Consider the following 576,716-nt stretch of genomic DNA (forward strand, 5'->3'; position numbering starts at 1 on the left):
GCCCCATTATAAGCCCGAGTGCCCTAAGTGCTCAACCGCAAATGCTAACTTGTTCCATTGTATGTGGACCTGTGATAAGATAAAGTGTTACTGGAACAGGGTCAAAACTTATATAAAAAAGGTGTGTAATGTGGACATAGAACTATCTCCCCAGCTGTGCTTGTTTCATCATGTCCCCGCTGTACAAACACCAGCCAGTGAAGGAAAAACCAAGCCAATGTCAAGATTGGCCCATCTCATACTAATTGCAGCAAAGAAAGTCATATATAACAAATGGATATACTCTAGTGCTCCTACAACCTGGGACCTTAAAGAAGAACTGCTACATCTCTTCAACCTAGATAATCTGGAGACAAAACAGCACAAAGAAAGAGCCACCAAAAAACTTTTTGCAGTATGGGAAAGGTTCATCACGGCCACCTTCACGCAGCAGGAAATAAGAGACATTATGGAGCCGTACAAATACACGACTTGGTATGCGATAAGAGACTTACAGGGAGACCTGAGGAAACTCAAAGTATGATTCAAATACCTGCATAAATGTCTTCTGTGTTCTTTCCAGACCCACAACGGTATGATCACAACTGATAGCTCAAAGGACGAATGTTTTATGTCATGTAGCAAACTTTATGCATGCAGAGAAATAGTGACAAAGGGTGGGGGGAGGAAGGGTGGGTCAATTTCTTCATGTTAGGGGGGGGAGTTTCTTAAGGGTTTTTATGTTTCTCAGGGGGTCTCAGGGAGGTTTCCGCTGGGAAGGCAACAGACTAAACCATTGGTTACATGCACTGGACATGATATATAATTGTATGTAATATCCTGAAAACTAGCATGTATGTGACCAATATTATGTAAAAAACATTGTAAGCTTCTTGGAAACCTATGAAACCAAATAAAACATTGTTTAAAAAAAAAAAAAAAAAAAAAAAAAAAAAAGAAAAACAACAGAAAACAGGATTTGATACTGATAGCTGCCCCTACTATCACTATCAATACTTTCTTCTGATTATTTTTAATTATTTTTTTAAATTTTCTTATGTGGAACTGATAAAGGAGACCTTTGACTACCTAGAGTTTGGTATAGTTCTCCTGAAGAGATTAATATGAAGCCCAGCTCCTCAGACCCCACTGCTAGGAATGGGTTGGGCTGTTAATAAATTATCCTAATGCTAGATACACACAATACGTTTTTGCGTTTGATAGATGCATTCAATAGATAATTTCCGACATGTCAATATTACTTTCGATCGTTTTACCGCTGGAATTCTCATAGAATTAAATGAAAGAAAAGATAAGAGAAATGAGCGGGAAATGGAGCAGAAAAATGAATCAAAAATCGGTCGAACGGAAAATCGACTGAAAAAATGCATCGTGTGTACCTAGCATAACTGGTTCAGTTTACATAAACCAAACTCAGTGATGAGATTAGTAGATATTTCCCATGAAAATATTGGCATACACTACACCAAATAATACTGATTCAAATGCCAAGATTAAAATAATGATACAGTATTTTTAAAAAGTATACATGATTATGTATATATATATATATATATATATATATATATATATATATATATATATACAGGATCTTCTCAAAAAATTAGCATATTGTGATAAATTTCATTATTTTCTGTAATGTACTGATAAACATTAGACTTTCATATATTTTAGATTCAAATACACACAACTGAAGTAGTTCAAGCCTTTTATTGTTTTAATATTGATGATTTTGGCATACAGCTCATGAAAACCCAAAATTCCTATCTCAAAAAATTAGCATATTTCTTCCGACCAATAAAAGAAAAGTGTTTTTAAAACAAAAAAAGTCAACCTTCAAATAATTATGTTCAGTTATGCACTCAATACTTGGTCGGGAATCTTTTTGCAGAAATGACTGCTTTAATACGGCGTGGCATGGAGGCAATCAGCCAGTGGCACTGCTCAGGTGTTATGGAGGCCCAGGATGCTTCGATAGCGGCCTTAAGCTCATCCAGAGTGTTGGGTCTTGCGTCTCTCAACTTCCTCTTCACAATATCCTACAGATTCTCTATGGGGTTCAGGTCAGGAGAGCAATTGGTATTTAAATTAAAATAAATATGGCAGCCTCTATATCCCTCACTCTTCAGGTGTCCTTTAAATATAAAAAATGATGGAGACACCACTTAGTATTGCAATCCCCCTAGGCTTAATAGTTTTGGGCCATACAGTAATCAGTTTTTAAGGCGTGTCATAGGAACCAAAAAATAATATTTCAAACATTTCAGTCAATAAAATCCTATAAAATAAATTAGTTTGATATGCATCCTGTATAATTGTTCTGATGTTGGCATGCATGTATACTACCCATCTTTCATCTGAAAATGTTGAAACATGACAAGGGCTTAAAACTTGTAATTTCCAGTATGGGAAATTCCACTATCACACAATTTAACTACCGTAATTGGAGATGGCCCGAACGGTTCGGCAGCGAACTTATTCGCGCAAACTTCAGTGGTTCGCGTTTGCGGTGAACCGCAAACTTTATGGCGGCTCGAACCGCCCCATATACTACATCATTAGGGTCAACTTTGACCCTCTACATCACAGTCAGCAGGCACAGAGTAGCCAATCAGGCTACACTCCCTCCTGGAGCCCCACCCCCCTTATAAAAAGCAGGCAGCGTCAGCCATTTCACTCACTCGTGTGGCTGCAGTAATTAGAGAAGGGAGAGGTGCTGCAGAGACATAGGGAAAGCTTAGTCAGGCTACAGTTAGGCTTGTTAGGTTGCTCTTTCTTGCTGATACTTATTGCTAAAAAGCACTCCTCATCCTCAACAGCTCTTTTGAGAGCTAATGTTGTTCTTGTTATCTATTTTTTTTTGTGTGTGTGTGTCTCACAGACACTTGCGTTGCATATACAGCCCTATCAGTCAGTCTTAGCTGCTGGACCTTGGCCCCTTGGTAATTCCTACTGTGCCACTGCTAGGTCCAGCACATTCAGTGACTACCTGTGTGTGTGACAGGTGCACATTTGTAATACCCATCACTGCATATACCTACCTGTTGTTCAGTGCACCCACCCACCTACCTACGTGACGCAAGCAGTGTCACTGCACCTGTTCCCGGTACCTGTGTGTGAGACAGGTGCACATTTGTAATACCCATTACTGCATATACCTACCTGTTGTTCAGTGCACCCACCCACCTACCTACGTGACCGCAAGCAGTGTCACTGCACCTGTTCCTGGTACCTGTGTGTGTGAGACAGGTGCACATTTATAATACCCATCACTGCATATACCTACCTGTTGTTCAGTGCACCCACCTACCTACGTGAGCGCACGCAGTGTGATATTTAATACCACCAGTCTCTGAACCTGTTCACGGTACCTGTGTGGGTTTGTGTGTGTGTGACAGCTGCACATTTGTAATACCCATCACTGCATATACCTACCTGTTGTTCAGTGCACCCACCTACCTACGTGAGTGCACGCAGTGTCGCTGCACCTGTTCACAGTACCTGTGTGTGTGACAGCTGCAAATTTGTAATACCAGTCATTGCATAATTGTTCACAGTACCTGTGTGACCACACGCTGTGTAATATACCACTCCGTGCATACCTGTTAACTGCACCTGTGTGACAGCTGCACATTGTTTTGTAATACCAGTCACTGCATACCTTTCACTGCACCTGTGTGACTGCACATTGCATTAGTCAAGTCAGTGCATACCTTTCACTTCATCCCCCCCGATATGGACAAAACAGGTAGAGGCAGAGGCAGGGGCAGATCCAGAGGCAGGCCACCCGGCAGTTCTGTTCAAGGTCATGCTGATGTGATTTTATGCCGCCCTGGCCCAAAGTACAGTGCTCAGAAGAAGGCACGTCCCATCAACTCCCAAGATTGTCAGGATGTGGTTGACTATTTGACACAGAACACCTCATCTTTAGCAGCCACCAGCGCTACTACAAGCACCACATCCGCTGCATTTGACACTTTGCAGGAATTATTTGGTGGGGAATTAACTGATTCACAGCCATGATTGTTACAACAAGATGAAGGCGCTAAGCAAGTTACACCACCTCATATGTCTGAGTTAGGCACGCGACACTATGGACATGTGTGAGGAGGAGGATGATGAAAAACCTGCTGTTGGTGCAGTTTATGAGGTGTCTGAGGCAAGTGAAGCTGGAGAGGATGGTTATGATGATTATGATGATACGAATGCCACGTGGGTTCCTAAGAGACAAGATGACCAAGGGGACAGTTGAGAGGGAGAGTCAGAGAGGAGTAGGAAGAGACGAGTTGCTGAAAGAAGCAGGGGGAGCTCGTCTTCAGAAACAGCTGGTGGCAGTGTCCGGCGCCATGTATCGCCACCTATGGACAGCCAGCCAACATGCCCTTCAACGTCAGCTGCTGAGGCCACCATAGTGCCCACACCCCAGGGGGGATCAGCGGTTTGGAATTTTTTTGTGTGTCTGCCTTAGATCAGAGTAATGCCATCTGTTCACTCTGCCACCAAAAATTGATCCGTGGAAATGCCAACAGCCGCGTAGGGACAACTGCCTTAGGAAGGCACATGGAGAAAAGGCACAAACTGCAATGGGAAGAGCACCAGAGGAAAAGCAGCACACAAAAGAAAAGCCACCCTCATTCTCCTCTTCCTCCTTCAGGTGCATCATCTTCAGCCACTTTCTCCCTTGCACCTTCACAATCACAGCCACCCTCCACTCTGCCTCTAACCTTGAGCGGTTCCTGCTCCTCTGCCTACAGCAGCAGCCAGGTGTCCGTGAGGGCAATCTTTGAGCAGAAGAAGTCAATGTCTGCCAGACACCCCCTTGCCCGGTGTCTGACAGCTGGCTTGGCAGAACTGTTAGCTTGCCAGCTGTTACTATACCAGCTGGTGGACTCTGAGGCCTTCCGAAAATGTGTGGCCATTGGGACACCGCAGTGGAAGATACCAGGCCGCAATTATTTCTCCAAAAAGGCGATACCCAAACTGTACCATGAAGTTGAGAGGCAAGTGGTGTCATCTCTGGCACACAGCGTTGGGTCAAGGGTCCATCTGACCACGGATGCCTGGTCTGCCAAGCACGGTCAGGGCAGGTACATTACTTACAAAGCCCATTGGGTCAACCTGGTGACCGCTGGCAAGCAGGGAGTACGTGGCTGTGCATCGGACCTAGTGACACCTCCATGGCTTGCAGGCAGGCCTGCTGCCACCACCTCTCCTCCTGCTACATCCTCTTTGCTGTCGTCCTCCTATTCCTCCTTGGCTGAGTGGCCATTCAACTCTACTGGTGCTGCGATCTCCTCTCCAGCTACACAGTCCCAGCTCCCCATGGCCTATGCTGCATGCCAGGTACGACGGTGTCATGCCATCTTAGACATGTCTTGCCTCAAAGCAGAGAGTCACACTGGAGCAGCTCTCCTGGCTGCTCTTAACAAACAGGTGGATCAGTGGCTGACCCCGCACCAACTGGAGATAAGCAACGTGGTGTGTGACAACGGGAGCATCTCATTTCGGCTTTGAGTTTAAGAAAGTTGACACATGTACCCTGCATGGCACATGTGCTGAATCTCATAATTCAGAGATTTGTGTCTAAGTACCCAGGCTTCCAGGACGTCCTATAGCAGTCCAGGAAGGTTTGTGGGCATTTCAGGCAGTCTTACACAGCCATGGCACGCTTTGCCAATATTCAGCGGAGAAACAACTTGCCGGTGAGACACTTGATTTGGGATAGCCCAACTCACTGGAATTTGACCCTCCTGATGTTCGACCGCCTGCTACAACAGGAGAAAGTCGTCAAACAGTATCTCTACAACTACAGTCAAAGGACACAGTCTGGGGAGATGGGGATGTTCTGGTCGAAGTACTGGACACTCATGCGAAATGCCTGCAGGCTCATGCGGCCGTTTGAGGAGGTGACAAACCTGTTGAGTCACAGTGAAGGCTCCATCAGTGACTTGATCCCATATGCTTTCTTCCTGGTGCGTGCCGTGCGTAGAGTGGTGGATCAAGCTGTGGAGGAGCATGAACAGGAACAGGAGGAAGAGTTGTGGGATCAATTTTCATCAAAACCAGATGTTTCCTCAACACCTGTGGCAGCACAGAGGGGGAGGAGGAGAAGGAGGAAGAGTCATGTGGGGAAGAGGATTCAGATGATGAGGAAGGTGTTGTTTTGGAGGAGGAGGAGGCGGAGGAACAACTGCAGCAGGCATCGCAGGGGGCTTGTGCTGCTCAACTTTCCCGTGGTATTGTTCGCGGGTGGGGGGAGGAGGAGAACTTAGCTGACATCACTGAGGAAGAGCAAGAGGAGATGGATAGTACGTCTGCATCCAACTTTGTGCAGATGGCATCTTTCATGCTGTCCAGCCTGTTGAGGGACCCCTGTATAAAAAAACTCAAGGGGAATGAGATGTACTGGGTGGCCATGCTACTAGACCCACGGTATAGGCACAAAGTGGCGGAGATGTTTCCAAATCACCAGAAGGCAGAAATGATGCAGCACTTGCAGAACAAGCTGGCAACTATGTTTTTAAGGGTGATGTCACAGCACAACGGAATAAAGGTACCACTGCCAGTAATCCTTCTCCCATGTCCATGCAGGCAAGGACAGCACACTCCAGTGATCTTATGGTGATGTCAGACATGTGGACATTCTTTAGTCCAACACCTCGCCTTAGCCCTTCCGGATCCACCCTCCACCAACGCCTGGATCGGCAGGTAGCCGACTACCTGGCCTTAAGTGTGGATGTAGACACTGTGAGCAGCGATGAACCCTTGGACTACTGAGTGCGCAGGCTTGACCTGTGGCCAGAGCTGTCACAATTTGCCATCCAACTTCTGTCTTGCCCTGCCTCCAAGCGTCCTGTCAGAAAGGACCTTCAGCGCAGCTGGAGGCATTGTCACTGAGAAGAGAAGTCGCCTAAGTCACAAAAGTGTTCAGTACCTCACCTTTATCAAAATAAATGAGGCATGGATCCCGGAGGGCTACTGCCCGCCGGAAGACTAAGTCAGTCCCCGCACACAGTATCTCTACCTGCACGTCGTGTGACTGCCTGCCACATGACTAAGTCGGTCCCCACACAGCATCTCTGCCTGCAGGCCGCATGACTGCCTTCTCCGCCACCACCAACAGGGTCCAGGACTCCAGGTGGATTCCAGAATTTTTAAGGCTAGCAGCGGCCGCTATAATAATTTTTCTGGTGCATGTACACGCCTGCCTAATTTTTCTGGCTGCACTGCAGCTGCAACAACAAAACAAAAGGAATGTACATGTGTCAATTCCCCTTCGTGATCATTACCTTGGCGCGGTGAAGGGTCTTGTGTATCACAATGAAGCAATGACCGACTGCTATATGAGTGTCTCCGGAGGGGGGGGGGGGGTACACCCAAGAAAATAGGGTCATTGCTTTGTTGTGGACAGACCAAATCCGATCAGCTGGACAGTCACTGTTGTTCTGTCATTGAGCTACCACAGCCCGGCGACCATATGGGCTTGAAAACCGCCATGGCCTGCACTCTCACCATGATGCGCACCAGTGCAACATGGCCGTCACTACACAAACACTAACAGCTGTTTGCGTTGCGTTACACAGTGAGTTTGGTCTGTCAGTGTGAAGCAGCACTCTAATTACACTCCCTGATTGATGTATACACATGCAAGATGTCTTAGAGCACTTTAGGCCTCCAATTTAGCATGCAATCTGATTTCTGCCCTTAAAACGCTGCTTTGCGTCAAATCCAGATTTTTCCCTGGGATTTTTGGCGTGTATCCCACTCATCCATGCAAAAACTCAGATGTTAGACCCCTTGAACCATCTTTTCCATCACTTTTGGGGCCAGCATAAATGTTTCTAATTTTCGAAGTTCGCCTCCCCATTGAAGCCTATTGCAGTTTGTGGAAGTGCACGCGAACCAAACTTTTTACGGATAGCTCAAACCAAAAATCGGAGGTTCGAGCCATCTCGAACCGTAATATATGTTTAGCAGTTAAAGTTAAAAGTGCCCCCTCAGTGCTTATAGATGTACACATTTTTTTCCTAGAACACATGTTTACATTTTGCTGAATTTACAGAGCACAAACACAACAAAATAACAAAATGAACTGCTTGCAACTGGTAATGCAAGAGAGCATTTAAGGCTAAGAACAGCTGCTCAGTGCTCACAAGCAAGTCCCAATAAATGAGTCAGTACATGGTGAAACAAAATGTGATAAGTGACACATCCTACCATTTATAGTAATGAACTTTGGTTTTCACAGTTGCCGCAAATATAGTATTTTCACAGTTTGTTAATTTTCCTCAGAATCAATTTCTATTTTTGCTGTGTGAGATAATTCATCAATAAGGGGATCATCACTGGTGGTGCCACTTTGCGTATATATATATATATATATATATATATAAGCTGCACCTTAACAGGTGAACTAACAACAAATTCAGACCATTCAGGGTGACAAGCATTACTTTTCTTTGGAGGCTGGAGCATCTCCTTAGTCTCCAGTCTGTATGCAGGAGCTGGCGTTTGTAGGGCCAGCAGCAGTAGTGTGCGTCCCCTGCCGCCACAGTAATTGCCCATAGTTGTAGTCCTTCCATGTGAGTGTATGTCCACACTATTTATGAACCTCCCTTAAAGAGACTCTGAAGTCTCTTTTTTTTTCACTGATTTTTTCATATCAGCCTGTTAAGAGTAAATGCCTAAATGAAATCGCCGCATCCCCGCGGCAGAGGAGTGATTTATTACACAGAAAGCGACCTGCAAAGTTCTACGACTTTGCAGGTCGCAGATCATGCTGCCCAGGCTCGCAGGGCTTTTCTTCCTGGAGAGGCAGAGCTTTCAGCTGTAGCTCTGCCTCTCCGTAATCAATCTCCGTTGATCTCCGCCTCCTCTCCGCTCCTCTCAGTGAAAGAAGACTGAGAGGGGCGGGGAGAGGCGGCAATCCGCAGAGATTGACAGCGGAGGAGGCAGAGCTAGAGCCTAAAGCTCTGCCTCATTGAGGAAGTGAAGTCCTGCGAGCCTGGGAGCTTTGCAAGGCTAATCCTCAGTAATAAATTTGTCATCTGCCACGGGGATGCGACGATTTCACTTAGGCATTAACTCTTAACAAGCTGATATGAGAAAATAAGGGAAAAAAGAGACTTCGGTCTCTTTAACCCCCCTGGCGGTAAGCCCGACCTGTGTTCATGCTCCGCTTTGTGTGCTGAAGCGGTAAGCCCGAACACAGGTCGGGCTGACTAGAAACACCGCGTGCACTGTCTTTCTGGGTCCCGTGCGCTGATCGCGCTGCACGGGACCCAGGCTTCTCCCTCCCAGCCGCCAGATTCCCCATTACCTCTTTGATCTTCCGGGGCCCCGGCGGCCAATCAGTTGCATGTAGCGGCAGTGCGGCGTGAGGTCGGGGGGCGGCATGGGGTCATGATGAAAGTAAATGTGTGAAATAAGTACAAATGATCTGATTGGCCACATGGTATAGGGAGAGAGGTAAAATAATATGTGAAATAAGTTCAACTGATCTGATTGGCCACATGGGGTAGGAGGGAGAAAAAAAAAAGTACAAATGATCTGATTGGCCACAAGTAGCATTGCATTGAATACAAGTTAGCTTGTATTTAGATCAATGTTGCCATTTGCTCTCTGGAGCCGTGGGTGATGTATTTTGATCTGTGAGTTTACTGCTGATTACTGGATACCTGTTACTGATTTTTGCCTGGATTTTTGACTATTCTCTTTGCCTTCTCCCTGCACTGATTTTGCCTGGACTTTGATTGATTTACTGTGTACTGATTTTTGGCTGGATTTTGACTACTCTTCCTGCTGCCTGTACCGACCTCTGCATGGATTTGACAACTTTCTGCCTGTCGTTTTCACCGACCTCTGTCTGCCTGTAGTTTGCTATGGCGTCAGCTTCCAGAAGACGTCTCGCTGCGGAATCGCTGATGGAGTTGGAGGACAGCGATTTGCAGTCACTGGCAGACTCAAGTGACAGTGACGCACATGGGATCTTTCATCCAACCCAGGTAGCGTATATAGGCCTATATTCCGGGGAGGAATAAAAATTGTCCGTGTTGACACAATATCCCTTGTCCAGTAACGGCTCAGCAAGTGATAAAACTGAACTTGTCGCCACTCCATAGTTGTTGAACCGGGGATTGAACTTTGTTCCCTGTCCGGTGTCCAAAACTGTGTTCCAGATATACTCAGTTGAAGACTCACACAGCATGTAAGATTTTATACCAAAGCAGGCCCACTTAGAAGCTATAAATTTCAGCCAGCTCAGCCTCCCCTATCAGGCTGTCATCCATGGATATATCCCGCTCTGGAACATAAGTGGTCCTGAAGTTGTCCACCACCATCTCGTACACTTCCCAGATTTTTTTCAGTTTGGGAGCAGGGGGAGTGGACTCCTCAAAGGTGTCGTTATTGGCGAAGTGGAGAAATTTCATGATGAACAAAAACCGGTACTCGCTCATCACCATACCAAAGAACTGGGTCGCTATCAATTTGTTGGTGGTCCAATACCACTTCTGCAGGGGCTTCCCCACCACTCCCTGCAGAATGATAAGGCTCAAAAATAGCCAAATATCTTCTTTGGTGACCGGCTCCCAGGTCCTGCTTCTTGAAAAGGGGCATCGTTACGCATGACGCGACTGCATGTGCCGTAAAGAGGAAGTAGTAAGAAGACAGGAGGATGGAACACCCGGCGGTATAGTGGCAGAGGAGGCGGCTTTCCGTGAGTGGCATCGCGTGACAGGATCACGGCTGGAGAAGGGGGAAATGCCACTAATGATTGCTTTTATTTTCTTTACAGGAGGCCAGGAGGAACGGGGGACTTAGCGACAGAGGCGGCATCAGAGAACTACACGGGCAGAGGGAGAAGAGGATTGCGGCTGGAGTGAGGAAGAGAGGAGCGCGGCTGCAGGACTAGTAAGAGCTTCCCTGCGCACTCTGCACCAATTTTTTTGTGAATTTGGCATATAAGACTTTTAACCCCCTGACTTGGGGAAGAAAAAGTGCGTCTTATATGCCGAAAAATACGGTAAGGCTTAAAGAGACACTGTAACGAGAAAAACGTCCCCTGGGGGGTACCCACCTCGGGAGGGGGAATCCTCAGGATCCTAATGAGGCTTCCCCCGTCCTCCTCTGTCCCACGGAGGTCTCGCTGCAGCCCTTCAAAACCAGCGCAACAAATCCGACAGCCTGTTCAATATTTACCTTTCCATGCTCCAGCAGGGGAGCTGTTTCGGCTCTTCTGACGGAGATAGGCGGAAATAGCTGATCTCCATTGGGTCCGCTCTACTGCGCAGGCGCAGGAGCCACCCTGTGGCCCGACGGAGATCAGCTATTTCTCTCCGTGGGAAGAGTGGACACTGCGCCTGCGCTGGAGCCACGGAGGTAAATATTTACATCGTCGCCGCTCGGGGAGGATTTTCGTCACCACTGTGGGACCGAGGAGGACGGGAGAAGCCTCAATAGGATCCGGAGGCTTTCCCCACCCGAGATGAGTACCCCCCAGGGGACGTTTTTTCGTTACAGATTTTCTTTAAGAATTGGAGGTCTAAAATTCTTGAAAAAAAATGTACTGCTTTTGACTCCTAATTCCAGACAGAAATGCACCGCCAGGGAGGTTCATTGTATAAAATTTGTAAAATCAGTGTTCAGGTCTCTTTAAGTTTCCCTTTTAGTTTGTTCACAGCTGCTGCATCAAAGTCTAGTTGTAATGATAGTTTTCTTGCTTCTTTTTGGAAGACACCTCACTGTAGCAATTTAATACTCCAAGATATTAGATCAGAAGTAAGTTGTTTTTTAGGTCAGAAGATCACAGGAAGGGGTTCCATTCTGTCTGGAGATTGTTTATTGTGCTTTTTATTACCTTACCACATTTGCTAGGTATTGGCAAGGACCATCAAAGCTAAGGTAATTCCTGCTGTATGTTCGAAGCCTACTCTTGAAAACCTGTGTTTGATAGGTACTCTAACTTTCACTGCCACTTTGTTGTGCTGTATGAAAAGAAATAAAAAGGAAAAGACAGCAGAAGAAGAAAGAACTATACAGATCACAAAAAATAAGTATATGGATTAAAATAAAAGGATATAGATGAAATATAGAGGACATTTTAAATACCATTAAAGGAAAACTATTCATAAAAAAGTTTTTTTAATCACTCTTTATTAGGGTTCACATCACCACTAGTGCTAGGGGCACTTTATTTTTTCCCCAGTTCTCTTTGTCTGCTTTAAAATCATCCTTCACTCCTAACACAGCTCACAAATAAATAAGAAACACCGAGAGCCCAATATAGTGTAGTATGTATTGGAAACCGTGGATAAATGTAAGTGTAAGATGAATATACTCACAAACATGGGTTACCTCTTAGGCAACCACTGTAGATGCAGGTGAGGAGATTAGACCTGTCCTCACTCAGGATTAAGATGTCGCTCTCTGTAGATCAGGAAAATAGGGGTAGGTCACCCCTCCACCAGGGGTGGACACAGTATTATCGTAAGAGAACCAGAGGCGCCAGCAGGATAAAAGGTAATAAAAATTTTAAAATTTGCTGGGAGGCAGTGGTGGACTTACCTCCGGAAAGCAGACTCAAAATACTGTCTGAATTAAACAAATAAATTTATTATTAGTACCCCAAAAAGATGCAACGCGTTTCGCAGGCACAGCCCGCTTCATCAGGCAATAAGATAGGGGACAAACAGTAGTTCGTCAGTAGCACGAATAGCGCCTCTGTCTTTTTGGGGTACCAATAATACATTTATTTGTTTAATTCAGACAGTATTTTGAGTCTGCTTTCCGGAGGTAAGTCCACCACTGCCTCCCAGCAAATTTTAAAATTTTTATTACCTTTTATCCTACAGCTCACAAATACTTCACTGTGCACTCCTCACAGCATGCAGGAGAGTCTGAGGAGGAAAGCTGATCAGAGGAGGTAACAGGTATCTAGAAGTGCTGTAATATTGCTGTATTATAACTAGCAGTCAGGGAGATATGTAATACACCACTCCTGACTGACTGCTTGTGATGTTATGCTCAGTACACACAATACTATTTTCTGGCTCATTTACTGCCAGATCGACTATTTCCAACAGGTCCGATCTGATTTCTGATCGATTTTCCAATCAATTTTCCATAGAAGTGTATAGAATATATCATATTGAATACATCATTTGAGTCTCAAACGCACATTCCATTGCAAATACCAAAATTACATTTTTTAAGTAAACCTTTTTTTCCCTCTTCTCATTGGCTCTGCTAGCAATCACTGACAGTTTTTAATTGCAGAGCCTTTCACCTGGCCACATAGAAGGTTTATAGTCCCATCCATCAGATCAGGTCAGATATGAGTTTGACAGATCCAATTTAAGGAATAGTTTCTGGGACTGGCCTGCACCAATCTCAGCAGGGTTTGTCACATGGCTCTATAGCCTGAAAGATCAAAGGCAGCCTTTTCCCAGCTGGCTAAGCCCAGAGAGCAGATGACCCTACAGTGAACCTTAAATGTCTATAATAATCCATAAACTTCTATATTTGTCATATTTCCTGTGTTGCAAAGCTGCCAGGTCCTCCACATTCGCAGAGTGTGTTGGACTTCATCTGACACTGGTCCTGAGAGATTTTTAACAATCTGGATTTTCCAGAACCAGTGCTACAAAGGGTGTAAGTAAAAAAACTGTGTTATGTCTCCATTGGACCTATGGGTGCCCAAAAATTAGCAGAACTAAGGTTCTTCCAGATTTTCTGTATCTGGGGCAGGACCTGGACTTGTACGTGTCATAACCCCTCTCAACTAGAGTGATAGTTAAAACATAATGACACGCAGAGCCCCAGTGTCCTATACTTAATCTGATGTCGAATTACCATCAATCGACAGCCAGCTGGACTCTGGCAGTCTGCCATCAGGGCATTTCCCTTCTCACAAAGGCCTCTGGCCTCATGGCGATTGGCCATCTTGGACTTTTCTCCAAAGACTTTTGATTTCTGCAGGCAGTACCAATAACAGTATTTTGAACTGTATTATAAGACATTCTGTTTCCTTTTCATCTCTACCCTTTTTCTATCAACCCAATCTGTTCTGACTGTCAGGTATATTTATCTATTGGTTGTAAAATATATTTGTATGTATAGTTTTAGAATAAAACAAATGATTTTATCGTTCAGTCTTGTGCCTGTTCTGGCAATCTGATTGTTGCTACAAAGAATCTGCCCTCTGAAGAGTCATACTACCGCATTGCTTTATTGTGTTCTTATAAATTGTCATTTTGCTTGTTAGGTTTGCAAATAACCATTTTTTCCTTCTGGAAATAGCTAGCGGGAGTGTCTTTCCTCCAAACCGAAAGAGTGGTGGCAGTGAAATTACCCAATTTCCAGCGCAAAATTGATATTTTTAGTTTACCGATTGTACATACAATCAGGATTGTGCATGTATGGGCACCATCAACCAATCTTAATCGTTTACTGTGCACTCAGTGATTTGCCTCCAGTAGTCTCTAGGGACTGAGAACTTCATGGAAAATGTGGCCTAGTAATACAGGATTGGCGCATGGTTGGCACATTACCTTGTCGGCAGCAGTGCGACCGATCTTTAGTGTCAGTCTGTTCACCGTGTTTCAAGCCTTTGGTTGCAAATAATCCCTGAATGGTAATGGTAGCAGATTAGACGGAATTGGCTCGCTGTAATGATCTGGGGTCGATCTCCACCGTCAGCCCACACCAAGTGCGCTGAAGCAGATGGGAATCGCCACAATCACAAAAGCAAAGTACCCAGTATATAAAGATATATTTGTAGAGGGGAATTCCAACCAGCAGATGGAGCTGTGGAGTACAGAGAAACAAGTCCTCTGTACAACCACAGATGCCAGATTGGAATTGCACGACGTGAAGCAGCACTGGGCAATATAAACAAGGAACTCAAAAGAGAACAAGAACAGAGACAGACTATATGAATGTCTACCAATCTAGTCACCACCCAGCGACGGTAGACATATCACAACAGAACAGACCAGAGTGAGAAAGCCAATCGCAAGAGAGGCGATTGCTATCAGCAACACAAGACTGAGCAAAGACAGAGCATGAATTGGGTGAAGTAAAACACAGCAAATCACTACAATCCGAACGCCAAGGAAAATAACAAATGAACTAACTAAACGCGGTCACCGCATGCTATGCACAACAGTGACAAGCGTGTCAATAGCACGGTCACCGCACGTTAAGCGCAACAGTGACAAAACGTACCAACTCTGACTAACTTATGAACACGGAAAACAAAGACAAACAGATAGCGGGAACGCTTGCTAATCGGTTGCCTAACACCAGACAACAGCAAGCGTTCGTTCCAGACCAAACAGACTGAAGGAGTAACCAGTAGCAACCGCTGCCAAGGTTAAACTCCAAGACACAGACAAGGAAGATCCACCACCTCTAGAGCTAGGGTGAATGCGATCTAGGAACAGGACTGAATGATTCACTATCAGCCACCACTGGAGATAGTGCAATCGCAAGGACAGGACAAGACAAGACTAGGCAGTACAAATAATACACAAAACTGACTGCACTAGTAGGAGTGCCAAATGCACTCCCCAAGAATTAACTACGCTAGAATATTTTAGCAACAAGATACCAAGAGGCTGAGGCTCTAAGGTTAGTCTCACTAAACAGAAACTATGACGAGCAAGGAATTCTGGGAGGAAGTAAAGTGACATTTATACTAAAAACCTTCAAGGGAAGCAGAAATACAAATTGCAAGATAAGTGGATGCAAATCAGTCACCACAGCAGCAAGCCTCCCGAATCTTGCCAGCTGACAAAAAGGCCTCTTTTCCCTGGACTGAACTATGCAACCTGCATAGGAAACCAACAAACTGTCCAGGGAATCAAGGCCAGCAGAGTGGATTCGGACACTCACTTTGTCACTTTATCATCTGACGATCCAGCATCTTTTAACGTCATTTAGACGGGATTGCAGGGCTGGATTGTCACACTTATCACCACCTGAATTCTTTCAGCTAGGTGATTACTAGACTAAACACTGAGGAGTTGATAGCAACATGGTCTGTCTTGCAGTTCCGACACCATTTGTATCTGGAGGTGTCGGGATGATTTTACAGCAGAGTAGAGCTGTGTAAGGAAGTGAGGAAAGAAATTGCTCCTAGTACTTGTGGTAATGGCCTCAATTCACTAAGATCATGCTGGAGATAATAAGGCAAGAGAAAATGTACAACCACACAGTGCGAGAGTTATCTTATCTCTTCATTCCTTAAGTTACCTCCTCTGTAGTTAATTTACCTCCTCTGTAGTTAATTTACCTCCTCTGTAGTTATTTTCACATGCAGTTAATAAAGTTTAACTCTGGAGTTATTTTAAGGATTGAAGAGTTAACTTAAAGACAGAAGAGTTAAATTTAGGTTTGCCTGAGGCAAAATGTTTCCTGAATATGACATGCTTCATCACCATGGTGATCACTCTAGAAATGTTAATAAAGACAGGAGATAAGCTTAGTGAATTGAGGCCAATGTGTGCCCTAACATACAGCATTAAAAAAGCTGCTTTAATCAATACATCTGCAGTAGACAGTGGGATGTGGGGGGGATGGGTGGAAAAACAAAGGGTGGGGGAGAGCGCACTCAGGTTGTCATTCAATAAAAATGGCCAACCTGAATGACAACCTGAGTGCGCTCTCCCCCACCCTTTGTTTTTCCACCCATCCCCCCACCTCCCACTGTCTACTGCAGATTATATACCACCTAGAGTGGCACCCAAGAGAGCAGCACCCTTCGATGACAACTACACAGACTTGCACAGTATTGTCAAGATCGCTCCCTCTGTCCAACACAGGGGTTTAGGCTCCTTTCCTCTTCACCATTAATCAATACATGTCCTTTAAGGCTCCTTTCACACTGTATCCATTGCGTTCCATGGCAATGGACAATATAAGTCCATTGCAACGCAATGCAATTATATTTCTATGGTACATTCACATCAGCGCCTCAGCAGTACTGCAGGTTTTGTTGGTATAACACACACAGACTCACAGCCAGTCAGGCTAGGTCCACACTTGTCTGTTGTAGATCGGATCTGTTTGAAACAGATCCGTTTTTGTAAACAATTTTTTTTCTCTCCATTTTGAGAGAGATTGCCTTTGTTGCAGCTACGTTTCCAGTCCGTGGAAACGTCCCCAGCCCTGGCTGTGCATGGGGGGGGGGGGGGGCGCCATGCTGAATGGGGTAGCAGGCAGGAAGGAAGGCAATGGGGCAGTAAGTCACCTGGGTCCCCCCTTACCCACTCCCCCTCCAGCTAGTTTAATTGATAAATTCATTAATGTATTTAATCACTTCCTGCAATGTCGCCCTCTGTAGTTCATTGCTATCATTGTCGTCCAATAAACTACAGAGGGCGGTATTGCAGGAAGTGACAGCTAGTGGTGGGACGCAAGGAAGTAAGTTCCCCACTTGCCGCTTTGCTTACATTTTAATTTTACACTAATGATTTTATCGATGAAACTAGCTGTAGGGGGAGTGGGGGGGACTCAGGTGAGGGAGGGTGGGTGACCCCCTCTCCGCTGCTGCCCCCCCTTCCTGCCTGCTACCCCCTCCAGCATGGCAGTCCCCCTCCCCTGGGGCATAGAAAACGGATGCGTTTCTGTGTCAAAAGACTACTTGTGTAGAGTGGGATCCGTATTGTCATTGCTTTTCACTATCCCTCCGTATATCAGGGTTCCGTGAAAATGTTTCAAATCCCGACCACCTGTTCAGGTTTTCAAAACGGATACCCCTGAACACAGACAAATCCGTTTTTGTTTTTTTGGTTTTTTTAAGTGAAGGCGGCTGATATTTTTAACATTGGTATCCGTGACTCCGGTTTTGATTCAGGCTAAAAACCAAAGCCACTGATACATTTTTAGAACAAGTGTGAGCCTACTCTCAGTGTGCTTTTGTGTTGAACTGCAGCATGTCATGCGAAAACATAAATGAAGCAGAGTAAATTGTTGGGTGCTGTGCGATCATTCCACATTGGGGTGGGGGTGCATCCTCACAAGTTTGCCTCAGGCAGCAAAAGTCTAGAACTGGCCCTGCTACCCAGCCACCCTAAAAAAGTCCAAGTACTCATAGAGAATAAAAAAGTATCTTGAAGTGCAAGTGGAGTTTTACCTAGAAACAGGGAGACATTCTCATTGGTCCACCATGAAGCATGGTGAATTTTCCTCATTGTTTTTTTGCAAACCAGTAGGGTGCCCCTGCTGGGCTCTGATCTGCTTCAGATTGAATAGTGTCAACCACAGTGGAACTGAATCCACAGGATAAGTGAGGTGGTGTTCTGCATACGGGGACCAGCCTACTAGGAACAGACACTTTCTCTTCCCATAGGCTTCAATTGGGTCCAATTAGCGGTATTTGTGGTGTAATTATGGTATGGTGCAGCAAGTTGGGATTTTGCACCAGTCCATGTGCACTGCATTTGCATTCCGATTGACACTGTAAACGCATCCAATAATAAAATAGGATGTGTTCGCCATCCAATCTTTGCATTATTTTGCATTCTGGGAAATGCTCCATTTTTACTGCAGTGTGAACAGGTCCCAATATTTACTAGTTAATGTAAATGTCTGTTCTCAACATTCAGTTATCATTCTTACATCAAGGAACATTATACTGATTTTGCAAGCTTGATATTACTAACTAGATAGTCATTGTTAAAGTGAACCCGAGGTTAGAGGGATATGAATGGTGCAATATTTATTTCCTTTTAAACAATACCAGTTGCCTGGCCATCCTGCTGATCTATTTGGGTGCAGTAGTGTCTGAATAGCACCAGAAACAAGCATGCAGCTAATCTTGTCAGATTTTTGTCAGAAACACCTGATCTGCATGCCTGTTCAGTGTCTATGGCTAAAAGTTTTAGAGGCAGAGGATCAGCAGGACTGCCCGGCAACTGGTATTGCTTAATGCTTTAAAGGAACTAAATAGGACAGCCCAGCCTCCATATAACTGTCACCTTGGGTTCACTTTAAGCTGAATTTAATTTTGGCCTAGTCTTGGAATCTGCAGGCAGTGGAAACATGGAGCGAGTGACAAGAGAGGTACTTGTGTATGATGTGAGCACTATGTAAATTATCATTACTGGTAGTTGTTGATGTTGTTGTTTTAGTATACACTTATACATAGAGTGTTAACACATTTTTTACAGCAATTTAGAGTTCATAAATCAATCAAACAATTCATATCACTAATTGTCCCTGACAAATCTAGTGCCAATTTTGAGGGGAAAGCCAATGAACCTACCAGTATTTTCAAAGGAGATTTGTGGGACTGGCACTAGATCACTGGCTGGCTCTACTGAGGGTATGGTGTGCTGTACCGTGCCTCCAGAAACAATTCAAATGCATCAACTTGTAGAACAACTGAAATTCCGAGCACCGGTATCAGCAGCAAAGAAACACCTTTATTTCCTCCTCAGATCAGAAATTAAAATAGTCAGATGTATGGCCTGACGGCCTGTTTCGCAGAGTACAAGCTCTGCTTCTTCAGAGGCAAAGAGTTACCTTTGCTGCTGATACCGGTGCCCGGAATTTCTATTGTTCTACAAGTTGAACCTACCAGTATGCTTTTGGGGTGCAGGAGGAAGCTGAAGCACCTCGAAAAAACGGACACAATTGCAGCAAGGAGAGAATAATAACCACATAGCCAGCATCCTTCTGCCATGCAGTTCATGGTGCAACATATGGGAAGCCCTGGTAACATGACTTGAATGTAGATAGTAGACCATGTAAGCTCTGGCCCTGAATCTGGATTACCCCCCTTCCCCCTTGCTAGCATGTAGGCAGAATGTGATCCATTGTGCTAATGCGCTACCAGCAAGTCTCTGGGGCTCCCTACTTGTACTGTCAGTGAAGACTCTCTACCATAACATGGTGACCACTAGAGATGGGTGTAAACAAATTCTGTGAGATCTTGGAGGACATCACTGTCTGTGTAGGAATGCCAAAAACTATGTAGCACTAGATGCATTATGTGCCAGCAATGGCCTCTATGAGGAAGCTTGTACGTTAATCAGGCCCTAAAATAATTTAGATGAGCATTTATTAGGTGCTGGGGTCAGCTTTTTACCCAGCTAAACATTGTCCCAAATATACGCTAGGAAGCCATTAGATATCTTGTAATATACAGGTTCATTTCTTTACATTCATTGATAACACATCAGTAGTTTGGGGATTTCCAATGTCATATTTTCGGCACCACAAAACATTACTCTATCCTGCTGACATTGATCAAAGTGTTTATGGGCACTTCATTTTTTATTCAGAGATTTTTCTTCTTCTACCTACTGACAGATCGATTAGATGGCTTCACTGTAATAATAACCTGGATTAAAATCCCTGCACTGTGTAAAATACAAAATCAGTTTATAATTTTCCCTTTTAATGTGTCAGCATCCTTTAAATATAGTTCTTCTTTTCTAGCAAGAAGCGCCCTGCGGCCCTATAAAAAGCAAGCACTTATTTTTCTATGTATAAGATATTTATAGGATTCCCATAGGATCAGTTGCTTTGAAATGCTAAGAGATATGAGAAAGAATAGATGTGTTTCAGTTGTACGTCAGGCAAAAAGAAAAACACCGGCAGAATATATTACTTTCAGCGTTTTTTAGGACTGTGGACAATAATTTGATTCCACAGTGGAAGTGAAGAATTTATGTTAACAACTCTTGTTAAAAAGTCTGGGGGATGGAGGCGCCAAAAAATAGGTAATGCAATGAAACAAAAAATAATAAGGGGGAGGGAGGTGTCTTTACCACTCCAGAAGTAAGAACCCAAACCACAGGGTAAATGTAAAAAGATGAATTAATTTATTCAACACGATAAAAAGGACAACGCGCTTCACAGGGCTCAGCCCGCTTCCTCAGGTTAATACAAGTGCCTGCATTACATATTTTTTCGTGACTCCACCCCCCGGTACTATAAATTACATCTCCTTTGGATCTATTTACCTTCTGGGTGTGGTGTTATCTTCAACCAAGAAGGACCAACCAGGAGTGCGACCACCCAGTAATAGTAGGTAGTGGTATTTCCCCATAGGCGCTATATGGTGGTTGCAGGGACTGCAAGCCACCTTTGTGAGTATAAATGATCTTATGCTACAATCTGGCATCTAATACCCCACAATACTACACTAATTGGGTCCTGATCTCTCCTTGTCATACAGGAGACCGTGGTATCCCCACAGTGACCACCTTTTCTACTTGTTAAAAAGACTTTGTGGTGCATTGCCATTGCATACATATTTAAGGTTTTTATTGTAAAGCTTACCTAAAAACTATTTTGTATGTGATTTTGTAGGCTTATATGCTTGCCATTCCATATTTTCATGAGAGTATTTCTAATGCACATTTGTAAGATCATAAAGAGAAACTTTAGCAAAAAGGGGGAAACGTAAATGAAAACATTGCAAAGTGAGAAGTTAAAAAATAGAAGAGAGATCAAGAAATGATTGATATTCACCATGTAATTTGTTCATACAAATATTTTATTCAACAAATCCAACATCTAATAATAAAGACACAATGAGATTCAACATGAATATAAAACCAATTAAAACAAAGGGCAAGATGTAATCACTGCTGCAAAGGAACAATCGTGTAAATACATATAGTATAATAATAATATAATTGCATCATGATTCAATAGAATATAGACCTGGAATAGTCTAATAATAATATAATAGTGCCGGCATGGAGGGCATCTATCCACCAATACTTGAACCCGGGTTCAGTATAAGATAAGTGTACAAAAATAGGGAATAAATCCAAAAGTGCAAACAATCATTAAAAGCAAAAATGCTGTAAACAGTAATGAATAATATGTGCAAAAGGACTGAAATAGTAAGGAACACAGGAGCAGCCTATGAGGCAAAGTGCATATAGAGGAATGGTGAGGTGCTGCAAAGTAGATACTTATCCCCGGGTGGAAGGCTTGTCAGATTCAAGCAGCAGGGAAGAGTCGGCTCCCCTCAGGACTATCCCCACGTTATGCCTCGCATTACTATAGCAATGTGAACATTGTAACAGGCGCTGCTCCCCTAGTGGTAGTACCAGTAAAATTGCGCTGCACATGTCTAATTTACTAGACATTTATGCAATCAGGCCCAGTTTTCTTTAACCCACCCAGCAACTTTATCACAGCTACCATGGCCATGTTAAGGGATTGCGCTATTTGGTGCATGTGCACCCTTAAGTGATGACAAGTTCCCATTTTTCCCAGATATTGTGCAACGACGATTGTCCCTCAACTGTCATGGGGGGGGGGGGGGGAATAGTTATCATGTTGACAGCAAGGCAGTCAGGAAACTGTACTAGGTTGGGGGGCAGAGAAGGGTTAATGTACCAACAAAAGTCAGTATAAAATGCATGCAGGATGCAAGTTTCCTGATACTCTCCAAAGAAGGTCTGATACTAATCGTTTTGTCACCTGCAATGGGGTTGATTCATAAAAGCCTGTGTGAAAAAAAATCTGGTCAAAAACCTTTGCGGTAACAGCAGAGAAGTGCGGAGTGTCTCTGTGTTGTTACAAGTTGTTCCATGCAGTGAGGGCATTGCGAGGCATCCCGGCTCCCAGGCCCGACCCTAGACTTTTTGCCGCCTGAGGCAATTTTCAAAGAAATCGCCGCCGCCCCCCGCCCCCCCCCAAGCCGTGGGTGTGGGGGGCCGCCTGAGCTGGAGGGGACAGCGGGCAGGAAGGGGGTATTGGGCCTAGCGGCGGGGAGGGGGGTCGGACCCTCCCCTCCCTCACCTGGGTCCCCCGTCCTCCGCTCCCCTCCAGCTTTAACAAGGTCTGTGCTGGCTGCAGCTATTTGTAAGAGGCAACGGGCGGGGATTACTCACCTCTTCCTCGTTCCAGGCCAGCGTGCGCTCCACTGCAGGAAGTGACGTCAGTGGAGCGCACGCTGACCTGGAACGAGGAAGAGGTGAGTAATCCCCGCCCTTTGCCTCTTACAAATAGCTGCAGCCAGCACGGACCTTGTTAAAGCTGGAGGGGAGCGGAGGACAGGGGACCCAGGCGAGGGAGGGGGGGGGTCCGACCCCCCTCCCCGCCGCTAGGCCCAATACCCCCTTCCTGCCCGCTGTCCCCTCCAGCTCGGGCGGCCCCCCACACACACGGACGGGCGGGTGCTGCCCCCCCAGAAGTGCCGCCTGAGGCAAAAGTTTCACCACGCCTCATGGGCGGGCCGGCCCTACCGGCTCCCTTTAGATGGACATGTTTTGTTAACCCATTCAGGTTCCGTGGTTTTCACGTGAGAAATGTTCACCTCCCATTTATTAGCCTATAACTTTATCACTACTTATCACAATGAACTGATCTATATCTTGTTTTTTCCGCCACCAATTAGGCTTTCTTTGGGGGGTACATTTTGCTAAGAGCCACTTTACTGTAAACGCATTTTAACAGGAAGAATAAGAAAAAAATGGAAAAATTCATTATTTCTCAGTTTTCAGCCATTATAGTTTTAAAATAATACATGCCTCCAAAATTAAAACTCACGTATTGTATTTGCCCATATGTCCCGGTTATTACACCATTAAAATTATGTCTCTATCACAATGTATAGCGACAATATTTTATTTGGAAATAAAGGTGCATTTTTTCCATTTTGCATCTATCACTATTAACAAGTTTAAAATAAAAAAATATAGAAATATTTCATCTTTACATTGATATTTAAAAAGTTTAGACCCTTAGGTAAATATTTACATAGTTTTGTTTTTTTTATTGTAATGTTTTTGTTTTTTTTATAGTAAACATTTTATTTGGGTAGTTTTGGGAGGGTGGGGGGTAAACAATAGATTTATAATGTAAATGTGTGTTCATTTTAATTTATTTTTATTTTCAGTTGTAGTATTACTTTTTGCCATGAGTTTGTTTACATGACGTCACTCTAAGCGTAACACACGCTTAGAGTGGCGCATCGGGGAGGGAACGGCCAGAAAAGGCGCAGCTTCCGAGAGAAGCTGTCGCTTTTTCAGGGGGGGAGAGGAATCAGTGATCGGGCACCATAGCCCGATACATTGATTCCCTGGCTACCGAATCCGCGGCCGGGAGTGCGCGTGCACGCGCGCTATCAGCCGCGGGGGCGAGCGGTAGCGCACATGGTTCCTGGACGTAGTTTCTACGTCCAGGAACCAAAATAGGTTAAACTGCTCTGAATCTGCTGAATCTGTCTATTAGTCTTTTTTAACATTCTATTGAATTGCCACTGCTTAGAAGAACTTCAAGAAACTTTACACATGCCGTGCTTAGGCAATTTTCCCCACTAGTTCCTACACCTCTTCAAACAGGGACCCAAGAGGTTAAACAGCCAAACAACCTAAGGTATTTAGGGGAAAAATGTACAACTTCCAAAAGATTATAACAGCGCTCCAGCTGAGAATAGGCTCCAGGAGATAATACTCCAATAGATGCCACCAAATAGCAAGCTCCACTACTCGTGGGACAAGTGAAACTGGAAAACATGATAAAAAGAAGCGCTCTATGGTGCGTTAACGTTTTATTTCTAGTTAAAAAAGATCAAAATTGCAGTTACAAGATGTAAATGCTTTTCAAAGCATGTTGCCCAGTATCACGGCTATGAGGATTCCCTTCTTCCCTCTCCTCTCTCCAATTCCAATGGGGTGGGATGATGGAGTCCTCATTCACAGTGCTTGCAGCATCATGACGCGTTTCAGCATACATACACCTTCATCAGATCATAATGATCTGATGATTGAAGGCATATGTACGCCAAAACGCGTCATGATGCTGCAAGCACTGTGAATGAGGACTCCATCATCCCACCCCACCTCGCTGGTATGAGACCCACCTCGACATCCCTGCTACTGGCCACAGCTACGGGAATTGGAGAGAGGAGAGGGAAGAAGGGAATCCTCATAGCCCTGATATTGGGTAATATGCATTGAAAAGCATTTACATCTTGTAAGTGCAATTTTTATCTTTTTTAACCAGAAATAAAATGTTAATGCACCATAGAGCGCTTTTGTTTTATCTGGTATTTAGGGGAAGCCTGTTTTGTTCCAGTCTCCTTCTGCTGCTGCCTGGGAGGTTTAAAATCTTGTTCCGCCTGAGAAGGCTGAAGGTCCTATTAGATTCCATCATTCAGACTTGCAGGAGAACAGGGGCTGTTTCTATTGGCTTCCTGCTCCCGTCAGTCACAGTTCTCACTGCTTCTGCTTGTGAGTCACGGCTTCCAGCACAGTCTCCTCGCACAGATACCCAGGGCCGGATTTCTGGCAAGGCCACATAGGCCATGGCCTAGGGCACTAGACATTTATGGGTGGCTCAGTGAAGGGCAGTAAAGATGTTCTATGCAGCCATCCCTATCTACAAGGACAGCTTTAACATTTGAACTTTCTGTCCTGTACTTGTCATCCATGCAAGACATGTAAGCTCTATCCTGAAGGTACTGTACACATCAGCCTAACTCACATGGTGACACAATAAATGGGTCCATCATTAACAAGATGGCAAACATAACTTAAAAGTTCTTAAGGAAAACATAACTTATAATCTATACGCGTATTACTAAAATAGCTATTGTCTGTGAAACCAATGATGGAAAATAAGGAGAATTCTCATTGGGGCACACAGAGATAACAACCATACAGATGGTATAGTTGGCCTAGGGCGGTAAAAAGTACAAATCCGGCCCTGCAGATACCGCATTCTTTTTTACCACTTCAAAGCAGACAGTATTGTTTTGTGGCTTTACCACATGTTGTAGGCTTTATGAATTGACATTTACTGACACTTGTTGAGGTATTTACAGCATGTGACAAGCCTGAATGGAGATGCAGAGTTTGACCACAGTTTGCAGTATACAGACACTCAACCAAGAAATATGGTGTGAATATAAGTTTTATTGCCATGCAAACATACATACAACCGTTAATGCAAATATGATACAACCTCATGCACATCACACAATACAGTATATACAACAACCAAGGAAAGCAGTGGTAAATATATATAACACCCTGACTATCAAACTAAATATATACAGCACATATATACAGGATAATATATACAAACAATTGCAGTACAAAGAGATCAGGCAGAGTACCAGAGTCAGCAGGAGAGCCAGTTCAGCAACAGGTTACCAGAAAAGCACGGTACCAGGGATAAGGCCAAAATCAGGGTCTAGGCGGAAAAACAGGTTCAGCAATAGGAAACAAGACAAGGTTCAAGACAGGATACCAGGATGTCCAGGAACTCAGACCTGGAAGAACAAAGTTCTGGCAATCAGCAGGGGGAAGAGGCAGGTCTTAAATAGACCATGTGAAAGTGAACACAGGATGCAACTGGTGGTGAGTAATTGCAATAAACTCCTGAACCACCCGCAGGCCAGATCAGGAACTGCAAGTCTTTGTGAGTGAACAGCCACCTGCAGGTGGATTGTAGCACTGCAGGTCTGTTCAAAAGTCAATTGAGCCCTCTGCTGGTGGCACAATGAAAGTTTTGGGCATTCCATGCCAATACTGCCACCAGCAGGAAGCAACAAGCAGTACATAGTTCCTAACATCACACAAGTCAGTAATTTACCTCACCTCTTGATAATTTCAGTTTTTCATGCGTTAACAGCCTTTATGAATTTACATTTTCCTAAGTGCTCGGTAAAGTCAGCTGGTTTCTGCATTATGAATGTGCTAATGCTTTATAAATCGACCCCAATGTCTCTTCCTGTGCAGAGATTATTATCTGAGCTTCCACTGAGAGAGGCTTGGCTGGTACACACAGTACAATGTCATCATTCCCACAGTAAGCTCTACACAACATGAGTATATGTAGCACAACAATGATAGCAAGAAGTTTTGTATAATCTTGATTCAAAACTTCTTGCTTTTACTGATGGCTAGCATGGTACAATATTCTACAGCTACAACAATGATATACTGTATGTACTAATTTGCTCACCAACGTAACACACATAGGGCCATATGCAATTCACCTTTCTCCTGAGTTTTATCCTAGGAGATCATTTTTTATCTTTGATTTAAAATAACTTTTTAGTACTTTGGAATGGACAAGATACCAACAACTAGATGAAAAAGTACTGTCAAAACTATGTTGAGTTTTGTTTGCTTGCTATTTGTGCCGGTTATTACAACGTTTAAAGTATGTCCCTAGTACAATGTATAGCAACAATATTTTATTTGGAAAAATAAGGGTGTATTTTTTCTGTTTTGCGTATAACACTAATTGCAAGCCCACATTTGCACCCAAAAAAGTAATATACCCTCAGAACATACATATTAAAAAAGTTGAGTTTTGTAAGGTAACTATGTACTGTATGTATTTTCTTTAAATGTTACTTAAAAAAAAATATAAAAGTTTTTTATTTTGTTAACTATGGGAGGGGAGGTCAGTGGTTAATTTATGTGATATTTTATGTATTTTTTGTTGTAATGTATGTAGGTGTAATTTTACTCTTTGGCCACTAGATTCCCCCCCTAACCCCCCCCCCCCCCCCCCCCACACACACACACACTTTTATTTCTCCTGTGTAGTGAACAGTACACAGAGGAAATAATGTGTGTATGTGTACTTTCTCTTTTGTCAATGACCACGGCATCTCATTTATGCCGGTGATTATTGATCACAGGCACTCAGATCGGTGATCTGTATACTAACGGGTGGCGACGTGAACATTAACAAGAACGGGTGCAGCGGCGAGATATGTATATCTATGACCCTGGAGCTAAGATGAATTCTCCGGGGATATATATACTGTCGCAAGAACATTAATTGGTTAAAAGTACTTTGATCATCATTCCACCATACACATGACTTAGTTTCAAGGAATAACAAAGCTTCAGTGATAAATAACACTGAAATCAGATATGGAGCAATCGTAACATAGTAACATGTAAAATGTTTTCATGGGTTTGTTTTACTTTGCAGGATTTGGACATGGGGCCACATTAAAGTACTCCTACACATGACACAATACGCAGTCAATATACAGTGGTTAAATGCTTTCAGATGTATAGATGCACCAAGTGACCACTTTATTCTAGTGCTGATTTGGATACAGGTTGTGCCAAGAGCCTACTTCTTTACATAACAGGAAGTCATCTATTGATTATATTGTTTTCAACCTGTCAGAATGATAGATTTCCATTTACAGAGAAACAATAGAACACAATTACTATATTGCTGGTAGACACATGCAAACAGAGACAAAATGTAGCAGACACCAATCTGGTAAAACATTCCATAAACACTATGCTATACTTTATAAACCAACAAATATTGATATAGCACCAATGAAATCTATATTGTACATTCATGATTATATCATGTAATGAGAAGTCATTGTGAAAAATAATATTTCTGCAATTTTAACAGGTCTCGTAAAAATAATGGGAGGGATGAGTTCAAAGAGAAATTTCACTTTTATTAATGTCTGCTATAAACATGTATCAGTGCTACCCAATGTGTTTTTTTGAATTATTATTAAAGTGGCACTGTAGTGACATATAGTAGAATGCAGTAATCTTTTCAGACTACCCAATTTTACTTTAATGTTCCTGGTATCAGCATCAGAAGCACTTTCTATATCTATATATTGTTTATTGGTATGCAACTTCACCCTCCCAGTGATGTTTAGCCTAGGCTGTTTAGCTATGTAGATTTCTCCTCCCAGAGCATGCTGGAAGACCGAATATATTTCCTGTTGGCCACAGGACTCTTAGTAAACAAACATTCTGAGATATGCGCCTGACAGAAAGGGAAAGGGGGGGGGGGGGGGTTCATAATAAACAGCATGGGCTAAGCCTTAGTGGAAATGTGGGGCTACATACCAATAAGCAGCATTATATAGCTATAGGAAGTTTTCTGATTCTGAAACCAAGATATTTAACATGAAAGTGGGTATCCTGAATAATTTACTGCATTCTACTGCAGTATATGTTGTTATGGTTCCTCTTTAATAATTATCTGTTTATTTCAGTTTGCAGCCATTTCCGAAAACTGATAGTAAGATCAAATTGTGCTTCCTGTCACTTTCTTCCATTAAAATGCTAATGGATTATATCTACACACTTAAAGCCCAAACAGACAGTGACGGGGCCCTTTTCACTTATTCTAGCCAAAAGCCATGAACCACTTAGACAGACAAAATGAATCTACAAAGCAAATGTAAAAATATATTTATTAAACTGCAGTAGCTACAACTATAAACAGAGCACACACTTCTGCCTAGAAATCAGTGAGCATAACGCCTAGGAAAAAAAGATATTACATCTGTACTGAAATATCATCAGCAGGGGTGCTCGGAATTGCAATTTCCCGTTCCGCGGTAATTCCGCATACCGCCGATCCGAAATTCCGTATCTATTTCATTCCGGACCGGTTCCGCGGAATTCCGCGATATACGGAATTCTGTCGGAAAATTTTTACTCTCTCTCTCACTCCTCCTCCTCCTCCTCCCCCTCTCCGTTTGAGAGGTATAGGATATCCGTTCCGACTACCGGAATCGGAATTAATGTAATTCCGGCCGGAATCACGGAATTAATAATTCCGCGGAATTTTCCGAGCATCCGTAATCATCAGTTTATCGTTTTATTATTTAACACAAGCTAATAAGCCTGATAAAGTTTAATTATCAAGTCAGCTTGGAGGTCAAGTTTTCAATACATAAATTCATTTTGTCTTGTTTTGCAATAAAATGTTATCATTGCTGATACATTTAAAGAGAACCCGAGCCGGCATTATTTTGTAGAAAAAAACAAAAAGCCAGATCAGGAAGCATCCATCACGACACCGCTCCCTGATGCTCTTGAATTCTTTAATGGCTTAGTTTCACTTTCACAGGTCAGGCATCACAATGCTGCATACAGAGCTCCGGGCTCTCATCCAAGAAGCACAGAGAAAGACAGAGAACCGGCGGGGGAAAGGCAGTAAAGGGGTGGGATACCACATTGGCTATCATTCATAAAGCATTACCGCATGCATGCAAAACAGCTGACTTTACCGACCACTTAGCAAAATGTCAATTCATAAAAGCTGTTACCGCATGAAAAGCTCAAATTACCGAGCAGTGGGGTAATTTACCTCCTTGTGCGGTGATTATCTCAACACATGTCACTAAATGTCAATTCATAAAGATTAGAGCAGGCGGTATTGGGACGGAGACTACCGCTTGCTTGGAGGAGGCGATAAGCATGCGGATAAGAGCAAAGTAGGCTGTGCAGGGAGCTGAAGTCTCTGCGAGTCTGTGCAGGGAGCCAAAGTCTGTGTGAGTCAGTCTGTTCCAGTCTGTGCAGAGAGCCGAAGTCTCTGCGAGTCTGTGCAGGGAGCTGTGTGTCAGTCTGTTCGAGTCTGTGCAGGGAGCCGAAGTCTGTGTGAGTCAGTCAGTCTGTTCAAGTCTGTGCAGGGAGCCGGAGTCTGTGTGAGTCAGTCTGTTCGAGTCTGTGCAGGGAGCCGAAGTCTGTGTGAGTCAGTCAGTCCGTTCGAGTCTGTGCAGGGAGCCAGAGTCTGTGCAGGGAGCCGAAGTCTGTGTGAGTGATCTGTGCAGGGAGCCGAAGTCTGTGTGAGTTATCTGTGCAGGGAACCGTAATTACAGCTTGTAACAAAAGACAGATATTGCCACACTTCTGCTGTATCACTCAATGGGCTGCGGTCATTTACCGAACTTCAAAGGCAGCTGTGAAAGTGTTTATGAATTAGCACACAAAGGTCTAAAATATCGAATGCAGTATTTTCCCGCCCAGATTTCTTTTACCGAACACACTTTTATGAATGATTGGGCTATTGAAGGGCCATTGAGAGGAGGGAGGGGGCATTCCTGATGCTCAGAGGTGGCATTTTGCAGGAGTGACTGTCCTGCAAAGGACACCTCTTACCCTCTTAAATTGCTGTCAAGCTCAATGTCGGCAAATTTTGGGGGGTTGCAGTGCGAAGCGGGGGGGGGGGGGGGTTAGGGTGAGAGAGACACGGAGGGGACACAGAGGCATGGCATAGAGTAGGGAACATGCCTCTTTGTTCCGTATACCATCCCCCCCCCCCCATGTATCCGCCTTGAGAACACTTTAAAGAAAGATTCCTCCCATCACCATATTTGGAATGGGAGGAGATGAACCTCAAGGTTCTTCTTGGAAAATCCCCAAATATGGCTTTGCATGCATCCATATTGTTTTTCCCCAGTCTTACTGTCAGCGCCTTAAATGCATCTATGGTTTTTTTAAGGTTTGCCTATTGTTGGAGAGAAAGTATGGTGGTCAGAAGAGCGGAACAGAGCAATGCAGGTATGTGATTTTTAAAGAAGTATAATCAAAGACCACCATCATGTTGGTGAGTATGTTTTACGCTCACAAGCTCCTGGACACGTCAGTATGCAAAGGTTGGAGTTTTCCCCTAAGTGATAAATATTACGAATTATGAAAGCACTTTATTTTCTCAGAAGGTGAGCCCCAAGATCACTGTCTAGTTCAATCTACTGACAGCCATGTCCTGTAAGGACCACATATTTGTCGTTAGGGACTAGGATCAACGATCCAAAAACTAGTAATATAACAAACAAAGAAGATAAAGTCGTCCCCTTCATAACACTAATGAATGTAATACTCAAGCCAGGGTAGTGCAAAAATTGGTATAGGTTCTTTTATTTAAACAACATCATGATTAAAAACACTTAAAAACACAAGGATCCCTTGGCCTCTTGCCATCCATATATTCCTTAGTACTGTAATACAATATCATAGTAGGTACACTCAGAAAAAATTGGGTCCCAGAGTTGTCGGCACTCCGAACAAAAATGCTGAAAAATATATCAAATCTGCTACTCAATTGTCAGTAACAGAATATGGAGTCATGGTGTAAAAAAACGCGGTGTTGCCGACAAATCAGGGAATAAGATGAACAGACACTTTAAATTAATTGCTGCTGATTAAGAATGTGCAAAAATACAAGTGAGTAAGGTACTAAATGGTACAATATGAGGTAATTCCATGGTAAAAAAGTGCATATGCAATAAATATGTGCCAACAATAATTAGAGTGCAAATATAGTGTCCAGCAGCAATTAATTTAAAGTGTCTGTTCATCTTATTCCCTGATTTGTCGACAACACCGCGTTTTTTTACACCATGACTCCATATTCTGTTACTGACAATTGAGTAGCAGATTTGATATATTTTTCAGCATTTTTGTTCGGAGTGCCGACAACTCTGGGACCCAATTTTTTCTGAGTGTATCTACTATGATATTGTATTACAGTACTAAGGAATATATGGATGGCAAGAGGCCAAGGGATCCTTGTGTTTTTAAGTGTTTTTAATCATGATGTTGTTTAAATAAAAGAACCTATACCAATTTTTGCACTACCCTGGCTTGAGTATTACATTCATTAGTGTTATGAAGGGGACTACTTTATCTTCTTTGTTTGTTATATTATGAAAGCACTGTCAGTAATGACACACAGCATTTTAAAAAAAATGTTTACTCCAGATTTCATTAGTAGTTGTTGCAACTGAAGGCAGACAGATTTTATCTGCAGCATGTTTAGTCACCGGAAGTCCTGTTATGCTTTTTTGCAAAGCTTCCTGTGGCGTGCTTGATCTGTTTTTCATACACATTTCAGCTTCACTGATAGATGAAACATGGGCAAGTCTAGCTGGGCAGAAATTTGATGAACATGTTTTTTGACCACTGTCACAATTTCATGTTTAGTTCACAGAATTCTTAAAGTGAACATGAGGCAAACCTAAGAGTAAAAAACAGATACTTTCCTTAGAAGAGGGAAGCCTCTGTAGACCACCGTGCATGAGCGGCACCAGCTTATTATGCAGGTACGGCCGTACTTGTGCAGACCCAGTGAGACCACGTTTGTGCATGAAAAGGAGCACAGTTGCGGTCAGAAATCTGTCACGCTCTTGTCAGATTTCTTTTGAGGGCCAATAGTGGGGGCCAGGTTGGCGTGGGAAGCCTCTAGAGGATCGAAAGACTTTCTTCTTATTAGGTAAGTATTTGTTTTTTACCCTTTAATTATGATCCATTCTGTTGGAAATGTTTGTGTAAAGCTGAGCATACATACTGTATTCCAGATGTGGGAAAAGATCTGTCTATTATAAGTCATTTACCACTGTAGAGATCTGATTAAATATCTTTCTCCCTGCTGAAGTCACAAGCTTTCTACTACTCATTCTGGTATAAAGCTATCCGTGTTCTTGTATTGCTCCTCTCCCTGATCCCCACCCCTCCTTCCTGCACTCCACTGCACTTGAAAACAAATATAAAGGCAACCTTATTTTCTTATGCATGTTTGAGGGATTCAATGGTTTTTATTAAATCTAATGTCTATTAAACATTGTATAAATGATGCTTAAAGAGGAACTGAAGAGAGAGGTATATGGAGGCTGTCATGTTTATTTCCTTTTAATTAATACCAGTTGCCTGGCAGCCCTGCTGGTCTATTTCTCTGCAGTAGTATCTGAATAAAACCAGAAAGCATGCAGCTAGTCTTGTCAGATCTGACTTTAAAGTCTGAACCACTTAAACACATGATCTGCTGCATGCTTGTTCAGGGGCTATGGCTAATACAATTAGAGGCAGAGGATCAGCAGGGCTGCCAGGCAACTGGTATTGCTTAAAAGGAAACAAACATGACAGCCTCCATATACCTCTCTCTTCAGTTCCCCTTTAACCTAAGGAGATTTCATGACCATATCCTAATTTTATGCATCTGTCAGTAATGAGAGTGACTGAGATTGCCATTCCAGGAGAGTGTTCATTTCTGCTTTGAAGGAAATTGTACTTTTCCACCGTTATTCAGTGAAGTGTGAAAATGAATGATATGAAAAAAATGCATACCGAATGTGACAACAGGTACATGCAAAATAGGTATAGAGGCTTTGATGTACAGTGACACTTGTTGGCAAGTGTAACATTTTAATACAAAAGAACTGGTGTTCCTTACAACATCCTACCGCAGCAACTGTCATATAATGAAAAAAAAAAAGAAGCACTGGCTGTATTTTCAATTATGTAAAATAAGCTTAAATTTCTCTCCTAAATCTAATGGCATGTGTAACCTGAATATAAGATTTGTTCTGGGTGTGATAAAAAGTATTTACGAAATATGTGTGCGGCTCACACGTTGTAAAAATTGCCTTAACATCTAGATCTTACAGTCACAGACGTCAGAGTCATATTTGCAGGTTATCGGTTGGCAAGCACCTACCATATGCAGAATAGTCTCTGGACAATGTAGAGCAGCACCAGCTTAAATAGGGCCTACTGACCATGTTTAATTTTACAACCTTCAGCTGGCAGTGCGCCTTTAGTAGCGGTGAATGGAGTTTCCATGGTTACAAGACGCCCCCTCGACGTACAGCTAAAAAGAATCCATCCTGACAATCAGGTTTTTAGCCAAAAAACATTTTTCCATCTAATAATGAACGATCATTTGTCCAGCAGATATTGTCCAATAATGGCTGTTTTCTCTGACTAGACTATCATGCAAATAGGTAGCTTTCTAATAAGCTTGTTTAATACCTCCGTTCCTGTAATCAAATTAGGTTTTTTTTTTCAGTTGCAATTTACACTTTAAATATCTCTTTCCAGCCTTCATTTTGCAGAGATTGCTGTGCTAATTTGGCCCAGACAGTTTGCCAGTTTCTGGCCTGCTGCAGCTACACATCTCTGTATGTACAGTTATCCAAAAACCCAAGATCCCTCCAATCAAAATAGATTTAGTATCTGGGCATCAGCAGTGCTGTAAGCAAGAAAGATAATTTGAAGGTGAAGGAAAAGTGTTTACTGGCAGACTGCATTAGATGAGAATTGATTTACCTTGTGCATGCTCGTTGTATTAAATACTGGCATATAAGTATGATATATGGTTTGTTGATGTGAACAGGAATTAAACTTTACTTTGAACAATAAAAGTGGTATTCTTAACTCCAGCTGATTTTGCTTAGGTGAATAATGTTTAATTATAAACAATTGTGCTTCTTTGCTCTTATTTTTAGAATTTCTATTATTTCCTCCTTTAGTACATAATTGGTGGAAATACAATTGAAAGATCAAGGAGAACAGAACTAAAAACAAGATCCCAACATTTTAAATATATATATGCCTAAGATCACATAGATTACATAGACCAAAGTTCACGGTGTTCCCCATAGACCTGGCAGTCTATTAAAACCTATTGCAAAAAGGGTGTGTGCATCAAACACCAAGTGAACCCTTATATACCTGGCTTTGCAGATAAGGCCTAATTAGCTTATTTATGAGACACTGCTCAAGCAAATCTGCATTCGCTTTTGCATGCCAGGGTATGCAGGGTTTTGCCAACTAACTCACTGCAAAATTTTTGCCCTGCAGGGGATTCGTTTGCGCAGCAATTAGCACTTATCCAGGATCGCCACGTGGAGGTCTCCCCAGGATCCCAGGAAAAGGGGGGCCAACAGGGCACTCCAAGCACACTTACTGCTCAGAGACTCTGCAGCCGCCCCCCTGGGGGGAGGTTAAAAAGTGCGGGGCGGCCCCCCCTCAAGTGCTTCCACCTCCAGGGAGGGCTTCCTGCACCCACCTCCCAAAGGATAGGACCTACCTTATTTCGTATTGCGTCCAAGTGCATTATTATGAGAGGCCAAAAGTGCGTGACTTGGGAGCACTACGACGGGGGGAGTGAAGCATAGGTCACCCCAAGCCCAGTAAAGCTCAAGGGTGACTCTACAGCTCCACACCCCAATGGGGAAACAGGCTGCAGACAGCCCATGTAAAGAGAGTCGTCTACAACCTGCCTCCAGAAGAAAGGAGCTGAAAATGTATTGCAAAAAGGGTGTGTGGGGGGCGTGGCTTGCACATGGCGGAGTAAGGACGTAAGTTTCTGGAGCTCCCGCTGCTGCACTCTTCTACAGCATCCAAAAGCTATACTCCCGCACAATTCCCCTCACATGGGATCATCTAAGAAGAAGAGGAACAAGCAGACTCCCTCCCGGCACAATTCGTCCAGAATTACCCGCTTCCTAAGACCGCTGGAGAGACGTCTCGCAGAAGCCGAGGGACCTGACATGGCGGCCACGAGCTCACAGGCCTCAGACGCCTCACCGCTTCCACAACACCAACAAAACACCACGATACAGCGAGGAAACTCGCCTGAAACCCCGCAAGACTCTCTTAACTCCCAGACGGGCATTTCGCCGACAGGTGACAATACATACCAAGTTGCCTCTCCGCAACGGTCTCCCGCGCCAGTTCACTCCAAGATGGCTGCGACATCCAACCAGGCCGCACACGCACCAGGCTCGCCTCTACTTCTTCACAACGAGAACCCACAGCAACGCTCCCCCTCCATCGCAGACTCCCACACCTCCCGCCAGTCTCCACCGGATCAACATCCATCGCTCAGAGGTAACCGTAAGGCCGGTTCAGCCCCTCCATCGCCGACAGCTTCTGATGGTGCAGATTCTTACATGGAGGTAGAGCTGCATGATTATGTACGCTCCCTCCCAACAAAGCAGGACTTCGAGCGCTTGATAATACGCATGGAGTCGGCCTACAAAAGAGAAATGACTGATTTCAAGCAGGAGGTGAGTCACATTGTCTCTAGGGTGGAGGGGGTAGAAAAGCGACAGGACTCACTAGAAGAACGATTAGATAAGCAGCAGGAGGCCATTGACAATAATGCTCAGAACATTGCCTCTGTCATTCTTAAAATGGATGACATGGAAAATAGAAGCAGGCGCAACAATATAAGAGTCAGGGGGGTGCCTGAAGCTACACGCCAAGAGGACATTCCAGCCACTCTAGAGGGCATCTTTAATCAGATTTTGAAAGCTCCCCAAGACCACAAAATAGAAATTGATAGGGCACACCGCGCCCTAGGACCCCCCTCCTCTGATCCTCAGAGACCCAGGGACATCATCTGCAGAGTCCACTACTATAAGGACAAAGAGGAGATCATGAATGCAGCAAGGCAACAAGGGGACATTGACTTTGATGGGGCCAAAATACAACTACTAGCAGACCTTTCCAGCCTCACACTCCAGTTACGGAAAGCCATCCGTCCCTTACTGGAAGCTCTAAGAGACAAGGAAATACCATATCGTTGGGGTTATCCATTTGCTCTTTTCATCAAACATGAAGGGAAATCCGCTGTTTTCCACTCTCCCCATGATCTAAGGAAAATAAGATCTATTTTTGATTTGCCTCCTATCAAGCTCCCTGATTGGCCACTACATTTACCTGCTTCTCCTAGTCCTCCAAAAGATAGGTGGGAAATGGTGGACAGACGCCCTACCTCTCGCCTGCGAAGGTCCCCATTGCAATAGATCTCTTTACTGGAACCCTCCAATAATCTACGCTGTTCATAATGATTCGCTTTATTTCTAGCCATTGGACTTGCATGCTCTCAATATAAGGGGATACGTCTATAATGCACAATATATGTGATACACAAAGACAGGAGCTTTGATTATTTTTAGTTCCTGTAAAATATCCAGACAGGTTACTTAAGTAAAACACCTGAATGACTGCACAATATAATACTGCTAAATTTTAATAGATGTTTCTCTCTGTTAGTTAATAATGTTATTATCTTTATATGAGGTTTACAGCTTTAATTCGCCTATGGTTTCACTTACAGTTCGACAGATAGATGTATTAGTTTTGCCTTAACTGTAGATTTGTTCCATGCATAGTGTAGCACTATAACTTGTTGGTATGAAATTGTGCATTAATAGAGGCCCCCTGTAGGGGATATATCCCCACTATTATTATATTATATAACTACATAAGTGTATGGCGGGCAGCTCCTCTCCTGCTCGAGATGTGCCTCCACGCCCCAATAATCAGGGCTGTAACCCTGGGTGCAATAATTGCCACCCAGAATACAGCTGGTGTTACTCCTGATTACCAATCAATCATACATAGGTTTAACCTATTCTGTGTCTTGTTCCTCTGTATGTCTCTTTTCCTCTCTTTCTTTTCATCTCTGTCTCCTTTTTATCCTGTTTTAGGTGGGGACTCCATGGCCATTGTTTTGCATACTCTGGTTCTCATGTGTTATCTCTATGGATCAAATAGATGGCTGACATAACAGTCACGTCCTACAATGTAAATGGTTTTAATGTTCCTCAAAAACGCTCCAAGGTTCTGTACTACCTCCATAAACGTAAATCCTCCATAATAGTACTCCAGGAAACACATTTTAGGTCAAACTCGATCCCACTTATCAAAACTAATTGGTTTAACCGATGGTATCACAGCCCCAACCCTGATGGAAAATCCAAGGGCGTTTCTATTGGCCTCCACAAGAACCTAAACTCTACCTTCATAAATGAACTTAAAGACACCCAAGGCAGATTTATCTTTATTAATATCCAAATAGGTACAACCAAATACACAATAGCCAACTTATACTTACCAAACCGCAACCAAGTGCAAAAACTCACCTCCTATCTTAATAAACTAGCCCAATTTGCGGAAAGGTTACATTATTCTCTGTGGAGATTTTAATCTATGCATTAACCCCACCCTAGACTCTTCTACACAGAGATCTTCTCTACCTAAGTCTGCTCTTCAACAAGCAAAACATAAATTACAATCCCTATCTCTGGCTGACTCTTGGAGAATTCTCCACCCAAAGGAACAAAACTATTCCTTTTACTCTCATGTCCACAAGTCTCACAGTCGGATTGACTATGTCTTCCTATCACAACCCCTAATGGACAGAAACCTAAGGGTGAATATGGGTAATAGGCTGTGGTCGGACCACGCTCCCATACACTGCACTTTCTCCATTGATTCACGCATAGGTGCTTCTCTCCCATGGAGACTTAATGATAATATCCTACGAGACGCTACTTGCGTCCTAGACATCAAACGAGCCATTGATAATTTCTCTACAGATCACCAGAATGATGATACCGCCCATAGCACAAAATGGGAAGCCCTTAAATGTGTGCTCCGTGGCATTCTCATCTCCCATGGGGCTAGATTAAAAAGAGAAAGGGGGGCTCAAATCTCACTGCTCATCCAGCAAATTTCAGATCTGGAGGATGCTCTTAAAGCATCTACCTCACCCCAAGTAGAGCTCAATCTTTCTAATAAAAGGCAGTCATTATTGTCCCTTCTAGATGAAAAATCCCTTTCAGATAGGGTTAGATTTAAGGGTCTCATGTATGAGCACGAAGGTAAATGTGGGCGTCTGCTTGCTAGATACCTACATCCTAAACTCAATAACTCACAGATCTTTTCTATCACACATCATAATGGAACCAAACTACATAAGACCTCAGAGATAGCCAATGCATTCCGTGAATACTATGAGGCGCTATATAACATAAAAGGCAAATTTCATGATATGCAACCCACTGATCTGAAATCTAAAATTACATCCTATATAGATAAAACAAAGATCCCAACCGTCCCTCTAGAACTGGTCGAAGACTTGGACAAAGATTTTTCCCTCCTTGAATTATTAGCCAGTATTAGCTCTTCAAAATCAGGTAAGAGTCCAGGCCCTGACGGGTTCACAAGTACTTTTTATAAGAAATTTAGAAACCAACTAGCCCCTATAATGCTTCAAGCATTTAACTCTATCTCCAAAACCCAATCCTTTCCGACGCAAACACTTACCACACACATTACAGTAATCCCCAAACCAGACAAAGACCCGTCCCAATGTACCAATTACAGGCCAATCTCCTTGATCAATCTAGATCTCAAGTTCTACTTGAAAATCTTAGCCGATCGTCTAAAACCAATACTCCCCTCGATCATCCACAATGACCAATCTGGTTTTATAATTAAGAGAGAGGCCGGAGATAATGTACTTAAAACAGTATCACTAATACATAAAGCACATAAGACTAAATCTCCATTATGCATAGTCTCGGTGGATGCAGAGAAGGCATTCGACAGGGTTCACTGGCAATTTCTTGAAGGCTCTCTATCTCAGATGGGGCTTGGACCAAAATTCATAGAGAGAACTATGGCACTCTATGAATCTCCCTCAGCCAGAGTTAAGCTCAATGGAACCCTGTCGGATGCCTTCCAGATTCACAATGGGATGAGACAGGGCTGCCCCTTGTCCCCCCTTTTATATGTCATTTGCATGGAGCATCTTGCAGTTGCTTTACGAAATAATGCATCAATTAAGGGAATAAAGGTGGGTAACCTTCACATAAAACTGGCCCTTTTTGCCGATGATCTTTTACTATATATATCTAACCCCCATGTAGCATTTCCCAATATTCTTCGAGAAATGACAGAATTTGGCCACATGAGTAATTTTAAGATTAATCTCAACAAAACTGAGGTTCTCAACATTTCACTAGCTCCGGAGGTAGTGCAGAATCTGTCTAACTCCTTTCCTTTCCGATGGCAAAAGGACAAAATCAAATATTTGGGGGTACACCTGTCACGCAACCTCGATGACCTCTTTAGCCTAAATTTCCCCCCCTTGGTTTCCAAAATCTTTAAAGATCTGGATGGGTGGAGATCGCTTCACTTGTCCTGGTCTGGCAGAATTAATGTGCTCAAAATGGATGTCATGCCTAAGCTCTTATTCGTTATGCAAGCCATACCGGTTTGGCTTCCAAGCTCCTTTCTGGCTAAATTGCACACAGGATTTATGAAATTTGTATGGAATGGGAGAGCACACAGAACTAACTATAAACTGCTTAGTCGCCCTAAGGGATGGGGCGGATTGGCCTTGCCTGACATCCGTACCTATTATTATGCAACTCTTTTGACTCAGATCCTCGATTGGTTCCAAAGTAGGGAAACTAAGCAATGGGTTGTTCTGGACTCTGCCTTTTTAGATGTAGACCCCAGAGCGTTATTGTGGATTCCAACATCTGCCAGGCAGGACGGAGAGGCGATCTCCTATGCTCCCCAAATTCTATTGAAGGGGTGGGACTCTATTAGAAAGCGTTATGGAATCTCCACAATACCCAGCCCCCTCACATCTCTCTTGGACAACCCTCAATTTGCACTAGGAATGGAAGCACCCTCAGTTCTGGGTTGGAATAGAGCCTTCTGGCCTCAAATTAGACATATTGTTAACAATACCACACTGTTGGAGAGAGATGTGATGGGAAACCCCGATCTCCAGCCGAATATTGGCTGGTTCTTGTGGAGACAGATTAAGGGATTCTACTCCTCACTGACCCCTAAGTCTAACCTCCATAGACCACTTACCTCATTTGAATCCTTATGCTCAACCTCAATCTCCACAGAACACAAAATCTCAGTAATCTATTCTGATTTAATTTGTTCAATAAGCAATTCCCAATTGGAACATTTAACATCCAAGTGGGAGAGGGACTTTGGCTATGAGCTGGAGGGAGAAAAGTGGGAGAATATTTTTATTCTGTTGCACAAATCCTCCATTGCAACATCTTTCCAAGAACGTAACTATAAGATTTTTGCACGTTGGTATAGATGCCCGATACAGGTGGCTAAATACAAAGCAGATGAATCTAACATGTGCTGGCGATGTAACTCTGAAGTAGGTACATATATCCATATTTGGTGGCAGTGCTCTCTTATTAAATCCTTCTGGAAAAAAGTATATGACTTAGATGAATCCCTATATCTAACCAGGCTCCCCTTTACTCCACAAGTGGCTCTGCTAAACCTAATACCTGGAAAAATCTCTAGGGTCAAGAAGTGTCTTTCCAGCTCCCTCCTGATCATAGCCAGACTTCTCATTGCTAGAAATTGGAAGAGTCCAAGCACCCCAACCATGCTACAGGTGTTCTCTGAGCTTAATAATCTATGCAGGCTGGACGATCTATATTACAGTGCACATGAAAAGATGGAAGCATTCACAGCCAAATGAGCAGTATGGTACGACTTTAGAGACTCAGACAGTGCGAAACTGATGATAGAATGACCTAACAGATATTACCTCTATCTCTATAATCTTCTCCATCAATAAATACCTGTTGAGTATCATGGATTAAATCCCCACCTACTTCCCTCCCTCCCCCTTCCTACCACTTCCTATCTCTCTAATCTCCCTTTTCTCGCTCTATATTTTATTTATTTCTTCTGTCTTTTATGTGTCTACCTGATGCAGTATACTTGCATATCCATGGATAAGCAATAACTCAGCCGCTACTTTCTATTCGCATTTGCTCCAAGCTTCTGGTAGTGAGATTCCACCCTCTCAGCCGGGCGGATTTACTTATACATACAGTACCAACTAATTTACCCTACACACCTGATATTAATGCTGTCTATTTGTATAAGAATAGCGGTTATTTTTCATCATTACTAGATCATGCTACCTTTCAACTTTGAAGTGTACTGCTTATTGTCTTTTCTTATATTGATTTGTTATTTTTGTTGTTATTTGAAGAAAATTTTCAATAAAAAGTTTTAATACAAAAAAGGGTGTGTGCATCAAACACCAAGTTAACCCTTATATAACTGGCTTTGCAGATAAGGCCTAATTAGCTTATTCATGAGACACTGATAAAGCAAATCTGCATTCGCTTTCGCATGCCAGGATATGCAGGGTTTTGCCAACTAACTCACCACAAATTTTTTGCCCTGCAGGGGATTAGTTCACGCAGCAATTAGCACTTATCCAGGATCACCACGTAGAGGCCCCCAGGGATCCTGGGGGGCCTCCACGTGGCGATCCTGGATAAGTGCTAAATGCTGCGCGAACTAATCCCCCGCAGGGCAAAAATTTTGCTGTGAGTTAGTTGGCACAACCCTGCATATCCTAGATAGATAGACACCAGACCATTAGGGGTAGCAAAACAGGTCACTGCCCAGGGGGAGGGTGCAGAGGGAGAGAAGCAGGCTCATGCAGAGCGTGCAGCTAAATGGAGGGATGGAGTGACTTAAGTCTTTCTTCTAAGCATCCCAGTTTCTTTTTTTGTATTAAACAGCTTTATTGAGCAGATCAACAGATGTACAAAGCTTTTGAAAGCAGAACAAATAAAACACAAGGTATTAACATACCAACAAAACATCAAGAAAATAACGGGGAGCATATGAAGGACATAGCTGGGATAGTTGGGCAGTCCTCCTGGGAAATGGGGTATCTAGTACCTCCTTCTGAGATCCCAGGGGTCAGTCCGTCCTATCCGCCCTTGATGTATGATTATATTGCTCCCTCTGACACATACATAGAACTAAAAAAAAAAAATCATACATAAAAACAAGAGACAGAAAACAAAAAAAGGAAAGAACAAGCTTTCGAGATACATTCCTGCATATGGTATCTGGTTACCGGAGTCCTGAATAATTCCAATCCTGTATATCATTCTATAATAAATGAATACATATGTCCAAGGGAGGTTAAGAACTCCTATATGTTTTCCAGGGTTCCCAAATGAGATCAAATCTTGTCATATTCTCAATACTATAAAAATATACCCGATCCATTATCATCATTAGGTCTAGACGTTGGGTAACTAGTGATAACTCTAGATCTGTGGATTTCCATTTGAAGGCTATTGACCACTGAGCGGCTAGTAGCATATATCTATATAAAGGCCTAAATCTACCTGGCACATCATCATTGAAGGTATATATCAGGGCCTGGGAGGCGGATAACGAAACCGGAAAGCCAAACACCTCCCGAATCATGGTTTTCCATGAGTCCCAGAACCGCTGTGCTCTGGGGCAGTCCCAAAAGACATGCAATATCGTTCCCTCCATTCCACACCCTCTAAAGCAAGTCGATGGGACCGAGGGATATATTTTATGAATTTTAGCCGGGGTGTAATACCAGCGAAACAAGATCTTGAGCGCCGTGTCTTTAACCATATTAGATTTGACTACACCAGAGACAGCGGTTCGGATATAAGACCAATCTGTTAGATCAAATTGAGTTCCTAAGTCGCGCTCCCAGGCTCTCATATATATCAATTTATTCTCACTATCGCAACCGAGCAACTGGGCATATAGGGATGAAATTAATCCTTTTCGTCGTGAAAATCCAAAATAGAGTGACTCAAACATTGAAGGTTCAAACTCTGGGGGTGAAGGAAAAATGGAGGAGAAGTAATGTTTTATTTGACAAAAGCGGAATACCTCCTCCGGGGGAGCGTCTTGACTAAATCTGAGCATGTTAAATGTAATTGGAACATCACTAATCCAGAATTTATTAGCAGTAAAAAGGCCTTTATCCCTCCACCAGGAAACCAGTTGTGGGTTCCTAAAAGCCGGAATAAAACGAGGATTACCAAAAATGGAGATCCTGGAGGAGGGAAGGGTCATGAGCTTATATGAAGTGGCAATTGAGATCCACAGCTTAGTTAGTGACGATACAATCCTGTTCCTGCCAGCGAGAGTTGATATGTCTCTTTTAGATACAACCATGACCAATGTAGATAAGTAAAATGGGAAGACTGTGGTAGATTCAAATTGATACCAGGTGGGGGGGGGGGGGGGGTTAGAATTTATTCCCCAATCTAAGATTTGACTAAGTTTAGAAGCCATGTAATAATGCCATAGGCTGGGTAAACCAATACCACCCTGTAAAGGGGCTCTGTACAGGACTTGTGCTCTAATTCTAGCTGGTTTGCCATCCCAAATAAACTTATTAATCTGTGACTGTATGCTAGATAAAGATTTTTTAGATATAGTTATTGGGAGCATGCGGAACAAATATAACAGCTTGGGGAGAATGATCATTTTACATGCCACACATCTACCTAGCCATGAAACCTTAAATGAGGACCATGTTTTCAAGAGTTGAGTAATATTATTAACTGCATGTGAGAAGTTAGTACTGTACAGGTCCCCGTAGCCGGGTGTGAGAAAAACTCCCAAATATTTAAATTTAGTTTTACTCCATTTGAACCCGTAAGTAGAGTCTAACCATTTAATTGTATGTGGATAGAGATTAATCGGGAGGGCTGTGGATTTAGAGGGATTTACCTTAAGGCCAGAAAATTTGGCGAACTTATCCAGTATTTGGAACAAATTGGGCATGGTTGTTATAAGTCTAGTCAAGAACAGGAGAGAATCGTCAGCATACAAGGTTAATTTAATATTGTCAATTCCATAACCATGGATGTCAGGATGTCGTCTAATCGCCACCGCCAGAGGCTCTATAGCGAGAGCGAATAGCAATGGGGAGAGAGGGCAACCCTGACGGGTCCCACGTTTGAGTTGAACAGGAGCAGATGATGCACCAGGGATGCGGATCACTGTAGATGGGGAGTCATACAATGCTGAAACTGCTGTAATTATAGGGCCATTTAGGCCAAAGCCTTCCAAAGCAGCGGTCAAATACAGCCAACCCACTGAATCGAATGCCTTACTAATATCTAAACCCAACATCATAAACCTTGAGTTTTTAAGTTCAGCATCCTGTAAAATGTTAACAGCTAATCTAACATTATCAGAGCCTTGCCTGCCTGGGATAAATCCAGTTTGAGTAGGAGCGACAAGATCACGCACCATAGAGCCTAATCTAGAAGCTAGGATTTTAGCAAAGAGTTTGATATCATTGTTAAGGATAGATATAGGTCTGAATCCTGCCGGGGTAGAGTGATCCGTATCCGGTTTAGGAAGCAGGGTCATATTGGCCAATAGCATTTCAGAAGGGAGTTTTTCACCATGGAGAACAGCATTAAACATAGATGTCAGAGGGTGCAATAGAGTGTCAGCAAATTTTTTATAATATAAAGGAGAAAACCCGTCTGGGCCCGGGGCAGTAGAGGATCTAAGCGACTTAATTGAAGCTAATACTTCCATGGGGGTGATCGGAGCATTAAGAGCATGCAGCTGATCTAGTGAGAGGGAGGGCAACTGTAAGGTGTCCAACCATGCTTTAAGTTCCGTAATGTTGGATGATATTTTGGTTCCCAACAGATTTTTATAATATTCCTCAAATATTTTTAAGACTTTAGGAGGTAGTACCTCCTCTCCGCCTCCAGGACTTTTTAATTTAAAAACATGTGGGGGTTTATAATATTGATTTAATTTACGTGCAAACTGAGTATAGAGGTTATTGCCTCGTAGGAGGAACTTTGCTTTGGAGAACTTCAACACTTTGGCATGAGAGTTATCTAGTATAGAGTTCAATTCGGTTCTCTTCAGGTTAATTTCATGTAAAATTTCCCTAGTTGTTGTTCCATAATGTCGTTTATATAGTAAGTCTAGTTCGGCTGTTAATGTCTGAATTCTTTGTGATTTTAGTTTCTTTGCCCGTGCAGCTTTTGTCATAAAGATACCTCTCAGAACTTGCTTATGTGCTGCCCACCTTAGAATAGGGGAGGTGTTATCCTCATTGTTAAACAAGAAATATTCCTCCAACTCTCCCATCACAGATTGTCTATCTGAATCCTCAGCCAAAAGAGAGTTGTTGAGTCTCCAGTTGCCAGGATTGAAGGGTATGCCAAGACCAGTCAAGGAGGACTGAACCATATGATGGTCAGACCAACCACAAGTAATGATATCCGAGGAGGAAGAGTTGGAGGCAAGTATTGGGGACAAGTAAATGTAGTCTAAGTGGGCATAGGATTGACGAGGGTGAGAGAAAAAGGTATATTGCCTACATCCGATGTTATGGGCTCTCCATATGTCTATAACTTTAGCTCTAGAGAGGAAGCTAGTAAGTTTTCTCGGGAGAAAAGAAAGGAGATTGAACCGATCTATCCAGAAGTGGATTAGCTACCGCATTGAGGTCTCCTGCAACTATCAAGTGTGTTGAGGATAGTCTATCCAGTTGGGATGATAAAAGTTGTAAAAAAGGTAGTTTTAGAGGCATTGGGAGCATAACAATTAATCAATGTAACAGCTTTACCCTCCAGAATACCTTTGAGAATTAAAATTCTGCCCTCCGGGTCCATGAAGGAATCAATAAGTGTGCATGAGACTGAATTATGAAACACTATGGCAACTCCTCTAGCTTTTTTAGTAAATGAGGCGTAATAGGCCTTGTTATATGACCGGTGCAAAAAAGTGGGTATTTTAGAGTTAACAAAATGCGTCTCTTGTAAAAATAAGATTGAGGCTTTCAGGCTCTGATAATGTTGAAATGTTTTCTACGTTTGACTGGCTCATTTAACCCCTGGACATTATGTGTTATCATATTGAACAGTTTAGGCATGAGAAAACTGTAACGATAAACAATATAGCATTTACACTTTGTGGCTCATTATCTTTTTGAATAGACAGGACTCCTGTGGAATGAGAAGAAAAACTCAAATATACTAAGATTGCAGGAACATAGCTACTTAAACCAAACATATAAAACAGACATAAAATCAACATTATCTCTGGGCAATCACTCCTAACTGTCCCACGACTAGTAGGCCCAGAAACTCTCAGTGGCTTAACCAGGACCACACTGAGAGGGGGGGTAATACCCGTATCACTAAACCCAAATTGGGTAAAGAACAGTTAAAGTGGTGCAGCGGTGAAGGACCGTTTCCCTGCCATTTTAAGTGTTAGAGCGCCAAGAGCGGGGAGCGTTGTTCAATGGTTGTTTACGATATTTCTCCAATTGAGCGAGAGTGACTTGTAGGCCTAGTGCAGGCATGGGCAAACTCGGCCCTCCAGCTGTTACGGAACTACAAGTCCCACAATGCATTTGCCTTTATGAGTCAAGACTGTGGCTGTCAGACTCCTGCAATGCATTGTGGGACTTGTAGTTCCTTAACAGCTGGAGGGCCAAGTTTGCCCATGCCTGGCCTAGTGAGTTCAAAAGAGACACTCCTTGCTCCAATGTAGATATGACGTGGACTTTGCCATCACGGGAAAGTAGAAGTTTAGTGGGGAATCCCCACTTATACTGCAACTGTTGCTCTCTGAGAAAGGCTGTTAGAGGAGCCAGGGACCTGCGTCGTTGTAACATGAACTGTGACAAGTCAGTGAAGACTTTGATGTTGCTATATGGATCCGGAAGTTGCTTATTCTGACGCATGAAAGAAGAAAAAGCATCTTTAACATGGTAAAATTGAAAGCATGCTATGGGGTCTCTAGGAATCCTCTCAGGTAGAAAAGCGGGCTTAGGCAGTCTGTGAGCCTGTTCAATTGTATACTCAATGCTGGAAAACGGAGGTACCGCTGACCTGACCATTTCTATCAAGTAACCCTTTAGTTGTGCACTATTTATCGATTCATCGATACCCCTGAATTTAAGACTACAGCGGCGATTACGGTCCTCTAGGTCAGCAATCTTCAGCTGAGTAGCCTCGTTAGCAGAATCATGGCGTTCAAGCTCAGTAACAGTCTTATTATGTTCCTCAATTAACATGGAGACACTGTCTTCAGTAAGTGACACACGAGCTCCTAGATCATCATGAAACTGTTGCATAGAGTTTGCTATAGTCAGTATCTTGTTTGACATGGAGGTTTCCAGAGCAATCATCATATCTTTAAGAAAAGCACAGTCCACAAGCTGATTGGAATCAGGAATCTCTGCAAATGCACTGCTGTGGCCTGTGACTGCTGTGAGCAGTCAGAGAGCGTCTGCCTGTGAGTCTACCGGGCCTGACAGCCTGGGCTTAGATTTGGCTGGGCTAAGAAAGGTGGGGGAGGGTATCCCCTGTTCAGAGGACTCTGAGGCTGATGGGCTGCGGGGCAGGGCCACATTGGATGCCTGCTTAGTGGGTACTTGTGAGGCGCTTCCGCGGCTGGATGCGGAATTCTGTACGCTTGCCGCCTGTTTATTGCTATGGGACGCGTTCGTCATGCGTACTGGCAAAGCGGACTTACGCGTCCCGGAGGAGCCAGCGCCATCTTGCTCTCCATGCGGCCCAGGTCTTCTCCGCTTGAACATGTCGGGGATGCGTTGTGGGTGCTGGATATCCTGCTGTGAGGTGCTGGAGGCTTCCATCTCCTCCTCCGCTGGGGTTTGGGTCTGATTTTCCCCGCCTGGCATGCTTTAATGTGTCGCTTTTGCTGGCTGGGATCAGGAGCTCTTCACACTGCTGCCATCCACGCTGAGCTCCGGCCACGCCCCCAGCATCCCAGTTTCTATGGTCCACTGTCATCTTTAATGAGATGAAAAAATACTGAGACAGCAAGGAGAAAATGGGTTGTGTGTGTTATGGATCCTAGGGAGGTGAGCAGGGGAGTAACTGAGCAAAACTTTGATGGGACATCTTAATATTCATAACCCTTTCCTTTCCTCCCCTTGGTGACCCTCACAGTCTGGTGGCCTACCTTACATGGGTCATAAAAAGTATGACCATCAGGATGTTCACACCTATAACATGTTTAGCTACTAAACACCTGATCTGGAGTATTGGTAATATTAGGAGCTCCTCTAGCTACCTAAACTGGGTTAGAGGAGAAGGTAGAAACCGCTCACCCCAGATAGAGCAGTGCCAGACCAGGGTAGCTAATCCCATGCAAACTTGAAGAACGAAGAAGGTCCGCACAATGCTCCTAAGATCCTTGGTCTTTATTTATGGACGTATCCAAGAAAGGTCAACACATAAATCCAGCTGACATGTTTCGGACCAACTGGTCCTTAATCATAGCCAGAGTGCAAATGGTACAAAGCCTCCTATATACCCTCCTCCGATGGGGTGGGTGGCTCCCGGGAACACGCCCAGGGAAACACCCCTAGCCCCACACACAGGAAGGAATACATACAATGTGAAATAAAAGCAAAAATGAACATTACTGCTTGATCCATGGCTAGAAATTGGGTCAAAGCAGGAGGCATACAAGCATAACATACAAAATACCAATCAAATCCAACACCAAAATGTATGTTAGAAAAGTGATAATAAAAATATAAAAATATATAGAAATAGTAAATTGTACAATTAAAACCATCAAGGAGCAGCGTGTACACAGAAAATGCAGACTTAAGTTAGGAGCGCCAAATCCCAGCGGGAGTTCAGGCCTTTTGGGAGCCTTGTGCCCAATCTAAAAATCCATAGAGCCTCCCGGCTCTTGAGCCGTTTGGTTGTGTCACCCCCTCTCTGTGCAGGCAAGACCCTCTCTAAGGCATGAAAGGAGAAAGAGGACATGTCACCTTGGTGGACCTGGCGAAAATGTTTCGCCACATTGGAAACGTTAGCACTAAGCCAGGCCGGACCGCAGTAATGTTCCCCTATTTTAGCGCGTAATGGTCTTGTGGTGCATCCCACATACTGTAGGGCGCATGCCCCACAGGTAATGAGATACACCACATTCGACGTCCCGCAGTTAATAAATTGCCTAATGGGGAAGCTGCGTCCATTCGAAGTCGGCGTCTGTAATCCTCTACATCCCTTAGGTACTTAGTTCTTTTCGTTACCCTACCTGGATGATTAATAGAGCGCGGGTCAGGGCGAATTCCAAGAGCAGGGATTCTTTGCTAAAAAATGCGGATGACCCAGGAGGAAATGCAGGGGTATCTAGGCCTACTTTTGTCACAACATATAGTAAGGAATTTGATAAGATTGTGTCTATTCTTAAAAAATATCTTCCAGTTTTGGAGGGTGACGAAGATCTACGCTGTGTTTTGCAACAGGGAGTACGCTTCGCAAGCAGGCGTGCTCCAACTCTGGCCCAGTCTTTGTCTCCTAGCCTGTATGAGTCCCGAACCAGGTCTTCTACCTGGTTAAATTTGTTGGGATCATACAGATGTGGAGTGAGAACATGTCACTACTGTGGAGTCCACACCCGTACCCGGGTTGCCACGTCGACTTCGAATGGACGCAGCTTCCCCATTAGGCAATTTATTAACTGCGGGACGTCGAATGTGGTGTATCTCATTGCCTGTGGGGCATGCGCCCTACAGTATGTGGGATGCACCACAAGACCATTACGCGCTAGAATAGGGGAACATTACTGTGTACACGCTGCTCCTTGATGGTTTTAATTGTACAATTTACTATTTCTATATATTTTTATATTTTTATTATCACTTTTCTAACATACATTTTGGTGTTGGATTTGATTGGTATTTTGTATGTTATGCTTGTATGCCTCCTGCTTTGACCCAATTTCTAGCCATGGATCAAGCAGTAATGTTCATTTTTGCTTTTATTTCACATTGTATGTATTCCTTCCTGTGTGTGGGGCTAGGGGTGTTTCCCTGGGCGTGTTCCCGGGAGCCACCCACCCCATCGGAGGAGGGTATATAGGAGGCTTTGTACCATTTGCACTCTGGCTATGATTAAGGACCAGTTGGTCCGAAACATGTCAGCTGGATTTATGTGTTGACCTTTCTTGGATACGTCCATAAATAAAGACCAAGGATCTTAGGAGCATTGTGCGGACCTTCTTCGTTCTTCATACCTAAACTGGGTGTTACATCTAGCTACCTATACTGGGCGTCATGGCCGGATTTGTGGGCAGACACCCAAGGCACAGGACTAGGGCGCCAAAATCTGCTAGAGTCCGTGGGGCGGGTGACAAGTTAACTGCCCCTGTCATCCTCTATAATGTGCCTCTGAGCCGTTCACTCCGGCTCTGCAAGTCCGCAGCCGCCCGTTCCGCTTTGCTCAGAATCTGTGTGAGCACAGCAGCAGCCAGCAGGTCAGGTGGGGCGGTTGCCGGTTACAATGAGGAGAAGGAGCGGCGCCGCTGCAGTATTTAGTGAAGCTGGCTGGACTACAGTGAGAGTGAGCCTGCAGCAGCCAGCAGGCAGATTCTCACTTCCGAGTCCAAGGCAGTCCAGCTTCTAGTAGCGGGCAATGGGCGCATCTCTCAGCCTGGTGCCCGCCGTCAATCAAGTCACGTGACTACACCACGTGACGTCAGTCTGATCCAGGAGACTGAAGTGGATGGGGAGGTCTCGCGGTGCCGCTGGGGCTGATGGATGCAAGAGAGCCCCAGTTGTCAGGTGCAGACTCCTCTGCAGTACAGAGGAGATCGAGACCTCCTTCCCTTAAAAAGTTAATCTGTTGTATGCAGCACTCCAGCCTTCAGGGTGGTTGCTCCTTCAGGCTGCTGTAAGTAAGTTAACAGAACGTATTCTGCATGTGTAGTGTGTAAAATGAAAATACTGGGGTTTCCTGTGTTCACTCCTCCCCTAGAAACCATGGAGGGCTTCTTATCAGTTTCCATCCTCTGTCTTTGCTGTGGACCTTTCTGTCCAGCGCATGCTATCTGTGGTACTCAGTTGCACTTTACTGTGCAAGTGCCATCCTGGCCGCAACCGATCGCACTCCTGTGGCAGGTAGCATTCAGCACATGCTGTGTTCGCTAACACTGTAACTGTGCTTGCGCAGAATGCTTCCAGCCATGGGATTTTGACCTGAAGCCTCCGAGGACCACACATGCACTTTGGCGCGTGACTGGGCTTGATCACGGATTCCACTGCGGAGGGGATTGGGAGAATGGCGATCAAGCAGACAGACTACAGGGGGCTGGAGGAAGCCCCAGGTAAGTATAAATATATTTTTTTCAAAGGGTCCCTGAGACAGGGAAAAAAGTTCTATTTTACTTACCTGGGGCTTCCGCCAGCCCCTCGTAGCCTTACATGTCCCTTGGTTTCCTCCCGGTCTGTTATGTTGTGTTGCTGGCGCTGCCACCCTCCAAACACTTGCCCACTAGACCAGTCACAGGCTACAGCACATGCGCAGCCCAGGCCGTGTGCCTCCTCAATCGTGCTCCAGCCACTGGAAGTGCTCTGTGTATGAGTACAATGCTTCCAGCCATGGGAGCACGATGAAGGAGATGTACGACCTGGGTCACACATGTGCAGTAGCCCGCAACTTGTGATCTTTCAGAGGGGGATAGTGACACAACAGAATGGACTGGGCGGGAGCCAGTCTGTTAGGGCTATGAGGGGCTGAAAGAAGCTTCAGGTAAGTAAAAAATAACTTCTTTTCCTGTCTCAAGTTTACTTTAAAATCACACTAGCAGAAGGAAGTGACACTTTTTGCTGGTAGTAGGGATGAGAGTTCCAATTGGTACCGCAGTTCTAAATGGTTCTGAACAGAAATCAAATTTAACCTGATTTGCACTGCAGAAGGTCGGTTAACTCATCCTTGTTGCCTCCTCTATGCTGCCTTCCACATTGCATTTCTGCTCTCCATCTTCATCCAACTGTGAACGATGAAGTAGCTAGAGAGCTGAAATGCTATGTTGAGGGCAGCGCACAGAGGTGGCGACAAGGGTAACCCCCCCCCCCCCCCCTCATCACGGTGGAGCGTATCAGTTTAAATTTGAGTTCTGTTTCAAAGCATTAGGAACAAAGGTACCAATAGTAATGCTCATCCCTAGTTGGAAGCATGATTTGACACCATGGTTGGGACAGAGCATGAGGTGGATGAAGCATTAAAGGGGTTGAGGGACAGCAACAGAGTGACCCCCAGAAAAACAGGGGAACTGTCCGTTGGTCGTTTAGGTGGAGGGGGGGGGGAGGCGGCTGGTGACAGTGGGCCTTGGGTGGAGAAAAGTACAAATCCGGCCCTGCTGGGGGCCCTCTCTATCAATCAAATACTGGAGGGTCCTCTGGCTAACAGCGCTGGGGGTCACTTGTGGCTATCTATACTGGGAGGGATTCTCTGGCTGCCTAAAACTGGGGGCTCCTCTGGCAGCCTACATTGTGGATAAAATCTGGCTACCTATACTGTGGAGAAGCTTGTGGAGAGATTTGGTACTTTACAAAGATCTAGGCCAGCAGTACTGAACCTGGTCATCAGGATTCACTAACAGTGCATGTTTTGTATATCTCCACACTGGAAAATTCTGCTTATCAGCATACTTATTGCACATAGCTTATAACCAGATCTATGCTTGAAATAGACTGGACCAAGTTTTCTGTTTATCTTCTGTTTCTCTGTATTTTTCCCTATGTTTGCTATTCACACTGTTTGCATACCCTTTCAGCTATCAGCCAGATATATCATATGTTTTGCAATAGTCTTTAGTTAGTATTTCCGTTGCGTTCAGATGCTTTTTATTCTCTCTACCCCACTCTCACACTTACTGCTCTACAATTTATTTCCTCCATCCCCCCATCCACCTTCTATTTCACGCTCTCCCCTTCACTTTGTTCTTCAGCTGTGTAATTTGTGTCATTCTGAATAGTGTTAATTGCGACAGCAGCGTGTCTCAGTGCCCTAAGATAGAAGGAGAAAATATGAGGGGGGAGCTACAGCTGAGTCAACAATCCCTCCCCCTCTAGACACACACACAGAAATTATGCATTTCATTTACATAATCATTCTTTGCCTGGTCACTTTATAGTCCTGTGTCATATTGCTCTGTGCAGTTTTCCAAGCATTTATGCATTCTGTCTCTCGTCACCACTGAACTGTAATAATTTCCTTATTGTCTAACTATCCCACAGTCAGCTGTTCACTCTGTGCACTTTGCTGACACCATTTCATCTTATGAAACACTCGGTGGGGCAGATTTATCAAAACAAATGCATGTGAGACTGAGGCTAAAGTGGTGCAGTTGCTGTGACAGAATGCGCAGTAGGGCCACTTTCACATGTTCTGCTCCAGTTATATTATTATTACTTTTATTTAAATAGCGCCAACGTCTTCCATACAAAAACATACACAGTTGATGTGTGGTTTTAGATATCTCACCAATACTGGTGCATGTACATATCTTAAATTACAGCAGAATAAGAAACACTAGGAGCAGGTCCCTGACCTTGTGAGCTTACAATCTAGAGCAGTGGTGGCTAACCTTGGTACTCCAGCTGTGGTGGAACTACAAGTCCCATGAGGCACTGCAAAACTCTAACAGCTCTAAGCATAAATTGGGGAGGCAGAGGCATGATGGGATTTGTAGTTTTGTCACAGCTCTAGTGCCAAGGTTAGCCATCACTGATCTAGAGGGTAGTGGGGTTGAGACATTAGGGAAGGAGGCACAGGGATTAGCGGATGAGACAGTAAGCCTCCAGTGCTAGCAAATTATAGGCTTGTCTGAATAGGTGTATTTTAGAGTATGTTTGAAGGTTTCCAGGCTCAGAGCATGCCGGACTGGCTGTGGCAGAGTGTTCCAAAGGAGAGGTGATGCTTGTGAGAAGTTCTGCATGCAGGAGTGAGATGAGGTGACCAAGCTAGAGGACAAGAGGATCACAGGTTTGGGTGGGATGGAGATTAATGAGGAAATGTATGGACGTAGCAACTTATGCAGAGCTGGAGGGGGTTAAGGTAAGACACCACCAAGTAAGTTTTAGGGTAAGACAGCGCCAGGAGGGGTCCTTACTGTTAGGCACCATCAGGGATTGGCTAGTGTTAGGCATCGGGACTAGGGAGGGCTAAGGTTAGGTTAGGCTAGGTTGGGTCATAGTAAAATATTAGTAAATATTACCGATATTTTACTATGGGAATGACCTAGTAGAATACCAGTAATTTTACTGATATTCTACTAGTGGCTATCTCCTGCACTCTTTTTACCAGGGGCCCTTTTTACGTCACAGGAGCCTATAGGCACAGATGTCCTGGCTCCCTACACTTTACCCTCCATGAACCTACAAACCCCGGCCGAACTGCACTGCAAGTGTGCTGGCTGGCCCAGCTGTCAATTCTCCTTTACTTTTCTTGTCCGTCATAGCGGTAGCTAGCTTTGCTCCTGACCTGGAGATCTCATCAGTCGAATGCCGAGAGCCAGGTGAACAACCTCTCGTTTACGCTCTGCTTAGATCTCTACATAAGGAAGGAGGGAGGCACTAGGGGAAGGGAGTGAGCCACCTTTCCATTTTCAGGTGCCTGTAGGCATATGCCTGCCTACAGTGCCTTATGGTAAATCCGGCCCTAATCTGTAGGTGAATTTGAAGACTTGAATTACTTTTTTATTACTTGTTCACAATTTTTTTGTCATGAATTAAAAACCCACTATGTCCACACAAAGTAGGGCCTCTTTTCCTTTAATACACGTTATAGCTATACACAGTATATCTTTATATCGTATAAAGCATTTTAACAGTTACAAGCAGTAACAAAGGGGTTAAGGACTCTTATGGTGGCCACTAATGATCCAGTCATTTTCATCCAATCTTATCATTTCTATGTAATATAAGTGAACTGCTTAAATTATCCATTGAATATATTCACTTAATTTACCTTTCTACTACATAGATTTGGTAAAATTGGATGAAAAAAATGGGATCATTAGTGGCCACCTTTAACCACTTGAGGACCCACCCTTTACCCCCCCCTTAAGGACCAGCGCTGGTTTGATTGATCTGTGCTGGGTGGGCTCTGCAGCCCCCAGCACAGATCAGGGTGCAGGCAGGGAGATCAGATTGCCCCCCTTTTTTCCCCCCTATGGGGATGATGTGCTGGGGGGGTCTGATCTCTCCTGCCTGCTGTGGGTGGCGGGGGGGGCACCTCAAAGCCCCCCTCCGCGGCGAAATTCCCCCCTCCCTCTCCTACCTGCTGCCTCCCCCGGTGATCGGGGCTGCACAGGACGGCTATCCGTCCTGTGCAGCCAGTGACAGGACGTCCCCTGTCACATGGCGGCGATCCCCGGCCGCTGATTGGCCGGGGATCGCCGATCTGCCTTACGGCGCTGCTGCGCAGCAGCGCCGTACAAATGTAAACAAAGCGGATTATTTCCGCTTGTGTTTACATCTAGCCTGCGAGCCGCCATCGGCGGCCCGCAGGCTATTCACGGAGCCCCCCGCCGTGATTTGACAGGAAGCATGCTTCCTGATTAATTAGGCTGCAGCTGGCGACGCAGTACTGCGTCGCTGGTCCTGCAGCTGCCACTTTGCCGACGCACGTTATGAGTGTGCGGTCGGCAAGTGGTTAATCTCTTGGAGACATAATGGATGGCAACATCTCAGCGAGCAAGCCACAAGCACCATTTACTAGATCTACCGGATCCTCTGGTTGTGGCTCTCTGCAGGTAAAAAATAACTCTTACATATTCTGTGTGAATGGTGGTCAGGTACCAGATAACCATTAGAGTATACAACTCATTTTGTACTATCTTCCTTAGTTGCGCATGTCTCACACTGGCAGCCTTCTTGCAGCCACCACTTACCTTACAGTAAGTTACAGGGAACTTTTATCAACTAAGTTTCTTTCTTCACTCTCGCCTGCTGCTCAATCCAGGAGTCAAAAGTGCAGAGCCTCCTGAATGAGCCACCAATCAAACAGGGCATCTTTAGGGGCTTTCTAACCTTTTTCACCGTCAACCGTGACACAGCCGTGGGAAATATTTTTTTTTCTTTCTTTTTTTCCTTACAGGCATAATGATACTTAAAGTTACATAGTTACCAAATGGATTGGTGCACAAGTTCGAGTTTTGGGAAACAGAATGCTATGTTCTATTTTATATAGTACTTGGACTCAAAATACATAGACACAGACAACAAAAGGAAAATGCATAGCCCCTGCAACAGCATTGCAATGTTTATCATATTACTATTTTTATGACACTAGTTGTCAACGGATGTAGCAACTTACTGATCAAGTTATTCATTACCGCATATCCTGTATCCACACTACAGTTCTATTCCATTTTTTTCCATCATGTAACCAGATTCTATGCTGATAACATCACAAGGACAATGTGCATGTCATAGTACTGTTATGCCCCCTTCAGAAATAAGTAGCCTAGCCAAATGCTTAGTGGACCTCAGTGGTCCAAACCGAAAATGTTCACACTAACAGAAAATATTGATTTTACACATTTTCCATAACTTCAAGTGCCATTGTCCTTCAAGAGGAACTGTTGCGAAAATCTTAAAATTTAAAACACATACAAATAAGAAGTGCATTTCTTCCTGAGTAAAATGAGCCCTAAATTACTTCTCTCCTATGTTGCTGTCACTTACAGTAGGTAGTAGAAATCTGGCATTATCAACAGGTTTTGGGCTAGTCCATCTCTCCATAGGGGATTCTCAGCATGACCTTTATTCTTTATAAGACACTCCCTGAAAAAGATTTATACAAAGATGCTGGCCAGCCTCCCTGCTCACCGTACACTTTTTTGGCAGTTGGACGGATCAACTGCCATTCACTAAGTGCATTTTGAAAATAAAGAAATCCCTGTGAACGCCCAATGAGGATATGGGCTAGTCTAAAACTTGGCGGTTCTGTCAGATTTCTACTACCTACTGTAAGTGACAGCAACATAGGAGAAAAGTAATTTATGGCTCATTTTATTCTGGAAGAAACGTACTTCTTAATTGTATATGTTTACATATATTTTAAATGTTAAACTTTTCGCAACAGAGGTCCTTTAACTATCATATCACAGTTGAAGAAAAAATAGATATCTCAGAACAAGATAACATTAAAGCTGGAATAATCTTTAACAAAATTAATCCAATTTGAAACAACCACAAATAACTCATAACTAGATAGCCATACTTACCTTCAGTTAGTAAACAATCTAAGACATTTCAAAATGTATTAAAGTGACACTGAAGTGAAAAAATATGATATAATGAATTGTATGTGTAGTACTGATAATTATTAGAATAGTAGTAGCAAAGAGTCTCATTGGTATTTAGTGAGCATCTGAACTGGGCATGCACGGTTCTCTTCCACGCATGCTCATTGAAAACAAGCATAGATGCATGAGTGCTTGCTATCTTTGGGTATACGTAGTAGAGAGCTTACAAGACCTTGGGTGACTGGCAGTGGCGTAACTAGACTTAATAGGGCCAACCTGCAAAAATGATAGCATGGGGCCCCCTTGGTCCCTGAACCCCATGCGGGTCATGGGATAAGGAGTCGGAGAATGGCAGCAGAGGGTGTTCTGCTGTGAAGTAGCGTCTGGAAGCAGGAAAGAATGACAGACACTTCAGCTATTCGCTACTCTGCATGGCGGCAGGAGGTGGCAGGGACAGTTTTGGTGAGCAAGTGGGGAGGTTTTTTTTCTATTTGGCTGCACTTGCGATTGGGCAGAGGAAGCCTCTGCCCCCCCCCCTCTGCAATGTCAGAGGTTGCAGTGTTGATTGCTATACCTATGGTGATTGGCAACCAATTGGAGAACCCACTGGTGGGGAATGGCACAGAATGTGGGAAGCCAAGGGGAAATGCACACCTCTCTCTGTGGTTTGCAACTTTCAGATCAATTCAGGTGTGCTTTAAGAGTAATGCATAAACTCACTATTACTAAACAAAATCAAAGAACTATAGCATTATAGAATGTGAAAATGATATTAAATTAACTCACTAGATAAGGAATACATATTATAACAGAAAATAGCTAGCCTGCATAAAGATGGTGGAAGTCAGAATAGTTGACACCAAATAAGAATTTGCATTTACCTGCTAATAAAATATTCCTACATTTTGATATACAAGATGGAAATGTAAGTAATGCTATGTTCTTTTTACTAACTGCAGCGAAGAACATTTTCCAAGTTACTCAAATAGAAATCAAATGCCTAATACTAAAAATGGATAAAAGAGGTCAGTACTTTTTATTTACATGAAATTAACAGGCAATGAAGCCACCTTCACTGATTGATATATGCAAAAATAGAATCAATTGCTTATCCAGATTCTTTAACTTCAAATAAAATGTACTGTACTTTCACTTATAATAGTCTCTGATTCATCCTAAATGAATATAATATATTTTAGGAAGTAACTAAAAATCTTGGGGCCTGTCAGGATCTCTCGTTTAGCATGTTCTGTCGCTTTCAGTGGAGCTGCAACTGGGCAGTTCTGACATTCTGTTGCGCATTCGCAGTGAGTCTTATTGTCATTTGCAATCACTCTGCAGTTCAGAGCAGTTCAGGATGCTGTCAGGATTCCTCCTACTGTTTGCTGCAGTTGAACTGCAGCCAGATAGCCCTGGATTTCCTACATGCATGTTCTTGCATAGTACTGCATGTATTTTGTTATAATAGTCTTTCAGCTAGCAAATGGTAATCAAGCCAGCTCAGGATTGAATGATTACCATTGAGCTGTGTGGGAATTTGCATACCTGCATCCATTGGCTGATGCCGGCATAAATGTCTGCCTCCCATTTCAGACCCCACCTGACATAGCGTTCAGCTCTCTGAGTTGTCGTTGAGTCTATGCTGTGAAAGTTATTGTAAATGTATAATGCCTTGCTCTGTATTTTCATGTCTGCTGGACGTTTGCTGACCTGCGGGGGTCAGTGAAGTCCTTCTGATCCTGATAGTTGGATTCTGCCAGCACCACGTTGGTGACTGGTAGTATTCCTTCTAGCCTTGTTCTTGCCTTGTTCTTGAGGATGAACTATAGCAGCGGTTGCCATTAGTTTCGCTCCTACCTGTTAGTCTTGTCTATCTCAGTGTGCATGTTGCCATCGCTGAAACAGCGACTAGATTGGCTGAGCATTCCGTCTGTCTGTCTGTTGTCTGTCTTGTTAATTGTCATTACTTGTGCTTTAGCTAGTGAGTTTTTTGAGAGCTACATTTCATATATTGCGCATCAGCACGAAATATATGTACTCTAGTCAGTCAGTATTGTATTATTGTAATATTGTATATTGTATTGTGTACCGACCATTGCCTCTTGACTATGAATCTGCCTAATCCTTCCAATACCACTGACATCTGAATTAACGTGTATGACCCAAGCCTGTTACCGACTACGTCTGTTGTGTAATGTATCACATATCATCTAGCCTGATAGGCGGCCCAGAGCTGAAGTTGCTCTGGGCAATCTTGCTCCCTTGTTCATTACTCCTGTGTCCATCTGTGGAGCCTCTTCCATTATCCAGCTACTTAGTCTTGTTGTGTTGGGTGGTCAGAAAGTATGCCCCCCCCCCCCCCCAGCATTACAGGGCCCGCAGCAAAACTTTGACGGGTCCTTCCTCCAGCATTCACAACCCTTTCCCCATATCCCTTTGGTGACCACCGAAGCTTGGGGCCCATAAGCCAGGGGCCAAATAACAAGTGTGGCCATCACAACCCATAACAAGCGAAGTCACAACATCACCACCTGATCTGGAGGATTGACCCCTATATTAGATGGAGGTAGGTAAAACATTTACCCCCACTAGAGATAGCCCGAACCTCCGATTTTCGGTTCGCGAACCGCAATAGACTTCAGTGGGGAGGTGAACTTTGAAAACTAGAAACATTTATGCTGGCCACAAAAGTGATGGAAAAGATGTTTCAAGGGGTCTAACACCTGGAGGGGGGCATGGCAGAGTGCGATACACGCCAAAAGTCCCAGGGAAAAATCTGGATTTGACGCAAAGCAGCGTTTTAAGGGCAGAAATCACATTGCATGCTAAATTGGAGGCCTAAAGTGCTTTAAAATATCTTGCATGTGTATACATCAATCAGGGAGTGTAATTAGAGTACTGCTTCCCACTGACAGACCAAACTCACTGTGTAACGCACCGCAAACAGCTGTTTGTGTAGTGACGGCCATGCTGGACTGGTGCGCCACCATGGTGAGAGTGCAGGCGATAGCGGTTTTCAAGCCCATATGGTTGCTAGGCTGAGGTAGCTCAATGACAGAACAACAGAGACTGTCCAGCTGATCGAATTTGGTCTGTCCACAATGAAGCAACGACCTTATTATCTTTGGTGTGCCACCCCCCCCAAGACACTCATATAGTCGTCAGTCATTGCTTCATTGTGATATGCAAGCTCCTTCACCGCAGCAAGGTAACGATCACAAAGGGGAATTGACACATGTACGTGCCTTTTGTTTCATTGTTGCAGCTGCAGTGCAGCCAGAAAAATTAGGCAGGCATGTACACGCACCAGAAAAATTATAATAGTGGCCGCTGCTAGCAGCAGCCTTAAAAATTCAGGAATCCGCCTGGAGTCCTGGACCCTGTTGGTGGTGGCGAAGAAGGCAGTCAAGCGGCCTGCAGGCAGAGATGCTGTGTGGGGACTGGAGCGACTTAGTCATGGGGCAGGCAGTCACACGGCATGCAGGCAGAGATGCTGTGTGCGGGGACTGACTTAGTCTTTGGGCGGGCATTAGCCCTCCGGGATCCATGCCTCATTAATTTTGATAAAGGTGAGGTACTGAACACTTTTTTGACTTCGGCGACTTCTCTTCAAAGTGACAATGCCTCCAGCTGCGCTGAAGGTCCTTTCTGACAGGACGCTTGAGGCAGGGCAAGACAGAAGTTGGATGGCAAATTGTGACAGCTCTGGCCACAGGTCAAGCCTGCGAACCCAGTAGTCCAAGGGTTCATCGCTGCTCACAGTGTCTACATCCACACTTAAGGCCAGGTAGTCGGCTAACTGCTGGTCGAGGCGTTGGTGGAGGGTGGATCCGGAAGCACTAAGGTGAGGCGTTGGACTAAAGAATGTCCGCATGTCCGACATCACTATGAGATCGCTGGAGCATCCTGCTGTGTGAACATGGGAGAAGGATTACTGGCAGTGGTACCTTTATTCCATTGTGCTGTGACATCACCCTTAAACACATTGTAAAGCATAGTTGCTAGCTTTTTCTGCAAGTGCTGCATCCTTTCTGCCTTCTGGTGATTTGGAAACATCTCCACCACTTTGTGCCTATACCGAGGGTCTAGTAGCGTGGCCACGCAGTACATCTCATTCCCCTTGAGTTTTTTTGTACGGGGGTCCCTCAACAGGCTGGACAGCATGAAAGACGCCATCTGCACAAATTTGGATGCAGACGTACTATCCATCTCTAGAGGTGTACCGAACGGTTCGCCGGCGAACGGTTCCAGGCGAACATTGGGGGTTCGCGTTCGCCTGCGCCAGGCGAACTTTTCCGGAAGTTCGATTCGCCCCATAATGCACTATGAGGGTCAACTTTGACCCTCTGCATCACAGTCAGCAGGCACATTGTAGCCATTCAGGCTACAGTAAGCCCTGGAGCCCCACCCCCCCTTATATAAGGCAGCCTCCGGCGGCCATTACAGTCACTCGTGCGCCTGCTAGAGAAAGGAAAGGGACAGCTGCTGCAGACTTTTTCTCTTAGGGACAGATTAGTTAGGTTCTAGGCTGCTTTGCTTGTTCCTGACTGATTAATATTGCTTTTAAAGCACCCAGCAACAGCTCTTTTCAGAGCTCAACCTGTACATTTTTTTTTCTGACACTTTTGTTGCATGCACAGCCTTGCTAATTGATAGTGTGTGTGCCACTGCCAGCAGCCCAGCACATTCAGTGACTGACTGCCTGTGTGTGTGACAGGGAGCTGCACATTGTACTACCCAGTACTGCATATACCCCAGTACCTGTTGTGTTTACTTAACCCACCTCATCACTGCATATACCTAGCTTTGTGTTGAGTGAACCCAGCTCACTGCATCTAACTACCCAGTACCTGTTGTGTTTACTTAACCCACCTCATCACTGCATATACCTAGCGTTGTGTTGAGTGAACCCAGCTCACTGCATCTAAGTCTAACTACCTGTTGTGTTGAGTGAGAACCCACCTCACTGCATCTTAAGTACCTTTACTGTATACTGTTCAGTGAACCCAGCTCACTGCATCTAACTACCCAGTACCTGTTGTGTTTACTTAACCCACATCATCACTGCATATACCTAGCGTTGTGTTGAGTGAACCCAGCTCACTGCATCTAACTACCTGTTGTGTTGAGTGTGAACCCACATGGCCACCCCACTGCATCTAACTACCTGTTGTGTTGAGTGAGAACCCACCTCACTGCATCTTAAGTACCTTTACTGTTGAGTGAACCTAGCTCACTGCATCTAACTACCTGTTGTGTTGAGTGTGAACCCACCTGGCCACCTAACTGCATCTAACTACCTGTTGTGTTGAGTGAGAACCCACCTCACTGTATCTTAAGTACCTTTACTGTTGAGTGAACCCAGCTCACTGCATCTAACTACCTGTTGTGTTGAGTGTGAACCCACCTGGCCACCTCACTGCATCTAACTACCTGTTGTGTTGAGTGAGAACCCACCTCACTGCATCTTAAGTACCTTTACTGTTGAGTGAACCCAGCTCACTGCATCTAACTACCTGTTGTGTTGAGTGTGAACCCACCTGGCCACCTCACTGCATCTAACTACCTGTTGTGTTGAGTGAGAACCCACCTCACTGCATCTTAAGTACCTTTAATGTTGAGTGAACCCAGCTCACTGCATCTAACTACCTGTTGTGTTGAGTGTGAACCCACCTGGCCACCTCACTGCATCTAACTACCTGTTGTGTTGAGTGAGAACCCACCTCACTGCATCTTAAGTACCTTTACTGTTGAGTGAACCCAGCTCACTGCATCTAATTACCTGTTGTGTTGAGTGTGAACCCACCTGGCCACCTCACTGCATCTAACTACCTGTTGTGTTGAGTGAGAACCCACCTCACTGCATATAGCTAGCATACCCCCGAGATGGACAAAATGGACAAACCAGGTAGAGGAAGAGGTAGAGGCAGACCCAGAGGAAGGCCACCAGGCACCGGCAGGTCTGTGGCTGTGCGAGGTGGTGTTGCTGTGATTTCATGCGGACCTGCCCCAAAATACAGTGCTCAGAAGAAGGCACGTGCCATCACTTCCCAAAATCGTGAGGAGGCGATTGAGTATTTAACACAGAACAACTCATCTCCCGCAGCCACCAGCGCTACAACAAGCACCACATCCACTGCATTTGACACTTCGCAGGAGTTATTTGGTGGTGGTGGTGAAATCACTGATTCCCAGCCACTACTGCAACAACAACAAGAAGGCGCAGGTACACCACCTCATACGTCTGAGTTAGGTGGCAATAGTATGGACGTGTGTGGATGGGGATGATGGTGGACCACCTGAAGTTGGTGCACTTGAGGAGGTGTCTGAGGAAAGCGCAGCTGGCCAGGAGGATTATGATGACGATTATACGGATACCACATATGTTCCCGGTAGAGGAGATGACCAGGGGGACAGTTCAGAGGAGGAGTCAGAGAGGAGTAGGAGGAGACGACTCCATGATAGAAGCAGAGGGAGCTCATCCTCAGAAACAGCTGGGGGCAGTGTCCGGTGCCATGTATCGCCAGCTATGGCCAGGGAGCACACATGCCCTTCAACGTCAGCTGCTGCTGATGCCACCGTAGCGCCATCACCCCAGGGGGGCTCAGCGGTTTGGAAATTTTTTCACGTGTGTGTCTCAGATCGGAGCAAAGCCATCTGTTGTCTCTGCCAGCAAAAATTGAGCCGTGGAAAGGCCAACTCTCACGTAGGGACAAGTGCTTTACGAAGGCACCTGGAGAGAAGGCACAAACAGCTATGGCAAGAACACCTGAGGAAAAGAAGCACTGCTCAAAAGACAAGCAGCGGAGAACAACCGTGGCAGCCGTCACAGGGGGCTTCTGCTGCTCCACGTTCCCATGGTATTGTTCGTGGCTGGGGGGAGGAAGAATGGATACACTTTTAAACAATTTAAAAATACAACCATCTAAACTTTCAAACAATTTAAAAATACAACCATCTAAACTTTCAAACAATTTAAAAATACAACCATCTAAACTTTCAAACAATTTAAAAATACAACCATCTATCATTTTCAAAAAATTTAAAAAAAGGGCAAAAAAACTTGCCCTCCGTAAAACATTCTTGGCAAATGCTTTCGACTTAATTTGTCTTCCGCTGGCTCAAGGGTCCATCTGACCACAGATGCCTGGTCTGCAAAGCACGGTCAGGGCAGCTACAGCATGGGTCTCAGCAGGCTCCCACTTCGGGCCGCAATCCAACCTTCATTCCCCGCGGTGACAATGGCAGACTTGCCCTCCATAATGGATTCCCGTTAAAGGATTTAAAGTTAATTCATTTCAAATACACAGCAGGGCCTCGAAAGTCCGCCTCCTGTATTGTTATTTTTGGTCACTACCTCGGGGCGGGCGTGCATGCCTACCTGCTGCCCTCCTTGGATGTGTAGTGGTAGCCGTTTCTCAGGCTCCACACCGGATTCCATCCCTCATTCCCTGGCCATTACCCGGGGTCACAAATGACAGACTTGCCCGCCTCCATATGATTCTCATGAAAGGAATGTGGTGTCATCTTTGCCCGCCATAACTGGTTCTCGTTAAAGGATTTAAAGTACATTCATTTCAAATACACAGCAGGGCCTCGAAAGTCCTCCTCCTGTATTGTTATTTTTGGTCACTACCTCGGGGCGGGCGTGCATGCCTGCCCGCTGCCCTCCTTGGATGTGTAGTGGTAGCCGTTGCTCAGGCTCCACACCGGATTCAAACCTCTCATTCCCCGGCCATTACCCGGGGTCACAATGGCAGACTTGCCCGCCTCCACAGGATTCTCATTGTAGCGGTACTGAACAAGTACACAGCAAGTAGAAAATGTAAATTAAAAACAAAACGTAAGCTTTTTAACAATGCCATGGAAAGTTGAGAAGGAAGTCACACATTACCTGACATCACTGAGTGAGGAAGAGCAATCACGCCATGTTGCGCAGTAGTCCAGCATGGCCGTCACTACACAAACAGCTGTTTGCGGTGCGTTACACAGTGAGTTTGGTGTGTCAGTGTGAAGCAGTACTCTAATTACACTCCCTGTTTGATGTATACACATGCAAGATGTTTGAAAGCACGTTAGGCCTGCAATTTAGCATTCAATGTGATTTCTGCCCTTAAAACGCTGCTTTGCGTCACATCCAGATTTTTCCCTGGGACTTTTGGCATGTATCCCACTCCGCCATGCCCCCCTCCAGGTGTTAGACCCCTTGAAACATCTTTTCCATCACTTTTGTGGCCAGCATAATTTTTTCTATTTTTGAAAGTTCGCCTCCCCATTGAAGTCTATTGCGGTTCGCGAACTTTTCCGCGAACCGAACCTTCTGCGGAAGTTCGCGAACCCGGTTCGCGAACCGAAAATCGGAGGTTCGCGACATCTCTATCCATCTCCTCTTGCTCTTCCTCAGTGATGACAGCTAAGTTCTCCTCCTTCCCCAGCCATGAACAATACCATGAGAAAGTTGAGCAGCACAAGCCCCCTGCGACACCTGCTGCGGTTGTTCTTCCGCCTCATCCTCCTCCTCCAAAACAACATCTTCCTCATCATCTGACTCCTCTTCCCCACACGACTTTTCCTCCTCCTCCTCCCCCCTCTGTGCTGCCACAGGTGTTGAGGAATCATCAGCTTCTGCTGAGAATTGATCCCACAACTCTTCCTCCTGTTCCTGTTCACGCTCCTCCACAGCTTGATCCACCACTCTATGCACGGCACCCTCCAGGAAGAAAGCATACGGGATCAAGTCGCTGATGGCGCCTTCACTGCGACTCACCAGGTTTTTTACCTCCATAAACGGCCGCATGAGCCTGCAGGCATTTTGCATCAGTGCCCAGTACTTCGGCCAGAACATCCCCATCTCCCCAGACTGTGTCCTTTGACTGTAGTTGTAGAGATACTGTTTGATGGCTTTCTCCTGTTGTAGCAGGCGGTCAAACATCACGAGGGTCGAATTCCAGCAAGTCGGGCTATCGCAAATCAAGCGTCTCACCGGCAAGTTGTTTCTCCGCTGAATATTGGCAAACCGTGCCATGGCCGTGAAAGACTGCCTGAAATGCCCACACACCTTCCTGGACTGCTTTAGGACATCCTATAAGCCTGGGTACTTCTGAATTACGAGATTGAGCACATGTGCCATGCAGAGTACATGTGTCAACTTTCCCAAATTCAAAGCCGAAATGAGATTGCTGCCGTTGTCACACACCACATTGCCGATCTCCAGTTGGTGCAGGGTCAGCCACTGATCCACCTGTTTGTTCCGATAGCAGCCAGGAGAGCTGCTCCAGTGTGACTCTCCACTTTGAGGCAAGACATATCTAAGATGGCGTGACACCGTCGTACCTGGCATGCAGCATAGGCCCTGGGGAGCTAGGGCTGTGTAGCTGGAGAGGAGATCGCAGCACCAGTAGAGTTGAACTGCCACTCAGCCAAGGAGAAGGAGGAGGACGACAGCAAAGAGGATGTAGCAGGAGGAGAGGAGGTGGCAGCAGGCCTGCCTGCAAGCCGTGGAGGTGTCACTAGGTCCACAGCACAGCCACGTACTCCCTGCTTGCCAGCAGTCACCAGGTTGACCCAATGGGCTGTGTAAGTAATGTACCTGCCCTGACCGTGCTTGGCAGACCAGGCATCCGTGGTCAGATGGACCCTTGACCCAACGCTGTGTGCCAGAGATGACACCACTTGCCTCTCAACTTCAAGGTACAGTTTGGGCATCACCTTTTTGGAGAAATAATTGCGGCCTGGTATCTTCCACTGTGGTGTCCCAATGGCCACAAATTTTTTAGAAGGCTTCAGAGTCCACCAGCTGATATGGTAACAGCTAGCGGGATAACAGTTCTGCCAAGCCAGCTGTGAGACGCCGGACAAGAGGATGACTGGCAGACATAGGCTTCTTCCGCTCAAAGATTGCCCTCACAGACACCTGGCTGCTGCTGTGGGCAGAGGAGCAGGAACCGCTCAAGGTGAGAGGCGGAGTGGAGGAGGGAGGCTGTGATTGTGAAGGTGCAAGGGAGAAAGCGGCTGAAGATGATGCACCTGAAGGAGGAAGAGGCAAGGAGGGTGGCTTTGCTTTTGTGTGCTGCTTTTCCTCAGGTGATCTTCCCATTGCAGTTTGTGCCTTTTCTGCATGTGCCTTCGTAGGGCAGTTGTCCCTACGTGGGTGTTGGCCTTTCCACGGCTCAATGGTATTGCTCTGATCTTTGGCATACACACTAAAAAATTTCCACACCGCTGAGCTAGCCTGGGGTGTGGGCACTATGGTGGCGTCAGCAGCTGACGTTGAAGGGCAGGTTGGCTGGCTGTCCATAGGTGGCGATACATGGCACCGGACACTGCCACCAGCTGTTTCTGACGACGAGCTCCCCCTGCTTCTTTCAGGAACTCATTTCCTCCTACTCCTCTCTGACTCCCCCTCTGAACTGTCCCCTGGGTTATCTTGTCTCTTAGGATCCCACGTGGCATCCGTATCATCGTCATCATCATATTCATCCTCCCCAGCTTTGCTTGCCTCAGAAACCTCATAAACTGCACCAACAGCAGGTACTTCATCATCCTCCTCCTCACACCTTATGTCAATAGAGTCGCCTAACTCATATGAGGTGGTGTAACTTGCTTAGCGCCTTCATCTTGTTGTAACAATAATGGCTGTGAATCAGTGATTTTCCCACCAAATAACTCCTGCGAAGTGTCAAATGTAGCGAATGTAGTACTTGGAGTAGCGCTGGTGGATGCGGAAGATGAGGTGTTCTGTGTTAAATAGTCAACCACGTCCTGACAATCTTGGGAGTTGATGGGACGTGCCTTCTTCTGAGCACTGTACTTTGGGCCAGGGCCACACGAAATCACTTCAGCACGACCTCGAACAGACCTGCCAGGTCGCCTGCCTCTGGGTCTGCCTCTGCCTGTTGTTTTGTCCATATCGGGGGGAGGATGAAGTGAAGGGTATGCACTGACTTGACTAATACAATGTGCAGTCACACAGGTGCAGTGAAAGGTAGCAGTGACTGGTAGTACAATACAATGTGCAGCTGTCACACAGGTGCAGGTAACAGGTATGAATGGACTGGTATACTAAACAGCGTGCGGCCACACAGGTGCAGTGAAAGGTAGCAGTGACTGGCATTACAATACAATGTGCAGCTGTCATACAGGTGCAGTGAACAGGTATGCAGGGATTGGTATTACAAATGTGCAGCTGTCACACACAAGTACCGTGAACAGGTCTAATGACTGGTGGTATATTACACTGCTTGCGCTCACGTAGGTGCACTGAACAGGTTACAGGTATGCACTGCAGTGATTAGAATTACAAATGTGCACCTGTCACACACACACACACAGGTACCATGAACAGGTGCAGTGACACTGCGTGTGCTCACGTAGGTAGGTGGGTGCACTGAACAGGTAGGTATATGCAGTGATGGGTATTACAAAGGTGCAACTGCCTGGGTACCGTGAACATGTACAGTGACTGGTGGTATTTAAATATCACACCGCATGCGCTCACGTAGGTAGGTGGGTGCACTGAACAGGTAGGTATATACAGTGATGGGTATTACAAAGGTGCAACTGTCTGGGTACCATGAACAGGTACAGTGACTGGTGGTATTAAATATCACACTGCATGTGCTCACATAGGTAGGTGGGTGCACTGAACAGGTAGGTATATGCAGTGATGGGTATTACAAAGGTGCAGCTGCCTGTCACAGACACAGGTAGTTACTGAATGTGCTGGGCCTGGCAGTGGCACAGTAGGAATTACCAAGGCTGTCTATGCAACACAAGTGTCTGTGGGACACACACACACACAAAAATAGATCACAAGAACAAGATTAGCTCTCAAAAGAGATGTTGAGGGGTGCTTTTCTAGCAATAAGAATCAGCAAGGTGCAAGCTAAGAAGTCTACAAGAGCCTAACTAAGCTTTCCCTATAGCTCTCTCTGCAGCAGCTCTCCCTTCTCTAATTACTGCAGGCACACAAGTGAGTCCAATGCCTGACGCTGCCTGCCTTTTATAAGGGGGGGTGGGGCTCCAGGAGGGAGTGTAGCCTGATTGGCTACAATGTGCTTGCTGACTGTGATGTAGAGGGTCAAAGTTGACCCTAATGATGCACTATGGGGGTGAATGGAACTTCCGTAAAAGTTCCCGGTTCTCCGCGATCGCAAACCCCGGAAGTTGCGGCGAACAGTTTGGGCCATCTCTATCCCCCACCCCCACAGCTCTGGGTCACCCTGAGGTTGCAGGGGCTGCTCCGCACACAGCTACACCCATGTAGTTATAGTTTACTCATTCTTCTCTTTCTTGCTGTGACCTATAATCTACAGTGAGATATTAAAGGACCACTATCGTGAAATAACGTAACCTTTAAAATATATACATATAAAATGTATATTTCTCTCAGCGTAAAATACATTATAAATTACCTTTTTTCCCCATGTTGCTGTCACTTACAGCAAGCAGTAAAAAGCTGGCAGATCTGACAGATTTTGGACTTGTCCAACTCCTTATGGGATATTCTCAGTATTATCCTTCTTCTTTACAAGAGCACTCACTGGAAAGGATCTATACAAAAATGTCAACCAGCCTTCCTACTTGTTCACACACTATTTTGACAGTTGGACTGATTAATTGCTGTTCAGTAAGTACTTTCGTAAATAAAGAAATATCCTACAGTCCCCCATGAGGAGAAGGACTAGTCCAAACCCTGACAGATCTGTCATATTTTCTCTACATACTATAAGTGACAGCAACATAGGAGATATGTATTATATCGTTTTTTTTTTTACTCTGGGGGAATGTACATTTATGTGTATGTATTGCGATAGTTGTCCTTTAAGATTTCTTTAAAATGAAACATTGTTAAAAATGTTAAATAAATAAGCAGGTAAATAATAATAATAATAATGCCCTTGCCCATGAAGAGACCAGCTTGCAACCTGCTGCCAAGCAGTGGTGTAGCAATAGGGGATGCAGAGGTTGCAAGGGGCCCCACTAGGGCCCTTCTTTGTCCATCTCATTAGCTTTTTATTGGTACTAAACTGGCAATGAACACCTCCATATGTGCATTGCATAGAAGTAATCCTTAACAAACTTCCTTACTCTAAATACACCTTTCTGACACTGTCCTTGGTAGATTTTGGGGCTCCATATCAATAGAATGCTTGGGGCCCCATGTAAAACTTGCACTGGGACCCAAGCTCCCTAGTTATGCCACTACTGCCAAGCACTAGCTGAATACAATCTAATAGTCTCGAAAATGCCCAGACTCCTTAACCACTTGCCGACCGCACACTCATAACGTGCGTCGGCAAAGTGGCAGCTGCAGGACCAGCGACGCAGTACTGCGTCGCCAGCTGCAGCCTAATTAATCAGGAAGCAGCCGCTCGTACAAGCGGCTGCTTCCTGTCAAATCACGGCGGGGGGCTCCGTGAATAGCCTGCGGGCCGCCGATGGCGGCTCGCAGGCTAGATGTAAACACAAGCGGAAATAATCCGCTTTGTTTACATTTGTACGGCGCTGCTGCGCAGCAGCGCCGTAAGGCAGATCGGCGATCCCCGGCCAATCAGCGGCCGGGGATCGCCGCCATGTGACAGGGGACGTCCTGTCACTGGCTGCACAGGACGGATAGCGTCCTGTGCAGCCCGGATCTCAGGGGGGGGGAGCAGGTAGGAGAGGGAGGGGGGAATTTCGCCGCGGAGGGGGGCTTTGAGGTGCCCCCCCCGCCACCCACAGCAGGCAGGAGAGATCAGACCCCCCCAGCACATCATCCCCATAGGGGGGAAAAAAGGGGGGCAATCTGATCTCCCTGCCTGCACCCTGATCTGTGCTGGGGGCTGCAGAGCCCACCCAGCACAGATCAATCAAACCAGCGCTGGTCCTTAAGGGGGGGTAAAGGGTGGGTCCTCAAGTGGTTAAAGGATACCCAAAGTGACATGTGGCGTGATGAGATAGACATGTGTATGTACAGTGCCTAGCACACAAATAACTATGCTGTGTTCCATTTTTTCTTTCTCTACATGAAAGAGTTAAATATCAGGTATGTGAGTGGCTGACTCAGTCCTGATTCAGACAGGAAGTGACTACAGTGAGACCCTCACTGATCCTTTAACCCAAAGAGCACCACCAAACTCTATTTAAAGAGCACCACCAAGACAAGTGCAACCATTGATGGACTCTCATGGCCCCCTCCTAGTGACACATACAGAGAGTGTAATGATCTGCTCTGCTGTCTGCACAGGCAGGCAGCTTTTTGACCATTTTTCAGGTCTGCATGCTGCAGGTCCCTGGAAAGGAGACCTGTTTTCACTCTGCAAGTTTCAGACTTGCTGTTCTGGGGAGGGATTTGCATTCACTCATCTGGTTATTGATAGCTCTGCCTCTTTTGAAGGCTTGCAGTATAAATGCCATTTCCTCCCAGAATTCCCTGCTGGTCATAAAGGTTTGATTCTGCTGGACTTACCTTGAGTTTCAGCCCCTTTGCTGATTGTTTGCTAATATTGTTTTAGAGTAGTTATCCTTGGGAGTGCACTAGCATTCCTTCTAGTGCAGTCAGATTGTTAATTATCTGTATGGCCTGGTTCTGTCTTGTCTTATTTGTTGCGATTGCACTTTCTCCAACGGCGGCTGATAGTGAATCACTCTGTTTGTTTGGATCGCATTCACCCTAGCAGTAGAGGCAGTGGATCTCCCTTGTCTGACTCTTGGAGTATAACCTTAGCTGTGGTTGCTACTGGTTACTCCTTTTGTTTGTCTTGTCTAGCACGAACACTTCCTTTGTCTGGGGTGAGGCAACCGATTAGCAAGTGTTCGCGTTATTTGTTTGTCGTCATTTTTTGTGTTCAATAGTTAGCTAGGGTTTGTACGCTTTGTCGCTGTTGCGCTTAACGTGCGGCGACCGTGTCTTGAACGCGCTTTGTCGCTATTGAGCTTAACGTGTGGTGACCACGTTTAGCTAGCCTGTCAGTTCCTTCGTGTTGGATTGCAGTTTGTTAATTGGTTCTGTCTTTATTCATTCTTTGATCTGTTTTTACTCAGTCTTGTGTCTCTATTAGCAATCGCCATTCTTGTGATGGCTTTCTCACTTTGGTCTTCGCTGTTGCATGTCAACCGTCGCCGGGTGGCGACTAGATACATACATTCTGTCTCTGTGCTCACTCTCTCTCGAGAGAGGCTATCTTGCCCTGTATTGCTTAACTTCGTGCAATCTCCTTCTGGCATCTGTGGCTGTGCAGAGGGTTTATTCCTCTGCACTCCACAGCTCTATCTGCCGGTTGGAATTTCTCTCAACAGGTGCATTTGCACCAAAGCTGGGTTCCCTTATCTAAACGCTTGTGGAGGGTTTCTGCAGTGTCGGCGCACATGTTATGCGCTGCCCACGGAGATAATTCCACATTCCTTACAGTGAGGCTTTTTCTTTTCTTTTTTTATAAACATTCTTCAAAGCTTTTTTTTTTTTTTTTTTTAAAGTGGTATTGTCACCATAAAAATCAAATTTCAACAGCAACTGGTCTGAGTGTATTAAGTGATAAAGATGCTAATCCTGCATTCAAAACTTATTCTCCTGTTATGGTTTGGAGTTATCACATACTTTAGTTGCACTGGCCCTAGTGCCAAGCAGTGCCAAAAAGTTGAATGCTGAGAGTTCTTTTGAATGCTGAGAGTTTTTTTTATCTATAATATACAGTATTCCTCCTCTTCCATTTATTTCCCTGCCTAGCTGATCACTTGTGTTTACAAGCAAAGGCTGAGGTGACTCAGTGATTGGATGTGTAAATTAAAAAAAAGACTCTGGGAGGAGGGCAGCTAATGAATACACAATGAGCAAGAGAAAGGAGGTGGAAAACAAGAGTCAGGGAGGATATGATGTCAGCATTAGCTTGGCAAGATGGCCACTGCCTAGTATAGGATTTTCTGCTTTTCCTTTGTAAAATTCACAGGAATCAGTACGTGGATAGCACAATACATCTGTTATGTAAGTAGAAGTAGTATTTATCTACTTATGTATGTGTTTTTTATTTCTAGGTTAGCATGGGTGTCGCTTGTTCTTTAAAGAAACCAAAAAGTCCTTGGTTGTAATTTAATTTATAGCACAAATAGTTTGAAGTATGCAGCTGATTTACCAGATATATTGAGAAAAACTACTACCCTTCTCAGGAAAATGGCCACAGATGGGACCTGCAAATCTCATCTTTCACAGTAAGACACGAGATAGCGGAATTGCCCTAAGTCAGTTTTGTTATCCATTTATCTTGTACTTCACTTCCTTATAAATGATGTTGCTACAATCAAGAGCTGGTATGCCATCAATTACAATTAAATCACTTGATGTCTTCAACTTGTGTTTTATTAGTGCCATAGTAATAAAAATGCATAAGAGAAATAAAGTGAAAGTGTCACAGAGTAAAAAAAAAAAAATGAGTTCTGAGTTCATCTTAGATGCATACTCAGTTCACAGAAAAGAAAAGCTTGAATTTACCTATAACCTTGGCATTGTAACTTCAAAATACAGTACGTTCTGATGAGTTATGTAGGTCATGAAGAATTTTTATACATCCTCAAAAGAAGCACATATTTAATTTAGGTAGCACACTTAGCAAAGCAGGCAAAGCTGGGCTACATATAAACTTCCCATCATTCAAAACCTATAGTTGTAGTCTGGTGAACCCCGCAGCATGGAGAAGGACAGGCTGGACAGACAAACAGGAGTAGCCGGCAGGAGTGGATGTAAGGTGAGACTGGAAGGACTAATGGAAAGCACAGAAAGGAATTACTGTCAAGGGGAACTGGAGTGACTGGTGGAAGGACAGGAAGGTCAGACTGACAGGGAGTACTGGCATTGAGGACTGGCAGGATAGACTGACGTGAAAGACTGGCAAGATGGACTTACAGGGAGAACTGGCAGGGAGAATTGGCAGAAAGGACTGACAGGGAGGACTAGCAGCAATGACTGTCAGGGAAGCCTGACTGGCAACAGTACTGGCTGGTAACAGTACTTTGTGACACATTCACCATATTTCATAACTGAATACATAATTACATATTTCAGTCACCATGTTACAAGCAGCTTAAAGAGAACCCGAGGTGTGTTTATAGAATGTTATCTGCATACAGAGGCTGGATCTGCCTATACAGCCCAGCCTCTGTTGCTATCCCAAACCCCACTAAGGTCCCCCTGCACTCTGTATTCCCTCATAAATCACAGCCTTGCTGTGAGGCTGTGTTTACATCTGTAGTGTCAGTCTCAGCTGCTCCCCCGCCTCCTGCATAGCTCCGGTCCCTGCCCCTGTCCCTTCCCTCCAATCAACAGGGAGGGAAGGGATGCAGGCAGGGACTGGAGTTCTGCAGGAGGCGGGGAGAGCAGCAGACTGACACTATAGAGATAAACACAGCCAGCTCTGACAAGCTGTTTGTCAGCAGCGTGGCTGTGATTTATGAGGGATTGCAGAGTGCAGGGGGACCTTAGGGGGGTTTGGGATAGCAACAGAGGCTGGGCTGTATAGGCAGATCCAGCCTCTGTATGCAGATAATATTCTTCAAACCCACCTCGGGTTCTCTTTAAGCTGACAATTCAACTTTTTTTGCTATGCCAGTCCAAATTATATAGGTAATTAGGTTTTATCAGAACTTTCCAGGAAAGCACAACACCTTTGCTGACAAACTTGTAAATCAAGGTTGACAGAAATCGTGAAAGTACCCTTTCACTAGTCTGAGAGGATCCAAAATGCCAGGGGTCTTAACATCTGTAGAAGATCTACTGGCTTCAAAAGATTCTTATCTGAGTTGTACACACCCAGCTGCTATCACCAGGAACAGCTGATATTACTGTAACCCAAGAATTAATAATTTCCACATTTTCTTCATATTATATGGGTTAGGAATATGGTAAAGGAACCATCTTTTCAGAAATTATTAAGGTTATTCTGATGCCCATTCCAGAAAAATTCTCAGACAAATGGGACTTGGGATATAAAGGTTCTCAGTCATACTTTGTTGTTTCATAGTCATACTTCACATCTGTGGATTTGTAGCGCCTTACTGAGCATGGATTTGCAATCTATTTCTTGATGGGACCTACGGGCACAGAGTGACTGGCAAAGCAGGAATTCTGCCCAAATCTCTCTCCCTGTAGAGGGGGCTGCCCCACCTTCCAATTATACAAGGCTGGACATTTGCGTGTCATAGCTATTCCCAGCTACAGAGTGAGTTAAGTCCAGGATCCTTCGTTCATCTGTTGTCAAATTCCATCAATCAACAGGACAGCAGGACACTGGCCAAAACACAATACTTTGGATTATTTCAGTGAAGAGACTTTATTGCTTACTGGACTTTGCCAAACACGGTATTTTAGACATTCTATTTCATTTCTCATTCCTTGCTTATTCTATCCAACCAATTTGTTTTGCTGCCAGATATATGTATTTAACGTCACTGAGGTGCGTAGAAGATGAGCACTGATGGTATTGAGATGCAGGCACAATATTAAGCCTCCTGAGATAATCAAACGACACTCTGTGGTGCTGCTCATGGCCACTGTATGAGTGGTGTACTGTATGTAAAGAAAGGGAAAAAGGAGCACTCCAATACTGTAGTAACATTTAATGCAACTCAAAGACACTAGAATATATACATGTACAAGATAAATATCAATAAGAAGCTCTCCACAATGGAAGTTCTTCAACATTGATGTCCTGCTGCCAAATGTAAACCATGAGGTACTATGTGCAGGGGGGTGTATGATGGCAAGCTCCGTCAGTCATGGTGTAGACAACGCGTTTCGACGCTGTGTCTCCATCAGGTCATGTGACCAAGCTATAGAGCATGCAGCTATACGCTGACAGAGCCAGCTTATAAATTTACTTGATTATTCTGGTCTATGCTAAAACTCTATGGTCTCAAAAAGGAAACACACTACCACATTGTCTTATTTTTATACTTTGTTGATTTAGCTAGTGTGGTTGTAATTAACCATTTTCTTTCTTTTCTCAATAATTAGCATTCAAGGTCTCTCTGCCTCATTTTCAACATGGAGAGTGGTGGCAGCATATCATACTCGATTTCCAGTGCGAAATAGATAACTTTATTTTACCAATTGTGCATACAATTGAGATTGTATCATATATATCCACACCAATCAATCTTGAAAGTTTACTGTGCTCACAGTGGATTCGCCACCAGAAGTCTCTAGTGGATGAGACCTGTATGGCAACTGTGGCATAGTACAACGGGATTGGCGAGTGATTGTCACAGACTTACAGGACTAACTGGTCAAGACTGACTTGTAAATGACAAGTCACACAAAATGGTGTGACTGGATGCCATGACTGTATATGAATTAGCACTGGACACTGTTTAGCCAGGTATAAATAACCCTGGCCTTTGTGCCAGTGCTGTGACTCCAGTGTACAACTAGACAGTCTCCAAATAACCATAACTTAGAATTTCATAGCTGCGACATATTGTTCATATATCCATATATACTTGTATAATTTTTTATCACAACTTTCATTCATTTTGGATAGCATCCATTTATTTGTATTATCCACTCCATGATAGGATGAATTGTTTCAGTGGCTTGGCAAGCTTACATCGATGCCAAAGATTACAATGGCATTGCATCTATAATAACAAGACCTTGCCAGAAGATTTTGCTATCTAGCAATTCCCTGAGGAATCTACTTTCAGACGTTCTTGTCTGGAATCATTTTAATCTATACTGTGGCAAACCCTCTGGGTCACATCAGACCAAAGAATAACCCTTTTATGGCTGGCCAGCCGACTTAAGCCTTCTTTAATCAAACGCTTAATTAAAGATTTGTGGCTGAACATTTATCATCCCACATATTTAATCACCAGATGTAAAAGTGAATTTATATAAACTCCAACAATTAACACATTCCTGGCCATTCTTTAAAAGTAATTTAATGTCACATTTCTTGTATGTACTGTAGATGTATGCCATTATGAATATGTATAGGACTTCCAGCACACGTACATGCCCACGTAGGTATAGTATGCCTTTTTCTCGAAGAACGTTTCTGAATGACAGAAGCAGGTCACTAATGATTAATGAGAACTGCAAGTCTGTCCCTATTGTCACCAAAGCTCGCTCTGCATACCACTTCTATGAAATTCATTCAGTGATGAGGCAATTCGGCAGAAGTCCCCAGCAAAATACAGATGAGAAGAACGAGGCATGGAGCAACAATGCTTTTGCATTGCCACATAAATCTGCAGAATATGACAGTGAGATATTTAGAATTAATGGGGTAAATTCCACAACAATGCAGTAAGCTGCAGCACCTTGAAATACATATTACTGGAGGCTATCGCAGCTGACTGCACTCCTAATTCAGTAAATGAATGTGAGGTTTACCTAACACCTAACATGCAAGCCAGCACATTATAGGTACTACCTACAATGTGTTGCGATCAGCTGAACATTTGCTCAGTGACCAAAGGTTATGAAGGTTTCTATTGAGCTGAAGATGTTCAGCTTTGAGGTCAAAAAGGAAAAAATGACCATCCTCACCTTCCTGGGCTATACTAACCCTGTCCCTTAAGTATAGGAGTTAAAATAACAAATATATAGAAACCCCATGAGCTTGGGGTTGCCCCCCTCTTACCTATTTGATTTAAGTCTCAGTACTGGGAGTTACTCAGTACCCCCTTTCACTGACCACAATGCCCACTGCAGGAAAAAAGTTCCTTGGCCCAGTTGGGTTCTCGTTAATAATGGAGAGATTTATCTGATCAGTGATCACCCAAAATAAGAACAATAAGTTAAAGACCCCAAACCTGGATAATGTGTTCAGGTGCTTCCAGGGATCTCTTATACAAGAGGTACATGTTAAAATAAAAGTGGACAAGGACTTTCAAAGGCTAGTTGCTTTCAAGGAGAAGGATGAGAACATAAATGGGATGTTTTATTAACCGCTCCCCTGGCAGAAGTCCTGAGCAACTGGCCATTCAATCCAAATGAGCAGAATTCTGGGGAATATAGAGGTGCTAGAACATGCTGCCCAGTGCCGACTCCCATACTTATGTCTACAGTGTTCAGTGTGCATTTTCTGGCTTCCTTGCAAGTCAAGGGAGAAGGGAGGTATGCTCCAGTGAAGGTTGATGACCATGCCTGAAGGCACAAGGCAGACCGTATCACTGGAATGGAGTGGAGTGAGAAGAAAACTTGCTGAGTTACACTGACTATATATCTCCTAGTGTAGCACTGCGGTACTGACGGTGAAATTGGGCAAATAGCAGATAGCAGCAGAGAAAGGTGGAAATTGTATCTCACTGCTGGAAAACAATCTGCTTAGGTCCCTGGAGAATGAAACTCCTGAACTAAACAGATACCATCCTTTTGCTTCTATGTTATCAGGGTTAGTTCAGAATCAGAATCAGAATCAATTTTATTTCGCCAAGCATGACTGGGTTAAGCCCGGAATTGGGTTTGGCACAATGGAGCAGTACATAGAAAGGAAGGCAGGAGAAACGTCAGAATGACAGTACTCAAATATAAGCATACAATCACAATCACAATCACAATAGATATACACAGCCGAAGTCCGCCCTCGCCTATGCAGGTGGTAGGGCGCTGATAGAGGGTGGTAGAATGTTAAGGGAGTTCAGGAGGCTAACGGCCATCAGGAAGAAAGCGTTCTTGTGTCTGGTGGTCTTGGTGGGGATGGCCCGAAGTCTCCGACCCAGTGGAAGTGGGGTGAAAAAACAGTAGCCTGGGTGAGAGAGGTCACTTGCAATCCTCAATGCCCTGGCTCGCAATCTTGTGTTATACAGGTGGTCAAGTGGGGGCAGAGGTCTCCCAATGATACTCTCCGCCGACCTAATGATCCTCTGTAATTTGTGCCTGTCACTGGCGGTGGCTCCCACATACCAGACCAAGATGGCGGAGCAGAGGATCGATTCAATGGTGGCGGTGTAAAAGCATGTTAGAATCTCCTGAGCCATGCCGAACTTCCGCAGTTGGTGGAGGAAGAAGAGTCTCTGCTGAGCTTTCCATTGGGTTGACGTGATATTGACTCTCCAACTGAGATCGCTGAGGATGGTGGTGCCCAGCAGGCGAGCGCAGGGCACTCTGGTCACCTCAGTGCCATCGATGTAGATGGGAGGTGGGGTAGGTGCCGACTTCCTAAAGTCAATTTTAAGTTTGATGGTTTTGGTCGTGTTGAGCACCTGGCTGTTCTCTTTACACCAGTGGCATAGTCTTTCCACCTGCTGCTGGTAGTCCCGGATGTTGTCCTTGGTGACGAGGCCAACAATGGTGGTGTCTTCCGCAAATTTTATGACTTTGACAGAGTCTGCCGTGGATCTGCAATCATTTGTGTAAAGGTAGAAGAGCAGCGGGGACAGGACGCAGCCCTGGGGTGCCCCTGTGTTTGTTATCTCTTCTCGTGAGTAGATGTCCCCCAGCTTGTCAACTTGGGATCTGTTAGTGATAAAGTCAGTGATCCATAGCCGTAGGGTGGAGTGGACCTCCAGTGTAGTCAGGACATTCTGGAGGGTGCATGGGCATATAGTGTTAAACGCCGAGCTAAAGTCTAGTAGCAGTACTCTGGCATACGCATCCCTCCTGTCTAGATGGTTGTAGACAGGGCCGGATTACCGACCAGGCAACAAAAGCAGTCGCTTGGGGCCCCATTCAGAGTCAAAGGGGCCCCATCAGCACATAAACCAGCCCTCGCCATCCTGTCAGCGGTGGCTGGATGGTATAATGGTTAAAGGGACTCTGAGCAGTGCAGTAACTATGGAAAGATGCATATCATTTTAAAGCTCTCTTTCTCCTCTTTCCAATGATATATAAACCGCCGCCCTATGCCTTTTAATTTTCGCTATTTTTGCATTCGAAATCGCGGCCACGGCAATTTCAATCGCGAAAATAGCGAAAACTAAAAGGCGTAGGGTGGCAGTTTATCTATCATTGGAAAGAGGAGAAAGAGAGCTTAAAAATGATATGCATCTTTCCATAGTTACATTGTATTACACAGGACGACTTTTCTCCAAAGTTGGCAGCTCGATTCAGCACAATGCAATGAAATATAAGGAACCCAGGGTGATATAATTACAAACATCATGCTGGTAGGTGTGAGGATGTAATTAATTAGTTGTGGGTATGCTTAAAGGCATACCCACAGGCACTGCTCAGAGTCCCTTTAAGGGCTCTGCCTCTGACACAGGAGACCAGGGTTCGAATCTCGGCTCTGCCTGTTCAGTAAGCCAGTACCTATTCAGTAGGAGACCTTAGGCAAGTCTCTCTAACACTGCTACTGCCTATAGGGCATGTCCTAGTGGCTTCAGCTCTGGCGCTTTGAGTCCGCCAGGAGAAAAGCGCAATATAAATGTTATTTGTCTTGTCTTGTCAAATGATGCCTTGCGCTGCTGATTGTCTTCAGAGCCAGACTCTCCTCCTAGGTCCCCCTCCTGCTACTGTGCGCTCTGCCGCTGCCCACTCCTCCCTCCCTTCCCACAGAGAACCACAGCTGCAGCAAGAATGACAGCAGCAGATGGCAAACGCTCATTCACATATCCATGATCCAAGCGATAGAGATCCCGTCATCTGAAACCCATCTGTCTCTTCTACAGTGCAGCCACTCGCTCTGAACTTCCTGATTCTCAGATCAGACAGGAAGCAGGAAGTGGTCATAGTAGTAGTAACAGAGCGGCAGCACTCTAGAGGAGACAGATGGGCTCCGGATAACGGGACCTCTATTGCTTGGATTGCAATAGGTGAATGTGAGTCATCTGGTGCTGTCATTCTCCCCCGCTGCGGCTGCCTTCACTGCTGGACTATCGTATTCACTGGAATGGAGGCTGCATGGTGGCTGTCTAGTTTGGGAGGAAATCGGTTGTTCTGTGGTGGGGGTGGTTATGTAATTCTGTCTGGGGAACGGCTTCCAGTTTGGCGGTGTCCCGAGCTTTCTGCTATTGCCAGGCTGGAGATGCAGGGGGAAAGTGCTGCTGCTGTGATATCTGGCGCCCTCTTCACAGGGGTGCCCCAGCCCCTGAGTGCAAATGTCCCAGCCATTCATCTCTCACTCTGCATTTTGCCGCTGCTATTCCCTGCATTGTGCACCCACAGAGGAAAGCGGGCTGTTGCCCATAGCAACCAGTAGCTCGGCTGCCCCGGTGTGTGTGGCATGTTGCTGTGCAGCTGCATCTTCTGATTCTATTACGACATGATGGGGGGCCCAAATCAGTTACTTTGCTTAGGGCCCCATTTAGCCTTAATCCGGCTCTGGTTGTAGATGTATTCCAAACAGATGTTTAGAGCATCATCAGTGGACCTATTTGCCCTGTAGGCGAACTGGAGTGGGTCTAGTAGGGGCAAGGTGGATAGCTTGAGGGTGGATAAGACCACTCTCTCTAGGGACTTCATGATGACGGACGTCAGGGCTACAGGCCTGTAGTTGTTGAGGTCTGAGATGCCTTGTTTCTTAGGAACTGGAATGATGATGGACCTCTTGAAGCACACCGGGACTCTGCCCTCTGTCAGTGACTTACTGAAGATGGCAGAGAGGATGCGGCAAGTTGCACTGGACAGGTTTTGAGGCAGGATGGGGACACGCCATCAGGTCCAGAGGCTTTCCTGGCATTTAGCGTGGACAGGAGGTGCCGAACGTCTGCCTCCCTCACTTCCAGAGAGAGTGAGTCCTCACTTGGGTCGCTGTGCACGGGGGCTGGGGGGGAGGAGGTGGTGGGTGCCCCCCAGGCTCGGTCTGCCTTTCAAACCTGTGGTAGAATTTGCTTAGTTCTTTAGCTGATTCAGGGCTGGGTGTAGCATGTTGCGGGGGAGGCTTGTAGTTGGTGGCAGCCTTAAGCCCTTGCCATACAGCTCGTGAGTTGTTCGAGCGAAGGTTCTGCTTCATCCTCTCAGCAAACTCCTCTTTTGCGGCTCTCAGCTCCCGCTTCAGAGTGTTCCTCGCCTTCCTGAATTCCTCCTGGTTTCCTGCCTTGTGAGCCGCCTCCTTGCGTTTCCGCAGTAGCCATAGCTTGTTGGAGAACCACGGTTTGTTATTCGGGTAGACCTGGAAGGATTTGGTTGGGACGCAGGAGGCCTCGCAGAAGCTGATGTAAGAGGTGACGTTGTCCGCCCACTCGTCCAGGTCTGGAGCTGCCAGGGATTCCCAGTCCGTGCAATCAAAGCAGACTTGGAGATGGAGCTTGGCCTCGCTGGTCCACACCTTGGAGGACTTCATGACCGGTTTTGTCGATTCCAGGAGCCTTCTGTAGGTGGGTATGAGATGAACAAGGCAGTGGTCGGAGGAGCCAAGTGCTGCCCAGGGATAGCCTTGTAGGCATTCTTTAGTGGCGTGTAACAATGATCGAGGGTGTTCGGGCCTCTGGTTGGGCAGGCAACATGCTGGTGGTAGGGTGGCAGCTCTTGTCGAAGGTTTGCCCTGTTGAAGTCCCCCATGACTATGAACAGCGAGTCTGGGAGGGATATTTCCCACTGCGAGATGGTGACGCTGAGGGAATTCAAGGCAGATTTGGTGTTGGCATCAGGGGGAATATACACTCCGACAAGGACATAGGAGGAGAACTCCCGTGGTGAGTATACTGGCCTGCAGTTCACGAGAAGAAGCTGTAGGTCTGGGGAGCACATCCTGTCGAGTACTGGTGGGGTGGGGCACCATGAGAAGCTGACGTAGAAGCAGATGCCACCGCCTCTTTTCTTCCCAGAGAGGGAAGGGTCGCGGTCCCCCCGTATGAGGCTGAAGCCTGGGAGGTGTAGGGCGTTCTTCGGGATGTTCTCATGTAGCCAAGTCTCCGTGAAGCAGAGTACTGGGGTGTTCCTCCCGAGCTCCCACCTGCTGCAGAGGAGACACAGTTCATCCAGTTTGTTAGGGAGAGAGTGGACATTCGCCAGGAGTACCGAGGGGATGGCTGACCTCAAGCCCCTCTTCCTGAGTCTCACGCGGGCCCCAGCTCGGCAGCCCCTTCGCCGCCAGCCTGCACCGGGCCAAGGAGTGGAGTCCAGGACTTGCTGTATGTAGTTCTGGACCTGGTTTGGCAGCAGATTGGCCTCAGGGAGTGGTGGGCCGCGATGTTCCCACCGCAAAAGTTGCTCCCTGGAGTACGTGGTGCGTGTGGTGGTGTGGGTGGCCGATGGCAGGAGTGGGGTGCTTACGGGGGTGGAGGAGCCTGGCATTGCCCCGGGTCGCCCTCCACAGGGACAGTCCAGGTCCATACAGTACAATTAAAAGCCTTGTCTCGTGCAGTTAAAAGACAGTTTATCACATGCGCCGTGCAGTAAAGTCCATCACATGAGCGGTGCAATACAGTCCATCTTATGAGCAGTGCAATACGGTCCACCCCATGAGCAGTGCGATACAGTCCATCACGTGAGCGGTGCAATACAGTCCATCACATGTTGATGCTGGGTGCACTGACAGTTTCTAAAAGAAGATGGCAGAAGACCTATGGACATGATAAAAAAGACCCATGCTTTCCCATCGCCCCATTCATACATGTCCATTTTAACATGCCCAACTAGCACAATGGACAAATTAGATGTTTTTTTTTTGGAGGGGGGGGGGGACTGTGGGTGCATAGCTATTCCTCTGATAGAAAGTCAAACATCCTTCACTCCCCAGTGTATTGATCCTGCAACAGACTCCCAGAGTGATGCAGTGTCCTGTGCTATACTGATATGCTACTGCTCCAAGCCTCAGTCACAGGCACCCCATTTTGCCGTCTGTCGCAGGGGTGTCCAACCTGCCTCATGCGACCCAGGATAGCTATGAATGTGGTCCAGCACAAAACCATGAATTTATTTAAAACACTGTGATGTGTTTGGTATTCTGTGTAATATCACATAAAATAAATATTAGTACACTCGCACTATTTGTACACTTAAGTTGCTTTAATTTTACAGCAGTGTGGCTACCAGTGCATTATCTTCCAACTGCAAGGGCAGACACAGTAGAATTGGCAGCAATTATGGTCATGGTCTACATGTCTGGTATAGTTACGGATGGTGCTGCAGTGAACATAGAAAAGATATTATGACGAAAAGATTTAATTTGCAACATTTATCAAGTCATTTATGGTATAAAAAAAAAACAAAATTGTGCTGGAACTGCATGGTAAAATCTGGCTTACAAATGTAGCATTTTTAATGGATCCAGCTACTCATTTATCAATACAATGTTTCAAACCATAACAGTGTTCCAAATGAAGCTGAAATCATGGCAAACCCAAATGAAGGCAAATATGTGTATGCATTTTTACTCATAGGCTAAACACAGCCACGAGAACAGCAAAAAATGAGGAGCATTGCTTTTTGATCTGGTTCAAGAATTTGAAAACAGATTTTAAGATTTATAGGCTATATTTGTGGTTTCATTTTCAGTTGTTAGAAATATGTTATCTACCAATTTTCAAATGGAATGCATAGATCTGTAATCTGGTGTTCAGTTTAAATTAAAATGTGATCAAGCTTTTTTTTATTTCTGAACTTTTAAAGGTCCTATCTTCCCACAGACAAATATTTAATGCTTCACAATCATGTGTTATTCATGGCATTACTTTTTGTCAACACCTACATTTTTAGGCAACTATTTTCAAGAATGAAAGTTAGGGTCTATGGCTAAAAGTATTAGAGGCAGAGGATCAGTGGGACTGCCAGACAACTGGTATTGCTTAAAAGGAAATAAATATGGCAGCCTCCATTTCCCTCTCACTTCAGGTGTCCTTTAAGAGTAAAATTAGAACCAAAATATGCAATGAGCAACTCACTGAGAATTGCATCTACTTCCAGTAAACCGGATATGAATGCATTCGTTTCTCAAATACAATGTTAAATGCCCCACTGCATTTTGGCATCTTCTCTTTTACTGTTCTAATTAAAAAAAAAAATTATTACCACATTCTTGGACCTTTTTTCTTGTCAGCTTTGTCTAATTTGCAGCCCAAGAGCACTCTCCTACATCCAATGTGATTAACAGACACCAAGAGATTGAACAGACCTGGTATACGGAATCTACATTGCAGCGCTGAAATACTAATTATCCATCTCCCAACAAGTTAGATCTAGTCAGAAAAGATCCATAAAAGGGGTTGATTGAAAGAGATTAGTTCTGGAGTCATGTCTGCAGCCAGAACATGATAAACATTTGACATGCCACAATAATATACGTCTATTATTGGCCTTCAGTCTGACTGTTACTATCTCAAAGAGGGGTTAAAAGGATCTTTAAGGGTCCTTTTCCACTAGAGCGATTGCAATTGCTGAATCGCAAGATCGCAAATCGCTAGTGATTTTTAAATCGCTAGTGTTGTTACTTTATCATAGAAATCACGAGAAGTATTTTCCACTGCAGCGATTCGATTTGGAAATCGCAAATTGCAATCGCTTTGTGGAGCAATTTTTACAATGATAATGCAATGTAAATGAAAATCGCAAATCGCAATCGTATAACAGAATTAATGAAAAATCACAATCGCTGGCTTTTGTGATTTGTGATTGCGATTGCTAGTGGAAAAGGGCCCTAACTGTTAACTGTCCTGAGGCACTAATTAAATGCTGAAGATGAAAGGTGCCCATACACGAATCAATTTTTCATGGCAGATGCAACCACTACAATACCCTTACATGGCTGCCTGTCATCATTTTGATCTAGCTAAAAAGCACAATGGAAGGCATTTGCATTGGGCCCCATAACCAGTGATGCCCCCCCCCCCCCAGGTCTACCCCAGCTAATTGTGCCCAAGAGAACCCCCTGCAGAGTACTCAAAGCAGTGGAGCACTTTCATCTGTCTGGTTGGCACTCACTTGGGTCACGGAGAACAGTCACCAGTGTTTAGGGCTGGAAGGCCACCACAGGAGGGAGCGTGCTAGCTGGACAGGTGAGTGCGCTCTGCTGTGAGTACTTTTCACTATTATTTAGGAGGAGACATGGGGGGCCAGCACTGCAGTAAAAATGTATTTGCAGTTTGTAGCAGGGTATATCAAGAGGCCATGTACAAGTATATGGCCACCATTATTATTATTATTGATTTATAAAGCGCCAACATATTCCATGGCCCTTAACCAGTTCACAGCTGAGGGGTTTTTCCTCTTACAGACTAAAGCAATTTTTACCTTTCAGCGCTCCTCCCTTTCGTTTGCCAATAACTTTATCATTACTGATCACAATCAAATTATCTATATCTTGTTTTTTGCCACTAATTAGGATTTTTTGGGTGGTGCATGTTGCTAGGAATTCTTTTTTTTCTAAATGCATTTTAACAGGAATAATACAAAAAAAAAATGAGAAAAAAAATTATTTCTCAGTTTTCAGCCATTATAGTTTTAAAATAATACATGCTACTGTAAAATAAAAATGGAAATAAAGGTGTATTTTATCATTTTTGTTCCGTCACTAATTACAAGCCCTTTTTTTTTGCAAAACTAAGAGCAATATACCTACATGACATACATATTAAAAAGTTGAGTCCCTAAGGTAACTATTTATTATGTATTTTTTTTAATGTATTATTTTTTTGTAATAAAAGTTTTTAATTTGGTAGCTATGGTAGGGGAGGCAAGGGGTTGATTAATGGGTATTTTATGTATTTTCGTTTAATGGGATGTGTATGTAGGTGTAATTTACTGTTTGGCTACTAGATTTATTGTGATTGTGTAACTTTTACTGCATATACGCATTACACTTTCTGTTTTGTCAATGAGCACTGTATCCCATTGATGCTGGTTTCATTGATTACGGGCACTTAGATCGGTTAATGGGAACTGTGTTCCCATTAACCGATCTGTGTACTAACGGGCGGCAACGTCAACACGCGTGGGGCGTGCAGTGGAGGTCGCGGCAAGATACAGTATTCCTACACCCCTGGAGCTAAGGTGAAGTCTGCAAGGGTGTAGATATACTGTATCTATTTCATTAAGTGGTTAAGATATAACATTATACAGATTTCTCTTAAATCAAACCTTTAACTTTAAAAAAAAAAAAAGTTATATACTTACCTCAGTAGGTGGAAGCCTCTGAATGCTCCAGAGGCTTCCTCGGTCCTCTGCAACCCCTCCGCTTCCAGTTGGGATCCTATTCATCTTTAGGGCCATGCTTCCCTCCATGTGCAAGTGTGGCAGCGCTGCGCAGGAGCAGGAAGAAAACAAACCATACACGAGTGGCTCCATGCTACTGAGCAGGAGTAGGCCATACTTTGCACCTGCACAGTGCAGCTGCGCTCATACAAAAAGGGGGGAGCGGCCATGATCAATCTTTCAATTTAATGTTGAAGTTTTTTTTTGTGCACTAGGAAGGGTGTAGGGAGGCTGGGGAAGCCTCTGGACAATCCCTACTTAGGTAAGTATCTAAATTTTTGGAAGGCTACACCTGTAGTCTTCAAATAAGAGACTTTAGGTACGAAGACCTTCCATTCACTTATTATTATTATTTAGTATTTATATAGCGCCGACATCTTACGCAGCGCTGTACAGAGTATATATATTGTCTTGTCACTTAACTGTCCCTCAGAGGGGCTCACAATCTAATCCCTATCATAGTCATGTGTCTATGTATGTGTGTATTGTATACATCGTTGTCTAGGGCCAATTTAGGAGAAGCCAATTAACTTATCTGTATGTTTTTGGTTTGTGGGAGGAAACCGGGGTGCCCGAAGGAAACCCACACAGACACGGGGGGGACCATGCAAACTCCTTGCAGATATTGACCTGGCTAGGGAGAGGTGATATAATCTCTTGTTAGGTGAAATATGGAGTTTTCTCCATGCTCGGCTCTCCTCTCCTAACAATATTGAGAGTGTGTTTTTAAAGGTTTGGAAAAGAGATGGGGCAGAATTGTGAAACTGAAGGAGGATCTTCATAAAAAGGATTGTCCTATTTTAAATCACCTGGAAAACATCTAAAAGTCTCTGTGAAAGAAATATTAAGAGACTTGTTAGATGATCTGGAGAACAGGGACAAATAAATGTTTCTCCCTAAGGAAAGTAGAAGATCCAGAAAAGTTCTAGAAAGACAACTTTGGCATAGTGAATTTTGACCATGTCTGATCAGTTGTATATCTATGGGAAAATATTCTGCATTGTAATATTTGAAGGTAGTTTTGAGCAAACGTCTTGATTTTTGAGGAAGAATTTTGCAGTATGCAGTACAATGCCACAAGATTGCATGTTACAAAAGGAAGGTAGTTTTAATATATTCAGATACATTAAAGGTTAATCAAATAAAAATGGGTGGTTTACTAGGTGGGTTGGTAGAGATGGTCAAAATAAAAATGTGTTATATGTTCATATTTGATGCACATATGTAGAAAGGTGGTGAAAAAATTATTAAGTATAAGATTTTATATGGTGGTGTGTATTAAGTAAATTTTTGTAAAAATGCCGTACACAGGGAGCGTACTGTGATTTTACTGTTACTTCCAACAGCTCCATTACATACATTACCCTGGCATCCCATGCATTACCTAGGTTATACATATTGAGCTAATTGGGCAATGTGCACGACAGAGCTGTCAGCAGTACAAGTAAAATTGCAGGACCTTCCCTGAACATGCCATTTTTACCAACATTTACTGAATACACCTGAACATGTCATACACATAAGGTTCATAGGCAGACTTGTATTAACAGGGTGAAGGACATTTGTGCGTGATACCTGAACTGGTATCTGCATTCATAGGGGGTGTTTGGAGGGGATAACTGACACGTAATAATTAATATCATGTTGTGACATAGAATAATTAATATAATGTTGTTACAATTGAAAGTGATGAGTTGGAATTATTCCATGAAATGGAAATATTTCCCTCTGAACCTGAGGAGGCATTCACAGAAGCAATAGGAATTGAGTGTGATCATATAAAAAGACAAACTTCAGGAGTCTTATTTTAAAAAGGATAGGTTTCTTAGATTCTATAATATCCTATACTCACAAGTTCACTGTAGTAATTTTAGATAATGACAAACATAACAGAGCTGGCATAGCTTTCAGACGAGGGTCTTGATTCAATTAACTTTTCGCACAAGTTTTGTCCCTGGAGATATTTTTTCATCTTTGCTAAATTAAACTTTTCCCTCATCAGAAAGTATAACCATCCTTTACTGCAATACTATGGTAAATGTAAAAGCCAAATTAAAAACGTGTCTTTGAGGAAGAACATGAATGTTTTTTAATGTGGTTTTAAATTTGTCATAGTAGTGCAATAAAAGGTGGTTATGCTTTCTAATGAGCGACCAGTCTAATTATGCGTATATAATTGGTTGGCAGTATCAATCCTACACTTTCATGTTTGCAGTGAAACTATACTGAAGCAGATGAGCTCCATGCAAGTGATATTTCTTCATCTTACCTACCAAATCTCCCTTTTAAGTCTGGGGGAAAGACTCCAAAAAATCGCATAGATGCTTGTCAGAGCTGCGGTTCTGCATAGGACTGTGGGATACAGTCCTATGCAGAACCGCAGCTCTGACAAGCATCTATGCAATTTTTTGGAGTCTTTCCACAGACTAAATAAAAGCATTCCAATGGGGATACAGTCCTATGCAGAACAGCATTCCAATGGGGATCATTGGAATGCTGTTCTGCATAGGGCTGTATCCCCATTGGAATGCTGATGACCAAGCAAATATTATTTGATGGGTCAAGTAAGGGAATTCTATAAATGTGCTTTGGCTGCCACTGGACTTGTTGCAGTATATGACCACAAGAACTATAGAAGGTGAAGCACTTGCTTCTACTCACAGCACCATCACCCTTTAGTGCTGGCTGATAAGTGGTGCCATTACGTGTCAGTTAATGTGTTTTATATACAGTCGGAGGTATAAACGGTTGATAACAAACATCAAATCACAGCTGACACACTAACCCTTCATTTAGCTGTACTTTTTTTTCCCAACGTCTTTCCATTTGTATAGTTGCTTATATAGCCTATCCATAAGCTGATGTTTGTACACCCTGATAAAAGGCCATGCATGACTTCATGAAATGTGGGAAATAAAATGCATGTAAGTAAAGGACTAATATGTGATTCAATGTTTTTGCATTGGACAGTGGTGCCATTTGCAAACAGCTGATAAGCACCTAATAAACCCAGGTTTGGGGGAATGAATTGCTATTTGTTGGTAGCAAAGGAACTAACTGGCAGGATGCACCCTCCAATAATTTCCTTAAAGGGAACCTGAAGCGAGTAAAATTATTTAAAATAAACACATGAAGTATCTGCAAATGAATATTACATACTAACCTCACTGTTAGTTACTCTCAGAAGCTCACAATTTTCTTCTAACAGTGATCCCTTCCAGTTCTGACAATATTTTGTCAGAACTAAAATATACCAGTTGCTGTCAGTTATATATCAGCAGCTGTCAGTTACACCTGAATGTGCAAGGTAATGTCCATGTTTCCCTATGGCTCAAGTGGGTGATATTACAGTTTGACAGTGTGCTGACCAGGAAGCTGTTAGGGATAATGGCCATTTTTGAAATGGAGGAAGGAGAATTCCATTGATCACAGTGGACAAATGGGATGCAGGAGAGGAAAGAGAGATTGAGGTGTAGACTACATAGGAGGTAAGTACGACCTGTGTATGGTTATTTTGACTTTTTATTTTCAGTTCAGGTTCTCTTTAACTGTCATTGGGGTAGCTATCTTGAAGCCTGGGGCCCCGCAGCCCCCCCCCCCCCCCCGGTTGTATGGGGGCATTGGGAAGCCTCCCCGTGGCGCTCCTGGATAGTGCTATGTAGCATGAACTAATTCCCGCAGGGCAACCGCTTCGCGGTATTAGTTTTTAACCCTGCAAAGTTTGGCATGCGAAAGCAAATGCAATTTTGCATGAGCAATGCCTCATGATAAGCCAATTTAGCCAGATTTGCACAGCCAGACTTGTAAGGGTTAAGCTTGGTGTTGAGCATGCATACATTTTCTTGTGGTTAGCATCTTACTATAATACAATGTCTGTGACAAGTTTAAAGTGTACCTGAGATGGAGCCCCTTAAAAATGTACACATACCTGGGGCTTCCTCCAGCCTGCTCTGGCCTGATCACTCCTACGGTGTCCTCTTATCACTCTCCGTTTGTATATTTTGTTGCTGTGGTCCCATCTCAGGGTCCCTTTAAGAAACCCCTGTGCGCAATATGTTTACCGCCTAGAGCTACATCAACCCTATGTTTAGGATCTGGAGGTAACGTAAGATACAGTAGGTAGGTGTATAGGTTATTTACATTATTAGTGGCTGCTTAGACAACAAAGCACAGTATTTTGCTGTGGTCATTCTTGGTAATTTATGCTTGCTTAGGTTAAAAAACAGGAATAAAGTGCTGTGGGCTACAGGAGTGATCCATGGTATTTTAAACCATTTGGTTGTAATACTGGTTATAATCAATTGTTCCCAATGTAACGCAAAACTGAAATTTTGTCCATTTTGCCACATCACAAAACTGACAATAAACAGATCCTATATTATTATATGGTCAATTTACACTTGTCAGTCTGCAGTGGATCAGTTGGGTCTGTTGCGGTAAGCAGAACGCAAAATTGGGACCTGCACAATATTTCCCCAACAGCAGATGCATTTCTCATTAAAGCCTATGGTAGAAACACATCTGTTCCAGATTTCAAACAGACCACATTGGACCATTAGAGCATACACTACACTGTTTACTTCAGCTCATCGGTGGAGATTTAGCTCTAGTGGGAACTCTGCCTAAAGTTGGCGATGTATGTGTTCTATACGGAACTGTTTATTCCTGTATAACCCCATGCCGCCTTTTAATGAAGCATGAACAACTGCTATTAAACATACTATGTGGAGTCTTTTACATTATCATTTTATTATTGCACTGGTGTTTTGCTCTTTAGGTATCAATGTTATATTTGTTTGGGTATATGCATGCATTACCCTGGGTTTACAGGGTTGTGTTTCATAAGATATCACTCTCAGTGACACAAGAAAAGGAATGTGCTTCCAAGGAATAGTTACATGACTGCTACAAATATTTCCATGGTATAGAACTGCAGTCTGCAGATATAGCGATGACAGCCACTATCATGCAGTTATGGAAGTGGGGGGCAGGAATAGGTCAGTCAGTGACACAGTTACAGCACAGCTGTGTGAAAGAAGATGAAAGTAAATGCCTGGACCATTGCTGTAAACAAGTCTGCAGTACTAGACCTAAGCAGATGTCAGTGAACTATAGCAACGTCTGTCTTGTTCACACCTGAAGCACAAGGACAGTTTTCTCCAATATCAGTAACATCTGCAACTGCAAAATTAATAAGACAAAATTATTTGCTGAAACATCTGTATGTAGTGAAGCCTATTACTAATAACAAAATATATGCCACTGACTTATTTCTTTAGCACCTGGATATCTAAGTGAGGCTGTTCTGCATGGAAACATCGCTGTTACGCAGTATGAGAGAAATAATCATTTACCCGTTTTTGATAGAGTAAAAGCACACATAAGAATTTATTCAGCAAGGTATTACATCCCCTTCTCAGGGAGAGGCTAGTGAAAAGCAGAACCCTCACGTGTCCGAGACAGTCACGTATATTGCCACTGGTTCTGAATTCATATCTTCCATCTTCTTCCTACTGTGAGTTTACCTTAAAATTTCATTAATCCATTGGATTTTGATCTTGCACTCTCTTTGTTATTTCACATCCTTGATGGGCTGTCAAACCTTGCCTTTGATCTTGAATCTCCTTTGGAATAAAACCTTGTATTGTGTTAATCTCCAGCTTTGATTATTGGTCTGCGTGATGACTTTTAATGGATTCATTTTTGCACCTTTCTGCTTATTGTTTGATCTACATTGCTTTTCCTTCTGCTAGCAGCAAATGACTTGCAAAAAACACAGTAATGGTAACAGAAACAAGATTCAAGTTGACAGATGCTGTCATAGGTGAATTCATGTGAGTTTAGTTAGAGGTGGGTGTCTAACTACATGATGCCTGACAAGAGACATGGAAGTTACATTCTGCAGCTGCATTACATGGTTTAGCTTTCAAATTCCATTCTCAATACTACATGCAGGATTCAATCTACATACTATATGATGGTAAAAAAGAAATGACTGGAGACACTGTATACCATACCATGCATACATTTGCCTTGTGGAGAATGTAGGTAGAAAAAGGATTGATTTCATTGGGTGATTGATCAAAAAAAAAATCTCTGAACAACTGGTGGTAATATTGAAATATTCTTAAGGTGCCCACTAATCAAATTATACTGATTGTACAATTTTACCAAATCTGTGTAGTAGAAGGGCAAATTGAGTGAATATTTTAATTGGATACTTTAGGTAGTCTGTTATATTTGCATGGTAAGATTGTGCAATCAAGATTGTACCATTAGTAGCAACCTTTATTTCTGTTTCCTATTTTTTATGGCTATGATGACGTGAGACAAGGTCTCAAGAGTATGAGTCATTCACAGGCCTACAAACCGGTCACCTGATCAAATCAGTCACATGGTTCCCATGAATTCTTCCTTGGTGGAATTTATGTAGACTCTATCTACAGAAGAGTATAGAGCTGATGTTGTAAATGTTTTGCAAATTGTATAATTTTCAATATTTTGTTTGTGATTGCTGTCAGCATTGCTAAATCTCTAAACACTTGAGTTGTACTTATTATAGCAAAGTGAAATATGAGCCTTTCGGATAGTGTATCCTTCAGCTCAGTGAATAATTTGTTTACATCTAAATCATCAAATTATTTTACAAGTATGCAGTAATCTAATGCACTTTAGTGCAATGAAGTCTATAATAAGCTTTTATAAAATCCCAGTCACATTTCCAGAACACATACCTTACGGTAATTTAACATAACTGTAAAATGATCCCCTGTTAAAATATAAAACATGTTTTGTTTCATCCTAAATATGAATCATCTAGTGACACCTAATATGCTGCAGTGAGGATTGATAAGGTGTCTGCTTTCATTAAACATTGATACCACATATATCAATGCTACACAAATCATTGTGTAATTTTTATATAGCGAAACATAAATATCATTCCTTTTCAATGTGCAGCTAGCTCAAAGTTTCTAAAATGCCAGGCAAAATTTAAATGTACCTTTTTTCTTTTTTTTTTTTTAAACAGAAGGTATTTGCAATTATTCAGCTTTATGTGAGCAAGAAAATCCTCCCATTATGTATCAATAGAAATCACAGTAAAATGAAAAAAGTTCCCTTAAAAATGAGCATTGCATTCTAGGACAGGTTTTGTTTTCAAACCCTGCAGCACAAGGAATGCTGAAAAGTTTCTCTGTGAGTGTTTATTAATGATCTACAGTTGGCACAGTCTCTGGCATCAGTCAGAAAGTTTGTCTAATTGATGCCAGAGATCTAGCCAGCTGAAGATCATAAATTACAGCTCATGAAGGAAGCCTCTTTGGGACCTCTCAACCTGCAGGAATTGTAAACAAAACCTGTCCCAGAGTGCATAGATTATTATCAGAGTGAGAATGACACAGCTATGAAATCATGCTTTATTTAGCCTGTAACACAGATTATATATATATATATATATATATATATATATATATATATATATATATGGAACCTTTTTGATTTTTACTGATTTGTATTTGCATTTAATCCCGCTTTAAAGCCAGAACCGCTAGAGAGCAAAGCTCAATACTTGCACATACCTTCTTTCTTAAAGGATACCCGAACTGACATGTGACATGATGAGATAGACATGTGTATGTACAGTGCCTAGCACACAAATAACTATGCTGTGTTCCGTTTTTTCTTTCTCTGCCTGAAAGAGTTAAATACCAGGTATGTAAGTGGCTGACTCAGTCCTGACTCAGACAGGAAGTGACTACAGTGTGACCCTCACTGATAATAAATTCCAACTATAAAACACCTTCCTAGCAGAAAATGGCTTCTGAGAGCAAGAAAGAGATAAAAAGGGGAATTTCTTATCAGTGAGGGTCACACTGTAGTCACTTCCTGTCTGAGACAGGACTGAGTCAGCCACTTACATACCTGATATTTAACTCTTTAAGGCAGAGAAAGAAAAAAAGGAACACAGCATAGTTATTTGTGTGCTAGGCACTATACATAGCCATGTCTATCTCATCATGTCACGTGTCACTTTGGGTATCCTTTAAGAAAGCACATTTTTATTTAGCATAGTGTTTTTAGTAAAAGGGCTCTTTGGTGTTTTTAAGCCCTTTACAATATCCTAGTGGTTCTGGGTCAACATGAGTTATACGAGCACTTTGAAAAACTTCCAGACTTTAACTACTGTGAGACAAATTTATCAAAGCATTACCAACAGTTTTTTCTTCTCTTGTTGGTTCAAACCAACAGGGGGAACTGTTCTGCATGATAATAAGAAAATTCTTAATTCCTAGTTAATAGCGTCAGTTTAGAGTGAATTTCTAGAACTGCACTACAGTTAAGAAGCGTGCAAATCCATTCCTAAACTGCAGCAGATTAAAGCCGCATCTCCACGCGTAGATCCCACCCTCCCAAAAATACATACATAAAATGTTTAATAAAAAAAAAAAAATTACAATAAAAAAAAATATAAAAAACACAAAAATATTTACCTAAGGGTCTAAACTGTTTAAATATCTATGTAAAGATGAAATATTTCTATTATTTTCTTTTTGTTATAAGCTTGTAAATAGTGATGGATGCAAAACGGAAAAAATGCTCTTCTATTTCCAAATAAAATATTGTCGCCATACATTGTGATAGGGACATAATTTAAACGGCGAAATAACAGGGACAGATGGGCAAATACAATACATGGGTTTTAATTATGGAGGCATGTATTATTTTAAAACTATAATGGCCGAAAACTGAGAAATAATGATTTTTTTCCATTTTTTTCTTATTCTTCCTGTAAAAAAATATCCCCCAAAGAAAGCCTAATTGGTGGCGGAAAAAACAAGATATAGATCAGTACATTGTGATAAGTAGTGATGAAGTTATAGGCTAATGAATGGGGTGAACATTGCTCGGATGCATAAAGTGAAAACGACTGAGAGCTTAAGTGGTTAATATATTTATAAGTAAGGGCACCCTTAATTAACCCTTACCTGTAAATGTTAAATTGTGCATTAGTATGTTCTACAAGCAATTCAGTGCTAATTTATTGAATTAGTAAATTCAAGATGGATTCTGTTTATTAACCAGGCCCTGCATGAAAGTTTATGATGATGGCAAAAGAAAGTTGATGAATCATTCAGATGTCTCTTCCTACAACTGAGTCACCTGAATATTTTAGGAAGTTGAGAGTCTTCATAATTAATTATGTAGTATACTGAATGAGCTTTTTCAAAATGTAAAACTCTAAAAAAAATATGTGTGATGGTTAGCTATAAGCGGAGGAAGAAAAATTAGGAAATGAGAAGTACTACTTACATGGCCCATATTAGACCTACTGTGGTCCACCAGATTTTGTCATTAGTGATTCCACTTAGAGGGAACCTAAACTGAGAAGGATATGGATTTTTACTTTTAAAATAATACTAGTTGCCTGGCAGTCTTGCTGATCCTCTGCCTCTAATACTTTTAGCCACAGCCCCTGAACAAGCATGCATAGCAGGTGTTCTGACTGAAGTCAGACGGGATTAGCTACATGCTTGTGTCAGGTGTGTGATTCTGCCACTACTACAACTAAAGACATCAGCAGGAGAGTCAGGCAGCTGGTATTGTTTAAAAGGAAAAACCCATATTCCTCTCAGTTTAGGTTCCCTTTAATGACATATGAAAGATATACATCTTGTTTCATGTTTTGTAAAATAAACCTCACATTTTCATTTCATTAATGCAACAAGTAAATCTCCATAAGGATAGTGCAAGAAGTAGACTTTTGCAAAGTTATTTGAAGTAACATTATGATTAAAATGTCCAAAATGTCCCATCTGCTACAAGAGATTTGCCATACTATTTATTTTTATTTACTTATTTATTTGTTGTATTTATAAAGTGTCAACATATTATGCAGTGCTGATACTATTAGAATTACTAAGTAAATAAGCCTACCTGTTTTTTTTTAAGTGCTTAAAGTACCTCTGACCTGGTTATAAATAGTTTTAAAATAGTTTTATTACCACTGCTGTGACAAAGTCACAGCACGCGGCACCATCATCCCCCCCACCAACGACCCTGTGGCCCCACTTGGCAACAATTATGAACGGGGAGGAAGTGACCATTCTTCCTCCCCACTGTGCGTCCATAACTCTGCCCCCTCCACCTGCCGCTTTAGTTCAGTATATGTTTAAGTACACAGAGCGCACAGGAGAGCTGCGCACTGTGTGCACTTGTGATAATTGAGTTTGGAAATGTTTCTGACCTCAATTATCACAAACCCGCACACAGCACAACTCCCCTGCACGTTGTGTGTAATGCAATATATACGGAAGTAAAGGAGCAGGTGGAGGGGCGGAGTTATAGAAGCACAGCAGGAAGGAAGAAATGTAATGGCCTCCCAGCTCATAATCAACGTTCTGCCTCAGTCGAAGACTTTGACTCGGCAGAACGGGGTCCGCAGGGGGTACTGGACGGGGGAGGATGGTGCTGTGAGTTAGTCTCAGCACCATCAGTATAATAGTGTTACTAGTGTAGGGGGGATTGGGGAACCGGGTCAGGCGTACTTTAAAATGGTTGACAAGATTATTTTCTTTCTGCCTTGGAACCTTATCACATGAATATACAGGAAGCTGTACCATAATCAGAGCACAGACGTCAGCTTCTATTTGCTAATCAAGTCAAGCAGAAAGCTTTTGAGTGGCAGCTACACTGATCCTGCTCAGAAGAAGAGCTCTCTTCACAAGTATAGCTATCTGAACTGGATATGCCATAAACATTAAATATGGCTACTTCCCAGGACTGGATTTGTACTCTTTACCGCCCAAGGTCACTGTCAGCAGCCGCCCCCCTCCAGTATAGGTAGCAAGATAACCCTCCCTCCTTCCCTCCAGTATAGGCAGCCAGATAACCCATCCAACCCCCCCACCTCAAGTACAGGTAGCCAGATAGCCCTTCCCCCCCTCCTCCAGTCTAGATAGCCTGATGACTCCCCTTTCCTCCAGTATAGGTAGTCTGATGATTCCTCCCCACTTCCCTCTAGTATAAGAACCCAGATGACCTTCCCCCCTTCTGTATAGATAGCCTGATGACTCCCCTCCCTCCAGTATAGGTAGCCAGGTGACCCTTCCTTCCACCCCAGTATACTCTGCTGCTCATCCGCCCTTGATCCTGTGGTGCCCTAGGCCATGGCCTATGGGGCCTTAGCTTGAATCCGGCCCTACTTCCCATAATAACTGTAGTGTAACTGTGGGAATTGGGATTTTTACACAGATGACATTTCTTCTAAATAAAGGCAGGTAGGATAGCTATACAAACAGTAGGGATATAAAGGAGGTTCCATAACACTGGAGATACAGGTCAGTTAACATGACCCATTGCAACCCTGCTACAGTTTACTGGTTAAAGACACTACGTTTGGTTAAAGACACTACCTTTGATACAGGAAACCAGGATTCAAATCCTGGATGGAGACAGTTACCTATTCAGTAAGTAGTCCTTGGACAAGACTCTAAATCACCATGGTGGTTTACTGAGTGTGCTCTTAGGATTATTATTATTAGTCTTAGCAGGATTGATGAGCTAATAACTCTGGTCAGGAATTGCACAGGTGAATTCCAGTTTCAACTCACATATAACTGTTAAGATGCAGGACTGTTTGAGGGCTTTTTTATTACATGTCATGTTTTTAGGGAGGCAACATTTGTGAAATACACACAATCACACACACAAATACACACAAACACATCCTTATGAACTACTGGCCTCTCTCGAGTCATTTTAATGCAGAATTAAAACTCACCTTTCTAGGCAATAATATAAGTTAGCTGAAGGAGCAATGTTTATCTCTTGCAGTTTATGGAACTCACAATTGACCCACACAGCCCACTGACTACACAATCTTGTGTTTCCTCCCCATCCCCTTGATTATAAGCTTGCTGGGGCAGGGATAAGTTCCTATAGTTTCTTGCAACTGCTATATATTTATTGGGGAATAATTTGCAGTAATTGTCATTCTGATGTAGTGCTTTCTCCAATATCTCTTACAATACAATACAATAACATTTCTATAGCGCTTTTCTCCCGTAGGACTCAAAGCGCTTCAGCTCTCTAAGATTCAGTAGTTAGTAGTAGGATGAAGTATTCACACAACAAAATTTATGTTTCTGCAAATGCCAAACTGAACAGATGGGGTTTCAGTCTGGATTTAAACACGTCCAGGGATGGAGCTGTCCTGATCTGTTGAGGTAAGGAGTTCCAAAACGTAGGAGCAGCATGACAGAAGGCTCTGGGACCAAAAGTTTCCAAGTGGACTCTGGGTATGACTAGAATATCAGAACCTGTGGATCTGAGATTGCGGGGATTGCAACGTAGCTGCAACATTTCTTTCATGTATCCAGGGCCTAGATTATTTAGTGATTTAAATGTCAGTAGGCCGACCTTAAATAGGACCCTCCATTCTATAGGTAGCCAGTGAAGAGAGTGCAGGACTGGCGTTATGTGGCAGTGACGGGGATGGCTGATTAGCAGTCTGGCAGCAGTATTCTGTATCAGCTGTAGGCGGTACAAGTCCTTTTTTGAAAGGCAAGTGTAGAGAGCATTGCAGTAGACCATGGGGGGAGGTAATGAAGGCATGAATTAAGGTTGGTAGATCTTCGGAGGGGATGAGGTGCTTGATTTTGCACAATCAAAATCAATAATAAAATAAATACCATAATAATAATTTGGCCATATGTACTGGTTGAAAATAAAAGTTGTTCTTTTATTTTATTGGAATTGTATGTGCCAGTCAATAAATGTCGATTTTCCTGTCATAATTTATCTCTTAGAGATTCCAGAAAAAAGTTATTCTTCTTATTGGAAAGATGAAGATCATTAAGAGCTGTAGTTTGCATGCTTTTCAACTCATCAGACGGGTAAAATCCAACCTGCACGACCCGGTCAACAGAGACAGAACTAATCATTGCAAAATAATTAAATCATTACTTTTCAAAGTGGTTGCCACAGCAGTCAGTAGTTCGACAGGTAATGAACGTGAAGTAAGCTGCATTCCTGAGATTCCCTATGGATAAGTCCTGTCACCCATCACATGAAAGGATCAATAAGCATGTATGAGGCTGGGCAAAGCTCAACATAGAAAAGAAAAGTCAATATAAGCATGTTGTTGGTGTTTATTTCCTTAACGACTGATGTCATGCAGTTTACAAAAAGCAAGCTTTGATTAAAAAAGAACTGTTGTGAAAATAACATAATCAATAAAATTGCTTAATTTTTTACATTATTCATTTACAGATTATCTAGTCAGTGTTTGCCCATTGTAAAATATTTCCTCTCTTTGATTTACATTCTGAAATTTATCACTGGGGGTGACATCTTTCGTTTTGCCAGGTGATCTGTGCATTCCGCTGAGAGCTCTATGCACAGAGGGGGATTAAGCTTTCTTGGCAGCTGGAAAAAGCTGGTATTTCCCACAATGCCACAAGCTTCACAGACAACAAACTGTCAGGACCTAAGTCATGACATCACACTGTGGGAGAAGTTTCACCACAATTTCAGCCACACAGTCCCCCCTTATGATCCATTCAAGAAAAGGTAAAACATTCTTGTGGGAAAGGGGGTATCAGCTACTGATTGGAATGAAATCTAAGTGTTGGTTACAATTCCTCTGTAAGCTTTGATTGTGTATTTTTCATCATGTGCTTAGTTTCCATTGCTGAGGATTGTGACAGATGTGATTTATATCATTCACTTCAGTTATAGCAATCACCTTTCCATCAGTTTTGAGCAGAAGCTGTAAGCAATAAGCAAAAATAATGACTGTGGAGTGGTTTCTTATACTATTACTTTCTCTCTGCAGTGATAAATAGGCCTGCAGAAATGCAAATATTGGTTAATAAACAATCTATAAATTGGCCAAGCCTACACACAAGTTGCCTATTAGTCAGCCCAGGATTTTTAGTTCTAAAACAACGTGGGCATTTCTTGTGACAATCAAGCAGCAGTGGGCTTACGGCTAACAATAATGAATATAGAAAGTGTTCCTTACACTTCTGCTGATACTGCTAGAAATCGTCAGTTAATAATTTGTTCTGTTTCTTCATGGTAGGCATAACAATTCCCCCAGCTGCAGAAAAAATGACTGCTGATTGTAGAGGCAGCAAAGTTCCATTGGGGTGACATCTGACAACAACACTGGGAGAATCTTCTATTGGGATTTTCCATCCTGTAATTGCCAGTATTTCCCATCCAAATAATTGCTAGTATGTCCCATCCAAGTATTGCCAGCATGGGTGTGGAGGAGGGAGAGTTGTAGCGGTAGGGATGTGCAAGCTGGTCAGTTAGTGCTGGAATTAGGTTACAATTAGTACAGGGTTATCTTTCATGGGTCGAATGTCAATATTGCAGTGAGTTTGTGATGCCAAACTGATTAACCATTTAAGTATGACACTAATTGAAATCTACGCCCTGATTTGATGCTGATCTGGCTGGCAGGGCGTAGATTTCAACTCACCGACGCTGTGTGTTCTCGCCGCTGCTCTTGCCCCTTCCGCCGATCTTGCTGCTGTCTCCCCAACGCAGCTCACTCACCCTTCCGTCTCTATGACGGCAGGGCCCTGTGACCTCCTGGCGCTGTCATCACTGTAAACCAATCCCATAGGCTTACAGTTATAGACACCGTCAGGAGCCAATGAAAGCGGCTCCTGACTGGCTCACAGGAACTCTGCTGTCAAAAAGACAGCAGAGTGTGTGGCTTGTGGTTCCTGGCGTGCAGCGTGGATGGTGGTTGTAGCGGGACTATGCGGCGATTCATCAATGTTCTGCGCTTTCTGGTACCAGTGGTCTCTAGTCCTTAAGGGGCAGAGACAGCTGGTTCTTAAAAGAGATGGCACGAATCTCCGATTTTCGGTTCGCGCAAACTTTCGCAAACCGCAATAGACTTCAATGGGGAGGCGAACTTTGAAAACTAGAAATACTTATGCTGGCCACAAAAGTGACGGAAAAGAAGTTTCAAGGGGTCTAACATCTGAGTTTTTGCATGGATGAGTGGAATAAACGCCAAAAGTCCCTTGGGAAAATCTGGATTTGATGCAAAGCAGCGTTTTAAGGGCAGAAATCACATTGAATGCTAAATTGCAGGCCTAAAGTGCTTTAAAACATCTTGCATGTGTATACATCAATCAGGGAGTGTAATTAGAGTACTGCTTCACACTGACACACCAAACTCACTGTGTAACGCACCGCAAACAGCTGTTTGCGTAGTGACGGCCGTGCTGGACTGGTGCGCACCAATGCGAGATTACTCTTTTCCTCACTCAGTGATTTCAGGTAATGTCTGACTGCCTTATCAACTTTCAATGGTTCTTTCTCTACCATTGTTAAAGCTTACATCTATTTTTTAAAATACTTGTTCTGCTTGCTGTTCAGTACCTGCAACGAGAATCTTATGGAGGGCAAGACTGCTATTGCAAGTGACCACGTGTAATGGCCGGGGAATCCTGGTTCGAATCCAGTCCAGAGTGGGAGCCTAAGAAATGGCTACAACCACCACACATCCAAGGAAGGCAGCAGGCATGGCATGCATGTCCCGAGGTAGTGACCAAAAATAACAATACAGGAGGACTTTCGAGGCCCTGCTGTATATGTGAAATGAATCAACTTTAAATCCTTTAACAAGAATCTGTTATGGAGGGCAAGTCTGATGGCGCCTTCACTGCGACTCACCAGGTTGGTCACCTCCTCAAATAGCCGCATGAGCCTGCATGCATTTCACATCAGTGTCCAGTTGTTGGGCCACAACATCCGCATCCCCCCAGATTGTGTCCTTCTACTGTAATTGTACAGGTACTGGGTGACGGCTTTCTCCTGTTCTAGCAGGTGAGAGAACATGACCAGGGTCGAATTCCAGCGGGTCGGGCTATCACATATCAAGTGATGAGGTGGGTTCACTGAACACAACAGGTAGGTATATGCAGTGATGAGGTGGGTGCACTGAACACAACAGGTAGGTATATGCAGTGATGAGGTGGGTTCACTGAACATAACAGGTAGGTATATGCAGTGATGAGGTGGTTTCACTGAACACAACAGGTAGGTATATGCAGTGATGAGGTGGGTTCACTGAACACAACAGGTAGGTATATGCAGTGATGAGGTGGGTTCACTGAACACAACAGGTAGGTATATGCAGTGATGAGGGGGGTTCACAGAACACAACAGGTAGGTATATGCAGTGATGAGGTGGGTGCACTGAACACAACAGGTAGGTATATGCAGTGATGAGGTGGGTTCACTGAACACAACAGGTAGGTATATGCAGTGATGAGATGGGTGCACTGAACACAACAGGTAGGTATATACAGTACTGGTATTACAATGTGCACCTGTCACAGGTAGTCACTGAATGTGCTGGGCCTGGCTGGCAGTGGCACACACAAAGTATGAATTAGCAAGGCTGTCTATAGTAGTAAAAATGTTTCTGTACCGTGTTAGCCAAACAATATATGTAGGTAGAAAAAAAACAAAGTCTTGTAAAAGTAATACCTTTTAATGGCTAACTGATAAAGTTAAATAATGCAAGCTTTCTGGGATCTAGTCCCCTTCTTCAGGCATATTTCCAGATGTTAGCTGTAGTAAAACACTGATGCAGGTAAATAGTAAACACAAAGATGGCAGTTGTGCTGGTTGCTGTTTAGCTAAACAGCAACCAGCACAACTGCCATCTTCGTTTGCCTTACATGGTGAACGTGAACCACCAAAAGTTCGCCTGGAACCGTTCGCCAGTGAACCGTTCGGGCCATCTCTAGTACTTAAGTGGTTAAGTGCAGCAGGGTGACGTGTTGCCGCTTTTTCCAATTGCTATAAAAAAGTAACAACCCCAGACAGTAAACAGGGATATTTGTGGAGGGAAAGGGTAAGAGATTATATTACCTATCTATTTAATTAACATAACTAATGTAACTTAATGACAGTATGTTTGTTTAGGTGGAAGTTCCTCTTTAAGATATCAACTCTGTAGTTATTTTTACAAGAAGTATAGGGAGGGGAAGAGCAGATGCAGGCAGGATGTAGCTCCACCCCTCCTGCTGCCAGGACGATTACAGCTAGCCTGTGTAGAAAGCCAGGGTAGGAGAGAGAGAGGCTGTGGATAGGTATGTTATGCTGGATCTGTTCTAGAAATCTCTCCTTAACTTAAATGGGTTCTCTTGAGGGGGTTTTAAAATAAAAACAGACACTTATCTGGGGCTTCTACTGGCCATCCTCCCACAATCCTCGGTTCACTGCCGCCGGTCCCGGTAATATATTAGTCTAACAAGACGAATAATGCTCACTCCCATGCGCATCATCGGGAGCTTACTGCGCAGGCACAGTACGAAGTTTTCTTGTGCTACTACTGCGCAGTAAGCTCCTGATAATGCACACGGGAGCAAGCACGCACGTGGCCACGGCAGCGCAGCCGCAGTGGGTCTCCGATGCTGATCAGACTGGGACCGGCGGCAAAGAACGGCTGTTCGTTGGAGGACGGCGCGGGACATTACAGCTTTAGAGGGCCGGTAGAAGCCCCAGGTAAGTGTCCATTTTTATTTTAACCCCTCCCCACAAAGAACTCCTTTAAAGACAGAAGCATTAAAGCAAACCTCCAGACTGATTTCCCAAAACATGCAGTCTGGCTGAAAAAAAGTTATATTTACTTGCGGTGTGATGTCCCTTGAAGCCAAGAGAAGGAGGTGGGGCCAGGCGTCAGAAGTGGAGTGATGCAGGGCCTTCGGAGCGGTTTTGCGGGACATCGCACCACAGGTAAATATAACTTTTTTTTTACAGAAAAACTGCAGGTTATTGGAAATCAGTCTGTAGGTCTGCTCTAACTTTAAACGACCTCTTTCTATTAAAGCATTTTTTTAAAATGCTGGATGTTATGGCACACTTTACCCCAAGTACTAGGAGCAATTTCCTTCCTCACACAGCTCTACTGCTCTGCTGTAACATCATCCTGACACATAAAGAGAAACAAATGTATCAGATTCTGCAGGACAGACCATGTTCCTGCACAGGGGGAGTTACTATCAACTTCTCAGTGTGGAGTCTAGCAGTCATCCGGCTGAAAGAAACTTATTCAGGTGGTGAGAAGGGGTTAAATTAGCAGAAATGTGTGTGTTTTTTTCCTTCACTTATCTGACTGTTGAGAAAGGCATTAGTATATCTTTATCAAGGTTTCCCCTCTTCCAACATGGAGCAGTCAAAGCTGTTACAAGCTGCAGAGAGCCAGAAGTGAAACATCACAGTCAGTCAGTCAGTCAGTCAGGAGGGGTGTTTACATGTCTCCCTGACTACTATCTCCCTAAGGCTCCCTGCACACTGCAAATCTGTTTTGCGATTCCGATTTGCAATTCCGATTTTCCCTGAATGCAATCAACAGAAAAACGGAGGAAAAAACGCAGCATGCAGTAACGATTAAAAATCGGAATCGGATGTAAAAAACGATTAAAAATCGGAATCGCATGCAGTGTGCAGGGAGCCTTACTGCTAAGACCTGTTACCTCATCTGCTCAGTTTTCCTCCTCAGCCCCTGTGCATACTGTGAGGAGAACACAGTATTTGTGAGCTGTGTTAGGAGTGAAGGATGATATTAAAGCAGACAGAGAGAACTGAGGTAATAAATAGTACAGTGCCCCTGGCACTAGTGTTAATCTGAACCCTAATACAGAGTATTTTAAAAAAAACTTGTTTATTGATAGTAGTCGTTTAAGTTTGCCTGAGGTAAATGATTTGCTGAGTGCTACATGCGTTATCACCATGGTGATAACAGTAAACAGGATACATGCAAAAAAAGGGCATCTGGAAAAAAGGGCATCCAGTAACGTCGATAGTAAAACATTGGTGTTAAATACCGATATTTTACTATAAAAGTGTAAAATATCGATATTAACTATTTCTGCCGCCCGGATATGTAGCTCACATCTGGGCGGCTTCTCTGCTGCGGTGCCGTGCTTCGGCGCGCCCCCCGTGCTGTCCCCCGGTAGCCCTGGGATCAGTGAACGGGAACATGGTTTTACGATCCGTGTCCCCAGCAGAAAAACCGAAGCGCTCTTACAAGAAGCTTCAGTCTTTCTGCACATAAAATTTTCCGCATCATCCTTGTGCTTCCGGTTAGCGAGAAGCACAAGGAGAAAAAAAAACCTCAAGGTGGCCATCTTGTGGCCAAATAGTAAAACTACATCTACATATTTTTTTACATTACAATTTACACATATAATAGCATTAAAAATTAACTGTTTATTTCCCACACCAAAATATTACCCAAATACAATTTTTAATGGAAAAAAAAAATTATAATTAAAAAAAAAAAGACATAAATGGTTACCTAAGGGTCTGAACTTTTTAAATATGCATTTGAAGGGGGTATTGTAACGATCGGTGTAACACAGAGAGGACCTGATTACCGGTGATCTGCAGTATCACTGGGAATACAGATATATACCAGATTATTGATGATCTGCAGTATCACCGATAATCAGATATATAGGCTAACCTCTTGACACCTGAGTAGTGTTTGGTGCAACAGTAATATTTAGAGGACTAGGCTTCAGGGCAGTAAGGAGTACTGCACAAATTCCTTCCGAAGACCTGAACTCTCCCGGAGGGGGAGTCAGGCTGAGAGTAGGAAGGACAACCTAGAGTGACACTCAGGAGGGAGTGTCACTACCAGGACTGGGAACTGCCTCTGACAGTAAGGTCGGTTCTCGAGGTCGGACAAACCAGGTCGTAACCACACAGACAGATACAGTACAGATTCAGAAGGCAGATGTGGGGTCTAATAAACAAGCAGGGTTCGGCAACAGGGTATCAGAAATATCGAGGTACAGAATCAGGAGGCAGATGCAGAGTCTTAGGGCGAGCCGGGGTTCGACAACAGAGTGTCAGAATAGCAAGGTACAGGATCAGAGCTCAGAAGAATAGTCAGGCAAGCAGAAGGTCATAACAGATAATACAGTATAATTTCCTAACGCTAAGGTGTGAGATCCGTGGCCGTCAACACCTTTGGAAACTATGCTAGAACACAGATACAGACAGGTCTGAGTGCTACCACGTTGTGTTTGCAACGCCAGACAACCAGCAACTGAACAGCCAGCAGTATATATACACAGCTACTTTCCAGCACCTCCCTAAGTGCTGGACCAATGAGAGAACACAGAATTGTCAGCTGACTAACTTGGTCAGCTGACCTACTTCTGGCTGCCATATAAGTTTTGCCTCTCTGCGCGCACGCGCGTCATTCTGAATCTTGGTGGACTATCACTCCCAGCCACACCAGTACTGTACTGCAATGTGCTTGCTGACTCGTGCGCTGGGTTGGTCGCACCGCCATCAGCCCCGGCGGCGGCCTCCCCGCGCTGGGTCAGACTACTCGAAACAGGCCCAGGCGCGCTAACCGCCGCGTCCGACGCTGCGGTATTTCCACGTTCCGCCACGCCATGCGCGGAAAGAGCCGCCTCCCGCTGACTCATGGCGGTGGCTCTTCTGCGTTTCTTCACAGTACCCCCACCCCCCCAGGAGTGGACTCCGGACAGCTCCTTCCAGGCTTCAGCATGCATGCGGCCCTCAGGTACCCACATTCTTTCCTCAATACCATACCCCTTCCAGTGCACTAGATATTGTACTGCGTTCTGTACTATACGTGAGTCCAAAATTTTCTCTACTTCATACTCAGGTTGACTATCCACCATCACAGGAGGAGGAGGAGTGGGACCCACATGGACCGCTGGCTTGAGCAAAGACACGTGAAAGGCTCTTACCCCACGCATGCTGGCAGGAAGATCAACTGTATAAGTAACGTTGTTGAACTTCCTGGCTACCGGGAATGGACCCACAAACCTGGGGCCGAGCTTGTCTGAAGGTTGTCTCAGGGTCAAGTGACGCGTGGACACCCAAACCAAGTCTCCTGGCTGGAACCTCCACTCTAACGAGCGTCTCTTGTCAGCTTGACCCTTTTGACTCTGAAATGCTCTTTCCAAATTATCTTTCACCTTCCACCAGATGTCTTTAAATGCTCTCTGCCAGGCCTCCAGAGTCGGAAACGGAGTGGAGGCTACCGATAAAGGGGAGAATTTGGGTGATCTCCCTGTCACTACCTGGAACGGAGAAAAACCAGAAGAAGAACTCTTCAAATTGTTCTGTGCAAATTCTGCGAAGGGCAGAAATTTTACCCAGTCATTCTGTGCTTCCGCAACGTAACTTCTTAAGAACTGCTCCAATGACTGATTGATCCGTTCAGTCTGCCCATTGGTCTGTGGGTGGTAGCCTGACGAGAATGACAGCTTCATGCCCATTTGGTGGCAAAATGCCCTCCAGAATCTAGAGATGAATTGGACTCCCCGATCTGACACTATGTTTTCCGGAATGCCATGCAGCCGGAAAACGTGGACGATGAACAAGTCGGCCAATTCCTGGGCCGAGGGGAGTCCTTTTAAGGGCACGAAATGGGCCATCTTGCTGAAGCGGTCGACTACCACCCAAATGACCGACATGCCCTCAGACCTGGGGAGCTCACCCACAAAATCCATGGACAAGTGGGTCCACGGTTCACTCGGGGCGGGCAAAGGCTGCAAGGTACTGACAGGTGCCAGCCGGGAGGGCTTACTTTTTGCACATATTGCACACTCCCTAACAAACTCCTTGCAATCTGCTGACAAGGAAGGCCACCAGGCACACCTGGCCACCAGATCTTGTGTTCTGGCTGCTCCCGGATGTCCAGCATTCTTGTGTGCATGGCACATCTCTAAGATCTGGAGACGGAAAGGCAAAGGAATGAACATAACCCCTTCAGGCTTCCCTTCCGGAATGTCCTGCTGAAAGGGGCTTAAAGTCTCCTTCCAGTCCTGCCAAGTATCAGTTGCAGCCAGCACCAATCTCTGCGGAATAATGGTCTCGGGGACAGAGGGCTGTGCTGTCTCTGGCTCAAAACACCTGGACAATGCATCTGCTTTAACATTCTTGCTACCTGGAGTGTACGTAATTATAAATCGGAATCGAGAGAAAAATAACGACCATCGAGCCTGACGGGGGCTCAACCTCTTAGCCCCCTCGATGTATTCCAGGTTTTTGTGATCAGTGTAAACCGTGATCATATGTTCTGCTCCCTCTAACCAATGTCACCACTCCTCGAATGCCAATTTAATGGCCAGGAGCTCCCAATTGCCTATATCGTAGTTTCTCTCTGCTGGGGAGAAACTACTGCATTCGACCCTGCAAGCCTGACCGCTGACACAGCACAGCCCCCACCCCGACCTCTGAGGCGTCCACCTCAACAACAAAGGGAAATGAAGTGTCCACGTGTCTAAGGATGGGTGCAGAGCAAAATAGATCCTTCAGGGTGGAGAAAGCTTGTAGGGCCTCAGAAGGCCAATGGGTGGTATCTGCCCCTTTTTTGGTGAGACTGGTGAGGGGTGCAATGACTGAGGAGTACCCTTTAATGAACCTTCTATAGTAGTTTGAGGAAGCCTAAAAACCGCTGAAGAGACTTCAACCCAACTGGCTGAGGCCATTCTAGGGCCGCGGAAACCTTAGTAGGGTCCATAGACAGGCCTGAGGTGGAGATAATGTATCCCAGAAAGGTGACAGATGTTACTTTGAAGATACATTTCTCCAGTTTAGCATAAAGTGAGTTCCTCCTCAGTTTGTCCAACACAAATCTTACATGGGTCCTATACTCGGCGAGAGTGTTGGAGAAAATAAGTATATCATCTAGATATACTAGAACGAATCTCGCCAACACCTCCCTGAAGACCTCATTGATAAGTTCCTGAAAAATGGCTGGGGCATTACATAACCCGAAGGGCATCACCAAGTATTCGTAATGCCCGTCGGGCGTGTTAAAGGCCGTTTTCCACTCATCGCCCTTTCTTATACGTATCAGGTTGTACGCGTCCCGTAAGTCTAATTTCGAAAAGATCTTAGCGTTGGTGACCTGTGTGAATAAATCGTCAATCAGAGGCAGTGGATAGCGATTCTTCACCGTAATCTTATTCAGGCCCCTGTAATCAATGCAGGGCCGCAGGCCTCCATCTTTTTTCTTAACAAAAAAGAAACCTGCCCCAGCAGGCGACCGGGACGGGCGAATGAAACCCTTGGCCAGATTTTCACGGATGTATTCTTGCATGGCCAATTTTTCGGGCCCAGATAAATTGTACAAATGGCCCCGGGGGGGGGGGCATACAACCTGAACGGAGATCAATGGGACAGTCAAAAGGGCGATGTGGGGGTAACTTGTCTGCTGCCTTGGGACAAAATACATCAGAATACTCCAAATACTGTTCAGGAACCCCCTCCACCTGAATCCTGGTTTGGCCCAAAGTCACCTTTCCTAAACATTGCTGAAAACAACGATCTGACCAGGAAATTAATTGACCGGTGGCCCAATTAATGTGTGGAGAATGAAGGCGCAGCCATGGCATGCCAAGTATAATAGTGGAAGTAGTCATGTGTAATACGAAAAACTGTAACTTCTCCCAATGTAGAACCCCCACAGTGATTCCCACCTCTGGTGTCTGAGATAGTGGACGATTCTTCTGCAGAGGTGAATCGTCCACTGCCGTGACCTGAATGGGTGGTTCCATCGCAATGAGCGGAATACCCAATCTCTTAGCAAACTCAAAATCCATAAAATTAGCCGCGGAGCCTGAATCAACAAAGGCTTCCGTGGCCTCGGTCTTATCCTCCCATGTAACAGTACAGGGAAAAAGCAACCGCTTTTCTTCTAGGGGTACGAGTCGGGCGCCTAGGGTGTTACCCCCTACAACTCCTAGGCGGTAGCGTTTCCCGGCTTATTGGGACAGTTTCGTACTCTATACCCCCCTTCAGCGCAATACAGACACAGTTGTTCCGTCATTCTCCGTCTTCTTTCCACCTGGGTCAGCTTTGACCGACCAATCTGTATCGGCTCGGGTGGAGGCAGGACCGGAGAAGATGAGACGGGAGGAGATGGTGTCACTAGGGGTGCAGCGTAAGATGTTACCCTGACACGATGACTGCCCCTGGTCAGTTTCTGATGGCGTAGCCTGCGGTCGATACGAATGGCCGATGAAATGGCCTCATCGATCGTTTTGGGCTCGGGCTGACTCGACATCAGATCGGAAACCTCATCAGACAAGCCTGACAAAAAACAATCTAAGAGGGCATAGGTGTCCCACCTGGCTGAAACTGACCACTTCCTAAATTCTGCCGCGTAATCTTCGACCGGACCCTTGCCTTGACACAAAAGTTTGAGCTTACGCTCAGAGGTCGAGGCAAGATCTGGGTCGTCGTAGATTACTGCCATGGCTTTAAAGAATTCCTCCACATTGGTTAGGGCTGAATCTCCGGTGGGCAAACTGTACGCCCATGTCTGAGAGTCGCCAGATAACAAAGTTTTAATAAATGTGACCCTTTGGGCCTCAGTACCTGAGGATCGGGGTCTCAACTCAAAATAAGCTAACACTCTACTCCTAAAATTACGGAAGTCAAATCTGTGGCCAGAAAACCGCTCAGGAACAGGCATACGAATGTCTATGCTAGGAGGGGATCGCACCTCATCCACTGACGTCTGGAGGGTTTGTACCGACCCTGATAGGGCATCAATTAAGGCTTTATGACTACCCAGTACTTGATGGATGTTATCCACCGAAGTGGCAAGTACACCCAGAGGATCGGTGCGTGCGTCCATTTTGTCTTTTTGGTCTGGCGTTCTGTAACAATCGGTGTAACACAGAGAGGACCTGATTACCGGTGATCTGCAGTATCACTGGGAATACAGATATATACCAGATTATTAAGTATATAGATTATTATTATTAGGCTAACCTCTGGACACCTGAGTAGTGTTTGGTGCAACAGTAATATTTAGAGGACTAGGCCTCAGGGCAGTAAGGAGTACTGCACAAATTCCTTCCAAAGACCTGAACTCTCCCAGAGGGGGAAGTCAGGCTGAGAGTAGGAAGGACAACCTAGAGGGACACTCAGGAGGGAGTGTCACTACCAGGACTGGGAACCGCCTCTGACAGTAAGGTCGGTTCTCAAGGTCGGACAAACCAGGTCGTAACCACACAGACAGATACAGTACAGATTCAGAAGGCAGATGTGGGGTCTAATAAACAAGCAGGGTTCGGCAACAGGGTATCAGAAATATCGAAGTACAGAATCAGGAGGCAGATGCAGAGTCTTAGGGCGAGCCGGGGTTCGGCAACAGAGTATCAGAATAGCAAGGTACAGGTTTTTCCGCGTTCCGACACGCCATGCGCGGAAAGAGCCGCTTCCCGCTGACTCATGGCGGCGGCTCTTCCGCGTTTCTTCACAGGTATGCTACAAACATTTTTTAAATTATAAGCTTGTAAACAGTGATGGACGCAAAACGGAAGAAATGCACCTTTATTTCCAAATAAAATATTGGCGCCATATATTGTGATAGGGACAAAATTTAAATGGTGTCATAACCGAGACAAACGGGCAAATAAAATACATAGGTTTTAATTATGGTTGCATGGATTATTTTAAAGCTATAAAGCTATAATGGCCGAAAACTTAGAAATAATGAATTTTTTACATTTTTTTTCTTATTAATCCTGTTAAAATGCATTTATAAAAAAATAATTCTTAGAAAAATGTACCACCCAAAGAAAGCCTAATTAGTGGCAGAAAAAACAAGATATAGATCAATAAATTGTGATAAGTAGTGATAAAGTTATTAGCACATAAATGGGAGGTGAAAAATGCTCTGATGCATAAGGTAAAAAATACCCGTGGGCTGAAATGGTTAAATACCGATATGTTACTATGTCCATGGGAGCCCTGTGTAATGCTTTGCTAAAGTTCTTGGAAGCTCAGCCCTTTTCCCTGTTACAGCTGCCTCTCCTGATTCTCCACTGTCCCCATACACATCTTGTCATGACAGGGTCACTCAGCACTGTCTTGTCATCTGATTACTAGATGCGTGTGACTTACCAGTGGAGGTGCCATTCACAAGTGAGAAAGCTGCCTCTCTCCTGCCCTCCTCCTCTACAATCATCTCTTCCTTTTTACATCCGTAAAAGATCAATATTCAAATACTGATATTTTCCAGCCGGTGGCGGGGACTGGTCAGCAGCAGTTGCCGGGTGCCGCGAGCTGCCGCGAGCTGCCGCAAGCTGTGATTGGCTGCGGGTATGGAAACAAAACTCTGACCCGTAGCATGCTGCAGCTCAGTGCAGGGGGGCAATAGGGGAGCTGCGAGGTTGCAGCTTTTTCTCACCTGGCAGCACTCGCCCTCCTCCTCCCAGGCTCGCAGCTTTCCCGGCTGTCCTCTCCTCACACTGCCCAGGAACTCAGCGGGCACCGGGCACATCTGCAAGTGGACTAAATGGGCGCCGCCATAGGTGCCAATACAAAATAGCAGCAGGTGGGTTCCCGGGATGCCGGATATATAGTGGGTGCTGTATCAGCCCCCGTTACATATCGGGGCCCAAATTTATGTTCTGACGCCCAAAGACTGCTATTTTGTATTGGTCCCTATGGGGCGTCCATTTTGTCCACTTGCTGCATGCGCCCATTTTTCATGCTCTGTAGTAAAAACAGCTCAGAAACATTATTAAAGACAGGAGATTAGCTTAGTGAATCGTGGCCAATGTCCTTCCGTCTGTCCAATGTCTCCCCATTTTCAGGAGCTACCTGTCTAGCATATTGTTGCAGCTTTTAAAGTGAACCCGAGGTGAAAATAAACTGATGAGATAAATAACTTTATTTATCCTCCAACTCCTAAAAATGACTTTTTTTTTAAGTATCCCAGGGTTTTATTTCATATTTAAACATTTACAAAGTAGGTTGAATGTTTTACTGTCTTTAATCAGTGGAAGCCTACTAAATGTCCCAGAGTTAGAAAAAGGTCAATAGTTCATGGATTTTATTTTTCTCTCTGCTCTCAGAAGTTGTATTCTGCCAGGAAAACTTTTATCGCTGTAATTTGCTTTTCAGTGATGTTTACTATATTCCTGACAAGCTCCTGACAAGACAGAATCAGTCACTTCCATGCCTAGAAATTAACTCTTTCAGGCAGCAAAATAAAACAAGTAATATAGCCTGGTTATTAATATGTTTTGTACTGTGCATACACATGTTTATCTCATTATGTCACATGTCGCCTGGGATACATTTTAAATTAGTGAAGGTTGGTAAAAACTAAATAAAAGGCAAATTAAGCTGATCTTACAGTAGTGTTCTGTAAGATGAATAACAACTGTAATACAATCGTTGCTTATTTTGATTAACTAGGAAAACGGTATGCAATGAAAATAATATGTTCAATGCAAAGTTTGTCAGTAACAAAACTTCTCCTGTGTAATCGTAATATAATTGAAAGTCTGCTATGCAAACCTTTCCTAAATATTAGACGTGTACTAAACTATGATGCTGTAACTCCCAGGGTCATCAATGAGATTTGCATTTACGTTCTTCATGCTGTCTAATAAATCAGAAAGTCACTGAATGATACAGGCTAACATGAAATATAATGTCACTTAATCAATGTCAGCTAAGTAGAATTTGATGATACAGCTTCAGTTTGCAGGCAGGTTTTAGAGCTAAAAACAGTACTGAACCACAATGCATTGTGTTGTAGGCTACCGAAATGAACAAGCCCCGTATAAAGTAAGTTTGCAGACCTGCTATAATAAATAAATGTTATTGTATATTGGATAATTAAATATTGGGCAGCATGGTGGCTTAATGGTTAGCACACTCACCTTGCAGTGCTGGGCCCCTTGTTCGAATTTCAGCCAGGCCACTAGTTACTTGGCGTTTGTATGTTCTCCCGTGTCTGTGTGGCTTTCCTCCGGGCACTCCGGTTTCCTCACAAATCCCAAAAACAAACAGATACGTTGATTAGCTTCCATCTAAATTGACAATAGTCTACAATACATACACTACACGATACATACGTAGACATATGACTATGGTAGGGATTAGATTGTGAGCTCCTCTGAGGGACAGTTAAGTGCTAAGACAATATATTCTGTACAGTGCTGCATAAGATGTTAGCGCTATATAAATACTAAATAAAAATAATAATAATAATTGGATACGACATGCAATGCACATGACACATAGGCAACTAAAAAGTTCAGTGTATCCTAAGAGTTGAGTGTGAGTGCTACCCATGAATGTTGAGCATGCAATTGTTGACATGCTAAAAAATAATTTAAATTCTTGTATTGCATTTGCATTATTGCAACCATTGCTATTTTAATATTGATTCCCTTACTTACTTTGTAGAACCGAATGATTGAGCCAGGGCCATGCAGCTATAAAAATATGCGTCTGAACTGACATCTCTAACATACACACAGGCTGTTACTAGAAAATGATTCATGCCAGGGTCAAGCATGTTGACAAGTATGACGTCCATTAATATATAGGGTATGTATTCTTTATATAGCAATATGTAACATTTATAAATTATCTACAAGTCACTGTACTTTAGACGGAGTCTTTCCACATGTTTGTGCCTTGTTAGTATTTGAATTTCTGCAAGATTCCCTCTGTGTGCAATGCAGGCTCATCTGACAGTTCTTCAGACGTCAGTTACTGGGAAAATAGCATATCATATGTGATTTAACTACAGCTGTGATTATCAAATCCTGATTCTCAGTCTTCTTTGATGTTATTCACAGCAACCTTTTCCATGGGAGCTCAAATTTAAATTATTCTGTTGCAATGACAAACATAACCGAAACACAAATACTGTGCCTGAAGATAACTTGTATTTTCTCTCTAATGGTTATTTAATGTGTCATTACTAACAGACCACCTCTAATTCTATTCCTGTTCTGGAATCTGTAATGTCATGATTAGTGATTAAGGACAGGCAGGATGATGTGTAGTTGGCGATAATTATAGAGTCATAGGGTTATCGAATTCTAAACACATTTATGGCAAGCATAATATCTGTTCATACTTCACACTAAATATGTTACTGAGTGCTTTTTGCTATAGCAATTGAACCGCTAGCTGAACTGGACAGAAGTAAAGACCACCTCTAATTCTATTCCTGTTTTGAAATCTGTAATGTCATATTAGTGATTAAGGACAGGCAGGATGATGTGTAGTTGGCGATAATTATAGAGTCATAGGGTTATCGAATTCTAGACACATTTATGGCGAGCATAATACCTGTTCATACTTCACACTAAATATGTTAGTGAGTGCTTTTTGCTATAGCAATTGAACCGCTAGCTGAACTGGTCAGAAGTAATGAGCAGATTTGTGGATTTAGATATGGGACCCTGGAGGAGAAAATTGCATTATACGCTGTTGATACCCTTTTGTTCCCCCAGGACTCTAATATTTCCCTAATCAATACAATGACAGCTCTTTCAGTCTTTGGAAAGTATTCAGGACTAACGGTAAATTAGATAACCGTAAGTCATCCCTGCTCCTGTTAGATAGGGCAGATGTTTCTCTTCCTTAGTCCATTGCAAAAATTCAGAACGTATCTAGTTTTAAATACCTAGGAGTAAAAAAAAAAGTTCTGGCGCTGGTTTTAATTATGATTTTTAACAGGCTGCAAAGTATTCGAGGGGTTCACTCTCATCCCCACACAGGGAAAAAAATTAAGAAATATTGATACCTGCGCCTTTAAGGCTTAAAATAAAGCACTTTATTTAGAGCAATAAAACAATGGTTAATATACATAAAATTGCAAACAACCTTTCATGCACACAAGCACACAGTTCACACCGCCATTCAACGCCCACACGTCTCCTCCAATGGCAACCCTCTGTCTGTCAATAGTGCACTATTGAATTGTTTCCAGTTTTCTCACAAACGGAATTCCGTAAAGTGTTGGACAGATGAACTTGTAGTGCTCAATCAGCGTTTATCTTGCATCTAAAATATCTTAGCACATATAAAATGATCAACCTGATCCTTCATAGATAGCAACAATAAAACTCCAAACCACATGACGCGGTTCTAAGAATGTTTCCGTATTGCACGTATAGGCTTCTAATACATAGGCAGCGTTTCTTCTGCGTCTATAGACGCCTCTCTGGATGTAGAAGAGAAAGCTTAGTCCTCTAGAATAGCAGCTTAGTCCTCTAGAATAGCAGCACTAGTCACAATGATTATAGCAACAACAGGTTCCAGACAGCAATAATTAAATGGATTCTTTCCATAATCTAACAGTTCTTGTAGTCCGCCACAATAGCAAACATGTATTGGCAAATATTATAACTCACTCATGGATCCCCTTGAAGTGTTGGGAGGCGGGCAGTGATGTTCAAAAGTCCATGTGGTCTATAGCAGGGCAGCGAGTCCCGGCCGGTGACTCTCCAAGGTGTTCGTTTGCCTACTAGACCCAAGCGTATAACGGATCTCCGGCGTGGTCTGCCGGGGATTCTGGTGACGTCACCACAGGTTAACAGCCAATCCGCTGACTAGTTTCGGTGGGTCCGCCCACCTTCCTCAGAGCTGGCTAGCATTGGGTCTCACGTCCTTAAATTCTCTGCCTCCACTCCTCCCTTCCATTACGTAACACTCCAACCTCCACATCTCCACCAATCAGTCAAAGGCAAATAGTTCAACATCGGAATTTAGACCTCTTGGAACCAGGCAATCTAGTGTATATATCCAGTGCGTTTCCGCTCTGGACATCTTTTTAATGAAGTCTCCTCCTCTCCAATCTTTAATCACTCTCTGAATGGCATAAAAGCTGAATGTTTGTAAACTGTTCCCATGGTGATCCGCAAAGTGCTTGCTTAATGGATGTTTTGTACTTTTATTCTTGATATTGTTTACATGCTCTCCAATTCTCTCTAGTAATTTCCGCTTCGTCCTCCCCACATATTGCTTACGGCAACCGCATTCAATAATATAGATCACACCAGTAGTATTACAGTCCATTTTATCAATTATATCAAATTCCTCTCCTGTAGTGCAAGATTTAAATTTTTCAATTGGTGCCATATACTTGATATTTCTGCATGGTTTGCAAAAACTACATCTTTTAAAGGATCCCTTATCTTTTGTTTTGGACCCATATTGTGGTATTGTAGGTGCAATTTTGTTCTTAATATTAGGCGCCTTCCTAAAGATCCATCAGGATCCCATTTAGAGTTTTGTCCTGCTGTAAGATGTGCCAATATTTTTCAACTGACTTCTTAACCCATTTAGATTGCTGATTGTATTGCAATTTAATACATATGGGAGGAACTTCCACCATTTTCTCCTTTACTACCAAAAGATCCTCTCTGTTACAATTCTTTACTGTTTCCACTGTCTTGTCTAATTCACAGACATCATATTTCTTCTCAATAAATCGTTGCTTTATTACTTCTACCTGATCATTGTAATCTGAAACCTCAGTACAGTTTCTCCTAATCCGTGTGAACTGATTCTTTGGAACATTAATTAACCATTTTAATAAATGGCAGCTATCTTTCAGTATATAACTGTTGGTGTCCACTTTCTTAAAAAAGGTCTTTGTTTTAATATTTCCTTCCTCCACAAAGATACTCAAATCTAAATAATTGACCTCACTAGCACTATACTCACATACAAACGTCAAATTATACTCATTACTCGTGTTTAATAATGTATCATCAATAAAACGTTTCCATAAAACGAGGTCCGCTCCGGGGCCCTCTGCTCCACCCAAAATAATCTCCTCCCAATACGCCATATATAAATTAGCGAACCCCGGAGCGAACCTCGTTCCCATGGCAGTCCCAATCTTCTGTAAATAATAATCTAAAATCTGAGTATTATTTACAGAAGATTGGGATAAATACATTATTTATTTGGAAAGGAGGAGAGGAGAGTCTGAAGGACTTTATAGGTTGGTTAAACACGAGTAATGAGTATAATTTGACGTTTGTATGTGAGTATAGTGCTAGTGAGGTCAATTATTTAGATTTGAGTATCTTTGTGGAGGAAGGAAATATTAAAACAAAGACCTTTTTTAAGAAAGTGGACACCAACAGTTATATACTGAAAGATAGCTGCCATTTATTAAAATGGTTAATTAATGTTCCAAAGAATCAGTTCACACGGATTAGGAGAAACTGTACTGAGGTTTCAGATTACAATGATCAGGTAGAAGTAATAAAGCAACGATTTATTGAGAAGAAATATGATGTCTGTGAATTAGACAAGACAGTGGAAACAGTAAAGAATTGTAACAGAGAGGATCTTTTGGTAGTAAAGGAGAAAATGGTGGAAGTTCTTCCCATATGTATTAAATTGAAATACAATCAGCAATCTAAATGGGTTAAGAAGTCAGTTGAAAAATATTGGCACATCTTACAGCAGGACAAAACTCTAAATGGGATCCTGATGGAAAAACCAAAGTTTGTCTTTAGGAAGGCGCCTAATATTAAGAACAAAATTGCACCTACAATACCACAATATGGGTCCAAAACAAAAGATAAGGGATCCTTTAAAAGATGTAGTTTTTGCAAACCATGCAGAAATATCAAGTATATGGCACCAATTGAAAAATTTAAATCTTGCACTACAGGAGAGGAATTTGATATAATTGATAAAATGGACTGTAATACTACTGGTGTGATCTATATTATTGAATGCGGTTGCCGTAAGCAATATGTGGGGAGGACGAAGCGGAAATTACTAGAGAGAATTGGAGAGCATGTAAACAATATCAAGAATAAAAGTACAAAACATTCATTAAGCAAGCACTTTGCGGATCACCATGGGAACAGTTTACAAACATTCAGCTTTTATGCCATTCAGAGAGTGATTAAAGATTGGAGAGGAGGAGACTTCATTAAAAAGATGTCCAGAGCGGAAACGCACTGGATATATACACTAGATTGCCTGGTTCCAAGAGGTCTAAATTCCGATGTTGAACTATTTGCCTTTGACTGATTGGTGGAGATGTGGAGGTTGGAGTGTTACGTAATGGAAGGGAGGAGTGGAGGCAGAGAATTTAAGGACGTGAGACCCAATGCTAGCCAGCTCTGAGGAAGGTGGGCGGACCCACCGAAACTAGTCAGCGGATTGGCTGTTAACCTGTGGTGACGTCACCAGAATCCCCGGCAGACCACGCCGGAGATCCGTTATACGCTTGGGTCTAGTAGGCAAACGAACACCTTGGAGAGTCACCAGCCGGGACTCGCTGCCCTGCTATAGACCACATGGACTTTTGAACATCACTGCCCGCCTCCCAACACTTCAAGGGGATCCATGAGTGAGTTATAATATTTGCCAATACATGTTTGCTATTGTGGCGGACTACAAGAACTGTTAGATTATGGAAAGAATCCATTTAATTATTGCTGTCTGGAACCTGTTGTTGCTATAATCATTGTGACTAGTGCTGCTATTCTAGAGGACTAAGCTGCTATTCTAGAGGACTAAGCTTTCTCTTCTACATCCAGAGAGGCGTCTATAGACGCAGAAGAAACGCTGCCTATGTATTAGAAGCCTATACGTGCAATACGGAAACATTCTTAGAACCGCGTCATGTGGTTTGGAGTTTTATTGTTGCTATCTATGAAGGATCAGGTTGATCATTTTATATGTGCTAAGATATTTTAGATGCAAGATAAACGCTGATTGAGCACTACAAGTTCATCTGTCCAACACTTTACGGAATTCCGTTTGTGAGAAAACTGGAAACAATTCAATAGTGCACTATTGACAGACAGAGGGTTGCCATTGGAGGAGACGTGTGGGCGTTGAATGGCGGTGTGAACTGTGTGCTTGTGTGCATGAAAGGTTGTTTGCAATTTTATGTATATTAACCATTGTTTTATTGCTCTAAATAAAGTGCTTTATTTTAAGCCTTAAAGGCGCAGGTATCAATATTTCTTAATTTAAATACCTAGGAATTGTTATCTCCCCGGACTTAAGTTCCATTAAGGCCCTCATGTCATCCCCTTATTAGTAAAGATTAGGCAGAAGTTCAAGACATGGTCCAAACTCCCTCTTTCTCCTGTTGCTCGAGTAAATTTGATTAAAATGGTCACCATGCCACAGTTGCTATATATCCTACATAATGCTCCAGTATGGCTACATCTAAAACTCTTTTAAACCATTGAAAACATTTTTCGGGATTTTATATGGGGTACAGGCCGGGTGAAAATTAAGCTTCAATATTTACAATACCCTAAGGAGGAGGGTGGCTTGGCTGTGCTCAATGCTTGGGTTTACTTCCTTGCCTCTCAGTTACAGCATATAGTGGGCTGGGAGGCTGAGGAGTTGAGTGACTCTATTAGAGTGCTATTAAATAAAATATTGAGTAATCAATCCATTTATGCATCATTGGAGGCTGGAACAGGTCACCTATTTGGAGCTAAAACCCCTACTATTACTTTCATGCAGAAGGTTTGGGACAGAGTCAGGGTTACGAAAGGAGTAGAAGGTATAAGAAACTATTCACCACTTCATAGTAATACATGTTTTCCTGAATTAGCACAATTAACATTTTTAAAACAGTGGGTAGGGAGGGTAATTTCTTCATTTGCACAAGTAATGGAGGGTGAAACTATTTGCTATTTTGCCAGTCTAATCTTATTAATGGGATTAACCCATTTCGGTTTCGTGGTTTTCATGTGAGAAATGTTCACCTCCCATTCATTAGCCTATAACTTTATCACTACTTATCACAATGAACTGATCTATATCTTGTTTTTTCCGCCACCAATTAGGCTTTCTTTGGGGGGTACATTTTGCTAAGAGCCACTTTACTGTAAACGCATTTTAACAGGAAGAATAAGAAAAAAATGGAAAAATTCATTATTTCTCAGTTTTCAGCCATTATAGTTTTAAAATAATACATGCCTCCATAATTAAAACTCACGTATTGTATTTGCCCATATGTCCCGGTTATTACACCCTTAAAATTATGCCCCTATCACAATGTATGGCGACAATATTTTATTTGGAAATAAAGGTGCATTTTTTCCATTTTGCATCTGTCACTATTAACAAGTTTAAAATAAAAAAAATATAGAAATATTTCATCTTTACATTGATATTTAAAAAGTTTAGACCCTTAGGTAAATATTTACATGTTTTTTTTTTAATTGTAATGGTTTTTTTTTTTTATAGTAAACATTTTATTTGGGTAGTTTTGGGAGGGTGGGAGGTAAACAATAGATTTATAATGTAAATGTGTGTTCATTTTAATTTATTTTTATTTTCAGTTGTAGTATTACTTTTTGGCCACAAGATGGCGGCCATGAGTTTGTTTACATGACGTCACTCTAAGCGTAACACACGCTTAGAGTGACGCATCGGGGAGGGAACGGCCAGAAAAGGCGCAGCTTCCGAGAGAAGCTGTCGCTTTTTCAGCGGGGGAGAGGAATCAGTGATCGGGCACCATAGCCCGATACATTGAATCCCTGGCTACCGAATCCACGGCCGGGAGTGCGCGTGCACACGCGCGATCGGCCGTGGGAGCGCGTGGTAGCGTGCATGGTTCCTGGACGTAGTTTCTACGTCCAGGAACCAAAATAGGTTAAGTAGTACCCCCTTACTGGAATATCAATATGCCCAATTTGCTCATGCTATGCATAAGCGGTCCAACTCCATTTCCTTTCGGGTTTATCCGGTACCCATCTTTAATATGGTCACTCAATCCAATTCTAGGAGTGGCTTTATATCAACATGCTATTCTATAGTGCTTGCTCTGTACTTGAAGAAATTCCCCCTCCACTGTTATGATAAATGGGTGAAGGATTTGGGGGAGTTGTCGGAGGAAGATTGGTCTGACACTCTCCAAGTTGTTCCTATTGCTTCTACTAATGCATCCCAAAAGCTCTCTCAACTGAATATTTTATATAAGAACCCTTTAACACCCAAAAGGCTGTACGCTATGAAATGCAGAAATGATCCTATTTGTGCACGCTGTCAAAGCAACCATGGAGATCTTTTGCACATGCTGTGGCGATGCCCCAAATTGCATAGGCATTGGAATGCTGTTCTAGTCATAGTGGACAACGTCTCTGGAGTGACGGTCCATTGAACGATTCAGTTTTGTATTCTTGGGATTTTTACTGGTCCTTACCTTGTCGGAGTCTGTGAAAATTATGCTACATCGTCTCTTGTTTCAGGCTAGGAAACCTATTTTATTGCTCTGAAATAGCCCTAATCCTCCTTCTGTTAATACCTGGATAAAACAAGTGAATACTTACTTAAAGCTTAAGAAATTGATTTATCTACATCGAGGGGCTCCTCAGAAATTTGAATCTATTTAGTTTGGATGGCTCAACACTCCTGGATTGCCAGACTATGACCTTGGTATGATTGTACATGTTAAATTACTTACCTTGTCTCATTTTACTCTCTGTAAGATTGTGGTATGCCTGGTCACATTGTCCTGCCACTCTGGTTTCTGTCAAACGTATGATAGTGTTATTAATGGTGCAATTTTTGCATGCCCTCCTTTCTTTTTGTTTAATAAAGGCTGATTTAAAAAAAAATGTTAGTGTGTCAGGTGTGCATGGCGACCTATATCATTATATAAGGTTGATATCCTGTGATGTGGGTCTTGTATATTTTAAACACAAGGCTATTAAAGTGAAACCCAGGTGGCTCAAAAAAAATTAGATACCTAAGTGGAGGGAAGCCTATAGTTAGTCCAAAAGCTTCCCTTCTCCTCCTGGATGATACCTTCACCATGCAAGGAAGGTCTAAACATATTAAACAATAGCTTGTTGACTATGTTCTCAAAGCCGGGCTTCCTGCCATGTATGCAGTGCTGCTCATCAGGATTCCGGATATCCTGGTAACCCGGATATCCGAACTTTTTTACGCTATCCGTATCGAATTCAAGATTCCGGATTTCTCTAGAAATACGGCTAGCTATCTGCGGATATTTGGCCGCATATCCGCGGATATTGCGGGTATCCGGATCCGAAATACTGTAACTAAGGAGATGACATCCTGGAGCCAATCAGAGGGCTCCCAGCAGAAGCCCTAGCAAGCAATAACAGAGGGAAACCCTGGCCAGCCCCACCTGACCTCATTGAGCCAATCAGAGGGCTCCCAGCCTAAACCTTGGCACCCAAGTACAGAAAGGAACACTGGCCAGCCCCCCTGTATAATAAGGAGGGATGCCATGATGAGACATATCATCTTAGCTTGCTGAATGCTCACTGAGGGACATGCTCCAGTGCTGGTGGCCTAGCAAGGGCTGTACACAGTTATAAACCTAAAGCTGTTCAGTGATTAACCCCTTCACTACTATCACTACACTCTTGTTAAATCGTTAATTAGCTTGATTGATGTCATAGTGTGACAGTCAGAGTGTGTGCTCCAGTGCTGCTGGGCCACGGGCTATACACAGTGATAAGCTGTTCAGTGATTAACCCCTTCACTATCACTACACTATTGTTAAATCATTAATAAGCTTGATATCATTTGTGTGACAATCAGAGTGTGTGCTGCAGGCAGCTGCTATGTGCCTGTGTGTGTGCTGTGCACAGACCAGGACAGCTATTAGCCTTAGATATAGGTTAGGTTAGGGATTAGGTGATAGGATTACTGTGTTGTTGTGTAGTTAGTACTGCAGTCACTAGTAGTTGTTAGAGTAGTAGTACTACTGTGTTAGCTTTCTACAGAACTGCTGTGCTGTGAGCAGTGCCAGTGTGACAGTTAGTGTGCACTAGTGTCTTCTCCTCTGCTGTCTGACTGTCACTCGGCACTTGGCACGTGTCACGTGGCACTTGGCACATGTCACGTGGCACTTGGCACATGTCACGTGGCACTTGCAACGTGTCGCGTGGCACTTGCCACGTGTCGTGTGGCATTAGCCAAGTGCCGCGTGGCACTTGCCACGTGTTACGTGGCACTACAAGTGACACGTGGCAAGTGCCACATGACACGTGCCAAGTGCCACATGACACGTGCTAAGTGCCAATTGCAATGTGCTACGTCCGACATGCTCCTGGCACATGTTACACCTGCTGCTGCTGCATTGCCCTGCTCCCGCTGCCTGTGCAGCTCCCACCGCCAGGCCAGGGTGCCACAGGCCACTGATACCACCCATATTTAACCCAAAACACAATTGCTGCGTAATTTTTTGGAGGTGTCTTGGCTGAAAACTGCCATGTCCCAGTTGTGCGGTTGGACTTTGGACACAATGTGGGCTGCACGACCGCTGTCTGGAACCTAGGCTTAATGTTAATTGACAGCCACTTTTTTTTGGGGGGGGGGGGTTTAAGTCCCCACATCATCAATTAGTGTTCCCCTTTACAAAATAATTATGCTACGTGCCTCATATACCCTAAGAAAACATTTTTTAAAGCAATTTAAAGGCCACTTCCGGTTTTCTACCCGGATATCCGAATCCGCCAGATACTAGGGTCGGATATCCGATTCGCATTCGGATTGGGAAATTTTGAACTCGGATATCCGACCCAGATCGGATAGCGGGGTATCTGAATCCAAATCTGATCCGGATTTTGAAAAGGGGTATCCGAGAAGCACTGCATGTATGAGTGCAAGTCAAAGCCACCTGTACATGAATTTCTCCGTGCTACGCCAGAGAAGCAGCCTTACTCTTGCAGGCATAAATTAAAAAGCGGATTCTGGCCAGCAGCGGTGGGGTCTAGGAGGATGTGGGACGCATCTAACTTATTTTGTGGGCCGTCTCAGGTTTGCTTTAAGCTAAAGCTGAATGGAGATGGGATCTAAGTAAAAAAAAATATTAACTCCTCTTTTTACTTTTTAAGGTTTAGAGCACTTATGTCGGCTGGAATTATTCTGTTTTTTTTATGGAATAGATTGAAATTGTAGTTATATTTGAATTGCCAATATGCAATAAACTTTTTCACCTGAGTTATCTCCTAGGAGATTATTATGCAATTTGTTTTGTATTAAATATTTTGTTTTTCAATTAAACTCATGGATGGTATTGTGTCTCAGAGCTCTTTTGATAACGAAATCAATCTTGGACACCTGTGATAATTGGTTTGCTAGAGGAGTCTAGTTAAAGAAAAAACTACTAAAGATGGATGTTCAATATTATTAAGCAGACCACAATTTTCAAGCAGTATGGGGGAAAAATGATCTCTGCTGCCTAAAAGTGTGAAATAGTTAGGCATTTGCCTTAGACATGGTATGAAAACCTTAGATATTTCATGAAAACTTAAGCATAATCTTTGTACTGTTTAAAGATTTGTAGCTGATTTAGAGTGCACATAGGTTCATGCAGATAAAGGCAAAATGCGGGATTAAAGGCAAAAAGGAGGGTTTCTGCCAGACAAATACACCGGATTAAGAGAGCAGCTGCTAAAATGCCATTTCAGTGCAGCAAACAGGTATTTGAAGTTGCTGGTATCTCGGGAGTCCCACAAACATCAAGGAGCAGGATCCTCCAGAGGATTGCAGTTATGCATTGACCTTCTATTTGGCTACCCCTAATTAATACTCACTAGCAGAAATGGCTGTGGTGGGCCCAGAACTACCTGAAGATTGATGTTCAAAGTTTCAAACTTATTTACTGAGTGCCGTGCAACCCTGGATGGTCCAGATGAATGGAGTGGTGGATGGTTGGTAGATGGCCACCATGTCACTCCCTACAAGGCTGCGATGTCAGCAAGGAGGTGGTGAAGTAATGTTTTGGGCTGGAATCATGGGGAAATACTTGGTTGGCCCCTCTAGGGTCCCTGAAGGGGTGGAAATGACCTCTGAAAAGTATGTGAAGTTTCTGACTGACCACTTTTTCCATGTTACAAAAAGAAGAACCACACTGTCTGTGAAAAATAATCTTCATGCATGACAATGCAGTGCACCATCTCATGCTGCAAGGAATACCTTCAATGCATCATTGGTTGCTATCCACATAAACTATTGCTATCCAAATAAATTCATGGTGTTTCCCCCATTCTTCCCTGACCACAATCCTATTGAGAACCTTTGGAGCATCCTCAAGCAAAAGACCTATAAGAGTGGGAAGTAGTTTACATTCAAACAGCAGCTCTGGGAGGCTATTCTGACATCCTACAAAGAAAGTAAAGCAGAACTTTTCCAAAAACTCACAAGTTCAATGGATGCAAGAATTGTGAAGCTGATGTGAAAAGAGAGGTCCTGACACACACCAGAGAGTATTTTGTGGGTCATTTAAAAAAAAATGCTTTCATTGACTTGCATTAAAATCTCAGAAAAATCACTGCAAAATTGTCTTTTGATTTCAGTAAATATGACCTACTAATGCTGGAAATTCCATAAATGACCATTTTTAGTTCTTTACAACCTATAAAATGTTTTGAAACTCTGTTGTGCGTTATAATTTAGAACACTGCATTTTAAGTTTTTTATCTTTGAAAAATATACCATCATTAGGTTTGTTCAGTAACATTCAAATTATACGCTAATGGTTGATGACCCAAAAATTATGCTGACTGCCACTTGCATCGACTATTTAGGAAAATCAGAGAAAAATATAATTTGCATAATAATTTGGAACAGTGTGTAAATGTTTAGATCAGTGTTTCTCAAACCTGTCCTCGTGACTTCCCAATGCTGCATGCTATGCACAGGTGATGTACAGATGTACAGAGCTTAAAGGAATACTATTGATTCACATATTTTTTTCAATTGACACAGGAATTGTTTGGGAAGTGCTGCTAAGTACTGGTGTATACATTTAAGTAGCAACTTCTTTGTTTACTGTTATCAAAATACCTTCAAACTTTACTGACGCCAAAACTGACAGCTGACTGAGCCATGAGGAGAGGGGAAATTCCCCTCACACTTGATCAGTTAACTCTATGTGTAACTCTGTGTGTGACAGAGAGAACAGCTGCAGCTTCTGTGTCCTGTGTTTCTGACTGACATGTCTGAAGAGAGCAGAGGAAATGTAACTAATTGTCACAGCTTTTAGGTAATTTCCACTACCGCGATTCGTTTTTTACTCGATCGCGGCGCGGAACGATTTTTGCCGCGATTTTGCTATGCAGTGCATAGCATAGCAAAATCGCGATCGCAAACGTCGGGAAATTGCCGGGATTTTTTTTCTTTTGCTGAATCGCAATCGCTAGCGTTTAGCGCGAACGCTAGCGATTGCTAGTGGAAAAGGGCCCTGATATTTGCTTTCTGTAGTCTGATATGCAACTCTGGCTGTGCATTGAAGCAGACCCCCCTTCTGCAATTGATTTGTCCCAATATAGCTAAATCCTAACCTCAATAAATTACAGCTTTTGCCTCTGATATTTAACATGAAAAGTAGGAAAATGTTTACACAGCTACTTAGACATTATTTGTATATTGTCATTTTAGAACACTTGGGTATCGATAGTATTCCTTTAAGTAAAAAAGCTGATTAGCCATGTAATGTCAATGTCATTCCCAACAAATTTGATGTGAATCCTTGGTGTATAACTAGATCCTGTTAATAGTCCTAAGTTGCAATAATAATGTCTGTTATGAGAAAGAGCTCAATGAACTGAATGTATTCAACTTTGATATGAGAAAACTGTGTGGGGAAGTTAATGATTACATTTATGAATATATAAACATCAAATTCAGTAGAACGTTGATCACTTTAAGATGAATATTTTTAATCCCTATCTGCTGTTTCCCCATTCATATTTTTCTGTTTCCTCAATAAAAACAAAAACAGACCTTAACCCTTCATAATATCGGTTACACATAAGGTCATAGTAGCCAACCCTATGTATAATCGATACTATGGAGGGCTAAGGTTCGTTTAACTTTTGTTTTTATGCTGATATTGGCAAAGGGGTCTTAGTCAGGATTATTTAGGGCTTAATTTATTACTGGAAATGTTGCTGGGAATGCTTAAAAGACACATCCGAGATGCATTAAAAAACAAAAATCTACTTACCCGGGGTTTCCTCCAGCTCATTGCAGCTAACCTGTGCCCTCACCGCAGCTCCACTCCCCTCCAGTGCAAGATGCCTACTGCGCCTGCGCGAGCGGCTCTCGGAGTCGCAGTGGCACAAAGTAGTTCTGTGCCTGCGCAGTACAGTCCAGATGACGTTAGTGCGACTCCGTGAACCGCAAACTGAGGCACAGTAGATGCCGACCTGGCGAGGTTGGCATCTGCATCGGAGGGGACCAGGAGCCACCGGAGCTGCAGCGAGGGCACATGACGGCTGCCAGGGGCTGGAGGAAGCCCTAGGTAAGAAGATTTTGGTTTTTTATTTACCTCGGACCTTCCTTTGAAGTTCTATTCAGTTTGATATTATGTTGTCACTGACCAATTTATTTTAGCTTTTCTGGTTTTATGTTCTAACTCCGGATATGATGCTGTCAGTCACCAGCAGACCAGTGTTCTTTAAAATGCCCCTTTTATCAAATTTGCTAATTGTTCATGTTTTTAAAACATTTTATCTGTTTTATACTGTATTTCTTAAATGTAATCCTTCAGTATGATGTTGTTGAGACTAGCCTTGAGCCTTACCTTTTGCTGTTTTAAAGCATGTTAATTGACCCAATGAAGCAGCTTAAAGCGTAAAGATAAGATTTTTTTTCACCTTTATTGTATATCTCCTTCTTGAAGGTAGGACCTTCTTATCCTTATACATCATACCACATATATACGCTGTTTTTTTTTCTTGGGCGCCTCCTACCACCAACTGATTGATTACAATGAACCTAGACAGCGTACTTATTTTATGAGTTTTCCTAGAGTGAAATCTTTCTCTTGGAGCCACTTTTCAGCCTCTACAGCTTTGAAAAGGCCCAGTGGGGATCGTACTTCCCCAATTGCCAGTATGAGTAGTTGCTTTTTTAGCTAGTGAGTGTATTATCATTAATATATTTGTACACTATCGTACTACACTAGAATGGGCTTCCGGTGTCCCTTTGTTTTTTCTTCACAGGTTTTGACATCCTTAAAATGCACCTCTTTAGACAAGCATGCACTCTTTCATCGACCCTTTCAGACACATAGGGCCATATGCAATTAACTTTTTCTCCTGAGTTTTCTCCTGGTAGATAATTTTTCAGCTTCAATTTAAACTAACTTTTTAACACCTTGCAATGGAAAAAGTACCAAGAAGTAGGTGAAAAAATACTGTCAAAATTATTTTGAGTGTTTGTTTGCTTGCGGGTGGTGTAAAAAGTATTTTATTTACAAATTGTGGTTATATCTCCTAGGAGAAAACTCAGGTGAAAAAGTGAATTGCGTATGGCCCTAAGACCTTTATTTAATTCCTTTTTTCTCCTAAGATTTCTCCTAGAAAAGACAAAAGAAGGAGCACTCACAGATTCTGTGTAAATAAGGGGAAATAGGTCTCATCTTAGAATTAGAGATGTGGCGAACGGTTCCCGAATCGTTCGCCGGCGAACATCTCCAAATCCCTGGGGCTTTTACTACTTCCGGGTCACACTGACCCGGAGTAGTACGCCTACGCTGCCCGGCGGAGCACCTCCTAGATCGCGCTCCTGTTGCCGGGCACTTTCTGCGCGTGTGCATGACGTCATGAACGACGTCACGCTCGTGCGCAGAGAGTGCCCGGCAACAGGAGCGCTATCTAGGACGCGCTCCGCCGGGCAGCGCAGGCGTACTACTCCGGGTCAGTGCGACCCGGAAGTAGTAAAAGCCCCAGAGATGAACAGTTCGCCGCATCTCTACTTAGAATATGCTCATTGGGCAGCAGTAAGTACATCGGGCCCACACTTTGCAGATGGGGGACCAGACTCTTCGACAATGGCACTGCACCATCTCTCCACTGCAAATACAATCTTCAGTGATCGCAGCTGCAGAATTAACTGAGAGGTGGCCAGTAAGGACTCTCATTACTTGCAGCCCATCTGGGCCCTATGACAATCTATCTAGCCCAGAGCTCTCTTCTCCTTTACCAGCACAAACAGTGCAGCAGCAGCCCTCAGCTGCTCCTAGTCCTGCTGGGTCATGGAGTGGTCTTCTCCCCTGCATGCAGATACAGCATAACATCCACACAGACAGCACAGTGACAGCAAAGCTGTTACTAGTGCTTTTACCAAAGAGTGGTGTCTCCCTGTCTGTACACTAGGCTAGCTTACTGGCCTCTCCTCAGCTGATCCTGCAGCCACAATCACTGACCATTGTTGAGGAGATTGGTTCCCAGCTGCAAAGCATGGGACGCTGCGCTTACTGCTGCCAAGTAACCTATACTAAGGTGAGACCTGCCCAAGGGACTATTTCCCCTCATTTACACAGAACATATGAATGCTTTTTTTCTACAGTGCACCTCTTTGCATGCAAAGCACCCCAGGTTTGAAGTTACCACCAGATTGCTTCCCTACACCTAAGTTCTCTCCCTCGTGATATTTTCACACTTCCGATAAAATGCCTTTTAAGTCACCAACAAGCAAGAAAATACTCAGAATTATTTTGACAGTAACGTTTCACCTATTTTTTGATTCTTTTTTCAATTGCAGAATGTTGAAAGTTATTTTCATGAGAATATGAAAATGATCTCCTAAGAGAAATCTTAGGTGAACAAAGTGTATTGAGTTAAGGTCCTCAGACTCTTTAAGACCCTATCTGCCCCAGGAGCCAAAAGATTTGCTTCCTCATCACCTTACCTTGTGTTTTCACCCTAATCCATTATTGAATGTAAACCTGCAAGAGCACTGTCCCCCACCCCCAGATTTTCTTTTTCTGCTGTATTTATTTTATCAAATGAGCATGTAGCTGTGTTGATGGATGTTATCATACCATGCATTGACAATATATGTAGTTTTGTATTTGCATTACTGGATGATCTGACTGTACTGTGCATGAATTATGTATGTATTTATGGTACCCACTATTGTCTGTATTGTACTCTGTACAACACTATAGAATATTATGGTGCTGTATATAAAAAATACTGTATTTTTTGGATTATAAGACTCACTTTTTCTCCCCCAAAAGTGGGGCAAAAAAGTCACTGCGTCTTATAGTAAAAATGCAGTGAGTTCCTGACTTGTGAACACCTGCCATGCAGAAGAGGACACGGGGACAGACGGAGGATACAGGGGAACACAAAGGGGCATAGAGCAGGACACAAAGGGGCATAGAGAAGGACACAAGGGGGACACAAAGGGGCATAGAGGAGTACACAAAGAGGACAGAGACAGACACATGGTGGACACAATAGGACACAAGGGGGACAGAGGAGGACACAGGGAGACACAAGAGTTACAAAGGGGACATAATCCACAAGATGCCCCTTCACCATGGATGCACCAGGTTTAGTATATATATTTTTCCCCTGGTTTTTGTCCTCTAAACCTAGGTGCCTCTTATGGTCAGGAGCATCTTATAGTCTGAAAAATACGTGTAATAACAAAATATTTAACAACACCAAAAATAATGCTTCTCTTTATAGATTATAACATGGCTAGGTTCTCCCGTAGAAATGTATTATTTTAAAGATAAGTATATTATCTTTGAAGCCATTAATCAAACAATCTATGTCTCTACTTATATTTATCCCTCATCCAAACAATATGTATTAGAAAACTGGTGATAGAGAGAGTCAGAAGAATATTAAATATTTTACGGTTGGAAAACTTATGAAAGACACAAATGTAATAAAATGTATACAATTAGAGTAAACTTTCTATTCAGTTCCCTTCATGATTTTCATTACATTTGTTTCCAGTATTGTAGTTGTGTAAATCATGCTAGTATTAGAATTGATGCAGGGTTGTGCAAATTTTGCATGCAAATGTAAGTGGCTTGAACATAAACCAACTGAATTCCACCTCGGCAGGATTTGATTGGTCCATTTTGAAGCTGCATAAATGTACACATACAATTTGCATAATGTTGCATCAACCCATAACTATTTACATCCCATTCACCATCTCTAGTCAGTATAAGCCTCTGTAAGGAAACCAACTATGTGATACAGCCTTTCTGACCATTTACATGGAATAGAGGGTCAAGTATAGCCTTAAATTGAATGTGCAGTCCTTGATTCTTAGCACTCCCTATACTTCTACTGAATGGTAAATCTTATTCTAGCATCTTCCAATAAGGGATTGAATGATTTGTTTTATAGCGCCTTCATACATACACGAAACACAATGCCACAAATGGAAGTTAAGAAATAAATTCCATCTTTTTTTAAAACTTTTATTAGAAACACTCAGGTAGAAAAGAAAGAAAAGACAATTTTTTCAAGACTCTCAGTGATTTTCATGCACACATAATTTTGCATAAATGCAGGCACCGCGCAAGGTTTGCATGAGGTGATGGCAGGTGGGGGTTTGTTTGACTCTCATAGTAAATACATTGCAAACTGACCATGGGAGGGGCAGATTCTGGGAACATACACTAAGTCAAAAATTGAATAAAACCTGGATTTTTTTGTAAACAAAAAACTGCTTTGTAGCATTAGATATCTTTTTCATAAATATTTGTGGGTATATTATACTACAAAGGCACAAATTTAAAACAGTATACATTGATGCCCCTGAAAGAGCCCAAATGCCTGTGTAACAGTAAAATTATTACAGTGACAGACGATTTCTAAAGCTACGGGCTGGATGAGAATTACTTGGAGTCTGGTTGTTAAAGGAATGCCGCTTGTGGCATAAGAAAATCAACGGAAAAAGTGCAAAGTCACTTAATTTACAGAAGAAATAGCAAGTCCTGTATTCTACTGAGCATATCTCCTGAATTATTCTGTTTATAAATTCATAGCTTTGCCAAGGGATAACTCGGCCTGCCAAAAAGAATTCTGCAAACGTTACTATTTCACAAGCATTTGGTCTCCATATTTGAACACTTGAAATAACAGGGTTCTAATTGGTCCCTAACGGTCAAGGCAAGTAGCAGATTTAGGATTTCTCTCTTTGGAAAATAAATTTATCACGTGCCCATTTCTTTTGACTGCTCAAAGAATTTAGTCTTTTCTTACTTTTTTTTTGTTTTGCTTTTCATATTTTTCTCCATTTCATTTATAAATTTCTTATATTTCACATCAGATACTGTACAAATCAAAGTGTCAAAATTTCATTCTTACAAAATTATCTGATGTAAGATAGACAAATATACTCTTGAAAAAATCTAATTTTTCTGCTTGTGGAAAAAGGAGAATTAAGTTACAAATCAAAGAAAAACAAAAAGGTAAGAAACGCAAAAAGTAGACATTGTAAATAAAGTTGGTAAAAGTGTTATTTTTATGTCATTCTTATTTGGTTCAGTCATGTTTATATTGAAACTAAAAGAAATGGTGTTTCTCATATTTGACAAAAATATTCTTATTATAAACACATATCATGCTTAACTTTTCATGTGAGTCCACATTAGATATGATCATTTAAATGTGTATGTCCTCTTAAATAGGAAAATCAATAATTAACTGAATTAGTGGCATGTAATAATAATGAAAGAGCACAAGCAATTTCAGGCAATATGGTTGGCTTTGTTTTAAAAGGGGAAATTAATGGAAACTTATGGCAATGTATTACAATGTAATGTGGCAATGTATTACATATATTTTACTATGATGTAAAATCAATGTAATTAAATCAGTTTTACAGGGACTCAGGCAAATAATTGGGTACAGAATTCCTTTTAGCACAAGACTCGTTGAAAAGAAATGATTTGTTGAAAACAATCAGGGCACAGCAACTTTAAATCTGAATTAAACATCACAACAGGGAACATCAAAATAACTTGTCTTTACTTAGTCAATAATAAAAAAATACAGAAATGCAGTTTGCCAAACCTTGAAAGAGGTGAATGTCTGTTTAATAAAAACATAAGTTGCATAAATCCATGTAGAAATTTGAAAAAAAAAATACAATTAAATTAAAAAACCCTTCAAAATAACAAAATTTTGAAATTTCACCAAAATGAAAGTAACAAGTTATAATGTGTTTCCTGATCCTTTGTGGGAATTTAGTGCGCCTAGGTGTGTGGCTTGTTTCAGCATCTTTTTTCTCCCGTCTGCGCCAGACGCGCTTCTCCGCTCCACGACGGGGTAACTTGTCGTCCTGACTGATCCCGATTTTCAGAAGGGAGCGGCATTTGATGTGACCATTGGTTTGGCCCCTCCCAATGTTCAACAGCATTTTCAAACTGTGCTGTCTATATAGCATGGTTACTGTAGCTGACATACGTGGGTTTGCTGGCCAGAGCTAGAAAAGAAAGACATACATACTCTCTGAAAATCAATGTACAATTCCATGAATTAGAATAGCTTTGCTATACAATAATTCTATAAAATACAAGAACAGTTTGGAATGGTGCTTGGAGCAATTTGATTTCCATGGCTGTCTGCCCAGATGAGGGCGTGACCCTCCGTTGAAGGTCCTCGGAGCTGTGGAGGGTTTCAATCTTGTTAGTAGGAGAGGAAGATGGGTATGGAAAAAAACATTAGAAATGTGCTTTAAGTTTACTTTAGTAGAGGTTTATCTTTAAAGTGAACCTGAGGTGAAAATAAACTGATTATGAGATAAACAATTGTATCTGTCCTCCTACTCCTAAAAATTATTTTTTTATACATCTCACATTTTTATTTTATGTTTAAACAATATTAAATGTTTTATTGGCTCTTCTCAAAGACACGGTCTTTCAAGTGTCTCAGAGCTATAATATATGCATTTTGATATTTTCGATCTATCCCCTGCACTCAGAAGCTGTTCTTTAAAAGAAATAGTTTTATGACTGTAATTCCTTATCAGTTACGCATTTGATTAAGGGCTCTGCCCAAAACTAGTTGTGCACTTTCAATATACTTCAATACAGAAAGGTTGCTAACCCGTGGTGTGCTGTCTCTTCATTTACAATTGGTGCAAGTGGATGGCAGGGGGTGGTATCCCTATGGAGACTGAGCAATGGCATCACAGAGACAAGTCCCAGATGGAAGACCAGAGGTGGTTATTACTGAATTTACTCTATAGTCAGACCAGGTCCTCAATTGGAGTTAACCTGTCACTTGCATAACTGAATGTTTAACTCTTTCAGGTAGAAAAAGAAAAGTGGAACACTGTCTAGTTATTATACAGTATATACTTGGCACTGTACATATACATGTTTAATTCATCGTGTTACATCAACTCAGGTACACTTTAATGGGATAAGTACAGAGATCTGCACACCCAAAGAAATTATTGAGCACTACTCTCTGCATTGCTGAGAGTATATTTATGGCATACCTACTGCACTACACTAATGATGAAGAGTGGAAAGTTGATGAAAGCAGTTTTGCATAGAAATTACTACTTTCCTGACTTTCATAAACGTACATTGTTTTCTCTATAGAAGGGCTTTTAGAAAAGTACAGTAGGATTTAAAACAATTGAAGTGTCCATTCATGCAACTGAAGCACAGAAACTACAGTTCTTTGCATCAAACTCCAGTAACTTTATCTATAGAGAGTAAGGCAAAGTTCAAACTGATAGTATATTTACAAATGTCGCAACAAGTAACCAGCATTTTGCAATTATTTGAAAGGGCATGTTGTGCCATTTTTCTAGTATTTGCTGCAGTTTAACAAACACTACAGAGAGAAATGTGTTGTGATTCTCACTGTAAGCACCTGCCAAATGCTTACGCTGGTGCTTGGCAGACATTTTTAAACATTTGGCATGCATTCCCATAGACTCTCATTACAACCAAAACAATGGCCAAACATGGGGGAAAAGGTACAGGCAATGTTTTTCTAAATACACATCCAGGCAAAGACTATCCCTGAGTGCCTTTGTGAACTTTTTCATTAAATATAAGAGGACATTTGCATGTGTGCCCTATTGCTAAGACAAAAGCCTGGCTCAAGTCCTGCTGTCTCTTTTGTCAGAACGTATTTATGTCGATGTACTAGGGAAGGTCGGAAATGCTTATTTCTGATTGCGTGAGAATACCAATTTCTGCCAATGAAAATTTACGTTTTTCCATTTTCCCGTTTTTCCAATCCTCCAATTTCAGAGAAGTATTTTATTGGTCATTGATTTACTTCAGAGAATGCAAATAATGACAAAAAACTATCAGAAAATCAGAAAAATCGACTCTTGTGATTAGTCTAAAATTACCGTGGTAATCCGATTTTTGTGGAAAAATTCTGCATTCTCTGATTGGTCCAATGCTTCGGAGTTCTGTGGTTAAGTTAAAATTACTAAGTTGCAGTAAATCGAATTTCTGTGAAACTCCGATTTTATTTTTCCAATGGGAAATGCCAATCTCAGATGTGAAATGCGGAAATTTCAATTCTGCGGAATCCGAATGAGTATCCCTACTGTGGTGTCAATTTATCAAGGCTGTTCGATAAACAAAAAACAAGTTGGGAAAATATATTTTGTGTGCTAATTCATGAATATTTTCACAGGTGTGGTAGAAGTTTGGTAATTTACCAAAGCTCATTGTCGGTAACAGCAGAAGAGTGTGTACAGAGACAGCATTACAATAGTAAGAGGCATCCCAACATCCCTTTAGCTGTACTTGATTTGTTATACTGTTTGTTATACTGCCTCTGCTCACCTTGAATCTGTCTATTCTTTCTTAACATTTTATTTCATTGCCACAGCTTAGATGACCTTCCAGGAGACTTTACCATGCCCTGCTTAGGTGATTTCCCAACTAGCTCCTCCTCATCTTCAAACAGGAACCTAAGAGGTTAAACTGCCGAAGAGAGGAAGGGGAAGCCTCTTTTGTTTCATGATCTCTCTGCTGGCTGCCTGGGGGGTAGAAAAGCTAGACCCGCCGGAGAAGCCCATGGCTCCTATCAAAATGCATCATCGGGACTTTCTGGAGACAGGGGCTATTTCTATTGTATTCTGCTCCTGTCAGTCATAGGTAATCATCTCTGCTTCTGTGAGTTCTGCACTGATACTGACAGAGGAGAACTGTCGGTAATGGAACTGTGTTTTAACGCATGCTGTATCCTTGATGTATTGACATTTACTGACATTTGTTGTGGTATTTACCGCACAAGTCGGTAATTTACCTCACTGCTCGATAATTTCAGCTTTTCATGCAGTTACAGCCTAGATGAATTCACACTTTCCTAAGTGCTCGGTAAAATAAGCTGTTTTCAGCATTACTGAATGCGGTTATGCTAGATGAATAGAAAGTGCAGGGATGGAGTGAGTGGTGTTTAGGAAGTGTGCATACTTGTTTGTTCACATTACCTATATAACTCCTTAGCAACCAACATTAATTATTTTTTAACATGAAAAACTGCATTATTCACTTTCATGTTCCATGTCTACACTAACCCCTAACGCTACCCATTCGATCCTTCAATCATGACTGCAATTAGTTTGGCATTAGTTTTGGCAGAAGAGTGGCACAATGGAATAATTAGATGGCACTCCTGCCTTGCAGCTCTAGAGTCCTAGGTTTGAATTATTTACAGAAAACGTTCTGCATGAAATCTGTATGTTCTCCTTGTAACTGTGTAGGTTTCCTCTGGGCACAGGTTTTCCTCCCACATTCCAAAAACATACTGATAACTTGGTTGGTTCACCCCAGAATTGACCATAGGCTATTTTAGGAACATAAGACTATAATTATCATAGGGATTAGATTGTGAGCTTTGATGGGGAGAGTAAATGACATGAATACAGAAAGATAAGTGAAAGAAGTCATCCAATATTTCACTAATCCTTGTGCCATTCAAATGAGCTTTAAGATAATATAAGATAATATTTATATTTATTTATATCTGTAACTCTGGAGTGACTCTCCTGCTGTTCCTGTGTCTCTAATACTTTTAGCCACAGCCCCTGAACAAGCATATAGATCAGGTGGTAATAACCACAATAAAATGAGTAGTTCTGTTCCACCATACAACGTAGCAATAGGCAAATTCCACTGGCAAAAACATGGTTTTTATTTTGGAACAAATTCTCTTTTATTCTTCAATACACTTTTCCATATTTTACAAGATGGATTTGGCATATGCAAGTACACTGGTGACGTACGAGAGATAACGGCGCTGGAGATTTGGTCGCAGGATTGAGCCGGTATATGGCTGATCCTGCTGCCGCACAAGTCCCGGCCGTGTCAAATACTATTCCCCCTCCAGTCCGCCATGGATAGTGGGGAATGAAATAATTCGGCTTCCAGCAATTGCTGGAGGCCAAATTATTATGTTTTAAAAGCAACTTCAGCGCTGTCTGCTGACGGCGCTGAAGTTACTCTCTGTGCCTGCTACAGCCGTAATTCCTATTACTGCGCTGGTTTCAGCATGTTCACACTGGTGTATCACTGTAGAGATATATTTATCTATATACTGGGACATGTGTTGGTTCTATATGGTCACGCTGTACTTTTATGTGTGGTATATACCCCCTCAATTTCTGGCTTTTGGTGGGCTATAATAGACTATTTTTTCTATTGCTCTGGCCTATACTTGGTAGTTGAATTTGCAATTAAATTTAGAATGAGTTAATTTGTTCATTGCATATATGCGTTCTTGCAGATTGCGGTGATACACTTCTTATGGTTCACAGTTGGTAAGATAAAGATTCTTTCTTACTATTGGCCTTTGTATCTTGACATGCGCATAGATCTTTAATGGTATGTGATGACTTATACAGTTTATATTATGTGTTTTTAACAGATGTGTTTGTATACTGTGTGCCTCTGAGGAAGCAGCTTTTGGCCATGAAACACGTGTCAGGCAGTCTCTATTGTGATTTGGAAACCTGAAATTGTGTCCGCACGCTTTGTCAGCAACTTTTGAAGATTTGTGATTGAAGAATAAACAGAATTTGTTCATAAAACACCCCCGTGTTTTTGCCAGTGGAATTTGCATGTAGATTAGGTGCTCTAACTAAAGTCAGACTGGATTAGCTGCATGCTTGTTTCAGTTGTGTGATTCAGCCACCACTGCAGCCAAAGAGATCAGCAGGACTGCCAGGCAACTGGTATTGTTTACAAGGAAACATCCATATCCATCTCAGTTTAGGTACCCTTTAAAATAACCTAAGATGATACGCTGATCAATAATGCAATGTACTGACTGACTGACTGTGTTTCTGACCTAAAATGCAAGCATATCTCTGTCAAAGTAGTTATTTTTAGTAATTTTAAACACAATTAACGCTGTAGACTAAAACTATGTAGAAACTTTGGAGAATTGTAACCTGATTGTTTCTGATCATTTTGAGTGTCAGTTTAGGATCAACGCTGTTCTGTTGTTTGGGCAGTAGGAGGGGGGAACTAAGGAAGGTTCCCTGTTGTGGGAACTTCAAAGATACAAGATGAAAGAAGTTGGTCTAAAGTGAGTGGAGGGGAGGCCACTGACAATGAGGGGCACCTGTACACGCTCTAAGGAGGTAGTGATTACACTTGTGTTCCTGGAAAATGGACACAGTTTTCCGCAGCTGATTTGTTTTCAGTGCACATTTCCTGACTGTCGGCAATAGGAATTGCATACGGTGTGAAAAAGTAGTGCATGCAGCAAAGTTTTTCCATGTGTACGTGAACCTCACTAATGTGAGCCAGCCCATTAATTAACATGGACTGTCACATTTGGAGCATTTCTGCATGCAAGAAAACTGCCTGAGATCCCAGCCTACATTTTCAGACACGAAGATCATGAGTTGCTGAATGTAACACTTTGATTTAAAGGGAACCCAAACTGATACAGAAAAAAGAGTTTAACTTACCTATGGCTTCTACCGATCCCCTGCAGTTGCCCTGTGCCCGCGGCAGTACTCAATGATCCCCCGCCACAGCTGAGTTTGGATTCTGCCATTTGATGGCCTTTGCACCTGCACAGCCCTGGCCGCCCACGTCCCGATAGCGCTCCTATTGCTGGGAGCATCCTGCACAGGCGCAGTAGAGATTTTCTCATAATGTGCCTGCACAGGACGCTTTCAGCGATGGGAGCGCAAACGAGAACATGCGCGGCCAGGGCCACACAGGCGCAGTGGCAATCGACTGGCTCAGTCAACAAAATGGAATTAGAGGATTGTTGAGTACTGGCCCGTAGAAGCTCCAGGTAAGTTAAACTCTTTTTTTCTGCATCAGTTTAAGTTCCCTTTAAACCTGATCTATCACTTTTTTGTGTGATAATTAGACTGATCAACACACAAATTGGCCTTATTGAACCTCAAATAACCTGAATTATAGATTATCCCAGGGAGCAGCAGTATAGTTAATGAAGAACTTTAATTTTTAATCAAAAAAATGTATAGCATATCTTTGTTACACAACCAGCAGACAGGGTCAGGGGGAGTTCACTTACTTACACTTCATGGCGCATTTCTTGTGACTCCTATATTTCCTCCTTTTGGCATTGGAAGGAGAAAGTGTGGAATTACATGAAGTAAAAGTAGGTGAATACCCTGGCCCTGTCCGCAGGCTCAGTGCTGAATGGTGCTGAAGTGTGGTGTTCAGGTGAATTAGGAACAATGTTATGAATTTGAACACAAACACTAGTCCTTGGTTATGACACTGTTATCCTGTATGTAGTATAATGCAATGATAAGGAGTCCATTAGGCCTTTATATGTAAGCAGAAATTTAGATGACAATAATGTTATTTATTCTTATGTTTTCAAAGAAGCAGAGGCTTTTTTACACAGCAGAAAGATGGAATGGAGCTTCCAACTAAGCTAATAGGGGCAGGATTGCAAATCAATCTCTTGAGAGCTTCATTATTTCATATGATGTCACTGGAATAAATACTGGAATGTGCAGACACTTGGGGTTGGTTTATATGTATGCATAAAGTGCTGTTCAGATTCCAACGATGGATCGCCACCACTCCAGGTAAAGTATCAAAGCTCTTTTATTGCATCAGAAAAATGGCATAAGCAATATGGCATAAGCAAATGACATTGCTTGTGCCATTTTTCTGATGCAATAAAAGAGCTTTAATACTTTACCTGGAGTGGTGCCGATCCATTGTTGGAATCTGAATACTGTGGGTCTGTATGGACACTGAGACTGTGATCGTGGCACACTCATTTATCTACTTTTTGGTGCTTCTCCTAAACCTTTTGTGTTGCATGAAGTGCTGTATAAGCTTTGTGCCCATATGTCATTTTCACATCATTACAACTGGAAATGTATGTCCTTCTGTAAGATATGGGGAAACAAATCTGAGCAAAATGACAGATCATTTGACCGGCTAATTAGTGGTGACTGAGCAAACAATTATAATAATGGGCAAATACCTTAGGACTTGGCATAATCACAATACAAGGTGAAGACCTCATTAATCCATGCAATGCACTGATGAGGAAGATCCAGTATCTGTATACATGTTGGATTATTGTGGCTCTGTACAATTAACAAGCTGACACATCATTGCATTCCAGCAGTTCTGGAGATGTGTTTTGCTGGGCATACATGGTGAGTTTTTGTGCCGGAATCGAGCTGCTGGCTCGATGCTGGCGCGTCACCACTCGTCCACGCGTGCACGCGGATCGATTCCCGCTCGTCCCGCAGGTGCTTCTTATCAGCCGCTCGTTTTTTTTCTATTGTCCGCCCGCGGGGATCAAGCACAGAATCGATCCGCCACGGTGATCGGACACGTCGGATATTATCAATGGAGCCATCAGCGACTCGATTGATAACAAGAAACTTATCATGTATGCCCAGCATTTGGCTTACAGGTTTAATAAAGGGATGATTTGCATATTCAGCAGTGATGCATTGTGGGAGACATCATATGCTCACTCCAACCTGAATTATCGCATATACCTTCTGTTTTAAGAAGACATACTTCTGTTTTGCAATACAGGGTGAACAAAGACATGACTTTGCTTCCTAAAGGGTTTGCTTGTAAGTCCACGTTAGCATTAAGTGTGCACAATACATCACATTGCCATGTCATAAGTAAAAGAAAACCGATTTTTTTTTTATGGTCCTTGGTAAAGAATTCTCTTTTGGTAACAGTAAAATAGATGCTTGAGTGCATTTATTTACATTTTTCATGTTATCCAATAAGAATATTTTAAATATGAATTCATATACATTAATCTTTCTTTTAAAAAAAACCTACCGTATATTTTGCCCAGGAGCAGCACTAGCCATTATTTAGTGCTGTGATGGGAGCAGACGTGCTGCATTCTGTTGGACAAATACATGCAAATACTAGGTAATCACCGGGGAGTTTAGGTTGTATCCTACTGTACTGTGTAATTAGTGAGTATGTTGTGTAAAGTCTACAAGTTACAAAGGATAATATGTGATCTTTTACAATTACTTAGCATAGAACATGCTACTGGCTGCCTATTTTTGGTAGCGTTAATTGCTGAACAATTAGTGAGGAAATGAATGGGTAACATTTGGCAAACTGAACAGAAATGGCTGGGGGAGTGTGAGTGAATCTTTGGCAGATCACACACAATGGATCCGTAGTCATATAGGACATCTTAAAGAGGACCTGCAGTAAGGGGAATACAGAGGCTGCTATCTTCACTCAATAATTAACAATCCCAGTTACCGGAATTTTGTGCTGATGCTCTGTCTCTAATATTCACTGGCCCAGAATGAGCATGCTTGTTGTGGGTGTGTGACTTAAAACAACTAAAGCCAAAAGCTCGGAATGATAGCCAGGCAACTTGCATTTTTACTTATAAGGGAATGAAGATGGCAGCCTCCATATTCCTCTCACTTCAGGTTCCCTTTAAATTAATCACACAATGGCCTCAATTCACAGAGCTTTATCAAACACTTTATCAAACGTTTGATAATTTTCCTCATGGGTAAAATCTAATTTTGATTTCACTAAGGTGTTATAGATTTATTGATCATTTCATCGATAAAACATTCGATAAATCTATAACACCTTAGTGAATTCAAAATTAGATTTTACCCATGAGGTAAATTATCAAACGTTTGATAAAGTGTTTGATAAAGCTTAGTGAATTGAGGCCAATGTCACCTCTGACTTTAACTGAATGTATGATGTCTTAATACTTCCTAAAGAAATATTAGTTAAAGAAGTGAAAAAAAATTATGATATAATGAATTGGTTGTGTAGTACGGATAATTACTAGAACATTGCTAGCAAAGGAAATATTCTCATAAATTTTATTTTCAGTTATATAGTGTTTTTTATAACATTGTATCATTCTCTAATATTTGCAGTTTACACACTACTCAGCATTCTAAATGATTTTTGCAGAGCAGGCCAGTGAACTTTTGACCTGTCCTCTGGAGAGAAAAATTCCGTGGCTGACAGTTGAGATAACAAGCTTCAGAAGACAGAGCTATCTGCGACTTTGAAAGTTGTGGAGCTCAATGGCTCTTTTGCATAGATAACAACTGGAGTTTCCTAACTCTTCCTGTACTGGAAACAATATTAGACTTATGTCTCTGCTCCTAATGTTTTATTTCTTAGCTGTACTACACATACAAATCATTATATAATCATTTTTTTCCGCTTCAGTGTCTCTTTAAATACAATGTAATGAGGAGCAGTCACTAAAATACTTCTTAGTATTGGCTCACTACTGTCCATGTTAATGGCCATATGTCAGAATTGTGACATATTATTTTGTAAGAGGTCTATGTTTAGTCATTCACTGTGACATGCTGCTTTTATTAGTACATGCAGTAAAGAAAGATTTGCTATTTGGGAGGGGTTGTGGAGCATCAGCACACTGATGAGAAAAGAAGGCAGCAAGGAAGAGTAGAGGAAGAGCTTGGGAAAGGAGAGGAATTAGCACAATGAATCCTGGGGTAACAATAGGATGAGGTGACCTGTGGAACATGGAGGGCTAGGAATGGCATGGTAACACCATTTGATGTAAATGGAACCCGAAGTGAGGGACATGACAGACTGACATAATTATTTCCTTGTAAAACACTGCACATTGCCTTGCTGCCCTGCTGATCCTCTGCCTAATACTCTTAGCGATAGACCCTAAACAAGAATCTTGACAAGTACGACAGTTAGTGCACCCAGAATTGTTTGTGGTACACAACGGCATTAGTTAAAGTGCAGAATAAAAGACAGTGTATAACAACTATAGAAGACAGGCATATGGATATTAAGGTATGGATATTAAGGTATGGATATTAGTAATGCAGGGTACCTGAGAGGTGAGAAAGAAAGCCTGGGAGTTTTTTTCTGGGAAAGGGGCTTGAGTTAAGGAGGAGAACTGCTTGGGGGAAAAATGTGTTTCTATGCCCGGAGGTTTTGGTGGGAGTGGTTCTGTAGTGGTGGCCTGTAAGGAGAAGGTTGAAGAAACGACTGCCAGGGTTGGGTATGGTCATGCATGATCCTGTTGGCCCTGGTTCTCAGTCTAGATGCATGAAGAAGGTCCAGTGGTTGCAGGGGTGAACCGATGATCCTTTCCGCTGCTTTGATTATTGTTTGGAGTTAACCAAGGTGGAAGGGACCCCTGAGGGGGCAGAAAAATGCTCAATTCAACCGAGGAGACTCCAGAAGGGGCACAGAGTTCAGTTCATCTGAGGTGGGGGTACACAGAGTTTGGTTGAACCAATGTGGGGGATTTACCAAAGGGGAAGCAGAGTTCAGATCAACCAAGGAGCAGGAACCGAGGTGGAAGGGACCCCTGAGGGGGCAGAAAAATGCTCAATTCAACCGAGGAGACTCCAGGGGGGTGTACAGAGTTCAGTTTAACTGAGGAGGAGGGTACCCCAGAGGACACTTGCAGAAGCGGCAAGCAATTCAGACATTGCTGACCAGAAAGGTCAGCAAGACTACCAAGCAACTGGTATTTCTTGAAAGGAAATAAATATGGCAGCCTCCATGTATCTCTCACCTTGGGTTCGATTTAAGCTAGCCTACAATCAACTGTTTTTCACTTTAGGGACAAAACAGAGCCTGGCGGCTCTCTGTTAAAAACAAAGTACAGTTTTGTCTTCTTAAAACATTAGGTAATTATATGTGTTCCCTTCACGTTGTCTGAAATATATTGTCCATGATGCATCACCTCAGGAGTCCAGTTCAGAACTGTAGGCTATAGGCGTGCTATAAATAGTGCTCCAGCTTTTACAATACCAGGACCTCTCATTCCAGATAAAAGAGCACCACTAGTATCCAGACATGTGCACACAACTTTAAACATGAAAACTGCACGCTTGCATGCACCTTACATTCACCCTTGCAGCACAGGAATTTAACCCTAACCCTTTAATACCAGAGAGGTAGGGTCACCAGTAAATATAATCAATTAAATGTCAGTTTCACTTTCAAATTGCATGAGGCTTGGGACTGAGACAATCAAATGGTGTTGCTACCGATTTTGATTGTTTGTTCCAAGCTGCATACAATTTGCAACCAAATTTGCATCAATTTAGAAAATGAGCAACTGATCCATTATCTTTAGTTATCAGTGGTAAATTGCTAGGAGCTGTTGTCAGTGGCAGGGAGCTTTTTGACTGTACCAGGCAGTAGGTGTCAGCTTATTCCCTACTGCCAGGCCAACATTTAGGTAGAACAAACATCTTTAAAATTTCTGGCTCACAAAGACAAGAAGAAATAATTTCCATGGCTCTTTTCATTCCCTGAAGTAATGCATTATGGGCAGGGCCGTAACAATAGACCCTGCAAGAGATGCAACTGCAGGGGGGCCCAGAAGTCACAGGGGGCCCCATCCTGAGAGACTGACAACTAAGGGCAAGGAGAGAAAAAACTTTCTGCTCTCTGCACAGTTCTAATGACTGCATCTGCTCAGCCACTGATTTGGGGTCAGACAAAGTTTTGAAGACAAAGATGTGTGCCCTAGCCAATTGAATAACATTGGTTCTGGGGGAGGGGGGTGGGGTTTGGCGGTCGGAGGCCCCATCCAAAGTTTCGCAGGGGGGGCCAAGTGATTTCTAGTTACGCCCCTGATTATGGGTATTATATTTCAAGTGAACCTACACTGAGAAGGATATGGATTTTGCCTTTTAAATAATACCAGTTGCCTGACTCGGTCCCTTCGAAAAGAGAACTAGTGGGAAACTCAGTTTGGAGCACAACAAAGAAGAATGCTGGTGTGAGAAGGAAGTAAGTATATAATGCAATTGTAGATCTATTATGAAGCAGCGAGGAGGGAAGAGCGGGCGTGAGGGGTTGGAAGAGGACATGGCAGTGTAGGCTGTTACTTCTCCAAGCACTGGTCATGTGTGACTCGCCAGCGGTGAAGAAGTCAGCAGCTGCTTGTGTTTTGATGTAAAGGAACAAACTGAGCCCCATTCAATCTACGTCTGTATTCATGGAAGTCACTCGTCAGTTTAGCGCATCGGAACAATGGAATATGATTGAATATTGGTTACTATGTTTGACTATCTTGGAGGGTCAAGCTGAGTCATCAGATTTAGGCGTATTAAAGAAAGACAGAGATTGTCCTCTGCATACTTTTGCTGGGGCCTTTTGTATAGCACTGAATCATAACAGATGAATCTACGATGAAAGCTGTGTAATTAAACTTTTAGAAGATTGACTATATATGTAAAATGCTCCTTATTAAGACACATTTAAATACTGCTAAGCAGTCTGAATATAATTACCCTGTAACACCATGCACCTGTCCTGCACACGCTGAAATGGTGAGAACGCTTGTATAATGTGCAATATATGCACCAGTGCATTTTGCTGTTTGGTAATTACGCACAATGCATGCTAATGAAGATGTATTTCTGTACAGCGATCATAATGTGCACAGTTGTAAGAATGATTTGTGCACATTGAGTCTCCTACATTCTCCAGGCTGTGTGTCTGCAATGTAGAAATGTGCAGAGTGTACAGAATACATGCAGCGCACGCCCCCAGGTTACTGCAGGATGTCTAAGGCGGCAGCCTGTGGGAGATGTCGCTTGACATTGAACCTGTGAGTGAGAAGATGAATTCTGACAGTGTCATTAGCTGTGTGCTGTGTTTTCTGAATGTAGGCACCAGGAGGGGTTGGGGGAGCTATTGATATACAGCTGTTTATTTAAAAGCTACGTGACCCAGACAGAGCAACAAATCAGTTTCTTTGTTTTTCCCAGTAGTCAAGCTAATCCTTCCTTTACCCTCTTAGTCACAGGTCTGTGGCTTAGCATTTGTTGATACGGCAATAATTTAATGTTCTTGTAATTTTATTTTTCATTACTTGAACAGAGCTGACACTTTGTGATTTGATGATATAGGCCAAGAAGCGTTCCGATAATAGATATAATGTACATGTAAAGGTTTCCCTTCTAGATTATTTGTGGCAGCTGACAGATATGATAAATCTTTAAAATAGCTACGAAACGTATATTTGTTTCTTTTCATTTATGCACCATTAACAGTGGTAATTACCTTGTGTCTCCATGCTGTCACATAGCTCCGTCTTGGCCTCACCATTGGGTCTGTAGCCTCCCTTTTGGGTGAACTTGTTGCTCATTGTTGCTGCCGTGACGACAGCCTTCAGGCTTCTCTTACGTTTGGGCACATTCAATTCTGGATGAAAAAGGATAACGTAGACCTTAGGCATGTACAGCATACCTAAGGATACCGAGGCACTCAAACTCACTGAAATGGTCAGTGTTGTGGTCTGGATGTGCATCTAAGGACAAAAGTAGAAATCAGTGAAATCAAGTTAGGAACAACAAAAAGAAAACCATAAAGAAATGTATAGTTTATGGATCTCACATTTACACGTTACATGAGCCATAAAAACATTACAACAGAACAACATGGTTTATTAACGCATTTGGGACTAAGGCCCCGTTCACACTGCACGCGTTTCCAGCCGCGTTTTGGAAACGCGTGCGGGAGGCCAACACGCACGACATCAGACATTGCATAGACTGCACTGTCTGATGTTCACACTGCATGCGTTCCGAACCTGTGCGGTCCGGGAACGCATGCTGCACGCATTTTTTGCAAAAACGCGCGGCTGTCCCATTCACTTTTCAGTGATGGGATCAGCCACGCAACACATACAAACGCGGATGGCGTGCGTTTGCATGCGTTGCGTTCCGCACGCATGGCCATCCCCGTTTGTAATCTGAACGGGCCCTAAAAGGCTTCTTTTTTTTTTTTTCATTTTACACTTCCTGATCACTGTGATTGGTTTACAGGCTGAGGTACGAAGCTCTGTCTCTAGACTGCTAAGTCTTGTAGAGGTGGGAAAGTGCTATTGTGTTCCATGCATGGGAGCCGGCAGTGTTGAAACTATGCTTAAGCAGGCACAAATGTGGTATAGTTTTTACTACGGCCGGTCCCAAAGCGGTTAACATTTTAGGAGCACTTATTTCACTGTCTCAACATGGCCTAGATTTTCTTGCATTGTTAGAAAATATCATTTTACAACTGATTACAGTGTAGATAAGGACCTCCTATTCTAGGGAGGGTTGTGTGGCCAAGATTGCAAGGCTTTTGGAGAGTCTAGAAGGGACACCAACAGCCTGGTCATGGCCCCTCCCACACTGCATGGCTGAAAGGGGTGTGGCAATCTGGGCTAACATCACAGTATAGTGTACAAAGGGACTATGGAATAACACTGTTCACTCTCAGCAAGGAGAAGGAAAGGAGTTACAGGTTCTATAGTCAACACTAGGGAATTACAAGCAATTTTTTATAGCTTTGCAGTAGTATGCCATTTTAGTATGGTAGGGTGTGTGGATAATAATACTGACATTGCACTTTGAAGTAATCATTTCAGCCACTGCTATTGCTTAACACTGAGTATAGAAGGGAAAATTATAATCTGTGCAAATTTTTTAATTGTTGTCTGTGCCCTCATGGCAGAGAAATCCCTTTGTTTCCTATCCGCACCATAGAGCAGAAAGTGAGAGTAGACCTACACAATGATAATGCAGAATTCATAATAAACTACCAAGCATCTAATTCACTTGCACTCTAGTATAGTGCTATTTGGTTTTTCTGCCATTTAGATTTCCAACTGAGTTTTCCCATTGCTTTTTGGCTTGTTGACAGCCTATCAAGGGACAGCAAATGAGAGAAAATCTTAGTTATGAAGAGAGCTTAACTTAAATTTTAAACTGCTTTCCAGTCTATTCAAAACTAAAATTCTCTTTTAAAGAGGAACTGTAACGACAAAACGGCCCCTGGGGGGTACTCACCTCGGGTGGGGGAAGCCTCAGGATCCTAATGAGGCTTCCCACGCCGTCCTGCGTCCCTCGGGGGTCTCGCTGTAGCCCTCCGTGCAGCGGTGACGCAATATTTACCTTCCTGGCTCCTGCGCAGGCGCTCTGATGCCTCTCGGCGCCGAAGTAGGCGGAAATACCCGATCGCCGTCGGGTCTGCTCTACTGCGCAGGCGCAAGTTTCCGGAGCCTGCGCAGTAGAGCGGACCCGACGGAGATCGGGTATTTCCGTCTATTTCCGTGCCGAAAGTCGCCACAGCGCCCCCGCTGGAGCCAGCAAAGGTAAATATTGAACTGACAGTCGGCACAGTCGCCGGCTGTTCGGAGGGCTGCGGCGAGACCCCCGTGGGACAGAGGACGGCGTGGGAAGCCTCATTAGGATCCGGAGGCTTCCCCCACCCGAGGTGAGTACCCCCCAGGGGAGGTTTTTGTTGTTACAGAGTCTCTTTAAGGGGAAGCTAAATACAGGTGTCCTGGGTTGAATTGCATTGCTATTAAAGGGACTCTGAAGTGACATGTAACAAAAGAGATAAACATATGTCTGCTTCTTTTTTTTTTTTTTTGTCATGTTAAGTGTTAAGTATTCATGGGGTTAAATTGCAGTTTCTTTGCAGTCAGGAGGACCGTAACATAACTCTTGTATAAGCAGAAGCAATGGTATCACTTCGGACACCTTACAGTTACTGTTTTTTGGGGATTCCTTCATGCACAGGATGACCTGATAGCTGTTCATCGCCTACTCCTCTTCACATCAGTTACAGACCATTTATTTATACATTTCTAATGCTACTAACATAGTTAGGTGACTAAGGATCAGTCCACAGTTGAGGCAGAAATGCAATGCTTTACGGATCGGAAATCATCAGAGAATGCTACATTAAGTTCAGGAACCATTTACATTCGTATGCTAGTTTAATGGATCTGTTTGTTCTTGTATGCTCAGTGCAATGCAAAGTCCTGACCTTATTTTCCAAATAAGCAGTTGCATTTCTCACAGAAGCCTATGGTGGAAACCCATCTGCTCTAGACTCAAAACTTACCCCAAAGGACCGCCAGATGGGATCTTGCACTGTGCACTCCGGCTGGCCATTTGCAATCTTACCCCAGTTTGGCAGTTTCGCCTGAGCCTCATTAGGGTTCATTCACACTAGTCAGGGAGTTGAAATGCATAAAAATGCATTAATAAAAAACTCATGAATAGGTGTGAATGGATTTGTGAGTTGCTGTGCATTTTCCTGCATTTCCCTGCATTTCCATGCATTTCCCTGAATTTGAACTCCCGACGAGTTGAATTGCACTGCACAGCAACTCACTTTTGTAGTGTGAATGATAAAATGAGTAGTAGCAGTAGGGTATTGTACCGTGTTAGCCATCAGTAAAAGCAAGAAGTTATAAATCAGGATAACACCATTTATTAGCTAACTAAAAATGAATAAAAATAAGCAAGCTTTCGGCCTTGCAGCCTTCGTCGGGCTTATATCCTGTTAGTTTGCAGGCTGGTGGTACAGACAGCTGTATACATGCAACATCAAAAGGGAAAACAGGCATCTTAATGACATGTATTTATGCTTGAAAAAAATATCTGTTTTCCCTTTTAATGTTGCATGTATATAGCTGTCTGTACCACAAGCCTGCAAACTAACAGGATTATAAGCTCGACGAAGGCTGCAAGGCCGAAAGCTTGCTTATTTTTATTCATTTTTAGTTAGCCAATAAATGGTATCATCCTGATTTATAACTTCTTGATAAAATGAAAGTCTATAGCCTTTCGTGTTCCCATGAAAAATGCACACTATGTGCAGTGAGTCAAAACTCACTGCAACTCACTTAGTGTGAATGAGCCCTATGGTTTAAAAAGGGTTGAAACTGCAAATCTGAAAATTCTTGTACTTTTTGCTATGTACAAAAGTATTAGTGTAACACAATTCTCCCCCAACATTGTTTTTATAAATAGATTAATTTAATCAAATACCTGTGTCCCTGTGCAGTGCCTGTATCAAGGAAGGTGGGGAGCGATAGGAAGCAGTCTTCTTGTTATAGCTTTTCTCCTCCTTGCCTCCTCTGTCATAGAGATGCGTTGCTGTGTCGATGACTGATGCATCATTTAGAAATGGACCCAAACTGCGCAGCTTTCCACTACCCCAATACTGCTGTCAGTCACTGTGACATCAGTAGAATTGGACCAGTGGAAAGCTGTGCAGTTCAGGTTAATTTACAAATGACACATCAGCCATTGCCATGGCAATAGATCTCTATGAGGGAGAAGGCGGGGAGGGGCGAGCTATAATGAGAAGAGAGCTTCCCGTCATTCCCTTCCTTCCTTGATATAGGCACTGCACTGGGACACGGGTAATTGTATAAAGTTATCTATTTATAAAAAAAAATGTTGTGGAGAACTATGTTACACTAATACTCTTGTGACTAGCAATAGGTACAAGAGTTTTCAATTTGCATTTTCATCCCACTTTAGCAAACGTTCAACTTCAGCTACAGCTGTTGCAGTTTTGTTCCAGAAAAAAATGCAAAAGAAGGGCAATTAATAGTCAGAAAGTAGAGGAAAAAAGAATGGTTCTGTATTAGAGTGGGGTCCATGGTTCACAGTGGTGTAGCTAAGGAGCTATGAGCACTGATGCAAGTTTTACATGGGGTGCCCACAGCATAGCACCAATATAGTGGTTGAAGGATTGCCCCTGGTGGTCCCCACTGGTTCAGGGGCCCTGGTGCAATTGTTACTTTAGCATCCCCTGTTGCTGCATCGCTGGTAGTTCACCTGTTCTCTCCTGCAGTGTGATTGTATCATGAGATACTTCCCAAAGCCCCATACAGACTTTTGTATTTTACTGGCCAAAATAATCATTTATGAGCTCTTATTCAATTCATTTTTTTGTCCTATGTTTCACCTAGGAGATAATTTTTCATCTTCTATTTAAAATAACGTTTCAGCACTCTGCATTTGAAAAAGTACAAAAAGTAGGTAAAAAAATGGCGTCAAAAGTTTAAAGCAGTAGGATTAGCCAAACTATGATAGGGAAAAAACACATATATAAGTAGATTACGTAACACATGAATTGTACTGTCCACATTTTGATTTCAGTGAATGTTATATAGTAAATGAAGAGAATTATATTCCTGGTGGGGGCCATGTTTTTTGCCCACAGTTTAGGCTAAATCCTGATGTCATTTCTGCCCTTTACTTTTTTTCTTTTCTCCTCCAATCGCTGAGTCACCTCAGCCTTGCTTGTAAACACAAGTGAGCAGGGGATGGTGTTTCAGATAAGCAGCTAGGCAGGGAAATAAATGGAAGAGGAGGAATATATTATAGATAAAAAGAACCCCCAGCATGCAACTGTTTGGCACTGACTACTAAAGGGCCAGTGCTCCTTAAGTATGTGATAACTCCAAATCATAACAGCAGAAAAAGTTTAGCAAGTTTTGAATGAAGGATTAGCATCTTTATCACTTAATACACTCAGACCAGTTGCTGTTCATTTTTATGGTGACAATCATGCTTTAACCTCCTTGCCGGTTTTCCCGACCTGAGCTCGGGGTAGAAAAAATAAGCTATTAGCGGTGATCCCGAGCTCAGGTCGGGGTAGGCATTGCAGAGCTTTACCTGTAGTTGTGGAGTCCTGCGCGCGATCTCGCTGCGCAGCGGGACTCCAGCCTCTCTCCCCAGCAGTGTGGGGTCTTTCCCTGGCCGCCGGGATCCCCCATGTCCCCACTATTCTTCCGGGGACCCGGCAGCCAGTTGGAGCAGCGGAGCCGTGGTGGTGGCAGCAGAGCGGTGGTGGCAGCGTGACGTCATCGGGGCGGGGCTAATATTGAAAACGAACTTCTCTATATTAGAGAAATATAGAGAAGTTCGTTTATATGTATATTAGCGCCATCTTGTGGGCAAAGAGAAAACTGCAGCACAGGAGCCCAGGAAGGTACATTTTTTTTTTATTTTGCTGCAGATCTCCCTGCCAGAATGATTTTTTTCAGGTTTTAGGGTCTGAAAGAGTGGAAAAAAATTGCACCGCTTTTAGACCCTAACATCTGGAAAGAATCAGACCGCCAAGGAGGTTAAAATAACTTTTCAGCACTCTGCATTTGAAGAACTACAAAAAGTAGGTAAAAAAAGTAGTGTCAAAAGTATTATCTTTGCTATTGTACATACAGCTAAAATGTCTCAGTGTGGCCACAGCTCCCCCATCCATCATGGTGCCCCCCCTCACAGCAATCAGGGTGGTTGCATGCTTGGCACACCCCTAGAAATGGGGCTGCATAGTGAAATCAGATTTTTGAAGCAATAACTGTTTTGAAATGCACCTGCTAAGCCAATCACAATTAAACAGAAGAAAATGGTTTGGTGCATCAGCAACACAATACCATCTTAGCAATTAAAGTTTTGTAACATTAAATGAACCAACTGTAAGGAAACGCGGAAAGGCCGCCGTCTCTCGAGGTGAGGCGGCTGTTTCCGCGTCCAGCATGGCGTCACAACGCGGAAAAAACGCCGCATGCCGCATAGGCAGTGCGGCGGAGTCCGCATTGGTAACGGCGGAATCCGCATCAGAGGCGGCCCCCGCTCTAGATACATTGCATGACAGTACTGGTGTGGCTGGGACTGATAGTCCACCAAGATTCAGACTTACACGCGCGCGAGCACAGAGGCAGAGTTTAAATAGCAGTTAGAAGGGAGTCGGCTGACCTGCTGACAAATTCCACTGCTCCCATTGGACCAGCAATTAGGGAGGTCCTGGAAAGGTCCTAGAGTATATATACTGCTGGTTGTTCACTTGCTCTTTGTCTGGCGTGCGATCACATATGTGGGAGCACCCAGATCCGTAGTCAGATCCGCAAGTGTGCCGGGACCAGCTGGAGCTGTAATCCTACACTTAGCTAGATTCTGTTGATAGCTAAAGTACTAGTTTGATTGTGATTATCTGTTATGACTTTTGCCTGCCTTGACTATCCTCCTGAACTCTGATCTTGTACCTCGATATTTCTGATACTCTGTTGCCGAACCCCGGCTCGTTCCTTGACTCTGCTTCTGCTTCCTGATTTTGTACCCCGATATATCTGATACCCCGTTGCTGAACCCTGCCTGTACTTTGACTCCGCCTTTGCCTCCTGATCTTGTACTTTATCTGTCCGTGTGTGTACGACCTGGCTTGTCCGACCTCGAGAACCGACCTTACTGTTAGAGGCGGTTCCTCGCTCTGTTAGTGATCCTTCCTCCTGAAGGTTACTTTCAGTCTGTCCTTCCTACTGTCAGTCTGACTCCTCCCGTCTTGGAGAGCTCAGGTCTGCGGAAGGAATCTGTGCAGTACTCCTTGCTGCACTGAGGCCTAGTCCTCTAAGTGTTAGGCCTCGTTCACATCTGCTGCGCTGAAAAACGTGTTAAAGCGCATGGTAAAAAACGCATGCGCTTGTGCGCGCTTTAGTCCGCGTTTCTGTGCGTTGCGCTGCGCTTCTTTAAAGCACGTTTTGCTTACTGTAGCAGCAGCAGTTGTCAATAAAACTTTGTTTTTGTATGTAAATGTATTTTTTTCTCCAATTAGGGCTAAAAAACGCATGCGCTTCTATGCGCTTGTACGCGCTTCTATGCGCTAAAAAAGCGGACCCATTCACTTGCATTGCTGTGCGCTTTCCAGCTCAGCGCACAGAAATGCCTGCAACACTACGTTTCTGTAACGCTGCTCAGCGCAGCGCATAGATGTGAACCAGCTACATTTAGTTACATGGAAAAATCAATACCTTGCTGAACGCACAGGGCAGTGCGCTGTGGAAAGCGCACAGAAACGGCCCTGATGTGAACGAGGCCTTATTGTTGCACCTAACACTACACTCTACTCAGGTGAACAGAGGTTAGCTAGTATATCGGATTATCAGTGATACTGCAGATCACGTATATCTGGTATACATCTGTATTCCCAGTGATTCTGCAGATCACTGGTAATCAGATCCTCTCTGTGCTTCACCGATCGTTACACCAACACTAAAGTTGCTGCCCTGGCCTGGGCCATCACTGCAATAAGAAGAAACTTGAGTAGTGGCAATATACATAGCAATGTAAGAACTTGTGGAAACTGGAGAGATCTGAAAGAAAATTAGTTCAAATATATGAATGCAGACATGGAGAGCAAAGTCCATTCTGTCTGTCAGGATGCATGTGGAGAAATGCTGCAGGGCTGGCTAATTGTGGCTGGATGGTGTAATGGTTAAGGGTTCTGCCTCTGACGCAGGAGACCAGGGTTCGAATCTTGGCTCTGCCTGTTCAGTAAGCCAGCACCTATTCAGTAGGAGACCTTTGGCAAGTCTCCCTAACACTGCTACTGCCTATAGAGCGCGTCCTAGTGGCTGCAGCTCTGGCGCTTTGAGTCCGCCAGGAGAAAAGAGCGATATAAATGTTATTTGTCTTGTCTTGTCTAATCAATGAAATCAATGTCTTCCTGCATTCTTCACTTGAAAAAATATGGCATTATTTTGAACCACTGCTCCACACAAGCAAAACACACCAAAGTATTCAGTGTTTCTTGTGCAGGTGGTTCATTTTATTCAAGAAGTGCCATATTTAAGTGTAGAGTGCAGAACATTCAATTCTTCAAGTAGCTATGGACATTTGGATCCCTTATCTCTTTAGGAAGAGAGCAAGGCATAAATTGTAGAGTTGAAAGAATCCTATAGAAAATGGCCCCCTATGTGGGATGATGCAATCCCCCAGCCAGTCAGCAGCAACATGCTGGTAGCCGGATGCTTAGTTTCCCACAATTTACTAGATTTCTTGTACTGGCAAGCCAATGAAAGTAAGACGAATTCATAAATGTACTCAATACACTAAAGGTGGCAACACACAATACAATAAAATGATCCGATTTTACGAAAATTCAATAAAAACTATCGGATTTCCAGAAAAAAAACAAAAGCTTTTTTTTCATACGACTGAAAAATCCGATCGGATTTCCTGTTTTCTTCGATTCTTATCGATTCGGAATGCCAGATATTTTTCTTCAATCTTTCTAAAAAATGTATGGTGTGTGTTAGATTGTCAATTTATTAATATACACAGCCTAGCAATTTTGACAAAGTTTCCAATCATTTTTATCATAATTGGGGAAAAATTGAACATACGTGTGTGGTACATTGGTCAGATTTTTTAAATGTTACAATCAGTCAGAAAAATGTATTGCAATTATTAAATTGAACAGATATTTAAAAAATTGTATGGTGTGTGGCCACCTTAAGAAAGAATGCAACTTCCTAACAGTACTGACAACCCAGTACCAGACATGTATATATCATTAGATGATTACTCTTGACTGCTTGACTGCCTAATTGACAGCATGAAGTAGTTACAAAAAAAAAAAAAAAAAGGCACCCAGTTTCTGAACTTCCTGTAGCTTAAATCATGTCATACAGTTTCTCCAGTGTGAATTTAGGCCAGATATGCAGAGAAGTTGCTAGTTATGTCTTTCTGCTACTCACTATTATAATTGACTCCCTTGGCTTCTGCCTGCTTCATAACATTCCTGTAACAACAGTCTCACTGCAGCTGAGTCACATAAAGATTTTTATCAAGATATCCCTGCACTCTCTCCCTCTTGTTACTATTTGCTCTAAAGTTTCACAGAAAAACCTTGCTTTCCCCTAAATATGCTCCCACTAGGCCAGTCACATACGCATATACAATCATGTCAAAAAGTAGGAATACACCATAGAAATGTTTATCCTTTATTACTATGTATATGTATTTCATTTCATGCCTTCAATATTTAAAGAAACAATTGATAATATAACATATATAGGTTATTTATATTAATTGGCCCATTTTGTGAATTTAAATTTTAAAGAGAACTTTGAGGTAAGAGACAAATCATATTCCTCTTAAAGTGTACCAGAGACCTGCAAATGTAAAGATTGTTTACTTACCGGGGGCTTTCTCCAGCCCAATAAGCACGGATGCGCCCCTCGCTGTCCTCCCGCAGTCCTCCATTTATCAGCAATCATCCCTGGTAACTGGCTCAGTCGGGTTTAGTCTGGGTCTTCTGACCTGGACTGATGCGACTGAGACAGTTACCAGAGATGATTGCCGCTAAACAGAACACTGTGGGAGGACGGCAAGGGACGCATCCATGCTTATTGGGCTTGAGGAAGCCCCGGGTAAGTAAAAAATCTTTACATTTGCAGGTCTCTGAATTACTTTAACCATTTGAGGACCGCGGTGTTAAACCCCCCTAAAGACCAGGCCATTTTTCTTAATTTGGGCCACTACAGCTATAAGAGCTCCGCCTTCCAAGGGGAGATGCGCGCGCATCGGCACATGCACTCTCCTGCTAGCCCCATAGAAGGCCGTTAACACCAAGCGGAGTGGAGCGGACCTGGGGCTGCCACCGCGTTCACGCCACTTGGCGTGGAGTGGTCGGCAAGAAGTTAAAGTGAACCCGAGGCGACATGTGACATGATGAGATAAACCCAGGTCTACTGCGCATGCACTACTGCGCAATGCAAAACATTAATAACTAAGCTGGGGTTGTTTTTTTTATTTTATTTTATTTTATTTTACGAGCTGGAAGAGTTCATTTTCTGGTATGCAAGTAACAACTTCTGTCTTATCGGTACCTTGTCTGGAATATAGGAAATTTCACTGATAAGCAAATTACAGCCATAAAAGTTTTCCTGGCAGAATACTAATTCTGAGCACAGGGGAAAGATAGAAAAGGGTCAACAGTTCCTGTATTTTAACGCTGGGACACTTAATTGAGCAGAGACAATAAAACATTCAATCTACTTTGTAGTTTACCCCAAATATAAAATAAAACCATGGGATCTGTAAAAAAGTTATTCTTAGGGGTAGGAGGATAAATACATTTGTCTATAACATTAGTTTATTTTCACCTTGGGTTTACTTTAAACAATGTACATTGCCTCGCTGTCCTGCTGATCCAATGATTGTAATATTTTAGCCCTGAACAAGCATGCAGATGAAATGTTTCTGACAAAAATCTGACTAGATTATTTACATACTTGTTTCAGGTGTGTGATTCATAGACCCTGCACAAGCATGCAGATCAGATGTTTCTGACAAAAATCTGACTAGATTATTTACATACTTGTTTTAGGTGTGTGATTCATAGACCCTGCACAAGCATGCAGATCAGATGTTTCTGACAAAAATCTGACTAGATTATTTACATACTTGTTTTAGGTGTGTGATTCATAGACCCTGCACAAGCATGCAGATCAGATGTTTCTGACAAAAATCTGACTAGATTATTTACATACATGTTTCAGGTGTGTGATTCATAGACCCTGCACAAGCATGCAGATCAGATGTTTTTGACAAAAATCTGACTTGATTATTTACATACTTGTTTCAGGTGTGTGATTCATAGACCCTGCACAAGCATGCAGATCAGATGTTCCTGACAAAAATCTGACTTGATTATTTACATACTTGTTTCAGGTGTGTGCTTCATAGACCCTGCACAAGCATGCAGATCAGATGTTTTTGACAAAAATCTGACTTGATTATTTACATACTTGTTTCAGGTGTGTGCTTCATAGACCCTGCACAAGCATGCAGATCAGATGTTTTTGACAAAAATCTGACTAGATTATTTACATACTTGTTTTAGGTGTGTGATTCATAGACCCTGCACAAGCATGCAGATCAGATGTTTCTGACAAAAATCTGACTAGATTATTTACATACTTGTTTCAGGTGTGTGATTCATAGACCCTGCACAAGCATGCAGATCAGATGTTTCTGACAAAAATCTGACTTGATTATTTACATACTTGTTTCAGGTGTGTGCTTCATAGACCCTGCACAAGCATGCAGATCAGATGTTTTTGACAAAAATCTGACTACATTATTTACATACTTGTTTCAGGTGTGTGATTCATAGACCCTGCACAAGCATGCAGATCAGATGTTTCTGACAAAAATCTGACTAGATTATTTACATACTTGTTTCAGGTGTGTGATTCATAGACCCTGCACAAGCATGCAGATCAGATGTTTCTGACAAAAATCTGACTAGATTATTTACATACTTGTTTCAGGTGTGTGATTCATAGACCCTGCACAAGCATGCAGATCAGATGTTTCTGACAAAAATCTGACTAGATTATTTACATACTTGTTTCAGGTGTGTGATTCATAGACCCTGCACAAGCATGCAGATCAGATGTTTCTGACAAAAATCTGACTAGATTATTTACATACTTGTTTCAGGTGTGTGATTCATAGACCCTGCACAAGCATGCAGATCAGATGTTTCTGACAAAAATCTGACTAGATTATTTACATACATGTTTCAGGTGTGTGATTCATAGACCCTGCACAAGCATGCAGATCAGATGTTTCTGACAAAAATCTGACTACATTATTTACATTCTTGTTTCAGGTGTGTGATTCAGACACTACTGCAGTCAGAAAGATCAGCAGGATTCCCAGGCAACTGGTATTGTTTAAGTGTCCTTTCAAACTTACTGCAGTCCATTGGGTCGCAGAAAAACACTGCATCCCATCGCAAAAGTGCTGATAGTGCTATGGGGCTTTCACATTGTGTGTCACATTGCGGTGGGTCCTGTCCTGATGATGCACGAGTAACTGTGCGTCGTGCGTGTTTCACCCGGGAGTGAGGCATACTTTTATTGGAAAGTATGCCTCACTGAATGGTTTGAAGTGGGGAAGGGGCCCTCAAGAAAATAAATATGGCAGCCTCCATATGTCTCTCACTTCATGTTCCTTTTAATTTAACATGTGGACAAAGTACACTATACTTATATCATACCATACTTACAATTAGAATCTAGTGAGCGAGATCAGGTATAGATACATGTGTAACCACACATGTAGATGTGAGTCAGTGGGCTCTAATGCATATTTCTTAGTTAATGTTTTTACCGATATCATAGTTTTATAAGTATGCAGTTAAAGAGCTAATCACTGCCACACAGTGGCGCGCAGATCATCATCAGAGGTACCCACTGCCCCTCATGGACTTACTGACCCAAACACTATATAACACTGCTTCTTATGGACTTACTGACCTACAAACTACAGTATATAACACTGCTTCTTATGGACTTAAGGACCCACACACTATATTGTATAAACCTGCTTCTTACGGACTTACTGACCCACACACTATACTGTATAACACTGCTTCTCATGGACTTAAGGACCCACACACTATACTGTATAACACTGCTTTTTACCGACTTACTGACCCACACACTATACTGTATAACACTGCTTCTTATGGACTTACTGACCCACACACTAAATAACACAAGTTAATTTCGGGCAGTGAATCCAGAAGAGCTAGATCAAAGGAAGAGGTGGAAGAGGAATGTGTCAATATTACTGTGAGAGCTACTGACATGACACTGCACTGCTCTGTTGACAGCTGGAAGTATGTGGAGATGAAGCAGCCTGATGATATCACTGACTGGTGCATAGAAATGTACGCTAGGGAGGATATTTACATCCTCTGCAGCATTTTTTCAAGTAGGCCTGGCTTTGATCCTGATATTCCTGCAGAGTTAGAATCACAGGCAGAGGAAGCTGCAAGCACTTGCCAGAACTGTGCAGGTCCTGCTGGGTGAATTAACCAGTATCCATGGCAGACTGAAAGTAGCTCGCAGTTGTGTCAGCCTATGCCAGCAATTTGAGCATCATTTCACTGTTTCAGCAACATCAGGCACACAAGGAAAAAGTCTAATTTATTCTAAAAACTTCACCACACAACTAAGAAACTATAAGGGCAGCTGATTATTTGCCCCAGCAAGCCTAAGGAGAGCAAATATCTAATTGTGCAGTGTGATCTTATTTCAAAAGCCACTGGTACCTAGATTGAAAGAACTGTCTGAGGCTTAAGAAAGTTATAGATGCCTATGAGTAAGGGAAGGAATTTAAAAAGGTTGCCAATATTTAAATCTTTATGGTGTGGGCTTTCCCAGGGCACAGAGTCTAAGAAGATACCAGGTGTTCACAAGCATATGCTGCATGGTACAGTGGTTACCACTCCTGATCAGCAACAAACGACTTTGCTGTTGGTAACCACCAGGTCATAAACGCTAAGATTGCTCCACCACCATTAAAAGAACCTTACTAGGGTAGGTCTCTGAAGAAGGCTGCAACACTGTGGTCAAAACAAGGCAGACAGTGTTAAAATTGGTTGGGAATAGGCTGTGGCAGCAAGTATCACAGTAGGCAGGCTGATGCTGAAGGAGGCAGTATGTGTTTTGGTCGGTATGCAGGCTGAAGTCAAGGAAGGCAGGCTGAGTTCAAACCATAGCTCCCAACTGTCCCTCTTTTGGAGGGACAGTCCCTCTTTGGGAGCTCTGTCCCTCTTTCCTCCTCATTTGTCCCTCCTTTAGGACTTTGTCCCTCTTTCTATGTAAATATATATATATATTTCTCTATTAAAAAATGTGTTTGACTCCTAATCCAACTTTATTCCTATCCTTTAAATTGATATAATACTAATTTTAAAATGTTAATATGAAGGAAAAAGAAACAGGATAGAAAGGACCAGTGTGGTTTGAATTATAAAACAACATACAGTATTTTTCTTATTAAATCTTTATGGTATGTGTGACTAGGGCTGTGCCAGGGGCATGATCAGGGGTGTGGCAGGCGTGGCTTAAGTGTCCCTCTTTCTGATCTGAACAAGTTCGGAGGTATGTCAAACCATGTGGTATTGACTGTGGTTAGTATGCTTGCAATAGTCAGTGCAGGCAGCAGAAAAAATTAGAACTGGAAAAGCAGAAGGCCAGGGCCAGAACAGACAGGAGCCAATGTGAGACAAATCCGTTCCACAATGGATAATCACAAACACAGGATAGCATGCTAAAAACAAAGCAATCTGAACATCTCTTGGCTACTGAGATGTGGCTTAAGAAATGTCTTTGGCATATGGGTCCTGCCTTGATCTGTGAAATTATGTATCTGTTTTGATAAGCCTGCACCTAAACGCATGTCTGCATGTCTGCATGTTAATGCATGCACAAAGCACAACATTTGTATGTGCATATATGTGAACCAAGAATGACCACAGAGCCACGTGGGTGCATGCTATTTCATGCCTGCAAAACAGGACCTCACACCCACCAAAAGTAGCATTAGATCACCAATCATTCAACTGCTTGAAAGAACATTCACGAGTGAAGAACATTTCAAACTAATGTCAACTTGTCCTGCTCAGCAAGTTCAACTTGAGAGCAGAACAGAAGCATGACCTCAAGCTTTGCAGTCAAATAACATAACTTTGCTTCATCTGTCCAGAGTACATAGTTCCAAACTTTTTTAGATGCTCATAATCAAACTTTAGTCTTGTCCTGATTTTCTTTTTGGACAGCATGGGTTTCCCCTTGGCACAACTCCCATGTTGATCATGTGAGGAAACCTATACTATAATATTTTTTATAGAAATCTTGAGTTTGTATGGATGTACCTACCCCCTTCATAAGTCATACAGCACTTGTAAATATCCACTGGGCCCTTTTTTGGCAAGATCCAAAATCCAGCACACTGTGTTACCTTTTGCCTCCCAACACTTTAAGAAAGCTAGCTGCTAATTTTAGTGAAAACAGCAAGGTATAGAGGTCTACTAGAGTTCTGTACTAATGCTCAAAGGAAACATCACTAGTTTAATTACTCTGACTGGAATTAATAAACTGTGGTCAATTAGCCACTCCATGTATTGATACTAAATCAGAGCAGGATCTCTACAGAATCAGAATGAAACTTCTAGTAACAATTAAAGCGGACCCAAAAAAACATTTTTTAATTCAAAATATTTAGTTGCACCACTCTGACACATACAAAGATAAATAAACACTCCTTCAAGCTTATGAGCATTTCAGTGCATGCTTTTCACCCTTCTCTTTTCATATAATAACTAGGGTTATAAAGGTTCCTCCTTTGCTGGACACCTCCTACTCCACCAGTCTGCCGGATTCTGTCCCGGCAATATGAAAGGAAGGGAGTGGTTCCTCCAATAAATGTAAACTATTTTATATTTGTCATCATGCAACTAAAAAAAGGCTGCTATTTATTATTATAATTTAGAAAATAGATTTTATTACTGAAATCTTGTATTTTTAATTTGGGTCCACTTTAAGTAATATGTGGAAATGGTAACAGGTTTCCAGTTATACTGTATCTAGCAGTATGAAATAGCTTGGTAGCCGTACAAAGGTGAAAATAATTTTGCTAATGTAAATGCATATATGGCATGTTTCAGACTCAAAGCAACTGAGAGCTGCAGCCACTAAGGTTTCGGCCACCCTGGATCATTGCATAGCCTTGCCCAATGACTCAGTGAATAGCTGGCCTCAGCCAAGACATAATGTGGCAGCACTTCCCCACAAAATGCACGTGATGTAGCAGAATTTCCCTCTAAAATACACATAACAGGGCAGCCCCCCCCCCCCCCCCAATACTCGTAGTGCAGCAGCATTTCTCCATAAAATACAAACAAGTCCTTTTAATTTTTTTACTCTAGCCCAAGGGGTGGGCAAAGTTTTTGACTCATGGCCACATAGAGAGGTTTGCCCCAGTATTAGCAGCCTTTACCGCTGTTTAAGCTGACTGGTGTTCCCCAGTATTAGTTGACCCACAAAATACACATAATTGGCATCGGCAACATTTCCCCACAAAATACATATAATGCGGCACTGTTTCTCCTAAAGATACACATGACGTGTCAGCATTTCCCCAAAATACATATAATGAGGCAGTGTTTCACACAAAATACACATAATGTGGCAGTTTTTCCCACAAAATAAACATAAAGCGGCATTTCTCCAAAATACACATGAGGCAGTGTTTTCCCAAAGTACACATGATGTAGCAGGGTTTCCCCAAAATTCACATGATGGGGCAGAGTTTCTCACAAAATACACATGATGTGGCTGCCAGCATTTCCCCCCAAATACACATGATGTGGCAGCGTTTCCCCAAAATACACATGATGCAAAAAGATTTCCCCAAAATACACATGATGTGGCAGCGTTTCCCCAAAATACACATAATGCAGCAGAGTTTCTCACAAAATACACATGATGCAAAAGGCTTTCCCCAAAATACACATGATGTGGCAGCGTTTCCCCAAAATACACATAATGCAGCAGTGTTTCCCCAATATAAACATAATGCAGCAGTGTTTCCCTGAAATACACATTATGTGGCAACGTTTCCCTACAAAATACACAAAACGTGGCAGTGTTTCCCCACAAGATACACATGATGTGCCAGTGTTTCCCCAAAATATACATAATGCGTCAGTGTTTCCCCACAACATACACATCTTGGGGCAGTGTTTCCCCAAAATATACAATATAGCAGCATTTCCCCAGAATACACACAATTGGCAGCATTTCCCACAAATACACATATAAAACATAAGCATTTCTCCCCTTGAAAACGCATGAGAAAATCCCATTAAAAAATACATTTACCCCATGAAAACTTTGAGTGAGAGTATTCCTTGAATGTTTCTGCCCCCATCTCCCCATTACTACCTAATAATATGGTGTCAGTGGTGGCACCTGAAAATTAAAATACTTTCTGCCCCCGGTTTTCATAATTTTTAAAAATAGACTCCAGTGCCGGGCTTCAGACACCATTGTCCTGTAGCCCTTCTGCTGTACCGCAGAGACTTCTGCAGCTGCCGGTGAGCTACAAACGATGAGCTGGGACAGTGTCCGATCGCCAGTTCACCTACAGGGGGAAAGATGCATGTAAATCAGCCTTGCGTCAGCGGGCCAGATGAAATATGCAAACGGGCCAGGTATGACCCACAGACCATAGTCTGCCCCATCCTGCTTTAGCCATATTGACAAAAAATACTTTACTCCTATATATTTTGCTATAGATAACCATGTCAAAGAATAATGTCAAGAAACCGTGATTTGAGGCAACTTACTAGGTACATAGTTACATAGTTATTTGTTTCATAAAGTCAGTTTGATCTGCAGCAGGGTAGAACTAACCACCCTGCTGCAGATCAAACTGACCTTATGAAACATTTCTAGTATACCACATATTACACCGTATTCATGGTTATGTCAGAAGAATTTCTAGGAAAAACGTAACAGAGAAGATCGTTTTCTTATTCTGCTTATTAGTATTTATGTTTAAGTGACTGAAACTGGTATGTGCACAGCTCAGTGTGAGATGCTAACATTCCAGATAGCATTCCAATTTACAATGAATGCTAAGTACTTGACCAGGAAATTATTTTACAGTCATGTGCATTATATTCAAGCTGTTTGGTGCATTATTATTTATAATCATTTTATACACTTCATGTAACGAAAAATCCGCATCGCCGGATGGATTGCGGAAATATGGTCGCATCCAGTCCGGCAAGCGGACCTTCCAACGCGGGATGCGGAAATTCGTCCGCATCCGCTGCGCAAACCCGTCCGAGCACTCTGCTCCAAACTCACCAGCATGCTGCTCACCAGGGCTCTGCCATCTTGCCTCTAGGGGGTGCGCGCGCACGCCAAACACGCCTTTATACTCTTAGAAAGCGTGTCAGCTGACCTGGAGGTCAGCTGACATTTTAGCCTGCTCTGATTGGTTGCTGCCTGGGGTGGAGACTTCTCTCCCAGGCAGTATATAAGGAAGTGCTTTTCAGTCACACTTCGTCTGTGTTTGCACTCAGACCTAGTCTGCCTTGTATTGAGATTGTGTTATATATTGGTTTGTCGCCAATATATACACATATTATACTGTCTTGATTTATCGTGTATGATTCTGTGCCTGTCTTGACTACTCTTCTGCTTCCTGATTCTGTACTTCGCCAGCCCGTACCGTTACCGACTATTGGCTTGGTTTCCGACTATTCTCTTGTCTCACGTTTCTGTACTGCTGCCGCCTGATCTGTTGCCGAACCTCATTTTGTCTGACCTTTCTCCCTCCAGTGGAACGTCTCCCACGGTAGGGTTCTATCAGAGGCTTGCCTCTTTGAGACAACCGCCACTAGCAAACCCTTGCTGTTAGAGGCCGAGATTCCTCCACTCCGTCCTTTGGAGGATCTCACACACGGGGTTCCCATTCTGAGGTAACTACACCTCTGAGGAATTACTGTGTGGTGGATTTTTCCACAGACTTGTATTTACGATGTATATTATTGTTGTCTGCTGTTCCAGCTTGCCTGGAGGTTGTATCTCTGTGCCCTATAGAGATACTCGATTGTACCAAGCACCCCTTTGCTTACGATTGTACTGTGTCACGCTATACTTGCATTATTGGTGATTCTGCAGATCACCATATAATCAGGTATTGTATCTGCATTATTGGTGATACTGCAGATCACCAATGATCAGAATCTGTGCTTGTTGACACCAATCGTTACATAAACACAGACCAGAAAGAAGTAAGATGGAGGAGGTGGTAAATCAGCTTCAGACCGTAAGGGCAGAAGTAGAACAGCTGAAGATGACTGTGACTGTACAGCAGGCTCAGATTACTCAGCTGACTGAGACTGTCCTGAGGCTGAAACCACCACTTGACGTTCTACCTCCCCCGGCTCCTAGTGGGCCTAAAATGAATATTCCTGAGAAATTTTCAGGCGCTAGGGCAGATTTCCAGAACTTCCGACACAAAGTGTTATCTTACTTTCAGAATGAGACCTGTGTCCTCGGGAACCGAGGCTCAGAAGGTTACTCTCATCAAGACTCTCTTGCATGCAGAGTCCAGAATTGGGCTTATGGCATACCTGATGAGCATCCTGCCCTTTCTTCTGTTCAGGAGTTTTTTAAGGTCATGGCGATCATTTACGATGATCCGGATAGTGCCGCCACGGCTGAACGTAAACTCAAAAGCCTTAGACAGGGACGCAGTACAGCAGAGGAGTATGCGTCAGAGTTCAGGAAGTGGGCAGTCTCCTCTAGATGGGAGCGGTATGCACTCCTGGATAGATACCTAGATGGGTTGTCAGAGGCAGTCACTGACGTGATGGTTAGTCACCCAGAACCCAAAGACCTAGATGAGGCTATATCACTATCTATTAAAATAGTTAGACGTTGGAGGTACAATAAGAAGGGCAGGTACCCTATGTACTCCAGGGCTTCGGGTACTTGTAGCTCGGCAGCAGTGGAGACTGAGGAGCCTATGCAGCTAGGCCATGGGCGCCTTACGGAGGCTGAGAGGTCAAGAAGATGCAAAAAGGGTCTCTGCATGTACTGCGGAGAGAAGGGCCACATTGCACAAAACTGTGGTAGGAAGTCGGGAAACTCCTTAGCTTAGGTGTGGTTGGGGGTACCACCCTAAGCGGAGTAGTTTCACCCCCTAAACAAGAGAAAATATTATTGCCCTGCTTCTTAAACTGGGAAGGGCAGAACTTTCCTACCACAGCATTTGTGGATTCTGGATCGACTGCTAATTTTTTAGATTTAAGTTTTGCTTTAAGTTTAAACATCCCTGTACTTCCGGTAGAAAAACATTTGAATGTTACAGCAATCGACGACACTCCTTTGCAGGGAAAGTCCCCACTGTGCCAGACTCCTCCTCTATCGCTGCAAGTAGGAGCCCTGCACAAGGAGATCATTCAGTTTTTTGTTTTAAAAATGTCTACCTCTACGGTGATATTAGGGTTACCTTAGTTACGATTACATTCTCCTCAGTTTGATTGGGGGAATGGGCAGTTAACTACTTGGTCACCTTATTGCTCACAGCAGTGTTTACAGAGAATAGTCTTGTGTTCTACTAAGGTTCAAGTGGAAGGAGTACCTCCACAATATCAGGAATATTCCGATGTCTTTTGTCCCAAGGCAGCAGATCAATTACCCCCCATAGACCTTTTGACTGTCCTATTGATTTGAAGCCAGGAACCATGCCTCCCAGGGGTCACCTATACAACCTCTCATCCCCAGAAAAATTGGCCATGGATGAGTACATCCAGGAAAATTTACAGAAAGGATTCATCCGCCCTTCGAGATCTCCTGCAGTCTCTGCTGTAAGGGAATGGCCACAACCATCTGGGCTTAAAGCACTTCAGAGATTCTTGGGATTCGCAAACTACTACAGAAAGTTTATCAAGGGGTTCTCTTCTGTGGTATCTCCACTTACTAACTTGGCTAAGAAAGGGGCTGATGCCTCTCATTGGTCAAAAGAAGCATGTGCAGCATTTTCCTCTCTAAAAGAAGCTTTTTGTTCTGCTCCCATATTACTTCATGTAGATGTTGCATATCCATTCATAGTGGAGGTGGATGCCTCAGAGGTTGGAGTGGGAGCAGTGTTGTCTCAACGTTCAGGTCTTCAGGACAAACTTCATCCCTGTGCTTGCTTTTCTAGAAAATTCTCCCCTGCCCAGAGAAATTATGATGTTGGGAACAGGGAATTGTTGGCCATTAAGCTTGCTTTTGAGGAATGGCGCCATTGGTTAGAGGGGTCTGAGCATGTAATAACTGTATACACAGATCATAAAAACCTACAGTACATTGAAAAGGCTAAAAGACTCACCCCCCAGACAGGCTAGATGGGCTCTCTATTTCTGCCATTTTAATTTTATAATTACGTTTACACCAGGGAGTAAGAACGTTAAAGCAGACGCCCTTTCTCGTTGTTTTGGACCTGAGACTGCTCCATCTCCTTCCCCAGAGAGTATTCTGTCAAAAGAGATCATCCTGGCAGCCACTGAAATTGTTGAGTATCTTGTTAGCCTCTTAAGCCCTTTCCAGTTGGAAGTCCCAGAGGGGAAACCAGAAGGGGTTCTATATGTTCCTTGTCTCTTGCGTCCCAAAGTATTGCAGTTGTTTCATGGACACAAGAATGCTGGACATCCTGGCATTACCAGAACCCAGGAATTATTGTGTAGATTTGTAGGGTGGCCATCATTACAACCAGATTGCAGGGAATTTGTTAAAAAATGTACCATCTGCGCCAGGAGCAAACCCTCCCGACTAGCTCCAGTCAGACTACAGTCTCTGCCCTCCCCTCAGGAGCCATGGACGCACATTTCCATGGACTTTGTAGGAGAACTTCCGGTTTCCAACAGTAAGACTGTCATATGGGTAGTCACTAACAGATTCAGTAAGATGGCCCACTTTGTGGCTTTGAGTAGTTTCCCTACTGCTCAAAAGTTGGCAGATCTTTTTATTCAAAACATTTTTAAATTACACGGTATTCCGGAAAATGTGGTCTCGGACAGAGGGGTCCAGTTTGTCTCCAGGTTCTGGCGGGCCTTTTGTAAGGGGATGGGTATGTCGTTGTCTTTTTCATCAGGTTACCATCCGCAGACCAACGATCAAACGTAAAGGATCAATCAGTCCTTGGAACAGTTCCTGAGATGTTATGTGGCGGACGCCCAACATCAGTGGGCGGATTTTTTACCATTTGCAGAATTCGCACATAACAATTTCAGGAATGAGTCCTCTGGTTATGCGCCTTTTCAGGTAGTCAATGGGAAGTTCCCCAAATTTTCTCCCTTGCCAGTGACGGCATCTCCATTCCCTGTTCTGGAGGAGTGGCAGGAATCTTTTAAGGGGATTTGGGCTAAGGTCGGGGAAAATCTAAAAAAGGCTTTTTGCATACAGAAGAGGCAGGCAGATAAGAAACGATCTCCGGAGTGGGAGTTTAAACCAGGGGACAAGGTTTGGGTGTCAACTCGGCATATAGCTCTGAGACAGCCGTCCGCGAAACTGGGGCCCAGGTATTTTGGTCCATATCCAATTTCCGAAAGGGTTAATCGTGTTACTTACAGAGTCAGTTTACCGCATTCTCTAAAGGTGGGGAAAGCCTTTCATGTGTCGCTCTTGAAGCCGGCTGTTCAGGTGGATTCCCTCCCGCCTCACCCTGTCATGGTTGATGGTGAGCCTGAATGGGAGGTTGAGGAGATCTTGGACTCCAGACGAGTTCAGGGTTCAGTGCAGTATTTGGTGCATTGGAGAGGGTACGGTCTAGAGGAAAGATCCTGGGTCAAAGCAGGTGATTTACATGCTGATAATCTTAGGAGACGGTTCCATGAGCTCCATCCTGACAGGCCAGGTGGGACGTGTCCGGAGTCCACGCCTAGAGGGAGGGGTACTGTAACGAAAAATCTGCATCGCCGGATGGATTGCGGAAATATGGTCGCATCCAGTCCGGCAAGCGGACCTTCCAACGCGGGATGCGGAAAATCGTCCGCATCCCCTGCGCAAACCTGTCCGAGCATTCTGCTCCAAACTCACCAGCATGCTGCTCACCAGGGCTCTGCCATCTTGCCTCTAGGGGGTGCGCGCGCATGCCAGACACGCCTTTATATTCTTAGAAAGCGTGTCAGCTGACCTGGAGGTCAGCTGACATTTTAGCCTGCTCTGATTGGTTGCTGCCTGGGGTGGAGACTTCTCTCCCAGGCAATATATAAGGAAGTGCTTTTCAGTCACACTTCGTCTGTGTTTGCGATACCCTGTGTCAGCACTCAGACCTAGTCTGCCTTGTATTGAGATTGTGTTATATATTGGTTTATCGCCAATATATACACATATTATTCTGACTTGATTTATCGTGTATGATTCTCTGCCTGTCTTGACTACTCTTCTTCTTCCTGATTCTGTACTTTGCCAGCCCGTACCGTTACCGACTATTGGCTTGGTTTCCGACTATTCTCTTGTCTCACGTTTCTGTACTGCTGCCACCTGATCTGTTGCCGAACCTCATTTTGTCTGACCTTTCTCCTTCCAGTGGAACGTCTCCCACGGTAGGGTTCTATCAGAGGCTTGCCTCTTTGAGACAACCGCCACTAGCAACCCTTGCTGCTAGAGGCCGAGATTCCTCCACTCCGTCCTTTGGAGGATCTCACACACAGGGTTCCCATTCAGAGGTAACCACACCAGGAATTACTGTGTGGTGGATTTTTCCACAGACTTGTATTTACAATGTATATTATTGTTGTCTGCTGTTCCAGCTTGCCTGGAGGTTGTATCTCTGTGCCCTATAGAGATACTCGATTGTACCAAGCACCCTCTTGCTTACGATTGTACTGTGTCACACTATACTTGCATTATTGGTGATTCTGCAGATCACCAATGATCAGAATTCTGTGTTGACACCAATCGTTACACTTACACATGATATAGGGGAGGGGGCCTTTAAACAACAGTGAAATGTATAGAGTATAGAGTCAGGAGTGGGGCCATTAGACACCAAGGAAGTGTATAGGAGAGAGCCCCCTATAAACAGGTGCCTGCGTAGAGCACTCCCGGCCGTGACCACGTGAACAAGGATGCGCGTCTCACCGGGCAGCGTCTGCGCAGTCAGTGCCACCACCCTGACCAGGAAGTAACTTCAAGGGGTTGGTAGGCACTAGGCAGTACCAGAGGGGGACGGAGAAGAACCGGTGGAGCGGTGGGCATGAGTAGAGTACACTAAACATGCCTGCTCTCCCCCCATTTTTAATTTAAATTTGCACAATTTGCAGTTATGATTTAAAATGTCTTTCAGAGCAAAATATCAGTTTATATGGGGAGGACATGGGGACCACTAGACTCCAGGTGATGCTGAATGGGGGAGAGTGGGAGGACCACTAGACACCAGGCGATGCTGTATGGGGAAGGAATTGGGGACCACCAAACAGTAATTAATATCGTCTATTGAAATGTATGGGCGGCCCATACATTTCAATAGACGATATTAATCACTGTAAAAATAACACTCAACAATATGTACATTACTCTGAGGACACTTTATTTGTCTCTGTCTTTTCAGTGTGTACTCCTATTTTTTATTGCCTGAGGAAGCGGGAATATACCTGCAAAAAGCGTTGCAAAAAACCCTGGAGTGTACCAATAAATTTGATTGTTTTGAATACACAGTTTTTGTGTCTGCTTGCGGGGGGTAAGTCCACCACTGCCTCCTAAGCAATTTTAAAGATTTTAAGAATTGATTTTATCCTGTTGGCACTTCTGTTCTTCATTACGTTATAAATACTGCATGTTCTTGCATAATATATTAACCACTTCACAACTGAGGGGTTTTCCCCTTAAAAACCAGAGCATTTTTCACATTTTGCACTCCTCCCATTCATTTGCCAATAACTATAACACTACTTCACACAAGTAAATTATCTATATCTTGTTTTTTTCGCCACAAAGTAGGCTTTTCAGGGGTAATACTTTATTTGAGTAATTATGTTGTTCTCTATGAATTTTAAAGTGAAAAAAGAAAAAAAAAATGAAAAATACACAAATTCTCTATTTTAAAGCACTATAGTTTTAGAATAAACAATGCTACCATAGATAAAACCCACACATTTTATTTGCTATTTTGTCCTGGTTATTCCAACATTTAAATGATGTTCCTAGTACAATGTATGGCGACAATATATTATTTTGAAATAAAGGTGTATTTTTTCAATTCTGTGTTATTTGTTTTCTCATTGTACTCTATTGGTAGTTACAAGCCCTTATATGCAAACGTAACAGTAATACACCCTCATGGCATACCTATTTATAAAGCAGAGTCTCTAAGGTAACTATTTTTGCATTATTTTTTCAATTCTGTCCCTTTTTTTTTTTTTTACAAATGTTTTATTTTGGTACACAGTATAGTAAAATAAAAATGTTATTGCTTTTCATTCAGTTTGGGGCTAAACAAAATTCACATGACATAGGCCTTAGCTCTCAAACATCCCAAATTCTATTCTCCCACTTGTCGCGGTTAAAATGATACCCTATATACATAATCCCATAGCTTTTTGGCCTCACAATACACCGTTAACCATGATCAGCGCCAATGGATTTTTCAAGGCCAATTTTTGCAGCAAAAGTCATGCAGTCATTGATTCTTAGCAAAGCCCCTGGAGTCTCAGAACATTCGATACAGGTCATAAATGTCACCATTCTGAAAACTAGAGACCCGGGCCTACTCAGATATACCTATTGTGTAACATTTGGATTTATGAGGTTTTGCTGAAATTGCACCACAACTTTGAAAATGGTATTTTTTTACGGTTTTTTTCACTTTGGCACATAAAAAAATATTCCATGACATAGGCCTCAGCCCTCAAACACTCCAAATTATATTCTCTTGCTTGTCACGGTTAAAATGACACCCTCTACACATAATCCCATAGCTTTTTGGCCTTGCAATACACCGTTAACCATGAGCAGCGCCAATGGATTTTTCAAGGCCAATTTTTGCAGCAAAAGTCATGCAGTCATTGATTCTTAGCAAAGCCCCTGGAGTCTCAGAACATTCGATACAGGTCATAAATGTCACCATTCTGAAAACTAGAGACCCGGGCCTACTCAGATATACCTATTGTGTAACATTTGGATTTATGAGGTTTTGCTGAAATTGCACCACAACTTTGAAAATGGTATTTTTTTACCGTTTTTTTCACTTTGGCACATAAAAAAATATTCCATGACATAGGCCTCAGCCCTCAAACACTCCAAATTATATTCTCTTGCTTGTCACGGTTAAAATGACACCCTCTACACATAATCCCATAGCTTTTTGGCCTTGCAATACACCGTTAACCATGAGCAGCGCCAATGGATTTTTCAAGGCCAATTTTTGCAGCAAAAGTCATGCAGTCATTGATTCTTAGCAAAGCCCCTGGAGTCTCAGAACATTCGATACAGGTCATAAATGTCACCATTCTGAAAACTAGAGACCCGGGCCTACTCAGATATACCTATTGTGTAACATTTGGATTTATGAGGTTTTGCTGAAATTGCACCACAACTTTGAAAATGGTATTTTTTTACCGTTTTTTTCACTTTGGCACAAAAAAACATATCCCATGACATAGGCCTCAGCCCTCAAACACCCCAAATTATATTCTCTCGCTTGTCACGGTTAAAATGACACCCTCTACACATAATCCTATAGCTTTTTGGCCTCGCAATACACCGTTAACCATGAGCAGCGCCAATGGATTTTTCAAGGCCAATTTTTGCAGCAAAAGTCATGCAGTCATTGATTCTTAGCAAAGCCCCTGGAGTCTCAGAACATTCGATACAGGTCATAAATGTCACCATTCTGAAAACTAGAGACCCGGGCCTACTCAGATATACCTATTGTGTAACATTTGGATTTATGAGGTTTTGCTGAAATTGCACCACAACTTTGAAAATGGTATTTTTTTACGGTTTTTTTCACTTTGGCACAAAAAAAAATATTCCATGACATAGGCCTCAGCCCTCAAACACTCCAAATTCTATTCTCTCGCTTGTCACGGTTAAAATGACACCCTCTACACATAATCCCATAGCTTTTTGGCCTTGCAATACACCGTTAACCATGAGCAGCGCCAATGGATTTTTCAAGGCCAATTTTTGCAGCAAAAGTCATGCAGTCATTGATTCTTAGCAAAGCCCCTGGAGTCTCAGAACATTCGATACAGGTCATAAATGTCACCATTCTGAAAACTAGAGACCCGGGCCTACTCAGATATACCTATTGTGTAACATTTGGATTTATGAGGTTTTGCTGAAATTGCACCACAACTTTGAAAATGGTATTCTTTTACCGTTTTTTTCACTTTGGCACAAAAAAACATATCCCATGACATAGGCCTCAGCCCTCAAACACCCCAAATTATATTCTCTCGCTTGTCACGGTTAAAATGACACCCTCTACACATAATCCTATAGCTTTTTGGCCTCGCAATACACCGTTAACCATGAGCAGCGCCAATGGATTTTTCAAGGCCAATTTTTGCAGCAAAAGTCATGCAGTCATTGATTCTTAGCAAAGCCCCTGGAGTCTCAGAACATTCGATACAGGTCATAAATGTCACCATTCTGAAAACTAGAGACCCGGGCCTACTCAGATATACCTATTGTGTAACATTTGGATTTATGAGGTTTTGCTGAAATTGCACCACAACTTTGAAAATGGTATTTTTTTTACCGTTTTTTTCACTTTGGCACAAAAAAACATATCCCATGACATAGGCCTCAGCCCTCAAACACTCTAAATTATATTCTCTCGCTTGTCATGGTTAACATTATACGCTACATACCAAATCAGATAACGTTTTAGGCACACAGCAGACTGTTAACCACAAGTAGTACCAACAGCTTTTGCAAGGGCTATTTTTCTCACCAAAGTGTAATTCTATTTTTTTAATCCTGGTACACACTTTCAATTATTATTGACCAATCACTGACACATTTTTCTACCTCCATGTAGTATGAGAGTCAACACATATTCAATATTATGAACAGATAGTGTACATGGGAGCACAGCAAAGACTATAAAAATAAAAACTCACCATTGTAGAAGCTGTAGAAATGTGGAAGCCAGAGTGTGTTTAGAATCCATACCAGAGGTCGGAGGGTGTACAGCATCCATGGTAGAAGTCAGAGGGTGTTCGACAGATATGTCGGAGGTCAGAGTTTGTTTGGCAGCCATGTCAGAGGTCAGAGGGTCTTTAGCAGCCACGTCAGAGGGTGGTTGATAGCCATGCCAGTGGTCAGATTCCAGATTGTGGTTGTCTGCTATCCGGGAAGTCCAAGTATAGGCCAAAGTTTAAGTAAAAAATTGTGAACTGAAAAAGTGAAAAAGAAAATCCCTAAAGGCTGGTTCACACTGCAAGAGTTTAACGCTAGTGGTTTGAAAAGCTCTTGCTAATGCGTTGCTATGGGGGATTTTTATAAAATCACATCGCTCAAGTGAGAACAAACTCATAGCATTGCATAAGTGAGAGTTTTTAAATTCGCAAGTGCTTAGAAAAAGCTCTTACAGTGTAAACCAGCCCTAAGGCTAGTTCACACTGCAAGAGCTTTTTCAAACTGCTTGTGATTTTAAGAGCTCTAGCTAATGTAATCCTGTGTGTGTGTTCTCACGTGAGCAATGTGATTTAAAAAAAATCACCCATAGCAATGCATTAGCAAGTGCTTTTCAAGTCACTAGTGTTAAAAAAAAGCTCTTGCAGTGTGAACCAGCTTAATTAAGAAAAAAAAAAAAATTAAGAACGCAAAGTGCTGGTTTTGAAGGGCATTTTGCACAGTAATATCGGGTTTCCGATCGAATTGCATTTTTGCGGCAAACCTTACATCTCTTTTGGGGATATAGCCTCGATGAAGTAGGGGGGAGTACTGCAGGAAAATGCCTTTCATGGAGTCTGGTGACATCCTCCGAAACAAGTTGCACTGGGTTCTTTTCAGGTTGTACAGATCGGTGAATGAGTGTTCTGATGACTTGCTCCTGAAATTTTAAAAACCTGGCCTTGTTGCGTGATGATGATCTCTTATAGATGACAAAAGAGTTGTGAAGGGCCACCTGCATTAGATAAATTGATACTTTTTTGTACCAAGCCCTGCGTTTTCTATCGATGCGGTAAGGAGCAAGCATCTGATCTGCCAAGTCCACACCCCCCATGTGCTTATTGTACTCAGCAATGGCCACAGGTTTTGTCACTTCTTGTCTTCGGGACGTCACTGATGTAGTCGCCTCAGAATGTATGTTGGTCAGAAGCAAAACATCCCTTTTATCCCTGTATTTTAGGGCAAGCAGTTCATCGTTTCGGTTGCTGTAACACTCCCCTCTTTTCAGTTTTTTATTCAAGACCTGTGGTGGCAGACCCTTTCTGTTAGCTCTAACAGTTCCGCAGGCCCCAGTCTGAGCTGTATGCAAAAATTTGAACAGTGGGACACTAGAATAAAAGTTGTCCACATACAGCTGATACCCTTGGTGGAGTAATGGGTTAATGAGATCCAGGACAATTCGCTCACTAGCACCCATGTAAGGAGGGCATCCAGGAGGTTCAATCACACTGTCCTTTCCTTCGTATACCCTGAAAGTATAGGTAAAGCCCGTCCCGCTTTCGCATAATTTATATAATTTGACCCCGTATCTGGATCGTTTGGAGGGGATATACTGCTTTATTCCCAGTCTTCCGTGAAAAGGTACAAGGGACTCGTCAATTGCAATTTTTTGATTTGGGATGTAAAGCTCTCCAAATTTTTGATTCAGGTGGTCAATGAGGGGCCGTATTTTGAAAAGGCGGTCACGGTCAGGGTCATCATGGGAAAGATTATTGGCATTGTCATTAAAATGCAAGCAACTCATAATCAATTCGTAACGGTGTCTGGGCATTGCTGCAGAATAAATGGGCATGTAGTGAATTGAATCCTTGCTCCAGTACCTGTTTTGCTCTGGTTTTTTTGTAATGCCCATATTGAGGGTCAAACCTAAAAAAATTTTCAGTTCAGGAACATTTGTGGGGTTCCACTTTCCCACAAATGGTGAGGTGGGATTAGCCGCTATTTTTTGCTGGGCATAAAGATTTGTCTGTTCACAGACAAACTGCAGAAATGTGTCTGTTATGAACAGACTCAAAAAATCTAGTGGCTGCATGTTCTCAGTGGCCACTTGTATACCACTACTGGCTGTGAAGGGATGGATGCTAGGGGCCTCCAAATTAGAGGGTGCCCACTGTGGGTGGCGAAGCTCATAAGGTAGCTCTTGCCTCTGACTTGGCCTGGCAGCCCTCTGACCTCTCTGACTGGCATTGCTGGTAGTAGCTGCGCTGGGTGCTGTCATCTCATCTGGGTGAGGTGATCCCCCTTCAGCAGCAGAATCGGTGTCACTGTTCATTGGATCAGGATCAGTGCCCCTCGCCTGCACTTCTGTCCTAGCTGGCTGAGCTGGTGGTGGCCCAGCGGAGTCAGAATCTGTGTCGCTTTCTGACAGCGAATCCGAATCTTCTTGGGGACACCACTCTTCATCTGAATCAGATAGGTCTTCTTCACTGCTGTCGCTATACTGCAGAATGGCGCAGGCCTCTTCTGCCGTATATAGCCTCTTTGCCATCTTAATGACTAAGTTAGGCAGGCAGGTAGGTAGGTATATTTTTTTTATATAAAAAGGGAAGTTAGCTAGTAAGGAGTAGGGTAAAAAAGGTATAGGATATAGTATAGTATACACTATATAGTAGTGTATGAAAAAAGGAATGTATGGGCCTGAAATGCCTAACAAAAAAGGGAGGAAAGGAGAGGTTAAGTGGTGTGGCAAGGGAAGGGTTAATCAGCTTAATCAGCTACTGAAAAGCTGGTACTGAAAAGCTGTCAAAATAGATTTCCCCTCAGCAATGTGATAAAAGTAACAAATACCTCAGATCACAGGAGCAGAGTGATCTGATTTTTTTTTACTTTTATCTACACTGTGTCTCTATTTGTAAACTTTAGAATGAATGAAGACTGCCACTGGCTGTAGCAGCCGTCAATCATTTATTATAAACTCTGATTGGATTTGGGAAACTCTTTTCCCAGTATCCAATCAGTGATCTGTAACTTAGGGGGAGTTAGTGTGTGTGTATATATGTTTATATACATCACAATGAATGAAGGCTGCCACTGGCTGTGGCAACCGTCAATCATTCATCAGAAACTCTGATTGGATTTGGGAAAAATCTTTTCCCAGTCTCCAATCAGTGATCTGTAACTTAGGGGGATGTGTGCATGTAATACAGTAATGAAAGGGCAGCTGTCAATCATTGACAAAGCACTGTGATTGGATAATGGGGACTGGGGTCCCCAAAACCAATCCAGGTGCTCTAGAGGGTCATAGGGTCACATGCCTGTGCACGATCGCCGCATACCCATGGTGGACATGTTTATGAATGAAGGCTGCCTCAAGCAGAGGCAGTCTTCATTCATTTATTTATCAGGCAACATGATTGGTTATAGGGGACTGGGGTCCCCAAAACCAATCATTGCACTGAGGAGCTGGTGTGCACGTGCACGGCGCGGGGGCGCGCGATCGCGCGCTGCACCTTTGTTTACAACTTATGAATGAAGGCTGCCTCAAGCAGAGGCAGTCTCCATTCATTTATTTGTCAGGCAGCATGATTGGTTATTGGGGACTGGGGTCCCCAAAACCAATCATAGCTCTGCGGAGCTGGTGTGCACGTGCGCGCGCACGGCGCGGGGGCGCGCGATCGCGCGCTGCACCTTTGTTTACAACTTATGAATGAAGGCTGCCTCAAGCAGAGGCAGTCTCCATTCATTTATTTGGCATGTGGTTTGATTGGTTTTGGGGACCTCAGTCCCCAATAACCAATCAATGGACTGCAAGGGCTGTGCGGGTGGGTGCGTGCACGCGCGATCGCGCGATCGCGCGCACACGGCAACAAAAACAATGTGCCTGCTGTTTTGTTATGAATGAAGACTGCTCCTGTTTGAAGCAGCCTTTATTCATCAATCGGGGACACTAATTGGATTTAGGAACACTCGTTCCTAATGTCCAATTAGTCAACAGCTGTGCGGGCTGGCTGCAGTGTGCGAGCGTGTTGCCCCGCCCTCTCCCAGCATGTAAACAGGAAGATACGCCTTTCTCCGTCCCTGGGGGAGAAGCAGTGCGCAGAGGGACGGAGAAATTTAGCACTGCAGAGGTAAAGTGGTTAAGTGCCTGGCCTTCCTAAATACCTGAGATACATTATTTTATTTTGTTACTGTAGATAGAAATTTCGTAAAAGTAATGCTACATCCAACAGGGATACATCCCCTGCACACCCCACTCAATGCACACTGAGCCTCAGTATGGAAAAATATCTGCAGATATTTGCAGTAAACAGATATTTGTTCTAACTAGTAGCAGCCTTTTGGTGTGCAATAGTTCTGACACTACGAGTAGAACATTTGAAATTGATTTCTCCCACCAAACCTGTTGTGAATTACAATGAAGCCTCTGTTTCAGATCTTTGTTTAGGAGCTTCAAATTCATATAGCAACTAGCAATTGACAAAGTACTAAAATCAATTAAAAAATAATAAAATCAAACTTGTTTTGAATATTTTTGTGATTGCTGGAGGCTTAAATGGTATTTTATTGATAGGGTGTAAAAACATTTCCTGTGTGAAAACTCAGGAGAAAGGTTAGTTCAATAAGGGTCTTGGCCTCTATTTCATTAAAGGGCAACTGAAGTGAGAGGGATATGGAGGCTGCCATATATATTTCCTTTTAACAATACCAGTTGCCTGGCTGTCCTGCTGATCTATTTGGCGGCAGTAGTGTCTGAATAACACCAGAAAAAACATGCAGCTATTCTTGTCAAATCTGACAATAATGTCAGAAACACCTGATCTGCTGCATGCTTGTTCAGGGTCTATGGCTAAAAGTATAAGAGGCAGAGGAACAGCAGGACTGCCAGGGAACTGGTATTACTTCAAAGGAAATAAATATAGCAGCCACCATATCCCTTTCACATAAGTTGTAATTTCAATTTTCTGTTGAGTTTTCTCTCAGAAGATAATTTTTCATCTTGTCAATAAAAAACTTTTGAAAAAGTACTAAAAAGTAGTTTAAAAAGTAACATCAAACTTATTCTGAGTATTTCCTTGCTGGAGGTATTTTTTTTTGATCTGGTGTGAAAACATCTCCTGTGAGTAAAACCTAGAAGAAAAATGTATTGAGTAGAGACCTGTGTGTGATACTCTTTTTATCTGCATTAGCAGTAGTTCCTCTCAAGATGTGCTTTGAGTATACGAACTCCATTCATCAGGTCCACAAGCACTATAACTTAAATACAAGTTTAAAAATAGTACAACACAATCCACCTCTTAATGCAAGAATGTAATTTAAAACATCAAAATAAAAAAAGAATGGACAAGGAGGATGAAGACAGAGGTAGGGAGGGCGAGATAACTAAAATTGGTTATAAAAGTGTGCATAAATAGAGTAGCATGGCTGTCTTCATCTAACGAGTTAATTTCTACAGCTGGTACCTTTCTGTAACCTTGACTTAGAACATCTACTGTGCATAAGCATTTTAGAAAATCAATCAAAGATGTCAATTAATTATTTTGTCCCTCTAACCCGAGTTGGAAATAACCTCCTCTTTGCAGCTCTTAGTTCAGGTGTGCACAGAAGCTCTTTACAACTTTTCCACTGATTCTCAAACCCTGCTCTGGGGTCTCCATCTTCTTTTTTTACTTTCGATCTTTGCAGAGATTATCAGGTATCGAATGTGTTTATGTCTATCTTTACAGCAAAGTGTCGGTGAGATAATGTTTCCACAAACTAAAGCTTTCCTAGGAATCTGTCAGTCAATGTTGCATTGTTCAGGTTATCTGAAATGATGCACTAAATGCAAGACATTACAATGAGTTGTTGACTCCCAGAGCAGTCCCATGGCCTTATTTGTAGCACTGGATCCAAGATAAAGTATGTTTTTCTGCAACTACAGGACAGCAAGCACCCTGAGGAGCATCATAGCTACTTTCGGTTACCATTTTCCTTTGCTAATAACAAAACATATGGTATGTTATTTCTCCTTCATTACCATCAGTCTCTTCATTCAATTATTCTATAGTTTTCTGTTTTATTACCATCACATTGGCCAGCAGTTTACGTGGGCTTGCAACAAAAAAATCTTATATTTGTTTTTGTACACAGAGACTAGGTCACGATGATGATTATCCACAGACATAGATTTTGTACACATTTTTGGATTTTTATCTCTATATGAAGTCTGTGTTTAGCAATGGAATATACTGTATGAAGCTATAATCTACGCAGGTGTTTTTATAATGTGTTACAATTTTAAAGTAGTTTCACTGATATTCAACCATACAGTAAATTATTTATTATTAAATAAATTATTAAATTATTAAATAACTTTAGCATATTTATGGCAAATTTCAGCATCAGAAACAATTCCTGTATCTATATATTGCTGTATATTGCTGAATATTGGTATGTAACTCCACCCTCCAAGTGATGCTTAGCCTAGGCTGATTAGATATGCAGAATTCCACCCCCTAGCATTCTGGGAGACCAAGTATATTCTGTACTGGCTTTAGAACTCTCAGTAAACAAACATTCTGCAGAGATTACCTGACTAAAGATGTCACCAACTTAGATATATTTCAGAATATAAATCAGCTTGGGGAAAGATTTTACAATGAGCAAACACTGACTAAATAATTTATACATGAATATTGTTTAAAAGAAAATGTTTTTATCCATTACATTATTTTCAGCACATTTTCTCTTTAAATATGTGTGTACTTATTGGTTGACACCAGACAAATGTTACTTTTATTTTTGGATAATGTGGGGAAGGGTTAGAACCCCAATCTGTACTTTAATGTCTTTGCTGTATTAAGAGAATTGACCTCCACTTCCTGTAGTGTGCCTAGCTACAGGAAGTGAAAGACCTTCTCCAACAAGGGCAATAAAACATTTACACTATTAAAGTTTGTTTTTTGTAAACTGAGAACCGTGACTCCTTAAATATTCTCATTACAGATCTTATGAATACGGGAGCCATGGGCCAAGGGAATTGTTGATAGAATTTCTTCTTTTTCTTTACTGCAAAGTAAAATCATTACCTTTGCATCCACAGCACATGTTGTTTACTTTGGTTAATGAGCATATTGTGAAGTGGAGATTTTCAATAATTAACCATTCATTCACCTTGAAGCTGAACTGCAGGCAAAATGATCTCCCAGAAACAGCAGCACATAATGATGGGGGAATGGGGGAATGCTCAACTGAAGTGGCTGCCAGTCATGCAAAACCAAATGAACTAACCTGTCCCTAATGTATGAATGCTGGGATGGAGAGAGGAATGGCTCAACTTACAATTGTAATAATACAATGTCTGGGGTAATTCTGAGGTAATTCATTATAATTGACTTCCATAAACAGTCTTATATAAAAGTAGCTTGTCAGGCATACATGTCTAAAAAACAGCTTCTGTTAAGTGACAGCTATCAGCAAGGGGGGGAACAAAACCATTGAATTCAGTGTTGATGTATGTTCCTTCTAGCTTCATATAAAGCTGTGGAAAGGTGATTTAATAAGCAGGGTCACTATTTATCTCTGGAGGGGTAAACATCACCGCTGGAACAACTTAAATGAGGGAGATTCAAATGATGCATATTTAGAACTCCTTTACTTTACTACAATCAACTATTTGTGAAGTACTGTATTTGCTGTCTGTTGAATACAAATGGCCAGCAATCTTTGTATTGTGGGCATGTCTACTGAGACTCTGTATTATTAATTACATTGGCTTTCTTGTAAAAAGTGGTTTTCCTCTAAGATGAGCTGTTGTGTAAAAAAGCATTCTGCTGTCTGTAAATGCAAGTTATAGAATTAATTTGTTTACTACTCATTTCATATTAATCCAGACTGAGAGAGATGTACTGTGTAAGTCACAGATCAGTATCTTTGCAGCACAAAAGAAATGTTTCTCCGTGTTGCTCTATACTTCTTTTTTGAAGAAGACTTATCCTCCATTATGCAGTCTCAAGGCACTATTTTGATTTATAACTGGACAGTAAGGGCCGGTTCACACTCAGAACACAAATCTCGAATTTGTGTTGCGATTTTGCCACGCTTTGCATTGTGATTCCCGTTCCACAGAACAGGAATCACAACGCAATCCCCCCCCCACCCCCCCCCATGTGCTGCATGCAGCATGTTTGTGATTTATGCAAACTGCAACTGCTGTAGTGACAATGATCCCATATGGACACATTAGCAACAGTGCATTGCTGATCGCCAGCAATGCGTATAGTGTGTTATCGAGCATTGACAGTAGCAGAGAAGCTTAATTTTCATTTAATGTATGCTTCACTGTATGCTTCACTGTAAGCAATTCAACTCTCGCATTAGGTGCAGTGCGATGTTTCCCCGTCCATTGCATTGCGTTCATGTTTTTATAGGAAACGCAACACAGATCCAATTGTGAACCTAGCCATAAGTAATAAGCTGAAATTAATTGTGTATAGAACTGACATGAATGCAGATGGATACAGTCAAATCCACAAAATTTTTGAGATTGATAAATTGTTGGAGTTTAATTTTTTTGTAATGAATATGAGCTGAAAATTCAAACTGGCAGTTTTAAGTTAAAGCAATTAACATCCCAACTGGGTGGTTTAGCAATCACAGCACTATTGTATGTCGACACCGTCAATGGTTTTACATTCACTGTACATTAAAAACAATGGTTCATTGGTTTGATGTAATGTAGGTGCAGAAGAAAGTATGCATAAAGCAATGAAATTAGAATGTGCCTTAACCACCTTAGTGTTATGATTCTTTCTGTATTTTAGGATCTAAAAGCAGTGCAATTTTTTTTGCATGCTTGTAGAGCTTAAAAATAAACTGTAACTAAAAAAAGTTCCTCACCTCGGGTGGAGGAAGCCTCAGGATCCTATTGAGGCTTTCCCCGTCCTCCTAGTGGTCTCGCTGTGCCCCTCCGAACAGTGGGGATGTAAATATTTACCTTATGGCTCCAGCGCAGGCGCAGTATCGCCTCTCCGCTCGGAGATAGGCGGAAATAGCCAATCGCTGTCGGTCCGCTCTACTGCGCAGGCGCAAGTCTCCTGCGCAGTAGAGCGGACCCGACAGAGATTGGCTATTTCCGTGCTGAGAGCCGTAACATTGCCCCTGCTTGAGCCAGGGAAGGTAAATATATTAAGCCTTGTCAGGCTTGTCGAGCAAGGATTGTGGGACGCTTCGGGAGAGCCAGCGCTGGACTACCTGCAGCTACAGGGATGGGGGAAGCCTTATTGGGACCCTGAGGCTTCCCCATCCCGAGGTAAGAACCCCCAGGGGACATTTTTTTAGTACAGAGTCTCTTTAACACTTGGAAAAAATCATGCTGCTAGGGAGTTCTGCCCAGCAATCACTCACCTCCTTGGGATCCAGCGCTGCAGTTTTCCCTCCGTCCTCTGGATGGCGCTGTACCCCTATAGCGTGATTGCTGGATGTCGTCATGATGACATGCAGGGATCAAACCCGGGGGAAGCAGAGCCTCGGAGGAGAAGAAGAAGAATGGCAACTGTCGTCGGCAGGGGCGTCTCTAGCCATTTTGTCACTCCAGGCGAGAAATCCTGTGACCCCCCCCCGTGATTGCCCCCGGTCCCATACCCCGCACCCCTCATGGTGAACACCACTCCTGTGGTGAACCCCACCCCCAAGACCCCCGAAAATCATAATGCAGCAGCGTTTCACCAGAAAATGTACTTATTGCGGCATGGGTTCACCAGAAAATAGTTGTTATGCAGCAGAGCGTTTCACCATAAAATATACTTATTGCGGCATGCACTCACACACACCACACACAGTACACACACACACACAGTGTACACACACACACAGTACACACACTGCACACAACATACACACTATACACAGTACACACACACACACACACACTAGACATGCACAGCACAGTACACACACTATACACACACACACACACACACACACACAGTACACACACTGCACACAACATACACACACACACACAGTACACACACTGCACACAACATACACACTATACACAACACACACACACACACACACACACACACACAGAGCACACTATACACAGCACACAGTAGACATACACTATACACATACAGAGATAGGAGGAGTGGAGTGAGACTGAGAATAGCCTGAGATGGAGCAGTTTATCTGTATTGCAGTCCCACATTACACAGAGACTAGTTGCTGGTAATAGGACTGCTGTCCCTGCCAATCTCTTACACAAGTCAGCAAGCAGCCCTCCTGGAGTCTAGGGACTGTCAAAACTTTTCAACCTGTTTAAGACCTTATCTGCACATGCAGTCATTATAACAATGGAGAGAGACCAGACAGATTTTTTCCCACTGACCCTCCAGACGAGTTCTACATCATGCTGTGTATATTTACCAGCTAGCCTGCCCTCTAATTGCACTTTTATCAGCTAGCCTAGTATTTTACATTGCCTTACATCAACAAACCTGAATACAGCAGACACAGGACCAACCCTAAATCATTGAATGAAAGGCGGCCTGGGGGGAAGTCAATGCCTGGCTGCTACACAGTCTCTACATCCACGCAGTTAGCAGTAGCAGAGAGAGAGGGACTGAATTCTCAGGAGTTGGACTCAGGAGCTGATGATGCTGTACTCCTCAGATCCCTGACTAGGATGAGTGCCTTCTCTCACTGACTCATTCATTACTGTGGTTCTTTGAATCATTGAGCTGAAGTCCAGTCAGCCCTGCTGCTGCTGTGTAAACTGACACCTGAGTCAGCTGAGAGGCATTTCTTCTCTCACTACTCAGTGCAGAAGCGCCCTTGCCTCTTCCTTTATAGCTGCCTAATGGCTCGGACGCCTCTGGTCGTCGGGATCCCCTGGGAGGTGAGTTAAAATGCCCGCCGCGCGGCGGCTACCACGAATTCAGCTCGGGGTGGAAAAAACATGCCAGGAGCGGCAACACTGGCATGTTTTTTCGAACCCAAGTTGAACTCATGATTACTGCTAAGGAGGTTACAACTTATTCAAAATTATACACTAACAACCACACATTCCCTAATGCACACAGCTTATGTGTGCACACCTCACAGTGGCCACCAAAAGCAATTGTATAACCTTAATGGGTACCCAGCAACTGTGTGTATTGGACAAAACATCCTAAAAAGTCCATCAACAGCAAATTTGCACCTCTCAGAGTCCTAGACAGCAATGATAAACCCACCAACCTCCTCAAAAAGGCTGCTTGCAGCAGAGAAACAGTCCACAATGCAACTTATAGGGCCCAGTCCAAATACCCTTTTCTCCTATGTTTTCTCCTAGGTGATATTTTCACATTATACATAAAATGCCTTTTAAGCCACCAACAAGCAAAAAAATTATTTTTTGACATACTATTCCACCTACTTTTTGGTACCTTTTCAATTGCAGAGTGCAAAGTTTATTTTAAACAGAAGATGAAAAAATATCTCCTAAGAGAAAGCTTGGGAGAAAAAGTGAATTAGATCATTCCCAAAAGGTCTAAAGACATATCACATACACAAATTACTTTATACCAGGAATCAGCTGTACATCCAATATAGTATCTATTACATTAGCTGTACATTAGGACCTTGTACACTGCCCCTCCCCCATACCTTTTACAAGGCTCCCCAATTCTAAAAGTCATTTAACCTGCCATAGTAAGGTTTGTGCGTGCATGCATGTGTGCCAAAATCACCTGCTTTCACCAAGGAGACCTAACACTACCAAATCAGAAGCAGAAGGCGGCTAAAGTTGCACAGCACCAATGCTAAAGTATTTAGTAGTACATCTGGTTTTTAAATCCAATGACGGCTTCAGTGCTTACTGAACTTAAAACTATATTTTTGAAATCTCCAGGAGGCAGGATACTGTAAAGCTTAACTAGTCAATACTTGGCACACACTGTATTAGCTGATTCAATTGCCAAGGTAAAGGGAACCTGTACTGGCATGTAATATGCTGAAATAAACATTTGTCTTGTACTGTTAAGGGCATGCTGGCGCTATATAAATCAATAATAATGTGTATGTAAGTTGTCATTTCTGAATATGTAATTATAAGGGTAGAAGACCGAGAGCCCAATATAGTGTAGTACGTATAGGAAGGGAGGGAGAGTATTATGAGAAGTAAGTAATATACTCACAAACCAGGGTTACCTCCAAGGTAACCACTGTAAAGGCAGGTGGGGAGAACAAGCCTGTCCCCACTCAGGAATAAGACGTCGCTCTCTGTGGATAGGAGGAAATAGTAGGGTATATCACCCTTCCACCAAGGGTGGACTTCTAGATGCGCGGAGGTGTACAGAGGCGCCGGTAGGATAAAAGCCAATAAAAACATTGGCTTTTGGCTGTGACAGAGGTGCCAAGCAACTCATCGGATACATGTTGTGTATTGCTCCTGTCTTTTATTGCCTGAAGAAGCGGGTTCTCGCCCGTGAAACGAGTTGCGACTGTCATTAGGAGTAAACGAATAAATTGTATATTATTTGGATTATTACAAATACATGTGTCTATTTTTGATTGGCTGGTCCACCACCACAACCGAAACAATTTTAAACTTTTTATTGGCTTTTATCCTACCGGCGCCTCTGTACACCTCCGCGAATATGTAATTAGGCTGTGTTAATTTTTTATTTTTCTCACTGAAAAGTGTTAAACATTCAGGTATGCAAATATCAGTTTCTGCTGAGAATATCTTAAACAGAGGCACCAAAATAGGATAAAAACATCTAAAATCAGTTTAAAAAGGGGGAGTGGTGGACTTACCTCCCTCGAGATGAAACAGACAGGGATGTAATGCGTTTCGCGGGCACAATCCCGCTTCATCAGGCAATAAACGGAGAAACTGAAAGAGATGTCAGAGAGTGCCACACTCAGACTAATGTCCTGTTATCCCTGTCTGTTTGATCTCGAGGGAGGTAAGTCCACCGCTCCCCCTTTTTAAACTGATTTGAGACATTTTTATCCTATTTTGGCGCCTCTGTTTAAGATATTCTCAGCAGTACTTAGTCCACCCCTGGTGGAGGGGTGTTACCCCATTCTTCTTCCTATCTACAGAGAGCGACTTCTGAGACCTGAGGAGTGGAGTCAGGTTACAATTCTCCCCACCTGCGATTACAGTGGTTGCCTTGGTGGTAACCCTTGTTTGTGAGTATAATTTTTCACATTGTGCAATATATTCCTGTACCTCAAAATACTACACTATATTGGGCTCTCGGTCTACATCTTCTTTTGTTTTACAAAATATCAGTTTCTGTTCAGTCGGGACCTAGCCAGACCACAGAGCCATGAAACGCTTGCCTGTCAGAGAACAGCTTCTGAATGCAGGGTATAAATAGTCAATAGTTTTTAGACATTTCATGCGTGTTACCAGTTGCAGTGACTCATACTTTTTATGTACTGTATGCTTCACTGTAAACATCGCATGTTATACTTTTCCCCTTCATTGCATTGTGATTCTGTGTTTACAGGGAACGCAGTGCCCCAGTGTGAACATAGCCTAAAAGGCTGTGCCATTCAGCTGAGACAATTAAACATTAAACCTACTTTTTTAGCTTGAAAACGGGAAATAAAATCGTGGGGCTCTAAAAAGGGTCATTTTTATGAGCAGGAGGATAGATACAATTGTTAATCACGATAGTTTATTTTTAGTTCAGGTTCGCTTTTATGCTTATGAACTAAATCTAAAATCACACCTTCCGCATGACACTCAATAGCAATGTGTACTATATAATGAAATGTGCTAAAACCTTATGTACATATAATAAAATTTCATGATTGTAAAACTTACACACAAATAGCGCACTTTCGTGCTACGTCTGATAAGAAATTGGCAGACTCAAGTAGGCATTGCACAGGAGCATACTATTTTGGGCAACTGTCATGATATTTGATTTTATACACATAGGGCTTGATTCACTAACCCGTGATAATTCATAGCACGGCTGCGCTAGCGGTTTGCGCGCGTTTTCGCACGCAATCGCGAATTTTAGCACACAATCGTGAATTTTCATGCGTGCAAAAACGCTACCGCAGTCTTACTATGAGTTATCACGGTTTAGTGAATCAAGCCCTTAGTGTCTGTTGTATATCCTATTGTATGTGCTTCTATTCAATGTCATAAAGACATTTTTCTTCATCTGATGAATAAATGTTTAAGTTATGTTTAAATGTTTATTAAAAGTTTATCATGTATAAAACATTTACCTATAGTCAAGTTGTTGTTTCCTTATTTCCTCTGATGTATGATATGCTGTATACCCATTAAGGATATCTTTTAAGCATGAACAATCCTTGTTTGGATTATGTTTATTCTTTTTTCTACATATTGCATGTAACTTAATCATTTCTTTTCAGTGTTTCAGGTATTTAGTGAAAAGGAATATTGACATGCACTTTTAAGCATACATCTGCCGTACTTCCCACCATTCTACAAATCAATGAGGCCTCAGCAGTTAAAGGGACTCCGAGCAGTGCAGAAACTATGGAAAGATGCATATCATTTTAAAGCTCTCTTTCTCCTCTTTCCAATGATATATAAACCACCACCCTACGTCTTTTAGTTTTCGCTATTTTCGCGATTGAAATTGCCGCTGCCGCGATTTCGATCGCGAAAATAGAGAAAACTAAAAGGTGTAGGGTGGCGGTTTAGGTGTCGTCAGAAAGAGAAAGAGAGCTTTAAAATGATATCCATCAAGCCATAGTTATATTGTATTACACAGGACGACACTTTCCCCAGTGTCAGCAGCTCCATTCTGCTGAATGCAGCTGCTGACTTTGACAAAAAGTCGCCCTGTGTAATACAATATAACTATGGCAAGATGGATATCATTTTAAAGCTCTCTTTCTCCTCTTTCTGACGACACCTAAATCGTTGCCCTACGCCTTTTAGTTTTCTCTATTTTCGCGATCGAAATTGCGGCCGTGGCAATTTCTATCGCGAAAATAGCGAAAACTAAAAGGCGTAGGGTGGCGGTTTATATATCATTGAAAAGAGGAGAAAGAGAGCTTTAAAATGATGTGCATCTTTCCATAGTTTCTGCACTGCTCGGAGTCCCTTTAAAGGACAACTGAAGCGAGAGGGATATGGAGTCTGCCATATTTATTCCCTTTTAAGCAATACCAGTTGCCTGGCTGTGCTGCTGTTCCTGCACTTGCAGATCAAGTGTTTCTAACATTTTTGTCAGATCTGACAAGATTAGCTGTGTGCTTGTTTCTGGTGTGATTCAGACATCACTGCAGCCGAATAGGTCAGAAGGGCTGCCAGGTAACTAGCGTTGTTTAAAAGGAAATAAGTATGGCAGCCACTCACCTCACCTCAGTTGTCCTTTAAGTGATGCTTTGCTTTGGTGTAATTAGAAGTCTTGCCTTGCAACACTAGAGTGCTGAGCAGTTGGCTGATGGTGTAAATGTTAAGGGCTCTGCCTCTGACACAGGAGACCAGGGTTCGAATCTCGGCTCTACCTGTTCAGTAAGCCATCACTAATTCAGTAGGAGACCTTTGGCAAGTCTCCCTTACACTGCTACTGCCAATAGAGCGCGCCCTAGTGGCTGCTGCTCTGCTCTGGCGCTTTGAGTCCGCAAGGAGAAAAGCGCAATATAAATGTTATTTGTCTTGTCTTGTCTTAATACTTTCTGCATGGAGTGTGTAAGTTTTTCTCATACTTGTATAGATTTCCTCCCAAAACATACTGGTGGATTAACTGGATTCCCCCAAATTGCCGTCTAAGCATAGCAGGAACATTAGATTGTGAGCTCTTTTGAATGATGCGTAAGGTCAGAACTAATAAGATATTCTGAGCCCCTGAGAAATATGCAGCCAAACTGCTGGAGCCAAACAGTGATTACCAAAGCACCAGGATCCTTAGCCACTGTAGCTGACCCCCATTGCCAAAACAAACTCAATGCTAGGCAATTCTATAGCCGTGTGCCCATTACCGAAAACAACCACGGGCGCCTGCAGCCACACCGCCAGAGCCGAAGAGCGTTTAGCTATACTATAGCCACCCACCCATTACCAAAGTACCACCACTAGAGCTGAATGGCTCTCGGTGTCCTAATTATGCACTCTACGCCAATGGCGGCACCCAAATCACCAGGCGAGCTTCACTCCCAATTAAAGTGCTTCAACCCACAGGGTTATGTCACACAACAAGCTTCTTTGTTGCTGCAATTAATTATTCTAGTTACATGTTGCAAGAGCAAATCATGGTGACATTCCACTGCAAACAGATACTCGTTGGTAAAATTGCCACTATTAGTTAAACGTTGTAGCAACAATGCCGCTAATGTACCATAGCCTTTAGTCATCGGATTCTTTAAGACAATATTACAACAACTGTTTTGATTTAACTATCAATCTAGAATGGTTAGGGCAATTAAAATGTACTAAACCTCTCATACAGAAACTTTAAGTTAGTGACAAGAGCGATTACTCACATACAAGCTTGTAATGCTGATATTCAGTCGAGTAGTGGAACGCTTTCAAAATTCATCACCATTGACTTCAGTAAGGAAATGAAAGCCTTTTAAGATTACACAGAGAGAATGGCGTGAACATGAAGTATCTCAAACTCTGTGATAAATAGGATTCCATGGACCACGGCTTATGTCTACACATCTTGTCCAGAAAATTGGCAGCAGAAATTTATCACTGAGGACATGCAGTGTAATCTTGCTACAGCTAAGCAAATTCAGAATTGGCAGAGATACTGTTATCAACTTGTTTCCTGCCCACTTTTACCAAATACACTAATGCACCAATATATACTGTACACTGGAAGGGCAATCTATTAAACAAGCGCAAAAGGTGCAACTATCAAAAAGTGATGAAACACTATATAAACTGGGCATGTGGTAAGTGCTCCTGCATATATGTATTTATATTGTACAGGGATATACAGTAGTTCAAACTTTTTCTCTGATATATCTACCTACCGTGATTCCCCTAAATATAAGACCTCCCCCAAAAATAAGCCCTGGAATGCAAGACAGGAAATAAAGCGCACTCAGGGAACAGTATATACCAGATCAAGTAAAGCTGGAATAATCTCACCTTGTGTAGTTGCTGGCAAGCCCATATAGGTTTGTCCAGCAGCAAGGCTTTTGTCCCTCTAGCCGGGGACTGGGCTTGGCAGTTTAGCCGATCCTCCTCTGTCGTAGATAAAACTAGGATACGCTGGTACTGCTCTGTGGATATCTGCCTGGGCTGTGTGCTTATTCTGCTATGGGCAGCTGCACTACAGACTGTGGCAGTGAGGGCTGACAAGCAGCGCTGTTTGACGGAGACCTACAAAGAAACTCCTGGGTTTCAATCCAGATTGATTGATCATTGCAGTGGATTTTAAAGAGCAGCACCCATTTTTTTATTTTGATTCTAACCATATTGAAGCTCCACTGCTCGCTCCTGCTGTTCACAGAAGTTATACACTACACTATCTCATCAAAAATAAGACTGAAAATAAGACCTAGCTATAATTGCACAGTGAAGAGCAAGGGCCAGCACTAGGGAAGTTGGGGTAATGTTCATCCTGCTTAACCCCCCGCCACTGATGCCTATTTATCTTCTCCTGACCACCTCCTCCAGAAAGTCGGATCTCCCTGTGGTTTATGCTGTGCATAATTCACATCTCAGATCAGCGGTGAAGGCAGCTAAAGTTGTACAGTAACAGTGCCACCGTATACAGGAAGTAAGCAGAGATCACTTCCTGTATATAGGCTCTGTTACTGTACAACGTTAGCTGCCTTTACCGCTGATCTGAGGTTTGAATTATGCACAGCATAAGCCTCAGGGGAATTCTGGAGGAGGGGGCCGGGAGCAGAGGAGGTAAATCACAGCAGGGGGAGGAGGGTAATCTGCCTATTTACACTGGCTATATACTAGGGGATCTGGCTATATACTAGGGCAGTGGTTCCCAACCTTTTCCAGGTCGTGACACATCACGACAAACATTCAGATATCCGTGACACGTCACATCATGCCAAACATTCAGATATACATGACACGTCCCGTATGATAGAAAAGATTCAGTAACAATCTGCTGATGCTGCAGGCACAATGAGGGGCTCAGTAACAATCTGCTGATGCTGCAGGCACAGTGAGGGGCTCAGTAACAATCTGCTGATGCTGCAGGCACAATGAGAGGCTCAGTAACAATATGCTGATGCTGCAGGCACACTGAGGGGCTTAGTAACAATCTGCTGATGCAGCAGGCACAATGAGGGGCTCATTAACAATCTGCTGATGCTGCAGGCACAATGAGGGGCTCAGTAACAATCTTCTGATGCTGCAGGCACAATGAGGGGCTCAGTAACAATCTGATGATGCTGCAGGCACAATGAGGGGCTCAGTAACAATCTGCTGATGCTGCAGGCACAGTGAGGGGCTCAGTAACAATCTGCTGATGCTGCAGGCACAATGAGAGGCTCAGTAACAATATGCTGATGCTGCAGGCACACTGAGGGGCTCAGTAACAATCTGCTGATGCAGCAGGCACAATGAGGGGCTCATTAACAATCTGCTGATGCTGCAGGCACAATGAGGGGCTCAGTAACAATCTGCTGATGCTGCAGGCACACTGAGGGGCTCAGTAACAATCTGCTGATGCAGCAGGCACAATGAGGGGCTCAGTAACAATCTGCTGATGCCGCAGGCACAATGAGGGGCTCAGTAACAATCTTCTGATGCTGCAGGCACAATGAGGGGCTCAGTAACAATCTGCTGATGCTGCAGGCACAATGAGGGGCTCAGTAACAATCTGATGATGCTGCAGGCACAATGAGGGGTGCTCAGGTGTATAGTGGCCCCAGTATATGTACCCAGGTGTATAGTGGCCCCAGTATATGCAGCCAGGTGTATAGTGGCCCCAGTATATGCAGCCAGGTGTATAGTGGCCCCAGTACATGCAGCCAGGTGTATAGTGGCCCCAGTACATGTAGCCAGGTGTATAGTGGCCCCAGTACATGTAGCCAGGTGTATAGTGGCCCCAGTACATGCAGCCAGGTGTATAGTGGCCCCAGTACATGCAGCCAGGTGTATAGTGGCCCCAGTACATGCAGCCAGGTGTATAGTGGCCCCAGTACATGCAGCCAGGTGTATAGTGGCCCCAGTACATGCAGCCAGGTGTATAGTGGCCCCAGTACATGCAGCCAGGTGTATAGTGGCCCCAGTATATGCAGCCAGGTGTATAGTGGCCCCAGTACATGTAGCCAGGTGTATAGTGGCCCCAGTACAAGCAGCCAGGTGTATAGTGGCCCCAGTACATGCAGCCAGGTGTATAGTGGCCCCAGTACATGCAGCCAGGTGTATAGTGGCCCCAGTACATGCAGCCAGGTGTATAGTGGCCCCAGTACATGCAGCCAGGTGTATAGTGGCCCCAGTACATGCAGCCAGGTGTATAGTGGCCCCAGTACATGCAGCCAGGTGTATAGTGGCCCCAGTACATGCAGCCAGGTGTATAGTGGCCCCAGTATATGCAGCCAGGTGTATAGTGGCCCCCAGCTGGAGCGGAGCAGCGCAGCAGAGAGGAGCATTGGGTAGAGCAGCGGGGAAGGGCGGACGTTTCCCCCCCACTTCCCTCACCTTGGGGCTCCTCTCCCTGGCTCTCCCCTCCATAACATTGCGGCGGCGGTGGCTGGCAGCGGCGGCGGTGGGCGGGACTTACCTCCTCCAATGTTTCGGCGAGTGGACGGACGCTGTGCCTATGCGTGCAGCTAGTCTGGTCTAGTGAAGACCAGACTAGCTGCAAGCACGCACGCACAGCGTCCACTCGCTGGTACACTGGAGGAGGTAAGTCCCGCCCACCGCCGCCGCTGCCAGCCACCGCCGCCGCTGCCAGCCACCACCGCAATGTTATGGAGGGGAGAGCCCAGACGAGCAGGGGGAGCAGAGAGCGGCGACACATAGCTGGTGCTGCCGCGACACATAAATGTGTCGCGGCACACCAGTTGGGAACCTCTGTACTAGGGGGATCTAGGTATATACTGGGGGAGGATCAGGGTATATACTGGGGGGTCTGGGTATATACTAGGAGGGGATCTTAGTCTATACGGGGGATCTGGCTATATAGTCGGTGAGGGATCTGGCTATATACTAGAGGGATCTGGCTACATACTAAAAGGGGATCTGGCTACCCCCACAAAATATAAGACCTCCCAGAAAATAAGCCCTAGCACATATTCTGAAGGAAAAATTAATATAAGACATTGTCTTCAAGAGAGCCCAAGGTGCGTTCAAAGAATCCAATTAGCATACAGAGGCTGGATCTGCATATAATACCCAGCCTCTGTTGCTATACTGTTTGCCTCAGTCTCCCCCCTGCGCTCTGCTGTCCCCCATAAATCAATCGCCATGCTGGCGACATGCAGCGTGTCGCCAGCCGGCTGTTTACATCTGAAGTCTCAGTCTCTGCTGCTCCCCTGCCTTCTCCATAGCGCAGCTCCCCACCTGCATCCCTTCCCTCCCCGCTGATTGGAGGGAAGGGACGCAGTCAGGGAGCGGTGATATCGGATGCGGGGGAGCGGCAGAGACTGACATTTCAGATGTAAATAGCCGGCTGGCGACACGCTGCATGTCGCCAGCATGGCGATTGATTTTGTATTTTTATATTAACAAATAATAATTTCAACATTTATATAGCACTTTTCTCCTGTTGGACTCAAAGCACTTGCGAGCTGCAGCCACTAGAACACACTCAGTAGGCAACCATTCAGTGCTAGGGAGACTTGACCAAGGATTCGTTGCTGCATAGGTAGTGGCTTATTGAATAGAAAAAGCTGAGATTTAGGTAGTGACTTTGACTTATTGAATAGCAAATGTCGAGATTCAAACTTTGGTTGCCTATACCAGAGGCAGTGCCCTTAACCAGTACATTATCTAACCAGCTGTTGAAATCATAAAAGAGCTGTTATTACAAAGGGAGCTCACAAGTGTGGGGTTTCGCCTCCTTAGAAATACTCTGTAGCATTGTCAACAAAATGTAAACACTTTGCAAAGGGGATGGGGAGCAGCAAAGCTGCAGAACAAAATTGTCTAACAATGCGGTTCAACTGGGGGAAATGCTGTGAGATTATGTGTATTTTGAGGGAAATGCCAGTTTTTGTGTATTTTGGGGGAAAACACTGCCAGATTATGTGTATTTTGGGGGGAAATTGCTGCCAGAAAATCTGTATTTTTTTTGGGGGGGGGGGGGGGAATGCTGTCAGATCATGTTTATTTTGGGGAAAACGCTGTGAGATTATGTGTATTTTGAGGGAATTGGCAGTTTATGTGTATTTTGAGGGAAACCACTGCCAGATTATGTGTATTTTGGGGGTAAACTGCTGCCAGATTGTGGGTATTTTTGGGGGAAAATTTCTGCCGGATTATGTGTATGTTGAGGGAAATGCTGTCAAATTATGTGTATTCTCGGGAAAATGCTGTCAGATTATGTGTATTTTGGGGGGAAACACTGACATATTGTGTGGGTTTTTTTCAGGGGGGGGGGTGTGGAATAGTGGGTCAGTAAGATTACTGTTTATCATACTTAAACTCTATTGCAAATCAGAAAATCACCCAAAACTCTCATGCAGGTTCCTTCAGACAGCTTAAGTATATGTAATTATGCTTTGATGTCCTGGTTACTGGAGTTGAGCAAAAACCTCTCCTAATATGCAAATCAGCAGTCGCTAAGTGAGGTAATTTAATGTAGTCAATCAAGGCCTCTAGAGGCTGGTTAATTAACTAGCTAATTGATCGGCAGCTGCTGGCCAAGGCCTCTAGCTGCTGGTTAATTAACCAACTAATTGATCAGCAGCTGCTGCCTTTGATTGGCTTGGCTCAGTGGTAGTTTATATGTTATGACTGAGAATTCTTTGCTCATCGCTAATGGTGACTATTAGCTCATGTTTCTGAAACTATGGGAAACTGTAAAACTGGTGGAACCATGACAGAGGCATAAATTGCAGTTGTTTTTTCAAAGCTGGATGAAACTCAGGTTGTTCCAGCCCTGAAGCGATATTAAAAACTCAAGGACAGCCATATTTCTGTGTATGAGGATGCCGCAGCTGATGTCTGCGTTGCACGCATCATCAGCAGCCTCTCCTTGTACAAATGCACATATAAGTTCTTGACTGGCATAAACACTCACCACCTGTGTCTCTCCTATGGCCAACTGACCAATACACACTTCCCTTTATCAGAAATCCTTTTTCACAGTAAATATCTCTTCTAATAAACAAATATAACGTCTGAAAGGATAAAAAATCTAAAACATTTCTCCCAGGTGATAATTGACAACCCTTATACGTTTTTATCCCATGTCTTTGCACTTAGTAGCACTAGATTTTCACACCAGACTTGATAAATATATGACTCACTAATAGTGAAAGTTCTTTAAAAAGTGTTTTGCCCTTGATTCATGAGCATTTGATTCAAGTCAAATAGGCATATATCTGGATTTAAGTAACTCACCAAAGTCATGATTTTCTAGAAGAAAATCGATTATGAAAGAAATCTGTGTATCAAATCTTTTCCCGTGTCTGTCTGTGTAATTGCACTGGACCAAACTGGAGCATGTTTGTGTAATGCTTCCATTCATTTTTAGAATAAGAGTTAATGCAGAAACTGAATTGTTTTAAAATGATTTTGTATTAAAACACAAATCTGGGAGGGACAGTGTGTGTCATGCCCTAGGCAAGCCCGCTCATTAAGTAATTAAGCATGTAGTATGAGTCCCGCTGTCCGATGGATATCCCAGGGGATCGCCAGAGGGGCTAAGAAGAGGGGTGTCGCTGCTGCTACTCCTGTCGCTACCCCTAAGATTTAACAGCGCTCAGTGGCTGAGTTCTCTATCCTTTCAGGTATAAGTGGCTCAGTGGAAAAGATTGCGGAGAGGCATGTGCGACCAGAGGGTGCAGCATCGCCCCAGATGCAGGCCTCTAATAAAAGCACCATCCTGGAAAAAGTGTGGAAACACTTAAAGAGGAACGGTTGCGAAAATCTTACAATTTAAAACATATACAAATAAGAAGTACATTTCTCCCAGAGTAAAATGAGCCATAAATTACTTTTCTCCTATGTTGCTGTCACTTACAGTAGGTAGTAGAAATCAGAAATTATCGACAGATTTTGGACTAGTCCATCTTCTCATAGGGGTGTTCTCAGGGTTTTCTTTATTTTTAAAAGCATTTAATGAATGCTCCGTTGCTCCGTCCAACTGTCAAAATAGTGTATGGTGAGCAGGGAATCTGGCCAGCATCTTTGAATTAATCATTTTCAGGGAATGTGTTTATAAATAATAAAGGCCATGCTGAGAATCCTCCATGAAGAGATGGACTAGCCCAAAACATGTTGGTAATGTCAGATTTGTTCTACCTGCTGTAAGTGACAGCTACATAGGAGAGAAGTAATTAATGGCTCATTTTACTCTGGGAGAAAAGTACTTCTTATTTGCATGGGTTTTAAATTTTAAGATTTTCGTGACAGTTCCTCTTTAACCATTTACCGCCATCCTAACGTATTAAAACGTCATGCTTACCGCTATTAACAGCAACATGACGTTTTAATACGTCGCGCATTCCCGCCGCTGCTACCGCCGTGTGTCCGCCGCTACCGCCGCCATTACCGTCGGGATCCCGTGCTGGGCGATTGGGGAAGAGGACTGAACAGTCCTCTACCCAATCGCAGTGCCTGGAGTGAATGGACGTGACCGCGAACAGCGGCTACGTCCATTCACATAAACAGGAAATGTAACAGTTTAATAAAGTGTGTAAAAAAAAAAAAAAAAAAAAAAGTGAACACGTCCTATGAGTGTTCACCAGCGCCATCTTGTGGCCAAAAAGTATATTACACTTACAAAATACATACATTTTCAAGTATATACACATCATTAATAAAATTACACTTCCAACCCTCCCCCCCAAAAAAAACACTTGTAAAAAAAAAAAATCAGCTTAAAAAAAATAAATAAATAGTTACCTTAGGGACTCAGCTTTTTTTATTCTATATTTTATGGGGGAAAATTAATTTTAATTTATTACATAGGGGCTTGTAATTATGGCCAGAACAAACAGAAAAATAACCACTTATATTTCAAAATAATATACTGTCGCCATACATTGTGGTAGGGACATAATCTAAACGGTTTAATTATCGGGACCACTGGGCAAATAAAACGTGTTTGTTTTATCCACAGGAGAATGTTTAATTTTAAAACTATAAAGGCTGAACACTGAGAAATAATGATTTTTTTTCTTTTTTTTTCTGTTTTTCTCATTAAAATGCATTTAGAATAAAAAAATTCTTAGCAAAATGTACTATCCACAGAAAGCCTAATTGGTGGCGAAAAAAACGAGGTATAGATCATTTTCTTGTGATAAGTAGTAATAAAGTTATTAGGGAATAAAAGGGAGGAGCGCTGACAACTGAAAATTGCTCTGGTCCGTTAGGATAAAAACCCTTGGGGGTGAACTGGTTAAAGAACCTTCCCACTAAACATTACTTGTCTGAATAGACTGAGAGGATCCTGGCTGCTACTAAAGCAGAAATCTCAATGGTGACAGAGGAACTGTTGGAATTTTGAGATAAAACTGCCTATTTGGAGAGTGAATTGGTGGATGTAAGAGCTTAACACAGATAACCTTAAATAGTGCCTTATACTCACAGCTGAAAGACCTACAAACCCACTTGCGTAGATGCAACATCTGTTTACAAGGTCTATCCGAAAGTGTGGGGCTGGAAGCATCCTTCTGTATAAGCCTCTTAGGCCTTGCCGACCCCATAATATATCACGTGAGTTGCAATGTCTAAACTATGTTATCTTGCTGCATTGACACTTTTTCTTAAATAGTTTTCTTTATGAGATAGTGTTGTGTAATATATTGAGGCTCATAGAGGGCTGGTTCTAAAGATAATACTGGAACTCATGGACCCTGCCCTTTTAGATGGGCTCAGAGTTTGTGAATATAGCTGCCGCCCGGTCTGAACTTAGCTCATTTCTAGATTTTCACTGCTGTAATATTGCCCTCCTGCAATAGAAACTGAATTTTGCCATAGGATTACTACTAAAGCTTTGCAGGTTCCCGCCTACAGAGATGCAATTTAGTGTTTGCTGGAGATGAACATGTATGCTGCACCATAAGCCAGCTGTTTGCTTGGGATGTATGTATTGCCACTTGTGTGATAAAATCACAGAGACAATATGTGAGGTACTTGCACGTTTTATGATGCACAAGTTTAGAGGTTATAATGTAAATAATAGTCGTATTAAGGGGGACCCTGGATGAGGTTTGTACAGGCCAGAGTTACCTCCATTGTTAGAACTGTGCATGTGTATTAGAGACTGGTTAAAGGATAACAGGGATGTTGCCAGGATCCTTTTGGGCACGCTAGCCAAAAATGGGTGTGGCCATGCCACAGAATGTGGGTTTGGTCATAGGTGGAGCAAAATGTACATTAATTTAACAGTAGTCTAAGTAGGCCTGCCCAGAAAAATGTTGGATGAAGCCTTCCCCCTCCATTAATACAAACAAATGCATGCTGGGTGCTGTGTGGCGCCATGCTGGGTGCTGTGGTGCCATGCTGGGTGCTGTGGTGCCTCTATGGGGCATACTGGGTTCTGTGGTGCCTCTATGGGGCATGCTGGATGTTGTAGTGACATGTTGGAAGCTGTGGAGCCTCTGTAAGGAGCATGCTTAGTGTGTGTCCTCACTGTTCCTCCTCCAGAACACCCCTTCCCAGGAGAGTAGCAAAGCGGGAGGAACTACACATCTCTTTCATCCATTCTCCAAGTCTGGAGAGATCCTCTGCAGCTGACTAATCTCCCCCTAGCATCCGAGAACTAGACGCTAGGAGTTCTTACGTCTGATTCCTTCTCAGACACTGGAGGGAGAAGCCCAGAAGAGATGTCTGCAGAATCTGGAGACCAAGTGGCCAGAGATGGGTACTACCGCCTGTGATGGACGGTTGCGTGGCCGCAGACGCATACTTGAACTGCCCGTGAAGAACATGCGATCGCAATCAATTCTCTGGAGACTAGGAGTTTTGCTAGGAGTTCTTACGTCTGATTCCTTCTCAGACACTGGAGGGAGAAGCCCAGAAGAGATGTCTGCAGAATCTGGAGACCAAGTGGCCAGAGATGGGTACTACCGCCTGTGATGGACGGTTGCGTGGCCGCAGACGCATACTTGAACTGCCCGTGAAGAACATGCGATCGCAATCAATTCTCTGCATCGATTGCGATTAAGATCGATAGAATCTGGTTGGTTGTGTAGGAGCATCTGCAGTCAATCTGGGCTCTCTCTTTTCTCAGCAGAGAGATAGCATTAGCTTAGCTGCAGGATGGCTCTTTTAACCACTTGATGACCCATCCTTTACCCCCCCTTAAGGACCAGCGCTGTTTTTACTGATCTGTGCTGGGTGGGCTCTGCAGCCCCCAGCACAGATCAGGTAGCAGGCAGAGAGATCAGATTGCCCCCCTTTTTTCCCCCCTATGGGGATGATGTGCTGGGGGGGTCTGATCTCTTCTGCCTGCTGGGTGTTGCGGGGGGGGGCACCTCAAAGCCCCCCTCCGTGGTGAAATTCCCCCCTCCCTCTCCTACCTGCTGCCCCCCCGGCGATCGAGGCTGCACAGGACGCTATCCGTCCTGTGCAGCCAGTGACAGGACGTCCCCTGTCACATGGAGGTGATCCCCGGCCGCTGATTGGCCGGGGATCGCCGATCTGCCTTACGGCACTGCTGCGCAGCAGCGCCGTACAAATGTAAACAAAGCGGATTATTTCCGCTTGTGTTTACATTTAGCCTGCGAGCCGCCATCGGCGGCCCGCAGGCTATTCACGGAGCCCCCCGCCGTGAATTGACAGGAAGCAGCCGCTCGCGCGAGCGGCTGCTTCCTGATTAATTGGCCTGCAGCTGGCGACGCAGTACTGCGTCGCTGGTCCTGCAGCTGCCACTTTGCCGACGCACGGTATAAGCGTGCGGTCGGCAAGTGGTTAATGTGCTAATGACCAGGTACAAACTCTGGTGTTCAAGAGACTAGTGTGTACTTTTAATTACCTCAGGGAGATGTCCATAGTCAACAAATGGTGAGCCTATTCAAAGCACACTTCCCTCACAGCAGGAGGTCTATTCAAAACCTGCTTTCCCACAGACTCCATGGCACCGATGGAGGGCAGATCTGAATACATGTGTTGGATGATTTCTTGTCGGTATATGGAGACCGTGTATCGCACAGCTATGAAATTCATATAGTCTTATTCGTTAAAGTCTGCCCAACGTGCTGATATAACATTCATGGCAATATCTCATCCAGTTATTGCGGTATGAATCATCTCAGGAACCTGACCCGCTGCCTTAGCCACGTCTGATGTCATATTAATCGGTATTTTCTGGCAATTAGGAATCTGCTATCCACCTAAATATGACATGTATCGTTTATGAGTTACGGCATTCTATAAGTTTAAGCCTGAATCTCTCCCCAAGGACTTGAACTGTGGTTAGTTGGTAATTCAGAGGGGGCAGGGATGGCCACACCCCCGAGCCAGCTTCATCAAAAGCACATTGCCCGCAGGCGGACCTCAGTCCTCCAAATTCCATCTGTATGAGAGCCTGTCTGCTGCTAGCCAGAGGACACGTGGTTAGCGGCCATCTTGTTTGGACTTTGCTCTGAAACAAAAGAACTTTGTTACTAACTGAACTGAATTGAAACCAGGAACTTTATGATTTTCCCAGAAAGGACATCTTTACATGAATTAAGTATTTTCTCCCTTCTATTTTCATACTGTGTTATCATTTGTCTCCATAATTGTTGATTTTAACGATTTTCTGTATATATTAATTATATATATTGCATTAATAAACCGACGCTATCGTCAGTTGTTTGTTAAGTTACCCTATTATTCAGCCATACAGAAACTGAACCCAGACTTCTGGAGAGACGCTACTTTTGTTGCTAGCTAGACAGAATAGAGTGTGTTTAACCATTTTTATTTGTAGAACTAGGCTCAGCCAGTCAGTGAGTTCCTCTGTCTCAGAAAACAGAGGTGGTGGCAGTTATACCCTGAAATAGTGTGTAATTCGTAATTACCGTAACCCACAGGCTCCCTTCTGGTCAGTCTGCTGCCAAAACTCCAGCGGTTTCTGCGCACTGATCGCGACCACAGCTTGCATGGTCTGTGTGCTGAAACCGATTGGAAGGCAATTGGCGGTCCGGCCACGAGGGGTCCTGTGACACCGCCCGCTGCCTAACTCTGCCTAGGGAACATGTGCGGCACCCCAGAATAGATTCGGGGCACGTGCCACTGATCTTTGGTTCTAGCAACACCCCTGAAGGATACATGTTGTGGTACATAAAAATGTGGTCAGAATGCATAAGAAGAATTTTGTGTCCTCATATTTATTATATACAGCAATTAGGGATTTGCCTGAGATTAAGGCCCTGTATTACATTAATAGGCTGGGAGTGGGAAGTAAAAAAAAGAATATAAATAGGGAGGGGGTGGCATTCTCACATTATTGGGTGTGTTAAACATGTTTTTTTTGTTTGTTTTGGTTGCACTTTAGATCATGTGCCTGCCCGTGTCCTGAAGTTTGAGGGGAGAAGAGATAAGGTTGATACTCAGACAGGCTCAACAGCCTGGTTAGTAGTGCGAGGTTTGGTGAACAACCCATTCCCCCTCCTCCTGGTGTGTGGGGTTTGGAGGTGGGTTCTGGTTGCGTGCATCCGGGTGCCGACAGGGCTCCATATTGTGGGTGCTCTCTGGTGGCACGCTGATACGTACCCCCATTGATAATTGGGTGCTTGAAAAGGTTGGTAAGAGGGTTAATGGGGGGATGCTTTATACCGGTAAAGCTTGATTCCACATGAATATAACACTGTGGGCTTGGCTTGTGGACCCGTGCTCCTTGTGTGTCCTTTGCCACCAGGTTCGAGGAGAGTTGGTGTGGGGGCAGAGGACTTCCCTGGCAGGACCAGATTCCCCTGAATCAAACTGTGCTGGATAATGGGAAGGTAATGCAAATAAGAGAGTTACCAAAAAGGTGTAAAAACCTTTAGGTATTTGATACACAGGGAAACTTTGGTTGTGCGTCTGTCTGCCTGCCACTTTGTTTTTGTCTGTAGGAATGTACATGGGGTGTAGAGTTTTAAGGCTCATACACACGGGGTACGGCCATCGCCGCAACCACGTGGCACGCGCGTGTTGCGGCGACAGTTCGCCCGTGTGTATGACGCACGCGCCCCGAACCGTCGCCCGTCGAGCTGTCGCCAGGCGATTGACATGTTCAATCGCCGGCTACAGCTGTCGCCGCAACCTCGCCGGAACTGTCGCTAGTCCCGCATGTGTATGCGGGCTAGCGACAGCAACCCACACACAGCACACGGAGCTTCCGGCGGGGGGGAGGAACCTCGGCGACAGCTTCCGCCGCATCGCTAATCCCTCTGCTGCCGTGTGGCTGCAGAGGGACTTGGCGACGAGCTGTCGCCCAGCTGTCGCGCACACGCTCCCGTGTGCTAGCGACAGCTACAATTGTCCCCCCTTGTGTACTTAGCTTTAGAGTTGGCTGGATTGGGGATTGACAAATGTTGGTGAAAAGGCTGTGGGTAAGGATGTGATCAAAGGCTATTATTCTTTTTCACTGCACAACATGTGGTGCGAATATTACTTTTTGTTGAATGTTAGTCATTCATTTTTTGTCTAGATGATCTAGGGTCCCCGGGATTCTGTTCCTAGAGTCCTTAGGCCCTTTTAGTCGGTCCTTGGATTGTACATATGTCCTTAGGAAAAATGCTATGTTCTTAATCTTTTGTGTAATTAGTTTTTTGTGAAGTAGAGAAACATTTGTTTGTCTTTTTGAACAACAGAATACTAAAGCAGCTCGGGTGACCCAAAACCACTAGAAAAGCATAGGGGACTAAGAGATACCTAAAAGCCCTCTTACTACAAAGTCAATACTCAGTGTAATTTCCCTTCTTAAAAGGGAAGATATTTGCGATAATTCAGTTTTAAGTGAACAACTGTGGTTACCCACAATGCATCACTATTGAATATGCAAATTATCTCATGTCCCTAAAGCCAGGCTCACATCTAAAACTGCTGGTGTATAGCAAAGCCTATAGCTAATACATTTAACAGAGCCACATCAACCCAACATGCAGACAGCCTGTCTTTGACTTTTGGTCCTCCTCAGTGCATGGCAGGGATTAATATGTCTTTTTGAATATACAAATTAAGAATCTAAAAAAAAAAAAAAATACAGAAAAAAAATACAAGTTTAGACTTATTGCTGGTGTGTTTTACCAGGTTATCAGTATGCTCATTGTTCCCCTGTAAAAACATTAAATTTTTCTGTAGGATATAAGTACAGTATTTCCTTCAACCAACAACACATTTTACATGCAATCTCCCATATGCACAGGTCAGTTAACGTATGTCCCAGCCATGTGAATTAAATACTGTACTTGCTATACATTTACCAACCTGCAATCATATCATTATGTACACTATAAGCTATTTTCACATATTATGCGGTGCAATCGTCCTGTGGCAGAAGAGCCGCACTACATATTACCCTGCGGCAGAGTGCGCCAACAGTATAATATGCATAAGGCCGCCCCCACCCTTCCCCCAAACAGTGATCTGCTCCCTGCTTGACAGAAAGTACGTCACTGATCGATGCATACATGCTGCACTGCTACACTGTTGGGGTGTCATAGACTCCCATGCAAATGCCTGTCACATGATACTGCTAAAACCATGTGGCAACACATTACGATGTCTGTGTCACCTCAGGGTCATCATGAGCACTTCCATCACATTGCGTCACACTGCGTCTTTATGAGTCTAATGGCCACTGAAATGGGAGAGCGGCGTGGGAGCATACCGCTCCGCTATGCGACACACTATGTGCGAACGTAGCCTCAGTCATATGCTTTCAGTCACAAAACCTTCTCATATGCAAACTTATTTCATCAATCCCAATTATAACGCTAGCTCAAAGGTTCACATTCTCAAGCTAAAATGTACACACACTCACTACAACAATCACTAATTATTATTCTGTTCTTTCACAACCTTTAGTCGTTATGATCTCTTTCATTGATCTTGAGTCAGCACTGAACTTAAGTGTTCCCTTTACCAACCATTGCCTTCTCTTTATTAATCAACAACTCTGGCACACCTGTAAGACTAAAATACTTAAAGAGAATCTGTATTGTTAAAATCGCACAAAAGTAAACATACCAGTGTGTTAGGGGACATCTCCTATTACCCTCTGTCACAATTTCGCCGCTCCCTGCCGCATTAAAAGTAGTCAAAAACAGTTTTAAAAAGTTTGTTTATAAACAAACAAAATGGCCACCAAAACAGGAAGTAGATTGATGTACAATATGTCCACACATAGAAAATACATCCATACACAAGCAGGCTGTATACAGCTTTCCTTTTGAATCTCAAAAGATCATTTGTGTGTTTACCTTCTGTCCCCTTCTTCTCTCATGCACTGAACATTACAGGCTCCCTGCAGACAGCTCTGCCTGTGCCTGTGTTTGTAACTCCTCAGTATGTGTCAGCCAGCTACTTTCACAGCCTAACAGAGGAGGATTTTTATCCAGCTCTCTTCTATCACTGATAAGATAGCAGAGAAGCTGCTGGCTTATGTAAATAAAACACACACTGGAGTGTGCATAGAGGAACAGACCAGCACGGAAGAGTTGGCAGCCTTCCAGACACAGGCCGACAAGTCTGACAGGGGAAAGATACATTGATTTATTACAGAGACTGTCATAGTACAAAGTGCTGCAGTTAGCCAGAACACATTAGAATAGGTTTAGGAACTTGTAGGATGGTAGAAAAAACGTTGTAATTTTTGTTACAGAGTCACTTTAAAAGTCGCTCCAGCTGAGCAGCACTAGCATAAAAGCTATACACATCTTACTTCCAGGGCTACTTCACACTGTACCTTCTTTATATCCTCAAATTTCTATAGACACCTTCATAATACTTTCACACCACTCTCCATTCTGCTCCTCCTCCTACATCCTGTTAGTCAGCATGTAATTTTGTCTGGCACTCTGCATATGAAACTTGTAGCTTTAGTTTGATAGCACAGTTTCATCTTCCTATATTGAACTCTTCTCTAACATGGTCCACTCAGTTACAATTCTAGATAAGAGCATGCACAATGATAAATGTCCCATATGAGTAGTACTGATGGATGCAAACCATTCTGAAAATAATACTGATTAAGCACCTCTCACAGTTTATCATTCTTTGTGTTTTTCAAGATCTCTTGCAATAAACTTCCACTTCACCAATCGACGTAAGTTGTTGTTCACCAGATGACACACTATCAAATAGTAAGTGGCTTAAAGTGAACCTAAAGTCACTTAAAAAAAACGAGATTAACTCACCTGGGGCTTCCCTCAGCCCCCTGCAGACGATCGGTGCCCTCGCAGCTCCGCTCCGATGTCCCAGGACCCGCCGGCGAGCACTTCCGGTTTGGCCGTCACCGGCCGACAGGGATGGGAACGCGAGTGATTGTTCGCGTTCCCAGCCTGTATATCGCCCCCTATGCTGCTATTGCGACCTCCTGGCCGCAATAGCAGCATAGGGGGCGATATACAGGCTGGGAACGCGAACAATCACTCGCGTTCCCATCCCTGTCGGCCGGTGACGGCCAAACCGGAAGTGCTCGCCGGCGGGTCCTGGGACATCGGAGCGGAGCTGCGAGGGCACCGATCGTCTGCAGGGGGCTGAGGGAAGCCCCAGGTGAGTTAATCTCGTTTTTTTTAAGTGACTTTAGGTTCACTTTAACAAAATCTGCTGGTGGGTGTGGAACACTACAAGACAGTAATTTTGGGTGCAAGGCTCCACCATACACAGCAATGTAAATTTGGGGCTATGGTGCTCTGAGTGATGAAACTTAGGTGTCTAAGTTCTGCTATTATACAGCCAAACTCTGACCGTCAGTGCAGGGGTGGTGAATTGTCACTATGGTTTGACTATTACATAGTCAAACTCGAATATCGGCACCAGGGTTCGACTGTTATACAACCGCACTCTGGACTAGCTGTGGTGAAGGTATATCCGAGTCAAGTTATCAGCTATATCTGTAGCCGAGTAATGTTATTGGCTATATGGATAGCTGAGTAACATTATCAGTTGAAACAGTGTTATTGGCTGCGCTGTGTTATTGGGTTAGTGTGTTAGGCAATAGCATTAGAGGTTAATGTTAGGCATAGTTATAGGAGGTTAGTTAGTGTTAAGGGATGAGGTTAGAGGTTAATGTTAGGCATAGTTATAGGATGGTTAGGGGATAGGGTTCGAGGTTAATGTTAGACACAGTTATAGGAGGTTAGTGTTAAGGGATAGGGTTTAAGGTTAATGTTAGGCATAGTTATAGGATGGTTAGTGTTAGGGGACAGGGTTAGGGGTTAATGGTAGGCATAGTCATAGAAAGGTTAGTGTTAAGGGATAGGGTTAGAGGTTAATGTTAGGCATAGTTATAGGATGGTTAGTGTTAGGGGATAGGGTTAGAGGTTAATGTTAGGCATAGTTATAGGATGGTTAGTGTTAGGGGATAGGGTTAGAGGTTAATGTTAGGCATAGTTATAGGATGGTTAGTGTTAGGGGATAGGGTTAGAGGTTAATGTTAGGCATAGTTATAGGATGGTTAGTGTTAGGGGGCAGGGTTAGAGGTTCAAGGTAGGCATAGTTATAGGACGGTTAGTGTTGTCCTGATGTTGTGAAACTGTTAAAGAAACACCAAACCTTTTCAGTTCTGCTGAGTAGATTTTTAGTCCAGAGGTTCACTTTAAATTTGATAGTGTAAGTTAGCATTAATTTAACCTTAGCAAGCGTTGGTAATAGCAGCATGCAAATTCTACATGTAAATCTGTTATAAGAATACCATTAATGCCAGTATTTTCACCCTTACCTTAATTCCTGCCTTCAATAATCTCTGCTAATATTTACAATGCAAGGATTTGTTCTCTTACATACTACCTCTAATAGAACAAACACTCTTTTCAATAATTCTTATTTCCTGCAAACTTATTTTGTCTTATTTTAGCTCCCTGCTATTCCATCTCACAAAGGCTTTCACGTTAATGTGAAAGGGAATAGCAGGAAACCAAAATAAAGACAGAATCAGTTTTCAGGCAGCTAAGAAATAAAAAAAAAAATTCTAGCTTGAAGGATTTTATGAGCCTTGCCTTAACTCTCTATGATCAATCACAGATCTAAGCTCTGAAATGATGTTTTAAGCTCTAGATGGGACTTAACCTACAGTATAAGTAAACTAATGGTATACCTACCCATGGGGCGGCAGGGGGTAGACTGCTCTGGGTGTTTAGCCATGCCTAGGGTGGGAAATCTCCCTTCATGTACACATGTAAGGAATGTCAATAAAGTTTGCTACGTTAAAAAAATTTAATGAAAGCAGCTGAAAGCAAAGATGACCCAGCCTAGCAGCACTTAGCTTCACCTTCAGTGACTCAGGCCAAAGGCCAGCAGTAAACTGCAGTGTATGGTTTCTTTTCCATAGAGATGCGAAGCAGTGTCAGGCCTGAACCACAGTCATAACTCTCCGCTCCTCCCTGTGCCCAATCCTCGTACACTGCTTCCATGTTGCTGAAGAGGATACAGAAAGTAAGTATGATGCTGAAAAACCATGGAGGCCACCTGCCTTTTGCACTTTCCTCCCTCCCCATTTGCCCAGTATACCCCCAGGGAAGCACAAGCCATGCCTGATGCTAAAGGTCTTTCCATTTTTCTTTAAACATGTAGATGTTAAACGACACATTGTATTTGCAATTTTGCAAACATGAGCAGAGAAATAAAAGCACAGAGGAGGACTGCAACAGGTTAGCTGCAACAAATTCTGGGATAGTTTTAAGGCTTAAACAATATGCTGCACACATTAGGGAATTTGAGGAGAGGAATCTGAGAGAGAACATAATGAAAAAGGATTTTATTGTACCTGCAGAGCAAATAACAGCAAGTAATGTCATATGAATCACGGTGGTTTCCTTATCCCAGTATGATGAATTTGGAACTAACCTGTTCACTGACGTACATGGTATGAGGTTACTGCAAATTATGATGGAAAGGATCTTCATTGTTATAATGAATGAAATACAAATTCCAGCTGCTTAATATGATGAAGCTGGCTATAATTAATTTGTGGACATGTACATGGCTGCATAAATCACAGTAAATGAATATGAATCGAATACACTCTCTCTTGAGTCCTTTTGTTCTTCTATCTAGTCTATTAACTAGTCTTCTATCTAGTTTATATATAGAGCTATAGAGGCTTCTTTATTAAACAACTCATTATAGCTAAGGAACACTCAGTAAAGGAGCAGAAGGCATCCGTCATTAGTTAGTGACCCCACCACTCTACATGCAATATATAATGTGGTCCTTTGTGTAAACAATTACTGTGTAGTTCCAACATTAGACTGTACTAAACTGGATTGATGAGGAGATAGATGGTCAAAGCCACAACCAGACTACACACCACTGCACATCATCACCCATGCATAAACATATTAGAGCCAATAGCAAAGCATAATAGATGCCACTACCAAATAGTTTTCAAAACTTTATGTGGACCTTGAGCCTTAAACAATCGAGTGCTACTCCTGAGTGAACCATTAGTGAAACTGTACACAGATGCACTCCATGTAAATGCAAAACAGTCAGGACAGCATACAAGGAAAATACATGGGGCTTGATTCACTGAAGCATGCTAACACTTATGACTGTAATAAGCCGCTTTGCATGTGATATCATGCGCGTAAAGGTTTGCGCGCGTAAAGGTATGACTTTGCGCGAACAGCGTTACGCTTCACACGCAAAGTATCATTATCACGTGCTAAGTATCATTATCACGTGAAGTCACTGCAGGTCACACGAACGGTATGTAGATAATTAATTATTACTGTATACAGTACATTACGCACCGCGCGTTAAACTTTGCGCGCACCATATTACATTAACACCATTGCTGATTTCATTGCCAAACTCTATCTTTTGATTGTGTGAAGCGCCATAGCTTTCAATGGCATTTCGCACTTCGCACGTGAAGCGTAACGCTGTTCGCGCGCTAAAACTTAACACGCGAACGGTGGAAACTGTTCACGCGCATAATGCTTTGCACGCTTGCGCGTGCAAAGCCTTTACACATGATAACTGAGTTATTACGCTTTAGTGAATTGACTCTATTGTAAGGATGAAACATTAGTATTCTTTGCTGAAACTCTGATTATAGCAATGCAGTATTAGTGCACATACACAACAACAGTATCTCCATTGAAGAACATAATATCCATTACACATTATAGTACAGTAGTGCAGCCAATTGAACAATAATTAAACAATACCATTACAACCAACACATAATGAACAACACAGTACCTCTACTATCAGGGCCAGTTCTAGAATCTCTGCAAAGTTTTCGACAGCAAAGCAACTCACCTGTACCTGCTGGTGCGCTGCTCCATTAGTCCTTACTCCCTGTCTTCATCCTTGCAGGTGCGACTCTTCTCAGTGACCCAATGCCTATTATTACGTAATGACATGTGCCGGGTCACTGAGAAGATGCGGGTAGCAAGGATGATGTCAGGCAGCATAAGGGGGCCGTGCCGGCTGGGACAGGTGGGTTGCTATGCTGCTCCTGTCACTTACAAATACATCAGAACTCAATGACAAAGGGGACTCTCATCAAATGACAAAAATACATGCACCAATCTGACTCCTTTAACTTTCTATAAGGGGGAACTGAAAGATAGAGCACTTTAGCTCAGTTATCAGTACAAAGATCTTACTTTAGACCAGCGTGTTTTGTGCATCATTTATATTTTGCAAAATTTAAGCATTAACATGATTTTGTCAACAGAAGTTTCTGTAGTTATGTTTCATGTGTAACTGGATGATGGAAATTGAAATTTGCATGCAAGCCAGAATAAATTAGCATCTCATTGACCATCTCTAATCATTATGCCAATTCCATATTAAAGCTGACCTGAACTCAGAACGTCCTCTCTGCTCTAAAAGATCTACAACAGCATACTAACCTTTAAACACAAAACATTTCTTTGTTACAGCTGATACAAACCCTATAATACATCTGCACTGTTTCAACTTCCTGCTTTCATGGAAGCAGACATATTGTTAACACCCTGTGCCTTCTAATAAGCTTATCTGCCATCTCTGCAGTGGTTGTCATGTGACAAAGGGGTGAGATCAAATTACAACTTGTGATTAGACAAAATGAAGGGGGAATTAAACAGGCTAAACTCTCTAAATACATACAGCGAGACCCCCGAGGGACGGAGGACGGCATGGGAAGCCTCATTGGGACCCTGAGGCTTCCCCCTCCTGAGGTGAGCACCCCCCAGGGGAACTTTTTGATGTTACAGGTTTTCTTTAAGCCAATCTTTTAGATGATTAAAGCGGGATTGTCAGCCACAAAAAAACAAATTCTATTTAAACACTGCAGTGTGTTTAAAATGCTGCCAGAAATCTCTCTCTGCAAGTACAAGCTCTCCAATCTATTCAGGAATCTCTCTGCTGTTATATTTTCTCAGTCCCCCAGGCTCTTTTCTGTGCCATTGCCAATAACCCTCCCACATTCCTGCTTATCACTGATTGGCTGAGCAGACTGCTGCCTAGCTGAAACATTATCCTCTGCTCACTTGTGTTTACAAGCAAGGCTGAGGTGAAGTTAAAGAAAGAAATGGCATCAGGATTTGGTCTCAAACTGTGGGAAAAAGACATGCCCCCCACCAGGAACAGAATCCTTTTCATTTACTATATAAAATTCACTGAAATCAAAATGTGGACAGTACAATGCATGTGTTATGTAAGTAGATCAAGTATTTATCTAATTATATGAGTGTGTTTTTTTTCCCTGGCATAGTATGGCTAATCCTACTGCTTTAAAGAGTATTTTTTAAAATAATTTTTTTAATTATTTAATATAAAGCTCTAACTCAGAGCTGCAAGGATCAGTAAGAGACATCGGCAGTAATTCATTAGGGTTCTGAAACTCTGCTCCCTCCAGCAGCATGGCGACCATGGCCATCTTTATCAAAAGTATTCTAAAACTTTAAGGCCTAGAACCCACTACAAAACGCTGTCGCTAATTGCAATCGCTAGCGTTTTGTATGAGCAGTTTGTAAGCGATTTTCTGAGCGTTTTAGGGAGCAATTTTAAAAAGTATATCAATTTGCCAGCGGTTGTGTAGCGATTAGTGATTAGCATTTTAAAGTCTGATTGGTCCTTTTAATTAATTTTAATTTTGTTACAGTGTGCAGTAACTTCAAAACGCTAGCAAAATTGCTCCGTGCAGGTTTTGATGAGCAATTACGCCAGCGATTATATACTTTACATTGAAGCGCAAACGCTAACAAAATGCTGCATGTCCTGCGTTTGCGATTTTACTAATCGCAATCGCTTCTGTGGAATTTGCACCATCCATTTACATTGGCAGAGCGTTTAGGGAAATCGCTAGCGATTTATCCCGCTCCCTAAACGATCAAAAAATCGCTCTAGTGGGTTCCAGCCCTCACAGAGCTTTGGTACACTTTAGAAAAAAAAAACACCCCAAACAAGGATCAGAGTTTCAGCCTATGACAGCGGACCGCTTCTCTGCCACCCAGGGGGAAAGCCATGTCACACAGCTGTCCCCAGTACAGCGCTGCCGTAGATAGCAGCACTGTACAGAGGAAATAGATGGCGTCTTCTAGTGGCGATCGCCACTGGGAGACAGATGGCGCATCGGCGTGCGCGATCTCCCGAAAAACTCCGCCCCAGGACTTGATGCCAATTGGCGTTAGGCGGTCCTGGAGCTGCCGCCACCTTCACGCCTATTGGCGTTATGTGGTCTTTAGGTAGTTAAAATATTAAAAAATTATAAAGAGAAACCTTATTTTTAATAATCCAGAAGGTAAAAAATACTCATTAAGTGGAAACTTTTAAATGTTTCCTTTGATCATCATGACAAATACAGTAATATAACACACAGTTGAAAAGCAAAAGGCTATTGAAAAAACTGGCAAAACTGGACAGCAGAATCTTGTTTCTAAGTGCAAAAAGGACTCCTAAATACAGCACTCTTAAAAACCAGTAAAACTGACTTTCCGTTCTAGTTTCTCAGAAAGAAGCTGCTTCAGATCTGCTGAGAAACTGCAAATTCATCTCATTAAAATTTGCCATAGCTAAAAGAGGACTATCCGTGAGAAAATACATCTGCTGAATACTACACTGCTAGGCTTGATAGCATTATTTGAAAGTTATCTGTATACAGTGCCTTTGATCAGAATGTGAATATATGCTGTATATATCCTGTATGCACTCACTTTAGCTTTCATCTGGTAATACGCTCGAAGAAGGGGACTCTGAAAGCTTGCATTATAAAACTTGTTTATCATTTTTACATCTTTTGGATTATCTTTCCATGTATTTTCTCAGCTAACATGTGTACTAAACAGTTTTCTGTGTTTTCTTATAATATTATGGTACTTTGTGTAATCGATTGCATGGAAGAGATTTTGACAGGTAAACTTCAATGCATATAAATGAGTAGTTACAGCCTTGTAAAGCCCCATATTAAAGTGACTAAATCATGAGAGCTCACATTGTTAAGTGTAAATTACCTGAATTACTTTTGACACTGCTTTACCTGCACCTGCACTGGATGACTGTCCATTCAGAAACCCCACTTCCTGTGAACTATAAATCTACAGCAGGTATACCAACATAGTGACTGGCACTAACTCTTGTACATAGAACTGAATATTGCTCAATCCTTGTCACAGCCTCTGTCACCCTTTGCGGCCACCTTTAGACATATTTTCTATGATAATTTTGAGAAATGCAGTGGGCTCCTATTTTCCTTCCAACTTTAGGAGTGATATAGTCAGTCTTGATTGATTCACCCACCAGCTAAACCCATACAGGGCAGCGAGCAAGCTGTATTGCAGTTCCAAGCGCACTTCTCTTTTGAAAATTGGCATTTTTCCACCACTTTGCTTATATATATGTTTTATATTCACTTATCGTCATGATTTTATGACAAAGGATATGGATAAACATGTAGAACGCAGAGAAGATCATGTTGGTATACGGGTGTCAACCTTTTGTTGTATTCAAAGATCCTTCCTTAAAGGGATCCTGAGCAGGTGCTAAAATCAAAATTTCCACTTACCTGGGGCCTCTCCAGCCCACCGTAGGCTGCAAGGTCCTCCTGGCTCCTCTCCCAGTCCTGGCTGGCGGCTCATTATTGTACGACTACGGTCTAAAGTCATCAGGGCTGCTTCCCGCGTGAGAGTCCTGTGCATGTGTGGTTCAATATTAGAGAACTGCGCATGCGCAGGACACTCACGCCGGCCGACGTAATGATGTGTAGCCGGCCGGCGTGATGAAGGAATATCAGCCAAGCGGGAAGTAGTCCTGACGACTTCAGGCAGAAGTCGTACAATAACGGAGCCGCCAGCCGGGACCAGGAGAGGAGCCAGGAGGACGCCGGGGGACCTCCCAGCCTACAGTGGCCTGGAGGAAGCCCCAGGTGAGTGGAGATTTTGATTTTAGCACCTGCTCAGGGTCCCTTTAAGTACATCTGAAGGAAAAAAGTCCCCAATTTTAGTACTTAACTCGGGATAGGGAAGCCTCTGGATCCTCCTGACACCGATCTCCTTGCCACTTCCCCTGTCGCTCTCCTCCTTGCGGCTTCCCCTCTTGCCCTCCTACTTGCCGCTTCCCCTGTTGTCCTCCTCTTCGCTGCTCCAGTGCTGAGACCCCTGAAAGGTCTAGTTGATGGAGCTCCCTGTACTGTGCAGGCATAGACAGCTCACACCTGCACACTAGCACGGAGCCAACCGGCTCGGCTATTTCCGCTAAGCCCAAGCGGCGGCTCTCTGTTACTGCACAGGCATGGAGCCATATGCACCTATGCAGTGCAGGTGAGCTTTGTGCTGGAACGGAGATATGACAGGGGAAGCTTCAGGAGGATCCAAAGGTTTCCCTCTCCCGAGGTAAGTATCTACATTATTAGGCTAAAGATCTACCAGAATTTGTAACTGAAGATAGATATATCCGACAGTACTTTGTGGTCTTCTTAATTAAAAAGGCTATATTATGACAGGCTTCTTTAAAACCATAGTTTGCATAGAAAAAGTTTCTAGTCCTGGGTAACCAAGGGGCGGCAACAGGTGGCATGACGTTGAGCGGAAACATGGAGCAGATGCCCGTTTGGTATAAAGGACCCCGAGATGAGGTATTCGGAGCCTCTGAAGATCAGTTTGAGCGCATCTGAGGGTATGTTATTACCATGTGTTTGTTCTAATATCCTGAGCACATGATGGGGAACATACCCTGGCAATAGACATCCCTGGAAGCCCCCATATCGAATCCGGTATCATAGTGCGTGCCGCTTTGTTCTTTGCTTGTGGAGTATCTACCAGAATTTGCTTTAAGACAGGCTGAGCTATTGTCTGAGAGGAGCATCAGTAATGTGACTAGAGATGAGCAGGGAGTAGATTATCTTTACCAAATGTGGGGAAGGAGTGTTCAATTTAGATAAAAGTAGGATAGAAGCAAAATGCAGTCATTATGATGTCAGTAAAGGTCCTACAATTAAAACTTGGCAAAGAGACCTATCAAAGACTAAAACGATTAATGTATTTTTCCTTTTATGTGTTGCAGCAGCTTCCAGTATCTGTGTCAAGCTCTCCTTAGGACATGGCAGGGAGCTGTGTTTTTCTTATGGAAATTTGACATGCAAACATTTTTTAATTGTGGGGTGTTTTTTTCAGGAGTTGGCACACAACCCTTTTTCCCCGTGGGACAAAAATTCAGCCTGCAAAAATTTTTTATTTTGGAACGACAATTTCAAACATATCGGCGTAAGCTGTTATGCCACGGATATTGACATGGGAAAATTATTCCAAAAAAGTAAGTCAAAAGAAGTTTTGATTAAAGTAAACAATTTTATTTTTAATTCTTGTTGGAACAGGTGGAAATTCTGCCACGGCAGAAACAAAGATTCTGCCACTGAATACATTCTGCAAAAATCCCCTTACTCACCCCTAGTTATTACCTCATGCGTTGCAGGACGTGATATGTGTATCTTCATATAATACTGGTGAAGCCTCAGTAGTGACATGATATGACCAGCAGAACTTGTACATACTCAAAACTCACTAAGCAGCCTAAAGGTATTTCAGTATGATAAAGGTGAAGGGCTGACAACCTGTTGCCTGTGTGATCTTCTCTTTATGTATTTTCAGCTGCTCTTGTTTACTTGACACAAGCATGGTGGAGTACAGAGACTGAAACACAGTCTGGTAACTGGAGCAGGGGTTAATGTGCAGCATTGCGGCAGTGCAACAGTAGCCAGGGGTGTCAGGGCAGGATGCTGTGGGTGCTCTGATCTGTGTACCAGTGGGTGTAGGGGCACTGTATGTTACAGCATAGAGAGAGCGGTAGGTGCTAGCGGCAGTGTCAGGGCACATGCTATACTAAGTATAGGAAGCTCCAGAGCATCTTTGAAATTCCATCCAGGGCTCCACATTGGTCATAAAACAAATCAATGGGAATTCTCCCTGAGAGGATTCCCATTGTAAGAAAAACTCGATAGTCACATTTGGTCTAAATTCAATGCCCAGGTGCTACTCCTTAACCACCTCTCGACCACTCACGCTGATGGGCGGTGGAAGAGTGGCAGGCACAAGACCAGTAGGCGTCATGGTGGTTATCTCAAGATTATCAAGGAACGTTCCCTGCAGGGTTACACAGGAGGCTGCTGCAATCAGCCTGCCAGCCGCAATCAGACCTGGCAGGCTGATTATAACAAAAAAAAGATAAAATGTATGTGTACATCGCTGCGATCTAGAGCAGCGCTGTACAGAGACCATGCCTGTCACTTAAAGGGAACCTTAACTGAGAGTGATATGCATGTTTCCTGTTAAACAATACCAGTTGCCTGGCAGTCCAGCTGATCTCTGTAACTGCATAGTGGCTGAATCACACCCTGAAACAAGCATGCAGCTAATCCAGTCTGACTTCAGTCAGAGCACCTGATCTGCATGCTTGTTGAGGGGCTATGGCTAAAAGTATTAGAGACACAGGATCAGCAGGCGATTCAGGCAACTGGTATTATTTTAAAAGGAAAAATCCATATCCTTCTCAGTTTAGGTTCCCTTTAACTGTCCCTAGCAACGGATCACAATCTAATCACATACATAGGCTGATGACTATGCAGGCATAATGTAGTATATGGATCGCAGTCTAGGGACAATTTAGGGGGATAAGGAGGAAGGGAATACTCAAAATGAATAAAAAATGCTTTAAAAAAATTTGACAATTGCAGCAGCAATCAGAGACCACCAGAAGATAGCTCTTTTAGGGGGAAGAAAAGGAGGTAAAATTCATTTGGGTGCTAAATTGTATGACTGCCCAATAAACCGTTAAAGCTGCATAGTACGGAATTGTAAAAAATGGCCTGGTCACTAGGGTGTGCAAACCTGTGGTTCTCAGGGCTCTCAGACAGAAAGGAACAGGAGCACATTAATGGTGCATTAACTTTTATTGAACTGATAAAAACACGTAACATTACTTAAAATTTGTAGATTTAAAAATCACATAGAAAGTGTGCCTGAGAGTCTTTATGTGATTTTCAACTCTACAAACTGTAAGTGCATATGTTTTTTTATCAGTTCAATTAAAGTTAATGCACCATTGCAGCTGTCTTGTTCCTTTCTATCCTTTGATAATGCAGCAGCAACATCAGAGGGTTTGCACAGAATGCCACTACTAATGTATATAATGGATACATGGCAGTTTCTAAGCTAAATTGCACAAGGGTGGGCGAGTTTGTAAAAATCCCAGTATAGGTAGCAGGGAATAGGGGCCCCCCATAATAGGTAGCTAGGCATTGGTGCTCTCAGTATAGGTAGCTAGGCATAGGTTCACCCAGTATACATAGTGAGGAATAGGTGCAGCCAGTAAAGTAGCGAGCAATAGGTGCAGCCAGTATAGGTAGTGAGGAACAGGTGCAGCCAGTATAGGTAGAAAGGAATAGGTGCAGCCAGTGTAGGTAGTGAGGAATAGGTGCAGCCAGTATAGGTAGCGAGGAATAGATTCCCCCAGTATAGGTAATAGGTGCAGCAGCGGAGGAGAGCGGGCATAGCACTGAACAACTCACCTCCGCGATCCACGCTTCCTCATTCTCCTTCCTCTCTGGCATCCATCGCAATGTTGGTAACTGTAATGACATGCGGCTACGTCATCACACAGAGCATTGTTACCTTAGACGCCTAGGAAGAAAAAGATTGAGGAAGCGTGGATCGTGGAAGGTGAGTTGTTAAGCACTATGCCCGCTCTTCCCCTCTGCCACGGCGCCCCGGGCGGTCACCTCTCCTGCCTGACCTTAGAAATGGGCCTGAATGGATACTAGAATATCGGTTTCAATTTAAACCATATTTTGCTATCATCCTTTCATTATGTTATCTAACTCTAACATACCTCCCCCACTCTACACCCAGTCCTGCCCCCAGTCCCCAGGAAAAATCCACACTGGAAAGCGGGCCTCTGGCCGAAGAAGGTTGGGGACCCCTGTGTTAATGAACCAATGGGGAGGGCTAGAGGGATTTTCAAAGGTGCTCTGGGGGCATGCTATAATTAGTATGGAAAGTGCTGGCGGCAGGGGTCAACGTGAGTGCTGCTCTTCGTCATTCATTGTTATCAAGAGGACATTGGTGTGGGACATTTCCTAGGATTCTGTCTTAGGATTAACCAAAGGTAAGTATTTATGGTTAATTTAGAATAATAAAAGACTTTAGGGGGGGTTGGGTTTTTATTTCCATTTTAACTCTTTGTGGAAAATGGGTAAGGGGTACATCAGTACCCCTACACTTATTTCACCTGGGAAAGGGATGGGCATCTGGGGGAGTCATGGGGAAAAGTTGTTGCAAGCGTTAGGTTAGTTAAGTTGATAAAACATTGGTAACATTACCAATATTCTACTATTGCCTTTATTCCATGTACATCTTGGGCCCATATTCAATTAACGTTTCTCCTGAGTTTTCACCCAGGAGATAAATCTTCTTCTTATCTAAAACATAACCTTTTAGCACTTATCAATTGAAACAGTACTAAAAAGCAAGTAATACAGTAACATCAAACCTAAAAGGTTCCTTCTACTGGTTGGCCATTAATGTTGACACTTTTCAGTGTTTTATAGACCATTTCTTTGTGTCTGTACTTTAATTCTCTTAGGCCAGAAACCCACTGAGAGCGCTTTGTAAGCGTGAGTGATTTGAAAAAGCTCTTGGTAATGCAATGCCATGGGGGATTTTTATAAAATCACATCACTCAAGTGGGATCACACCCATAGCATTACATTAGCTAGAGCTTTTCAAATCACAAAGCGCTCAGAAAAGCTCTCCTAGTGGGTTTCTAGCCTTACACAACATTTCTAATAAAAATCACAGTTGAAAAAAAATGGTGTGAAAACTCAAGATAAAACGAAGAGCCTGTTGTTTTCTATGGGACTATTTTATCTTAACCAAATTGCATCAAAATACGGGGTTTTTTGCATGTAGAAAGCTTAGCAATAAAACTAGCAGTTCTATTTGTCTAAACAAATACAGCCTTTTAATATGGAAAATGTAATATTTTCCTGATTGAAAAAAAAGTTTATTTTATTACGAAATCTGATAGATAAAAACAAAAAAATATATATAAATCATTATACAATCCCTTTAAACCCTGGCTGGATCTATAAATGCCATTAGTAAACACTGCAATAAAACTAACATCCACAGAGCAGTGTCAGGTTCAATTAAGTTCCTTTTTCTGCAGTAAAATCAGACCTTTAAAAATAAAAGATGCCAAAACCTTTAATTCCCTCTCTGATTACTCAGCAATGGCAGAATTAATTTAACAAAATTAAAGAGGTTTTCACATTGTTTATCTCTACAACAATGTGACAGATTCACTTTAAGATGAATGGAAAAGACATGGCAAGGCTGTGTCTAGAAACAGGAAAATACAAAACGATGCCAGCTCAGCAGAACATACTATAGGAAGACAAGAAACGGCTTGAGAGGTCACATCAGATGCCATTGTTAAAGGGACTTATATTGCACTACACAACACACCAAAGGGCATCTAATTAAATGTATAAAGACTAACATAATGAAAGTACATATTTTAAAGAGAAACTCCAACCTAGAATTGAACTTTATCCCAATCAGTAGCTGATACCCCCTTTTACATGAGAAATATAATGCTTTTCACAAACAGACCGTCAGGGGGCGCTGTATGACTGATTTTGTGCTGAAACCCCTCCCACAAGAAGCTCTGGGACCACGGTACTTTTGGCAGTTTGTTACAATGTAACAAGGTTCACAGACAGGAAATAGCTGGTTACAGCTGTCTCTAACAGCCAAAACAGCTAGCAGCAGCTACATAACCTGCCCACAGTAAAAATGTCACCATGTAATACATGTCAGAATGTGAATCGGGGAGAGGAAACATTTTACAATGAGCAAACACTGACTAAATCATTTATACATAATTATGGTAAAAATGAAGCACTTTTTTTACTACATTATTTTCACTGGAGTTCCTCTTTAAAGCGGACCCAAACCAAACATTTTTTTAATTCAAAATATTTAGTTGCACCACTCTGACACATACAAAGATAAATAAACACTCCTTCAAGCCTATGAGCATTTCAGTGCATGCTTTTCACCCTCCTCTTTGCATAACTAGGGTTACACAGGGGGCAGCCATTAGCAATTCCTCCTTTGCTGGACACCATCTACTCCACCAGATTATTTGCCGGCAATATGAAAGGAAGGGAGGGGTTTCTCCAATAAATGTAAAATATTTTATATTTGTCATCATGCAGCTGAAAAAAGGCTGCTATTTATTATTATAATTTATAAAATAGATTTTATTTCTGAAATCTTGTATTTTTAGTTTGGGTCCACTTTAAATGAAAAGGGGGTTTTAATTTAAATAGAAGATTGATTACACAAATATGGGTAAAATTATTCATCATTATTACTTATAATTTATATAGCGTTGACATCTTCCACAGCGCTTTTACGGTTTTATTGATTATATAATCTTGTCACTAACTGTCCCTCATAGGAGCTCACAATGGTATCCCAGGGAAATGTCTTGTCGTCAGCCAGTTCGAATCTGAAGTGAAAATAAACTTATGAAATAAAGATTTGTATGTGTAGTACAGCTAAGAAATAGAACATTAGTAGCACAGATATGAGTCTCATATTGTTTCCAGTACAGGAAGAGTTAAAAAAAACTCAGTTATCTATACAAAAGAGCTTATCTGAGCTCTCCGACTAATTTAATCAGAGAGCAATGCTATTTTCTGAAGCACTAATCTCAATCTTCTCTCACTGTTTCTAGTTTATTTAAGGGTTTTCTGCCAGGAAGATCAAAGGGTCATTAGTTCTGCTCTGTTTCATCATTTAAAATACAGAGTGTAATTTGCCAATTGCGGATACAGAAAAACAGCTATATAACTGAAAATAAAAATATGAGAGTCTTTTCTCTGCTACTAATGGTCTATTAATTATCCGTACTGCACATACAATTCATTATATCATACTGCACATACAATTCATTATAAATACAATAAATAATTATATCAGAAGGTTGATATGAATGGTAAGGGACATGAATGGTTTTCCTACTATACATATTCACTCAAATTACAGTAAAGTAAATGAAAAATAATATGAAAAATGGACAAAATGCAAGATATTGCCATAATCATAGCCTTCTGGATACAATGACTTCTTCAGTTTAGAGACACATAAGCAAGAAAACAATTCAGATCAAATGCAGTGTTTAACCGGTTCTGGACCAGCGCAGTTAAAATCTACGTCCTGCTTGTGGCTGTTTGGCTCTGACAGGGCGCAGATTTCAAACATCGCCACACGTGGTTCCACCTCTCCCGATGATTGGGCCGCTCTCCTATCGCTGCAACTCACTCGCACTGCCGTCTATATGAGGGCAGAGCTGTGTGAACTGGTCAGGATCGGCTCCTGAACACTAATATTGAAAATGGCTCCTGAGGACTCCGAGCAGTGCAGATACTATGGAAAGATGCATATCATTTTGAAGCTCTCTTTCTCCTCTTTCCTACAATATATAAACCGATACCCTACGCCTTTTAGTTTTCGCTATTTTCGCTATCAAAGTTGCGGCAAATGCGATTTCGATCGCAGAAATAACGAAAACTAAAAGGCGTAGGGCGGTGGTTTAGGTGTCGTTGGAAAGAGGAGAAAGAGAGCTTCAAAATGGTATGCATCTTTCCATAGTTACTTGTATTACACAGGACGACACTTTCCCCAGTGTCAGCAGCTCCATTCTCCTCTTTCCAACGACATATAAACCGCCGCCCTATGCCTTTTAGTTTTCGTTATTTTCAGGATCGAAATCACGTTTTCCGCGACTTCGATCACGAAAATTGCGAAAACTAAAAGGCATAGGGCGGCGGTTTATATATTGTTGGAAAGAGGAGAAAGAGAGCATCAAAATGGTATGCAACTTTCCATAGTTTCTGCACTGCTCGGAGTCCCTTTCAGTATTAAAAGCTAATGCAGCAATTGTATAACTGTCCCCTGTAGTCTATTGCAGCTTTCCAACGTCACTTGTAGTATATTCCAGCTCTCTAGTGTATTGTAGTGGAGTATTCCATTGCTTCTGTGATTTATTCCAGCTTTCTGGTGTTCTCTTTAGTGTATTCAAGCATTCCAGTGTAACTCTTGGCCAATGCCATAGAAGCTCCCACAGCGGGGAACCTCATTGGAAGAAATTTAGATTGTCTTGCCTGAGGCGATGGCCCTGATCACTGCTTTTCCATCCTATGCACTACACATGAGGTTTGGATCCAGTGTGAAGTACTACTGTGAGTAGAGGATTGAAGATTGCTGTGTGCCTTTTGACTAATAAGTCAGTTTTGTTGCAGCTCACTATTTTATGGCTTGGAAATACCACTGAAGTCATATTGCCTGGCTATTAGGATTTTATCAGCTATAAAATGATATCTAGTATTATCATCTCTTCAAAAAGCTACAATAATTCTGCAGATTCTCTCTTCTGCATCAACCTTCTGCCTTTCCAAGTGAGCATACATAAGATTTTACTGCATTTATGTACTGGTATATGTTTAAATTATGAATGTTTAAAGGAAACATTTGGTTTTTGGTGTTTGTTAACATTTTGATGTAACGTGATACACGCTCTAAGCACATTTTAGTGCCAGTGGTGTGTATGCTCAGGTTTGCATAAAATAACTTAAAATAATGCTTAGTGCAATAATGCAATTGCCGACTTTAGCTCTGTTTCAAAATGCAAGCCAGTCACTGTCATCAGTGTTTACATCATGAGTCCTTCCATCCCGTACACCATTATTCAGAGTTATCATGTTATTAGCACTTAAAGAGAAGCTGAGCTGAAGCTCGGGTTAAAAAACAAATACTAAGAAGAGGGAAGCCTCTGGATCCTAATGAGGCCTCACTCTGCGTCCTCCATCACTTGCTGGGACCCTTCTGCTGATCAGAGTCATGCTTCTATGTTGGTACTTGCACAGCCGTACTGCAGCCATACAAATGGTCGCGCCTGCACAGTACCACAAAACCACTCATGCACAAGTGGCTCTGGCTTACTGAGCGGGCGTGGCTGTACTCACGCAGGTGCAGTACTGCCACACTCATGGTTGACGAGAAGCACAGCCCGATCAGATAACCTGCAATCTCTTTTTGGTCATCTTTGTAAGGTCTAGGCTCAGCAATGGGGGACAGGAGGAAGCCTCATTAGGATCCAGAGGCTTACCTCCGCTTAGGTAAGTATTTGATTGTGTACCTGAGCTTCAGTTTAAGTAAAGGGATGATGATGAGGGTAGAGGGTCAATTTACAGTTGCTGAAGCATTGGGAACAGTTTCAATTACATTTTATATGCAAGGATCAGCAACCATTACTGCTTTGTTACTACCAGTAGATGCACAGTAACAGCTTATAATGTACAGTACATACTGGGGTTATCTTAAAGTGTATCTGAACTCTTGCACAGGACAGAAGGAAAACAGAGAAATGCACCTGTCTGTATTTAGAGAATTTAGTTTTAGGCTAATTCACCCTCATCTGTGACTAATCACTGGTGTAATTTGATCTCACAGCTGTGTCAGCTGGCTGCCTCGGCAGAGCAAGCTAATTTGTAAACACAGGATGTTAACACTATGTCTGCTCCCATGAAAGCAGTAAGTAGACACACTGCAGATGTATTGCAGGATTGGAATCAGCTGTAACAAAGAAATGTTTTTTCTTTAAAAGTTATTATGCTATTGCTTATCTTTTAGAGCAGAGCGGAAGTTCTGAGTTCAGGTTCGCTTTAACTCCTTCTGGACCCACAGGCTCTGGAACCTTTTTGCTTTTATTTTCCTTTGTGATCACAGTGATTGGCTGACAGGGATCACAGGGTCCTGACCGACGCACAGAGTTCAGCTGTCATCAGGCAGCTGAGTTTGGCGATGGTGAAAATGTGATTGCAGTGGGAGTGCATGGAGCTGGGCTATTTAAATCTATGACCTGGCAGAGATAAGAGCCTGCAAACAGTGCATAGTTTTCAATAGCCTACACCTAGAAAAGGTTAAACAAGATCAAACAGCTAATGCGAATACACTGCATTTCAGGCCAGGATACCATTTTAAGACACTCTGGGGTTGATGCATGAAGTAGTGGTAAGATTTCTGTGCAGAGAGCATACAACAATATTACTGTTACTACAACTAGCAGCGTACCATGAGTTATGTTATTAGCGTGACCCGTGGGGCTCAAGTACCACGAGCATTGTTATGATAATGCTCAGTAGCAATGCTCGTGTAACTCAAGTACCGTGGGTTGTGCTAATAGGTACACTGCTGCTGGAAGTAATGTTGGTAAGTTTTCTCCTAGGAAATAATTTTTCATCTTCTCTTTAAAATATATTTTCAGCACTCTGCAATTGAAAAAGCACCAAAAAATAGGTGAACAAAATACAGTTAAAATTAGTTTCAGTACTTTCTTGCATACTGGTGGCTTAAAAGGCATTTTATAAATAAGGTGTGATAAAATCACCTAGGAGAAGACTTGAGAAAAAAAATCTAATTGAATAGGGGCCCTTGAGCGCATTCAATTAGAAGCACAGTAAGCTGTTGCTGCTTCCATATTTGCTGGCAGTGCATATAGCTATTTTATCAGGAATTATGTTTTCCTCTATAAAAGTCATGTTAGGCGTTAAGTTTGACCAGTATAATACATTTGAAAACACCTTCCTGGATGACATATGTGATTAATGCATGAATCATAGTGAAGTGACTCATAACTGACATTATGAACTGAATGCAATTTTCTGAATCACACTGTTTAGTATGAAGAAAATGTACATTGTTTACTGGTGGACATATGTTTGATTGCTGCAGAAAGAGCAAAGTGAATGAATATTCATTATAAACATTACATGCTGATTACAGCAGACAATAGACAAATCTTCTGATCTTGTACGATTCTGATTTGTACTTTTACATCAATCGTCAAATATGTCCGTCTACAATCATTTCACTACTCAGCCGCAATAGTGCAGGTAGTCATTTTTTTTATGATCTTGTTTTTCTAATTATTATTATACATATAAGGGAGTACACCACATTGGTTCATATGTTAACACGCAACTTTGATGTATGACATTTGAGTATGTCCATGGATGCGTTGAGACATTTTGGTGGTGTGTTAATATATGTAATTTACACGCGTGTATCAAAAAAGGGCGCCTGGAGAAAAGGGTGTGGGATATAGTCGAAATTATAGGTTGTAATGTAAAACAATAATTTTCGTTTATAGCTTGTAAACGAAAATGTAGTGGTAAATAGGTTAAATAAACGGAAATTAAACGGCAAAATACCATCTATAACAACAAACGAATTCTGAAATGAAACGTCAAATAGAGTCTATAATAAAAAATGATATTTACACTTGTATTAAGCATAGTAATACAATGGTAGATTTTACAGGTATTTTACTGCAATTATACCTAACTGTAGGCTCACACAGATCTCTCCCTGTCCCTATCCCTAGCCCCTAGACTCCCTCTTTGTTTAAATATACATAATTTAATAAATTGTATATATTGCATATATTGTGCTGTAACTATACCTAACCTTACTCTCACACGGAACCCTCCCTGTACCTATCTCTAACCCCTAGACCCCCCTGGTGTTGCCTAACCCTAACCACCCCCCAGGTGGTGTATATTGTGCTGTAACTATACCTAACCCTACTCTCACACAGAACTCTCCCTGTACCTATCCCTAATCCCTAGACCCCCCTGGTGGTGCCTAACCCTAACCACCGCCCTGGTGGTGTATATTGTAAGGTAACTATACCTAACCCTACTCTCACACAGAACTCTCCCTGTACCTATTCCTAACCCCTAGACCCCCCTAATGGTGCGTAACCCTAACCACCCCCCTGGTGGTGCCTAACCCTAACCACCCCCTGGTGGTGCCTAACCCTAAGACCCGCCTGGTGTTGCCTAAGGAGCAAGAAAATTGATACGTGGGATGGAAGGTCTCACTTACCAAGAAAAGTTAGATAAACTGGGTTTATTTAGTCTAGAGAAAAGAAGCCTTAGAGGAGATCTAATTAACATGTATAAATACATCAGAGGGCAATATAATAGCTTGGCGGGTGAGCTTTTTGTCCCTAGGCCTTCTCAAAGGACTAGAGGACATGATCTGCGCATGGAGGAAAAATGTTTTAGCCATTTATTTAGGAAAGGGTTCTTTACAGTAAGAGTGATTAAGATGTGGAATGCATTGCCACAGGAAGTCGTTATGGCAAACTCTATACCTGCATTTAAAGGGGGCTTAGATGCTTTCCTTGAGTTGAAAGACATCTATGGCTACAATTACTAGGTAATGCCTAATGATGTTGATCCAGGGATTTTATCTGATTGCCATCTGGAGTAGGGAAGGAATTTTTTCCTTTTGGGGCTAATTGGACCATGCCTTGTAAGGGTTTTTTTGCCTTCCTCTGGATCAACAGGGATATGTGAGGGAGCAGGCTGGAGATGTACTTTGTACTGGTTGAACTCGATGGACGTATGTCTTTTTTCAACCAAAATAACTATGTATGTAACCCTAAGACCCCTCTGGTGGTGCCTAACCCTACGACCTTCCTGGTGGTGCCTAACCCTAATCACCCCCCTGATGGTGTCTAACCCTAACTATCCCCCTGGTGGTGCCTAACCCTAACCATCCCCACTGCACAAACACCCTTACACACATATAAACAATAATATATTTAAACCTTAAAATACTTCACTATAAATAACATGAATAGAATAATTTATATATTTGTAATAGAATGAATAGCCTTAAAGCATGTACACATTAATAATATTATAAATAGAAAAAGGTATATATATATATATATATATATATATATATATATATATATATATATATATATATATATATATACAGTATATATAATAGAAATATATAAATACAGTATATATAATAGAATAAATAGACTTTCAATCACGTACGCATTAGAATTCTTATAATAACGGTAATATTAAAGGCGATATATTAGTAAGTTAATAAAACTATAATCGACGCATTATAAGTGTAAAAAACAAAGTTAATACCAAAAGCAATGTATTTCTAATAGAATAAGGTTGAAAACGATATTTAAGCATTATACGTATGAAAACGAATTTTAAATGACAAAATAAGTGTAAACGAAAATTTACTTGTTACAGTCCTTTAAGCGAAATGTTAAAAACGGGAAAATAAGTAAAAGCTCTCATAAGTGAAATTTAAAAACGAAAAATAAGTTTAACACAAAGTCAAAACGAATTTGTAAACGATATTTGTTATAAACCTTATTCTGTAAACAAAAACTTTTGTTAACACGATCCCTGCAACCGATATTATGAAAACGAATTTTAAATGACAAAATAAGTGTAAAACGAAAATGTACTTGTTACAGTCCTGTAAGCGAAATATAAAAACGGGAAAATAAGTAAAAGCTCTCATAAATGAAATTTAAAAACAAAAAATAAGTATAACACAAAGTTAAAATTAACTTGTAAACGATATTTGTTATAAACCTTATTCTGTAAACGAAAACGTTTGTTAACACGATCCCTGCAACCGCTATTTCTCGGGCGCCCTTTTTTCCTGTCAGGCGCCCAATAGCCAATATTTTGCATTGCAGTCTATGGCGGTGCCCTTTTTGTCCACTAGCCATGTGCACCCTTTTTTACTGGCCCGATTTACACTACTCTATAAGCCTGTGCATATACCGCAGTCATAGCTCCATAAGACACGGCAGACCATAGGATGCACCTAGGTTAAGAGTGGGAAAATCAGAAAAAAAGATATTCTAAAAAAGTTGCATCTTCAGGGTGCAGGGACATTTCTTGGATAGATGGGGCCAGTGCCAGATCCCCCCCCCCCCAAACTGTCAGGTCTCCCCCAAGCTGACAGATCTCCCTCCAAGCAGTCTCCAAGCTGTCTCCAGTTCTGTTTGATTCCCTTCCTACCCAGGGCTGGCATCAGGCCCCCCCCCCCCCCCCGCCCAAGCTGTCTTCGGCCCCTTCCCAAGTTAATAGTTATCCCACTGCACTGCAGGCCCTGCAGAGTATCGTGGCAGTGAAGCATACTCACGTGTTTGACTGGCACACTCCTTCCTGTATCTGATTACTCTCTTCATATTTGCTGGTACCCATTCCTTGATCTGACGGCGTGTACATGAGTATGCATGTGTCACTGCCAGGTCAAGGAACAGGCGACAGCAAGGATGAAGACAAAAGTCATAGACAGGAAGGAGCAAGCTGGCCAGACATGTGAGTATGCTCCACTCCAGTTATAATCTGCAGGCCCTGCAGTGGTATGACTAATAACTTTTTTGGGGGGGGGGGAGAAGACAGCTGTGGGGGCAGGGGGGCACTGGCACTGGGTGCACTGTATATTTAGTCCATGAGACACACAGACTTTCCCCCATTTTCCTTTTTGGGGGAGGGATTGTGTCTTATTGTCCCCCCCCCCCAACTAACTCTAAAGTTGACACCCCCCCATCCCAATACTTATTGGCTGAAAGTTTTGGCAATGCTCAAATAAATAAAAAAAAAACTTAGGGACTGGTTTACTAAGACATCTTCAAAGATCTCTAAGCAACTCCAGTGGGAATATCATAAGCAAATCCACAAACCTGGACTCTGATTGATTGACAGTTGTCTGCTATTTTGTTAGAGTTTACCACTCTCTTCAGAATTATATTACATCAAACTTAGGGATGCTGTGAGTTTCACAGATTCTAGGCAGCTGGTCACATATATATGCTCCTCCATTACCAGTTTCAGATGGAAATCAACACTCAAGCAAATAACAACCTGTCCTGGTGAGCGGATTAAAAGCATGTTGGGATACTGAGGCCTATTTCCAGTGGAAGCAAGTTCTTCAACTAAAAAAAAATATTTGATGGTAATGATGGATGGAAGCTACAGATTTCTGTGTGTGGATGTGCCAAAACAAGACAATAGTCCCAATAAACTGAGAACTGCAACTTCACAGTACATTATGTATCAGCACTGCAAAATGCATGGCATTGCTGAAACAGTCGTCAGTACTGTGCACCTTGTCTTTTGGGCACACACACCATATGTCTCACTAAAGACTGATGACTAATTCTATCCAAAGAAAATTATCCAAACCAATTTTTTTCTGTTATTTCCACTTCCTGGCCAGTCTTTCCTTGAAGGGGGGTAAGTACTATGTCTTTCCAGTGGCCATGAAAGTGAATTAACTTCACAACATGGAATCACAGGTGTTTGTAGGCAAATCACACTTGGAAAATGAATAGCACAGTGGGTTTATGCAATTTTTAGTACGTCCATTGACTTAATAAGTGTAAGCATGCAGAAAATGTTCTAACTGTTTTCTGCAGCTGCTCAACAATGGGCTGTTTAACCTATTTTAGTTCCTGGACATAGAAATTACGTCCAGGAACCATGCGCGCTACCGCGCTCTCCCGCGGCCGATCGCGCGCGTGCACGCGCGCTCCCGGCCCGTGGTTCATTAGCCAGGCAATCAGTGAATCGGGCTATGGTGCCCGGTCACTGATTCCTCTCCCCCGCTGAAAAAGCGACAGCTTCTCTCGGAAGCTGCACTTTTTCTGGCTGTTACCTCCCCCATGCGTCTCTCTAAGCATATGTTACGCTTAGTGTGACGTCATGTAAACAAACTCATGGCCGCCATCTTGTGGCCAAAAAGTAAAACTACAACTAAAAGTAAAAAAAATAAAATTCAACACACATTTACATTATAAAAACTACTGTTTCCATCCCATCCTTCCAAAAATACCCAAATCAAATGTTTAATATAAAAAACAAAAACATTACAATAAAAAAAAATAAAAAACATGTAAATATTTACCTAAGGGTCTAAACTTTTTAAATATCAATGTAAAGATGAAATATTTCTATATTTTTTTTATTTTAAAACTTGTAAATAGTGATAGATGCAAAACGGAAAAAATGCACCTTTATTTCCAAATAAAATATTGTCGCCATACATTGTGATAGGGACATCATTTTAATGGTGTAATAACTGGGACATATGGGCAAATACAATACGTGAGTTTTAATTATGGAGGCATGTATTATTTTAAAACTATAATGGCTGAAAACTGAGAAATAATGAATTTTTTCAGTTTTTTTCTTATTCTTCCTGTTAAAATGCATTTACAGTAAAGTGGCTCTTAGCAAAATGTACCCCCCAAAGAAAGCCTACTTGGTGGCGGAAAAAACAAGATATAGATCAGTTCATTGTGATAAGTAGTGATAAAGTTATAGGCTAATCAATGGGAGGTAAACATTTCTCAAGTGAAAACGACGGAACGCGAATGGGTTAAAAAAGCAACATCAGTCTCCGACTAAATTCATAGTCAGTCACAGACCAGAAGGAAGAGCTAAGTTGATGGTATAAAGCTATGTGATACCAGGCATCACATATTAGGGATGCCCTTTTGAAAAGTGAATAAAACAGAAGTGAAAATAGAGGCACAATCTTTAGCTGAAGAGGTGGTATAATGTGCTTTAATGAACAGCACTGTTGAATGGTACAACACTCTTTATAAAAGTTGGTATACAAGTATATTGATGCAGTCAGAGTCCACACAGCTGGATGTCCCAGAAAACCTCCTGAGGAAAAAAAACACTCATACAATTGTCTTGACAGTGAGTTCACATGTGGTTTTATTGCGCAATTCGCATAGTGTGAATGCACCCTAAAGCAATGAATTATGATTTCAAGTAAGCAATATCACAATACCATCTTAAAGAGGAACTCCAGTGAAAATAATGTAATAAAAAAAGTGCTTCATTTTTACAATAATTATGTATACATGATTTAGTCAGTGTTTGCTCATTGTAAAATCTTTCCTCTCCCAGATTCACATTCTGACATGTTTTACATGGTGACATTGTTACTGTGGGCAGATTATGTAGCTGGTCTGGCTTTAACAGACAGCTGTAAGCAGCTATTTCCTGTCTGAACATTGTTACATTGTGGCAGTTTGCCCAGAGTACCGTACGGTACCAGAGCCTCTTGTGGGTAGGGTTTCAGCACAAAATCAGTCATACAGCGCCCCCTGATGGTCTGTTTGTGAAAATCATTATTTTTCTCATGTAAAAGTGGGTATCAGCTACTGATTGGGATAAAGTTCAATTCTTGGTCGGAGTTTCTCTTTAATGATCGTACAATAATGAGTAGGAATGAGCTAAATTTTCTCCTAAGTCTTTTTCATAGTGAAATTACAATTTTTGCCTGACATGAAACTTTCATAAAACTATAATGTCTTTTCACAAGAAATACATTACTGCCAATGAGAACTTTCTTCAAAATGCGTTTTTGCATGCCTTTGACTTCAAAGCAAATGTGTATTGCATGCTCATGTTTTTAGTTAATATTCAAATTTTTGCGAAAAAATGCCTTTTGTCATGCCCACTGATTTCAAAACAGCAAGGGAAATTCAGTTTTGCATGCCCATATATTTTCACGCATAGAATCATCAGTGCAAAAATGTGTTTTTTTATTCCCATTTTTATGGATGTTCACATCTGTATGACAATTGGCCTCAATTCACTAATGCTGGGAATACACGGTTCGTTTTTGCCTTCGTTTAAACCTTCGATTCGTTCGGTAAACGAATAGAGTGTTGAAAACGTATGTGAAAATAGTCATAATCTCATTATAGTTTCGATTAATAGACCCCAAAAACGAACGACTAGTGATCGAACATGTTTGATATTATCTCTCTTTATCCATCTAATCGAGCCATTGGTAGGCTTGATGGCTGTTCAGATCGATTATATATTCGTTTATGCTAGTCCGTCCCTGTAAAAAGGGATTTTCGTTTCGTTTCTTTGCAGCCTTCGATCATTGGCAAAACGAAACCATCAGAATCGAAAAAAAAAAACGAAACCGTGGGTGGTGATATTAACCGTATGACCGATTATTTTGGGATCGAAAAGGACAAAAGGCACAATCGAAACGAAGGTTTAAACGAAGGCAAAAACAAACCGTGTATTCCCAGCATAAGACCATGCTGGAGATAATAAGGCAAGAGATAACTTACGTCCGCACAGTAAGAGAGTTATCTTATCTCTTCATTCCTTAAGTTACCTCCTCTGTAGTTAATTTACCTCCTCTGTAGTTAATTTACCTCCTCTGTAGTTATTTTCACACACAGTTAATAAACAGCCTGTCTTTAACTCTGGAGTTATTTTAAGGATTGAAGAGTTAACTTAAAGACAGAAGAGTTAACTTTAGGTTTGCCTGAGGTAAAATGTTTCCTTAATACGACATGCCTCATCACCATGGTGATAACTCTAGAAACGTTATTAAAGACAGGAGATAAGCTTAGTGAATTGAGGCCAATATAACATTGGCCTCAATTCACTAAGCTTATCTCCTGTCTTTAATAACGTTTCTAGAGTTGTGGCAAATAATGGCAAAAAGAGAATACCCACATTGGCTCATGAGCAATGATAGGTGATCATTAATAGTGACATGTTTAAGAATACTGTGTATATATATATATATATATATATATATATATATATATATATATATATATATATATATATATATATATATATAGTTTTGTTGCAAGTAAGTGAAAGCACATCTAACTTCTAAAATGGTTGTGTTTGAAATGTTAATTCTCTCCATTATTTCTAATGATGTTTTTACTGTTGTATTTTCTTTTTCTATATAAAATGTGCTCAGTCCATTAAGTTATTTACATGCAAAGTGATTCTATTCTGTTATTTCATTGTTCAATCTAAGTTATTTATGGTCTATTATACATACAGTTTACATGCAAAGTAGTTCTATTGTTGTATTTTATTACTCTATATAGCAGTAGAGTTGTATACCATGCTAGCCATCTGTTAAAGTGAGAAGTTTAGAATCAGGATGACATTATTTACTGGCTAGCCCATAAGTTTGTTTAGATGTGCAAATCTACATAAATTGTGCTTTTAGTGATAGGGGGAGGGTAAAGAAGATATTACATTGGAAGCTTACTTTTTAATCTTTTCGATAAGTCAATAATAATATCATCCTAAATTATTTGATTGGCGGTTCCCCTGAAAAGTCCCAATAAAGTGTTTTCATCAAATAAATCCATTCCACATATCCTGAATCATTACAAGGTCTCCACTTTTTGACTCCCAACCATAGTACAGTAGGTCAATCCCATGTTTTACAGTGTGAGCCACTTGGACTAACATTATTTTCCTATTGCTGCAGATTCACTTTGACCATTGGAGAAGAAAAAGGATCCCCGACAGCTAGTTCATTTACTAGAAATGCTGTTATTATTTCATTCATTATGTGATATGCTTAATCCCCGTCACCAAAGGAATAGGCAAGGAAACTGTCGAATAAGAACACATTATCCTGGTTGGAAACATGGGCTATGCAAACCTTTTGGATGAATGATGCCTGAAACAGGAGGCGGCCATATTTATTTCCTTTTAACCACTTGAGTACCAGAGGTTTATAACCTCCTAGTGACCAGGTGATTTTTGTACAATTTTGCACTTAACAACTTTAACGGTTTATTGCTTGGCAATACAACAAACCCAAATTAATCTTACCCCCTTTTCTTCTCACAAATAGGGCTTTTTTTGGTGGTCTCTCATTGCTGCTGCGTTTTTTATCTATTTTTTTATTAATAAAAAAAGACCTTATTTAAAAAAAAAATTATTTCCCTCACTCCCCATAAATTGCCATTAGACTACATTACATACACCACATGATACACACATAGACATATGTCTATGGCAGGGATTACATTGTGAGAGTGACAAAGCTGTCCCCTGTAGAGCGCTGTAGGTGTGTAAGGAAACGCGGAAAATCAGCCGCCTCTACTCAGCGGGAGGCGGCTGTTTCCAAGGAGAGCATGGCGGAACGCGGAAAAACAGCCGCATCTGACGCGGCGGTTAGCACACATGGCCCTGTTGCTGACACTCTGACCGCCGGTGCAGATAGCAGTGCGACCAACCCCGCGCATGGGTCAGCAGAGACATTGCAAAGCAGTACTGGTGTGGCTGGGACTGATAGTCCACCTAGGTTCAGAATGACGCGCGTGCGCGCGGAGAGGCAGAACTTTTATGGCAGTCAGAGTAGGGGTCAGCTGACCAGGCCGGTCAGCTGACATTTTCAGCAACTTTCATTGGTCCAGCACTTAAGGGAGGTGCTGGAGAGCACTGGTGTATATATACTGGGTGCTGGTCATTCTCTGGTTGTCTGTCGTTGCGATCACATCGTGGTAGCACTCAGGCCTTGTCTGTATCTATGTTCTAGCATAGTTTCCAAAGGTGTTGACGATCACGGACCTCACACCTTAGCGTTAGGAATATTGTACTGTATTATTTGTTATGACATTCTGCCTGCCTGACTATTCTTCTGTACTCTGATTCTGTACCTTGCTATCTCTGATATCCTGTTGCCAAACTCTGCTCTTTTCTGGACACTGTATTTGCCTCCTGATTCTGTACCCCGCTATTCTGATACCTCGTTGCCGAATCCTGCCTGTTTATTGGATTCCGTATCTGTCTCCTGAATCTGTACCGTATCTGTCTGTGTGTTTACGACCTGGATTGCCCGACCTCGAGAACTGGCCTTACTGTTAGAGGCAGTTCCCAGACCTGTTAGTGACACCCTCTCACTGGTGTCACTCACACTCTGTCCTTCCTACTTTCAGCCTAGCTCCTCCCCGGGAGAGTCTAGGCATACGGAAGGAACATACTTCTGTGCAGTACTCCTTACTGCTTCTGTACCTTCTCCTAAGGTGCAATACTCAAAGTATTACTGTCACACCAAAACACTCTTATCTCTCAGGTGTTCAGAGGTTAGAATATATATCTGATTATCGGTGATACTGCAGATCATCAATAATCGGTTATATTCTGCATTCTCAGTGATACTGCAGATCACCGGTAATCAGACCCTCTCTGTGTTACACCGATCATTACAGAACGACAGACCAAAACAATATGGATGCACGCTCTGACCGTCTGGGCGCACTTGCCACTTCGGTGGATAACATCAACCAAGTGCTGGGTAGTCACAAAGCGTTAATTGATGCCCTATCAGGGTCTGTACAAACCCTCCAGACGTCAGTGGACGGGGTGCGATCTCCTCCTAGCATTGACATACGTATGCCTGTACCTGAAAGATTTTCTGGCCACAGATCTGATTTTCGAAATTTTAGGAGTAGAGTGTTGTCTTATTTTGAGTTGAGACCCCGATCCTCGGGGACCGAAACCCAAAGCGTCACATTTATTAAAACCTTATTATCTGGCGATTCTCAGACGTGGGCGTACAGTTTGCCCACCGGAGACCTAGCCCTTACTTCTGTGGAAGAATTTTTTAAAGCTATGGTGGTAATTTACGACAATCCAGACCTTGCCTCAACTTCTGAGCAGAAACTCAAGCTTTTGCGTCAAGGCAAGGGTCCGGTCGAAGATTATGCAGCTGAATTTAGGAGGTGGGCAGTTACAGCCCGGTGGGACACTTATGCTCTGTTAGATTGTTTCTTGTCAGGACTGTCCGATGAGGTCTCTGATCTAATGCTAAGTCAGCCCGAGCCCAGAACAGTCGATGAGGCCATTTCAGCGGCCATTCGAATCGACCGCAGGCTGCGCTATCAAAAACAGACCAGGGGTAGTCACCGTGTCCGAGTAGTGTCTTACGCCACGACCCCAGTGTCCCCACCTCCTTCTGCCTCACCTCCTCCCGTCTCGCCTCCACCCGAGCCAATGCAGATTGGTCGGTCTAAGCTGTCCCAGGTGGAGCGAAGACGGAGGATGTCTGAACAGCTGTGTCTGTACTGTGCTGAAGGGGGACATAGTGTACGAAACTGTCCTAATAAGCCGGGAAACGCAACCGCCTAGGAGTTGTAGGGGGTAACACCCTAGGCGCCCGACTCTTACCCCTAGAAGATAAACGGTTGCTTCTTCCTTGTACAGTTACATGGGAAGATAAGACCGAGGTCACTGAAGCCTTTGTTGATTCAGGCTCTGCAGCTAATTTTATGGATTTTGAGTTTGCTAAGAAACTGGGTATTTCACTCACCCCGGTAAAACCACCCATCCAAGTTACAGCTGTGGATGATTCCCCCCTGCAGAGGAATCATCCGTTATCACAGACACCAGAGGTGGGAGTCACTATAGGGGTGCTGCACAGAAAAAGACTGCAGTTCTTTGTGCTACACATGACAACCTCCACAGTTATCCTTGGTATGCCCTAGTTGAACCTCCACTCCCCACAGATCGATTGGGCCACCGGTCAGTTAACTAGCTGGTCAGATCATTGTGTTCAGCAGTGTTTAGGGAAGGTGAAGTTAGGCCAGACCAGGGTTCATTTGGAGGGTGTACCCGTGCAGTATTCCGAGTATTCAGATGTATTCTGTCCCAAAGCTGCAGATAACTTACCTCCCCATCGCCCGTTCGATTGCCCCATCGATCTCCGATCTGGTTGTATGCCTCCCAGGGGCCATCTTTATAATTTGTCTGGGCCAGAGAAAGTGACCATGCAGGAATACATCTGTGAAAACCTAGCCAAAGGGTTCATTCGCCCGTCCCGGTCGCCCGCTGGCGCAGGTTTCTTTTTTGTTAAGAAAAAAGACGGTGGCCTGCGTCCCTGCATTGATTACCGGGGTTTGAATAAAATCACAGTGAAGAATCGCTATCCTTTGCCCTTGATAGACGACTTATTCACGCAGATTACTGACGCTCAGATCTTTTCAAAATTGGATTTACGGGGTGCATACAACTTGGTGCGGATTAGAGAGGGCGATTAATGGAAGATGACCTTTAACACGCCCGACGGGCATTATGAGTACTTAGTGATGCCCTTCGGGCTGTGTAATGCTCCCCAGCAGAGAGAAACTATGATATAGGCAACAGAGAGCTCCTAGCCATTAAACTGGCCTTTGAAGAATGGCGTCATTGGTTAGAAGGAGCAGAACATACGATCATGGTTTACACTGATCACAAAAATCTGGAATACATCGAGGGGGCTAAAAGGTTAAGCCCTCGTCAGGCTCGATGGTCACTGTTTTTCTCAAGGTTCAGATTTATTATTACGTACACGCCGGGTAGCAAGAATATTAAGGCAGATGCCCTCTCCAGGTGCTTTGAACCAGAGACAGCACAGCCCTCCGTTCCTGAGACCATTCTCCCACAGAAATTGGTGCTAGCTATAACTGAAACTTGGGAGGACTGGAAGGAGACTTTAACTCCCTTCCAGCAGGACATCCCGGAAGGGAAACCGGATGGGGTCATGTTTATTCCTCTACCATTTCGTCTCCAGGTCTTGGAAATGTTCCATTCACACAAGAATGCCGGACATTCTGGGGCGTCTAGGACGCAGGATCTTGTGGCCAGGTGTGCTTGGTGGCCTTCTCTGGCAGCAGATTGCAAAGAGTTTGTTAAGGAGTGTACGGTATGTGTCAGCATGCGTGGCGTAAGATCTTTCCATGTGTCACTGCTCAAGCCAGCAGTCCATGTGGGTCCCACTCCTCCTCCTCCTGTGATGATAGATGACCAACCTGAATACGAAGTAGAGAAGATTTTAGACTCACGTGTGGTGCAGAATTCAGTTCAGTATTTGGTGCACTGGAAGGGGTATGGGATTGAGGAAAGGACATGGGTACCTGAGTGTCGCATGCATGCTGACAAATTGAAAAGGGAATTCCACGCCTTACATCCTGAGAAGCCGGGAAGGAGCTGTCCGGAGTCCACTCCTCGGGGGGGGGGGGGTACTGTAAGGAAACGCGGAAAATCAGCCGCCTCTACTCAGCGGGAGGCGGCTGTTTCCATGGAGAGCATGGCGGAACGCGGAAAAACCGCTGCGTCTGAAGCGGCGGTTAGCACACATGGCCCTGTTGCTGACACTCTGACCCAGCATGGGGAGGCAGCCGCCGGTGCAGATAGCGGTGCGACCAACCCCGCGCATGGGTCAGCAGAGACATAGCAAAGCAGTACTGGTGTGGCTGGGACTGATAGTCCACCTAGGTTCAGAATGACGCGCGTGCGCACGGAGAGGCAGAACTTTTATGGCAGTCAGAGAAAGGTCAGCTGACCAGGCCGGTCAGCTGACATTTTCAGCAACTTTCATTGGTCCAGCACTTAAGGGAGGTGCTGGAGAGCACTGGTGTATATATACTGGGTGCTGGTCATTCTCTGGTTGTCTGTCGTTGCGATCACATCGTGGTAGCACTCAGGCCTTGTCTGTATCTATGTTCTAGCATAGTTTCCAAAGGTGTTGACGATCACGGACCTCACACCTTAGCGTTAGGAATATTGTACTGTATTATTTGTTATGACATTCTGCCTGCCTGACTATTCTTCTGTACTCTGATTCTGTACCTTGCTATCTCTGATATCCTGTTGCCAAACTCTGCTCGTTCCTGGACACTGTATTTGCCTCCTGATTCTGTACCCCGCTATTCTGATACCTCGTTGCCGAACCCTGCCTGTTTATTGGATTCCGTATCTGTCTCCTGAATCTGTACCGTATCTGTCTGTGTGTTTACGACCTGGATTGCCCGACCTCGAGAACTGGCCTTACTGTTAGAGGCAGTTCCCAGACCTGTTAGTGACACCCTCTCACTGGTGTCACTCACACTCTGTCCTTCCTACTTTCAGCCTAGCTCCTCCCCCGGGAGAGTCTAGGCATACGGAAGGAACATACTTCTGTGCAGTACTCCTTACTGCTTCTGTACCTTCTCCTAAGGTGCAATACTCAAAGTATTACTGTCACACCAAAACACTCTTATCTCTCAGGTGTCCAGAGGTTAGAATATATATCTGATTATCGGTGATACTGCAGATCATCAATAATCGGTTATATTCTGCATTCTCGGTGATACTGCAGATCACCGGTAATCAGACCCTCTCTGTGTTACACCGATCGTTACAAGGTGATTGCAGCGCTATATAAATGATTTTCCTCCTGGAAATGAAAAAAAAATCAGCCTGCCAGCTCCGATTGCAGGCTGGCAGGCTGATCACTGTGGCCGGCTCTGTTTACTGATGGGCGCTCATTAGATCTCAAGCTCCCGTCTAATCTCGCTTGTTGCGAGATCATGCCATATGCCGTGGCTGAGGGACGAAAGAACCACTCTATGGCCGCGATCCTGGGTTAGGCAGTCGCAGAGTGGTTAAACAATACCAGTTGCCTGATTGTCCTGCTGGAGATCAGTATTGCAGTATTGTCTGAATCACACACCTGAAACAAGCATGCAGCTAATCTATTCTTGTCAGATTTTTGACAGAAATATCTGATGTGCATGCTGGTTCAGGGTCTTTGGCTAAATATATTACTGTAGTAAATTAAAGAAAATCTGTAATGGAAAAAACCCTCTGGGGGATACTTACCTCAGAAGGGGGAAGCCTCTGGATCCTAACGAGGCCTCCCCCATCCTCCTCCGTCCCTCCGTTCAAGTACCAGGGTCCCCTAGAGTGCGGCGGGGTAAATATTTACCTAACACGATCCGGTGCAGGTGCACTAGCCGCTCTTCGTCGGGCTAGGCGGAAATAGCCGAACCCATTTGATCTGCTCTACTGCGCAGGCGCGAGTCCTTTTGCGTTTGCGCAGTAGAGCGGATACGCTCAGGTTCGGCTATCTCCACTTAGCCCGAACAAGGAGGCGCTACTGCACCTGCGCTGGATCCCGTCAAGCTTGTCAGGAGAGGATTCTGGGGAGCCAGCACTAGATTCCTGTTATCTACAAAGTTGGAGGAAGCCTCATTGGGACCCTGAGGCTTCCCCTTCCTGAGGTAAGTATCCCCAAAGGGTTTTTTTTACAGTACAGAATCTCTTTAAATAAATATGTAAGCCTCCATATCCCTCTCACTTCAGGTTCCCTTTAAACTCACAACCGATTTTTACTCATATTGATAATAAATGATCTTACAGGGTGAGGACATTGTAATTCCTGGTACACACCATGCAATTTCCCATCAGATAGACAGATCAAATGGATTATTTCTAACAGGTCCGATCTGATTTCTGATCATTTTTCTGATCAAGTTTCCAATCACTTGTATACAAAATCAATCAGAAAAAAAGATTGGAAAGCAGACTGGCCTTGCTGGAAATAATCAATTCAACCTATCTGACAGGAAATTGCATGGTGTGTACCAGGCATTAAGTGCATATAAAGCTATATTCTATACTGGAAACCAGACCCAGCAGGAAAGCTAGAGCACTACATTACTCAGAAAAGATCTATTTGCATACATACAATATACAGTGTGGCTGATGCTTTTAGTAACAGGAATTGCATGCTGTAAATCCTGTGCTTAATCTGACATAGAAATACTAAGCAAAGGTATTCCTAAAAGTATCAAGTATATTCATTTATGTGTGCAGAATATGACAGGAATATGCTGTAAGTGTTATATATGACAGAATTCCTCATTTTCTTCCCAATGGGTCCAGCACTAACAAATTCTGGTAGTCCCACCAAGGACAGTAGGGGCTGGTCACAATAAATCTCAGCAGGTAAGCTAAAATATTGGTCACATCAGTTTTGTTGTAAATTATTACAAATCTGTCACAGTCGGTTGTAATTTTAAAATCACATAGCAAAGAACACATTCTGATTTATTGCTTGTAGGTAGGTGTCAACCAATCATCATTACCTCTTAATAAGAACCATGTACCCAACATTAGGTCCCACAAGAACCAGTGACAGCAACCATGTAAAAATGACTTCAGATGAACTTAGTGCTTTGCTCTCAACAGTAACTATGCACCCAATGACACAGCCAACACTATTCATCACCAAGTGCAAACACTCATCCTTGTACATTCCTGGACAACAACTGTACATTCCTCAGTGCATTCCACAAGAACCACTAAAAGCTGCTACACAGTCTATTTGTTCCCCAGCAAATACTGTGCACCCGACAACACACCTCACATGATCCTCATCAGAATATAATCAAAAAGATAGCAGACTGTATTTATTTGAACGCCCTGTCACAATTTCTTCATAGTCCTTTACTCCTAGGCTGACACAGTAGGGCTTCAAAAATTCTGCTTGTCTTTTACAGCCACCTGATTAATTCACTATTTTGGTAGCCTGGTTATCTTTTCCTGTAGACACTTGATGAAACACTGAGTGCAAGTAGAAAAGGCCAAGATCCCTCACCTTACAGACTATGTAGGAAACAAAGAAGGAAACATGCCCCCTTCTTCTTTGTGAAAGCCTCAGTAGGCAAGGCGAAACACATCGGCGGGCGGGGCTCACGTGACCTGGGATGCCGGGAAACCACATGCTGCACACGCCAAGCCCTTGTAAGTGATGGAGAAAGCACACTACAGGACAATGGAAGCATGAGTGAAGGTGTCCATTCCAGCACAGTTACTTGCGATGCTATTGCCAACCCAGGCATGAGGTTTAAAACTACAGAGCCTACAGGCATGTGTAATACCATTAATTGAACTGACAGAGCAGTATAGTCATCTCGCTGATTGCAGGGCAAGACTGAACATTGCCATTTGGTCATATACAGATAACTCTGCATTAGAGCAAATTAGGCAGGATCGAGGTGTGTATGAGGCCTCTAGGGTGTGCACCAGTGGCGGATCCACACCAAATTTCACTGCTATGGAATAGTGGTTTGGATTTGCATAGATCCTGGCAGGGCTGTGTGGAATACCATGTATCGTTGCTGTGGCAGCTATCCAACACTGTGCAGGGGACTGACAGACAATGTATGCTGCAGGGACACCGGAGTCTCACTGACATGGCAAGACGCACATACCCACTGGGCTCTTTGTGCAGCTGCCTGGTGTCTGCCTGCTACTTATTTGCTGGGTCCTCTCTATGTGGACCGCACGCAGATTTAATCATGTGATCACGTCAGTTATTTTGATAGCAGTAATGATAGATAGTTTATCGCCGTACAGGATTGCACCAACATCTAGAGGTAGGCAACAGTTCTTTAAAAAAAAAATACCATTCTCCCCTTACACTCAGTTTTTCCAGCCCTTCAGTCAGACGTCAATGTTAGCATGCATTGACTATCTAATGATATTTTATTAAAAGCATTTATTTATTTTTTTCAACCCCCCAAAAAAACAACATTATTCCTTACAACATTTTATTACTGTTTACAATATCCACTTAAAAAAAAACCTATGTGTGTCCTTTCAGCAGAGTAAGGTGGGGTGACAATGTCCAATAGAGCCTGATCATACTATCAATGGCTTGGCAACATGAAATCTAAACTGGTACTCCATTATTCACTAGAAATGTCAGTGTGCATGACTTTTAAAGCATGGCTTTTAAAGCATGGCTGTTTAGAAGGCAATGGCCTACATATAATAATGGTGTAAATAGCAATGTTTTAAAGTAATCTACATAAAACAAACCAAATTAGTTTTCCATTAGACTATTTGTGATTTTGATTAAAAAATTGATCTGATGCAAATTTGTATACAATTAGTATAAGGGTAGTACTGAGTTCTACTGTATGTCACATCACGTAACGGTCTACATTCTTTTAACCGTACCTAATTTCAGAGGGCTCTGAAAGGAGGTTATCTTGCCATTCTAAAATTGCAAGTCTCAAGGCTGTAAGGCTGATCATCTGCTATAACACTTTTGTAATTACTCAGGTGAAGCAAGTTCAAGTGTTTTGACTTTCCTCTGTTCTATGTGCAAATATGTTTCAATGGAGTAACTCAGTAAACATTATTGGCAGATGATCAACAATACAGCTTGCTAAGATTACAGCTTCAATTGCTGATTAAATTTAACCTTACAAATTCAACTTTATGCAAATAAATAAATAAATAAATTGAGTGCAAACATGCCATTATATAATGAATGATAAGACTGCTTGTCTTTTCTTGATCTCCTGAAATTTTGCTTTGCTGGAAGTCCGGTTCCCCCCCTCTTTTAAATCATGATTAGCAGTAAGGCCTCTTTCAGATGAATGATTGAAATGTGCGCTTGCTGAGCAGTTCAGTCTCCTGTCTGCAGTCCACCAGTGTAATTCGGGTGCAATATAAATGCAGCCGAATTGCTGCGGTAATAACACCATGCGTGTCAAGTGCTGACACACGGTGGTGTTACAGGGCGGCAAAGGACCGCGACGTGTCAAGTCTGAGCATGGGCACTGACTCCATTGGGGGGTACCTTTTTAGCTCTGGTACCAACACTAGTTAGCACTTGCCAAGTGCTAACCAGTGGGAAACCGGTGCAGGAGAATAGTGAATTCACCACCTGTCAGCTGCCCCTGTGAAAGGGCCTTACAGTTCCAGTAGACTTTGGTCAATATAAAGACCTGTGTTACCTATCAAATTTTAACAAGCTTAATTACTACATATAGTGAGTAAACAGGCTCTTCAAGTAATCTGGTGCAGATTGTTGTGCAGGGAGATATACCTCTAATCCAGGGTGTGATGTATGCTGTATGATTGTATTACCATTGCAAGTGACAGCTATTCTTACATAAACTGAGGAGGCCAAATCTGAAAGTGGCCTATTGGCAGAAAGGAGAATCAGAGATTTCATTATCACACTTTGGGCTATACTCACTAAACAGCAGCAGGCAGCACATGGCAATTTTACCAGTTATGTAGCATGTGTTGTACACATAGGGTGACTCACATTATGTTCACAATGCTTGTATTGCTGCTATAATCTGTGTTATGCTATTTGTGTGCATGGCAAGTTTACCACCTTTTAGTTAATATAGCTTAAAGAGGAACTCCAGTGAAAATAATGTAATAAAAAAAGTGCTTCATTTTTACAATAATTATGTATAAATGATTTAGTCAGTGTTTGCTCATTGTAAAATCTTTCCTCTCCCAGATTCACATTCTGACATGTTTTACATGGTGACATTGTTACTGTGGGCAGGTTATGTAGCTGGTCTGGCTTTAACAGACAGCTGTAAGCAGCTATTTCCTGTCTGAACATTGTTACATTGTGGCAGTTTGCCCAGAGTACCGTACGGTACCAGAGCCTCTTGTGGGAGGGGTTTCAGCACAAAATCAGTCATACAGCGCCCCCTGATGGTCTGTTTGTGAAAATCATTATTTTTCTCATGTAAAAGTGGGTATCAGCTACTGATTGGGATAAAGTTCAATTCTTGGTCGGAGTTTCTCTTTAAGTAGGGAGACCAAGAATTCTAACTTGTATGGAAGGCTCAAAAGGGATCCTGAATGAGTTACGATAAGCTTTGATGGCAGCCATGATTACATCTTTGCATGTCTTTAACTTACCAAGCACATTTCTGGAACAGGTTTACTTTAAGAAAGTAAATAAGCATTAAAAACCTTCTGTATATTATACACTATGCAACACCTCTCTCTTGTCATTCACAAATGACACCAAAACATAAACATGAGAAGCATAAATTCTACTGAATATTTTTCTCTTACCTTCTCAGCAGACTGAGCAGTGCCAAAAAATATTGGGATGAAGGCCAGCCAGACAATGCAAGTTGTATACATGGTAAAACCAATCGGCTTTGCTTCATTAAATGTTTCCGGAACCCCACGAGTTTTGATGGCGTAAACAGTACAGGTAACCATAAGGAGCATGCTGTAGCCCAAAAGGCAAATAAGAGAGAGGTCTGAAATATCGCATTTGAGCACTCCTCGAGCCTGCTGGGGGTCTGGTGTGCGCTGATTCTCATAGTCCACAACAGGCCGGGATGGGTCCACGAAAAACCACACTAGTACTCCCAGCAGCTGAACAGAAGAAAGACTGGCAGTGATCACTAACTGAGAAGAAGGACTAATATATCGCGGAGCACTTACTGATTTTTTACCCTGCTCAAAAATACGGTAGATACGATTCGTTTTAGTGAGTAGAGCAGCATAACTAATACTCATTCCCAGTCCTAGGAACACTCTTCGCAGTGAGCAGGTTCCATATCCTGGCTGGGCCACCATAATGAAGGTATTCACATAACACAAGAAGATGCCAGTGAGAAGTACATAACTTAGCTCTCGACCAGAAGCCTTCACAATAGGAGTGTCATTATATCGCATGAAGGTGCCCACTACTATCAAAGTTGCCACAATTCCCACAACAGCAAGAAGAACAGGCACAACAGCCCAGGGAGAACTCCATTCAAGCTTGATTACTGGAATAGTAGTGCAGAATGTATGGTTTTCATTTGGTCTCATGTGGATTGGGCATCTCTTGCAGGTGTAGACATCCAGCTGATATTGATAACCTTCACATTTTTCACAGTGCCAACAGCAAGGCATTCCTTTCACCACCTTCTTCCGCTCACCTGGCAAACAAGGCTGGCTACAAACAGATGGGGGTATCTGGGGAAACTGGGAAGCAGGTGTGCCTGGCCAGTGCATACGTTCAATCTTCATATGGAAAAAAAAAAACATGAGAAATTTTGAAAAGAGAGAGAAGTTAAAAAAAAAAAAATAAAAATAAATACGAGAACCTAGAACACTAAAGTAGTAATAAAGTAGACACACTTTTATTTCCCTTGAATATTTTATAAGTATCCAAGATCATCAGCCCATTAGCCATAGTTTTAGATGCAATGCACACTTTATTGTGCACTATTCCACATCAGGTTCCAACAATTGTTTCGGGGCCCACGCATGGTCCCCCTTTCTCAAGGCATGTGGTATCACACGCCTTGAGAAAGGGGATCCTGCGTGGACCCCGAAACAATTGTTGGAACCTGATGTGGAATAGTGCACAATAAAGTGTGCATTGCATCTAAAACTATGGCTGGTGTGCTGATGACCTTGGCTACTTATGATTGAAATGTGACATTGCCTTGTCACAGCATCAAGCACCCAGCATTTGATGGTGTGCCTGTTTTTTTCTACACACATTGAATACTCTATGATTATTATTACATCATTTATACTGTTTACTTACTTTTTTTCATCAGTTATTTTACATTAGCTCTTTAACCACATGTGATTCTGGTGACAGTTTATCTACATCCTCTGATAGGGATGGCCCGAACGGTTCTCCTGCGAACAGTTCCCGGCGAACTTCCGGAGTTCGCGATCGCGGTGAACCTCGAACTTTACCGGAAGTTCGTTCGCCCCCATAATGCACCATTAGGGTCAACTTACAAATTCAACTTTATGCAAATAAATAAATAAATTGAGTGCAAACGTGCCATTATATAATGAGTGATAAGACTGATTGGGCTTGATTCACAAAGCGGTGCTAACCTACTTAGCACGTCTAAAGTCTTTAGACGCGCTAACCAGGGTGCTAAGTAGGTTAGCACCGGATTTCTCAATCAGATCGTGCGCTAACTTTGCGCGCGTAAAGTTTTACGCGCGCAAATTTTTACGCGCGCTAAGTCCCATAGGCTTTAATGGGCACTTCGCGCGGTGCGCCCTGTGCCCTGTGCAGTACGCGCGTAAAGTTTTACGCGCATAAAGTTTTGCGCGCGTAAAGTTTTATGCGCGAAAAGCTTGTTTAGACGTGCTAAGGGGGTTTTCACAGGCGTGCTAACACTTAGCACCGCTTTGTGAATCAAGCCCATTGTCTTTTCTTGATCTCCTGAAATTTTGCTATGCTGGAAGTCCGGGTTTCCCCCCTTTTTAAAATTGTGATTAGCAGTAAGGCCTCTGTCAGATAAATGATTGAAATGTGTGCTTGCTGAGCAGTTCTTTCTCCTGTCTGCAGTCCACCAGGCACATTGTAGCCAATCAGGCTACACTCCCCTTATAAAAAGGCAGGCATCGCCGGCCATTTTATTCACTCGTGTGCCTGCAGTAAATAGAGAAGGGACAGCTGCTGCTGTTGCTGCAGACTCTCATAGGGAAAGATTACTTAGGCTCTTTTAGGCTTCTTAGCTTGCTCCTTGCTGATTCTTATTGCTAAAATAGCACCCCACAACAGCTCTTTTGAGAGCTAACCTTGTTCTTGTGATCTATTTTTTTCTGTGTGTCCCACTGACACTTGTGTTGCATAGACAGCCTTGATAATTCATACTGTGTGTGTGCCACTGCCAGGCCCAGCACATTCAGTGACTACCTGTGTGTGTGACAGGTGCACATTGTAATACCCAGTACTGCATATACCTACCTACCTGTTGTTCATAGTGCACCCACCTACCTACGTGAGCTGAGCACATGCAGTGTCACTGTGCCTGTCCGCTACCTGTCTGTGTGTGACAGGTGCACATTGTAATACCCATTACTGCATATACCTACCTACCTGTTGTTCACAGTGCATCCACCTACCTACGTGAGCTGAGCGCACGCAGTGTCACTGTGCCTGTCCGCTACCTGTCTGTGTGTGGCAGGTGCACATTGTAATACCCATCACTGCATATACCTACCTGTTGTGTTCAGTGCACCCAGCTACCTACGTGAGTGCACGCAGTGTGATATACCACTCCTGTGTGACTGCACATTGTATTAGTCAAGTCAGTGCATACCTTTCACTTCATCCCCCCACCCCCACCCCCAGTTTTGGACACAACGGACAAAACAGGTAGAGGCAGAGGTAGAGACAGACCCAGAGGAAGGCCACCCGGCAGGTCTGTGTGAGGTCGTGTTGATGTGATTTTGTGCGGCCCTGGCCCAAAGTACAGTGCTCAGAAGAAGGCACGTCCCATCAACTCCCAAGATAGTCAGGACGTGGTTGACTATTTAACACAGAACACCTCATCTTCCGCAGCCACCAGTAGGAGAAAAGCGCTTTACAAATGTTATTGTATTGTATTGTATTGTACTACAAGCACCACATCCGCTACATTTGACGCTTCCCAGGAGTTAATTGGTAGGTAATTAACTGATTCACAGCCATTATTGTTACAACCAGATGATGGCGCTAAGCAAGTTACACCATCTCATATGTCTGAGTTAGACACTATGGACGTAACGTGTGAGGAGGAGGATGATGAAGTACCTGCTGTTGGTGCATTTTTGGAGGTGTCTGAGGCAAGCAAAGCTGGGCAGGATGATTATGATGATATGGATCCCACATGGGTTCCTAAGAGAAAAGATGACCAAGGAGACAGTTCAGAGAGGGGAGTCAGAGAGGAGTAGGAGGAGACGAGTTCCTGAAAGAAGCAGGGGGAGCTCGTCATCAGAAACAGCTGGTGGCAGTGTCCAGCACCATGTATCGCCACCTATGTACAGCCAGCCAACATGCCCTTCAACGTCAGCTGCTGATGCCACCATAGTGCCATCACCCCAGGGGGCTCAGCGGTTTGGAAATGTTTTAATGTGTCTGCCTCAGATCGGAGCAATGCCATATGTTTTCTCTGCCTCCAAAAATTGAGCCGTGGAAAGGCCAACACTCACGTAGGGACAAGTGCCTTACGAAGGCACATGGAGAAAAGGCACAAACTGCAATGGGAAGAGCACCTGAGCAAAAGCAGCACACAAAAGAAAAGCCACCCTCCTTCTCCTCTTCCTCCTTCGGGTGCAGCATCTTCAGCCGCTTTCTCCCTTGCACCTTCACAGCCACCCTCCTCAACTCCGCCTCTGCCCTTGAGAGGTTCCTGCTCCTTTGCCCACAGCTGCCAGGTGTCTGTGAAGGAAATCTTTGAGCGGAAGAAGACAATTTCTGTCAGTCACCACCTTGTCCGGCGTCTGACAGCTGGCGTGGCAGAACTGTTAGCTCACCAGCTGTTACCATACCAGCTGGTGTACTCTGAGGCCTTCCGTAAATTTGTGGCCATTGGGACACCGCAGTGGAAGATACCAGGCCACAATTATTTCTCTAAAAAGGCGATACCCAAACTGTACCGTAAAGTGGAGAGGCAAGTGGTGTCATCCTTGGCACACAGCATTGGGTCAAGGGTCCACCTGACCACTGATGCCTAGTCTGCCAAGCATGGTCAGGGCCGCTACATTACTTACACATTGGGTCAACCTGGTGACCGACGGCAAGCAGGGAGTACGTGGCTGTGCAGCGGACCAACTTGTGACACCTCCACGGCTTGCAGGCAGGCCTCCTGCCACCTCCTCTCCTCCTGCTACATCCTCTTTGCTGTCATCCTCCTCCTCCTCCTTGGCTGAGTGGCAGTTCAACTCTACTGGTGCTGCAATCTCCTCTCCAGCTACACAGTCCCAGCTCCCCAGGGGCTATGCTTCATGCCAGGTACGACGGTGTCATGCCATCTTAGACATGTCTTGCCTTAAAGCAGAGAGTCACACTGGACCAGCTCTCCTGGCTGCTCTTAACAAACAGGTGGATCAGTGGCTGACCCCGCACCAGCTGGAGATCAGCAATGTGGTGTGTGACAATGGCAGCAATCTCCTTTCCGCATTGAATTTGGGAAAGCTGACACATGTACCCTGCATGGCACATGTGCTCAATCTAGTCATTAAAAAATTTGTGTCAAAGTACCCAGGCTTAGAGGACGTCCTGCAGGCCAGGAAGTTGTGTGGGCATTTCAGGTGGTCTTACACGGCCATGGCATGTTTTGCGGACATTCAGCGAAGAAACAACTTGCCGGTAAGACGCTTGATATGTGATGGCCCGACTCGCTGGAATTCGACCCTGGTCATGTTCTCTCGCCTGCTAGAACAGGAGAAAGCCATCACCCAGTACCTGTACAATTACAGTAAAAGGACACAATCTGGGGAGATGGGGATGTTCTGGCCCAACAACTGGACACTGATGCGAAATGCATGCAGGCTCATGCGGCCGTTTGAGGAGGTGACCAACCTGGTGAGTCGCAGTGAAGGCACCATCAGCGACTTGATCCCGTACGCTTACTTCCTGGAGCGTGAACAGGAACAGTTACGGCAGGAACAATTGTGGGAGCAATTTTCATCAGAATCAGATGATTCCTCAACACCTGCGGCAGCACAGAGGGGGGAGGAGGAGGAAGAGTCGTGTGGGGAAGAGGAGTCAGACTCGGATGATGAGGAAGGTGTTTCTTTGGAGGAGGAGGTGGTTGCAGAAGAACAACTGCAGCAGGCGTTGCAGGGGGCTTGTGCTGCTCGATGATCCTGTGGTATTGTTCGTGGCTGGGGGGAGGAGGAGAGAGAGAGAGAGAGATAGAGAGAGACACACCTCCAAAAGGGTTTTTTGCCATTTGAAGAGACTTTTGGAAGCATTTTAAGCCTTTTTCAGGTCACTTCCGGTTTTCTATCCGGATATTCGAATCCGGCCAGATATTGGGTTCGGATATCCGAGTTTATTCGGATACCAAATAGTTTGGATTCGGATATCCTATTCGGATCTGGATATCTGGGTATTTTAAAAAGGGAGATCCAAGCACCCCTGATGGATAGTACGTCTAGATCATACTTTGTGCATACTTCTTTCATACTGTCCAGCTGGTTGAGGTACTCCTGTATAAAAAAACTCAAGGGGAATGAGCTGTACTGAGTGGCCACGCTACTAGACCCTCGGTATAGGCACAAAGTGGCGGACATGTTACCAACTCACCAGAAGGCAGAAAGGATGCAGAACAAGCTGGCAACTATGCTTTACAATGTGTTTAAGGGTGATATCACAGCACAACACAATAAAGGTACCACTGCCAGTGCCAGTAATCCTTCTCTCATGTCCATGCAGGCAAGGACAGGACGCTCCAGCGATCCCATGGTGATGTCGGACATGCGGACATTCTTTAGTCCAACGCCTCACCTTAGCGCTTCCGGATCCACCCTCCACCAACGCCTGGACCGGCAGGTAGCCGACTACCTGGCCTTAAGTGTGGATGTAGACACTGTGAGCAGCGATGAACCCTTGGACTACTGTGTGCGCAGGCTTGACCTGTGGCCAGAGCTGTCTTGCCCTGCCTCAAGCGTCCTGTCAGAAAGGACCTTCAACGCAGCTGGAGGCATTGTCACTGAGAAGTTGCCTAAGTCACAAAAGTGTTCAGTACCTCACCTTTATCAAAATGAATGAGGCATGGATAAGTAAGTCCCCACACACAGCATCTCTGCCTTCACGCCGTGTGACTGGCTGCCTGCCCCAAGACTAAGTCGCTCCCCACACAGCATCTCTGCCTGCAGGCCGCTTGACCACCAACAGGGTCCAGGACTACAAGGCTTATTCCTGAATTTTTAAGGCCGCTGCTGGCCGCTATAATAATTTTTCTGGTGCGTGTACATGCCTGCCTAATTTTTCTGGCTGCAGTGCAGCTGCAAAAACAAAACAAAAGGCATGTACATGTGCCCATTCCCCTTCGTGATCATTACCTTGCCGCGGTAAAGGGGCTTGTGTATCACAATGAAGCAATGACCGCTGGCTATAAGAGTGTCTCGGGGGGTGGCACACCAAAGATAATAAGGTTGTTGCTTCATTGTGGACAGACCAAATTTGATCAGCTGGACAGTCACTGTTGTTCTATCATTGAGCTACCACAGCCCGGCAACCATATGGGCTTGAAAACTGCCACGGCCTGCACTCTCGCCATGGTGCGCACCAGTCCAGCACGGCCGTCACTACACAAACAGCTGTTTGCGGTGCGTTACACAGTGAGTTTGGTGTGTCAGTGTGAAGCAGTACTCTAATTACACTCCCTGATTGATGTATACACATGCAAGATGTTTGAAAGCACTTTAGGCCTGCAATTTAGAATTCAATGTGATTTCTGCCCTTAAAACGCTGCTTTGCGTCAAATCCAGATTTTTCCCGGGGACTTTTGGCGTGTATCCCACTCCGCCATGCCCCCCTCCAGGTGTTAGACCCCTTGAAACATCTTTTCCATCACTTTTGTGGCCAGCATAAATTTTTCTAGTTTTCAAAGTTCGCCTCCCCATTGAAGTCTATTGCGGAACTTTCGCGGAAGTTCACAAACCGAAAATCGGAGGTTCGGGGCAATCCTATCCTCTGAATCTTGATCTGAGTCTCTGGAATGTATAATTACATTCTTAGTTAAAGAGCTCAGAATGCATGATAACACATGCCTATGTTCATTACTCCAGTGGATCTTTTCAGGACTAACCAGGGAAGCCTTTCTCTGGTGCCCAATCATCCTGCCCACCTCTGCATAGATCAGCAAATAGAAGCAGTGCTAAAGTAGGTATCAACTCACCTCCCCCTTATTCCAGCAGTGATTCTGTGTCCTGTACTGCAACCATCTTCTTCAAATACATGTTGCAGTTCCCAACCTGATGATGTCCTCAAGCTAGTAGACAGTATGTGCACCAGAGGAAGGGGGGGGGGGGGGGGGACGGACGGACGACTACTAGACCATTAGGGACATTTGTAACAAAGAGTGGGACCACTAGATCTTCCGGGAAATCTATATGTGGAGGGAGGAACACCAGACCACCAGGGAAAACAATAATGGGCACTTTATAGAGGTCACTATAATTGGACATAAGAGCCACAAAACAAGGTCACTGTATAGAGTATATGCAGAAGCCACAGCGTAGAGAACACAGCAAAGGGGACACTAATTAGGGTCACAGTATAGAGCCATTATAAGGGGGACACCGCACAGGTACCACTGCAAATTACAATGGGGACCAGCACATGGACCACTACAGTATAATTCCACATTTCCACTCTAATGTAACTACTATGTGTCCGTATTCAAAACTGCCATGGGCACATCTAGGGTGTAAGTATGGGTGAAATCCGTGGGCAGCACGGTGGCGTAGTGGTTAGCCCTCTCGCCTTGCAGCATTGGTCCCCAGTAAGAATCCCAGCCAGGTCAACATCTGCAAGGGGTTTGTATGTTCTCCTCGTGTATGCGTGGGTTTCCTCTGGGCAATCCGGTTTCCTCCCACAACCCAAAAATATTACAGATAAGTTAATTGGCTTCCTCCTAAAATTGGCCCTAGTCTATGATACATGCACTACACGATACATACATAGACATATGACTATGGTAGGGACTAGATTTTGAGCTCCTCTGAGGGACAATTAGTGACAAGACAATATACTCTGTACAGCACTGCATAATATGTCAGCGCTATATAAATACTTAAATAAAAACTAAGTTGTGAAAACTCCCTTGCCCACCCCGACGTCATATCCTCCCACTGCCTTCTGGACGATTGTGAATGTTCTGGAGGCTTCCACAGGTCATTGTTGTATGTCTCAGGGCAATTAATCTGCCCTTAGTGAGCAAAGGTTATAAGCACGAGGTAATAAGGATAGTAGAATATTGTTAACTTTACCGGTATTCTACTATCCCGGTTCCCAAGAGTAGAATATCAGTAATTATACTTATATTCTACTATCACCCTATCACCCTCTGTAACGTAATTCTCACTGAAACCCTCCACTATCTATAACATCCCTCCACCTTCTCCTAACACTAACATCCCCCCACCTACTCCTAATAATAACCTGCCCTACATATATATGCTTGTGCAAACTACCGTCTATGGTCAAAAATTTAGCAGTTTAACATGCCTATGTCTGTACCCAAATTCCTGGCTCGTGATTTGCGCCCAAATTTACTCCTCCATGTCCATTATGTCCAACATGACACTATCCTGCTATTGAAAAAGGGCATGCTGCTGTCTGCAATCCTCAGCTGGGTCATTTTTTTTTGTTACTTACTTTAAGGTGAAGATGATCTGCCCACTGTCCAATTATTGAGTATTCATGGGTTCCATTGCGGTTCTGGTATTGGTAAATCTCATATCGTCCTGGTGCATCACCATTCTCATTGAACGTCACTGGTGTTCCTGCAATACCTGTAAAGTAACACCACCTTGAGTTATCGGTAGTAAGATTACTTGAAACAATACTGTTGCTACAAATGATTTGTATAACTTTAATGTATGCTTTCTGTAATCCTAACAACAGCACTGAATCATCAGTATGATCGAACCAACATACTACTCTGCTTATACAATATCCCAAACTGACACAAATGCTGACCCTTATAACTTGCCCAAACATTACAGAATTGCAGTTAAAAGAGGAACTGCAGTGAAAATAACAAAAAAGGGCTTAATTTTTACAATAATTATGTTTAAATTATTTAGTCAGTGTTTGCCCATTGCAAAATCTTTCCTCTCCCTGATTTACATTCTGACATTTTTCCTAAGGCGACATCTTTACTGCTGGCAGGTGATGTCTGTGACATCATACTGTGGGAGGGGTTTCACCACAACATCAGCTATACAGCCCCCCCAACCCAATGAACTATTTGAGAAAAGGATAAGATTTCTCATGTAAAAGGGGGTATCATCTACTGATTGGGATGAAGTTCAATCCTTGGTTACGGTTTCTATTTAAAACTGGCAACTAGCAGAAATGACTAATGCTGCAGGTTTGTGCTGCTTTTCACACGTAACACCCTTGTACGATTCAGTCAACATTACAATTGCACACAATTCAGTGAAAGGCGTCTTCACAATGTTTACAATTATGACTGGCAAATGTGACTTAGTTTCTGCCCCCTCCATTACTGCGCTGTAAGAAGGAAAGTTGAAGAGCTTCTCCATGCTCTTTGTTCACAGCTCCCTTCACAATATAGACCAACTACGGAAACCAACTGAAAAGCATGAAAGCATGAGTGCACTTATTACAAAGGAGTATAGGAAGGAGCAGTATTAGGTGTATGCGTTTGTAAGGTGCCAAAGCTGGAATACTAATCACTGCTATTTAGACAAATACAAATGTATAGGTTAGACCAGCACATCTGGCATATAAATTCCACCAATCTTATGTTCCCTCTTTTTCCAGTCAACACAATTCCCTTCTCTTTCTTGATTTATTTGATTTATATTTATTTATTTATTTTAATCAGCTGGGATGTGTCTCGGTGCAAGAACCAGTGACCTTTAATAAAAGTCATTGGTGTATTCAGACACATTTATCTCACATTTTTAGGCACACACTTAGCTTATAAGTCAGTAACACTGAATACATATGAGCAAAGAATGCAAAGTGCATAAACAAGCAATGCACATCTTTAGGTCTTTGAGAAATGGCACTATCATCATCCTTCACTAAAATCCATTTATATTGCCATTTCCATACTTCAAAATGAAACAGAGATCATCAATAATTTCTAGGAGAAGCAAAAGTATGTAATCAAACATAACTTTTTAATACTTTTATTTTAAGATTCTTCTCATTCCACAGTTTAAGATCCTTCATGTTCCACAGTCTGTAGACTGTAAACAACAGTTTTAAAAGTTTTCTCAGATGCTCACCTCTGCTCTACATATTCTTGCATCGCTTGGAAACTACAAATGAGCAAAGTTTTATATTCATTTCATGCCACATTTTTGCGCAGTTAAGACATATGAGTGAAACTGCGCATAAAATGATATAAAGAAGCTTTCATGTGCGACTTCAAGCCCCTGTCTAGACAAATTTTTTAAAGCATGCACTTTCATAATAATTTTATTGGATAGGAATAAAATCTTAAATATATGTGCATGCTGGTGTTTGCAGACTCTGAAGAGCCTACCATACAAACCATATCCCCCTCTCCATCAGTTGAACCCCAATAAGAGGGTGGTTAAAGAGGCACTTAAGCCTGAAAAAAAAAAATCAGTTTTACTCACTTGGGGCTTCTATTAGCCCCCTGCAGCCGTCCCGTGCCCTCGCAGTCACTCACGGATCCTCCAGTCCCCCACCGACAGCTAGTTTCGTTCAGCTGACAGGCCTGGCCACGGATAGTCTTCTTCGTGTTCCCATCCGCAATGGCATCCTGTGCAGGATGCTGTTGTGGACAGGAACGCTTAGAAGGAGACGCGTGGCCAGGCCTGCGCAAGCCGAAATTGAAAGTAGCTGGTGGCGAGGCACAGGAGGACTGCGAGGGCACGGGATAGCTGCAGGGGGCTGGTAGAAGCTCAAGGTGAGTAAAACTGATTTTTTTCTTAGTCTTAACGATCCCTTTAAGTGCTAGTTTTGGTTACATTATGCTACTGTTTCCTCATAGGGAGGGGTTGTGAGTGCCAATTGGTGCATGCAGGGATAGGGACTCAATCCCCATTCCATGCACACGCTCATATTTGGTTACAGCACAGTGACGCGCAGGGGCGCCTCTAGCCATTTTGTCACTCCAGGCAAGAAAACCTGTGGCGCCCCCCCTCCAGCCTCCCTGGCGCCCCTCCCCCCCATGAAAATTATTGTCATGCAGCAGTGTTTCACCAGGAAATAACCATAATGCGGCAATGTTTAACCAGAAAATAATTGTAATGTGGCAGCGTTTCACCAGAAATTAACAGAAAATACATGTAAGTAAGAAAATACATGTAAGGAAGAAGGCACACAGGGTGACATAGGGAAGCACAGGGGGACAGAAAGAAGCACGAGGGTAAGAATAAGTCACAATGGAGGACAGAAGGAGTCACATAGGGGGATAGAATGAGGCACAATGGGGGTAAAAAAGGAGGCACAATGGGGAGCAGAATGAGACCCAAAGGAGGACAGAAAGAGGCAAAGGAGGACAGGAAGAGTTACACAGAGGGGAGTGGGAGGTACAGGGCTAAAGAAGAAGGAATGAGGGCCAGAAGGAGGCATAAAGTGGGTCAGAAGGCAGCACAATAGGGATAGATTGAGGCACAAAGTGGGGCAAAAGGAGGCACTGGAGGAAAGAAGGAGGCACAGGGGGGACTGAAAGAGGCACTCGGGGGACAGAAGAAGGCACAAAGGGGACAGAAAGAGGCACAATGGGAGACAGAAAAAAGCACAAAGGGGGGCAGAAGGAAGCACAGGGAGACAGTAAGAGGCACAAAGGGGGACAGAAGTGTGCACAAAGGGGGCGTAAGGAGGAATGAAAGGGGGACAGAAGGAGGCAGATGGGGATGTAAGGAGGCACAGGCAGACAGAAGGAGGCAGAGGGGGACAGAAAGAGACTCAGGGAGACAGAAGAAGGCACAAAAAAAGCACAGAGGAAGGCGCAGGGGATAGAGGAGGCACGTGGAGACAGAAGGAGGCACAAGAGGATAGAAGAAGGCAGAGTGGGACTGAAGGAGGAACGGGGGGCAGAGGTAGCACAAGGGGACAAATAAAGGAACAAAGGGGCACAGAAGGAGGCAGAGGTGGCAAAGGGGGACTGAAGGAGGCACATGAAGACAGAAGGAGGCACAAAGGGAGACAGAAGGACAAACAGAGGGTCAGACATGGCCCAAGGGACTGAAGGAAGCACAAGGAGACAGAAGGAGGCACAAAAAGGACAGAAGGAGGCACAAAGGGATAAAGAAGGATGCACAAGGCACAGAGGTGGCAGTTGCCTGCAACTTATGCTAAGTAGATGCAGCAGAAGCAAGAAATAGAACACCCATGGGGCGGGGCTTAGTCAGGGGACAGGGTTTAATGTGGGGGTGGGGCTTAATCCAGCAACATGGCGCCCCCCAGAACCAATGGCACTCCAGGCAATGGCCTGTACTGCCTATGCCTAGAGGTACCCCTGGTGACGCGTGCTGTTACTATGGGGAGGGGAGGAAGTGCAGCTTCTGGTGGAGGGGGTAAGAAGGGAAACACTACACTAGGTGGTTACCCTTTCTTAAAGATTAGGCATTGCAGATCTTTATGCAACCTCCAAGGACAACTATACACATGCTAGATTCTCGGCTTGCTTCGCCCAAGGTCCGTCTACAGGGGCAAACCCAGGATTTTCAAGGGGGGGATTCCAGAAAGGTCTCTTTCAGCAAGCCGCACACTACCGTGCATGTGTTTGCCCACTAAATGTACAAAATGCGCTGTGTTTCCCTACAAAAAATACACATGATGCAGTAGTGTTTCACCAAAATATATATAATGTGGCATTGATTAGGTATCTAGATAACCTCCTTTATTATGGATAACCAAATTACGCCCTCTTCAGTATAGGGGACCAGATGACCCCCCATTTATCGCACAGATAGCCAGAGGAGCCCCCCCCCATTTACAGTATAGGTAGCTAGATGACCCCCCAGTTAAGACAGGTAACCACATAAACCCCATTTATAGTATATAGCCAGATGACTTCCCGTTCAGTAAATTCCCCCTTGTATTTCGCCAGATCCCCCTTCTATATATCCAGTGTATATAGTCAGATCTTCCTTGTATATAGCCAGATCAACCCTGTATCTAGTCAAATCCCCCCGTATATATAGCCAGTGTATAAAGTCAGATTCCCCTGTATATAGCCAGTGTATATAGTCAGATATTTCTTGTATATAGCCAGATCCCCCTTTTATATAGCCAGGGTTTATAGCCAGATCCCCCTGTATCTAGTCTGATTCCCCTCTGTATATAGCCTGCGTATATAATCAGATCCCACTCTGTATATAGTCAGATCCCATTTTGTATATAGCCAGTGTATATAGTCAGATCCCACTCTGTATATAGCCACAGTATATAGTCAGATCCCACTCTGTATATAGCCACAGTATATAGTCAGATCCCACTCTGTATATAGCCAAAGTATATAGTCAGATCCCACTCTGTATATAGCCACAGTATATAGTCAGATCCCACTCTGTATATAGCCACAGTATATAGTCAGATCCCACTTTGTATATAGCCACAGTATATAGTCAGATCCCACTCTGTATATAGCCACAGTATATAGTCAGATCCCACTCTGTATATAGCCACAGTATATAGTCAGATCCCACTCTGTATATAGCCACAGTATATAGTCAGATCCCACTCTGTATATAGCCACAGTATATAGTCAGATCCCACTCTGTATATAGCCACAGTATATAGTCAGATCCCACTCTGTATATAGCCACAGTATATAGTCAGATCCCACTCTGTATATAGCCACAGTATATAGTCAGATCCCACTCTGTATATAGCCACAGTATATAGTCAGATCCCACTCTGTATATAGCCACAGTATATAGTCAGATCCCACTCTGTATATAGCCACAGTATATAGTCTGATCCCACTCTGTATATAGCCTGCATATATAGTCTGATCCCCCTGTATATAGCCAGATCCCACTCTCTATATTGCCTGCATATATAGTCAGAACCCCCTGTATATAGTTAGATCCAGTAGAGGTGACTGACATAGGGGAAAGATAGAGAGAGATAGGGAGAGTACCAGGATTGAGGGAGAGTGCAGGAGTACTCACTCAGCTGCTGGGCAGGACGAGTCACACAGCATGTCACTGCAGCCAGAGTTAGAGCTAAGAGCTTACTTTCAAATTGGTCTCTGCAGCCGGGAAAAGATAGGGGGCGGGGCGGAGCCTGCATCCTAAATGGAAACTGCAAATGCCTAGCAGTGCGGGGGAAACAAGAAAGAATTTTGTAGCGTCCTGCACACAAGCCTGGACTGTTTGTGTGCTAAACAGCTCTGGTGCCTGGAGCTGACTTCTCCACTCTCTCACCTCTGTGTGCTGCCTGTCATCGCCCCTGCTGAGTGCTGACATCCTCCCTCTGCTTCCGCTCTCTCTCCAGCCGGAACTAAAGATTTATTGTCGGCTGGGGAGGCCAGTGTCATTGCGCTGTGATAAAATAGTCCCTATTCACCTGCCTGCCTCTGCATTGCAGAACTGAGACGGGGTTAGGGTAAAAGCATGATGGGGTAGGGAAGGACTAAAGGGAAATTTTAAATAAATAAAAAAGACCATAGCAGCAAGTATCAGCCCCTCAGCAGGGGGGGGGTCTGGGCATCGGTAACCCCCCCCCTGGGTGCGCCACTGGTCTAAGGAGTGTCACTTGCAAGGAAAGGAGTTTAACGCATCAGGTCTTCTCTGCCTATAGGCTGTTGAGATGTAAACCCAGACCTGAGTATAGTGTGTTACTTACATTTTTAAACAAAGGTTTCTAAATGGCAGATTCTATGAAACTGGTTGAAAGAATTGCCAGAATCAATGTTTGTACATTTTTACTTTTAATGAGCATGAATCAAGCAGTGTTATAAGGAGATATAAATTACACTAGTCACCAAAATGATCCCTTCACCTCAGCAAAAATGAATAATATATAACTGGCAACAAAAGTTTTGCAATCATTAGCAACATATAATTTTAATTATTGATGCAATAGCTACATTTCTTTCATGACGTGCTACTTTGACCTGTGTTTGTTATGTAGTAATTGCAAAGCCTAACTAAACCCAAGGCTGAACAAAGCAAAATCTAATAGCAATTAGGATAATAGGTGAAGATGAACAGCATACAGGAGCAAAGTGGTGGACTGAATACCTGAAGCACATGAGCTTACTACTGTGATATGGGTTACCTTCTCTCCTCTCTGGCTGCAGCTGCTGGGGGTGACCATATAACACACAAAGCAGAAAGAACAATAGATGCCAGACTACATTTCCAAGAATTCCAGCATTGCAGTAGAAACCATTTTTGTCTGCAGGAAGAGGTGGAGCCTGTAGCCATGGGGAGCATGCAGGAACACCCTAACTTCATAAGAAGGGGATAAAAGGTTTTAGGGCCCATAAGCATATAATACTTAATTATTGCGCCACAGTCCACATAGATACTACCCAATAAATCTACCACCAGTCTTTGGGGTCGCTGCAGTGGTTTCCAAAATATGTCACAATGTTCAAATGTATCTGCTGCGCTCACCAGACTCTGTGACTCACAGTTTTAAATCAAAAAAAGTTCACAACACTGTGAATAAGTTCTCAAAGTTCCTTTCAAAGAATTTCATCCACCATAAAGATTACTGCTAAAGGTTCACTGAGGAGATGCAGTTGAATTCACCATTCCTGGAAAAATAAAAAATCTCCACATAGGGTGATAACGTTCAGATCATCAATAATAAACAACACGCCACCCAAAAGTGCTCTAGTGAATTGTGAGGATTGGTGCCGTGCTCTCATTCCATGCCGTGGGGGTCCCACTTCCTACACAACAATATGCTCACCAGATGGAGCCCACCTCTACAGACAGGTGGAAACTGCGTTTAGTAATGCCTCGCGAATACAAGCTCTCCCACTCCTGTTCATAAAATGTGACCTCTCCTGAGGCTTTTTATTCCAATGAATCTTGGGAGGACATCCACGCAAATTCAAATTCAGTCAGACAGTGCAATTCTTACTACAGGAGACTCAACAGATTTGAACATTTGTTCTGTATTTCTTACTCCCAAAAAAAATGCTGCAACGCGTTTCCTGGGTCTACAGCCCCACTTCCTCAGGCAAAGGAGCAACTTATGTCAGAAAGATAGCGCACCTGTGCCTGCGGATTACATAATCTGTAATGATTTCACAGAAAAGTGTCGCTGGGAATGAGGTAACGGGAAGAAGAAGTGTCACTTTGGATAAACTTCCGAACTCTCTCTCTTTCCTTCTCTCTCTTTCTCTGTTACCTCTCTGCGTCCTCTTCATGCCCTCCTGGGCTCAGCACTGCAGAAAGCACAGTGCTTTCTGCAGTGCTGAGCCCAGGAGAGGAGGCTGGAGGAGGTCTGGTGAGAGTGGGGAGGAGGCCAGGGAGGAGGAGGGCATGGAGAGGACGCAGAGAGGTAACAGAGAAAGAGAGAGAAGGAAAGAGAGCATTTTTTTTGGGAGTAATGTTGTTTATTATTGATGATCTGAACGTTATCACCCTATGTGGAGATTTTTTATTTTTCCAGGAATGGTGAATTCAACTGCATCTCCTCAGTGAACCCTTAGCGGTAATCTTTATGGTGGATGAAATTCTTTGAAAGGAACTTTGAGAACTTATTCACAGTGTTGTGAACTTTTTTTGATTTAAAACTGTGAATCACAGAGTCTGGTGAGTGCAGCAGATACATTTGAACATTAGGGCCCATAAGCAATTTGTCAGAAATTGACTTGTCTATTGAAAGTTCTCACAGCTGTTAGCAAAGACACAGGCTTTCAGACGCTCGTAGCATATAGGAAGTTTTATTTGCATCAGCAATACAAGGATTCAGGGTTCATCTTAGCATAATCATCATCAGGAAGCAGGAAGCAAGACGCAGCAGGAGCAACAAGCAATAGCCTCCCTTATAACATTACAGATACATTAAAAATACAGTAAATTACCCGTGCTAAACGTTGGTCAGTCACTTCCCATTGTAGGTGGGTCGTGGGTGGATTATAGGCGTTACCTAAACTACACATTGATCATCGGATCATAAGATTGAGGCAAGACTCTCACTCAATTCATGCCAGACACATCCCAACCTCCAGTTAACTGGCTAACTTGGGTCATATTGGTCACTCTGACATGTACTGCCATGGCATCAGATTAATTGTACTACTTTTCGGGGGAAAAGTGGAGTCTACTCTAACTGGAAAGTCCCCATATCCAGCTTGGATGGAGCCAGACTGGAGTTGGTTGCAGTCATATAAACTTGAATGAGAGCTTAACTCACTTCTTAGGACACTATTTAATTAACCTGAATTTCTCTTGAATATCTCTAAAGGAGAACTCTGTGGAGAACTCTCTCTCTATATATATAGCATTCCTTCTTGTTGTAATATTGATTCTAAATGAATGAGTATTTTGCATTGCAAGAACTTCACAGATCCTTACACAATTCACTTTTTCTTCTGACTTTTCTCCTATATTTTCACACCTTGTCAATATGCACTTTAACCACTTGAGGACTGCAGTGTTAACCTCCACCCAAACCCCCCTCCCCCCCACCCACCCACCCCCAAAGACCAGGCCCTTTTTCTTGTAATTGGCCATTGCAGTTTTAAGGCCAAGCTGCAGGGCCGCACAACACAGCACACAAGTGATTCCCCCTCCCCCCTTTTCCCTCCACAACAGAGCTGTCTGTTATTGGGGTCTGATCGCCCCCCAAGGGTTTATTTTTTTTGTATAAATATTTATTTTCATATTTTTCTAATAAATGTCGGTATTTTTTTTTCATCCCGCTCCCTCCCTCCCTCCCCCCCCTCCCTCCCTCCCTCCCCCCACTGGCCAATCAGCGTGGTCGTCTGTCATAGGCTTCAGCCTATGACAGCGGATCGCTTCTGCACTGACAGAGGGGACAGCCGTGTCACACGGCTGTCCCCAGTACAGCGCTGCCTTAGATCACAGCGCTGTACTACCCTAATAGACCCCAGTTTCGCCGTCTAATCGACATGGAGCGGTCCTGGGGCTGCCGCACTGCTTACGCCAATTGGCGTGGAGCAGTAGGCAAGTAGTTAAGCCACCAGCAGGCAAGAAAATATTCAAATAATTTTGATAGTACTTTTTCACCGATTTTTGGTACTTTATGGTTTATTTTCAAGGTGGTGAAAAGTTATTTTGAATAGAAGGTGAAGAATAATCTCCTAGGAGAAAACTCAGGAGAAAAGTTATATGGACCTAGGGCCTATATGCAATTCACTTTTTCTTTTTAACCTCTAGAAGACTGCAGTGGTAAACCCCCCTAAAGACCAGGGCAATTTTCAGTAAATTGACCACTGCAGCTTTAAGGCCAAGCTGCAGGCCGCACAACACAGCACACGAGTGATCCCCCCCTTTTCTCCCCACCAACAGAGCTCTCTGTTGGTGGAGTCTGATCACCCCCAAGTTGTATATTTATTTTTGTTTATTTTATTAAATAAATGTATTTTTTTAAAAAAAAAAAAATTTACTATCCCGCCCACCCCCCGCCAGCCAATCACGGCGATCGGTTGTCATAGCCTCATCATGAGTCATTCTGATGAAAATCATAGGGCGGAGCTTGGAGTCACATGGGACGCAAACCAGGAAGTGGGTTGAGCTGAGTGGGGACTGGAGCGTGCAGCAGGATCCGGCCGCGGCGGTAGCTGACACTTCAGATAAGCGCTTTTTATTTTTATATCTGGTATGCAGAATGTATGCAGGAGATTCTTGCCATTAAACTATGGTTTTACAGTATGCAAGGGACTTGCTTTGTATCTCTTGAAGGGTTTGGTTTTAAGTATCCATGCCCAGGTGATTGGAGAGCTGATGTGCATATAAGTCAAGAGGTCACACGGTGAGTGTAACCCACTACGGGGGCGCTGATCCCCAGATCATTAAGTGTTCCCGGTGAAGGCCTAGCACATCGGTCCTGAAGTGCTCACTGGGTGTTTTTATCTGCAGCAGTATTGCATAATGTAGAGTCTGTTTTTTACAGGGAAATCCTATACCCTTGTCTGTGGAGAGCAGGATATTTGGATTGTGATCGCGGCTTCAATTGGATTGGATATTCACAGGGTTTATTACCTTCCTCACAAACTGCACCCAAAGTGGAAAGCCCTGAGTGTACAGTATATGTTGACATGTTCTGGCAGTGCACTACATTATCTGTAATGGGATTGGGATTCCTGACCTGCTATCACACAAACTGTTTTTCTGGGCATTATTGAATTGGATCGCATCCCCAAATAAATAAAACCCCTATCACACTTCTATTACACTACATTAAAAATGTTTTTACTCAAATGGAATAGTGCTGTTATCCACATGGTTCAGAGCCGGAGGGAGGCAGTGAATTGGGCTATCCCTTTATATATGAATACATACCACAACAGGAACTGCCCTAAAATTAAATAGAATCTGGGATGACTGGTTTGAGCTGTACACTGACCCCACCTATTATTAGATAGTTGAGATTGGTACATCGTAAGGTTGTGGTGACGAGGATGGATAGACAGAAACTACTTCCCACCACCTACTTTCCCTCTTTATAAACTTCATCTTCCTATTCTCTCTTTTGTCCCTCTGTTCTTCTCTTTCTCTAGCCTTTAACTTCTATTCAGTCTCTACTCTGGGTTATTTTCTTCAGGACCTGTAGGATTAATGTAGATCTTGTTGAACCAACTGTATATTATCCTGCTGTTGGCCGGTATGTGGCCATGATTTTTTTTTAAGCCTCAACTTACAAAGAGAACTTGTTTACTATGTAGCAACATTGTTTTACCCTCTGTTGGCTTTGCATACACCCACGTCTGTCCTTGGTTCATGTACGTCTTTTGCCATTTAATGCATTCAGCTATATTGGAACAGATTTGTCTTACAAATTTGTTTTGGTACAATTAATATTCTAGTATGGTGGACCTCTGCACTGTGTATTATTTATGGTTATATTCTGTATTTGTTCTATATTAAAAAAAAATAATAAAAAAAAATTTAGTATTAAAAAAAATTAAAATGTTACAAAAGTAGAACCCTGCAATACCTTGTAAACATGACCACCACAGTATACACCATTGAAAAAGCAATTGGAGAAATTGTTGCAGCACATTTATGCATATCTGCTATAAATTATACAGTACCAATTGTTATGCTAATCAGAAGAGTACTGTTCACATCATTATTTCTGCTTGGCAATTAGTAACATGATCATATAATATTCTTCTACTGCAACGAACTTGGCCCATAAATTCCAAAGTGAATATTAGCAGGAGGTCTGTCAGGATTCTTGAATGTATTTCATAAGGTTCCAATACTATCAAATGGTTTAGTTTTTCCGTTTATTTGACCAAGATGATAGAATAGAGAAAACATTGCAAAGAATCTTTTTGATTAAAAAAAAAAGATCAATTATTCAGTTTTTTTTCTAGAAAAATATGATTGGATGTGTTGGAAAATCAAGGTGGTGGCTTTGAAAATGGAATGGTGTATGGTAGGTTTGCTAAAATAATCTAATAGATCAAAATCTTATTTGGAATCGTGTATGGCCACCTTTAAATTCACAGAGCGAGCAACTACAAATACTAGATGTTATACACTCAAGAACTCTGGTTGTATAGTATGGTCTCATTTAGATGTCTTAAGGCCTGTACACATGCCTGACTAATGTCGGCGGAGGTGGTTGATAACGACCACCTCAACTGATAATTAGGTGTATGTCCAGAGACACTCGCTCCCTGACCTGCAACGCCCAATCGGTTCTCTCGGCAGATTGACTCACCTCCAGCAGTACCCAACTTCATTTTTTTGCGTCTCTCTCCTGCCCACCGTTTGAAATTACACATGCCCTGCTCCATTGTTCCTTTGCCCCACCCCAGAGCAATACAGACCATCGCCAGCTATACAGCTGACTCACGCTTGCACAGCTGAGCCCAGCGACGTCGCCCAAGGGGATCGGGTTCTGATCCTTGATGGGTGACATTACTAGTTTGGTGTGTATGCACCTTTATAATAATGCTATACTACATTAAGTGAGTGAATTAATTTACTTAAAGAGAACCCAAGGCGGTTTGTGGGGGGCAGATGGGACACAGAGGCATGTTTTCTACCTTATGACATGCCTCTGTGTCTACCCATCGCCACTCCCTGACCCCCCCACCTCCGTGCTATAGCCCCCGAGATAAGTGTCAATATTTGTTGCTATCTCGGAGGTAAACATGGGGGAGAGGGATTCCCTGTTTAAAACGCCCGCCAGGGGTGTTCCTGCAGGGTTACCAGAGCTGCCACTGGGCAATGGACAGCTCTCTCTCCCTGGCTGTGCCCCCTGCCGCTCCCCCGCCTCCCTGCATGCTGTGAATGAGAGACACAGTCTCTCATTGCAGTGTCATGACCCAGAGGTCAGTGCGGCCTACAGGAGTGGCGGGGAGCAACGTTTTTTGCGGCTACCTGATCCGCTCAGCCTCCTGGATCAGGTAGCCTACGTTTTTTATTTAATCTATGAGCCCACCTTGGGCTCTCTTTAAACCAACACTTTGACTCTGACCGGGTGGATTCACACAACATAAATATAATGTAATAAAGTATGTGCTATTGTTACAGCCTGCAGTCCTGTCAGATTACAATCTACATCAAAATTACATCATCTCAGGTATACTAAAGCAATACATAAAAGCTGTGTAAGGTATTGTGAGCAGTATTTTAACTGCTATTTAAATCTCCTACACTGTTAATGCAAATTCCCCACTAACCCAGAACAGGAGTTATTGTTTGCAGAAATGTGAATGTTAGGAGATTTTCAGCAAAAACAATATAATCACTTTAAGGAAAATTTTAACAGCTAAACAGATATTTTTTTTAGATTAGATAATTTAGATTAGCTTTTTTACATAACAGTAACATACAATTTTATATTACAGTAACACAGATATTATGTGCAAATGTTCACAATATCTAACTTATAGTAACTTTGTGGTAGACAAATTACGGTCAGGGGTAGTGCCATGGAAGGATAGAAGAGTGGTGGGTTGGTGGGCAAGTGAGGGTGAGGACAGGTGACATGGATGGTGGGCAGATAGATAAGTGGAAACAAGGAGCAAGTAAAGTTGTACCTTCCCCATTGCGGTGAACAAGCGCTGTTAGCGCGAAACGGACGTCCGCAGGGGGACACAGACCTGGTGCCCACTTAACCTGCTCTGACATCTGGCTGCTACGTAACTGTAAGTGTCCCTTTTTACAATAAAGTACCCTAACCGCAGTGCTGGCTCAAGCCTCCTCTCTCTATAGATAGATAAGTGGCTCTAAGTAGGGACCAAGACAAGTAACAAAGGTGCTAGAAGGTTACATGAGGCTATGATATAACTGTGATTTGGATAGAGAGATGGGTAAAGTTAGGTCGTTTAGAGTTAGGGGACAGGGTAGGGAGAGGACAGATGTATTAGTCAGGGAGAGGAGGTTAGTATTAGGTTTTTAGGTAGGATTTTGCTTTGGGGGGTTAGTGTTAGACATATAGATAGCAGTATGCTTGGGAGGAAGGGCAGCCTCTAGCACTTAGTGTTAGGTGAATATAAAGGGGTTTGCTTTGGGAGTGGGGTTAATGTTATGCATCATACATGTTGATAGTAAAATATTTGCAATACAACATTACTGATCATTTAAATATCAGCAGTACCTGTCACCGAATATATATGTACTTATCTAGGGTAGGGTTTGGGCATGACTATCTTTCAGCAGAGATGAATTTTAAAAGAAACTTGTAGTGAGAGAAGAACATGGAAGACTCCTAGAAAGTTATGGCACATGAAATTGTACCATAAACACTGTTTTCATTGAAGAGTCCTCAAGCCTACTAGCAGTGTGGGCACATTGTTTTGCAGGGAGAGAAAGCCGATTGCTGCTATAGGGAGCTGATATACAAGTTAGGGAGAACCTTCATACTTGGGGGCTTTTCCCCTGCTCATTACCACAAAACCAGGGAGCAATGCTGGTGCATAATGAGCGTGCACTCTTTTTTTTCTGGCTTTCTACAGAGCTAAATATATTCAGGACAATGGCAAGCTTCTTCAGCTGTGGCTGCTTAGCAAATATGCTTAGCCAGCTTCAGCACATAGAGAGCAGTGCTTAGTCATAGTCATAATACAGTGGCTTGTAAGTGAGGAAAAACTCACATTTCTAGCCATATAGTAAGCTGTCACATTGTCCAATGATAGCATAGTTAAAACAACTGCTATGTACATTGATATTGTTCTTCTTACCTGTAAAGTTGACATTTCGAATATATTTCAAGAGTTCAGTTCCATCAACTGGGTCCATGCGGCTGCAGAGTCCAACACTGCCAGGACACACAGCTTTGTGCATATTGTGAAGGGCATGAGCCATGGCATACACTGCATCTATCACAAATTGCACTTTTCCCTCCTGCTCGTATGAAGAACCCACACCTATGCGTTCTTGATCTATTGTAAAGAGAAAGACCAAAAATGTAAACAGTGACTGAGGAAGATGTAAATACAAGTGAAGTACTGATCCAAATGATCAAAAAAGGTCTTATGTAATGAATTTTGTGCTGCTCCTGGCAATCATTTAGGTCACCATTGACTAAATATTTTGTTGAGCATTCTGTTTAAACTCTTAAAGGAATACTATCGATACCCAAGTGTTCTAAAATGACAGTGTGCAAATAATGTCTAAGTAGCTGTGTAAACATTTTCCTACTTTTCATGTTAAATATCAGAGGCAAAAGCTGTAATTTATTGAGGGTAGGATTTAGCTATATTGGGACAAATCAATTGGAGAAGGGGTGTCTGCTTCAATGCACAGCCAGAGTTGCATATCAGACTATAGAAAGAAAATATCAAACATATCAAACTCTGAAAGCAAAAACAGTATGAAAAAGCTGTGACAATTAGTTACATTTCCTCTGCTCTCTTCAGACACTTCAGTCAGAAACACAGGACACAGGAGCTGCAGCTGTTGGGAGCTCTCTTCTCTGTCACACACAGAGCTACACATAGAGTTAACTGATCAAGTGTGAGGGGAATTTCCCCTCTCCTCATGGCTCAGTCAGCCGTCAGTTTTGGCGTCAGTAAACTTTGAATGTATTTTGCTAACAGTAAACAAAGAAGTTGCTACTAAAATGTATACACCAGTACTTAGCAGCACTTCCCAAACAATTCCTGTGTTAATTGAAAAAAATATGTGAATCGATAGTATTTCTTTAACTTTCAACAAATTATTGAATTATTACTTATCTAAGGTAAAAAAGGGATGATCAATGAGAGGCAAATCATTTCTTCTTGCAGTCAGATTTTGAGCTGTTATGCAGCTTGAATTGGTACAATTTCAAACTGCATATACTTTCCATGAAATTTGAATGCAAGGAAAGTTATTTGCATCTCATTGATCACCAGTGGTCAATTCTCCATTAGGGCAGACAGTAAGAAAAATACATTCTATTTAGTATAAAACTGACCACACACACATCAATTTTTACTGGCAGATTCAATCACTGTGATCAAATCTGCAGGTTATCTGTGACACAACTAGCTGCATTGATAGTAATTTTGGCCAATTGGAGTCAAAATCTGATAAAAATTATGGTTGGACAGTACATTTTGATTGATCAGACATGGAGGGGGAGTGGCGGTAGATCGACAGCCCATAGCGTTGCAAAATATTGAACAGTGCAGTACTGCAGTTCAACAGATTTTCAATAGATGTCATGTGAAATCCCGGAGCCGGAGGGACACCATGCAGCGGCTGACACAGGACAGGTAATGTATAAATTCACACACGGGGGGGGGGGGGGGGGGAACATTCATACATTAGAGGGGCAGTGGCAGGGTGGACATGGCGGGCTCAGCCAATTCCCTGAAGATTTCATGCTGAAACCAGACGGGGATCGGCCTGCAGTATATGGGCAACTCGACAAATATGCAAATCTCTCTCTAAACAAATTTGATTAGAGATAAATTTGTGTCTTTTTCAAATCTGCCCATAATCTTCTGATGTATGGGCACCTTTAAAAAGATTTCATGAGAATTTCTAGCCTGCCAGTTTATTAATTTGATAAACTTGATAGTTTCCTAGAAAATCTAGTGATCAGATTGGCCAGTGAAATCAGTAAGTGCATGAAATGCCTAAAACTAAACATGAGTATACATGATTCAATCAAACAACCAGTTATCAGCAGATTCAGTCATTTTAATTAAATCTGCCTGAAAATCCTGCTATACTGAAATACGGTAGATCTACAACTTTTAACTGATTTTCAAGATGTGATTGTTTGAAAATCTGATCAGTCAGCTCAGATAAGTATGACTGATTTTGTACAGCACTGACCATAATACAAACCAAATTAAACATTTTGTGGTGAGAATCAACTTTGATACAATCATTCAAAATATTGTTTTTAAATTGGTCAGTTGAATAGTCATTATTGACATCGAAGAATTTTCTTATTTCATAATTTTTGCTAAGTTTTTCCACATTTGCTCTCTTCTGCTATCAAAGGGTGAGTACTTTGTTAGATGCTGTAACATAAATAAAAATACCCAGTTTTCAAACTTAAAGGGAAGGTCCAAGCAAAAAAAAAAAAATGAGTTTAACTTACCTGGGGCTTCTACCAGCCCCATGCAGCCATCCTGTGCCCTCATAGTCACTCACTGCTGCTCCAGTCCCCCGCTGGCAGCTTTCTGACCTCGGAGGTCAGGGCCGCATTGCGTACATTTTTACGCATTCCCGCTAGTGCAGGAACATTAACATATACATTTTTACGCGTTAGTGGTGCAACGCATACATTTTTGTTCCTGCACTAGCTGGAATGCGTAAAATGTATGCAATGTGGCCCTGACCTCCGAGGTCAGAAAGCTGCCAGCGGGGGACTGGAGCAGCAGTGAGTGACTACGAGGGCACAGGATGGCTACATGGGGCTGGTAGAAGCCCCAGGTAAGTGAAACTCATTTTTTTTTTTGCTTGGACCTTCCCTTTAAGACCAAAAGAACACTTTGAACGGAAGTCCTGGGGGGTAGCAGTTGAAAAGGGCGCCTGAGTCAGCTGTGTAAAAATGGCACTCCCATAGACTGCAATGATATTTGCTGCAAATCTCAGCTATAAGGTGCCTGAGGGTTTTTTTTCGGCTATAAAAGGGCGCACTTTTATAGCCGAGATTATTTTTCGACAAAAAAAGTTGGGCTTGATATAGCTAAGATATTTGTTTGAGCTATAAAAGGGCGCTAGATATAGCCAAGATTTTTTTTCAGCTATATAAATGCAGCTACAAGATCGGTTATATCAGCAGTTGACTAAATTTGGTTATATTAGTTAATTTGGTTATATCATTTCAAAGTAACATATATGTTTGACATGAAATGCAGTAAAGATTGGGCACCACCAGGGGGTGGGGATTAATGTTAGGCACCACCAGGGGGTTTTAGGATTAAGCATCACAAATGGGGAGGGTCTTAGGCTTAGGCACAACCAGCTGGGATCTTAGGGTTAGGCACCACCGGAGGGTCTTAAGCTTAGGCACCACCAGGGGGGTCTTAGGCATTACAAAGGTGGGGGGGTCTTAGGGTTAGGCACCAGGGGGGGTCTAAGGGTTAGGCACCACCAGGGGGCGTCTTTGGGTTAGGCACCAGGGGGGTCTTAGCTTTAGGCACTACCCGGGGGAGTCTTAGGGATAGGCACCACCATGGAGGTCTTAGGGTTAGGAACCACTATGGGGGTCTTAGGGTTAGGCACCATCAGGAGGCTCTTAGGGTTAGAGACCACCATGGGGGTCTTAGGTTTAGGCACTACCAAGGGGAGTCTTAGGGTTTAGGCACCACCGGGGGGGGGTCTTATGGTTAGGCACCAAAAGGGGGGGTCTAAGGTTTAGGCACCACCAGTGGGGGGGTTAGGGTTAGGCACCACCAGGGGGTCTTAGGGTTAGGCACAACTAGGGGATGCTTCTGAGTGGATGCTTCTGAGTGAGAGTAGGGAGAAGCTAATTCATAGTAATCACTTTTTTTGGCCATATCAGGCACCATTTTATAAACAAAAAAAACAAATCTTGGCTATATCAGGAGCCCTTATATAGCGGGAAAAAAATCTCCAGCACCCTAAATTCTGTAACAAGGACCATTGGCCTTTTTGGTGTCTCCATCTCAAGATGATAATGTTCTTTATTGGTAAAAAGATGACAATGTTTGTTTGCCAACTAACTCCTATCCAGTTGTGGATGCCGCCCTCAGTGGACCAGTATGTTTTATTGCTTCATTAAAGAGACAGATACATCACAGCGGCATGTTGCCACATACAATAATTCCAGTGGCTTTGACTGATTGTCTGGTACGTTTCTTCAATTTTCCTCATTGTCTATGCAGAGTCAGGACCCACAAATTTGCACTGGAAAATATGTATTTTTTTCCAGTTGATTGGATTTGTATATTAACTTGAAAGCAATACATATTGTAAACAAGTATACCCGTATAATCCCATTGATAGTGGTATCTTTTCTCATTTCACACTGTACCCTTAACATGGGTCTTTATTACATATATGCAAGCAGTTGAGTGTTGGTTTTGCTTTATTTGCTTTATTTTCTGACAAGCTAAACACACAAGCTTAAAGGTTCACACTTCTCTCAGGCTTGTGTAGGACACAACAGAGGTGTTTTTTTTTTCACTGATAGATGTTGCTCTTAAGATACTTATTCACTTCAAATAACTGTTGCCTGAAACAATCAATAAAGTTCATTTAGGTTGACAGTTTAGGAATAATTGCTGTGCAGACAGTGTTGAGCAGTGTGTCTTGTTCCATGGAGGAAAGGGTTGAATGAGCAGGAGGCACCCTGTGGTGAAAACAACAATAACACAACAATAGCATCACTCTCTAGCAATCCAACATGTCAGATCACTAATGATGGTGCCAACAACACCAGGGGGCACCATTATTCAACTTAGATTTTAACAGGAGATGATCATGAACGATTATTTTTGGCAAGGAAAATCTAAAGCAAGTATATAGCTTCAGCCTTCTTAGAAAACCTAAACAAAAGGGTGATACACTTACTTGTACACTTCTTTCCATGGCCTCCTCTGCGTAATGCATTTCGACTCAATCTGCAGTGAAAATTATCTTCCCAGAATTCAGCAAACCAGACATTCCTTCTGTTGTTGTCTAGTGTTCGACTTGTAAAGTATCTGTCAAAACCTAAGAAATAATAGGTTATATTTATAAATCCTACAGTTTGAGACTTATTCTTACATAGAGAGTAAAAGAAAGAGAGAAACAGAGAGGAAGAGTATGACATACATAGTATAAGTATGAATAGATAAAGAGATTGAAGCAGTATTTTCTGCTAGTGCTGTGTGATCTCACTGTTGAAGCGGGAGGTTGGACGAAAATACTTTGCTACTATGGTAGAAGTATGGTGGATTGAGCAACTAGTGTTGAAGTTTAAACTGATCTAGCTGTGTAGTTAGCAAGAAGATAACAGTGGAGGGACAATGAATTAGAAGCTGATGCCGAAACCCAAAGGATAAAGATGACAAAAGATGAGTGTTGGTTAGGGTTTCACACCAATAACAAATGTTATGGTGAGAGAAAATGTTATGGGCAGGTTCGTTTTAAGCCGCATCTACACGCCTAGATGCGGCGGCGATGCTCCTTATCAATCGAGCCGCTGATGCAGCTCAATTGATAAGATCCAACAGGACGGATCTCCGCACCGCCGACTCCCTGCTCGCTCCCCGCGAGGGGACAATGGCAGGGAATCGAGCGGAAGATAAGCGGCGCTGGCGGGGACGAGCGGGGGGAATCGAATCCGGCGCATGCGCGTCGAGCGGGGACGCGGCGGGCACGCGCGGGGACGCCGCGGGCACGCGGAAGAGGCGAACCGGCAGCTAATCGAGCCGCCGGATCGCCACCTCATCTACCCATGTAGATGAGGCTTTAGCTTAGAAAGTTAAGATTGAAGGGGTTTTAATCAAGAAAGGATTAATGGGAGGTTAATGTTAGACATCTGAAATAAGTTTCCTCTGTAAGAAAGGTTACAGTTAGGGACAAATTATTCTGTATGTGAATATGCTGAACATGTTTTTAGATACCTCTGTCTGTATATCAACAACACACCCAAAATATTTTTTTATAAAGAAACATCAATCAAACGAAAAAATATTTTGTTTTGAACAATGGCAAATAGTAATAGTCACGTATTGGTCGGCTCTCCTTTTTCATTATTGGCAAGAGAAAAAAGGTTACCAAGTAGACATAGACAGTAACCAAACGATAAAAGATTCAGCCATCTGGGTTTGCTGGTTGAAAAGCAACCATGAGACCCCATTTGTATTATATTAGGAAGACCTGAAAGGAGCAATACTATGATGATCCACATACCATAATTCCATCATTTTAAAAAGGAACTCCTTGGGGTATAGTGAAAGTGTAGTTTACTAGTACCAGTTTCCAAATCAATGCATCAATCAGGTTCAACTTAATATATTCTCACAAATAATTGGTCTAATCCATTTTAAATATAATCCATTTTACATATACAAAAAAATGCATAATTACCAGGGAAAGTGCTAGGAAGAGCACCAGTTTGTTTTGGATCTAATGATTATTTCGTTAGTACATAAAAATAAAAGTGTTACAAAGGGGAGGTCAATTTCAAACCAAAAAATATTTTATGTGCTTGAATTACTAGTTTCACCTGACTGATGTCCATGCGAAAAGACTAGCTATTCACCTGAGCGATGCTCGTCTATCCTGTGTGATGGCAAGTGCTGTGGAGCTGTCCCTCAGCACCACCACCCTGCTGCCTCGCTCCCCCGGTAAATACGTGCAAACCCCACATCCACCACGAGAGCTAGCAGGTTCGCAACCACTTACTGCCAGGTTGCATGCCAGGTTATGTAGGCATCATCACCTCCCATCACTCTGCAGTTGATGATTCTCATTAATCCACCAGTGGACAAATAGGAAGCCCCAGTAGGAGCTTCAAAGTTTTAACTAATAATAAACATCACTGTGCAGACATGTCATTGGTCCTCTAAACTGACCATCCTCAGGGAGGATTCTCATTGGTTAAATCTCAAAACCAATGGTTAGCCGTGGCGGGAGGCTTGAGAATGCTTTTCCCAGCGCTCTGAAACAGTGTAACCAGAGAGCCAGCAGAAGAAGGAGCAGCGTGTGGTACTGGTATATGTCAGACAAACGGTGGTGTGAGACATGTGGTTCTGTCAGCAAGTGACAGAGCACTAGGTGGCCCCAGCGGGCTGCAGTAAGATTTTTTTTTTAAAGTACCATAAATAGGTGGGGAGTAAAAAGTTATGACCTTTACCTATTTCAGATTCTGGCATCTGGGGATTCCTTATGGTGGCCACTAATGATCCAATCTTTTTTATCCAATTTTACCAAATCTATGTAGTAGAAAGGTAAACTGAGTGAATACTGTATATTGAATGGATTATGTAGGCAGTTCCCTTATATTACATAGAAATGGTAAGATTGGATGAAAAAGATTGGCTCGTTAGCGGCCACCATAGGTCAAGCAGGCCCCCAGATGCCTAAAAAAGCCAGCAGGACATAGGCAATAAAGGCTTTTCCCTTGCTCCAAGCAGGTGAAAAGTTCGCCCCTATGTTTGACAGGTAGCATGGCTTCCTGGGCGGACTTGATTTTTACAATTGCATAGGAGAAAATAACTCACTGGGTGAGCAAGTTCTTTACCGCCCAGGGGAAGGAATGGGGGGGGGGGGGGGGTTATTAAGTGTAATCGATTTAGGCGACAGTCCTGACGCCTACTTTAAGAACTCTCCAGTAATAAGTGTGAATTGCATAGGGCCTCTGGTTTCTTGCAAGCAGAGAAGTACTGTGCTGTCCTGTACTGTGAAGTCCTGTGTTGTACTACATCTGTTTCAGGAGCCAATCTCATCTGTCCACCCTTCCTACACATGCCATCAACACTGCCCCTTCCTTAAAGAGAACCCGAGGTGGGTTTGAAGAATATTATCTGCATACAGAGGCTGGATCTGCCTATACAGCCCAGCCTCTGTTGCTATCCCAAACCCCCCTAAGGTCCCCCTGCACTCTGCAATCCCTCATAAATCACAGCCACGCTGCTGACAAACAGCTTGTCAGAGTTGGCTCTGTTTATCTCTATAGTGTCAGTCTGCTGCTCTCCCCGCCTCCTGCAGAACTCCAGTCCCCGCCTGCATCCCTTCCCTCCCTGCTGATTGGAGGGAAGGGACGGGGGCAGGGACCGGAGCTATGCAGGAGGAGGGGGAGCAGCTGAGACTGACACTACAGATGTAAACACAGCCTCACAGCACGGCTGTGATTTATGAGGGATTGCAGAGTGCAGGGGGACCTTAGGGGGGTTTGGGATAGCAACAGAGGCTGGGCTGTATAGGCAGATCCAGCCTCTGTATGCAGATAACATTCTTTAAACACACCTCGGGTTCTCTTTAAGGTTTGCCTAAAAACAGATTTATTTCGAGAATATCTTAGAATTGTTATGTTGCATTTTTGTTCAACTGTCCCTGTAATCTTTGTAAAAAAAACAAACAAACATATAGATAGATAGATAGATAGATAGATAGTAATACTTTGAATGTATTGTTGCTGAAAGTCAATGTAAACACAGTTACTGAAGACTTCCAGTCTGCCTTATTTGCCTATCAACGAATGCCACTTTTTAGGGTTACAGATTATGATTGTACGGAACACATTTTCCTGGAACAGAGATGCTATTTGAATTCATCTTAACTACAACATAACACAGCGTATTATGCGTAACAAGTGTGCTAGGATTATGCCATATTAATTTAATTTTGCAATTTAAATTGGTTCACACAGCAATTTCTGTCTTGGACATTTTGGTCCAATACACAAAGAAACATCAGGATATGTTTTGTGAGATCGTCAAATTAAGCTTGTAATTTTTATAACCGTGACAAGTCCAGTCCCACTTCAATTCCTTCTTTGCAGATGGACAATTAAATTAACTAAATTAAAACTGTGTTTGGAAACAAGATGATACTTTATGTGTATGTCTATTTAATGCTTTAGTTTTTTTTGGTTTTTTTTTTTCTTTGCATAAAAACATTTAATAATGTTTAGGAAACCACAGAAATAATTTTTTCCTTAGGACCTTTTTTTACCAGTAAGGAGATGGCACAAATTAAAGCAAGAAAAGAACAAACTTTTTAAACATCTGCACAGTTCACTTTCCCTATGATCGAACCAGATTTGAATAGAAGAATTGCAATTTGATCCTTTCAATTACGTATTTTTCCATTGCTTGAGTACCACACATTACAGTATCCTGCTGCATCCCTTAAAGAGAACCCGAGGTGGGAATTACTAATACTATTGGGGCACAAAGGCTGGTTGCGCACACTAAGACCAGCCTCTGTTGCCCCATCGTGTGCCTCCATGTCCCCCCTGCTCGCCGCTATAGACCCCGCAGTGCTAGCGACACGCAGCATGTCGCCAGCACAATGTTTACCTTAGCACTGTCTGTCAGCGCCGCTCCCCCGCCTCCTCCGCATCAGCGCACCCGCCCGTGTCCCTTCCCTCCCGCTGATAGGAGGGAAGTGACGCGGGCGGGTAGCGGCGATGCGGAGGAGGTGGGGGAGCGGCGCTGACTGACAGCGCTTAGGTAAACATTGTGCTGGCGACGCGCTGCGTGTCGCTAGCACTGTGGGGTCTATAGCGGCAAGCAGGGGGGACATGGAGGCACACGATGGGGCAACAGAGGCTGGTCTTAGTGTGCGCAACCAGCCTCTGTGCCCCAATAGTATTAGTAATTCCTACCTCGGGTTCTCTTTAAGTCCTATCTGAATTTTCTCACTCTGAGGGCTGGGGCACACCGAGCGGGTTTTTTGGCGTTTTTGCAGATACGCTTGGTCAATGTATCTCAATGGGGTGGTTCACACCAGAGCGGGAGGCGTTTTGCTGAAACGCATACTCCCGGGGTGAGGCATTTTTTGGATTGCGGAGGCGTTTCTGCCTCCAATGTAAAGTATAGGAAAAACGCAAACCGCTCTGAAAGAAGCCAGTTCAGAGTGGTTTTGCAGGCGTTTTTGTTACAGAAGCTGTTCAGTAACAGCTTTACTGTAACAATATATGAAATCTACTACACCAAAAACGCTTCCCAAAGCCGCAAAATGCTAGCTGAAACGCTACAGAAAAATAAGAAAATGCGTTTTCAAAATCTGCTAGCATTGCGGATCTACTAGTGGGTTTTGGTGTGCCCCAGGCCTTAGGGCTTGATTCACTAAACCGTGATAACTCATATCACGGTTGTTTCCATTCTTTGTAAACCCTAAACATGGTTGTGCGTGAAAATCCCATTAACCCAGCAGATTGTGAAATACTCAGACCAGCCCCTCTGGCACCAACAACCATGCCACGATCAAAATTGCTTAAATCACCTTTCTTTCCCATTCTGACATTCAGTTTGGAGTTCAGGAGATTGTCTTGACCAGCACCACACCCCTAAATGCATTAAAGCAACTGCCATGTGGTTGGTTGATTAGATAATCGCATTAATGAGAAATTGAACAGGTGTTCCTAATAATCCTTTAGGTTAGGGTAAGCTGATTCCCAGGTAGATTTTTAGGCAATCATTTTGATCAATTTCAATCAGATCAGTGGTTGTTTATTAGAAGCAGCAATGTACACTAGTTCCAAGTAAGTTACTGTGGATTCCAGTGTGCAGTAGTTAACTGGCTGCACATGGACATGGTTTAACATGTTCAGGACTGATTGATATTTACCAGCATATCTAATCGTGTGCATCAAAAAAGGGTGCCTGGAAAAAAGGGCACGGGATATAGCTGAAATTATAAGTTATAATGTAAAACAATATTTTTGGTTTATAGCTTATAAACAAAAATCTAGTGCTAAATAGGTTGAATAAACAGTAAAATACCATCTATAACAAAAAATGAAATCAGAAATGAAACGTCAAATAGCGTCTATAACAAAAAGATATTTACACTTATATTAAGCATAGTAATACAATGGCAGATTTTACAGGTATTTTACTACAACTTCACCTAACTGTAAGCTCACACAGATCTCTCCCTATCCCTAACCCTAACCCCTAGACCCCCCCCTTTGTGTAAATATACATAATTTAATACATCGTTAATATTACAAATATTGTACTGTAACTATATCTAACCCTACTCTCACACAGAACCCTCCCAGTACCTATCCCTAACCCCTAGACCCTACTCTCACACAGAACCCTCCCAGTACCTATCCCTAACCCCTAGACCCCCTAGTGGTGCCTAACCCTAACCACACCCCTGGTGGTGCCTAACCTTAACCACCCCCCTGGAGGTGACTAACACTAACCACCCCCCTGGTGGTGCCTAACCCTAACCACTCCCCTGGTGGTGCCTAACCCTAACCACCCCCCTGGTGGTGCCTAACCCTAACCACCCCCGTGGTGGTGTCTAACCCTAATTAACCCCTAACTAACCCACTGGTGGTGCCTAACACTAAGACCCCCCTGGTGGTGCCTAACCCTAAGACCTCCCTGGTGGTTCCTAACCCTAAATCTCCCCTTGTGGTGCCTAACCCTCACCATCCCCTGGTGGTGCCTAACCCTAACCACCCCCTGGTGGTGCCTAACCCTAAGACCCCCCTGGTGGTGCCTAATCCTAAGACCTCCCTGGTGGTTCCTAACCCTAAATCTCCCCTGGTGGTGTCTAACCCTAACCATCCCCACTGCACAAACACCCCACACACATATAAAAAATAATATATTTAATGCTTAAAATACTTCACTATAAATAACGTGAATAGAATAATTTATGTATTTGTACTAGAATAAATAGCCTTTAAATCACATACACATTAACCAGTTCACCCCAAGTGGTTTTTACCCTAACGGACCAGAGCAATTTTCACCTGTCAGTGCTCCTCCCTTTTATTCCCTAATAACAACAAAATGATCTATATCTCATTTTTTTCGCCACTAATTAGGCTTTCTGTGGGTAGTACATTTTGCTAAGATATTTTTTTATTCTAAATGTGTTTTAACGGGAAAATTAAGAAAATAATGGAAAAAATTAATTATTTCTCAGTTTCTGGCCATTATAGTTTTAAAATTAAATATTCTCCTGTGGTTAAACCCAACATATTTTATTTGCCCAGTTGTCCCGATTATTAAACCATTTAAATTATGTCCCTGTCACAATGTATGGCGAAAATATATTATTTTGAAATATAGATGTTATTTTTTTTTTTTTTTTGTTTTTGTTTTTGTCCGGTCTATAATTACAATCCCCTATGTAAAAAGGTTAAAGTAATTTTCCCTCATAAAATATAGATTAAAAAAAGCTGAGTCCCTATGGCAACTATTTGTGTATTTTTTTAAACTGATTTTTTTTTTACAAGTGTTCTTTTTGGGGGGTGCTGGGGGGTGTAAGTTATTAATTTTATTAATATTGGGATATGTGTGTGTATGTATGTGCCTGTAATTTGTAATGTATGCGTAATTTTACTTTTTGGCCACAAGATGGCGCTGGTGAACACACTCCCGTAATAAGAAGTTTGCAGTCACGTCGATTCCTTTCACGCATTGCGATTGGGTAGAGGACAGCTCGGTCCTCTTCCCCAATCCCAGATTGTGGTGACCCGACGGTAAGTAGCAGTGGGAGCGGCGCGCACACATGTGGAGCAGCGGCGCGAGCGGGTGACTTATTAAAACGACCTGTTGTTGTTAACAGCGTCAAACAGGATGTTTTAATAAGTCAGTTTGCCATTAACTGGTTAATAATACTATAAATAAAAAAGGTATATATATATATATATACTGTATATATATATATATATTAGAATAGATAGCCTTACAATCACGTACGCATTAAAAATCTTAAAATAACTGTAATATTAAAAGCGATATATTAGTAAGATAATAAATCTAAAAACCATAATCGACACATTATAAGTCTAAAAAACAAATTTAATACCAAAAGCAATCTATTTCTAATAGAATAAGGTTGAAAACGATTTTTAAGGATTATAAGTATGAAAAATAATTTTAAAATGATAAAATAAGTGTAAACGAAAATGTACTTGTTACAGTCCTGAAAGCGAAATTTAAAAACGAAAAAATAAGTTAAACCTCCTGAAAGCGAAATTTAAAAACGAAAAAATAAGTAAAACACAAAGTCAAAACAAATTTGTAAACGATATTTGTAGTAAACCCTATTTTGTAAATGAAAACTTTTGTTAACACGATCCCTGCAACTGCTATTTCTCGGGCGCCCAAATATCCTGTCGCCCCGATATTTTGCATTGCAGTCTATGGCGGCGCCCTTTTTGTCCATTAGCCATATGTGCCCTTTTTTACTGCTTCTTATCTAATCACTCAACAACCAAGCAAGTAATCAATTTTTATCAGTCAATAATCATCCTGCTAAAGAATTCACTTCCAATCAGTGGACAAATTGATAATTTTGATTAGATCATTGATCAGATCATTCATTGGTGAAATGTTGGCCTCAGAATGTATGTCCTAAAGCTAGGTAGTTGTGACAAGTTGGAAAGTGAATAAATGGCAGTTGCCCTCTATAACTGTGAGGATTTCAAATACACAGATGCTAAGCTGTGTGGCTTAAAAGTTTTTTCTCCATCAGTGAAAACACAAACTTGTGCAATGAGCAGCAAGATTGGTCTTAAACATACATATACTGCTGATCACTGACTGACACAGACCCTGCCTGTGTCAAGTTCTAAAAACCTGCACATGCTATATAGTAAGCCTCACATCACAGAAGAAATCAGTTAATTCGCCCCACCAAAAGATCTAAATATCTCCTTGGCCTAACACTGATCTACCAAGCTACAACATCAGACTCAGAATGGCTATGGCTATGAAATTACTGATATTGAAAGCCTTTGGATGGGTGTTTCCAGGTGTCTAATGGGATTTCCACTGCAACAAACATGGTTTCTAGATTCTGTGTAGGAAGACATTTGGTTCTGGCATTTCCAAATAAAATACCCAACATTTAATATTTTGCTTGAAACTAAATCCAGAAAGCAAGCAAGTAGCAAGGTTTAGTATTAGGAAAAAATCAAGAAATTATTAGGGTAAGGCTCAAGTATTTAGCTAGAAATGTTAGGTGAGAGTGATCGCTAATGCAGGATTAAGGGGAAAGCAAGCATTAACAATAGGTCAGCATTGTTGTTAGGCTAGGTTAATGGGTAATTAGTGTTGAGGTATTTTAGGTGGGAAGGCAGGGGAAGCCTATAGTGGTCATTCATTTAGTGTTTATTCACATGGTGTTGAGATCACACAGAATAAAACCCATCATAAGCTATGCCTATACAGGGAAGGGCGAAAGTGAGATGAGGTATTAATGGTAAATTGTAGGTCTTCAATATACCTCTGACTGAAGCCCGTCTGGGAAGTATTGTGACAGCTCCTTCTGCCACTTCCTCTTGCTGTTGGACAGGTGAGATTTTGGAACCCCAACTGTCAGAGCCAACCCACATAAAATGTCCTGTCTGATTTGCCCTTTTTGCAGCTGCAAGGACTCGTCTGTAAATGACAAGAAGGATAAAATATAGTATAACACCAGTACCCAATAGAAAACTAATAAAGAAAAATCTCACAACTATAATATCAAAATAATGGTAGCCTGCCAATGAATGACAATTAGCGTTAAGTAAATTCAAATGATACTGCCACCCCAACTGAATTCCTGTTGATTAGAAATGGCAGAGATATTAATTAGCAAAGAAAATGAATGTATAATGTGACATGCAGCAGGTTAAATGCACTGTAAGCATACTCTTGATTGACAGGAAAGGGAGTTATAGCCACATAACCAACAATGTAAGTCATTGAACAAATTTGTATATTTAGTGTTAGGCAAACAATGTAATATTCACTTGGACTGTTAATCAAATGCAAAACCAGTTTTGTTCTTGTATTTGATACTGTGAATCATGAACTAAACAACAATAATGTTTTTTAAAGCTTTTTGTGTTAGCAGCAAGTAAAAACAGTAAGGCATATTAACCGAAATCAGTGCAAGGAAAAGTGTATCAAAAGTGGAGTAGTTGTTTACAGCAAGTAGGCAGGTTTCAGGTTTAAAAGAAGCAATTATTTTGATTGGTAAAAGAGGCCACAGACCATACAATTTTTAAAATATCTGTTCAATTCATAATAGCAATCACTTTTTTTGACAGATTGTAACAATCAAAAATCTGACCAATGTACCACACACCTATGTTCAATTTTTTCCCAATCATGAATAAAAGAATTGAAAGCTTTGAAAAAATTGATTGGAACTGTACATCAAGTAATTAACAATACATCACACACCATATAATTCTTGATAAAGTTGGTCTGAAATTTTCAACATGTCCAATCTCCAAAACTCGAAAAAAGTGAAAATGCAATCAGATTTATCGATCGAATACAAAGAAAAGCTCTAGATTTTTCGGGACAACCAATCAAAATTATGGAATTGTATGTAGTGTGGCCACCTTAAGTCTTGAGTACTGTTCAACTTTTGATCCAGTATTGTTTGTACTGATAGTAATATATTAAGTCTAGTATCTCTTATTAAACTGCACCCCTTTCAGATCTGTAATTGAACTGTTATGCTAGGTAAACACAATGAGATTTTCTGGCAGGTTTACTGCCCGATTCTTTATTTCCATCATTTCCATTCTGCTTTTCAAACAATTTTCCATAGAAGCGAACAGAAAATCGATCTGAAAATTGATCGGAAATCTGATCGAACATATTAGAAATAATCAACCTGGCAGTAAATCTGGCAGCACATCTCATTGTGTGTACCTAGCATTACTTCACCTTACCTTACAATGACTACATTTATCTAACATGAAAAGGAGCAAATATATCATGCACTGAAGAGGAACGTATGAGACCATTTACCAGTTCATTAATATGAAATTGATTGGTGGCTAGATTTATTACAGGATACTTGCCCATTCAGAATGATGGAAGTGACGTTCCAGTGGTTCATCTAACATTATTTATAATTTAGTAATATAATATTGCAGTCTCCAACTTTACATCATAGCATGCAATGGGTGCATGCAAATCATTTATTATATACTGTTCAGTCTGCTTTACATTTGTATCTTGCAAAAAACACAGCGGACATGACTAAAGCAAATAACAATATGGTGGACATGTCTGGAAGCCATTGTCCAACTAACATTTTTTTTATCAAAAAAACCCTTCCCAGTCCTAGGGTTTGATTCACTAATAGCCATTAATATTGCCAAATGCAGACATAATAGAATAATAGTACTGCACTGCACAATTAGCTCAGCCCATAGTACATAGGAGTATGTAGATGTAATAGTACTGTGCTGCACAGTTAGCTCAGCCCATAGTACATATTGGCTGGATGGTGTAATGGTTAAGGGCTCTGCCTCTGATGAAGGAGACCAGGGTTCGAATCTCGGTTCTGCCTGTTCAGTAAGCCAGCACCTATTCAGTAGGAGACCTTAGGCAAGTCTCCCTAACACTGCTACTGCCTATAGAGCGCGTCCTAGTGGCTGCAGCTCTGGCGCTTTGAGTCCGGAGAAAAGCGTGATATAAATGTTATTTGTCTTGTCTTACATAGGAGTATGTAGATGTAATATAAGTGCAGTGTATTGATATAATCAATTAGCAGCCAGAGTTTTTTCAATCCACCATGGAGCAGTATGTCAAAGATAAACAATAATCCTCAGCGCTTTCCATTGCACTCTCGCACACTGTGAAGCCTGCAGACAGTGGAGACAGTGACCGTCACCCAAAATAACATATATGCGGGAGTCAGGGCTTAGTTCATACGGGGGGGGGGGGGGTACACTTTCTTGCAACAACTCAGAATCATTAAAATAAAACACAAACTCAAATTGTGGGTCCATGCACACAGGACCCCTTTGCTTTAAAACGCACTACTGCACAATAACCAGTAAAGTGCCAAGTGCTGAGAAAGTCACCAGACTGTAGTTCAGAGAATGCCCATTCTCCTTCCTGAACAGGTTCCAGCCTTCCGCCATCATCAGAGGAACTTAGCCCTGACTCCTGCATATACTGTATATATTTTTTGGGTGTCGGTCACTGTCTCTAATATTGACCACAGGGACCCATATGCAATTCACTTTTTCTCCTTAGTTTTCTCCTAGGAGATCATTTTTCATATTTGATTTAAAATAACTTTTTAGCACTTTGTAATGGAAAAAGTACCAAAAAAGTAAATGGAAAGGCATTGCCAAAATTATTTTAAATATTTTCTCGCTTGCTGGTAGTTTAAAAAGCATTTTATTTACAAGCTGTGAAAATATCACCTAGGAGAAAACACAGGTGAAAAAGTGAATTGCATATGGGCCATGGTATCTGCAGGCTTCACAGTGTGCATGAGTGCAACAGAGAGCGCTGAGGATTATTGTTTATCTTTGACAGCCCATAGTACATGGCTAACACAAGCGTTCCTATGGAACATGCACATTATTTGTAACGCGCTTTACCATAGCAATCCCCGTATTACCAACTCTTAGGCCATATGCAATTCACTTTCTCACCTGAGTTTTCTCCCAGGTGATATTTTTAAAATTGTCGATAAAATCCATTCTAAGCCACCAGAAAGCAAGAAAATTCTCAAAATAATTTTGATAGTACTTTTTCATTTAAAGAGTAACTGTTAGCCCCCAAATTGAATTTTAAAACACTATTGCAATGTTTTATTTATTATATAAGTGAGCCAAAACGCCAATGCACAAGTTAAAAATCAATCTAATTTTGTTACTATCTAACCTTTTCCCCCAGCTCCGGACGCAAGCCGCATATCAGATACTATAGCATGCAGAGCATGCCTATGTCTGGCCGACCCCCCTCTCCCCCCCAGGACCAGGTGCCAATATATTCTCCCCACCGCAGCTGACCACTCTGACACGGAGACAGAGCGGCAGCACTTCCAGCACCGTCACCGCAGAGCAGCCGCCGCCGAGTCACATGTGAGAGAATCACATGTGAGAGATGCACGGCGCTGGCTGCTCTGCGGTGCTGCTCTGGAAGTGCTGCCGCTCTGTCTCCGTGTCAGAGTGGTCAGCTGCGGTGGGGAGAATATATTGGCACCTGGTCCTGGGGGGGAGAGGGGGGTCGGCCAGACATAGGCATGCTCTGCATGCTATAGTATCTGATATGCGGCTTGCGTCCGGAGCTGGGGGAAAAGGTTAGATAGTAACAAAATTAGATTGATTTTTAACTTGTGCATTGGCGTTTTGGCTCACTTATATAATAAATAAAACATTGCAATAGTGTTTTAAAATTCAATTTGGGGGCTAACAGTTACTCTTTAAGTTTTGGTACTTTTTTAGTTAAAAAGTGTAGGAAAGTTATTTTAAATAGAAGATGAAAAATTATCTCCTAGGTGAAAACTCAGGTGAAAAAGTGAATTGCATATGGCCCTTAGTCACATAAGTCAGGTGTAGGTATGGAATTCACCATAGTATTGGTATCTTCTTGTAATGCCCCGCATGGCCTCTGACCTGAAGTCAACTGGCTGTTGGCATTTGCAAACTAGTGTGTCTTGGTGAGAATGTAGGTTGAAGAACCCTATCCCTATTGGCCAGCTGGCTTCAGGTCAGAGGTCATGCTGGGCATTATGGGATGGAGGTTCACCCACCAGAGAATTAATAGCCACACTCATTTGGTAGGTGGAGGTAGCTAAGTATGGTAAGCATTTCCCAAACTGTCAGCAAGCTCCCATTAGCAGCCTTTTTAACAGCACTCTCTGTGTTGCTATGAGGCTGTTCAGAAACTCCCACCTTGCTGCAGGGGTAATTCGCTGCATAGGAAAGAGGCCTCCATACTAATTTTCAGTACCAATCCTATGGTATGGTATAGTTCTGTGAGAAGCAATGTAAAATGCTTATATTTTATTTTTGTACATAAAACATGGTAATCGAACCAAAAACCGGTTTATCAGTAATCCAGACTGAAAGCACTAGGTTATTTCAACAAAAGTGGAGTTTTCCTTTAATGTCATTGCTCAAGTCCACAAAAACATAGCACCCAACGATACAAGAATAATGGCACTGTTGCCCTGAATGTAAAAAGTACATTTTAATTGTGCTTTTGAGGGTCTGCACCAACCTTTGCTTATCTGCGCAGAAAAATACAGCTCTTATGTTTAATTAGTCTCTATTCAGTTTTGGTTGCAAGCTTGTTGCTTTGTTGTCTTTGCCTGCTCGCTTTTATAATAACATATACAATCGCTTTTTATTGCGCAGAACTGTGAAATGTGTTGCCACTCCATAAATGAATAACGATAATATACGGAGACTAACAATGGCAATACTGAAACTTAGGGAGACACTAAGAAAAACCTAGATAATAACACAACAGAAAGTGCCTACAGTTTCATGACTGATTATTTTCCTCACATACTCATTACAATCACTATTAATCCAATGCATAAACGTGTCTTAACTAGCAGAATTTTCATGGCGCATGTCATGAGAATCAGATACATTTATAAAACACATGCCGGATGAATTTAGCTTTTTTCCTGAATTGTGTCACTTTTTATGTCATATCTAATACTGTAATATACAATTTCTTGATTTTAAATGTTGTCTGAAATCACATCCTTTTTTTTCTTCAATAAAGAGCAGAGATGTACTGTGGGTTGCACAGACTGGTACATGTGCACTGTGTACTCAGGCTTACAGTATGAGTGGGAAATAAGGGGGTAGATTCTGGAAACTACAGTCAAATATACCAGCATTTATGCAAACTACGTAATGGGTGTTGCGCAACTTGCATTATGTAGACAACATGCACGCTATTTGCATTATGTGTATCAATCAAGCAACATGTGTTTCGTATCCATAAGGTGAGTTGTACAATTTGCACACTTCCTGCCACACAGTGTATGTAAACGCAAGTGAAACTTGCACATGGCTTTTACTGCAGTTTTGTGGATGTGACCAATGGTAACTGGACATTACTGAAAATTGGTAACAGTAAAAAAGGGCGCAGGAGGCTAGTGGACAAATCGGGCGCCGCCATTCACTGTAATAATAAATATCGTTTAATGGGCGCCCGATAGGAAAAAAGGGCGCCGGAGAAAAATAACGTTTTAAAAGCGGCGCCCGGAGACTTAATGTTTTATTACTGCTTCTCATGATTACACATTATTTAATGATTTATAATTTTTTTAATATTATTTTTAAACGAAAAACAGTACAATATTTTTCAAACATTATTTTTAAACCAAAAACAGTACAAATTTTTTTTTTTTTACATTATTTTTAAACGAAAAAACCGCACAATATGTTTTTCAAACGTTATTAATGCTTATCACAGGGGGGTCTTAGGTTTAGGCACCACCAGGGGGGTCTTAGGTTTAGGCACCAACAGGGGGGTGTTAGGTTTAGGCACCAGCAGGGGGGTCTTAGGTTTAGGCACCAACAGGGGGGTCTTAGGTTTAGGCACCAACAGGGGGGTCTTAGGTTTAGGTACCAACGGGGGGGTCTTAGGTTTAGGCACCAACAGGGGGGTCTTAGGTTTAGGCACCAACAGGGGGTCTTAGGTTTAGGCACCAATAGGGGGGTCTTAGGTTTAGGTACCAACGGGGGGGTCTTAGGTTTAGGCACCAACAGGGGGGTCTTAGGTTTAGGCACCAACAGGGGGGTCTTAGGTTTAGGTACCAACGGGGGGGTCTTAGGTTTAGGCACCAACAGGGGGGTGTTAGGTTTAGGCACCAACAGGGGGGTGTTAGGTTTAGGCACCAACAGGGGGGTCTTAGGTTTAGGCACCAACAGGGGGTCTTAGGTTTAGGCACCAACAGGGGGGTCTTAGGTTTAGGCACCAACAGGGGGGTCTTAGGTTTAGGCACCAACAGGGGGTCTTAGGTCTTAGGTTTAGGCACCAACAGGGGGGTCTTAGGTTTAGGTACCAACGGGGGGGTCTTAGGTTTAGGCACCAACAGGGGGGTCTTAGGTTTAGGCACCAACAGGGGGGTGTTAGGTTTAGGCACCAACAGGGGGGTCTTAGGTTTAGGCACCAACAGGGGGTCTTAGGTTTAGGCACCAACAGGGGGGTCTTAGGTTTAGGCACCAACAGGGGGGTCTTAGGTTTAGGCACCAACAGGGGTTCTTAGGTTTAGGCACCAACAGGGGGGTCTTAGGTTTAGGCACCAACAGGGGGTCTTAGGTTTAGGCACCAACAGGGGGGTCTTAGTTTTAGGCATCAACAGGGGGGTCTAGGGGTTAGGGGTAGGTACAGGGAGGGTTACTTAGTAATTTTTTTTTAAACGTTATTATATGTTTCACTATTTAAACGAAAGATTAACGTTTTTACAATTGCCAATTTAATGCACATTATTTAATGATTTATAACTTTATAAAACATTAATTTTAAACGAAATACAGTACCCCGCGCCCTTTTTTCCCAGCGCCCCTTTTTAACGTACGCCTGAAAATTACCTACATTAGCTTTAATGGAAAAAAACAGAATATTAACCAAAAAGCCAGAAAAAGAATGCCTTACATAAAAGTTATAAATGATTTTGCATGCCACTGAGTGAAATAAGTATTTGATCCTCAATAGCCCAGAGTTCTGGCTTCCTCAGATTGCTTATGTGCCCATGTGGCACACAGATTACCATTGTAAACTGAGTGAATATACTTTGAATGGGTACTTTAGGTAATCCCTTATATGATTCAGAACTGGTAAGATTGTACATGTACAACAAAGATTGTATTATTAATGTGCACCTTAAGTTGAAGGTGCTTTCTTTTGTCAGATCGCAGAAGGTAAATGGCTAAAGATGCCTTTGAGATAAAGTATCTTAGTGTTACCCACTAGGCTGGTCTTTGTGTGCTCACCCTGTGTTTGTTTCTGTATGTCCATCTTGTATTCGTCCACTTCTGTTCATCTTTTCTCATAAGCTGTCTACCTCTGTCCTACCATATAATTATTATGTATTTATATAGCACTGAAATCTTCTGCAGCACTTTACAAAGTACATAGTCAAGCCACTGACTGTCCTCAGAGGAGCTCACAATCTAATCCAACCATAGTCATAGTCTAGTGTCCAACCATTTTATTATTACTCCTTTTGTGTCCTACCTGATCATGCACCTCTATTACTGTGCACCCATGCTATGCATTTGAGTGAACCTAACTTGCCTAACTCCATGCTCCCATCCAGTGACTAAGCATTACCTTGTACTCATACTGTGCTGTGTGATCTGGTTTTCTTGTATTCCTGTATTGTCATATTGCTGTTTGTCACCCCTAAATATTGTCTGTAACCTAAATTAATGTCCAGCGCTGCGTAATATGTTGGCGCTTTATAAATACAACAAATAAATAAATAATAAATAAATTATGCATTTGAATACCACTGACATCTACTGCAGCACTTTACAGTCTACATAGTTAAGGAGAGAAATGCTGCAAATTATGTTGTCTTGGGTCATTGATGTTGAAAAAATATTTTCTGGGGTGAACTTGCTGCATAAATATTGTGTGGGCAATATTTCTGCTTACATATAATCTGTAGAAGTAGCTACTGTAGAAAATATCAATCATGTTATGTCTCATGTCTGTTATCTAGGGCCTCATTTTCTCTTCATGTAGAGGGGGCACACCACTGATAGGTCCATGTACATCTGATTGACTCTCTGAGACGTCGATGATAGGTCTGGTTCACTCTTCCCCTCTAAATAATAAGAAGTTATAACCTTTTCAAGATGTTGTACCTACCCAGTCTCACTTGTATTTTTCGCCAAACCCCAATCTGGACCCCTTTCTATCTTTGATCGTTTTTAACAAATTTCCATTGCTTTTATGTGGACTCCTTGTATCTCCCTTGCCAATTTTGCCAATTCATCCTTAAGCTCCTGACCAGTGCAGGAGGCCTGGCTCTACCTAATTTTATGCTATACTTCTGGGCATCTGCTCTTGTATGCTGGTGGTTCGCTCAGGATGAAAGGAACATAGCAGCAACAATAGAAGCAGCTGTATTAGTCTTCTATGAAAGTTTAACACTGCTACCCTTCAGCCCCAAGGCTTACTCAGACCTCCCTGGTACCAGTGGCTAACAGTTAAAGGGGAACTGTAACAAAGGATTGAACTTCATAAAATCAGTAGCTGATGCCCCTTTTCCCATGAGTAATCTTAACCTTTTTTTTCGAATAGCTCATCAGGGACATCTGTATGACTGATGTTGTAGTGAAACCCCTCCCACAGTTTGATGTCAGGACCCAGGTCCTGACATCACACTGTGGGAGCCTCTTTGCATTGTGGGAATATATAACCATATACTATTAACTTTTCTACTGAGTTTTCAAAGCTTACCAATAAAATACCATGCAAGAAAATATTCAAAAACGATTTGATAACTTTTTACCTACTTTTAGTATTTTTACAATTTCTAAATGCTAAAAATGTATTATTAAAGAAAATGAAAATGTATCTCCTAGGAGAAAACACAAGATAAAAAGTTATTTGGATAAGGGCCAAAGTTCCTCCTACTATCCATATGTGGCCAGGCATGAGTTAGAACAGCAACTGACATATTCAGAGAGGCAAACAGTGAACTCTAAATTTGTCCTTAGCCTATATACAGTATGTGAAGTCGACAATTTTATTTCAAATATATACAGCAAAAACAAATAGGACGGCCATGCATGACCCACATCTTTAAATCCAAGCCTTACTCCTGATAATTCCCCTCCTTCAACATCTTCAAGAAGGCCCTCAAAACTCACCTTTTCACTCTGGCTTAGCACCCCTCACAAGTGCTCTAAACCCGCAGCTGAACTCTGGTCCCCTATCTTTCGTGTCCCTACCTCTCCCTCTAGATTGTAAGCCTTTGGGCATGGTTCTCCTTTTGTGTCCTACCTGATCATGCACCTCCATTACTGTGAACCCATGCTATGCATTTGAGTGATCCTAGCTTGCCTAATCTCCATGCTCCCATCCAGTGACTGACTAAGCATTACCCTGTACTCATACTGTGCTGCTGATCTGTTTTTTATTTATTTATTTTTTTTGTATTCCTGTATTGTCATATTGCTGTATGTCACCCCTAAATGTTGTCTATAACCTTAACTAATGTCCATCACTGCGTAATATGTTGGCTCTTTATAAATACAATAAATAAATAAATAAATAAAAAGAATTAAACAGACAGAGTACAGCTGTAGAAAGAATCTGATTTCAGCAGAAACCTTCCAACATGAAATACCGTAATATTCTCTACCAGATAGAGAGCAATATTTCACTGAGAAGATGTGAACACATTAGTTGTAGGAGACACCAATCTCAGACAGTTTAGTGTTGCCATGATTGTACTGATCCAAACTGATTGGACATCAGTTTCTGCAGATGTAGATGTGATCAGGTCCTCTACATCTACCGAATCTACAAGAAAAGTTTTGCCGTTTGAAAATAAAAGAACTTTTGTGCCTTGTTTATAATGCACTTAGGCAATCTGATATGTAATGATCCCAGCAGGCCCAATCAAATTCCACATCCAGCATTTGTCCATTAGCTGAAACAGTAATCACATAAACCCGCACACTATCCAATGCGCCAAGAATTCTCTGTTTATCCCACTCGTCCATTAAAAATAGCAATCCCAAATCCTTTACCTGATATCATCTTCACTGGCAAAGATGATGACAGCACGAGCATTAGATGTCTCCAATAGACGCCGAATTAGCTTATCAAATTCTCCCGCTTTTGGCTCTCGTGGGATTTTAACTGATTGTGCTACACACAAGCTTCCTGTAGATAAAACACAAGTCTGTTATCAGCACCATCTCTGTTGCAGGCGGATAAAGCATACGGAGATACATAAAAAATACTTCCAATCTTTCTAGAAAGCACACAGCTTACATAAACTAGTTGAAACACACAGAGAAACATCATTCCCATTTTTACTAGCCCAGGTTGTTTCATTTATTATAGTATTAGCTTCCATTTGTTGGACAACTCAGTGTTCAAGAGGAGGCTTGCAGTTAAAGAAGAACTCTATGAACTTTTTGGTGCTGGGTTCTGAAACAGCGTTTGTCTTTGCCAAAAATATCAAAATTGCATTTTGCATCGAGCAATATAACTTGTGTAGCAATGTTAAGATTGCATTTGTTCCATCAATGAAATTTTAGACAAGAGTGTGACAGCACCAGTCTGATTCAGGTCTCCAGGGACCCTTCCTCAAGCCTACTATACATGGAACGGTGAAAAATATCACAGGTCCCAGATGGGTGACGCCATCAAGAGCAGAGCCGAATGGTATAGCCGAGACAACGTCGGAGCTACATGACACTTCACATGTGAAGCGTCATGTTGCTTCGGGATTGTCTCGGCTATCACATTTGATCTGCTCTTAATGGCTTTATCCATTTGGGACCTGTGATATTTTTTCATGTTGCACATATAGATTTTAATGTGCTTGAGGATATTTTGATATATTTTGCTACAACAAACTCTTTTTATCTTTTCAAGTAACCCCCAGTATTCACCTTTGACTACATAGGGGTGTGGTGACCACTCCTTGCCAAGTACTAATTTCCCTCCAAGATTATTACAATTTTCCTCCAAGATTATTATAAACAAAAGCAGAAAGATTACAGTACTGTGTACTTTCGAATATTGTCTACCCTCCCCATTTAGCTTAGCTTTTCTGTCATAGGGCCCGATGCACAATACTGCAGGGAAAGTTGCCCTGTGCAGGGAGCGCACCACTATTTTACTGTTACTAACAAACTGGGAGCACAGAAAGGACTCCCGATGCCCAGTCATGTGAAAGCTCAACAAAGCCCATGTCTGCATGAAGCAACCACAATACATTGGCTGATTTTGTTTCTATGGTCAGTGTTTCCACAATTAAACATGTAATGTTATTATGAAAAACTGGGATGCTACTTGAAAACACCTAACTATGGCTCCTTTGAAGATACACTTTGATGTAAAGACTGTCTCTTTAAAATTATTAATTGCCATATCTCATGCTGTTTGGCATTCAGGGGATTTGAGTGGAGCAAGAAGAAAGTGAATTGCATATCAGTATTTTTCAGCCTTGGGTTTTTGGTCCTTGCTCATCTGCATGCTTCTATAGAGCTCATGAGAGCAGAGTAGTCAAGACAGGCTCAAGAAATAAAGACATTGCTACAGTTTTGGCAGACAGGTATAGGCAACAACTCATATAAGCTGAATAGGTAACCAACTGCCAACATGCTTGCCTGCTGTATAGTCGGACATCAACGTTTCATTAGAACCTGCCTTGTCCAATAGACACGGTATTATTATTACTAGTTAAAAGGCCTGCCTGTTAAAAACGTTGCTAGGCCTCGGCCACGACCCCCCTACCCCCCTGCAATGCACGCATGGCCATGAAGTGGCCGCATGCACGGCCATGACACGCGGCCAGACATGAAATCACACATGTGAATGCTCAAGCACATGGTCACGCGTGCATGAAAGCTTGCACACACGGCTGAAAATGCACACGGCCATGCACGCCTGTCCCCTAGCGGCCATATTTAAAGTATTAAAAGACATCTGAAGTGAGAGGGATATGGAGGCTGCCATATGCATTTTCTTTTAAACCATACCAGTTGACAACATGTGACTAATCCAATCATACTTCAGTCAGAAACATCTAATCTGCATACTTGTTCAGGGTCTATGGCAAAAAGCATTAGCGGCTCAGAGGATCGACAAGACAGCCAATCTGCATTGTTTAAAAGGACATAAATATACCAGCCTCTATATCCCTCTCACTTCAGATGTGCTTTAAAGAGACACTGAAGCGAAAAAAAAAAATATGATATAATGAATTGGTTGTGTACTATGAATAATTTCTAGAAGATTAGCAGCAAAGAAAATATTCTCATACTTTTATTTTCAGGTATATAGTGTTTTTTCTAACATTGGATTATTCTATAATATGTGCAGATTACACAACACTCAGCATTCAAAATGATTCTTTCAGATCAGTCTGTGAAGTAATGACCTCTCCTCTAGCAGAGAAAAAGTAAACAGTTCACTTACAGTTGAGATAATAAAAGTCAGATAACAGCCCTCTCCACGACTAACTTAGTCGGAGAGCTTAATGGCTTGTTTGCATAGAGATAACAACTGGAGTTTCTCAACTCTTCCTGTACTGGAAACAATTAGACTGATGTATCTGATCTTAATGTTTTATTTCTTAGCTGTACTACACATACAAATCATAATATCATAATTTTTTTTTTCGCTTCAGTGTCTCTTTAACAAATAAGCATTTAATTGATTGCGTAGGTGTTTGGATTGGTTCCTTCACACTTCATGTGTACCTGAACTGACATGTAAAATGATGAGATACATAGGTGAATATAGTACTAGTCAAAAACAACAACAAAACATTTGTAAATTGATTTTCTCCCACAGGACCCATAGAGCATAAGCTTGTTTCGGATCAGTACATAGTGATGTGTACAGGGGGAGAAGTTATGTGACCATAAATGCCAGACTAAACAGGTGTCGTAGTAAGGAATTGTAACACTATATAGGAAAACTGTAGTGAAAGGTATATGGAGGCTGCAATATTTGCTTCCTTTTAAGCAATACCAGTTGCCTGGCTTCCCAGGTGATCTTCTGCCTCTAATTCTTTTAGCCACAGACCCTGAACAAGCATGCAGCAGATTAGGTGTTTCTGACATTATTGTCATACCTGACAAGATTAATTGCATGCTTGTTTCTGGTGTGATTCAGACATGACTACAGCAAAAGAGAGCAGCAGAGCTGCCAGGCAACTTTTATTGTTTAAAGGGAAATAAATATGGCAGCCTCCATATACCTCTCACTACAGTTGTCCTTTAACCACTTTACCCCCAGCGGTACGAATTTCTCCCTTTTTTCCCCCCTAAAAAACCAGGGACGGAGAAATCCGTACCTTCCGCGCTACCGCCGCTGTCCGCGCTCCCGCCGCTCATGCGCGCGCACCCGCCGCTCGTGCACGCCGCCGCCCGCTTGCCCGGAGATCAATGAACGGGAAAATCCATTCCCGTTCGTTGATCTAGCCCCCGCAATGATCTGCTGCTTCTTTCAGAAACAGCGAGATCATTGTGAGTCTCCCAGCCTCCTACTGCTTCCTGTAAGCGTCCTTCCGGACGCTTACAGGTCGCATGTAAACAAACACTCTGTGGCCATCTTGTGGCCAAATAGTAAACTACACCCTAAAAGCATTTTACATATTCAAACATTACATTTACACAATAAATTAACTCATTACCTCCCACACTCCCCAATTTTTTTTTTTTTTTTGTAATTAAAAAAAAAAAATACAATAAAAAAAAACATAAATAGTTACCTTAGGGACTGAACTTTTTAAATATTTATGTCAAGAGGGTATAACACTGTTACTTTATAAACTGCGGGCTTGTAATTAGGGATGGATGCAAAACTGAAAAAAATGCACCTTTATTTCCAAATAAAATATTGTCGCCAAACATTGTGATAGGGACATAATTTAAATGGTTTTATAACCGGGACAAATGGGTTAATACATTTCATGGGTTTTAATTACAGTAGCATGCTTTATTTAAAAACTATAATGGCCGAAAACTGAAAAATAATAATTTTTTCCCACATTTTTTCCTATTTCCCCATTAAAACACATTTAGAATAAAATAATTCTTGGCATAATGTCCTACCTAAAGAAAGCTTAATTGGTGGCGAAAAAAACAAGATATAGTTCATTTCATTGGGATAAGTAATAATAAAGTTATAGACGAATGAATGGAAGGAGCGCTGAAAGGTGAAAATTGCTCTGGTGGTCAGGGGGTAAAACCCCTCAGTGGTGAAGTGGTTAAAGTCCCTTTCTGTTTTCCTGACCAGCAAGGGTTGACAGTTAAACAGTAAAGCTGGCCACTAATGGACCAATTTCTAGCGAAAAATCGTTCGATCGATCTGAAATTCTAGGTCGGCAGTGATCGAATTGCTAGTAAATAATCTCCGTTAATGGTTATGATCGATTATGAACGAGTGAAAAAAAAAGTCGTCCGACTGAATTTTCGTCGAAAGAAATTTTGAATTTTAAAGACGATCGTGATCGATAGATAGCAAAGATTGGTTCGTTGATGGTGTAGTGAACGATTTTTCTTCCGATCAGAATTTCTGATCGCTCGAACGATTTTTCGCTAGAAAATTGGACCATTAGTGGCCACCTTAATGGTGGCCACTAATGGTCCAATCTTTTTCATCCAATCTTACCAAATCTATGTAGTATAAGGGTAAATTAAGTGAATATACTGAATGGATACTTTAGGCAGTTACCTTATATTACATAGAAATGGTAAGATTGGATGAAAAAGATTGGATCATTAGTGGCCAAGTCAAATTTAGCCCTATGTCCCAGGAAAGTAAATAGAAGCCAAAACAGTTTTGATCTACTTAAAGAGACAGTGAAGCGGAAAAAAATTATGATATCATGAATTGGTTGTGTAGTAGGGGTAATTACCAGAACATTGGTAGCAAAAAAAATATTCTCATTATTTTATTTTCAGTTATACAGCTTTTATTTATAACATTGTATCATTCTCTAATACCGTATATACTCGAGTATAGGCCGACCTCCCAACTTTTACCTAAAAAAACTGGAAAAATTTATGAGTTTGAGTATAAGCCGAGGGTAGGAAATGGCAGGTGGAATTCCAGGGTGAATCTTGCTTATAAGTCCTGTAAATAAATGCCCCAATGCAACTGAATGAAAAGTGGAGTATAGGCAGATTCTAACTACATAGAATTGGCACTACATTTACACAATTCTATCACCATATGCCATAAGTTTACTCCTGGGTCTACTGCGGGTCACTTTACATATAATAAGAGATAATGTAAGGTTAAATAATAGCTGTGTCTTCCCCCTTGTAGTGGATGTGTGCCCCCACTATGCACAAATGTAACAACCCCATCATAGACACAGCAGAGCTGTGTAAAATCTTACCCACCGTTCTAGTGATTGATACCCACACTAGCAATCTTCTCCCCACAGTACATGTTATGGATGTGTGCCCTCGGGTGCATGCTATTCAAACTCACTGATCCGCGCTGTCAGGTCTTCTAACTTCCGAGCTCCCGGTTGGGGGGCGGGCCTTTGTATATGGAGAGCCATGCTTGCCATTCACACTGACAGAGCCGCACTCTGGGTCACTGCAGCACCATGACCTTCGCATAGGCAGAGCAGTGAGTGATTTTACTGGTCTGCGCTGCATTCCGTTCCTTAGCCTGTCAGTCCCGTCGCATCTCTGACATGATCCCTCTAGTGAGGCGCCACTAGAGGGCGTCATAGCAATTAGATGGACTGACAGGCTAAACAACCGAATGCAGCGCTGCGCAGACTGGTATAATCACTCACCGCTCTGCATATGCGAAGGCCCATCCCCCGACCTGGAGCTCAGAAGTTAGAGGATCTGACAGCGCGGATAGCGGTATAATCACTCCCCGACCCGGGGACTTTGCTTTAAAGTAGAATTCAAATCTGATTAAATTTCTAAACTCTTCTGACTAATGTCTAAAAATATGTATCAGTGCTGCATAAAAGGTTTTGCAATCTACTGTTATTAAAAATGAATTTTCCATTTTGCAGCCAGTCAACAATTTCTAAACTTGTGATGGATTTCCAACAAGCAGCTAGAGCAGACAGGGCATTTTCGGCAATGGTAGTCTGGAATCCGGAGGCAGATACATTTCCACCATAGGCTTAATAGAAAATGTATCCAGTTGTCTGGAAAAAACATGCATGTCAGGGCTTTGTGTTCTGCTGTCCATCCATTGGATCCGTTGCAAACTGTTATGTGTGAACAGATCTTATCAATAACATAGGATCCAATAACGTCTATTGTCAGCGCCGTAAAAATAGCAAAAAATGTCAGTTTTTCGACTCAAGTGTGAACAGAGGAATTGAAGTAAAAATGGTGTAATACATTGCTTACTTAATAAATGATTTAGTCAGTGTTAGCCCATTGTAAAATCGTTCCCCCTGATTTACATTCTGAAACGTATCACATGTCGACATGTTTAGTGCTGGCAGGTGTATCACTGAGGAATGATTGCATGTTCTGAGCTGAATAGAAAAAAAATTCTGGTCTCCCAAAGTGCACTTGGAAAAGAAAGGTACATAGCTAAACAGCCTAGGCTTGACATTACTAGGAGGGTGGAGTTACTTGCCAAAACACACCAATATATTGCTATGGGAAGTGTTACTAATGTAGAAACCACAATAATTTACATGAAAGTGGGTATCCTGAATAATTTCCTGCGTTCTATCATATGTCACTACAGCATCCAACATTTCGATCAACAAAATTCTATATTCCAATCGACCATAGAATCATTTCACATCAATTTTCTCCACATACTGCATAGTTTTCTATACATTCAGTTGTAAAAATCTGATTGAATGATTGCATTTGAGGCAAATATTGTACTGTTAAAGAGGACCTTTATTTATTTTCAACATGTTACTGAGTGGCGGGCAGCAAAATAGACACCCTCAACCCGACAGACTGTGTTATAGATCATCAGAATCAGAATTTATTTTGCCAAGTACAACGGTGGATTGTACCCGGAATTGGTTTTGACGCATACAGGGTCGTTGGTGAAAAACAAGAAAATAGCACGGTTAAGCATGGTACATACGTAGACGTGGGACAAGCATACATAGGACAACATTACAGTTTGTGCGTACATTTAAGCAAAGCGTTGTATACAGTTAAGCATGGTACATACGTATAAACAAAAGCAAAATCAAAGCAAAAACAGAGAGCATTACAGCATACCCGTACAGTTAACATAATACAAACAGAGCATTACAGCATACACGTACAATTAACGTAATACAAACATAGCAAGACATACACTGATAGCAGGAACAGAAAAAGAGTGGGACTGGAGGAGCAGCCTGAGAGCTGATATGAGCGCTGCCATTTTCGGCACTGGACGCTACACAGCGATGCGCTACCAACTAGACAGGTGCTACCAATTGTCCACGAAAAGTAGAGAGGATGCTGGGGGGGATCATGATGGACGCGGACAGCAGGGATCACTTGAGCCAGGTTGTTCGAGGAGAATCGCTCCTAATTTCAGAGTCCGCACGGCTGGTTGATGAGGATGCAGACACAGTGGGGCCCTGTAGTGCCAGGGGGCACCTTTGCTGGGCAGCAGTGGTGGACGTGGGGCCTGGGGCCACCCAGGCTGAGCAGCAGTGGTGGACATGAGGCCGGGGGCACCTCGGCTGGGCAGCAGTGGTGGACAGGCCAGGGGCAGCATACCTTCTCTGTGGCGGCGAGGAGCAGCAACAGGCCTCCATTTGCACGGTGGCAGCGTGGTCGTGGTCGTTCCCATGGTGACTGGGGGAGCCGCTGCAGTCAGGCCTCCTCTGCACGTGGAGGGTGGCCCATGTGCCCTTGCTGGTCCCTAGGCCGCTGGGCGACCCGTAGTGGAGGGGGACCGGCCACCCCAGCAGTCCTGGGCTGCAGACGTCCGGTGATGGGGAGTTCTCTGGGGGAGGTCTCCGGCGGCGGCCCTGGTCGGCTGGTGGTGGTGGCGGGAGCACGTGGCGGCTTCTTCCCAGGCGGCAGCATTCAAGAGCGACCGAGGGCAGTGTGGAGTCGCCGCTTCCCCTCTCCGTGTGGTCCCCGGCAGGAGAGGCGGAACCTATGCCGCGTGAAGGCGGCGTGGTGCGGCGCGGAACTTCATGGTGCGTGTGGCTTCCCCTGGCTCCAGAGCGGCGTCCTCGGCTCCCCTGGCAGCAGTGATCCCCGGGCAAGCGATCCTCACCCCGCAGCACGCTACCTCCCGATCCTGCAGCAGCCCGCAAGGCACCTTCGTGGCCCCTGCATCATCCCCAGGTGGGTGGAGGTGGTCAAGAGGTCATCAGAGGGGGAGTTAGGAGAAGGGGAGAAAAAAAGACCGGAGCCCTGTGGCCGTGGTGTCCTCACCCAGCGCCATCTTGGTGGAGGATCATGGTGGAGGAGCTATGGAGAGGCCAGTTAATTGTGTAATCAGAATTAAGCTCCACGGATTGAAATAATGTATGGTATTAATCCTAGCAAATTGCATAGTTTTGCTGGAGGGAGTGATTATTTGGCATCACAGGTGCATTATAAGTCCGGTGTAAACATGCAGTGCATGGACTCCTTAATATTAAGGATGAACAAGTAGGTATGTATGTAAGTATATACAGCAGCAGTGTTGTGCTTCCAATGGTGTTGTAAAACACTTTTTAGATCTCTTGGAACAAATTAACCAGCATGTTGTTGGAGACCCTGCAGGAAATGAAATTGTGCATGTAAATGACAATGGTGCAGGCCGGTGAAATGACTTTTATTGCACAGTTTTTTACAGGTAAATGCATAGTAAAAATGCTATTAGGATATGAACTATGCTTGTCTACTTAACTATGTCATGAAAAACTGGACACGATAGCAGGAAATATAGTGAGTTTATCTAGTAATTTGTATTACAGTGGAACATGGCCATCTATCTGCCACTGCATTAGTAAGAAGATTCTTTTATGGACACCTTTCAGAGCACTTACCCTAAAAGTGTGAGCTCCATACTGACCAAAAAGTATATCAGTTTGAACCCTTTCATTATCACTGGCTTCAGTCGCTGGAGAGATTAATTAAAGGGATTAATCTGACTGAGACGAACTACATCAAGTAGGATTATTTTTCCTACTGTGAGTATAAATTGGCCGCTGCCTCCCTAGGGTTGTGTGTCACTCTCTTCTGGATTAACACTATTTTACCAATATTTTAGAATTAGATTCGGTTTAACGTTGATGTACAAAGTTACCATGTTGCTATTTTATGTATATTAAAGGACCAGGTCGCCCAAATGTGATAGTTCAATTAAAGGTGGATGCTGCTGGACCAATGCACCTACTAGTTTTTATTTCTAGGAGAATCCAGTCCTGACATATATCCTGGCTTTTCTTAACTTATTTTACAGCTCTGTATCCGAATGTGCTCTGACTAGCTAATGCTTTCCCTGTGACATAGCTAAGCATCGCCTATGGAGACTGCAGCCCTCTGATGCATATTAAGCAAGGCATACTGTAGGAGCAGCCAAGCAATTTAACTGCTGACATCTTACCCAGAAGTACTGGGATAGAAAATTGTGGTGGAATAGCTATGGGACAGGGCCGGGCCGAGGCATAGGCTGGAGAGGCTCCAGCCTCAGGGCGCAGTGTAGGAGGGGGCGCAGAATTCATTCAGCTGTCATTCCTAATTGTGTTTGAAACAAAAAGAAATAAGAAAAGGGGATACATAGCAGTGACTGCAAGCCAGATAACTAGATATTAAGGTGTTGGGGAGGTTGTGGGCCCTGTGGCACCTCTTAGTCTAATAGCAATCAGTGTGTGATGGCTGGGGTGGTAGGGATGGAGGGGCGCACTTTGATGTCTCAGCCTTGCGTGGGAGTTGTATGTGGAGGAGACAGGAGAGGAAATAAGAAAATCTGGCAGCCTGCAAGTAAACGTAAGTTATACTTACCTGAGAAGTCTTGTCCCGCAATGCCATCCTGAAGTCCCTGCATCACCCAACCCCACCTCCTGGCCCCGCCTCCTCTCTCTCCCTGGAGAAAAAAGCCAAACTATTTACTGTAGTAAATAGCTTGGCATTTTTCTCTGCGGAGAGAGAGGAAGCAGGGCCAGGTGCCGGAAGTCGGGTGATGCAGGGACGGCATCGCGGGACAAGACTTTACTCAGGTAAATATAACTTACTTTTACTTGCAGGCTGCCAGATTTTCTTATTTACTCTGGAGGTCCACTTTAAGCTACATACACATTTCAAAGGCCTGTTGCCCAAAATGATCTTTAGGGAATGTTTTGTGCATCAGTTTTCCAACGATCATTACAGACATTGGCCCATATGCAATTACATTTTTCTCCTGAGTTTTCTCCAAGGTGATATCTTCAAACTTGTTAATATAATACCTTTTAAACCACCAGCAAGCAAAAAAAGAAAGAAAAAAAAACCCTCAAAATAATTTTGATAGTACTTTTTCTACTACTTTTTGTACTTTTTCTATTGGAAAGTGCTGAAAACGTATTCTAAATCGAAAAATTATCTCCTAGGAGAAATCTCAGGAGAAAAAGTTAATTGTATAAAGCCCATGCTGTTTAGTATGTAACTAGGTATTAGGCCCTCTTATTAACGGACTCTAGGTTACCATGTGGCCACGGCCCTGCGCCTGTACAGTACGGCATTGGCACACACGGATGCAGATTGATGCAGACACCTGTGGTATTATTAGGTAGGATGTTTAATGGAGAAGGGAGAGTATGTTACTGGAATTTCCTATGGTAATAGGCATCAGGAAGCAGTGATCTAAGCACAATTAGGGCCACCACATTGCAGGGACACCTGTACCCACACATGTTATATGTGAGCTACATAGCTGGTACAGAATAATAATTAGGCTGACTTACCATCTTCTCTGGACTTCTGGATAAAGGCCTCCACTCCACTTTCACCATAGCTACCTTCAGATGCAAGTGTGGACACATAGCTCCACTTCAAGGCCTTCACAATATCCACCATAGCCTGGGCCTGATAAGTGTCAGATGGAACCACTCGAGAGAAGAAGTCATATCGACTATTGTCACTTAAGTCTGGAGCAGTGGAGGCATAACTAACTTGTGGAATCTGTGGGGATAATAAGGAAATGGAGAGCGAGTTATTTATAGCAGCAAAGCTGGACTGCTAAAACGATAAAATGAGCACTGTAAAGACTTTAAATGTCCCATACGTAAAACCACTTTCAAAATGCAAGTCGATAATAATGCTGTTTAACGCCAATAAGCAAGCATTAGCATTAGTACATAATGGAATAAGTGTGCGTGGGAGTGTGTCTGTGTGTATGTGTGTCCATTTTCAGAACCTATAGCAGGAGATGGAAGAAATTTCGGATTTGAAATGATTACAAGTCAAAGAAATGTGTTTTGTGCATAAAAACTATCGCCCAACTTTGCATCCATTTTCCCCAATTCAAATGCTCTGGCAAACAGAGTGAGGGTACTTTCGCACTGAAACATTGCATTGCATTGTAATGGACACTGTTTTGCATACTGTAATGTGGAGCTATGGCAAGTCTATGAACAAGTCATTTCTTATCAGCTGTGACAGGATGCAAACATTGTTACAGTGCAAAACATGCAGTGCTGCATTGCATGCATTGCAACTTGCAAGAACCGCACATTGACATGCACAGTGTGAGTCAATAAAGGTGCACACTGGTCAGTTACTTCTTTGCAAACCTCTGCAAATGTTGTGTTTCATTATGTTATGATTATGATATGTGCTTGTTATTATAACGTAACACAATGCTACACCCTAGTCTAAAACTAGCCAAATACAAACAATGAATAGACCAGTTAGACAAGACACAGAACAATTCTACCGTGCTTTTTCTCTAGCAGACTCCAAACGCCAGGGCTGCAGCTACTAGGGCACGCTCTACAGGCAGTAGCAGTGTTAGGAAGTCTTGCCCAAGGACTTCTCACTGAATAAGTTCTGGTTTACTAAACAGGAAGAGCCAAAATTCAAACCCTGGTCCTCTGTGTCAGAGGCTGAGCCCTTAACCAGTGAGCAATTGTGTGTGTTGCAGTTAGCATTCAGTTTAGAGGCAATGGGGGTGAAGTCCCTGGAAGTGAGAGCTCCAGGGCTCGCCCGCATTTCCCTCTAGGTGTCGCATGGTGGTTTGGGGGCCCCAGCCAGTGAGAGAGACTGGTGCTCCCGGCTGTCATGCGAACCAGTGTTTGCAAGGTGAATAATTAGGGAGGGGACTGTGTGGGAGATGCCTACATGCAGCGGTCCCTGTAAAAGATGTAATCAACGATTACGTCCATCCGAACCTCCCACCTGAATGCTAACGTATGCAAATGCTGCTAGATTTGGTATGGCAGGCAAAGGGTGTATGACCGTACACCTGATTGGCTGACTGGCGCCTGCTGACCAGATAAAGGTAGGAAATTGCTTGAACTAGTAGTGAGCAATTGTGTGTGTTGCAGTTAGCATTCAGTTTAGAGGCAATGGGGGTGAAGTCCCAGGAAGTGAGAGCTCCAGGGCTCGCCCGCATTTCCCTCTAGGTGTCGCATGGTGGTTTGGGGGCCCCAGCCAGTGAGAGAGACTGGGGCCCCCAGCTGTCATGCGAACCAGTGTTTGTGCCCTTAACCAGTACACTATTCAGTCACAGTCTAGCAGTGAAATATACTCTTCCACACTTTCTGCGCCCTACAACAGCTGCTGCTAGTACTACTGCTTGCTTGCACTTATAGCTGGCTGGCCAATGCTACATACAATGAGAACTGAAGGATGGATTTAAATCTACCCATCAAAATTTGGTGCACATCTACAGAAAATTCAAAGATCTTCTATGGGAGCCATTGCAAAGAAGACAATCCACTAATGTTCACAAATGAAAAAAATAAGAATTTCATATTCATCTCAAATCAGGACACAAAAAAAGAAGGCTGGATTAAAGCCACTCGACATTTTGTTGGGGTAATTTTGAGTTACAACTTAGACCAAAAGGTAAACAGATAAACAGTTAACCGTACAAGCACTTAAAGCTTTAAAGTATTACGAATGTATGAACTGTCTGCACATTTCCCTTTGTTTGAAAAGTGCTTATGAAAGTAATTTCATACAAAACTGTCATTCCAGTTCTTAGAACTGTTCTGTTTTCCCTGTGACAGCTTTTCCCATTTACCTATGCACGTCTTCTAAGCAGCCCTCATTGTCAGCAGAGAGACAGTGAAATGCAGAGTCTGGTGCTTTATTGTTGGGCCAGGTCAATCACAAGGAAAGGATTAGGAATTATTTTCTCATATTTTCTACTTTTCCCTGGTTTGAAAGACCCTTCGCCTTCCATCAGTCTCAGTAATATGTATGGCTGCTTTATATTATTGCCACAAACAATTGCTTTTTTCATAGCAATTGATATTTATTGAAGTCATTTTTTGAAACTATAAATAAAGTACGGTGTACAGACAATATAAAATGCTTAGGTGTTGAAGAGTTTGCAGTATTTCAGCCACTGGCATCCTCCCAACATACAAACCTCTAGCACAGGGGTAGGGAACCTATGGCTGGGGAGCCAGATGTGGCTCTTTTGATGGCTACATCTGGCTCACATACAAATCAGTAGGGGTCGATTCACTAAGCTACACTGCTCAAGCAGCACAGCTTAGTGTGGCAGCACAAATAACATTTTCAAAGTAGGCACGCTACTGCTGTAGTGTGCACTACTAACTTTCTCGCGCTACCCCAAAATGAACGGCTGCTCCAATTGTTCCACTCCAAAGTCCAGTGACTTTGTAGGACTAGATCCCGCACTTTGATTAGCCAAATAGACTGCCTGTTACTTGACAGGCAGCCTACTGGGTCAAAGTGCGGGGATCTCATCCTACAAAGTGAATCAAGCCCCAAGTCAGCTAGCTAATTGTACAAGCTGTTAGTCGGTATTTCTCCTGTCTTGCTCTCAGGAAAATTGCTGATGTTACTGAAACCTAAGAGAAGCTGAAGACGTGTGTGACAATTCCGCTGCCCGGCAGATCAACTGTATACACATCACCATGGCAATAGGGAAACATGGCCCTCTGATGCGCATGTGCACTGTCCCAGTTTGAAACATATTGTATGGCTCTCACAGAATTACATTTTAAAATATGTGGCACTTATGACTCTCATAGCCAAAAAGGTTCCTTACCACCTGCAGCAGGTGGTAAAAGTAGATCATGATGGACCTAATTAGTCAGCACAACATTACTGCTTTATATGGAAGCCGGCCAAAATGTTTTCTAATTTTGGATAGACTGAGAAAGTGCTAGAACCTTTTTCAGGGTTTTTATTACTATCTTGGTTGTTGTTTTCATCTCACTCACTATCCCCAGAGCAGGAAATAGGTTCACATCTCTCCACATCCATAACAACAAAAGTTGTTTAGGTGATACCTTTAATGACTAACTGTACAAGAGTTCTTTGCAAGCTTTCGAAATTTTAAGTTTCTTCTTCAGGCAATAAACAGAACTGAACATCAAGTATACCAGCACTCCGTATTCCAGAAGAAAAACGCTCTTTTATTGAGCCATTATATCCACAGTAATACCGAAAATTGTTTAGAGGGCCTTGCAGGGTCACCCTTCATCAAGCAGTAACCACACGCCTTGATGTAGGGGGACCCTGTGAGGCCCTCGAAACAATTATCAGTATTACTGTGGATATAATGGCTCAATAAAAGAGCGTTTTTCTTCTGGAATACTTGATGTTTGGATGTTACTGATTGGCAGGCCTATGCCATAATACCAAGCACCCGACTTTTGAACTATTGGTGTGCCCACGCACAACTTTTTGATCTTGCATTATACAGAACTGGATCAGAACCACATAAAAATAATGTCACATACAGAAGCTTACAGTATATAATCAGGGGCATCAGGGGCTGCTGCAAATGTGCTAAAATTATGAATCCTCACTGGCTGCCTTGGCCCAGAACCATCTTACGAGTGTAAAAGGCTTAAGAGAGGTTTACCTCTCATTTTCCCTTTTTTGACAGGAGATCCAATGTGGTTTTCTTGGCAGCTACAAAAGGACTGTTGCCAACTTTTTACCAACTTGTGAATCTCAAGCTTTCTACATCAGCTATGCCAAACCATAACAACAACACATTGTTTTTGTAACGAGGAAATGTAAGTACTGAAGTTTCATTCACTTCTGTTCCCATTGTAAAGATCCTCTTTTTTTCCTGCCTAGTGACAAGATCACTAAAAATAGCAAGTGAAGTGTGATCTTCTCAAACGTTACATAAACAACGAGAGTAACAGTCGTGCTAACCCACACCTGCTATATCAAAACCTGAAAAAAATCTTTATGCTGGAGTTGCATAGTATAAGATTTGTTTCTGAAAATTATATAATACCCTTATCTATGGTGTGCAAGTCTTTTTCTCCCTTTTCTCATGTAGGCCCTTATTTAATTCACTTTTTCTCCTAAGTTTTCTCCTAGGAGATTATTTTTCATCTTCTGTTAACATAACTTTTCAACACTCTGCAGTTGAAAAAGTAGGTGATAAAGTATTGCCAAAATTATTCAATTGTCTTTCTAGCTGTGGCTTTAAAAGGTATTGGCCTCAATTCACTAAGATCATGCTGGAGATAATAAGGTAAGAGAGTTCCTTAAGTTACCTCCTCTGTAGTTAATTTACCTCCTCTGTAGTTAATTTACCTCCTCTGTAGTTATTTTCACATGCAGTTAATTAACAGCCTGTCTTTAACTCTGGAGTTATTTTAAGGATTGAAGAGTTAACTTAAAGACAGAAGAGTTAACTTTAGGTTTGCCTGAGGTAAAATGTTTCCTGAATACTACATGCCTTATCACCATGGTAACAACTCTAGAAGAGTTATTAATGACAGGAGATAATCTTAGTGAATTGAGGCCATTGTCTTGATAAGGTGTGGACATATTACCAAGGAGAAAGATGAATAAGGGCCATAATGTTAATAAAGACTTTTTTTCCATTTACATTTGAAGCCAGCTATAAGTTTCCAAAACTGGCTATAAGCTGGAAATATACTTTGTTGCAAGCAGTGAGTCTGTACTTTCTTTTGATATATATGGTTTGTCTAAAATGAATCCCACATGAGTAATATGCTGCCAGGAGCCCTTCTTACTGATTTCCTACAGCTTTAGGTTGAAACTAGACATTGAAACTCCATTTGTCAGGTTTAATTTGGAAAACTTTGGAATGGCTGTGTTTTGTATACACAAAAAAACTAAGAAAGGATGAGTGGGCTAAAGTTTTTGTTTTTAACGAAAGTGGAACTTAAAGGAATACTGTAGGGGGCTCGGGGGAAAATGAGTTGAACTTACCTGGGACTTCTAATGGTCCCCCACAGACATCCTGTGCCCGCGCAGCCACTCACCGATGCTCCGGTCCGCCTCCTGTTTACTTCTGGAATTTCAGACTTTAAAGTCTGAAAACCACTGCACCTGCGTTGCCGTGTCCTCACTCCCGCATTTGTTACCAGTAGCATACTGCGCAGACACAGACCATACTGGGCCTGCGCAGTACACTCCTGGTGACGTCAGTGGGAGCGAGGACACGGCAACGCAGGTGCAGAGGTTTTCAGACTTTAAAGTCTGAAATTCCAGAAGTGAACCGGAGGCAGGGCCAGAGCATCGGTAAATGGCTCCGCGGGCACAGGATGTCTGTGGGGGACCATTAGAAGCTACAGGTAAATTCAACTTATTTTTCTCCGACCCCCTACAGTATTCCTTTAACTTTAAGGCAACTTGAATCGTGCTTTTTAAGTGTTTCTTTTTTTTTATTATTTTCTTCGCCATGCTGAAATCTTTTAAGACTATTATTTTTCAACTGAGCTCAATGAATGTGTCATTTTTTTTCATTTTCCTCTTACAGTCTATGTAACTACACATAAAAGTGTCTTTATTTACAAACACACATAAAGCCTGCAACATTTTGAGCTATCTATTATAATAAAACCCAATAGCCTTGATGAATGAAATGTTGGTATTTTTCACATATGCCTTTAGTCATTTTATCACACTGCACATATATCACTCTCTGCAAGATGCATAAACAGCATTTCCCATGAAATCTCTTTATGCAAATTATATCACATATGCAAATGATCCATGCGATACGGTTCACATGTTTAATTGCAGATTGATTCATTCCTTGGCTTCATGTGTGGATGTGGTATTTGTGTGTAAGATTAAAGACGCTGTGTTTTTTATCAGGTTTGAACAAGAGAAAAGCAATTTATCTCGTGTAAAATCAAGCCTAAAGAAGGTTTGTGAGATGAATTCTGGTTGCTATAAAAAAACCACAAAAAGGAAATCCTGATACCTCGGGTGTTCAGACTTGCAGGAAGTATTGCTTAACCACTTCACACCTGCTGCTACTGAAGTCTATCTCCTGATGTTTTCCTGTTAACTTTGACAGGGCTTACATTTCAATAGTTCAGTTCTGCCTGCACCCGCCGCAAAGGCATACGCCTGCCGCAGGGGACTAAGCTGCCATTAGACAGCTAAAATTTCTGGCAGAGATCAGAAGCCATGTTCGTTTTTTTCTAGCCCTGTGATCACTAGGAGCCAATCACAGTGATCTCTCTGTGAGTACAGCAATAAAGCTGCTGTGCCTGTCACCCTCTCCCTGTCACTGTTTTTTTTTTCACTCAAAGAGAGTGATTTACCGTACAAAAAAATAAAATAACCCCTATAACTTCTTTGATCCCTTCTCTAAATACAGTAATGTGTGTGGGTGTGTGTGTGCATGTGTGGGTGTGTGCATGTGCAGGTGTGTGCGTGTGTGTGTGTGTGTGTGTGCGTGCATGCGTGCATACACAGATGCACATATGCAGACACTTATATTGAACTGCAACTGCAAATTATGACACTACCAATGAAAATCTGCTAAGATCACAATCTCTGTCATGGCCAGTACCCTACCTCATAGCCAACACCAGCAGCTCAGGCCCATCATATACCGTAATACTCAGCAACCACTCCTACCCATTACATATGTGATCACCTTTATCCTGACCACCATTACATGTGCAGCCACCCTTACCCCCTCATGACACATACAGCCATACATTTGCCTCACCCCTATAATATGAGAAGCTATTATTACTCCAATAGCATGTGCAAAAGCTATTCCCCACCCCCTCCCCTTCCCCTCACCACCACCAACAATAACACTTTCCCTTTTCCATTTGCATAACATGTGTGACCACCATCCCCCCAACCCCCACATCTTGTTTTGAGAAGGCATTCTCCTTAGCTGTGGTCTGTGTTCTTTGAAAGGCCAAATGATACAGCTTTTCATGGGCCTTGTGATGTATCCCACAAACAGAATAGCCACTCATCTGTGGTAATTGTTTACTTATTTGGAGTGAATTTCTATAATTACATGATGTGTTTGAAAAAAAAACAAAACAGAGAAAACTGACTTATTTAACCACTTCAGTACCAGCACCCTCTGCCCCCTTAAGGACCAGAGGGTGCTGGTACAGTAAACCGCCGCTTCCCGACAAATCGCGGCTAAAATCTGCTGCTCCCGCTGGTCACGCTGCTCTGTCCCCGCCGCAGGCTGCTCTCTCTGCCGTCTCTATGACGGCAGAGCGCTGTGCGCCGGTCGGGAGCCTTTTTCATTGGCTCCTGACCCTGTCACTCAATGTAAGCCAATGGGATTGGCTTACAGGAATGACAGGGCCAGGAGCAAATGAAAACGGCTCCTGCCCGGCTCACAGTGCTCTGCCGTCATAAAGACAGCAGGGCAAGCAAATTTCGGCGGGGAGAAAGTGGCGAGAGCGGCGGGAACGGCAGGGACGCGCGGTGAATGGGACGTAGAGTTTACATCCAGTCAGAACCGCAGCGCCACCTGCCCGCCGTAGAATCGTACTGTGTCGGTCCACAGGTAGTTAAAGACACATTTTTAAACCCTATTTTCAATGTTTTGTTAGCATACTTTCCCTTAAAAAATATATGTAAATTCCCACTTCAGCACAATTACTTCAACTACAAAAAAAGCATATTCGTCCTTAAAAATCAATACTAAATTTGTTTAGGCATGCTAAAAATTGATTGAGATATTTATATTCAAACAAAGGTTATTGCACTGGTCTGGCAAGGGGCTTAAGTATGCTGGTACTAAAGCGGTTAAATTCGATAAAATTGGATTTTTTATATAGATTACACACTCTATTTGATAAAAACATGAGATCAAACAAAACTGTTAAAAACTCCCAACTGATTTTCGATTAATAACATAGTAACGTAGTTAGGTTGAAAAAAAGACATCCATACATCAAGTTCAACCAGAAGGGAAAAAACAAGCAAGCAAACAAAAACGACCATTGTGAACTTGCACATATCTCTGTTGATCCAGGGGAGGGTGAAAAACCTTACAGGGCCTGGGCCAAATAACCTTAAAAGGGAAAAAGTCCTTCCTGACTCCAGATGACAGTCAGATAAATCTGTGTACCAACTCTCCTGGGACTTACCTAGTAATATGCATACATCCGAAAATGGCGCCTATGAATAATGGCGCACGGCACTGCCGTTAATCCGTATGCGCTTATTGTTATTTACCGTTAAGAAACTTTTATTTAGTCGGCATGCGCTTATTGTTATTTACCGTTAAGAAACTTTTATTTAGTCGGCATGCGCTTATTGTTATTTACCGTTAAGAAACTTTTATTTAGTCGGCATGCGCTTATTGTTATTTACCGTTAAGAAACTTTTATTTAGTCGGCATGCGCTTATTGTTATTTACCGTTAAGAAACTTTTATTTAGTCGGCATGCGCTTATTGTTATTTACCGTTAAGAAACTTTTATTTAGCCGGCATGCGCTTATTGTTATTTACCGTTAAGGAACTTCCATTTAGCCGGCATGTGGTTATCGTTATGTAACGTTTACCTTTTTACATTACATGTAGTTATTGTTCTTTAGAAATTTGCTACTTCCTTAACAGTAAAAAGCTTATCCTTATTTACCGTTAAGGTAAACCTGTACATTTTAAATTAATTTTAAATTAATTTGAAAATTTAAAAATTTAATAATCCGATTTATTATTAGAATTTAATAATAATTCCTGATACCTATTTTCATTTAACATTATCTAACTATATTATCCTTTATAAAATATATTTTTTGGGAAATTATTTAATTAATTGATTACAGTTATATAATAGTATTATTATATATGCTTCCCTTTTCATTTACTTATTTCTGTTAGTTTGTACTATGTATGCGCTCCATCCATTTATTTAAAATTTATACAGTTCTGCATGTTACTCATCTTTATTTTATTATTAAGATTTATTACTAAATAATTGTTTCAATTCAGTAGTGAGCATAAGGATAAGTTATAAAATTAAAAAAAAAATTAAATTTCGGTTGTGTAAAAATTGTCCATTGCATTGCGTTTGCTCTGTTTTTTTTTTCACACGATTTCACGGATGCGATTTCACACCGTTTCGTTTTAGATCCTGATAACTTTCATTTACTCAACACTGTAACATTTTTATTTCTCATTTATTCAATAATCTTTTTTTTTATTCCCATACACTTCGGCATATACTGCACTGCATCATAACTACCAACCTACCTCCCTACCACCATAATATCCCTCCTGCACTGTATTTAACATCACAATACAGTCATAGGCCGCACTGCATCATACCTACCAACACACTGTCACTCCTGCACTCCATTTATACACACAATGCTGGCATAGGCCGCACTGCATCATACCTACGAACACACTGTCACTTCTGCACTCCATTCAACCCCACAATGCTGGCATAGGCCGCACTGCATCATACCTACCAACTCACTGTCACTCCTGCACTCTATTCAAACCCACAATGCTGGCATAGGCCGCACTGCATCATACCTACCAACACACTGTCACTCCTGCACTCCATTTATCCACACAATGCTGGCATAGGCCGCACTGCAATGCGATGCAAGCTTATGGTGCTTGAAGAAACACATGGTATGTATAAATAAATATTTTCTTTTTAGGATTCAGTCATCTCTGGTTTAATTTATAATGAAAAAGTAATAGAAGGTTCAGCATTCATGCAAATCTAAGAGAAATATGATAGATTAAAAAAATAAAAATAAAAAAAAAAGGTAATGTATAGCACAAATACGACTGTATGAGGTGTGTACACAACCAAACACCAGTATCGGAGCAGAGAAAAATGTTACTCACAGCAAAGTGAATTTGAATGGTGCCGAAGAAACTTAAAAAGGTACGTTTTGTTTAAATTTATTATAACAATGTAGACAGGGGGGGTAAAGAGCAGATGGAAAGACCGAAAGCATGCTAGAAGAATTTTGGTTAGCTGGAGGATGTGTGCCAGCGAACCTACATTAAGTACTGAAAGCCAGAGATCGCTATTTCAATTAATAGATACAGGAGTCATAAAAAAGACAATCAACGTGCATACAATGAAGACGGATATTGATTGCGTGGCTGTGGAATAATGCAAGTATAAAGTGAAGGTGCAAACGGCGGATGGGAGTTTTTAAAATAACAGGAATAAACATATAAATATAAAAATAATTAAACAGTTAAAAAATAAATTTAGAGTGGGGGTGGAAAATTAGAAAAATGTAATGATACGTTCAACTGTCTGCATAGGAAAACAGCTGTTTGACATTTCATTAAGTCTGAAGTGGAAAAAAAACCTGTCTTGACTTTTAAAGCTTCAGACTTGTTCTGCTACTGAGACATTTGCATGCATTTGTCATGAAAACAGCATACCTGACTCCTTGTAATGCTGGAAGTATAAGTACCATATTCTCCCGTGATACTAAGAAAGTCCGGATGGTTTGTTCATGTTAACACCTTTAGTATCTGCCTTTGCTATTGTTTGTTAACAGTATCTTACTGTGGAAAGAGTTGATGAAAATGCTTCCTTTCTCTCCAAAACATTTCCCACACTCAGTACATGAAATGGGCTTCTCGCCAGTGTGAGATGTCTTATGTTTCACAAGGCTTCCTTTCTCTCCAAAACATTTCCCACAACACTCAGTACATGAAAATGGCTTCTCACCAGTGTGAGATGTCTTATGTTTCACAAGGCTTCCTTTCTCTCCAAAGCATTTCCCACACTCAGTACATGAAAAGGGCTTCTCGCCAGTGTGAGATGTCTTATGTTTCACAAGGCTTCCTTTCTCTCCAAAGCATTTCCCACACTCAGTACATGAAAAGGGCTTCTCGCCAGTGTGAGATGTCTTATGTTTCACAAGGCTTCCTTTCTCTCCAAAACATTTCCCACACTCAGTACATGAAAAGGGCTTCTCACCAGTGTGAGATGTCTTATGTTTCACAAGGCTTCCTTTCTCTACAAAACATTTCCCACTACACTCAATACACGAAAAGGGCTTCTCACCAGTGTGAGATGTCTTATGTTTCACAAGGCTTCCTTTCTCTCCAAAGCATTTCCCACACTCAGTACATGAAAAGGGCTTCTCGCCAGTGTGAGATGTCTTATGTTTCACAAGGCTTCCTTTCTCTCCAAAACATTTCCCACACTCAGTACATGAAAAGGGCTTCTCACCAGTGTGAGATGTCTTATGTTTCACAAGGCTTCCTTTCTCTACAAAACATTTCCCACTACACTCAGTACATGAAAATGGCTTCTCACCAGTGTGAGATGTCTTATGTTTCACAAGGCTTCCTTTCTCTCCAAAGCATTTCCCACACTCAGTACATGAAAAGGGCTTCTCGCCAGTGTGAGATGTCTTATGTTTCACAAGGCTTCCTTTCTCTCCAAAGCATTTCCCACACTCAGTACATGAAAAGGGCTTCTCGCCAGTGTGAGATGTCTTATGTTTCACAAGGCTTCCTTTCTCTCCAAAACATTTCCCACACTCAGTACATGAAAAGGGCTTCTCACCAGTGTGAGATGTCTTATGTTTCACAAGGCTTCCTTTCTCTACAAAACATTTCCCACTACACTCAATACACGAAAAGGGCTTCTCACCAGTGTGAGATGTCTTATGTTTCACAAGGCTTCCTTTCTCTCCAAAGCATTTCCCACACTCAGTACATGAAAAGGGCTTCTCGCCAGTGTGAGATGTCTTATGTTTCACAAGGCTTCCTTTCTCTCCAAAACATTTCCCACACTCAGTACATGAAAAGGGCTTCTCACCAGTGTGAGATGTCTTATGTTTCACAAGGCTTCCTTTCTCTCCAAAACATTTCCCACAACACTCAGTACATGAAAAGGGCTTCTCACCAGTGTGAGATGTCTTATGTTTCACAAGGCTTCCTTTCTCTCCAAAGCATTTCCCACACTCAGTACATGAAAAGGGCTTCTCGCCAGTGTGAGATGTCTTATGTTTCACAAGGCTTCCTTTCTGTGTAAAACATTTCCCACACTCAGTACATGAAAAGGGCATATATGCATATTTATATGCATATATATATATATATATATATGCATATATAAATATATATATATATACATATATGCATGCATATATATATGCGCATATGCATATATATATATATATATGCATGCATACATATATGCATATATAGATATGCATATGCATACATATATATAGATATATATATATATTTAATAACAATAAGGACAAAACTAGTGTTTTTAAAAAAGAAATTAAAAAAGAAATGCTCCCCAAAAAAACGTTCAGGGTTACAGACGCATACATACTATTTATAAAAAAAAAATACTACATACAAAAAAATAAGAAAAGGTTTATGAAATTATAAAAGAGTAACAGTCTTGGATAAAACATATGACATTGACACTTTTATTTGTAAAAAATTATATATGAATATTAACATATTAATTAACATATATACATGTTAACATATTAATTAAAATTGTATGTAATAAAGTTTAATAAAACCCATTATAGAAAAATAACGATAGAACTATTATAGATTATTAACCATAAATTACAATAATGAACAAGGCGCTATTGAAAAATATAGATAAAGCAAAAAAGCAAGGGGTATAACGGTAAATAACAATAACACGTTTGTTCGCAAAAAATAAAATTTTAATGTTAAAGAATTATTTTTTTAAGTCTTAACATAAAATAACGTTAAATTAAAATAATGAACAAGGCGCTATTGAAAAATATTGATTAAGCACAAAGTCAAGAGGTGTAACGGTAAATAACAATAACAAGTGCTTATTGCCAAAATATAATATTAACGTTAAAATAACAATTATAATTTGGTGTCTTAACGTTATATTACAAAAAAATAAAATTTTGGACAAGGATCTATTGAAACACGCAGGCAAATTACCTAGGCGCTAACGAAAAATATAGATAGCGCAATGATGCAAAGGGAAAAAGTCAGCATGCGCCATTATCGATGCCTGTTAACGATAAATAACGTTAAGCGGTCAATTTCAATGCGGCGCCATTTACATGCATATGCGGCAGGCGCCATTTTTAACCGTTCCCAGTAATATAGCCATGGACGCCCTTCAATGCAAGGAAAGCATCCAAGCCCTTTTTAACCACTTGCCGACCGCACACTCATACCGTCCGGCGGCAAAGTGGTAGCTGGAGGACCAGCGACGCAGTTCTGCGTCGTCAGGTGCCTCCCTAATTAATCAGGAAAGGCCGCTCGCGCGAGCGGCCGTTTCCTGTCAGATTACGGAGCGGGTCTCGGTGAATAGCCTGCGAGCCGCTGATTGCGGCTCGCAGACTAAATGTAAACGTAGGAGACCCATGTCTCCTTTGTTTACATTGTACGGCGCTGCTGCGCAGCAGCGCCGTAAGGCAGATCGGCGATCCCCGGCCAATCAGCGGCCGGGGATCGCCGCCATGTGACAGGGGACAGCCTGTCACTGGCTGCACAGGACGGATAGAGTCCTGTGCAGCCCCGATCACCGGGGGGGATCAGGTAGGAGAGGGAGGGGGGAATTTCGCCGCAGGAGGGGGGCTTTGAGGTGCCCCCCCCGCAACACCCAGGCAGGCAGAAGAGATCAGACCCCCCCTGCACATCATCCCCATAGGGGGGAAAAAAGGGGGGCAATCTGATCTCTCTGCGTGCTACCTGATCTGTGCTGGGGGCTGCAGAGCCCACCCAGCACAGATCACTAAAGACAGCGCTGGTCCTTAAGGGGGGGTAAAGGGTGGGTCATCAAGTGGTTAAATGCAGATATAGAGTTTGCATAACTACTTCCTGAGGTAAGATGTTCCCCATTTTAACCACTCTCACTGTGAAGGACCCCTTTCTAAATAGATGGCAAAACTTTTTTTTCCTCCAAACACTGATCGGGAATGTCTGCATTTTCTTCATCAAGTACACACAGGAGTGAAATCTGATTTGATACAGATCAGTGACCAGTAATAACCCAGGTAAATAATCAATATTAGGGTGATAATGATTCTCTACCTTATTAAATACACACCTAAACATACACCAAGAGAGAGTATGCAAACCTTAACAGTGAGATTTTTTTAGTTTACCTGACTTAAAGCATTGTACTTTTCTGGCTGATATCAATCAGCAGGTTAAGCATCCGCTACATATTCACCACCTGCTGTTCTTCACAAACCATCTATATCAGCTGTATATGCACTGGAAAAGGGTTTGTGCTTGAGGATAAGAGAAGATATTCCACACAAGTCCTACTAGCTGGCTGCACACATGGGAACTGCATGGAAACGGCATATACGTAAGCTACCAGTGAATGATATATTTTGACAAGCAGTGACCTGTGCACTGGCCCACTTTAAGTGCAGTTATTAATGAGCCATCGTATCTAATTTTCTGAGATTCATTTTCTGTGACTCTTTTAAGTGGGTCAGTTCCATGGGACTTGCATAAAACTGATGTTATGCTATTAATTGAAAAGGGCAAATAATAGAAACAGGAAACTACAAACAAGTGTTTAAAGGGGTTCTTTCGCGAAAAAAGTAGGCAGTTAAAAAATGTGACAGATGACAGGTTTTGGGCCAGTCCATCTTTTTAAGGGGGATTCTCAGGGCTTTCTTTGTTTTCAACAGCATTTCCTGAACAGCAGTTTAACTGCCAAAATAGCAAGATACCAGCCGGCCTCCCTAATCACTTGCACACTATTATGTCAGTTACATTTTGCAACTGTTGTTCAGGAAATGCTGTTGAAAACAATGAAAGCCCTGAGAATCCCCCTTAAAAAGATGGACTGGCCCAAAACCTGTCATCTGTCACATTTTTTAACTGCCTACTTTTTCGCGAAAGAACTCCTTTAACCACTTGCCGACCGCGCACTCATACCGCGCGTCGGCAAAGTGGCAGCTGCAGGACCAGCGACGCAGTACTGCGTCGCCAGCTGCAGGCTGATTAATTAGGAAGCAGCCACTCGCGCGAGCGGCTGCTTCCTGTCAAATCACGGCGGGGGGCTCCGTGAATAGCCTGCGGGCCGCCGATGGCGGCTCGCAGGCTAAATGTAAACACAAGCGGAAATAATGGCAGATCGGCGATCCCCGGCCAATCAGCGGCCGGGGATCGCCTCCATGTGACAGGGGACGTCCTGTCACTGGCTGCACAGGACGGATAGCGTCCTGTGCAGCCCGGATCACCGGGAGGGAGAGGTAGGAGAGGGAGGGGGAGAATGTCGCCGCGGAGGGGGGCTTTGAGGTGCCTCCCCCCGCAACTAGCCTGCACGCAGGAGCGATCAGACCCCCCCTGCACATCATCCCCATAGGGGGGAAAAAAGGGGGGCGATCTGATCGCTCTGCGTGCCCTCTGATCTGTGCTGGGGGCTGCAGAGCCCACCCAGCACAGATCCCTTCAAACAGCGCTGGTCCTTAAGGGGGGGTAAAGGGTGGGTCCTCAAGTGGTTAAATTGTTTAAAGTAGAAGTACAGTCCCCACATATGTATGCTGTGTCTAAAAATAATTTGCATTCCTTGTAGCAGAAAACATGTAACTGCAAATATTATTTTGTTTTGAAGATAGGAAGCCTTTTTCTTTTCCCTGGACTGTGGTCACATGATTATGCCTACGTGAAGCTGCTAACGCAGATAAAGGATAGTGAGAACTCCACAATCTATTATTACTGGATTTATATTCCAGCACACAACTAACTCAACAGGTTACAGGAAGGACCACGATCTGCGAAAAAAAAAAAACCGCTGCCGAGTACCTCTGCTGCCAGGAGTTCAGCCGTCCACTCCTCCAGTCTGATTCACTGCTTCCGCCTCCCAGCTCAGTGTGGCGGCTCCCAGAATGCAACATGCCAGGAACTGACGATGTGACAGACGTGGGGCCGACTGGGGTCTGAGGGAGAGCAATGCTAATCATGCAGGCGGAGGCGGAGCAGAAGATACTATGCTGGCTACGGTACGCTGTAGCTCAGCCTCCGGCTGCATAATTAATGGACTACTTCTATCTGCTCTCTGCAGTTCCAGTCATACAGGAATTTATTTGGCTGGGCTTTTTGACACCCTCCCCCCTCCTGTCTTGTCATCCAGAGCGCCATGCCCCCTTGCACCCAATGAACAGTATGCCCCTGCTTGGCGGGACTTGATTGGTCCCTCTTCAAGCTGCATGGATTTTCATTAAAAATCCTGTATCAACTCATAATTATTTTCATCTTAACCACTTGAGGACCACAGTGCTAAACCACCCTAAAGACCAGGCCTTTTTTTTTAAATAAAATGGCCACTGCAGCTTTAAGGCCAAGCTGCAGGGCTGCACAACACAGCACAGGAGTTACCCCCCCCCCCTTTTCTCCCCACCAACAGAGCTCTCTGTTGGTGGGGTCTGATCACCCCCTAGTTGTTTGGTTTATTTAAACAAATATTTATTTGTATTTATTTTTATTAAAAATATCTATTTTTTTATTTGTTTTCTTCCCTCTCCCTCCCGCCCACCCCCCGCCAGCCAATCACGGCGATCGGCTGTCATAGGTTTCTGCCTATGAGAGCCGATTGCTCTCTTGTCCCCCAGGGGGACAGCCGTGTCACACAGCTGTCCCCAGTACAGCGCTGCTGCTGATCGCAGCCCTGTACTGTGTAAATAGACGCCGATTACGCCGTCTAACAGTCCCCCGAGTGGCAATAGGCGCTCGGAGACTGAAGGCGGGGTGGAGCTCCGCCCCCAAGAAGGAGATGCGTGCGCACCCTGCGCGTGATCTACTTCAGTAGCCGGCTCCAGGACCTGATGCCAATTGGCGTTAGGCGGTCCTGGGGCTGCCGCCACGTTCACGCCCATTGGCGTGACGCGGTCGTTAGGTAGTTAAAGGGAACCTTAACTGAGAGGGATATGGGTGTTTCCTTTTAAATAATACCAGTTGCCTGGCAGTCCTGCTGATCTCATTGGCTGCAATAGTGTCTGAATCACACACCTGAAACAAGCATGCAGCTAATCCAGTCTGACTTCAGGCAGAGCACCTGATCTGCATGCTTGTGAAGGGGCTGTGGCTAAAAGTATTAGAGACACAGGATCAGCAGAAGAGTCAGGCAACTGGTATTATTTTAAAAGGAGAAAGCCATATCATTCTCAGTTTAGGTTCCCTTTAATGACCACCCTTAGAGTTAAAACAATTTATAATTTCTATCAATGAAATATCATGTCCCAGATAGCATAAGTGGAGTATACCTTGGCATTGTCAGAGCATTAGATAATAAGGCCACCTTAAACAGTGAATGGCCTACCACTATGCCTGAATGGAAAGCACAAGCTAGATGCAGGGATACTTCCTACTCATGTTAATCTGACAGCAGCACACCTTTAAAATCATCATCTATATTAAATGTCACACGTTCAGGCTACAAATTGGTATTTGGAAGCTGGCCTTATATCCAGTCATCCAAGTGCATTTTATTTTTTGTCCTACTTGACTTGAACTTGTTAAGAATCGTATCATTAAATGTTTTTATTGTAACTGGCTTCACTAGTCTCCAGATACCAGTAGTACTGTCATGAATACCCATTAAATGCAAAGATATATGAAACAGTATATTTTCAATTTATGTATCTGTCTTTCAAAATTCTCTAGTTAGTGCTCTGTACTTCTTTATCTTCCACTGTATGTCTCCTAGGCATGTTCTGCTGCTCACTATATCCTCCTGTCTACATGTAAGTTGTATTCATCTGCCCCCTCTGTGTCTGTCTATGTGCTTGTCTGTCATGTGCTTGTAATGCAGGCTTGCCTTTCTGCCTCTCCCTCATTGTACTTCTCTAACACCTTTTTACTCATTTGTGCATTTTATGTCTGTCTGAGCAACGTACGTAGACATAGATCCCTACATTTCAGACAAGTGATCAGCAACATAGATCATATGTACAGAAAGGTAGGAGGATTGCTTCTCACTCAGTGCTAATGAAGACATCAGCAGTGATGAATATGTATAGAATTAGGAGATGCACTCATGGGATTTGGGATTTGTAATATTATAGGCATGTTAAGCAAGTAAATGCTCAGTACAATAAGAGAACGCTCACGCTAAAGGCATGTCTAGCTGACAAAATCCCACAAGTGCATATCAATTTATGATATTGATTAACTGTCTAAATTGGAAAAAAAAGACATTTTATCTAGAAAGGTCTGCACACCAAAAGACAAATAAAACTAACTTCCTTGTAATTTCTTTATATAATTTATTGAAGAAAAGAGAATGCATCCATATACACTCAGAAAATCAGCAATATCCATCAAAGAACACATTTCCTTCCCCCCACCCCACCCCGCTTTTCTTCAATATTTTAACATTCAAACAGACCCAAAAAACAAAAACAATCACAAAAAACATTCCCCCTCCTTCCTCCTTCTCCTAATCTGTACATCATAATCCTCACCCATCCATAAAAGAAAACAAATCCTATAAGGATTACTCATCCCACAGATTGTAATATGTCTCCTACTCCCAACAAATCAAGGTGCTCCTCCCCTACATCTCCATCATATTCTCATATTCCACTGTATCTTGAAACTTAAGCCACTTCTCCCACTTATCATTAAAGACCCCCAATTTGTCCTGCTGAAGAGCAATTTGATTTTCAAGATCTTTAAAAAAAAATAACTTTATCAATCCAATCTCTAAGGATAAGAGGATCCTGACATCTCCACTTAACTGGAATCAAGCTTTTAGCAGCTATCAACAATTGGGGAACAATCAATCTCTTATAACTACTAATAGAATTTGACGTATCACGTAGCAACACTTTAGATGGCTCCCAACTGATGCATTCATCACCTAACCTTCTAGTACATTCTAATATATTATCCCAAAACCTTAAAATTACAGGACACTCACTTCCTTGTATTAATGATGTCTATGCTAGCCACATGGATTTCAGGTAGTTGCTTAATACAGTATAGTCTCGGTTTTCTGGCACCGATGTGGATCTGGTAATGCCGGACAAGTGTGCTTCCTGGCTGCTTGTGACTCAACTTTAAAAATAGGCCTAGCTAACACAGTTCTATGCCCCACTCTATATACATACCATGAACTATGCATTAAATATTAAAATACAGTAACTGAAAGTATACTAACCTTGTGGGAGCAGAGCCCACAAACAGCCTAACAAGTTGATCTTTACCATTGTGAGTATTGCCAGTGATTTGTGCTGGTTGGTTAAGACTGCTGGTTAGTTGAGTTCCAGGTAATAGAGACTCTACTGCAATTGGATCAGATCTATTGTATTAGCTGATATTAGCATACACAGAAGTGATGGCAAGCAGTGTTGCCCATGGTGTGTGGAGCTTTGTGCCCCAACCATATAAGGGCATGTATACAGCAGCTTTGATGGAAAAATCTAGTCTAGTAAATAACAAAGTCGTAGTAAACACCATAGTCAACCTCAGTTTTTATAACTGCATTTCACAGAAATGCATATATAAAAATGTACATTAAAATCTTGGTTATCCTTTTAGCTTTTACAATATAAATATGTAAACTTCATGCTAGGATGGGTCACAGGTCTCTCCAGTCCCAAATTGTAAACAGCCATCTTTCCATTCATAAGCCTCTTATATCTGTCCGTCACTATGGAGACATGGCTGCTGCTGGGATCAAAATCAACACCCCTCCTCACCATGACACTGTGCACATCATTGCAAGTACAGTACATTGACCAACTGTCATGGAGTAAAGAGAAGATTGAGTGAAACAAGGCTGCAGGCTGTCATTGTGAAGAGTTAACCAACTGTGGCCCAGATTTATCAATTGTGTCTGAAAGAAAATTCTGAGGTGGTTTCTAGAAATCATGCAGAACTGCCTCAGACATTATAAGGAAGTGAAAGTTACATCTAAAACTGTTCTAAAACAGTAGGAAATAGGTAGGATTCTAAATCAAAACTGATACAGTCTGTGAAAAATCCTCTGCGTAAGATGTATTGTGAAGAAAATAATTTATACATACATGGGTCTTCCTCCAGATCCTTTCAGGTTGTGGGCTCCCTTGCCATCCTCCAACGCCGCTTCGATCCCCCTTGCCATCCCAGTAAATACTCCAGTTGTCCCACTCCCCAGTCAGCGCATACCATGCATGCGCGAACCCCCATCAAACTCCAATAGCTGGGAGCATTCTGCACGTGCGCAGTACTATTTATTCATATTATTATCACTGGTTTAGCACTGTTCTACCAGTATGACATTTCTAGAAATTCATGCAAAACTAGCGCAAAGCTCTACTTATTCTGCAAGTAAAGAACACATGCAGATTACAAGTGATTTATTATACTGCGAAAACAAAACAAAAAAAAACACATTTTTGTGCCCCTTTTTTTAGACACCTATTTGTATGAAAAACACTAAAAGATAACCAAGGGATGTAAGCGATATGTGTATGTTCCTATTAGAAAGACACTACCCTTCTTATCCAGATATATCTCCTTTTACTAATAGAGATGAACGACTGAACCGATTTACAATGTTTGAGAATTGAGTCAGTCAGTCAGCATACAATTAAGCCATCTCCCAATACACCGCTCATGCACTGATATGTAACTCTGCTATTTAACTGCTTTGTTATCGTCTAATACTTTTTCATTAAATTCTTTTTAAAACAAAAACATGATAGACAGATCTGCTCTACTCTAAATGATACTCACACAAATCACTAAGTACTGTATACTGTCTTGTGCTCCTGTGCCTGTAAAGCCATAACTCTGGTTCAATTTTCTTAACACCAATGTGATACCAACTTGCCTATATTTGTCTTTCAACACTGGATGAGTATTTTGTGTGTGTGATGGAGGAGCTTCCTATTCCAAAACAGCAGCCAAGTACCAACTAATAACCAAAAAATGATAGTGTCCGAACATAGTTGGGTGTTATGCGCCCCTAGGTTTCATTGAGTCATACTGGGCCTATTACTGGCATGAAATATTCCCTGATTGATAGATGCAAAATTAAGTAGAAATAATATATGGACACTCAGGATTAGAAAATAAGCTTTGTGTATCAGAAAACCAAACTGAGCTCAGTGAGATGCACAACACAATGCAATCTCAGGAAATAAAAAAAGTGGTACTTTGTGAGTAGAGTTTATAGCAGACACAGGGAGATACATGCACTCAAAACTCCATTTGCAAGGTTATCTCCTCCATGGGTTTTAACTATCATCTGTATGCAGATGACACCCAGATCTACCTCCACACCCCTGACATATCTACCACTACCATAGACAAGGTCTCCACCTGCCTATCAGCCATCTCCTCCTGGATGTCTGATAGGTTCCTGAAACTAAATCTAGACCAGGCATGGGCAAACTTGGTCCTCCAGCTGTTAATGAACTACAAATCCCACAATGCATTTGCCTTTATGAGTCATGACTGTGGCTGTCAGACTCCTGCAAAGCATTGTGGGACTTGCAGTTCCTCAACAGCTGGAGGGCCACGTTTGCCCATGCCTGATCTAGACAAAACAGAATTTATGATCTTCCCACCCTGGCCATCCCTGAACCTCCAAGATGCAAATGCCATTGTTAATCACACTACCATTCGCCATACCTCTCAAGCCCGCTGCCTGGGCATCACCCTGGACTCCGCACACTCCTTCACTCCCCACATCCAAAATCTCACAAAGTCCTGCAACATCCACCTCCGCAACATCTGCAAGATCCGCCCTTTCCTGACCCCTGCCACCACCAAATTCCTCATCCATTCCCTCATAATTTCCAGCCTTGACTACTGCAATGCCCTTCTGTCTGGTCTCCCTATGATCCGAATTGCCCCGCTGCAGTCCATCATGAATGAGGCAGCCAGAATTATCCACTTCTTCCATCGCTCCACCATAGCAGCTCCCCTCTGTGAATCCCTCCACTGGCTCCCTAACCAGTCCAGAATCAGATTCAAGATACTGTGTCTGACCTACAAATCTATCCACAAAACCTGTCCAACCTACATTTCCGATCTTACTCAGAGGTACACACCTAGCCTCTCACTCCGCTCCTCCAATGAACTTTGCCTGACCACCCCCCATATCACCCAGTCCCATGCACGCCTCCAGGACTTCTCAAGAGCTGCTCCAAAACTATGGAACTTCCTACCTCCACCCATTAGGGCAGCCCCCTCCTTCATGAGTTTTGCTACATATGAGAAAACCCTAGTTGAGAATAAAAAGGATTTTGCCATTGTTATATGCACAAGCTTAGCTACTACTTTAGCTACGTACACCATCAGAATCCCCAAAAATATTGTAGGCCCCATTCAAGGCACACATCAGCGTCTTTCTTGGTTCAACTGTAAAAATCTGGACATCCCTCCTATGAACTCAGTATTAGAGTTCTATACCCCTCTGTTACCATCAGTAACTAAGGGGCCCGGAACTAATTGGAAGCACAGTTTGGTCCCAGCCTGCCCCCTGTGACAGCCAGTTTCTTGTACTTGAAGTGGTCCTGAATCCTGTAATGGATACCTTGGATACCTGCTCACAGCAGCAAAACTTTGTCTTCTGAAAATACTGGTAGATACATTAACTGCCTACCTGCTTACAACTGCCTACCCATTCACCACCCTCTACAACCGGGCATCTACTGCCAATTGCCAACCCCTTGCTGCTTAGCACCTAGTGCAGCTTGGTACCCAATGCTGCTTAGCACCCACTGTAGATCATCACCTCCTACAATGTGCCCATCACTCCTGCCTAGCACCCACCGCTACATGGTATCTAATACTTGTCTATCCCCCACTCCTTGTCACCCACTATTTACCACTTGTCAACGCAGTATCTATCACTGCTGCCACCTACTGCCTGCCTAACTATCACTACTTGCCTGCCACTAGAAATTACAGATCACTAACTCCCTGTTATAAGAGCCTAATTATTGCTGCAGTGATCAGTAGCAATACATGACACATAATTCTGAATATCACTACCTACCTTTTATTATTATTATTTAGTATTTATATAGCGCCGACATCTTCCGCAGTGCTGTACAGAGTATATATAGTCTTGTCACTAACTGTCCATCAGAGGAGCTCACAATCTAGTCCCTACCATAGTCATATGTCTATATTGTGTAGTATATGTATTGTAGTCTAGGGACAATTTAGGGGGGAAGCCAATTAACTTATCTGTATGTTTTTCGGATATGAAAGGAAACAGGAGTGCCCAGAGGAAACCCACACAGACACGGGGAGAACATGCAAACTCCTTGCAGATGTTGACCTGGCTGGGATTCGAACCGGGGACCCAGCGATGCAAAGCAAGAGCGCTAACCACCATGCCACCGTGATAGCACTAAAATCTAACTATCACTACTTTTCTGCATCTAGAGAATCTAATTATCACTACCCAATTGCTACTAAAGTCTACCGATCACAACCTACTATCTCCAAAAAGTGGTTGATTTATAATTGTTCAGTAAGGTGTGGTAATGTGCCTAAACTAAGAGAGCTCCCAGCAGTCCCTTTTTGGAAATGACTATGCATTTTTAAACTAAATACCTCTGTCCCTCTTACTGTCTAATTTGTTCCACTTTTAAGTCTAACATAGAGATTTTTATGGATATATGTATTTCTCTTCTAAAAAGTTCTTATGTCAAACTAAAATGTATTCTTATCCTAAATGAATGCATTGTTTATGTTTATTTGAAGTATGAAAATATATCTTTTGCTCATAAATTCTTCATGGTATGTGTGAGTATGGGTGTAGTGGGGGTGTGAGTGAAGGTGTGTCGCAGACATGACTTAAAGAAGTCCATCTTTCTTTCCTCAGAAAGTTGGGTTGGTATGGTCAAGTAATTCTAACAGCATTTGAGCACGTTATTTTTAGCTAACTGGGCATTTGTGGGAGGAAACTACACAACTGTGTCTCAAAGCACATGAAACATTGTATGTTGTATGTACTGTGTCCCATCATACCCATGGGGCTAGCTACTATTGCTCAAAATTACCTGTCCTTCAAATTTTGCTATAGGGGTCCCATAATTGGTAGCTGCACCTCGACGTTGTTGTTTGCATAGCATAGACTGATACGTGCAGTGCCTTTTATGTATTTGCAAATCTAAGCAACAATGTCCTGCCTTCTTTTACTATGAAACACCCTTAGGTTGTTAGGGATGTTGAGTACTGAGGAATTCTGACACAAAAGTTCTATTAAATAACAGTTATCTGTGGTTTTATTACTTACCCTGCGGAGTAGCGCACCATCAAAACAGCACTAACACTACATCACAGCACACCTGACCGCAGTTAGAATTCCACTCTGTGCCAATGTAACAAAAAAAATGGAAAAAGTAATCCTTTTCTTTAGTAAGGATTTTGGACTTCCTTTGATAGATAAAGTACAGCATCTGTGTGCTAAAATTAGAGCCCTGTACAGCTTAATATAATATTGCACCCTTTGAAGTGCTTGATACAGTAATGAGCTGTGAATTATCCAACTGATGGGCTCAGTATCATTACAGTAAAGCTATGTACACACTCTTAATAATTGTTCCCCAAATGATCTTTATTTTCATGCACACTATACCCATCAAAACCTGTCAAGAATTTGTATATTGCCAGGGTACTATTTTTGTATGCTTTTCAGCTGTGTGAGTTTTTAAAAACTGACTCTCAGATCAGATGTATTGTGAAAAGTTCATGAAGCCTTTTAGTGATCCTTTTAGGTGACAGTTCGGGAACAATAACTGCACAGACATGCTGTTCAGCTATTTGCCAAACAGTATGTCCCATGAAGGATGAGAAAAAAAGCACCCTGCAAAAGTAACTACAACTAAATAACAATAGCAGTCGTTCATTGGTAATTCAACAAGTCGAATAGCTAATAATATTATCAATGACTTTGTGGGTTATCTGCACTCAGAGATGGATTAAGATGTAATAGGGCCCTAGCAAGGTAGTGGTCCTTTCGGTAAGTAGAAGTGGAGACTGGAGAGAAGTCAAAGAAGGTAGCAGGTGAGCCCCTTCACACCCACTAGGCCATAAGCACCTGCTTAGGTTGCCTGGTGGATAATATCACACTAAATTTTCACCCAAAATGATCATGAATGATTATATCAAACGATAAAAAACTAGTGTGCATAAGTGGCTTTACTGCTACATGGTTCTTTTAATTACATACTGTCAGATTGTAGGCAATCATAGACCATTTCAACAGGCACGCAATAATTCAGTTAGCGATAAACTTATGTCTGTTTGACTAGATATATTGTGAATGTTTGTCCAGCTGTACTGTACATCTGTCTCCCTGTCTGTCTCTCTTGTTGTTAAGCTCTATCTATATGCAGTATTTACTTGCCGCTTTACCAATCCTACATCTTCCCATTTCAGAACAAATGATCCATTTGACATTGGGCAATTTGTACTAGCTACCACTGTGCTGTTCTCAATCCTCCATAGATTTATGTGCGCATACGTAGTTCCCATGAATACACATTCACTCGCGGTTCTATATACAGGGAAACACTCATCTGTCTTTTACATAATTACTGATCAGACAGATGTGAAGAACCCTGTATGTTAGAAAACATCTCCCTTTCTCTTGATTAATAATTAGCTTGCCACTGATTTTATTCAACACAGTCATTTTCAGCCAGCATTGCGGCTCCAATGTGCAGGGTCAGGGATCTGATGCAGGCACTGGGCTCAAGTAGAAATATTTCTGCAAAGGCAGCTGGAGATATAGCCTGAAGCATCCAATCATATTTAAGCTAATTATGCTGGTGTGAAAATAAAAAGCAGCTGCCTGATATGTTGCATTGGCAGCAGAGCTACGTTCATTTTCTTTTATCTTTTCATACATGAGGCCAATTTTATCTTTAAAAAATGAGCTATAACTAATCTGTTTAATATACCAGTTTCCCACTGACAAAGAGTTGCCTGTGTTACTTGGGCAGTTTTGAAATAAATATAGATTACTGAGATGGCTTTTCATGTGAAATCAATTTTGCAGCAACACTGCTTTTTCAATTGAAATGAAGCTACAATGAATATTGCCTGTTTCATTTTCATTATATTACAATGGATACACATTAGTAAATAGTATTTTCTTTTAATGCCTTGCTGTTACAAGGATGCAAAGCTGGAACAGTGTAACGCTCATAATGAGATTTGCCACTAGAGGGAGTCATAGAGAGGAGATGCTGTGTCATTGCTGAAGAGCACCCGCTGTTACAAGGATGCAAAGCTGGAACAGTGCTATGCACATAATGAGAATTGCCACAAGAGGGAGTCATAGAGAGGAGATGCTGTGTCATTGCTGAAGAGCACCTGCTGTTACAAGGATGCAAAGCTGGAACAGTGTAACGCTCATAATGAGATTTGCTACTAGAGGGAGTCATAGAGAGGAGATGCTGTGTCATTGCTGAAGAGCACCCACTGTTACAAGGATCCAAAGCTGGAACAGTGCTATGCACATAATGAGAATTGCCACTAGAGGGAGTCATAGAGAGGAGATGCTGTGTCTTTGCTAAAGAGCACCCACTGTTACAAGGATGCAAAGCTGGAACAGTGCTATGCACATAATGAGAATTGCCACTAGAGGGAGTCATAGAGAGGAGATGCTGTGTCATTGCTGAAGAGCACCCGCTGTTACAAGGATGCAAAGCTGGAACAGTGCTATGCACATAATGAGAATTGCCACTAGAGGGAGTCATAGAGAGGAGATGCTGTGTCATTGCTAAAGAGCACCCACTGTTACAAGGATGCAAAGCTGGAACAGTGCTATGCACATAATGAGAATTGCCACTAGAGGGAGTCATAGAGAGGAGATGCTGTGTCATTGCTAAAGAGCACCCACTGTTACAAGGATGCAAAGCTGGAACAGTGCTATGCACATAATGAGAATTGCCACTAGAGGCAGTCATAGAGAGGAGATGCTGTGTCATTGCTGAAGAGCACCCGCTGTTACAGGGATGCAAAGCTGGAATAGTGTAACGCTCATAATGAGATTTGCCACTAGAGGGAGTCATAGAGAGAAGATGCTGTGACATGGCTAAAGAGCACCCGGCACTGAGAGGTGAGTAACTTCTGAAGTACTTCTACAGTGCTCCTCTCGCAACCTTGCAATAGCCAGATGAGGGGGTGGTGCATTCAGGGTGGGGGGGGGGCTACCTTGGTCCTTCCAAGCCCCTGCCTTGGTCCTGGGCCAACCCAGGGCAGCTTACTCAGGCCTGGACCCTGCAGAAGACTAAGCCCACTGCTTTATTATCATGGAAGGCAGGCACATGTTCCCACAATTGGTTTTGACATAAATTGCGAATTTGGTGACAATAGCATGTATAAGGGCTTTGAATTTAGCTCGGAAAATCTTCACTGTAGACTTCAATGTAAAATACAGTAGTTGGAGTTAGCAAAACTCTCTATCAACATTGGAATTCTGGTCAAAAACTTAGAATTCTGACGAATTCCAATCATTCCTAACAGGCATTTGGTAGCAGAGTTGTTTTTATCTGAGTGGAAATTGCTGTATTGTTGCTGTCAAATAAATAACTTTTAAAATACATGATCAGAAGCAGAAAGACACTGTGCAGTCTCTGCACAAACATACACTGCTACAAGCCCCTTCCCAGAAAGCTCATTCTGTCATTCTGTACCGGGCGGGTCCTTGTGGTGTAACTAGCTGGATGATCAGCCACACAGCCTGTTACTAACTTCCAAACTTCACTACAGCTGCTTCTGTCATTTAATAAATGTTGTTACAATACAGCAATACAATAACATTTGTAAAGCTTAAAGAGGACCCAAATTAAAAATACAAGGTTTTAGAAATGAAATCTATTTTCTAAATCATAACAATAAATAGCAGCCTGTTTTCAGCTGCATGATGACAAATATAAAATATTTTACATTTATTAGAGAACCCCTCCCTTCCTTTCATATTGCCGGGACAGAATCCGGCAAACTGGTGGAGTAGATGGTGTCCGACAAAGGAGGAATTGCTAATGGCTGCCACCTATCCAGTGGCTGGATAGTGTAATGGTTAAAGGGCTCTGCCTCTGACACAGGAGACCTGGGTTCAAATCTCGGCTCTGTCTGTTCAGTAAGCCAGCACCTATTTCAGTAAGGAGTTTCTTGGGCAAGTCTCCTTAACACTGCAACTGCCTACTGAGTGCGCTCTAGTGGTTGCCTCGCAAGCGCTTTGAGTCCGACAGGAGAAAGGCGCTATGCAAATACTGCAATTATTATTATAAGGGTGAAAAGCAGGCACTGAAATGCTCATAGACTTGAAGGGTGAAAAGCAGGCACTGAAATGCTCATAGACTTGAAGGAGTGTCTATTTATCTTTGCATGTGTCAGAGTGGGGCAACTAAATATTTTGAATTCAAAAAATGTTTGGTTTGGGTCCACTTTAAGGTCTCATTTCACACCAAAATGAAAGCTTACGAAATTTGATTACTAAACTATTACATGGTATGTTTATATCTGTGCCTCCAGGTGGGATTTACAAGGCATTAGATCAAGTTTGTACAATGCAAGGAAAACTGTACAAGCAGTGTACAAGCAGAGAGCAACCAATCAAAGTCTTTGTGGCATGTAACATTTGTAACATGATTGGTTTTCTTGGGTAGTTGCTTTACTTTCATTCTAGTTTAACTTTTGTTTTTAACCATTTTAAAAAATCAGTCCTGTTGTCAACTTGGCTTCTTTGGGAAGCTTATAATGACCTGAACGTAGTACTTTTTATATTTTTAACATGGGTATCTCTTGGCAAGAGAGGATGGTAAAACATCTGTTATCAGAAATCTGAATACGTCCAGTTACATAATTGACTGCAGTGATGTCAAGTCAATGTTAAAGCGGACTTCAACTCAGAACTTCCTCTCTGCTCTAAAATATATAGAACAGCATATTAACCTTTAAAGAAAAATAGTGCTTTGTTACAGCTGATACAAATCCTGCAATAAATCTTCATTGTGTCTACTTCCTGCTTTCATGGCAGAAGACATATTTTTAACATCCTGTATTTAAAAATTAGCTGCTCTGCCATGGCAGAGGAGAATCCTGAGCTGAGAGATCAATTACGACAGTGAAAGTCAAAGATGAGGGGGGATAAAGGTGGGCATAAACTAGTTAGATTAGCAGCAGATAGATCATCAGATAGATTTTCTGATCTATCTGATGGGTTTAGGAACATTTTTTACTAGAAACAGATTTCCAATAGATTTCAGTATGAAATCTATTGAAAATCGATCTGTTGGCATTTTTTTGCCACCAGATTTCCATTAGGTCCAATGCAAATTGATAAGCAATCTCAACAGATCGACCTAGATTTTCCAGCATGTCAGATCGATTGAAATTGATCAAAATCGCCCGCAAATCGATCGATCGGGCAATATCGGCCTCTAATTGGCTGAGTGTATGGGCCACTTAAGACAGGCTAAACTCTCGAAATACATACAGGGCACATTTCTCTATGTTTTCCTTCTGTCCTGTGCAAGAGTTCTGGTCCACTTTAAGGATGATCAAACTTTATATTTTTAGACTTACCTAAAAGGCAGCATCCTAAACATACTCAATTGGCCTGTGTTTATTTAGGAGCTAATCTTCAAGTAATTTAATGATGGGAAGTTGTATTTTGGCCTTCATATGTTTAATTTGGGTATCAATGCTCAGTTATACATATCTGATGCCTACATGCATGGGTATTTTTGTACCATAGTGTTTTATTTGGGTACATTTTTTGTGTATGAAGGTTATTGCTAACAGTACTTGGATTTGGCACTAGAGCTGAAGACAAGGGCAGTTGAGTATCAGGGTTATCCGTTATTGTTAGGCAACACTGTAGGTGCGATAATATTAGGGAATAGGGTAGGAGGGACTTTGCTTTATCAGCTGTGGTTAAGAGATTAAAAGTAGATGTTATAAAAGTGGTTAATTGGGGATGGGGTTAAAGTTACCAAAGCGGAGGTTGGGGTTTGGTTTCAGGAAGGTTTTAACATTAGGAGGGAGGTTAGGGTTAGGCATCAGGAAGGGAATAGCATTACAGGGAAGTTAGAGTGAGGTTTCAGGAAGGGCTTAACATTGAGGAAGATTAAAGTTAGTTGGCTTTAGTCTTAGATAGTTATATGAATATGACTATGGTGGGGATTGGACTGTCAGTTTCTCAGAGGGACAGCTTGTGACATGATTCTGTGGAAGATACCATTGTTATATAAATAAACAGTAATAATAAATTAACCAGTATAGATAAGAAGCACATTACATAAATGAATACCACATCAGTGTTCCAATTAAATCATATCCCCATATCCCCCTTTTGCATGAGGCAGGTGCTGGTGTGCCAACTGAAACGACTCCAGAAAGCCTGTCTGATCTCGCTGCTTAATACAAAAACTTACTTTAGAATAGATGAGCTGCAGCTTCACTAAATCAGTTAGTTTCTGCAAAGCATGCTGTCTTAAAAAATATGTAAGTTTTAGCACCACTTCCTTCTGACATTGCTTTTCCTGAGCAATTTGTACAATTCAATTCCAACTACAAGCACAATTTTATCTCAGAACAAAACGTACCTTTACACAGCGGAAACAAATTCCAGAAGCACTGTAATTATTGTTTTTATCAGGGTTTCAGTCCAAATAGTACATCTGACCCAGCAGGTAGTTTCACAAATAGCTTTGTTTATTATACAATGAAGGAAATGCTGGTTGCTATTAGAGCCATAGCACATACAACAATGGTCCCAAACTTGCTTTTACATCCTCAATCACACAACTTGTAATGATGACTAATCAGAGGGTGACAGTGCGCTTAAAGTGACCCTGAACTAAATCCAAACAAAGTAAACTGCCCTTAAGATAAAAACAATAACAAGATGAAATGTTTCCTCAGTATAACTGAAATACATTTTTTTCTTTATTTTGTCCTAGAATTACAGTATACAGAAATTAAAACTGCTGCTAAGTGTCAGGTAAAAATATTCTAGTGTCAGGAGTAAGATCTTCCTCTTTATTCTTTCCAGCCTGCCTAGTGGTTCTTTAATATGACTGAGAACTCTTACTCCCTTCCACCTTGTCTTGTTTCATCTCCCAAAAATTGCACTTGGTTTTGCTGTAGATAAGCCTCGATCATGTTCCTTATCTTCATATGATCAGTTTATATTGCTCAGGCACACTCACCTAAAGTATTATTAGGAACACCTGTTCAATTTCTCATTAATGCAGTTATCTAGTCAACCAATCACATGCCAGTTGCTTCAATGCATTTAGAATTGACAGATTACTGGGTGGGGCTGGGGAAGACCCGGCTGTCATGGTACACATTGACACCAATGACAAAGTTAGTGGGAGATGGAAGGTCCTCAAAATGATTTTCAGGTACTTGGAGATAAACTTAAAGCAAGGACCTCCAAGGTGGTGTTTTCTGAAATACTGCCAGTGCCACGTGCTATATCTGAGAGACAGAGGGAGCTTAGGGAGTTAAATAAGTGGCTGAGAAATTGGTGTAGGAAGGAGGGGTTTGGGTTCCTGGAGAACTGGGCAGACTTTGCAGTCGGCTACAGGTTCTACAGCAGGGATGGGCTGCACCTTAATGGGGAGGGTGCAGCTGCATTGGGGGAGAAGATGGCTAAACGGTTGGAGGAGATTTTAAACTAGGATGTGGGGGGAGGCGGGAGGCTAAAGTCTCAATACGTAGACAAGATAAGGTAAAAAGACAGTGGGAACCTAACATTATGGGGGGTGGAGAGGGGGGTGGGGACAGTGTAAAGATTAAGGAGGTTTGTAAAAATTCAAGTAGCCCATTTCATGTAAACAAAATTGGTAAATGTGATGGTAAAAATATAAAGTGCATGGTATCCAATGCTCGGAGCCTTGCAAATAAAATAGACGAACTAGAGTTCATTCTGAATGACAAAGGCTATGACATTGTGGGAATAACCGAGATATGGATGGATGAAAGCCATGACTGGATAGCTAATTTAAAAGGATACAATGTGTTTAGGAAGGATAGAACAGGGAAAAAAGGTGGAGGGGTTTGTCTCTTTGTTAAGAATTCTTTTACAGCTGTCCTCAACGATGAGATGGAGGAAGATTGCGAAGATGTGGAGTCCGTTTGGGTAAATATTCATGGTGGAAATAAAAGTTGCCAATTGCTTATTGGGGTATGCTACAGGCCACCGCTTATTAATGAAGCGGCAGAACTGCGATTACTGCAGCAGATTGAAAAAGCTGCAATCAAAAATGAGGTCATAATTATGGGCGACTTCAACTTTCCAGACATTGACTGGCGTATTGAGGCTACCCATTCTGGTAAAAGCAGCAGATTTCTGGCAGCACTACAGTACAATTACTTGACTCAAATGGTAACGGAACCAACTAGGGGGAATGCGTTACTGGATCTGATCATTTCTAATAGACCAGATAATGTATAAAATGTGCAGGTTCAAGAACATTTGGGAAATAGTGATCACAACATGATAACGTTTGATCTGGTGACTGATAGGCCACGGGGCAGCGGAACCACTAAAACTATGAATTTTAGAAAAGCAAAGTTCAATCAAATTAGGCAGGCACTAAGTTTGGTGAACTGGGATAATGTACTACAAGGGGAAGACACTAAAGGGAAATGGCAAGCTTTTAAACTTATACTCAATCAATATTGTAGTATGTATATCCCATATGGAAACAAAATATATAGGAATAAAAAAAGGCCTCCATGGATGAATAGAAAGGTTAAAGATAAAATGAAGAGGAAAAAGAATGCCTATAAGGTCTTAAAACAGGAGGGGACCGAGGCTGCACTAAGCAATTATAAGGAGTGCAATAAAAATTGTAAAAAAGAAATTAGGCAGGCAAAGATTGAAGCTGAAAAACAAATCGCTAGGGATATCCAATCTATCCCAAAAAAGTTTTACAAGTACATTAACTCTAAAAAAAGAAAGGTTGACTGTATAGGACTCCTAAAGGATGAGGGTGGGAACTCAATGGTGGATGACCAAGGTAAGGCAGAGTTATTAAATGCTTTCTTTGCTTCTGTCTTCACAAAAGAAACAGCACTGTTGAAAATTACAGAGGCAGAAGAGTCTCAATCTTCTAACTGTAATACTAAATACTTAACGCAGGAAGAAGTGAAGGCAAGACTAAATACATTCAAAATAGACAAGGCACCTGGCCCGGATGGCATGCATCCTCGGGTCCTAAGGGAATAAAGTTCAGTTATAGATAAACCCCTTTATCTTATCTTTTGTGACTCTTTTTCAACTGGCAGAGTCCCAGTGGATTGGCGTATAGCCCACGTTTTCCCATTATTTGAAGAAGGGCAAAAAATCAGATCCAGGAAATTATAGACCTGTAAGCTTAACATCAGTTGTATGAAAACTATTGGAGAGGTTACTAAGAGATACTATACATGACTTTATACTAGAAAATAATCTTATTTCTCAGCATCAACATGGGTTTACTAAAGACAGGTCCTTTTTGACTAACATGCTCAGCTTTTATGAGGTAGTGAATGCTAATATGGATATTGGGAATGCTGTAGATGTGATATACTTGGACTTTGCAAAGGCCTTTGACACTGTTCCCCACAAAAGTCTGGTGCAAAAGTTGAGGATGCAAGGACTGGGGAAGAGTCTGTGTGCATGGATAGGGAACTGGCTAATGGACAGAAAACAAAGAGTTGTGGTCAATGGATCATACTCAAAATGGGAGACTGTTAGCAGTGGGGTACCACAGGGGTCTGTTCTGGGTCCAGTGCTCTTCAATTTATTTATTAATGACCTAGTAGATGCAGTAGTAAGCAATGTTGCTATTTTTGCAGATTATACAAAATTGTGCAGAATCATCAACTCTCAGGAAGATAGTGTCATATTGCAACAGGATCTGGATAGGATGGCTATATGGGCACATACATGGCAGATGAAATTCAATGTTGAAAAATGTAAAGTCATGCATTTTGGACGTACTAATGGTCTAGCACCATACAAAATAAATGGGATAAAGTTGGGGACATCAAACTTGGAGAAGGACTTAGGAGTACTCATCGACAACAAGTTAAATAATCGTACTCAATGCCAAGCAGCTGCAGCTGCAGCTAACAAAATTTTGGGATGCATTAAAAGGGAAATAAAAACTCGAGATGCTAGCATAATATTGCCCCTGTTTAACTCTCTAGTAAGGCCACATTTGGAATATGGAATTCAGTTCTATGCACCACATTACAAAAGAGATATTGCCGTTTTAGAGCAGGTGCAGAGACAAGCAACAAAATTGATACTAGGGATGGAAGGTCTCACTTACCAAGAAAGGTTAGATAAACTGGGTTTATTTAGTCTAGAGAAAAGACGCCTTAGAGGGGATCTAATTAACATGTATAAATACATCAGAGGGCAATATAATAGCTTGGCGGATGAGCTTTTTGTCCCTAGGCCTTCTCAAAGGACTAGAAGACATGATCTGCGCATGGAGGAAAAGCGTTTTAGCCATTTATTTAGGAAAGGGTTCTTTACAGTAAGAGTGATTAAGATGTGGAATGCATTGCCACAGGAATTCGTTATGGCAAACTCTATACCTGCATTTAAAGGGGGCTTAGATGCTTTCCTTGCGTTGAAAGACATCCATGGCTACAATTACTAGGTAATGCCTAGTATGTTGATGTTGATCCAGGGATTTTATCTGATTGCCATCTGGAGTCGGGAAGGAATTTTTCCCTTTAGGGGCTAATTGGACCATGCCTTGTAAGGGTTTTTTCGCCTTCCTCTGGATCAACAGGGATATGTGAGGGAGCAGGCTGGTGTTGTACTTTATACTGGTTGAACTCGATGGACGTATGTCTTTTTTCAACCAAAATAACTATGTAATTATGTAAGAGGGGTGGTCCTGGTCAAGACAATCTCCTGAACTCCAAACTGAATGTCAGAACGGGAAAGAAAGGTGATTTAAGCAATTTTGAGCTTGGCATGGTTGTTGGTGCCAGAGGGGCCGAGTATTTCACATTTTGCTCAGTTACTGGGATTTTCACGCACAACCATTTCTAGGGTTTACAAAGAATGGTGTGAAAAGGGACAAACATCCAGTATGCGGCAGTCCTGTGGGTGAAAATGCCTTGTTGATGCTAGAGGTCAGAGGAGAATGGGCCGACTGATTCAAGCTGATAGAAGAGCAACGTTGACTGAAATAAACACTCGTTACAACCAAAGTATGCAGCAAAGCATTTGTGAAGCCACAACACACACAACCCTGAGGCGGATGGGCTACAACAGCAGAAGACCTCACCGGTTACCACTCATCTCCACTACAAATAGGAAAAAGAGGCTACAATTTGCATGAACTCTCCACAATTGGACAGTTGAAGACTGGAAAAATGTTGCCTGATCTGATGAGTCTCGAGAGTCAGAATTTAGTGTACAGAATCAGAACATGGATCCATCATGCCTTGTTAACACTGTGCAGGCTGATGGTGGTGGTGTAATGGTGTGTGGGATGTTTTCTTGGCACACTTTAGGTCCCTTAGTGCCAAATGGGCATTGTTTAAATGCCACGGGTTAACAGAGCATTGTTTCTGACCATGTCCATCCCTTCATGACCACCATGTATTCATCCTCTGATGGCTACTTCCAGCAGGATAATGCACCATGTCACAAAGCTCTGGATAGATTTAAATCCACTGTGCGCTTCCGTTTCTGTAAAGACAACCTAATATAGTGTGAACCTGTTTAGCTGCAATCCCTCACACCACACAACAATCGTGCTAGTGACAGGCGTGTATCCACTCGTGGTTCCCACCACCTCTATTACAAGAGCGGCTCACCAGATTTTTACCACCAATTTACAGGTGGAATCCTCGCTTAATATGTGGACCTCTTGGTAACATCAGTAATCCACATCCATCATAGAGTAAAAATAGGCCTTTAATATACACTAAAAAAAATAAAAACTTTCATAGCGCAACACATCTGTTACATAAAATATCACACTGCGCTCCTCGCGCCCTCCATAAACTTACAAGCTCCAAAGGATGATCTAGGTATCACAGCGGCAAGGCTGTAGAGTCCGGTAAGTATTGGTGATTGATCCGTGCACGGCGTCCCGCTCGATCAGCTACCAGACCCCTCCAAGACTTCCGCGTTCGTGCGTCAGGCGTACTGGCTCCGCCCTACGCGTTTCGTCATCACGACTCATTCATGTCACAAAGCTCGAATCATTTCAAATTGGTTTCTTGAACATGACAATGAGTTCACTGTACTAAAATGGCCCCCACAGTCACCAGACCTCAACCCAATATACAGCATCTTTGGGATGTGATGGAACGGGAGCTTCATGCCCTGGATGTGCATCCCACAAATCTCCATCAACTGCAAGATGCTATCCTATCAATATGGGCCAACATTTCTAAATAATGCTTTCAGCACCTTGTTGAATCAATGCCACGTAAAATTAAGGCAGTTCTGAAGGTGAAAGGGGGTCAAACACCGTATTAGTATGGTGTTCCTAATAATCCTTTAGGTGAGTGTATATTTAAGTGTAACTTTAAAGCCATTCTTCCTGCTGATCTTCATATAGTCCACATTACGATTGATTTTTGATATATGATTTTAAATGTTGTCAAAACCCTCTATTTTTCCTGAGATTTGCCAAGTTCTTCACCTCTGTCACCCCTTGCCCCAACAATTCAGCAGGGTAGAAAATGATCTCATACTATTTTCTTATTATTTCTCTACATAATCACCTCCTTTATTTAAGCATTTTCAACTACAACAATGTTTTTGTTGTAGTAACATCTCACTCCTCACCTAAGGGTAGGATGATTTGACTGGGTGGGGATTGGGTTCTTGTTAGTGCTGCTGAGCAGTTATCAGCATTCTGCAGTCACAAAAGAAGGAATAAGAAGGAATAAGAAGGAGTGCAGGGAAAGAATAGGTTAACCTGACAGATGCAAGTTAAATTGCACAGATATAATCCCTGTGCGTGATGTCCTGGTGGGAGCGGCCGTACAAGGGCGCTGACAAAGGGGGCGGTGCTGTGAGGCGTAGATCATGCCCCGGCATCCGCCCCCTGACTTTCATTGTCGGCGCTTACCTAATGCGGAGACCTGGGCCGAGCTCTGGGCATGCGCGGCCCACGTCACTTCCGCAAAGGTCCGAGCTACGTGGAACGCAGAGGCCGCGCCCCTTTGTGGAGCGCAGCAGACGCACTTCCGCGGACACGCCATTTATGGCGTGGGGTGACACTGCAGCACTCATAGGCAGACTTTGCACGGCTAGGTGCCCTGAAGAGCCGGGCATCCAGGCGAAACCGGTCGGCTACTTCTCCATCCCCACCGCTCAGACACTATCCAGCCCCGCTGGCTTCTACCGAAAGATCCGGACATTGCACCATTATGGCTTCATAGAGGGAGCTCCTCCATCAGTACAGGCCTGTACCAACGTTGTGGTAGCTATACTACTTTACTTCCTACCTCTGCATTTTGGAACTTTGCTGGTTTGGATCCATACTTCTGTTTGAGATTACATTCCTAACCTTTCAGAAGGAAGATGTTGCGATTGGACATCTAAACCGAATGGATTCACTATTTGCTTTTGGCAGTGTGGATGCTGCGAGTGGGCATCACTACAACATAGACTGAGCAATTTATACCAAGTGGATTGTTGTTAACCCTTGAGAACACTGCATAAGCTTGGCTACATATTCCTTTACTTTACCGTGGAGGTTATCATCAGATTACTATATATTTATATCACACTAAGAGGCAACTTGGACTCTGTTCAGGTGACCGACTGATGCAGTTATTTGAAGTGCCAATCTTGTTTCCATACATGGTGGTCTCGATTATAGCATTTTATGCCACATTAGCTGGATAGTGAGCGTTGTGACCTAGCAGACCGTGCCCTAGAAACTGCCACTTATTATGGGGTTCTTTTTTAAATGTTTAATTGATTAATTTTTAAATGTACTAATAAAAGCTTTATATTTTTATAAAATCCACGACCCATCGAGTGCTTTGAATTGCAGACTTTGGCCTGCCTTTTTTACACAGATATAATACTTTGTGTGGCAGATAAAGGCAAATAGCTGGGACTTTCAAGGTAGAAAGAACTGATGGGGGGTTTGTGTTAATGCTGGTGTAGGAAAGGTTACCCGCTTTCTGCAGTCACATGAGGAGCAGTGTAGAGAAAGAAGAGGTTAATCTCGCAGATGCAAGCTAAATTATGCAGAAAGAATACCTTGTGTGGCAGATAAAAGCCACTGGCATTTACCTTTTTTAGTTAGAAGGAACTTATTGGTGAGGGGTCATGTTAATGCTGGTGTACAAACAGTTACCATCGTTTTGCAGTCACGTGACAAGTGGTGCAGGGAGAGAAGATGTTAACCTGACAGATGCAAGTTATATTAAACTGAAAGAATACATTGAGTGGCAGATAAAAGCAAACAGCTGTTACTTTCCGGGTGACCTCATAATACTTGCATATCTTAACCACCTTAGGACCGCCTAACGCTGATTGGCGACGAAAGGTGGCTCCCCCAGGACTGCCTAACACCGATTGGCATCAAGTGCTGGTGGAGTGTTTTGCAGGGGACCGTGTGCGGATGCACGCGCATCCCCGCTTGAGTGACGGAACTCCGCTCTGTCTACAGTCTGCCAGCGGCGATCGCCGCTATCAGACTGAAAACAGTCATTTATTTTCGTTGTACAGAGCTGCGATCTAATGCAGTGCTGTACTGGGGACAGCCCCGTCACTTGGCTGTCCCCTCAAGTGGCAGGGAAAGAGATCCCTCTCATAGGCTGATGCCTATGAGAGGCAATCTCCTGTGATTGGCTGTTGGGGGAAGGGAAAAAATGCACTTATTGAAAAAAAAAAAGGAATAAATTAATAATAATAAAAAAAATACTGCCTGCAGCAGCTATCAGAGCCCACCAACAGAAATCTCTGCTGGTGGGCAGAAAAGGGGGTGTTCATTTGTATGCTACATCGTATGGCTCTGCAGCAAGCTGTTAAAGCTGCAGAGCACTGAATTGTAAAAAATAGCCTGGTCACTGCCTGTGGTCCTTAAGTAGTTAATTGAAACCATTGGCTTGAATTGAAGTTTAATTAAAACTTTAGGTTGCATTTTTTTAATAAAATAATTTTTTTATGATATTTAACCACTTAGGGGTTTTACCCCCTGAGCACCAGAGCAATTTTCACCTTTCAGCGCTCCTTCCATTCATTCGTCTATAACTTTATCATTACTTATCGCAATGAAATGAACTATATCTTGTTTTTTCCGCCACCAATTAGGCTTTCTTTAGGTGGGACATTATGCCAAGAATTATTTTATTCTAAATGTGTTTTAATGGGAAAATAGGAAAATGTGGGAAAAAAATTAATTATTTTTTAGTTTTCGGCCATTACAGTTTTTAAATAATGCATGCTACTGTAATTAAAACCCATGAAATTTATTTGCCCATTTGTCCCGGTTATAAAACCGTTTAAATTGTGTCCCTATCACAATGTTTGCCGCCAATATTTTATTTGGAAATAAAGGTGCATTTTTTTCAGTTTTGCGTCCATCCCTAATTACAAGCCCATAGTTTATAAAGTAACAGTGTTATACCCTCTTGACATAAATATTTAAAAAGTTCAGTCCCTAAGGTAACTATTTATGTATTTTTTTTAATTGTAAATTTTTGAATTTTTTTTTAATTACAAAAAAAAAAAAAAATGGGGAGTGTGGGAGGTAATGAGTTAATTTTTTGTGTAACACTAATTTATGTCTATGTAAAAAATGCTTAGGGTGTAGTTTTACTATTTGGCCACAAGATGGCAACAGTAACTTTTTGTGTATTGCGACACTCACTCACGTTCGGAAGGACGCTCGCAGGAAGTAGTAGGAGGCTGTGAGTGTTTGTTTTTTCTCACAATGATCGCGCTGCCCATCGGAGAGCAGCGGATCATTGTGGGGCTTAGATCAACGAACGGGAATGGATTTTCCCATTCATTGATCTCCAGGCGAGCGGGCGGCGGCGTGTTTACTAGCGGCGGGCGTCGTGTTTACGAGCGGGAACGCGGGCAGCGGCGGGAGCGCGGAAAGTACGGATTTCTCCGTCCCTGGGGGTTAAAGGATAGAAAAAAAGACGGAGAAATTCGTACGGGCGGGGGTAAAGTGGTTAATGTACACTATTTACAATCTAGAGGTAAATTACCACATCAGTTTGCATAGTATGATGTGTCACTTGAACTTCATCCAAACGCACGACTTGTATGCAATTTTGTCACTCGCCAGGATTGAACTCTATTCTTCAGGTGACACTGCAGGGCCCAAATACTGTAAAAGCGACAGCCTAGTGATGTGTTCTGTCTTTATGGAAAAGGGAGGAAGGACAATGACACCACACAATTATGGAGAGACTTATGAAGGCAAGATATGGAGGTGGCCACCAAATGTTGTTTAGTGATCCAACTCCGGATCATTAAATGGCCTTGGCAGACATCAGGGGACAAATGGCCTTGGCAGACATCATCTGAAAGAGCCTGACTGGCCACTTTGGCTCAAAATAGTTGAGTGTTAGTAAAATGTTTTTTACTTGTTTTTATAGACCAATTGTAAGCAATAGCGAAGCCGCCGCCACGCAGGGCAGCGTGGCGGCGGCCTCCGCATCCCAGCCGGCGGTTTCCGATCAGCTCATGGAGCCGCCGGCACAGAGCAGAGCTGGCGCCGCCACGGCAGACAGGATAGCGGCGGGTCCCGCTGCTCGGCCAGCGGACTTCCGTGTGCGGGCGTGCGCGGACCAAGGACCCGGCCTCTCAGTGATCCAGAGGCAGAGGGTCATGCGCATGCGCGCGAGGCGGCAGGATCTTTATTTCCTTAGGAGACAGGTCAGCTGATCCAGCGATCAGCTGACCTCAGCCAGCCAATCACATGCTGACTTCTGCTCCAGCCCCCTGGGCGGGCTGGTGGAACTGGGCTTCAGCATTTAAGCCCGCAGATGTCATTTGCTCACTGTCTGCTGTCGTGAATACTTAGGTGTAAACACTCAGACCTTAGCTCAGTTCTCTGGTGTTGATATCAAGGAGGTCACACCCTAGTCTAGGATTATATTGCATATTTATCTGTGTCTTGACTTTGGCTATCCCTGACTACTCTCTCCTCTTCTCGATTTTGTACCTTTGCCTATCTGATTCTTAGTCGCCGACCCTGCCTGTTTAACGGACTCTGAATCAGCCTTCTGTTCTTGTACTGCTACCGTCTCTCTGTTGCCGAACCTCTGCCTGTCTGACCTTTCTCTTTTCCCCAGTGGAACGTCTCCCACTGGTGGGATATCTCTGAGGCTTGCCTCTCCGAGACGCCTGCCCTAGCAGACGATCACTGCCAGGTGCTGAGATCCCAAGCATCACTTGGGCCGAGGATCTCACACACGGGGTTCCCATTCAGCGGTAACCACACCTCTGAGGAATCACCGGGTGGTAGATATTTCCACAGTCTTGTTTATTGTATATGTTGATTGTTATTCTTTCTGCTACAGTATTCAGAGGTTAGTTACACTTGCATTATTGGTGATTCTGCAGATCATCAATAATCGAGTGAGATTTGCATTATTGGTGATACTGCAGATTGCCAATAATCAAATTCTCTCTGCTTACTAACACCGATCATTACACCAATCAATGAATACTGTGAACATATAAGCAATTTAATGAATTACATTATTTTCACTATAGTTCTTCTTTAATATAAACAGGTTACCAAAGCAAAGTTGTGAACAAAATATAGTTTGCATGAGTCAAATGTACTTTACAAACAGCAATATAGCTTGCTTCCTGACATCTGTAATTTCAACTGATGAGTGGGTCAATCAGGAATCACTGTGTAGAAAGACCAACAGGCTGGACTATCTGCATGGAGTTTGTATGTTCTCCTCGTGTTTGTGTGGGCTTTCCTCAGGCACTCCGGCTTCCTCCCACATCCCAAAGATATATAGATAAGTTAATTGGCTTCCCCTTATTTTGGCCCTAGACTATGGTGGACATATGACCATCGCAGGGATTACATTGTTGCCTCCTCTGAGGGACAGTTAAGTGGCAAGACTATATACTATGTACAGAGCTGCGGAAGATGTCAGCACTGTATAAATACTAAATAATAACAATAAAAAATAATAATACATTTCCCAGCATTACTGTAAAAAACATGACCAAAGGTGACAAAGGTGGTCACATAGACTGTGAAAAGGGTGGAGCATGGAAATAGTTTACACATTTGTTTCTTTAGCAACAGAGTTCACTAACCAGGGGCGTTGCTAGGATCCTAAGAGATCCGGGGCACTTTTTGGGCACTCCAGCTGGAAAATGGGTGTAACCACCAGATTATGGGTGTGGTTATGGGTGGGGCCAAATTTACATGAACTTAGCATCAGTCTAAGTAGGCCTGCACAGCAAAATGTTGAATTAAGCCCCCCTGCATTAATACAAACAAATTGCAGCATATCACTAAAATAGGCAGTATCACTTAAACATAACTAGGCAGAGTTACTTGGCTTCTGTGCTGCTGGCTAGTCTGGCTTTCTGCTGGGCGGAATGGCCTGCCATCAGGTTATCTGGCAGTTCCCCCATAGCATTTCCTGACCTTCTAGTGGACCCCCTCCCATGTTCCCATGGGCATCAATTGAGGCACCACAACTCCCAGCATGCCCCCATAGAAGAACGATAGCTCCCTGCATGCCCCTATAAAGGTATTATATTGCCCAGCATAGCACCACAGCACCTAGTATGGCCACATAGAGGCACCACAGCACCCAGCATACCCCCAATTGACGCCCCACAGGTCCCAGCATGTCTGCAATTGAAGCACCACAGCTGACTCTGTCAAAAACCTGAGCGGTTCTTGCCTTTTTCATGATTGCTAACTCAGTAAAGGACCAGCCCTTAAAGTGTTGCCATCAAATAAATTCGGCATAGCGGGGTCTAAACCCTCTATAACAGTAATTATAGATTGACGGTATACCTTGAAATGAATCAGAGCACTCAGCATATGATTTTATATAAAAAATTGTATTTGCTTATCATACAGCATATATACAAAATATGAACAGTTCCCAGTAGTGTTTGCTTCTAACAGTATTCCATCTCATCATGGCCTTTATAGCCAAGCGATCATCAATCCTCTAAGCACATTCAAAAAAGAATATAACAGCTGTGTTATGGAAAATAAGATTAAAAGTAGTCTCGTCTGTATCAATAGCTGTGTATCTAGTAGCTGTGTAAAACTTGTAGTAATCTTCTTAAAGAAATAGCATAAAGGACTGTATTTATTATTAATATTTAGATTAATAATATTTATCTGTAATAACTGAGCAAAATGTATATATATGTCTGCTGCAGTAATGTGAGTTTAAACTGGTTTTCTGTCTTCTACATACTGCGCTGTGTAACCTTGACATTTGAAAGATTCTTGTAACAGAGACAAATGTTTTGGCTTCTGTAACCAAAATAATATAATAATTATGAGTTCCACTGTCTGGAATATGCTGAGATGTCACAGAGAAATATTTTAAAAAAGTCCTTTAACTTTACAGTTTACAATAAAATTTTGCATAGAACATTAAAACTTAAAACTTACACATAAGACAGCTTTTACTACATAAGTAAAACTGCTAGAATTCTGACAACTCTGCCTGGGGAACATCCGGGGCACCCCAGAATAGATCCAGGGCACGTGCCACTGATATTTGGGGCTAGCAATGCCCGTCACTAACCTACTCCTCCATATTTGATATTATGATCAAGAGAAGAACGAAAGCTTGTGTAAGTCAATATACTTATAGTTTGGTGTGGACTTATAGTCCACAGGAAGGGTAATTACAAAACCCCACTTTCTGAACAGGAAGCCTGCTAAGAGCACTGTTATGTGTTTGGATAAGTGTATAACAACATACAAGTAAATTGTTAATGTAATGGCAACATTAATACTCAAAAGGTACTCTATGGGCTTGATTCACTAAACCGTGATAACTGATATCACGGTCGCACTATTGTTTTGCACACGTTATAATGCACGTAATGTTTTTTTGCCCGCAATCACAAATTTTCGTGTTTGTGCGAGAAAATTGGTTATAACTTGCGTGCGACAAACGCTACGCAAGTTATAACGCTCGCAAAAAGCTAGCTGAATAATAAACAAAGAAGACAATTTAGTACTAAAAAAAATAATCTTTAAAGCCCAGAAATTGATGTTAAATTCTAAAATATTACACATAGGGCTTGATTCACTAAACCGTGATAACTGATATCATAGTTATCACGGTTTAGTAAATCAAGCCCTATGTGTAATATTTTAGAATTTAACATCAATTTCTGGGCTTTAAAGATTATTTTTTTTTAGTACTAAATTGTCTTCTTTGTTTATAATTCAGCCTTTTGTGCACTTCATGCCTCTAAGGAAAGAACAGAATTCTTGTTAGCGACTATAACTTTATCTATACATACATTAAAATGAAATTAACTTTTCAGGCCAGGATTTACTGGTCCTTTAAGTGCCAATGTACTTCAAGAACAAGAGACTTACCAATGTCTATTATGTGTGTCACTCTTCCAAGCCACAACCTACTAAAGCCTGCTGTGCATAGTTTAAATACATTGGAGAGAGGTCCCTGCGATTTCCCACATTGATTCACTGCATATAGAACATCATGGCTATCTACAGAGTTGACCCTGACAGTTTGGTGCCTTAGCTTAACCACAGTGGATGACCTGACATGGAGATAAGAGCACCGAGTCAGCAGTACGAGCTCGATGGTGGAACTGAACAAAGCTCTCCTGGTTCAGTCTGGTTCAATCTTTCACTGGCCAAATACATATTTTTTGGCTTCACAGCAGCAAACATTTATAGGGACCCTCACAACTGTATTAAATTCCAACACAAGCTTAGCTATCAATGTTATTTCACTGCTTTCATGTAAGACTAGATCTGTGATGTTATCTTATTCATAGCAAACCTTTATAACAGCTTGATTCTATCCTGGCTGCTAGTCCGGTTTCACGCTGATTGTTTCAGTATTTTATGCTGTTATCATGGATTTCAGATGCTTGCTTTAACCTTTAATTTGCATACACTGTTATTATCACAATTTATGTGGCATATATGCGCTAGCAGTATAGCGTTGATTAATAATTTGTCTTGAGGCAGGGCACATTGCTGCAAACCATTTGGGGCTTAGTTAGTGGAAGGTGCCGCTCTGTAATAATTGTTATTGCTGTTATAACATCTGTTGCTCTTTTAAATAAGGTTTATTGGTGTGTTTTTGTGTTTCAGTCACAGAATCTTGAGGGTTGTTATCCTCTATAAGAAAACCCCTGTGTCTGTGCGCTGTCCCTGTGTAGAGTTGTCCGTGCTGAACCGTTGTGCGCATGTGCGCACTGCGCAGCACGGACAACTCTACACAGGGATAGCGTGAGACCAGGGAGCTGAGCGGGCGGCGTGTCAGCGGGCGTCAGGGTGTGCGGCGGGTCAGCGGGCGGCTGGGTTTGCGGCAGGTTCGGCGGGCGGCATGTGCTTGCTTCAGGTTAGCGGGCGGCATGCACGCGCGGCCGGTGCGCGCATGCGCGGTGACAGTGGAGGAGAAGGGATGGGGATTCCACACAGACCTAGAGCCCGTTTCTAAACGGGCTTAGGTCACCTAGTACACAATAATATGTTATACCCTATTATTGTCAGGTCTATGCAAGCACCTCTGTATTAAAGTGGTCTAACACCCAGCATTTCAACTTTGCTTTAAAAGATTGCTTACAGCTTAGAAACGATTATGCCAGATTTTTTTTTTAGCAGAAATTCACTGAATGGATTAAACATGACATTTTAGTGCTGCATATAGCTAGAAATCCTCCACCGTGCTTAGGTTTAGTTACAAATGTATCTATTTACAAAGTAATAAACAAACACTGCTCTGAGAGAATAAAGAGGGCTTCCCCGGCAGGCTTTTCAGAGGTCTAATTGCATTCCAAACAAAGATACATTTGTAACTAAAGATAAGAACTGATACGGATTCCTAGTTAAATCCAACACTAAAATGTCATGTTTAACCCATTCAGTGAATTTCTGCTTTAAAAAAAATCTGGCATATTAATTTCTAAGCTGTAAGCAATCTTTTACAGCAAAGTTGTAATGCTGGATGTTAAACCGCTTTAAGTTACTACAGAAGAATTTGTGTTGTTTCCAATGGACGTAGGTCTGTTGTGTGGAGACAGAGAGGAAGTGTATTTCATTTGTTTTAGTTCTGTAAGTGTTGAGCAAGTAATTATGCTTTGCACCTAATTTTCTAAAACAAGTGAATGGACAATTGATTTTGATTTTGCAAATAATTTCTCACTTTTAAACTTGACTGGATCAGGCCTGATGTTTTTACTATCCATGGTGCTGATTCTGTGTTTTTACACAATAAGCAGTCAGCACATTAACCATCCTGGCGGTATGGATGAGCTCAGCTCGTCCATTACCGCCGGAGGCTGCCGCTCAGGCCCTCCTGGGCCGATTTTCCTCAAATAAAAAGCAGCACACGCAGCCGGCACTTTGCCAGCCGCGTGTGCTACTTGATCGCTGCCACAGCGCGGCGATCCGCCGCGTGCAGCGGCGAAAGAGGGTCCCCCCAGCCGCCGGAGCCCAGCGCAGCCGGAACAAATAGTTCCGGCCAGCGCTAAGGGCTGGATCAGAGGCGGCTGACGTCAGGACGTTGGCTGACGTCCATGACGTCACTCCGCTCGTGGCCATGGCGACGAGGCAAGCAAAACAAGGAAGGCTGCTCATTGCAGCCTTCCTTGTTAATTCTGATCGCTGGAGGCGATTCGGAATTACGCTTCAGGAGCGCCCTCTAGTGGGCTTTCATGCAGCGAACTTTCAGTTGGCTGCATGTAATAGTTTTTTTTTTATTTAAAAAAAACCCTCCCGCAGCCGCCCTGGCGATCTTAATAGAACGCCAGGGTGGTTTTTAATGCCTTCAGCATTTAGGTAGAAGTGCAAAGAGCCCAAATAAGTGGCACTTTCCAAAAATACTGATGCTGGAAACTGTAGAGGTACCAACATGTGTGGAGAAAGATATTAAACCTATATGTTGTGCACAGGGACAAAGTAAGTTTCAACACCGTACCCAGTGAACTAGTAAAGGGGTCTAATAAAGGTAGATCTGGGTAGCAAAACTACATGCACCACCGCTGCTATCTTTGCCACTATGTAGACTTTGTCTACAATACATAGTAGCTGAACTCCATATGCCGCCAGCTCCTCCTGATGAAGTTAGCTGGAGTTCGGCTATAACTCCAGAGCCTCAAATTATCGTCGATAAAATTGCAATTAACATTACGGTCTATGGGGGCGCCCGAATTACCAGCTGAAGGCAGGCACCCCAAAATGTGTTACTTCCCTATTTCACCTCTAGGGATGTCACTACTCTTTTTACTATAATACTTTCTTTTCTTGGCTTTACACTACATCGCCATGCAACATCCATCCCTGCCACAACCTACTGTAATCTGTATTCTTCTTTCTTCTTCTGAAAAGTTCCTTGTTGTGTTCAGTACCCTTCTGTATTTATCTGTATACTATCTCCTGATGCCACCTCTTTCTGTATATTTTTTTTCTTCCAGAACGTTCAACGTCTTTCTTCTGTTCTTCTATTCTTCAGGCTCTTCTATTCTTCTGTTCTTGTAGTCTCCTGTTCTTCCTTTCTTCTATTATTCTGTTCTTCAACTAGCTTGATAGGAGATGTAAGTCTTTTATCCCACCACAGTATTGATCAACAGCCTGTTAATAAGCATTTTAACATTTCAAACTACCACCAAGCATTTTTTTGGCTCATTATAGATTTCAGTGCCTGCTGACAGGGCTTCTGATCATTTTAGTGGCGGGTTGCAGGACAGGGGATTGGCAGATGGCAATCCTCCATCAAGCTAATAGAGATGTTCAGGCAGGAAGGGGTTAATATGCTGTAGGGAGTAGGATGCTGTTCCCCCGAGATGTTCAGTCAGAGGAGGGTTAATGAGAGACAAATGGTAGGCCATTGTTCCCTCAAAATGCACAGGCTGGCGCTAGTAATTTGGTTGCAGGGACTGAGCTGCTGTTTGTGGGGTAAGTTCAGTATGAAAAAGGGCGTACAACCACTTACCATGTACATCCAAATGGGAGTAAGGGAACAAGTTGCCACAAACAGTTAGTTTACAAAGAGAGGATATCCCGCTACACCAGATGGCTGGGTTAAAATTCCAATCTTTATTCTGACACCATTAGACACAGGTAAAAGCTCACGCATATCGGAGCAAAACATGACTCCTTAACCACTTTACCCCCGCCCGTACGAATTTCTCCGTCCCTTTTTCCATCCTTTCACCCCCAGGGACAGAGAAATCCGTACTTTCCGCGCTCCCGCCGCTGCCCGCGCTCCCGCTCGCTCTAGCACGCATTCCCGCGGGTAAACACGCCGCCGGCCGCTCGAAGATTAATGAACGGGAAAATCCATTCCCGTTCGTTGATCTAAGCCCCGCAATGATTCGCTGCTTCTCAGCTAAGCAGCGCGATCATTGTGAAAAAAAAAAACGTTACTAGCCTCCTAGAACTTCCTCCATGCGTCCAGAAGGACGCTTGGAGGTCGCATTAAACAAAAAGTTACTGTTGCCATCTTGTGGCCAAATAGTAAAACTACACCCTAAAGCATTTTTTCCATACAAATAGATTAATTATACACAAAAAATTAACTCATTACCTCCCACACTCCCCCTTTTTTTTTTTGTAATTAAAAAAAAAATTAAAAAAAATTTCCATTAAAAAAAATACATAAATAGTTACCTTAGGGACTGAACTTTTTAAATATTTATGTCAGGAGGGTACAACACTGTTACTTTATAAACTATGGGCTTGTAATTAGGGATGGATGCAAAACTGAAAAAAATGTTCCTTTATTTCCAAATAAAATATTGGCGCCAAACATTGTGATAGGGACATAATTGAAACGGTTTTATAAGCGGGACAAATAGGCAAATGCATTTCATGGGTTTTAATTACAGTAGCATGCATTATTTAAAACTATAATGGCCGAAAACTGAAAAATAATGCATTTTTTCCCACATTTTTCCTATTTTCCCATTAAAACATATTTAGGATAAAATAATTCTTGGCATAATGTCCCACCTAAAGAAAGCCTAATTGGTGGTGGAAAAAACAAGATCTAGTTCATTTAATTGTGATAAGTAATGATAAAGTTATAGACGAATGAATGGAAGGAGCGCTGAAAGGTGGAAATTGCTCTGGTGTTCAAGGGGTAAAACCCCTCAGGGGTGAAGTGGTTAAAGAGGAACTGTCATGAAAATCTTAAAATTTAAAACACATACAAATAAGAAGTACGTTTCTTCCTGAGTAAAATGAGACATAAATCACTTTTCTCCTATGTTGCTGGCATTTACAGTAACTAGAAGAAATCTGACATTACCGACAGGTTTTGGGTTAGTCCATCTCTTCAAGATGGGCTAGTCAAAAATCCGTTGGTAATGTCAGATTTCTACTACTTACTGTAAATGACAGCAACATAGGAGAAAAGTAATTTATGGCTCATTTTACTCTGGGAGAAATGGACTTCTTATTTGTATGTGTTTTAAATTTTAAGATTTTCGCGACAGTTCCTCTTTAATCACAGTTTACACATAAATGTACTAGTACTAGACAGAGTACTTATGAACCATCTTTTTCACAGGCCAAAGTCATGTTTTCTGGCTTCACAGTAGCAGACATTTTGGGGGGACCCTCACAGCTGTATCACCTTCCAGCAGAAGCTTACTTAATTATCATATTACTTGTACTGTTTTCATATACAGTAATACTAGAACTGGGATGTTGTCTCACTCATAGGAAACCTTTATAACAGCTTGATTCTATCCTGCTGCTAGTCCGGTTTCACGCTGATTGTTTCAGCACTTTATGCTGCTATCATGGATTTTAGCTGCTTGCTTTAACCTTTAATTTGCATACACTGTTATTATCATAATTTATGTGACATATATGTACTAGCAGTATAGGGTTGACTAATAATTTACCATGAGGCAAGATGTATTGCCATATACCATTTGGGGCTTAGTTATTGGAAGTTGCCGCTCTGTGATAATTGTTATTGCTGTTATAACATCTGTTGCTCTTTTACATCATGTTTATCGGGATGTCGTTTTCTTGTTATTTAACAGGGCAGCATTGAGAGTGCATGCCATTCTCACCCATGTAGCTATTATTGAGATATACAGTACGTAGCCAAGATGGATACTATGGTCGTCCGACAGATATTTAACAATGCTGCCATCTTGCACCTCTCACACTTCTTTTTCTCTCTTGTTCAACAGAAAAACACTATCTACAGCTGGGCATAACCGCACACAGGAACTATGAGTCACCCCTGAGCTTCAAGGCAGGACGTGTGATTTTACATGAAATGCAAGAGCGAGGAGGGCATCAACACAAAGCTTGAGGATCGGAAATTTTCTGTCAGTGTCATGGGTGATGATGGTGGTAAATATTATAAAGGTGGAGACCAGGATCATGGGATACTGGAGTCGACCAATGGCACCCACTCTCTACTGCAGGAAATGCAGTTTCTGCTGCTCATGTGTATTGTTACCTGGACTTAGGGGATGATCCTCATCATCTTCATCATATGTATTAAATAAGTCCTGGGGGTAGGTAAAACTATGTGCAAATGCTAGACTAAACTTGGCAGAGGCTGAGAACTTGGTGCATATACAGCTGCCCTGATACATCATTGAAAGATCAGGCACACTAGATTTTTAAACAACAGCAACAAATGAGAGCATTGTTCCCTTGCTTACCCCCTCCCCCCCACCCATGGAAGCCACTGTGTGCTGCATTATGGCCGCTCTTCCGCTCTCCATAGCAAGAGTATACATTACTCAGCTGTAACCTACTGTAGTGTATCCAAGGCACATGGCCCCCAAACTGTCACCCTAACGATCAAGTATCAATCCCTACAGGCAATGGTCATTGTACATCTGTATGCACCTCAACACTACAATAGAAGGTCGCCAAGTTTGCAAAAAAATTTGGCGACCTTCCAAATTTTCCCCTTTACCTTTTGCTGTTATCATGTTTTATAGTTTGCAGTGGCGGTACGTATGCCCTGGCTGTGTCTAAATTAAGCTAAAATTGTTTTAAGGGTAACTGCACTTTCACTGAAAAACAATATAACACACATCAATGCTACTCAAACCTTTAAAGCTAATGATGAATAAAAATTATCCTATTATGCTAATTAGCCTCCACCAGGAATCAGAATTTGAGATCAGCTAATCAAGGCTTCTTACAGCTGATCCATTTAACCAGCAGCTCTTATTTATTCAGTGATTTGCTAGCATCAACATCTCTAATAACCCTAATGAGCGTGATAGGAGAACTTTCTTTTTGCTCACTAGCACTTAACACAGAAGGAACTAACACTTTTCACCTCCACATCTGCAATAAGCAGCACCCAATATGCATCACTTCATGAGAGTGGCAAATCATGTATTTTTGTAGTTACAGGCTACACACCTAATATGAACTAGAACCGCCAGGATTTTTTCATAAAAAAAAAAAAAAACTGCTCCAGGTGCAATATTGCTTTCCACTCCAAACGATCCTTCAGCTCCACATGCATGCAGACCCACAAAACCTTTTCAAACTCTTCTTTATAGCATTAGTAATATTTATGTTTTTGTGAGTTTAGCCAATGCAAGTTCTGCTGCAAAACTAAGTTCATCTTATATTTTGCAAGTATAGTTGCAAGGCTGATTTTGTGTGGTTTGCTCTAACCTCCCCAACTTTTCCAACTCTTTAAAGTCCATCTAAAATCTAAATTAATAAATGCATAGAAGGGATAGTGCTGATTGGTTGAATACTCACTTGTCACCAGCTAAGAGATAGGGCCATGTCATTACTATTCCACTCCAGGGACAAGGGCATGGAAATGCAGAGAGCATTCATGCTCTTCGACTGGCGCGACTGAGCCATATTACGGGGATCGATACCAGGCGAACGGAGGCACATGGGAGGATGGCAACTTTAAAGGGAACCTAAACTCAAGTAAAAAAAATAGTTTCACTTACCTGGGGCTTCTACCAGCCCCATGCAGCCATCCTGTGCTCTCAAATTCAATGCCATCTCCTCTGTACGCATTGTGCAACTCGTCCAAAGATACATGTTAAAGCCCGCAATAGCATCCTGTACCTTCGGGAATGTGTGCAAAGAAATGCGTGGCGGCCCGCCAACTCCAAGTTGAAAAAAACTAAACTAGCTGGTGTAACGGGACCAGAAGAGACGGCAGTGACTTCGAGGGCACAGGATGGCTGCAGGGGGCTGGTAGAAGGCCCAGGTAAGTGAAACTCATTTTTTTTTACTTGAGTTTAGGTTCCCTTTAACCACTTCAGGACCACAGTCTTTTCGCCCCTTAAGGACCAGAGCCTTTTTCTCCATTCAGACCACTGCAGCTTTCACGGTTTATTGCTCGCTCATACAACCTACCACCTAAATGAATTTTACCTCCTTTTCTTGTCACTAATACAGCTTTCTTTTGGTGCTATTTGATTGCTCCTGCGATTTTTACTTTTTATTATATTCAGCAAAAAAGACATGAATTTTGGCAAAAAAATGATTTTTTTAACTTTCTGTGCTGACATTTTTCAAATAAAGTAAAATTTCTGTATACATGCAGCGCGAAAAATGTGGACAAACATGTTTTTGATTTAAAAAAACCCATTCAGTGTATATTTATTGGTTTAGGTAAAAGTTATAGCGTTTACAAACTATGGTGCAAAAAGTGAATTTTCCCATTTTCAAGCATCTCTGACTTTTCTGCGCACCTGTCAGGTTTCATGAGGGGCTAAAATTCCAGGATAGTACAAATACCCCCCAAATGACCCCATTTTGGAAAGAAGACATCCCAAAGTATTCAGTGAGAGGCATGGTGAGTTCATAGAAGATTTTATTTTTTGTCACAAGTTAGCGGAAAATGACACTTTCTGACAAAAAAAAGAAAAAAAAAAAAGTTTCCATTTCTTCTAACTTGCGACAAAAAAAAATGAAATCTGCCACGGACTCACTATGCTCCTCTCTGAATACCTTGAAGTGTCTACTTTCCAAAATGGGGTCATTTGTGGGGTGTGTTCACTGTCCTGGCATTTTGGGGGGTGCCTAATTGTAAGCACCCCTGTAAAGCCTAAAGATGCTCATTGGACTTTTGGCCCCTTAGCGCAGTTAGGCTGCAAAAAAGTGCCACACATGTGGTATTGCCGTACTCAGGAGAAGTAGTATAATGTGTTTTGGGGTGTATTTTTACACATACCCATGCTGGGTGGGAGAAATATCTCCATAAATGACAATTGTTTTATTTTTTTTACACACAATTGTCTATTTATAGAGATATTTCTCCCACTCAGCATGGGTATGTGGAAAAATACACCCCAAAACACATTATACTACTTCTCCTGAGTACGGCGATACCACATGTGTGGCACTTTTTTGCACCCTAACTGCGCTAAGGGGCCCAAAGTTCAATGAGTACCTTTAGGATTTCACAGGTCATTTTGAGAAATTTCGTTTCAAGACTACTCCTCACGGTTTAGGGCCCCTAAAATGCCAGGACAGTATAGGAACCCCACAAATTACCCCATTTTAGAAAGAAGACACCCCAAGGTATTCCGTTAGGAGGATGGTGAGTTCATAGAAGATTTTTTTTTTTGTCACAAGTTAGCGGAAATTGATTTTAATAGTTTTTTTTCACAAAGTGTCATTTTCCGCTAACTTGTGACAAAAAATAAAATCTTCTATGAACTCACCATACTCCTAACGGAATACCTTGGGGTGTCTTCTTTCTAAAATGGGGTCATTTGTGGGGTTCCTATACTGCCCTGGCATTTTAGGGGCCCTAAACCGTGAGGAGTAGTCTTGAAACCAAATGTCGCAAAATGACCTGTGAAATCCTAAAGGTACTCATTGGACTTTGGGCCTCTTAGCGCACTTAGGGTGCAAAAAAGTGCCACACATGTGGTACCGCCGTACTCAGGAGAAGTAGTATAATGTGTTATGGGGTGTATTTTTACACATACCCATGCTGGGTGGGAGAAATATCTCTGTAAATGACAATTGTTTGATTTTTTTTACACACAATTGTCCTTTTACAGAGATATTTCTCCCACCCAGCATGGGTATGTGTAAAAATACACCCCAAAACACAATATACTACTTCTTCTGAGTACGGCGATACCACATGTGTGACACTTTTTTGCAACCTAGGTGCGCTAAGGGGCCTAACGTCCTATTCACAGGTCATTTTGAGGCCTTTGGATTCTAGACTACTGCTCACGGTTTAGGGCCCCTAAAATGCCAGGGCAGTATAGGAACCCCACAAGTGACCCCATTTTAGAAAGAAGACACCCCAAGGTATTCTGTTAGGAGTATGGTGAGTTCATAGAAGATTTTTTTTTGTCACAAGTTAGCGGAAAATGACACTTTGTGAAAAAAAAACAATACATATCAATTTCCGCTAACTTGTGACAAAAAATAAAATCTTCAATGAACTCATCATACACCTAACAGAATACCTTGGGGTGTCTTCTTTCTAAAATGGGGTCACTTGTGGGGTTCCTATACTGCCCTGGCATTTTAGGGGCCCTAAAACATGAGGAGTAGTCTTGAACCCAAATGTCTCAAAATGACCTGTGAAACCCTAAATGTACTCATTGGACTTTGGGCCCCTTAGCACAGTTAGGCTGCAAAAAAGTGTCACACATGTGGTATCGCCGTACTCAGAAGAAGTAGTATAATGTGTTTTGTGATGTATTTTTACATATAACCATGCTGGGTGGGAGAAATATCTCTGTAAATGACACATTTTTTATTTTTTTTACACACAATTGTCCATTTACAGAGAGATTTCTCCCACCCAGCATGGGTATGTGTAAAAATACACCACAAAACACATTATACTACTTCTCCTGAGTATGGCGATGATACCACATGTGTGACACTTTTTTGCAGCCTAGGTGCGCTAAGGGGCCCAACGTCCTATTCACAGGTCATTTTGAGGCATTTGTTTTCTAGACTACTCCTCACGGTTTAGGGCCCCTAAAATGCCAGGGCAGTATAGGAACCCCACAAGTGACCCCATTTTAGAAAGAAGACACCCCAAGGTATTCCGTTAGGGGTATGGTGAGTTCATAGAAGATTTTATTTTTTGTCACAAGTTAGTGAAAAATGACACTTTGTGAAAAAAACAATAAAAATCTAATTTCCGCTAACTTTTGACAAAAAATAAAATCTTCTATGAACTCATCATACACCTAACAGAATACCTTGGGGTGTCTTCTTTCTAAAATGGGGTCACTTGTGGGGTTCCTATACTGCCCTGGCATTTTACGGGCCCAAAACTGTGAGTAGTCTGGAAACCAAATTTCTCAAAATGACTGATCAGGGGTATAAGCATCTGCAAATTTTGATGACAGGTGGTCTATGAGGGGGCAAATTTTGTGGAACCGGTCATAAGCAGGGTGGCCTCTTAGATGACAGGATGTTTTGGGCCTGATCTGATGGATAGGAGTGCTAGGGGGTGACAGGAGGTGATTGATGGGTGTCTCAGGGGGCGGTTAGAGGGGAAAATAGATGCAATCAATGCACTGGGGAGGTGATCGGAAGGGGGTCTGAGGGGGACCTGAGGGTTTGGCCGAGTGATCAGGAGCCCACACGGGGCAAATTAGGGCCTGATCTGATGGGAAGGTGTGCTAGGGGGTGACAGGAGGTGATTGATGGGTGTCTCAAGGTGTGATTAGAGGGGGGAAATAGATGCAAGCAATGCACTAGCGAGGTGATCAGGGCTGGGGTCTGAGGACGTTCTGAGGTGTGGGCGGGTGATTGGGTGCCCGCAAGGGGCAGATTAGGGTCTAATCTGATGGGTAACCGTGACAGGTGGTGATAGGGGGTGATTGATGGGTAATTAGTGGGTGTTTAGAGGAGAGAAGAGATGTAAACACTGCACTTGGGAGGTGATCTGATGTCGGATCTGCGGGCGATCTATTGGTGTGGGTGGGTGATCAGATTGCCCGCAAGGGGCAGGTTAGTGGCTGATTGATGGGTGGCAGTGACAGGGGGTGATTGATGGGTGGCAGTGACAGGGGGTGATTGATAGGTGATTGACAGGTGATCAGTGGGTTATTACAGGGAATAACAGATGTAAATATTGCACTGGCGAATTGATAAAGGGGGGTCTGAGGGCAATCTGAGCGTGTGGGTGGGTGATTGGGTGCCCGCAAGGGGTAGATTAGGGTCTAATCTGATGGGTAACAGTGACAGGTGGTGATAGGGGGTGATTGATAGGTGATTGATGGGTAATTAGTGGGTGTTTAGAGGAGAGAAGAGATGTAAACACTGCACTTGGGAGGTGATCTGATGTCGGATCTGCGGGCGATCTATTGGTGTGGGTGGGTGATCAGATTGCCCGCAAGGGGCAGGTTAGGGGCTGATTGATGGGTGGCAGTGACAGGGGGTGATTGATAGGTGATTGACAGGTGATCAGTGGGTTATTACAGGGAATAACAGATGTAAATATTGCACTGGCGAATTGATAAGGGGGGGTCTGAGGGCAATCTGAGCGTGTGGGCGGGTGATTGGGTGCCGGCAAGGGGCAGATTAGGAACTAATCTGATGGGTAACAGTGACAGGTGGTGATAGGGGGTGATTGATGGGTGATTGATGGGTAATTAGTGGGTGTTTAGAGGAGAGAAGAGATGTAAACACTGCATTTGGGAGGTGATCTGATGTCGGATCTGCGGGCGATCTATTGGTGTGGGTGGGTGATCAGATTGCCCGCAAGGGGCAGGTTAGGGGCTGATTGATAGGTGGCAGTGACAGGGGGTGATTGACGGGTGATTGACGGGTGATTGACAGGTGATTGACAGGTGATTGACAGGTGATCAGGGGGGATAGATGCATACAGTACACGGGGGGGGGGGGTCTGGGGGGGGGGGTCTGGGGAGAATCTGAGGGGTGGGGGGGGTGATCAGGAGGGAGTAGGGGGCAGATTAGGGACTAAAAAAAAATAGCGTTGACAGATAGTGACAGGGAGTGATTGATGGGTGATTAGGGGGGTGATTGGGTGCAAACAGTGGTCTGGGGGGTGGGCAGGGGGGGGGTCTGAGGGGTGCTGTGGGCGATCAGGGGGCAGGGGGGGGGGGAAATCAGTGTGCTTGGGTGCAGACTAGGGTGGCTGCAGCCTGCCCTGGTGGTCCCTCGGACACTGGGACCACCAGGGCAGGAGGCAGCCAGTATAATAGGCTTTGTATACATTACAAAGCCTATTATACACTTTCCGTGCGGCGATCGGGCAGCTAGTAACCCGCCGGCGCTTCCGAACGGCCGGCGGGTTACAGCGAGCGGTGGGCGGAGCCAGTCCCCGGCGGCTGATCGCGTCACAAATGACGCGATCGCCGCATAGCCACTCCCGCAGCCGCCCCCGCCGATGGGCGTATTGCGGTCGTTTGGGCCCGGACTTTGCCGCCGCCCATCGGCTGGGGGCGGTCGTTAAGTGGTTAAGGAAAGGATTGATATTGTGATCGCCCAGTATTGATTGGGCCCATCATCTTCTCTGTTTCTGTACAAATGTAATCTGAATAGTCTTATCAAAAATACAATTATTCATTAAAAGTCACACCATTAACCCTTTTAATCCATTTTCCCAATCACCATGTTGTCACTAGCACTAAAGCGAGGAGATGACCCCGCATCAGTGGTGTGGGCAGGGCCAACCCCCTTGCATCCGTGCCAACGTAATTCCATTCAACTATTATAAGCGGTGTTGTGTGCTGCTGGATGGGATAAAAGTGTTGGACATTGTCTGACACTTTGGTCCACATAGGGGAACGCCGTGCCCGAGCAGATCCGGAAACGGCGTCCCTACAGCAATCCCAAATGTGCCCAGGAAATATTAGTATTACCCGGTGCAGCAGAGTGTTGGACACTTTGATCTAAAGAGGATTTTATCGGCAACAGCAGCCATGTTTCCTATGGATGAAAAAGCCAATGACGGATATGATCCAACAAAGGATCGAAAAGAGTTATTAGGCACATTAACGCAGGCAGTAAAAACCTGTTCCCTTGGTGATGTTTGTGAATCCCTTTATTGAAATATGCAATAAAATGGACAATTTGCTGTGTGCCAGTCTTCTACTGCTGGCCATGCCCAAGTGGGGTACAGCTGCCATAGGCAAATATAGTGACTTTACATCACGTTGCAGTGTAATATTATTAAATACAAATGACTGCTCTGCTTACATATAGAGGGAATAAAACACCTTAGGATCGTAAACCGCATGAAGACAGCATTTTATGGAGTTTTGTGTTCATCTTGCTAAGTACCTTGAGATTTCTCATAAAACACCAGTGTTCTCAATCCCTAGCTGGGTTAACGACTAATTTCTTCACTAATTTGCTTACTAATCTCTGCTGCCAATTCAAGAAGCTCAATCAACATTTCGATCCGTTCAGCTCTCAGGCATGAGATCTGCCTCACAAACATTCCAGTTAGGTACACATAAAGCAAGCACAACCAATTAGTTATTACTATCATTGTTATTACAATTCCTCTTTTCCTTTGACAAAAAAGAAGAAGAAAAAAGGCACTGCTGTTTGATTTCGCAAAGCTAATTTAACATCTGCAACACTTGGCAGCAAGCACAATTACAGCCACATATTTATTTGTACCTTTTCAGTCTGTTTCTCAGCTGCGATGAAGTATGTAGTAAACTAGAAGATCCTGTTGGAAATCACTAAGCGGCTAATAAAAGCCTTCTTGCTCCAACAGTTCATGATATGTTCAAAGAATCACATCCTAGAGCTGTAAACGTAGTTTTGAGTGAAGGGGAAAGCCTATGTAAATGCAGGGCTATATTTAGTACTCATGCTGACCCAGGAACACATGACGGATTTGATTATAATAAAATAAAATGACATTAAATTGCTGTATCTCACCTGTCATAATTACATTCCAGTCCTGCTGACCACAATAAGGAGTTCTGTGTCATGTGAAGAGGTAAATGTACAATGCATACAACAGGGGATTTCAGGAGGACTGTCACCTTCTATATACCCAGAGATTTTAACAAGAGTTTACCCCTATCTCCCTCTACTACACACTTAATTTGTAATGAAGAATTGCCATTTGCTGTAGAATCTACCACAATAACCATGTAACTTAATGCCAAACAGGATTATTTTCAGAAATCCTTAAGCTATCTGAGAATCGCTGTTTCAGCCTTTCTATGGTGTCCCCCAGAGTCTTGAGCTATTCTAGTTCTTTTGCTGAGTCTTTTTCTATAAAAACAGGATAGTATTGATTGGATACCCACAGACAATAGAAGAGAGAACTCTGCCAGTAACAACAATAATCAACAACAATAAAAGTCCACAGCTGAACCCCAGGTATGTAATACTGCTGGCTTCTTTAGCAGCCACTGAAGACTTGATATCTTTATTAACTCTGGTCAAAAATATACTTTCATATAAGGCACATTGATTTCCAAAGCTGTTATGTAGGACCACAGGGTGCCTTATAATGAACCAGTCGGATTTTAAAAAAATAGATAATGAGACAAAAGAAAAGAGTTTTGCAAATGGTGTGAAGTTGTCTTTTAACCTTTTAAGTTTGTAGGGAAAAAAAATTGGTGGAAAATTATATCTTTTCATACCATACTAAACGTTTCTGAATGGTGGCTTAAAAAAAATCTTCTCTTCTTTAAAGGACACCTGAACTGAGAGTGATATGGAAGCTGCCATAATTATTTCCTTTTAAACAATAGCAGTTGCCTGGCTGTCCTGTTCATCATCTGCCTCTAATACTTATAGCCAGAGACCCGGAACAAGCATGCAGATCAGGTGTTTCTGACTGAAGTCTGACTTGATTAGCTGCATGGTTGTCTCAGGTGTGTGATCCAGATACTATTGTAGCCAAAGAGATTAGAAAGACTGCCAGGCAACTGGTAATGTTTAAAATGAAATAAATATGGCAGCCTCCAAATCCCTATCAGTTCACGTGTACTTTAAGTTCAAAGATGAAAATGGATCTCTGAAAGTTTCTTAGTAATAAGCTGTTTGCCCTCCTAAGGGACATTTCTTCTAATTCATAGGTGAAACATATCTGCATTATCATGTACTTAGACGCATCATTTTCTCTTTTTTTTGCATTGAATGCTTCACTGCGCTTAAGAAAGTAAATTACACTTTATAAACAGTGCCATGCTACAGTACATAGTGATGTGCTTTTTCCATCTTAGTTACCTCACTAATGAGATATTGGGGGATTGCTCACTCTGGTAGCTCTGCAGTAGTAACTCTGTTACCAAAGAGTGTGGAATCCACCAGCATCTCATTAGCAAGGTAAGGTATGGTAAAAGCAGATGTTCTGGGCCTGACAGGCCACGTTCTGATGTGATATATATTGCAACAGTTTATTTATGCACTAGCATTTTTGCACCTCTTGTATAGGACCCCTGATGAAGCCTTCAGCTTAGAAGACGAAACATGTTGAAATTTGAAGCATTGGGAAGTAGGTTATGATTTCTTTGTATAAATAGATAGTAATTAGTAGTTGGACATAGAGTGCAAACAGGAGATAAATATACTTCCTCGAGACAGGTTATTTGGGTGCCAGCAGTGCCATGGGAAGATTAGTGCTACATAGACCACAATGTTAACTGCGGCTATAGCAGCACCCAGGGTTAATTTAGGCACCCAATAAATATTAGGGTTAGGAGGCTGGCACCCTCCAAAGGGGAGTGAGTTTTATTATTGGTAGGGATTGCGGCGGAGGGGGGGATGTAGGTTAATATTAGGCATAAGTAGAGATTGAGCTGATGTGACAGTTGTGTTAAGTTTAGTGTTAAATATGGGCGGATTTTGCAATGGGGATCGGATAAGGTTAGGCATCGGTAGTGGGAGGACTCATAGGGCTCGATTCACAAAGCGGTGCTAACCCAGTAAAAGACTTTAGGCGTGATAACCATTGCACCACGCTGGTGAAAAGCCAGTTTAGGCGTGATACATGATAAGTTTAGACGTGATAAGTTTAGGCGTGATAAGTTTAGATACGTTTAGATCGCGCTCAAAGTCCCGCACGCAAAGCAGCGCCATTAAACTCTATGCGAAGTGCACCAGACTTTGCTAGCGCAAAACTTTTGATCAGCTGTGCACTGCGGTGCTAACCCAGTTGGTGCTTAAACTTATCACGCCTAAACTTACCACGCCTAAACTTATCATGCCTAAACTTATCATGCCTAAACTTATCACGCCTAAACTGAGTTTAGGCGTGATAAGGGGCTTTTCACCAGGGTGCTAACTGTTAGCACCGCTTAGTTAATCAAGCCTATAGGGTTAGGTTTAGCGATAATAAAATATCGGTAACATTTACTGATATTTTATGATTGGAATTACCACTGTCCAATAGTAGAATATTGTAAAAAAATATTGATAATTCTACAATTATTATCGTTAATAGTAGAATTATTGTTAATTACTGATATTCTACAAGCAGCTATCTCAAGTCACAATGGCACCCTTTTTACATGTATGTCTACTTCCTACTCCTGGTAATTTTTAACCTGAACAACATTTCTCTTTCCATCTAAAAGTTGAATCATGTTAGTCTATGTGTAATTCATACCTACCCTTTAACTCAGGGGTCCCCAAACTTTTTCGGTCAAGGACCGGGTCAACATACTTCAGATTGCTGAAGAAAACATTACATTGAGCCTAGGTAGTGTAAACTATTACCTGTGCAGCCCTTACATCTCCCATTTAACCAAATCTGATAGTATGATAGTATAGTATGCCCCCCAAAACAGCATGTGCAGATAGTATGGCCTGCAACACAGAGATATTTAAAGATGCAGTGGACCGCATCTATAAGTAATAGATTTTGAGAGTGGGGGGCCGATGAAAAAGCCTCAGGGGGCTGAATTCAGCCTGTGGGCCTTAGTTTGTGGACCACTGCTTTAACTGAACTAATAAAAGTTAGATTTTAATGTGTACCTAAATCAATTGCTGAAAAAGAGATTCACTTACCTGGGGCTTCTCCCAGCCCCTGCAGCCATCCTGTCCCGTGACGGTCCTCTACGATTCCCCATTCTCCTGCTGCAGCTAAGTTTCTTTTAACACCGACTGGGAGTCGGTGAACCACTCCACCTATGCGGCCCTCATCACGCGTAGCTTCGATCGCATTCTCGTCTGCAATAGAGTCCTGCGCATGCGAGTGAAGCTATGTGTGACTCCCAATTGGTGTAAAATGAAACTAAGCCAAGGCGGGAGAATGGAGGATCGTAGAGGACTGGTGCGGGACAGAACAGCTGCAGGGGGCTGGGAGAAGGCACAGGTAAGTGAATCTCTTTTCCAGCAATTGGTTTAGGTTTCCTTTAACAAACCAAACCTCTCCTAAATAGTCAAATTTGCAAGTTGTTGATATGAATCAAGTGAAATATTTTTTGGTTTAACAATAACAACAGTCACCCCATAAGTGGGATGGTCATGTGCCAGTTGTGAGACCTGTCTCCATTTTATAGCACCTATACTGAGAATTGGTAAGGTGGCCTGTGAACCTCCATAATAGTTCACATGCTGAACATTACTGATATAGTTCCTGAAACAGCATAGGTAATGTTCCTGTGGAATAAGCAGATTTCAGCAGCTAAATTACGTCAAATAATGAATTGGAAAACATGTCAAAGAAAGTTAAAGCGGAATGAAACCCAGCATTTCTTCTTTGCTCTAAAAAATGATTTACAGTATATTATATACAACCAGCATTTCTTTTTTACTAGACCAGCAATCAAAGTGTTACACACAGGGCTGGAAAGTTCAGTGCAGAGAAATGTGGATGCGTCCAAAGTGTAGATTATGTTATCTTGTGTTTACTTAAATGTATCAAGTGAGGAATGTGTCACATTCTCTGACTGTGCAGAAGCTGCTGGACCCAGACAGAAACTCAAAGCATTTCTGAATTCAATACATAATGAATAAAACCAGTTATAAATAAAATGCAAAGTCAGCTCACAAAGCAAAAAACTGTACTTTTGGGAACATATAATTTCTAAATGAATAATAATACTTACGCACAAATGCAAATATGATAACCATATGGCATATAAAAAGTTATTGAAAAATATGTCAGGGCTTTATACCGCTTTAAGCATTGAACAAAGCACTCTTTTCAATTGCACCAACAAAGTTAGTAATCGAGTTAGCTTTTGCAATGTACTGCCTTCGCCAGATCATCAGCACTGACAAAAGAAGGTGCTCTCTCCAATGTTAATTATATAGCAAAACATGTATTATGCAAATAAAAGGATTCACATTCAGTACTCAGCCTCTTTTAAGGCTATGAATGCAGTAACACAAATGTAATCATCTTATTTATATAGGAAAATGTGAAATGACAAACCTTTAAACTTTTATATGTAGAAACCCGTGAGACTTTGCAATGTTAATGCTGCAAAGACATATAAATGTGAAGCGTCAAGTGGAAGTGACACTTCACAGTAGTATCAAATTGTAAATGCCTTGAAGGTAGGCCTAGTATTAAAGGAAACTTCCATGTTTGTTGAGAAAGAGCACCCGCCACTCAGATCAACTCTTTGTATAGAATTAAAAATGAAATGTTAACATTCATACATTGCTTTTCTCCTGTTGGAGTCAAAGCGCTTGAGAGCTGAAGCAAATCGGTATGAGATCAGTAGGTCACCATGGAGCATTAGGTCTTGCCCAATGACCCCTTACTAAATAGGTACTAGATCCAGCCAGGATACACAACCTGGCCTGCTATGTCAAAGGCAATCGATCCCCTTAATCAGTACACAACCCAGCCAAAGAACTTTATCTTTACATGTGAGCACCTCATTGCCCTGATTTGCCATATAGGGCCAATAACAGATGCCCTGGATGATTCCATCTGGGTATAAGCAGCACTGATTGGCCAGAGCTACTGGACAGCCCGCTAAAGTCAGCTCCCTAGCGTTTTCCAAACGTCATTGATATCACTACAGTGATATAAAAACAAAAAGCATGGTCACTAAATCGGCACTCTTACCAACACAGTTTGCAGCAGAAATACATTTGTTAAGGGCCACTGTTTGATTATATTTAAACTGCTCCAATTTTTAAAGAGAACCTGTACTGAGTAAAAATATTTAAAATAAACACATGAGGTAACTTCAAATGAACATTACATAGTTACCTTGCTATTAGTTCCTCTCAGAAGCCCACCATTTTCTTCTGACAATAATCCCTTCCAGTTCTGACAATATTTTGTCAGATCTGAAATATATCAGTTGCTGTCAGTAAAATATCAGTTGCTGTCAGTTATAGCTGAGAGGAAAACTGATGTACCAGGTAATGTCCATGTTTCCCTATGGCTCAAGTGGGCGATGTTACAGTTTAACTGTGTGCTGACCGGAAAGCTGTTATGGGTAATGGCCATTTTCAAAATGGAGGACGGAAAATTCCCTTCATCACAGTGAACAAACAGGACACGGGACAGGAGAAAGACACTGAGGAGTAGACTACACGGAAGGTAAGTATGACTTGTGTATGCTTATTTTGACTTTTAATTTTCAGTTCAGGTTTTCTTTAAAGAGAATCTATACTTGTGATGAGCCGCTCAGCTGGCTGCACAGGCAGACAGCTGTTTGTCCATTCCTCTAGTCTGTGGGCTGCAGGTCTCTGGAACAGAGACCTGTCTTTCCATTGCAAGTTTCTGCTCTGTTCTCTTGCTGGGGAATTTGCATACATTCGTTATGCAAATCCCCTACCTGCCTTCTTTGATGACTGGCACTATAAGAGCTTTATGTTTCCCAGAAGGCTTTGCTGGTCATTTCCTTTCCATGGTCTGTTCCTGATGGACACTGCTGGAGTGTCAGCCATTGCTATCTAGTATAGTTAATTCCTGGGGGTTGCTTTAGGCTTCCCTTCTAGCCCAGTCAGGTTGTATTATCTGTATTGCCTGTTCTGTCTTGTCTTGCCTGTTGCCATTGTCCTGCTTCAAAGGTGGTCGACAGGAAATGGTTCTGATCTCTGTTCTTGGAGTATAGCTGGTGCAGCGGTTGCTACCAGCTATCTCTTCTGTTTTGTCTCCTGGGATCGCGCTAGCTACTTTTCGCTAGCGCTGGGGATCCTTCTGTTCTGCTACTCTGTACCTGGATCGCGCTAGCCACTTTTCGCTAGTGCTGGGGATCCTATCTCTCACTTGTCCCTGTTTTCGTGTGTCTGTCTTGTCCGCTACGCTTGCGGCAGGCTCGGTGAGGTAACTGTTAAGCAAGTGCTCGCGTCCTCTGTTTCATGTTTGTCTGTCGATGGTTAGTTAGGCGTGCTTGTCTCTATTGTGCTTATCACGTGGAGACCACGCATAACCGCGTGCACTGTTGCGAATGAGTGCGGTGTTCGCGGTTAGCTAGCGTTTATTATTTTCCGTATCTCCTTATTGTATTATTTGCTGTGCCTTTGCTACCCTCGTGTTCTGTTCTGGTCTGCCTTGTGTCACGTCTGGCGACCGCACCTCTCGCGATCGCGTTCCTATTTCATATCTGCTGTTGTGTGTGCGCGGTCGCGGAGTGGCGACTGGATTGGCGCACACACATACAACCTGTCCCTTTGCTCAATCTCATTCGCAATCGCCTCTCTTGCGATTGCGTTCTGCGCTTCGTACAATTCCTGTCTGGCACTTGTGGAGGTACAGAGGATTGATTCCTCTGCACTCCCCAGCGCCATCTGCCGACAGGAATTTCCCTCTACAGGTGCGTAGCACCTTTTTGCTGGGTGCCTGCAAATATACGCTTGTGGAGGATTTCCGCCGTGTCAGCGCACACGTTGTGCGCTGATCACGGAGAAAGTTCCACAATCGTTACAATACTCTATAATTTTTACAGCAAAAAGCATACCATTCTATTCATTATGTTCTCCTGGGCCCCTCTGTGCTGTTTCTGCCACTCTCTGCTGCAAACCTGGCTTGTAATTGCCAGTTTTATGGAGTGTTTACAAACAAACTAACCAGCTTGTGGTAGGCTCACATAAGCAGAGTGTGTGAGTCATACAGAGCCTGCAGGGGGCCTGGAGGGGGTGTGTATAGCTTCTACCAATCACAAACAGCCCTGCACATTCCACACACTCCAGGCTGAGCCTGACTGTGCCGACAGAAGAAAACAGATTAGATCAGATAACAGAGATAACACAGCCACTGTGCAATTAGTAAAGGCTGCAGTAAGCCAGAGCACATTAAAACAGGCAAAGGAACTTATAGGATAGAAAATTTTGTTACAGAGTCTCTTTAAAAAACCTTATTTAAAAGGTAGGATGATCTTCAAAGATCAGCACCTAACTGTAAACTTTGATTGTGCCAGGTTCTGATCCCAGGCAAGGGCGAGCTTGGGCCAGCACTTGAAAAAGTCCTACAGAAATCTATTACTTTTCAGTATCAAAAATACAGTACATATGCTCTTAAAATGGTTTTATAAAATATTAATGGCTCATGTTTTGTTCTGAAGAGTGGCTAAACGATATCAGTAACCAATGTTGATAGAAATTATGGTTATTTTTTTTTTTTTTTTAAGTATAACCTGTCAGCTGTTTTGGAGCTGTACTTAATGTTAACATGAAAGAAATACGCATGAGGCCATCTGGAGCAGAGTTTTATAAAGCAATAATGATGAATCAGACTGATTCATAAAGTTTCTTAAAAAGATCCAATGTGATATTCAAACCACCACAGCTTAAAGGATAAGTGTAATTATGAAGTGCATGAGGCCAGGTGCACACATGGCAGAAACGCTTGTGGAGCAGGAAACACTGCGTTTTATGCAGCAACGTTAGTCTATGGAACACAGAAGGACCAGCATTGCACTTGTGACTTACAGTAAGCATTCTGCAGATGCTGGTATTGTTGCATAATATGTAGGCTGGCTACCAAAACACACATAATAAAAAGTCTATGGTAACGCATATGCATTGCGTTTTTCATGCGTTTTGTAATGCGTTTTTCATTAAACAGTAAAGATCTGAGATGTGTTTCCACTTCTTGTGTCTTCCTAGTGATGTGCATACATGTAAAAAAGATGTATACAAAACGCATATGCATTTCCATTAGCGATCGCATTAAAACGCATGCAAAACACATGAAAAACGCATCTGAGTAAAAAACGCAAACACAAATGCACCAAAAACGTGGTAGAAACGCAATAGCAAAACGTAAACGCACCATCCTACAACGCTACTTTTTCACGCTCATATGTGAACCTAGCCTGAATCAAAAAAGTTGGGCATAGTTCCATAAAGGTGGCCATTAATGATACAATCCTGATTGTACAATCTTACCTCTTTTTGTACAATATGAGAGTCTATAAACCAAAACATGATTTCCCTTGCAGAACATGGCCAACAACTAGATATATTAAGAAATCACAGAACACTGAGACTACGCTCAAAACGTCTATTCAAAATATTGTATCAACAACTCACATTGAGCTCACAGGCTCATAAAGATCGTACCTACCCTCCCCCTAACTCAATAAAGACACTTGTGCTGTCATAGTTGCCGGATATGCACATGCAATGGCATGCAAAGTTCAGTTCAATCTTCCCAAAGGCTCTAAAAGATGATGGTGTGCATAACAGGTTCCACTTTAATGAAGGAAAGTATTGAAAAGGCACATATATGCTAGCACACTTGATAGACGCTTCCAACTTAGAGTGTACACTGTAAGAAATAAATTCTCCAAGCCACTTACTGAATGGTCCTCCAGTGTTGAGTACAGGTAGCGCTTCCAGTGCACCCTGCATCAGAAACCAGTCTAATCCAAAACTGGATCATCCCTTGCTACTCACCAGCAATTCAAAAGCAGCTCAGTGGATCTGAGATGACTGTGGACAGATGCCTGTAAATAGCAAAACAGATCTGCTTGTTTTGCCCATTAGGTCCGGGCTTCATCAGGATCAAATTGTCAGTTTGGACACCATCTAGTGATCTTTAATAACCACTACCATTATGAATATGCATCTATCATTTGGACCACGTCCATTAACCATTCAAAGTCACTTGCTTTCTGTCTATGGGGTCTGTGTGTCTTCATAAGAATTGGGAAGGATGGGGGGTACATGCCTGAAGTGGGGGCTGCTTGTCACCAAATAGGATTATGTTTTATGTTTTTCTTAAAGGAAACTGATTTTGTATGGGGTGGAGTTGATATGATGCATATGTTAAGGTTACAGGGGTATACACATCCCTGGTGCCTCAGATCATCCCAGTTCCTAGTAATGCCCCTGTGCAGGGTATTTCAAGCCTCATGCACTGCTCCTCACAGATGTCTGGAATTTTATTTGGAATCTTAAAACAGTTCCCAAATCCACAGCTAATTCTCGTGTTTTATTTCATAGAAAATTACAATATAAATCATATGTATTTGTGTCCTTCTGCCCCTTACTGCTAAGCCCTACGCTTTGTGCCCCTACTGTGGAGTGGAAGGACAACTCCTGCAATCACTCAAATTAGGACAAGTATTGAATCTGATGGTTCTATTCACAGTCATATGAATGGCCCTCATCATAAAGGCATGAATCACAAGGTTTTTCACTATGAACTTTTATAAGGTTAAAAAGCTTTAGAAAAAACGCTCAGTATTACTCAGTCTTACATAAGAAAACTTTTTATCAAACCTTACTGCCAAACTTGAAATGTATCTTTATGAAACTGCCACAAAGAAGCATCTCTAAACCATGTAACATGTCCTTCGGATAATTCAGAGACTTCCCCATTCCCCGTCTCCAAGATCCAGCACTAGGAGCCCCTCGAACCTCTTCAACAAGGGCTTGTCAAAGAGTGTGTGCAGCTGCGCACCTGTCCGTGAATGAGCGCGACCACAGTGCAGGCATTTTCTGCCAAGCCTGAGCTACTCCGTGTTACTCCGCAAGAGCAAGGCTTCCTGCGCAGTGCAGCCAGGCCCACACATGGATGAAAGTGCGGCTGCAAACCTCCAGAGGGTCCCTTCACTGGATCGGTGGTCTCAGGAGGACGTGGGAATCCACTGGAGGATCCAAAGGCTTCCCTCTATCAAGGTAAGTACCTGACTTCTTCAAAAATAGGGGCACAATAATTGGCCATAGACACCTAATACATCTCAGTTACAGAAAATTCTTTATTGCACAAGGATTACACTGTGGGTCTGATACACCTTAACCGACTCAAAATTACAGACAAAAATTGTTAAAAACTTATTTCTGCGCAGAACCATGTACATTAAAATGGGAGGAGTCTCTTCCCGCACACGCGGAATCCGTGTCCCCGCTGCCTGCACCGAGCATCACATGCGCCGAGCATCACATCCATGATAGACGGCTTTGTTAGCCGCATCCTCACCTGGTCAGGCAAGGCTAGCACAGCGCAGGTCCAAACGCGGAAGCGAGCAGAGATGGACCCAGCAGCCTGAGCGCTGACACAGCTAGCCAGCGCGCTGCAGCTATTGCACATCTAAACTGATGGAGGTGACTCCCCTGTCTATCCTGAGCTGACTGAGTAAGAGGAGGGCTGTGACTGGCTATCCATCACCCCCCCCGTACATCTTGAGGACGGACTGGAGAGGCTGGACCTGAAAACCTGTTAAGGGATCTGGGAGGCCCAATCTACCATAAAGATGGATATGACTATAGGCCTCTGAGGAGGAGGGGAGAAAATACAGCCAACCTGATCTGTGATGCACTACAGCTTGGACTTACCGCAAGTATACACTAAACATGCATGTCTAAAATACTGGGAGAATGATGCCTGGATGACGTTGCTCTAACAAGCAGTATTAATGCTTGCACTGCTGCTAACCAAATAACGCTTGCCTACTAACTATCGCCAATATTTACAGGACTTATCCCCACAAGGGGGAGGCAGCTGCTGGGTGTATGGTGTGAGGTGGTGTGCGTGTGCGGGCGGACTGGGCTTGCATGCATGGAGCATAGTGTTCTTTGACAGACTCCATGCACGTAAGCCTAGAGCATTGACTTGGGGAAGTGCGGGTGGGCTCCTCGAATTTTAATGTACATGTTTCTGCGCAGAAATACGTTTTTAACAATTTTTGTCTGTGTTTTTGAGTCGGTTAAGGTGTATCAGACCCACAGTGTAATCCTTGTGCAATAAAGAATTTTCTGTAACTGAGAAGTATTAGGTGTCTATGGCCAATTATTGTGCCCCTATTTTTGAAGTAATTGTTTACTGGCCGCACCAATTCACCAGTCTATGAGAAAATAGATAATTAAAGGAACCTTGCACATAGACTGCAGCACCGTGGCAAAATCTCCAAATCTTACAAGTACCTGACTTCTGTTTTATTTTTAAAGGGGCACTATGGCGAAAAATTGTAAAATTTAAAATATGTGCAAACATAGACAAATAAGAGGTAAAATGAGCCATAAATTACTTTTCTCCTATGTTGCTGTCACTTACAGTAGATAGTAGAAATCTGACAGAAGCGACAGGTTTTGGACTAGTCCATCTCTTCATAGGGGATTCTCAGCAAGGCTTTTATTCTTTATAAAGATATTCCCTAAAAAGGATTTAAACAATGATGCTGGCCAGCTTCCCTGTTCGCTACACTGGTTTTTTGGCAGTTGGACAGAGCAACTGCCATTCACTAAGTGCTTTTGAAAATAAATAAATCCCTGAGAAGCCTCCATGAAGAGATGGACTAGTCCAAAGCCTGTTGCTTCTGTCAGATTTCTACTACTTACTGTAAGTGACAGCAGCATAGGAGAAAAGTAATTTATGGGTCATTTGACTCTGGAAAAAAACGTACGTCTTATGTGTACTGTATATGTTTGCACATATTTAAAATTTTTAAAATTTTTTTGCCATAGTGCCCCTTTAATTTAAACATTTACATTAAGGTAGGTGTACAAAATACAATATTTTAAATTTAAAACAAAATAATTGAAATATATCAAAACTATGGTATTTCCAGTCTGTATCATTATTAAAATATTGATGGAATATTAATCAAACATGCCCATTCTTTTAACAATGCATGCCCAGCAGAAGTGCAGGGAGAAATACATGACCACATTTACATAGCTTTGGGATCTGGAAGACATTACTATTGTTAGTGCCATCATCTTCCATGGTGCTGTACTGAGGATTTTATTGTTTTCCTGATCTACCACCAACTCTATAGTGCATGCCTAGCATTACTCTCTTTTCATTAAGGCATTTCTCAATCTAATGTTAAATAAAATTACCTTTTAAATTGCATCCAGCTATGAGATTCTAAAATTGCCAGAAAATTCCCATTTGACTTACTTGCAACAATGGTGACAGTGCACTGATTGTTGTATAGAATATCACTGAATGTCCATGCTTCCTGTCAAGTTAACTTCACATGTAATTAACTGTACAAAGAAAGAATAACAATGGTAGTAGCCAAAGGATTACTCCTTACTAAGGTGCACACATCCTCAAACAATTTCTTTCCCCCCCTTTTTCTAATACAAACCTGAGCGTTTACCCAGCAATTACAGAGTACAGACTGATATTTCTAATTAGGATTTCCTGTTTGGAGATCAGTAATGTGCACAGTTACATGCACTAAAGGTACAAAATAGCAAAGTGTAAATAACATTAGTATTTGCAGTGAGTTATATACAGGGGATTCTCAAGATATACAAGGTTATGTTTCAAGGGCTTGTGAAAATTAAATTTTGCATAGTAAATTAATTATGTTATTCACTCTCCTTGACACTGATAATGTATTTGTACAACGTTTGGGATTTAGGAGGCGAGACAATATTTTTTTTTTTAGATAAACTTTTTTTTCTATTTCTTTTTGAGACATCAGTTGTCAACAGATTGTACATACAACTGTTCTCAAATAAAACCATTGCAAAATTTTAATATGGCTTGTTTTCTAATGTGGACTTCTATTCATACTTCAGTTGTTTGTGCACAGATATATATGTGCGCCTTTGCAGGAAATCACACATAATTTATCTCATAAAATGTTACCAAAAAGTCAATGATAGCTTTCCATCTATTTTTCCTGTGTAACTTAGGAGTACTCTATAGGTGTGTCTGACGTAAGGCTAAACTGATAACTGCTAACAGCCATAGAGTTGCCAGTGATTAGAACTGAGGGGACCCCCATGCTTACTGGTTCTGCTTGTTACAAAACCTGCCGAATGGGGAGAGAAGCTAGAATACCTCCTTCACCCCTCACCAATTTTTTACCTTCCCTTCTTGGAGGTGAACATGTTCAGCACCTTGGAAAGCATATGCTCTGCACTAACTGAGCCCGAAAAACTCAAGGGCCCGTATGCAATACACTTTTCCTCCTGAGTTTTCTCCTAGACCTAGGAGAAAATTTTTCATCTTTGATTTAAAATAACTTTCTGGCACTTTTCAATTTAAAAGTTACCTAAAAGTAGGTGAAAAAGTACTACCAAAATTATTCTGAGTATTTTCTTGCTTTCTGGTGGCTTAAAAGGCATTTTATTGACAAGTTTAAAAATATCACCGAGGAGAAAACTTAGAAGAAAAAGTTAATTGCATATGGGACAGGGAGTCTAATCAGATAATGAAGGTTGTGGAGTTTAACCCACTGGCCAGCATGTTGGATATTCTCACACTAGCAATGACAAATCAAGCATCTAGCGAACAAAAAAACATCAGGCATCTGGTGTGGGTTACTGCAGCCTTACTGAACAATAGTAAATTAACCCCACTGAATCATTTCCTTATTTGACCATGTACAGATGGCTTTGGTGAAAATCACTTTATATCATCATGTAGCTTAAATCCCCTCTGCTTTTTTCCTTTCCACTTCTGTGTCTAGCACAAGCCACTCCAGCTGGGAAATGCAGATTGTGGGCAATAAATAGGTAGAATTGATGACAGCCACCTTGCAGACAGAGATATAAGCAAAAGCAGAATGACCTGAAATGTGTTGTGCATCCCAGCGACACACCCGCTTTTGACTGCCTACTGCCTCCTTGGAGGAAATCCAAAGGAACATAGACAGACAAACAAATGTAAAGCCACTACAAACCCAAAGACCACAATGATGCAGATCAGTGAGCATGAACAGCCAAAATGTATTCCTCCAGTGAATTTGCCTGGCCCGGGTCAAATAAAGGTTCAGTTTAATCAAACTGTTTATATCTGTTGTTCTTGCATGCGCTACATTCTCTCCTGTACTGATTTCTAAATGCGTACTGTTAATGTCAGACAGGAAACAGCATTTCTGTATTTCCTTACTAAGTAATCAAGCCCAAACATACACAGATATACATTTTATGCATGATCAGTTGAATAAAAAGCTATTTACAAACTGATCCTCTAAGCAAATGTTTGGCCTATATTATGTAAGGAGATGCCGAGGCTGGGAATATCTCAGAATGTATGAATGTGATATTATAGAAAGCTGCTTCTCAACAAATTGATCATTGAGGAATCTATCCTCCCCCCGCATCCTCGGCCTTCTTCTACATCCCGCCATGAATAATTAGAGCTGGGACGTGCTTATGTTACCTATAGCAGCTGGTCTGTCATTATTGTAACACAGGTTTGGTAAACAGGCAGCATCTGACTAGTTGCTGTAAGTGCTATGCAATCATTTGGTGTTTTTTTTTCCAGTACTCATCCATGTGGAATATTGAGGTGTTTTCTATTTTTTTCTGTTTCTTTTATGTCTGCTTTTGTGCACAAAAGAGTTATAGAACTGCCATGTTAGGCTAATCTGCATGAAGATGTGATCACTTAAATAACAAAACAAGATATGCATATCATTTTATGTTAAATATGGATGTCTTTCCCAGACCGTGAAAGATGAAACTGTTCTCTGAAGAATTGTTCTCTTGGAGCAGATGGTGCAAGCATGGTTCCTCTGCATGCTGGGAAATAATATCAGGCTTACACAGTAAAAGCATCTCAGTGACCAAGATTTTTCTTTCATAACAGCTTGAGAGAGTCTCAAACTTTGAATGCTAACTAGGGCCCACTAGTAGTTTTACAGTAAACCTGAAGTGATAATAAATTGATGAGGCAAATGTGTCTATAAAAATATTTCTAAATAGGACTTGTAGGTCCGAATGATTACGGTAAATATCTCTGACATCTACGTTTGCTTGTTTATCACGCTTATTTAGCTTCTCTCTTACAGAATAATTATGACCCTTTGGAAGTATTTTGCCTTTCCCTGTCACAGGCCCACAAAAGTTTTTTGCGTCTCTCATCAGTTATCAAGAAGACTGGAGCTGCAGTCTAACTTCAGATGACTATAGAGAACAGGATATATTTAAGGGCCCTTTTCCACTGCACAGCTGAATTGCAAAACCGCAAATCGCTAGTAATTTTTAAATCGCTAGGGTTGCTACTTAGGAATCATGAAAAGTATTTTCCACTATAGTGATTAGATTTGCAAATCACAACCACTTTCTGGAGCGATTTTAGAGTGATAATGCAATGCAAATGGAAAATCGCAATCGCATAACAAAATTAATGAAAAATTGCAATCGCTTGCATTTGTGATTGCTAGTGGAAAAGGGCCTGAGAGTGATAATGCAAATGAAACATTGTAATTGCAATCGCATAACAAAATTAATGAAAAATTGCAATCGCTGGTGTTTGTGACTGCTAGTGGAAAAGGGCCGTAACCCTCACAGTTAAAGTAAGAAAAAGGTTACACAATCATGTTCACATTCCCTCCACTTCCCCACCCCATTCACAGACCTAAAGGCCAAGGGAGGGTGATAGGAAGAACATCGCATCAAGCCCGCCTCTTCATGTCAAATTACGGGGACCGGGGATGAAGGGGCAAGGAGAGTAACAGACAATGCAAAGAGGTATGTGGATTCAGCATGAACTTAACATGAGCATGAACTCTGTGCTTACCTTAGGTATAGTTTATTGTAGGCTATGATCTTCTTTTTCACAAGATTGGGAGGGAACCAAAGGTTCCTTGCTTACAGCACTAAAATTGCCAGAAACAGTCCTACACTAAGCTATTTGCACAAATGTTGCTGCAAGATATCTTAGCCAAATATTATGTGATCCTAAACCTCCCATGAGCTGATGTCTACATAATGTAATATTTTTAACATGTGGGGTTTTAATTGCCCAAATAAAATGTATTTATAATTTTCAGTAAAGTAATTAAACTAGCTAACCAATATTACTTACCAAACCCCAGCCTATCCCCTAGCCTAGCCCTTCTTATCAACCCTCAATCCTAACCAATAACCCTATCTGATGGTCACCTTTACTATGTTTGTTATGGCTTCTGTGCCACCACTCAATCCACTACCTATCCAGTGATTTCAGTGCTGGTGCTGGTGTTAGCCTCACTGCTGATGTCAGTGTAATTGCTATGAACTGAACCCAAAAATTAACTGCTTCCCATCTGGCCAGACGTTTCAAGTGTAAATGGGCTAAGTCATAATTCCTCTCCTCTCTTCATAGCATCAGCCCTCAAACACCCCCCCCCCCTCCCTCTACCTTTCTTATTAGTTATCTGATTTATTAAGCAGTAAAAAAATGTATTTATTTATTTTTTGCAAATGTATGATTGTTTAAAAAAATGAGCCTGATTGGGACTTAGAAGATCACACAGGCAAAGTAAAATGTTCTCTATTTATAGATATCTTGTCTATTCAAAAAAACCTTTCTAGATAAGTGGTGTAATCACTAACTGTCAGTAAAATTGTCAATCACAAGTAGTGCAGCGCAAGGTGCCCTGGCATTGTACCTAGGTAACATGGATCAGGCTAATTGCCCCACCCGCAGTACCTACCTGTCGGAAGCACCAGTAAAATTGCTGTGTGCTCCATGCGCACGGCAATTCTACCCAAATGTAGTGAATACACTTCTATACTGCCTGCAAAAAAAGTACACAAAATTATTTTCCTGGTTAACTAAACTTTGATTTGACTTTTTTTTTTTTTTTTTTTTGCTTGTTGAGTACTGAAAAGCTGTTCTGTACATAAACTTGAAAATGTTTTAAGCATCAAAGCCACATTAAATTGGTGTCAGTATGGTGTGTGTTGGAGCCGTGTAGCTTGTAATGAGTAACCTGTAACAGTGCAGTGTGCTACATGCATGAAGTATAAAGCCAGGGTGAATGGCTGGGGCTGGCAGCATGAATGAGATGATAACTTTCACTTTCTAACCTTTGCTTCAACATGTAAGGCTGGAGCAACACAGACATTTTTCAGTTTCTTTATGCACAAAGCTCATCTCCTCAAGAATATAAATTATTAATAAACAGCAAATGATGATAGGGTTCTGAAAGGCAATGTCTAGGTCAATATGATCATTGTCGTTTAGTTTTTCTCATCCTAGTAAACTACATCAATTGATATAAGGTCACTAGTGATGGGAGTGAAGGCTTTAAAGGGCATTATACATTCCACGTTGTTCCTATAGCATTAACACTAATGCATCTCAGTGATAATGGCAATCTCACTAGATAAAATCTCTCCATTGCTTCTCTCTGCACCATTCAGAGCAGACTACGACACCCATAACAAGCATATATTATGCACTTTGCCAAGATTTATGTAGCCAGCAGCTTGGAAAGATATCTGTAAAGTTGAAATCCACCTTTAATGCTTCCCACAAAGTGCATGGAAAATAAGGAGGTCAGCGTAAGGTGATGCCTGAGCACCTTTTTATTGGTAAAAGCTGGCCGCAAAAAACATCTAGAGATGCTCAATGAAATGCAAGAAATTCCAGCTTGCATGCAGATTTTATGCAAATCGTATGAAGCGTTAAATTGGGATAGTCAATATTCACAGGAAGTTGATTTGATTGGCTTAATTTCAAGATGCTATTTTCCAGAAATTGACATAAAAGCTGGAATTACTTGTATCTCACTGATCAGCTCTAGAAGCAGCATTAAAAAGACTGGTCTGTCCAAACTGGGGTCCACAGCAAATCAGTCTTAACTACATAGATCTTTTCTCTGGACCCCTATTTCGTAGGGAACGGATAACTAAGATGTGTTTTATATTTATATATTATATTGTATTCATTTTACCTATTTGCATAGTGCTGACATGTTTTCTGCAGAAAACACAGAATAACTCAGATCACTGAAGATGCCCACTAATGGTACTATTGTAAGTGACTTATTGTATTTTTTATTAGATTTTTCAGATATGCTTCTATGGAAACAGAGAAGCTGGTGGACTCAATTAATTCTGAACAATCACATTATCAATTATTTCCTTAAAAAGAACCTCGACTGTGAAAATCTTACATAAATAAACGTACCAGCCTGTTTGTTGTATTCTCCTAGCCCCCTCTGTGACATTTTCGCCGCTCCCCGCTGCTTTCTTGGTGATAAAATCACTGTTTTATTAATTGTTTTTGTAAACAATGAAGATTGCCGCCAAACAGGAAATACATCATCAGAGCAGGTGCCCGTTTGCAGTGGCTCCTCTCAAGCCTGACTTGACTGCTGCAATGTTACTCCCACTTGTTGCCTTAGCTGCTTGTCTGGGCTCTGCACTGATCTTTCTGTACTCACAGCTGTTTGAATGCCACAGCTCTGTGAGCCTCGCAGACACGCTGGCTGTGAGGAGAGACCTTGCATGTGACTCATACACACAGCACACAGGAGAGCATAGGGGGGCGTGGAGGGGGCATACATAACTTCTCCCTATCACAGCAGAGGCAGTGCATTCCTCTCTGGATCGACAAAGCTTGACAAAGGAAAGAAGATTAGATATATTACAGAGACAGTGCAACTAGAAAAGGCTGCAGTAAAACAGACCAAATTAGAACAGGTATAGGAACTTATAGGATAGAAGAAATAAAGCTGAAAATTTAGTTACAGAGTCTCTTTAAAGAGAACCCGATGTGGGTTTGTGAAATCATATTAGGAAATTTAGGACACAGAGGCATGTTCTGTATACACTGACCTGCCTCTGTGTCCTTGCATTGTACCTCCAGCCTCCCCCCGGTCTCTGCTGTCCCCATTAATGCTGTTCCCATTAAAAAAGCACCAGGTTAGAGACACGCAGATTGTCGCTAGCCTGCTATTTACCTCTGCTTGTCAGTCACCGCCGCTCCCCCGCCTCCTGTATAGCCTGGCTCCCCACCTGTGTCCCTTCCCTCCCCGCCTCTGTAAGATTCCTCCAATTGGCTTACAGAGGCATGGAGGGAAGGGACACAGGCGGGGAAATGCGCTATACAGGAGGCGGGGGAGCGGCGATGCCTGACAGGCTAAGGTAAATAGAAAATCTACGTGTCTATAAATAAAATGACCTATTAGCCTATATCATTGTTAAGGGGTATGGTTATAGATAATGGCAGTTGGTGCTGTATTTTTTCCATGTCTTCCAGTAGTAAAGATGATTACGTGCAGGCTGATTGCAGATCAAACGATATGAACAAATTACTTGGCCAATATCAATAATTCCTTGATCTTTTTTTCTATTTTTAACTTCTAACTTTGCAATATATTGATTTATTTTTTTCCCCTATACTCTTTAAAGGGAACCAGAGGCCCCAGGAAAAAGATTCTATACATACCTGGGGCTTCCTCCAGCCCCGTACGCACGGATCGCTCCCACGCCGCCGTCCTTTGCTGCCTGGATCCGCCGGTACCGGGTCCCGTCATGGCCGCCAGTCGGCTGGCAGACGCGGCCAATTACCCGCATCACACGGGGCTCCCTTCATACAGGTACGCGTGAGGCTGCTTACTGCGCAGCCGCATGTGTACGGGTATGGAGGGAGCCCCTGTGATGCGGACAATTGGCCGCGTCCGACGGAAGTGACGGGACCCGGTACCGCCAATCCAGGAAGCGGAGGATGGCGGCGTGGGAGCGATCCAGGCTTATGGGACTGGAGGAAGCCCCAGGTATGTATAAAAGCTTTTTCTTTTTCTTTTTTACGTTCCTCTCTGGTTCCCTTTAAGTGTACCTCCAAGCGGTACAAAGCTAAATATGAGCTAAAAAGGGATGCTTTAAACACAGTCCATTATCAAACATGGCATGCTCTCCTAAGCATGGTCTACTCTCTTTCTATGGTAAATCTCAAACTGTATGCTGGAGCGCTGACAGGCCCTGCCTGCCTACACTCTGGCCCTTGCTCACCTCGTGCCTGACAAATGACAGCTATTTTATCCACAGGAATCTCTATTCTGTCATAATAAAGTCATACATGATGCTGTGAACCAGGCTGGTATATTTATGTAGTAAAAATTGTTTGCTATTATCCAGCAGAAATGTTCACATTTTCCCTGCATCTCTCATACCATGGCAATAGTTAATAAAGCTTTAGTCACAACATGGTGACAACTTTTTTTTTTAAATAAATGCCAATATCCTGGATTTATTTTTAAGAAATGTCCTAGTATAGTTATTGCCACTTTATAATGAATTATTCTCAGTAAATCCAGGCAAGGTGTTAGGGATGAGTTATGTTCCTAAATGCACTCCAACCCTGGAGAATCTTAGCAAATACAGACAAATGTCTTTACACCATGGGCTTAAATGGCAGTTGAAGTGACATGTAGCATGATTAGATGAAGTTGTGAAAACACAGTACACATCCTAAGCTAAAACTTGTATGTGTTCATGTTCTATTTTTTTGCAAGGGTTAATAAACCAATACTTCTATGTGGCAATGAAGACATTCCTGGAAGCCAGATAGTACATAAAAGTCCACCAGGTCATGATTTATCTCTGTAAGAAATGAATGAATAGCAGTAATGTAAGCAGGGTTGTTCAAACCTAGATTTTTAACCACTTCCGGATTCTCAGTGCGTATATGTACGCCCCTGAATCCTGAAGTGTATTCCATGGAGCGGCCGTTCCATGTCAGTTCACGGAGGGTGTCTCCGTGAACACCCTGCGAGCCGATCGGCGGCTCGCAGGGTAAATGTAAACACACGGGGAAGACCTTCCCCGGTGTTTACATGTATACGGCGCTGCTGCGCAGCAGCGCCGTAGAGGAGATCGGCGATCCCCGGCCTCTGATTGGCCGGGGATCGCCGGCATCTGATAGGCTAAAGCCTATCCCATCAGGCGCAGGACAGAAATCCGTCCTGCGCCGCTCACAGGGGGAGGGAGAGGGAGGGAAGGGGAAGGAGGCCAGGAAGCGCTGCGGAGGGGGGCTTTGAGGAGCCCCCCTCCCGCAAGCACAAGCAGCCGGCGGCGATCAGACCCCCCAGCAGGACATCCCCCTAGTGGGAAAAAAAGGGGGGAAGTCTGATCAGCCTGGCTGCAACCTGATCTGTGCTGTGGGCTGGAGAGCCCACGCAGCACAGATCAGCACACAATACCATGGTATAGAAGTGGTTAAAGTGAACCTGAACTAATGCACAAGCCAGAAGGAAAACTGAGAGAAATGCACCCTGTATGTATTTAGCGAGTTTAGCCTTTCTAATTCCCCCTCATTGGTGACTAATAACCACTGTAATTTCATCTCTTCAGCTGTTTCAGCTCAGGAAACTCTCCTGCCACAGCAAAGCTGCTAATTTGTAAACACGGCTGTTAACCGTATTTCTGCTTCCATGAAAGCAGGAAGAAGATACACTGCAGATTTATTGCAGGACTTGTATCAGCTGTAACAAAGAAATGTTTTTTGTTTAAAGGTTATTATGCTGTTTTGTATCTTTTAGAGCAGAGAAGTTCTGAGTTCAGGTCCACTTTAACCCCTACAAGTAAAATAAATAAAAGTTTACTCCAGGAAAGTTCTATTTACGATTAGCTCTACAGATGCAATTACTTATTTTATAAGTTAATTTTCACTTCAGGTTTCCTTTAACATGTCTCGAAGAAAAGAACTGGTTAAGTTGCATCAGCACATGGCGGGAAAATGATGCTCCATGCAATGTCTGACTTTGCTTCATAGTAGGTCAGGTGAGTTCAAGCCCACTCTGTCAGCACTACGGGATATGATGAGAATGGAAAGGACTTCCCTGTAGTGCCACAAGAGTACCTCTGGACAGAGTGTGATAGATAATTCATGTTGCTGATTGGCGTAAAAAAAAAAAAAGCATAAAATCTTCTCACACATCGATTACAATGTTGCCAAATTAAAAATGGCAGCAAATGCTCCCTCCGCTGTAATTATGCAGCTGTTTATTTCCATTAGAGATACATTAGTTTTTTTTTTCATAAATGTTCAAGGCTCCAGAAGATTCAGGCAATTGTAGAGTCCCATCCAGACTAAAATCAAGTTGTGAGTCTATCTGTGAGAGAAGAATAAATGAAATATTTGAAGAAAAGCAAAGTGTACGCTTTATTGTAGCCTACAGGGCACACTGCATGTTGGAAACTAAATACCTGGGGTTTCCCCACTCTGAGGTACCTCAGAAAGGCTTCCTGTTGAAATGTCAGATATACATATGTGATACGTATATAACATGGATGACTCTGAATGATCTTTATGCTATCCGATCCGTGACTCTGATTTATTACTAGGAATTGCATCCAACTCTAATTATTAGAATGATTTACTGGGTTGATTGATAGAAGGAAATAATCTAATTGCCATTTATGACGTCAGGAAGCAATTTATTTCCCCACTGTGAGAACAAATTGGCAGCTGCCTGACTGGATTTGCTATCTACAGATTGGCACTACTAGGCTGTGTTAGGAGATAATGTATCCACTCTTTCTATGGAAGTTTGGGCCAGCATCCATTTGTTAGCGTGTGTATCACAGTATCTGTGTAAATAAATCAGCAGAGGTTTCAGCGATGATATCTGAAAGGAAATGTTATACTCCAGTGATGAAATGTATACTGTTCCGTTGTAATTTAAACTAAGATGTTCGCCAGCACTAGGAATCTGCAGCTACAGTTTAACCTCTTACTCTTTGACGTCGTCTACAGACCTGGTGATAATATCAAGATTATGCGCATGATTGGAGAAGGTGTCTCTCCCTGCCCTCTCTGCTTTCCTAATGCTGGCCTGACAAGGCTTTGAAAGTTATAGCAAACCCACATAAATCACTTAATGAAAGAACTGAAAAATAATCGCTCTAAAACACCTTTTTTTATTCAATGGACCAAAGGTTTCACTGTACTTATAAACAGGCCTAGCATTTGATAGATATAGTGTAATATGTCTACTTTGTTTAAACAGTCAAAAAAGAATGCAGAAATCTAAATATTCAGTCCAATTTTTAGGAAGCATATTTAAGATTCCTTCTGTTTTGGTCAAAATCAATTAGATCCCAACCAAAGACGGTAGAAACTATCACTCTGAACCTGGGTGGTGGGTTTTCAGTGTATGGGCACATTGTATTTGGGTCAGTGATATTACAGTGATGTATGCTTTTTGGTAAGCTTGAAATCTTCTCTGCAATGTCTTTTATGTGTGTCTTCTGCACGTCCCCTTCTCCCCTCCTCAGAACTAGTTTACCATGACCTGAAACCCCATTCCTAGCCTAATGTTGACTTGACCCCGACTGCTCTCTTTCAAGTGAATTGCAGAATGGGACATGGAGAATTTTTTTTAATTGTTTTTGAAAAGTTACTCTATTTGTTAATTAAACGAAGAGTGGAGCAGCAGTCAAATGACCAGGGTGTCTGAGTATGCTCGGTTTCGCTCCATGTATCAACTGGATTTAACTCTGTGTATCAACTGGATTCATACTTGGCCGTTCTTTGCAAGTTCCCCATCAAGTCCGCTATTTTGCATACCACACTGTGATCGGTTCATGCAACTTGTTGATCTACTAGTATATAAGGGGTTGTACTGCATTTGTATGTTATGCTGTGTGGCGTGAACGAGAGCCGGTGTGGCTCGAAATGGCGGGCTGTTGCCACTTCTGCAGCAATTTTAATGTAATCCCTTTTTATGCTTTGATACAATAAAGTGGATTTTGTAAAAGACCTATGCCAGATCGAAGTGGATACTCTATTTGTTAATGCACTTCAATACTCATTATAAACCTCATCAGGGAGGGAGGCTCAGGAGTGTAAAATATCTGGCTCTTATTAACACATAGGCCTGGTGCACACCAGGGGAGTTTTTCTGGGCGTTTTGAGTTTTTGAAACCTCCTGCTAATGTTATCCTATGTGTCTATGCACACTGGAGTGATGAGGTTTTGTAAAAAAAAAAAAACCATAAAGTTACATTGGGAAGAGGTTTTGAAACCTCTAGCATTTGGGGATCTTTTCTGGTGTGTCTCAGCCCTTATATTCCATGATAAAAAGCCCTAAAGGATTTATCACTAAATATTAGGGTACTAATCTCTGCCTCCTCCTGGATACTGTGGTGGGCATTGTGAAACAAAAGGTTTTCGCTCACAACGCTCAGTAGGCGGTGCCTAGTTTGGCCAAGCACCAAAATTAGGCACCGCCATAGCAGTAATGTTATACTGCGTGGGTCACGCAAGGGTAATTCGGGGTTCCGGGGACCACCGAACTAGTATTTAATGCCACCGGAGATTTGAGTGGCAGCAGGGTTAGCCATCATTCAGCTCACCCTGTGCCCAGCTCACCGCCGGCTTACACATATGTAGCATGGGCCCTTTCTCCTAGGCATAAACAAGGGTACTGTTCAAGGAGCAAAGGCTTTCTGCCTCCCTCTTGTAGAGCACCTTCCCTCATATGAAAGACCATGTGGGTAAGTATTTCTCATTCAGCAGAGTTCAACACTGGCCAATTCAGGAACTATGCTAATGTAAAAAAGGATTAAGGGCATGGATTTTTTCTTTTGTTTAATCAATAAAAAAAAAGTAAAAACATGTACAAAATATTAAAAACAGTAGCAGAAACGAATACAAAGATATTAATGCAGTACACAATAAGTGATGTGTAGTACTGAAAAAAACGTGAAAAAAGCCATTGAATTAACCTATCAATACACTTAAAAAGCAGCTTCCTATCACTCAAACTGAATATTTTAATGCTCCAGGTGAGTTCAGAATTGCTCAGCATTGCAAGGGTTACATTTCTAGTTGAATCAGCGACTAATGTGTGTACGGTGTGCGCCAATCATTTTATTGTTGCCAAGTGAGCTTTTTTTCCTGTTGGGGCCTCTCTATTATTTCTGTCTACATTAAATTCAATCTCTTCTAATTTTGTGGCCCCCTAAAATAGTAATAATAATTTTATTGGACTTAGTAGTACAATTAATAGAGCTTATCATTTCTTGTTACCATGCCAAAAGTATATAGTGCCAGTATAGCCTGCTGCAGAAAGCATTCTAAAGGGGTGTATTTATGTTAGTTCAGAGCTCTTTCTCTACCTGTGTGAGTATACAATTGTGTTTTTTTCTAGCAGGTCTCTCCCAAGTCCCATAGCATCCTTCCCCTATAAGCAAATGGGATAACGCTTGAGAGAGGTTAGAGTGGGTACCAAGAAAGAAGCCTGCATGAGGCGTACCTCCTAACAGGTTACAGGTATTGCTTTTATGTGGAACTGATGTCTCTATTGCATGCAGTTCTCTGCACCTGTGTATGGACTGAGAAGTGCACAAGCTTAGACTGTGCATCTGCAGGAGGAGTCTTTTGTTCATCCAAATACAGGACAGGTAATGTTTGGTTCAGAGCACCTGCTCTTTCTCTACCTTTGTGAGTGTATATTTATGTTGTGTGTTTAGTTGTTTGTTAGATTTTTTGCCTTTGGTTTATTTTGTTTTGTGTGTGTATGTGTGTGTGTGTGTGGTGGGGGTGGGGGATTTGTTTTATCAGTCCTTATGAATATTCTGAGACTCCTGGGGATGCATACTTTTAACCTTTTCACCTCGAAGGGTTTTTCTTCTCAAAAAACCAGAGCAGTTTTCACCCGTCAGCATTCCTTCCATTCATTCACCTACTTATCACAGCGAAACACTCTATATCTTGGTTTTTTCATCACTGATTAGGCTTTCTTTGGGGGGTACTTTTTGCTAAGAATTATTTTATTCTAACTCAGTTTTAATGGGAATAATTTACAAAAAAAAATAAAAATTCATTATTTCTCAGTTTTCGGCCATTATAGTTTCAAAATAAAACATGCTACCGTAATTAAAACCCACACATTTTATTTGCCCATTTGTCTCGGTTATTGCAACGTTTAAAATTTTTCCCTAGTACAATGTATGGCGCCAATATTTTATTTGGAAATAAAGGTGCATTTTTTAAGTTTTGCGTCTATCCCTAATTACAAGCCCATAATTAGTAAGTAATTGTAGTATACAGTTTTTGTATACATATTAAAAAAGTTCAGTCCCTAAGGTAACTATTTATGTATTTTTTTAATTGTAATTTTTTTTTTATTAAAAAAAAATGGTAACTTTAGGGGAGTGTGGGAGGTCAGGGGTTAATTAACCACTTAAAGAGAATCTGTATTGTTAAAATCGCACAAAAGTAAACATACCAGTGTGTTAGGGGACATCTCCTATTACCCTCTGTCACAATTTCGCAGCTCCCCACCGCATTAAAAGTTGTCAAAAACAGTTTTAAAAAGTTTGTTTATAAACAAACAAAATGGCCACCAAAACAGGAAGTAGATTGATGTACAATATGTCCACACATAGAAAATACATCCATACACAAGCAGGCTGTATACAGCTTTCCTTTTGAATCTCAAAAGATCATTTGTGTGTTTACCTTCTGTCCCCTTCTTCTCTCATGCACTGAACATTACAGGCTTCCTGCAGACAGCTCTGCCTGTGCCTGTGTTTGTAATTCCTCAGTATGTGTCAGCCAGCTACTTTCAACAGAGGAGGATTTTTATCCAGCTCTCTTCTATCACTGATAAGATAGCAGAGAAGCTGCTGGCTTATGTAAATAAAACACACACTGGAGTGTGCATAGAGGAACAGACCAGCACGGAAGAGTTGGCAGCCTTCCAGACACAGGCCGACAAGTCTGACAGGGGAAAGATACATTGATTTATTACAGAGACCTTGATAGTACAAAGTGCTGCAGTGAGCCAGAACAGATTAGAATAGGTTTAGGAACTTGTAGCATGGTAGAAAAAACGTTGTCATTTTTGTTACAGAGTCACTTTAAGCTCTCAGTCAATTTTCACTTTATGCATCCGAGCAATGTTCACCTCCCATTCATTAGCCTATAACTTCATCACTACTTATCACAATGAACTGATCTATATCTTGTTTTTTCCGCCACCAATTAGGCTTTCTTTGGGGGGTACATTTTGCTAAGAGCCCCTTTACTGTAAATGCATTTTAACAGGAAGAATAAGAAAAAAAACGGAAAAAAATCATTATTTCTCAGTTTTCGGCCATTATAGTTTTAAAATAATACATGCCTCCATAATTAAAACCCACGTATTGTATTTGCCCATCTGTCCCGGTTATTTCACCATTTAAATGATGTCCCTATTACAATGTATGGCGACAATATTTTATTTGGAAATAGAAGAGCATTTTTTCCGTTTTGCATCCATCACTATTTACAAGCTTATAACAAAAAAAAAATAGAAATATTTCATCTTTACGTAGATATTTAAAAAGTTTAGACCCTTAGGTAAATATTTATGTGTTTTTTTATATTTTTTTATTGTAATGTTTTTTGTTTTTTTTTATTAAACATTTTATGTGTGTATTTTTGGGAGGGTGGGATGGAAATGGTGTTTGATTTAGGGAAATATATGTCCATTTTTTTTTTTTTTTTACTTTCAGATGTAGTTTTACTTTTTGGCCACAAGATGGCAACCTTGAGTTTGTTTACATTTCGTCACTCTAAGCGTACAATGTACGCTTAGAGGGACAAAGGATTCAGAAAATGCGAAGCTTCCGAGAGAAGCTGTCGCTTCTTCTGCAGGGGAGAGGAATCAGTGATCGGGCACCATAGCCCGATTCACTGATTTCTGGGCTACCGAATGCGCGGGAGCGTGCATGTCCTCCTTGACATTTAAATACGTCAAGGAGGACAAAGTGGTTAAAAAGAAAAAGTGACTAGGGATGATAAACTACAAAGAAAAAAAAAAGAAAAAAAAAAAAGGGTGGGATGTAATATTACAATTTGGCCACAAGATGTCCTCAGCGGTGACTTCAGCTCCGTACTGTTAGTACGGAAACGGAAGCACTACACGCACGGGATTCATGAATGGAAGAGCCGTTTGAATAGACGGCTGCAGCCATTTACACGGGGAATTACATCAATGAATGGGATTTGTTTTCCCATTAATTGATCTAGTGGCGGGCGATCGGTGGTAATGAGCGACGGTAACGAGTGGGGGGCGCGGCGGGAGGGACGTAGTAGCTATGTCCCTGCACAGAGTTGTGGCATTTAGTAGGGACATAGTTACTCATTCCGGGGGAGGTGAAATGGTTAAACAACACATCCCCTTTTTACTTTCACAATCCTGTAAAATGAACAATACGAACAGGAATGGCATTAAGTAATTGGAATTACTGCTGACTAAATGTTGACTTTTTAGTACATTAATCCTCAATGAAAAGACAACATTCATTCACAAGCAGCATAAGGCCCGGGTCACACTGGCATGGATGGAAAACTTTTCTGTGTAAAAACTGATCTGTGGAAGGCATCAGTCTTCCATCTGTGACCCTCCATTCCACGGTTAATGTGACGCATCTGTCGATGCAGAAAATTGCTGCAGACCCAAGCTTGCAGCCTGTTCAAACAGTGCAATGGGAATGGATCCTGCCTATTGATCAACACAGCATCGGTTTACCTCCGTTAGGATGTATTCCGTTATGGTTTGCTAAACAGACCTTATTTTGTCCTATGTGAACCAAGCCTTAGTCTATAAAAATTACATTATCACGTCTTTAAAATTATAAAAATAATTTGTCATGTAAATTTCATGTGTAGCAGGTAACAAGATAGGAGTATTTTCTGGATTTACACTCACCATACACGTTCCCAGCTCAATGGAGTTAACCTATACCAGCAACAATAATATCTCAAATGGCTGTTAAATTACCTCAATTACAAAACCTTATGATAAGAAAGAAGAAACAATTCAAATAATGCCAGCGAGTTGTTTACCATAACATATGTTCAGTTAAGGTGGTTAAAGCCACTGCTTTATTAATGTATATTGTGGATTTTTTATATATGCATAAATAGTGTGTGATAATGTACCTTATGAAAATAGACATAAAGAATGTGAACATTTAATGTTATTATATCAACATTAAAACGAGGACATAAAAAGCCCGAATGGGTGATGAAATGATATGAAGTAGGGGGAACAGCTTAAGAGGAAATAGAGAATGGAAAGAGAAAGAAAGGGGATGTTAAGATGAGGATGCACCTGATAGTATTGTTTTTTCAACTACTACATTACCGGAGGTTTTGTATGTTGGAGGGACCATTTCAACAGTACAACTCTCAAGAATCCAGTGTGACAGTAGACATCTGAACCTCTGAGGGAATCAAAGACATTCATGACCACTAAATACCTCTTCAATCTGCGTCTACTGTTTGGTCACGTGGGACTGATTGCACAAATAATAAGCAATTTGCTTGACAAAAAGAGAACAAAGTGCTGTTCTAGCCATCTCCATTGCAAGAGGTACCTCAATGACAGCTCTGCTTCTCTTGTTTTTGTTTTTTATTTACACCTGCCAGAATACCCTGATCTTTATCATTTCAAATACACCTTGTCGATATAAACAAAAAAGGATTTGTGATTTGAAATTACAATTCGTATCTTTACCTGTTGCTATAAGTATTGTTATTATTATCATTCAGTATTTATATAGCACTGACATCTTCCACAACACTTTACAGAGTATATTGTCCTATCACTTAACTGTACCTCAGAAGGACTCACAATCTAATCCCTACCATAGACATATGTATGTATTGTGTAGCGTATGTATCATAGTCTAGGGACAATTTAGGGTGAAGCCAATTCACTTATTTGTTTAGATATATGTATAATCTTCTTTTCTTCTTGTTTTCGCTGCAGTGTGCACGAGTGAAACTAATGATTGATGGCTGACTGTAGGATACCATAGATGATCAATTAAAATCTTATCAATTAAATTATATGCATATGCATAATTTTGTGATTTTATTATTCATAATCATATGCAAACCATATACAATTAAGCTATTTGTTTTTATTGTGTTTGTGCACAAATAAATGTACTGAATTGATTATTTATTTATTTATATTCATGTATATTGCTTTTATTCAAATTGCTTGCCACCAGCTAATTATAGCAGAAATCCTAATTTAAGCAAGATTTGATATCTGAATTAGCCTAACTTGTTTGTCTTTGGGATGTGGGAGGAAGCTGGCATTACCGGAGGAAACCCACACAAACACGAGAAGAACATAAAAACTCTGTGCAGATAGTGTCCTGGCTGGGATATGAAGCGGGGACCCATCGCTGCGAGGTGAGGGTGCTATCCACCATGCCACCGTACTGCCCCAATGACAGTTCTGCTCTTATATTCATAATGATAAAGGTCTCTCCAAGATGCCCCTTACATGCTACTCTGCCTAAATAGGACCTTGTCATTGTCATTCTTTGTCAGACAGAGACATATATATATATATATATATATATATATATATATATATACACACACACACACACACACACACACACACACATATATATATATATATATATATATATATATATATATTTATATATATGTATACATTTTCTGCTTAAAGGGTAAGATACTTAAGTCCCTCAATGAATGTCACTAATGTGGAGAAATGAGCCAACAGACAGAAGTATATGATGTGGCATCAAGGTAAGAAGAGTGTTAAAGCACTGGCATCTGTGGCTTTCACTTAGACCAGGACATCTAAGGGCTCTTTCACATCTAACAACACATGCAGGAGGCGTTCTCTTGCGTGCATTGAATAGCCTGTGGCGTGTCGTCGGGATGCTGCAGTGCGACGCAATCAGCAGCGGTAGCTATTAATTCAACCCGACAGAAAAACCCCGGCTCCCGACGATTAAAAGCTCCCAGGCGCGTCGATCCACAATGCACCAAAACACAGCGTCGGGTGTGAGAGGTAAAATGAAAGTCTATAGACTTTCATTTTACCTGGGTTAACGCAAAAAGTTTGTGTCAAAACGCAGGAAACGGGCTCTAGTGTGAAAGAGCCCTTAGGATCTGTCAGTGTTGGGTCTGCTAAAGAGTAGGTCAGTCACCAGTCTAGTTCTTTTTCAGCTTAATGTAGCAGATAAGATGCTCCGTGCAAAATGCACATGCAAGACCATGAAAATCAATAGGCTTTTACCTTATTCTCATGTTACCACTTCTACAAGTTTCTGCACTTTGTATTACCTCATTAATTAAGCCAATAGTCTCCAATCTTCCTCCTGAAGCAATTAGACTAATAATGTCAAACAAGCAGACAGTTATTCTGAAGTTCTTAGAAGGCTTCCTTCTAATATTTCAGCACTACTAAATTTATTATGTTGCATTCCCTGTTTATTTCTTGTAGAGGTTTCCTTTTTCTCTATCCATAAGCTGATCATTCGTAATAGATCAGTTCATTTGAGAATCTATTCGTTTCCATTTTCTAACTGTACCAAGCAAGACGTTTTGAATCAGGCTTATACCATTTATTGGTTAACTTAAAGAAAAATAAAAAAAATAAGCATTAAACTAATAATAAGGCTTCAACGGACTTATTAGTCAAACGCCCACTTTTTATTTATCTCTAAGTTAGCCAATAAATGGTATCATCCGGATTCAAAACATCTTGCTTTTACTGATGGCTAACACGGTAGAACACTCTATAGCTTTTACTAACTGTACCTACAAAAGCTTTAAAAATGTTTTCTATTTTTTTAGTTTCTTTGCACTTTTTTCTTTAAGTAGAATAGAAATGAACATGATAACAGGCTGATAGGGTCACAGCTTAAAATTAATATTTTTTTTATTAGACTTAGAGTTAGAACATAGGTTTACTTGCAGTCTGTGAACCAGGTGGTATGATTTGTACGCTTGCACAGTACACCCTGACTGGCATTGACTGAGGCTTGTAACAGAGATCACTGTGGCTGAACAGCAGACCGCGGGAGGATGGCGTGGGACTTAGACATGTTTATAGGGTGGAAGAAAGCCCTGTGTAAGTATCAGAGCTGTAGTGTATGTTATCTCGGAGTCTCTTTAAGTTGCCATTAACGGTTCAAATTTTAGTGAATAATCGTATTTTTGAGCATATTATTCAGATTTTATTGCATGAAAACTGGTGGGCTGATGGGCCCAATTGATCCTGAATGATCATATTATCAATCATTTCCTAAAGAAATGATCATTCCACATGGCAATTTTTCATTCATATGATCATAACTGGAGGCGATATGATCACAAGTTGTATTCTTTAATGGTGTATACATATTAAATACAATATTTTGTTCTTATACATGGACAGGAAATAACAGATCTCTTAACTGAGTGTACATTTGAAATAAATAAATCTAGCAGAAATTATAAACCTTTCCCACCTTACCTATGAAAAGTTTTTTTATTGAGATTAAAAATAAAAATTATGAGAAACTGATGACTAATGCACGCATTTGATCTACCCTAACCCCATAAACCAAATCCATAGTTGAATAGTTAGTTTGGTTGAGAAAAAAGATATTTACCCATCAAGTCCAACCAGGGAAAAAAAATAAATAAATAAGAAAATATTAGGTACTTTTCTCTCCTGCACCCTCACATATCACAGTTGATACCAGGTAACCAGATCATTAAGCTTTGGGTAATGTGGAAAGGTGTCACCAATTTTGTATGTGTGAGACTTCCTTGAAGGTCCATTACTTTAATTCAAACCCTTGTGTTTCCAGAGACAGGAAATGAAAGATGATGTAAAAAGTTGCTGTCTCTGTCCTGGCTGATGCACCTTCTGTCAGGACAGGAAAGAAATTAAATTATTTCAAAAATGAAATATGAAATATGAACATAGGCAAAATAAAAAGTGAGGGAAATTATGCTATGTAAGTATAGATAAAGCAATACAAATATAAAAATGGATGATAACAAAACCAAAATAAATTTTACCATTCAAAATGCTAAACGCTAACTTTAACCTGTACAACATACTAACCTTTAACTGTTCCTAGCGCTATCACTTACATTAACTCTTTATTAATTTTCTTAACTTTTCAGTCCAATCATATTAGCTCCAAAAGCTAATATCCACATTTTATCTGACACCTAAATATAACAGCAAGCCAAAATCTAGCATCTCTCTACAGGATGCATCCATCTTTAAATACTTTAAACAAATATGAAGAAATTAGTCATGCACCCCTGGACTTGCCCAAACCACTCTGCCTAGAGTAAATAAACGTTAGTAAAAATAATAGGGGAAAAAAGCAGAACAGGAAATAAGTTCTTTAGCATAAAAAAAAAAGAAAAATCAGCATCAAAAGGAAACAAAGGGCTAGATTAGCAGAAACAGAGTACTTTAAGATTCACTAAATGAGTAGGAAATAACAAGAATGAGTGAGATTGCAGAGGAGAAATCAAAGTGTGGAGGAAAAGGAAGGGGGGTTGAGGCAGCAGGCTGAGAGGGTGAAAATAGCTGACAGTGAGTCAGAAGAAATCACAGGATTTATTTTTGCTTTGAGACAAGTTCAGACACAATATGATTAGAGTGCTGGGTGCTGAGAGAACTGGCACTGGTGAAAGTGTCTTAATTTACTTTACCCTCCCATTTAGCTTCAACAGTATTGCGTAACAATCCTCCAACTACTATAAACATTTAAAATGACCAGCAATGTCACCAGCTGTAGCATTTGGCCTACAGACGCCACATCAGTCGTTAACACCAAAATGGTTTTTTAATGTGAAGAGGAATCAGATGCATAACTAAAGGCCACAGGGATCAGGGGTGACATCTATCAGGTGTTGCACATATTGGCATGCACAATTCCTCATGAGATATTCAGTGCAATAAGGTCACTGTCCTTTTACTCTTTAAAGTTAAAAATAACTCAAAAAAACCCACATTTATAAAAAGAATTAGCACACATAATTTTAATGTAATTTAACGTGAACCTAAAGTGAAAATAAACGTATGAGATAATAGGCCTGATGCAGAAAACCACAATTATACTTCCGTACACAAACATCACAATATTACCTTAAAGAGGAGCTGTCAGTCATACTATCTCAGGAAAAAAAAACAAATATACAGTATAAGTAGATAAATACTTGCTCTACTTACATAACAGATGTATTGCACTGTCCACATTATAATTCCTGTGAATTTTATAAAGGAAAAGTAGAGAATCCTATTCTAGACAGTTTCCATATTTACTGTGGCTATTTTGAAGCCAGTCCTGATGTAATTAGTCTCCTCTGCCCGATTTGCCCGCCCTTCATTATAGAAAGTGCATTGTTTCAACCTGGGAAATTTTGGCCAATCAGAGAGGAACAGAGGTGTGGAAGGGGAAAACAGGAGGGAAGGAGGTTTCAGCCAATCAGGCTGCATTAGTTAAGTCTGAGGGGAAGTAGAGAAGCAAAAAAAGACAACCCAGCATGCCCTGCAATTTCTCTTTTGTGTACCAAATTTTCTGTGTACCAAATAAGTTTCATGTAAACTGGGGAATGATAATTTATCAACAAGAAAAGTAATAGTGATTTTAACTTTTGGATTACCTGATTAGCACCCTTATTACTTGTTTACCGGATAAAAATAAAGAATTGATTTTTTATTTTATGCCTGACAGTTACTCTTTAAGTAACGTCACTGCTGCAAGTACATTTGTCATGACAATTTTGACTGTGAATTCTCAGTGCCACACTAAATGAAAATGCTAAACAAAAATCTATGGGTAACATTAATCCAAACCCCTTGATTTACCAAACAATAACATTTACTCCCACTGTATGCTTAACTAGCTTTGAAACATTTCTTGACACTATTTCAAACTCAAACCTATGGTCATAATATGATAAATCAGTAGCTACAGCAAAGAAGAAAATTGTAGCTGCTACAGAGTTGTCATAGGAAAGGAAGGCTAGACAAAGGTTGGGTGAATCGTTGTATAGTGGGGAGGGGGGGGGGGTGCGAAAATAGTTGTTTCATGGACTGGTGAGTGTCAGGAGTGGTGAAATAGTTGCATGCAAAGATAGCTGAGGGGTGGGTGATAAGGTTAAGGATTAGGAAAGGACACTCAGTGGATGAAAGCATAGGTGAGATGTGGGTGAATAGGCGAAGCTTAGATAAATGACAAGGGGCTTGGAAACTTAAAGTTAGTTGACTAGTTAAGGGTGAAAAGACGTCACATGGGGGTATGAGAACAGGATAGGGATAGATGTGAAGCCTGGGAGACCACATAGGGATGGAAATGTTATATGATAGCTGTTGCTGAGTATGTGAGGTTCAGGAGAGATAACATGAGGGTGGATGATGAGATAAAAAGTAAGTGGGTAGGTGTCAGGAGAGGTGGAATGTTAGTCAAGGAATACATGATACATGTATAGGTGAGGGTCAGGAGATATACAGTACATATGGGGTAGACCGATAAAGGAGAGAGGTGGGTGAGTACGTTGGTATGGCTAAGGTAAAGTGACTTGAGTGGTGGAAGGATACATAAGGAAGTGATGAGGACAAGGAAATGTGACATGGGGTAGAATAGATATGGGGTGTGGGATTAAGTATGGGGTCAGGAGAAGTAGCATGGGGAGGTGGGTGGAAGGAATGATAGGCGATCAGGTTTGGTGACATGAGAGTGACAGGATAATGATCAGTGGGTGGTAGGTAACTGTGAAAAGAGATGACATGGACAGTTGGAATGAAAGTTTAGGGATGGATAAGGGGATAAGTGTCATTTAAAGTGACATGGAGCTTAGGAGGATAGGTATAAGGTGGGTGTGTGTGAGTAGTAGTGACACAAGGAATATGTATGTGGGTAGTTGAAAGTGACGGTCAGAAGAGGTGCTGCCACCCTTTGGCCACCTGTAGAATGCAGCTTGTGTGATGCACATCTTTGCAGTGCTGCATGCCACTGTGCTTCCATTACCATCAGAGGGGCACAGCAGCAGAATGATGTTACAGAAGTTGGAGCAAGCAAGAGGCTTGTAGTTGTGGTAGCTGGAGCAGGTGAGAAGTAGACAGCTGTTACAGCTGGAGCAGGTAAGAGGTGGGTGGCTGAAGAGGGTTGTGGCTGCAGTGGATCAGGATGGTAGAGGAGGACCATACTAGTGTGAAATAGGGGAGGGAGCAGATGGGAAAGGATGTTATAGAAGGTGTGAAAATGTTATGTGCAAGCTCTGTCTACAGCATAGATAATCAGGTGAGACAGTTGTGGAAACAGCCATTACAGACAATTGCAGAGAGAGAGTGGTAGCTGGAAGTATGTGCACATTCAACCCAACTATGTAAAAACAGAAATGTGCCCTCTGACATCCATCTAGGGGTGCATAGTTAGTTTGATATCTGATATCTGTCCATTAAGTTCAACCAGAAAATATGAAACAGCACTGCCTTGCACACTCACATATTGCAGTTGATCCAGGGAAAGGCGAACAACTCTTACAAGGCTTGCACATGAGACTGTGTCCCCTTGTCCTTTTTACAGGACTTTTATATTGATGCACTTACAGATATTGCAAGTTACCGTAATTAGATCTCCTCTAAGGCATCTTTTTCTCCAGACTTAACAAACTCAATTTATTTATCCTTTCCTGGTGAAACCCTCCATCTCTCTGATCAGTTTTGTGGACCATCTCTGCACTTGTTCCAAAAATCTAATGTTCTGCCTGTAATTCAGTGCCCAGAACTATATTCCATATTCCAGATGTTGCCTTATAAGAGAGTTATACAGGGGCAGTATTATGCTAGCTTCCCAAGTTTTTATTTCCCTTTTTAATTAACCTAAAATTTTAATAGTATTATTCCTAAGTCCTTTAATAGTATTATTCCTAAGTCCTTCGATGTCAAAAATCTATGACTACACTTTCGACATTGAATTTCATCTGGCATTTGTTTGCCCATAAAGCCATCCTCTCAAGATCATTATGTTATATGTAACTACCTTCCTGTAGGTCGATAATTCTGCATAACTTCCCATCATCTGCAAAAATGGCAACATTGCTTTCTACTTTATCTACTAGGCCATTAATAAATAAATCGAAGCATACTGGACAGTACCAATCAGGGGCGTAGCTAGAAATGACTGGGCCCCATAGCAAAACATTTTTATGCTCGACCCCCCTTCAACAACATGGACCTCGGACCTCCCACCCAAACATTCCTCCAGGACCCTCCACCCCAACATTCCCACACCCCTCTAAGTACAGTATAAGTAGCCAGGTCTATAGGGGTCCCCAGTTTAGGTAATAGTCAGGGGCATAACTAGAAATCACTGGGCCCCCTTGTGGCAACAGCAATTTAAACTAAATACTGTACAAACGTTTTAACTCATACATGAACATTATGGAAAATCCAAGTTGAATGTAAACTGTGAAGATAAACAATTTCATCCATCCTACTCCTGAAAAATATATTCATTTTTTTTAGAACCTCCCAGTTTTATTTTCTGTTTTAAAAAGCTAAAAAAGTAGATTTAATGCTATTGTCTCATATGATGATGATTCAGCTTTTCCCATAGTCTCGCAGTTAGCAATCTTGTGACCCCCAACAAGACAAATTCAGCAATCATGAGGCCCCCAACATGACAAATTCAGGAATCGTGAGGCCCCCAACCAGACAAATTCAGCAATCATGAGGCCCCTATCAAGACAAATTCAGCAATCATGAGGCCCCAAACATGACAAATTCAGCAATCGTGAGGTCCCCAACAAGACAAATTCAGCAATCATGAGGCCCCCAGCAAATCATGAGGCCCCCAACAAGACAAATTCAGCAATCATGAGGCCCCCAAAAACACAAATTCAGCAGTCATGAGGCACATAAATAGACAGCATTTCACATAAATAGGCAGAATGCCCCCTTAATATGTTAGACACCTCTCACCTGGCTTCTGAATTCTCCTGTACTGGCTGCTGTGCCTGGCAATACTGTTTTTGGCTGGATTGGGGATGATGTGTGGGCTGAAAGGCCTGGCAGTGATGCTGTGGCTGGGCTGGCGGTGATGCTGTGGCCGGGTTGGCTGGCGGTGATGCTGTGGCTGGGCTGGCTGGCGGTGATGCTGGGCTGTGCTTGGCTGGTTGAAGTAAATGCTGGCCTGAGTGGTGGTGATGCTGTGGCCTTTTTGAAAGTGATTCTGGGCTGGTTGGCTGGTGGTGATGCTGGGCTGGCTGGCCTGGATAGTTTAGGTAGTGACAGGTGCCACCTAGTTAAGGTAGTGCCAGGAGTCCCCCAGTTTAGGTAGTGCCAGGAGCCCCCCAGTTTAGGTAGTGACAGGAGCCCCCCAGTTCAGGCAGTGTCAGGAGCCACCAGTTCAGGCAGTGACAGGAGCCCCCCAGTGTAAGTAGTTTCAGGTGCCCCCCAGTTCAGGTAGTGACAGGGACCCCTCTGTTCAGGTAGTGACATGGACCCCCCAGTGTAAGTAATGACAGGGACCCCCCAGTGTATGTAGTGACAGGAGCCCCCAGTTTAGGTAGTGAGTGACAGGGACCCCCAGGTTAGGTAGTGATTGACAGGGACCCCCAGTTACGTAGTGAGTGACAGGGACCCACAGGTTAGGTAGTGAGTGACAGGCTGCACCCCCTAGGTTAGATTAGGCAGCCCCTCCCCCCGGGCCCGCTCAGGGCTGTTTTGGGGGGCTGGAGGGGTCGCAGCATGAGGGGAGAGCTTGGTATAAAACAGGAAATCGCGTCAGAGGCTAGATAGAGTAAGTTCCACGTTGAAGCGCACGGAAGGTATGTATCTGCCACTGCCCGTCGCCTGCATAACCACGCTACTTAATGCTGGAGGGGAGTGCAGAGGGGAGAGCCCGAGGTGAGGGAGGGAGGCCCGTCTCCCCTCCCCACCGACGTGCCACCAAGCTCTCCCCTCATGCTGCAACCCCTCCAGGTCCTAGGGGGGGCATTCTGCTGCGGGCCCCCTGTGACGTAGGGCTCGGGAAGGCCCCATAGCAACCGCTATGGTTGCTATGGCGATTGCTACACCCCCTGGTACCAATCTCTGTTGGACCCCCCTGCTAACAGTCATCCATTTTTAATCAGATCCATTAACCACAACTCTTTGCCTTCTGTCCACTAGCCAGTTACTGATACATGTACACAGTTCCTTCCCCAGTCTCTGCATCCTCATCTCCTGTGCCAAGCTGTTGTGGGGATCAGTATGCGAGGCCTTTGGAAAGTACAAATGTATCATATCTACAGTATTCCCAATATCCATGTTAGTATTCACTTCATCATTAAAGCTGAGCATGTTAGTTAAACAAGACCTATCCCTTAATAATCCCATGTAGATGCTTGATTTGATATCCCTAGCAATTTCATTTTCAGCTTCCACCTTTGCCAACTTTCTTTTTTTTATGTTTATTGCACTTCTTATAGCTGTTTAATGTAGCCTGGGTCCCCTCCTGTTTTAAGACCTTAAAATCATTCCTTTTCAGCTTAATATTATCTTTTTTTTATATTACTAGATGTCTGTGTACATATGGGACATATACACACACACACACACACACACACACACACACACACACACACACACACACACACACACACTACAATATTCATTGACAATATTTTTAAATTTGCCATTTCCCTTCAGTGAACTATTCCAGTCCATCAAACTCAGTGTATCCTTGAGTTGATTTAATATTACATTTCAGGGTATACATGTACTTGATTAAATTACCGTATATTCCGGCATATAAGACAACTGGGCATATAAGACGACCCCCCAACTTTTCCAGTTAAAATATAGAATTTGGGATATACTCACTGTATAAGATTCACCCCTCTTCCAACGCACACCAAATAAATGTAAAAAAAAATATCATATACTGATGCTATGTATGAACAGATACTGGTGCTGTACTGTATGTTGTACCCAGTATATAACAATATATAAGTGATTGACTGGGTGGATTGGTCAACTCTTCCTCTCCCTTGGTGGATTGGTCACGCTCTCCCTGTTTATCAGAGCGGTATGGAAGAATAGATCATGCTGTGCCCATAAAACACGCCTCTTCCACCCTTGTATCCTATATACCTCCTTCTGTGCCTCTAAGATCTCCCTACAGTCCTCAGCAGGGAGATCTGAGAGGTGGTAACAGAATAGGGCGTATCACCCGGCATCAATGACGCCCGGCGTATAAGACAACCCCTGACTTTTCAGATGATATTCAAGGGTTGAAAAGTAGACTTATACGCAGGAATATACAGTACTCTAATATTTTGTGTTTGTAACCGTGGTTCCATTGGTGTTTCTGCATATGTTCCCTGACAACGGCCTAACCCTAATGCTAAATTATTTTCCAAATACCTATCACCCCCCACCCCTCCTAAATTTGACAATTTTGTAATGTGTAACCCTAACCTCTACCCTAATGGAAACTAATCACTGATAACTACAACTAACCTCACCTTACCCAATATTACAACCATAAGATCTCTTTCACACAGGGCCGTTGGCCAGTTCAACCTCCCATGTTCCGGTAATGGAGTGCTTTTTGGCTGCAATTAATGCAGCAGAGTTGCTGGGTTTGCAACTGAACATGTGTCAGCATTTGACACACAGTATGGTTAAAAACGAAGAACGTTCCGCACAGAATCTTGTGTTCAATCGAGTCCCATCTTTATTAATACAGGTAAAAAGCCATACAGTCAGCTCCATGACTGTATGGCTTTTTACCTGTATTAATAAAGTTGGGACTCAATTGAACACAAGATTCTGTGCGGAACTTTCTTCGTTTTTCTGCATATTTGGGTCAAGTCGCCTAGTTCCAGCACCATCTTGGTGTCCGAGGTGTAGCGGAATCTACCTACTTGCTACACAGTATGGTTACCCGCAACATCATAAGCCCTCATTTAAATCCATTATAAGACAGGGCCTTTTGTAGCTTGAAACAGTTTAAAAGGAAATGTCATTTTTAATACTATTATTTAATGATTAAACATTAATGAAAAACAATCACAACCTACTTTAAAAAGTGTTCTTATAAATACAGACATGACAAGATAAATAAGATGGGGAAAAAAGGTCTATACAGCTTTGCCTGTTCAGCTTAATTTGCAATTACATGAAGTAGATGTAGCAGTTAAAAAGGTAAATGCAATGTAGCGTTCTATAGGGTATTGCCATGGCAGTACCCTAGAGATGTAAGTAAGCAGTTTTTTTTTTTTTAATAGCAAGGCCATTCTGGCATCACATACCCAGCGGAAATAGAGGAGCCACACAAAACACAAATTAATTATGCATCATGGCCATGCTGTAAGTACAAAATATCAATTAAGCACTTTGTGAGCTCTAATTCCACAGTGTTAGTGTTACCACACTGTCCAAAAGGTCTTTCACATCCTTAATAAACATAAGCACATGGCACTACAACACAGATATGTGTTTACACAGTAATTAGCCAATTCATATCAGCTGGTTAAAACTAAATAATGAAATGCCAAAATCTCATTCTTGTAATTGTGTACACAAAGAACTTAAAAGAATGCAATTCTGATTTATGTTAAGTCCTGTTTCAGGCACAGTATTTTATCTGCATTTGATAGAGCATTATTTAAAATTAATTATGTATGGTACGGTTTTGGAAAACAGTTTTGGAAATAGAAGGCATATATCAGTAGAGCTGGTCATTGAGATGGTAATAATGTTGGCTTGCATGCACATTTATAGCAAATGATATGTAGCTTGGAACTGGGCCAATCAAAATCCTCATGAAGAACATTTAAAGAGGAACTCCAGTGAAAATAACTCTTACAATATTTTTACAATAATTATTAATATATGATTTATTGAGTGTTTGCCCATTGTAAAATCTTTCCTCTCCCTGATTTACATTCTGACATTTATCACATGACGACAGTTTTACTGCTGGCAGGTGATGTCAGTGGAAAGAAATTATGCATTTTTGGCATTTGGAAACAGTTGTTATTTCCCAAAATTAGGCTAAGACGCGAGTATATACAGTATATGTGAAGTGGCTGTCATTGCAAGTACTGTTGACTTTGGTATATTGCAGAGTTTGGATTTCACTGTTATTCCTTCACCCTTGTTCCTTGGTATACAGTATATTCTGTGGAAACTGCACGGTACCCACCTTGCTGTAATAGATTCACACTTTGCAGCTTAATAAACCTCTTCATTTAGGAACTACCTGTGTGTGCTCAATGCTTACCAACCCCTCACAGCCCTTGCCGTGACAATCATTAACCACTTCACCCCCCCAGTGCTAAGTTTCTCCGTCCCTCTGCGCACCGCTTCACCCCCAGGGACGGAGAAAGGCGCACTTGTTTGTTTACTGGCTGGGAGTGGGCGGGGAACTCGCGCGCACACTCCAGCCAGCCCGCACAGCAGGTGACTAATTGGATGTTAGGAACAAGCGTTCCTAAATCCAATTAGATTCGCCGATTGCGAATAGAATGAAGACTGCTTCATACAGAAGCAGTCTTCATTCATAACAATGTAACATAAACAAACGTGCAGCGCGCGATCGCGCGCCCCCGCGACCCGAGCGCGCGCACACACACCCCGGATCTGCAGTCCAATGACTGGTTATGGGGACCCCAGTCCCCAATAACCAATCATATTACATAAATACAGGAATGGAAGCAGCGCTGAAAGGTAAAAATCGCACTGGTGTTTCAGGCGTAAAACCCCTCCGTTGTGAAGTGGTTAAAATGGGAATTTAGATATTTACATGCCTTATTATATAAAACATTAGAAAAAAGAAAGAGACAGCTTCCTTATGGTGATCAGGTGGTTCTCTGAGGACGGAGGTTGCTGCAGCTGAGAATGTAGCATGTGTATAGTGGGCACCAATCCCCACTGGCACAGTGGCAAGTAATCTGCCCGGTGGATAAACTCTGGACGAGGGCAATCTCTCTCAGGGTCCCAGGGAATTTATGTCATATATGTATACAAGGCTTTAGACCTAGTAAACATCTGTATCTGGTGTGGTCCAAAACAATCATTCCTAATTACTTCAGATGACCATGCAAATATAATGCGAGGCTCTCTACTGAACAGAATATTCTGCCCTATAGACGGGAAGGACAAGCAGCAGGAGCATGCCACAGTGACAGATAACAAATATTAGTGATCACAGACTAGCAAATAGGCAAATAGTCTGTGATTTCTAGGGAATACCAGTACACACACTGGAAACTCACCTGAAAAAAATCAACCAATGTTGCTTGTATACGGGCCCTAAGTTTGGCAAAATATCTGTTTGTTCCTCTTCTTGGTTGTCCTTGTTACTGATAACAATTGCCTAAAGCAGTGTTTCTCAAGCCTGCCCTTGTGACTCCCCAGCGGTGCATGTTTTGCAGGCAACCTCCCCTAAGCACAGGTGGGGTAATTAGTATCTCAGCTACATGGAATCCACCTAGCTGAGACACTAATTACCCCACCTGTGCATAGGTGAGGTTGCCTGCAAAACATGCACCGCTGGAGAGTCACGAGGACATGTTTGAGAAACAATGGCCTACAAACAACACAGTATTCTTCCTGCTCTTCTTTTCATAAACCTGCAATTGCAAGTGCCGAGCATACCTTGCACCGAAATAGGAAAATCTATCATCTGGTCATGGTCACATAATCCAAATCTTTATCTGTTAAGGGACATTAGTGCTTCTAAAAACTTTCTCTAAGCTTTTCACTGCAGTCAGCAAACTGTTGGCCTGTGCTGTATTTCTTGATTACTGGAGCCCTTCTGAATGATTTTTGCTTCTGGTAGGCTGAAACTGTATAGAAAATGAATGTCTTCGTCCCTAAAAGTAATCCAGGTGATGTTAATGGGAGGTGCAAGGGTCTAAAATGCATATTTGGGTCTTCTGTAACAAAATCATTCCTTACTGGAAGAAAATAATTCAGTTAATAACTAAGATTAGTGCAGGCATGGGCAAACTTGGCCCTCCAGCTGTTAAGGAACTACAAGTCACACAATGCATTGCAGGAGTCTTACAGCCACAGTCATGACTCATAAAGGCAAATGCATTGTGGGACTTGTAGTTCCTTAACAGCTGGAGGGCCAAGTTTGCCCATGCCTGGATTAGTGACATAAATTTCAGTATCAGACCTGAAATCATCTTACTTGCTAAGCCTAAGGGCTCACTCACACTAGTAAATGTGTTTGAAATGCATTAAAAAGCATGTAAAAATGCATGAATTTGTCAGTGTGTTTTTGTGCATTTCATCGCACATTTCCATGCAGCATTTCCATGCATTTTACTGCTTTGTCAAACCACTGGGAAGTGACATAGAAGGAAAGGAAACCAGTTGATTCATGGGCTTATTTGCATGATTCATGTGCTGAAATGCACATAGCATGCCTTTCTATGGACCTCCATGCGTTTTAATCACTTTCAAGGCTTTGAAATGCACTGCTCAGCAACTCACTGCAAATAAAAGTCTATGGACTTCCATGTTACCATGTATATTGCACACTACGTGCAGGGCATCATAGCTCACTGCAACGCACATAGTGCAAATGAGCCCTAAGTAAAACTAGCAGTCATTACTTACTGTACAAAAATAAATAATGGCTTTACTTATTGCATCCCCCTGGTGATGGTTGCACTGTTCACCGTCACTGGTCAGGGTAACATTTCTTCAGACAATCACCACTTCTGAAGTTCTGATCAAAGGTTTCATCAATGTGTTTGGACCTGGAGATCACCACTCAGGATAATTATAGTAGGCAATGGAAAGACTGATCACCACAATAAAAGGAAAATCAAATCACTCCTTTATAAACATGGCAAACATAAAGGGGCAATCTGATTTTTCACCAGATGAACAAAGCAGCAGCAAAGCGGCTTGCCTCTTCTTTATAAATAATCATCTTAATTCTCCTTCCTTTCTATTTCTTCTTCCTTGGATTAGTGAACCATACTTATATACAGATTCCCTTAACATATAAAAGTATTTCAATGTAAAAGCTAAACACTATAAACACATTATGTCAAAAATTACCATTTTCAACTCTTGAATACCAGTTTTCAAGTGAAATGTGAAAATCTAAATATATGGTTTGTAACTGAAAAGCACTTTTCTTTATTGTTTGTAATGTTTTGATCTCAGCGACGGCATTTTCTAGTGAGTATTTTTCAGTTGGTTCAGTCTCATTTGCTGCAGACTAAATGATAATGAATGGGAGAAACGTGTAGGGTTCAATGATCTCTACAGATGTGCATTTGCCAAACCATGACGATGGGACATGCTACTTTATTATGTTCAGCAATGACTTAAAGAACATTAACTGATGTGCTCCTCATTAGATCCATGATAGTCATGTTTGGCTGTTTTCTCCCCACAGTGAATTGAACTGAGTGCAACAAAACATGAATATATGAAGGCTGTGTATTGGGAGCTTTATGCAAAAACATTAATCTGTTGAATTCATGTATTGGCAAACAGTGTCCCTTACATACATATGGATATAAGAAACATTTCTAAAACAGAAATCAAGAAATTTAAGGTATTAAAGTATCCTGAATAGGTTATTATGTTAGACTTTATGCCATGATTCCTCTTTAAATTGTGCAGCTAGTATTAAAACACGCAAACGATTACTTTAGATTCTTGTGTGATCTTATTAAAGTTAATCATTTAATTAAGTTGTATTTAATTTACAATTGTGTGGCTAGCACTGAATTCATCATCACTCACTTTCCTTTTTTTATCATGCTTCTTTGTACGATGACAATTCTAAGGTTTGGGACATGCATTGTGGTGGCCAGACATCTTGAAATTGCATTATATGATAAAACAATCAATTTGAAAGAAACAACGGTTAAATACAATCAAAGACTAGGATTCCACCCAAAATGTTTAATTGGAATTTAGATCCAGAAAGTAAAGTTAACCACCCTGGCGTTCTATTAAGATCGCCAGGGAGGCTGCGGGAGGGTTTTTTTTTAATAAAAAAAAAAACTATTTCATGCAGCCAACTGAAAGTTGGCTGCATGAAAGCCCACTAGAGGGCGCTCCGGAGGCGATCTTCTGATCGCCTCCGGCGGCCAGAAATAACACGGAAGGCCGCAATGAGCGGCCTTCCGTGTTTCGCTTACCTCGTCACCATGGCGACGAGCGGAGTGACATCATGGACGTCAGCCGACGTCCTGACGTCAGCCGCCTCCGATCCAGCCCTTAGCGCTGTCCGGAACTTTTTGTTCCGGCTACGCTGGGCTCAGGCGGCTGGGGGGACCCTCTTTCGCCGCTGCATGCGGCGGATCGCCGCACTGCAGCGGCGATCAGGCAGCACACGCGGCTGGCAAAGTGCCGGCTGCGTGTGCTGCTTTTTATTTGAGCCAAATCGGCCCAGCAGGGCCTGAGCGGCAGGCTCTGGCGGTACTGGACGAGCTGAGCTCGTCCAGACCGCTCAGCTGGTTAAAGAGAGAGACTCTGAAGTCACATAAAATTCAGGTTTTTATTTTAAAAATCTCTTTATCATAATTGCCCTAACTAAAACGCCGCACCCCTGCGGTTGCACACTAACTAAATCCCCCAAAACTCACCGGGGCACATTGCGGGGAGCCGTTCCGTGAAGAGGCAGAGCTTTCAGCTGCAGCTCTGCCTCTACACGCATCTATCAGTGCGGATCGCCGCCTCTCCCCACCCCTCTCAGTCTTCTTTCACTGAGAGGGGGAGGGGAGAGGCGGAGATACGTGCAGATTGACGCGCATGGAGGCAGAGCTGCAGCTGAAAGCTCTGCCTCCTCCAGCAGAAAAATCCAAGACCAAGAAAGTCATGGATTTTTGTTGGGGAGTTTGGGGTGATTTAGTTAGTGTTCAGCCGCAGGGATGTGTTGTTTTAGTTAGGGCAATAATAATAAAATAAAAAACTTGAATTATATGAGACTTCAGAGTCTCTTTAAGGACTACTGCCGGGATTTTCCTTCTGTCTGTACACATTGAGAGAAGAGAGGTTTGTGGGGCGTAAGTTTATATGCGTTGCCGGTGAGTTGGGTGCCGGGAAAGCCGAATGACGGTTCTCCCTGCTGCCACAAAACTCCCCAGCGGCGTTAAATAAGTTTTCCCCTCCAAATTGGTCCAGCAAATCGGAGTCCAGCAACCACCAGAGCCCCGAATTACTCTTACTCGCCCCTCATAGCATTACATTGCTGCTATGGGGCACATGGTTTGGGCGCACGGCACCCTTTCCCTTGACTACACCTGGTGACCCTCACAGCCTGGGGGCCCATCTTGAAACAATCTTAAAACCAGTGTGGACATTGTAAACCTCACACCCACAACAAGTGTCCCCACAAAAACACCTGATATGGAGAATGAACCGCTTTATCGGAGGGAGTAAAGTACTAGCTATGGCCCAGGGCCCCCTGCAGTTACAGGGTCTGCTCCCCTGTAGTTACACCTCTGCCTCCAGTCCCTGTTCTGTGCTGCATCAAGTGAGGGGAAATCTTCAAAGCCAGAGCTCAAATAGCACGGAAGACCTGACAGGAGTCCTTAAAGGACCACTATTGTGAAAAAAGTAGGCAGTTAAAATCTAACAGAACCGACAGGTTTTGGGCCAGTCCATCTCCTCATGGGGGATTCTCAGGGTTTTCTTTGTTTTCAACAGCATTTTTCTGAACAGCAGTTTAACTGCCAAAATAGTAAGATACCAGCTAGCCTCCCTAATCACTCGCACACTATTTTGTCAGTTAGATTTTGCATCTGCAACCCACAGTGTGCTGTCAATACCATGGTCCTGACAGTTTGCTGTCTGTGAACCAGTCTCTTCCTCTGTGCACAGAACTCTCAGTAAACAAACATTCCGTACAGGTCACCTGGCAGGACTAAAGATGTTGCCACCTGTGATAAATTTCAGAATGTAAATCAGGGAGAGGGCAAACACTGACTAAATAATGTATAAATGAATATTGTAAAATTATCTTATTTTCACTTATTTTAAGGTCTTGTATTCTAAACTAAATGTTTTGGTTTGAGATGTGCTTTGAAAGAGACCTATGCCTATTAGATCAGAGACGCAGCACAGGCAGCCATGTTTGTTGATTGCATGAGTTAGTATTTTTTACAGCTGTACCACTACAATGTAAACGTGTAGCAGGAGAAATAAGGAGACAGTCATCTTAATTTCCTTTTCTTTAAATACAAGTTGCCTGGCTGTCAAGCTTATCATTTTTTCTGGGTCAGTGAGTGATTCACAAAGTAATCAAAGCAGAGGATCTTTTTATAAAGGAAGTCAGCAGTGGCACAGTCCTTTCATATCCCTCTCACATGAGGCTCCCTTTAAAGCCCAGAGGAGGCCCAGTTCTAAATGTATCTGCTAGGTTAGTAAGCGGAGTGCCCAAATGTTAATTTTTGTATGAAGTGAGGTTTCTGCAGCTAAAAATGTGGTTGTGTAGCTGGAAGCAGCCCAGCGAGTATAGCTAACAGTAAGACTCTGCAAGCTAGGCTGCCAGTGCTTGGCACAGCATTAGTTTGCTATTCACACAGGAAGACAGCAAGGGGTAAGACACAGATATAGCTTGCTGGCACGACTATCTCTGGAAGTCTCTGCAGAAAGTAGCTGATGAAGGGGCTCTTGTCCAAGTCATTTACCAGTGTAAGGACAGCTGCCAATGTTTCATGCACATCTGCTCCCCAAACTCAATAAAAAGTGAAATAGATAGCATTTTCAGTAATACATTATGCCTCATTTCTTTCAGCAGACCCCTACATTTTATTGAGATGGCCTGTATGTCTGTTTCAGGTCACCGTAAGCATTCTTTATTACCTCCCTATTGCTTTTTTGGAGATCGCCAGCGATGCCAAAAAGATCCCAAGAAGCACTACACTGATGAAAGTGAATGGAGGTAAACCCACAGGAGTGATTGCACTCCAATGCAAAAGATAGGAGTGCTGCAAAATCGCTTTCAAATAGCTTTTCAAAATCGATTTTGCAGCAACTTTGTGGGCGATTTTCATGTGTGAATAAAGTTTAAATTACTTTGTTCAATTACTAATGAACTAATGTTGTTATAGGCTGCTGGATTTCTGCCTGGCCATACCGAAAGTTGTACAGTCTAATTTTGGTGGCTGGAGATACACTCTAAATCAGAGCAGTATAATTTACCAGGAAACCTAGGCAGGTGCTTGGAGCCTATTGGTTGTCAAGGGGCCCGCCTGCCACTTCCTTTGACCTCTCTCCACTTAGAGTAATAACGAGCCGAAGCTCAGGTTCAAAATAAGATCCGGACCTGAAGTGAGGAAGGCCTCAGGATCCTATTGAGGCTTCCCTCGGTTGTCTGAAGCACCCCTTGCTGAGCACGTGCCCCCTCCACATCGAGGCCAGGCAGTTCCTCTTCCTTGATAGTGGCTGCACAATAGCCGCACAAGCCCATGCATGCATGTGCAGTATCTAGCTTACTGCACATGAGCGGATGGGCTTGCATGGCTACTACGCGGTCACAATCCAGGAAGACGAGCTGCGTGGCCCCGACATGATTAGCGACAATGCCTTATCTCTAATCTTGCGGGGGGCAGTGGTCAGTGACAGGGGACATCAGAGCAGGGGGAGGAGCTTTAAAAGGACCCTGAGGCTTCCCTCTCTTTAGGTAAGTATCTCAATTGGTACCCATCAGTTCAGGTAGACTTTAAGCTTACCAAAAAGACCACAAGGGGGGCTCAAATCTACTACCTTGCCTAGGGCCCCATTACATCCTAATCCATCTCTGCGCTAAATGTGATATAATTGGCATTAGCTAAACAAGATGCTTATACCCAGATAAAAACAAGCTTGGATTATGCTGAACTACACAACCATTTGTGCCTGGAAGTTGAGCTTTGGTGACATTTATGGTACAATCAAAATACAGAGCAAACTAAATAAATCCATATCCATGGATCCATGGACAATGAGAACACAGCTTACACAAAAAGAACAGCATCCATGGTTAAAAACCAAACGACCGCACACTATGTATAGTGAAAGTACAAATTTAGCTTTATTTACAAGACTTATCCCAAATATAAAAACAACAGTGGGAGGTATAAAAGGTAACACTGATATCACGTGTATATTAAACCGCCAGAAATATGAATAAATGAATAAAGTTCTCACCCTTCCACAGCACTGCCCCTCTCAGTCACCACCGATGGGAAAAGACCTCACATGTATCGCACCCTTACCAGTGCTTCGGAGATAAAAAGTTAAAACTCGGATCACCATAAATACACGCAAGCCGCCGCTACATAATGCCGGAGGCGAGGCCACACCTCCTGTGCATCGCTCTGTCATGCGATGATAAGGTCGCATGAACTGAGCGGCGCAAACCCGATGACGCTGTGTGCAGAGGGTCAATGCAGTGGACGGCCTGCTAGTGCTGAATAAAGTGTTAATGATGAAGTGCAAAAGGGAGGTAGAAAAATATCTTGAATTAAAGAACATCTTCGAAGTTGAATCATCCATGGTGTGATTGTAGATTCCTGGGTGTCAATCGAAAGTGCTCATGCTTGATACAATCTATGTGTACTAAAAATGTAAGGAAAAAAGGAACAAATGAAAATTGGTGTAAAAATGTAACTGGAGAACATGTTCCCAGCATACAGTGAACACTAGGGGCCTGATTCACAAAGCGGTGATAACTCAGTTATCACGCCTAAAAGACTTTAGGCGTGATAACCTTTGCACCGCTGAGTTAGCACCGATTTGTGCTCTTTATCGCGCGCAAAGTCCCGCAAAGTCCCGCGCGTAAAGTTTTACACGTGCAAACGCGTAATTCTGCGCGCAGCGCCCATAGGGTTTAATGGGCGCATAGCGCGGAATTACGCGTTTGCGCGCGTAAAACTTTACGCGCGGAAACTTCACGCAAGTTTCATTTTATCATGCCTAAACTGAGTTTAGGGGTGATAAAGGGCTTTGCACCGCTTTGTGAATCAGGCCCAATGTGATAAAATCGTGCAGTTGCAAAAGTGTGACTGCCAGTTGTCAGTACTCACGTCTGACACGCTGAAAACAATGGTGATCCAGTTGTTGGTACTTACTTCCAACAAACTGGAAAAACACAAACAAAAAAGTGACAGTTGAAGAAGACTGTAGGGTCACATGAATTAACACAATAAGCACTGGTAAGGGTGCGATACATGTGAGGTCTTTTCACATCGGCTGTGACTGAGAGGGGCAGTGCTGTGGAAGGGTGAGAACTTTATTCATTTATTCCTATTTCTAGCTGTTTAATATACACGTCCTTTGTGATAGCAATATTCCAGGAGATTGAGATGTGGGCAGTCCGTTTTAGATCCATGCAGTGATCTGTTTTTGAACTTTGTATATCCACCTCCACTAGCATTTTGTTATTGTCATTGCTTATTGATATCAGTGTTACCTTTTATACCTCCCCTCCCAGCATCACTGGTGATGCATGTTGTTTTTATATTTGGGATAAGTCTTCTTTAATTTGTACTTTCACTATGCATAGTGTGTGGTCGTTTGGTTTTTAACCATGGATGCTGTTCTTTTTGTGTAAGCTTTGGTGACATTTATATCCAGCTCAAGCAAAAAATGTGTACTGGAAATAATCTTTCTTTGTTCTCTGAAGGATGCAGTGATGACAGGTAAACAAAGGAGGATGCCGGTATCTCAGTGTCCTTGGCTACAGGCACTCGCTGTCTACCATTTGAATATTACTGCCGTGGGCAAGATGTCACTCAAGGGGAAGAGCTTATTGGAAACCCTGAAATGTAAGTTCTGCCAATTTTATGATTGTTATGCCTGGGATAAGAGGAAATCTATTCAGCAACACAAAGTTGCTTTTCAGACTTTGGATAGGTTAGCTTTAAATATTGCATGGTGATTTTGATGTCAGCTTGTATATCTGAGATTTAGAAACTGAGTCCCGAGATACAAAAGCAGAAAATGTGTTCCATTTTCCTTGGTAAAAAGCAGCAAAAAAAAGGAAATGGTCCTTCAGTAAGCTTGTTTTCCATGTGTTTAGTTCCCTGTGACCCTAACTCAGTGTGACAGTGACACACGCCCTCCTGATAAGTAGGAGCTTGTAAAGGAGAGTCTGCCAGACATTACCAGAAACTAAGAATAATGTGCACTGTGTGGAGAGATGGATGTCCACATCAAGTGATTGTGTATAACCAAGACACAATTCCGGATCACACAAATCTGCTCATTCTGTTTTTAAAGGGACATTCCCTCACAAAACAGAATATCTGTCTCCAAATCCCCTAGGGAAGCAGCCATTATCTGAGTTTTTCTTACTCACTGGTTGTACAATATGCAGTGACCTCCTAAACCTAACCTACTGAGATTTATTTTAGCGGAGTTACTTTCCTGCAACTGAAGCTGCTATTTTTGCCAAAATCTCTCCAGTGCCTGGTTTCTTCAGTGCTAGGACCACTAAATTTAAGCAATTAGAATCTTTATTGTGGCACTGAAAAATACATTTGCCCCAAGCAGATCAATCTATGACAGCACATGCCACCCAGTGACCAGCTGCAGCATTACATGCTCAGTTGTGTACTCTCAGTGGTGTAGCTAAGGAGCTGTGGGCCCCAATGCAAGTTTTACATTGCCCCCCCCCCCCCCCCAAGCAATCTATACATAACCAGTCTACCTAAGCCCGTTTAAAGACAGGCTCTAGGTAGTTAAATTACTACCGCCACTCAGAACGCTTCCCCACATCAGAGCGGAGAGCACGTGACCTACCGCAGTTACTCTGAAGAGTGAGAGACTACCTCTCTCGCTCCTATTCTGCCCAGAAATCACGATCATCCTTCCCAATCTTCAAATTACCTTGCGTGCAGCCTTCTGTGTAACGCTCTCCAGAGAGGCAGCCTGCGGCTGCGCACGCCCCCCACCTTTGGCTCCTCCTTTGGGTTTTCCCGTGATTAGCGGTGGCTCTACCACACTCCTCTGGCTCCTTCATTTGCCATTGCATAGCAACGCCAAACATCCTGTGTTGCAGCGGCTCTTCTGAATCCTGAAGCAGGAGCCGAAGGTGCGGGGCGTGCGCAGACGCAGGCAGCCTCTCTGGAAAGCTTTCCACTTAAAGAGAACCCGAGGTGGGGATCGTACAAAGAAAACTATACACAGAAGCTGGGTCTGGCTATAGTGCCCAGCCTCTGTTGCTAGGTGAATCCCCGCTAAGTCCCCCCTGCGCTCCGCTCTCCCCCATAAATTACAGCCGCGCTGGTGACACGCAGCGTGTCGCAGCGGGCTGTATTTACCTCACTAGTGTCACTCACAGCGCTCCCACGCCTCCTGCAGAGCGCCGGTCCCCGCCCACTACCCTTCCCTCGCCGCTGATTGGAGGACAGGGACGCGGGCGGGGAACGGCGCTCTGCATGAGGCGGGGGGAGCGGCGTGAGTGACATTAGTAAGGTAAACAGCGCGGCCGTAATTTATGGGGGAGAGCGGAGCGCAGGCGGCACTTCAGGGGGATTCAGCTAGCAACAGAGGCTGGGCACTATAGCCAGACCCAGCCTCTGTGTATATAGATTTTTTTGTACGATCCCCACCTCGGGTTCTCTTGAAGGCTGCATGCAAGGTCATTTCAAGATTGGGAAGGATGATCGTGATTTCTGGGCAGAAGAGAAGAGAAAATGAGCCGGCTCAACAGCATGGTGCAATGAGCCGGCTCATCTCAGCTCTGCACAGTGCTTCCAGGTCGCCGGGCAACAACAGGGACACGCGCAGAGTAACTACAGCCGGCTCAACGCCATGGAACAATGAGCCGGCTCATCTCCCCTGCACACTGCCGCCCTGCTCCCTGGCCCGACCTCCCGTCCCAATGGCTTCCTAAAAGAGCTTTGGATGGACAGGCAGGGAAAGTGGAAGACGCAGGGACAGTTAGCTTTTATTGTATAGGATAATTGATACGGCGCACCAAAACCTGCCAATGACAACTACAGTGTCAGAGGTGCAAGAAGGGGATGGGGAACAGTTTGCTTATGATTACTACTATTCAAAGTATCTATAGAAGTGATTATTATGAGCACAGGACCAATAGAGAGCTAATACTGCAGTTGAGGGAGAGCCTTTTAGGGCCCCACGCCCCTGTGTACTCTAAGGCTTGATCTTGTCAGTGCAGATATTTTTAGATTTATTGATGCAATGCTCTACTTCTCAGCTGTACCTCAAACACCTGAAGGGGTTTTGTGTTATGGTATGAATAATGAGGAATAGTATTTAGGACTAGGGAGCATGTGCTAGATGTTCAGATATATGGGTTTAGAGGGGGAATAATATTTTACACCAGGAGGGCTTAACCTCAAATAGGTGGCTCCAGTGCAATTGGTTTGGGTGCACACCAACTAATTTAGCTGTGTAGTGATGGACTGGATTCCTGTAGCAGATTGTGAAACTACTTTAGCTACAGAGAGTGGCAGTCAATGAGTTCAGGAGGTTAAACTAAAGTAAAGATGAAGACAACAGTTGCATATTTAGAATTGGGCAACTGTATGTAAGGCGTAGGTTACAATTAGGTGTTTCAGGAAACAGGGTAGGTGGAGATATGATTTATTAGTTAGGGTAAGCATATAAAAATTGGGGTAAAAAGGGTTTTTCATTGGTTAGTTAGAACTATGCAACAAAAAAAAGAGCACCAGCCCGTTGTTGTTGGAACCTCGCCCCCGCGCATCGCAACAGAGGCGTCATCAGTGACAGTGCACTGTACAGAAGTGTCATCAGTCTTTGCACACGATGTGTCTTTTGCTATGCAGGGTGGAACAGAGAAATGATGAGTGTGCATAATGGAGAAGTTTCTGGTGGTGGGAGCAGCAAGAACAATGCAATTGTGCTGTGCCCGGAAATTGCTAAAAATCGAACACACCGCATTTTCATGCATCCGTTGTGCGCCTGATGTAGTCATGCTGGTCTGACCATAATGACCACCCTCGCCAGTCGCTATGGTGCACCACTCACAGTTCAGACCAGCTTATATAAGAACCTTTAGGGCTGGTTCAGGTGGATATCTCAATCACCTGCACAGTATCTCGTCCAAATGCTTTGCAGAAAAGCATATGTTGATTTTCAATGGCGATTCCCAGCGATTGTCATTTTTCATCCCGCAGGGGGACACAGGAGTGCGGCGCTAATGGACCCCAGAACGACCAGACCTTGCTGCTTCCAGACAGTGGAAAAAATAAAGATCAAAATGCTGCTTTTGCATAAACAGCGGTAAATGACATGCAAGTGTGCGTGTGAACTGGCCCTTAGTTGTTGTACCACACAAGAGAGATGTTTTAGGTAAACACTGGACAGTATTTATTCCTGCATCTGTAGATTTATTTCTTCATCCATATTTGAGGAGGATTTTTCTATTTGTGACTAAAAAGTTTATTTTAGAAAATGTAATTTAAGTTTTTGACATGATTTTGTATTTGAAACTTTTATTATACTCAAAATGGATACTAACTAAACCCTTGCTTGACGGATTTTAGTAAGTTGCAAGCAAAAATTTCACAAAAATTAATTGAACCACCGTAGAAATTGAATGTTAGGGAGGTTAACCACTTTCCGACCGCGTCATGCCGATGGACGTGGCCGCGGCGGCAGCCCCAGGACCGCCTAACGCCGATTGGCGTAAAGGAGAAAAGGGGGGGATCACTTGTGTGCTGTGTTGGCCTTAAAGCTGCAGTGGCCAATTTCACTAACAATGGCCTGGTCACTAAGGGAGTTTAGCCCTGCAGTCCTCAAGAGCTTAAGTAAATAAAGGTATACCTTTTTGGTAAGCTTGTGCTAACATTTGGGCAGCAGCATCAAGAAATTTGAAAGTTCACTCAAAAGGCCCTTAATGGGCGTTTCAAATAAAGCAGATGGTCTTAGATGGGACTTACTAAAAATTAGCACCCTATATAACAGTACAGGATAAACTGTGACGTCAAATGCAGCCACATTTTTTTGAATGGAGTAAACTATATATTTTTTTTAAAGGCAGTCAGGAGGATCAGTCTCATTAACTTAGAAGTGAGACACTTACAAGGTAAATCACACACAGGGAGTAAAACAATGTCAGATCAACTGTGACCTCATAAAAAACACGGTGAAAAAATACAAACCTCCTTGCAAATAGTGTCCTGGGTGGGATTTGAACTGGGGACCCAGTGCTATACTTGTCCAAAGGCACAGCCAGCATCAATATGGGTGATGTACCTGGCCATACTGTTGCAGCAGAAGCTGTATCATGGCACTTCAGACCCATGATTTAGATGATGTACCACCTCACTGCTATCGAACAACCGGTGTATCCCATGACATAGTAGGGGACACGGAGGGGTTGAGGGAGCTATGACAGCCATAAGGTGTTGTGAGTTAGTACTCTTGTATGGGGGTGAGTGTCCACTCACTAGATTTAGCAGTTAGCACATCTGTGTATCCTTACTACTACTATGTAGCGTGGTTTTAATGCAAGCAACTAAAAGTTACATTTTAACTTTTTCATTCAGATAAAGATAGGGCTTATGCAGTTGTATGTGCAGGATGTATTCACAGTACTGTATTTATTCCCTTGTATCCATTCAGAGTGTTTGTAAGAAAGAAAGAAATGAATGAATAGAAATTGTAACTATCTTTCCTTATTCCTGTTTATTTCTTCAATTTTCAAGGGAATGCCTCTTATTTCGGTTCTCATTGGTATAAGCTATAGCTATGTAAGGAATCAAGATTGCTTTCATTTCTAAGCCAAATCTGTAGGTATAAAAATATAACTTTTTTTCCATATTTTTATGCAGAAATGTAAGAGTGAGACAGTCCAGAGCCGCAGCAGTGCTGTTGTGCAGATGGTTACATGGCATTTAGTAGTGATGTGGGGTTTGTCACACATTGATGTGGAGCTGCATCCACCTGCAGCTCCAAGTTACGATTGTTAAGGGAAGAAGAAATAACAAGTGAATATTTGTTTCACACCTGAGGGAGTGCTAGAATCCCAAGTTGTGACAGAGACACATGTGTGAAGCATTAGTGACTAACCAAAGGGAGTTACATTGATAGTGAGCTGAGAATTTCTACCAAAGTTCTCCTTCTGAATTCCTGTCTGCAGCTGCTGATCACTTCCTGGCAACAAACTCCCACCTATGTCAGCTGCACATAGTGGTTTCTTCAACTTTAAAGGGTACCTGTGATTTTACATAATGGGTCCTATCATCTTGAGGCAGATGTGAGATGCCTCTTTTCCCTTTTTTAAAGCCACAAGTTTGCTTTAAACTAGAACTCCAGTCTAAGCCTTTATTTTTACTTCTGGACAGAGTTAGAACATTTGTCTGGCTTTTATTGTTGTCTACATCCCCACTAAATAAAATGTTTCCTCAATTCTCTTTTCAACATACATGGCATCACCCCACCCCCACCCCCTCACCTTAAACCATGCAGGTTGGGTCACCAGGACTGAGTTCTCTGATACCCCTAGGTGGCAAATTAAGATTCATACTTCCAGCTGGGTTTATTTGAAATTGGCGCCTTGCTACAAGGTTTCCTAATACTCAGTTTATCTGGACCAATGGGAAACCATAGCAGGAAGTTCAAATATCCCATTTCCGAGCCTACCAGTCAGTTTGTTGTGAGGAGATGGCAAGAGAGGACAGCAGGGCAGTGCTGTTCTATCAGCAAGAAGAACAGATGAAGAACCTGAAGGAACACAGGTGAAGATCAGATGAAAATTAGATGCTAAATGCACAGTGCTGGAGGTTATAATATACAGTACTATTAAAAAATAGGTTTATGTTATGCTAAACATATTTTCTGCTTTGAGAGTTTTCTATACTTTTAACCCTTTGTCGTAAATAAGTAAGAGGGTAATAAGATAAGCCTTCTACCTATTCACCTGGGTAGTGGTGCCTATTTGGTTACCCCCTGATTAGTAGTTAGCCCAGATACCCCCTCCTATGTGGGTGATACAGAGGTGACAGTGGTGTAGCTAAGAAGCTTTGGGCCCCAGTGCAGGTTTTACATTCCCCCCAGCATTTTATACATAACAATTGATATGGTGCACCAAAACCTACCAAAGACTGCCACAGTATTAGAGAGTCAAACAGGGGCTGGGGAACACTTTGTTAATGATTCCCACTATTGAAAGCATCTATAGAAGTGATCATTACCAGCACAGGATCAATAATGAGATAATACTGCCATTGACCTGCAACCTCTGCAACCCCTATTGCTACTCCACTGAGAGGTGGGTAACAGCACCCTATACCTTACCATTCCTTCAAGTGTGCTTTGCAAGATGAGTAGGATTTTCTCTCCCCGGCCCCCCTTCCCCAACCCTACCGTGCTCAACAACATTAAAAGCTGTCATGTGAGTGGGTATTCATCAGGAGTCAAAGTCTCATGCTCATGCATCACTATTGCCTATTAGTTTCAGTGATGACAATTGTGTCACATTATAACAACATTGCCTGCCAAGGCAGGATGTGATTTCATCGCACCTGGTGATCAAATGACTGTGAGCTAAGTTAGTCACTTGTACAGTAAACCAGCTACCCAACCTAAACACAGACAGCAATAAAACTTGGTACATATTCTCTATGTTCCAAAAAAGTTTAGCCTGGTGTTCCAGCTTAACTCTCACCACTGCATACTGGAAGACATACAGTTTAAGTAACATAATGACACTGCAGATAATATAGTAAATATTTGTTAGTATCTACCCTGTCCAGTATTACTTTTCCCTGCTTGCACAGAAAGAAGTGGCCCTGTCCCAGTATCTTAAACAGTCTGAAGGGAACAATAGACACATAAATTGTCTAAAAATGTTTTATGTGTTCGAAGTCACGACTAGGAATGCAAGAGAGCTTATTAGACCTCAAACTAACACTTTCAGCTGTTTCCCTCCCCCATCTCTTCCCCTGCAGTTTAAACATACACTTACATAATGCTCAGTCACACATTCAATATAGGGAGAGGGAATTAAAAATACAACCGTGGCCGCTTTTCATTCTCCTTTTACTTCCAGTCCATAAGATTAATGTGTGTGGGTGTCTGTGTGTGGAATGTGTGTGTTTGTGTATGTAAGCAGTTTACGTGTGGTGCGTGTGTATACAAGCAAATGAGTGAAAGATGTGCGTGTATGGTGCATGTACATTCATGCATGTATGTGAGTGTACAATGTATGCATAAGGTGCATCGATAGGTAGATAGATAGATAGATAGATAGATAGATAGATAGATAGGTAGATAGATAGATAGATAGATAGAGTGAGTATGTACATTCATGAGTGTGGAGTCTGTGTATGACGGATGTGTGTGTGATATGTTTGTATGTACCGTATTTACCTGCATGAATGTGTTTTTGTGCGTTTTTTTATGCACATATAGTGTATGTGTGGGCACATGAAAACGTATACACATGCATGCGGTGTATGTGTGTGTGTGTATGTAGATGTGCTGCTTGTATATTGTGTGTACATGAGTGAGTGAAAATGTGTGGTTTATGGTTTTGTATGATGCAGGTGTACACATAGAAGTGTGTGGTGTGTGCATGATGCACGTACACATATGAGACATGTGCATACGTGTGTGTGTGTGTGTGTGTGTGTGTGTGTGTGTGTGTGTGTGTGTGTGTGTGTGTGTGTCTACGTGTATATGGCATACCGTGTCTCTATCTCCCTTTAGCCTGTCTTCCTTTCACTGTCTTTCCTTCTCTCTATTAATTATTTAATATTGGCTTCTCATGCTGCATTACTGCTCGTTAAGAGCTTCCCCAGAAAATCTAATTCTATCAGCACTTCAGGGGAATTCAGAGAGGAGACTATGGAGGAAGAGGCAGATAGAGGTGGAGGAGGGAGAAATAAAAATGAAGAAGATGAGGGGAGAGCAAAGGAGGGAGCAAAGCACATCACTGGATTCAGTATTATTAAGAGCCATAATATTCACAGTGCTATTAACAGTGGATAGTGGGACGGTTGTATTAAGTGTATCTGAGCATGAAGAATATATACTCAGACCTATACCAGAGCTGCTGCCTACGAATAAAACAGAAGTAGATAAATTAAAAGGTGGGGATGAGAGCGATACTGTATGTGAGTAAAATAGTAAAAGGGTAAATAGAGAGAAAGGCTAAGAGAGTCATCAAGACAAAGAAGGGACACAGATGGATAGAGATGCTGAAAGATCACCCACATATGCGTTCTGAGTATTAAAATCACCATTAAAATCCTATTACCGTAGTCCCATTACTGTCTGCAGGAAATGCTCTGAACTGGTTTTCTTTTGCTAAGGGTTTCCTGAGCATACGGGGTCAGCTCACAGCAGATCATTTATCCAAGGCATAAATATAGCGGCATAGAATCCCGCTGCTGCACCCTGTGTTACACCCTGAATTACTCAGCCACCCAAAGTGACAGTTTCCAAACAATCACTGCAGCACTATGCATGATCTATAACTCTGTTTACATCTACTATAATTGTATATTGAATAAAGGTTCAAGAGCAACCCAGAAGCTATTCAGGAGTGTTCATCAATTCTCTTCTGTTGCTTTCTTATTGAAGAGAAACCAGTACAGTTTAGCCAGCCTAGCTCCCATTGTCTTACCTTTAGAGATTGGGATTCTAGACTGCTTTTTTATGTGTCATAAAGGAGGATCAAGCTTTCTTTAGGCTGCACAAATGACATTGATAAATGCAGCAGACATTAGCAGAAGCTGAATAAAATATGATCCTTGCCCTAGCATATTATATCAATCTGTGCAGCTAGCAGGGCTTCTACGCTGCACTGCTGGTGAGATGACTGTAGCCGTGTAAGTGCTAGATATTCTCTACCAGCAATGTGCTGCCCCTAATACCATGCAAGAAGAGTAATAACGTTACATTACAGAGGGTAGGGCAAGTTGACATGGCACCAAAAAAGAACAGAGACAACAGGTGCAGTTAAAAAAAAAAACAAGATATGGAGAGAAAAATGGAAAAGTGCCCATAAAGTAAGGTTGCTGAGGGAGCAGCCAACCAATCAGGCAAGTGGAGATTGGGCCGTCTCTACTCGGGTAATCCTTAGGTCTCTTGATGTGGCCGCTCTCTTAAAAAAATATATGGACACCAGATATGACCAATGTAACCGGAGACCAATGTCTGTCCAATGGAGGGTGGGAAACACAATGAAGGCAAGAGACATACAAAAGTAGATAAAACTAGGTTATAAACAAATAAAATATGAAAGTTAAGGATAACACTAAGTAAAATACAAAAAATACAAAAGGGCCCCATGATAATTTTGCTAAAGGGGGCCCACGGGTTATTGCTGCAGACCACCCCACCTGAAACTGACAATGTTTCAACCAAAAACACTGTCATCAGTGAGCTCCTCTGGTTGGGAAGGCAGTGTGCGGTTGTTCTTTTGCAAATTACAACTTTTGAAGCTCTGGAGGGCCACATAAAATGGCAAGGAGGGCTGCATTTGGCCAACAGGCCTTGTGTTTGACACGTATTATTTAGACAGTGGTGACACATTCAGCGGGTTCTTGCCCACTTCTTCAGGCCAATAATCACTCCAAAGTAATAACAAAGCCAAGTAATAACACAGCTGAGCAAAGTGTTGCTTCGGTTTAAATAAACACTTTTGTATTGCACTTAGTGTCACCTCTGTATTTTCATATTTTATTTGTTTTGTTTTATTTTGTAGTTTTATCTGATTTTGTGCCCCTCTTTCCCCCATTGGGTTACATCACAGAAACATCACAGTAATTACAAAAAAGAGAATAGCCCTGCGCAGAGACCCAGTACTCATTAGCAATTTCCCGAAAACAGGACACTCCTCTGAAGCCCGAGATGTCATCATTCTGAAGGGAAATTTCACAACCTTACAAGAAAACCTTTGATAATCTTGTTCAGTACAAGACAAAATGTACAGCAGTTTTCTTTATATGAACCTATCAAAATTATTATGCATTACACGGTTTAATAAAAAAAATCATTGTAGCCCCCTAGAGGAAATACTGTTTTGATGCTGTTGGAGACAGTCCTATTTACTGTGGACTAAAAAAATGTCATTAATTTCCCAGTTCAAACATGGTTTTCTATATGCAGTCACAGTGTGTAAAACATTTTGTTTTATTAATATACAAACAAAAGATTTAAAAAAAATATAAAAAACTGCTACTTGCTCACACCCAGACAGACTGAAACCCTTTCCTATTAGTCACATGGGCATGAAGAGGGGAGAGTCATTGGCCGCCTCGTTACAGTAAAAACCATGGGCCAACATGTGGAGTTGGGAATTTGCAGTTCATTCCCCAACTCTTTTCAAATTCCTTAGCTAGCCAATAATTTACAATTGTTTATTTACACCAATATCTCCACATTAAAGTGGAGTTGAACGTACATTGTTTAACCATTCTGAATTCTATGACAGAGACTAGTAGTGGCTGGATAGTGTCATTACACTATCTACTACCTACTATCGAACTACCCGGGTTCGAATCCGGGTTCTTCCTGTTCAGTGAGCCAGCACTTATTCAGTAGGAGACCTTGGGCAAGACTCTGTAACACTGCTACTTCCTATAGAGCGCACCCTAGTGGCTGCTTCTCTGGCACTTTGAGGTTGCCAGGAGAAAAGCGCAATATAAATGTTATTTGTCTTTGTCTGACTATGCCTGACATTGGTACTTTCTATCACAAGTCCAATATCGGGCAAAGTCCGACATAGGAATACATGGTTGCCGCCAGGGGTGCTGTTACCATCTAAAATCTGGCACAACATCAGCCCCTGCAGAGTGTTGAACTCTGATACTCCGTTAGCCCCACACTCTGCCACTGCATCACATAATTTAGATATTACATGGGTGCGTTTGGGCTCACCACACCATTGCCAGATCTAGCCCAGCACAGTGTCAGCCCATGTGGATAAAAGTGTCAGACAGAGTGCAACACCTTGACCCCCTTCAGGACCATGCTGCACCATGTAATATCATTATTAGAGCAAACTGGAAGAGGGAAGGCAGGCACTCAGAAAAACTGTGGATGTAATAGTTGCAGCTGATAATTAGTGAGAACCTCCAGCAGATGCTACATGCTCATGACAAAAATGGACAAAACATTGCAGGAATCTCATAAAGGAAAAAGCAGAATATGTCTGGCAATGTAGCTTTAATGCAAAAACAGCAGGAATACAAGCAACTGTTTGTTTTTGGAGTACAGATTAAATGTTCTTTGCAATTTGATCACAGTGGTTGTGTTTTGAATATTGGGGAGGTAAGTCCACCCTTGCCCCCCTTGTTTTATTGGTTTTATTGGTTTTAAATACGGTTCTCCTTTTATTCTGTTGGCGCCTCTGTTTGTCTTCACATGTATGGTGAACCATTCACAAAAACATTGTCTGTGAAAAGTAGTGGTACTTATCGTGCTCTGCTGGAGAAGGGAGGCAGCTGTGGGTGCCAGAGGGTGTATGACCTTACGACCCTTTCGCAATGGGATGAGCCTTGCTTCCGCGGAGGCTAACGTGCAGCACGTTAGCCTCCGAGGAAGCAAGGCTCACCCCATTGCGAAACGGTCGTAAGGCCGTGCACCCTCTGTCGCCCACAGCTGCCTCCCTTCTCCAGCAGAGCACGATAAGTACCACTACTAGTATCATTACTACATTGGCATGCCTACATTAGGGGAAGAACAATAGCACACAAGCTGCCCCTGGGTCTGCCCCACATCCCCTGCACATCAGAAAAAGTAAGTGCTGGAGGGAATGAGACTGATCGAGAAAATGGATTGGAAAGGATCAATATGATAAATAGACACCAGTGCTGGATGATAGTAAGCTCTTCTAAGTTTCATCTTCATTTCTTCCCTGCCAGAAGTGCGTGTCCAAGCCTGAAGATCTGACCTCTATTACCCTCCCACTGCAGTGATACACACTGAGGTACCGCTCATACAATTTTTCTCCTACCATTGTACCGATGAAGAAGTACAAGGAAAAATAATTGTTGAAGCATAATTGCTTCAGTCTTAGTTGTAGAATATGCTCATATTTGTTGTGACCAGCAATACAGTAAACTTGTTTATTTTTGGATCTGAGGAAGAGAGGTCTTATTTTCAAAAGCAAATCCTTAAAGATGTTAATGTTGCTGCAAAGAATACCACACACAATGATGCCACCTTTCATTTGATAATGAACTATGTAAAACAACTCAGTGCTAACAAGGAGTTTCTGAGTTGGCTTCAAAAACCTGCTGGTATAGGATGATTGTACAAAAACTTCTGTGATATCAACTCCAAATTGCCCCTTGATCAAAAATGCATGTACAATCCATTACTGGCGTTGCCCTTCGGAAGAGGTCTGAGAACTTTCTGCACCCTTAAGTTCCCTATTGTTTCCAAATACCTACTAACAGTAGTCAACACATACGCATCGCTTTTCACAATACTACCAGTACCAAGGCTCTGATTGGCTGACATCTTCCCAACCTCTATGTATGCTCCATGAAAGCTCCCATGAGTGTGGATGACAGGGTTGTCCAGATATCGTATCTGTTATCAGCCCTGGTTAGTGATCTCTGTAGCTCGATGTTCTTGTTTGAGTCCAGATTAAACTTGATGTGCAGACAACAGATCACAGAAAATCTCTGATTGTGTCTCATGGGCATTTGAATGGAAGCTGTAGGGACCTGGGAAGGTATAGGAAGGCAATCCACAGTAGCGCTTCTACACAGTAGCATACATCTACAGAAATGTGTTAATATAAAAGTGATTACAAGTAGTCCCCGACATATGAACACCCGACTTATGAACTACCTGCCGATACAAATGGCCTAAAATTGTGAAATTTGAGAACAATAAAAAATGTGTGCTTTGTTTTTTTCAAAAAGACCTTCTAGTTTGTGAAAAAATTATTTTCACAAATTAAATTAAAAAATGTTTTAACTGGTAAAATAACTTTTTTCCGTGGCACCCTGAGGGCACAGTGGGGCAAGGGTGGCACATTGGGGTGGGCAGAGGGGGACACTGAAGGTACAGAGTCAAGAAAGAACATAGAACACTTATATTGCGCTTTTCTCCTTCCAAACTCAACTGCAACCACTTAAGATGCGCTCTACAGGCGACAAGGATCATTTGGGAGCCTTGCCCAAAGACTCCTTACTGTTTTTCATACTGGCTTGAGCTGGGATTCAAACCCTTGTTAAAGGGCTCAAATACAACTTCAAAGGCAACACTCTTACCAGTACGCTATCCAGCAGACAGATGTGACACAGGGGGACACAGGGGGACACAGAGGGGGACACTGGAGGCACAGGGGGGGCATAGAGGAGGTTCAGGGGACAGAGATGAAAAAGTGTTTTTCGATTTATGGATAGATTCAGGTTAAGAACGAACCTACAATCTTGTTCGTTAACTGGTATAAACAAGTACAGATAGTCAATGAGGTGCAAATAAATCTGCATCTCAATTACCATCGCTATAATAATAATTCCTTTTTTTGTATAGCGCCTTTCTCCTGTCGGACTCAAAGCGCTTGCGAGGCAGCCACTAGAGCGCACTCAGTAGGCAGTAGCAGTATTAGGGAGACTTGCCCAATGAACTCCTTACTGAATAGGTGCTGGCTTACCGAGTAGGAAGAGCCAGGATTTGAACCCAGGACTCCTACATCAGAGGCAGAGCCCTGTGGCTGGATAGTGTAATGGTTAAGGGCTCTGCCTCTGACGTAGGAGACCTGGGTTCAAATCCTGGCTCTTCCTACTCAGTAAGCCAGCACCTATTCAGTAAGGAGTTCATTGGGCAAGTCTCCCTAATACTGCTACTGCCTACTGAGTGCGCTCTTGTGGCTGCCTCACAAGCGCTTTGAGTCCGCCACTATAGACAGCAGGCAACCTGGCAGTTTTCAGATCTCTTATGGGGCAAAATCAGTAATGGATTATAATTGCTCTAATGATCCAGCGGGCAAATTGGCATATTTTTGTTATAAATAATCTTATACAGTACATCAAAGGATGTTCCGTTAACTTCCCTAAGTGAGCATGCATTATACTAGCAAACTGGCTACTCCAAGTTTCCTGTGTATTCAAAACAGCGGCAGCCTACATACTAACAAAATAGTCAATATAACTCAGAAATTGGCTTATGTGGGATTTCATTTGGATAATGTAAGCATAATGTCGGGTAATTATGGAGCATATAGCGGTGCTGCCAGAAAAAAAGAAGAAAAGAAAAACATGTTAACGGACTTTCCTACCCAGCATGCAGTGCAGATATCTGAAGTGCTCTGGCTGGGTTTAAATATAGAATGAAATTCTTGTACTCTGATACTAATGGATCTAGCTGCTGCTCTCCAAATCATTTGCTTCCCTCCATAGGCTTTAGTATCTCTTACGTTCCAGCCCACATGATTGTGTTACATTGTTGGTGGCAAGGCCCACAGGGTGTGATCCATGTAATTACAGCCTGCTTCCATACACAAATGTCTTCTTAGTCCAGCGTAAACACTCTGGCCGTGGATTACTAAGAACTTGTTCACACTAAGGTCTCTTTTACATGGGCAACTGAAGGCACTCAATTCATCCCGTCAGCTGCTTCCGTCCACCGGTCAGGTGCTTGCTAGTGCTTGGCACAGGCAATGGACAGGCAGCCCTCCTATGGAGTTGCATTTGAGCATGGTGATTGCTGTTCTCAGACACTACATTTTTACCATTGGGTGATGCTACCAAACGCTGCCATTTGCCAGCATGTAATTGTGGCCGGCAGCTGGGAGGCTGAACTGCCTGACTAATGAGCAGTTCATCCCCCTGTGGAAAGGAGGCCTAATGGTGCCCATTAGCAGTGAACTTTTAGCGAACAAGGGATAGGGGTAGCAGAGGGGATCCAGAAACGTCTCTGATCCTCCTGGATTAGAGGTGCACATGCGCAGCAGCACAAAGCCGCTCATGCGTGACTTTTTACTTCATGCACCAGTGGCTCCGTGCAACACAGCGCAGGCGGTATTCGTAGACGTACAGGAGAACGACTGTGAGAAGAACATATTCAACAAATCTTGTCCAAAACGTTCAGAGGGTCCCAGCACTGGAATGGAGAGGTCGAGGGGAAGTAACCTATGGACTACCCAGAGACTCCCCTGTTTTTAAGTATAAATCTTTTCCCCTCTTTGCATTCACTTAAAATAAACCTTAAGTGAGTGAAAACATGTTTAGTTTTATTTACCTTAGGTTTATTCCAGTCTCCTGTAGTATCTCACTCTGTGTCCTGCCAGTTCCCCAAGATGTGTCACTGTCACCCCATGTACTGTCCCAGCGTGTGCACCCCCTCCCCCATTAATTCCTTCAACTTCTTCAGCTGAGTTGATTCAGGTCATATAAGCACATTTTGTTACAAGATTCTTACTTGCAGATGTGTTATCAGACACAAAAAGTAACATCTGGGAACTTATGAAGCTACCAGATAGTATATTTTGGTCTGTGCCTGGAAATGGGTGTCAGAAATTAGTCAAACAAATATACAGTTAGATTAGTTAGACTGCTTTACGTGTGGGTGGGTTGAAATTCAGTAGCTTATTATTATTATCAATTGTTCCTATTAAATTCTATGTTTTACATCCCTACATTTGCTGTATGAGTGTCCTCTCTCCTCTTGTGCAACCCTGATTTCTGTTCTTGTAGCCTCTGATTCAGAGCAAAGCCTGTCTAGACTCCTGTCTCAACCAAGTCTCTATTCGTCATGCCCATGTTTACAATAATGAATTCAGAGGGCAGAGGTATATACACAGGCAAACAATGAAAGGGTGGAAGAGAAAAGTCTGAAGAATTAGAGAGCATTCACACTATTGTTAGTTTTCAATAGTTTTTGAGTTTCGGTGAGAGCTGGTTATTAATCTGCAATATAGTCCGTAAAAGTGGTCAACAATGGTAGAATGTTGCCCAACGTGCCTAAAGGATAGCTCCAACTCTGATTGGAATCTGATAAGAAAGAGATCTATTGTTTCCACACACTTCCCCTAGATATTCAGTAGATTTCATCAATCTATTACCGTTACTACCCCACCCACAACCAATCAAAAATTCCTGTCCAATTGATAATTTAGATAGATTTTAGCCAATAAATAAATTACGATCAGAAGGGCTAGTTAGGCCATCAGTTAACAGGAGATTCAATCACAGTGATCAAAACTTCCAGGAATTGACAGGAAAAATGTAAGGAGCGTAAGGACACCTTTAGTCTCTTTACCTTAGGTGTGGAGGAATGAAGAGAATGGAGGTAGAAAAACATGGAAAACCAGCCACACACTTTTACTTTCCATTGAAGAAATATCAGCGAAAGTGCTTAGATTACATAAAAAATAATTGCGTACTCACCTTGAAGAGTCTCAGTATATTTGCCACCATGATGGAAACCGAGCTAGAAGATGCTCCAATCACTCCCACCACCCTCTCAGGCTGAGCAATTATTGGATTCCCACCACTTAGACACCGAACTTCTGTTCTGTCCTTATCAATAAGTGGCTGGACAAAGCTCAAAGACTGCTCTAAAGCATGAGTATCTCGGGAGCAGGTGTCAAGAATTCTAGCACCTAAAGTGATATTAGGCAGAAGGTCAAGATCAGCATTGATACGATCGAGAGCATAAAGCATTGCTTCTAAGCGATGTATCCCCTTCTCTTTCTTCAGCTCTCCACATGCTCTGCCATCGCTTCCCCTTCCATGTACAGGGAAAAGCCCACCTAGAATGATGTCTCCATCTATCCTCACAGAATTCATGTGTGGTGAACCCTTTGGTTTGGACCAACATGTCCATGGAGAGAGACATAAAAACGTGCATGCCACCATTATAAGCTTTGGCATATCCATGGTGGGGGGTTTTTGGTAAGCCAAGACAAGTCTTCTTTCACAATGATCTCCACACTTCTATGATTTATGGTGCCGAGGACATGATTTCTTGCAGATGTTGCTCATGGCCAAAATAGGGCGTCATCATTTCTGAGAGGGAAAAAAAAGAAAACACAGTTGTTAGGATAGGATCAAACTTTGTCAAATGACCTTCATTCAATTTGAAGTTTAAATGTTTTATACAGAGGGTGAAGGTGTTGCTGCTCAGTTTGCAAAACTTCATGGCTTCCAAATGACAAAACTTAAATTGCATAATGGCAGCTCATTTAAAGGACAACCGAAGCAAGAGGGATATGGAGGCTGCTATATTTATACCCTTATAAGCAATACCCGTTGTCTAGCTATCCTGCTGATCCTCTGTCTCTAATACTTTCAGCCATAGACCCGAAACAAGCATGCAGCAGATCGGGTGTTTCTGACATTATTGTCAGATGTGACATGATTAGCTGCATGCTTGTTTCTGGTGTTATTTAGACACCACTGCAGCCAAATAGCTCAACAGGGCTACCAGGCAACTGGTATTGTTTAAAGTGAATGGGAACCGCATTTAAAAAAATGAGACAGATACTTACCCAAGGAGAGGGAAGGCTCTGGGTCCTATAGAGCCTTACGGCTCCTCTCCTGGTCCCCTCGATCCAGTGCTGGCTCGCCCGGTAGCAGTATTTGACTAAATTAGTCAAATACTGCTTTATCCGGCCAAAGGAGGCTTCAGAAGTCTTTAGGGAGCTCGAGTGCTCCTGAAGAAGGGCGGCCCTGTACTGCGCCTGCGCAAGCATGCTCTCTTGCACGCTCACTTGTATGCAGTATGGAGCCACACGTCTTCGGGAGGACACGGCTCCCGAAGACTTCCAAATACCCTTTCAGTGGAGGATTGAAACGGGGGGAGGAAGCCAGCACATGATAGAGAGCACCGAGAGAGGAGACGGAAGGCTCTATATGACCCAGAGCCTTCCCTCTCCTTATGTAAGTATTTGCTTCATTTTTTTTTAAATGCGGTTCCCATTCACTTTAAGAGGAAATAAATATGGCAGCCTCCATATTCTTCTCACTACAGTTTTCCTTTAAAATTGGGTTCACTGCAGCTTCAATGAACAGAATTACTGTATGTTTATTTAACTATATGAATTACTAACCGGTTGATGTGAAGCTAATCTGACTCAGAAAGAAATATGTCCTTAAAAGTATTAGTTTTTGCCCAGGAGTGCCACCTGTTGGCTCCAAATGGTATAAATAAAATTCTCATATTCACCTGATTTCAAAAAAAATAATAATTTAAGGCTGAATTTCTGGGAGCCCATTTATAATAGGAAGATAGGTTTTTCATTATAAAAATTCTAGTATTTTTGTCTGAAATAAAAGCATTTTTAAGAGCACTACATTTATAAAAAGGCAGTGTGGGTGAATCCCCTGGTGGTGGGAGTACCAGGGCTCACCTGCATTCACCTGCAGATGAAGGGAAGTGGTTTGGGAGGAGGCCATTGAGAGTGTATACCTGGCTGACAGGCTGTTTGCAGACCCTCTGAGTGAGCATTTGTTTCTGGTGTGTTTTGCATTTAGCATTCACATAGAGGCAGTGTGGGTGAATCCCCAGGGCTCACCTGCATTCTCTTTCTTGGTGTTGCATTGGGATGTGGGGGTCCCAGGCGGCAGCAGAGCCCGGGGACCCTGTCTGTCATGTACACCAGTGTTTGTGGTTTTAAATTTCTTTTTTGCAGCTTCCAGTATGCAGATGCGGGTAAGTGGTTTGGGAGGAAGGCATTGAGAGGGTATACCTGCACGTGGTTGCCCCCTGCTGGTGACATAGTCTACAATTATGTCTGATCGATCCTCTTAACTGTTTTTTTTTTCTGAATCTATGCAATTCCTGCTAGATTTGGTACTGCAGACACAGGTGTATATTATTGCACTTGATTGGCTGACAGGCTGTCTGTGGACCATATAAAATGGCAGTTTGCTGGCTGGGAGTGAGCATTTGCTTCTGGTGTGTTTTGCATTCAGCATTTAGATAGAGCCAGTGTGGGTAAATACCCTGGTGGTGGGAGTACCGAGGCTCACCTGCCCTCCCCTTCTTGGTGTCGCATGGGGATTTGGGGGTCCTGGGCAGTGGCAGAGCCCGGAGCAACATCTGTCATATACACAACAAGTGTTTGTGGTTTTAAATATAATAAGTGATACAAATACATATGATAATTCATAGGTCTGATTTAAGGTTCTCTTAGGCTGGAGATAAATGGGCATTATAATTGATCCTGTAAAAAGCATAAAACATAGAATTTATGGTACTTATCCGTTAGCCGGGCGCATCCGGCAGGTGACGACAAAACTCCACCAGAGTTACATCTTTCCCTACTATCCATGTCGGCCTGGAGGGGGAATAGTAATTAGCGCCACCTGCCGGATGCGCCCGGCTAACGGATAAGTACCGAATTTATTAAAAAACACCTGCTATTAGCGGGTCAATGTCTGCAATCCTCTTCTGTGTTATATCAGACTACAGACTGCACTGCTGAAAGATTAGGCAGTGATAGCTTTATATTTGCAGTTGTGTGCATGCATCCATACTTTTTCTTTTATAAATCCGGCCTTTCTTGTATTTATTTCAAAAAGAATGTTTTCTTCTGCTGCTGTGTGCACACAATTGGAACTTCACAACTCCTACTTTATAGCTTTTCAGAAATGCTCAATATGGTCCAATATGACCCAGGGGAAGGTTTTAGACCTCTGCCAACTAATTGCAGGTCCGTTATTTCCAGCTTAGGAGAAATGTAATAAATAATGAGCTTTAGAATACATCTGAGCAGCTCCTTTCCATATTCATGTTTTTATCTTGCCGTTTTGGCAGACAAGGCTTTGGGGTCCGTTTCCTCTACATGTGGCCTATAGCGATACACAAAGCATCACACCTACTATCAGGGAAGACCTTCCCATCTCATTCATCTTTCCTGGGCACAGTGAAGTGGAATAGAAAACAGACACACATGAGAAATATATGGCCAGTGAAGAATCAATCAGTAGAGGTATGGTCACAGATTGATACTGGGGAGGGAGGGGTGCCAGAGCCATACACCAAGATGCACAGCTGACAGGAGATGAGGCACAAGGGAAAACTAGTTTTAAAAAAAATCAAAGATCCAATAATTGAAAAGTCTTATAACAGTTAAAGCTTGACTAGCTGTCTTTCAATACTGGCGTCTACCGCCTTGTTAGTTTTGATTTTAAAGATCCACTCCACCCAAAGCATTTCTTTTAGTTCTGAATACATTGGCAATGGTTGTAACTCCTCTGGGTTTCTATTGCTATCTCTTAATTTATTTCAATAAGACAAAGACATTATTGATTTAAAAAATAAAAAGCAGTTTTTGGGATGACAATTTTGAACACGTGTTGGGTTTTTATTATTGTCTCTGCACCTCCTATCCTGAAACCAATGTAGGCTTGCGGCCCTTGATACAATACTTTGTGGCCTGCGCCGGCAAATTGAGACTGAAGCAAATTCTCTCTAACAGGCAAACAACTCCAACAGACAGTGGTAACAATCTGGTAAATCTTTCCGTTCCCGTATTGTACAACTACAGAAAAATTTGCATTGTAGTTGGCTACAATGCTTTCTTAAAGCAAATTTTTGGACGAGGACACACCAAATGATCTGCACTCCACTGAAGCAGGTAGCTGATAAATACATTCTTAAAGTCCTCTTAAAAAAGAAGACCCTATATAATTCTTTCAACACTACATTTTGACATAGTGAACAAAAGCTGAGCTGGACATAATCTTTAAAAAAAAGAAAAAAAAATTGTAAGAAAACTTGGACTCCAATTTGTTAATGGCTACCTCCAGCAGGTTCTGACAGGAAGCTACTAACCATTTCATTTGTTGTATGCTGCTATAGTTCTCTCTGTGAAGGACACGACGAGGATGCGACTGCCCATTATAGAGGATTTTTCAACCCCCAGATACATGCAAACACACATTCCTCATTCTTCTTTGAATTCTTATTTCCAACCTTTCTAGCCTTCGCCTCTACAGATATTTTTTCTTTCCATTCACTCCTTACCACCTGATCTTTGGACACCAGATGTTTGCACACCCTTACTTAGAGAGGAACTTCAGCGAATTGGTGAAAAAAATAAATCAATACATTGCAAAGTCAGAAGTTAAAAAATATAAGAGAGATCAAGAAATGATTGATATTGTGTAATATTCAGTGTAAGCAACAACCAGATCTCTGATTATGTGGTGATCTGCAGTATCACCAATAATGCAAGTATAGTACACAGACAAGTGTGATGCTGAAGTGCACTGTGTGTTTTGGTGCAACAGAAATTACTGACAGATTTGGCAGGAGCTCACCAGAGGAGCTGGCGGGCACTGTCAGTACAGCGAACACCTCACCAGTGACGAGGGCTCACTGGTGAGTAGAGAGGTCAGAGTAATCGAGTTCGGCAACAGGCAGGCAGATAAAGTACAGAATCAGAAGGCAGAGAGTAAACGGTAACCAGGCAGAGTCGGCAGTAAGATCAGATAGGCTAAAGTACAGAATCACTAAGCAGGAGGGTAGTCAAACAGAGCTAGGAGTCATACACAGATAATCAAATACAATAAACTTGTAAGGCTTGGTGGTGTATTCTCCACAGTCAGCATGCAACGCATGAGCTGACGTGGAGGAGGTACACACACTAGCACAAGGAAACAGGCTATCCCTAGTATAGTGGAGGGGAGGACTGACTCCAATACGAGATTGTGGCGCACAGAGCCGGTGCAGATCCGACAGCCACAAACAATACTTTTGCGATAACGTCTCAGTGCAATAAACCAGAACTGAGGAGATCAGGACAGGTAGACAGAATGAACGCTTGCTAGCTAGCCGCTACTTAGTGACAGCAAGCGTCCACAACAAGACAGACTGGAATGAGGCAGCCAATGCGTTGCAGCGATGGCGTGCCTCACAAAGACAGGACAGGATAGTCAGGAAATAGCAGGATCGAGATAGATGAACGTAACACAGACAAAAATACAATAAGTATGTTTTCCTAGCGTATAACAATTACAGCTATCAATGAAACTATTTGTAACGTCTGACTAACATATGTATATATCGGCAATGAACCGATATATGACATAAGCAGGAACTCTGACTAGGACAGGAGTAATACAGGGAACAGGACTCAGAAGGATTCGCTATCTCTTCGCAGAGATGAACGCAATCCACAAACAGAACCAGGAGCAGGGTAACTAACTCAGCACGGGTGATCACGATACGCACAACCTACCCAAACGTGCTGGAAAGCTGACTAACTGCACACAGGATATAAACAGTTCGTGTACGTATACATCAGCGACACTGATGTATCAACGTAACACGAATACAAGGAAAATAATAAACGTGCTGGTATGCATATATATTGGCAATGAACCAATATATGATGCAAAGACCAGCAAAGTATCTTTAGAACAAGAAACACGATCGGGGGCTGAAGCAACAGCAAGACAGGCTTAAACTGAAGCTATGAAAACCCGAGGAGTCCTGCAGGAAGCAGATCTTTATACTGAGGTCATCCAATGGGAGCAGACATGCAGATTCCCACACAGGTGAATGATAATCAGTCACAAGCTGACAGCAGGGAAAGGCAGACAAAGCTATGCAGCTTACATGGAAAGAGATCAGAACTGCCTGAGCTGCAGCACTACTACTTTCAGCAATACCTGCTGCAGCAGCGATCATGACAGTACCCCCGCCCTTAAAGGCGGATACCAGACGCCTCTCAAAACTGACCTTCCCACGGAGACAACCTAACTGATAATTCATGATGACCGGGACAGCCCGGCAAGACCAAATTCCAGAATCAGTCATCACAAGACTGGACCCATCAGAACCAGAACCTACAGAACCATGCCCATCAGTACTACAAGTCTCAGTGTGACACCCATCAGAACCATGATTTCCAGAAGAAAGCCCCCCGAAGCTCTCTGAGCGATACCCACTGCCTTCCAGGGACCGTCCAAAAATGCCAAAGCCTTTGCAATGCCCACCGGAACTGTCTTTACCAACACAAAACCCACTGTTGAACCAGTCCAAGGTACCAGAACAAGCTTCCTCAGAGATCTCCCAGAACACTTTAAAGCTCCAAAGAGATCCCAAAAGGTCAGAACGCCCTTTAGGCTCACATGGAGAACTATCAAGAATCCCCATGGAACCTATGGCAATTCCCGAGTCAGGGTTACAAGGACAAACATCAAGATCAGGGCTTTTAGGAACCAGAACCATCTCTGGGCATGCAGGCAAACTGGCAACATCAGAACATGTCTCCCCTAAGGAAGCATCCGAGTATGCTAACTCCTTAGACACACTTGGGCATTCTGGCACACAAGGCACATCTGGGCACACTGGCACATCTGGGCATGTCAAGGAACTGTGAACCTCAAGGCCAGCCAAGATAGGACCGAAACCAGGACTGGACAAAAATTCATCATGACTAGACTTCACAAGCACTGGACTCTCACTAAAGAATGCAGGAACAGACTTGGATGTCGCTGATTCTAGCAAGGTTATTAACAAATCAGGTTCAGGGGCATAAACAAGACAGGACAAGTCTTCTGATGTATGAACTGAGCTAGATAGGGATTCCACAACTTCCTCTGGACTGGACAGAGACTCATCTAGTACCTGGGATTGGGGCTCCAAAGTAGCTGCAAAACAAGTCAATATTACAGCATCCCCCACTGAACTGGGCAAATCTGAGGAATTCCCTGGACAGGAAGGGAACTCCGGAATCTCTGCCACACCGGCCAGAGAATCAGAATTTTCCAAGATACCAGGCAGGTTTTCAGGAACACTTACTAAATCAGACTGAAATTCTGACACTTCTGTTATTTTGACCAGAGAATCAGAATTATCCATGTTACAGGGCAAGACTTCTGAAACATTCAGAGGACAGGGCTGGAGTTCCTCGGCTGTTACAACACTGGAGAGGGACGACACAATATTGGTTAAATCAGACTGTGTACAGGGCAAGGTATCTAAGACACTTGCTGACGAGGACAATATTTCAATGACTTCTGCTTCATCAGACAAAGATTCATCAACTTTATTTAGAGTGGACTTTAATTCTAAGACAGCTGCTAAACAAGTGAATATTGCTGCAACACCCACTGAGGTAAGCAGTGCCTCAGAGTCTTCTGCTAGAGGGTTTGAAGTATCCAAAGTACTGGGTGAAGCATAGGACTCTGCGACTCCAGCTTCACTGGACAGGATCACTGAACAGTCCATATTGCAGGGCAAAACCATGGAAGCACCTGCTGGACAGCATAAGGATTCTGTGACCTGAGCTTCATAGGAGAGATCTACTGCACAATTCATGGTACAGGGCAAATTTACTGGAACATTTTCTGAACAAGGTAATAATTCTGCGATTTCAGGTTCACATAGCAGATGCTCTGAGCTATTCACGATACAGGGCAAATTTACTGGAACATTTTCTGAACAAGGTAATAATTCTGCGATTTCAGGTTCACATAGCAGATGCTCTGAGCTATTCACGATACAGAGCAAATTTACTGGAACATTTTCTGAACAAGGTAATAATTCTGCGATTTCAGGTTCACATAGCAGATGCTCTGAGCTATTCACGAAACTAGAGCGAGGTGTAGAAACAGGAAGATCAAGACACAATGTTTGCGCATCTGAATCACCATTCATTTGTAAAATTGGAAAATTCAGATGCTGGGGTTCTGAGGTTTCTAGACAGGATTGCTGGGACTCGGAAACTGATGTAGTGCATCTATTGGCATCTGCTGGATCAGACAGGAGTTGAACTTTATTAACACAGGTAATTTCTGCAGAAGTGTTTGCAGAGGCAGGCAAGATTTTTCTGGTGTCTGTTTCACTGAACAAAGACTCATGAGTACTGGCTAGACTGGACTCGGAAGTCAGCAGGACCTCTGGATTCTCTGCTGAGAAATTTGTGCAGGGCAAGGTTAAGAAAGTATCAGTGGCTTCTGTTTTACTGGGAAGTAACACTGAGTTATCCATGGTACAGGGTGGAATTGCAGGAACTTCAATTTCACACAAAAAGAGCTCCGAATCACCTGCTGAATCAGCGAAAGGTGCTGAAGCAGGCGGGTCAGAACGCCAAATTTGCGAATTCGGAGTCACATAAAACTCATCCAAAATCAGTTCCCACACATCAATCAAAGGAGCCACACTGTCATACCTACACACACCAGTCTCTATTAGGTTATAGGCTGACTTAATGCATGCATTCAATACCATTTCACTTTTTGCACTGTAAAATTGACAAAATGAACTTGAATCATTCTTCCATTCACAGACCAGGGCTTCCATCTCTCCCCTCTCGAATGGAGGATCCCATGCATACTTAACAGCGAAACATTTAGGCTGATCACAGTTTGCAGATATGATTGTGGCAGGCCCATGTATAGGGTTAATTAGCAGGTGATTGGCAGATTCCTTATTCTTAAGAATCTCCAATACCTGTAGCAAGTGTTGAACTGTAGTGTATGCAAACTTCCCTTGGTTCACAAATAAGTTGATTTGTTCAATACTCTGTAATATCTCCTCATAATCATACTCAGATAATTCTTTTAAACAAAAATCTTTATTTTCCCTAGCCAGGGAGGAAAGTTCATTAGTAGTTTCATAAGTCCATTTAACTCCCCTGAATGACAATTGCATTTCATTATCTGTTAATGGCAGAATCTCATTATAGGTCTCAGTCGCTAAGGATAACGACTCTGCAGATCGGACACGTTTCTTAGAACGTTTGCGTTTTGCCTTAGACCCTGCTGCCTTTGGTGATTTATTCAAAGCTGCAGGAAAATTATCAGGAACACTCTCTGCTTGCTGATCATTTTTGCAAACAATTGAAGGGGAAGCTGATTGGCCTGCTGCCAGGAGTTGATTTAGAGGAAAAGGCAATGGATCTATGCGCAACCAGTTATGGATCACAAACGCTAGAAATTCCAGCGGTCTCTCTTTCAAATCGGAATGATTGAGAACATCAAATGCCCACTGAAACAATTGCCCTTTAAACAAAATATAAACTAGCTGGAGTGCCCAGGTTGAAACAGGAGTCGCTTGGAGATCGGGATTGGCCAGGAACCTGGCACATTCAGAGAAAAACTCATTTTCTGTTTCAGAGCTAAGTTCTTCAAATTTCTTAAAGGAACAGGAACCATAATTAACAGTGTCATACTTTCTGGGAATCCCCCCCACAATGGGGATTGGTAATGGGATTTTCATAATGTAAGGCTTGGTGGTGTATTCTCCACAGTCAGCATGCAACGCATGAGCTGACGTGGAGGAGGTACACACACTAGCACAAGGAAACAGGCTATCCCTAGTATAGTGGAGGGGAGGACTGACTCCAATACGAGATTGTGGCGCACAGAGCCGGTGCAGATCCGACAGCCACAAACAATACTTTTGCGATAACGTCTCAGCGCAAGGTAGCGCTGAGCGCATAAACCAGAACTGAGGAGATCAGGACAGGTAGACAGAATGAACGCTTGCTAGCTAGCCGCTACTTAGTGACAGCAAGCGTCCACAACAAGACAGACTGGAATGAGGCAGCCAATGCGTTGCAGCGATGGCGTGCCTCACAAAGACAGGACAGGATAGTCAGGAAATAGCAGGATCGAGATAGATGAACGTAACACAGACAAAAATACAATAAGTATGTTTTCCTAGCGTATTACAATTACAGCTATCAATGAAACTATTTGTAACGTCTGACTAACATATGTATATATCGGCAATGAACCGATATATGACATAAGCAGGAACTCTGACTAGGACAGGAGTAATACAGGGAACAGGACTCAGAAGGATTCGCTATCTCTTCGCAGAGATGAACGCAATCCACAAACGGTAACAGAACAGGATTCAGAAGGATTCGTTATCTCTTCGCAGAGATGAACGCAATCCACAAACAGAACCAGGAGCAGGGTAACTAACTCAGCACGGGTGATCACGATACGCGCAACCTACCAAAACGTGCTGGAAAGCTGACTAACTGCACACAGGATATAAACAGTTCGTGTACGTATACATCAGCGACACTGATGTATCAACGTAACACGAATACAAGGAAAATAATAAACGTGCTGGTATGCATATATATTGGCAATGAACCAATATATGATGCAAAGACCAGCAAAGTATCTTTAGAACAAGAAACACGATCGGGGGCTGAAGCAACAGCAAGACAGGCTTAAACTGAAGCTATGAAAACCCGAGGAGTCCTGCAGGAAGCAGATCTTTATACTGAGGTCATCCAATGGGAGCAGACATGCAGATTCCCACACAGGTGAATGATAATCAGTCACAAGCTGACAGCAGGGAAAGGCAGACAAAGCTATGCAGCTAGCATGGAAAGAGATCAGAACTGCCTGAGCTGCAGCACTACTACTTCCAGCAATACCTGGTGCAGCAGCGATCATGACAAAACTAACTATAGATAGATGTATATTGCAAACACTGCATATACATCTATCATGCGCAGGAACCTGACTAGGTCTGAGTGCTCACACGAGGCATTCGCAACAGCAGACACCCGAGAAATGAATCCTCCGGGCTTAAGAGCCCGAGGAGAGCCTGGGGCACGCCCCCCCCCCCCCTGCGCCTGGCCAATCAGGAGTGGCGGGCGCCTGGCATGACGTCAGCTGACCCTCCGGTCAGCTGAGCCGCCTTATGGGGGCCCGATATACCCGTCCTCGGCGTGCTAGACGCCTGAGGCACGGGTGGCGAGACGGACAGGGGCACAGAGGCAGCTGCGGTGGCGGTACTGTTCGCCGCAGCTGCCTCACCAAATGTTACATATTGGCCATGTAATTTGTTAATATTGTTTGATACACAATGAGCTTGCATGTCATCATCTTTACTACTGGCAGACATGAAAAAATAGACAGCACCACCTGCCGTTATTTATAATCACAGCCACTAACAATGGGATAGGATAAGGCCCCATTATCAGTTGCTGTCAGTTATAACTGAAAGGACAACTGATTTTCAAAGTAATGTCCATGATTTCCTATGGCACCTTACCTACTTAACGCGTTTTAACTGAAATCTTTTTCACAATGCACTGCTATGGAGAAGAAAAAAAACGCGTACTAACTGATTAAGTGTAAACGGGGCCTAAAAGGTTGTTTATCATAGACAGTAAATTGTAAGGACCTAAGTGCTGACATCACACTGTGGGAGTGGTTTCACCACAATATCAGCCATACAAACCCCCCTGATTCTCTGTTTGTGAAAAGGTAAAGATTTCTCATGGGAATAGGAGTATCGGCTACTGTTAGGGATGAAGCTCAATCCTTGGTTAATGTTCCTCTTTAAAGCACTTGTTGCTCTCTTTAGATTGTTGTGCCAAACAATGATGCATACATTCTGCTAGGCCTCATGACCAAGAATTTGGGGATTTGCTGCTATCACAAGTGACTGAGGGATAAGAAGGCATATTTTAGGAGACCTTTGCTGTAAATGCCCCATTCCCTCTAAAAAATATACACTGTTTAATCATGCCTAGCAATTTACAGACGAGATTGCATTGTGTTTAATCTGTATTTGCTTATAGACATACTTGAAGTATAAAACCCACACCAATGAGATACAAGTGCCCAGACGTTAAGGGCTCTTTCACATCAGAGCTTGCGTTGGAGAACGCTCAAAGCATACGTTTTGTTGTATGCGTTTTAATATGCGTTGCACTGCAGGGAGTGTGCGTTTTTCAATGCGTTACAGCACATAGGAAAACGCAGGTAATTTTTTTTTTTTTTCAACTTTCTACATTGTTCCTCTGTTGCATTCTGGGACTGATTGCCTGCTTTAACGGTTTAAAAACGTGCATAGTGTGCGTTTTACATTGACTAACATTGTAACGCATAAAGCTAGTGTCGGCCGAAAAACTGCGCCTGGGTGCAGTGTAACGCAACGCACAAAAACGCAGCGTTATATGTGAAAGCTAAAATGAAAGTCTATGGACTTTCATTTTACCTTGGGTAACGCAAACTTAACCCGTTGCGTTGAAACGCAGAAAATCTGCCCTAATGTGAAAGAGCCCTTAGCCTAATAGCACTATATTTGCAAAGGCCTGTTCACATGAACATGAGCAGTGGACGTAGCCATGAATCCATGTGTTTATGGCTTTCTTCTAAGCATTCTGGGGGGGAGTGAAGTGTGTGTGGGGGCATTCCATGCTACAGGTACACTACATGTATCATGGCTGCGGCTTATTCACTGCCTCAATGCATCAAGAAGCATTCAGGCAAAAGTGACACCGTTTACCACTGAAATGAGTGGTAAGCCATTAGGTTCAGGTCAGTTTTTAACTGTGGGGATAGGAGGTACTCGGTTAGCAGCAGAAATGCACATTGAGCCGCTTTTTAACTGTTTGCTGATACTTAAAGAGACACTGAAGTGAAACAAAAAATTATGATACAATGAATTGTATGTGTAGTACAGTTAAGAAATTAAACTTTAGGATCAGAGACAAAAGTCTAATTGTTTCCAGTACAGGAAGAGTTAAGAAACTCCAGTTGTTATCTCTATGCAAAAAAGCCATTAAAGGGACTCCGAGCTCAGACTAAAAATAAAATTTGAACTTACCCGGGGCTTTCTCCATCCCAGCCCTGGTCGGGATGTCCCACGCCGGCCTCCTGGCTCTTCTCCCGGCGGCTGTCCGCATAGCGCGTACAGGCCGGTCCCCCGGGCGACACTGGCGAGTGTCGGGCCTTCTCCTTCCCTATACGTCACGAATGACGTCACACGCCGGCCGCCGCGCGTCATGACGGCGGCTGGCTGACAGCACGGCGCATGTGCGATTAAACCGCGCATGCGCCGTGCTGTCACGCCGGCCGCCGTCATGACGCGCGGCGGCCGGCGTGTAACATCATTCGTGACGTATACGGAAGGAGAAGGCCCGACACTAGCCAGTGTCGCCCGGGGGACCGGCCTGTATGCGCTATGCAGACAGCCGCCGGGAGAAGAGCCAGGAGGCCGGCGTGGGACGTCCCGACCAGGGCTGGGATGGAGAAAGCCCCGGGTAAGTTCAAATTTTATTTTTAGTCTGAGCTCGGAGTCACTTTAAGCTCTACCACTTTCAAAGTGGTGGAGAGGGCTGTCTTCTGAAGTTTATTATCTCAACTGTCAGTCAGGCATGGTCGGAAGAGCCAATTTCCGATTCCGTGGTAATTCCGCATACCGCCACTACCGAAATTCCGCTACCGTTTCATTCCGACGGAATTCCTGAGCTGTTCCGCGGAATTCCGAGATATACGGAATTCCGTCAGAAAATTTTTAAAATCTTCCTCCTCCTCCTCCTCCTCCTCCTCCTCCTCCTCCTCCTCCTCCTCCTCCTCCTCCTCCTCCTCCTCCTCCTCGCCAGCTTTGCCATGTAGTGTGGTTCATGGTCTAGAGGTTCAAAAAGTACCAATCCTTAATCATGCTACTTTTTCTATTGAATTGATCATAATGGTAGTATGGTTTATGCTAGGCCAGCATTACCATGTAGTGTGGTTCATGGTCTAGAGGTTAAGACAGATACCTACTAGCTGCTACACACTGCATCCTGGGTTCAAATCCCAGCTATGGTATATAAGCATGCTTTTCAAAAAGTACCAATCCTTAATCATGCTACTTTTTCTATTGAATTGATCATAATGGTAGTATGGTTTATGCTAGGCCAGCTTTACCATGTAGTGTGGTTCATGGTCTAGAGGTTAAGACAGATACCTACTAGCTGCTACACACTGCATCCTGGGTCCAAATCCCAGCTATGGTATATAAGCATGCTTTTCAAAAAGTACCAATCCTTAATCATGCTACTTTTTCTATTGAATTGATCATAATGGTAGAATGGTTTATGCTAGGCCAGCTTTACCATGTAGTGTGGTTCATGGTCTAGAGGTTAAGACAGATACCTACTAGCTACTACACACTGCATCCTGGGTTCAAATCCCAGCTATGGTATATAAGCATGCTTTTCAAAAAGTACCAATCCTTAATCATGCTACTTTTTGTATTGAATTGATCATAATGGTAGTATGGTTTATGCTAGGCCAGCTTTACCATGTAGTGTGGTTCATGGTCTAGAGGTTAAGACAGATACCTACTAGCTACTACACATTGCATCCTGGGTTCAAATCCCAGCTATGGTATATAAGCTGTTTTGAAAATCTGCAATTCCCTACTGGATGATATAAGAGGAGGGAGGGAGGGAGGAGGAAGAATTTTTTTTGATGTTATTCCGGAAAATTCCGTCGGAATTATAAAATTTCCGCAGAATTCCGTTTGAGATAAATAGAAATTCCGTTCCGACTAACAAAATTGGAATTATTAATTCCGACCGGAATCACGGAATTAATAATTCCGCGGAATTTTCCGACCATGCTTGCTGTCAGTGAAGAATTTTCTTTTTCTCTGCCAGAGGAGACGTCAATAGTTCACAAGAAAAAATCATTTAGAATGCTGAGTAGTGTGTAAACTGCACATATTAGAGAATGATGCAATGTTATAAACACACTATATAACTGAAAATAAAAATATGAGAATATTTTCTTTGGTACTTATCTTCTAGTAATTATCCGTACTACACAACCAATTCATTATATCATAATTTTTTTACGCTTCAGTGTCTCTTTAAGTTCTAAACTTTTCAGATCAGTTTTCTCTATCTTTCCTCGACTGCACATGTTGGATGTAAGTGAGACAGGAAATATTATAGTCACAGCACTTTTGCATAGAAGGCTGGCAATAAGCTTGTCATGAGAAAGTTTGTCTTACAGTCAGGCTAATTGCCGCAGACAGACTCTCTCATGACAAGCTTATTGTCAGCCTCATATGCAAAAGTGCTGGGTCTTTAGACCTGGAATTTAACTATGACAGGCTGCTACAGAGGAGACATAAATGAAGTGTTCTATGCTGGAATTATTATTATTATTATTTAGTATTTATATAGCGCCAACATCTTACGCAGAGCTGTACAGAGTATTGTCTTATCACTAACTGTCCCTCAGAGGAGCTCACAATCTAATCCCTACCATAGTCCTATGTCTATGTATGTGTCGTGTAGTGTATTTATTGTAGTCTTAACTTATCTGTATGTTTTTGGGAATGGAATGGAATGGAACACTGCACCCAGACATGAATTGTCATAAACATACCTCAGTCATACACCTGCTACACTCCTCCCCCTTCCCAAGCACACCCCGACCGCTAGTAATGCCACAGATAAATGCTTGGTACCATCTATGCACTCCAACCATGCTGCTCACTGAGCAGAACAGAACAAGAGCACTGGCAACACCTCAAGTATATGGGCGCCACAGATTTCCAATGTGGGCGTAGACTCAGCCAGGGACCTTAAGGAAGCCATCTTGTCTCTAAATGACCAAATAGTATAAGAAGCCAGTCAGTGACTGAGCCCACCTAACTACAATTAGAAGTGAGGCATTGCTTTCTGAGTGCAATGACCATTCAAAGGCATGTATTTATTTACCTATTTATTTAAGTATTTATATAGCGCCAACATATTATGCAGCGCTGTACAGAGTATATTGTCTTGTCACTAACTGTCCCTTAGAGCAGGGGTCTCAAACTCAATTTACCTGGGGGCCGCAGGAGGCAAAGTCAGGATAAGGCTGGGCCGCATAAGGGATTTCACAAAAAAAGTTAATAAGGAGCAGCAACCCGCCCCACCCCACCCCCCCTCCCTTGCATTGATTTTTATTTCAAAATCAAATTCACATTGAAGCAAACTATTTTACCTTATAGTTCGCTTCAGTTCTCCCATTACAAGTAATCCGCCATGTTCCCGCCGCAAAACGAGGGCTGCAGGGCCCCCAAATCGCCCGGGGGGCAATCCGCCGGCATTTCCTGGAAGGGGCAGAGATTTCAGCTTCAGCTCTGCCCCACCTGACGTCAATCGCGGCGCATCGCCGTCTCTCCCCGCCCCTCTCTGTGAAGGAAGAGTGAGAGGAGGGGCAGAGCTGAAGCTGAAAGCTCTGCCCCTTCCATGAAATGCCGGCGGATTGCCCCCCACCCCCCGGCGATTTGGGGGTTTAGCGGCGGGGATGCGGCAGATTACTTGGGAGCACTGAAGCGAACTATAAGGTAGCTTTTGCCGGCGCAGGCCACAAAGTATTGTATCAAGGGCCGCGAGTTTGAGACCCCTGTCTTAGAGGGACTCACAAACTAGTCCCTACCACAGTCGCATGTCTATGTATGCATCGTGTAGTGTATGTCTCATAGTCTATGGCCAATTTAGAGGGAAGCCAATTAGCTTATCTGTATGTTTTTGGGATGTGTGAGGAAATCGGAGTGCCCAGAGGAAACCCACGCAGACACGGGGAGAACATACAAACTCCTTGCAGATGTTGACCTGGCTGGGATTTGAACCGGGGACCAAGCGCTGCAACGCAAGAGCACTAACCACTGTGCTACCCAAAGGCATTTCTGCAGACAACTCCACAGCACAAAAGCCTTAAATGAATAAGGAAAATAGTAATATGAAACGTACAGTCAACCATAACAAGCATTTAAAAATCTTAGGTTTGCTTGACAATAATAAACTGTTGTTTATTATGCGCTGAAAGAAAAAAGCTCTATTTTTTAAGTGGTTTAGTTTAGAGTCTTCATCGCTCTTAACAAACATACTGTTATCTCTGTAAATGTGACCATTGGCATCTTATTACATGTATTACCCATCCATTCCCTTTTCTTTTCTGTCCCATTACAAATCATATTTCTCTTGTTTGTGTGCTTAGGAGGAATAGCCCTGCTGTCCCTGATTACAGTCCCAGGCAATAGACAGGGAGTTCAGCTTACAATTTGCTTCTGCCAGTATACAGAGCAAGGTGAAGATGCTGTGATAGCATTATGTGTATAAAGGAGGGAGGCTGTCTCTTTAGAACACAGATATAGCCAGAGCAAGTGTACAGCAGAAAAGAGCTGATGTAACCGTGTGTATGAAGGGAAGCAGCAAGGAACAATAAAGAGAAGCCCAGGTTAAATTGTATTGTCCTGACTTCATTTGTATTGAGTTTATTAATAATGATGGATTCCAGACCATGCTTCCGAGGAGTTAAAATTCCCTCCCCCTATCCGGAAGATCAATGAGTGCTAATAGCAATGAATGTCATTATTGATCCTTTTTATTTGTGATTGTAGAAATTCCTCTAGAAAACTGACTTGCCTGCATCAACAAAAATGCAAAGTCAACTCAACATAATAAAGACAGCACACTGGTACACTACTTTTTATTGAGAAATATGAATTTGGTTGCAGATTCCAGGACGCACGGCACATAGGCAATGGCAGCAAAAGCAATACATCCCAGTGCTACTACCGCTTCCTGGAAATCCCATTGAAATTCTGTCTTTATCAGCTCTCAAGGGAAGTGGATCACAAACAGAGTGAAGCAAGAGGTTGTTCAATGTGAGCTAATTCTGCCAGCTCCTCTACCTAGCTGTCTCTCTCTAGATAGACAGACAAATGTTTATTCTCTCTTAGTTAGATATTTGTCCCTGTATGCCTCCTTGAACTACAGAATGCTGGCTCTGCATAAAGCTCCCCACTACAAAGACTGCATGCCTCTGAGGAGCCTTTCATTAACTTATATTCATTTATAAGGCTGAGATTATATACAGTTAGGTCCATTAATATTTGGACAGAGACAACTTTTTTTTTTCTAATTTTGGTTCTGTACATTACCACAGTGAGTTTTAAATGAAAGAACTCATATGCAGTTGAAGTGCAGACTTTCAGCTTTAATCCAGTGGGGTGAACATAACGATTGCATACAAAAGCATTTTTACCACAATCCCTTCATTTTAGGGGCTTAAAAGTAATTGGACAATTCATGGATTCAAAGGCTATTTCATGGGCAGGTGTGGGCAAGTCCATTGTTATGTCATTATTAATTAAGCAGATAAAAGGCCATCTACCCTTAGCCCCCCCCCACTTCCATGTTTGTGGTGCACTGCTGACTGATAGGTTATTATCAGCAAGGCCAGGTAATGAAGCTCGAGGTTCTGTGGAGGAAGAGGATGAGTTAAATTATAGTGGTAAGGGTTGTAACTGCTTGCAGGGCACAACGTTCAGCATATAGAATTTAATCTTGGTACTGTGGTCACCCTACTCTTAAGATGGTTCCTTGATTGGCATGCAGAGCAACTTTGTGCCACCAAGGAACAAGTTGGGTTTTTCAGTAAGGGAAAACTTCCATAATGGCTCTCCTATCCTATGTCACCATCTATACTTCCAGTGCCATCCTAGTTCCCATCCAAACCGGTTCTTCCATCCTAGGTCACCACCAGTTAAACTTCCTGTACTATTCTAATACACCATCTATGCTGGTTCTTCCATCCCAGTTCACCATCTATACTGGTTCTTCCATCCTTGGTCACCACCAGTTAAACTTCCTGTACCATTCTAGTGCACCATCTATGCTGGTCCTTCTATCCTAAGTCACCATCTACACTGTCTGTGCCACCCTAGATCACCATCTATACTGGTCCTTCCATCCTAGGTCATCACCAGTTATACTTCCTGTACCATCCTATGCTAGTTCTACTATCCTAGGTCACCATATATACTACCAGTGCCATTGTAGGTCACCATCTATGCTGTTTCTCCCATCCTAAGTTATTATCTATACTGGTTCTTCGATCCTAGGTCACCATCCATACTGGTTCTTCCATCCTAGGTCACCATCTATACTGGTTATTCCATCCTAGGCCACCACCTATACTGCCTGTGTCACCCTAGGTCACCATCTATACTACCTCTGCCATCGTAAATCATAAATCACCATCTATACTACTTGTGCCATCCTAAATCACCATCTATACTGCCTGTGTCATCCTAGGTCACCATTTATCCTGTTTGTATCATTCTAGGTCTCCATCTATTTTGCCTGTATCATTCTAGGTCTCCATCTATACTGCCTGTATCATTCTAGGTCTCCATCTATACTGCCTGTATCATTCTAGGTCTCCATCTATACTGCCTGTATCATTCTAGGTCTCCATCTATACTGCCTGTATCATTCTAGGCCTCCATCTATACTGCCTTTGCCAAAACTCTATTATGTTTCCAGTACTTCTTTGGTGGGAGTCTTCCAGGGAAGCAACGATAATCAATGAACATTAATGACTGGAAGTCTGCATTTGCTTTGCTTACCTACTTGCATGTATAGATTTCATCACTGGGTACTAAAGTCTGCATCCGTGGACATGATGTATCCAATTATATGGTAATTTATAAGCCATTATTTGAAAAAAAAAAAACCTGTAAAACTACAATAGATGTCCACTGGAGTTCTCTGTTCACACAATTTACGTTAAGACATTAAAAAGAGTTCATAATGGAGTATATCTCACTAGAAAGATATCAAAACCAAAGTTTTGTCTATTCACTGCCTATGTTCTTGCATGGCTGATCAGTAGATACGGTCAATTCTTCTAGGAGAAAGGCAAGGAGAATTAATGTAGAAATGTGAGCAATTTATAAAGTGTTTGATATGCATTTTTCTGATTGGCTGCTTAAAATCATGTGATCATGTCTTGTTATTGCTTTTCAAATAATCTGGTTATGGTCAACAGTCAGAGAAGTGCAAATCAGTCAGCTATTGAATTAATCATGTGCTGGTCATTTGGGCAACAGGCACCTGAGGAAGGTCAGGAGAAGTGAATGTTAATGGGGACTGGGTCTTTGGGTCTCTTAAGTGAAGTTAGTGTACAATAAGGCTTATTAGTTACAGTTATGGCAAGGTAGCTGGTGAGGATAGATTAAATTATAAACTGGTGACAGATTAGAGTTATTCATCATTTAAAAGGGTAGTTAGGGTTATGCACTGGGGAAGGTCACAGTTAGTGTTAAATATCAGAAAGGGTAGGGATACAGAAGTGTTTTGTTTAGAGTTAGGCACACAAGAGAGGAAGGCTAAGGTCAGTCACACAGCAGGACATGAGGTTAGGATTAGGCTAGTATTGGATATCAGGAAAAGTAATTGGTCTCACAGAACTCCAAACAAGAAGTATCATCAGAAATCTTCACCTCTGATAACCAGCATCCAGATGAAGATGCACTCAGTTATCAAGTGCCCAAATGATACATACTCAAAATATACATAGACCCTCTACATTAAGGGGTCAAATGAGGTGAGGCAATCTGCTTTTTGTAAATTATTACCAATACATATACATATATCATACCAATTTTAACTCCTAACATCCTGTTTTATTTCAGCAAAGTTGCATAGTTTGCACTACATTCTTTCAGTGGCTGAGGAAGAGGAGGTAACGTGTACATACAAAAGGGCTGTGGACAAAATTTGGGCACCCAGTAATACCAATAGTATAATATGTATTATTTTACTGATATTCTACTAGTAGCCTCCATATCCTTACTCTCCCTCTAATCTTCCGCTATAATCGCCTAACAGTAAACACTTCTAATTACCTAACACTTACCTCCCCCTACCTACACCTAACACTAACCCTTCCCTACACCTAACATTAACCTCTCCTACCTGCAGACTAAACCCGGTGCCTTCCACTGTTTTTTAAAACTACTGCCGCTATCTCTGTCACTATTTGGAGTTTGTATACATAGTACCTGAACTCTGTGTGCAGCAATTAGCTCCCCTCCGATGATAGCCAGTGTTCGGCTATATTATTATGCATTAGGGGCTGCATAATACAAAATTATCATCTATCTTCAGGACTTTAAGATGCCTCTTGATATTATAGACATTTTGTATGAACCACATGCCTTATTTACCCAGAGTTCATAGTAATTCTGGAATTAAAGAGGGTGAATGGGAATTTGGATTTCCTCTGTCCACAAAACCTGTCCAACCTACATTTCCGATCTTACTCAGAGGTACACACCTAGCCGCCCACTCCGCTCTTCCAATGAACTTCGCCTAACCGCCCCCCGCATCACCCAGTCCCATGCATGCCTCCAGGACTTCTCAAGAGATGCTCCAACACTATGGAACTCCCTACCTCCACCCATTAGGGCAGCCCCCTCCTTCAACATCTTCAAGAAAGCCCTCAAAACTCACCTTTTCACTCTGGCCTACTACCCCTCACAAGTGCTCTAAACCCAGCCACAGCTGAACTCTGGTCCCCTACCTCTCGTGTCCCTACCTCTCCCTCTAGATTGTAAGCCTTTGCACAGGGGCCTGATCATGCACCTCCATTACTGTGAACCCATGCTAGGCATCTGAGTGAACCTAACTTGCCTAATCTCCATGCTCCCATCCAGTGACTGACTAAGCATTACCTTGTACTCATACTGTGCTGCATGATCTGATCTTTCTTGTATTCAGGTATTGTCATTTTGCTGTATGTCACCCCTAAATATTGTCTTTAACCTAAACTAATGTCCAGCGCTGCGTAATATGTTGGCGCTTTATAAGTACAATAAATAAATAACACTTGCACTGTTACCTATGCATTGACTGGATATTTTACCTTACTACCTTTGGTAACACCAGCAACAGGACTGTAGTGGATAGCACTCCCACCTTGCAGCACTAGGGTGCAAGTTCGATTCTTGGTCAAGATACTGTTTGCATGAAGGTTGAACGTTCTTCCCATATTTAAGTAGGTTTCATGTAGGTACCCTTGTTTCTTTCCACATCTTAAAAACATACAAATAAGTTGATCTCCCCCCACCACTCTCATCCTTTAAACTCCAAAAATGAACATAGTTTGTGACAGAAATATTAGACCACAACTATGGTAAGAATGAAATAGTGAGCTTCTCTGAGAGACAGTAAGTGACATGAGTATACACTCTCTTTTATTATTATTATTTTTTATTTATATAGCGCCAACATACTCCACAGCGCTTTACAAAGCACAATAAGATGACAAGGGGAACATAGAAACATAGATACAACTAACAAATGTACAGCAGAGTTCCAAGCAGCACAAATATTGTTACAAAAACAGTAAACATTAGGAGGATGACCATGCCCTTGCGAGCTTACAATCTAATGGGTTGTGGGGGACACACTAGGTAAGGGGGTGGAGGATGGATGAGGCAGTGATCCTTTGCCTCTGATTACATTGTGACAGATAAGTAAATAAGGGCTATAGAATGTTATAAGCTTGTCTGAAAAGGTGTGTTTTAAAGAGACACTGAAGCGGAAAAAAAAATATGATATAGTGAATTGGTTGTGTACTATGAATAATTACTAGAAGATTAGCAGCAAAGAAAATATTCTCATATTTTTATTTTCAGGTATATGGTGTTTTTTCTAACATTGCATCATTCTCTATGTGCAGATTACACAACACTCTGCATTCAAAATGAGTCTTTCAGAGCAGTCTGTGAAGTAATGACCTCTCCTCTGCCAGAGGAAAAGTAAATAGTCCAGGAACAGTTGAGATAATAAAAGTCAGATAACAGCCCTCTCCATGACTAACTTAGTCGGAGAGCTTAATGGCTTGTTTGCATAGAGATAACAACTGGAGTTTCTCAACTCTTCCTGTACTGGAAACAATTACACTGATGTATCTGATCTTAATGTTTTATTTCTTAGCTGTGCTACACATACAAATCATAATATCAGCATTTTTTTTTCGCTTCAGTGTCTCTTTAAGAGTGCGTTTGAAGATGTCCAGGTTTGGAGCAGGACGTACAGGCTGTGGAAGAGAGTTCCAGACAAGGGATGATGCTCATGTAAAGTCCTGGATGCGAGCATGAGAGGAGGTGATCAGCTTAGAGGCCAGGAGAATTTCTTGGGAGGAGCGAAGGTTGCGGGAGGGACAATATTTTGAGATTAGTGAAGAGATGTATGGAGGAGACAACTCGTGGAGGGCTTTGTATGTTAGAGTCAGGAGTTTGAACTGGATCCTCTGGGTAATGGGTAACCAGTGGAGAGAACGGCACAGTTGGGCTGCATCGGAAGAACGTGTGGAAAGGTGAATGAGGTGGGCCGCTGAATTTAGTAGGGATTGGAGAGGTGCTAGCCTGTTTTTTGATAGGCCACAGAGCAGGGTGTTGCAGTAGTCTAGGCGGGAGATGATTAAGGCATGAACAAGCATTTTGGTGGCTGGGGACAGCGCTCTGGGAGATGACAGCGCAAAATAAATACATCATAACAAGTAGAGGCTGGTAAAACACTTCCATAATGGTGAGACACACACCTCACATGATGCTGCGCCACGTTCTCCAATACTGAAGGAAAATTACTTTACTTGAAGTGTTTTTACAATCATTTTCCATTGAACAGGAAATAGTGTCAAACACATGAAGGATAAAGCTGCTTATTGGAGACAATACTACTACAAACCACAGGACCCATAGCAAAATGTTAATAAGCTTCCAATCCTGGGCACAAATGACACTCCCACGTGGATTTAAGTAGACAGCACAATAGAATCGCATACAACATACAGTATCTGCAGCACGTGGCCACACAGATACACGTTATACTCTCAACACAGACACACACACACACGCCTGGCAGGCAAACAGTGTTGGACAACTATTTGAAATGCCATTATCACTCCTATAGGGTCTTTCTACATGTGATGTCACTTCCGGAATTGGAGGAGCTACACAGTACACACTAATCAATCAGACTGTTGAAGGGAACCTGAGGTGAGAGGCATATAGAGGCTGCCATATTTATTTCCTCATAAACAATACCAGTTGCCTGGTATGCTGCTGATCTTTCTGGCATCAGTGGTGTCTGAATCACACACATGAAATAATATCGCTAAACTAGTCAGACCTCAGTCAGAGCAGATGATCTTCTTCCCTGTTCAGTGTTTATGGCTAAAAAGTATTAGACGTAGAGGATTAACAGGGCATCCAGGCTTCCATATCCCTCGCCCCTTAGGTTCCCCTTAAGGTGAGACACTGCAATACTGACCATAGATACTTGGACCTGTGTAAACACTAGATGCTCAAAGAACCACATTGCGAACACCCTGCACTCCACCACCCTAAGCTCCACCAGTCTATATTCAATAATAAGTGTTTGGTTGTCTCATGGTGAAGAAACGAAAAACTACAAGGGAAGTGAAGGTTAGATAAAACTGTAAGCCCCCTCCACTGCTACTGGACCCCATCAAAGCTGCTATGCCGATTCCTGAAAACCTGCCACTTATCAATCACCTCTAACTATCCCTACATTCCTTAACATAGCAGCTTTCCCTTCCGCACACTGCAAATGAAGGGAGCTGATTACAAATGGACTACTGACTCTTCACCCATTATTTCTGTGCAGGCATTGGGCAGACTGTAGGTGGCTTTTTCATGCATCACATGTAGTTGACATTTTTTCTCCTGTTAGAGCTAGAGGTATAAACACAAATCACCTCTAATTACTTTATTTAGAATGTGCCAGCACGCTATTTACTATGGCATTGCCAATGCATTTCTATAATTTACAGCTTACCAAAGCAATAAAACCTCAAATGCAAACCATGTCCTGCTGCTTCCCATGCTGATCACCAACACGTCAAGCTATCTGGAACTGCAAAGTGTTGAAGTGTCAGCTTTATATATACAGTATATACATTTGTTATGTTTTTTAATGACTCCACCATTCGATAATTACTGTCCCCAGTTCTGCCCACTGTAGATGCAGTTTCACAAAACAAACTCAGACAGATCTTGGACACTAATTTACTTTCCAGGGGGATCACCTATACTACGGTACCTAATACCAGTGATTATTTTGCCATTGTTGAAAATTCATTATAAATGCACACAAAATAGACATGCAGAATAGTAATACATTGTAATCACTTGCAGTTCATTTGTACATCAATGAAAGTAGAAGACAGCTTCGAAACGAGATATGAATGGATGACTATGCATGATTTTCCTCTAGACTGTCAACACTCTGATATAAACTTGTCCCATTAATCTGTAGTCAAGGGGTCAAGCTACTGTGAGGCCAACGTAGCAATACGAAATGCAGTAAAACCACAGCTGGTGAGGAATGCTCCCAGAATGCAGTCTGTACACATTTGCATTCCTTTCTCATACTCTCCAATAAACACAGCTTGCGTGTATGTACATAGAAGCACATCAAAAACTGGTATCTCTCATAATCGGCAGTCAGAAGATCAATCAGCTGCTCACAGGATGGAGGAACCGCCACGTCCCAGCGTCTCTGCAATCTGTTGTAAATAGACTACAGTGCTATAAATCTTAGTTTGAAAAACAGCCGCTATAAACTTGTAACAGCGACAGAAAATAGCCATTTGCACATGTGCTATTAAAACAAATCTGCAGCATAGACTTTAGTTTGCCTGGCACATCCACCAATAGGCGACTAATCCTGCTCATATATTTTGCTCTAATGGGTCCATGCTACACTTGCTACCATTGAGGGAAAGCACACATCACCTATGGTAAGGTTCAGCCACCATATATGAATCACCACCACTGTCCTATCCTCCTCAGTAATCTGCAGGCTCAGGGTATCTCAGTTACAGGTCATTATTTGCTATGAGATGGGAAAGGCTGTCTTTGTAGAACAATGATCATAGGATAAGAATGTCTGATCATATCACTATCACCTGAAAAGGTGGGAGTTAAAAGCATACTGCAGCTCAGTACCCTTCTATTCAATTCTAGGCTAAAGCCCTTAACAGTGGCATTCTCTTAGTTATCAGCAGTTCTAACTGGAGGTGGCCATACACCATACAATCAAATCGATCGATTTTTTTTTCAAAATCAATTGCATAAGTAATCATAAAGAATGATTTTTTTTTTTGATTAAGAGAAAATGGATTGATTTTTCATTAAAATCTGATTGGGTGTGTTGGAAACAAAATATAAAAATCTAAAAAAATATAAAAATGTTTATAAAGTTTCAGTCAATCGTTTTTTGTGTAATTTCTTGAAAAATCGATTATTGGTTGATTGATTTTACAAATCACTCCATCAAGGCTCAACATTTATTACATAGCTCTGATTAACCCCCCCCCCCCCCCCCAAAAAAAAAAAAAATATGGAATGGTTTATGGCCACCTTTACACTTTGAAGCATGGAAAATGCTACTGTACAACTGCTACCTTCTTTATATCAAAACAGTTCTAATGTAGGTATGAGCTTTTAAAACTATTAACTTGGATGTCAGTGTAAAATGGTGCAATTAATAGTGAGTGGATTCCCCTGGGGTAATGTTCCCCCTCTCATTTCTTCACTCTCACCCCCTTCTACAAACTAAAATGGATTTTTAATTACCCTCTACATTTCAGCGCCTGTAAATCTCCCTCACTCTCGCTCCCCAGCAAGAGAGAAGGCTGATTTTAATCAAGACTACTTGCTGCCAACCACAGAATGGAGCAGTCTGCCCTAAAGATGTTAAATGGGTGCAATTCAGAAGAGCAGATGAAAATATTTAACGCACAGGAAAACATAGGAGGGGTGACGGATGTATAGGAGATGAGAGGGAGAGCTCCACTAGGAGCTGGAGAGAGAGTAAATGAAATGGGCAGAGAGGGCATGGGATGAATTTGCTATGGGAATGGCACAGAGGAATGATGAACAGAGGTAAAGAGATGGGAATCGATGAAGTAAAGGCAGAGCTGAAAGGGAATGTACAAGCAGAACTGACAGCTGGATTGGATCAAAATGCAGATATGGAGGTGGCCAGTGAAACTGATAGAAATGAAAGCCCCCTGGGAGAGTGGCAGAGAGGGAAGACAGACTGCTCACAGAATTGGAGCTTGGGCACCAATATGTAAATAGTAACAGACTAGACAGACAAAAGCAAGAAGCAGGGGGTGAGAGTGGAATACAGAAAGAGGGAGAAATGATAGACAAACCTACTGCTCCAGTGAAACATCCATCGACTATATGCCTGTCATACACTCATAGTCAGACTCTTACAAGCAAAGTGTAAGAAGCTGGCTTTCTCATTCAGCCTAACACCATTCAGTACATCTGCATTTTCTACACTCGCAGCACAGAGCAAGCTAGCATAGCTCTAGAGAACTGGATTTAATCTCTCATCCTGCTTCACATTCCCGCTCACTTTCCAGGTTCTCCCCCCCTTCTCTCCCTCAGTTTGCAGGTTGTAAAGGAGCCTCTGATAATGGAATGGGAACAGCAGCAGCAGTAGAGTCTGCTCTTGTCATACACAACTGACAGATTAAACGCTCCTACAGGGATAATTAACCATTTCAGCCAGCCCACCAGCACAAAGGCTGCTATGACCCTACAGGACAAAAAAAATATTAAAACGGAGAATAAGCATTCCTTAGGAAGCAGATAACTTACCAGCGTTTGAATTCATAGAGGAGAGTCTTCAGTGGTCATCTTCTGTACAAGGGGGCGGAGGTGCAGATGGAGTTCCCCCTTTCATGCAGCAGTAAGGAGGGGGTGTCTACGTAACCAGGAAATGCTGTCTCAATACTGTGTCAGGATGCATAGTAGTCCTAGTGGTCCAAACAGAGCAAAAGCAGAGCAGTCAGGGTATGAACTGCCTAGTGAATGGACAGCGAAGTCACTGTCCCAGGATCCAAGCAAAGTAAAAGCTTTCCGATGGATTTGCGAGCTTGCAGATCAGACAGAGGATGCTGCGAGTTCTCCCAGCCAGCCTTGTATGGAAGGAGCTGTCCACAAAGTAGTCCTGAAAGATGCTGATATGTTGTCTAACGTAACCAGTGCTGGAAGGACCATTAGTGCCACCAATGCCTTGGTTAGAGCCCTGCTTTCACCTGTACATTCAGGTGTTTGATATCTGAAGCTCCTTCCAGTTTTCTGGTGTGGAACGGTAAAGGTCTTCTCCTGCTCCCCCACCCCCCAGGAGAAGAAGGTTGCCTACAAACCAATACTGCTCCTTCTGTGATCTAGACGCACCCACCCTCCCTCTCCTCCTCAAAGAAGGCAGGTCCTTCCCTTCCAAGCTATAGATTCCTGTACTCTTACACAACCACCCTGTGTCAACCCCTCCTAGTCCTCTGTTCCTTCTCTACCTCTGTGATTGGATTAAAGGGCTGAGCTAGAGACCTGTCCTAGCGTGATTCTACTGCCAGCTGCTGCCAAAATCTTACTGCTCTTCAGTCAGCTGATTGCCAGGATGGCAGTGATTCAAATGGTATGCCAGAATGGGTATGAATTTAGACAAATGAGGAGTTAAGCACCCCCTCTACACAAAGTAGTATTGTGCAGTCAGCTCGTGCGTCCTATAGCTACACTGTTCTCTTTCTCCAGACCATAGATCTCAGCTGGTTCTGTCACCTGGAAGTCCGTGCAGATCCTGGCTCTGCGCTCATCACGCACTAAATTTCTCTACCGGTGACAGATGGATCAGGACCCCTGAGAGAGACAGGTCACAGCCTTGCGCACAGCTGGAGGCGGTAGGGCTGGGAGAGGGGGCTGTCACTTCTGAGAAACACATGAAACACTTACATGTGCCTCTAAGAACAGGGACTTTGCAGGCATAAAACATTTATTAAGCAAATGGATTAAAATGTGGCGTTCTAAGGAAAGAAGAAATCTTAATATTTAACTTCTCATAGGCAACAAGGCCATTCTTAATAGAGAAATGGGACAAAACACACACTGAAGACTTTTGGTTGAAGTAGCAAATAACTTGTCAGATCTTATAGATTAAGCTATGCATGCATTTTATTTGCCTTTTCTTTATAGCTTAAGACAGTGTTTTCCAAATCTGTGAGCAGATCTTACCACAACTGTTTTTTTTTTTTTTGGGGGGGGGGGGGGGGGTTGCTTTTTGTTTGCACCTGCTTGGATGCTGTAGCTTTAGAAAAAAATGGGTGCAAGTCTACTCCACTGTAAGGCCCCGTTCACACTGCACGCATTTCCAGCCGCGTTTTGGAAACGCGTGCAGGTGGCCGACACGCACGACATCAGACATTGCATAGAGTGCAATGTCTGATGTTCACACTGCATGCGTTCCGGACCTGTGCGGGACGGGAACGCATGCTGCACGCATTTTTTGTAAAAACGCGTGGCTGTCTCATTCACTTTTCAGTGATGGGATCAGCCACGCAACGCACACAAACGCGGATGTCGTGCGTTCACATGCGTTGCGTTCCGAATGCGTGGCCATCCGCGTTTGTGATGTGAACGGGGCCTTCAACCAAGACCTCCAACCTCTGTCTTAAAGTACACCTGAAGTGAGTGGAATATGGAGGCTGCCATATTTATTTCCTTTTAAGCAATGCACATTGCCTGGCTATCTTGCTGATCCTTTGCATCTAATACTTTTAGAAATAGACATTGAACAAGCATATGCAGAAACATCAGATGTTTGACTGAAGTTTGACTGGATTAGCCACATGCTTGTTTCAAGTGAGTAAGTCATACACTACTGATGCATGAAAAATAAAAATGATGCCTGGCAACTTGCATTGTTTAAAAGGAAATAAATATGGGATCTTCCATACAAAGCAGATCACTCTGGCGCTCGGAAATGGCCGCTTAGCGGCTGATATCGGCACATCTATAGCTGCAATTCTATTTTCCGCGCCTATGTCCATTTCACCAGTAGAATCTGGCACTAGGAGAGCCGTGAGGGAGAGGAGAGGTCTTTGATTGCCGCTGGAGCCGATGGATTAGGAGCGCCATGCTGCTGCCGCTTGCATTTATGCACAGGGAGCAGAGGAGACATGGAAGAGAGCGGAGGAGATGTATGGGGGGAAAGAGGAGACATATGGGGGACAGGAGGAGACATGGAAGAGAAAGCGGAGGAGATGTATGGGGGACATGAGGAGACATGGAAGAGAGCGGAGGAGATGTATGGGGGATAGGAGGAGATATATGGGGGACAGGAGGAGACATGGAAGAGAAAGCGGAGGAGATGTATGGGGACAGGAGGAGACATGGAAGAGAAAGCAGAGGAGATGTATGGGGGACAGGAGGAGACATATGGGGGACAGGAGGCGACATGGAAGAGAGCGGAGGAGATGTATGGGGGATAGGAGGAGACATATGGGGGACAGGAGGAGACATGGAAGAGAAAGCAGAGGAGATGTATGGAGGACAGGAGGAGACATGGAAGAGAAAGCAGAGGAGATGTATGGGGGACAGGAGGAGACATATGGGGGACAGGAGGCGACATGGAAGAGAGCGGAGGAGATGTATGGGGGACAGGAGGAGACATATGGGGGACAGGAGAAGACATATGGGGGACAGGAGGAGACATGGAAGAGAGCGGAGGAGATGTATGGAGGACAGGAGAAGTCATATGGGGGACAGGAGGAGACATGGAAGAGAGTGAAGGAGATGTGTGGGGGACAGAAGGAGACATATGCGGGACAGAAGAAGACACATGATGGACAGGAAGAGACATATGAGGGACAGGAGGAGACATATGGGGACAGGAGGTGACACATGGGGGACAGAAGGAGACACATGGGGACAGGAAGAGACACAGGGGGACACATGGGTACAGGAGGAGGCATATGGGGGACAGGAGCAGACATATGGGGACAGGACTAGACATATGGGGACAGGAGGTGACACATGGGGGACAGGAGGAGACATATGGGGGACAGGAGGAAACACATGGGGACAGGAAGAGACACATGGGGGACAGGAAGAGACACAGGGGGGGGACATTGGGGAATATGAGGAGGCATATGGGGGACAGGAGGAGACATGTGGAGACAGGAGCAGACATATGGGGACAGGAGGAGACACAAGGGGGGGGGGGGGGCAGGAGGGGAAACCTGAGGGATACAGGAGGACACATGTAGGACACAAGAGGACACATGTGGGACACATGAGGTACAAGGGGGGCACAATAATTGGGGGAGACCATTTACAAGACACTCCTATACAATAGACAAACCAGGTTTAGTATATTTTTTTCCCTGTTTTTTGCCTTCTAAACCTAGGTGCGACGTATAGTCCAGAGAGTCTTATATGCCAAAAAATATGGTATAACTTGGAATATTCAACTGTCTGACTGAACTCATTCAATTTTGGATGAAAATGCAAAAAAATGGTAGAATTACCACTATGGCAGAAAGAAAATTCCACTGTGGAAACTGCCAACTTCTCCTTAGTTATACGTAAACCTGTTCTTTACAGAACAGCTGTCTCTAATGGATATAGGATGATTTAGTGTTTTATTATCTATGTGTAATAAAGCATAACCATAGTTATTGCACTAGGCATATACGTCGAGATTTCAAACCTCACTTTATCATGACATGAAATAGAGACTAAGCAGGTGCATGATCAAGCAGGATTTAAATTAATTGTCATGACATGACATGCAAATGCAGAACATAGTTAAGTGATCAATCTTCAAGTCAGGTACAATGGTAAACAAGAAGAAAAAATATAAACAACAATGACTATTCGTTTACATGCTTTTCACAACTAATTACTGGCATTTTTGCTAGCAAAATGTGGCTCCAGTAACAGAGCCCTGGTATAATGCAAATTGCAGCATGTGTTGTCTCAGGGCCATGGCTGCATATTTCTGTGGTTAAGAGCAGGGGCGTAACTATAAGGGAAGCAGCCCCTGCACCCGCGGGCGGGCCCGCTAAGGGCCGTTTTGGGGGAGCAGGAGGGGTCGCAGCATGAGGGGAGAGCATTGGACATTGGCGGGAGGGGGGACAGTCCCCCCCCCACCTCTGGCTCTCCCCTCTGCGCTCCCCTCCTGCATCTATTAGTGGCAGCAGCGGTGGCAGCTATAAATACCTCCATTCACCATGGAGGTCTCCAATCTTTAAAGGCTTCACACTGTTAAAACAGGTATTTATAGCTGCTGCTAATAGATGCAGGAGGGGAGCGCAGAGGGGAGAGCCCGAGGTGAGGGGGACTGTCCCCCCTCCCCACCGATGTGCAAAGCTCTCCCATCATGCTACGATCCCTCCTGCCCCGCAAAACAGCCCTGAGCGGGCCCCGGGAGGGGTGCTCAAATTCTTGCATGGGGGCCCATTTACTTCTAGTTACACCCCTGGTTAAGAGTGCCACTTCCTCCATGTGTCCTGGATAAATAGTGTGGCATGATGACCCCTAAAAGCTGACATACTAAAAATCTAATTAGTGGATCATACAAAGCACAATTTTGTTTAGCACTATATAACTTAGAATGCCAGCCAGCATACTTCAAATAAGGCTCATCTGATCACTGGCAGACGAATCCAAGATAGCCACGACCTGGAAGTACTTCCTGGGTCACCATTTAGCTGTTGAATGGAGGAGGCGGGGGAGAGAGGTGACAGAGGTGGGCAGCAAGTTGGTGGAGGCAGGGGAGCGAGGCGGGAGGAGCAATTTGATTGACGGCTGGCAGGGCAAAGGAGGCTAGTGATAATCAGATTGTCGCTAGCCTGTCGCTAGTTTGGGGGGGGGGGCAGCAGAGCCTGGGGGGACTGGCAGCGGAACCAGAAGGACGCAGTGGCATGTAATTGGGCAGAGAATATATCTCTGTGTTCTATAATGTATATATTATCCACCTCGGTTACTCTTTAAGGGAAAAGAAGCCATTTTAACCATAGGCCCAAAACTGTATGACAAAATTGATTTTGTTAGATGATTTGGTAATCTTTATACATACCTTCCAAATTTCACCAAAAATGTGATCACTGATCATCTTAATTTCTTGTCAGGTCTAGTAAAAAAAAAAAAAAGGTCTGTATGCTGTTATGAAGTTCCTGTTTGTTCAAAAGTGGGGTCAAAATACATTTGTGAAACTAATTATAGCTTAGTAATAGCTAATTTCAAGAAGTGATTTTTTTTTTTGCATGTTTTGCATACGACGCTGAAAACTTTCTTGTCTCGATTGGTAACAGTGGATGAAATGTGGTTATCCTATCTAATAAAACAGCAGGTGTCTACATCCATGTGTGCCAACGCCATACTGCACAGGCACAGGGCCCTGGCATGCACTCAAAGGGGCCGCGGGCAGGCATGTGCGCAGCCGCCACCATGCACATGCACAGTACAGAAGGAGGCACCATGCAACCTAGCAGCCATTATTAAACAGGCCTAAAGACTAGTATCACTCTAATCCCTTAACAATACAACAGTCAGTGGAATGGCACCACAGTGGGTTACCATGGGACAAGACGTTGAGAGCACAGAAGTCAGATGGAATGTGCTTGCCTCAATTTTTTGGGATAAAGATAGAATCCTACTAAAAGGTGGACCTGGACTAAGAAATACAATAAATGTTGGAGGTTAGTGTTCACTGCAGCACAAAAGGAGAAAAGATGTGGCAAACTGTGCAAAGGTGTTCTGCTTCAGCAGGAAAATGCCCCACCTGACAATGCTCTGGCAACACATCAGAAATTAAAAGAATTAAGCGTCCACTGTACCCGAGAACCACTTTATTCACTTGACCCTGCTCCTTCTGACTCATTTGTATTTCCTGATTCTGAACAGACAAAGACTATAAAAATTAAAATATCATTCAAGTGACTGAATCTGGTTTTCAGAATAAGAGGACACCTTCTTCCTGGAGGGGTAAAAATGATGAGGAATCACTGTGATGAATGTGCTAAGCTTCAGAGAGAACACGTCAATCAAGTACTGCTGAATATAAGTTTGCCTTCTTAAAATATAAGGTATTTGCAATAATTCAACTTTAGTTGATGGACTGTGGTTTATCATGATGCACCAGTTCCAAATATGCAGATCATCTCTTTATGCCCCGGAAAGCCAGGCACACATCCAGAACCTCAGGTGTATAGTGAGCCTATAGCATGTAGATTTTACTGAGGCACGTCAATGCATGTTGGAATGATGTGGCTCATGAAAATGTATGAGCTATACTATACCCCAGTGGTTCTGGATGTACAGCCTTGCTTTCAGAAAAATATGATTAGCATATTTCGGAGTGATGCAACTTGGGAAGCCACATCTGCTCAATTAACCTCTTGAGGACCATGGGCTTTACCCCTCCCCCCCCCCCCTAAAGACCAGGCTATTTTTGTCAAAAAAGGCCACTGCAGCTTTAAGGCCAAGTTGCAGGGCCGCAAAACACAGCACACAAGTGATTCCTCCCCCCTTTTCTCCCCACCAACAGAGCTCTCTGTTGGTGGGGTCTGATCGCCCCCCCCCCTCCCCAGTGTTTGTTTGTTTGGTGCAAATATTGTTTTGTTTTTTTAAATAAATTTGCATTTTTTCCCTCTTTTTTTCCCCTCCCTCCCTCCCCATCCACAGCCAGCCAATAACGGCGATCGGCTGTCATAGGCTTCTGCCTATGAGAGCCGATCGCTCTCTAGTGTCCCATGGGGACAGCCATGTCACACGGCTGTCCCCAGTACAGCGCTGCTGCAGATCGCGAGGAGACTGAAGGCGGAGCTCAGCTTTACCCACTAACAGGAGATGCGCGCGCAGCGTGCGTGCAATCTCCTGCACTGCGAGCCCCAAGGACTTTACGCAAATTGGCGTTAGCTGGTCCTGGGGCTGCCGCCGCGGCCACGCCCATTGGCGTGACGCGGTCGGCAAGCAGTTAAAGCTGAATTATTGCAAATACATTTTGTTTTAAGAAGGCAAATTATATTTAGCATTGCTTTTTAGTAAGATGGCTTTTGGTCTCTTTTACCCATTTATACTTTTCTAGTGGTTCTGAGTCACCATGAGTTGTCTGGGTATTCTCAAATAAGTACCATGTTTCATGCCTCTATTTCTACTGCTTTATGGGTGGGCTTTAGGCTTGGTTCACATTGACCTAAAAAACGGATGGTTTATCGGACCGTAACAGAACTGACGCAAATAGATCCAATGTTGATCAATGGATCCATTTACATTGGTCAGTTTGAACAGATCTGTTCTGTCTGTTCCACCGCATGGACCGCAGGTTTGCGTCTGCAGCGATTTTTCCGGATCGACAGATGCGCCACGTTGACCACTCGCTAATGGAATGGAGGCAGGGGCGTAGCAATAGGGGGTGCAGAGGTAGCGACCGCATCGGGGCCCTTGGGCCAGAGGGGCCCCGAAGGGCTCAATCTCAACTACAGTATTAGCTCTCAATTGGTCCTGTGCTCATAGTAATCACTTCTACAGATACTTTGAATAGTGGTAAACATTGACAAACTGTTCCCCATCCCCTTCTTGCACCTCTGACACTGTAGTTGACAGTGGCAGGTTTTGGTGCGCCGTATCAATTGTTATGTATAGAGTGCATGGGGGGCCCCATTGTAAAACTTGCATCGGGGCCCACAGCTCCTTAGCTACGCCACTGAATGGAGGGTCACGGATGGAAAACTGGTGCCTTTAAAAACTGTGCCAGTGTGAGCCAGGCCTAAAACTTTTCTGCACACGTAGTAAAGTGATAATTTGATTGTTGTAAAACAATCAATTTTTTTTTTTTAAACCTACATTTTCTGCCTCTCCCATTTCATAAAGTAAGTGCATTGAAACAAAAAGAATTACAATTAATCAATCATTTTGAATAATCAGTTTGACTTAGCATAGATGTTATCGTTTTATTGAATCAAATGTGTTTTCTAACAATCACAATTAAAATGTATGTAGCCAGCAATAGGCACAAGCAAAGGTTTGTGTTGTGAATGGTGCCATTAATTATGGTACAAAATATGTATATATTTGCCACTTATACATGGTATTACCATGGGCTCTTACAGTGGGACACAAACTGTTGCCTCCGGTGATCAATATTTAATAGTTTGCGGCAAAGGCAGCATGGATATCAACTGGTTTGTTGCTGTGGGGGTCAGTTAGGGTTAGGTATCAGTGGGGGGTCAGTTAAGATTAGACATTGGTGGGGGGATGGTTAGGTTGAGGCATTGTTGGGGGGGGGGGTTCAGTTGGGGTTAGGCATCTGTAAAGGGAGGGCTCATGTGAGAATAGAGTGAGGTTTAGTGTTAAATATCTACAGATTTTGTGGCAGGGGATAGGGTTAGATTCAATGATTGTAAAATTTACCAACATTTTACTATCAGAATTAACACTGCCCAATAGCAGAATATTGGTAATTTTACCAATACTCTACTAGCAGCAACCTCTGGCACCAAAATCTGTGCGGCCCCATTGCACATGTACACCAGTATATTGTTCGTTTTTTTTTAAATGCAGATGAACTGCATGCTCCGTTTTCATGTATTTTGCACTTCTATTAAAGTCAATGGAAGTACAAAAAAGGCATTGAAATGTTCACAATTATTATATCACATATGCAAATTATAGTACAAGGGGCCCAAACTAACATATGCACCACTATTTTGTGTAAACGCTTTCTTTGCAAGAAGGGCCAGTTCAGTCATGTGACATCTTATTTTGTTTATTTATCCTCTGAAATATAAATTCAGATGCTAAATTGTTATACAGGATTGTCTCTGACCATTCACCTTATATAATCTTACGTCCCTCAGTCACTCGTATGGAAGGTCAATTCATTCAGGCTGCATAAAACAAGTGAAATTGTACATCTGGCATGAGAATAGAAATTGTTTTTTGAAAGGAACGTGGACACAGCTCAGATGGCTTATTATGAGAGGTGCACATCACACTTAAAGTAAATCCAAGTCAAAAAATAGACCTGCTGAACTTAAAGAGTAACTGTTAGGCATTATATGTGAAATAAATTTTCTATTTTAGGCTATTACATAGACAAAAAGGATGCTAATAAGGCAATGCAAATAGTTAAAATCATTCTTACTTTTTTTCCTAGAAGGTTCTTCTCTCCCCATGCCTGCAGGACGCAAGGCCGCAGAACAGAAATGACAGGCAGGCTGATTGGCTAAAGCCTCTGTCAATCACCTCTCTGCTCTGCGATTGGCCGCCTGCTCTCCCCTTGTCTGCGGTGGTTGTAGCCGCTGTAAGAGCGCACGGAGGGGGGCCAGAGGCTATCTCCTGTCACTGTCCTCTGCCCCCCTCCTCCAGTGTGATGTTCGCGCCCCCCCCCCCCCCTCCTGCCCTTCTGCCACCCGGCGCCGCCGCATTCTCCTTCTTCCCCGCACAGAACTTTGGGGGAGGATAAAGGTGGCGCACAGACTCCAGGAATAATGTTTCCAGGCGCTGCAGTTCTCCCCATACTCTCTGCACTGCTGCCGGTGGTGCAGAGAGTATAGGGGGGAACTGCAGCGCTTGGATCTATTATTAGGTGAGTCTTTGCCAGCTGCATTTTTCCTCCCCGCTGTGCTGAGAATAAGTGCAGGGAGGAGGGGGATGCGGGGGGGGGGGGAAGAATATACCCAGAGGAAGCAAGATGGCCCCTGCCATCAAGAGAATGACCCTTTATTTATAATATAAAATGATATGGAAGGAAACCGAGGACAGTGCAATACATCTGTTATGTAAGTAGAGGAAGTATTTATCTACTTACATATGTGTTTTCTTTGGGGGGCATGTTATTGCTAATAGTGCCTCTTTAAGGACAAGGCACAAAAACAGCTCTAAGAGTAACACCAAGAGGCAGAAGCAGTGATAATCTCGTTACCCTGAAGCAATAAATAATTTTAAAATTCAATAAAATAAATACATAAAATGAAACGGAACAGTTTTAACAAATGTTAATAATGAGAGTAATTGAAAATAGCTCTGTGAGAAAGTAGTAAATATTTGAACATGGAGGAGTGGTGATAGCTAGCTTTTTGACTAAACTATACAACAAATGACAATAATGACCATGGATTAAAGTAGTGTTGCAAGTGAGGCAACCACTCGTACTGGCATGTGGGGAAGAACCCAGGGCCGGGCCGAGGCATAGGCTGGAGAGGCTCCAGCCTCAGGGCGCAGTGTAGGAGGGGGCGCACAATTCAATCAGCTGTCATTCCTAATTGTGTATGAAGCAGAAAGGAATAAGAAAAGGGGATACATAGCAGTGACTGCAAGCCAGATAACTAGATATTAAGGTGTTGGGGAGGTTGTGGGCCCTGTGGCCCTCTTAGTCTAACAGCAATCAGTGAGTGACAGCTGGGGTGGGAGGGGTGGAAGGGCGCACTTTGGTGTCTCAGCCTTGGGTGCTGGAGGACCTTGTCCCTGCTCTGGAAGAACCGTCCCCACTCGGCCTTAGTGAGTGAAGGTCTGGCGGTCACGGCTCCAAAAAAAAAACAAACCTTCAGGGAGGTCTATAACCTATACAATCCTATAGGGGAGTGTATCCACAGAGACTTTTTGGGAGGATAGGAGTCGCCCAAGGTGTAGATATTTTTGTGGGTAGATATATAGGTAAGAAAATCTTACCTTAATGATGCCAATTTCAAGAATGCGAGATTCTCATTAAGAACATACTTTTTATTGTGCACATCAGACAATGTGTTTCGCGGCTACAACTGCTTCATCAGGTCAAGTTCAAGTGCCTTAAAGGGAAGGTCCAAGCAAAAAAAAAAATGAGATTCACTTACCTGGGGCTTCTACCAGCCCCATGTAGCCATTCTGTGCCCTCGTAGTCACTCACTGCTGCTCCAGTCCCCCGCTGGCAGCTTTCTGACCTCGGAGGTCAGGGCCAAATTGCATACATTTTTACACATTCCCGCTAGTGCAGGATCATTAACACATACATTTTTACGCGTTAGTGGTGAAACGCGTACATTTTTGTTCCTGCACTAGCTGGAATGCGTAAAAATGTATGCAATTTGGCCCTGACCTCCGAGGTCAGAAAGCTCCCAGCGGGGGACTGGAGCAGTAGTGAGTGACTACGAGGGCACAGGATGGCTACATGGGGCTGGTAGAAGCCCCAGGTAAGTGAAACTCATTTTTTTTTTTTGCTTGAACCTTCCCTTTAAAGATTCTGTATTGGGAAACAGCCCTGAGCGCCTACATACACAATAAAAAGTATGTTCTTAATGAAAATCTCGCATTCTTGAAATCGGCATCATTAAGGTAAGATTTTCTTACTTATATATCTACCTACATAAATATCTACACCTTGGGCGCCTCCCATCCTCCCAAAAAAATGTTTATCCTATCAGTTTATTTTCACCTCGGGTTCATTTTAAGCTCCCTTTTATTTAATCGGTTTTACCAAAAGCACACTGAAAGTGACGAAGCCTGTCTTAGAGCCATTTACTTTTCCCTTCTAAAACAGAAGCAGACAGCAGTTCTGAACCTTTCTTTACAAATACATAAAATTTAAGGAAATGTACAGGAGTGATTTGTTATGGCAGTGATTTATTATGGCATTGATCACTGTTTTGATTGCTACACCATAATTAAATTGCCGGCTGTGACCATTACCTACCTGTCGAGATTTCCATATGGCGGAATATCGTTTTTCCCAATAAACTGAACTGCATATGATCAAATAAGAATAAACATAATAATTTCCTTCCCCTAAGGTACAGCAGACAAAGACTTTTTAATATATGGGGATTATAGGTTAATATAGGTACATTGATTATATAGAAATGTATAGCCTATTTTAATGCAGCGATGCTGAATTGTCCAGTCTGTGGGTCTCAAGGAAGATCAGATGTCAGTTAGCCATTCAAGAGTGTCTTTGAATAGAAAGGAGACCACGATCTGACTAATAGTTAACACAGTTACCTTGCTTGGCCAAACAATTGCCAAACAAGAGAAGTTGAGTAACAATGGAAGAGACCTCTCAAGAGGCAAATATATTTGCTGAATAGATGAACCTCTGAATACAATCTCTAATGCTGGGAATACACGGTTCGTTTTTGCCTTCGTTTAAACCTTCGTTTCGATTGTGCCTTTTGTCCTTTTCGATCCCGAAATAATCGGTCATACGGTTAATATCACCACCCACGGTTTCGTTTTTTTTTTTCGATTCTGATGGTTTCGTTTTTCCAATGATCGAAGGCTGCAAAGAAACGAAACGAAAATCCCTTTTTACAGGGACGGACTAGCATAAACGAATATATAATCGATCTGAACAGCCATCAAGCCTACCAATGGCTCGATTAGATGGATAAAGAGAGATAATATCAAACATGTTCGATCACTAGTCGTTCGTTTTTGGGGTCTATTAATCGAAACTATAATGAGATTATGACTATTTTCACATACGTTTTCAACACTCGATTCGTTTACCGAACGAATCGAAGGTTTAAACGAAGGCAAAAACGAACCGTGTATTCCCAGCATTAGGGCTCGTTTCCACTAGGGCGAATCCGCATGCGGGCACTGCATGCGGATTCGCATAGCTAATGTTAGTGGATGGGGCTGTTTCCACCTGTGCGGCGTGCGGGAGCGATTTGGCAGCGGGCCAAATCTGCACGGCGGGACCCACAGTTTTCGCCTGCGTCGGGAATCCGTGCGAATCGCCGCTAATGTATTTAATAGTAAAAACGCATGCGTTTGGTACATGCGTTTTTACCCGCGATTTCGCGTGCGATTTCGCACCCTTCCCAATGTTATTTTGTCCTGGCAGTGTCATGGTTAATTTCGCATGGCACCCTGCCATGCGAAATCGCACGCGAAATCGCGGGTAAAACGCATGCGGAAACGCACCCGCATGCGTTTTTACAAGCGTCGGAATGCCGGCGAAATCGCGTCGCACTAGTGGAAACGGGCCCTAAGGCTTGTATATTTTAGAAATTAACCATTGTTGCAAACCAAGAAACTTGGTGACATAGCAAACACAGGCTGAGTTAAACAATTCCCCATCTAAAGACACGACTCACAGAATAACACATGACTCACTCATATGTATACCTTATGAGTAGAAATATTGTAATACAAAGAGTAATACAGATATTTTATGATTAAGTCTTATATATTAGTTACAATCAATTCAATAATAATATGAAAATGTATATGTATTAATATAAAGATTCTCTGAATGAATATATCCAGAATAGAATGGAAATGCTATATGTTTACCAGTGTTGCATGTTAAACAATAATGTTAATGGTTAAAACTCTGCTAACATGCATAATGTGTTATATATAGGAGAGGTCCATAGTGGTTTTCAATATGCCACTATGATTTTTGTCTTTAGTTTTTCCAAATATCCCATCAAGAATGTGATTAGTTAGCCAACAGCACCTCCAGAGGGTGAAATCCAGTATTACACTTGGGTTAAAGATTAGTCACAGAAAACTCTCACTGATCACTCCCACTGCCTTGTGATAGGCTGGAAGATTTAATCTCCTGGGCAGGATCATAGGTAGTGAGGGGAATAAGAAGAGATGAGTCAGTCATGAAGGGATCATCAGACCATCAGCAGATCTGAGCAGACCAGAACATTAGGGATCCATGCCATCTGAATGATCGCAAGCAGCCACGCCTAAAGGAATACGCCCCAGAGGCCATCTTGGTGACTATACTTGAACCCAGTTATAAATTTTTCTTTTCAGTCATATGGCTTATCACAGCGCAGTTATCTGAACGTTTGATTTATTGACAATTATTTCTCTTATTTTATAGTCATTTATAGCCAAAGGGAGTGGGTTCTTCCAGTGCACAGGAATCACTCACTCCGCATCTTTGATAAAACCCATTCAGTGGGTATATTTTTCTTTAGATTAACACAATCAATAGTTCAAGAATCGCTGGCTGTGAATTCCATAACTTGTTTTTGGATAAAAGATATTTCAAGCTACCTCCTCTATGTATTTATATTTTGGTATTTTGCCGCAGCATGTGCAGGCCACACCTAGCAAAGTTTAGAATGACTCATTAAGATATTTCATTCCAAAATTATATATATATATGTTACCCGCTTGATCTGTGTAGTAACACAGGCCAGCGGAGGTTAAAGTGTAGACAGAAGTAAAATTCCTGTCATTTATAGTTGATTGCATATCCATTGTGGGGCAACGCCCAGTCGTTATATCCACTGAGTCATACTAAATTTGTCATATTGAATGGTATAGCTGACATCAGCCATTTTATTTTGGATAGCGCATTTTTGATTTTGACTGCGCCATTTTGATTTTTTATAGCCGCCATTTTGTTTTTGATAGCCGCCATTTTGATTTTTATAGCAGCCATTTTTGATTTTGATAGCAGCCATTTTGTCTCCAGGAATCCTGTGATAAATTGATTGACATGGCCGGTGGCCATATTTGATGACTCATAGCTCTGCATTGTATTTGAATTGACTGCTATTGGTTTAAGTTTTTGCTTATTGATAAATGCGTATAACAACAATTTGATGTTTTACTGAAATTGTATGATCCAACTCATTGTAGGAATAACCTTACGAGTTTTGTTTTAAATCAAAAGTGCAATTTTATATCGTTTTGATATTGTAATATTTATTTGATATTAAATTGATATTTTTATAAGTTGATCTACGTTTATTTACATGTTTAAACCAGTACTGTAAAACCTCGAAAAACGAACTCATATAGTTAGGCGTGAGTTTGTATTGTTAGCTCCTCCCATTTTTTAGGAGCTTTATATTTGTGATTTTCTAATTTTTACGATTAATACAAACATTGACAAAACGCCCGACATACCACTATAAAAAGTAGTGGTTTATGGTCCCTAGACATGCATTTCAGCCGTGTACTGGTACTCTTTAAAGTGGCAAAGAAGCAAAAAATTGGGTGTAAAAAAAAACCCCACCACTATTCACCACTTTGCTCCTCTGCATTGCATGGCATTTGCTACAATAAAAATGACAAATGTTATTCGGTAATAACAATCTTTAGTTAGTGAGGAGTGAAAAGGGGTGGTCTTTCTTCCTCCACTGTGTCACATGTCATAGCAGAACAGAACTACAGCTCTCAGGAAGCACAGCACTGGGGATAGGCAAATATTTATTGTATGTATGCAATATGTTGCTGATAGCTGAGTGAGCACCATTACCTGGTTGCAGAGAATTGTACAAAGTTATAATATTCAGTCCTTCTTTCCAAAATATATTAGCAGCAAAACCAGCAGAGGGCAGTGTGTGAGTGGCTGCAAACTGTAAACAATAATTGTAATCTGAGACTGTAGAGGAAGTAACAAGTATGTTACTGTTTGAAAGGAACTGCTGCTTCCATCTTCCCCACAAGCACAGATGTCCGTCTTCACTCTCTGAGCCAGCCTCTCCACACTCTTATTTCTGCATCACTAAGTCCAGAATATTTTATCACTCAGCTGAACTCTTGAACTCCTGATTAGGAGGAGGAGGAAATATGCAAGGGACAATTAAAAAGTATTGCCTTCATGTCCATAATTTTGTATCTACAGGGAGTGCAGAATTATTAGGCAAATGAGTATTTTGACCACATCATCCTCTTTATGCATGTTGTCTTACTCCAAGCTGTAAAGGCTCGAAAGCCTACTACCAATTAAGCATATTAGGTGATGTGCATCTCTGTAATGAGAAGGGGTGTGGTTTAATGACATCAACACCCTATATCAGGTGTGCATAATTATTAGGCAACTTCCTTTCCTTTGGCAAAATGGGTCAAAAGAAGGACTTGACAGGCTCAGAAAAGTCAAAAATAGTGAGATATCTTGCAAAGGGATGCAGCACTCTTAAAATTGCAAATCTTCTGAAGCGTGATGATCGAACAATCAAGCGTTTCAGTCAAAATAGTCAACAGGGTCGCAAGAAGCGTGTGGAAAAGCCAAGGCGCAAAATAACTGCCCATGAACTGAGAAAAGTCAAGCGTGCAGCTGCCAAGATGCCACTTGCCACCAGTTTGGCCATATTTCAGAGCTGCAACATCACGGGAGTGTCAAAAGCACAAGGTGTGCAATACTCAGAGACATGGTCAAGGTAAGAAAGGCTGAAAGACGACCACCACTGAACAAAACACACAAGCTGAAACGTCAAGACTGGGCCAAGAAATACTGACTGATGAAATGAGAGTGAGTCTTGATGGGCCAGATGGATGGGCCCGTGGCTGGATTGGTAAAGGGCAGAGAGCTCCAGTTCGACTCAGACACCAGCAAGGTGGACTACTGGTTTGGGCTGGTATCATCAAAGATGAGCTTGTGGGGCCTTTTCGGGTTGAGGATGGAGTCAAGCTCAACTCCCAGTCCTACTGCCAGTTTCTGGAAGACACCTTCTTCAAGCAGTGGTACAGGAAGAAGTCTGCATCCTTCAAGAAAAACATGATTTTCATGCAGAACAATGCTCCATCACACGTGTCCAAGTACTCCACAGCATGGCTGGCAAGAAAGGGTATAAAAGAAGAAAAACTAATGACATGGCCTCCTTGTTCACCTGATCTGAACCCCAATGTGAACCTGTGGTCCATCATAAAATGTGAGATTTACAAGGAGGGAAAACAGTACACCTCTCTGAATAGTGTCTGGGAGGTTGTGGTTGCTGCTGCACGCAATGTTGATGGTGAACAGATCAAAACACTGACAGAATCCATGGATGGCAGGCTTTTGAGTGTCCTTGCAAAGAAAGGTGGCTATATTGGGCACTGATTTGTTTTTGTTTTGTTTTTGAATGTCAGAAATGTATATTTGTGAATATTGAGATGTTATATTGGTTTCACTGGTAAAAATAAATAATTGAAATGGGTAAATATTTGTTTTTTGTTAAGTTGCCTAATAATTATGCACAGTAATAGTCACCTGCACACACAGATATCCCCCTAAAATAGCTAAAACTAAAAACAAACTAAAAACTACTTTCAAAAATATTCAGCTTTGATATTAATGAGTTTTTTGGGTTCATTGGGAACATGGTTGTTGTTCAATAATAAAATATTCCTCAAAAATACAACTTGCCTAATAATTCTGCACTCCCTGTATTAGAGTGACTTTGAATGTCGTTGTATAAGATTAGAACCATGGATCTGAGACTAAAACAAATAGCTGTCATAATTCCATAATGGCTCCTCTTCACCCAGTGCCACAAATTGTTAATGTCAACCACATCTACACAAATACAACAGAGTGTGAGGAGGCCCCCAGTATATATATCTCGTATATATTATGTTACCAGTACATTTCTAAAGATAAAAAAGAGGTGCCCTAGGGCAAATCTGTGTGTAGCATCATTTGCATCTTCTGCCAGAGCTTACTCTTATTTATTTATTTATTTATTGTATTTATAAAGCGCCAACATATTACGCAACGCTGCGCTGGACAATAAATAGGGACCAACAGGAGGTAGGTGAAAAAATTCAGATTAGCCCCTGGAAAAAAAATTATTTCTTGAAAATTCTTGAATTACAGAGCATTCCTAGTGGTCCATATGGACCAAAGGGCCCCCGCATTGGTTTCAAATCATTAGATTATTATTGTGACAGAATATCTTGAATACAACAGGTTGTGATGGGCTGTAAACAACGTCGGAGAAGAAAAGAAGAGTAAAGAAAAAGTCAGTGGAATTTATGAAGATTTAATAAAGAAGAAAGAAGTACTAGTGTAGAGATGTCACAATCTTACCTGATCCTCACACCCGTGGCATCTCTGGCATTTTCGGGTGTCGGACAGAGTGGGCCTATCCTCCGCTCAATGGCCAAGGTGTTGCAGTTGTGCACAAGCTGGTGGTCCTCGGAGTCAGGCACGCACGACCGCGTGTCTGTTCTATTCACTTAGGCGCTGACAGGAAGTTGTCAGATGGTTCAGGAGGTCAGATTGATGGATGGATGTGTGAGACTCCTGATTGGTGGCTGTATTAAAGTCCTGTGGCTATCCTTTGCAAACTGCCTGTGATAGCTTTAGCTGCTGCTAGTTGCTGGGTGTGACTTTATTGATCTTGCTGTGAATCTTTGCCTGGACCGACCCTTGCCTGAACCTGACTACTCTCTGGATTGTTGCCTGGACCGACCCTTGCCTGAATGTGACTACTCTCTGAATTGTTGCCTGGACCAACCATTGCCTGAACTTGACTACTCTATCGCCTGTTCCCTAGTATTATGACCGATAAGAGTCTTATTATTTGACCCCCGGTCTGATTGGATTATGGTACTATCTTAACTCTTTGTTACTGCCTGTACTACTACCAAGTGGGTTCTGGTGGTATCTCTGCCTCATCAGTCTTTATACCTTGCGCACTTAAAGGCCTAGGTGTAACCGAGTGCTGAATCGACACACTTATAATTCCTTAGCTGACCAGGGATGCGCCACACATTGCAGAGGAGTTTTGAGCATAAGGACTGATACAAAGGCAGGGAATCTGCCAGGATTCACAACAGAAGAAAGGATTATGTAAGAAGAAGAACAACGCATATGGATCACATAAAAGTATACAGATGAAAAAAGCAGGGTACAAATGATAAAAGAAAAGTTTTTTGTTTTTTTTGTTAATCATTTTAATATTTTTTTAATTTGTATTAATTTTAAATAAAATAAAGATTTTATTTTATTTTTAATTACCCTTTCTAGTCCTATTTAGGAGTAGACAATAATATCTCATCAGTTTATTTTAGGTTCAAGTTTGCTTTAAATTACTGTAAACCGCCCAAAATTCAAGGCTTTGATGAATCTTGGCAAGGAAGAAAGAAGCAAAATTGGCCAAAGTCTCAGGGCCGGATTTGTGGGCAGGCCGAATAGGCCCGGGACTAGGGCGGGGCTTGAGCTGGGGCGGTGTTGCAGTTGACAGATCAGCTGTTCCATAATTACCTATCTGTGCAGGGACGAGACGCCCTGCTGCTGCTCGTCTCTCTCATGTATACTGTGTGCTCTGACCCGGCCCCTCCCCTCTGACACTGGGTAGAGAGGCAGAGCGGAAGATTTGAAGATCAGGCTAGATCTCGACCACACTATCAGACACTCAGTCATTGCCACTCTGCTGGCAGCTGCACTCTGTCTCCTCAGAGACAATCCTTCTCCTTCACCACCAGTAAACGAGTCATTGAGGCAGACAGACCTGCTACTCACCCGCCGGCCGCCCTGCATTAGAGTTAAAGATAGCAGCAAGGGGCCGCAGGTAGGCTGCATGGTCGCGTCTGGGACGTAAGTCAGCCAGCAGTTAATGATAAAATATCCTGGCAGGGCGCTGTGCTGCCTGCAGGTGAGCAATGATCTTTCCCAGGAGCCAGCCTGAGCCTGCAGGCAACTTCTACATGACAAGTGTTGCCTGGCTGGCTGCAGCTTAGCTCACAGAGTCGCCCGACATGCCCCGCCCACTTCCTCTACTTTCCGGCTGTTTCTGTGATGTTGTCTTACTGCCGGGAGACTCTGCAGGGAGCTGGTGAAAGAAGCATTTGCTTATGCAAGAGGGAGTGTGACACCTACAAGTTACAAGTAAGGAAACAATAATGATTGCAATTTAGATAAGGTGACTTGCCTTTTGTTCGCCAATGCTCTGTCTCAGTGTGCCTGCATCATTAATCTCAGACAGTCACTCCACTCTCTTGTGACAAGTGAAACGTATTTTCCTCTTTTTTTTTCTTTTTTTTCCACTTTCTTTTCTGTCACACTTTCCCTTTCTTTTCCTCTCCTCCCTCTGCCATCCCGTTCCCTGTCTTTTCCTCTCCCATCCCATGCTCCCTGTCTTCCCCACCCTCTCCCATCCCGTTTCCTGTCTTTTCCTCTTCCATCCCATGCTCCCTGTCTCCCCCCCCCCTCCCATCCTGTGTTCCGTGTCTTTTCCCCTCCCATGCTCCCTGTCTTTTCATTCACCTCTTCTCCCATCTCATGTTCCCTGTCTTTTCTTCTCCCCCTCACCTATTCTGTGTCCCTGTCTTTTCACCCCCCTCTCTCACATCTTGTTCTTTCTCTTCCACTCACTTGTACTGGTAATATGGTATTGTGTGTGCGGGCACACACAGGGTTTTTTTATGGGGGGGGGAGGGGGGGCGTGGTGGTTAACAGTTGGCCTAGGGTGGTAAAAAGTAGAAATCCGGCCCTGAAAAGTCTCCATGCCCAAAACACTGCAATTTCTATGAGGAGCATTTCACTTCAGAGCTGTGCATGCTATTCACTGTATATACATGAGTGGAAAATTAAATGTAATCTAAGTGTAAGTAAGAGGTGCTTAAAGACATTATGAACCTTGTTGCTGGTTGGATTTTGGACTAAGCATGGTGGATTTGGTGTGCATTTGTAAGGCTTGCATTCAAATTGTGCATTGCACTTCACAAGCACTCTTGTGAGCAATGCACAAGACCTGCAACCAAATGGAAAATGACAGAAAATGACTGAATTACTGAGACAAGGTGTAAAGGAATAATGAGAGTTTATTAACCAAGAACAAAAGGAACGTGACCAGCAATGTTAATGGCAACAATATGCAATGATAAATCTCATGCACAGCAATGATAATAATATGCAGTGTTATTCTCATGCACAGCAATGGCAATTATATGCAATGATATTCAAACATATGCACACGATAACTCTATAGACAAATGTATTAAACTTGACATACACATGGTATGCACGGAGTGGTATATCACACTGTGTGCACTCACGTAGGTAGGTGGGTGCGCTGAACACAACAGGTAGGTATATGCAGTGATGAGGTAGGTGCACTGAACACAACAGGTAGATATATGCAGTGATGGGTATTACAATGTGCACCTGTCACACACAGACAGGTTGTTATGATCACTTCTGCAGCATGTACTGCTGGCTGCAGTTTTACTGTAGACAAGCAGTTTTTGATTTCTTTGCGTGCATTTCCTCACATAGTTTTGCTTGCGCTCACACTGAGTGTTGATTCCATCTGCAGTCGCTCTGAAGTTAATGACAGTTTAAGATTCTCGTCTGAAAGCAAACATTGGCCTCAATTCACTAAGCTTATCTCCTGTCTTTAATAACTCTTCTAGAGTTGTTACCATGGTGATAAGGCATGTAGTATTCAGGAAACATTTTACCTCAGGCAAACCTAAAGTTAACTCTTCTGTCTTTAAGTTAACTCTTCAATCCTTAAAATAACTCCAGAGTTAAAGACAGGCTTTATTAACTGCGTTTGAAAATAACTACAGAGGAGGTAAATTAACTACAGAGGAGGTAAAATAACTACAGAGAAGGTAAATTAACTACAGAGGAGGTAACTTAAGGAATGAAGAGATAAGATAACTCTCTCTTATGTGGAGGTAAGTTTTCTCTTGCCTTATTATCTCCAGCATGATCTTAGTGAATTGAGGCCATTGTCTGTTGCAGTAGGGCTGCAATCCCTTTCAGGCAGGCTGCATAGCTTTGTCTGCCCTTTCCTGCTGTCAGCCTGTGATTGATTATCATTCACCTGTGTGGGAATCTGCATGTCTGCTCCCATTGGATGACCTCAGTATAAAGAGTGCTCCATGGACTATCATAGTTTCAGTCTCTGCCTGTTACTCTGGGCCCCTGTTACTGGTTCTCGTGTTATCCAGTGTGGACTGCACTGATCTCCTGCGCAGGAGTCAGTGAGTCCTTCTAGTCCTGTTCTTGTTAATCAGTGTTTGTTACTTTGCTAGTCTTGCATCATATATTGGTTAATCGCCGATATATACGCATACTAGCGCATTTGTTATTTTCCTTGTATTCGTGTCACGTTAATATATCAGTGCTGCTGATATATACGTTCTCGAACTGTTTATATCCTGTGTTCAGTCAGTCAGTTTTAGCACGTTTCGGTAGGTTGCGCTTATCGTGATCACCCTTGCTTAGCTAGTTCAGTCCTGTTCCTGTTACCTTGCGTGGATTGCGCTCACTTCTGCGTAGAAGTAGCGAATCCTTCCTAGTCCTGTTCCCTGTATTGCTCCAGTTCCTAGCCAGTATTCCTTGCTTATGTTATATATCGGTTCATCGCCGATATATACATATGTTAGTCAGTCATTTGTAGTTTCATTGATAGCTGTAATTGTAATACGCTAGGAATATCATATCTATTGTATATTTGTATATATTACGTTTGCCTGCCTTTGACTCTGCTGTTTCCTGACTATTCTGTCCTGTCCTTGTGAGGTACGCCATTGCTGTGGTCGCATTGGCTGCCTCATTCCAGTCTGTCTTGCTTATGGATGCTTGCTGTCACTAAAGCAGTGACTAGTTTAGCAAGCATTCATTCTGTCTATCTGTCTTAGTCTTTCTTGGTTCTGGTTTGTGCGCTCAGCGCTACCTTGCGCTGAGCCACTATTGTTTGGTATTGTTTGTGGTTGCTCGGATCTTCACCTGCTCTGTGCGCCACATCTCCTATTGGAGTCAGTCCCCTCTCCCACTAGTGCGCTCGCACTATAACTGGGGATATCCTGATTCCTTGTCCTTTCGTGTGTGTCTCCTTCATGTCAGGATATGCATTACGTGCAGACTGTGGAGAATATACCACCGAGCGTAACACAGGTAGCGGACAGGCACAGTGACACTGTGTGCGCTCAGCTCACGTAGGTAGGTGGGTGCACTGTGAACAACAGGTAGATAGGTAGATACAGTAATGGGTATTACAATGTGCACCTGTCACACACAGACAGGTAGCGGACAGGCACAGTGACTCTGCGTGCGCTCACCTTGGTAGGTGGGTGCACTGAAGTGAACAACAGGTAGCTATATGCAGTGATGGGTATTACAATGTGCACCTGTCACACTCAGACAGGTAGCGGACAGGCACAGTGACACTGTAGCTCACGTAGGTAGGTGGGTACACTGTGAAAAACAGGTAGGTAGGTATATGCAGTACTGGGTATTACAATGTGCACCTGTCACACACACAGGTAGTCACTGAATGTGTTGGGCCTGGCAGTGGCACACACACAGTATGAATTATTAAGGCTGTCTATGCAACACAAGTGTCAGTGGGACACACAGAAAAAAATAGATCACAAGAACAAGATTAGCTCTCAAAAGAGCTGTTGTGGGGTGCTATTTTAGCAATAAGAATCAGCAAGGAGCAAGCTAAGAAGCCTACAAAAGCATAACTAATCTTTCCCTATGAGAGTCTGCAGCAGCAGCTGCTGTCCCTTTTCTATTTACTGCAGGCACACGAGTGAGTAAAATGGCCGGTGATGCCTGCCTTTTATAAGGGGGGGTGGGGCTCCAGGAGGGAGTGTAGCCTGATTGGCTACAGTGTGCCTGCTGACTGTGATGTAGAGGGTCAAAGTTAACCCTAATAGTGTATTATGGGGGCGAACCGAACTTCCGGTAAAGTTCGCAGTTCTCCGCGATCGTGAACCCCCGGAAGTCCGCCGGGAACAGTTCGCCGGCGAACTGTTCAGGCCATCTCTAATTGCAGTCCATCACAAGAATGCACAAGACAAGATATTTTAAAACATCCTATATCCTTTTATAAATTTGCCTTCTTAAAACAGAATATATGTGCAATTATTCAGCTTTATCTGAGCAAGAAGAAACTCCCATGATGCATCCCTACTGCTCACTGAGTGAATGTGCAAGTCATTTTTCAACACACCCAGAGCCACCAGTTTACAATGTACCTGTAGAGTGTTATGCTCTTGCTCTGGGGGAACCAATGGATGACATCATTGCCTAGACTGAATATCACTGGGAGGGTGGTGTTACATACCAATAAACAGCAATATATAGATATGACAAGTGTTTCTGATGCTGAAACCATGATAGATCCTGAAAAATGTATTGTGTTCTGCTACAAGTCATTATGGGTCCTCTTATAGGGAACCTGAAGCAGGTAAAATTATTTAAAATAAACACATAATGTAGCTGCAAATGAATATTACATACTAACCTCACCGTCAGTTCCTCTCAGAAAGTCACCATTTTCTTCTTACAGTGATCCCTTCCAGTTCTGACAATATTTTGTCAGGACTGAAATATACCAGTTGCTCTCAGTTATATACCAGCAGCTGTCAGTTACAACTGAATGTGCGAGGTAATGTCCATGTTTCCCTATGGCTCAAGTGGATGATATTACAGTATAACAGTGTGCTGACCAGGAAGCTGTTATGAGGTAATGGCCATCAGAGCCGGGACAAGGTCCTTCAGCACCCAAGGCTGAGACAGCAAAGTGCACCCCTCCATCCCTCCCGCCCCATCCGGCCCATCACACACTGATTGAAATTAGACTAAGAGGTGCCCCAGGGCCCTCAACATCTTAATCTATAATTATCTGGCTTGCAGTCACTGCTATGTATGCCCTTTTCTTATTTCTTTGTGCTTCAAACACAATTGTGATTGACAGCTGAATGAATTGTGCGCCCCCTCCTACACTGCGCCCTGAGGCTGGAGCCTCTCCAGCCTCTGCCTCGGCCCGGCCCTCGGCCCGGCCCTGATGGCCATTTTCAAAATGGAGGACAGAGAATTACATTGATCACAGTGGACAAACAGGATGCAGGAGAGGAGAAAGTGATTGACAAGTAGACTACACAGGAGGTACGTATAGCATGTGTAGGTTTATTTTGACTTTTAATTTTCAGTTCAGATTCCCTTTAAGAATTTAACAATTATTCTATTTTGCCATAGCTTATGGCAGGGCTGCCCAATGCGTTGAGAAGGACTGTTGGGTAGATCGCGGTCTGCGTTTTGAAATAGTATGCCAGATGCTGACTATGCAGTGCTTGATACCATCTGATTGTGCTGCTCTGCTGCCCCATGCAGAGCAGCACACAGCCAATTAGAAAAGGCAAAGGGAGAGGCATGCAAAGTGAGAGCTGAGTCCTGCCCACCTCCCTTCCTTCCTTACTCACCTCCTTCCTCCTTGGCCCACCCCCTTTCTCCCCGTCCACCGCTCTCCTCCACCATGTTGTCGGGATGGGATCCCCATTCGCTGGCGCTGCATGCCTGGGGAAAATGCAGCACTGAGATATGGGGTGCACCTATGCCTAGCTATTCTATACTGGGGGCACTTATACTGGGAGCACCTATGCCTAGCTACCTATACAGGGGGCAGATATGCCTGGCTACCTATAATGGGGCACCTATACCTGGCTTGCTTTGCTGGGGGCAACTGTACCTGGCTAACTTATACTGGGGGCACCTAAGCCTGGCTACCTATACTGGGAGCACCTATGCCTGGCTACCTATATTGGGGCACTTATACCTGGCTATTTTAAATGTTGGTAGATCTCTCGAGCTCGGGAATTTTCAAAGTAGCTCGCAAGTCATAAAAGTGTGGGCACCCCTCGCTTATGGCGTCTCTCTGCACAGGAGTATCCACACAAACATTAACATGCACAATTAAAATAACAAAACAGAATTCAACACAAACAGTAGCTGACACACCAAATAACCAATTTATTTTCTAGATAAAATGCTGCCAAAGCAAGGACTCTGTTTTAACCTATCAATTCAAAAGTTATGTAAAATTGCAATATGCACCACCCAAAAAAAAAAAGCTTGAATGTTCTGGTAAACAGCCTGCCAACAGGCATAACACACTGAAAATTAAAGCTAATACATAATGAATGCCTGCTGGACCAAGAGATGATAACCATTCTGAAAATTTTGAAAGGCAATACATAAAATAAACCTGTGCTATGATAAATAGATAAAAACAAAGAACTAGCCCCAGTGAAGCCTACCATTACTACACAAAGAATACACATACCTTAAAGATTCAGAAACTAGCAGAAAGATGCACTGAACATAATGTCAAAAAAAGGCCACTGACACTACCATTATGTAACATATAAATAGACACAACTACAGCATCGCAAGGGTTAACAAAAACAATAACCTACTTAGTAGTTATCAGTCTGATTCTTTTAAACACAGTTCATTATAAAAAAAAACTAGCAAGACTTACCAAACCACCTTTTTTAATTAACATAATATGAAGACAAATTAATAAACAGAATAGTGAATTTTAAATACACTGATATGTGCAAAATCTCATTTAAAAGTATCGAATTCAGGGATAGAAAACAAGATGAACACAAAATGAAAATAGTGTTTGATTGAGCAGCACATTATCAGAGGCCACAGAGTACACTGGCCAGCTCATAAAAGAAGAATAAATGGTTAATCTTTTCTGTTTAGGCATGTAACAGCTGAGAACACATTGTATCATCCATGTGCTGGACAGTTTATTGATCTCTATGAGGCGCCTTTGTATAAGGTAATTAAACAGCATTTTGTATTACCCTCTTGTGACCACCTTATTGCTTTTCCCTCCCCCCACTCAAAGCGTGTGTGAATCTTGATAGAGGCAGTGCTGCCTACCTTGGAATACTAAAATAACAGACCCCAATCGTTATGTAGGGACAGAAAACCCTGGTTTCTGGTTTACAAGAATGATGACTTCACCACAGGCCCACTGTAACCCACCACTGAGACATTTTTCCCCCACATTCTCTAACGTGAACTCCTTAAAGAGAACCCGAGGTGAAAGCGATATGGAGGTATTTTGGACATATTTCATATTTATATCCTTTATAACAATGCAAATTGCTTGGCTGTCCTGCTGATCCTCTGTCTCTGATCATTTTAGCTGTAGACCCTGAACAAGCATGCAGCAAATCAGATGTTTCTGAATGAAGCCTGACTAGATTAGTCACTAGCTGTAGACCCTGAACAAGCATGCAGCAAATCAGATGTTTCTGAATGAAGCCTGACTAGATTAGTCACATGCCTGTTTAAGGTGTGTGATTAATATACTACTGATACCAAAAAGTTCAAGGCAACTGGTATTGTTTGAACAGAAATAAATATGGCAGCTTCTATATCCATCTCACTTAAGGTGTCCTTTAAATTGGTCCAACAAGATGAAATAGATACAATCAAGGGATAGGAAACCATTGTATGAATTAAAATCACCCTTTAGCGCATATCATATCTGCAATAAATTCCTATCTGAGACTGTTTATCTATCTGAAGATAAAACAAGTGTATGATACTCATATATCCTCCCTGGTCTCCACTTCCTCTCCTAAGGCAATAGAGCGCAGGAAGAGCAATCAGAACCAACACAGACAGCTGTGAAATACATGATTACTGACAACAGACATAATATTGCCATTCTCTGACCCTCTTTTAAATCAAACAGAAGTACTACAATGACACTTCAGTGCAGAAAACACACCTTGGAGAGAATTTGAACTCAGAACTCTCAGTCCTAATTACACTTTTCAGGCACTGCTCTGATCCGCTGAGCCGCAGCTCAATATAAGAACCAAATTCAGAACCTCTTATACAATGGCTAAAATGGCTTCTTACCACAGCACAGAAAGGCAACTATTTCATGAATGCAGGGCATAGCAGCATTGGCACTTCACAGCACCAAACCGAACTTGTGTGAGAACTAACCTGTGTGACAACCAAGAGACACATTGGCCCCACCCTCCACACCGCTGTCACTGAAAATGTCACAGAGAGAGAAGTACATTTTTAAACATATGCAGCAGTCTGCACTAAAGCATCTAGTCTCCACTAAGGGCTATAGTTACAATCATGGGCATAACAATAGACCCTGCAACGGCTGGGGGACCTGGGGGCTGTGGTGGCCCACTCTTCCTTCCTGGTACCCACATGCCGAGTAGCACAGGTAGTGGAGTAATGTTCACCTGTTCCAGCACTTGGATCTCCTACATGCATCACAGTAGTCAGTGGGATTCAGAGGATAGGTGAAAAAATAAGGGGTGGCCGTATGAATCAAAAGTAAAACTTTCATTGTATCCAAGCAACGCGTTTCAGAGGGCTCAACCTGCTTTCATCAGGCTAAAAGTTTTTAACCTGATGAAAGAGGGTTGAGCCAAAGTTTTACTTTTGATTCATACGGCAGACGCTATTTTTTTCCTACTTGCACACACTTGCACTGGCAAATTGCTAAACCGCTCTCACCGGCTGTGTCCTGCTTGTGTAGGTTCCACAGAGTAGCGCAGAGCCTCCTCTAACAGTTACATCACCAAGGAGCATCTCAGCTCCTGCTCCAGCCACCTGCGATCTGATTATCTCACCTCGGCAAAGCGGCGTGGAGCCAACAGCAGCTTCAGCCATTACACACACTCTTCCCACCCACGAAGACAGTGCAGCCGCGTATAGCGGCATCACAGCACTTGGGCTAGTTGGAAAATATACCAGAGCAACGGCCTGCCAGTACAGCTCTGAAGGAGGCTATCGTCTGCGCGCCTTGTGGAGGAGGACTTCTGCCAAGACTTGGTCCCCAGTCCAAGTGAGACAAAGCCTTTCTGCTGGCCACACCATATGGGAGAGTCAGCCTCAGATCCAGCTCCAGCTGACAATATTCCTCGGCTGGCCATTTTTATTGGATGACAACCTGAGTGCGCTCTCCCCCCACCCCTACACAGACTTGCACGGTATTGTCAAGATCGCTCCCTCTGTCCAGCACAGAGGTTTAGGCAACTTCCCTCTTCACTCCATGCATCACAGCCACACACTTTCTGCTGCCATTTGTTGGCTGGCTGGCTGACTGACTGACGTGAGTCACGTGATTGGGAGCAGGCAAATAGCAGCCGAGAGTGTGCGGCTGTGATGCATACAGGAGATCAGCAGCACTGGAGCAGTGTGTGTGTAGTGGTGGTGGTGGTGGGGGGGGGGTGGGGGGGGGAGGGGTCGGTGCGTCAGGAAAAGATTGCATTCCAGGGGCCCCATGACAATTTTTCGGGGAGGCCTCATGAGCTGTTGTTACGCCCCTGATTAAAATAATGTTTACCTGAGCTAATAATTAATTTAATAAATGGAAGTACCTGAAATAGCAATTACTAACAATACTAAGCAACAGAATCCACCCCAAGTGCAGAAAGAGGTTCAAATGACCCACAAGTCCCTGTTTCTCACCAATTCCTCATCCACACAGGCATTCCCCATACAGCAGGCATGTCAAAAGTCCCGCTAGCAGGCCAAACATGCCCTGCAAAGCCTTTTCTGGTGGCTCCTGAAGCCTTCTTCTGTTTTTAATTGCTTGTGGCCTGCAGGCCATTGCTGCGGTGCCATACACAGGGGCCAACTTGTGTCACCACTCTTCCTCCACCACCGCTAGTCCCATAGTGATTACTGTAGGACTACAAAAAATTGCCGTTAGCATCCACATTTGCAGGCAGATTTTTCTCCAGTGGCCATTTTGTTGCAGTTTAAGCCTATAGAAATTACTAAAGAACTTTGGAACCTGGCTACAGGAGGTCACAATCAAGGTCGAGGAACAGAGCGGAAGGCAGAAGAGAGCCAGTGACATGTTAAGTGCAGGGTGAGGAGGGTGCAGCCATCAGTGTGCCATCATTGTTCCAGCAGCTGCCACCACTGTGACACTACTGTGCCAGCAGCATCCACCACTGAGCCAGTAGCCAACACTGTTTCACCACTGTGACTCTACAGTGTGAGCAGCTTCCACTATTAACCACTTCCCGACCACCGTATATACAATTGGCGGCCGGGAAGTGCACCCCGCAAGGACCGCATAGACAAATGGCAGCGGTCCTTGTAGGGGCATGGGCGGAGCGATCGCGTCATCCGTGACGCGATCCTCCGCCTCCGCCTGGCGCCGCTCACCCGCCGTAACATCCCGCCGGCCATACGGAAGCGCCGGCGGGATGTTAACCCGACGATCGCCGCATACAAAGTGTATAATACACTTTGTAATGTTTACAAAGTGTATTATACAGGCTGCCTCCTGCCCTGGTGGTCCCAGTGTCTGAGGGACCACCAGGGCAGGCTGCAGCCACCCTAGTCTGCACCAAGCACACTGATTCCCCCCCCCTGCCGCAGATCGCCCACAGCACCCATCAGACCCCCCCCCCTGCCCACCCCCCAGACCCCTGTTTGCACCCAATCACCCCCCTAATCACCCATTAATCACTCCCTGTCACTATCTGTCAACGCTATTTTTTTTTATCCCCCCCCCTGCCCCCTGCTCCCTCCTGATCACCCCCCCCACCCCTCAGATTCTCCCCAGACCCCCCCCCCCATGTACTGTATGCATCTATCCCCCCTGATCACCTGTCAATCACCTGTCAATCACCTGTCAATCACCTGTCAATCACCCATCAATCACCCCTTGTCACTGCCACCCATCAATCAGCCCCTAACCTGCCCCTTGCGGGCACTCTGATCACCCCCCCACACCAATAGATCGCCCGCAGATCCGACATCAGATCACCTCCCAAATCCATTGTTTACATCTATTCTCTCCTCTAAACACCCACTAATTACCCATCAATCACCCATCAATCACCCCCTATCACCACCTGTCACTTTTACCTATCAGATCAGACCCTAATCTGCCCCTTGCGGGCACCCAATCACCCGCCCACACGCTCAGATTGCCCTCTGACCCCCCCTTATCAATTTACCACTGCATTAATTACATCTGTTCTTCCCTGTAATAACCCACTGATCACCTGTCAATCACCTGCCAATCACCTATCAACCATCAATCACCCCCTGTCACCCCCTGTCACTGCCACCCATCAATCAGCCCCTAACCTGCCCCTTGCGGGCAATCTGATCACCCACCCACACCATTAGATCGCCCGCAAACCCGCCGTCAGATTACCTCCCAAATGTATTGTTTACATCTGTTATCGTCTCTAAACACCCACTAATTACCCATCAATCACCCATCAATCACCCCCTATCACCACCTGTCATTGTTACCTATCAGATCAGACCCTAATCTGCCCCTTGCGGGCACCCAATCACCCGCCCACACGCTCAGATTGCCCTCAGACCCCCCCCCCCCCCTTATCAATTCGCCAGTGCATTAATTACATCTGTCCTTCCCTGTAATAACCCACTGATCACCTGTCAATCACCTGCCAATCACCTATCACCCATCAATCACCCCCTGTCACCCCCTGTCACTGCCACCCAACAATCAGCCCCTAACCTGCCCCTTGCGGGCAATCTGATCACCCACCCACACCAATAGATCGCCCGCAGATCCGACATCAGATCACCACCCAAGCGCAACATTTACATCTATTCTCTCCTCTAAACACCCACTAATTACCCATCAATCACCCATCAATCACCCCCTATCACCACCTGTCACTATTACCCATCAGATCAGACCCTAATCTGCCCCTTTGCGGGCACCCAATCACCCGCCTACATGCTCAGATTTCCCTAAGACCCCCCCCCTTATCAATTCGCCAGGGCATTATTTACATCTGTCCTTCTCTGTAATAACCCACTGATCACCTGTCAATCACCTGTCAATCACCCATCAATCACCCCCTGTCACTGCCACCCATCAATCACCCCCTGTCACTGCCACCCATCAATCAGCCCCTAACCTGCCCCTTGCGGGCAAACTGATCACCCACCCACACCAATAGATCGCCCGCAGATCCGACATCAGATCACCACCCAAGCGCAGTGTTTCCATCTATTCTCTCCTCTAAACACCCACTAATTACCCATCAATCACCCATCAATCACCCCCTATCACCACCTGTCACTGTTACCCATCAGATCAGACCCTAATCTGCCCCTTGCGGGCACCCAATCACCCGCCTACACGCTCAGATTGCCCTTAGACCCCCCCTTATCAATTCGCCAGTGCAATATTCACATCTGTTATCCCCTGTAATAACCCACTGATTACCTGTCAATCACCTATCAATCACCTATCAATCACCCCCTGTCACTGCCACCCATCAATCACCCCCTGTCACTGCCACCCATCAATCACCCGCTGTCACTGCCACCCATCAATCAGCCCCTAACCTGCCCCTTGCGGGCAATCTGATCACCCACCCACACCAATAGATCGCCCGCAGATCCGACGTCCGATCACCTCCCAAGTGCAGTGTTTACATCTGTTCTCTACCCTAAACACCCACTAATTACCCATCAATCACCCCCTGTCACTGCTACCTATCAGATTAGACCCCTATCTGCCCCTAGGGCACTCAATCACCCGCCCACACCCTCAGAATGCCCTCAGACCCCAGCCCTGATCATCTCGCCAGTGCATTGCTTGCATCTATTCCCCCCTCTAATCACACCTTGAGACACCCATCAATCACCTCCTGTCACCCCCTAGCACACCTACCCATCAGATTAGGCCCTAATTTGCCCCGTGTGGGCTCCTGATCACTCGGCCAAACCCTCAGATCCCCCTCAGACCCCCTTCCGATCACCTCCCCAGTGCATTGATTGCATCTATTTTCCCCTCTAACCACCCCCTGAGACACCCATCAATCACCTCCTGTCACCCCCCTAGCACTCCTATCCATCAGATCAGGCCCAATACAACCTGTCATCTAAAAGGCCACCCTGCTTATGACCGGTTCCAAAAAATTCGCCCCCTCATAGACCACCTGTCATCAAAATTTGCAGATGCTTATACCCCTGAACAGTCATTTTGAGACATTTGGTTTCCAGACTACTCACGGTTTTGGGCCCGTAAAATGCCAGGGCGGTATAGGAACCCCACAAGTGACCCCATTTTAGAAAAAAAGACACCCCAAGGTATTCTGTTAGGTGTATGACGAGTTCATAGAAGATTTTATTTTTTGTCAAAAGTTAGCAGAAATTGATTTTTATTGTTTTTTTTTCACAAAGTGTCATTTTTCACTAACTTGTGACAAAAAATAAAATCTTCTATGAACTCGCCATACACCTTACGGAATACCTTGGGGTGTCTTCTTTCTAAAATGGGGTCACTTGTGGGGTTCCTATACTGCCCTGGCATTTTAGGGGCCCTAAACCGCGAGGAGTAGTCTAGAAAACAAATGCCTCAAAATGACCTGTGAATAGGACGTTGGGCCCCTTAGCGCACCTAGGCTGCAAAAAATTGTCACACATGTGGTACCGCCGTACTCAGGAAAAGTAGTATAATGTGTTTTGGGGTGTATTTTAACCCATGCTGGGTGGGAGAAATTTCTATGTAAATGGACAATTGTGTGTAAAAAAAATCAAACAATTGTCATTTACAGAGATATTTCTCCCACTTAGCATGGGTATGTGTAAAAATACACCCCAAAACACATTATACTACTTCTCCTGAGTACGGCGGTACCACATGTGTGGCACTTTTTTACACCCTAAGTACGCTAAGGGGCCCAAAGTCCAATGAGTACCTTTAGGATTTCACAGGTCATTTTGCGACATTTGGTTTCAAGACTACTCCTCACGGTTTAGGGCCCCTATAATGCCAGGGCAGTATAGGAACCCCACAAATGACCCCATTCTAGAAAGAAGACACCCAAAGGTATTCCGTTAGGAGTATGGTGAGTTCATAGAAGATTTTATTTTTTGTCACAAGTTAGCGGAAAATGACACTTTGTGAAAAAAAACAATTAAAATCAATTTCCGCTAACTTGTGACAAAAAAATAAAAACTTCTATGAACTCACCATACTCCTAACGGAATACCTTGGGGTGTCTTCTTTCTAAAATGGGGTCATTAGTGGGGTTCCTATACTGCCCTGGCATTTTAGGGGCCCTAAACCGTGAGGAGTAGTCTTGAAACAAAAATGACCTGTGAAATCCTAAAGGTACTCATTGGACTTTGGGCCCCTTAGCGCAGATAGGGTGCAAAAAAGTGCCACACATGTGGTATCGCCGTACTCGGGAGAAGTAGTACAATGTGTTTTGAGGTGTATTTTTACACATACCCATGCTAGGTGGGAGAAATACCTCTGTAAATGACAATCTTTTGATTTTTTTTACACACAATTGTCCATTTACAGAGTTATTCCTCCCACCTAGCATGGGTATGTGTAAAAATACACCCCAAAACACATTGTACCACTTCTCCCGAGTACGGCGATACCACATGTGTGGCACTTTTTTGCACCCTAACTGCGCTAAGGGGCCCAAAGTCCAATGAGTACCTTTAGGATTTCACAGGTCATTTTGAGAAATTTTGTTTCAAGACTACTCTTCACGGTTTAGGGCCCCTAAAATGCCAGGACAGTATAGGAACCCCACAAATGACTCCATTTTAGAAAGAAGACAACCCAAGGTATTCTGTTAGTAGTACGGTGAGTTCATAGAAGATTTTATTTTTTGTCATGACAGAGAAAGATCTCTGTAAATGGACAATTGTGTGTAAAAAAAATTAAAAAATTGTCATTTACAGAGATATTTCTCCCACCCAGCATGGGTATGTGTAAAAATACACCCCAAAACACATTATACTACTTCTCCTGAGTACGGCAATACCACATGTGTGGCACTTTTTTGCAGCCTAACTGCGCTAAGGGGCCCAAAGTCCAATGAGCACCTTTGGCTTTACAGGGGTGCTTACAAATTAGCACCCCCCAAAATGCGAGGACAGTAAACACACCCCACAAATGACCCCATTTTGGAAAGTAGACACTTCAAGGTATTCAGAGAGGGGCATGGTGAGTCCGTGGCAGATTTCATTTTTTTTTGTCGCAAGTTAGAAGAAATGGAAACTTTTTTTTTGTCACAAAGTGTCATTTTCCGCTTACTTGTGACAAAAATTAATATCTTCTATGAACTCACTATGCCTCTCAGTGAATACTTTGGGATGTCTTCTTTCCAAAATGGGGTCATTTGGGGGGTATTTATACTATCCTGGAATTCTAGCCCCTCATGAAACATGTCAGGTGGTCAGAAAAGTCATAGATGCTTGAAAATGGGAAAATTCACTTTTTGCACCATAGTTTGTAAACGCTATAACTTTTACCCAAACCAATAAATATACACTGAATGGTTTTTTTTTTATCAAAAACATGTTTGTCCACATTTTTCGCGCTGCATGTATACAGAAATTTTACTTTATTTGAAAAATGTCAGCACAGAAAGTTAAAAAAAATCATTTTTTTGCCAAAATTCATGTATTTTTTGATGAATATAATAAAAAGTAAAAATCGCAGGAGCAATCAAATAGCACCAAAAGAAAGCTTTATTAGTGACAAGAAAAGGAGCCAAAATTCATTTAGGTGGTAGGTTGTATGAGCGAGCAATAAACCGTGAAAGCTGCAGTGGTCTGAATGGAAAAAAAGTGGCCGGTCCTTAAGGGGTAGAAAGCTTTAGGTCCTCAAGTGGTTAAGCCAGCTGCAGCCACCTGTGTTGCACTACTCTGTAAGCAACAGCCACCACTGTGCCAGAAGCATCTGCCGATCATCATCTGCCACTAAGCCAGCAGCAGCCACTTATTAGTAGCCACCACTATGTCAGCAGCAGCCACTTATTAGTAGTTACCGCTTTGTCAGCAGTAGCCACTCACCAGCAGCCACTACTATGCTAGTAACAGTAGCACCCACTCATTTGCAGCCAACACTATACCAGCAGCAGTTACAGCCACTCACCAACAGTTGCCACTGTGCCAGCAACAGTAACAGTCACTCATCAGAAGCCTTCACTATGCCAGCAGCAGGAACAGACATTCACCAGCAGTCACAGCACTATGCGGGCAGGAACAGCCACTCACCTCCAGCAGCCACAACTATGCAGGCAGGAACAGCCACTCACCACCAGCAGCCACAACACTATGCGGGCAGGAACAGCTACTCACCAGCAGCCACAACTATGCGGGCAGGAACAGCTACTCACCACCAGCAGCCACAACACTATGCGGGCAGGAACAGCCACTCACCACCAGCAGCCACAACACTATGCGGGCAGGAACAGCTACTCACCAGCAGCCACAACATTATGCGGGCAGGAACAGCTACTCACCAGCAGCCACAACTATGCGGGCAGGAACAGCCACTCACCACCAGCAGCCACAACTATGCAGGCAGGAACAGCCACTCACCACCAGCAGCCACAACACTATGCGGGCAGGAACAGCTACTCACACCAGCTGCCACCACTATGCCAGCAGCAGTAGCAGTTAATCATTAGCAGCCACCACTATTCCCACAGCAGTAGAAATCAATCACTAGCAGCCGCCACCATGCCAACAGCAGTAGCAGCAGCCACGGATTAACAGCTGCCGCCACTTTGTTATCAGCCACCACTATGCCAGCAGCAGCCACTCATAGGCAGCCGCCATCGTGCCAGCAGCAGTATGCTTGCATACTGAAGGATACATGCTAACTTCACATGATATATGGTTTACTTCCTGTGGAAATGTTCTGTTTGACAAATGTAGTAGGCATAGTGTTCCTAGGGGCAATTAGCAAAAATTGTGTTTAATTTTGCAAGGCTGGCCCCCTAGCAAACTCAAGAACAGTGAGATGGCCCTTGGCCTAAAATGTTTGGACACCCCTGCCATACAGGAATGCTAGGGCAGCATTCGGATCACACCTCTGCTGGAATGTAACCTCAGCCATGTGACTACTGCTGGCTCCCCTGACTGTGCTGTGAGCTTTGCACAATCCCTGGTGTCCGCTGGTTATGGTGAGTGACCTGGCTGCATTGTGTGAGGGTTTTTTTTCCTAGCAAACTGACTGTTACCTGCTGATGATGATGTACAGTATCTCCCCAGCTCTGAAATCTCTTAAAGAGAACCCGAGGTGGGTGTGAAGAATGTTATCTGCATACAGAGGCTGCATCTGTCTATACAGCATAGCCTCTGTTGCTATCCCAAACCCCCCTAAGGTCCCCCTGCACTCTGCAATCCCTCATAAATCACAGCCACGCTGCTGACAAACAGCTTGTCAGAGCTGGCTGTGTTTATCTCTATAGTGTCAGTCTGCTGCTCTCCCCGCCTCCTGCAGAACTCCAGTCCCCGCCTGCATCCCTTCCCTCCCTGCTGATTGGAGGGAAGGGACGGGGGCAGGGACCGGAGCTATGCAGGAGGCAGGGGAGCAGCTGAGACTGACACTACAGATGTAAACACAGCCTCACAGCACGGCTGTGATTTATGAGGGATTGCAGAGTGCAGGGGGACCTTAGTGGGGTTTGGGATAGCAACAGAGGCTGGGCTGTATAGGCAGATCCAGCCTCTGTATGCAGATAACATTCTTTAAACACACCTCGGGTTCTCTTTAACTGGTTGCCAGTAATATGGAAAAACACTTAAAAACCTGTCAGCTAACTTTTGCAAAGATTTGATTAACTGCAAGAACTACCTGAACTGCACACCTCTACACACATCTTCCCCTTTGCAGACAGATCTCACTTGATGATTTGAAGATCCTCTTGATCATATGAAAACACATGATGCTTGGACTTTTTCTCATGCAGCCCTGTTCCATGGAATCATCCCTATAGTCAGAGGAGCTTTAACCATTACCACCTTAAAGAGGAACTGTACAGAAAATAACGTAAGGAATAAATATTTTTACAATATTCATTAATTAATTATTTAGTCAGTGTTTGCTTATTGTAAAATATTTCCTCACCCTGATTTACATTCTGAAAGTTATCACAGGTGGCGACAACTTTAGTCCTGTCAGATGCAGCCCAGTGGAATGTTTGTTTCTGAGAATTTGGACACCAGTAAATATAATGCCTGGTCTCCCAGAATGCTCTGGGAGAAGAATTCTGCATAGACAGCCTAGACTAAGCATCACTGGGAGGGTGGGGTTACATACCAATATACAGCAATATATAGATATAGGACATGTTTTGGATGCTGTAACCAGGAAAATCGCAATAAAAGTGCACATTCTGAATCATTTACTGTATTCTATTATATGTCAGTACAGTGCCTCTTTAAGAAAAACACATTTTTTTACCAATAATTCCAGCAATAGTAATCTTCTGAGAGAGAAAGAAAATATTATGATTATTAAGCATAGGTGTGGACATAGTACATTATTATGGGGGTATTTAGAAATAATGGGGCAATGGAAGATCCTTTTGGAGGTATTACCATGTAAATAAGTGAAGGGAATATGGATATGGGGGCATTAATGTGTAAGGAGACATGGAGCATGGATGTGGCAGAATGGATTGTAAAGGCTACGCATAGGGGTGATTATCTCACTAACGACACATCATTAGGGAAGAAGTGCCTGAATACATCTAACATTATAATGCATGACATAGCTAGCAATCAAAGTGATGCTGTTCTGTCGCTAGGTGAAGCACTCTGCTGATATTCATTTGCTAGTTACAGTGCAATAAACTCCTCTGTTGCTCGGGACATATGCATTGTAATGTTAACTGCATGCTACCAACTCTTCCCTTGCATTATTAAGCATCCACTAAGAATGATTGGGGAACATCATGTATTCTATTACATGTCTTTTTTTTTCTCTTGCCATTTGAAATGCTTATTTGAATCTTTCTAGTCACGTCAAATCTCCCGATTCTTACTCTTGGTTGCGTTTGTAGTATTAATTTTACATAATTTAACATATTGAAAATACACGAATGCTGTGCCAGTCAGTCAGCTCTTGAGAATAACACAAATTACAAATATTTCTATCATATAAATGTTATTACTATTATTAACTTTTGCTCTTCAGCGTGCGCTATGCTGACAAAATCAATGCCAAGCACCAACTAAAGGAATTTGCTCTTGTCTGAATACTAGGAAACGAACATCATAACGTGTTTTTTTTATTTATGCGGCAAGCCTTTATTATCCGTGACACATAATACACATCATATTTAAAATTAAAATAGAGCCCCAGTGTATTACAGACTGCTCACATACAAAAACGTCAATATATAATCTGTATAACAAAAAGCCTCCAGTTATCATCACACTGCTACTGTATATCTAAAGAAATATCGATTACAGTTTCCAGTATAGCTAAATTAGAATATAGAGCCAACACTGCCAAGTCCAATATTGTAAATAGCCCACTGCAGCAGCCCTATATATCAGTCCTTTCACCTGGGTGAAAATAAACAGGACAAATGAAGCATGGAGCTCAACACACTGTTATACAAACAGGATCCGATATGTGATTGACCAAATACCATTCAGGAGTAGTCTGACAAGTATAATCAAATTGCCAATAGGGAACACGGTAGCACAGCTTTCATGCATAGATCACAATTGCAGTTTCAGTCATAATCGTTCTCAGCAGGCATGGAAACAATGAACAATGATCCCTAGAACAGGTTGTGCCAACAGCAGAGTCCATGCATACACATTAATGCAAATAGCAGTCACCAATAGTGCAAGGGTATGAATGCTAATATGTGCATGTCTTCACCACTTAAGCTGAGTGTAAGTTTCTTGCACTATATACTCAGTAATAAAGGCGATTAAAGGATCCTGCATAGATTGTCTCAGAGGCTTCTGGGTAATGGACAAAACAGCATCAGTGGACATGCAGTACCAGCTACCGAACCTAATGATAAGGTGTGGTTCAACTACAAGTGAGCCAGCCACAGTGAAAAAAGGAGCCACTATACCAGTACACCATATTCGGCTCATATGTATTCCCTCTGCACTTCCAACCTAGGTGCTACTGCAGACATAGCAATGGTCTCTATAAATACAAATCTGTGCTGGAAAACTGTATTTTCATAGTTTCTTTAGGCAAACCTGGGGGGGGGGGGCCTGATGCACAAAACTGATGTAATATTGCCATCCGCAGACATCATTCTTATTATCCTTACTATGGGGACGGGGTACAGCGAGCTACAGTATTACAGTACTCAACTAGTATTACTGTTGCGAAAGCAACGCACGCTGCAATGTCTGTGCTTTGAAATATTACAGACCAGAGACTTACTTAAGTGTTTGGATGGTCCAGAGGCTTCTAGGATCGTTGTAGAGTCCACTGTTCTACCGCAAGGTTCCTCTTCATTTTCCGGCCACACTCCCATCCACGGATAAGTACATTTGGACTGAGCATGCATAAGTAAGATCAGCACATGGAGGGGTGGGCGTAACTACCAGGGCTGTGGAGACGGTACAAAAATCTTCCGACTCCAACTCTGACTTCGACTCCTCAGTTTCTGAAACCACGACTCCGACTCCATCTCCGACTCCGGGTGCCCCAAATTGCCCCAACTCCGACTCCTCGACTCCGACTCCAACTCCGACTCCACAGCCCTGGTAACTACAGGGGAGTAGCCTTTGCAACCATGGGGCTGGAGGGAGGGGGGGAAGGGGCGGGGAAGTAGGGATAACTATTATTTTACTATCTCCAATAAAGGGGTTCATCCTTCAGATCAGGTGTTTTTATGGCTACAGTTGTTATGGGTGTGAAGACTTTGATGGCCAAACTTGTTTTATGACCCATGCAAGGTGGGCCCCAGGCTGTGAGGGTTGATAAGGGTAGGGAAGGGAAAGGGTGTGAACAGTGGGGGGTCCATCAACGTTTTGCTAGGTGGCCCCAGATACACCCCTGTGCTTATGCCCAGTAGAATTAAGTGGCTCATGCATGGCTCTTTTCCTCTTTGCATGAGTGCTTTGTTTTATGCACTGATCTCGTCCTATCCAGATAGACTTATCCACAGCCAGGAGCACGGCCAGGGGAAACTATCCAACAATTGTTTGTTGAATAGGAGTAGGGAGACCCAGTTCTCAGTTCTGGAATGGTGGGCTGTGAGGGTTTGAAAGTGTTGAACTTTTGCATGGACTTCCACTGTCCACCAGCAAAAGTCACAACCTTGCTCACAACTTTGAAACAGAGTCTGTAGACACAGACAGACGTACAAACCCGGGGAGGAGAGACTATGCCAACACTGTGAGCAGAAGACCCTTGAGGATGAAAACCACTTCCTGCTGCACTGCCCCAAATATACTGCCACCAGGGACACTTACTGTAAGAAATTGATGGAACTACTCCCAGACTTTAGAAGATGAGAGAAAAACATATATCCTACTGGGAGAAGAGGAATCCACGGTGACAATCGCTGCACACTATGTCACAGCATGCCACAGACTGAGAGGAGCATAACGGAACTGTAAACCTAAAAATGTACACAGACTGCTTAGCCATTGTCCCCCTACCCCACTCCCTTCCATATCCCCTACCCCTCCCCCTTCCATGTCCCCCTTTTCCCCTTGCTTTGCCAATGCCTGTATGAATCTTGGTCATGCCAATAAAGCAATATTTTATTTAATTTGATGTCTTTCCTCGCATTAAGAACTCTGAAGTTCTTTGGCTCACCTGCAGATGGAACTCTGTGAAAATTCTGAACAGTCACCTGACCATTGTGCAGCATGTAAGACTGCTTCTGCTATTCATGAACTGCTAGATCATTGTGCTAGTAGCCTATGTGATTCTGGTCATCAATCCTTCATCCTGTTCCTTGTGCCTTGCCTTCTGTATATTGCTTCCTACTACTGTTTCACTTTCACTTTCTAATATTGACTTATTGGGCCTGATTCACAAAGCGGTGCTAACAGTTAGCACCCTGGTGAAAAGCCCTTTATCATGCCTAAACTCAGTTTAGGCATGATAAGTTTAGGTGTGATAAGTTTAGGTGTGATAAGTTTAGGCATGATAAGTTAAAGTGTGATAAGTTTAGGCATGATAAGTTTAAGCGCCAACTGCGTTAGCACCGCAGTGCACAGCTGATCAAAAGTTTTACGCTAGCAAAGACTGGTGCACTTCGTATAAAGTTTAATGCCGCTGCTTTGCGTGCGGGACTTTGCAAGCGATCTAAACTTATCTAAACTTATCATGCCTAAACTTATCACACCTAAACTTATCATGCCTAAACTTATCACACCTAAACTGGCTTTTCACCAGAGTGGTGCAAAGGTTATCATGCCTAAAGTCTCTAACTGGGTTAGCACCGCTTTGTGAATCGAGCCCATTGTGTGTTTGACTACTTTTCTGCCTAGTGTATCTATACAGTACCTGATTGATCTTCCAGTTTTGAGCCTTGTATGCCTGACTATTGACTATTTGTTTGCTTGCTGTTTATGTTAGCCTGCTCTTGTACATATATTGCATGAATTGTTCACTTGTATATTGCCTTGTATATATTTGCTTTAGATACTTAGTTTGCTCTGGGATCTGTGATGCATTGTGTGTTTTTTGATTATATGATTGCAAGCATATTGTTGTTATGTAAGTGTATACAGCTTTCACTTTTGTAAATAAACACGTTTTTTCACTTTAGTCATGGTTTTGACCTTAATATTTCCTGCAGAGTGATCTCTTTGTTCCGTTTAGTCAAAATAACGATCTGCATGTACAGATTATACATATAAAAAGTTAATGTAATTTTGTACAAAGTTTATGTAATTTTTTGGGTGATCAGGAAATGATGACTTCTCCTTAGTCTGCATGTACAATCCGACATCCTTTAGTTTCGGTTCAGGCAACATTAAACATAATTACACATCTATTTCTACCTGAAATTACATATTGACCTGTTTCACTAATGAAAACCAGGGATGCTCATCCGGATCCGGGTACCCGCGAATATCCGACGGATATCCAGATCTGGGTACTGTAACAAGGGAGATGATGTCATTGAGCCAATCAGAGGGCTCCCAGCCAATCAGAGGGCTCCCAGCAGAAGCCCTAGCAACCAATCACAGAGGGGAACTCTGGCCAGCCCCACCTGAGCTCATTGAGCCAATCAGAGGCCTCCCAGCCTAAGCCCTGGCACCCAATCACAGAAGGGAACCCTGGCCAGCCCCCCCCCCCCCCCCCCGTGTAATAAGGAGGGCTGGCATGATGAGACAGATCGTCCTTGCTTGTGTGGCTGGCTGGCTGGTCACTGACAGACTTGCACCAGTGCTGTTGGCTTAGCAAGTGCTGCCTGTATACAGTGATAAACCTAAAGCTTTGAGTGCTAAACACCTTCACTACACTATTGTTCTATTGTTTTTTTTAGCTAGCTAGTGTAATTGTTTGATTTCATTCACTCAGTTAGGTCCTGTCTGTGTCTGTGTGTGCTGTGCAGGCCAGCAGGACAGTATAGGTTAGGGAATAGGATTACTGTGTTATTGTATTGTATTATATAGTTAGTTAGTACTGCAGTTCGTTGTTAGAGAGAGTAGTACTGTGTTAGCTTACTACAGATTACTGCAGTGCTGCTGTGCTGAGCATTGTCAGTGTGACAGTTAGACAGATAGTGTGCACTGTCTGTCCTCTAGCAGTTGGCTGATGGTGTAATGGTTAAGGGCTCTGCCTCTGACACAGGAGACCAGGGTTCGAATCTCTTCTCTGCCTGTTCAGTAAGCCAGCACTAATTCAGTAGGAGACCTTTGGCAAGTCTCCCTTACACTGCTACTGCCAATAGAGCGCGCCCTAGTGGCTGCTGCTCTGCTCTGGCGCTTTGAGTCCGCAAGGAGAAAAGCGCAATATAAATGTTATTTGTCTTGTCTTGTCTTGTCTCTACTCTGCGGTCTGTCACTCCGTGCTGATTTGATTTAAAGTCCAACCCCGATTTCATTAAAGTAAAAGTACCCCACATCATCTGGTGACATCATCACATATAAGTTGTACTATGTCTGCTGGCACCGGCAGCCTGGGGAGGGGCAGCAAGGGCAAGAGGACAGGGAGAAACATTATGGACACCCTCAGAAGGTCTGCCGTGTCAGTGTCGACCCCAGCGGGCAGCCTACCCTTAGTCAGCGAGCTTTTCGCTCCAGGCGCCACGATTGAACTCAGGGCTGTTAGCCGCAAGGAGTTTGAGGAGGATGTTCTGGGTTTTGAGGAGGGGGGGTATGATGTTGATGATGAGATATAGGACCGTGACTACCATCCACAGGAAGGGGATGTCAGCTCTGACTCTGTGGAGGAGGATGCATCGGTGGGTTTGGATCAGCATTGCAGGCCGTCCGTGGCCATAGAATGCGAGACCCACCACATCTTTCTGCCGCTACCACCAGCCGCACCACTCAACCCCCAACCGCCACAGGGAGAAAAGCCGCAGCATCCCATTCAGGCCGCAGGGGAATGTTCACCTCCCCAATCTGGCGTTTTTTAACTCTGCCCTCATTGGACAGCAAGTTTGCCATATGCAATGTGTGCAAACTACAGATGAGCAGAGTTTGTGACCCCTACAAGTATGGCACCTCCAGCTTCATCACCCATCTGGCCAAAAAACGTTGTTGAGCATGAGGAGTTCAAGAGGCTGAAGCAAGCTAGCACTGGCTCCCACTGCCACGGTGCCACAGGCCACTGCTGCTGATACCACCACCCATATTCAACCCAAAACACAATTGCGGTGTCATTTTTTGGAGGTGTCTGGGCTTAAAACTGTCATGTCCCAGTTGTGTGATTGGACTTTGGACACAATGTGGGCTGCACGACCGCTGTCTGGAACCTAGTCCTGATGTTAATTGACAGCTTTTTTTTTTTTTTATGTCCACCAAATAATAAATTAGTGTTTCCCTTTAAAAAAAACATGATGCTACATGCATGATTTACCCTAAAAACCATTTTAAAGCTATTTAAAGGGCACTTCCGTTTTTTCTATCCAGATACCCGAATAGGTCGGGTACCCGCGGGTAATTTGGTCGGATACCCGAATTCACTCAGGTATCCGCAAGGTCGGATCCAGGTACCCGAATCGGATCCAGATATCTGGGTACCCGGATCTGGATCCGGGCGGGTATTAAAAAGTACTACCCGATCAACCCTGATGAAAACCCTGGTCTGGTAGGCTGTTAGCTTTGCATCTGTTTCAAGGTTTTATGTTCAGAGTATGTTGGTTTCGCTCTAGCTCCCTCTTTGTGCACTTTCTAACTCATTATTTGATCACAACATGTACGGTACAGTTCGCTCTACCACAGGCTTGAAGATTTGTTGACAGGGCCTGGGATATTTTAGGTTCCTCACAATGCCCTGTGAGTCACTGCTGAATGAGTGTATTCTTTCAGGTTACATTGTATTTACACTAGGTCACTGTCAGAGAAGCTGCCTGCCTGTTATGTTCTGCTGCTGGTGTTTTGATCAGGCCAGTATTCTATGGAATGGACGTGTAGTTCTGTTAAAAGGTAAAACTAATCTATTAGGCTTTTTTATTGTATGCATTTAGGAGAATTTTTGCATGGTACAGTTTTTGCTACTTTACTGACAAAGAAGTATAGAGGTAGGTGTATTCATTGGTAAATGTGGTAAACAATTGCTAGCTCTCTGATATCAGTTGTTTACTACTTTGAAACTACTGATATTACATCAAGGATCTTATCAAAAATCACTCTCCCTGCTATAGCCACAAGCTTTGACCAATAAAGGTCAAAGCTAATGCAAGCTTGCTCTTGTACCACTCCTGCCCCTGCTGTTGGCCTTGTGAATCTCTTAAGCTGAATACTCAATTGACGACGCAAGAAGATGGATCCCAGCGACGCCCCCAAAGACGAGAGTTCCCCAATCCATCTCCCTCCCAGCAGGTACACGCGACTTCACATGACGGGTGCAAAAGGGAGGTCAAGCTATTGCTGTACTTTGAGCGGAACCGTCGGGGACCTTAAAGATCTCATTCACCTTAACAGTCGTTATCGCCACGCGTCACCAAATGTCTTTCGTATTATCACACAACTGTACCCAAGTTACGAGATTGCGGAAACGATCATTTATCGATTAAAATATCCCTGGACATAAAATCACCATAAAAATTGAGTAATGGGTACGGGCCTATAAAAGGCATTTCCCCTTCTTTTTGCATATTCTTTACCCATATTTTTGTGTGCATTTTTATGGACACCATGTGTATTCATACATATAAAAGCACATATATTGTTTACAACAGCACAATGTGATATATAGAGATAATGTGATTCGGAAACAGGCAACAGTCGGGTATTTTTATTTGCCCCTCACATGAAAAAATGCATCACACAGAAACAGCCCATTAAATCAATATGGGTTTTAAAATGTAATGCATTTTTCGAATGCAGAAAAAAGCAAAAAAAATGCATTCAGGATAAACGCTGCCTTGCAGAGTGGCCAGCCAGCATATTCACTCGGTCAGCTTTAAAGCGACACTGAAATAAAAAAAACTTATGATATAATGAATTGTATGTGTAGTACAGATAATTAATAGAACCTTAGTAGCAAAGAAAAGACTAATTTTATTTTCAGTTATACAGCTTTTTTTGTTTATAACATTGCATCATACTGTCATATTTGCAATTACAAACCACACTCTGCATTTTAGACTAGGAAACAAAGCAGAACTAATGACCCTTTGAACTCCCCTGCAGTAAAACCTTATCCGAAGCCGTGTCTCACTGTTCCTTTGATGTATAAGTCCTACAGGACTGTCTCTGACCCAAGTTGGATCGGAGAGCTCAGGGCAGCTCTTTTGCATATATAACAACTGAAGTTCCTTAACTCCTCCTGTACTGGAAACAATATGAGACTCATATCTGTGCTACTAATGTTCTATTTCTTAGCTGTACTACACATACAATTCATTATCTCATAAGGTTATTTTCACTTCAGATTCTCTTTAAAGAGACTCTGTAACAAATTGTTTATCTTTATTTCTTCTATGCTATAAGTTCCTATGCCTTTTCTAATGTGGTCTGGCTTACTGCAGCTTTTCCTAATTGCACAGTAGCTGTGTTATCTCTGTTATATGATCTAATCTTCTCTCTATAGTCGGCACAGTCAGGCTGAGGCAGTCAGACTGGAATGTGCAGGGCTGCTTGTGATTAGCTAGAAGCTGTACACACCCCCTGCAGGCTCTGTGTGACTAACACACTCTGCTTAGCTGAGCCTATTAGAAGCTGGTTAGTTTGTTTGTAAACACTGCCTAAAACTGGCAATTACAAGCCAGGTTTGCAGCAGAGAATGGCAGAAACAGCACAGAGGGGACCAGGAGCACATAATGAATAGAATGGTATGCTTTTTATTGTAAGAATTTCAGAGTACAGATTCTCTTTAACCTCCCTGGCGGTTTATTAAAATCCGCCAGGGGGCAGCAAATACGTTTGTTTTAATTGTTTTTTTTTTCATGTAGCGAGACAACGTCCCGCTACATGATAGCCGCTGCTTGGCGGCATCCCCCCAGCCCCTCCGATCACCTTCGGCGATTGGAGATCAAGAGATCCCGTTCAAAGAACGGGATCTCTTGGAGGGCTTCCCCCGTCTCCATGGCGACGGGGCGGGATGACGTCACCGACGTCATCGACGTCGTGACGTCAAAGGGGAATCCGATCCACCCCACAGCGCTGCCTGGCACTGATTGGCCAGGCAGCACACGGGGTCTGGGGGGGGGCGGCTGCGGCGCGACGGATAGCGGCGGATCGGCGGGTAGCGGTGGCGATCGGAGGTTACACGCAGCTAGCAAAGTGCTAGCTGCGTGTAACAAAAAAAATTATGCAAATCGGCCCAGCGGGGCCTGAGCGGTGCCTCCCGGCGGCATAGCCCGAGCTCAGCTCGGGCTTACTGCCAGGGAGGTTAAGGAGACAAGTTTTTATTCATCATAGCCTTTTTAATATAGTGCCCTTTTGGATTCCTTAGGTCCATTGAAGAGTCCTAGTGGTTCTGGCTCACCGTGACTTCACTTGGTGCTCTGTAACACTTCCACCTTGCAAGTCTTATCCAGTGGCGTAGCTAAGGAGCTCTGGGCCCCGGTGCAAGTTTTACATGCCCCCCCCCCCCCAGCACTCTATACATAACAATAAATATGGCGCACCAAAAACCTGCCAAGGACAACCACAGTGTCACAGTTGCAAAAAGTGGATGTGTAACAGTGTGTTAAGGATTACTACTATTCAAAGCATATATAGAAGTGTTTGTTGTGAGCACAGGACCAAATAGAGAGCAAATACTGTGATAGAGGGTGGACCCTTTGGGGCCCCTCTGGCCCAAGGGCCCCGATGTGGTCGCTACCTCTGCACCCCCTATTGCTATGCCACTTTTCTTACCTCAGGCCATATCATGCACAGTTGAAGGCTAAGTTAACCTGAAACAGCTGTCTGCAAGTTGGATTATAAGGTTCTGCTATATGAATAGGCTAAAGGCATTCTGTACACCCATGGCTCTGGATTTATGTCTGGCTTTTCACTGATTTGCTCATTCTCTCACTGAGCTGAAATGATGGACTTTGGGAGTATGTTCCTACTGGTGTGCACTTCAGTATTTGTAGATATGATACCTTCTGTTTTATGAAGGCAAAATTGTTCTTACGCTTAATGTTAAGTGAGAGCAGAGCAATGCGTAGTCCCTAGATGGTGCTGACACACATATAAAAGCTCTGCAAGACCTGAGAAGAGCATATGATAAAGTAAAATGTTGTAAGACAACACACAAATAAACATATGAATCCTGCAAACCCAGTCTGCATTTTTTTTGTGGGTGCATGCATGTGGCTGCAGTCACACTACCACTAAATCAGCAATGTTTTAGCGACCATCACTAGGATCCATTATAACCCAAGGCGGGCGGCCGGCATGTATTTTCCCCATATAGGAACACCTTCCCAATTAAATTTGCATGCCCTGTGTCATAGTTCTCCATTGCCCACTATAGTATGTTGTAGCTTCCAGGGCACTACCATATTCACCCTGTAGAGTATCGTAATCATCCCATATTTACCTGTGCCCCTTACGCTCATACCACCAGCAGTGCCAACCCAAACATTATTCTGCCATTATTCTTATATCCCCTATCCCTTGCGAACTTTATTAAGGCCTATTTTGTGGAATTTATTAAGGCCTCTTTTGGACGGGGGACCTGCTCCTTTGCCGAGCAGTTCAGGCGCCCAATTGCTGGCCATTGAACTGCTGGCAAGGTTTGGCTGCAATTACATGGAGCCCAGTGGCAGCATTAGTTAACACTGTGCATGTCATGTTTGAAACACAGCACCGTTTCCCGTCTCATGTAGGATCTGCCGTGCTCAGATGCAACTGCGTGGGGGGGGGGGACCTGTTCACCACCTATCCACCTCTGTGCCGAACGCTAGCAAGCACCCAGCCGGTGGATGGGAGCAGCTGACAGGCAGTGAATTAATCACCTTCAGTTGCTTGTGGAAAAAAGGCCTAAGTTCATATGACCCACAAGCACCCCCTGGTTTACCTTATGACACTCAGCACACTCACCAACACCCAGTCAATCTCCTGTGCGACTATTATGGTTAAATCACTCAACAGAACCTACCCACCATTACTGTTCCTCATCTAACTGTGCTGATAATTCCATTCTCCTTGAAATATGACTGCACTCACTATATCCTGCAAATTACTGAATAACTTCATAGCCATGATGGAAGAGCTTGCACTGTCCCTCTTGACATGGTTAGGATGGGCAGCAACACCATTATTGAGCAATTAGAAGGCTCAAGTATGTGCAATTGAGTGCCAGGGAGACACTTCCAGCAGTGCCAGATAGTGTCCAGGCATAGATGATCCCCTGGGCAACTCTGATCCTCATTCTGCCTGTGGGACTAGTTCACAAGTTCATTTTCACCATTCCAACGTCACCTCTGGGTTGCAGGGCCACTTATGTTCTCTAATGATCTCCAGCATGAAAGAGCAACCTGCCATCCATCCCCCCCCCCCCCCCCCACACACACACACACACACACACACACACTGATTGTGACTGACATGAACACCTACAGGTATATGACCTGCAACCTTCTGTAGGTCTGTAGGTAGCTTGATATGCAAATAGGTGACAGAGGTAATGGATGACTTGTCCTAACACACTGCAATCAGACTCAGAAGGCTTCAGTATGTCAGAACACTTCATCTATGAATTTTACTGGTGATTATCTCCCGTGATGTGGCATACTGATGTGTGCTGACAAAGCCTTGTCCGGACAGTGACATGTTATGACAGTGCTGTCTTCTGGCATGCTGATGTGCTGTGACACACTGCTGTAGTTGGACAGAGGAAGGAGCCATTTTTTTCCCCTTTACATCATTATTCCAACATTCAAAAATGGGCACCGATTTGCTGGTATGTATCGGCATGTATTTTCTATTTCACATAGCATATTGTGCTATCCAGTGCTAGTTCAAGTCTATCTCTCATGCATGCATTACAAAACAAGAACAGAAATAACGTAAAATATTTAAGAAGCACATAAAATATTGTCAGCACAGAAGGAGCAGGGGGATGTGAAGACTAAGAGAAGTAAATGGAAATATGAGAGAGAGGCACATACAGTACAACACACATCAGCCAAGAGACTATCCCTAGCGTGCAGTTCATCTGCACACGCCTTGCGTTCCTGACGATGCCAGGCTAATAATGCCCTCCCGTATTTTCTTTTTAAGGGATACGAACACAGGATTCTGTGGGCTAATTATATGGGAAATTCTTCTAATTATATACTGCCAGGGGCAGTCGATACAGAAAGGGTGGAGAAAACACAGGAGAAACACAAAGAAAAAACGTGGAATTCATTCACTGCATGAAAAGACAAAAGAGATGAAGAATAAATGCATTTATTTGTTAAGATACATGGAAAACGTACATTTTATTGACTGGATGAAATATGTGTATACGTAATTTAGTGCTCATCAAGTAGGGTATGTAGGAGAGGAAAATGAATGGATTGTGTATCACACACAGAGACAGTTTGGGGGAGTTAAAAGAATTGGAAAGCGAGCAGTACAAAAACAAAACAAAGAAAAAACATAGGGTAGATATGTCTTAAAAATAATCCTGAGCTTCAGTAGGAATTTACAGTACTCTGGGTTGCTTGTAAATAAAACCCAAATTAAGATTTTTCCTTTTTTAATGCATATTATTATTTTTTATTTACATCTTCTGTAGTGCTGTACATAGTAATGCATATAATAGTAAATCTGCATTAATTATGAATGCATTGTGCGTCTGTATTTTTTTGCAATGAACATTGAAATACCAAGTATTTGGTGTTTGGTGTCTGGTCTCTGAGAAAGCGAATGTATCTTGTGAAACAGATGTCAGTCCGCTCGCACTGCCAGTTATCTGTATGTGATTGAGGATGGAATAAATACAGTGGTTTGTCTTGCAATCTACTGGTGCCCAGGTTCTCTTTTCTACTACCTGGGTTTAGATGGGTGTTGAAGCATCTAGTGCTGACCTACAAACTGTTCATTTTGGTTGAAGAACATATTGAAAGTGCCTGGCTGGCTGCATCCCGTAGCTCCTTGCTGACAGAAGACTGAGAACCACTTCTATAACACAGGATCCCACCTACCTCCTCCCTGTGTGATGCGAAATTAACTTTTTGGGGCCAGCTCTGCAGCTCAGCAGTCTCGTCTCTCTTCTCATTCCCTCCTGCACAGTATATAATAAAGCATTTAACCCTCCCTGCACCCTCCCTAATATGTTTATAAAAGCCACGTGTACCTCACCTCATTCTGCCCTGCTAGCAATCAAAAACCTTTCTCACTGCTCTTTTATTTATCCTTTTAGCAGATATTCGGTGTAATGTGTGGAAATGATTAGATGCTTGTTTAAAACACTAGGCAGAGAGATCTGTTTAGCTATAGCTGTGGTGCTGGCTGCAAGGTGTTAGTCTTTCACCAGCACAGAGAGTTGGAGGATCAGGCGATCTGTGCTTATAGAGGAAGAGCACTCTGCCACCCATTACCAGCTTTTCCCTGAGAACCTCATGATGTGGATGATGTGGGGATTTTAGGCATCTGTCTGCACTGTGTTGTCAACAGGAAGAAAAAGATACACAGCCCCCAGCCAGCCAGGTACTTTGTATGTATTTATTGCAAACAGAAGTGCAATGCACAAAACTTAGTACATAGCTAATTATTTATATTAACTATCCTATGCTCAGTGACATAGCTAAGGAGCTTGGGCTCCAGTGCCAGTTTTACATTGGTCCCCCAAGCATTCTATACATAACAATTCACATGGTGCAACAAAGACCGCCACCGTATCAGAGGTGTAAGCAGAGAAGGGGAACAGCTTGTTAATGGTCACCACTATTCAAAGCATATATAGCAGTGATCATTACCAGCATAGCGCCATTGAAGTGCTAATACTATGGTAGAGGGGGGCCCTAGTGGGTCCAAGGGCCCCCGATGTGGTCGCAACCTCTGCATCCCCTTTTCCTACACCACTGCCTATGGACTCAATTAGAGATGGCCCGAACCTCTGAAACGCAATAGACTTCAATGGGGAGGCGACCTTTGAAAACTAGAAACACTTATGCTGGCCACAAAAGTGATGGAAAAGATGTTTCAAGGGGTCTAACATCTGAGTTTTTGTATGGATGAGTGGGATAGACGCCAAAAGTCTCGGAGAAAAATCTGGATTTGACGCAAAGCAGCGTTTTAAGGGCATAAATCACATTGCATGCTAAATTGGAGGCCTAAAGTGCTTTAAAACATCTTGCATGTGTATACATCAATCAGGGAGTGTAATTAGAGTACTGCTTCACACTGACACACCAAACTCACTGTATAATGCACCGCAAACAGCTGTTTGTGTGGTGACGGCCGTGCTGGACTGGTGCGCACCATGGCCAGAGTGCAGGCCGTGGCGGTTTTCAAGCCCATATGATCACCGGGATGTGGTGGCTCAATGATAGAACAACAGTGACTGTCAGGTAGGTATATGCAGTGATGGGTATTATAATGTGCACCTGTCACACACAGACAGGTACCGGACAGGCACAGTGACACTGCGTGGACTCACGTAGGTAGGTGGGTGCACTGAAGTGAACAACAGGTAGTAGGTATATGCAGTGATGGGTATCACACACAGACAGGTACCGGACAGGCACAGTGACACTGCGTGCGCTCACCTAGGTAGGTGGGGGCACTGAAGTGAACAACAGGTAGAAGGTATATGCAGTGATGGGTATTACAATGTGCACCTGTCACACACAGACAGGTACCGGACAGGCACAGTGACACTGCGTGCGCTCATGTAGGTAGGTGGGTGCACTGAAGTGAACAACAGGTAGTAGGTATATGCAGTGATGGGTATTACAATGTGCACCTGTCACACACAGACAGGTACCGGATGGGCACAGTGACACTGCGTGCGCTCACCTACGTAGGTGGGTGCACTGAAGTGAACAACAGATAGTAGGTATATGCAGTGATAGGTATTACAATGTGCACCTGTCACACACATAGGTAGTCACTGAATGTGCTGGGCCTGGCAGTGGCACACACAATAGGAATTACCAAGGCTGTCTATGCAACACAAGTGTCAGTGGGACACACACACACAAAAAAAATTGGGTCACAAGAACAAGATTAGCTCTCAAAAGAGCTGTTGAGGGGTGCTTTTTCAGCAATAAGAATCAGCAAAGAGCAAGCTAAGAAGTGTCCAACAGCCTAACTAAGCTTTACCTATGAGAGTCTGCAGCAGCTTTCCCTTCTCTAATTAATGCAGGCACATGAGTGAGTCCAATGCCTGACGCTGCCTGCCTTTTATAAGGAGGGAGTGGCTCCAGGAGGGAGTGTAGCCTGATTGGCTACAATGTGCCTGCTGACTGTGATGTAGAGGGTCAAAGTTGACCCTAATGATGTAGTATAGGAGGCAAATTGAACCACCATAAAGTTCGCGTTCGTGGGTGAAGGCGAACCACTGAAATTCGCCAGGAACCTTTCGCCGGCGAACCCTTCGGGCCATCTCTAGCCTTAATTCACTAAGATCATGCTGAAGATAATAAGGCAAGAGAAAACTTACCTGCACACAGTGAGAGAGTTATCTTATCTCTCCATTCCTTAAAGAGACACTGTAAGAAGAAAAAGTTCCCCTAGGGGGTACTCACCTCGGGAGGGGGAAGCCTCCGGATCCTAATGAGGCTTCCCCCATCCTCCTCTGTCCCACGGGGGTCTCGCTGCAGCCCTCCGAATAGCGGCCCGACAGACCCGACAGCCTGTTCAATATTTACCTTTTGTTACGATTCATACTGTATCATCTCCTGCCTGCTGGTGGTGGTATTGAGTTGGACTGCCCTGGACTTCCACTATCCACCAGCAGGTGGCTTATCATTACATTTAAGGACTTGCAGTTCTTTGTATGGCCTGCAGAGGCCTCTAATGTGTCTCTGAGCAATTACCACCAGATGCTTCCTATTACATGGACTATATAAGTCTGCCTCTTCCTGCAAGTCATTGCCAGAACTTCCTTGTTACAGGTCTGAGTCTCTGGTCACCCCTGTTCCTGATACCTGGTTTCTTGTACCCTGCCCTGTGATCTGATTATCTGCTACTGAACCTCTGCTTGTCCTGACTCTGCTTATGCTTACTCCTCTGTACCTTGTATGTATCTGATTACCTGTTGCTGACTTTATTCCGTTTTGACCTGTCTTTGCCTGCTCCTTTTGATACCGCGTTGTTGTATATCATTGCTTGTACATATATATCTCGTGCACACCGTTTGTAAATAGATAGTTAGATAGTTAGGTGTTATATATATATTTTGTCACTGCTTCCCGGGTTATTTGTGTATATATTGTGTGCTGTGCATATGTGGTATGGTATTTACATTCACGCTTGTATGTATGCTTGCATTATTGCATTTGCAATAAAACATTATTTTTGCACCTTAACTCCTGGTTCCAGTGTCTGTATACTGCAAACTGTGGTCAAACCCTGTTTCTCCGTTCAGGCCCCTGACAGTAAGTTCTGGCCATATATACACTGACCACTGCAGCTATACTGCACACTGATACCTGGCTGTTCTGTCCAAAAATGGATCTGCAACAAATTGATTATTATGCATTGCTTGCTGATGAGGATGAAGCTGAGTGTCGTGCAGATTTTGCTGATTTCTCTAAAGCTGAATTGCAGCAGTTGATTAGCCAGACATATAGTTATGTCAAATTAGGAATAATTCGTACAGAAGATATTGAAAGTTTAGCCAGGATCTGGAATGATCTTGCATACCCCAAAATGACAAATATTTGCATGCAACCTGATTCTGACCAAGGTATAGTCAGTGATTATGATCCACCTTTTGACAATTATGCCATAGAAGCTCTGATTAACTTGTTTGAGGATGACAGGGAATATTTTCTTGATCATTACTCAAACAAAGGTAAACAGACCGTGCAGGCTTGCATAGATTCCCTCCAGTCCCTGATCACTCAGGGAATATGCAAGTATGGGAAAGCCTCCCTTCTGTTAAACGCTTGGCAGAAGATTATCTCTGCAGGTTCCACAACCCTTACCTCACCTGTTGTGAATCCAGTTCAGGTTGATTTTACCTCAGAACAAGTGAACATGTATTTCAATTATTTAAAGAGAGACAAAAATGCCTTTTTTGAATTCTATAAAAGACAAAGCTTTGAGTTTGTAAGGGGGTGTAAATGTGCAGTCGAGAATCTGTTGTCTGACAGAAAATGTAAGCCTGAGTCAGCCCATGCTTTGATCAATGCATATTCAGAAATCTTGTTATTATGCACACCTCCTGTTAACCCTCTGAATGCCACTCACTCCCAGTCCACTGCAGTTAAACAGCTGCAAAGTCAGTCTCCCAGCAAAGAAGAATTTAATTTTATTTTTGACTCTGAACTGATTGATGATTTGTTTGATTTTCTGAGAAAGGATAGAGAAGGATTTATTAAGTATTACTGTGACAAAAGTGAAGGTTTTGTGTCTGCCTGTATACGTGCAACTGAGACATTGATTGCGCATAGGCTTTGCAAGTATGAATCAGCTTCTGCCTTAATTGCTGCCTATTTAGAAGTCCTGCAAGTAATAAATTCTTCAGTTAACCCTCCGAATGTCCGTCACATTCAGAATCCTCAGTCCACAGCCACTAAACAGCTTAAATGCCAATCACCCATTACAAAACAATTTGATTTCATTTTTAACTCTGATCAGATTGATCACTTATATGGTTATTTAAAGAGAGACAAACAAGGGTTTTATGAATCTTACTTTGAGAAGGGGGAATTGTATGTGTCTGCCTGTGTTCGTGCAACTGAGTCATTGATGCTGCATAAGCTCTGTAAGCGTGAATTTGCTTCTATGTTGATTACTGCCTGGCGTGAAATCCTTTCTTCCTGTTTCCACTCTCCTCCTTCTGCTCATTCTCCATGTATCTCTTCTTGTGTCCAGAACTCAGAACCTGCAATAGTTAAAAAACCTGTAAAATCAGCACCCTTGCAAACCGCTATCAGGTCCACACCCTGGTCCTGGCAGTATCCAGCTACATCTAATAAGCCTGCTGTTGCTCCAGTTTCCAGAGTGATCACCAGGACTAGACGCAAATACTTTCCTACAGCTTCCATTACTCCAGTCATCTCACCTCCTGTGCAGCCTCCAGTCATCACACCTCCTGTGCAGCCTCCAGTCATCTCACCTCCTGTGCAGCCTCCAGTCATCTCACCTCCTGTGCAGCCTCCAGTCATCTCACCTCCTGTGCAGCCTCCAGTCATCTCACCTCCTGTGCAGCCTCCAGTCATCTCACCTCCTGTGCAGCCTCCAGTCATCTCACCTCCTGTGCAGCCTCCAGTCATCTCACCTCCTGTGCAGCCTCCAGTCATCTCACCTCCTGTGCAGCCTCCAGTCATCTCACCTCCTGTGCAGCCTCCAGTCATCTCACCTCCTGTGCAGCCTCCAGTCATCTCACCTCCTGTGCAGCCTCCAGTCATCTCACCTCCTGTGCAGCCTCCAGTCATCTCACCTCCTGTGCAGCCTCCAGTCATCTTACCTCCTGTGCAGCCTCCAGTCATCTTACCTCCTGTGCAGCCTCCAGTCATCTTACCTCCTGTGCAGCCTCCAGTCATCTTACCTCCTGTGCAGCCTCCAGTCATCTTACCTCCTGTGCAGCCTCCAGTCATCTTACCTCCTGTGCAGCCTCCATCCAACTCCTGTCTGATGCAGCCTCTGGTTAATGTTTCGGTGACACCTGTTATACAAACTCTTGCCTTCCTCTCACAGCTCTTGCAGACTTGGTATGCTCCAGAATCCAGTCCAGCCGTGTGTTTGTCTACAGAGCCTTACCTCCAGCCTGCAGAGACTTTGCCTCCATCTGCAGAGCCTTGTGCTCAGTCTGCAGAACCTCACTTCCAACCTACAGAGACTTCAAAACAGCCTGCAGAATCCTGCTCACAGTCTGCAGAGCTTTGCATCCAGTCTGCAGAACTATGTTCCCAGTCTGCAGAATATTGCCTCCAGTCTGCAGAGACTTCTAGTCAACCTGCAGAATCCTGCTCACAGTCTGGAGAGTTTTGCATCCAGTCTGCAGAAAACGGCATACAGCTTACAGAATTTCAATCTAGTATCCTGCCCACTCAGTTTCAGTTCCAGCTCGCACAGGCCCAGTCCGCACAGTCTCAGTGCCAACTCGCACAAACTGTATCAGGGTCTCAGCCAAAGGTCCAGTCAAGCGCTAAGCCAACGGTTCAGCCATGCGCTCAGCCAACGGCCCAGCCAAGTACTAAGCCAAAGGTCCAGATCCATGAAGTTATGCAGTCTGTTGCCCTGCCTGAAACTACTGAGCCTGTTGCCCTGTCTGAAGTTTCCCAACCTGTTAACCTGCCTGAAGTTTTCCTGCCTTCTGTTTCACCTGATGTTATGCAATCTGCTGCCCAGCCGTCACAGACTTTTGCTGCTGCCCAGTCTCCACAGACTTTTGCTGCTGCCCAGTCTCCACAGACTTTTGCTGCTGCCCAGTCTCCACAGACTTTTGCTGCTGCCCAGTCTCCACAGACTTTTGCTGCTGCCCAGTCTCCACAGACTTTTGCTGCTGCCCAGTCTCCACAGGCTTTTGCTGCTGCCCAGTCTCCACAGGCTTTTGCTGCTGCCCAGTCTCCACAGGCTTTTGCTGCTGCCCAGTCTCCACAGGCTTTTGCTGCTGCCCAGTCTCCACAGGCTTTTGCTGCTGCCCAGTCTCCACAGGCTTTTGCTGCTGCCCAGTCTCCACAGACTTTTGCTGCTGCCCAGTCTCCACAGACTTTTGCTGCTGCCCAGTCTCCACAGACTTTTGCTGCTGCCCAGTCTCCACAGATGTCGGCTGCTGCCCAGCCTCCACAGATTTCTGCTGCTGCCCAGCCTCCACAGATTTCTGCTGCTGCCCAGCCTCCACAGATTTCTGCTGCTGCCCAGCCTTCACAGACTTTTGCTGTTGCCCAGCCACTAGAGACTCCTGTTATCAACGCTCCTGATGCTTCCAAGACTGCTGTCTGCCCTGTTGGTACCAAGCCTGCTGCAGCGCCTGATGTCTGCCAGTTTCCTGCTCTGTCTGAGACCTGCCAACCTGTTGTCCACTCTGATCCTGTCCAGTCTCCTCCTCAGCCTGATGATGCATGCCAGTTTCCTGCCAAGCCTGTTGGTGCCTGCCAGTCTCCTGTTCAGCCTGATCTTGCTCATTTTCCTGCCAAGACTGATGATCCTGTCCAGTCTGCTGTTCAGCCTGTTTCTGTCCAGTTTCCTGCTCAGCCTGATAATGCCTGCCAGTCTCCTGCCAAGCCTGTTGGTGCCTGCCAGTTTCCCATTCAGCCTGATCCTGTCCAGCCTTCTGCTCAGCCTGATGATCCTGTCCAGCCTTCTGCTCAGCCTGATGATCCTGTCCAGCCTTCTGCTCAGCCTGATGATCCTGTCCAGCCTTCTGCTCAGACTGATGATCCTGTCCAGCCTTCTGCTCAGACTGATGATCCTGTTCAGTCACCTGCTCAGTCTGAAGATCCTGTCAAGCCTGATGATACCTATCAGTCTCCTGCTCAGCCTAATGGTCCTGTCCAGTCTCCTGCCAAGCCTTATGCCTGCCAGTCTCCGGTCCAGCCTGATACCTTGTCTGATATCCTCCAGTTTCCTGAGATCCTGTTTTCTACATTGCTCTCTGTCCAAAAGATGCTGGTCTGGATTTGGTTGGCATTATTTCCCTCCCTGCCCACCCAGGTTTGCCTTTTACTGCCTCCTGTATTTGTTGCTGCTTTTTGGGTCCTGCCTGATGTTGTACAATCTTTTATCCAACTTGCCATCCTGCCTGGACGTTTACAGCTTATGTTACATCATCCAAAGACCAAGTTTTTAAAGTGTTTTCCCTCCCTGCCCTCCCAAGCTTGGCCTCTGCGACCCACCTGGCCAATGTTTGGGTTGTCTGCCCTCTTGTGGGACCCTGGTGGACATTTTCTAAAGACACTGTGGAGCGTCCTGAGGCCGCTCCTTCAGGGGGGGGTACTGTTACGATTCATACTGTATCATCTCCTGCCTGCTGGTGGTGGTATTGAGTTGGACTGCCCTGGACTTCCACTATCCACCAGCAGGTGGCTTATCATTACATTTAAGGACTTGCAGTTCTTTGTATGGCCTGCAGAGGCCTCTAATGTGTCTCTGAGCAATTACCACCAGATGCTTCCTATTACATGGACTATATAAGTCTGCCTCTTCCTGCAAGTCATTGCCAGAACTTCCTTGTTACAGGTCTGAGTCTCTGGTCACCCCTGTTCCTGATACCTGGTTTCTTGTACCCTGCCCTGTGATCTGATTATCTGCTACTGAACCTCTGCTTGTCCTGACTCTGCTTATGCTTACTCCTCTGTACCTTGTATGTATCTGATTACCTGTTGCTGACTTTATTCCGTTTTGACCTGTCTTTGCCTGCTCCTTTTGATACCGCGTTGTTGTATATCATTGCTTGTACATATATATCTCGTGCACACCGTTTGTAAATAGATAGTTAGATAGTTAGGTGTTATATATATATTTTGTCACTGCTTCCCGGGTTATTTGTGTATATATTGTGTGCTGTGCATATGTGGTATGGTATTTACATTCACGCTTGTATGTATGCTTGCATTATTGCATTTGCAATAAAACATTATTTTTGCACCTTAACTCCTGGTTCCAGTGTCTGTATACTGCAAACTGTGGTCAAACCCTGTTTCTCCGTTCAGGCCCCTGACACCTTTCCAGGCTCCAACGGGGGCACTGTTGCGGCTCTTCTGACGGAGATAGGTGGAAATAGCCGATCTTCGTCGGGTCCGCTCTACTGCGCAGGTGCAGGAGACTTGCGCCTGCGCAGTAGAGCGGCCCGACGGAGATCGGCTATTTCTGCCTATCTCCGTGGGAAGGAGCGGATACTGCGCCTGCGCTGGAGCCAAAAGGTAAATATTTACATCGCCGCCGCTCCGGGAGGATTTTTGCCGCTACCGTGGGACCAAGGAGGACGGGAGAAGCCTCAATAGGATCCGGAGGCTTCCCCCACCCGAGGTGAGTACCTCCTAGGGGAGTTTTTTTCGTTACAGATTTTCTTTAAGTTACATCCTCTGTAGTTAAGTTACCTGCTCTGTAGTTATTTTCACACACTGTTAATTAGCAGCATGTCTTTACCTTTAGAATTCTGGAGTTATTTTAAGGATCGAAGAGTTAACTTAAAGACAGAAGAGTTACGGTAACTTTAGGTTTGCCTGAGGTAAAATGTTTCCTGAATACTACATGCCTCATCACCATGGTGATAACTCTATAAATGTTATTAAAGACAGGAGATAAGCTAAGTGAATTGAGGCCTATGTATTAAAATGTAAGATGGAACCAGGGCTATAAGGCAGAGAGCGTTCAGCTTTCTACAGATGAAAGATGCTTTGTGTAGAACCTCATTTTGTTGGATAATGACTGAGGTACATGGGCTGATTTTGAATTTAAAGCGGTCATTGAAAGTATTTGCATATGCAGTCAGTGGAACATTATTTTAAAATTATTAGCATGCAAAAGATTTGAGGGGAAAAAGTTGCTTTTGCAAAAACTTTAAATAATGAAAATACCTGTTGCACAAATTCACATATTCCTGCTCATTTCCTGTCAGAATAAGGCACTTCCTATTTGGGCATACAGGCTTCAATTCACTAAGGCTGTTACCGCATGGAAAACTAATATTACTGACTTGTGAGGTAAATACTTTATTATTGTCAATTCACAAAGTATTTCATATGTGGTAAAAAAAAGTGAGATGTTCTGTATTTTACTTCCAGCCTGGAGCTGTTAGTAGCTAACAAACAGCCATTCAGAAAGTTATAGACGGGAGGAAACAGAGCAGATATAAAAGTGAAAATTAATGTAACTATTCAGGGGGGAAAAAGTAATAATAAAAACATATTTCCCTAATTTCACAATATTATGTAACTTGGCTACTTGGCGGTATGGACAAGCCTGACTCCTTCAGGGAAAAAGTAGCTAAAAACAGTATGGATGAGCCAGGCTCACCCAGCAGTTCTAAGGCAGGGTTCCATTCTTCTGCATGGGTTTTTCGCATTATAATTCACCTTCATATGCAAATTTTGCATGCTCTGGAAACCTGCATATGCAAAAAACCACATGCAAAATACTGCACGTTTTCTGCCAAAAAGCTGAAAAATGAGGCCTGGCAGAAAGGGAAAATTAAATGTATTTTTTGACATGACGTTTAATATACTCAAAATTGACGCTAAAATTTCATGAAAATTAATTGAACCACTTTTTGCACAGAAATCCATCAGAAATTGAATGCCAAGAAAATTAACAATGGTTATAGTGGAAATCTAGTGAAAATAGCACATTGGCCTCAATTCACTAAGGACTGTTTGATTAAAAAAAAAAAAAAAAAAAAGGTTAATAAAATACTGTGTATTTTACACATTCTTCTCAAATTCACTGAGATTTCCTGACATGCGGTTATAGGCCCATATGCAATTAACATTTTCACCTGAGTTCTCTCCTAGGAGATAATTTTCATCTTCTCTTGAAACTAACTTTTCAGCATTTTACAATTGAAAAAGTACCCAAAAGTTGGTGAAAAAGACCTGTCAAATGTATTTAGAGTATTTTCTTGCTTGCTGCTGGCTTAAAAGGCATTTTATGACAAGTTGTGAAAATATCACCTAGGAGAAAACGCAAGCGAAAAGATTAATTGCATATGGGCCATAGTTTGGTAATAAAACAAAACATGTTGCCAGCTTTGGAGTAGTCCTCTTCAGCAAGCAATGATTCTTCTAAAAGTGTCTGCATGAGCCTTCCAGCTCCAGTCTAGTGAAATAAAAGCCTTTCTGCATCCCTTTAGATGCAGATCTATGTACTGTGTAGTATCAGTACATAGATCTGCACATCTAAAGGGATACAGAAAAGTCCTTTTAAATGTCTCCTTTTCCTGCACTCATTTTTTTTTCTGATGTCCTTCCCGGCAGTGCACTGGATCAAGTGGGGTAAGTAGTAGGACCAGGTGGCTCTTCCTATTGGTTGTCTCCCTTGTCAGTTTTACCGAATGCAGATTGCTAGGTCCAAGCAGGTCTTAAAATACTGAAGGGACGAATGAGGCTGCACACTGAAGACTGAAAATGTCAATAACTTGTACTGACAGAGCACACTACATGTTATGGTCCTACAACCTTCGTCAGGTGTACAAATGAGCAAAACACCACACTTGCTTAAAGTGTACCTGAGATGTACTAACAGCCTGTATTTATACTAACCTGTGGCTTTCTCCAGTCCCATTAGGTGCGTGCAATATTACTGCGCAGGCGCAGAGCGCTCCCGGGGCGTGGGAGTGCAATGGTGGCTGAAGACCGTGGTCGGCCTAGTTACCATGCCAAATTGCATCAGAACAGAGTGGCCAGCGAGGAATGCAAGGGACTCAGCAGACCTTATGGTGCTGGAGGAAGCCCCATGTAAGTATAGATATGCTATAGAGCTAAGAGCAACAAGTGCATACAGAATGAAAATAGCACATGAGGTAAAAAATCGTAGTGAATTGTCATCCGTTTTTTCTGTAAATTGCCATACTATTACCGGATGTTTGAAAAGCGTAGTGAATTTTGGGAAAAAAAATCCAATTCACTTTTTCTCCTAAGTTTTCTCCTAGGTGACAATTTCACATTTTATCAATAAAATGTCTTTTAAGCCACCAGCAAGAAAGAAAATACTCAGAATAATTTGGACAGTACTTTTTTTCGTCTACTTTTTGGTACTTTTTCAGTTGCAGAGTGCTGAAAATGTATTTTAAACAGAAGATGAAAAATGATCTTCTTGGAGAAAACTTAGGAGAAAAAGTGAGTTGGAACAGGTCCCGAATGCTGTATTTTACTGACCCTTACTGAATTGAAGCCACTTTGTCCGCCAGATGAAGCCACACCTCCCTGCTGACTCATAGCCTATTAGGGAGCATGGCTTTAGACCAACTTGGATGGGGTAGTAAGAGGGAAACTGGAGCCTCTGAGGTGAAATTGAGGAGATAAAAGCTGAGGTGGCTGAATTTTCTTTTATTAATTTGAACACATTTTTTACAACACCTCCCATGCTAAATGCCTATAAATAAAAGCTGGGCTTTAAGAGAGGGGAGAGTTAAGCATAAACTAATGATAATCCTCCAGCATGTTTGACAAACAATTTAGGGCCCTTGTACACTTAAAGTGGACCTGAACTCTTGCACAGGACAGAAGCAAAAAATAGAAATGTGCCCTGTATGTATTTAGAGAGTTTAGCCTGTCTAATTCCCCCTCATTTGTGTCTTATCACAAGTTGTAATTTGATCTCTCCCCTGAGTCCCATGACTGCCATGGCAGATAAGCTTATTTGGTAGCACAGGATGTTAACAATATGTCTGCTTCCATGAATCAGGAAGTAGAAAAACTTCAGATTTATTTTAGGATTTGTATCCGCTGTAACAAAGTAATGATTTTTTGTTTAAGGGTGATTATGCTGGTGCATATTTTTTAGAGCAGAGAGGATGTTCTGAGTTCAGGTCCGCTTTAAAGTGGTCTGAAACTCTGACATAACATTCAATAAAAATGTGTTTTCCAACTTTGTATTACCCATACAGTTACTATATTTGCTTTTGTGCACACAAAGTACAGTTTATCTGCTCTGAAAGCTGCCATTGCATTTTATTCAAGCTGCTTTTTATTAGATATTAAAATCTTCTAGTGAGCTCTTTGTGTATGCTTGAAGCAGAGAAACCTTCACAGAGAGCTTGTTTTCAGTTGATACACACAATGTAACAACTGAGGAATGTAAACAAAAGATACTATTACCTCCACTTCGGATCCGATCCTAAGCTGAAGGGGCTTTCCATGGTAGGACAAAGTTCTGTGTTTTACTATTAACTGTTTGAATGCTGTTCTGCTACAAATTTGTTTTGTGATAGTAGCTTTAAAGCTGTAAGGAATCTTTTAGAGTAAAGAAGAAATGCTGAGTTTCAGACCACTTTAAATAGGAACTGCAGTAAAAATAATGTAAAAATTATATTTTTACAAGAATTATTTATAAATTATTTAGTCAGTGATTGCCCAATGTAAAATCTTTCCTCTCCCTGATTTACATTCTGACATTTATCACATGGTGACATTTTTAATGCTGGCAGGTGATCTCTGTGGAAGGAGGTGCTGCTTTTTTGGCAGTTGGAAACAGCTGTTATTTCCCACAAAGCAACAATAGTACAGTGTGATGTCAGTACCTAGGTGCTGACATCACACTGTGGGAGGGGTTTCACCACAATATCAGCCATACAGATCCACCTGATGATCTATTTTAGAAAAGGTAAAGATTTCTCATGGGAAAGGGAGTATAGGCTACTGATTGGAATGAAGTTCAATCCTGGGTTACAGTTCCTCTTTAATGCGTTGCGTTGAGCTGCGTCACATTGCTTCCCATTTGTCAAAATAGGACGCGACGCAACGCATGAAGTGTAAAAGGGCTCTTAAAAAGCACATATTTTGTAATGCTTTAGCGGAAGAAGAGAGCTAATACCAAAACCGTGCTGATGCTTGACAGCAAGATATTTTGTAGATATACCATCAGCATCCCATGGAAATAATTAACTCGCTGTACAGGTAAAGAGGACAAACAATGTTAATTTGTTCTGCAGAACGATAGCACCGCTTTTGCTAAATGAGATACCGTAATTATCAATTCTTTAGCAGTCCTTAATGAAAGTACAAAAATAAGTAAAGAAACAAAAGAAAAATCGCCCCAAAATCTCTCTAAGCAAAATAATTTCTGAATTGGATTTGCCAGTCTCCGCAGATCCTGCAAGTTCTATTCTTCCTGTTGTCAGCTTGTCATCGCTTAAGAAATACAATAATTGGTCACCTTCAGTTCAATTTTATACTGTCAAAACATACATTAAAATGGTCCCTAGGGATGTTAATAAACTCAAATGTCATCACAATGGTAGCCAATATTTCTACTTTGCTCATGCTATCGCTGAGAGGGAACTCTTGAATTCTTAAAGAGACTCAGTAACAAAAATTGCATCCTGTTTTTTATCATCCTACAAGTTCCAAAAGCTATTCTAATGTGTTCTGGCTTACTGCAGCACGTTCTACTATCACCATCTCTGTAATAAATCAACTTATCTCTCTCTTGTCAGACTTGTCAGCCTGTGTCTGGAAGGCTGCCAAGTTCTTCAGTGTTGTGGTTCTGTGATGCATCTCCCCCCTCCAGGCCCCTCTCTGCACACTGCGGTGTGTTATTTAGATTAGTGCAGCTTCTCTCTGCTCTCTTATCTTTTACAAGCTGGATAAATCCTCCTCTGAGCTGGCTGGGCTTTCACATACTGAGGAATTACATACAGGCAGAGCTGTCTGCACTCTGCAGGAAGAAACAGCCTGACACTTCAGTGGAAGATAGCTGCAGGGGGAAAGAAACACACAAATGATCTCTTGAGATTCAAAAGGAAGGGTGTATACAGCCTGCTTGTGTATGGATGTATTCTCTATGTGTGGACATACTGTACATCAACCTACTTCCTGTTTTGGTGGTCATTTTGTTTGTTTATAAACAAACTTTTTAAAACTGTTTTTAACCACTTTTAATGCGGCGAGGAGCGGCGAAATTGTGACAGAGGGTAATAGGAGATGTCCCCTAACGCACTGATATGTTTACTTTTGTGCGATTTTAACAATACAGATTCTCTTTAAAGTAGCACTAGAATGAAATTGACATTCTGCTACTGCTGCAGCCATTCATGTAATCACAGCAAAATAAAAGCTCCAAAAGAATTAATTTTTTTTTAAATATAAATGCTCACAAATGCTTTTTTTTTGCATCTGACAACTTTTCATCTGTCAGCAGAGTTGCTGACTGAGGCAAGATCTACCTTCTGACTTGGCCTCTTCTACCTAAAAAGACCTCTAACACACAGCTGCTGAGCTGTCAGTTACTACAGTAAGGTAATGAGAGTTAGAAGTGTTGACAGGTGGCAGAGACCTAATGAAGACGGCAATTCCAGTCCACAACAGTAGTCCTGCTTATCAGATAAAGATCTCTAAGCAAGTTGAGTAGCTAAGGAGCTGTGGGCCCCGATGCAAGTTTTACAATGGGGCCCCCCAAACACTCTATACATAACAATTGAAACAGCGCACTAAAACCTGCCAATGGTAACTAGTGTCAGAGGTGTAAGAAAGGGATGGGAAACAGCTTGTTAATGATTACCACTATTCAAAGTACGGTATCTGTAGAAGTGATTATTATGAGCACAGGACCAATAGAGAGCTAATACTGTAGTAGAGGGAGTGCCCTGCGGGGCCCCTCTGGTCGCAACCTCTGCAACCCCTATTGCTACGTCCCTGTCTCTCAGATATTTTAAAGTCACCCTATGTGGACTCTTTCATTACAGAGTTACAGCGGTTTGCAAAAGTATTTTGCCCCCTTGAAGTTTTCCACATTTTGTCACATTACTGCCACAAAGATGAATCAATTTTATTGGAATTCCACATGAAAGACCAACACAAAGTGGTGTACACGTGAGAAGTGGAACGAAAATCATACATGATTCCAAACATTTTTTACAAATAAATAACTGCAAAGTGGGGTGTGCATAATTATTCAGCCCCCTTTGGTCTGAGTGCAGTCAGTTGCCCACAGACATTGCCTGATGAGTGCTAATGACTAAATAGAGTGCACCTGTGTGTAATCTAATGTCAGTACAAATACAGCTGCTCTGTGACGGCCTCAGAGGTTGTCTCAGAGGATATTGGGGCGGAGGTTCACCTTCCTGCAGAACAACGACCCTAAACATAAAGCCAGGGCAACAATGGAATGGTTTAAAACAAAACATATCTATGTGTTAGAATGGCCCAGTCAAAGTCCAGATCTGAATCCAATCGAGAATCTGTGGCAAGATCGGAAAACTGCTGTTCACAAACGCTGTCCATCTAATCTGACTGAGCTAGAGCTGTTTTGCAAAGAAGAATGGGCAAGGATTTCAGTCTCTAGATGTGCAAAGCTGGTAGAGACATACCCTAAAAGACTGGCAGCTGTAATTGCAGCAAAAGGTGGTTCTACAAAGTATTGACTCGGGGCCAAATAATTACACACACCCCACTTTGCAGTAATTTTTTTTTAAATGTTTGGAATCATGTATGATTTTTGTTTCACTTCTGTTCTCACGTGTAAACCACTTTGCATTGGTCTTTCACATGGAATTCCAATAAACTTGATTCATGTTTGTGGCAGCCAGTAATATGACAAAATGTGGAAAACTTCAAGGGGGCCGAATACTTTTGCAAACCACTGTATGTTGCTGTAATATGTGCAGTATAAGTAAGGCCTTTACTGAAAAGAAATTGTCTAGATGGCAGCATATGTTGCTCCAGAACCAACAACCAACCCATGCTATTGTGCATCAATGCACCCTCACACACATCCCAGATGGCTTTTGAACTATGCATTGATAAGAAGCTGAATGATCCTCCTCCTCTTTAGCCCAGAAGACACTGTAGCTTTTCAAAAGTGTTCCGCTTGTTTGCTGTTTTTCTAGTTGTGATCATACAACACAAGTTATGAACCATGATGACTTATGTAGAGATGGCACGAACAGTTCGCACGCGAACTGATACACGCGAACTTTGGTGGTTCGCTTTTGCGGTGAACCCGTGAATTATATGCGAGTTTGACCCGCCCCCTATACTACATCATTAGGGTCAACTTTGACCCCCTACATCACAGTCAGCAGACACAGGGTAGCCAATCAGGCTACACTTCCTCCTGGAGCCCCCCCTCCCTTATAAAAGGCAGGCAGCGTCAGCCTTTTCACTCACTCGTATGGCTGCAGTAATTAGAGAAGGGAGAGAACCTACTGTAGACATAGGGAAAGTTTAGTTAGGCTCTTGTTAGGCTTGTTAGCTTGCTCCTTGCTGATACTTATTGCTAAAAAGCACTCCTCAACAGCTCTTTTGAGCGCTAATGTTGTTCTTGTGATCTATTTTTGTGTGTGTGTGTGTGTGTGTGTCCCACAGACACTTGTGTTGCATATACAGCCCTGTCAATCAGTCGCAGCTTGGTAATTCCTACTGTGCCACTGCCAGGCCCAGCACATTCAGGGACTACCTGTGTGTGTGACAGCTGCACATTTGTAATACCAATCACTGCATACCTACCTGTTCAGTGCACCTACCTACGTGAGTGCACGCAGTGTTATATACCACCAGTCACTGCACCTGTTCACGGTACCTGTGTTTGTGACAGCTGCACATTTGTAATGCCAATCACTGCATACCTACCTGTTCAGTGCACACACCTACGTGAGCGCACGCAGTGTTATATACCACCAGTCACAGCACCTGTTCACGGTACCTGTGTGTGTGACAGCTGCACATTTGTAATGCCAATCACTGCATACCTACCTGTTCAGTGCACCTACCTACGTGACCGCACGCAGTGTTATATTATATACCAATCACTGCAGCTGTTCATGGTACCTGTGTGTGTGACAGCTGCACATTTGTAATACTAGTCATTGCATAATTGTTCACAGTACCTGTGTGACCGCACGCTGTTTAATATACCAGTCCGTGCATACCTGTTAACTGCACCTGTGTGACAGCTGCACATTGTATTGTAATACCAGTCACTGCATACCTTTAACTGCACCTGTGTGACTGCACATTGTTTTAGTCAAGTCAGTGCATACCTTTCACTTCATCCCCCCCCATATGGACAAAGCAAGAGGCAGAGGCAGACCCAGAGGCAGGCCACCCGGCAGGTCTGTTCGAGGTCGTGCTGACGTGATTTAGTGCGGCCCTGGACCAAAGTATAGTGCTCAGAAGATGGCACGTCCCATCAACTCCCAAGATTTTCAGGACGTGGTTGACTATTTAACACAGACCACCTCATCTTCCGCAGCCACCAGCGCTACTACAAGCACCACATCCGCTGCATTTGACACTTTGCAGGAGTTATTTGGTGGGGAATTCACTGATTCACAGCCATTATTGCTACAACAAGATGAAGGTACTAAGCAAGTTACACCACCTCATATGTCTGAGTTAGGCGACACTTTGGACATAAGGTGTGAGGAGGAGGATGATGAAGTACCTGCTGTTGGTGCAGTTTTGGAGGTGTATAATGCAAGTGAAGCTGGGGAGGATGATTATGATGATTACAGTGATACGGATCTCACGTGGTTTAGAGGAGATGAACAGTGGGACAGTTCATAGAGGAGTAGGAGGAGATGAGTTCCTGAAAGAAGCAGGGGGAGCTTGTCATAAGAAACAGCTGGTGGCAGTGTCCGGCGCCATGTATCACCACCTATGGACAGCCAGCCAACATGCCCTTCAACGTCAGCTGCTGACACCACCATAGTGCCCACACCCCTGGGCTCAGCGTGTGGAAATTTTTTTGTGTGTCTACCTCAGATCAGAGAAATGCCATCTGTTCTCTCTGCCGCTAAAAATTGAGCCGTGGATAGGCCAACACCCGCGTAGGGACAACTGCCTTACGAAGGCACATGGAGAAAAGGCACAAACTGCAATGGCAAGACCACCTGAGGAAAAGCAGCACACAAAAGCAAAGCCACCCTCCTTCTCCTCTTCCTCCTTCATGTGCATCGTCTTCTTCAGCCGCTTTCTCCCTTGCACCTTCACAATCACAGCCACCCTACTCCACTCCACCTCTCACCTTGGGCAGTTCCTGCTCCTCTGCCCACAGCAGCCAGCAAGGTGTCCGTGAGGGAAATCTTTGAGCGGAAGAAGCCAATGTCTGCCAGTCACTGGCATCTGACAGCTGGCTTGGTGGAACTGTTAGCTCGCCAGCTGTTACCATACCAGCTGGTGGACTCTGAGGCCTTCTGAAAATTTGTGGCCATTGGGACACAACAGTGGAAGATGCCAGGCTGCAATTATTTCTCCAAAAAGGCAATACCCAAACTGTACCATGAAGTTAAAAGGCAAGTGGTGTCATCTCTGGCACACAGCGTTGGGTCAAGGGTCCATCTGACCACGGATGCCTGGTCTGCCAAGCATGGTCAGGGCAGGTACATTACTTACACAGCCCATTGGGTCAACCTGGTGACCGCTGGCATGCAGGGAGTACGTGGCTGTGCAGCGGACCTAGTTGTGACACCTCCACGGCTTGCAGGCAGGCCTGCTGCCACCTCATCTCCTTCTCCTTCTACTCCTCCTGCTACATCCTCTGCGCTGTCGTCCTCTTCCTCCTTCTTGGCTGAGTGGCAGTTCAACTCAGCTGGTGCTGCGATCTCCTCTCCAGCTACACAGCCCCAGCTCCCCAGGGCCTATGCTGCATGCCAGGTATGACGGTGTCACGCCATCTTAGACATGTCTTGCCTCAAAGCGGAGAGTCACACTGGAGCAGCTCTCCTGGCTGCTCTTAACAAACAGGTGGATCAGTGGCTGACCCCGCACCAAATGGAGATCGGCAAGGTGGTGTGTGAGAACGACAGCAATCTCATTTCGGCTTTGAATTTGGGAAAGTTGACACATGTACCCTGCATGGAACATGTGCTGAATCTAATAATTCAGAGATTTGTGTGTAAGTAACCAGGCAGGACATCCTGAAGCAGTCCAGGAAGTTGTGTGGGCATTTCAGGCGGTCTTACGCGGCCATGGCACGTTTGGCCGTTATTCAGCGGAGAAAGAACTTGCCGGTGAGACGCTTGATTTGCGATAACCCGACTCGCTGGAATTCGACCCTCCTTATGTTTAACCACCTGCTATAACAGGAGAAAGCCGTCAACCAGTATCTCTACAACTACAGTAGAAGGACACACTCTGGGGAGATGGTGATGTTCTGGCCGAAGTACTGGACACTAATGCGAAATGCCTGCAGGCTCATGCGGCCGTTTGAGGAGGTGACAAACCTGAGTCGCAGTGAAGGTGCCATCAGCGACTTAATCCCATATGCTTTCTTCCTGGAGCGTGCCGTGCGTAGAGTGGTGGATCAAGCTATGTAGAAGCATGAACAGGAACAGTTACAGGAACAGGAGGAAGAGTTGTGGGATCAATTCTCAGAACCAGATGTTTCCTCAACACCTGCGGCAGCACGAGGGGGGGGGGAGGAGGAGGAGGAAGAGTCGTGTGGGGAAGAGGAGTCAGATGATGAGGAAGGTGTTTTTTTTTTAAGAGGAGACGGAAGAACAACCGCAGAAGGCATCGCAGGGGTCTTGTGCTGCTCAACTTTCCCGTGGTATTGTTCGTGGCTGGGGGGATAAGGAGAATTTAGCTGACATCACTGAGGAAGAGCAAGAGGAGATGGATAGTACGTCTGCATCCAACTTTGTGCAGATGGCATCTTTCATGCTGTCCAGACTGTTGAGGGACCCCTGTATAAAAAAACTCACGCGTAATGAGCTGTACTGGGTGGCCACGCTACTAGACCCTCGGTATAGGCGCAAAGTGGCAGAGATGTTTCCAAATCACCAGAAGGCAGAAAGGATGCAGCACTTGCAGAACAAGCTGGCAACTATGCTTTACAGTGTGTTTAAGGGTGATGTCACAGCACAACGGAATAAAGGTACCACTGCCAGTAATCCTTCTCCCATGTCCACGCAGGCAAGCACAGGATGCTCTAGCAATCTCATGGTGATGTCGGCCTTAGCCCTTCCAGATTCACCCTCCACCAACGCCCCGACCGGCAGCTAGCCAACTACCTTGCCTTAAGTGTGAATGTAGACACTGTGAGCAGCGATGAACCCCTGCACTACTGCATGCGCAGGCTTGACCTGTGGCCAGAGCTGTCAGAATTTGCTATCCAACTTCTGTCTTGCCCTGCCTCAAGTGTCCTGTCAGAAAGGACCTTCAGCCCAGCTGGAGGCATTGTCACTGAGAAGAGAAGTCACCTAGCAGCGGCCGCTATAATAATTTTTCTGGTGCGTGCACATGCCTGCCTAATTTTTCTGTCTGCACTGCAGCTGCAACAACAAAACAAAAGGCATGTACATGTGTCATTTCCCCTTTGTGATCGTTACCTTGCCGCGGTGAAGGGGCATGCATATCACAATGAAGCAATGACCACCGGCTATATGAGTGTCTTGGGGGGGGGGGCCACAACAAAGATATTAAGGTCGTTGCTTCATTGTTGACAGACCCAATTCGATCAGCTGGACAGTCACTGTTGTTCTGTCATTGAGCTACCTCAGCCCGGCGACCATATGGGCTTGAAAACCGCTATCGCCTGCACTCTGGCCATGGTGCACACCAGTCCAGCACGGCCATCACTACACAAACAGCTGTTTGCGGTGCGTTACACAGTGAGTTTGGTTTTTCAGTGTGAAGCAGTACACTAATTACACTACCTGATTGATGTATACACATGCAAGATGTTTTAAAGCACTTTAGGCCTCCAATTTAGCAATAAAATGTGATTTCTGCCCTTAAAACGCTGCTGTGCGTCAAATCCAGATTTTTCCCTGGGACTTTTGGCATGTATCCCACTCCCCATGCAAAAACTCAGGCGTTAGACCTCTTGAAACATCTTTTCCATCACTTTTGTGGCCAGCATAAATGTTTGTAGTTTTCAAAGTTCACCTCCCCATTGAAGTCTATTGCAGTTCGCGAAAGTTTGCGCGAACCAAACTTTTGCAGAAGTTCGCGTTCGAGGTTCGCGAACCAAAAATCGGAGGTTCAAGCCATCTCTAGGCTTATGTGTGGAGCAGTGCCATCCTAGGTCCTCTGCATACTCTAGGGATACTACCTCTGTGCTCTTTGCACTTAGAATGTCAACAGTTCTTTTGGAAAAAAAAACATTCACATTAGGATGCTGAATGAGTCCTACAAAGGCTATGATAAATCTTCAGACCTGTGAAGCTTATTGCTGATACAATTATCACTGGCTCTTATATAGAAACTCATTTCTTTAAATGGCATTTGCCATTTATAGTTTCTAATGACACTGTAGGCTGTAAATATGAATACAGCTTTCCTTTAAATATTGACCACTGTAGAAGCATTATTTGGATCTCAAGGCACGCATTTCCAGTTGTCATATACTTGCCTCAGATTTTCCATTAAAAAAGTACGGATAAACACATCTACTGTACTTGCTATCAGATTACTACCAAAAAGCCCTTTTATACAGCCAGTTTTTAGATATGCTACATAAATCAAATGTGTAAAGATGATATGCTATTGTGTAAGTGAGATCCTGATGTCATTTGTCTGCAGAGGCTATTCCTAAAATGCAGTGTGAATTGCAGCCAGTACAACTCAACAATTTTATACATTGACTTAAATCTGTATATCAGTCCTGAAAGAGGGACAAATGAGGCAGAAAGAGGGACAGAAGGATAGGGGTCCCAAAGAGGGGCTGTCCCTCCAAAAGAGTTGGGAGCTATGGCTAGAGGTTTCACATTAAAATGAGCCTGGCTGTGCTATGCTATAGATCTGGGCTGCCCAATTGATCGATCGTGATCTACCGGTAGATCGTGACCTCCTATTTTGTAGATCGCGGTCATATGGCCGCGATCTACAAAAAATTCTGCTGTTGGCCGCTTGCCAATTGGAAGGCATGGGAGGAGAGAGGCGGCGTGGTTGAATAGGAGAGGCCAGGGGCGACTCTGCCATGACATGACGTCATGGCTCTGGGCGGCGCCAGGCACAACGCATCCACGCATGCTGTCCGCCACCCCTTCACCCGCCGGAGCGGTCCCTCAGCCGCCCGTTTGCTCATCTGCTTCCAGCCAGCCGCGGCTGAAGGAGACCAGAACAAGCCACAGACACCGCCGCTGGAGCTGGAGGGAGGTAAGTGGCACCCAGGCACCCACACCTAGCTATCTATACTGAAGGCACTTATACCTATACCTAACTATACTATACCTAACTACCTATACTGAAGGCCCCTATACTTAGCTACCTATACTGAAGGCACCTATACCTAACTACCTATATTGAAGGCACCTATACCTGGCTACCTATACTGAAGGCACCTATACCTAGTTATCTATACTGAAGGCACCTATACCTAACTACCTATACTGAAGGCACCTATACCTAACTACCTATACTGAAGGCACCTATACTTAGCTACCTATACTGAAGGCACCTATACCTAGCTACCTATACTGAAGGCACCTATACTTAGCTACCTATACTGAAGGCACCTATACCTAACTACCTATACTGAAGGCCCCTATACCTAGCTACCTATACTGAAGGCACCTATACCTAACTACCTATAGTGAAGGCACCTATACCTGGCTACCTATACTGAAGGCACCTATACCTAACTACCTATACTGAAGGCACCTATACCTAGCTATCTATACTGAAGGCACCTATACCTAACTACCACCTATACCTAGCTACCTATACTGAAGGCACCTATACCTAGCTACCTATAATTTAAATGTTGGTACATCTCCTGGACTCTGCAAATTTTAAAGTAGCTCATGAGCCCAAAAAGTGTGGGCACCCCTGCGATAGATTATGTCCACCTTCATTCTACATTCCCATCTCAAGCGGCTGCAATGTTGCAGCATCAGTGAACACTACACTAATGAAGTAGTAAAATGGCCACAGATACTCTAAGAATAACACTTCAGGAAAGCAAGGGGTTGAGGACCAGGTTTATTCAAATCAGCACAAAGTTAGACAAAAACTGGTGCAAAGGTGTAGCAGATGCCCAAACTAACAAATTTGATACCAGTTTCGGTCAGATTTTCGATGCACCAGTTGATAACTTGCTTCTGTGAGTCAGTCTCTTTTTCCAGATGTTGCTGAGGAAGCTGTGTTATGGGCGTGGGAATGTACCAATGTAGAGGAGAGCAACAGCCCCCTACTCACTCACTCCCCCCCCTACCCCCCCCCCCCCCCCCCCCCAAATCAAAGCAGAAGTATGGTGGAAGGGCTGGACTGTAGGAGGTATGTTACTGAGTATTTGGAATGTGAGTGAGGTAATGAGTCTGCAGAGTGAAAAGTGATGAGGAGAAGATATGGTGAGGGAGAGAGAAAGCAATAAGGGCTTAAAGCAAGCCTGAAGCAAAAAATAAACTTATGATGTAATGAATTGTATGTGTATTACAGCTAAGAAATAGAACATTTGTTGCAAAGAAAATTCTCATGTTGTTTTTCCGTAAAGGAAGAGTTAAAACACCTCAATTTTTATCTATGTAAAAGAGCTCCTCTATGATCTTCGACCCACTGGGTCGAATACAGTCCTGTTTTCTGAACCACTTAAAAAGCAAAGAAACAGTGAGAGACAGCTTGAGATAAGGTTTTACTGCAGGAAGGTTCAAATATTCATTATTTCTGTTTTGTTTTATAGCTAAAAGAGATAGAGTATGCTTATAAAACTGCAACTGTGACAGAATGATGCAATGTTATAAAAAAAAAGCTATATAAACTGAAAATAAAAACATGACTTTTCTTTGCTACTAATGTTCTATTCCTTATTCATACTACACATATAATTCATTATAATGGGTTTTTTTTAGCTTCAGGTTTGCGTTAACTTGCATAAAACGAAGTAGCTGAGGGAAATGGGAACATGGCTGACATGCGATTATGGCTGCAGTGGTGAGAATGTCCCTGATCCACCAAACTAAAGCTTGCCATGAGCAAACAGTGCACAGCAATTTTACCAATACTAATGCCAGGGGAGCTCTGCTCATTAACCAGTTATTGCTATTCCTATTTCCAGGGTAATGCATGTGTTGCTGTGATAACACAAGTTACACCAAACATTACCATAGCAACACACACATTATACTAGTAACGTGCATGGTGTTAGTAGGTTAACGGGCAGAGCCCCCCCTCTCGGCATTACTACTGGTAAAATTGAAGTGCTCTGCCTGCATACGGAAATCTTACCCTGATTTGGTTAACCGGGGTCCTTATGTCTTAAGTAACTACAAGTGGGAGATCTATTGTGGATGGAAGGATGTGGTTGCAGAAGTGGGCATGTGGCTTTGTATAGGAGACCAGAGAGGTCACAGATGCAAGAAAAGATGTGTCTGAGAAGGGCAGGGAGTTGTGGCTGCAGAGGTGGTAATGTGCCTTGGTTGTAATAGGTGAGGATATTGCTGCATGGGCTTGTGTACGAGCAGGTGAGGCGTTGGCTGTGGAAATTGGAATGTGGCTTGACTTTGAAGGTTATGAATGTCTGGCACAGACTTTACTCGATCAGACTTGCTTTTCACACATCACCCCCATTCCAGTTATGATATGTTAATTGACATCCTCAATGCATGATACTGGAATGGCTGACTGTGGCCAGAGCACACAGTGTAACTTTGTCTTGAAATGATTGTATATTATTCACCCAGCCACAAAAGAACCCTGACCTCTTAAAACAAATGCAAGTTATAGCTCTGCAAATCTAATTTATCTTCTTAAGTGCCTGCTTGGCTTAGGCTATGTAAGCCAAACTAGCAAGGAAGCTCAGACACAGAAAGTACAAATACTGAAATTCTACACACAAATCTACCAATAGATGACCTGTCTCCTAACACTTTGATGCAGCTAACCATCTTGTGCAACAGTTATATTATACTAGAAAAAAGTACAACATAGACTCCATTCACACATCCACTCACTCTGGAATCATGGCAGACAAACAATTTTTGGACATCTGTTTTGTTGGGTTCAGCCAGGTTTCATGTCAAAGACGGAAATGCTGTTTTTCTTCACAGGATTTTGGGTCATTCTGTACCAGTAGAAAAATGTAGATAAGGCACTTGTCTAGCAATAATGCATACTGCATTTACCAGTTTGGGAAAAATCGTTCTTGGCCTTCCAGCAGGATGTGCTGAATATCTCTTACGTAAGCGGATTCATAAAAATGGTCCTTCTTATTTTGATACCCTGCTCTGTAGTGTACATGTACTAAAGGCACCTGGTAAAAAAGGCACCGTTGATAGCCACTAGTAGAATATCACTAAAATTACTGATATTATACTTCTTAATTCGATAGTAAAATATCGGTAATCTTTACCGATATTTCACTATGGCCTAACCCAACTCACACAGACCTCTACTAATGCCTAACCCTAAGATTCCCCTGGTGTCTTGCCTTAACCACCTCCTGGTGGTGCCTAACCTTAACCCCTCCCCTTGATGCCTAACCAAAACATCTAAGGACACCCCACCATACACCTAACATTAAAGGCTCCAGTCTCATAACCCTAACCCCTGATATTTTTGTTGCCGTAGGTGGCACTGTGCAAAGCTGTGATTTGTGGCTATAAATGGTAAATAGCATCTATAAGTGGCTAATGATCACTATTTTATTGGGTGCCTTTGGGTGCCAAATTACCGTTGATAGAAACTTTTAATATTGCAGCACCCTTTTTACCTGTGTCATGCTCTGCATACTCACCTTATTTCATTAGCCATACTTTTTATTGGTTTGTTTCTAAAATATTTCCATGAATAAAATGCTCAAAGCAGAAATGGATATAGGTACAGACAAATACAGACTTTATTTCTGAAAGCGACAGTGCTGTGAGCAAAACAAAAAATGGATATATCTGACAGGAATAGAAGGTATAGAGTTGAGAAAACAGAGAAAATAAACTATAATAGTGAGTAACATTTTGTAGAGCGTCCATGCTTTTTATCACTACATGCATCCTCTCACATCAAATCCTGCAGGCTAAAGACTCATCTCACATTTTGTTTCATTGTATGATCATTGTTTTATTCTAAGCTTTCACTGTTGCAGACAGGATCGGAGCATCTGAAATTTCCTGAAGCCATCTGTATATTGTTGTAATGGCTGGTGGAATTATAACAGTCAGACATGCTTGTCTAGAAGCACCAGACAATCTTGCAGAAAAAAAGGGGAGACGCACTACTGTACATGGCAGCAATGACTAGCATCCTACAAGGGAGTAATCTTACGAGCATGGATGGGTAATTTGCTTGATTGGCAGGTATCAAAATGACATTAAGATGTTATTCAGCTATTCATTTAAATTCAGTATGTTATTTGTCCTGCACCAAAATATTAATTCCTTCTGCTTTTTCATGATTTTGACTTCCATATCAATACATATTCAGTAAGTTCTAAGCTGATATAAAATCCATTTCTAGGAACAGATCAGCTGATCTGATCACCAGCAAAACAGTTATTTTTACAGAAATAATGCCAGTTTTCAGTTCTGTGTGTTATCAAAGTGGCAATCAGCTTCAATGATGCAGTTTTTTAGTGGATTGCCACTTATAGGTTGCAGTCTCCAGATAATAATGATGATTGCTATATTTATGAAGAGTCGCTGAGTTGATGACTACTCAATAGATTGCAAAACAGTGCTTTCCACTTTGAAAATGGAGTATTCTATTGACAACAATGGACAAAAGGGTAGTTTGTTTCAAACACCATGTTCTTGAGCTTCTGCACATTTTGTCAGCAGCAATATATGGTTACCTAGTGCCGCCCACTCTTTATGGATGTTCTTAGACATCAGTAGTGAATAGTGAATTGTGACCACAAATCTGGGTACTTGTGTAGTTTTGATGGATACACGACTGGAATGGACAACTGTGCCAGGGATCCACCACTCACAGGCCTCAAATATATTCAAGGTCACAACATTGCCATCACGTTTAGGCCACAGAAACATCCTAAAAAAACAAAGTGCAACAGGCAGCCCTGGATCATCACATTTTGATCCAAGGCCATTCAAGTAAATGGAGTTGCAGATTGGCGCTCATCATAATTACAGTAGGCCAAAAAAAAACAACCCTGATCTTTGCCTTAAAAAAAAATCAGATCGCCCCTTTATATATAAGGTGTTCTTAATGAGGTATGCTGATTTTTATTTAACACTAAAGAACACAAACGTTCAAAAGACACAAAAGACAATTTAGCACCTCACCATATACTGTATTATGTAATACTTTAGTAAGTATAATGCCCAGGTGTTATCTTTTATTTTACTTTTTTTTGTATAAAACATTGTTCAAAACATTTGGTGATGTGCTTCCAACATCTTCCCACTCCATTTTCGGAATTCTTACACTTGTCTGTAAGATCTGCAGATCTTACCAACTCTTCAGCACACAGTAAATGGCCATTTCTCAGTTTAAACATTGTAAGTCACATGCCAGGTTTAGGTACCCTTTGTACAACCAAAACAGCTTTGACCTGTCAAAACATGAACTACACAAGATCTCTGAAGGGGTTCTGTAGTATCATGCACCAGGCAATTACCAGAAGTTTGCTAAAATCCTGAAAGTTGCAAGGTGAGGCCTTTGATCTGGGGACCTGGCCTTTTGAGATCTGAGACCTGGTAGGCTAAAGAAAATTTTATTCATCAGACCAGATCCCTTCATTTTATTCTGACACATTTTCTTACAGCCAGCAGTAAGTTTTTCAGCAGTTTCTGCTACAACAGTCCTGTAGGATCAGAACAGACTGACCACTGTATCTTAGCTTTTTTGTGGACTGGTCCTTGAAATATATGGTTGCTTGATGTCCTATCTGTGGAGCTTATTACCAGAACTTCTAGCAGGGCCAGTTCTAGTTACAACAGAGCCCCATATGTATGTGTATATATGATGTCATGCGCATATATATTGTCTTGAACGTCTCATGTAAATATGTACCCCAATATTTGTTTTGTACAATGTACATCGCTATGGAAGATATTGATGCTATATAAATAATAATAATAATAGTTTATTTCCTATCAGATGAAAAGAATGCATTTACGTTAACTGTTAGTTGTTCATCATTTTATAAAGGCACTGGATGGATGGATGGATGGATGGATGGATGTAGAGAGAGAGAGAGGAACAGGCTTAGATTCTGTATATAGATAGATAGATAGATAGATAGATAGATAGATAGATAGATAGATAGATAGATAGATACAATGCTACCATCTAGTGGTAATCTATAATATTGCAAAGGTTTCTGATGAATACAGATTTTTGATGCAAGAGTTTTTTGGTTTGTACGTAAATGCCTTCAAATCTGGAACATTAAAACATTTGAAAGGAGAATAGAAGGAAAGATATTATAAGAATATGAATACATTTAGAGCAACCTTCAATGAATAAAATCACTGCATAACGTAAACATGTCTTTCCCTCCATGGACAGGATTACACGTGATATCATTTAGTTTAAAGGAAGCCTAAAGTTACAAGTGAGATATATATGCCTTAGCAAATTACCTTTAAAATAGTTAGATGTGGCTGTTTTGCTCATCCTATGCTTCTAATACTTTCTGACAATGATTTTCTAGGTTGACATATTGCTTCTTGCAATTCCTTACATTAGTGCTGCCATGTTCAGCACTAGGCAACAGCAGCTTACGGCAAAAAGTTCACTTTTGAATGTGTCCCCCCCTTTTCCCTCAAACAAGTCCCAATTTCACCTTGCCCTCCATGCTGGTTGGTAAAACCCAGAAACTGCTGAGCCTATTGCTGTGGGACTCTGCTCTCTCCCAGAACACTGGCCAACATAGTCTATAATTGAGGGGCAACCTGCAAAATCTAGGAGGAAGGGGCACAAAGACTTTCCTCCTTTGCAAATGTGCCCTTGCCCTGTGTTGACAATATAAGACTGTAGAAAAGATCCAAGGACTGAATCTCTAAGACAGAACTCTAAACAGCAGCATGACAGAGTGGTGTAAAACCTGCTTCATTTAGCTGCAAAACAAACAACATCCTTTGAACTTTGCAGGCCTGTCTAATTACAGGGATTGTTCCATCAGCCAATAAAAGCGTTTTGGCTTATGTGTAAAAATAAAAATGGTCCTCAGACAAGTTATTACTAGGACTTGTACTATGTGCCCATGTTTATTGCATCATATCCCATGACATTTCAAGTACGCTTTAAGCCCTGAAACTTGTGAGTTGAGACTTCAATGTATTGTACTTTTCCGAAAAATGATGCACACTCGCTTGGGTCTCCACGCGATCTAAAGGAAAATGTAATTTATCACACCAGGCCACTGTGTGTTATCCCATATGAGGCGGAATCATGCTGGGCTGTTAGTCTTTTATTTCCCACCACTGTATCACTCCTCTCAGAAAAACAACAACAGTAGATTTGTAAAGCAGACCGGAAATCTGCAGTCACATTTTTCAGTTTTCTCATGAAACAATATGTTTTACCAACAGTAAAATAATTTCTGTGTTGGGGGACTAAAAAGCATGTCCTTAATTTACTTTTATTTTGTCTTGTGCAAACACAGAGAGCCATAATAAATTCTTTAGATATTCTGAATATCTCTAGATGTTAGCAACTGCCGCAGGTGTTTCTTTCCCCCCCCCCCCCCCCCCCCCCCCCCCCTGCATGATAGAGCTGATCTGATGCAGCAATTATCCATGGATCACACCCTCCTTCCATACAGAAAAGTGAAGAGAAGGCTAAGTGGCAAGCCGGCTATATTTCCACCCACCTGTTGTGCAGCCCGGAAACTCAAAAACAAATATATATATATAATCTACCTAATAAAAGCCCTAGGATCTGCGTCCATGGGCTATATATATTATTCATTATTCATTCCCCTGGCAAATTTTGACTTAAAGTTACCTTTATTCAACCAGCAAGTAATTTTTTTTTGACGGAAATGATGTAAGTGTCTCCCAAAAGATAATAAGACGATGTACAAAAGTCATTATTGTGGGGGGGGGGGGGGGGGGGGGGGAATTCTCAGTTTTTATTTACATTTGAGCAAAAAGTGTCTAGTCCAAAATGATTCATACCCTTCAAAAACTGTCAAAGTCTGTGGGAGAATCTAAAGTTCTATACCATTCCAAATAGAATTATTAAAAAATACAAGATTTTCTGCACTGTGCAAAAAATGTGCAAAAAATCTCAGAGGAAGTGCTTGGAAGCCAAAAGTGACACCTGTGATGGCCAGGAGGATAGTGAGAGAGGTGATAAAGAATCCAAGGATCACCACCAAGGCCATCCTGGTGAATCTGTGCTCTCTTGGTGGTAATGTCTCAAGGTAGACAATCCAATGGACACTGGACACTGCACACTGCTGGGTTTCACGGATGCAGAACAAGGAGGACACCACTTCTCCAGATAAGGCACACAAAAGCTTGCTTGGCCTTTGCAAATGCTCATCTGGACAAAGAAGAAGACTTCTGGTCTTCTGTGAAACAAAAATTGAATTGTTTGGTCACAATGATGTTTCCTTCATTTGGTATAAAAAAGGAGAAGCCTTCAACCCAAATAACACCATCCCCACTGTCAAACATGGGGTTGTTTTTTCAGCCAATGGGCCAGGGAACCTAATCACAGTAAACAGCACCATGAAAAAAGAGTAATACATGAGGATTCTGAACAACAACATCAGGTAGTCTGCAGAGAAAGTTGGCCTTGGCCACCAATGGATATTTCAGCATGACTATGACCCAAAACACACAGCAAAAGTGGTGAAGAAATGATTAGCAGACAACAACATTAACCTTTTGGAGTAGCCCAGCCATAGTCCTGACTTGAATCCAATTAAGAATCTGTGGAGAGAGCTAAAGATCAGAGTGATGACAAGAAGACCCTCCAACCTGAAATATTTGGAGCTCATTGCTAAAGATGAATGGGCAAAAATACCAGTGGAGACATGCAAAAAGCTGGTCTGCAATTATAGGAAGCATTTGATTGCTGTATTAGCTAATAAATGCTTTTCTATTGATTATTGAGAAGGGTATGAATAATTTTGGAGTGAACACTTTTTGCTCAAATGTAATAAAAGCTGAGAAATGTTTTTTTCCGCAATAATTCCTCTTGTACATCATCTTATTATCTTTTGGGAGACACCTATATTATTTCCCTTCAAAAAATGACTTGCTGGTTGAATAAAAGTAACTTTAAAGGAATCATCAGCCAAAATAAAAAATAAATCTGCTTTACTTACCTGTGGCTTTCTCCAGCCCCTTGCAGCTGACTGTCCCACTCTGACCGCTCGGCTCTCCGCCGCCGTCTCAGGCTCCCCGCACAGTGCAGAGGCCGACCTCGAGGCCTGCATGAAGTGCCGCTGTCAATCAAGCCCACTTTGTCTGCGGCCTACTGCGCAGGCGCAAAACTACTGCACCTGCGCTCTATACACAACCACAATGGATTTGAGATGAAACAAATGTGATTTAACTGCAGACTGTCAGCTTTAATTTGAGGGTATTTACATCCAAATCAGGTGAATGGTGTAGGAATGACAACAGCTTGCATATGTGCCTCCCACTTGTTAAGGGAGCAATATCTATATATCTATCTATATATATGGACAGTGTTGCATAAGATGTTGGTGCTATATAAATACTAAATGATATTTGTGTGTGTGTGTGTGTGCTACGTGTATATGCTCTTAAAGAGAGCTAGAAACACATACTTAGCTTAGGAAAAGGAATCCCCTGGATCCTAATGAGGCATCCCACAGTGTCCTCTGGTCCTTCACTGCTGCTTGCGGACCCTCCAGCTAATCGGGGCCGTACTCCTCTTCTGACAGTGTGGCCGCACTTCAGAGCCACTTGTGCATGAGCAGCTCCAGCTTACTGCACAGGCATGACCGTGACTGCAGGAATGTCCGTGCTTGCCAAATCGGTGCGGAGGGAGGTTCTTATGTATGGAGTGTGGCACCTAATGCATAGTGCGGGTTGCCCCGCTTCTTCAGAGGCATGCTTGCCCACTGCTGTTTACGTGGGAAGAGGAAGTTAATGACTGTCAGGGGCGTTGTTATCCCCAAAGATCAGTGACACATGTCCCTGATCTATTTTGGGGTGCCCTGGATGTCCTCTAGGCAGAGTAGAGGCACCCAGCATGGCACCACACAGTACCCAGCATACTCCACAGAGGCACCACAGCACCCAGCATGGCACTACATAGCACACAGCAAAGGGGTGCATGTTGGGTGCCATGGTGCCTCTGTTTGGGCATATTGGGTGCTGTGATGCCATGCTAGGTGCTTGGATGACTTTATGTGGGCATTCAAGGAGCTGTGATTCTTCTTTGGGGGCATTCTGGGAGTTGTGATGCCTCAATGGGAGGTCCGTGGGAGCATGGGAGGGGGTCCACCAGAAGGTTAGGGAATGCTACGGGGGGACTGGCAGCAGGCCAACTTGCCCAGCAGCAAGCCAGACCAGCCAGCACAAAGGTCAGGAAACTCTTCCTAGTTATTTTTAAGTGGCACTACCTATTTATGTTGTATGCTGCATTGTTGTTGTTTTTTTGGTATTAATGGAGAGGGGGCTTCATCCTACATTTTGTTGGGCAGGCCTACTCAGACCACTGTTAAGTTCATGTAAATTTGGCTCCACCCATGACCACACCCGCATTCTGGTGCATGGCCACACCCATTTTTGGCTGAAGTGCCCCGGATCCTAGCAACACCCCTGATGACTGTAACAGCCACAAACCCACCAATACGCAGTAAAAGCACAGAAGGATTCGCATTTGCACTCCACCCCCTTCCATAAGTTATTACAATAAGATGGACCTTTGTGCTAACATTTCCTCCTTCTGAATCCAGCAGGACCCCAGCCAGAAGACCCAGAGGGACATTATCATTGCAGCTTTGAGGGTACCCAGTGAGTGTCTGGGTGTTGTGGGTGGAGTGGAGAGAAACTTCACCATGGTATTAGGTGGGGAAGCAGGAGATAGGAAAAAACATTAGCATAGATGAGTTTTAACATGTCAGTTCCCTAATGCATGTTGAGGAATTGAATTAGGAATGAAAGTTAGAAGACAGAAGGGGATAATCAAATTATAACCAAATGGAGCAGCTTTTGAAATAAAATATATTAAATAGACACTGAAGCAGAAAAAAAATATGATATAATGATTTATATGTGTAGTACAGCTAAGAAATCAAACATTAGGAGCAAAGACATAAGTCTAATATTGTTTCCAGTACAGGAAGAGTTAAGAAACTCCAGTTGTTATCTGTGCAAAAGAGCCATTGAGCTCCACACTTTCAAAGTCACAGAGAGCTCTGTCTTCTGAAGCTTGTTATCTCAACTGCCAGTCACTGTATTTTATTTTTCTCTCCAGAGGACAGGTCAATAGTTCACTGGCCTTCTCTGTGAAATCCTTTAGAATGCTGAGTAGTGTGTAAACTGCAAATATTAGAAAATGATGCAATGTTATGAAAAGAAAAACTATATAACTGAAAATAATAATTTGAGAAACTTTTCTTTGCTACTAATGTTCTAGTAATTATTCGTACTACATAACCAATTCATTATATCATAATTTTTTTTCCGCTTCAGTGTCTCTTTAAGGCAGAAAATAATAAAAGAAACAGAGGGAGGAAAGTAGGAAGTAGGAAAGACCAATTAAATTGGGCAATGGGGTGACTGTGCCTCAACACTGATCTTGTCCAAGAATGCATCTATAGCCCCGATTATAGAGTCCACAGACCAATAGTTAGAAAAATTATAAATAAAAGTTAGTTTGTGTTTAAATAACCGAACTTTTCTGAAGAAGTGCCACATGACAAAACTATAGATGGAGACTTCCTATTTTGAATTTAGGTTAACTTTAAAATGGAACATTCCCACAAAATGTTATGCGTTCCCTGGCATCAAGAGTCTCTGGAAATTACTGCCTGATAAATCCTCTGGAAATCAGGCCAGCAGGTGTGCCAGAATCTAAATCAAGAGCATTCCAAGCTAACAATACATTGTAACTCACTAGCTAAACACTACAGGAAAATTCCAATTATGTGCAAATATTATCAATAATAAGGAGAAATAGCAGCGCACCCGTAACCAGGCCCCATCTGAATGTGTGCACAGCCTCTTAAAGGCATAAATGTACCCAACTGCATCTGAAACAGGTGCTACATATATTATCAATAACATACAGATAACAATGAAAAGCAGATGTTACTAGTAATAAGCAAGTCTCAATGACATGCAGTTATCAGCAAAAATAAAGCAGATATCAATAAAATGCAGATATTATTAACAAGGACATTTTATCAATCACATGCAATGAACACAAGTGACAGGCAAATAATATTAGGAGTTTTCTAGAGGCAGGCAGACAGGTAACAATTGGTAAATTCTAATGGCAGGGTAATAGTAATAGTTACATTCTAGTGGTGGGGACATAGTGATCGGTAGTTCATAGTAGCAGGTGGGTATGTTATGGTGATAGGAAAGTACTGATAGGCAGAATCTAGTAGCACACAGGTAGTGATAGTTAGATTGTAAGGGGAGGCAGGTAGATTATAGTCATAGGAAGGTAGGGACTGGTAGAATCTATTGGCAGACAGATAGTGAGAGGTAGATTGTAGTGACAGACAGGTAATAATAGGTAGATTTTGCTGCAAACAGTTAGTGATCGGAAGAGCCTAGTAACAGGCAGGTGGTGTTTTAGTGACCGGCACATACTAATAGATTCTAGTGACAGGTGCGTGTTGATAGTTAGATTCTAGTAGCATTGATGAAAATCAAGAAAAGAAACCCCCATAAACAGCACCAGACTAATACATTTCAAAAATAACAATCTTTATTGTATTCCAAAAAACCATCAATAATAAAAACACTTAAAACAGGTCATACCATATGACCAGCCGGGTCTCTCAATCCTATACAATAGTTAATTAGAACATATATTATGTAAACACCTGGCTTCTGGAGCAATAATATTAGTAGGCACAATCACCTCATATAATTGGATCACGAAAAGGTACTTGTTTGATACAACTGTGTAAAATTGATTGACAATGGGTATATAAATATATATATAAATGTATAGTAATATGTGCAAAAATCTATGATGAATAAAGTGCGTAATGGAGAGCCAACAGGATTGGAAATAATGTGGGAAAAAAAGGGGGGGGGGGAAGTTAATGTAATGGCTGCCCGCAGTCAATAGGAATAAAGTACACAGTGTCCAACAAGGGGGATGAGAAAGATGAGGGTAAAGGTAATGAGACTTACGTGGGGGTATGAAGAGGTCAGGTCAGCTGTCCAGACGCCAGGGAGGGAGAGAAGAGAGATACCCGACAGAGCAGCCTTAGTGCACCACGCGGGCTCAACCCGCTTCAGAGGAGGCTGAAGTTAAACTGAAAAAATGTCGCCCTTATACTCCGTGGACGCCGAATACCGGAAGTACGTCGCCGCCGAAGACGGATATGACGCGGCCGCGTCATCAGTCAAGCCAGCGTAAGGTAACCATGGGAACCCTACGTGGATGACTGTCCGTAGTGTTTAAAGCCAGATAGTGTCAGCGGCGAGCAAGAGGGGAGGGGCTGGACATAGATCGAATTCAGGAAAGACAGTAAAGCGATAATAAAATGAAAGAAACAAATGAAATATGTCATATAAGGTTATAAGAGTAGATAACGGAATTGAAAAAAATGTGTGAAAAAAGGTTTATCTAAAAACATTGTATCAAAGCAATATGATAGCCCTGGCAATAGTGCCATCTAGCGGAGGAGATACATAGTTGTACAGGCATAAGAAAATACACATCAAGATACATCAATTAAAACTCTATATTAAGGCCAGGAAGGTATATAGGAAGAAACACTGCTGGCTCCTATCGGTTTTTGGTATATCTCATTTTTTCTCGTTCTTAAATATTAATATATTCATGTTTTATCTGGCTCTCTGGTGTCCTTGTGGCCTTCCTAGCTTATAACTATAGTGTTCCTTCTTCTGGGAAGATAATTCTTTCTCTCTGTTTTTCTCTTCCCTGCAATTTAGGTTTCCCACTCACTTGTAGAGGACTTAACAGATATAACTGGAAGGGGATTGCGGGTACAGAGAAGACAGGGGCATCTCTTGTGGTTATCATATTATTGAATGGATGTTTACCTCAGAGAAAATGGATAAAAGAGAAGATGGATTTGGTGTTTCTTCCTATATACCTTCCTAGCCTTAATATAGAGTTTTAATTGATGTATCTTGATGTGTATTTTCTTATGCCTGTACAACTATGTATCTCCTCCGCTTGATGGCCTGAAATATGTTGGACAAACAAAAAATGCTTTCACACAACGGATGCAGAAACACTTCTCCACTATACGTCTGTCAGCCAAGGACTTCGAGGAAGGAAAGACACTTACACCAGTAGCAAAGCATGCCTTACTATGTCATAATAGCAGTACTTTGGGTTGGAAAATTACTGGCCTACAAAAGATTCTCTCTCCAGTTTGAGGAGGTGACACCACTCAACAACTTCTAAGAGCAGAAGCTAGGTGGATTTTTCAGATGGATACACAGGTACCCTCAGGTCTTAATGAGGATTTCTCTTTCATTAGTTTCTTACACTGATCTCTTTGGGTCTCATGTGTCCATCCCTGCTGGCTCCTATCGGTTTTTGGTATATCTCATTTTTTCTCGTTCTTAAATAACAATAATATTCATGTTTTATCTGGCTCTCTGGTGTCCTTGTGGCCTTCCTAACTTATAACTATAGTGTTCCTTCTTCTGGGACCCTCTCAAGCACAGTATAAATATATAAGTCCCACAAAAATAATTCTTTCTCTCTGTTTTTCTCTTCCCTGCAATTTAGGTTTCCCACTCACTTGTAGAGGACTTAACAGATATAACTGGAAGGGGATTGCGGGTACAGAGAAGACAGGGGCATCTCTTGTGGTTATCATATTATTGAATGGACGTTTACCTCAGAGAAAATGGATAAGAGAGAAGATGGATTTGGTGTTTCTTCCTATATACCTTCCTGGCCTTAATATAGAGTTTTAATTGATGTATCTTGATGTGTATTTTCTTATGCCTGTACAACTATGTATCTCCTCCGCTAGATGGCACTATTGCCAGGGCTATCATATTGCTTTGATACAATGTTTTTAGATAAACCTTTTTTCACACATATTTTTCAATTCCGTTATCTACTCTTATAACCTTATATGACATATTTCATTTGTTTCTTTCATTTTATTATCGCTTTACTGTCTTTCCTGAATTCGATCTATGTCCAGCCCCTCCCCTCTTGCTCGCCGCTGACACTATCTGGCTTTAAACACTACGGACAGTCATCCACGTAGGGTTCCCATGGTTACCTTATGCTGGCTTGACTGATGACGCGGCCGCGTCATATCCGTCTTCGGCGGCGACGTACTTCCGGTATTCGGCGTCCACGGAATATAAGGGCGACATTTTTTCAGTTTAACTTCAGCCTCCTCTGAAGCGGGTTGAGCCCGCGTGGTGCACTAAGGCTGCTCTGTCGGGTATCTCTCTTCTCTCCCTCCCTGGCGTCTGGACAGCTGACCTGACCTCTTCATACCCCCACGTAAGTCTCATTACCTTTACCCTCATCTTTCTCATCCCCCTTGTTGGACACTGTGTACTTTATTCCTATTGACTGCGGGCAGCCATTACATTAACTTTTTTCCCCCCCCTTTTTTTCCCACATTATTGCCAATCCTATTGGCTCTCCATTACGCACTTTATTCATCATAGATTTTTGCACATATTACTATACATTTATATATATATTTATATACCCATTGTCAATCAATTTTACACAGTTGTATCAAACAAGTACCTTTTCGTGATCCAATTATATGAGGTGATTGTGCCTACTAATATTATTGCTCCAGAAGCCAGGTGTTTACATAATATATGTTCTAATTAACTATTGTATGGGATTGAGAGACCCGGCTGGTCATATGGTATGACCTGTTTTAAGTGTTTTTATTATTGATGGTTTTTTGGAATACAATAAAGATTGTTATTTTTGAAATTTATTAGTCTGGTGCTGTTTATGGGGGTTTCTTTTCTTGATTTTCATCAATGTGCCTTTCTTGTTTCCCCCTAGCACATTCTAATTGCTATATTATCCTAAATTGTCATATAGAATTATCATCTTGCACGGTGCTGGTCCCAACTTTTTAAGTAGATTCTAGTAGCAGGCAAGTAGTGATAGGTACACTCTTTTGGCAGGCAGTAATAGGTATACTCTTGTGACAGCTAGGTATTAATTGGTAGATTATAGTGACAGGGAAGTATTGATCCTAATGACAGTTAGATACTGATAAATTATAGTGGCAGGCAAATAGTGATTGATAGATTTTAGTGGCAGACAGATAGTGACAGGTAACTTCTAGCAACAGACTGACAGTGCTAAGTATATAGGCAGAAGATATGAAGCATTGACAGATAGTGGATGTGGAAGTGTCAAATAGCAATTGACTAGGGGTGACAGGATAGCTATTGGGTTTTCGAGAAGTGAAAGTTAGTATGTGTAACGATTGGGGAATTATCTCCGTGGTAAACGCACAAGATGTGCGCTGACACTGCGAAAATCCTCCACAAGCATTGAAATAACAGAACCCAGCTTAGGTGCAATGCACCTGTAGAGGGAAATTCCCACCGGCAGATGGAGCTGTGGAGAGCAGAGGAATAAATCCTCTGCACTGCCACAGATGCCAGTTGGGAATTGTACGAGGTGAAGCAATACAGGGCAAGATAGCCCTTAGAGAGAGAGTGTGAGCACAGAGACAGAATGTATGTATGTCCACCAATCCAGTCGCCACCCGGCGACGGTGAACACACAACAGCGAAGACCAAGTGGGAACGCAATCGCAAGTATGGCGATTGCTGATAGCGACACAAGACCGAGTAAGACAGAGGAAAGCCAGACAAGACAGAACCGATAACAAACTGCAAAGCAACACAAAGTAGCAGACAGGACTAACTACACGCGGTCACCACACGATAAGCGCAATAGCGACAAAAACACGTGCATGGCACGGTCACCACACGATAAGCGCAATAGCGACAAAGCGTACCAACCCTGACTAACCAAAGAAACACGAAAACAAACAGAAAACGCGAACGCTTGCTAAACGGTTACCCCACCAAGACGACAGCAAGCGTTCGTTCCAGACAGGACAGACAGAAGGAGTAACCAGTAGCAACCGCAGCTCTGGCTACACTCCCAGACAGATTACAGAAGGAACCACCGCCTCTACCGCTAGGGCGAATGCGATCCAAACAGACAGAACGATTCTCTGTCGGCCGCCGCTGGCGACAGAAGAATCGCAACAGAAAGACAGAACAGGCAATACAGATAATATTAGCAAACAATATGCAGAGGGCTGAGACTCATGGTAAGTCTAGCAGGATCAAACCTTTATGACCAGCAAGGAATTCTGGGAGGAAATGGTATTTATACTGCAAGCCATCAAAGGAAGCAGCTAAGCAATTTGCATGACAAGTGGATGCAAATTCCTCACCAGAACAGCAGCTCTGCAACTCGCAAAGTGAAGACAGGTCTCTTCCAGAGACCTGCAGCACTCAGACCTAAAAAATGGTCAAAAAGCTGATTATTACAGTACCCCCCCCCCCCCCCCCTCCAGGGACGGCTTCTAAACGTCCCACAAAACTGATATTTCCAAGAAAACAGTCTGACTGAACACTCATGAAGGTTGGGGCAGCCCGACAAGGCCCAATTCCAGAGTCAATCCTTCCGAAACCAAATTCGTCGGAAGCAGAAGCCACCGAAACATGCCCATCAGTACTACAAGCCTCAGCGTAACACCCATCAGAACTGTGAATGCCAGAGAAGAACCCATCTAGACTCTCGGAGCAATACCCACCACCTTCCAGGGACCATCCAAAAATACCAAACCTACCACAATACCTATTCGAAGTGTCCCTTTCAACAGAGAAGCCACTGTTAAATCCCATCCAGGGCACCAAGAAACATTTCTCCCAGGATCTCCCAGAACACTTTGAAGCTCCGCAGAGATCCCAAGAGGCCAGAACGCCCACCAGGCTCACATGGAAAACTATCAAGAACCCCTATGGAGCCTATGACAATTCCAGATTCAGGATTACCAGGACAACCATCAAGATCAGGGCTTTCAGGGACCACTTCTGGGCATGCAGGCAGGCAGGCAATATCAGAACATGTCTCCACCGAGGAAGCATCTGAGCATGCTGGTAACCGAGACACACTTGGGCATTCTGGCTCACAGAGCACATCGGGGCACACTAGCACAAGAGAAACCTCAGGACATGTCGAGGAACTGCCAACCTCAGAGTCCGTCATGACAAGACCAAAACCAGGACCGGGCAGAGAATCATCACGAGTAGTGGTCACAAGTACTGGTCTTTCAAAAGAAGACTTGGACTCAGACTTAGAAGTCTCTGTGACTGTAATTGTATCCAACCAGAACTCATTATTGACTACGCATGACTGAAGCTCCACAAGAGCTGCAAAAGTAGTCAGTATAGCAGCAATGCCTACTGAAGTGGGCAATACCTCAGACAGCCCTGCGGGGCAGGAGGCACCTCCTAAAAGTTCTGCACCCTTTGGGAGGAACTCGGAGACCTCCAGAACATCAAACAAAACTTCAGGAGCATCATTTCCCAAGTTTTCTGATAAAGCAATCAAGGATTCTGAACTATCCATGTTACAGGGCCGAACATCAAATACATTCCACGGACAGGGCAGATGTCCCAGGGATGGTTTTACCATACGCTGGGACTGAATTTCATCTTCATGAACAGGACGCACAGGAATATCTAGTGGAACCAACACTGACTCCCTGAGTCTAGTTTCACTGCAGGCAGAATCCTTCATAGCAGTCAAACCAGACTGCAATTCTGAAATGGCAGAGAAACAGATGAAATTAGCTGCAATACCTAGACGAGCCTCTGGGCTCCCTGCAGGAGATTTATTGCAAGGTAATATTGACTAGTACAGGGTGGAAAGTCAGTACTTTCCTCAGAGCAAGAAAGAGACTCACAAATGTCAGTGCGAGTTGACATCATAGTTTCATTCATGGTACAGGGCAGGCTCACAGGAACACCTGAGAAACAGGCATTAGATGATGATCGCACAGATTCAAACTCCACACAAGCAGAAGAAAATCTTTCAGCATTCACACAGGTGTCAACAACAGTGGTACACCCATTTATTTCAGATCGCACAGTGTCTAAACTCACTTGCTTTACCCCAGAAAGGCAGGAACAATCATCCGATAATGGTGTCTCTTTATTGGAGTCAATTGGTTGGTGTGTGTGCAATTCATCCAAAATCGTCTGCCACACACAAATCACTGGATCCACAAAACACTCGTCACACTCATCAGATTCAAAGTGTACACAGAATTGATACAAGCATTAAGAATCTCTTCGCTTTCTGCGATGTAAAAATCGCAAAACGCCTTCCAATCAAACTCGAACTCTTCAATCAAAGCCCCAATCTCCCATGGAGCAAATGGAGGCTCAAACAACCCTATATCAAGGTAACACTCATACGGGTTGGGATCAGGAACATGCATAGATTTTCTTACTCCTTTAATATAGTGTATAATTCTGCCTATCATAGGATCCACATATGCTTTTGCTTGGGGTAATGAAACCTGAGACTGAGAAGTTTCTCTGAGAGTCTCTTCGGAGTCTAGTTTTTTAAACCTCTGAAAGGTATAAGAAACATATTCGAAAAAATCGTACAAATCGGAAATTCCCTCTACACTGGCAATTTCGGTTTGGCTGGTCATACTTTAACGATTGGGGAATTATCTCCGTGGTCAGCGCACAAGATGTGCGCTGACACTGCGGAAATCCTCCACAAGCGTTGAAATAACAGAACCCAGCTTAGGTGCAATGTACCTGTAGAGGGAAATTCCCACCGGCAGATGGAGCTGTGGAGAGCAGAGGAATAAATCCTCTGCACTGCCACAGATGCCAGTTGGGAATTGTACGAGGTGAAGCAATACAGGGCAAGATAGCCCTTAGAGAGAGAGTAGAGAGAGAGTGTGAGCACAGAGACAGAATGTATGTATGTCCACCAATCCAGTCGCCACCTGGCGACGGTGAACACACAACAGCGAAGACCAAGTGGGAACACAATCGCAAGAATGGCGATTGCTGATAGCGACACAAGACCGAGTAAGACAGAGCAAAGCCAGACAAGACAGAACCGATAACAAACTGCAAAGTAACACAAAGTAGCAGACAGGACTAACTACACGCGGTCACCACACGAAAAGCGCAATAGCGACAAAAGCGCGTGCACCGCACGGTCACCACACGATAAGCGCAATAACGACAAAGCGTACCAACCCTGACTAACCAAAGAAACACGAAAACAAACAGAAAACGTGAACGCTTGCTAAACGGTTACCCCACCGAGACGACAGCAAGCGTTCGTTCCAGACAGACAGAAGGAGTAACCAGTAGCAACCGCAGCTCTGGCTACACTCCCAGACAGATTACAGAAGGATCCACCGCCTCTACCGCTAGGGCGAATGCGATCCAAACAGACAGAACGATTCTCTGTCGGCCGCCGCTGGCGACAGAAGAATTGCAACAGAAAGTCAGAACAGGCAATACAGATAATATTAGCAAACAATATGCAGAGGGCTGAGACTCATGGTAAGTCTAGCAGGATCAAACCTTTATGACCAGCAAGGAATTCTGGGAGGAAATGGTATTTATACTGCAAGCTATCAAAGGAAGCAGCTAAGCAATTTGCATGACAAGTGGATGCAAATTCCTCACCAGAACAGCAGCTCTGCAACTCGCAGAGTGAAGACAGGTCTCTCTTCCAGGGACCTGCAGCACTCAGACCTAAAAAATGGTCAAAAAGCTGTCTGCCTGTGCAGACAGCAGAGCAGATCATTACAGTATGTGATAATAACTAGAAGATGGTGAATTACGATAAGTGACCGGTAGTGGGTGATGAGAAATTGCAGATATATGATGAGAAGCGAATGCTGATGAAGATGAGAAGTGGCAGATACTGGGTGACAGACAGCAGATGTTTAGAAGTCAACAACAGATGACAAGAAGTGACAGACAACAAAGTAAAAATAAAGTTCTGTGGAAGATGTCAATGCTATGTATTTTTAATAAAATAATACAAATGACTAGCATCTCATTGATAAACTCTTCTTTAATAATTGTTACTGCTGTGGCTCTGCACTCTGTTGCATTTGTATTTGATTTCAGTGCCATTTATGTATTTGCTGTTCAGCAACATGGGCTGCAAACTACAGCTAAATACACTGAAGTTCACAACATAGATTTGTGAGACAATACACAGAAGCATAATCCTTTACATATAAAAATCCATGCCTATGTAACCCTACATTCTGATTTTCATTTAGAGACTGGATGTGTGTGCTCTTAGCAACGTTAAGCATGTGAAACTCAGTAAACGTTAGAAGAAAAGAAAGCAATTAAACATTAATCAGTTTTATTTGGTAAGCAGGCGTTCATAGCATGGCAAAAGCCAGGACAAAGAGCACCACTACCTAAGATCCTTCCTTATCTCATACCGACAGCTGTAAGTGTCAACCAAAATATCCTGCAATAATAAACGTGTTCAGACTCCTCCAGTGGCATATTGGTTCTCCCAATTCCCCTCTAATTGCCACATCTGAAGCAGTAGCGGTAGAGTCAAAGTCCTCACATATCAGGCTTCTGGTAAGGAAAATGACATTTGTGATGCAGGTATAAAGTAGATGGGTTGATTCAAAATGTGTTCTTTTCTAACATTTCATTTTCACAGGTAAGAATGATGATGCATTCAGACTTATCATTTACAGTAATAAACTCAAATTTTCAGGCCAACGTGACCAATGATTGTACTTATTCCTGGAAAAATGAATAGTCAAAGAGTTTCCACAGCTAGGTTTTTGTGTTGGGTTCACAACCCAGATATTCAGCAAGCTAGAGCCACTTACAGCAGAGGTTTCAATTACACAAAGTTAAAAGAAAGACATTTCTAAAAGCTGTGTAACCCCTGGAGGGATATTTACAGTTTTAATGCACTTACCTTAATTAGCCGTACATCACAAATCAACCGCTATTTATTCTGCTAGCTGTACAAAGCTTGTGCCTGCCTGCCGCAAAAAGAGGGACATTAAAGATGGACTGCAGCCAATAACTGAACTTTATCCCAATCAGTAGCCGATATTGCCTTTACCATGAGAAATCTTTACCTTCTCTCAAACGGATCACCAGAGGACTCTGTATGGCTGATATTGTGGTGAAACCCCTCCCACAGTGTGATGTGAGCACCTAGGTACTGACATCAACACTGTGGGATTGTTGCTTTGTGGGAAATAACAGCTGTTTCCAACTGTCAAAAAAGCAGCATCTCCTTCCACAGACATCACCTGCCAGCAGTAAAAATGTCCCTATGTTTTAAATTTCAGAATGTAAATCAGGGAGAGGGAAGTTTTTACAATGGGCAACTGACTAAATCATTTAAAAATAATTATTGTAAACATTAAGCACTTTTTTCATCGTTATTTTCACTGCAGTTCCTCTTTAAATCGGATCTCTACTGAGATATTATCTAAAAATAAAGACGTTAAAAGCAATCAAACAGTGAACACAATGAAAATAATAAAAAGCATATGAAAGGTCTGCATCTAATTAATTATAGCTAAGTCCAATCATCCAGAAGTGCAAGAGTAAAGTTCCATAAATCATATACCGTACTTAGACAATTATGGGTTAAAGAAATTATATGCATATCAAAGGTGAAAGGAACACTATTCAGCCAATAAGTGAGGAAATCACAGCGGATAACATTTTTGAAGGCTGCATAGGGAAGCATGAAGGGCAAGGATAGGAGTGTATTACGATAATAAGTAGTTTAACAGCAGGGTCTGAAAAGCCTGTATTATAATGGGTGCCTAAACAGTGTGACATCAAGGTGGCACTTAGACTCCATGCCTTTGATGAATCGTACTCTATATTCTGTGATTTCGCCAAGGGCTGAGCATTGACACCCAGTTGCACTACCACCTGTGCTTAAATCTGATAACTGTGGAGGAAGGGAAAGGCATTTAAGTCATCTTTATGGCAGGTACACATCATGCAATTTCCCATCCTGATCGATAACAAGATTGATTTTGTGCATTAGTGATCTGGAGGAGATCGGACACGTAGGAAATTATGGGTTTGACTCGTTGATCTAAAGGGAAATTGCATGGTGTGTACCTAGCATAAGGCATCTTGGCAAGAGGATGTCCTCAAAGGCTGGATTCACAGTAGTCAGTTGCATAATGCACGTGTTATAATGAGTGAACTGCAGTGGAGACTGGACATAGACTTTAATACGAAGCCTGCATGCAGCGAGTTAGAACAATGCGATCTGTTACAGCGCAGTACAGTGAACAGGCCCATGCAGCTGCAGCTCAACTGAGCACAGTGAACTAGGAATTATGTACTATATGTACACAGGATACGGACAAGGATGATGACATTTTGCACCAGAGAATCAGAGATTGCCTTGGGCCATGATTACTTGACTAGCAAGCCACATGGTCACCAGCAAAGATGAGTAGAAAATTCACCCAGCATGCAAATGTACAACATGTAACTTTCAAAGTAGAAGAGACAGCTGGTAAACCCACTACTTTGGCCACTGATAGATTACTAGGCAGCATTAATTTATCGCTCCCCTGGACAATTTTTAAAAACAAAAAAGTTCACATGTGTAAACCAGCATAAATACATTTAAGGTCGCATTTCCCTAATTCTTACAAAAAGAGAATTATAATGCTTTGCAGGGCAATATTAGGGACCAGAATAAATACCAAATTAACATATCTGCTGTATAGAACTACAAAATCAGTGTGAACTGAACACGAACACACTGCAATGATAATACAGTATATTTCCATTCACTACACTAAGCCATAGTTCTGCTTATTCACCATTAGGTGGAAGTCAGGAGCAAAGCATTTTAATCGTCATGATTTTCCTGTGTAAATCTTTGGTTGTTATGATAAAAAATGTCAGTTAAGTATATCATATAGGAGACGCACACAGTGATTTTTGAGAAGTGAAATGAAGTTTATTGGATTTTCAGAAAGTGCGCAATAATTGTTTAAATAAAATTAGGTAGGTGCATAAATTTGGGCATTTTATTGATTCTGAAACCTTTAGAACTAATTATTGGAACTCAAATTGGCTTGGTAAGCTCAGTGACCCCTGACCTACATACCGTACATAGGTGAATCCAATTATGAGAAAGGGGGTCAATTGTAAGTTTCCCTCCTCTTTTAATTTTCTCTGAAGAGTAGCAGCATGGGGGTCTCAAAACAACTCTCAAATGACCTGAAGACAAAGATTGTTCACCATCATAGTATGGGGAAGGGTACAAAAAGCTGTCTCAGAGATTTCAGCTGTCTGTTTCCACAGTTAGGTACATATTGAGGAAATGGAAGACCACAGGCTCAGTTCAAGTTAAGGCTCAAAGTGGTAGACTAAGAAAAATCTTGGATATGCAGAAGCGACGAATGGTGAGAACAGTCAGAGTGAACCCACAGACCAGCACCAAAGACCTACAACATCATCTTGCTGCAGATGGAGTCACTGTGCATCATTCAACCATTCGGCGTTCTCTACACAAGGAGATGTGAGAGTGATGCAGAGGAAGCCTTTTCTCCACCCACAGCACAAACAAAGCTGCCTGAGGTATGCTAAAGTGCATTTGGACAAGCCAGCTTCATTTTGGAATAAGGTGCTGTGGACTGATTAAACTAAAATTGAGTTATTTAGGCTTAACAAGGGGTGTTATGCATGGAGAAAAAAGAACACAGCATTCCAAGAAAAACACCTGCTACCTACAGTAAAATATGGTGGTGGTTCCATCATGCTTGGGGGCTGTGTGGCCAGTGCAGGGACTGTGAATCTTGTCAAAGTTGAGGGACGTTTGGATCACACTCAGTATCAGCAGTTTCTGGATACCAGTGACCAGGAATCAGTGACAAAGCTGAAGCTGCACCGGGGCTGGATCTTTCGACAAGACAACAACCCTAAACACTGCTCAAAATCCACTAAGACATTCATGCAGAGGAACAAGTACAACATTCTGGAATGGCCATCTCAGTCCCCAGACCTGAATATAATTGAAAATCTGTGGTGTGAATTAAAGAGAGCTGTTCATGATTGGAAGCCATCAAACCTCAATGAACTAGAGATGTTTTGTAAAGAGGAATGGTCCAAAATACCTTCAACCAGAAGCCAGGTTCTCATTGGAACCTACAGGAAGCGTTTAGAGGCTGTAATTTCTGCAAAAGAAGGATTTACTAAATATTGATTTCATTTCTTTTTTGAGGTGCCCAAATTTATGCACCTATCTAATTTTGTTTATACAATCATTGCACACTTTCTGTAAATCCAATAAACGTCATTTCACTTCTCAAATATCACTGTGTGTGTCTCCTATATGATATATTTAACTGACATTTTTTTATTGTAACAACCAACGATTTATACAGGAAAATCATGACGATTAACAAGGTTGCCAAAACTTTCGCATCCCACTGTACATAAAATCTTCATATACTGTAAAGCATAATGATGCAAGTGACTAAGTTACATTCATTTTATTTAAGTAAGTCATACACTTGGTTGTAGAAAACACATTGCACCACCTAAACTAACAATGTTACAGTAAATTCATTTACAAAAAAAAAACACTCTGAAGACATAGATTTATTCAATTAGAAATTCTAGTTAACCTATTTTGGTTCCTGGACGTAGTTTCTACGTCAAGGAACCATGCGCGCTACCACGCGCCCCCGCGGCCGATCGTGCGCGTGCACGCGCACTCCCGGCTGCGGATTCGGTAGCCAAGGAATCAATGTATCGGGCTATGGAGCCCGATCACTGATTCCTCTCCCCCGCTGAAAAAGCGACAGCTTCTCTCGGAAGCTGAGCTTTTTCTGGCCGTCTCCTTCCCGATGCGTCACTCTAAGCGCGTGCTACGCTTAGAGTGACGTCATGTAAACAAACTCATGGCCGCCATCTTGTGGCCAAAAAGTAATACTACACCTGAAAAAAAAAAAAAAAGAATTAACACACATTTACATTATAAATCTATTGTTTACCTCCCACCCTCCCAAAAGTACCCAAATAAAATGTTTAGTATAAAAAAAAAAAAACATTACAATATAAAAAAAAAAAAATATTTACCTAAGGGTCTAAACTTTTTAAATATCAATGTAAAGATGAAATATTTCTATATTTTTTTTATTTTAAACTTGTAAATAGTGATAGATGCAAAATGGAAAAAATGCACCTTTATTTCCAAATAAAATATTGTCGCCATACATTGTGATAGGGACATAATTTTAACGGTGTAATAACCGGGACATATGGACAAATACAATACGTGAGTTTTAATTATGGAGGCATGTATTATTTTAAAACTATAATGGCTGAAAACTGAGAAATAATGAATTTTTCCATTTTTTCTTATTCTTCCTGTTAAAATGCATTTACAGTAAAGTGGCTCTTAGCAAAATGTACCCCCCAAAGAAAGCCTAATTGGTGGCGGAAAAAACAAGATATAGATCAGTGCATTGTGATAAGTAGTGATAAAGTTATAGGCTAATGAATGGGAGGTGAACATTTCTCACGTGAAAACGACGGAACCTGAATGGGTTAAAATATTGCTGTGTTCCCAATCCATAGCCATTGTTTGCAGTAACAGGTTGAGTACTAAACCCCTCTAAGTTGAGAAACTACTACCTGATCTAGGACATGTTTTATTAAAGGGGACCTGACCATTGCCTAACTTCATGTAAGCTAAATATCTACCAGAGATGCAGGTAACATACTGTAAGCCCTAAAATCCGGAGTTAGTTACTTGGTAGCTAGTGTTTTTGAGAATCTTCTGGGACATACACCATGGGGCTGGGACCTCGCACAAGAAACAAATTTCCACAAGCCCTTTATAAAAGACTGTGTGCTTCATTACCTTAGTCTGAGGCAGAGAACACACTTGTCTTTCAGTTTTCTGTGCGCGTTTTCCAGCATACTTTTTCTGCACACCAAGTGTGTCTCTATGCAGGAAAACGCGTGCGTTTTTTCATAGCAGCTGATGTAATGGATGCAAAAAACTGACAAAATTTCCAGAGTCATGATGCAGAATGTCAGTTTTTTTCCTGCGCGCGAACAAAATATTAAGTGTGTACTAGCCCATTGATTAACATGAGTTCTCAGTTTTTCTGTGCAGAAAACGCGTACGAAAACAGTCAAGTGTGTTCCCTGCCTAAAACATGGCAAAATAGCAAAAATCTACATTATACCAACAATAATATAAAGTCTCTGAAGATTGCAGGAAAAGGAGTTCACAGCTAACTAATTTGGGTTTTCACCCAGGTCATCTCCAGGACAGGACAAACAGGTTTAAAGGACAAGCAAATCCTATGATATTCACTGCTTGGCGTGAGACGATTGATTGCAGAACATGTCTTCAAAAGGAGTGGCTTAACTTATTCTCTGCTTAGCACTCATATTACAAGAACAATGCCCCAAGGGGGAACACATCTTGGAAATGGACCAGCTTTGGTTCCATAGAGACCTGAAGATTCTTTTAATTAGTGTATTCTGGGCTAATTTAAATTGCAGAAAAACAAACCTCACAGAGTTACAATCTGATGATTGTGGCAACCAACTCTACTTCCTACTGCAAAAATTCAAGGACAAAGACAGACACTTCCAGTGAAATTCATTAGCTGAAGTAGCTGCCCTATAACACTTAAATACCTAATTGTAGCTAGCTCATGTAACTGGCATCCTGGAAATCAGGATAGTCTTAAAGGATTTGTGAGGTGAAAAAAAATAGCTTTACTTACCTGGGGGTTCTTCCAGGTACTCCAACGGCATAGTAGTAGTACCAGCTTGACATTTGGAACCACTGTGGGATGCACATTTCATGTATCATATGACTCTCATATCTGGCCTATGTAATGTCACTTTGGTGGATGGATCTATTGTGGATCACACTGAATAGAGCATAAATGATATGTACAGAAACAATTATTGTTACACTAACCCACACGATAATCCTGCAATGGGCTCCTTTGGTCCCTAGCCTTCCTCTGATGTTGTTCCCATATCCCTTCCAGAACAGTGTGGACGCTATCAGCTCACAATTTCTCACTTTTCTATTCACTCTTCTTGTGCACCCGGCAAGGAGTGAAGCAAAAGCTCCTGCATGAGGGTCTTATTCACATCACAGTCATTTAATTGGAATTCGGAATAATATCGTCCAAAGCTGTTTTATGCTGCCTTATAATCTGCCTACCAGTCAGCCAGTCCTTTCAGTCTCACCAGCCAGTCTTGCCAGTTTTGCCTGTCAGTCTTGTCTGTCTCACCAGCCAGGCCTCTCCATCTCACCAGTCCCTCTGCCCAATCCATCCTGCCAGTCCCTCCTGCCCAGTCCATCCTGCCAGTCCCTTCTGTTCAGTCCATCCTGCCAGTCCCTTCTGTTCAGTCAGGGCTGACAGTCGCTCTTGTCTAGTCCATCCTGCCATTTCCTCCTGTCCAGTCCATCTTGCACATCCCTCCTGTCCAGTTTGCCCTGTCAGTCTGTCTTGTACAGTTAAGGCTCATACACACATCAGACTATAGTCTTTGGAAACTGAAAGATCACAGACCAATCTTACCACCCTTCATGTAGTATGAGAGCCATACTCTACACAGTCTTTTCTATGGAGCTGAACTCCACATCAGAAAAAAATCTTTGCAAGATGCTGCACACACAGATGCTGTACAGACACAAAAGATCAGTATCTGCAAAAGATCTGTTCCTGCCAAAGATCCGTTCCTGCAAATTGCAATGATAGTCTATGAGATCTGCAGATCATCATACACACATGATTTAACTGACATTCATCTGCAGATCAAGCAATCATCCGCAGATCTGAAAATCCATCCTGGTGGATCTGATCTGCAGATGAATGTCAGTTAAATCATGTGTGTATGATGATCTGCAGATCTCATAGACTATCATTGCAATTTGCAGGAATGGATTTTTGGCAGGAACAGATCTTTTGCAGATGCTGATCTTTTGTGTCTGTACAGCATCTGTGTGTGCAGCATCTTGCAAAGATTTTTTTCTGATGTGGAGTTCAGCTCCATAGAAAAGACTGTGTAGAGTATGGCTCTCATACTACATGAAGGGTGGTAAGATTGGTCTGTGATCTTTCAGTTTCCAAAGACTATAGTCTGATGTGTGTATGCACCTTTAGTCCTGCCCTTCCCACTCTGTGAGGTTCAGGCACCTGTTTTTCTGTTATCAGTAAGGCAAACCAATGGGTTTGTCCCAAATCATCTCAAGCTGTCAGGTTAGGAAAACACACATCCTCCACCCTTACCCTGAGCTGTGTATTAAGTCCTCTCCTCTACGCACTTCTCACCACGGCCAACCTATCTAGAAATCAAACATAATTGTTGTATTTGCAGATGATATGACTGTCATTAGGCTAATCATACAACATTAAAGCTGCATACATGGAGGAAGTTAGGAACCTAACTGCATGGTATGGCATTAACAACCTGCTATTAAATACAAAAAAGACCAAAGAAATGATTCTGGACTTTAGGACCACCCAAAAAATGAATCACATACTGATAATGATCAATGCGGAGACCGTGGAGAGAGTTTCCAGCTTTAAGTTTTTGGGAGTCACTATTGCAGAGGACTTGTCCTTGTCTGACAACGCTTTAGCTGTAATTGGCAAAACACGACAATGCCTCTACTTTTGGAGAAAGCTAAGGAGTGCTAACTTTCCACAGAAGCTGCTGGTTAATTTCTATCGATGCACTATAGAAAGCGTCTTTACCAACTGCATGACGGCCTGGTACAACAGCTGTGCCAAGGTTGGTAGGGAACCCCTGCAGCGGGATGTAAGAACAGCAGAGATCATTATAGGCACTGAACTACCATCACTCACTGTATGAGAAGGGCCAAAAACATTATCAAGGATAATACATTAAACCACCATCTCTTCATGTGCTTGTACAAAAACTTTATTAGTGGCATGCAAAAATAGCCAGCAGCGGAACAACATTACCCTCCCTTTAAAACCAATTAAAAACCCTGGTCATACAACAAAAGCAGGATTGATTAATCCCCACTGTCACCTTGATGGTTATAATCAGTCCGATCGCCCAGCGCAAGCCTATGCCAATCGGACTAATCCACCACTCAAGTAAGCTGACAATTTTGTGGGCCCACCATCGGCGCACACCGCAAGGCCTCCACTCACACACAGTTCAATGTATGGCCAACCGTCTCAGTGCTGTATTTCTGCTTCTAAACTATGCTGTTCCAGGATTACTGCTGATATGCCTCAATGTCCCAGCATCAGCTCCATTCAATATATTCCAGTGTGTCACGTATCTGACTGTTGTCATTCAAATCACTGCAGAGAACAACCTGTACCAGACAGATGTATCACAGTATACCTCCAGAACTATAATAGCACTTCAACATACACAGCCGTATCTCAGCAGCTGCTATACGTCACCATCCATGTTGCGGTGAGTGGGGGCATCATCTCCGGCGATCTGTATATGTTGAAGTGCTATTATAGTTCTGGAGGAATACTGTGATACATCTGTCTGGTACAGGTTGTGCTCTGCAGTGATTTGAATGACAACAGTCAGATACGTGACACACTGGAATATATTGAATGGAGCTGATGCTGGGACATTGAGGCATATCAGCAGTGATCCTGGAACAGCATAGTTTAGAAGCAGAAATACAGCGCTGAGACGGTTGGCCATACATTGAACTGCGTGTGAGTGGAGGCCTCGCGGTGTGCGCCGGAGGTAGACCCACAAAATTGTCAGCTTACTTGAGTGGTGGATTAGTCCGATTGGCATAGGCTTGCGCTGGGCGAACGGACTGATTATAACCATCAAGGTGACCGTGGGGATTAATCAATTACGCTTTTGTTGTATGACCAGGGTTTTTAATTGGTTTTAAAGGGAGGGTAATGTTGTTCCGCTGCTGGCTATTTTTGCATGCCACTAATAAAGTTTTTGTACAAGCACATGAAGAGATGGTGGTTTAGTGCATTGTCTATAGTTGTCTATGTTACCAACATCTCTCCTCTTTGCAAACGAGTGATGCTATTGATAAAACGTTGGCCACCCAATTCTTGTTGGTTGTTCTATTATCAAGGATAACACTCACCATGGAAACTCCTTGTTTGAGGTCCTGCCATCAGGTAGATGTTTTAGATCAATCTGTATGCACACAAACAGACTGAAAAACAGTTTTTTTCCCATCTGCCATAAACTTGTTAGATTCTGAATATTTTCTGAAATAATAAACACTATGTACAAATACCTGGCATACTTATATATTTCCTCTATGTCTACTTATGTTACTATCACCATGTTCCTTATATGCACTTACTATGAAAAGTAATTTAGTTTTGTTACACAATGACAATACAATGCTTGAATCTTAAATCATGACCTGGTGGCTACCAAGCAGTAGAGTAGTCCACCAACCACTAGGGGTGACAGACCATCCTCCCTTGCAGAGTGTTCTGGTAAAGACACATAGTCACTTAGACTACTGTACTGTATATGCCTTGGGAGCACCCTTTTCAATAGGATTATCATGGCCCTGTCAGTTACAAAAGAGCTTACACAGTCTGTAAACTCAGTGGTTCAGCTTACATGATTTCTTAACTTATAGTTACATTTTGCAACAGACGGACTCTGTTTCTAAGTCTCCATCTAAAGGGAAACTTAAGACCTTAGCCTGGTGTGTCTAAGTTAAGGGACAAACTGTTGATTATGCATGTGACATGTCAGCTGTGACAATACTTATCTCAATTTGTTCCTCTATTACTAAACCTTCATTTTCTACACTCCTCATCCTGTGTATCTCCATCTCTTGGGGTTGCATAGATTCCTTTGGTAGTGTTGTGGGAGCAACCTCTCCTTAAATAACCCTCTTATGGTGCATAGTGCATACATACTGGAGTGAATTATATATCCCACTTCCCTCTATGATTCATATTTAAATCAAGAGCAAAGCTAGGACTAAATGGTGAAACAGAAGTCAGTTTGCTTCAATGTTCCCGTACCAATTTTCACTGCCCAGGTTTATATATTTTGTACTTAGTGCGCAAGTGACTGAGAGTTTTTGCAGGTTTATATTTGACCTTTTTCTATACTTAACCTGTTTCCGACCGCGTCACGGCGATGGGCGTGGCCACGGCGGCAGCCCCAGGACCGCCTAACGCCGATTGGCGTAAAGTCCTGGGGCTGTAATTTGCATGAGATAGCGCGCACGCTGTGCGTGCATCTCATGCTTGGAGGGCGGAGCTCTGCCCCCTCTTCAGTCTCCGAGCGGCTATTGCCGCTCGGGAGACTGTTAGACGGCGATCACTATTTACACTGTGCAGCGCTGCTATCAGCAGCAGCACTGCACTGGGGACAGCCGTGTGACACGGCTGTCCCCCTGGGGGACAAGAGAGTGATCGGCTCTCATAGGCAGAAGCCTATGACAGCCGATCGCCGTAATTGGCTGGCTGTGGGGAGGGAGGGAGGGAGGGAGGGTAGGGTTTTAAAGAAATAGGATTTTTATTTAAAAAAAAAACAATAATATTTATTATAAAAAAAACAAACATGGGGGGAGCGATCAGACCCCACCAACAGAGAGCTCTTTTGGTGGGGAGAAAAGGGGGGGGGGGAATCACTTGTGTGCTGTGTTGTGCGGCCCTGCAGCTTGGCATTAAAGCTGCAGTGGCCAATTTTACTAAAAATGGCCTGGTCACTAGGGGGGTTTAGCCCTGCAGTCCTCAAGAGGTTAAAGGGTACCTGAACTGAGTAAAATTATGTAAAATAAACACATGATGTAGCTGCAAATGCATGTTACATACTTGCCTCGCCATCATTTCCTATCAGAAGCTCACCATTTTCTTCTTACAGTGATCCCTTCCAGTTCTGACAATATTTTGTCAGAACTGAAATAAACCAGTCCAGTTGCTGTCAGTTATATATCAGCTGCTGTCAGTTACAACTGAATGTGCAAGGTAATTTCCATGTTTCCCTATGGCTCAAGTGGGTGATATAACAGTTTAACAGTTTGATGACCAGGAAGCTGTTATGGGGTAATGGCCATTTTCAAAATGGAGGACAGAGAATTCCATCGATCACAGTGGACAAACAGGATGCAGGAGAGGAGAAAGAGATTGATGAGCAGACTACATGGGAGGTAAATATGACCTGTGTATGTACTTATTGAGAACTGTTACAAGGGTACTAATACTACTAATATGAAATGCAGCTAATATTAAATTACATTATTTTTTCAAATCTACAGATAGAATCTTTAATTCCCTATATGTATTCACTCAAGTCTGTGACTAAAAAACTGTGACAAGGTAGCAATTTCAAATTATTTCCTATTCTGTCCAAGGATAGTAATATTTGTGCTAATTAGTGCATCCCCTCCCAATGACGAGAAGTGGCAGTGCAGTTAAACCGCTAAGAGGTTCAAAGGACCCCTTTACTAGTTCACAAAGCAGATCAATTTACAAGGGGTTAGATCAGGGGTGCAGATGCTGCCAATAATGGTTTCAGTGAACTGATCCACTCAGCACTATCTGCGAAGCTATGCTAATGTCATAGCTACTGCATAACTCTCTTACAAGAGATGTCGCTGCAGTGGCAGAGTTAGATTTTCTGCCCTAAATAAAGTAATAGGGAACATTTATTTAAAGCACCAATATTCTGTTACAATGCAGCCTTGTTTGCTTCCCTCTCAGTTTCATTATTATTATTACTATTAGTATTATACAACAACCCCATACAACGAGGAAAAGCTGTTTCATCAGCCTTTCCTTGTTGTATGTGGCTATGTCATACACATCCTGGCCCATATGCAATTCACTTTTTCTCCTGAGTTTTCTCCTAGGAGATAATTTTTCACCTTCTATTTAAAATAACTTTCAAGCACTGTTCAACAACAAAAAAAGTACCAACAAGTAAATTATAAAGTACTATCAAAATAATTTTGAGTATTTTCTTACTTTCTGATGTCTTAAAGGCATTTTATTGATAAGTTTAAAAATATCACCTAGGAGAAAACTCAGGAGAAAAAGTTAATTGCATATGGGCTCCAGTATATAACTTTTTTCTACCTTATAAACCAGTAATGGCTAATCTTGGCACTCCAACTGTGGTGAAACTACAAGTCCCATGAGTCCCATGGAACTACCAATCCCATAACTCAGGGAGGCAGAGGCATGATGGGATTTGTAGTTTTTGTCACAGCTGGAGTGCCAAGGTTAGCCATCACTTTTATAAACCATTCCCTAAAATAACTTGAGAGAAAGAAACCAAGGAGAGTGTATGTACTTCAGTTATACTTCAATATGAAAGTCATCATGCTTGAAAATGGATTATTTGTAATTTTAATGTTTATTTGATATGCAACCCTAATCTTCTAGTGATGTGAAAATAGAAACACATTTAACCTCCTGAGCGGTATGGACGAGCTCAGCTCGTCCATCACCGCCGGAGGCTGCCGCTCAGGCCCTGCTGGGCCGATTTATATCAAATAAAGTGCAGCACACGCAGCCGGCACTTTGCCAGCCGCGTGTGCTGCCTGATCGCCGCCGCTCTGCGGCGATTCGCCGCGAGCAGCGGCGAAAGAGGGCCCCCCTAGCCGCCTGAGCCCTGCGCAGCCGGAACAAAAAGTTCCGGCCAGCGCTAAGGGCTGGATCGGAGGCGGCTGACGTCAGGACGTCGGCTGACGTCCATGACGTCACTCCGCTCGTCGCCATGGCGACGATCTAAGCAAAACAAGGAAGGCCGCTCATTGCGGCCTTCCTTGTTTATTATGGGCGCCGGAGGCGATCGGAAGAACGCCTCCGGAGCGCCCTCTAGTGGGCTTTCATGCAGCCAACTTTCAGTTGGCTGCATGAAATAGTTTTTTTTTAATTAAAAAAAAACCCTCCCGCAGCCTCCCTGGCGATCTCAATAGAACGCCGGGGAGGTTAACAGTTTGCTAAACATACTGCAACAAGGGAGCTGTTAAAAATGTTTTCTAAGATTCTGCAGATTCCTTGCTGTGTTTTTCATTCACAATCCCCTCCAACTGAGGTGGGGCCCATAAAGAGCTTGAGGCCAGAGGAACACTTACTACGCCCATGTTTGAAAGAAATATATTTTATCTGTCTTTACTTGTAGCTTCTTAAAAGCTCCTGGATGATGGATAGAGACAGAAAATGCCATGATAATTGTCCTTAAAAGAAGTGTGCTGGTTCCCAGAACATTTTATTTACTTGTTTATTATGCTTATGGTTACAAATCAATGTTATATATTATTTTACTATTTTGAGCTTTCATGTTATTTTACATATAAACGTTTAAGGCAGGGCGCAGCCATCATAGACTTGGTAAACGGCATACATAGCGCAATGTGTGTATACAAATGTAAAGACTGGTATACATACTAGATGGATCTTGAACAAGGAAGCCAGTCAGGGCTGTATCTGCTGAAAATCTAGCATGTGTACAACAGCCCCGTTGCATTGGCGAGAGAGACAGACTGCTGCTCCTCCCCTTGCTAATTCATCATACTCCACTTTGTCAATCCTCTGCCCCCTCCATAGCAACAGAATACATTGCTAGACTGCAGGCTGGTGACACATCTGAACAGCACTTGGCCCTGAACTGTTACCTGATCCCGCTGAGTGACAGTCCTTTTAGTTAGTCCAAAATAAAACAGCTTACCATAGATAATTGGAGTGCCTTGGAAACAGAACTGGACTACAGTGGGGACTGACACAACATATATAGAAGATCTCAACTTTGCAGATGATGTTTGCTTACTTTCCCAAAATTTCCAACATATGGAAATAAAGTTAGCCCATCTATAAGAGGAGAGCAGGAAGGTAGGTCTGATAGTTAACTGCAAGAAAACTAAAGAGATGCGATTAAACAGCAATGTAGATCCTAAACTAAAGTTTCAGGTGTATGGAAAACATATAGATACTGTGACTGAGTTTCAGTATCTGGGCAGCCTGATGACATTGGATGGCGGTGCCCAGTGGTGTTCGGATACCCCCAATCACGGATTCGACCTATTCGGAGAATAGAACACATGACTCTTAAAATATGGGGCAGTGAACCCAGTAATAGAACATCAATCCCCCCAATATGGACAAAACAGGTAGAGGCAGAGGCAGGGGCAGACCCAGAAGCAGGCCACCCCGCAGGTCTGTTCGAGGTCGTGCTGACGTGATTTCGTGTGGCCCTGGCCCAAAGTACAGTGCTCAGAAGAAGGCACGTCCCATCAACTCCCAAGATTGTAAGGATTGACTATTTACCACAGAACACCTCATCTTCTGCAGCCACCAGCGCTACTACTAGCACCACATCCGTTCCATTTGACACTTCACAGGAGTTATTTGGTGGGGAAATCACTAATGCACAGCCATTCTTGTTACAACAAGATGAAGGCGCTAAGCAAGTTACACCACCTCATATGTCTGAGTTAGGCGACACTATCGACGTAACGTGTAAGGAGGAGGAGGATGAAGTACCTGCTGTTGGTGCAGTTTATGAGGTGTCTGAGGCAAGCGAAGCTGGGGAGGATGATTATGATGATAAGGATGCCACGTGGATTCCCAATAGAGGAGATGAACAAGGGGACAGTTCAGAGGGGGAGTCAGAGAGGAGTAGGAGGAGACAAGTTGCTGAAAGAAGCAGGGGGAGCTCGTCATCAGAAACAGCTGGTGGCAGTGTCTGGCGCCATGTATCGCCACCTATGGACAGCCAGCCAACATGCCCTTCAACATCAGCTGCTGAGGCCACCATAATACCCACACCCCAGGGGGGCTCAGCGGTTTGGAAATTTTTTTAGTGTGTCTGCCGTAGATCAGAACAATGCCATCTATTCTTTATGCCTCTAAAAATTGAGCCGTGGAAAGGTCAACACCCACGTAGGGACAACTGCCTTACGAAGGTACATGCTGAAAAGGCACAAACTGCAATGGGAAGACCACCTGAGGAAAAAGCAGCACACAAAAGAAAAGCCACCCTCCTTCTCCTCTTCCTCCTTCAGGTGCATCATCTTCAGCCGCTTTCTCCCTTGCACCCTCACAATCACAGCCACCCTCCTCCACTCCGCCTCTCACCTTGAGCGGTTCCTGCTCCTCTGCCCACAGCAGCAGCCAGGAGTCCATGAGGGAAATCTTTGAGTGGAAGAAGCCAATGTCTGCCAGTCACCCCCTTGCCCGGCGTTTGACAGCTGGCTTGGCAGAACTGTTAGCTCGCCAGCTGTTACCATACCAGCGGGTGGACTCTGAGGCCTTCCAAAAATGTGTGGCCTTTGGGACACCTCAATGAAAGATACCAGGCCGCAATTATTTCTCAAAAAAGGCGATACTCAAACTGTACCATGAAGTTGAGAGGCAAGTGGTGTCATCTCTGGCACACAGCGTTGGGTCAAGGGTCTACCTGACCATGGATGCCTGGTCTGCCAAGCACGGTCAGGGCAGGTACATTACTTACACAGCCCATTGGGTCAACCTGGTGACCGATGGCAAGCAGGGAGTATGTGGCTGTGCAGCGGAACTTGTGACACCTCCACAGCTTGCAGGCAGGCCTGCTGCCACCTCCTCTCCTCCTGCTACATCCTCTTCGCTGTCGTCCTCATCCTCTGCCTTGGCTGAGTGGCAGTTCAACTCTACTGGTGCTGCGATCTCCTCTCCAGCTACACAGCCCCAGCTCCCCAGGGCCTATGCTGCATGCCAGGTACGACGGTGTCACGCCATATTAGACATGTCTTGCCTCAAAGCGGAGAGTCACACTGGAGCAGCTCTCTTGGCTGCTCTTAGCAAACAGGTGGATCAGTGGCTGACCCCGCACTAACTGGACATCGGCAACGTGGTGTGTGACAACGGCAGCAATCTCATTTCGGCTTTGAATTTGGGAAAGTTGACACATGTACCCTGCATGGCACATGTGCTCAATCTCATAATTCAGAGATTTGTGTCTAATTACCCAGGCTTACAGGAAGTCCTAAAGCAGTCCAGGAAGGTGTGTGGGCATTTCAGACGGTCTTACATGGCCATGGCATGCTTTGCCGATATTCAGCGGAGAAACAATTTGCCAGTGAGACGCTTGATTTGCGATAGCCCGACTTGCTGGAATTTGACCTTCCAGATGTTCGACCACCTGCTACAACAGGAGAAAGCCGTCAAACAGTATCTCTACAACTACAGTCAAAGGACACAGTCTGGGGAGATGGGGATGTTCTGGCCGAAGTACTGGACACCGATGCGAAATGCCTGCAGGCTCATGCGGCCGTTTGAGGAGGTGACAAACCTGGTGAGTCGCAGTGAAGGCGCCATCAGCGACTTGATCCCATATGCCTTCTTCCTGGAGCGTGCCGTGCATAGAGTGGTGGATCAAGCTGTGGAGGAGTGTGAACAGGAACAGGAATGGGAGGAAGAGTTGTGGGATCAATTCTCAGCAGAAGCAGATGATTCCTCAACACCTGCAGCAGCACAGAGGGGGGAGGAGGAGGAGGAAGAGTCGTTTGGGGAAGAGGAGTCAGATGATGAGGAAGGTGTTGTTTTGGAGGAGGAAGATGAGGCGGAAGAACAACCGTAGCAGGTGTCGCAGGGGGCTTGTGCTGCTCATTGTTCGTGGCTGGGGGGAGGAGGATAACTTAGCTGACATCACTAAGGAAGAGCAAGAGGAGATGGATAGTACGTCTGCATCCAACTTTGTGCAGATGGCGTCTTTTATGCTGTCCAGCCTGTTGAGGGACCCCCGTATAAAAAAACTCAAGGGGAATGAGCTGTACTGGGTGGCCATGCTACTAGACCCTCGGTATAGGCACAAAGTGGCGGAGATGTTTCCAAATCACCAGAAGGCAGAAAGGATGCAGCACTTGCAGAACAAGCTGGCAACTATGCTTTACAATGCGTTTAAGGGTGATGTCACAGCACAACGCAATAAAGGTACCACTGGCAGTAATCCTTCTCCCATGTCTGCGCAGGCAAGGACAGGATGCTCCAGCGATCTCATGGTGATGTTGGACATGTGGACATTCTTTAGTCCAACGCCTCGCCTTAGCACTTCCGAATCCACCCTCCACCAACACCTTGACCGGTAGGTAGTCGACTACCTGGCCTTAAAGAGACTCTGTAACATTAAAAAGATCCCCTGGGGGGTACTCACCTCGGGTGGGGGAAGCCTCCGGATCCTAATGAGGCTTCCCACGCCGTCCTCTGTCCCACGGGGGTCTCGCCGCAGCCCTCCGAACAGCCGGCGACTGTGCCGACTGTCAGTTCAATATTTACCTTTGCTGGCTCCAGCGGGGGCGCTGTGGCGACTTTCTGCACGGAAATAGACGGAAATACCCGATCTCCATCGGGTCCGCTCTACTGCGCAGGCGCCGGAAACTTGCGCCTGCGCAGTAGAGCAGACCCGACGGTGATCGGGTATTTCCGCCTACTTCGGCGCCGAGAGGCATCAGAGCGCCTGCGCAGGAGCCAGGAAGGTAAATATTGCGTCACAGCTGTACGGAGGGCTACAGCGAGACCCCCGAGGGACGCAGGACGGCGTGGGAAGCCTCATTAGGATCCTGAGGCTTCCCCCACCCGAGGTGAGTACCCCCCAGGGGCCGTTTTGTCGTTACAGTTCCTCTTTAAGTGTGGATGTAGACGCTGTGAGCAGCGATGAACCCCTGGACTATTGGGTGCTCAGGCTTGACCTGTGGCCAGAGCTGTCCCAATTTGCCATCCAACTTCTGTCTTGCTATGCCTCAAGCGTCCTGTCAGAAAGGACCTTCAGCGCAGCTGGAGGCATTGTCACTAAGAAAAGAAGTCGCCTAAGTCAAAAAAGTGTTCAGTACCTCACCTTTATCAAAATGAATGAGGCATGGATCCCGGAGGGCTACTGCCGGCCTGTAGACTAAGTCAGTCCCCGCACACAGCAACTCTGCCTGCACGCCGTGTGACTGCCTTCCCCATGACTAAGTCGGTCCCCACACAGCATCTCTGCCTGCAGGCCGCTTGACTGCCTTCTCCACCACCACTAACAGGGTCCAGGACTCCAGGCGGATTCCTGAATTTGGTGCGTGTACGTGCCTGCCTAATTTTTCTGGCTGCACTGTGGCTGCAACAACAAAACAAAAGGCATGTA

At 42.9% G+C, this 576,716-nt stretch overlaps 2 protein-coding genes across 3 annotated transcripts; both read right to left on the reverse strand.

Annotated features, from left to right (window-relative positions):
- Window positions 1-135,362: 135,362 nt before the first annotated feature.
- GRM4 (glutamate metabotropic receptor 4) lies at window positions 135,363-463,351 on the reverse strand. Of its 2 annotated transcripts, XM_068269388.1 has the most exons (11): window positions 462,796-463,351; window positions 434,985-435,605; window positions 307,340-307,556; window positions 296,511-296,646; window positions 286,256-286,410; window positions 276,914-277,054; window positions 272,116-272,316; window positions 257,463-257,599; window positions 248,408-249,355; window positions 149,354-149,600; window positions 135,363-136,293 (listed from the first exon to the last, which is right to left on the reverse strand). In XM_068269388.1, exons 2-11 carry the CDS (start codon window positions 435,474-435,476, stop codon window positions 136,244-136,246), a joined length of 2,724 nt encoding a protein of 907 aa, XP_068125489.1. In that variant the 5' UTR covers window positions 435,477-435,605; window positions 462,796-463,351; the 3' UTR covers window positions 135,363-136,243. The 2 variants fall into 2 exon arrangements, with proteins under 2 accessions (XP_068125489.1, XP_068125490.1); XM_068269389.1 differs by lacking the exons at window positions 434,985-435,605; window positions 462,796-463,351 and adding an exon at window positions 330,295-330,333.
- Window positions 318,644-319,603, reverse strand: LOC137546662 (gastrula zinc finger protein XlCGF57.1-like; the record flags this gene model as incomplete). The annotated part of the gene is made up of 1 exon (XM_068269390.1): window positions 318,644-319,603. A coding segment is annotated over one exon (960 nt), but the record flags the coding sequence as incomplete, so codon positions are not given.
- Window positions 463,352-576,716: the final 113,365 nt, after the last annotated feature.

The sequence above is a fragment of the Hyperolius riggenbachi genome, chromosome 2 (genome assembly GCF_040937935.1).
Source record: "Hyperolius riggenbachi isolate aHypRig1 chromosome 2, aHypRig1.pri, whole genome shotgun sequence".
NCBI classification, from domain to species: Eukaryota; Metazoa; Chordata; class Amphibia; order Anura; family Hyperoliidae; genus Hyperolius; species Hyperolius riggenbachi.

What these genes read in the sequence shown, in the direction of transcription:
- GRM4 (XM_068269388.1), bottom strand. Translation starts at nt 435,476, where the DNA reads ATGGATATGCCAAAGCTTATAATGGTGGCATGCACGTTTTTATGTCTC. An exon ending in GCCAGTGAAGATGATATCAG is followed by an intron (nt 286,411 to 296,510) that starts GTAAAGGATTTG and finishes TGTCATTTACAG; the next exon opens with ACGAGTCCTTGCAGCTGCAA. An exon ending in CCATGGAAAGAAGTGTACAA is followed by an intron (nt 272,317 to 276,913) that starts GTAAGTGTATCA and finishes TCTTTACAATAG; the next exon opens with ATCAAGAACGCATAGGTGTG.